At 39.2% G+C, this 576,716-nt stretch overlaps 2 protein-coding genes across 5 annotated transcripts; one reads left to right on the plus strand and one right to left on the minus strand.

Moving 5' to 3' along the window:
• Positions 1-193,911: 193,911 nt before the first annotated feature.
• On the minus strand, positions 193,912-428,519 carry KCTD16 (potassium channel tetramerization domain containing 16). 4 transcript variants are annotated; one of them, XM_005599333.4, is made up of 4 exons: positions 427,398-427,808; positions 427,041-427,125; positions 425,516-426,666; positions 193,912-200,220 (listed from the first exon to the last, which is right to left on the minus strand). In XM_005599333.4, the coding sequence occupies exons 3-4, from the start codon at positions 426,345-426,347 to the stop codon at positions 199,766-199,768; spliced, it is 1,287 nt and encodes a 428-aa protein (XP_005599390.1). In that variant the 5' UTR covers positions 426,348-426,666; positions 427,041-427,125; positions 427,398-427,808; the 3' UTR covers positions 193,912-199,765. The 4 variants fall into 4 exon arrangements, with proteins under 4 accessions (XP_005599390.1, XP_070090125.1, XP_014586085.1 ...); XM_070234024.1 differs by lacking the exons at positions 427,041-427,125; positions 427,398-427,808 and adding an exon at positions 428,413-428,519; XM_014730599.3 differs by having other exon boundaries at positions 427,041-427,980.
• Positions 428,520-458,123: 29,604 nt separating this feature from the next.
• Positions 458,124-471,423, plus strand: YIPF5 (Yip1 domain family member 5). The gene is made up of 6 exons (XM_001503927.7): positions 458,124-458,438; positions 458,983-459,102; positions 466,302-466,474; positions 467,312-467,457; positions 468,876-469,057; positions 470,432-471,423. Exons 2-6 carry the CDS (start codon positions 458,993-458,995, stop codon positions 470,592-470,594), a joined length of 774 nt encoding a protein of 257 aa, XP_001503977.1. The 5' UTR covers positions 458,124-458,438; positions 458,983-458,992; the 3' UTR covers positions 470,595-471,423.
• Positions 471,424-576,716: the final 105,293 nt, after the last annotated feature.

The following is a 576,716-nucleotide window of genomic DNA, read 5'->3' on the forward strand; positions in this document are numbered from 1 at the left end:
AGCACAGAGAGAGAAGAGACCAAAAAGATATAAAGAAAGAAAAGGGCTTGAGAAATATATGGGAAAGGTCTAACATATGTGTAACTGGAGTCTCAGAGGGAAAAGAGAACAAAATACAAGAAACACCTAAAGTCAAATGGCTGAGAATTTTCTAAAACTTATTAAAAAAATCAACACACAGCCTCGAGAAGCTCAGCAAATCCTAAGTAGGCTAAATATAATGAAACCATATCTAGGCACATCATAGTCCAACTGTAGAAAACATAATGAAAAGGAAACTTTAAATGGAGGGAGAAAAAGGGCATTAGCTTCAAAGTAACAACAATAAAACTAACAGCTTGTTGTTTAACAGAAATGTTGGAAACAACAAGATAATGAAATGACAGTTTTAACTTGCTAAAGGAAAATAAATGAACAACAACAACAATAAAAATAAATTACGAACTTGGAATTCAGTACCCAGGAAACTATCCTTCAAAAAGGAAGGTTAAATAAAGACATTTGCAGAAGAACAGTAACTGAGAAAATCTATTGCTGGCGTTTCCAGATGCACAAACATTCACATTAGGACTTGGTCTTACTCCACTTCACGGTTCTACCTTCCTCTCTATTGGCTTCTTTCTCAGGTAGTTCATTACTACTGGTGATTCCAGGCAGATTCAAGTTTGTATTTTTGTAACTCTGAGTCAAGTAAATAAAAAGAGATCTCTTTTAGCAGTTCAGACTAGAATTGAGTCACCTTTTGAAATTAATCACTAAAACCTAAGGATTCAAGGCTATGATTATACATGCCTTGGTCACACGGAGCATCTAGCTAGGCATCAAGTTGGCTCACCTAAATCACGTGGAAGAGATGATTCTCCAAGTGAAATGGGGTTTTTTGTTGTTCAAAGAATGGGGAATGGTGGAAAAGCAGAGCAAATAGGAGACCATGCTCCTCGCTTGCAACACATTGACAGGTTCCTCGAGGGCTCCATACATTTTCTTAGGTAAATCAGCAGCTCTGGAAAGTTTTGATGGGTGTATTAAGTCTTGGAGCCTCAAATCATGCCTCAGATACAAATTCAAAGGCAGCCCAGCTTACTCTTATTAAACATGTACGTCTGCAGGTGGCCATCTCCTAGTGTATAATACTCTGTGACTTTTGGAAACCCACATTCAGCTGGTTCCTTCCTTCCTTCCTTCCTCCCTCCCTCCCTCCATTCCTTCCTTTCTTCATTCCTTCCTTCTTCTCTCCCTCGCTTCCTAACTCCCTTCCTTCCTCTCTTTTTCATTCACTTTTTCCAGCTTTCTATCCTGCATTAATTTGTCCAATGTGGCCTCCTCTGAACCCAAGGTTTTCTTCTAGAAACTTATTTAAAAAGTTCAACTTTTTTCCATTACTATCTTTTAGTATTTCATCCTGAATATATAACCTTCTTGAATTTTTAAGTGTCCATAACAACTTCTTTAATTTTCCGTTATTTCAGATTTCTACTCATGTTGTTTAATCTCTCTCCCATAGGCACATGCTTTCTTCACTCATCAAGATGATCCTAGCAACCTCCTATTCACCTTCAATACCCACATCAAACTTCTATTCTTTAGAGAAGACTTTTCTGGGTGCCCTAGTCAAGAAGGTTTATATGTACAACTTTCATTTCACTTATCAGGTAGCATTGCAATTATATGATATTATTTCTTTTCCCTAACATTTTTTTGATGACCTCAACGGTAAGGGCTGCATCACCTTAATTATTACATCCTCAGCCCCTGCCAATTTCCAGCACAATTACACGCTTAACACACGATTGCTGAGATGCATGGAAAGGAGAACAAATAATGGATTCTCAACTAACTCCGTGAAGCAAAAGTTCTGATTTCTCTAAATCATTTTGACACTTCTTTCTCTCCCTTCAACTCTCTTCCTCCCTTTAGAATTGCTTTATGAATTTTCTGGGATATAAATTTATGAAATAGTGTAATATGATAGTGAAGTCTTTTTTTTTTCCCTGTCAGATCTTTAGAGCATTTAAAAAGTAATTATATGAACTCGCAGTGTTATTAGTTATGTTCATTGAATTGGCATTTCCATTATGAATCCATTTTTAATTACACTGGACACATTTCATCAATATTTCTTCTGCAAGCAGCAGAATGTATGACAGCACTTGCAGAGACACATGCACCAGATTAAATGGAAGATTCTATACTTGTCCAGTTATGCCAGCCGTGATTGGAGATTTGATGAGGCCTCTGGAAAGCCTCATCAACTTAAATATGGTCTACACTAGCAAATAAAATAGAGAATTCAGTGATTATCCTGATTTGTACAGCCAAAAAAATCTACAAAGTATATCAACATTTGACTATGTTTTTTAATTTTCTTCTTCAATTGTTCTCTGTGTGTTTTGGGGCGGGGGGCAGATCGAGGGGAAAATTCCCACGTTGAAGGCCTTCTGTCATTGCTTTAAAAAGAGCTGAGGACAGCAAGGGCATATTATGCTGATAGTGCAGGCTGTTGTATCTGACAAGACCCTTTCGGTTACAAGTGTTAGCATCCTAACTCAAGAGGCTTGAGAACAAAGGGGATTTGTTGGCTCGTGTAAATGAAAATGCAAGAGATACATCTTGCTGGATCTAGGAGCTAAAATAAAATATATCTTGCCTTTTACCAGTACTCTAGTCCAAGAGTCGCAAACTGTTTTCTATAAAGCACCAGATAAATATCTTAGGCTTTCAAAGCCTCATCAGGTCTCTATGGCACATTCTCGGATTTTTGTTTTCACAGCCCTTTAACATGTAAAAACCATTCTTAGCTCATAGTTCTACAAAAGCAGGCCCTGGGATGCATTTGACTTACACACTATGGTTTGCCAATCCATGATAAAGCCATAGTCTGTATTCAAAATTGTGTTAATTCTTGCAATAACATCCTTTATAACCATTTATTCCATATGTAGCACTCAATTCAGGGTAATGCATTGCATTTAGTCATCATAAATAATTCAGGATAATGCATTGTATTTAGTTGTCATAAATAATTCAGGATAATGCATTGTATTTAGTTGTCATGTCACTTTTAAAATAAACAGTACTTAAATTTTGTTTCTCTTTTAACCTTCCTATTTTTAAAAAGTCCATGTCAGTTATTTTGTAGAATATCTCTCAATTTGGATTTGTAATATTTCTTCACAATTAGATTAAGGTTATGCATTTTTTGCCAACAAACAAACATTGCATCCTTCTCAGTGCACCATGACAGGAGGCACTGGATGTCGATTTGTCTCAATATTGGTGATATTAAATGTTAGCCTTTATCACTTGATTAAGGTGGTGTCTGCCAGCTTTCTTCACTGTAAAGCTACTATCTTTTCCCCTTTGTAATCAAAAGTAATTTTTGGGAGAGATTTTGAAACAATATAAATATCCTGTTCCTTTTCAAACTTACACCTACAAATTTTAGTTTACATTGATTGTTTTTCAACCTCCATATGTATTAGTTGTATTTCCACTATTAGAGGTTTCCTCATTTATTTATTTATTTCAGCATAAAATCATGTAATCTTTAATTAATGGGTTATAATTTATCACCATCATTATTTATTTTGACAAAGTATTCAAGATTTGTTTACTGGGAGCCCATTCAAGCTGGCTACTGTGTCCTTTGAACATGTCTCTTCTTTACTTTTTGATAAAATAAGGTATTCCTGGCTCATCTTACCCCAATCTTGGAATCAGCCATTTCTTCAAGAAATCTTCCTGGTTCTTTTTAGTGCAGAATGGCATATCACATACATAACAAGGTCTTCTTTTGAAGATTCAGTGAAGGTCACGTAGAAACAGTGACAAGCCATCTTGAACCTTCCCAGCCATGGTGATACGACAACAGATGACTGATAAGGAGTTTGAACTCCCACCCTCCCCTCAGCAGTACTGAGACATGACCCCACTCAGAGTGCCAAGGAGGCTGAGTGGGAAACCTAGTCTTCCAACCTTAGCTGACAGCAGGTAGGTGGTGCTCTGCTTTGCCCGCTGTGCAGTATCAGAGAGGCTGGCAAGCAGAAGATTTACTTTGGATTGAGTCTCATAACGTACTGCTCAAAATGTCCAGGATTCAATCAAAAATAGCTCACATTACAAAGAAGTAGAGAAATCTCAAAGATAATAAAACACAGGCCAACACTGAGAATGACAAAGGCATTAGAATTAAGTGACATGGATTTTAAAGCAGCCAACAAAAGAATGCTTCAGCGAGCAGTTATGAACATCTTGAAAGTGGTGGAAAAATAGAAAGTCTCAGAAAAGATACAGAAAACATAAAAAAGAATGAAATGAAAATTTTAGAACTTGAAAATAAAGTAACCAAAATAAAAAACCTTACGATGAGCTCAACAGCAGAATGGAGAGGACAGAGGGAACTATCAGTGAGCTTCAAGATAGAACAGAGAAAACTATCCCAAAAAAAAGTAGAGAGATAATAGACTGAAAATCCATGAAAAGAACCTCAGAGACCTCTGGGACTATAACAAAAGTCCTAATATTTGTGTTATTGGAGTCTCAGAAAGTGAGGAAAAAGAGGATGGGGCTGAAAAAATATTCAAAGAAACCATGGCTGAAATTTCCCCAAATTCGGTAAATGACATACAGAAAGAAAAAGGTGAGCAAATCCACAGTGGATACTCCATAAAAGATCGCTTGAGGGTAAGTATCTACTCACATTCAAAGCACTTTAACAAAATCTGAGTAGATCTGTTAGAGACCATCTCCTGTAGAGGGACCATGTTAGGTCAGTAGGCCCAAGGGCTGCCTTTTGTTCAGATGTCAACAATCTGTGGCCAGGAGAGAGGGGGTCTCATCATTCCAAGAATAGAGATTTATGTATAGAGAATCTTCTGGGGCTTTGTTGGGCAGGGACTATAAGCTATAAGGGCTTTCAGAGCACCATGTTTCTTTCACATGTTTACCATTCAAGTTTCATAAATTAAAAATCAGAGTTTTCTGATAATCATTGCCCTAAATCTGAATAAAGTATGACAGGTTACTTATAATATCCCTTCTGCCCTGGAAGACATTGTTTGACTCTTGGATGACTCCTCTTGCAGTTTTAATTAACAGATTGATGCCCAAAGTGATAGGCCTCACATTAATTAAAAGACTGATGGTCAAAGGAGATAAGGGCCAGGGTGCACACAAACTATTCTTTGGGAAAATGGTGAGAATGGAAGGAATAGAATAAAAAATAGGACAGATACTGCAAAATAAGTAACATTTGTAACACTTGTTAAGAGCACTGGTCATCTCTCAGTTTCAAATTTTTTCACTCTTTTTGTGTATTCTTGTACCATTTCCCAGCTGAGTGCTTATCAATGTAGAAAGAATAACTGAGATATTATTAATGGCATTCAGTTCCAGTGCCCCTTTTGGAGCAGGAAGACATTGGATTAAAAATGTAGGAGAAGAGAATGAGGAGGAGAGATGAGGTAAAATGTTGTTAGGTGGGGTAGCCTTCCATCTCCCTCTGTACACACTGTCCTAATCTAGGACACTGAGGAAATCCATAGGATAGTCCCAATAATGCCATTATTCTCAGGGACTCTATAGACATTATTATTATGGAGGAGAATTACTCTCCTTGGGGGAATTATTTTTATCCATTCATTGAGCATGACTAACAGAAAAGTTATGGAAAGATTATTATTGGCTAAGCTAAAGCTGCTCAATTCTCTTTGGCCATTAGACATCTGCCTTTTTGGCACTGAATTAACTGCTAATAGATGGAAAATACATTACTCTTTGAAGGGAAAATATATCCTTCAGGTACATCTTTCAGGTTTTCCCATAGAAAAAGACACAGCATTCTGTACAAAGTAGTTGCTAAAAATTAATACTGAAAAAAAAAACCCTGAAGAGTTATTATATGTCAGATAAATACTAAGAGCTAAGACACAAATCGGACAGTGCTAAGAATTTCAAATTCATTATCTCAGTCCTTATTACATAACCCAATGAAGTAGTTAATGTTACTTTCCCCACTTTACAGATGAATACACTAGGCCATCCAGGTCATAAGTTGTAGAGCCAAGATTTGAATTTGATTCCATTGTCTAAGTTCTGAAACACTATGCAGGAACCTAAATTTCATGATCAAGAAAGGATTTTAAAGTCACCAAGTTGGGGCCAAGCCAAGATGACTTTGAATACTAAATAAGTCATCTATATTTTATTCTCTACACATTTGGGAATCACTGAAGGTTTTGAGCAAAGATGTAATATCATTAGAATGATGTTCTAGGAGGATTAATGTGACTGCCGTGTACAGAATAGATTGAAGGGAGAAGGAAGACATATTCAAAAAATATTGAATCTACCATTTATTGTGAACCTATTATGTACCAGGCACATGTTATCTAATTTAATGAAAGATATAAGGCCTAGCAGAAGGAGTGGGAGTGGGGTTCAAGCTAAGTGGCCAAGTACACAGAATATATAGTAAGTAAAATCAGTAGAATTAGCAATTGATTAGCAATGAGAATCTGAGCATGACACCCAGAAAGTTCTCTAACAGATTTACAATAGCTCATTCCTCTCACCTATAACGTGAAGAACAGGGTGATTATGGCAAGATTCAAAGGCACTGGGAAAACAGGACACCAAGCTGTGCAATAATCAGCCCTATTTCCTGACAAAAGCCATCATGAGGTGAAACTAGTGTTGTGGGTCCGCCTTGGCCAGATAATATTTCACAGCCTCAATTTGCTTGACTCACAGCATGGGAATGTAGCCTGTACTTCATCCCTCAGTAAATAGCATTTATCGAAAGCTCATAATGTGTACAGCCCCAAACCTGCTGCTATCTAACCATTCTAATAGAATACCCAGAAAGTAGCAAGTAGCACATCTCTATTGTGAAAAAATATACATATTTAATAATTTATATAGCACCATGAGAATATCTATATAAAACTTCAGAGCTCACCTCAAATTCCCTCAAAGAGATTCTTTTTTCTCGGATCTGCACATGAATTTCGCAGCACTGGGGCTTTGAACGAAAATGTTCAAAATTCCAAAACTTCATGAATGACTTTGATGTAAAAGATTTTTGAAGCCCACTGATCTGAACACATTAAAAAATTTTCATGTACTATTTCCATTTAAAGTTGGTCCTAATTTACTGGAAATGCTGGTATAATGCCTGTCTCTAGAAATTAAATTAAATTCTCCACTAATTGTTTTCTTTGCCCACCAGATCCCCAGTTCCAGTTCTTCCCATTGTAGTGCACTCCCTCCTTCCCACAAGTTTTTCTAAGGCTTTAAAGTGTGGAAGGCAAGATGCATTTCAAGTGGGAAATTCAAATGTGAACTAAGGCCTAGAAGGAGAGATGCCTTGGATGAGGGATGAGGGATTGCATTGGTTATGGGAGCAAGTGAGTTATCTGGCTTGATTAGAAAGGATAGTGATGGGAAAATGGCACAAAAAATTAATTTTTCTATTTATTAACTACGAATTATTATTTATGAACTATATTCCAGAGGTGAACACTTAATACTTATGTGTTACTTCCAGGGCCTCCATGGCCTGTTTGTGGTTTGGAAGACATCAAAAAGCTGCTTCTACAAGGAAATGCCCTTTCTGGGGTTAATTTTACATAGGTCAAGGATCAGCTGAGAAAATGCATAATATGTATGGAGCATAAAAATACTGAATAAATGAGTGCTGACCATTACCAATGATATTTAAACATCCTGTGTTTCGTGTATCACCCACTATGAGCTTGTAAGGAAAGTTGTAGCTGTGCCAGGTACTGGGCATACTAATTCAAATAAGACAAGTCTTTTCTTTCAAGGGGCTTATGGTTTTATGTGTGGATAGTGGGTGGTGGGGATGAACCAGTAAATAAACTAGTTCAACACAGTATTCTAGAGAGGTATGTACTAGGGAAGCACATGAAAGGGATATAAAATTGCATTCAGGAGATCATGGACGGTTCCCAGAAGAGATGATGTTTAGCCTGAGTTTTAAGGGACCGGAGTAGTCAAAGAGTTGAGGACAGGCATGCAAAGCACAGGGAGCTTCCTGGTTTTGATGACTATTGACATGCTGGAATAAAATAAAGCCAGCAACTCAAAGGCTTTCTAAACTCTAAAAATGACCCTTATTTTGATGATTTTTAGATGAGCCCGTCCCTAACCTTCAAGAGAATTCAGGCACGCTTCCCAGAGTAATTAACTTACACAAACAGAGGGGCTCTCCTTACCACTCAATCTAAAGGAAACATACCCCATCGCAGTCACTCTCTGCTAACTGTTCTCTATTTAATTTTCTTTGAAACATGTATCACATTCTGTATGTCATTTACTTATTTATCATGCAACTATGCCCGCTAGAATGCAAATCCAAAAGAGCAAGGACTGAGTATATCTTGTTCATCTCTATACCCCCAATGTCTAGAACAGTCCCTGTGACCCAGAAGGTGCTCAATAGATGCTTGTCAAATGAATGAATGGTTGCCTTCTGTACCTACTGGAGCAAAGGCTAAGAACATGTGGTGTTCTTCTGTCCTGGCATTTCTAGCAGCATGTAAATGGACCACATTCCTTGATTTTAGTGAATACTGAGTCATAAAACAACATCAAAGCATCTATTCTGTCACATTAGAACTTTATTGGAGTGTATTTGATAAAATATAATCATTGTCACTGTGTTAAACAGTTTTATGATAGCAGTCTACAAATCCTGTGTAAATATCCTAAGTCTCAATTGATGAGCTTTGTACATAGAGACACATTGTATATACTTACCTATCTTATACCAGAACAAATAATACAAAGGAAAACCAACTCAATTTATCAAGTATTTGTTGAATAGTTGTTACGTGAAAAAGCTTTTGAGTAAAAGAATTTAGTAATGAACCTATGATTTAAGGGTTGTACATAAAGCCAATTTGCATCTTTTGGGAAGACCCAGTACAATTAGAAGTCCTTTTCTTTTGTAGACCTGCCTTATGGTACAAGAAAGGATTTGAACCCCTGTGAAATAACATTCAATTTTGAATTGCCCCAGGGTATTCCTATCTTCCTACATGCTATTACAGTGGTAATCATAGTGATAAAAATCATAACAATAATTAGAATATATCAAGGCTCACAGCAGGCCAGGCCCTACGTATATGAAGCATTCTTATTATCCTCATTACTACATGGTAGGTAGGTGCTACCATTATTTCTGTTTTGCTATGAGAAGATTGAGGCATAGAGAAGTTTGTTCTGAAAGGTCATAGAGCTATCAAGTGTCAGGACTCATAAATATCTGACCACAGAGGTAAATTTCTAGTGACTACACCCTAAGGAACTAATATACTTGCATTTTTCTTTTCAAACGAAAAATCTACTCATTTAGTTCTTATCTCGTTGGTTTATAATTTCTTATTAATTTCTGTTATTAACAGCAGCTTGTCTGTTTATCTACTTTATCATAGAGTTAAATGTACAAATAATCAATGCTAATTCATTTGCTATTGAGCTGGAATGTTACTTTCATTTCTGAGTTTCCTATGGGGACCTTTGAAGATGCAGTGAAAATAAAAATGGTAGACATCATACGGCCCTGATTGTATCTCAAAGCAATTAAAGATCAGAAGTCCTGCTCACAACTCTTCTCTTGACGACTTTTCTTAACCAACAGTTGCTATCATATTCATGTCATATCATGAGAGAGTTAATTTGAGCGAGTATAATATATTTTCTTCCAGCTGTTAATGCATCCTCTCAGATAGGGTGAAAACATTTTGTTAACCCACTTAATATTTTCCCTCATTTGCCCTCCTCCCAAGCTCCAGTGATACTTCACAAAAATAATGACTTAAAGTGATAGTCAGATCAATAATCTCCAACTGATCTGGCTTTGAGCTCAAACCTACTTGTTAAAGAGGCCGTTTGTGTGTAGTGGGACTCTCAAAGACATCAGCCCCACACAGCCCTTGGTTCAATGGTGGCCCTGCCTCTTACTATCTGTATGTCCTAGGGCACATTGGTTATTTTTCTTGGTCCTCAGTTTCTTCTTCTATTTAAAAAAATAAAGAAATGCTTACATGTACTTCTCAAGGTGTTTTTTTTTTTTTTCTTACTAAAGAACATGCAAGCACAACATTGGCCATATAATAGGCACTTAATAAATAGTGATACACTTTAGTAGCACAGCCAAGAACAACCTCAGCATGAATCATTAGGATAGAATTTCCATGCCTCCAACCCTGGAGTTAGGCCACCTGAGCTGCTATAGGATACAAGGGAAGAAAGTTGAGGACCCAGTGAGTTTAAGTCTTCTTCCTGGCAGACTCTGATTCCTCCTTTATTTACCACAGTGGCTTCAGCTTTAAGATTTAGTCTCTTTCCTCCTATCTTCTGTTGTCAAGGCACAAATCTGACCAGAGGTCAAAAGCAGACAGCAAGTCAAAAGAAGGGTCTTTTGCTTGTGCTTTGAACTGTTCATTCATTAAGTCATTCATTCTTGGCATTAAAGGGCTAGGAGACTCACAGCTACCCAATGCTGATGAGGGGTAGGTGGCCAAATCCAAAATCTACACTCTGCTGCCAGCAGCTGCTTGACTTGTGAGTCACTAAGGGAGAGCAGTGCCAAATCTGAGCATCAAGATTCCTAGAATCTCCACTTTTCCCATGCGTATAGCTTATTCAAAAACTACACAGTAAGTCTTTGTATATTGTTTTCTTAAAGGATGATAACTTGATTATATTTTTCATTTTGTAGTATTAGGAGATAAACCGTTCAGTTGTGTCAGTTTCTTCATTAAAGAAATAACTTCAAACAAATCTTAGTAAGAGCTTATATGGGGAAGAAGGAAAAGAAACAATATCTCCCTATGGGCATAGACCATGTAGAAACAAACTAGCAAAAGAGAGACTAAAACATTTTAAATCAGCTTTTCTTAAATGTTTCAAATAATTCATGTCCATTTCTTTTAATCATTACTCCTCTTTCCAAAAAAATTTGCCAACAGTGCTATCTCCACTGAAACAGGGAGCATTATCTGGTTTTGAAGCCTGTACCTAATTTAGCAGAGCTGATGAATTAGAGAGGTTAGTGACTGGGCCTTATTTACATATGTAAATATGAGAACTTCTTTGGGTTCTCCAACAGTGTGGCTACAAAGACTTCATCTCTGCTTCCAGATCCAAAATGCTGCATGGAAATGTGACTGAAATCAAAAGGCACATGTGAGAGACCGGGAGGCCAGAGCACTGTGCTGGGGTCAGGGGTTAGGGCTTTTGCTTACAAATCAACACCAAGTTATGAGCCATGACCATTCTTTCTCTTCAAAGCCAGATTAATTTTGTTGAGTGCTTACTCTCTAGCAGCTGCCTTTTTATGAGCCAAATAACATTTAAAAATGTATGGTTTATCCATTTTGGGGCTCAGTAATCATCTAGAGCACAAACCAGCTTCTATGAAATATATGCATACAAGCATACCTAAACCCCCTTAAATGAAGACAAACTGTGGAGAACATGCAATCCGTAGATGCTAATCATTCCAAGTTCACTAACTCAGGTATTATTGAAAGCTCCACCTGCTCCTAAAAGCCTTCTTTGTCTCACTCGAGCTGGCCCCACCCCCTCTGCATTCTCATGGAAATTTCACCTGGTATTTCAATGTTTGAGAGTTATTAAAAAAAAAACGATCGCAATGCAAAGGCCTACCCTTACTGACCCTAAGCTGATGCCTGTCTGTCAAAATGCCTCACTCTGTCCCATGCCACACTCAGCTTCCCATCAGAAATTTCACTAAAACACTAAATTCCACAAAAGCAGTTAATTCTAATAGGCTGATCTATTATACAATTTGGTTCAGTCTTCTTTGTATCCCTAATTTTGAACACACTTTGTAACATATAGTAGAAGCTTATGTTATATTGGTTGAACAGACGAACAAATGTTAGCTTTGGGAATTTTGAATGATTTGGATAAATTGCCTGTAGATTTATTCAAAACTAAGATCCAGACACCTTCAGTCACCAATTTGATATACAGATATAGCAATTTAATGTTTTAAGTATTAAAGTGATAAATACAGTTTTACAAATAGAACTTTGCTCCTGCCCCAGGGCCTTGGCTCATACTCTTCCTCTGTCTTAAAGGAGTTGACTCCTCCTTCTGTCTTCTCTGATCCAATTCAAAGCCCACCTCCTTCACAGAATTTTCCCTGCTTAGTTCAGCTATTGTTGAGCCTTTTCTCCTCGAGAATCTGTCTGCTCTCATCAAAGCAGAGAGGGTCAAGATACACTTACGGATCACTTTAGTTCAATACTTGCTAGGGTGTCGTCTACTTCATTATTCTCCAACCTCAGAGAAGTTTAAATAATGACATCAGAAAACAAAGGAGCAGAAGCAGGAAAGGATGAGAGGGAGGATGAACCAAGGTAATGGAACCTTTCTTTTATTTTGTTTTTTATATAGGTGCCCTGCAGCTGCTTAATAAAACCATCTACTTGCAGTGATAAATTACTTGCAAATTATATCAACTCTAAATTGCTTCTCAAAGTTTCTGGCTGTTGATGGCAGCAATGTCTTATGGAGATTTAAACAAAGTGATTTGGTAAAGGAGACTAGACTCAGAAATGAGTGTTCAGGTGGCAGAGCGAGACTGAGAAACGAGGCAAACGCCATGTGTCATTTTGTGTGCTTGCGCTGCCTGAGTTTGCTGCAGCACAAGTGTTTGAAGGTCAAAGATATTTAACCTTCATTACTGCTTGGGGGAGCACTAGCCTATATCATTTCAGGCTAAAGGAAAAAAATACTTCTAGGCTGATGACTTCCGACCACAGACTTCAGTGGGCTTTGGCTGTTTTGTTTAATGTCATGTAAAAATACTCCAGGGAGAAAGGAGAGGTGAGAAGTGAATCTTTGAGTGAATGCTTGAGTCTCTCTCTCTCTCTCGTTCTCACATGCACACACACACATACACATCCTCTTCTTCCAGAGTGATAGCCTAATAAACATTTAAATGTTTCATTCCGCTAAACCAAAGTTGAACTGACATCGCGTGACACTTTCGTTTTAAAATGAGATGCCGTCACTGTGTCAGTAAAATTTAAGAATTATTATACTTTGGAATCAAATAACAGCAATACTTGGCTAGCTCTTGACTCGGCCTGTGTTTTTGGCACAGTTCCTCCATTTAACAAAGTATCCGGTTATGTCTCAGGTGAAGAGATTGAGATACAGTAGCTTGTTTTAGACCACTGCAAGGACACATACCCATCTCTTTAAGCATGTTTATCAACAAAACACCTGCAACATTTTGGATTTCCGGAAGCCCTTCAAGAGTAAGTCTCTGCTTTCATCAGAAACTGCCTGGCTCATATATGGAAGAGGTGGCTTTTCATGCTTGGGCATCCAGTGTGAAAAGAGATAATTCCCCAGGGAAAGCACCTGCCTGATACAGTACAGATCCCCCGGAAGCAGCTTTATAAACTAAAAAGAGGGCTGTTTGGACTGATAGAGCTTTGCAGAAACGTAGCAGAAACTCCAGAGGTGTCCAGAATTCACAGATGTAGATCCTAAATTGCTCAGTCACCAATCCCTTACACTTCACTCATCCATACATTAAATTAATAAATTTTTTTAGCGTACCTATTACTCATGCTGTTCATTTTGTCAGTCTAGCAATGCAGTGAGTACCAAAAAGACAAAATCTCTGCTTATAAGCTTACATTTTGGGACAGGATGTAAACATACAAATCAGATTCTCTTACTACAAGTATAGGTACTATTATTTACTATAAGTAATAAGTGCTATAAAGGAAACAAAGAAGGTATGAGATACTATAAAACATGGGTGAAAAGGGTCTACATTAGATTGACTGATCCAAAATGTTCTTCATAGGAATCTGAAGAGCTGCATTTCAACAGTGTCCTGAAGAATGAGAAGGCACGAGATCCCAAGATACGCAAATAAAGCTGGGGAGGGCATGAGGATGGGGCCAGGCTGAGGTAAGAGCACGTGCACAGATTTGAGGAGCTTAAAGGAGTCCTGGAGAGGGTCGCATGCACAACAACTTATGGAGATAGACAGGGACCGTATAGCTCATGGTAACGAGTCTAGATTTTTTTCCTGTAAGGTCGTTGAGAAGAAAATGGTGCTTTAATTTACAACTCACTGATGGGTAATGATTTTGAACACTTTTTTGTGTGCTTATTGGTCATTCACACATAATCTTCTGTTAAGTGTATGTTGGAGATTTTTCCCTGTTTTTATTATGTATTTTTAATCATTTTACTGTTGATTTGTAGGGGTCCCTTATGTATTCTGAACATGAGTCTTTTGCTAGACTAGTGTATTTTGATTATTCATCCTCAATTTGTAGCTTGCCTATTCATTTTCTTAATGATGCCTTTTGATGAACAGACATTTTTAATTTCAGTGATGCCCAACTTACAAATTTTCATATTTTGTGGTTAATGATATTTTTTCCTGTAAAAGAAATCCGTACTCTTACATCACAAAGATATTCTCCACTGCTTTGTTCTAAGCAGTTTTAGGTTTCTAGCTTTATGTTTAGATCTATGATGCATCAAAAATTAATTTTGGTAGATGGAGTATGATAAAGCTCAAAATTTTGTTTTCTTCCTACATTTCTATTATCCACTTACGGTGCTACTATTTGTTTAAAAAACTTTCCAGTCGCCATTGAATTTACTTGGTGCCTTGATCATGAATCAACCACATATATATTTCCCTCTTTCTGTTACTTTTCTGTTCCTTTGATCTATTTGACTGTCTTTTTGTCAATAACATTCTTTATTAACTGATACAGCTTTATAATAGGTCTTGAAATCAGTTATTCCATGTTCTCCAATTTCTTTTGTAGGGTTGTTTTGGCTATTCTATATACTTTGTATTTCTATATGCATTTTGTCCATTTCTAAATAAAAACTTACTTGGATTGTGATTGAGATTAAATTGATACCAAAGATCAATTTGGGGAAAATGAACATCTTAGTAACATTGAGTCTTTCAATCCATGAACAGAATATATCTAATTATTTGTCTTCTTTAATTTCTCTCAACAATGTTTTATAGCCTTAAATACCTTTTATTATATTTCTTCCTAGTATATAATTTTGATATTATAAAAAAACTTCCTCATATTCATTTTGTAATTGTTCAATGCTAATATATTGAATACTATAATTTTTATATTTTGATCTTGCATTCTGTGACATTTCTAAATTCACTTATCATTGCTAGAATTTTTTGTACATTCCATAAATTTTTCTATGTACATAATCATGTTAGCTGTGAATATTGAGAGTTGTTCTTTTCCTTTTTTTATCTTTATACCTTTTATGTCTTTTGCTTGTCCTTTCACACTGACTAGAACTTCCAGACAATATTGCATAGCAGTAATCAGAGCTGACATTCTTGCTTTGTTCTAAGTCTTAGAGGAAACTCATTCAACATTTCAGTATAAATTATGACATTAACTGTAGATTTTTCACAGATTTCTCTTATCAGATTGAAAGAGTCTCATTGTTTTGTATATTTTAGTTTGCTAGATTTTTTTTAAATGAACTGATAAGAGATTTTTGTCAAATGTTTTCCTGTATCTATTGAGATGATCATATGATTTTATCCTTTATTATATTAACACAGTAAATTACAATCATTGCCTTTTGAACATTAAAAATAAACTCCGTATTCCTGAAATAAATCCAACTTGGTTATGATAGTTTTAATATCTTGCTGCATTTGATTTGCTGATATTTTTCTAAGGACTTTTGGTCCTTTTTTCAGGAGGGCTATTAACCTTATATTGTCTATTTTGTTTTGGTGTCAGAATTATGCTGAACTCATAAAACAAATAGAGAAGTGTTTGTTCTCCCTCTGTTTTCTAAGAGAATATGAGTAAGATTGGTATTACTTCTTAAAAGTTTGAAAGAATTCACTAGCGAAGGCACCTGGGCCTCAAATTTTCTTGGTAGGAAGGTTTTATTTTTTGCTCTCTGTTTTCATTATTTATGAATTCAATGACTTTCATAGATAAAGATCTACTTGTGTTTTCTATATCTTATAGCATCAATTTTTTAAAATTGTGTTTTTCAAAGAATTTGTCCATTTCATCTAAATTTTCAATTATTTGCATGAAGTTGTCCATCCTTTTAACCTTTTAATACCTGTAGAATATACGGATTTAAAGCAATAATTTTTTCTCTAACTGTATAGAATATATTTTAATATATTGTGTTTTCTTGTGATTTATTTTGTGACTCATGAGTTATTTCAAGGATCTTGAATTTCTAAATAATTGAAAATTTTCTATATATCTTATTATTTATTTCTAATTTATCATTGTTGTGACCTAAAATATACTCCATGATTTCAACCATTTATAGTTTTTTGAGATTTGATTTGTAGCCTACCATATAATCTATCTTGGTAAATATTCCACATACACTTGAAAAAAGATTGTATTCTGCCATTTTGGTGTGCAGTGTTTATAAATATCAAATAGGTCAAATTCTTGGTACTGTTAGACTAATTGACCTTCCTCCATTGGCTCTGTTTCATTTTTTTCACTCTTTTTTTCTTCAACTGTTTCCCTTTGGGTAATCATTAAGCTTCCTGATCCTTTTCTGTTATGTCCAGTCTTTTGTCAAGATCTTCAAAATAATTTTTCATTTTTCCTAACAAATACTTTATTTTTACCATTTCCATTTGGTACTTCTTTATAGTTTATTACTCTGCTGAAATTCTCAATCTGTTCACACATTTTATCCACATTTTCCACTATACTTTTTAATATACTTATCCTATTTATTTTAAAGTCCTCATCTGTCTGTAATTCCAATTATCTGAATCATTTTTGTGTCTGCTTCTATTGACAGTTTCCTTTGTTGACCATGTTTCACATTTTCTTACTTCGTGTGTCTTCTTCTTTTTCGTTTTAAGTTTAACGCTGAATACTGTGTATAGAAGAACAATAGAAAGTGAAGTAAGCAATATTACACCATGAATAAAAGGCACACTCTTCCCTTTGTCAGGTTGCTAATCTGTTATTGACCAGAGTCTGATTTTTAGTGCAGCTTCACTAAGATTCAGTTCACCCTTGGCCTCAAATGTTTATTAGGGAAGAATCAGGACTTTCCCTTTAGCAGGACTTTAGATCTAAGTGCTAATGATTCTCCAGAAATCTTCACACATCATAGCCTATCTGCCATCTTTTCTGGGCTCCTAGGGAGTTCTCTTTGCTCTTTCACCCTGCCCTCAGATTTAGGCACTTCACAAATCTATCTGTACATTCTTGTCTTGTCCTTGGCTTTTAACAACCACAAGGCTGTACATGATGAAAGAGTAGAGTGCCTTGAGGGTCATCTTTATTTTTATTTTTTTAAATTTTATTTGAGGAAGATTAGCCCTGAGCTAACTGCTACCAATCCTCTTCTTTTTGCTGAGGAAGACTGGCCCTGAGCTAACATCCGTACCCATCTTCCTCTACTTTCTGTGTGGGACACCTACTACAGCATGGCGTGCCAAACAGTGCCATGTCCGCACCCAGGATCCAAACCAGTGAACCTCGGGCCGCCCAAGAAGAACATGTGTGCTTCACCGCTGGGCCACCGTACCGGCCCTTGAAGGGTCATCTTTAGCTTGCCTCAAGAGAAGGAGAAAATTCAGCAGAGAACATTCAGTGAGTCCAGGCAATTGATGAGATTTTTTCCAATGCCTATGTCTTCCCAACTTGGACAAATAGAAATGAGGAAGAAACTTCACACTTGCCAGAGTAATGCCCAAAGATTTTTTCAGCATCTAAAATACTAAGTGCCTTGGAATCAGAAGACACTCTGCATATCTTTGTTTATCTCAGTTGAGTGCTAATGTAATTGGAATTGGTAGATAGACAGCCAACAGTTATGAGATCGCAGCAATTTACACTCTAGCCAAATTAGAGGAGTGTCAACAGACAAGGCATCCAGCAATTGTAGCACAGGTGAATGCACACATCCCACCTTCTTCTCTGTATAAGGAGCCTTTACCGTATTTTAAAATAAATATAAACAAAGTCTCAAGAGTTCCCTGGAGACTGAACCTAGGGAACACCCATACACAGTGTATTCCACTATAAGCATTCTTCATTTTGATATTAAGATGGAGGTTAGTAGGTTAATTGAAACTTAGAATATGCTGATGTGAGCATCATTGAAGTCTGACAGTTTTGTAATTATTAACTCTTGGTCTTTTGCTTTGGGGAAAAAGATAATTCATTATTCTTCCTATGTCAGTTCTTGAGAGATATAAAAACTCACCTTGAATTTTCTGATAGTAATATTATAACAAACGTATAACATTTCCCTTTGAAGAGTAGCTGTTACAATCCAAAATGCATAAGAATCATAAGGGGATGATGTTAAAATGCAGATTCCTTGGTCTCTATCCTAAGAGATTTTGATTCAGAAGGTTATAGATGAGTCTCAGGATCTGAATGTAAAGACTGAGGCAAGCCCTATTTGAAGTTCTACCTGATAATTGAGTCCCAAATTTACAAAGTCCCAATCATTACACCCTGGTAGGGGCATATCCAGGCCCTTATCCCTCTAGTTTCCTCTTACGTGACTCTCCCCTCATTGCTTCAACTTCAGCTATACTGACTGTCACTCAATTTTAATCAAACTGCATGTTTCTTTCTGCTTTTATACCATCACATATGGTGTTTCCTCGGCCTGAAACCCAATTTTTTTGTCTTATCAACTCCTTATCCTTGGGTCTCAGCTTAAATGCTTGCCTATTGCATAGATAAGGCAAGTCTCATTTCTCTGAACAACCCTCCCATCCTAATTAGACATTTCTTTTAAAACCTGTGCTTCTTCACAGCTATTTACACAGTTGTAATTATGCATTAATTTTTCAAAAACATTAAATCACTGGCTTTCCTATTAGAAGTGTAAGCTTAGTGTGGACATTGGTCTTGCTGGTTACGTTCAGCGATGCTACATAGTGACTATCCCAGTGCTTGGCACAAGATAGACGGTCAGTAACCACTCATGGGCTGCCTGGATGGATAAAGAAGCAATGTCAACCATTAAACCTGTGTCCTTTTGTATTGCTTTTTGTTGTTTTTGTCTAGGCATCAGCCCTCCTCTTCTTTTGGGGACAAATCCTCCCCAATTTTACTCCAGCCATATGGTTACCTTGGGTGTCACCCTGTTGGTTGTCTCCAATCACCTCTCTTCCTGACCACAGTTGGTTGATCCAAGCATAGACAGTTATAGTTCTTGCATAAAAGTTTTCGAAATAAAGTCAAGAAAGAGAAGTAGTTTCTCTTTGTGACTCATCTATTACATAAAACATTCAAGAACTGTTAGGAACAATTGTTCAGACATAACAACTGCAGAAGTAGGGAAAGCCAGTCTCCAAAGAGAGAAGAATGAAGTAGACCTACACAGAGGCACATTGGAAGATAATCCTGTTTCCATTCTAGGCTGCGGTTATTTCTAAGGCCCAGTCACTTTCCTGTCTGAGCATCCGGAGATAGTTCTGTAGATCAGAAGTCTGGCATGGGTCTTAATGGACAAAATCAAAGTGTCTTCAGGGCTGCATTCCTTTCTGCAGGCTCTAGCAGAGAATCTAATTCCTGCTCTTTCCAGCTTCTAGAAGCTGTCCACATTCCTTGACTCATGGCCACTTCCTCTATCTCCGAAGCCAGCAATTCCACTGAGAAATGAACATTCCACTGAGAAATGTTCTCTGTTTTTAAGGATTCAATTGATCAGGTAAGGTTCATCTGGATAACCCAAGATAATCTGCTCATTTCATCGTCCTTTGTGCCAGGAAAAGGAACATATTCATAGGTCCTGGGCATATAGACATAGACCTCTTTGGGGGACCATTATTCCTCCTACTACACTCAATGTCCTTGAAACAAACTCCCTTGTGTGTATAAACTAAGTCAGGCTGAATTTCTATAACAAAAACGGTCCCCTCCATAAAATCTCTTGTACTTTCTGTCTAGATTAACAGTAATAAAATTCCTAGGTTAGAAACCCAGAGCTTTCTTCAGTGTCTTCTGTTCAAAACATGTGCATCTTCTTATTCACTAACTCCTGCCTAATTTACCCCTAAAATGGATTGACTAATTTTTTTCCATTTTCTGTTTTTTTTCACCAGCATCCTAGTTTAGAGTTTAAATCCCTTTTTACCTGCACTACAGTAGCCTCCAACCTGGATTGCCTGCTCATAATTTCTTACTTTTCCCAGCCACTCTTCTCACTGGGAATGGTGTTACCTTTTACTACTGATCACATAATCACATAATGCTACAAATTTCCTAATAAAAAGCATTCGATGGCTCTTAAAGTCTGCAAATTATGTCTAGACTTTCATAAAATCTAACTTAATCCCTGGTATATTTACTTTTATTTTGCCTCCTTTTCCCACGCCTCCCATTCTGAGTTACTGTAAATACTGAACGCATATTTGTGGCATGAAATGTTTGCTTCATCCATGACTCATTTATCCCCGCACTGTAACAGGTACTGTGAAGAGTAGAAAGATATGAAAGCATAGTCTAGGAAAATTCAATAAAAAGTTATGGTATGGAAGAAATTTGAAAAATGAGAATGAAATGGTATACCACAGGGGAGATAGGCAGGGCATTCTAGATCGGGGGAAGGCTTGATAGTGGGACACATAGCTGCTTTTTTTAAAATGAATTCATTCCTTAATTCAAGTATTTTTAGAATATTTACTATCATTCTATGTTCCTAGGAAACAATGGTAAAAACACAAAGTTCTTGTCCTAAAGGGTTTATAATCTAGTGCAGAAAGTAGACAATTAAAAAGTAAAAAAAGAAAATTAAATATACAATTTTAGATAGAGTCATTGCAATGAAGACAATACAGCAGTGTAAGAGGTTAGAGTGTACGAGTGTGGGCTGGAAGCTTTTTTAGATTGGGTTATAGGAACAGTCTCTGAAGAAGTGACATTTAAGAACAGATCTGAATGATAAGAAACATCATGATGTGAAAACACAAGGGAAGAGAATTCAAAGGTTGAGATGAACTCTGCAAAAGCCATGCTTTGGAAATAAACTTGGCACATTTGAGAAAGAGCAAGGCCAGTGTGGCTGGAACAGAGAAAGCAGCAAAAAATGAAATAAGAGAAGGAAGGGAGTGCAATTCTAAAATAGCCTTGTTCAGCATGAAATGGAGTTTGAATTGTATTCTAAGTGCAATAGGAAGGCATTGGAAGGTTTTAGTCAGTAAATTTGGCATCTGATTTGCCCTTTAAGAAGCTCACTTTGTCTGCTATGGAGGGGATGGATTTTAGAGGAGCAAGAAAAGACAAAGAGACCACTACACGTCGAGACTTAGCAAGGGTCCAGGCAAGAAAGAATGGTGGCCGGGACGAGGAAGGTGGCAGGAGATGTGGTGAGAAATAATTGGATTTGAGACATATGTTGAGAGTTGAGCTGACAGGTCTCAAGGAACGGAGTGTAAAAACAGAACAGAAGAAGTCTAAGGATTGAGCCTAGGATAGCACTCCAGGTGCCTTAAAATTGGAGACATAAGAAAAATATCAGCAAAGGAGATTACCAAGATAGAGTCCATAAGGCAGCTCAAAGAACAGAAGAGAGTGGTGTCCCGGAAGCAAAGTGAAGAAAGAGTTTAAAGAAAAGGAGAGCAACCTACCATGTCAGAGGAAGCTAACAGAGCAAGCAAGAGCAGAAGTTAGAGGTCATTGTTAACCTTAATAGGAGACCTTTCCTTATCAGGACAAAGGAGAAAGTTCAGGAGAAAAGCGGAGGTGAAGATATGGACCTAGCAGATACAGCCTACTCTTTCAAGGAGTTTTTCTGTGAAAAAAATAACGAAATTAAGTAGTAGGTGAAGGTGGACATAGGTTCAAGTGCATCTTTTAAGAAGTGATTTTAAGATGTTTGCATACCTGTGGGATTTCTGGTAATAAGCTTTTATTATAATGGGGTTGACTCCACTACAAATGTCAGTGACATCCCGGATCATGGTTCTCCTCAAAAGTCTAGTATTATACTTGGCACATACATTGTCATTAAAAAGTTAATCCCAAGTAGGAATCCTCGCCCTGCTACTGATAAATGTGTGAGCTTAGACTAGTTAGAGTCTCTGAGCCATTATTTCCTTATCCACTTAACAGGGATGATAACATTTTTTTGAGAAGGAGGAAATGTGATAATATATATAAGGTATCTATCACAGTACCTGAGACAAAGTTAACCACTCAATAATTGAGAAGAATTCTCATCATTACCATTTAGTGCTTGGCTGTTAATACCTCTACGATCAGTGATCTGGCCTATTAGGATTTCAGTGGCATCAAAGAGAACAATCTCTACCTTGAAGTCCTCCCCTTTATGTACCTCTTTTTCCAAGGCAGACCCTGATGCCCCTTCCCATTTCAAAGCACCACAGGGGACATAGCCAAGGGGATGGAACAGCTGTGTGCCAAGACCCACAGAGAAACCTAGAGAGTTAACGTCATTTTAAACATGGTTTTCTTATGTGTAAATTAGCTTGCAGATTTTCAAGCTTCCTACCACTAATTACTAGATTAGCTAGTTACCCTGCAGGGAAAGCAGCAATCAGAAAGACAAACATGGCATTCTTATGTGAATGCTCATTTGCATAGTTCAGACAACTCTAGGCTTGGAGGAAGACAGCCCCCTGCTTCTCCTAGTTAAATCTAATATGACATTCACAGTTTTACACAAGAATATTAGGCAAGAAATTAGCCAAAAGCTGCAATTAATCACAATCCAGAGTCAACCCAAGAAAATAGAGAACTGAACAAATAAATTTCTTAACATTTAGCTCTCCTCATGACCCATGCAAGTTGGGCAAGATAATTTCCTAACTCAAGAAATGCTTGTTGAAATAGCAGCAAAGATGCTTTGATAAGAAAGTTGTGACATGTGCAGTTTCAGGACTATAATCACTTGAAATTGATACCTGACTTCAAATCTCAATTCCCACTAACTTCTTGCATTGAATAAATCTGTTAGCCAGGACAATCTTGTTAGCAAGGAAGGAAAGGATGCTTAAGCAATTACGTAGGCAAACTTTAAGGAAAAGTTGAGGGATAAAGGACTTCAGGCATGACTTGATCCAAGGACTCAAACAATGTTATCAGGGACTGGTCTTGCTCTGTGTCATGGTTCTGCTTTCCTCTCTGTGCATCATCTTTACTGATGGCAGTTCTGGAAGAAAAGAGATTGTTTCTTAACTTGAAAGCATCCCGAGAATTGAGTCATATGGTACCATGAACGAATCATAGTGGCCCATTTTGTTATAATGCTGATTGGCTAGGCCTGGATCATCTTCCCCTAAATCACACCAACAGAGAACCTAGTGGATGATTCCCCCAGGGAAAATCAGGATGTTGTTACTATCCTAAGGAAGGAAGGGTAAATTGAAACCAGGAAGTAGAATATAATAGATGCTCATTATTGCAAATAATTCAACTGCTCAAAGTTTCAGTTTCCATATTTATAAACATAAATAATAGCTATTATAAAATACCTACCTCTTGGGATTATGAATATTTGCACAAATTAAAGGCTAAATAATTATGTTTTATTAGCATTGTTTTCTCAAAGTTATTGGGTGTACTTGTTGCTACTGGCCCTAACAATAGATTTCACTTTAACCATTTCATTGCTGTAATTACAAATATATTATGTGTTATAAGTTAATATGCTATCCTGTTTAGCAAGTGGTTCTTCAAGCATCGGATGGGAAGTCATTCATAAAGCCACACATTATGTTAAAAGCATGGTTAGAGTTAGCCCTCCAGTCTCCAAGCTCAGAGATACATGTCTCTCTTTAGATAAGTGAAGAGAATTTTGTTGGATTTAGGGAGGTCAAATGCTAGGACCCATCACCTGTGAAAACCTCTGATGATATACCCTACATAAGGATCAAGCATAGATACAGTTTAATTTTGAGATAGTTGCAATCTGTGCCCGCATCACCTCTTGAGAAAAGTCCCCCAATTCTTTGCTATTTATGCATGCTTAAAACAATTCCATATCTTACAATGTCCCACAGAGGGAAAGACCAATAGTCCCATAAATCCTTCCTTGCAAATAATACACAAATTTCCATTACTGTTTGATAGTTAAAAAATCACAAGAGATTTTCATCCTCACTAACAATCTAAACAAACCCATAAACCATAAAATCATAGTTTGTACAAAACCCATCAGAGAACTCAGGATGCAAAGAAATATAAATAAACTAAATTCCAGAGAGTTACAAGTTCTTCATAGAGAAGAGATGGATGGAAAGTACTAAAAATGTAAAAAATAAATGCTAGAAGTAAAAAATTTGATATAAAAAATGAAGAATTCATTTTGTAGGCTTAATTGCAGATTAAACACAGCAGAAAAAAGGGATAACTTGACTGGTCAATAGAAAATATCCAAATGGAAACACCAAAAAAATGGGGAAGAAGTTAAAAATCAGATGTCTATGGGACAATGTCAGTTAGTCTAACGCATACGTATTTAGAATTCCAGAAGAAGAAAGAGAAAGTGGCATAAAAATATTTATACAGATAATGGCCAACGACTTTCTAAGAACCCAAAGCTGCAAGAAGCTCAGTGAGAAGAAAGCAAAACAAGTACAAAGAACCTCATATCTAAACTTACCATGGTCAAGGGGCTGGCCTGGTAGCACAGCGGTTGTTTGTGCACTCTGCTTTGGCTGCCCTGGGGTTCACTGGTTCAGATCCAGGGCACAGACATACACACTGCTTATCAAGCCATGCTGTGACAGGCATTCCACAGATAAAGTAGAGGAAGATGGTGTGGACATTAGCTCAGGGCCAACCTTCCTCAGCAAAAAGAGGAGGATTGGTGGAAGACATTAGATCAGGGCTAATCTTCCTCAAAAAAATAAATAATAATAACAATAAACTTACTATGGTCAAATTGATGGAAACCAAAGACAATGAACAAGTCACAAAAGCAGCAAGAGAAAAAAAAAGAATTTTTTTTAAATATCAGTAAATCAAATCCACAATAATCAAATGATGTTCATCTCATGAAGGCAAGTTTAGTTCAACATCCAAAAATTAATCAATGTATTTTACCACAGTAAAAGAGTAAGGAATAAAAATCATGTAATTACATCAACATATCCAAAAAAAGCATTTGAGAAAGTTCAGCATCCATTCATTATAAAAACTCTCAGTAAATTAGGAATCAAAGGAAACTTGCTCATCTGATAGAGGGCATCAAAATAATCCTGACACCTAGTATCATTTTCAATAGTAAAGTACTGAATACTTTCCTTCTTAGATCAGAAGTGAGGCAAGAATGACTGTTCTAATGATTTCTGTACAATATTACACTGGTGGTCTTACCCAGGGCAATGTCTACAGGTTAGAAAGAAGTAAAAATGTTTGTTTATTGATGACGTGATTGAGTATGTAGAAAGACTAAATGGAACCTATAAGAAAAAAAATAAAGCTAATAAATGAGTTTAGCAAAACTGAAAGATATATGGTAAATATACAAATACCACATGCGTTTCTGTATATTACCAGGAAACAATCATAAAATTAAACAAAAATTCATCATTTGCCATAGTATCTAAAACATGAAATACCTAGGAACAAATGTAACAACAAATGTGCAAGACTTCTAAAAATTATTCAAAATTCCTGCAATAAATTAAATTAGACCTAAATAAAGGAAGAGAAATACAATATCCATGAATTGGAAGACTCAATATTGTTAGGATGCCTATTCTTCCTAAATTGATCTTGATGCAGTTAGTATCTTAATTCCAACAGATCTTTGATGAGGAAACTGGCAGGTTGATTCTAAAATGTATATGGAAATGCAAAATATCTAGAAAAGCCAAAGCATTTTTGTAAAAAAAAAAAAAGATGAAGAACTTACGTTATTTGATTTAATGACTTACTGTAAAGCTACAGTAAGAAAAACAGTGTTGCATTTGCCTAAAGATAGACAAATTCATGAACAGAATAGAGCTTATAAAAAGAGTGACGTTATACGGTCAAAATATTTCCTAACAAGGTGCCAAGTCAATATCTTTCTGCTTTTGTTTTGAATAATTTTAAATTTACATAAAAGTTGCAAAGATAGAGTAAAAAATTCATATATAGTCCTTACTCAGTTGCCCCTATTATTAACATCTTATATAACCACGGTGACTTTGTCAAAATTTTTTTAAAAACAACACTGGCACATTGATATTAACTAAATTCAAATCTTTATTTGATTTCCATTAGTTTTTGCAGTTCTGTCCTTTATTTTGTACTTTCAAGACCCAGGTCAGGAAGTCAAACTGTGTTTAGTCATCATGTCCCCTTAGACTCTTCTGGTTTGCGACAGTTTCTCTCTCTTCCCTTGTTTTTGACAATCTTGATATTTTTGAAGAATACTAGTTAGGTATTTTATAGAATGTCCCTCAGTGTGGGTTTGTTTGTTTGCTTGCTTGTTTTTCTCATGCTTAGCCTGGGGTTAGGGATGTTTTGGAAGAATATCATATGTAAAGTGCCCTTCTCACGACATCATATCTGGGGTACATGCTATCAACATGATTTATCACATGATGTTAACTCTGATCACCTGGCCAAGGAAGTACTGGCACTTCTTCACTGTTGTTTCCCCATTTTATATTCTGTCCTTTAGAAGTAAGTCATTAAGTCCAGCCCATAGTTCAAGGGGGAAGGGCAGGGGACACATATTAAGCTCTACCAGCTGGAGGAGGAAGTACCTACATAAATTATTTGAAATTCTTCTTCTGTAAGGAATACTTGCCTTTTCTCTCTCATTTATTTATGTATTCAATTACTTATTTTATTTTTACTTTGTGTTAGGATCATATTACATTATTAATGGGATCTTTTTCAGATTTGCTCTTGCTTTCCTTTGACAAGCCCTCATCCTCTTGACTTTGGAGCACTTTCTTACACTTAAGCACTGCAAGAAGTTTCAGGTTCATCTTGTACTTTTCCTTCTTCAGTCTTGGAATCAACAATTTCTCTAAGAGACCCAGGTATTTTTCATTGGAGAATGGTGTCTAGAAACCAAGATCTGTGCTCTGGGTATCCTCATTGCTACTGGAATGTTACTACTTCTAGGCTCTCTTGGTGGACAGAGCTAAGAATTTATGCATGTATACATACATATCTATAATGAGTTCTGGGTCTCTCTATATGTATCTATGATAAATTAAATATATGTTAATACCAGCATCATCTAGTCTAATCCAGTACCACATAATTCATTCTAGCCTTCCCTTCTTACTTATCCATAACTTTGCTCTTCAACAATGAGGAGTCTATCTCTCACCACCATCCATATCTATTTTAATTATTTGTTTGACCTCAGTATACACATAAGGCATTTTCAGAATTGTTAACCTGCACCCCCATGATAAACAACTTTACCAACTAGAGCAGAGTGTTTGTGTTCAGTTCATTTTGTCTTTAGCATTACAATTTCTAGTTAAAAATCCATTTTCCAAAGTTACTTAAGTCAACTCCTGTGCCCTCACCCCCTCTGTGAAGTTATGTCATACACAGGCAAGAAAGAGATTCTTTTGTCACCCTGGGATTTTCTCTGTCCTTCCAGTAGATTTTTAATTTAATTTGCATACTCCAAAGTTTACTCCCTGAGGTGTAAATTTCAGTGACTTTGACAAATTCATAGAGTCATGTATTCACTGTCCTGATACCATATAGAATTGACCCATCACCCTAGAACTCTCCTTTGTTTTTCCCCTTTGTCATCAACCACTCTCTGCTCCCCTAATCCCTGAAAAACACTTATATGTTTTCTGTTTTTATAATTTTTTCTTTTCTAAAATGTCATGTAAATGGAATCACACAATCTGTAGCCTTTTGGGTCTAGGTTCTTTCACTTAGCAAACTGCATTTAAGATTCATTCCTGCTATTGTGTAAATCAGTAACTCGTCCCTTTTTATTGCTAAATAGAGTTCCATTGTATGGATACATATCCATACACCTATTGAAGGACATTTTGGTTGCCTCCAGTTTGGGGCAATTGTCTATAAAACTTTCATAAACATACACACCCAATTTCCACATGAACAGAAGCTTACGGTTCAAATGAGTAAATACCTAGGAATGTGGTTGCTGGGTCACATGGTGAGTATGTTTACTTTTATCAGAAACTTGCAAGCTATATTTCAAAATGGCTGTGCCATTTTGCATTCCAATCAGCAATAAATGAGAGTTCATATAGCTCTGTATCTTCACCAGAGTTTGGTATTGTCTGTTTTTTCAAACTTCCTTATCCAGTATAGGGATCTACATACAGCAAACATGAATAAATGTAATTCCAGGACTGATTTATGTCTAACTGTATTGACTAGGACACGTTAGGAAAATGCCAGTCTAAATTAGTGTTAGGAAATACTCTTTATAAACATTTTAAGAAATTAGATCTCATTAAAAGAAGGTAAAATGATTTGGGACAGAAATAAATGGTTCATCTCATGTGACAATTTTGATCAATTGCTAGAGGTATGCTTGGAGCTTTCTATTAAGAAGGATTCTAAGATTACATCTGGCCTCAGTGAGAAAGAAAGCTGTGAGCAACTAAAAATGTCTGTTATAAGCAGAGGACAAGGCACTGGAATACAAGAACATTTAGTTTCTAAGTTTTGAGCTAATTCACTGCTGTCTAATGAAGGTCCTCCAGAAGGACCTACTGTGGTAGGTAGACTAATGGCCTCGAAAGATGTCCATGTCTCTATCCCCAGAACCTGTGAACAGGTTATGTTACATGGCAAGGGGGAATTAAATTTGAAGATGGAATTAAGGTTGCTAATCAGCCGACCATAAAATAGGGAGATTATTCTGGATTATTGCTATGGGCCACAGGGTCCTTAAATGTGGAAGAGAGAAACAGAAGAGTCAGTGTCAGAGTGATGGTGTGTGAGAAAAATTTGACCACACGTTGCTGGTTTAAGATGGAAGAGGCCATGAACTAAGGAATGTGGTAGCCTCTAGAAGCTGGAAAAGGCAAGAAAACTGGTTCTTCCGTAGACCCTCCAGAAAGGAATGTGCCCCTGTCAATACTTTGGTATTAGCCCAGTGGGATGCACATCAGAATCTTAACTTACTGAACTGTAAGATAACAAACTCGTGCTGTTTCAAGCCATTTGTTACAGCAGCCATATAATACAAATACGCCTGCTTTAATAATTAGAAAGCAGAAGTGGAAGATTAAAGTGTTAACTTTTTAGCATGAAAACAAAAAGTTTAAAGTCCTTAAAATTCTTAGGGGATTTGCCAGTTTCTCAGCAATTAACTCATTTCTTAGAAGATTGTAAAACAGTAAATTTCAGACTTATTCCTATCCGTTTATCACTAATTCAGAATTGGTGTGATATAAAACAATGAAGTTTTCTTACACAACCGAAATAAGCCATCTATAGTAACCAAAAACTTCTAGAGACATTGCGTCAGAGTGGTCTGCAAGAATGGGGCCAAACATCATTTGATGAATACTGGGAAGTTGGAGACATCATCATTGTTGCCATGGTATAACTGCTCCTCTGTTGATGGAAGAAATGGATGTGTTGGGACCCAGTCTCTGCTTCTGTACCCAGCTCCCAGGGTAAGAACAGCATGCAATTATGATTCAGCCAACCCTGCCATTCTTTTGATAATCTCTACATCTTATTTATGACTCTAGGCTGTGCCAACACGTAATGAAAGCTGCTATTATTCTCTGATGGGCCCCATGTGTTGATGGGTTCTACTTTCCTTTTATTAGTGACTAATTCTCGATCCTCCCTCACCTCTCATTCCACACCGCCTTGTGTTTCCCCTTTGGACAGCACTGGAGGTGATGGGAGATGTGGGATTGTGCTGTGAGCATATCTTTCTTTTCTCATAGCTGTGAACTGTATCCTTTTTATTAAATTCAAAATTGTACCAAGGGGAACAAAGCATCATGGAATGGATGAAGGAGGTGCTGCATTCTTCACGTAATAGAAAATAAAATCCATGAACTATGCACACTAGCAAAAGGGCATCCTTGTGGAAATACTAAAAAAAACAGAATTGCCTAAAAATCACAACTGGAGGCTAGGTCCAAGGAAAATAAGTTATTAAATGGATACCTAAAATTTAAAATAAAAAGAGCAGATAAGAAAGAAGAAGATTTTTTTTCCCTTCCAACATGGCTGAAAGAGTCCTTTTCACCTCCAACAGAGCCAATCAAGAATAACAGGAGCATTAATGTAGCCCCAAACCAGGACTCAGGGCAGCATGGGAGAAAGTGTCAGGGGAGCTGCAGTCCCCTCTGGGAGGCAAGAAGGAGTAAGAGGGCCTGACGGCCAGAGGAGCATCCCACAGAGCTGTTACAATCCACTCTCAGAAGAGAAATCACGGTCTTTTGATCTCATGGTTCACACCCAAAGGGATACAGTTCTAGCTACTGAAACTTTTTGATATTTTTTATTTGTTTTTGTTTGTTTGTTTTCTGCCCAAAGTATTCATGGACAATCTTTACCCTAATTACACATCTGGGTTGCTCAATGCCGTTTTACATCCTTAACGAAGAGATGATAGATGTTATCTTGTAGCAACGTTGTGAAATTTAAGTTGTTGCCAAAATATCTAGATATAGTGATTTGTTACACAGTAAGTGCTTAATATTTAGAAGCTTCAAGTATATCTTTGTTACATCTTCCAAAAATCAGAATACTCAATCATTTATGGCCACAGCTCTCAAAGGGCTATTCTGAGGGCCTTAAAAAAGTAATAGGAAGGAAGAAGCTTCCTAGTGACTCACAGAAAGATAGAGTAGGACATGGCAGAAAAGAAATTTTTAACTTGCCAAAAAGTATTATCTGATATTGAACAATATGTAAGTAAAATAGTATCATTTTCTCTGATTCTGTCAACGCAATCAAGTCATGTTTGATAGATTCTGGGTCTGAAAGGTAAAATCACAAAGACTCAGACAGGGATTACAAGGCTCCTGATTACTAGCAGAATGAACTTTGGCAAAAGGCTTAAACTCTCTGAGCCTCTGTCTCCTCATCGGTAATATTTTGTGGAAATTAGTGAGAGAATGTCAGGCTTCTAATAGGCACCTAACAAATATTATTCAATGACTGAATGAAAAATGAACAGAGGAATGAATAAATGAATGCTTCCAGAGAATTCCAGATCTTCCTCCCCAAATTGCTCCACCTGTAGCCTCCCCCATCTCAGTTGGTAACCACTCTTGTCACACTTCACATCAGATCTGTCAGGAAATGTGAGGACCTACAGGAACTTGACCTCTTGTCACCATCTCATTGCTGTCACGGAGTCTGAGCCATCTCTGGGATTTCTGTGATAATCTACTAATAGATTTTCCTGCTTCTACCCTTGTCATTCTGTAGTTTAATCTTAGAGTGACTCTTTTAATATAAAGGCTAGACTAAGTCCCTCTTCTGTTAAAAACCCTATTTCAATCAAACTAAAAGCCAAATTCCTACACAGAAGTTCTGTGTGAGCCAGCTCCCTGCTCTCTCTGACCTCATCTCCTTCGGGTCTTCACTCTCCTCACTTGGCTTTTGCCACAGTGGCCTCTGCTAATTTTAGAACTTACTGGGCAGGCTTCTTCCTCAGAGCCTTTGCACCAGCTGTCCCTTTGCCTCTAGAATGTTCTCCTAGCTTCACACTTGCAACTCTCTCACTACCACCCTTAACCCTTTGTTCATATCTCAACAATGCTTGCACTGACCATCCCATTTAACAGTGCAGCCAGCCCTTACCCCCTATTTCCCATTTTCTTACCCTGCTTTACTGGTTTTTTCCCCTTTATAATAAGTTTATCACTAAAGCAATATACTATTTTGTTTATTTATTATGTTTATTGTTTGTTGTGTGTTTCCCCCAGACAGAATGCAAGATCTCTGAGGATTTTGTTAACTGGTGCATTCTAAGAGCCTGGAATATAGGATGTGCTCAATAAATATTTGTTGAATGAATATATATCATTATTATTATGCATTATTAATATCATGGATAATATGATCACATAGTAGTCACACACAATGGTCTCTTTTACTACCTTTCTATCTTCCTAAAGGACACCAGTGACAAAAAGAAAGTGCTCAGGGCACATGACAATTTTTGGGACCAGAAGTTTAGTCTCTCCCTGGGGACACAGATATTGATTTTCTCCTGCCTGGCATATGAGAATCAAACGGTTGTCTTTTGATGCATATCCCCTGGGCCTTAGACACAGCACCAATCAACAAGGCAGAGAGAATCCAGCTAATGGAATCATATCACATATCAGTATCAAAGTCATCTCCGGAAAGAGAAAAAACGAGGAGGCAAACATCAAACTTTGGGCATCAGGGGAGAAATCTAATAAAGGAAAACCAGTGAAAACCTCAGGGCAAAATAAGAACCAGAACAACTCTAATTTTTTCTCCAAGTTAAAAAACATTTTATAGTGTTTCTTTCTACAGACGCTGGTAATATGCATGTTTGATGGAATGAGACCACTGTACAAAGATTTCCTTGTGGGCAAAGATAAATCAGGGCTCCAAAATTTCACTAGGATGAGAATTTTCCAAAAGTTTTGTTTCTAATGATCTTGTAATCAGCAGAGTGATGACTAGCACAGATTCTTGGATCAGAGTCCCTGGATTTCCTGTGTGATGTTGGAAATCAGATTTCACAGTTTCCTCATCGCTCATGTGGGGATAGGATTCTTGTAAAGACAAAACTAGATAATGTTCATGAGGCTCTTAGCACAGTGCTTATCACACAGCGGATTTTCAGTTCTACCTCTTGCAATACTCTCTCATGTTTTTCAAAGGCAAGGCTCAGAGTCTCATGCAACATGCTATCACTACAGTATATTCTTTGTCCCCAAGGAGCCATTCTGCAATGGAAGTGGCAAGGGGAATGAGCTCAATAATCAGACACCATGGCCTTGGGCAAGTGATATAAACTTAATGAGCCTCAATCTCTTAACACATTAAATGGTGATAATACTACCCACCTCATAGGAGTTTATAGTGTAGATAGTACACACACATAGGAAATGCTTAATAAAAATGGTTATTATTTTTGTTATTATAATCACATCCATTAAAAGAATACATCCTGTGACTCTCTCTCCATCTGTTCCTAAATATAGATTTCCCTTCTTCCCTTGTTTCCTCCTTTTGCCCCCTGGGAGTGGTTGCTGGGCCTCTACTCCTCCTGATTCACTCCCTGCACTTCTCCCATTACTGGTCTGAGTAAGAGTTTCACCCAGGATGATTTGCCTTCTTGGCTGGCCTTTTTGCCAAAACTAATGCTTCTGGTAGATCCCTCAGCTCTTGCCCTAATCCCAATCTTCATTTCACTCTCCACTAAGAGGCATTCCTGTTCTTAATTTCAAGTCTTCATCATCAGAGCAATCCCAGATGTCAAGGACCATGGGAAGATCTGGGTCTACTTTATTTTTATGTCCACATGAAGATTCATCATTGGTATTCCAAGAAAAAATTTGCTTTATTTGTCTGCTCAGAATCCATTTCTCTTTCTTTTGATACTAGGTAACTAGCATCCCAATTTTCCTTCAAGGAGCCACCTTTCCTCCACTCCTAGCCTTGTGATGTGGGTGGGCATTTCCCTACCCCCTGTGCCAAGAGGAGATATGTGATTGCTCTAGTATCCGCACAAAAAAAGCTTGAGAAGACAGCTAAGAAGATGGAGACAGAGCTGAGAGATAGTATGAGCAAGTGACAATCCTCAGGACATTGTCTGAGCCCCTAGATGAAGCCATGCCTGAAGCTGAACCACCCCTCACTTTGTCAGTTATGTATCAGCTAATGTGTTGCTCAATTTCTTAATGCATGTTTAATTGGGTTTTCTGTCATTTGCAACTGTATCTTAATTCTCCATTTATATGCAATTCTTCTTTCTCTGTTTGATGTGATATTTATGTTTTTATGGGGCCACAGGACCCTTTGAGAATCTGATGGAAATCTATGAAACTCTCTTCACTCAAAAGATACGTAATACAGAAACATAAATGCTGCAAATATTTTCATATTGTTTAGGATTGCCTGGAAACCCAGATGCCAAACTTATCTCAATAGGTATGAGGAGAAAAAAAAAAAATAGAACATAGCTTTTGAAAGTAAGATAATGATGTCTTAGTTATTTGGTGTTGGATGAGTTGGGATGAATTGTTTGGAGGATGGGTGTGGTTAATACCTTTCACAAAATCTATAAAAGCTGTACTGTACTTGAATCAAAGATGGAAAATAGAAAGCTCTAACACTGCAATCTGTTCTGTGATGGGTCAATTAAAATATGTAAAAACTATATTAAGTGCAGAATTGCAGCAAACTTTTTATATCCTTGTTTTTATTTAATTTTTATGGAAATTTCTAAGGCACACAAAAATAGACAAAATAGTATAACGAACTCTCATATGCCCGTCACCAAGCTTCAGTAATTATCAAATCACAGCCAATATTGTTTCACCTCTCTCACCTCCTGCTTCCTTCCTCCTGTTTTTTGTTCTTTATTTTCTAATTGAGGTGAAATCGACATAACATAAAAGTAATCATTTTAAAGTGAAAAATTCTGTGGCATTTAGTGCATGCACAATGTCATGCGACCACCACCTCTATCTAGTTCTAAGACATTTTCATCACCCCAAGAGTATATCTTGTGCCCATGGACCAAGTGGCCCATACCCCACTCCTCCCAGCCCCTGGCAACCAGCAATCTGTATTCTGTCTCAATGGATTTGCTTATTCTGGATATTTCATCAAAATAGAGTCATACATGTGACCTTTTGCATCTGGCTTCTTTCACTTAGTGTGATGTTTTCGATCTCCATCCATGTTGTAGCATATATCAGTACTTCTTTCATTTTTATGGCTGAGTAATACTCTTTTGTATGGATATATCACAATTTGTTTAGCCATTCATCTGTAGATGGATAAAGAGCTGTTTCCACCTTTTGGCTATTGTGAATAATGCTCTTCTTCTAATATTTTTATTATTTTAGCTCTTACATTTACATTACTGACGCATTTTGCAGCTAACATATTTGAGCACTTATTATATAGCAGGAACTTCACAGGAAGTATCTCATTTAATCATCATAAGAATCCACAAAGTATCTTTGAGTTAAACTTTTATTATTTCTATTTTATAGATTAAGAAACTGTGGCCGAGAGAGTTTAAGAAATTTGCCCAAGCTCACAGAGCTAGTAAGTAAGAGCCAGCAGATGAACAGAGAGCTGGTTAACTCCAGAGACTAGGTTCTTTACTGCTTTAAAAAAAAACCCACAAATGTGAAGGGAAGCGTTGGAGAGGAAAAAAGGTTTTTAGTCAGTTATCGCTCACTCTTCAATGTGTTATGTGCTCCTCTCATGTTTTAAACCCTGAGTTAAGTTATAAGGATACACAGATGGCCTCAAGATCTTCCTAGTCTACAGGTAAAGGTCAAGGAGCCAATCCAAACCAAGAAATATTCTAGCATTTATGATGACATAGATCCCAATACCCTGAAGTTCTAACCCTGGACCCTTGGAGTCTATAACTATATGGTAATTCTCTGTTTGTGCCCTTTGATCAGTGTCCACCCTTCCTTTCCCTTCTCTGTGCATTAGAGTCTGACCTGTTTGGACTGAATCACCTGGAATCTTTTGCCTTCTGGTATCCACTTGGGTTTGACCAATGAGAGGAAATGATAGACTGTCAGAGGATTGGGATATTTCATCCCCTGTGTTCTCTTTTTCTTCAGCCCTGTGTAATGGCAGTGGCCACATCCCTTTATGACCACAGCTTTTTTGGGTGGTCTGTCTCCTACACTCCAGTTTTCATAGAGCACTAATAATGTTATTTCCTCCCCTTGCCTCTTCAGGCCTAGAGATGGGAATGGGAATGTAAGAAAGAACTCTAAGCACAGTGTGATTTATTCTATGATGCGGGTAGAACATAGTTGGTGAGATGCAAGAAGACCTAACCACCATTTTTGACATTATTTCTATGGGAACTGATGTTCTGGATCTCAGACAACAAACATCACAAGTGAGCTTCTGGAAGGAAATCTGTTTGTTGGATCAGGGTTCCTCTGTTATTTGCTTCTCTGCCTTTCATTCTCTCAGCGATGTGCTGAGAAGAGTATGCCGCACCTTCTCCAACATGACATTGCCTTCAGAGAATGAGCTTGAAATGTGTCATTATTTTACAGAGTTAGAAGCACTCTAATTAGCACAACTGTTAACTTTGAGACGTTAACTGGTTCTAAAATTAATAGAACTAGAAGGAAACATGATAAATCACTCTAAAATCTGGGAGTAGGGAAAACCTTAGTAACTATGAATCAAAATCTAAAAGTCATAAGAGAAAAAATGATAATCTATATAAATATGTTTACACTTTTGCATGGAAAATAAAACACTACAATTAAAGGGGAAAATGTATATGACAAACTGGGGAGAAGGGGAACTGAAATTTGCAGTACAGATAAATAACTAATCTCTCTAATATATAAAAAGCTCCTGGCTAAAAGTCAAGAAAGAAAAAACAGTCTGATAGAAAAATGGGCAGGAGATGTGAATAAACTGTTAATAGAAAAAGATATTATACCTCATTCATAACAATTGAAATACAAATTAAAATCCACTAAAATGTTTTTTGATTTTTCTTTTACTAAAGAGATTGGTAGAAATCTGTAATCATAACAATATACTGTATTGGCAATGCTACGGGAAATGTGGTAGATTGTAAAAATGGCCACAGTTATTCCTCTCCCTATAGCCACACTTCTTTGCAATGTGACTTTGCAACTCCTCCCATCAAGATATGGAGTCCACTCCCCTAATCTGGGCTGTCCTTGTGTCTGAGTTGGACAAATAGGATACAGAAGTAACGTCATGTCAGGTCTGTCTTAGGCCTCAAGCAGCCTTGCATGCTTCCATTTGTCCCCTTTGAACTCTGCCTCGCCACCATGTGAACATGTCTGGGCTAGCTTTCTGGATGATGAGAGACACTTGGCCTGGTCACCTCCCTTCACCCCAAACAACAGCCACTTGATCTCAAAAACTAACCTGCAGTTGACCTCAGATCTGTGACAGAGCCCAGCTGAGAACAGAAGAACTGTCCAGTTGAGTCTAGCCTAAATTACCCACCTGCATAATTACAAACTCATCAAATTAAATGATGGCTGTCTTAAGCAACGAAGTTTTGGAGTAGTATCTTATGCAGCACAAGCTGAAGCAAGGAAATGAGCACTCTCAGACATAGCTGGTAGGAGATAAATCTTCCCTATTAAAGAAAACCTAGCAATATCTAACAAAATTACATACATATTGACACTTGACCAGCAATACCACTTCTAGGAATCTACACTAAAAGTACACCTGCAAGAGAATGAAATGCATTGTGTAGTAGGTTATTTTTTGGTGATATTATTTATAATAGCAAATGATTGAAAACAACACAAATGTTTGTCAAGAGGGAATTGGTTAAGCAAATGAGACCAGAAACACACATCAGAGTGTTAGGCAGTTGTAAAAAGAATGAAAAGTCTCTCTTTGTACTGACATAGAATGAATTCTAAGATACATAGTTAAGTGAAAAATGAAAGATACGAAGAAGAGTATTTATTCAGCTGCATTTTGTGTAAGAAAGAAGCGGAAATAATATGTATGTATATATACTTCTGTCGGAAAAAACATCAGTGAAAAGATAAATCAAAAACTAATAAAAATGGTTATTTATAGGAGATGGAAAAGTTGGGGTAATTGGAATAATTGGAATAGAAAAGAAAATGAGAATTGACTGAGAGTACCATTTCATATAGTTTCAAATACATACAGTTTCATGTAAATATTTTACATATTAAAAAAATAAAATAGTCAACAACAAAAGCATCATAATGATAAAATAGTCATTTTGGGTGCCTTTAGAATACAATTCTTAAACTGAACATACATTGTAAGTTACTCACTAAGGAGAAAAAACTGCAAAAAGACAAAATTCATTCGGTAGTTTTAAGTGTGATCTAAAAATGTTTTATAGACATTGTGGGGAAATATAAACAAACAATTACGTTGACATTATTAGAAATCATGGATTTTCAAAATAAGAGAAAAGGAGACAGACACAAGGATAAAATCAAAGAAGTCGAGCAAACACTTAAAATCAATATGATGTGATTTTTTACACACACAAATGTGTATATATGTTAAATATATACGTGTATATATATACATATTTTTTTTCTTAGCTTGGTCCTTTAAAGATCCTAAAGGCAATGTCATTGCAGCACCAGATTTTGGTCTCTACACACCATTTCTATGAATAGAAATTGAGCTCCTTGGAGAAATAGTTGATTTCAGACCTCAAGAAGGGAAGGTCCTAGAGGTACCTGGGACATCTTTGGCCAGAAAGCAAGAAAATTTTCAGAGACTAATTGGGTTGTATTAAAAGGATAGAGTTTTATAACTGGAAAGAGATAACTCAATTGAGACAGTTTGAGCATTAAAAAAACTGTAATTTATTGGAACACATTAATACATTAAAGTCCTTGACTCTATAATTATAATTAAAAAAGAGGAAACAAAACCAAACAGACACATAAAAATCCTCATTTACCACTAACTATTACTATAAAAAGTTATGCTTAAAGGGAAATAACTGCTTATCCTGCCTTTACAATGAATACTAGAATTCAAGGTAATCAGATAGTCCTAGTTTTGAGAGGAAGAGATCTTCTTCACAGACGAATTATAGTTAATAAATACTGAAAGGATTATAGAATTAGAAAATCAATGCCTAATAAAATAATCAATTCAAGAAAAGAGCATTGATAAATGTTTAAACAATTAAATAAAAATGTTATTGGAAAACTGTATATTCACAAGATGCAAAGTATAAACCCACAGTCTTTTTTCTGGTCACAAAATGGAAAATGCAAGTTTATAATGGAGGGATCTAGTCTTCACCACCCGAACCCAGGGATCAATCGAATAATCACTGTTAGTGAGAAAATCATGTGTTATATGCCTGGTCATGTGATGCATTATGAAATACACAGCATTGCCTATAAGCATTCCTGCTAAAAAGGCTTTTCCTGAATTTAATCAAACCTCTAGATCTAACTTACTGACATCTACAGGAAAAGCAAAAACAAAATAATGAGACAAGGAAATAATCAGACTAATCCAGAAAATGGGACATTTCTAAAGGGTAGCAGGCCTAATCTGTTCAAGAAGTCAATATCCAGGGCAGAGGTAGGGAAGGGGGTCGGAGGGAGTGTTCTAAATTGAAATTTAAAGAGACATATCAATCAAATGCAATGTCTCATCATTTATTACATACTGGTTGAAACAATTCAGGTGAAGAAGTCATTTTTGAGATAATTATGAAATTATGTTTTTATTACGTGTAAATGTATTTAGGTTATGTAAAAAATGTCTTTTTAGAGTGCATACTGATGAATTTAGAAGTGAAATGTTATTAAGTCTATAATTTATCTTAAAACACTTCAGTAAATATATATATACATACGTACACACACATGCAGACACATCCATACGCATATACGGAAAACTGTTAAACATACTAGGTGAATATATAGGTGATAATTTTGTTCTTCTCTCTATTTCTGTGCATATTTAAAAATACTTATTATAAAGATATATATAATAAATATATAATAATGAGTAAGAAAAAAGTAAGAAAGAGGGTTTTCATCCAGCACCACTTCTACTGTGCTTTGTGCTCGTTGTAAAATTCTACTTCTAAGGAGGTCACATGGGAAAGTCATATGGAGTAAGATTTAGCTTAATCCTAGCTCTATGACCTCAGAGGAGCAAGTTAAATTTCTGACACACAGTATCTCAGTTGAACTCTCTTCATATGGTTCATTAAGATTAAGCGAGATAAAACCATGTGCTTAGCACATGGCAAGTATTCAATTAACTTTAGCCATAATCATTATCATCCTCATCATCCTGTCAACTGCATCTTCTTCTACTAGACATGCTATTTCTCATATTCAATAGATAAATCAATCTTGTTGCTATCTGCAAAAGTGGATGAATTTGCCAAGTGGCTAAATTTAGCTCTAATTCTCTTGGCCAATATTTCTCAGCATTTACGTTTTGCATAAATCTAATTTTAGGAGACATTAGTAGATGCACCACAAATCAAAATAATTCTACAACAAACAAATAAATATCACAAACAATAAGATTCTATGTTCAGACAAGTTTGAAGAAAGAGCATCTCTATCCCCTCTCTGAGATTCATGCTTCATATTCGTATATTAGAGGTTCTAAGAGGTTCTAATAAAGAAACCTATACATTTGTGTTTATTTGCATTTAACTCAGTGTCTTCAAACTTACAAAGCACGGAACCCTTTCTGCATTGCTCACCTATTAATATCATGAAGGAAAGTGCTCTGTGAACACCAGTTTGGGAAAGGGATCCACATGAGCATCCCCACAAGGAACGTAGTTAGTTGTGACTGCGAGTTTCAGAGGGTTCGTTACCTACAGAGCTCTGGTTGCTCTAGTTCCTGACATCCATCAGCTCTTTTCCGAGACCAACTGCACACTTGGATCCATTGAATTTTCTATATTGTGCTCTCATTTTCTTGTTGCTGTTGTAGTAGGAACACTTAACATTGAGATTTACCTAATTAACAAATTTTGAAGTGAACGATACTGTTTTAACTAAAGGCACAAAGCAGATTTCTAGAATTTATTCAGTCTGCTTAACTGAAACTTTATACCAGTTGAATAACTTCCCATTTCCCACTCCCTCCAGTTCCTGGCAGCCACCGTTCTACTCTCTACTTCTATGTGTCTGACTATTTTAGATATCTCACTTATATAAGTGGAATCATGCAGTGTTTGCCCTTATGTAACTGGCTTATTTCACCTAGATAATGTCCTCCGTGTTCATCCATGTTGTTGCAAATGACAGGATTTCCTTCTTTTTATGGCTGAATATTTGATTGTTTGCATATACCACGTTTTCTTCCACTCATCCATCAATGGACATCTAGGCTGTTTCCATACTCTCATTTTTAAGCAAGTCAATACCCAAAGTGGCTTCATTTCCTTTATTAATATGTTTGTATCATATATTCCTGCATATATTCATTCATTTATCACTTTCTATCTGAATATCTCTCATGAGCAAGACACTATGCTAACAGGTTCTGACAGAGGTTATAAGGATGCATTATACATTCTCCTTGCTCTGAAGAGTTTGCAATCTAGTTGTTTTGCCCAATTGATACCCTGTAAATGTAAGTTTATTTTAAATGTCATTTTCCCTCTCCTAATGTACATGAATGCATTGGGTTAACAGTTCAAAATGCACACAAAGAAAAAAAGAAAATCTAAACTCATTCCAAGCCCAGAAACGACTTTAATACTGAACTGTAATCAACAGTTGATTATCCTGGCACTATGATCCATTCTAGTTTTTTCTGTTTTTTGATTTTTTTTTTTTAAATGACCAAGGTAGTTTGTTTTATGTTTGTGAACTGGGTCTCGGAATTTTTCCCCCAAATTTCATGAATATTTTCACAACGTGTAATACGCATCCTAGATGTACTAGTGAACACAACAAAAGAATAACATATCTCCTTGTTGAATTCTAAGCTCAAAAATAAATCCTTGAATGCACCTGTTTTCAGCCAACAAGCCACACTACCTCACAGCTCAAAAAAGAACAGGAAAAGAGGGTTATTTTTAAGTCTTCTCTACCATTAATAGCATTCTCCACTGATGTATGGTGTAGGTTATGGGGAAGATTGAGAACAGAAAGTTTGGGATTCACAAACCGAGGTAAACTCCATATGTCACTTCTGAGAAGTCACTTCCTCTCTCTGAATTATTCAGTTTAGTCATCAAATTGATAAACTCTAAAATTATATTGATGAAAACTGCAGTTCAATTGCATTTTCTGTGGAGACATTTGCTGTAATAGTCTACATCTTGCATTGGTCTCACAATAATAATATTAGGGTAATACAGTTATTCTGCATTCAATCTAATTCTATTGGTGCAGAATTCCACTTATGTAGCTATTTGATGAATTCTCTCTAAATGAAGCATTTCATTGGAGACAGAATATTCTTGATTTTTAATTGAAATTTAAATGCTCCATCCTAGAGTTAAAAGATGATAGTAAAAGCTGGTTGTAAAATAAAATCATAATTGGTTTTAAGATAGATAGCCTCTCATCTGCCAAATGTTTCTTATAATTTTGGAAGGTAGAAACTCATCATCAAACAATGTAATTTTCATCAAAATATAGTATATATCAGGCCATCATGCCCTAAACATTTGAATAATATGCATGCAACCTGCATGAATTTTTTTGAATATTCTACATTTAGAAAATGTTTTGAATAAATTGAATATTTTCTATTTTCCAATTGAGAGAGAGAATGTTCATAGTGTAGAGAGACTTGGGAGAGGCATTGGTACACAAATTGAAAAAGCTCTTCATCAAGAAAAAGATATTTCTGAATTTTGTGCGTCTGGGAATCCTCCTTTCCTTCCTGCAATAATTGCACAGTATACAAGCCAGAGCAGAACACCTGTCCTGGTGAATACAGCTTTGCACGCAAACCGGATCATAAATGCTTTAGCCTTCATCAGGGGAAAGGGTAGAGAGGAGAGGAATATACATCCACTGAAATCTTCCTACGTGCCACACAGTGAGCCGTGTTTATGCCTGTCCCATTTGCAGAACACTTCTTTGCATATCTCATACATGAAATTATAAAGATAAATAATGTTGCATTTTCTTTTCCTTAGGATCTTATTCTTAGCAATAAAATATACATTTTTTTAAATGTTAGTAATTTTTATGATTCTTTTTGAAGATGGTAGAATTTCCTGGATAGATTCCAAGGAATAACAAAATATTGTGGGAAATTGGAGTAGGATATGTGTTTGAGAAATGGTGAAGTGCAATAGAATGCCACTAAAAAATAAATTTAGAGTAAAACTTTCAAAGATTCATTATAATCTAAATGTCTTTGGAATAAATCTAACAATCTTCATTTACTATGAAAAATACATGTAAAGGAAGATTATTAACTGCTTTCCAGCTCCCACGAAGTGGACACGAATTGGAATGGAAGACTGATGAAATTTCCAAAGCTGTGCTACAACCCCATTCTCCACAGCTATGTCTAAAATAACTCTCAAACCCGTGGTTACAGGGGAGGGTTTTGACCCAAACTGATAGGATCATAGTATCTTCCTTCTTCCCTTGCCACAGTTATTGGTCCCATGTGTGGGCATGACATCTAAGCAAAGCCAATCAGACTTTTTGCCCAGAATTTTTCAAAATCAAGTGAAGATTGGGGAATTTCTCCCCAAACTGTTGGGAACATGAAGCCATGGTCCCTGCTGTGTGGATAACACCCATTCACCATATAAAAGATTAAAAAGCTAAAGTTCAGAGATCAGCAGAGAAAGGAGAAAGAGAAGGAGGAAAGTTGATCAAATCCTGCTTATTCTTGATGTCAGTTCTCCCCTATACAAACCTACATGAACCTAATTCATGACTGATTTCTACCACTTGCAACCAATAACATCCTGTCTAATATACTCAGCAGTTTAGAACTGGTTGTCAATATTGGATAAATCAAGTACAGGTTTGATGCAATTACATAGATTTTTCATGAAAACCTGGGACTTGATTCATTGTCAGTAGTAATTAAATTCACAGGGAAATCATACAAGTTGCTCCTCTACCATCACAGCTAATTAAAAATATTCAAACCACGATTCCCATTCTTATCTACGTATTTTTGCTTTTTTGTTATGTTTACAATTACACTTATCATCTCAATCCTCCATGGAATCTTAGTGTTTTTATTTTATTCTTTTGTTCACTCTGATATACTTAAGTCATTAGATAATTAATAATAATAAAACAAATTAATTATACCATTATGAGCAGTTAGTATAATGAACATTAACTATGAGCCAGATATTTGCCAAGCTTATTCTATGCCTTGTTTTGATTGTCTCAGTACTCTTATATGTCAATTATTATAATCCCATCTTAAAAATAAATTGAGGCACAGAAAAATTAAGTAATGTTTTCAAAGTTACACAGCTTGAATGTGGAGGAGCTGGGATTAAAACCCAGACAATGTGACTCTGGTGTTAAAGAGGGCATAGTCAAACATAAAGCAGTACTTGTAAGACTGATGGCTTCTGAACCACAACATAGTGGAGATTTATATTCATATAAAATGAGGTAGGGAGAAGAATAAAGGCACTTCACTGTCATCACCAGCTCGCTGTACTCCCATCCTTGCTGGAATTGTCAAAGTGCTGTTGTGCGCAATTGTTTAAAATCTCTCTCACTCCCTGCACAGTTTCTTAACTTTCATAGTATCCTCAGTGCCTGGCATAGTGTCTAGGGCATAATAATTAATAAAAACCAAGTGAATGGAAAGGTGGAGTCAGTAAATGAATGAATCAATGAATCTAGTGAAAAATGAGAGCGGAGAACAAAGTGTGTGTAAAGAAAGATTAATTAGAGGATCTGTGAAGTCTGTGAAGGGTTTGCAGAAAATTAAATTCCTCCAAAATAACTCAGAATCAGATTGCACTCTATCCCCTCACCAATCCCCACCACAGGCCTCTATTGGGCTATTTCCCCTTCTCTTTGGGATGCCGCAGAGATTCAAGGATATCATATTCCTAGCTCCCCTCTTTGCGCCTCCAGCAGTTCTTTGCCTAGAAATGACTATGTTGAAGTAGGGTGTCTATTTTAGACACTGCTTTCTGGCTTCCCAGCTACAAGCTTCTGAAGACCAGCTTGTTTTCTGCACATTTAATGAAGCCCACAGGCAAGTGGAAAAGCAACATAGAAAGGAGGTCAGGCCAAGATCCCTTTTTTTTTCTTTTCCTTTAGCACAGTGTGTTTTAAATATGATAGCTAAGAGATAAGTAAAAACTTAAGCTGCAGGGTCCTTTTCTATTTCTCTTTCTTAGCTTCTTTGCCAAGAGGACTTGAGTGTTACATAGAGGATCTGTTCATTGGTGGACTTCTCTCCTCTTCTTTATTTGTCATTCTTGGGAACAGGGGCAGAGTATCTGGAGTTGGAAGAGGGGTGGGGAGAGCAGAGAAACTCTATTTAGTCCATCACTAATTTCTCAAGTGTTGTCCTATTCTGAGTTCCATCACAGAAGAGAATTATGTGTAAGCGGAGCTAACCACTAACTTCCCTGCCTTCTATAGACTGTTCTAATTCAAACAAGTGATTTTAATCTCCTTGTCAGAACTCACATTGGGCCCTATGCTCTCAATCTAGTCTGCAGATGTGTTTTGTTTTCCTGGTATTGTTTTAAAAAATATTGAGCCAACATTTTAAAATTGAGAGGTTTTTTGGTTTTTTTCCCCACTAAGACTAGGTGCAAGGTAAAGATGTCCCTTCTTACCACTCCTTTTAAACGTCGTATTAGAGGTTTTAGCTAGGGCACTAAGACAATAAAGGAAATAAAAGGCATACAGATTGAGAAGAAAGAAAGAAAACTGTCTTTGCAGATGGCAGGATAATCTATGTAAAAAATCTGAAAGAATCAATGAAAAAACTCTTGGAACTAATGAGTGATTAAAGTAAGGTTGCAAGATACGTGGTTAATATACAAAAGTTAATCAATTTCCAATATACCAGTAGTGAACAAGTGAAATTCAAAATTAAAAATGCAATGTCATTTACATTAGCATCCAGAAAATGAAATCCTTAGGTATAAACATAACAAAATATGTACAATATTTATACAAGAAAAACTACAAACTGATGAATGAAATTAAAGAACTAAATAAATGGAGAGTTATTCCATGTTCATGGATAGGAAGATTCAATATTGCCAAGATGTCAGTTCTTCTCAACTAGATCTACACAATTCAATGAAATTTCTATCAAAATCCTCATAAGTTATTTTGTGGATACTGACAAACTGATTTTAAAGTTTACATGGAAAGGCAAAAGACCCAAAATTGCCAACACAGTATTGAAGGAGAACAAAGTTGAAAAACTAAGACTATCCAACTTCAAGCTTTTCTATAAAGCTAGTGTGGAAATAAAAGTAAATAAACCAATGGAGCAGAATACACAGCCCAGAAATAGACACCCATAAATATAGTCAACTGATCTTTGACAGAGGAGCAAAGGCAATAAGATGTAGCAAAGATATTCTTTTCATCAAATGATACTGGGACAACTAGACATCCACATGCCAAAAAAATGAATCTAGACACAGACTTTACATCCTCCACAAAAATTAACTCAAAATGGATCACAGACTTACTACTATAAAACTATAAAACTCATAGAAGATAACATAGGAGAAAACCTAAATGACCCTGAGTATGGCAATGACTTTTTAGATACAACACAAAAGGCACAATCTATGAAAGGAATAGTTAACAAGCTGGACTTCATTAAAATTAAAAACTTCTGCTCTGCAAAAGACAAGGTCAACAGAGTGAGAAGACAAGTCAGACTTGGATAAAATATTTACCAAAGACACATCTGATTAAAGGACTAATGTATAAAGAACTTATAAAACTCAAGTAACAACCCAATTATAAAATGAGACAAAGGTCTACACAAATATCTTACCAAAGATGATATACAAATGGCAAATAAGTATATGAGAAGATCTTCCACATCTTATGTCATCAGGGAAATGCAAAATAAACAAAGTGAGATACCGCTACACGCTTATTAAAATGACCAGAAACCAGAACACTGACAACACCAAATGCTGGTGAGGATGTGGAGCAACAGGAACTCATTCACTGCTAGTGGGAATGCAGAATTGTCCAGACAGTTTGGTGGCTTCTTACAAAACTAAACATATTCTTACCATATGATCCAGCATCACATTCCTCGGTATTTACCCAAAGGAGTTGAAAACTTATGTCTACACAAAACCCACATATGATGTTTATAGAAGTTTTATTCATAATTGCCAAAATTTGGAAGCTATCGAGATGTCCTTCAGTAGGTGAATGGATAAATAAACTGTAGTACATCCAGACAAGGGAATATTATTCATTGCTAAAAAGATATGAGCTATCAAGCCATGAGAAGACATGGAGAAAACTTAAATGCATATTACTAAGTGAAAGAAGTCAATATGAAAATGCTACATACTATATAATTCCAACTATTTGATATTCTGGAAAAGGCAAAACTATGCAGTCAATAAAAAGATTAGTAGTTGCCGGGGTTAAGAACAGAGGAATGAATAGACGGAGAACAGGGTATTTTTAGGGAAGTGAAAATACTCTGTGTGAAACTGTAATGATGGATAAATGTCATTATACACTTGTCCAAAACAATAGAATGTAAAACACAAAAAGTGAATTATAGTGTAAATTATGTACTTTGGGTGATCACGATGTGTCAAGATAGGTTCATCAGTTATAACAAATACACCATTCTGGTGGCTGATGTCAATAATGGCAGAGATATGGGGGGAGGGACAGGAAGCAGAAGGGAAATCTCTGCACCTTCTCCTCAATTTTGCTGTGAACCTAAAACTGCTGTAAAAAAATACCTTAACAGAAAAAATTGAGAAGTTTTACATGCAATCCCAATATACTAATTCTCTTCAAAGATGAAGCCTTTTTCTCTTGAAAAAGCCTAACATTACTTGGTCCATATTCTACAAGGTAACAAGCACCAGAAACTGAAAGGTAGCCGCTGCACTTGCTGAGAAACTAGGCTCAGAGTCACTTGCCACTTGTCATTGAGCTCACAAGGCTATTTTTCTGAGCAGACAAATCTCTCTCTATCAAGAATAGGACTACAAGGGAGAGATTAAGAGGGCAAAACGTCTCCTTATGCCTACCCAATTTCACTCATACATTACCTGTTGGCCCCAATAGACTTTTCAGTTTATGAGCCTTAGATATGGATGATAAAATGATGCCTATTCATGGAGAAAATATTATAATAGTCATAATGACACTAATAACAGATAACCTTTAATTGAGCACTTACTGTTTACTAAGGTTTTATATACAGTGTGTAATAAATACTATTATAACTTTCGTTTTACAAATGTGAAAAATAGAGGTTAGAAAAGTTATTTTATTTCTCAAGGGCATACAGCTCATTAGTAGTTGATTCGAATCAAATCCAGAATTTTTTTACAACCCAGGCCATAATCTCAACTTATACATATACTAGCCCTATAAGATATAAAATGTTCAACTTCATAAACCAGAGACTAACATGATTCATAATCTTTACATTAATGATTCCTAGGACTCTTGTCAATAAGATTTCTACATAAACATTGAAAGTGACAGTTATCCAAGCTCAGCATACATGAAAAACACAAAACGTAAGAAATACATACTCAACAAGTTTCCAATATTAATTCTTACAGATGACTACTTACTGGTTTGGTTAGTTAGTTTTACTACGATGTACTTGATTGGGTTATCAACCACTTCAACCTGAATTCTAAATGTCTTTTTCCAAGGCTATTGGTTCTGCAATATTGCTTTGTATGTGGTTCGATTTCTTGGACCAGAACCCAACAGCTGAGTCTTTGAATGCTACAGCCTTAGATAACCAGCCAGAGTGTGTGAAAATACATATCTCTGTATCATTTAGGATCCTGGTAAGAAACAGATGGTGCACAAATTGGGTAATCTAAGGAGAGTCATATGTGTAGGCAGGGTATTGGGAAAGAACCAGGTATTGCATAATTACCATTCCTAAGACGAAAGTGCAAGGTAAAGGAACACTTGCAGAAGCTGGAGATAGAGGGAGCTGTGTGGAAATGGTCACCTGAAAGCATGAAGCAGTCAAGCCATGGTACTGTCACAGGGATGGACCCAGGGAAATAAATACCAGCACCACATTCTTATTCAGTCCTCCAATCTCCTACCAGTTCTCGGCATAGGCCAGGGGGAAAGAGAACCTACTGATGGAATCTACACAGGTCAGCCATTCCAAGGCACAGAACAAGGTGGAAAAGGGCAGAGGGTGTATCCTGAGAGGAAATGGAAGATAGTCAGCACGCCCATCTTGGCTAAAACAACTAGGATTTTCAGGCTGACTGACATACTTTCAAACATAAATCAGGGTAAACCATTAAACAACCTGCATTTAACTGAGTAGACTCCGGAATAATGAAAAAGGCTTTTACAGATTTTTAATATAGGAAGTATGCTTAGAGGTCTAGTTTAATACCTTCTCTAAAGCATGAGTCACTACTAACAATACCCGCAAAGAGTGGTCTCAACCATTCTCAGTTTGAGCACCTGAAGTGGCAAAGAACTCAGTTATCCCTGACTCAGACAGGATCCCTCAAGTTTCAAGAGATAGAAATCTAACTCACACCACTGAAATAAGTGGGAATTCCAAGTGTGACATTCAAGCAAAGCTGGATTCAGGGGCTCAAACAGTAACACAGGGCTTTCTCTATATTGGGTTCCCTCTCCAGAGGGTTCTTTTTGCAGGTTGGCAAGATGGTTGTTAATAGCTCCAGTCTTATACCGCGCCTACCTCAGATGCAAAGCTTCAGCAAAATTCAGGACTTGGATCTCATTGGACTGATCTATGTGATGTTTCCATTCCTGCCTCACTAACAATGTCAAGGGGGGTAAAATCATGTAATTAGGGCTTCGTGAAGTGCCCACCTTGAAGATAGGTGAGGGGAGAGTTTATCCTACCCAGACCACCCAGAGTCGGGGAAAACTGGTCTCAAAGACAAATCAGGTGCTATTGGGCCCAGAAGGAGGAAAAATGGGTACTGGGCAGGAAAAAAAGATGTCCACCACACTCACGTTATTAGAAAATTCCTCCAAAATCTTTTTCTTATCACATACATTTGTCCTAGCTTCACCCTGTGGCGTTATCTGGAGATTATTTATTCCCTCTTTTGCACAAACCTCTTTATACATCTAAGAACATCTCTCATACTCCTACATTGCTCCAAGTCTTCAGTAGTCAAAACACTACCACCAGCTTTTATTTGCTCCTCATGGAACATTTTCTATACCTCAAGTCATCCTGGACACTCTCCTCTGTATTCTCTACAGTTCATCAATGGTCCTCTTAAAGAGTGGTGCCCAGGGAAGGAAAGCAAATAGGTAGCTCACAGAAGAATAAGAAAAGTTAATATTGATTGGATACTTTCTATTTTCTAAGCCTTGTTCCCAGAATACTATATATGTAAACATATTTAATCCCTACATCAATCTTCTGGAGTAGATACCATTATTATTGCCATTTTATGAGACACAGAGAGGTTAAGTAACCTCCCCAGGTTACTCAGCTAATAAATAGAATACTACAAATTCAAACCCAAACAATTTTGCTTCCCAAGTTTGTGCTGTGATCCACTACAAGAATCGAAAGGCACAGCAATGGCATACAAACCTTTGAGGGAAAAGTTTTTAACCACACTATCACGCAAAGAAATGAAGATTCTTCCAATGTGAGAGACCACTTTCACCTATCAAACTCACGTGTTTTAATAATAATAACAGCCGAAGTTAGTCAGCAGAAGAAATGCAAACTTTCCTCTGCTGCTGGTGGAAGCTGTGTGAAAATTCTGCAAAACTATTTGGCATTAGGTAACTAAAGTCTCAGAAACATATATTCTTCGGAAACCTACAGCCTATGGATGTATTCAAATCTATAACTGCAACAATGTAAAATGCTGTAAATAATAGCAAATATCAGAAACAATCTAAACCTTGAGCAATTAGAGATTGGTTAAATAAATTTTGAGATATCCACCCAAGGGAATACCAGGAAATCAGTAAAAATGCTGATATACCATGGTTAATAATACCCAAATATGTTTATCCTATTTCATTGAAAGAGCTCAAAAGAAAAGTAAAAAGTAAATTGAGAGAAATTGGAACAGAAGAAGCAGGACTAATTATGTCTTATACAGATTCTCAACAGAATTAATTTCCATACCAAGCTCCCTTGACAATTCAATTTGTAGAAAGTGGGCTTCTATCAATCTTTCTAGGAGCATATCTATCACACAGGGTCGGAATATCTGAACTAAGTGAGAGCTAGAGGTGGCTACATCCCACATTGAAAATGGTCATCATTTATCAGATCGTGTTACGCTCTGGTGGATACCGGCATCAGTAATAAAGGGACATTAATTTTCTTCCTTAATTCAGTAGGTGTAGGGGAGAAAAAATCTCGGTTAGGTCTTCACATGCCACTTTTGGGCAGAATTTCCAGCTTCCTCTTCTCTAGTCCTTTTGAAAAAGACATGTGGAGGCATAAAGGAAATTATTTCTGTTTCCACTCCTATGAGATCTTCCTCATTTTCTCTCTGAATTTAGTTAAAAAATAAAGTCACAACCATATGTGAGGAGACTTTCCCCCTCTGCTTTGTACTAGTCAAGCCATATAATGTGAGGCACAATGTTTGTGTATACAATACCATGCTCATTGTGAAAGACGCAAAAAATAGGATAAACTTGCAAAAATGAAAGAAGAGAATCCAAAATCCTACCCCTAGTGGAATTTTGTGTACCACTTTTAACATATTGTGTATTTATTTCTAGAATTTTTCCACAGAACTATATACCTTTTTTACATATGTGAAATCACACTCTGCATCCTGTGCTATAACTCTTTTACGTACTGAAATAATGTAAATATCTTTGCCTGTCATTGCATATACTAAAGCAGGATATTTACCACATAGACGTGAATTTATTGTTAACAGAAAAGCTAAGGATTCTTAAGTGAAGAAATCAAGACTCCTTTGATGTTTTTGGGAAGTGCTAATATTACAGTGGCCACTAAAAACAATCAAGGATGAAGGATGAGGAAGGAACGAGAAGGGATCTAATATTTATCCTTAACAAGACCTTTTACTAAGTACTTTACATTCATGGACTCATCTCAATCATAACCTCCTGAGGTAGGAATGTTTGTTTCCCTTTTCCCACGTGTGAAAATTGAAACTCTGAAAGCTTATGTGTGTTGCCCACGGTTGTATTAATGTAAAATAGGGAGCTAAGACAAAACTTGTTTGGCTCCCTAATGTGACCTGGCCCCAGTCACATTACTGTAAAATGGAAGAATAAGGGCATGAACTATAGTTATGTCTGACTCCAAAATGTTCACTCTATTTCCACTTTACCACTCCCTCCTGGAATTTCTGTACAAAGTTTTTTTTTTTTTTTTTTTGACAAATGATCTATTATATGCTTACTATTTTCCAGGCTCTGGGTTAAGAACTGTGCATGCAAAACTAAACAAGCCAGAAAAGGTCCCCTCTTTGATGAAGTTTCCATGCCAGAGAGGGGAGATAGTAAATGGACAAGTAAACATTAACAGCTAATGCTAACAGATAGGCCCTCTCATCCAAATGCTCCCATAGGAAACGAGGTCCAAACTTTGGACTTTCCTAGAGGGATCTTTGAGCCAAATGACTGTGTCCTACAACCTCAGGCATCAGATCAGTTCGGACTCCAGGGCTTTCATCTGGAAAGATCCTTAACTTTTTCACCTTGTGAGCCCTAGAGCTTGGTTCCAGCTAACAACATGTACCACCAATGGAGTTCAGATCATGAAAGTTTTTTTCTTTCCTAAATCAATGGTCATGAGACTTTGGAATCAAGAGATAGAAAAACACCATAGCCTATATCATCAAAGTGTATTGCATATTGCTTAAGAGCATGAATTCTGGTGTTCAAAGCCTTCACCAGAGAGGGCTTGGTCAAGCTATTGAACCACTCTGGGTCTTGATTTTTTCCATTTATAAATGGGAATAATAATAGCACTTCCCTTAGAGGTTAATGCTACGATTAAATGAGTTGAAACATGTGGAGAACTTGAACAGGACCAGGTACATAATAAATGCTTTAGAGGTGCTATGACAATAGCATCATGATTGGTACCCTGCACCCAGGGCATTGGAGGCACACCTTGACATTATGAACACTGGAGTCGAGCACGTCTCAGCATCAGCTGGGCCCTACCACTCACTGCCTGAGGGATATCGAACACATTACTTAACTGCTCTAAATTTCATTTTTCTCAACCTCAAAGCGGGTATTTAAACAGTATGCAATTAAGAAGAAGGTTTTGAAAATTAAATGCGATAATGTGAAAAAGGACTAAGAACTGTGCTTAGCATATGCTAAGATCCTATGAAACCTATGTCAACTATGATTACACTTATAGTCACAGAACATGTTAGAAAGTCACTTTCCCACCCACTGCTCCATCATGCCCCAAGCTTGTATCCTTAAGTGGACATCAGGGCCTTCTGTCGCTAACTCACATAAGCCTCCTATGGTCAGGAGAAAAATATCTCACTTTTTATTAGGTGAGATATTTGCTATATATAAGGAAAGCTAAGGCATGAGAATAGTGAGAGAGAAAATGTGTGTGTGTGTGTGCATATGTATATGTGTGTGTGTATATGTTAAAGAAATGGACGACCCCTATGGTCTGAGAGTGCACTTCTTCACCTGTAGACATTATTTACATTGTGCTCTCTATTGTCATACTATATTTTTTTTATTTCTCAGGGTATTTTGTAGTATCAGAATTCTTTTCCTCTTTTGATACTCCGGAACTACTATGTAAAAGAAGAAAAGAAATGAGCTCTGCCATGAGATTTAACGTGATGCTTCTTAGGAGTCCCCATAACACTGTTACGCCAAACTTGTGGGTCACATTCCCAGTGATTCCAAGTCAAGACTGTTGCTTTATTTGCGGTCCCATTATGCCAGGAACTCATCTTCCCTTAGAGTGTCTCACAGTCTCTGGTAAATGAACAAAGTCTGTCTCCACTTTTGCTCTTTTAATAATTCCCACGTTCAGGCACTGATTCTTGAATAGAGATGCAATTGATATGCTAGAAAACTGTATTTTACGTGGAAGTATTAGAAGAACCTGCTCCCATGATATTTCTGCCCACTGCGATATTCACCTGTACATTCAACAGGGTTTACTGAGCACCTACTATGTGTACTGCACTGGGGATTCATTATTGAACAAGATGGGGGAGTTCTTGCCTTATTGATTGTATATTCCAGGGGACGATATAGACAATTCATAAATACAAAAATAAATGTGAAAATTGGAATCCAGAATACGCAAAATGATAGGGAGTAAACAGAGTTGAAGACTGCAGGAGAGGAGTATCAGGAAAGACCTCTCAACAGAGGTAAGACTTGAGCTATCTTAAGACGTGGATGCAAGAAAGACACAGTAAGGTAAAGTTCTGAGGAAAATGAGCCAGGAGAAAGAAGAAAGTGAAATATCCTTGAGGTGGAAATAATATTAAGGCACAGAAAGGCCTGTGTGTCTGGAGCATGGTTACGGATGGGGAGCAAAGGGAGAGAGAGGAGACCAGAGAAGGCCAGTACTCCTACCTGCCTATGACGTGGAAGGAACTCTGGTTCATGGTGTCCTGTTTTTCTCATTTGCTAAACATTGAAGTAGTTGGAGGTGAGAGGGAGGACAAGCACAATGCTGAAGGTGCATGTTTGTCCTATCACTGCTATTTAGACCACACAGTACCACTTTCTATGACTGTGTGACAAAAGCACAGACCAATGTAGATTGAAGTCCACACTCACAATATCACACAATGATCCTCAAAAGCAGAACATAGGAAACTTACACTTCAATGGGGTTCTTCCAAGGCTTAGTTTCCTCATCTGAAAAATAGGGCTAATAATAATAGCATATCCATATAAGCACATGATGTCCACAGCACCAAGCTGCAACATTAAAGCACGTTGACATCAGAGATACCTGCACCCTCATATTCACTGCAGCACAATTCACAAGAGCCTAGATACAGAAGTAACCCAAGCGTCCATCGACAGATGAATGAATAAAGAAAATGTGATATATCCATACTTGTAATATTATTTAGCCTTAAAAAAGAAGGAAATCCTGCCAAATGCAACAATATGGATGAAGCTGGAGGACACAATGCTAAGTGAAATAGGACAATCACAGAAAGACAAATACCCAGTGATTCCACTTATATGAGGAATCTAAAATAGTAAAACTCACAGAAGCAGAGAATACAATAGTGGTTGTCAGGGCCTGAGAGGTAGGAGATATATGGAGTTATTTAGTGGGTATAAATTTCAGTTTTGCTAGATGAATTAGTTCTAGAGATCTGCTATACAACGTAGTGCCTGTAGTTAATGGTATGGTCCTGAGCACTTCAAAATTTGTTAAGAGAGTAGATCTCAGGTTAAGTGCTTTTACCACACACACACGTACACAAAAGGGACATACGGAAACTCTGAGAGGTGATGGGTATGTCTATTGCCTTGATTATGGTAATGGTATCATGAGCGTTTGCACATGTCCAAACTCATTAAATTGTACATGTTAAATATTTGCATATTTCTTGTATATCAATTATACCTCAATAAAGCTGTTAAAAAAAAAAAAAAGACAGCTAGACTGTTAAAAAAAAAATCCATGCGTTTCCAAGATAGCATGGTGTTAATCTATATTTTGCTTTCTGGGCTTACACAGCAGCTGGGAAAACTGGCTTCTCAAAAATTCAGTCTTGTGCTTATGGGCACAAATGACTCTACAATACATTTTCAAGGCATAAATCATTTTTCCTTTACCTTTTTTATGCTTCGTAATAATGCTAATGGTTGAAAGGTCACCAATTTCCTGGCTGTTTATAGTCAGCGGGTTAATTTTTTCAACTGGTCAGAAAATGTCAAGCCCATGAGTAGCGTTATTCACTTCATTAGCTAATGCAGTATATTTTAATGTTTGGGGATCGAAGAAAAGACACATTTGAACAATACCTTGGAATAAGATCAAGAATATTACTCAAAAGGGAAATTTTCTACTTAAATTACCATCATCACTGTGGCTGATTATCTCTTCTCAGAAAATGACCCCATATGTCTGTATGTCAAATGACTGTGTACGTCATTTTCCAAATAGCCCTGAGCCATGCTTAAGGAAAAAAAAAAAAAAAAAAAACAACCTTAGACCCATTATATAATCATTCCAATAGCAAATATTTATTAAGCCCTTAATATGTGCAAGGCTTTGAGACGAGCATTTTAAATAAACTGCCTCACAGAATGCTCATGACATTCTCATGAGGAAGGAATTATTGCTCTCATTTTGCAAATCAGGAAATGGATGCTTCGAAAAGTCTAGCTGAGGGAAGGTCCCATGCCTCTGAGGACTCACCAGTTGAGACATTAGGATGTGAGTAGGGACATTGGCCCTGACTGGCTACAGGTCATGGCTTGAAGTCAACGGAAGTGGTATTTCAAAGTTTAAATGGCAGTGAAAGAACATGCAATTGCTTTCAGCTTTGTTCCCAACTCTGCACTAGCTTTGCATCCAACCTTCCTCATTTCACCTCCACTGAGAGAAGAAAAACACCATTGCCCTGGGATCTTCCCTACCAAGAGCCCACATGACCTAGACCATGGCTACCTCTCAGAACACATTTCCTGAAACTTTCCACTTCATACATCTTGCTCCAGCTACCCTAGCCTCTGCCCCCAGCACGTGTTACAATGCTAGCACATAGTGAGTAATCAATAAGCACATGCTAAATGCATTATTACATCCAACAGTGGGAAAAGTTAACCTGTGAAGTTACTTATAATCCTCTAATTAAAACACATTTTTCAGAACTTTATTTTTATCCCTACTTGAACATTATATCCAGGGTATAGAAATTAATAGAAAGGCAAAGCAACGTGCAGAATTTTCTCAGTTACTGAAGTACAGATTTGTATCTGACACTCTAAAAGAAAACTCATTCTTTGCATAATGTGACAGCAAAGAAAGTGATAGGACTGACTTAAAATCAATAGAAAATAGACCTGCAAGTAAGAAATCCTCTAATTTAACATGATGAAAACTTGCATCTGCCTCATAAAAAGGTCAAATAATTTCTTTACTACTTTTACATAAGATTGTCAGAATATCATAACAGGGAAAAATCATTCTGGTAGCATAATTCCCAGGAGAAAAGTAATGGAAAATAAAATGATAATAATGTCAGAGAATAGTATCATTTTAATGATTCTTTACATAGGTTCGGTGAACACTCCAGCAATATTTGTCCCAGTTTTTTGCTAATTATTTTTTTTTACTGCTGATACAATGTTAAGCCCTAAGCCATTGAAAGATAATTTTATTGTGTTTTCTAATCACTGTTATTTATAGTCCAGTAAATCTAAAACCCCTGAGCTGATGCTGAAACATTTGTCCCAATGAAACAAAAAGTGAATTCCCTGTTTTTATATTCCTGTTCTGTGAGCAGGGGCAGACCACTGCTAAGTGCCTAGAGATGTCAAAGCTCAGGGGTGGGATGGACATCAAGGTGGCCAGGAGTGTGCAAAGGATTGTGGGAAGAGAAAGAGCTCGTTTTACAATTTTGTCAAAAGTTAGCCTTTGGAAAACAGATGGCAAAAAAGTGTTTGTGGCTAGATCTACAAATACTCCACGTTAAAAATAAAAAGGGTGGGGCTGGCCCAGTGGTGCAGCGATTAAGTTCGCATGTTCTGCTTCTCAGTGGCCCCGGAGTTCAACGGTTCGGATTCGGGTGCAGACACGGCACCGCTTGACAAAAGCCATGCTGTGGTGGGCGCTCCACGTATAAAGTAGAGGAAAATGGGCATGGATGTTAGCTCAGGGCCAGGCTTCCTCAGCAAAAAGAGAAGGATTGGCAGTAGTTAGCTCAGGGCTAATCTTCCTCAAAAATAAATTAATTAATTAAATAAAAATTAAAAAAGGTTTGCCAAAAAAAAAAGAGAAAAGAAAAGAAAACAAGGGTAAAGAAGCAAGCCCTGATCTGCTGACGTGGTGCCTTGTGTGTGGTATCGGGAGTCCAGCAGACCTACAGTCTAGATTCTCCATGACCTACCAGGCGTGAGGTTTAGGAACAGAGTTTAAACTCTCCAGACCCCAGCTTTCAACTTGGTAAAATGAAATAATAATAATTCCTACCTCAGGAGCATTTTTAGTGATAAACAAAACAGACTATTTAGGAAGAAAGTTCTTTGTAGAATAAAACGTCAAGCAACTGCTACTTGAAGCAGTTTCCATGGCAGTTAAGAATGACTGGAATCGGTCCGTTGTTGAAATCCTAGCCAGTGAGCTGAATGACTTTGGGCAAGTGACTTAGGCCTGGAACCCTAGTCTCCTTGTCTGTAAAATGGGAATATAACAGTCGCTCTCTGTAGCAGCTGTTTTCTATTGCTCCCTCACAATCACTCTCTGTGCTTGCCCAGCCTGCTCTCGGCCCTGGGAGATGGCGGCTGTGGAAAAGATCCATAGGCTGCCTTGTATCTAACTTCCAGCTGGATGTGGCCAATGGGAAGAATAGACGAAGAGAAGATGGGAACAAGTGAAATAAGGGTATTTATTCCTCTGGATCCCTTCCTATTAAGTCTCAGTGGCTTGCCTGCTACTCTACTCAAACCATGTTCCAGTTAAATGATCCTCTCCTCTAAAGCAACTACTCTCACTGGAATCTGCTAACGATTTCCTTCCCTCGCCCCTTCAGGCTTAAAGCTGGTAACAAACAACTGTGCTAGCAATAGCTAGGGTGCTTCACCATCCCTTGTTATCTTCTCTTAATTGTGATCGCAGCTTTGTAAATAGTCACTATATTAAAATTTCTTTAACTCATATGAATGTCTCATTTTCTTCCTGCCAAGACCGAGACCACAGCTGATACAATAGGAAGGGCCTGAGGAAATGAGCCCTCCTGATGGAATTCTGAGACAAGGCTGCTCATATATTTGAGGAGGGCTCAGATATGTTCCTTGTAGGAGGCAAATGGAACGCCAGCATTCCACGCAATGCAGTGGCATTATAATTATTTGAGTTATTATTGAAGATGGCCTGGCGTGAAGTGCAAATTGAAGGCAAGAGATTGGGAAATTCAGTGACTGTGGCACTGAGTTTCTATAGTGACAATATTGATCAGAATGTTTTGGGGGTTAGTTAGTTGTTTCTGACAGCCCTTGAGAGCTAACAGACCCCAGAGAAAAGATAAATTGGAGTCTTTAACTGCCCAGCTCATAACTCAAGTTGAAAATCTGAAAGCCTTGATGGCAACTTTGCAGTAGTGCGTTTTCTCCTGTAGTCAGAGAGCTGATTTCTCTGTGACGGAACCGAGGGCCTAATTGTATGTAATGCTGAGTTGGGATACCAGTTAAATGCTCAACTCCACTGGATCTTTTATGAAATGGCTCTGAGGGAGAAGGGGTGAGACCCTGAACGTGGAGGGCTACATTTGGGCAGATTACAGATGAGGCTGAGTACTTTGTGTCCTTAAATCTCCCTGACAGAGGCAGGTATCCTGAATACAAAAACCATAAAAGTAAAACCCAGCCTATCCAAGGCAGAGAATTTAAGGCCCAATCTGGGAAGAAATAACATATATGCCAAAAGAGCTGCAGGACATTGCCAATTTATGGGAAGAGGAGTATGGTGGAGTAGCAGGCATGAGAGTGGACACTAATGGTGTTAGACCAAAGATGCCAAAATATAAATCTGCACTTAGGCCAAATTTATTGATTTGGGTAGCTCACCTCACTGGGAATGGAATTAACAGTCTGCTTGATTAGCTAATTAAACTTGGATTCAGGAGTGACCTAAGGCCAATGAAGTTGACGTGTCAAAACTTCCCTGACATATGTATAGGAGAAGGAGTTACAAGTTTCAGGGAGATAGGAATGGTGGAACAGACCTCATATGTGTAACCTGTTCAGCCATGGCCTAACTACCACAACTCCAGGAGAACCCTGAAGACACATCCTTCACCAAAATCTTAAAAATGCATCCATGAAGGGCACTGGCATCCTTTGGAAACAATATGTTGGCTGTCCTCCTAGGCTAGAGATGACTGGAGCTGTTGCAAAAGAAGTTGCTTTTCTGAGCTCAATGGAAATATGAGATCCCGGAGTAGAAGAGGGAAGAGGGAGTAATTACTATTATAAACTACAGGGGGAACAGAGTGGTAATTAGAGGGTTTTGACAGGGATAAGATAGCAATGGTTAATGGGCTATTGGATCACTAGGAATTGAGTAGATAGGTAGCTTTTTAAGTCCTACTTGACATATATGAGTAACAAAATTCTAGGTATTGGTGGTGTGGTGAGAAATCTAATTCAAATCTTTGTTTGGGGTTGATCATGACCTCTTACACAGTGTTCAGCTAAGGTAGTTATAAATCCAGATTCTTTACCATGGAGGACTAGCCTCTCCTTCTGAGGACAGCCTCAACAAGTGGCCATCAGTATGTACTATAAATATTCATCCAAGGCTTCCTTAAAGGAATCTGTGGACATCTACCAGATTTTATAGGAGTTATTAGAAGTTGATCCCCTGAGACCGAAAACACTACCATGATCTACCAGTCCTGATGGAGGTCAGGTTATAGATGAATTCTTGACCCAAGACCATGTCACAGTGGGTCCAGTGGGACAACTGATTCATGTTGTTTCTTCCTATGATCCTAGAACACATAGTGGAAATAGATGTAGCAGAACTCCCAATTTTGCTCCTTGACTCACTGAGTGACAGCCACATGTTCGGAAGGACTCACTGGTGGCCCTGGAACTGTTCCCCGCTCCAACATATGCTGACATACTTTATCCATGGAGGGAATGCAGAGATTAGGAGACAGGAGATTAGGGTCACCATCAAAGACATTAAAATGCAGAGCTGAGTATTTCTGTCTCGTCTGCATTTAACTCGCATGTTTGGCCAGTGCTAAATCTAGTAATACAATATTTAAATTTACAAGCATATGCAAATATCACATCATAAAAATCATAGCAACTGTAACAACATGCAAAATTAATGTTGCCTTTTCACCTATCACCTAGGAGTTATAACTTGGGTCAGTATAAAAAGGAAGTCAAACCAGTCTGTTGAATAGATGCTGGTATTGTAGAGGATAAGGAGAGAGGCTTCAAAATTCTATTTCCAAGATGTGGTAGGAGAATAATGGAATAATTTGACATCAGGATCAATGAAGCAATACTCCCCTTGCAACGGTAAACCCAGCAACCATCACAGAAGGACCCTCCCTAAATGGATCATCCTTCCCATGATCTGATATAGTGCTTAATATTAACGTTAAATACAAAATCTATGATTTTAGATAGATTAAATGACACAATCTAATTCTGCAGAATTTTTTCAGGTCACCCAATGAAAGACCCAGGAACTCTGACATTTGAGATCTACCAATATTATGTAAGGTGACCCACCCAAATTTGAAGGAGAGAGTTTCATCAGTAATCTAGAGCCTATCAATGTCTCCTCCATTTTGCACTGGGATCTTTATTAGCACATCTTCTCTGGTACCAAATAACAATTAGATACAATTTTATCCTCCCCTTGGTTTCCAAATCTGCAAAGTGAATCAATGACTTTCCCAATATTTGGGATCAATGAAGACATTTCCTTTCCTGACCTCCATCTTTCTGGAGGACTCTGCCTCAGGTTATTGCTGCCTTGGTCTTCCCACATCAGTCAAAGGGGCTCAGAGCTATTGACCTATTTTCCGGTAAAGCCTTGGTTTCCACTAAGTTCTCTGGGAATCGAGCCCGGAATCATTTGGAATGTCTCTGAAAGCACATGTCCTGTTAGATAATCTGTGACAAGTCTCAGGTGTACCAAGAGTAAAAGAAGGATGGCTTCCTAGCTAGAAAAATACAAAATAAACAAGACACTCAGAGTCCCAAAGCTAAACCTTCCAAGGTTATAAATGAATATAAGTTTCAAGTATCAGAGAATTCTTCCCAGTTGCTAAACAGCACAGGCGTTTAAAATCACAGGTGGCTGTTAAAAAGAGGTTTGGACAAAATCCTCAAGGCGAGTATAACATCAAATGCTTCATTTATGTGTTTCTGTAGTATCCAAACAGGTCTTAAAACCTATGACCCAAGTCTTATTAGAAATTAGGAGAGAGGGGAAATAAATCATTCACATAAGGAGAAAGGTGGGACTCCATTGGGAGCAGAGAAAACACTGATCTTCTTGGCCACTGCATCTATCACCAGGGCCAAGAATGGCGCTTGACACACAGTAGGTGTTTGATGCATGTTGCCTGAATGAATGCATAGAGAGAAGAGAAAGAGAGTCGGCTGAAGATTTTTGGAAGACAATCCCCATGGACATTATCCATCATCTCCTATAAGCTGAGATTCAAGTCATCATGAGTACTTCCTTGGGAAAAATACAGCTGCTGCAGGGAACACTTTTTTACTTTGCTTATTACCCAAAAGGAAACAAAAAGCAGGCATGCAGGATCAAATATTATCTTTCATTATTTGTCTTAAAACAACTGTACTCCATAGCATCCTCTCCCAGGATTTCATCCGGGAGGATGGTTTATTTAACATATTATTATACTGTCAAGAAAAAAATCTGTGGGAGATAAATACATCCTATTGAGTGCTCCAACTGCATTCCTTGGTATATTCAAATAAGCCTCTCCCATCCTCCCTCCTATCTTCTTTCCCTCCTTTTTTCAATCCCAGTCATATCAACTTATTTCTTTCCTTTCTCTGTTCCTATAGTTGTGGTAAAGCATTTCCTATCTCTTTGCTTCTTTGATTTAAATATCACTCATGTCTCCTTGATTTAACAATTTAATTACTCTTTCTAGGAAAAAAACATGTCTAATCTTAATTTTCCCCTCTTCCTTAACTGGATAATTGCACATTTCATAGCTTAATTAGTTAATTGTGCATATGTAAAAAATGCTTTAATATGTTAAAGACACTGCTTTATTTAGTTGTTAGCAAAAGGGATTAATGTTTGGGTTTAGAGGATTTGTGAGTAGATTACTTTACAGCTTTCACATCCTATTAATGGCACCTGGGGCCAACGCGACTTCTGTTCTTAATGAAGGAATGGTTTCTTATAGATAGACTTTGAAACCTAAGGAGAATTGAATGGAGCGTATTTCTTAGAACTAAAAAGCCTATGCTTTTACTGGCATGGGGGCACGGTGGCTGTTGTTGAATTGATTGTCCAAAGCAGCCACAGCCTGTGTGAAAATGGTAGAAAAAATATAGAAAATGACATTTCTTAAGAAGGTCAAAGAACTTCTTCAGGCCCTAATTTGTAAGGGTTTCTTATGATGGTTTTCTGATTGAACAGCCTGGGGCTTAGAAGTTCATTGACAGGTTTTTTTCTATCTGCCATGGGTAAAATATATTATCAGGAATTTCCCAACACTGATCCTTGACCCGAGAAAAGATTCCTGTAGGGAATGGGCTTGAAGGCACCATTGGCTACTTCACCCTTCCTGGTGATCAGTGTCCGTAAAAGTGAATTTAGCTTATGACTATCAGGCAGCTCTGAAGAAGAGCTGATGCCCTACTCTGGCTGTAAAATACTCTGTTCCACCTCCTGCTTCTTGAAGATGCTGAAGAGGATAATGGGTCAGTCGCAGAGACTCTGCAACCCTCCAAACCACAATTAAGAAAATTCTGTTTTTTCTAAAGCACAGTGAGGTTTACTGTAAACTTCAAAGACCCTTGAGGACAGCTCCTGTGTCTTATTTGTTTTGGAATCTCTAGTATTCTGCAGAGGACGTACAGCATGACCAATGATCAATACACGACAAAAGAGGGAAAGATTGAAAAACAGGCAGAAAGCAGTGGAGAAAGGTAGCTGACAGACAGGTAGGGAGGAAGGAAGATGGGAAGAAAGGAAAAATGAAAGGAAAAAGGTGAAAATAAAATGGAGGGAGAAAAAGAGGGAAAGAGAAAGAGAAAAAGTAAAACCTCTGCAGTATGAAAGAAGTAATTAGAATTTAAGAATAAGATAAACTTATTGTAATTATTTCATCTGAAAACCGAGGCTAACACAGTCACTTTGCAGGATTTTTGTTACTATAAGAAGTAATTTCTTATAAGGGTCTATCCATGTCTTGGTCTGTTTCCACTCAGGTCAGAGTGAGACTTTCCTTTCTTGTCTCCATTACTCTTCAAGGAGTCTGAGATCCCAGTTGGGGAGCAGAAACATTTATGAATCTTCTGGGCTATTAGAAAGGAGATTGTCCAAAGGGATGTGTCAGATAAGGGGCTGAAAACAGCTTAGGGTCAAAGGCAATCATCAACAGAACCTTGGATAATCCATCAGGTAATCGTTTGGCCAGTGGTGACAGTGGGACCCTGATGGATGCCAACAAGAAGGACAGCCTGGTGCAAACACACCTTCCTCCAATTCCCCCTACAGGGGCAACCGTTGCTCCAGAGAGGTGAAGTTTCAAAATTTCACCCTCTCCTCTCCTATGATTCTTCTTCCTCTTCATCTTCGTCTCCTTAAACTTAAATCTGTCACTTGCTTAACCTGATTAGTTTTGCTTGCTTGTTCGCTAGTTGCACATTTGCATTTGCAGTTTTAGCTTCTGACTTGCTGGAGGAGCACTCAGTCATATTAACTGTTTACTGTGCAGGCCAGAAAATACCTCAGGGTACAAATGAGGAGATTCAGAGAGCTGGGGGGAGGTGGGAAGAAATCAACATATTACTACTTTAAAACTTTCCCTATGTCATATCACAAGAAGGGGGCACATGGTAGATATTCAGTCAAAGGTAGCTATTCTTATCTGTCAAGACAGGATGGATCCAGTGTCCAATGAAATGATAGTGTAATAATAAAAGAAGACTCAAACACAAAAATAAGTAACTGCTGTGGTCATCTGCAAAGGCAGAGGGGGCGCTATCCAAAGACATGGTTCCCATGTCAAGACATGATGCCACACCCACATAAGAGGGTAAGAAAAAGTTATTTACATAATCCTAGCCTCTGGGTAGAGGAGGGAAGTCCTCACTAGCAAGTCTAAAATGGCTTGAGAGAGCAAGGAAAGATGTCTCAGATCGTGTGCCCCACCTACATCAGAATGTAACACTGCAAATATACAACTATCAAGCAAACTCAACATCCAAACAAATTTGGGTGGAGACCATCTGCCCCCACAGGTGACGATAAATACAACTCACTGTAGAGTAAGATATGGGGGTGCCAAAAAAGAAGTTAGAATGCACGGTATGGACAACAACTCCTGTAAGAATTCAAAGCAGTCAACATTCTCCATGAGCTGGAATTGTTAGGAAAGGCACTGGAGCAAACAATATGCATTGGATGCATTCATTCCAAAGCATCTATTGAGTCAAGACCTGTAACAAGCACTATGGATAGAAAGCTAATGTGTAACACAAATTTCCTCCTGAAGGAATCCAAAGTCCAATGGTGAGCTGAAAAATATAAAATAACTATAACAGAATAATATATATAAGAGAATATAATAAGCACCTATGTAATAAGCGCTATGACAGTAGCATGAAGTTGGTGTATAGAAGCCTCGCTGAGTTAAAGAAAGGGAACAGCTGCGGGAGAGAATCTAGCTGAAGCAAAAGTCCATGACACAGGCAAGCTGCGGTGGGGCAGAACTCGTCTGCTGAGTTCAGTGGTCACTCTGTCTCCTCGGGCCACATCACCATAACACCCTTCCAGCTCCTGGGGTAGAGCTCTAAGAACAGGCAAAAGGAAAATTACAGTCTTCCCCTCTCCCCAACCAAAAAGGTAAGTAAGGGCACATTCATACCCTGACTAGAGCCGAAAGCTCTGTTTAAGGAATAAATTCTCTTATTGGAAATATCCTTGAATTTCACAGGTATTTCAAATGCTATGTCTTAAAACCTCTAAAACTCAGACTCTAGCATGTGTTTGCCATTTGTCCCTACCTCTTTACTGACTCACCCAAGTGCTCTTTTTCTCTAAAGGTCAAAGAAAACCAGCTCTGAAATATTCTAAACATTCCCACTGTTCCCACTATTGTCATCCAAGCTCTTTCAGATGCGAGATGGTTGCAGATTACCCTTTCTAGATTTTGCATATTAGCCACTTCACAATCTTACTATATTATCATGTATTACTATACTACAAAGCTACACAAAAGAAAGTCTAATACAGGCCCAACTTACCTCCCTCCCTCCCTCTCTCTCTCTCTCACACACACACACACACACGCACACACACGCACACGCACACGCACACATCATGGATCAGGGCTAAAGAGAATACATGAAGAGGCAAACAAAACTTAGACCACTTGTCCCATCCATAAGCATATGAAATAAAATGATGACTAAACATAGCCACAAAAAGACAAATATTCTGAATACCTTAGCCTAATACCATGAATCTGACCATAATGTAGTTAGATTGAGACAGAAAGAAATCCAGTGAGAGACTAGGGTTAAATCCCTTTGAACATTATAAGCAGAGACAAGGATCAAGGAAAATAACTATTCATTGAGCTGAACACTAATTGGACTCAATCAGTCAAGTTCTGCCTAGGGCGATGGAAGACACTTTGCCAACTCTGCCAAAGAGAAAGGGGCTGCTGACTGTTTTTTTCCAACTCTCTCCTCAGTTACCCTACACTACCCTCAGTTCAAACAAGAGAGGATCTATTTACAGACAAAACTTCATCAGTGGGCCAGGATGTTTGGATTTGTAGCCAGATCATCAAATAGCTATATGGCCTATAGTGGCAGATGAAGAATGGTGCTAAATCAGCAAATTAGCAGAAGCAGTTCAGTGGAGGAGAGAGAACCTTTTCGATAAGTGATGCAGGAACAAATGGATACCCATAGGCAAAAAAATCCCCAAAACAATACTAAACTTTGACCTCAACATCACACCTTATACAGAACTTTACGTTAACTCAAAATAGATCATAAACTTAAACATAAAACATGAAACTATGAAACTTCCAGAAAAAACCATAGGAGAGAATCTTCTGTACCTAAGACTAGATGAAGAGTTCTTAGACTTGACACCAAAAGCCTAAACCATGAAAGAAAATAATTGAAAAATTGAACCTCATCAGAATTAAAATCTTTTGCTCTGTGAAAGACCTTGTTAAAAAAAACACAAAGACAAATTACAGACTAGGAGAAAATATTTGTAAATCACATAGCCTACAAAGTTCTGTTATCTAGGCTCTATAAAGAACTCTCAAAACTTGGCACTAAAAAAATCCCATCAGAAAATAGGCAAAATACAGGAAGAGACATTTAGCTGAAGAGGATATACAGATAGCAAATAAACACATGAAAGGATGTTCAACATCGCTAGCCATTTGACAAATGCAAATTAAAACCACAGTGATATATTAATGCACACCTATCAGAAAGGCTAAAATAAAATAGTGATAATACCAAATGCCAGGAAGGATACAGAGAGACTGAAAACTCGCCCACTGCTGGTGAGAGTGTGAAATGGTAATGCCACTCTGGAACATAGTTTAAGAGTTCCTTTCAAAACTCAAAATGAACTTACCATATAACCTAGCAGTTGCATTCTTGGATATATATCCCAGAGAAATGAAAACTTACTTTCATGCAGAAACTTTTACACAATTAGTTGTAGCAGCTATATTCACAATGTTTAAAACCTCAATACCACCCAGCATTCTTCAGTGGGTATATGGTTAGACAAATTGTAGGCGATGGGCAGAACAGAAAGGCTTCCCTCCTAATCTGGGAAACTTCAACAGTAAAATAACAAACAAAAAACAACAAAACAAAAGAATATCCAACAACAAGTAACAACAACAAAAACATTACAATCAGAAGATGGGGATAAGGAATCTATGGGTATTTCACTGAAGAGGACATACAGATGGCAAATAAGCACATGAAAAGATGCTCAACATCATTAGCCATCAGGGAGATGCAAATTCAAACAACAAGATAGCATCGCACTCCTATCAGAATGGCTAAAGTAGAAACATAGTGACAACACCAAAAGCTGGCAAGAATTCGGTGAAAATGGATCACTCCCACATTGCTGGTGGGAATGTAAGATGGTGCAGCCACTGTGGAAAACAGGTTGTTAGGTTCTTCTAAAACTAAGCATGCGCTATCATAGGTTCTAGCAATTGCATCTTTCTCCATTTATTCCAGAGAAACAAAAACAAAAAGTAAATTCGAATGTAGCTTTGTTCATAACAGCCCCAAACTGGAATCAGCTGATGTATCCTTCCACAGAAGAATGATTAAGCAAACTATGGTACGTCCATAGCATGGAATATTACTCAGCAATAAAAAGGACTGAACTATTTATACTTGCAACAGCTTGGATCAATTTCCAGGAAATTAGGCCAAGTGAAAAAAAAGAAAAAAAAAAAAAAACCCTAAAGGTCACATAGTGTATGGTTTCATTTATACAACAATTTTGAAAAGGTAAAATTTTAGAAATGGAGGACACATTAGTGAGTAAAGGGTTTAGGGTTAGGGAAGTATAGGGAGAGAAGTGGTTATAAAAGGGGATCCTTGCAGTGTTGGAACTGTTCCATATCTTGATTATAGTGGTGGACACCTTAGCCTACACGTGTGATAACATTGAATAAAACTTAATTCACACACACAGAATTAGAAGTAAAAATAGTGAAATGTGAACAAGATCAGTGGATTTTGTCAAGGTCAATATCCTGGTTGTGATATTATACTATAGTCTTCCCAAATGGGCAAAGTATACAGGGGGACTCTCTCCACTATTTCTTAGAACTACATATCAATCTACAACTATTCCAATAAAAATTTCAATTAAGAAAAGTGAGTCAAGGACCCATCACCCAAATAGAATTGAAAATGAACTCAGATGGCAATTTTCAAATTTGCTGTCCTTGTCCCAGTCTCCTACAGGCTCTGAGAGGCAAGAGGATACTGTTTGGCCAGCACAGGATGATGGCTGTCTTTTGATGTTTCCACTCCCGACTATCTGAGTTATAACCACGTCTGCCCAACAAACAGACCTGCGGACAATGGATGCAGATACAGCCCTCTGTAACAGGCTGCAAAGGTCATCAACGTGAAGGATGTCGCGTTTTCTCCATCCAATATATAAATTTTAGAAATAAAATTTTTGAACTTTAGCATGGTCTGGTAAGAAAGGTGATTGTTATTTGGTCTAATCGGAATAGCAAGATGAGAGAAGATCTAAGCGTGCGATCTGTATCAACAGGCTGCTTTTGTCCCGCTCAGGAGTCCTTACATCATGATCCCACTCCTCTCTTCTCTCTTTTCTCCCCTCCTGCCACCTTTCCTTCTGTCTCTCTGGCTTCCTCTCACCCCTGTCTCATGTTGATTCTGTTCTAAACACTGTGCCCACTTCATAAATCCCTGAAAACGGTGCTATAGTCGCACCTCAGGGTCTTTGCATTTGCTGTTTCCTTGACCTGGTAACCTCTTCCCTCTGTCGTCTGCATGGCTTGTTTCCTTACTTCCTTCAAATCTCTGCCCAAAAGTCACCTTACCAGGGAGACTTTCCCTAACGACGTTAAATTAAAAAGCACAGTTCTCTCCATGCAACATGGTCTCCCTTACTCTGCATTATTTTTCTTCACAGCACTTTAAAGTCAGGGATCCCGTTCATCTGTTTGTTGCCTGTCTCCCCCGACTAGAATGTGTGCTCCTTGAGGTCAGGGACCTTGTTCACTGCTGTTTCCCAGCCCTTGGAACAGTGCTGGGCACAGAGCTGGCACTACTAAACCCAGGTATACTAAACTGTTGTGTAAATAACACTCCCTTCCCTTTTACAGGACTACTATGGATGCGAGTTGTTCAGCACTAGGTTGTATGTGTCAACGAAAATAATCCATAACCAATCTATAAATGAAAATTTGGGTGAGTTTATTCTGAGCTTAAATCTGAGGATTATAACCCGGGGCTTTTCTTCCCAAAGGAAGAAAGGGCACCAAAGAAGTGGGGTGCACGGACTGGTTATATACCCCCAGGGAGGATGTTTCACATAGGATTGAAATGTCCCTTTTACAATAGTCGCGAGACTGCTCTGTCGGCACAGCGCACAGCGATTGATGGAAACAGCAGGTAGGTCTTCTGTCTCAGTGAACGCAGCAGGGTGGCAGTCTGTTGTCTCCAGCTGAGTGGTCACAGGTGAGCTGGGTGGTCAAAGGTGAGTGCAACAATCAGTTCCTAGCCTAAGGAAAAATGCTAATGTGGGGGGAAGTTGCACCTTTATCTCAAGGGCCTTTGTTCTGGCCATAGGAAATGTCTAAGCAGATATGCAATGCGTGCTCAATAGCCACAGTCAGGCCCTATTGGAAAAACAAAGTCAGGCCGAATTAGGTTTATACCAAATGGCTTCCTCATATACTCCAATATATCCTATTGCTTGCCATTTTTATTTGTCATATGTAAGGGATGGAATTGGTGGGAAAGGTCTTGGGATTTTTTTGGCATCTTCCAACTTGCAAGATTTTTGTGAAAACCTGTCTGTTTGAATGAGAGATGGCTCATGTCATTGCTTCACTTTCTTAAGTGATCTGGAGGACATCGGTAATGCATGAAATTAACACAGATTCTTAGTTTTTACATTACAAATTTTAAATTTACAAAGTGGTGTTATTTTAATTTACATTACCCTAGACCCATGTGGTGAAACTGGACGGAACGTACTGATAGCTGTTATCAGTGGCTAAATCAGTAACAAAACTAAGGTTTGGACAGCACTGTATACTGTTTAATGAACGGTTCTGGTTTCCCTGGCACCACTTGCCTTGCCGCTCGCCTCTTAATGTTTCTTCTCCGCTTTCAGCTCCTACTAACTCAGACAAAATACAGCCGCAGCTGTTATGTTGGATTTCTTGCCTCTGCTCCCGGACATTTCCTAGACTCCACTTTCCTCCTCTGTTAAGGCTACTGCTCCATTCTCTACTTTTGTCTGCACAAAACATCACGTTATCTTCTGCAGCTTCCTGCTCCAGGAGATTTTTATGAATGTTATTGAGATTATCAGATGCCAATGATGTGAAAGGTGAAGACATTCTATTGATGTTCTCTTGGCTAATATACATGTGTCCCCTGGGGAAGATTTTTCTTATCAAATTGCTTCTCTGGTGCCTTCAAAGGACAAATGGAATGAGTTGAAACAATTATTCAGAAACTCCAGACATTAAGAGCAACAGCTGCTACTGATAATGAAGTAGGATTTTGTTCTGAACTATGTCACCATTAATCACATTTCCTAGATAAGGTCTTGACTCTCTACTTGGCCTTGATGGAAAGAGACAGTGAACAGGACACTAGAATTGGGAATAGAGAAAAGAATTAACTCAGCAACTCAACAAATCAGTTGAAGTTGCTTTTGGATTTCAGCCTCTGAATAGTGCAATGGTGACTGATGACATAGAGCAATTCATTTCTCTAACAATTACAAAGCTAAAGCCATGTTTCGTGTCTGCCTTATCTTAGGCATTTTCTTAAGTGCCATGCATACAAACAAACTAAAAGTAAAATAACGAAAGAAAATGTTTGTGAAGCAGTTCTAACCTGGGTTAATTAGCTATTCCAGAGAAAGTGTTTTTGGGAGCTGGAATTGCTTCATTCCCCCACTTCTTGTGACTAGAAGTAACCAGGGCTCAGGGCCAAATCTCAGTCAGTCACATTCTCTTGCAGCAAAGAGCAGACCTGTGCAGAGGACTGTACACATGGCATTCTTAAGAGTTGGACCCCAGCGCCCAAACAAGAAAACTGCGGCTGGGAGTCACTTGCTCACACATCAGCCACTTGCTAACATAATTCATGGGTCTACATTGGGAGAAATTGCTATGCCCACAAACTATCAAAGCAATGATATCGAGGCCAGTTTGCTGAAGCTTGGCCCTTGATATACTTTCCTTGCTTCTACAAAGATAGAAGGCAAGGGAAGGGCCTGGGATGAAAATATCATCAAACTTCTTTTTAAGGCAATTAGAGTAGAAAGACAGCAAAAAGGGAAATATAAAAGTTACATTTAATTAATTTTTTAAAATAAAAATGTAAGAGGGCCCAGAAACTACAACAAGTATTAGGCTTCAATGAAAATGTGTTGAGCACCTAGTCAATACCAGGCACTATTCCAGGCACTGGGGATGGAGCCACTAACAAGGCAGACGAGGTGTCTGTGGCATAGAGCTCATATTCTGGTGATGAAAAAAAGTATGCAAGTAAATAACATGTAAATAAGAACATTTCAGATCATGATAAATAATATGGAAATAACAAAACAGGGTGACATGAGCCAGAGTGACTAAGATGCGGAAGGAAGCAGGAGAGAGATTAAACATGCAAAGCCTCTAGGGAGGAGACATGAGAGCTGATTTCTTAATGACTAGAAGAGATGCCCATGGGTAACTGCAGGGAAGGTAACTCCCGGTAAAGGGAACAGAATGTGTGAATACCTTGAGGTAGGAACAATCTGGGTGTGTTCCAGGATCAGAAAGGCCAGAACAACCGGAGGGTAGTGTCAAAGGAAAACTTGCACTGGGCAAAGTTAAACAGTTAAGGAAGACAGGATCCAAGGCCATTGTAATGGAGGAGAGAGACCATAAAGCAGTCTGAAGTCAACTCCACTGAAACAAGGGCAGGAGAATTTTTAAAAGCTGGAGGGGTGAGTTGTAGGTCATCTGTGTTTGCTAACTGGTCGTGCCCAAAGTGAAAGTAAACTTCCTCCTATCTTCATGACAGGAGGTAGTTTCAGAACTTGGAGGAAATGCCCACTGAAGTTAGGCTCCTGCCCTCCCACAGAAACTGGGACATAGGTGGACTATCTTCCTTGACTACGTTTCAAAGGGATGGCTCCACGGTCCTTGAGAAAGACCAGCTGGTTTGTAAAACTGGTACAAGACTTTTAAAAAGACTTACATCTTATAGGATCAGAGAAAGAATTTACAGTTACAAGTTTTCTAAAGAAAATGCTCTGAGAAAAGAGAGGTCAGACACTAGCATCAGGAAGAAGCCTGTCTGAGGTTCAGTCAAGCTGAGGGGAAGGTTAAAGCTGTTTTGGTCAGTAGAGAACAAGGAGAAGAGCAGGAAAAGATGAGATTACACAGATAGGCGGGGCACTGCTGAGCACCATGGAGGCAACAGGAAGGCAGACTTTGCTCCAAGTGTAGCAGGAAGCATCGAAGGTGTTAAGCAGGGCAAAAAAACCTGCCCTTGGCAACTCCCATTTGTACAGATAAAATATTTTGGGATTAACGTATATCATAAATATAATAAAACGAATTAACATATATCAAGCACCTGCAATGTATGGCACATGCAATATTTTATTAAATCTTTGTAACCTTGATGTTACATTGCAAAGGTAAGTGTAGGTAACTTCAGGAGTTTTGGGTTAATTGTTTCGCAATTTCAAAATTCTCATCTTGGAGTTGAAAGATTGGAGGCTCAGAAAGGTTAAGCAACTTGCCCAAAGTTACCAAGCTACTAAGTGACACCTCATTTCCCCAAATTCTTAACGTTGAAGAACTCCTGTGATTTCCATTTTCTGTCAACATCCAGTTCTCTTGTGATCGCATTGTCTCATGACTTTAAATGCCATCTGTATGCTGCTGACTGCAAATTTTTACCTCTAGCCCACACCCGTCCCTCACAGCTAGCTGATGGCATGTGACATAGGTGTAGTCACTAAGATACAGAACAAAGTCTTTTGAGGGGGTCTGAAAAATAATTTCCACTGATAAAAAGAGAAAGAAGCACGAGGACAAATTTCTGGACCACCTGACTCCTTTCTTAACGTCATTGAATAAGGATGTGATGACCACCATTATGTGATCCTCACCAGCACACTGAGGATGATGGAGTAGAAAGATGGGGACACCCTGGGTCTTTGATGATTATTGAGCCAGTAAAGCAATCCAGGACCATTGTATTGCAGAATTTCTATTCTGTAAGAGAATATCAAATACTAATTGTTTAAGTCTCTTTTGATTGATTAGTCTATCACTTGTACCCCAAAAGCTATAGGCCATCATAATGAGTAATCAGAGCCTGTGATCTAGCCAATGCAGCTTTCTCACCATTCAATCTGATTATTGTACAGTTTATTTACCGAGGCATACTCTAAGAAAGTCAACTGCCTGCCATATTCAATGGCCCCTCTGGAGGAAATAACCTCCAGGTGATTTTTTTTCTACATTCATTCAACAAATACTGAGTATCTGTTAAGTGCCAGGAATTATTCAAGGCTCTGAGGATACAGCAGCAGTGAACTAAACAGGCAAACATGCCTGCCCTCATAGAGTTTACATTCTTATAGGGGAAGACGGATGATGCAGGTTTGGACTTCTAGAGCTCACGCATATACAATTCTCTTTCTGGCCAAACACTTACTGATACCCTTTGCAGGAAGCGTCACACGACTAGTTCTGACCAAGTCTTGTCAATGCTTTGTGAGCAGAACTGATTACTGGCTCCATCCCCAGTGCCTGGAATAGTGCCTGGTATTGACAAGGTGCTCCTTCTAGGCCAAAACATTTCATTTTCAGTGCAAGAGACACTCTCTTTTCCTGTCTTCCATGCTTGAAGGAATAAGTATTGAGATGGAAGTACCACAAGTGGTCTGGATTCCAAAGTCATCTCTTGGAGGACAGTTGTCCTAGAGAGTCATCCAACCCTTGGCGAACTTTGCCTGAGAGACCAACAAACTTTATGATATTTGACCACTGAGATTTTGTGGTTGATTTTGATAGTCTACTCTAACTAATATAATGTGTTAGATGGTGCATTTGACTCTCAATCTCTCTTTTTAAATATAATTTTCTCATATACATGCAACTTACATAAGCATTTATAAATTTTTCTTAGCTTCATTTAGAATTTATCCTCTCTAAATAACATGTATCATTTTAGTTTCATTGGGTGTGATACACAGTTACACACACATCGAACAAAATTATTACAGGCAAAGTCAGATTCTGAATCCTATCAGTCATTGATCACAATTTCCCTCTAAATACATTCTCTCCTGTTCTGAAAAGCACAAGGTAACAATTACAAGAGTCTACACATTTTTAAAAACAGTTCTGAGCACTGGGGAAAGTTATTTTAAAAAGCTAGATTAAATTAGCTGATATTTAGACTAGAAGTTGGAACCAGAGAGAATAGTGAATTCAGCCCGTCTGCAGTAGAATGAGGAGGGAATCTCCACCAGTTTTTTTCCTGTGCTTTTTAATATGACTCTCTGAATGTCCTAGGAACCTAGGCTCCCAGCTGCCCTCCCAGGAGATTACTCTGTTGTGAACAATGTTCTTTTTCAGCTGTTTTCCAATATATATGCTCCAGAATTTTTTCCACCCCTAATCATTTGCCACTGTAGTCTTTCTGCAAAATTTCAAGTACCAAATTTATCATGTGATGACATGTTTTTAAAGCGGTTATTAGATTAACTTTCAGTAAGACACATTTGATATTATCATTTTCATAAGTGATAACCAGGATGTCCTTCTATCTCTAGGAGATCTCTAAGGAAAGATCCCTTTACTGCAAAAATGGATAAAAGTTCTTTTTAAATGCTCTTCTGGAGTTTCCTCAATAGGATGTCTCTTTGGAAGACTATGGGCTGTGGTTTCATGAACGCAGGGAACATGCCTGCATCATCCATGGCTTTATGGGGCCCAGCTTAGTGTGTGCACATAGTAGGGATTCAATAAAACTCGTTATACACTAGCCCATCTCAATTCCCCTTAACTGATTATTTGTATAAATATCACCATGAAGTACACATAGTAGTGTTCAATTAATGTGTAGAATGAATCAAAAAGATGAGTTAATGTGTAAATTCAGATATCTCTCTGACTTGGAAATCCATTGTCATTAGTTTGATTTTATGGCATCCTGGCCTCATTTTTGAAATTTAGTAGCATTTCAATAATAATAAAAATTTTTAAAAGAATCATGTTCCACACCCCTGGAAAGATTATGATATAAAAACCTTCATAAATTATAACAGAAAATCCAGATTTATCTACATATCTTGATGCATTCATGCCTTTAGGCCTTCTCTATTATTTCTTATTGCTGAAGTTGCAACCAGAGAAAGATAAAGAGAGAGAGAGAGAAATTGTTGACAATGAATCTGGGTAAAGAGTGGGTATCATAGGTGTTTGGGATACTGCTGTAGTAGACAGAATAGTGGAGCCTCGAGGTGTCCATGTCCTGATCCCCAGAACCTGTGAACACGTGACAAAGGGACTCCGCAGATGTGACCAAGTTAAGGAACTTGAGGTGGGGAAATTATCCAAGTAATCCAATATAATAACAAGCATTCTTATAAATGAAAGGGAGAAGCAAGTGAGTCAGAGAAGAAGCTGAGACAGTAGAAGGAACAGTCAGGGCCAGAGAGAGATGCAAAGTCGCCATTTTTGAGGACAGAGGAAGGGGCCAGGAGCCAAGGGAATGAAGGTGGCCTTTAAACACCGAAAAAAGACAAGGAAACATTCTCTCCTAGTTTCCCAAAGGAACACAGCTCTGTTCACTCCATTTGGACTTCTGTCCTCCAGAACAGTAAGATAATAAATTTGTTAAGCCACTAAGTTGTGTTAATTTGTTACAGCTGCAATAGGAAACTAACATAACTACTATTATAACGTTTCCGTAAATTTCAAAAGTCGTCAAAATATGAAGTTGGGAAAAATTACCAAACTTAACGTTAGCCAGTAAAATATAATCATTTTAGGACAAATTTTCCAATACTTTTTCCTTAATGAGACATCATTCACATAAAATAAAATGGACAGATTGTAAGTGTACAATTTGATGTTTTGACAAATGCACAAACCTGTGTAATCATCACCCCTGTGAATGCATACAGCATTTCCATCACCCCAGAAATTTCTCTTGTGCCTCTTTACAGTTAATCTCCCCAGCTGCTCTTAAGATTTTTATCATTTTAGATTATTTTCCCTGTTTTATAATTTGCATAAACGAAATCATACTCTTTCACATCTGATTTTTCATTCAACAAAATGATTTTGAGATCCATCCACATGAGTAGCTTTTTTCTTTCTTTTTTTTTTTTTTTTGCTGAGTGGTTCTCTATTATATAAATGTACCATAATTTATTTCTCCATTCACCTTTTGGTAAGCAATTGGTTATTTGGGGCATTTAGCTATTATATAGACAATTGCTAAAAAACAGTCTTCCAAAAGTGTTTCTGTGTATGTGGGCACATACTTACATTGCTCTTAGGTACGTAATTGGCCCTGGACGTGAAATTGCTGGGCATAAGTGGGAGAGTGTCTAACTTTATAAGAAACTACTAAACTGTTTTCCAACTGGTTGTCCCATTTTTACATTTCCACCAGGAGACATTTTTCTTATGTCTTATTTTATGACGTGTCAAGTCTCTGTTGTTTTTTATAGGGTTGTTATTTTATTGTTGAATTGTAGAAGTTATTTAAATATTCGTATGTAAGGCCTACGTCAGATATGTTATAAATATATGTCTATATAAAATTTAATATTTTCCCACTCTTGGGGGTTTTCCATTTCATTTTCTTAGCAATTGTCTTTTGATTAGCAGAAATGTTTAATTTTGATGATATTCAATTCATAATTTATTTTATATTTTGTGCTTTTGTGCCCTTTCAAAGATATCTTAGCTTACATTGAAGTTGTAAAGATTTTTTCCTTATGGTTTCTTAGGTGAACTATGTGGTTTAAATTTTACATTCAGGTCTATGATCCATCTCAAATTAATTTTTGTTATGGTGTGAATAGGAGTCAAGTTTCATTTTTTTACCACAAGATTATCCGTTTGTTCCAACATCATTTCTTGAAAAGACTGACCAGTCTCAGTTGAATTGTTGAATTACTTTCACAACTTTGTCAAGAAGTTATTGATCATAATGGTGGACCATTGATTAATTTTTCCCTTTACACAAACTATACTGTCTTGATTACTCTAGATTTATGGTAAATTATCTTGGCTATATTAAGCCTTTGTATATCCATGTGAATTTTAGAATCAGTTTATCAATTTCTATAAAATGATCATGTTTGAATTTTGAATGTGACCTCTAGTCAATTTGAGGATAGATCATTAAGGGATAACTGGTGTACCAAACAAACTGAATTTTCTGATTCGTAAACATAGAATAGTTTCTCCATTTATTTATATCTTCTTTACTTTTCCTCAGGAATGTTCTGTAATTTTTAGTGCAGAAGTCTTGCACATCTTTGGTTAAATTTTTCCCTATGAACTTTATAGGATTTTTGTGGGGTTTTTTGAGGAAGATTAGCCCTGAGCTAACATCTGTGCCAATCTTCCTCTGTTTTTATACGTCGGACGCATAAGCAGTGTGTTGATAAGCAGTGTGTTGGTCTGAGCCTCGGATCTGAGCCAGCAAACCCCTGGCTGCTGAAGTGGAGCACGTGAACTTAACACTACATCACTGGGCCCCAAAATAGTTTATAGTTTTTGATATTAGTATAATTTGTGTTTTAAAATTTCGTATCTGATTATTTTTTTCCTTGTGTATATATTTATATACACGTGTGTCATCTATGAACAAAGCCAGTTTTTCTCCTTCCTTAACAAGTATTATGCCTTCTATTTTTTCTTGCCTTATTACATTGGTTAAGCCTTTGAACACAATATAATGAACACAAGTGAGGAAAGCAGATATTCTTGCTTTATTCCTGTACATAGTGAGAAGATATTATGTATTTCAATATTAAGGATGATGCTAGTTTTAAGGTGTTTGAAGATGCCCATTATCAGACTGAGAAAGTTTCCTTCTATTACTAGTTTTCTGAGAGTTTTGTTTTGTTTTGTAATCATGAGTGAGAGTTGAATTCTGTCAAATGGTTTTCATGCATCTACTGACAGATCATATAGTTTTTCTTGTTTGTTATGATAGTAAAGTACATTGATTGATTTTTTTTTCAATTTCTGAACCAATCCTGCATTCCTGCATAACATCCACCAGATCATAATATTTTTTCTTTGTATATATTGCTGTATAAATTGTATATATTTGCTAACATTTTGTTGAAGATTTGTGTGTTTGTGTGCATGAGCAACATTAGCCGGTAATTTACTTCTGATACCTTTGTCAGATGTAGCATTGGTGCTATCCTGGCCTAATAAATGAGTCAGAAAACATTCCCTCTTTCTCTTCATTCAAAAAGAGTTTGTGTAAGATTGGTATTATTTCTTCGTTAAAGATTTGAAAGCGTTTACCAAGAAAGTCATCCGGGCCTGGAGTTATCTGTTGAAATGTTTTAAATCACAAATTCAATTTCTTTAATAGATATAAGCTATCAATATTTTCTATTTCTTCCTGTGTCAGTTTTCGTAAGTTTGATTTTTCAAAATATTTGATCATTTTCTCAACAATAAGTTGTTTAACATATTGGTATAAACTCATTTATAGTATTCCTTTATTATATTTTTAATATCTGGAAGGTCTCCAGTAAGATGACTCTGTTATTCCTGATATTGTGAATATGGTTGCTTTTGGTTTTTTTCTCTCTTAGTCTTAGAAGGTATTTAGCAATTTTGTATCTATGTTAATTAAGGATTTGCTAATTTTTTTCTAACATTTGCCCTTTTTTTCCATAGATATTTGCTCTTATTTTTATGATTTTTTCTACATAGGTCAAGTTTAATCTTCTCTTTCTAGTTTCAGTGAGGTCAGAATGGTTCATAATATTCAAATCTTCTACATTGTTACTGACATTTTGAAGAGAGGGGGATGAATATCTACAATCATGACTGTAGATTTGTCTGTTTTCTGTTTAGTTCTCTCAATTTTCTCTCCATGTATTTTGAAGTTCTGTTATTAGGTGTATATACTTAAGATATTATTCCTGATGATTCTACCCTTCTATAATTATGAAACGTTTGCTCCCCTTTACAGCTGGTAATATTTCTTGTTTTGAACTCTATGTTTTCTGATACAGCCATGTCAGATTTCTTACCATTTGTGTTTGCACAGTATATTGTATCCATCCCTTTATTTTCATATTGTCTGTCATTTTATATTTAAAGTGCCTCTTTTGTAAATAGCATATATATGGGGTTTCCTTTTTTATCCATTCCTATAGCCTCTGACTTTTAATTGGAATGCTTAGTCTAATTTTCATTTAGTGTTATTATTATTATGGTTGAGTTTCAGTCCAATATCTTTGTGGTATTTTTTTCTTTCTCTAAACTCTATTCTTTGCTTCTTTGACTGCTCTTTGCTGGCTACTCTTGGGGTTGAGCACTTTTACTATTTTTTATATCTGCTTTATTGGCTTATCAGCTATATCATTATATTATTTTTTTGAGGTCACTCAGGATTCCATCTGCATCCTTAACTTTGCGCCATTTAATGTATAAAGAAACTTAAAGAAAAGGAACATTGTGCTATTTAGCATATAAGAAAAGAAATTTAAAACAGAGAAATTCACCTTCTTTCCTGCTGTCTTTTGTATTATTGTGATCCATATTTTACATCTACAAATATCAATGATATTTTATTTTTTACTTCAAACACTGCCTTTTAAAAATCTTAAGAGAATTAGAAAAAATTTTTTATATTTACCATTTCTGTTTATTCTGAGTAACTTTCTTTACAAATTTTTTCTCTCAGTTCTTGTTTCTCTGAAGTTTTCATTATTTTATATTCATTTTTGAAGAAACTTTTGCTGAATATTTCTACATGGTAATGTTTTCCTTCTGATTACTTTATTTTACTCAGTACTTTAAAGATGGTCTTCCCTTGAATTCTGGGCTCTTTTGCTTCTGACAATGTCAGCTATAATTCATATGATGGTTTCCTTGCATGAAATGTATCTCTTTTCTTTGGTTGTCGTTAAAATATGTTCTTTATTTGATTTTCATCTGTTTAACTATGATGTATTCATTTTTTGTTCTTCTTTCTATTTATTCTGCTTCTCTCCCCCTTTTTTAATCTTTTTAGATCTGTGGATTGCAATTTTTGTTTTTCAATTAATTTTTTAATTAAATAAATTTAAATTTAAATATTAATTTAACATTTTCTCAAATATTTTTCTGTTCCATTCTCTCTTTTCTTTCTTTTTGGAGTTCAATTACATGCATATTAAATCACTTGATGTCGTTCCATGATCATTGAGGCCATATTTATTGTTTCAGCTTTTTTTTCTTTTCTGCTTTACTTTGTTTAATAGTTTCTATTGACCTACCTCCAAGTTCACTGATCCTTTCTTCTGCATTTTATAAACTGCATTTAAACTTAATCAATGATTTTTTTTTGAAGAAGAAGAAGATCAGCCTTGAGGTAACATCTGCTGCCAATCCTCCTCTTTTTGCTGAGGAAGACTGGCCCTGAGCTAACATCCGTGTCCATCTTCCTCTACTTTATATATGCGATGCCTGCAACAGCATGGCTTGACAAGTGGTGCATAGATCCACACCCAGGATCCGAACCAACGAACTCTGGGGCACGGAAGCAGAATGTGCAAATTTGACTGCTGTGCCACTGGGCCAGCCCCTAAACCTAATCAATGAAATGTTTTATTTCAGGCTTTATTTTTAGTTCTATGATTTCTGCACAGTTCTCTTTTAGAATTTCCATACCTCTCTTGACATTCACATGTCTTACTTTCATGTAAATTATTTTACATATTTTAATTATTTTAAAATCTTGGCCCAGACATTGGAATCAATAGGCAATCTGTGGGTTTACTTCTATGGACTGTTCATTTCTCCATATAGTCATATTTTATTGACTTTTATTGTATCTGGTAATTTTTGATTGTATACTGGACATTATAAATGATACAATGTAAGTACTCTGAATAATTTACGTTCCTCTGAAGAGTGTGGCGTTTTGTTACAGCAGATAACTAAACTAATGATGGATCACCTTTATCCTATAGCAGCTTGGTATTACGCTTTATAAGTGAAAGCCTATTTTGGATTTTCCCTGAGTCCTAAAACATAGGCCTTTGTTCTGCCATGTATTTCTTAACCCTAAAGCATGATCCTTTTGGATCAAAAGCCCAAGGTTTTTACTAATCTGTTATCACTTAATGATGGTTGTGCCCTCAAACTCTCTTTCCCCCACCAGAGACCAGTTGAATGTTCACTTCTTTCAGCCTTCTAGCTTCTGAATTCCTTGAAGCCTCACATCATGCATGTACAATTTAGGAATATACCAAAGATTTTAGGAGAACATATATGGAGATTTTAAAGCTTCCACCCTCTGTGACTTTCATCTTTTACTGGATTTCTCTTTAAATTTACAGCCATTCTTGCAACTAGGGAAAAACCATTTAAGTGTGGATTACAAATATTATATTTCCCTTTTTTCAAATATTTTATTACCTCAAGTTTCTACCTGCATTACATCGTTCTCTTGTGCTTTCATATAACTCTTACATGTAACTTGTTTGACATTTATAATTGTTAATAGCAGGAATATTATTCTAATAAAACTTGCGCCACCATTACTCAAGTAAGAAGTGCCTAGGGGAACTTTTAAAAGAAATGCTTGAAATATAAAACTGAAGCAAAAATAAATAAAAATAAAAGGCACAAATCACAAATGAATAGTCTCTGAGTCTAAGCAAGCCTTTATATCCACCTACGAGCTTATAAGAAAAATAAGATAAGCCAAACCATGAGGGATCAGGTAAATTCATAATGTGTAACATTCTACAGGACAAGTGATCTAATTTCTTCAACAAATCAATGGCATAAAAACAGAATGAGGACCTACAGGATAAAACAAAGTAAGGACACCTAACAACCAAGTGTTATAATTAGTCCTGGTTTATAGTTTGATTTTAAAAAGTAACCATAAAAGGACGTTTTTGAGATAACTAGAGAAATTTGAACATGAACTGGGAATTAAATGACATTAGGGAATTATTGTTATCTTTATATGCAACAATGGTATGATGGTGATATTACCATAACTTTATCACTTAGAGATATGTACTGAAATATTTACCAGTAAAATGATACCTCATCTGTAATATGTTTTAAAATTTAACAGGAAAACAGGTGGGGAGTGGAAATATGAAATAGCATTGGAAAAATATTGAAGTTTTGTGATAGGTCCATACAAATTATTTTATTATTTGTTTACTTTTAAGTATCTTTTACATTTTTATTAAACATAGTTCAAAATAATAACTAAATACGAATGGATTCAAGATCTTTACATAAGCCAGGAATGGCAAAAATATGGTGTGTGTGTCCCTATTCCTGCATTCTGTGCCCATGGAAGACACTATTAAATGAGGAAGTCACTTTTCCTAGTAAGCAAGATTAACTTTCTCAGTCAAGCCCTCTGGACAACTGCAAAACAATGAATTGACACCAGCATGAAAGATAATACATCCCTGGAAATGTCCCTTCCTTCCATTTTATTTTCTCTTTTCTCTTTATGAGCCAGCATTTTCTCTGATTTTTCCATGAGGTCTTTAATATGTACATTTAAGTCTACTGGGGAGAAGGAGGTTGCGGAAGACATTACTAGAGCTCCCTGATACCCATTTTACATTCTGGACACACAGAAGCGTCTTCTTGTGTTGAGTTGTTGGGGACAAAAAAAGCAATGAAATTTGAATTTCTGGGTGACCATATAGAGGACAGCTGTCCTGAGGAGTTATTTGGAACCACAGGTGACTTTGAGTCAACAAGAAATAATATTTTGTTGTGTTGAACCACTTATATTTGAAGGTCTTGTTTTTACTGACCTGCCTATAAGCCTAGGCTAACTCACTTAATAAGGGAGTAGAAATGTCGATAATTGTTAAGTATGGGATGCTTAAAAATGGGATCCTTTTAAATTGTATGTCATAGTATATACTAGCGATAATAATAGCCGTTTATTAGGTGTTTATTATGTGTTAGGAATTGCTTAGTATTTTACAATAATTACTTTATATTCATAAGAACATACAAGAAAGGTTTTACATTTTATGCACAAGAAAATTGAGGCTCAGATTTAATAATAATTTTCTCATGTTCATGTAGCTAGGCGACAAAGAAGCCAGAATTTGAAACTAGGTCTGCATAACTCTGAAGGCTGTGCTCTTGACCACTGTGCTGTAGGCTCTTTGAGGGTAGACACAGGACCCTATATTTTTATTGTATCCTCCAGTGCACTTGGTAAAAATACTGAGTTCATGTTTTATTCAGCATGGGCTGAATACCATGAATAAATACATATTAATGCAAGAAATAAAGACGACAGTTTTAGGAAATTGATTGGGCAAGGGAATTCCACTCATGAAAAGTTGCTTTTCTTCCTTATTTTTAAAACATTCACAACAGGTTGAAAGTTGCTTATATAAAGCTGTTTTGCTAAGAATGCCTTGTTTTTAAAGTGTTTACAGTTTAAACAAGCAATGTATGTGTGAAGGTGAGAAGGCGATCGGAAATAGGAGAGGATATTTACTCAATCTTATTACTTATGCTGTTTACAAATATTTGTTTAGTATTACAAGTACTATAGTAATAGAGTCATGTCGAATATTTACAGGGTGGTTGATAATGAACCAGGCAACGTGACAAACATTTTTCCTATATTACCTCACTTAAAACCCAAGCAGAACTATGATACTGGTACATTGTTATCCACATTTTACAGGTGAGGACCATGAGACTCAGGGAGGTAAATACTTGTCCAAGTTTACAGATGAGTGAAGTGGTCCAAACACTGATCTGAGCCCAGAGTATAAGTTCTTAACTACTACACATTCTGTCTTCATTATTGTCCTTTCTGCTTCTCTCTGCCATCTAAATCAATGGCAAAATTGTTTTGTTAAAAAAGAGAAAGATTTCTGGTAGAAGTCAGAATCAAAAGCCACAATAGTTCTTGACATATTCCTATTTAGAAAGTTATCCTTTTCTAAAAAAAACAAATCACTTCTTGGCATTTTCTCTTTGACCAAATTCGTGGTTTCTTCTGAAATTCTGAAAACCATGCCTGAATTTCCAGAAGCACCTCAACGGAGATGAGCAAATTTTAATAATTATGGTTTCCATATGATTTAGAGACTTTGGGGCTCCTCTTGCAACCAGGTCAGCAAGATCAAGACCTAAATTGACACTGACATTGCCTTCCCACTCTACTTGAGCTTTGGCCAAGACCTTTCTTCGGCATCTGTTGTCCAATTCTGACCTTTAGAAAGATTTGTTGGAAGCAGGAATAAAAGATATAAATAAAATACCTATGAATCATAGCATCTCAGACTTAGAAGACACTTTACTTTATCATCGAGTCCAACTCCCTCATTTACAAATGACAAGTCTGCAAGGAGAGGTTTTGTGACCAAAATCTCAGTGACAAAATAACAGCATTATTTCTGACACACAGTCCGGTGGTCTTTCCACCTCATCACAAGGATGGGGACATGGGTTGTTTAAAGAGAGGAAAGCTGAGAAGATGAAACATTTATATGAAACTATTCTTATCAGTAGAGGACAGAACAATAGGTAGCAAACTTCAGTTTAAGCATTGCAGGATTTAGACCAGGGAAAAAAATACTCTGGCTATGTGGGATGAATAAATTCTGGTGACCTAATGGACAGTATAGTGACTTTAGTAAATAATACTGCATCATATACTAGAAACTTGCCAGAAGAGTTGATCTCAAGTGTTCTTGTCACACAAACACGCAAAACTGTAACTATGTGAGGTAATGGATGTGTTAATTAGCCTGATTGTGGTAATCATTTCACAATGTACATATATATCAAAATATCACATTATATATCTTAAATATATATAATTTTTAGTTGTTAAGTATACCTCAGTAAAGCTGGAAAAATAGAACTACACTCTGAGGCGCACACGCACACACACACACACACACACAAACCTCCTATTAGGAATAGTTAGATAAGTGAATTGATAATAAAAAGAATTAAAGAGTTTCCTTCTCTGTGAACCCGGAAAGTCCTAGTGGTTTTCACCAATATAAAATGACATCCTGGGGCTGGCCATGGCACAGTGGTTAAGTCTGGCACACTCCACTTCAGTGGCCTGTGGTTCACAGATTGGGATCCCGGGTTCCAACCTACACCACTCATCAAGCCATGTCATGACAGCAACCCACATACAAAATAGAGGAAGACTGGCACAGATTTTCGCTCAAGGCTAATCTTCCTCAAGCAAAAAAAGAGGAAGATTGGCAACAGATGTTAGCTTAGAATGAAATCTTCCTCACACGCACAAAAAAAATGACGTCTTTATAATCCCCACTATAGCCAATCAAGATTCATTTCTTTCTTCATAAATATAGAGTGCTTTTGACCTGTCCAATTGCTTTTGAGTCTAAAGTAATGAACAACACAGAACAGATACCTGCCCTCATGAAGCTTATATTTCAATGAAGGAGAAAGATAATTTTCAAGTATGCAAGTCAACAAGATAAATGCACACTGTGATGTTATGATAGGGCAATGGAAGAGTGAATGGGAGGGTCCAAGACAGAAAAGTCCGTCAAGGAAAGTTTGTGGGGCTGAGAGCTAAAGGATATAAACCTGGTAACTAGGGAAGGAGGCAGGAGCAAAGCCCTCCGGGAAGGAGGAAGAGCAAGTGCAAGCAGAGGTGGCTTGTATCCGTAAGGAATATGGTTTTATGGTCAGCTAAGCAACAGAATAATTTTCCTCTGGGTTCATCAAATCCGGGCATCCTCTCCGTGGTCTTTCAATTTCCCTACCATTATCTGATTAAGTTTCTAAACTTTCTTTTTTTCCCCTGAATTTCTGTCATACTTTTATGGAGATGACCATCTGGCCAAACTTAAAACCTTTAAGGAGATTCTAATCTTTTAATAATCACCAGAGGTATTCTCTGCACACATTTAATTCTAGTCCTTCGATACTGATCAATGTGGTTTCTGTCACAGGCAAAGAGCCAACACCTCTGTGTCTATAGACAGATGGAAAAGAAATGTCTAAAATCGTGCCCCACGGAGAGTCTCTTCAGTAATTCCCTAACCATTGTACCCATGGAACAACAAGATTAAGAACTTCACGATTTCAGTGCGATGTTGATAGAACACACTGATTAACATGGTTAGCGTGTATTGTCAGTATGTCAGCTCTGGTTTCCCACTCTCACAGGTATTTAACTACTATGAATGGGCCTGTTCTGTAGATACACGTCTACAAAACAGGTTCATACAGATTACAAATAAAAACTAAAATTATGGTTCCTTCTTCCTTCAAGATTATAATGCCTTTCTTCACTGAAGGTAGAGAATGGGTTTTATACTATTCATAGCAACCTATATTTCTCCTCCTTAGCATATATGTTAATTGTAATTAAGTATCTGTGTGCGTAATTATTTAATATCCTCCACTAAAATTTAAAGTTCCTTGGGAATAGGGAGCAGGTTTCTCCTGTTTATCATTGTGTCGACGAACATCTTTCACAATGGGTAACATATAGCTGGTGCCAATCAAATCTTCTTGGATATACAAATAAGGAAATTAATTAAAGCATACATCTTTGTGTCACTCACAATCTAGAAGGGTGCTGGTCTCTTTGGATTTGGATGAAGCAAGACATAAACTCGTGAAATGGTGAGGAAGTGAGGCAGTATTCATTTATTCAGCAAATGTTTAAGCAACCATTATGTGCTTGGCATTATGCTAGGGATAGATTAGTGAGTAAAATCAGAAAAGGTCTTTGGTTTTTGAGCTGACCATCTGGTTGTGGAACTAGATAATTAAATAATTACACAAAAAAATGGAAAAGCAGACTCAGACAAATGCCACGAAGTTGCTGTATAGTGGCTCATTTCGATTTCAGAAGCTCTAAGCAAAAGATTGCCAATGGAAGAGTAAGGACAGTCGCCCACAATCAGGCAAGTATAGCTTTGATCTGCTTCATCCATATTAATAGCTTTCTCTCTGTCCATGGCCACAGGGAGCGTACAACCTGTTGCTACATCTCAGCCAGTGAAACACTCTTTTCAGACCCTACAGCTCACCATCCTTTGGAATCTTTCTTCCTGATTTCTATCCAACTCCCTCACTCCTGGAATCTGTCTCTTCACTTGATCCTTTTGGATAGATATCACAGTTGACCACTCAGCTTGGTTTGGTTGGACTCTATATCTGGGTGCCTTCCTCCAGATCCTTGCTTGGTCAGTCTTAATCCATCCCAGCAACCAACCTACAGCTCTGAATCCTAATCCATAGGCTTTTGTTTGTGCTGGAGGTGAATTGCGCCTTATGTCATGTACTTCCTTCCTCTGTGGCTGTATATGCTCTTCCACCCAGCTTCCACCCATTCCTCCCAGCTTCTCCAAATCCAGTCCAAATTCTCCAGGTCTAGCTCAAGTCTGATCGCCCCCAGGAGGTTTCCGATGACTCCATTATCTCTATACTTTGCACAGTTTTCTGTTACTTCACTCAGAATTAAAAGTGATACTTTTAAAATGTAAATCATTTCATGTCACTCCCTGCTTAAAACTCTCTAGGGGCTTCCTTTTCTACTGAAAATAACACCCAAACCCCTTAGCAAGCCCTGCAAAGCCCTACTTAATCTGCCCTACTGTCCTCTCTGAGGACGTCCAGTATTTCTCCATTACCCCCATTTCTGTAAGTGAGCTTCTGCACACTGGCTTTCTTTGGGTTTCTAAAAAATGTCATGTTTATTCCCACCCTGTGGCCCTGGTGCTTGCTACTCCCATTTTCTGCAGAACCTTCTTGGTATGCAGAACAATGTTTGTCTGGCTCCTTCCTGCCAATCTACTATTAACTGCTCTGAGAGACTTTCCCAGAGCATCTACTCTCAAGTTACTTCTGCCTTACTCTGGTCAATCTCTATTAAATTGTTCTAATGCATCTTCTCCATGGTTCTTACCACTTGCTCATATTACCTTGTTTACTCATATAAGTATACATGGATATTCTAATAAGTACCTAAACTGTCCAGTAAATCTGGATTACTGAGGAGGATGAATGCATCTCTATTGCAGCTGGCTACTTACTCCTTCCTTGGACATAGGCATCCAGTGGTACCTCAAGTTCTTTCTTCTGAGGTCTATTCAATCTTCCCTGCAGCCCTCCTGGACAGGAGTTAAATCATCATCCCCTTCCCTGTGTCTTCATGCCCATTCTATCCATGGGGAATAATTAAATTTTATATCCCTTAACAAACTTGAGGACTGCAGGCCACTCAATGCTCCCTCAGTCTACTGTCAAAGCAGCTAGCCAAACTACCTTTCACTTTTTGGCTTTTCCAGAAGGAATCAGACTCAAGTGTGCTATGTTCCCCCAATTGAAGAGAAATCATATTAAATTCTGACTGGTCTCCTTAAAGTACCTCTCTCTTAACTTGAGATGAAGAGGGAAGCAGGCCCACCCTTCCATCTCCTTAGGGAAGGAGGTAGCACTCAGAAAATCCCAAATGCTCTCAACAAAACTCCTCTTCATTTATCTTCAGCAGCTGACTTTTAGTTACACTTATTGCAGGTGAGAGTTTTAATAGACGTGGAAGTGGATTTCAACACCACTTTTGAAATCTTTGTACCATGACCTCATATTTCACTTTGGAGTATGGTATTTATTGTCATGGTGCTTCATCCAAAACTTCCATTTCAACATCACTTATTAAGTATCTACATACAGAATTGCATTCAAGATCTTTAGCAACCAATATGGCATGAGAACCTACAAATCAGAAAGGAAATTGGCTGAAAACAAATGGCACAACCACGTTATTTCATAACAGATTAGCATCAGCCCCCTCTGTCTGCTCCCACTAGAATCTACACCCTATGAAAGCAAGGCACTGGTCTGTCTTGTTCACCACTATGTATCCTTTGAGCCAAAAACAATATCTGAGCAGCTGCTCTGCAAATATCATTTCAATGAATTGAATTAATAAACATTTACTATGTGCCAGACAAGACTGGTAAAAGCCTTATATTAAAATACACACCTCAAAGACGGTTATTGTTCTGTTAGATAAAAGAACTGAGTTTCAAACAATTCAAAACTCTGGAAAGATGTTTCCAGTTTCAATAGTTGCAGATGAGGAGTAAAAGCATTCTAGGAGAATAAAAGGGTGGGGTTGAGAAGAAGCAGAAAGAAGAGAAACTGTGAATCCAAATCTATCAAACTTAGTAGCTGATCAGACACTGTGGATAAGGAGAAAGCGGAATTGACTATTGATGTGAGGGTTTAAGAGCTCCGAATCGAAACCAGGAAGACAAAGGAATGTCCTTACCATTAAGAGAAAGAGGAGCTTGATGATGATCTGGAATGGAAGCTAAAGGGAATATGACAAGAGCCCATAGGATCAGAAGCACAAACAAAAGGATTAGCTATAGGGGTGGGCCCGGTGGCGTAGGGGTTAAGTTCTCGCATTCCACTTCAGCAGCCCGGGGTTTACTGGTTCAGACCCTGGGCACAGACCTACACACCATTCATCAAGCCATGATGTGGCGGGGACACGCACATAAAATAGAGGAAGATTGGCACAGATGTTAGCTCAGGGACAATCTTCCTCAAGCAAAAAGAGGAAGTTTGGCAACAGGTGTTTGCCCAGGGATAATCTTGAAAAAAAAAAAGTAACTTTCTCTCTTAGAGGAAAAAAAACAACAAAACAAGAATATAAGGAGTAATAGCAGGACCCAAAGTTGATAGGCCCCTAACTTACTTCTGCCATATCAGAAAGACAAAGTGGAGAGAGCAAAAACTAGTAAGGAAAATTAAAGTTCCATTTCCATGTCAGCAAGGTAAGAATGATGATTTTTACTCTACTTACTTCCTGAGGCTGTTCTGGGAATAAAAATTTATAGTGGAAAAACTTTTCAATAAACAGAATAATTTCATCCACTCATTTATTCTTTTCACTTATGCATTCAACAAATACTTACTGAGTATACATTTGTGCCAGATATTGTACTAGTCTCTGAGTATATGTTGGTTGGAAACACAGAAATTGTCCCTGCTCATATAGATCTTTCTTACTACCCAGTGGTATATCCATGTAAGATATTGATATTAACATTATGCCATGCATTGGCTTTACTCTAACTCAAGAATTACATATATATTTGAACCCATATATATGCATATTTGAATCCAACATATATACATACGTATTTCAGCGTCTACTCAGGGGTAATTCACTTGGGACGTAGGACTGGAACTGGAGTCAAGCAGATCGGAGTTTGCAAGTGGGCTCCATCACTTACTAGCTGTCACCTGGGAAATTTACTCAATTTCTACTATACCCAGGAGTCTTTATATGCACAGTGAGGATAATAATAGTTGCTCCATCTTTAATGAATTAAAGCTTATTTAGCACTCCATGTAACAGCTGGCAAACCTAGAATCCTTTACAGATTATAACAAAAATTTCACCTGGAAATGCTCTTTTTGCCATGCAACTGCTGGAGGACAGACTCTCTCTCCTCCCAGCTCTCTAGATGAAGCTTGGCACTGAGGGCTACTCTGAGCAATTTCTAAATAATTCACATGGCTCGAGGCAGGCCCAGCCACAGGTACAGGTACTTATTGCAGCCTGCCTGATTTCAGCGCATTCCTATGCAGGATTCTTAGGCCCTGGTGCCCCCATAAAGAGCCCAAAGCATGGGGAAGGTCCATCCCCTCAGAGATTCCCTGCCAGCTTAATGGGAGTGTGTGGCCCATGCAGCAGCTGGGAGTGGAGCCAAATGAGTCGAATTCCACCTCAGGGAAACTCCTAAGGAAACGTGGCTGCTCCACTTCCAGAAGCAGCAGCTAACCTTCCACAGGCCAATCTCCAGGAACCTGAATGGGAAAGGGACGTCTGGTCAGCAGTTGCCTTCCCCACCAGCCTACCTAAGAGACAGTGCTGATGGAACCCCTTTGAGGCCCGAGAGCTGGCAAACAGCCCTCCAGTTGCCAAGGGCCCTCATGCTGATGTTGGACAGCCCACCTCAGAGGACCAATTAGGAAAGCCACCTGGTCTGGTTTGGGGAGGACTGCTGAGGTAAGCCTGCAAGAGTGTCAGAAGCTGCTTCCGCAGGGTCTCACTGTGTGCGCTGCACTCTGTCAGCGCCTGCTAGTTGAAAGTAATTGAAGCAGGTGCTGCATGAATATTTATCATTCCTCCTTTAAACAGCATTTGATCTGAAAGTGAAATGCCGTGCACAGAAACTTTCCTATGAGCCCGTTCTCCAGCGTCCCACTTCTCTCAGTGACACCTGCTACCTGAAAACTGGAGGCTAGAATTCCCAGTTAATTAGTAGAGGACTTGGCCAGTTCTGAACTACCACAGTGAAGCAGGTGAAATGCCCTTTTCTCATAGGTCTATTTAGAGTTCTTTTCTGCTAGATCTCATCAACAATACTACCTTAAAGTGTTAAAGGGTGTGCACTAGCTTCCTAGGGCTGCTGGGTGGCCTAAAACGATAGCAATTCATTCTCTCAAAGTCCTGGAAACCAGAAGTCCGAAAGCAAGGTGTCAACAGAGTTGGTTCCTTCTGTGGGCTCTGGGGGAGAATGTGCTTCACGCCTCTACCTTAGCTTCTGGTAGTTGCCAGCAATCCTTGGTGTTCTTTGGCTTGTGGCATCTTAAATCCAATCTCTGCCTCCGTCTTCACATGAACTTCTTCCCTGTGTGTCTCCTCTGTGTCTCTATGTCTCCAAACTTTTCTCTTCTTATGAGACATCAGCTATTGGATTTAGGGCCCACCCTAATTCAGTATGACCTCCTCTTAATTTTATTACATCTGCAAAGAACCTATTTCCAAACAAAGTCATATTCCCAGATCATGGGAGTTAGGACTTCAACATGCCATTTTTGGGGACACAATTCAACCTACAACAGGGTAGAAAGAGAAGGGACTGGCCAGAGTTCTGTTCTACACTTAAAAGAAGTTTTTTGAAAAGTTTCTTGGTCTTCCATACAGTGAGTATGTGAAGTTAGAACCAGAATTCAGGGTCATGTCTGCCAATTCAGTGGCCAGAGAAAGTCACAGGAAAATGGTACCGTCGATTCTCCTTATTCATGGTAGTTATGTTCTATGAAGTAGTCATGAATACAGAATTAGCAATTATTAAACCATTACTCTTAGGAAAAATACAGACTTAGGTTTCTGTGAGCTCTGGTCACAACAGTTTTGTCAACTGATCAATACATAACATTGTTTTTTGTGTGTTTTTGTTCAAAGAACCCTTATTTCACGTGTACTGTTAATTCGCTAGCATTGAACTCACAGCCAACGACACTGTAACTCATGTCCGAATGAAACTTTTCTAACACACGCATTTTCTCCCTAAGACACATCACAGCCTTCTTATACTTAGGAACATCCGACAGCTCTATGTTTGGTGTCCATTTTAAATAGTGAAATCACCAGCAAAAAGCTAAAAAATGTGGGGGGAAAAACCACTAAATAGACTCAAAAAGGACACATGCTTACAGTATGAGGGCTGAAATAGGAAGGCAGAGTGTCACCTTGCTCAACCTCAACTGGGAATGTGCATGACAAGCACCTAAATTTTTTGCACTCTGAGTGCATCTGTGTGTGACCAAGAAAGCACCATTTCTATTGGTTTAAATTATAAATAAATTATCGCAAATAGGAAAATTCACAAATATGGAATCTACAAATAATGAGGACCGACTAGTATATTGCAGCCAGTCCCAGTTGGTTTCATGTAGGAGTGTCCTCATCTCAGCTGCAGATACCAAAATGGATGGATTGATTTTAGAATTACAAATACATTACGGCAAGTAGGAAAACTCACAAATACGGAATGTACAAATAACAAGGATAAACTGTATATTGCAGCCATTTTTGCCAGTTTTATGGTAGAAGTGCACCCATCTCATCTGCAGATGGCAAAATGGATGGAGGCTGACTATCAGAGAGCACTAGAGTACTATTGCACGACTTGGTGGGTGCCAGGGTAGATGGATCCAGATCAAGCAGTAGGACACCCATCCTCACCAATAACATAATCTTGAATAAACCCTAAATGATAAAATCTACACCAGGGAGGAGGATGGAGGGGAGACACTGAGTTTGACTGACTTTGCCTACAAATACAAAAGTAATGGAGTTACCTAGAATTAGTCAGAACGATTTTTTTCTGCTGAGAGGTAAAAAAAGAGACATGACATAGAGATTAAATTGAGCGACAGAAAAACAGTTAAAATTTTTTCTCACCTGTGTTGTGGACTGTGAAATATACACAATACACAAAAAATATTTATTGACCACCTATTATGTAACAGGCACCATGCTGGAGGCTGAGGATTTAAAAGTGGATGATACAGACATGGATTTAACAAGGAAGACAGATGTTAAACAGGTTACAACAATGGATACCCAATATTTACAAATGTATGCCTAATACCTAGCCTATTCCCTGGGCTATAGTAGGTGTTTGAAGGTATATTCAAATGTAGGGTCCATGGGCATGTCCTTGAGGAAATATTTAAGCACATAACTGAGGAGGAGCTAGCGTCACAGTTTAGAGAGGAGTGCTGTTCCCAACAGAAGGACCAATGTTTGTGATGTCCCAGAAGCTAGGGAGATCAAAGTGAGTTAAAAGAATAAAAAGTTTAGTGGGACTGTAGTGTAGCATGCAAGGAGAACAGTTCAAAATGGGCCATAAGAAGCACAAAATCAAAAATGTCAGATTTTCATCAAAATCAAAAATTAAGAAGTTTGGAATTAGAAGCATTTACTCTAAAATAGAACGTAGTATCTACTTCTGCAAAATCCAGCTAATAAAGAGAAAGGCAGCTTCACGTAGGGCAGCGATTCTTCTGTGAACACCCAAGTCTCCAAGACCCTTCTAGGGCACCCATGAGATCAAATCTGTATTCACGGTAATACTAAGACATTACTTGCTTTTTTCGCTGGGTTGACATTGGTACTGATGTTGCAAAAGTAATGGTGAGTAAAATTGCTGGTGCCTTTGTACAAATCAAGTCAGTGACACCAGACTGTCCTAGTTTAATCACTGTATTCTTCACCACCATACATATTAAAAAAAATTTTTTTAAAGCCAATTCCATCAAAGAACATCCCTGTTGAAGCAGGATAAATTATTAATTTCATTAAATCTCACTCTTGAGTACATGTCTTTTTAATACTGTATGTGATGAAATGGGAAGTATGCATAAGACATTACTGCCACATACCAAAGTATGATGATTGTCATGAGGAAAAATGCTTCTGTGAGTATTTGAGTTGCAAGTTGAACTAGCTAGTTGTTTGTTTTTTTTCACAAAATGTAAACTCTGGTTGTTCAGACTTGGAAATTTGACACGAAGATGTTTTTCTTGAGAATAATAAAGTGAGCCTGCCACTTTAAGGAAAACAGTTTATATTCGTTGTTAAAGAAAAAATTTGAAGGGAAAAATGAGCATTTTGAAAACCTTGTGCCTGAACCCATGAACTTGACAGCTTCCCAGTGCATAAGGACTTTTCTGATGAGATTGGTGGTGCCATTACAGATGTGATTTTTTGGTACTATATAATAAAATGTGACAATATTTTAAAACTCTTCGTAACGCAGTGAATCAATATTTTCCCAATAACCAGAGCATGATGTCATAAAACCATGCATTAGTAAAATATTCATTCACGATATAGGTCACTGCATTTTGTGTAACAGAGTACAAAAATTTCATGGAAAAGAGCTCAGATTACATATCACAACGGATCTTTGAGAAACTATCACTTGCTGAGCATTGGTGTAGTATCAAAGAAAAGAATCCATAATTATCTACAAAGGTTATTGAAATATGCTTTCTGTTCCAACCACATATCTCTGGGTAGCCAAATTTGTTTCACACTGTTCAACCAAAACATCATCTTGCAACAAATTAAATGCAAAAGAAAATATGAGAATCCAACTGTCTTCTATTAATCCAAACATTAAAGAGATATTCTTAAATGTACAAGAACAAAACTGTTCTCACTAATTTTTTTGTTTTGGAAAATATAACTTTTTAAATAAAAATATATGTTTATATTACCATGTGATTCGTTGATTAATGTTATTTTAAAGGAAGTAATAAGTAATATTTAAAAATTTTCTCAGTTTTAAATTCTAATAAGGTAAATGTCTACAGATAGAAACATCATGAACAAAAGATCTTTGTGTCCTCAACAATTGTGGTCCTAATGCAAAAATATTTCAGAACCACTGATATAGGACTTTATAAACATGGACTTTATAAACATGGACTTTATAAAATCAATGGCCTGGACTTCGCTTCCTCCTGCATCACCAACTAGCAGAGTGATCCTAGGTAAGTAACTGAACTCCCCGACATAGGGTTCTTCCTTCATCAAATGAGAGTAATAATCATAAATGTTCAAGGGTCACTATAAGAAGCAAGGGGACTCATATATGTGGAAGCACTTTGTACCCTCCAAACCACTACATAAAGGTTGTTTCTTTATCATTATCCATGACAATAACAGTTTGGACTAAAATTTGATGAATCATGTTAATAACAATTACTCTTCCTATGATAAAAATGAAAGCATGGATCAGCTGTATCACGATGCAAAACATTTTTATCTCATCCCTAACACAGGTCATTTGTTTGGTTTTCATTAATTTTTAAAGTCTTAGCAACCTCGAAAATTCTGATTATAGGAGGCTGGCCCGTTGGCATAGTGTTTAAGTTCGTGGTCTGCTTTGGTGGCCGGGGTTTGCAGTTTTCGGATTCTGGGCACAGACCTGCACACTGCTCATCAAGCCATGCTGTGGTGACATTCCACATACAAAGTAGAGGAAGATTGGCACAGATGTTAGTTCAGTGACCAAGCAAAAAGAGGAAGATTGTCATCGGACGTTAGCTCAGGGCCAATCTTCCTCACACACACACACACACACAAAATTCTGATTATTGATAAGACCAATTTGGAAACTGGTTTCTAAACTGTTACTTAGAGTGCATGTGAGTATTGCAGCAAAATTCAGGGAAATATTCACAATGATCTGAAAATAAGGAGTACTCGTGTGGCTGCATGGGCCATGTATGAGATCCAAACTAAAACACAAAGATAAGATACCCTGACCACTCTCTTCCCGTTGATAAGAGCAAAGAATGTTAGTGTCAGAAACAACATTAGCAGCATTCTTATGCAATGCCTCATCTAAACCAAGAATCTCTTCTAAAAACCTCTGACAGTTTATCCAGTCTCTACTTAAATACTTCCAGTAGTCAGAGATATACCACCTCATAAGGCAGTTCATTTAGTGTATTACAAATGTTTTTGTCACCGTGCACATCTAATTATACAAAAAGCTAATAATCTTATTCTCAAATTTCTAACAAGTTCCCAAGTAAAACAGATGCTGCTGGTCAGGAACCACTGCCCTAGGGATCTAACCACAATTCCTCACGCAGCTTACATGGTAACATATTCTGAGTTACATGCAACTGCTGTGCAACAGTGCCCATTCACAGTTTGGGGACTATCTGGATAGTGAACTCTGAATAACTGTTTGTTAATAAGAGAGCAGTGGTGTGAATAATCCACTACCATGGATAATCCAAAAGCCATTTCAGCTTGGTTTCGGATGCTGTTCAAGTCGGATTTTAATTTTGCAGGAGCACTGGATTTGCCTTCATAAATAGGTTTTGCTGAGGCCAGTGTTAAAATTGAGTGACTGTTGCCCTGGTAAACACATGCTTTCCACGGTGGGGGAGGCAAGCCAGCCAGCCTAGCATGCTGGGCATGGAAACAAAACTGGCATTCATGATTCACAAAGCAGACTACCTCCCCAAAGGATAACTGAGAGCTGAGTCCACAGGAGACACTTTAAAAATTGCAGTAACTAAGGATGTACATGAGAGTTGGGAAGATTGGGGAATGTATAGAAAGAAGAACTGGTAAGTTTTCCCCAAAATTAATTGATCTCTTGCAGCTTATGCCATTCAAGCTATTTCGCTTGTTCCCTGTGTCCAGCCTCTCAAAACACACACACACACACACACACCTGTGTTAGCAGGTATGTGTGTATGTTTGTGATTTTGCCTTGGGGAGATCATAGAAGAAAAATGTCGTCCGAAAGCTCACAAATACCATTGTTATAGCTGATAGGCATGTCAAAGTTTGTGGTTAGAGGTAGTTATGGTCTATAAAAGTAGTTTCTAAATGTTTGCTTATGTATCAGGATAATATGAGAACTTAAAAAATACAGATTCCTTCCCCTCCAATTCATCGCTGAAACTGTTAGCAGGCGTCTTCATCTGCTCCCCTCTGACAGCCTAGTTTTTCCTTTTCCATTCCAGTATCTCAAATATAACACAGAAAGAGTCAGTTATTGCTAAACCACTTTGCAGGTATTTGGAAGAAAATTTATTTTAGAGCTCAGTAAATAAAGTCTGGTTCCTACAAAAATGCAAAATAATCCCCAGAAATGGGGAAAATAGTAACATTACCTAACAATTTTTGAGTACTTATCAGACATCAGATATTGTGCTAAACACCGCATGTGACTTGCTTTACTTAATCCTTACAAAAAACCATGAAATAGGTCTTTTTCTTGGCCTCATTTTACAGGTGAGAAAAACTGTGGCGCCAAATCACATAGCTAGCGAGTGGCAGATCTAGGATTAGAATCCTTTGCTAGACTGAAAGCCCATGCTTTTAACCACTGTGCAATATTTTCCCCCAAATAGACATATGATAATTACAGCATCTGTATGAGAAAAATACTTCCATGCAAATTAACTTGTATAGCAAACACGTCTTATGTGTCACCTCAGATCTTCTTGGCCTCACCAGTTTCTGGCCACTTGTCCCAGCTAACCTACCTCTGACTGACTGGACCTAACTTCCCCGGGACCCAGCTCCACGGCATCACATTTCAAGTGAGCTCTGTGCACTGCCCACTTCTTTCCCTTGATGCTGGGGTGACACGTGCTGCTGGGAACTATGAGGGAATTAACGCCCCACAGGGGGAAACTTGGACCAATGGAAGTCTGAAGGGAGCAGATAAATGTCTTCCTTCTTCCTTTGCATGAACTGTCAGGAGAAGCAGTCTATAAACTTCTCTGAAGACAGCTCTCCAAGATGGAGCTATCAGTCCCACTTGATACCATGTGGTTGCTAACGTGGTAACATGGTTTGTATGGGCTCATTGGTTCTCACTCCTGCCCCGCCTTACACCCTTGCTCCTTCAGTCAGGCTCCCTGAAATTGTATCCCCTTCACAAAACGGCACCACAAAACCCTTTGCCCAGGCTCTGTTTTCTGGAAACTCAGGCTAAGACAATTGGGAACTTCCCATCTCCGAGGTCCGTGCAAGAGGCAGTGTTACTTTGAGCTCGTTTTTGGTGGTATGGAAAACGAGGAAGAAGAAAACTAGAAAATGAGATAACTATAGAATTGTGTTTTGTCTTCTTCAAAACTGTTTCTAGAAAAAGCATTCCTCTGCTCTAAGCCATTCTACACAAATATTGCCAGTTTTATAAGCAAAGAGGGACACAGTTGCAAGCAGGCAAATAAGGAACGGCCTGTCTTTCTATTCTTACAGGGAGGTTTTTACTCTTGGTCCGCCTGAATGGAACTCACCATCCTGGGAATCCAGTCTATTGAGGCCATGCCTTGTTAAAGACCCTCCCAATGAAAGAAGAGCATGAACCTCCTGAAACCAACATCGGAAACTAAAATGACCCTTTCAGGCCTCGCTCCAGGTGGGACTGAAAAGCCATGCCTGTTTCCCCAGAAACGAAGCTATCTGGGGAAAGTGTGGCTCAAAGCCAGAGCTAGAAATGAGCAGGTGTGCCTCAGGAGACGAGTTCGCAGCACCTTCCCCAGGCGAACAAAATTAACGTGTTTCCTTTCTCTTCTAGTCTAGGAAAACCTGTCCAACAGACCCAGAAATACAGAAAAGGTAGAGAAGAGGAAAATAGTTATTTCAGAAATCCTTAGAAAGTATGTATCCATACATGTTGAGTGAAACATAGAGCTGAAACGTGTATCGAAATAATCTAAGCTTCAAATATATCGGGCTTGAATAAGTTTTTGGATGTGAAAGCACTAGATAATTATGGTCTTTATTGCATGTTCTTACACTTAATGTGTTAGATAATGTGTATAAATTCACCAGAGCTCTCTGCAATCACAATGACCTGAGGGCTGAGCTACAGATCAATGAACAGTTCCCAATAGGGTCACGCCAGGGGTCGAATGATAATGCAGACTGCCGCGTGTGTGTGTGTGTATGTCAGTGCGTGTGTGTGCGTGCATGTGAGTATGTCCAAACTCAATATTTATTTTCTAAATGAAAAAAGTAATATGTTTAAAAGTGGATTGTGAGCTATTGTGATATTAATGTTCGGAAAATATATATTAAGTTTGAATATCATGGCAAGACCTATGCTGAGGTTACTTCACGGTAATAAATAAACATGCATAAAACATAATCCCAGTGTTGAATGAACCCAGACTGCCAGGAGAGTATGGTTATTAGCATTATTACAATAACGGTTGTGAGCATTTATGGAGTACTTATTATGTTATTTTATTTCTTTGTACATGTGGTCTCATTTAATTCTCATTATGACCCAATAAGGTAGATACAAATAATCACTTAGATTTTTCTGATGAGTAAACAGACTCAGAACATTTAAGGACTTTAAGATTACGTATCTGGAAAGAGGGAGTAGAGGGAGTGAGTTCTGAACTCGGGTTTGTCTGTCTGCAGAGCTGACTCCACTATAATATCTGGCTGTTTTAAAGTGTGACTTGATTTCCATAATCATAGGTAAACAGGACAGCGAGTCCTCCTATTTCACAGTGAAAGAGCAAAGGCTCTGAGACGGGAAGTGATACAGTCCTGTCCACACAGTTAATGGGGTAACTATGACTTGAACTTTTGTTCCTTTCATTTCAAGTTTAGAGCTCTTTCCTCCACACTGACATGTTCCCATGGGATCTCTGACCCTGGATGCTACGTTCAGGTCCAGTGCCTCCAACAGCAAGTAGCACTGCGACCTTGCTCCTCCCACTCAGGGTTACTCTGAGGCTTTACAATGGAAACCTACGGAGCTGCTCACAAAGTACCCCTCCTCCTCCCTAGGAGGTGTCGTATTGGAACACGCCCCTGCCCTCTGGTTCCAGGTGACTCATCTATGGTTAAGCAACTAACTCAAGTCAAACTAACCAGTCCATTTCCCAAAATGTTTGCACTTTGCACCAGAGTGAGTCAGGGCCTTTTCTTTCTGGAGATTGAAGACATGTGGATGTAAAACTCAGAAGCTACTAATACCATTCTTTTGCTCCTTGAGAAGAAAGTCTGGCTTCAGTGAGAGAGAATGAATTGACTCCCTGGAAAGAAGCAGTGTCAAGTCAGAGGGAAAGATGGGGCAGCTTGGTGTTCCTGGATCCATTTGTTCTTGCTGTTCAGTTGTTTATCTGCCCTTTTTGTTGTGTTTACTCAACCTTTCCTTGAATGCTGGGAGTTAATAAATCCTCTCCTTGGACTGAACTTAATTCAAGTTTTGTTTCTCTCATGCATAACCAAAAATAATTGATCTGGATACAGTATCCAATGAGAAAACAGATCAAAGAGCCACTTAAAAAACACCAAGACATTTAAGAAAGTATGTTTATTTTATTGGGACACATCTTTGTGACCAAATTGGACCCTCCCTTGCAATCTGACTCACCCAGTCTCAGCCGTGTCCAGCCAGTAGAGCCCACACGGCTCGTCTGTGTCAGTGCACACCATCTGCCAACCGCAGGACAGCACTCCCTGCTCCCACACCAACCTGCTCAAGCTGCATCTTCAGGGCCATCCTTTTGGGCTGAGGAAAGATGTCTGTTTTGACTCTGTAATGACAGGATGCGTACCAACTGCTGTAGTCCCTGCCTGGCAACTTCCTGGGAGGCTCAGACATGAACTTTGGAATGAGAAGGTTTCTCTCCTATCCTTTCGGAGGATCCTTTCTACTAAGGCCTAGACAGGGGAGTTCTGTGGCTGGGGGCCAGGTGAGGGGTTATCTTATGCCAGGTCCCCTAGATGTAAGCCTGAGAGAAGGATTTGCAAGCACATGATTTAAGGAGGGAGGGCTTTATTAGACATCTCACCAATTCCTATAGGTCAGGCCCATTTGATGCCATTCCAACTTTGCTGCCCTTTAATTAATGAAGCCCACCTTGCTTCTGATGACTACGTATTGTCCTCTGGCCTCTGATAATCTGGACTCCTATCCCCACTGCTACCAGGAATCTCAGTTCTGTACCAGCATCCCCTACTGTCAGTCCTAGCCTACTCTTACAGCCCCCACTGAGCTCCTCAAGGACCGCGTGATGCTGGAATTGCCCTCCCCAGTGTATTTCTTATCACTTTGGTAAATGCAGCATTCTGGGGGCCCTCCCAAGGACATAGTTGGCTAGTGGGTTTTGTGTTCTTGTACAGCAGACCCATTCTAGCATGTCACTTCTCTGAATCTTCTGATGCCTTCCTCCACTGTTTGCAAGGCAGTTCTGGCATTGCTATGCTATTTCATGTGGAGTGCCACTTCATCCAAGCTTCTAAGGCTTCTGCTAGAAACATATTAGGACCAGCTCCCAGAGCCCTACCGGGATATTAAATCCTGTGACATGGGAGAGAGCCCCTGTTTCAACATGCTTTCCATTATCCTGTTTAATATTCTGCCACCTTGATTCCACAACCTCAGAATCCAACTAGGCCTATTGTGTACTTCCAGTTAGTACATGATAGTTAAGTCATGAGGAGCCTTTGGTATATAATTCCTCCCACACCTTAGCAGGTCCAGCACCTGTTGCCATCTGCCTTCATTATTGGTCTGGCTACCAGAACAGGAGGAGGAGGCAGATCCTGAAGACCAGCACTATCTTATGAGACACCTGCCTCATTGGAAATTTCTCTATAGTCTCAAGCACAAGGTAGGGTTTTATGGGTGGGGTGGGCTCCGCCTTTCAACTGCAGAAGTGAGACACTTCTGCAGGCCCAGAGGGGTCGGGGGATCTGAAAGTTCAAGTTGCTTGGGTACATCTCCCCGGATATTTTCATCCCAATCTCAGGACCACACTTGTTCTCTAACAGCCCTGACTTGGTATAGGAGTCTTGACTAGGCTGAGAATTTCAGCTTTCTATGACGTTCTGGAGATCTCCCAATGACGTTATCTGCACAGTCCTCAGCTCTTCTTCCCTCCAGCTGCTGGTCATCAAGGTCTCCTTCAATGCTGCCAAGGAGGCCTTCTGAACCTCCCGCTTTACATGAAATTGGTAATTGATTCTCCTGAGTTTGTCTTTTTCAGTGGTGGTCAGCACTAGACTATCATTATAATTAGTATCTTCCTGCATCTTTCAAATGCTTGAGATATTGTACACATTGGTGTACTCCTTCCTCTTGTAACCTGTACTAGTTCACCACAGGTCAAAGTCTCAGCTTAGCGAGTGCACTACAACTTCACGCTAGGGACTGCAGCTACTGCGTCTGCCATCAGAGGCAGTGTCCTCACTGCCGACTGGTAGTGGGTGTTCCAACTCCAAACTCCACCCCAGCGAGCTTCTTCCCAGGACCGGTCCTGGTACCAAGTCTCATACACAGGTTCCTTAGCAGCAGAAACTGAGACAGGAATTCAGGAACTGAATTAAGGGAGGACCCTTTGGGTTTCCTTCTTTCTGGGATCACATGATTCTGTATCGCTGCCTCTCAGCATGTATCTAGTTAATTGCCCCTCCTCCACAATTCTCTTCTTTTTTTCTGTCTCTCTCAAGGCAAACTTCCTGTATCCCTGTGTGCATATAACCAAGAATGACAGTCAAAAGCCAATTTAAACCTCTTCTCTTCAAATAACAAAGTCTTTTAAGTATCTTTGATTTCTAATTCCAAATTTTAGATAAAAAAAATAATCGGATTTACCTAGCCATGGTAAGAGCCAATCAGCTATGGCCATGGATAATGGAGAGGGTAATGGGACATAGTAAAGACTTGACTTCCTGAGCCTACTCCTGTGGGTGACAGGAACTTAGAGAAGAGCATGATAGGTTAAGCAGGCAATCCAGACTTTTCTATTAGAGCCTCCTTCCCTAGAAATAGACCAGCCAGCTTACTGACCTGAGAGTTAGCATAGCTTACAGAGTGAAATATCCTAATATTTTCCAGCAGAATGTTCCTCTGGCTTACAAAGACATATAAGAGGCAGTATAGCCTGGTGTTAAGACTAGTAGAATGAAAGCTCCAAGAGAGAAGAGTTTGTCTATTTTGTTCAGTGATGTACTCCCAGCACTCATAAAATTACCTAGGTCATAGTAAGTTGTCAGTAAATTTCTTAAGTGAATGATTTAATAAATACCTAAGGTTAGAAAGATCTGTTTTACAGTCCTGGATCCATGCATTGGATGCTGGCTCAGTTTTCTTATCTATACAATGGGGGTAATAATAACACCTATTTTATTGCAAGGGTGAAGTGAATATTGACTCCATCATATCAACCACAGTTCCAAGCACACAGTGAGTATTCAGTAAATGAGAACTATTAAAATTCACGCCAGGACTCAAGAACGGCTACTGAAATCAAGAAAAGCCTACTTGGCAATGGCTACTGCAACGAAAACAAGCCATAGAATGCAGAGTAAATTACACTTTCCCAAGGGAAAGATGCATTTTCCTTTTCAGGTGAATTGAGATAATAAGGCAGATAGGTAATTAGAGCAGAACCAAAGGCAGTCATCCCTGCAAACGCGGATCCTTTCCTATTGACTAGAAAAAACATTAAACAAAAACAGCAGCAGCAGCAGCACCAATAGCCTGTTAGCATAAAATCTCTTCTGACATTGCTGCCTTTGGAGAACCAGTGGTCTTTGCCCTACCTCCTCCACAAAAACGGTTACATGTTCCTGTAGGAGTAATTTGAGGAAGGAAAACGTACTCTAGATGCTACGTGTATACTGTGTAAGTAAGAGGCCGTCGGGAAAGAGAGTCTGATTGTGAGCTAATCGTTGCTGGAATGAAGGCTGTGTCTAACTCTCTTCCACCTGCTTTTTTTCCCTTTTCTCCCCGCCCCTTGCAAACAGCACAGATGGGGAGAAGAGAAGCAGACGATTCAAACTGGTACATTACGTGGGCACAAACAAGTTAGGGAAAAACATCTTTGCATGGGGAGAAAAATTCCACTCCTTTCTTGGACAATTTCTGAAGTATTGGAAACCATGGCAACTAATATAAATGTAGCCAGTGCATTGTACATTCTCAGTCTGAAATAATAAAAAACAAACTCATTCTGTTAAAAAAAATAAAGTTAAAAATAAACATAACTTGGACAACAGACTTCAACAAGCTTCTTATTCCCTCTGATGAAAACTTAGAAAAATCAGGCATTTTGAAAGAGAAAGAGCTATTTAGATTTAGTTTATCTAAATATATATGTATACATATTTGTATATATATTAACACATTATATACGCATTATATAGTATATAGTAAGGCACACATATAGTGTACACTAATGGGTATAATATTATATTATGCATTATTATTATATTATACTATATATTATTTTATATATAAAATGTTATTATATTATATAGTATATTATATTATACATTACATATTATATGTGCATGTGTATATATTATAAACATCTCAGAGCTAAGTATGTTCACAGAACATAGTATTATTGAATAACAATACTTATAATTATATATTATACATATAAGGATGTTAACAAATACATACAATGTGCAATTAGTAGCATTCAACAATATTATGTGTTAGGAAAAAACTTGATGCTGAGCACATAGTGATGGATAAATATGGTCCCTGCTCTCTTGGGGCATACAGGCTAGTGGGAAACAAAGACATTCATCACATAGCCAACAAAAAGAATACATAATTACAAACAGCTCTAAGTTCAATGAAGGGAAAACACAGTAACATGACTAAGTATGACAAGGGATCTAATTTAGATGGGGGGTGGGAAAGTTGTTTAGAAAAATAAGGTACTGGCTTTTTGCAGCATGAAAAACCACTGTGTGTGCTGTTTTGAAAATACTTGTAAAATTCTCATGGTGCAGAAAAAGATATTCAATTAGTACAAGAGTGAGACAAGAGACTGATCCCTGGCTGCCCTCATTAGCGAAAGCAAGCAGAGGGATCAATTATTTCTATTAGAGGAAGGAGAAAAGTTACACCAGGTCTCTGTGGCAGCATGGAAAACTCTACTTAAGTGCTTGGAAAACATCATCAGAATCATTTGGCAACGGAACAAGGAGCCGATGGAATCAGCTTCTGTGGGGAGGCCAGAGGTGGTAGGAGGAGGAAAAGTTACTTGAGGAAAGAAGTTTTTTCTCATATCATGACAAAAATGAATTTTTTCTCAGGATCATGAAAGTCATTTCATGAAACACTGCTCCAAAACGTCAGGCAGACTCACGAACCAATAAATTAAACTGCTCTGCCATCTTGTTTTTTTCCATATGTTGGTTTTAGATCTCAAAGCCCAAAATAAACTTTAATCAAAATCCCTCTCACCCAAGGGGGCATTGTTAAATGTATTTCTTGAACAGTAAATGAAACAAATGATTCGCCTGGATCATTCTATAGAGTTGTTGGTTGGTCCAGGAATAGAGCTTATGTATTTGGACTTTGACTTTTATGCATTCACAAAGACTAGGTTTCCTGACTACCCTGGGAACTAAAACCTTCATGCCGGCTTGAGAAATAAAATAAAAACAGCTACTAAACCATACTCTTGAGAAATTATCTTTACATTATGTTGAGTTTTTCACATCCTAAAACAGCCTGTTTCTTAACTTTAATAAGTTTGAGTTTGCTGTGCTCAGCATAATTGGACAGAGCTGCCTGCATTTTCTGCCAGGGTGTGAGGAAAAATGAAGTTATTATTAGAGCTTGGTGTAGCAACCTGCCTGGCCAATGTAGATCTTAAGAGTCCGTTGTTTATTGGTTGTGAATTTTCCATTCCTAGGTAAGGGCACCTGGGAAGGCTCTTCACTAATAGAAGTCTGGAGGAAAAGGCTGAAAAGCTCCTGGCATCCAATCAAAAATCTAAAGGGTTGACCTATCCGTAGTGTCAGAGTCAACAATAGAGACATCAGAACACATAAAGTTGGATTTTCCTCAAAAATGATTGAGTGCAAGCAGCAATTTTCAGGACTTGCAATGAAACTCGTGGTGCTTTGTTAGAGGCCTTTTGTAAAAGCATTACTTCCATAGAGGGGTAGGTTTGAAATCAGTATGGTTGGGGTTCCCTAGGAGCACAGTTTTGAATAAGGATTTGGGTGCAAGTAGCTTATTTGGGAGATCCAGGGAACACCAGCAGGAAAGATGATAGTCTTAGAGTAAAGGGAAGACACCTAATACAGGTCGCTCACCGAGCCAGCTACCACAATGAGCACATGGAGCTTAACCTCATGGGGAAACTCCTGGGGAGATTCCATGAAAAATGCCTCATAATTATCTGACCCAAAAGGCAAGGGAACTGGGGTATTCATACACTGATGCCTGAGGCTGCTCCCAGGGGTGTTAACACCTTGGCATTCCTGGCCTGCCATGTGTAGGCGTAGTGCTACCTTCAGTGATTTTGACAAAAGCCATTGGGCAAACTCATGCAGATACTGGCAGTGGAAGTCAGCTAGAATGCACTAAAATGTTAGAAAGATATGATTAGGGGCACTAGGGGAGACTATCTCAAAATTCTTGAGTATGGATATTCCATACAATGAGAACTTGGAGGCTAAAATGACAACTCCACCAGATCGGTAATAACTTTCAGGAGTACTAAGTTGATGGAGATTCTAAGGCAGATGGAGAAGGATTCTGTAAGCCATTCAAGATGTCCACCATGGGCAAGGTAGAATAGAGTATCAGCACATAAGCCACGTACGTGCCAGCCTTGATCTACATCAGGAGTCAGCAAATTTATTCTATAAGGGGCCAGATAGTAAATATCCTAGGCACTGCAGGTCACATATAGTCTCTGTCACACTCTTCTTTGTTTAACAACTCTTTTAAAAATGTAAAAACCATTCTTAGCTTGTGGGCTACACAAAAATAGGCTGCTGGTTGAATTTGTCCCATAGGTCATAGTTTGCTAACCGTCTATCTACAGGTTAATAATTTCTAGCCCTTTTCCTGTATGACCACCTCTTTTTATTTTTAAAAATTATTGTAAAGAGCCACACTGCTACAAAATAACATGCGTTTTACATGTGTTTCTTAAAAATTACATTTTAAATACAATTGTGAAGGTCTTAGAAACTGCAGCTGCTCTCGCATCCTGCCCCGGGAGTTCTTGGCACAGACTGAAGTCCACTCACCTACTGCAAATGCCTGAGTTTACAGAAGAGCAAACTGAGGCCCAGAGAGAAACAAAATACTTGTCTAACATCAACGGCTTAGTGGTTCATCAACCAAATATTGTTTAGCAGGTGATAAGGACCTTATTAACTCAGACCAGGTGAAAACTATAATAGAAAACCGAATTCCATAATACATGAAGCATAAATTTGAGACTTCTAGGAGCCTAGAGGAAAGAGGAATAAATATAGGATGAAATAATAAGGAAAGGCTTCACGAATAAAGACTCTTCTGGGAAAGAAAAAGTCACTTTCATTTTATACTCATTCAACGAATATGAATTGAGTCCCTAAATTGGGTCAGGTACCATGTGGATAGAGGGCACAGCATTCCAGGATACAGGTACTATAAAGATAAAAGTAAAAAAAATGGAAATGAATGTTGTGTGTTTCTGGTTTAGGTACAGATTCATTAACATCTAACAGAATGCTTTGCACATAGACCTCAATCAATAATTTTTCAATGAATGAATGGTTCAAATAGCAATTTTGGCTCAAAAAACACATCACAACTACAGTTACTGGTTGCATTAGCTATGGGATCTTTTTACATGTCCAGAGTTTATAAATCTGTTAAGTTTTCAGTGATGCCTAGGACCTTGAAGAGCAAGCTGACATCCTCAGTCCATAATTTGCATACAAAGAACAAAACCAAGAAAATGTATCCTGGGGCCATCCCAGTGGCGTAGCAGTTAAGTCCAAGTGCTCTGCTTCCGTGGCCAAGGTTTGCAGGTTTGCATCCTGGGCATGGACCCAGCACTGCTTGTCAAGCCATGCTGTGGCAGCATCCCACATAAAATAGAGAAAGATTGGCATAGATGTTAGCTCAGGGCCAATCTTCCTCACAAAAAAAGAAAGAGAGGAAGAAAGAAAATGTATCCAGGCTCAGGAAGATGGCCTGAACTAACATTGGGCATTCTTTACTGTCTGTAGGTCTGGCCAGTCCTCAACAAATCTAGGTGTAGACAGAGACTTGAATAGTCAAGAACGCTGGCCAATGCACCCAGTAATATGGAGGACAAACCTCAGTCCAGTAGCAGCAATTCATACCCAGTAGCAAAATAATCAGGGAAGGAGTGACATGATTGCCAAGACTTGTTGGGCAAGAAGCCAAGAACAATCATGCAACCCACTGAGCTCAGCAGAATATAAACAAGAGATTCCATATTCCTGTGGCTTTCCTGGAAGCAAGGAGCTGTCCAACAGGCCAATCCCTTTAAACACTTCAGTCAGCTTAATGCACAGCACCCTCTGATGTGGGGTGTATAACATGTGACATATTTGACAGCTCCAACTAAACAGCCGTGGAGTATCATTATCAGAAAGCAAGTGGCTTCAGGATATGGGAGTGTTTATTTAATGATGATTAAATATCATTATTCTGGTTATTTTCATGACATATGATAACCACATTTGTTATGCTCACAGATTCTGCAAATCAAGGACACAGGCAAGGCACAATGGGGTTGACTTATCTCTGCTTCACAATGTCTGGTGCCTTAGCTGGCAGCACTAGAATCTCTGGGAGTGAGGCAAACACCTGGGGTAGGAATATTCTGGAGGATTCTTCATTTACATGCCTGACAGCAGAGCTGGGAGAACTGCAAAGCTAGCACCAGCTGGGACATGGCTTCTCTAGATGGCTTGGGTTTCCTCACAGTTTGGCACCCTCAGGTTAGTTAGATGATTGTCATGCCAGTTCAGGGCTCTAGGAACAGATGTTCCATGTGACAAGGTACAAGCTGCATGGCCATATATAGCCCAATCTTGGAAGCCACATAATAAATGGGAGAGGATATAAATCCATGCCTTTCCATGTGAAGATGGACAAAGAATCTGTAGCCATGTTTTAAAACCAGCACACCTATATTTTACAAAATGAACTCAAATACTGAGAGACAGCAGAACCTAGTGCCTAAATGAGTTCTGGGTTCAGACACCAGCTCTACCACCCATTGGTGGTGGGTGCATTATTTCACCTTTTTCTACCCCTGTTTCTTCCTGTCTAGAATAGAGGTAATAATTACTATACCTAATTCATAAGGTAGTTGCAAGGATCAAATGAGTTAATAAAGTTATTAACATCTGAAACAAAGCAGTACAAATATTAACATCAACAAGTAAATAGTAAATGTTAGTTATTATTATGTGTTGATTCATTTATCAGATATCAACATAGTAGGCTACTGTGCCCACTGTGGCTTTACAGTCTCTAGGGAGACAAAGATGAATAAAGATCACTGATACTGATGGGCTCATACTCAAATTAGAGAGGATTCATAAAAAATTACAGAAACATCCGATATGGGTGCATACAAGATAATATTGTGTAAGGGAAAAACACTGATCTTGGCATCAGAGCCTAGAATTCGAGACCAGAATCTGACACTTTCTGGCTGTGTCACCTTCTCAATCCACTCAACCTCTCCCATCTTTATTTTTCCTTATCTATTAAGTGAGAAGAGTACAGTATTTTCTACCCGTCTCACAGAGTTATTGTAAAGTTTAGCGAAATAGAATTGCAAACGTGCTTCATAAACTCTAACGTCTGGTTCACACGTGAGCCACCAGTGCTGACCAGGCGGCGAATGCTGAACCTGACATGTTGGAATTTAATCACCAGGGGTCAGTCCCGCAGAGGGACTTATTTGTGATCAGTCATAAAAGATGGGTAAATCCCAGAATGTGGTCCCCTGAGAGTGATTCAAAATAAAAATATTTTAAGTTCGCCTCTTTGAACTATTTAAATACTTACAACCTTACTGTCCTGGAATGAAAAGGAATGGGACTTGAAAGAAATATACTGTTATCATGCAAGCAGGTATTTTTGCATTATGAAACTTTTATGTGACATGTAAATATGAATAGAACCTTCAGACTGTTTTCTTGAAGTGGAAACTGGTCTTGGATAGGCTTGTTCATATTCCAATTTATGGGAAGGCAATGGCAGCCAGTTCAAGCCCATTTCTGTATACGATACAAGAGTACTATATGGGATAGCTTTTAGTAAGGAGAGATGAGACTCGAGGTGGAGATGACAGGGAAGACTGAAAGGATCTGGAAAACACAAAAGGTACTTCAAAAAAAAAAAAATAGGCAGCATTTGGTTACTGACGGATATGGAAAGAGAGAGGAAGGAGATTGTAAGATCCTGAGCATCCAAGCTCAGAGTCTTGGAGATAGTGTTTATCAGGTGGTTGAGAGAAATGTTGGGATCTCAGGAGGAAGTGTTCAAAGTGAAATATGTAGATTCAAAAGTCATCAGCCTATTGATGAGGGCCAAAGCATTAAGGATGGATGAATTCACCAAGGAGGAGAATACGGGAAAGAAAAGTTCATGGAAATACCAGAGATCCTAAGGAGAAAGCTGGGGAAGAGCTAATCAGAAAGTTAAGGAGGAGAAGCAGGCTAAACCTAGGTCTCAAGGGTGGAAAGTGTTTCTAGGATATGGAAGGGGGCACTAATAATGTCATAGGCCAGAAAGTGATGGAAGAGGAGAAGGCACACTTAAAGACCCCTAGATGTGTTACTTTCAAAAGAATTATTTTGTAGAAAATGCTTGAAGTTTGGAGGATGAATACATGGTAATAAAGAGGACACATCATGTGTACACTACATTCCCAAAGGAAAGATTTGGGTAAATATTCCATCTGAGGAAAAGTGTAGAAATAATGAAGTTTCAAAAGAAGTGAAAGATAACTAATGAATCAAAAACCTAGAAAAAATAAACATTGGAATTGTTGGAGATCCCTTAATTAGGAGGAAAAAAGAAAGTAGAAGACAGCGGAAAGATAGCATAATTTTGGATGCAAAGAAAGGGAAGCTGAGGGAATTCACATTGCCTTGGTCTTCTTAGTAAAGTGTTCTGAGTCTTTAAGTGATAAGGAAAGGCCTGGAATACATGCTATGTATACTACCACAGCTAGCGATTATCAAAGGATTACAGATCTTTGTAAAACAGGTTGTGTGTGTAGCATGTATGATGCATATAGTACAAAATATAAAATATAATGCAACATACTAAATGTGCATATGTAAATAACATAAAATATCTTAAAATGTGCATCACAGACAAGTACTAGCACCTTGCCCCTAACTTTTACAAATATTTCATGTGGATTTTTTAATAGGGAAAATGCCCCACTAGGGATTGAAATAAGAAAGGTGCCAGAAAAATGAAGGAATTTCTGCTAAGTAATCTTCAGGGAGTAACAGGATGCAGGTAGAATGGAAGACTATTGATGGCATCTCTCATTAGAGAGAAGGCTTCCTGGAGAAGAACTGAAGGACTTCTCCACCAAATCCCACTTGCATCCCCTAAACAAGGAGTGAGGAAAGGCAGGACTGCAGGACGCAGATGGTGAAAGGGTGGTCTGAGGAGGGACTTCCTCCTGGAGAATGGGACTCAATATGCAAAAAGTCACCTGAGATTCTCCCAACTGAGCAAATGAGGAAATACTCCTAAATGTAAAATGCAGGTCAGAAAAAGGCTATCACCTTGAGAAAAGAAATCACAGGAGATTCCTCCCTAACAGAGAAAAAAACCAGAAGCGCAATTTAAAGAATTCTTATGTTTTGTTCCCAAAAAGATTCCAGAGAACATTTTATCTGTGAAATTGAAGCTAAGCATTTATTTTGAAAGACATCTTCTAAAAGCAGTAAAGATTATATAAAGATTTTTTTTAACCTTGGGGTAATAAATAGCAGGTTAGATACTACCCATAAATTAACAAAGAATAAGCAAATTCAAGAAATTCATAGATGATGCAAAAATTAGCATAATAAAAGAGATGGGAATTAAGATAGATGTATAATAAGAACCCCAGAAAAGAGATGGAGACTAGAAGGATAAGACAAAAATAATGAATAAGAAGTAACAGAAGAAATAAGAAACAACAGAAGAAAATAAGAAATATTAGAAGAAAACTTTGCTAAGTTGAGGAAGGACACAAATTTGCAAAATGAACAGGGTCTTTAAGTACCACATATAAATACCATACGTATTATATAAAACGAATATAGACAAAAACACTTTTGTAATCATTTAATTTCAAGGATGAAAAATTTCTCACATCTAAGTAGCCCAGAAGAAAAACATGCTACTTGTATAGCATCCACAACACAATTCTTGAAGGATAAATTACTTGAAGACATGTTGCAGCCTTCCAGAGGTAAATCAAAATAAGTATCTCCAGAAGGGAATGGTTATTATATGAAGCTTAACTGTGTGCAAGAAAACTAAATTAAATAGGGTAACATTGAAACAATTTATCAGCATGCCTTTAAAATTTAATGTAAGAATCCAAAATAATATTAGCCCTTGGTACATCATTGAACAATCTGTAATTAAGCGACAATAATTTGAGGTTAAAATTCAAACAAACATTGGGATTATATGAACAAACATTGAGAAGAAAGCAAGCAGAAGAGAAAAGTAAAAATTAGACAAATTCCTATCTTACAAAATCAACAATTTTTTATCTCAGTATACATCTTCTTAAATAAAAATAAATTCAAGCTTTTTCTTTAATTTAGAAGTTATCACAATTAGAATCAAATATGATATAACCTGCTCCACAAACTTGAGGTTTAGATATGGTCACATACCGTTTTTCCCAATTAATTGCTAGAACCACCAAATGCCTCATTGTCAGGAGGTTCAATAGCTCCTCTTTGAGACTCTCTTGTCTCTACAGTAATCTACAAACCTAGGGATTTACTCACATCTGAGAGGGCTAGTCTGAAGGAAATATATAGTAGAGAATGCCCTGGAGTGAGATGTGATGACCACAGCTATTTCTTCTCATTTCCGCAAGGTGGTGTTATTGAAGAGTGGTTATTCACAATCTGAAAAGGATTCTGGCCCAACACTGGGAGGATTATACACTGAATCAGATCACTAAACCAGCTGTCTTGATTCTTCAACTCCAGCTTGTGTTCCTAGGGCTATAGCTCTTAGCACCCAGCTCTTTTTCTATAACCACCTCCCAAGAAGCCACCCCCGCCCTCCTTGGGAGTGATGATGCAGAATAGGTTCCAGGCCACTATCTCCTGTGCTCAGAAGCATGTCCCTCTTCCTAAAGAGAATTCTTTTAATTTTTAAAACACAAAGGTTCCGTTCACACCTGATTTCCCTGGACAAATGAGTTTCTTATCTAACTTCTTATGGAAGATTCCCTCAGCAATTCCAGGGTGCCTTACAATTCTGCGAGAGCCCACCTTGAGAGATTCAATGCTGGTGTACTCCTAACAGTGGCTTTCCAAATGGCCTAAAGTGATTCCTTATCTTGCCCTTAAAAGAAAGAAACACATATATGTGGATTTGTTATGGTCGTACTATAGATGTATACCTCTCAAACTATAATAAAAGAAAAGCAAAAATATATGTGAGCATATGTGTGTGAGGCGCATATAATAAAGACATGGAAGGAGAAAAGGCTCATCAAGAAAGAAAAAAGAAAAATCATGAAGATGACTGTAATAAGACTAAACTTATTGGCTATCTGAATGAATGTAAAAGAATTAAACCATGTATTAAAAGGAAAAAACTTACAGATGGGAGGCAAGGATCCAAATAAAAGAACTTATAAAGACATGTCAGGGGAAAAAGATGGCTTGGCAAAATTAACAAAATATGATTTAAATCAAAGTAAAAATGAAATAAAAAGGGTAATTTATATTGATAAAAGTTAAATATAGAAAGACATTAAAGATGTGTGATGAACGTTCAAGCATAGAATAATATAGAATGAAAACACAGTAATCAAAAGTTGTCAGAATTACAGAAAGAAACTGTCAGAAACAAAAATGAAGTGGTAAAATTTAATATACCATTTTCAGATTTTGAAAGAACAAGCAGAAAACATAACATATGTAAACAATATATACAGGTTTCAAATATAATGCACGATTATATATAGAACAGTTCTTTACAGACCAAGAATCCACCTTATTTTCCAAAGATTATGGAACATTTTCCAAAATTGGTTACATTCTGTGGCAATAACAAGACCTGTACAAATTCTCAAAAGTAGAAATTATATACCACAGTCTCTAATAAGAATCTAATAAATGTATAATTAAATAATAAAAGTGTATTTTTAAAACCTACTAAAGAAAACTTTTTTAGAAAAAGGAAAATCAAAACTATAATTATAAGCTACTTAGAGAATGACAATAAGATTACTGTAATACAGAAAATGGCTAAAGCTAAAAAAAAAATTCATACCTTTGAATTAGATCAATATTTTAAAAGATGAAAGGAAATAAACAACTTTTAACTTGAAGATTTAGAAAAAGAACATTAAAACATTTGAGGAAAACTAAATGAAAATTATTAATTAAAACTTAACTAAGCAGAAAAATCCATTCAAAGAAACAAAAGCAAAGAATCGGTATATGAATCTAAGAGGCGGTTTTTGGGCTGGTGCAGAGAAATCTTAGATCTGGCCAAATCAAGAAAAAAGCATGCAGGAGGGATGGGCCAAGACGGTGGCATAGGGAGATCCTGAGCTCATCTCCTCCCGCAAACACAACAAATATACACCTACAAATGGATCATCTTCCTCTCAAAAGGATCTGAAAACTAGATGACCTGCTCTCCACAACATGGGATAAAGAGGACCATACAGAAATGGGTAGGAGGGACAAAGACGTGTCTCGCAATGGAGCCTACCCACAGGGATCTCGGCAGACAGGTGCTTTTCCTAAGGAGTAAGAGGTTGGTGCCCCACACTGGGCATCTCAACCTCTGGGATCTGGATCAGTGAGGCAAGTCTTCAAAACACCTTGCTTAGAAAAATAGTGGGGCAACATCCAAGTGTCCCAGAGGGCTACGGGAAACTGAGATCCCCACTTAAAGGGCCCCACTGTGTTCTCACTTTCCCAAGAACCAGCAAGAAGACAGCAGTTTGAAAAGCGTCTAAACTCCATGCGAAGGAGATTCATTTGCTGGTCTAAAAATGGTTGGCTGGAGGGGCAGGAGACAGTGAAATGCTCCCCAGAGATGAAGTCACTGGTGACACCATTATTACCCTCTCTGCCTAACCTGCTGACACAGGGAGGTGAGCTACAAGGTGGTGCCCTCCCACCACCAAGCTAGGACAGTTAGGGTGCAAATAGGCATGGCACTGTCCCACTACCTAGCTAGAGCTGGAGAGCAGGGTGGTTGCAGCGATCCCTCACTCCCAGGCTGGGGAGGGTGAGCACTGTGGGTGGCAGCATTCTCCCCTCCTGATGTCAGCATGAAGTCAGTGAATGCACAGACAAGGTAGTCTCCTGTTGCATTGGTAAAGCCCACCAGCCACACAGTCAAACCATTTTCCAGCTGCCTTGCTGAAGCCAGCAGGTCCACACAACCCACAGAGGAAGCACCCTCTGAATGCCTGGCTCTGGGGACAAGGGAGCTGGAATTCCTGACCTCCATGGGACTACAACAATCAGAAAGACAGTTCTTGGCAGGCCAACACTCCCAGGGCACTACACAGACAGGCAACTGAAATACAAGCCCAGAATTCCTGTGGAAAAGGCGTATTAACTTAACCTGGAGTTTCTGCCTGAGGGACAAAATTCAGGTTTCGCACACATGTAGAGGCTAGACAGGCCCTCCTGGGGAATGTAAGCAAGAAAACATGATCCTTTTGCACTGCCATGTCCTCACTACAGCCAGATGAGACTTCTCAGAAAGGAACTTGTACATTCGTCTGGAACCACAATTTTGGCAACAGTCACTTCCAGATCTCCTGGTCTGGAGGCCAGCAGGGATTAGGGTTGTGGCCGCAGAGGACTGTATACATTTGCATACTTTAAAAGCTGCTGCAGGAGGGTCTGGCTTCAATCAACCTGAAACTAGGTGCTAAATGATCTCCTTTCCCTTGGAACACTGACAGGTCTTGGCACACCCTCAACAAGAGGGGCATATCAAGAATAAATCAGGTGGCTTAGACAATCACAGAGGTCCAAGAGACAACCAAAAACTAAGTCAAGGCTGAATGAGAAGGGTCACTATCTACACAAGGCCACTCCTTCAAGACTAATAGAGGTAGCTCTTTCACCTAATATAAAGAAACAAATACAGAGAGTTAAGAAAAATGAGGAAGCATAGAAATATGTTCCAAATGAAAGAACAAGACAATACCTCAGAAAAAGAACTTAATGATATGGAGATAAGTAACCTACTTCATAAAGAATTCAAAGTAATTGTCATAAAGATGTTCACTGAACTTAAAGAATGGATGAACACAGTGAGCACTTCAACAAAGAGACAAATATCAAATAGAACTTATAACTGAACTGAAAAATACACTGACATGGTTCAATAGCGGAATGGATGAAGGAGAAGAACAGATCAGTGAGCTGGAAGATAAAGCAATGAAAATTGCCACAGAGCAGCAAAAAGAAAGAATTTAAAACAATCAAGACAACTTAAGGAACTTCTGGGACAATATCAACCAGAATAACATTTACATCACGGTTGTTCCAGAAGGAGAAGAGAGAAAGAAAGGGGCAGAAAACTTATCTGAAGAAATAATGGCTGAAAACTTCCCTAACCTAGGGAAGGAATAGACATCTAGGTCCAGGAAGCCCAGAGAGTTCCAAATAAGATGAATCCAAAGAGAGCCACATCAAGACATGTTATAATTAAAATGTCAAAAGTTAAAGAGAGAATCTTAAAAGCAGCAAAAGAAAAACAAACTGCTAAGTATAAGGGAAACCCCATAAGGCTATCAGCAGATTTCTCAGTAGAAAATTTGCAGGGCAGAAGGGAGTGGCATGACATATCAAAGTGCTAAAAGGAAAAAACTTCTAACCAAGAACACTCTACCAGCAAGGCTAGCATTCATATTTGAAGGAGAGACAAAGAGTTTTCCAGAGAAGCAAAAGCTAAAGGACCTCATCACTACAAAACTGCTCTTGCAAGAAATGCAAGAGAACTTTTTATGCTGAATAAGAGAGGACACTAATTAAAAACCAAAACATATACAAAAGTAAATAATCACTTATAAAGCTAATGGAAAGGTTAAATGACAACAGTGGTAAAATTACCCCAAACTACAAAAATTAGTTAGGGGTACATAAAATAAAAATATGTAAAAAGGGACATCAAAAGCATAAAATGTGGGGGGTTGGGGAGTAAAAATGTGGAGTACTGGAATGTGTTCACATTTAACTTTCTATCAATTTTAAATGAACTGTAATACACATAGGAGGATATATGTAAACTTCATGGTAAATACAAAGCAAAAATTTATAGCAAATACACAAAAGAAAATGAGAAATGAACATAAACATAACACTAAAAAAAGTCATCACACCACAAGGAAAGAAAGACTAAAAGAAACAAACACAAGAACTATTTTTTAAAAAGCCAGAAAATAATTAACAAAATGACAATAAGTACATACCTATCAATAATTACTTTAAATGTAAATGGACTAAATTATCCAATCAAAAGATATAATGGCTGAAGGGATTAAAAAATATGACACATCTATATACCGCCTGCAAAAGTCTCACTGCAGAAGTAAGGACATTCATATACTGAAAGTGAAGGGATGGAGAAAGATATCCCATGAAAATGGAAACAAAAAGAAAGCTAGTGTAGCTATACTCATATCAAACAAAGTAGACTTTAAAAATGGTAATAAAAGACAAAGAGGTGTACTGCAATAACAATAAAGGAGTCAATCCAGCAAGAAGATATAACATTTATAAATATATATGCACCCAACATAGGAGCATCAAAATACATAAAACAAATATTAATAGATCTAAAGAGAGAAATAGACAGCAATACATAATATTAGTGGACTTTAATACCTCACTTACATCAATAGATAGATTATCCAGACAGAAAATCAGTAAGGAAACATTGGAATTAAATGACACATTAGACCAGACGGACTTAATACATATATACAGAATATTCCATCCAAAAGCAACAGAATATACACTCTTCTCAAGTGCACATAGAACATTCATCAAGATAGATCACATTAGTCCACAAATAAGTCTTAATAAGTTCAAGAATATTGAAACAACATCAAGCATCTTTTTTGACCACAATGATATGAAACTAGAAATCAGTTACAAGAAGAAAACCTTAAAGGGGGCTGGCCCCATGGTCTATTGGTTAAGTTCAGTGCACTCTACTTTGGTGGCCCTGGTTCAGTTCCCAGGCACGGACCTACACCACTTGTTGGTGGCCATGCTGTGGTGGCGACCCACATACAAAATGGAGGAAAACTGGAATAGCTGTTAGCTGAGGGTGAATCTTCCTCAAACAAGAAGAGGAAAATTGGCAACAGATGTTAGCTCAAGGTGAATCTTCCTTGAGGAGAAAGAAAAACGGGAAAAACAACAAAAACATGGAGATTAAACAACATGTTACTGAACAACTACTGGGTCATAGAAGAAAGCAAAGGAGAAATTAGAAAAAAAATACCTAGAGACAAATGAAAACAGAAATTCAATATGCCAAAATCTATAGGATACAGCAAAAGAGATTCTAAGAGGGAAGTTCATTGCAATACAAGCTTATCTCAAGAAACAAGAAAAATCTCAAAGAATTTAACTTTACACTTTAATGAACTAGAAAAAGAAGAACAAATAAAGCCCAAAATTAGTAGAAGGAAGGAAACAATAAAGATTGGAGTGAAAATAAATGAAATACAGACTAAAATGAGAATAGAAAAGATCAATGAAACCAAAAGCTAGTTCTTTGAAAAGATAAACAAAGTTGACAAATCTTTAGGTAGACTCACTGAGAAAAAAAGAGAGAGCATTCAAAAAAATACAATCAGAAATGAAAGGGAGAAATTATAAATGATACAACAGAAATACAAAGGATTGTAAGAGACTATTATAAAAAACTATATGCCAACAATTTGAACTACTCAGAAGAAATGGATAAATTTCTAGAAATTTGCAGTCTTCCAAGACTGAATCATGAAGAAATAGAAAATCTGAATAGACCAATTACTAGTCAAGGAGATAGAATCAGTAATCATAAACCTCACAAGAAACAAAGTCCAGGACCAGGCAGCTTTACTTGTGAATTCTACCAAAGATTCAAAGATTTAATACCTATCTTTCTCCAACTTTTCCCAAAAACTGAAGAGGAGAGAAAGCTTCCGAACTCATTTTACAAGGCCAGCATTACCCTGATGCCAAGATCAGACAAGAACATCACAAAAAAAGAGAATTAGAGGCCAATATCCCTGATGAACATAGACGCAAAAATCCTCAACAAAATATTAGCAAACCAAATTCAGCGCAACATTAAAAGGATCATACACCATGATCAAGTGAGATTTATTCCAGGAAGGTAAAGGTGGTTCATCCACAATGATTCATCAGGGATGATTTATCTGTGAATCAATCAACGTGATACACTACATTAACAAAACGAAGAATAAAAATCATATGATCATCTCAATAGATGCAGAAAAAGCATTTGACGAAATTCAACATCCATTTATGATAGAACCTCTCAACAAAGTGGGTATAAAAGAAACATATTTCCATATAATAAAGGCCATATATGACAAACCCACAGATAACACCATACTCAATGGTGAAAAGCTGAAAACTTGTCCTCTAAGATCAGAAAAAAGACACGGATGCCTGATTTCACCACTTTTATTCAACATAGTATTGGAAGTTTCAGCCCTAGCAACTAGCAACAAAAAGAAATAAAAGGCATTCAAATCAGAAGGGAAGAAGAAAAACTGTCACTATTTGCAGCTGACATGATACTATATACAGAAAAATCTAAAGACTCCACCAAAAACTGTTATTACTAATAAATGAATTCAGTAAAGTTGCAGGATATAAAATGAATATACAAAAATCTGTGGTGTTTCTATACACTAGTAACAAAATATCAGAAAGAGAAATCAAGAAAACCACCCCATTTACAACTGTGTCCAAAAGAAAAAAATACCTTGGAATAAATTTAACCAAGGCGGTGAAAGACCTGTACGCTGCAAACTATAAGGCACTGATGAAAGAAATTGAAGATGACACAAATAAGTGGAAAGATATTCTGTGTTCCTGGATTAGAAGAATTAATATTGTTAAAATGTTCATAGTACCCCAAGCAGTCGACAGATTCAATGGAATCTCTATCAAAATTCCAATGGCATTTTTCCATAGAACTAGAACAAATAATTCTAAAATTTATATGGAACCACAAAATACCATTTCTCGAGCGATCTTGAGAAAGGAGTACAAAGCTGAATGTATCATGCTCCCTGATTTCAAACTATAATACATATTTATAGTAATCAAAAAAGTATGGTGTTGGCATAAAAACAGACACACAGATCAATGGAACCGAATGGAGAGCCCAGAAATAAATGCACATATATGGTCAATTAATTTACAATGAAGGAGCCAAGAACATACAGTGGAGAAAGGACAGTCTCTTCAATAAATAGTGTTGGGAAAACTGAACAGCCACATGCAAAAGAGTGAAATTAGACCCCTATATTACACCACACACAAAAATCAATTCAAAATGGATTAAAGACTTGAAGGTAAGAACTAAAACCATAATATTCCAAGAAGAAAACATAGGGAGTAAACTCCTTGACATAATGTTTTTGTGGATCTGACTCCAAAGGCAAGGGAAACGAAAGCAAAAATAAGCAAATGGGCCTATATCAAACTAAAAAGCTTCTGCACAGCAAAGGAAACCATCACCAAAATGAAAAGACAACCTCCTGCATGGGAGAATATATTTTCAAATCATATATCAGATACGGGATTAATATCCAAAATATATAAAGAACTCATATAACTCAATGACAAAAAAAAAAAACCGAGTTAAAAAATGTGCAAAGGAACTAGGTAGATATTTTTCCAAAGACATACAGATGATCAACAGGCACATGAAAAGATGTTCAACATCATTAATTATTAGGGAAATGCAAATCAAAACCACAATGAGATAGCACCTCACATCTGTTAGAATAGCTATTGGCAAAAGGTCAAAAATAAGCGTTGGAGGGGCCGGCCTGGTAGCGCAGTGGTTAGGTTCACACGTTCCACTTCAGCAGCCCAGGATTCACTGGTTTGGATCCTGGGTGCGGATTTACACACTGCTTGTCAAGCCATGCTGTGGTAGGCATCCCACATATAAAGTAGAGGAAGATGGCACGGATGTTAGCTCAGGGCCAGTCTTCCTCAGCAAAAAGAGGAAGATTGGCAGCAGATGTTAGCTCAAGGTTAATCTTCCTCAAAAAATGAAAACAAAAATAAGCGTTGGAGAGGATATAGAGAAAAGGAAACACTTGTGCATTGTTGAAAGGAATATAAATTGGTATAGCCACCAATTTCTCAAAAAAATTAAGAGTAGAAATATCATATGATCCAGCAACTCCAATCTATGCAAAGAATATGAAAACACTAATTCAAAAAGATATATGCACCTTTATGTTCTCTGCAGCATTATTTACAGTAGCCAAGAGGTAGGAACAACCTAAATGTCCACTGATGGATGAATGGGTAAAAAAGATGTTGTGTGTATATATATATGAATTCTACTCAGACACAAAAAAGGAGATCTTGCCATTTCTGACAACATGGATGGACCTTGAAATTATGCTAAGTGAAATAAGTCAGATGTGTGGAACTAAAACAATAAGACAAATGAACAAAGCAAAACAAAAATAAACTCATAGATGTAGAAAACAGATTGATGGTTACCAGAGGGGAAGGGGATTAGGGAGTGGGCAAAATGGGTGAAGGGTGTCAATGGTATGGCGATGGATGGCAACTAGACTTTTGGTGGTCATCACTCTGTAGTATATACAGATGTCAAGCTATAATGTTGTACACCTGAAATTTATAATGGTATATACTAATTTTACTTCAATAAAAAAAAGAGCATGAAACAAATAGAGAAAACTGTGGCCACACATATCTAGTATTTATATCTTTATTTATCCATATATTTTATATAAATAGATACTTATTCTGTGTGCTGGTATACACATATAAAGTATATAGTATAAAAAATGTAAAATATAAGTAAAAGAGGACAATTCTAGAAAAATAAAATTATCAAAACCTGCCTAAGAAGAAAAAGTGATAAGAAATGATAATATTGGAAATAACAGAAAAAGATGTTGAATAATTGCATCTAGAATTAGATGCTGTGCTTAAATGGGTTCATAAGTGATAAGAATTGACTATTAGTAAGGCAGGGATAACTCCCAATCTCCATCACCTAATGCAACACAGGAGGAGATCTAAAACTTTCCATTTTGTTATTTTTTTTTTAATATTTTATTTTTCCTTTTTCTCCCCAAAGCCCCCCAGTACATAGTTGTATATTCTTCGTTGTGGGTCCTTCTAGTTGTGGCATGTGGGACGCTGCCTCAGCGTGGTTTGATGAGCAGTGCCATGTCCGTGCCCAGGATTCGAACCAACAAAACACTGGGCCGCCTGCAGCGGAGCGCGCGAACTTAACCACTCGGCCATGGGGCCAGCCCCCCATTTTGTTATTTTTTACTTCATTCATAAAATAGCCATTACACCAAAATCTTATTGCTGTATTGAAATAGATTTAAAATATTTAATAAAATATTAGTAAATTAAATCTACCAATATATTAAAATAATCAAATGGTGGCTTATGAGCTCAGTCAGCCTGGTTTAAAACTTGAGTTCATCATTTACACCAGCTTTGTGAGCTTCAACAATTTAACCTTAATGAGTCTCCGTTCCTCAACTGTGAAATATTAATAGTATTGACTTGATAGAACTGTGGTGAGGATTTAAAAACATAATTCATACAAAGTATTTGGTAATATTTATTCAGTGTATATAGGTAGACATTCTATAAATATAATCTTTTCTTATTGTTAGCTTTCCAAATAGATTTATTTAAGGAATGCAAGGAAGATTTAATTTTAAATGTGTACTAATATCTTTCATTGCACTTGTAGGTCAAAGGATAAAAAATATATGATCATCTTGATATATTCTAAAACAGCACTGATAAAATTTAATATGTGTTCTTCATAAAACACTGTGTTCCCAAAATGAGAGATGTACAAGAGGCAATTTATAAATTGAAAATTTATTCAGAAAATTAAAAAGAAAAAAGAAAAATGATGCATTTTTTTTTGAGGAAGATTAGCCCTGAGCTAACATCTGCCACCAATCCCCTTTTTGCTGAGGAAGACTGGCCCTGAGCTAACATCCATGCCCATCTTCCTCTACTTTATATGTGGGACACCTACCACAGCATGACATGCCAAGTGGTGCCACGTCAGCACCCAGGATCTGAATCGGTGAACCCTGGGCTGCCAAAGCGGAACGTGTGCACTTAACCACGGTGCCATGAGGCCTGCCCTGAAAAATGCTTCTTAATAAACTTTGGTTTAAAAATAAAGTCGTTTAGTGAGCATTCCAATACTTCTCTTCCAAGAAATCATCAAACAGCAACAAAGAGAATGTGCACTTTTCATTTTCAGCTAAATAAGGAAACAGCTAAAGCCTCAAATCTCGAAATTTGTCAAAGGACTCAAAACCATGGAGAGAAAGCAAGAAATCAACCAGTGAAGGCATGGAGCAAGGTCGTGGCCTCAGATGCTCAAAGTATTCTCCTGAAGGTGAAAGGAGGTGCACGTTGGTGCAACACCTGAGCCTTGGTCTACACCCATCCAAAGGTGCACATGGCTGGTAGCACAGGTTTCCCCAGATGAGACTCACATCAACCAGGCAGAGGAAGTAGCACATACATCGAAACTCGTCAAATCAACACACCACATGTTTGGAATTAGTCTCTCTCTTTGGAAGCAGAGAAGAAAGATGTTGCATTCCGAACCACCTCCCCACTTGTTGGTCCAAACTAAACTACTCCCAGTTGAGAACCATTGCTTAGAGAGACAGACAGACAGAGAAAGCTGACCAAATATTATTGGCCTAAAAAGCACCAGACCCAAAAGTTTTAGAGGGAAGTTCTACCAAATATTTGAGGCATGAGGGGGAGATAATTACAGTGCAATCTAAATTTTTCTAGAACATAGGGAAATATAAAAGCCTTTAAATATTTTTAATGAAATGAACATAACCTTGATACCAAAAGTTCAGGAATATTAAACAAACTGAGTCTATATACCAACCTCACTTATAAATGTCATTAAAAATCCTAAGCAAAATATCAGTTGACAGAATGCAGCCATATATTCAAATAATTATGCACCATGACCATGTGGATTTGCTCAAGGAATCCAAGTGTAGTTAAACTTCAAGACCTTTATTAAAATACACAACATATCTGAGGCAGCCCTGATGGCCTAGAGGTTAAAGTTTAGTGTACTCCACTTCGGCAGCCTGGGTTTGGTTCCCAGGCACGGAACCACACCACTCACCTGTCAGTAGCCATGCTGTGGTGGGGGCTCAAATAGAAGAACCAGAAGAACTTACAACTAAACACAACTGTGTACTGGGGTTTTAGGGGGGAAAAAAAAGGAGAAAGATTGGCAACAGATGTTAGCTTAGGGCAAATCTTACCCTGCAAAAAAAAAAAAGAATAACAGTTTAAAAAAAGTAACATAAATGGAATAAGTTTTAAAAAATACACAACATATCTAAAAAGAAAAATCATGTTTATCTTCACAGATGCTGAAAAATTTATTAAATAAAATTCAAAATTATTTCTTCATGGAAAACATTTGATAAGATAGGAATAAATGCCTACTTCCTAATATCATAAACTAAGTTCATCTCAGCATTAAAGTCAATGTCTCACACACTGAGGAAGCACTTGAAGCATAATTCTTGGTTAGAATCAGGAATAAGACAAAGGCATCCAGAGCCGCCATTACTATTTGACATTGTTCTGGAGAAATAAAAGTGCAATTAGGAAACACAAAAGCTAGAGATACAAAAAAGTTGGAAAGGAGTTAAAATTATCATTATTTGCAGAGGATATTATTGCAAATAATGAGATTATAAGCAAATTAACTGGAAAACAATTACACATAATAAGAGAATCTAATAAGGAGGCAGTATATGCAATTAACACAAGGAATCGATAGTCATCATATACAAAAAATGTTAGAAGTTATAATGAAAGAATAAATCTTACTAAAATTGCAACTCCCCCCTCCCTCCAAAAGAAGACAAAATACCTAGGAATAAACTAAGTAAGAAATGTGCAAGGTCTGTAGGAAACGCATTTAAAGAGTCTTAAAGGTTGCAAAAGAGGACTTAAATTGAAAGGGGCGCCATGTTCTTGAACAGAAAGACTCAGCCTATGAGGATTCAATCCTTTCTAAAGTCATCTAAAAACATAACCAAAAATCCTAAAGCAAAAACAGAGCAAAACTTACCGAATTTGGTGAGGAGAGAGGAGAAACTAGAAAAATTAATTCTAAAATTCAAATGGAAAAATAAAGAGGCAAGACTATCCAGGAAAAACATTGAAAAACAAAAGCAATAAGGGAGACCAGCTCTACAGTATACAAAAGCATATCTTAAATGTACAATAATTAAAACCCTGAAGTACTGGCAAATGAACAGATGTAGGAAGTCTGACAGTACTCTTACATTCAACCTATTAGTTACTGAAGAAATGCTAACTGAAACTCCCAGATACTATTTTAACGATTAGAAATTATTCAGATAAAGATAGTATATACTCAAGGTTGGCAAGGGTTTAGAGAGAGAGGAAATCTCGTACACTGTAAAATTCATACAAACTAATTTCTAATCACCTACCTAACACTTTAAACAAATTCATACAGTTAAGCCTCTACTTCTATTTGTAAAAAGAGTATTTAAGAACTAAATAGAGGTATATACAAAAGTCCTGGTGTACTCATCATATCATTATTTAAAACGGTAACAAGTAGATCCAATCAAAATACTCAGTAATAGGAAATAGGTAAAACAAATTTTAGCAATTCCATAAAATTGAGTCTTTTGTAGTCATATTTATGGAAGCTACTGAATATAAGTAATAAAAAGACAGAGGTCCAGTTGAAAATGTGTAAAGGGCATGAACAAGCAAGTTATAGACAGGAAACCACAGATGGATAACCAGAATATAAAGATTTTTTCAAATTCATTAGCACTGAGAAATGTAAATTAGAATGATTTCTCACATTACATCCATCAGATTTCAAAAAGTTTCAAAAGTTGGATCATATCTAGATTTAAGGTGGGGAAATGAGACCCTCAAGTATTGCTTATGGGGTGCTTAACCGGTACAGGTGTCCCCTCAAATTATCCAGCACTATTTGTAGAAATTCAATTTGCATATACCTTTTGACTGAGAAATCACACCCTGGGGATCTAGCCCAGGGAAATTCTCCCTCAATTCTGTAAGGGAACATGTTCTAGGATATTCCTCACAGCGTTTTTTATAACTCTGAAGGGTTCACCAATTGAGGAATGGAAAAATAAAATGTAGTGGATTATCATTATGCTCATTACGAAGCAGTTAAAGGCAGTTAGTAAGCATTTAGCAAAAGTATATATATTTATATGGATAAATTTTTAAAATACAGTAGTGAATAAAAAATATTAGAAATGAGATCCGTGCTTAGCAAGTCAGGATTTAAATAATTTGAAAAACACTGCAATTTCTTTTTTTTGAGGAGGATTAGCCCCGAGATAACATCCGCTGCCAATCCTCCTCTGTTTGCTGAGGAAGATTGGCCTTGAGCTAACATCTGTTCCCATCTTCTTCTTGTTTGTATGAAGGATGCCTGCCACAGCATGTCTTGATCTGCAGTGTGGTCCATGCCTAGGATCCAAACTAGCGAACCCTTGGTTGCCGAGGTGGAAAGTGTGAACCCAACCGCTACACCACTGGGCCGACCCCTACAATTTCTTATTTTATTTTATGACATTTACTTTATAAGAATATCCATATATCCTGGCTATATATCAGACATATGAAAGGAGGTGTCTATGTGAGTTCGGGAGGAGTCGGGTGGAATGTGAATGGGGATCCGGAACGAGAGGATCCTAGAAATTGTGAAAATCAGAATGTGCCCTGAATTCTCTGTGCCAGAGGCTCTAAAAACGTCAGAAAAATCATGATGCAGAAGATAATTTAATGTCATTAGAACATGTGTATAATAAAATTTAAATGATTAAAAATCAGAAACTATATACGTATTATATCAATTTTGTTTAAAATACATCATGAGGGGCCAGCCCGGTGGTCCAGCAGTTAAGTGTGCACGTTCTGCTTCTGGCGGCCCAGGGTTCGCCAGTTCAGATCCCGGGTGTGGACATGGCACCTCTTGGCATGCCATGCTGTGGTAGGCGTCCCACATACAAAGTAGAGGAAGATGGGCACGGATGTTAGCTCAGGGCCAGTCTTCCTCAGCAAAAAGAGGAGGATTGGCAGCAGTTAGCTCAGGGCTAATCTTCCTCAAAAAAAAAAAAAAATCATGAATGAACAGAAGAGTAACAGGACACTCACAACAGTATTATCTCTGAGATGTGAGTGGTTTTGATTCCTTTCTTTCTCCTTTTCAGATTTTTCACTTTCTATTAAAACAGAAACAGTAACTGTTATGGGGGAAAAAAGGTGAAAAAGCACTAAGAGACTAGAAAAGAAGACTTAGTTTCAAATCCTAGATCAAGGACCCACATTTTTTAAACCTCAGTCTTTGCATCTGAAAAATGGGTCAGATAAAGCATTCATTACATCTCAGGATTATTCTAGTTAGCAGAGGTGGAATTATTTATAACCCATAAAGCTAAGGGTATATGGGTCCACAATTCTTCATCTGAAACATTTGAGGTTATATGTGCTCAGAATTCAGAACTTTACTTTTTTAGAGACATAATAGTATAAGAATAACATATGTTATGTATCGTCCCAAATAGGGTAAAGGGAACTGTCTTGTAATCATATTTCTTCAGTGAAATACTAATCTTCCCATTAAGAATAATAAGTAAATAAACAGCCGGTTCAGTTCAGGTTGTTGATAAATTAGTTCAAGCCACATCAGGTTTTGCCACCAAGTAAATTATAAAGTCATTTGACTTTCAGAACATTTTTTTATATTAGAATTGCACATGGGGGGGTGTCTGTTTATGTAAGTTAGAAGAGAACAACTCAGCATTTTATAATAAATTTATCTAGCAGGAAACCTAAATGTTTCAAGAAAATGCAAAATGGAGTGTATTCAGAATTTGAGGTTGGCCAAACGTATTGGACAAAAGTCAGAGGTGAAAAATATAGCAGGTGATAGAACACAGCTGAGTGGAGAGGCATGAGAACTTGGATAAGAAAGACTTATCAAAGATGGCCTTAAGCTTGCAATAAGATTGATTTCGGGTAAACGGAAAAGAGAAAATTATGCTGAGGGCGAATTTTCAGCGTTCCAAGCCTTGGATGGGTATAAATATCAAGGAAGTCGATTCTGGGCTTGCCACTATAACCACTGCTCACAAGCTCTCCCAGCCATGCTTAACTGTGCGTTTCTCCTCCCCAAAGTGAATCCTGGCTTTTCCGTTGAGCAATGTTGTCAACTGTCACAGCTGCCAAGCCAACAGATGGTGTGGGCCTGTGTCACCAGCAGTTTCCAAATGTAAAAATATAGTCATTTAGATGTTTTCTGTGTACACCCATTTCCTCATTAATCTTCTAAGTGCAGCTGCAAATGGGTGATTTCCATGAGAAACACAGTGGCATTCTGGCCACCTTGATTCACGTACTTTAGGTGCACCTGCCATGACTCCAGCACAATGCCACAACCAGAGGGGTGTAAGAACATAGGACAAAGTCTTTCTTGTATTTTTCCCTTATTATTTAGTGAATCTATGTTTTATCTCATTAGATATATTTAAAGCTCCTTGAGGAAAGGGCCCCATACTTATTATTATTATTTTTTAATCCCAGGGAACATAGAACAGCACTTATGACATGAGAGTTAGTGAATATTTCTAGGGGGCTGGGGAAGTAGGGAGAGGGTGGTTAAAGCTACAAACTTTCAGTTATAAGATGAATAAAGTCTGAGGATCTAACGTATAACATGGTGACTATAGTTGAAAACACTGTATTGTACAATCAAAATTTGCTATGAGAGTAGAACTTAAATGTTCTCACCAAAATATATATATATACTTATGTATATAGCCATATTTTATATACATATATAGTGATAAATATGTTAATGAGATGGAAGGAATCATTTCCAACATGTATGTGTATCAAATCATCATGATGTACATTTTAAATATCTTACAATTTTGTTAATTATACCTTAATAAAGCTGAAAAAAGGAATTAATATTTCTTAAATTGATTTTAAATCAAAACTAATTTGTAAGTGGTCCCCACATGCCCTCCCCAAAAAAGGCACAAACACAAATAAAACAGAAAGAAAAATAAAAGCTGAAAGAATGACTCTACAAATTGTACAGCCAAATATAAGTGGTTATTGGATTGTTCACTACTATTGTTTTGTAATCACTATTAAGAAGAACAATTGAAAGTTGTAAATCTGTCCATTACTTCCCACCTTGAGGCTAGCAAGAGTTTCAAATTAGATCTATGTCACTAATGCCTCCTTTCCCCGATTCATCTTAAAAGTTCTGACCAAATTAATCTCTCTTAAGTACATACCCAGTTTCTCCAGATAAGAGCTATAAAGGATTTCTATTACTTACACAAAAAACATTTCAAAATTCGTTGGCCTCGTAGTTTTTCATTAGCTGGTCCGCTATTGCCCTTCTAATGTGGAAGAGAGAGGCACCTCTCAGTACTCTTCTGGTTGATCCCTGGGTACCATCCTAGAGGCAATTGTTCACTCTCCTACTGACAGTTGCCATTCCTTTCTGTGCACATTCTCTCTGAGCATGCAATTCCTTCTGTGTATGCCAGTTCCCACCATCTTTGAGGTCTACCCTACTCCGTCAGCTCTTTGAGTAAGCAAATGCCCCAGGCTTGGTCAATCATGGAACTCCTTTTTCTTAGCCATAAGCATTGGTTCGGCGACCCAAGAAGGACCTTCCCCAGGGACTGTGTTGGAAGAGTTGGGAAAGAGACACACATTTCTCACAGAGATCATATCTGTAAAGTCCCTGTAAGCCTGGAGATGTCAGTGACTATACCTATCCCACAAAGACACCTCAAAATTAAGGATTTTTCCCCTCAATGTTCCTTAGCTGCCTGAGAATGAAGTCAGTATGGGAAAGTAGAGATAAGTGATGGAGCAAAGTTGGAAGCATGATAAACCAACGTTGTAAGAAAACGGCACTAAATTATTGAATCCTGAAGTGGTTTTTTTGTGTAAATTCCAAGAACTCTCCAAAAATATCTCCCCACCAGAAAAAGATACCCATACATACAAACACACATGCTCCAACTTCAGTCATCTACCCTGACTTTCAAGCTGTCTTGTCTTTGGGCTTGCTTTAAGATCTTAGATCTATTTCTTGCTCCTTAATCAGTACTTTAGGCATGGGTTTTATATTTGGTCACATACGCTGGTCTATACAACCCTAAGATCCAATTTTCCTGTCAAAGAGGTTGAATAGCAAGGAGATGTATATAAAAATAAAGACTATATGCTCTGGCAAAATGTTTATGGCTCTTTTCAATTTGCTCCCCTTTGACCCACTTCTGCCACTCCGATCCTTCTTTGTTCCACATAACCAAACTCCTTGTCTTCCTCTTGCTACATCTTCTTGCTAAATCCCTGAGATTTCCAGATCATTCAATTCAAATCTCAGACTTCATCTGAAACAACTTACTGTTTATTTGATGCAGGTCAAATATCATCTTTTCTCCCACTCCTCTCACTCTGAACCACCATGTTTTGATATGACAAGGACACATCTGGCTAATTCACAGAGAAAATCAGCCACAAAAATTTTCTTTTTCTTTTGTTGCCTTAATACAGATTGCAAACAACCAGCTGAGTGACTCCACTTTCCATTCACCTGTTTTCTCTCTGAGTAGGTAGATTTACCTTTGATCATTTATTTGCTCTGCAATGATTTTGAAAAATGCCTTGCTGTAGAATCCTGGCCTGCCATATTCCTCTTGGTTGTGCCAAGAGAAGAACCCTTCTGGAGCTGGGTCTCGGACTGGGAGAGAGGTGCTTTGGCAGGGGAAGATAAATGTAGGCAGGTGGTTGGCACAGAAGGGATGCTACTCAGCTGGCAGTATTTGAATGGACAGGTGAGTAAGTCTGGCTGTCATCGCCAGAGCTTGTTGGCTTTTAACCAAAAAACTCGGTGAAATTTTAATACCAGAAGATGCCAATCCAGGAGGTGAGCTAACAACATAGATACTTGGCTGGGAGCCACACATGGACTCTGCCAAAGTCAGTAGACTGAGAAGAGCAGGACCAGGTAGGCTGAAGGGAAAGAAAGGTGGACAGCGCCTCTGCCTATGAAGAGCAGTTATGGAGGCCTTATCTGGATGCGTGGGAAATGGGGAGATTACACCATGGCACAGTGGAAAGCATACAGGATTTTAAATGAACAAATCTGAGTTCAAGTATCAGCTTCACCAGCTTCAACTTGGTCAGTGTATTCTATTTCTTTTGATAGCATTTTCTTCAACTATTAAATGACAGGGTAAAGAACACTACTCCTTAAGTTTGCTGTGAAAGTTCAGTGACAAATTGTGTGCAAATTCTTTGTGAATGGTATAATGTTTGCAAACAAATGCTAGCTGTTGTGTTTGTCACAGGCAAAAGTAAGTGCCGTTTAAAACAGAGGTTCTATAAGAAATAGACAATTCAACAATCATGGCTGGAGACTTCAATACCCTATTTTTAACCATGAATAGAAGAGTTAAACTGAACATCAGCAAGGAGAAGACTTGAATAACACTATTAACTAGACGTCTATAGAGTACTTCACTCAGCAAGAACAAAATACATATTCTCCTCAAATGCACAGGGAACAGTCTAAAGGATAGAACACATATTAGGCCATAAAACAAGCCTCAATAAGTTTGAAATCATGCAAAGTATGTTCTCCAATCACAATCAAATGAAATTAGCTATCAACAACAGAAGGAAATTTGGAAAAATTCACAACTATGTGGTAATTCAACACCATATTCATAAATAACCAGTGGACCAAAGAAGAAATCAAAAGAGAAGTTAGAAAATACTTCAATATGAATGACAATGAAAACATAACATACCAAAACTTAAACAATTCAGTGAAAGCAATGCTTGAAGAGAAATTTATAGTTGTAAAAACACACAATAAAAAAAAGAATATGATTTTTTTGTGTGAGTAATGTTGCAATGAATGCAAGAGTACAGATATCTCTTTGAAATTGCCAAGACAGGGAAGCAAACAAAATGGACATCAGCACATGAATAAATAATGAAAATGGGGTATATACACACAATGGAATATTATCCACCCGTAAAAAAAAGGATATACTGAAATATGAAACAATATGGATGAACCTTGAGGACATTGTGCTAAGTGAAAGAAGCCAGTCACAGAAGGACAAACACTGAATGATTCTAGTTATACGAGATATCTAAAATAGTCACACTCACAGAATCAGAGTAGAATGGTGGTTACTAGGGACTGAGGGGAGAGGAAGCTGGAGAGTTGCTAATCAATGGGCACAAAGTCTCAATTATGCAAGGCAAATACGTTCTAGAGATATGTTGTATAACATTGTGCCTGTCATTAACAACACTGTATTGTACACTTAAAAATTTCTTGAGGATAGATCTCATGTTAAGTGTTTTTAACGTAATAAAATAAAATTTTAAAGAAAGATCTTAATTTAACAAGCTAAACTTCCATCTTAAGAAACTAGAAAAAGAAGACCAAAGGAAACCCAAAACAAGCTTAAGGAAAGAAATAGTAAGCTTAGAACGGAAATAAATGAAATGTAGAATAGAGAAACAACACAGAGAATCAACAAAACCCTAAGTTGGTTTTCTGAAAAGATCGATACATTGACAAACCATTAGCTAGACCAACTCCAGAGAAAAAAAGAGAGTGAACTCAAATTACAAAAATCGATCATGAAAGAGGGGACATTATTATTGACCCTACAGTAATAAAATAAAGGTTCTAGACTTTAGTGTTGGGACTTTGGGGATTGGTTTAACATAGTTTAATACAGTTTAATATACCTGAATCATTTTACCCTAAGAGAACATATTAGATTAGAAGACCCTGCCACTAGCTTTTCTGTCTGCCCTTTGGTTTATAAATTCATATTCTATCCACGAAGCAGGTGACAATTCTTTGAAAAGTTCTGCAGGAGAATTAACCTTAGGCAATCAGGAATTGAACTCAAAAAGGAAATTAGATCAATAAGACAGTTTTGTAATATTCAAACCCCTATTTGAGTTTGGAAAATATTTTCTAGATGTGTTGATGCCACAATTTGACACGGACAACATATGCCCTTCACTTTCATCAATTTTCTCGAAATGGTGCAAACTGCGCATTCCTTATATTTGGGTCTACCCATGAAGAACGGACAAAACAAAAGTGGGAGTGCAGAATAGGGAAGGATATCTGCTCGGATCATGGTATCTTTTGAATAGAATGCTCTTCATCTCTCAGAGCTTGATTATTTGGTCTGTTCAACTTAATAACACGGAGCTATGTTGGGTCCTAATCCTGTCCTATTTTGTCTGGTATTTCTGACAGAATTCTGGCCAGACTGCAGCATACCCACTTCTTTGTAATAGCTTTCTGAAATCAACAGCAATGGATATTCTTTAATAGACACAATATATAAAATCACAGAACCAAGGAATCACCGATTCTTCAAATAAGACAAGCTATCATTCTCCTTGTAACTCAAATGTAAGATACTTCTATACAATATCTGTGACAGGTAGAGCCTTAGACATTATCCTAAGTGAATAGGCTCTGTGTGACTAAAACTCTGGCTCAAAACTTAAGACAATTAAGCTTAATATCATACAACTGAATTGTCCAAGGGCTCTCCACTCCAGGAAAGTAAATGCTACACTGTGTTATTTAAGCAAACCATTACAAATATTATAAAATTTTAAACATACTTCTAAATCACCCATGGATCAAAGAAGAAATTATAAGAGAAGTTAGAAAATATTTTTAACTAAATGATAATGAAACCACAACAACTTAAAATTTATGGATGCAGGGAAATGCTATTAAAGGGAAATTTGTAACATTGAATGCTTATATTAGAAAAGAAGGGTCTCAAATCAATGATCTAGGACTCTACTCTGAGAAGCCAGAGAAAAAAACAAAAACAAATTAAACCTGAAGTGAGCAGAGAGAAGGAAATAATAAAGAGCAGAAATCAATGAAGCTGAAGACAGAAAAACCATGGAGAAAATCAATAATGTCAAAAGTATCAATAAAGATAAAGCTTTAGTCATATTGCTCAGGAAAAAGAAAGATGATACAGATTACCAATATCAAGAATTAGAGAGAAGACATAACGACAGATATTATAAGGATAATATGGGACTATTATGAACTGTCAGAGTAACAATACCACCTGCTGAGAAGGATGTGGAATGACTGGAACTCTGGATATACCTGGGTATTTTGATATAGTGTACATTGCTGACAGAAATACAAAATGATATAGCCTCTTTGGAAAAGTTTGTCAGCTTCCTATAAAAATAAAATACAACTGGAAACAATCGAGTGGCATAGTGGTTAAGTTCACGCACTCTGCTTTGGTGGCCCAGGGTTCACGAGTTAGGATCCCAGTGTGGACCTACACACGGCTCATCACACAGAGTGGTGAGAGTCCCACATACAAAAACTAGAGGAAGATTGGCACAGATGTTAGCTCAGGGCCAATCTTCCTCACCAAAAATAAAATAAAATAAAACGTAAAATAAAATACCACTACCATACGACCCAGCAATCCCACTCCTAGGTATTTACCAAAGCAAAATAAAAACATATGTCTGCACAAAGACTTGGCAGATGTTCCTAGAAGCTTACTAATAGTGACTCAAAATCAGAAACTACCATCAACTGGTAGAAGAATAAACAAATTGCAGTACACAGATACTAGGAATACTTCTCAGCAATAAAAAGAAACATGCTACTGAATCATGCAACAACAGGGGTGATTCTCAAAGCATTACACTGAGAGCAATTAGCCAGATCCAAAAGCCTACATACTGTATGATTCTATTGACAGGAAAATCTAGAAGAAGCCAAACTATAGTGACAGAAAGACCAGCTGTTGCAAGAGGCCCTGGTAGGAATGAGAAACTGACTTCCAAAGGGCCCAGGAGAATTTTTTGAGATTACATAATTGTTCTGTATTTTTATGGTAGTGGCAATTACAAAGCTATATTAAATTATCAAAATTCACTCAATTGTACAGGTAATGTTGACAATTCTAGTGTTTTAAATTACACTTCCATAAAGGTAATTTTTTAAAAAGATACAGAAAATGTATTTCTTCAGATGAATTATATGTTTAAAAGTAAGTGGAAAATGTTCTTTAAAAACTAGAGTAAAAATTATTAAAAATACATAGCGTTTTTTAAAAAAACTTCTCCTTTAGCATATCAAATAACCAAAAATTTAATAAGGAAAGACTACAAATATTCATTGTTATGTTAAAAAACCTGTTTTCAGTCAAATTGGAGTTGGTCAAAATCATCTGCTATTAAGAGAAAAATATTAATCTTTGGAAAAATACCCACATTATGCATTATAAAGGATTCCTTATTTCAAAATTACAAAGGATAAGATGGCTTTGTAACATCAAAACATTCAGCCAATTCATTAAAAAATTCTGTCAGTGAGGTTGTTTGTTACTACACACAGCCAATGGCTGGGTGAGCAAGTGCAACTTTGGACTGTATTTTGGCATCATAGAAATGTTGATTGTACATTTTAATAAAATCGCAGAGTACAGAACTATACCTTGGTGCTTATGCTATGATTGTTAGTAAAACCAGGTGCTAATCAATCAATATTTATGCTGCAATGACTGAGAGAGTTGTGGTGATTGGACATAGGGTAGAGTTAGAACTAGACAGAGGGGCCTGGCCCCGTGGTTGAGTGTTTAAGTTGGCATGCTCTGCTTAGGTGGCCTGGGGTTCATGGGTTCAGCTGCTGGGCGCAAACCTACACCCTGCTCATCAAGCCATGCTGTGGCAGCATCACACATAGAAGAACTAGAATGACCTACAACTAGGATGTATAACTACATACTGGGGCTTTGGGGAGAAAAAAGGAAAAAACGAGGAGGATTGGCAACAGATGTTAGCTCAGGACCAATCTTCCTCACCAAAAAAAAAAAAAAACACCCTCCCTCTTCATCTCTCAAAAAAAAAAAAAAAAGAAGGAAAAGAAATAGACAGTGGACACATGCAATGCATAAATATCCAATACCTAGTTGGCACTCATCAAATGTTTATTGAATGGAATTGAATCTAGGCAATGAGATAAGACATACGTTTAAAAAAAATTGCAGAAATTTGAGTTAGACTGGAAAAGCTTCTCCAGTCCAAACAGGATTCAAACTAAGTCTTTGAAGAACTCAGGCCCTTTAAACAGATAGATAGAAAAGAAGATGGAGGCAAAACTTGAGCCAACACCCACCAGGGAATTGACATGGCACATCAGGATATAACAGCATCTTGAACTTTTCCACTGAAACAAAGGGAGGCAGCTCAACTTGGCCTTGAGTAGAAACAGATGCTACCTTCAGGACCCTTCATTCTTCTTGCAAAGGTGCAACTAGAGGCAGCCTAGAGGGCCACTCCTGGTCCTTTTCCCTTAGCCATCCCCTTCATTCTGGAACTCTGTGTTTTATAGTTACCCTCAGAATTCTCAGTCAGAGAGCAGAGGAACCCATAAAAACAAGCCTTAAAAAAAATCCAAACCCCTAGAGGCCTTTCCACTGCAATCTTTGCATCTTACATGTCCTGGGGGTTACGTAGAATAAACAGATAAAGCTGATTTGCAGTAACCTTGGACAGGTCATCCTCCCAGTGAAATCCAAAGACTGCAGCGTGTCATCTTAAACTCCTTACGAAGGAATATATATTACCCCAAATCACCAACTACTCCATCATCACATGCGCATCAAGAAGTTGGCTTTGGTGTCAATCTTTTCCAGAGTTCTATATTCTTTATGATATTCACGGAAAACAGCTCTAGTCATTTTCTGGCCCTCAGATTTTTGGTGTGAGGGTGGTGAACTTCCTGCTTTGAAGCCGAAGATTCCAAACTGTCTAATTTCCACAGAACGTAATAGAGTCCAGATTCCCTTCAGGGCCATGAAAAGCATTAGGCAGCAAAGAGAAGGAGGATTAGCCAGGACGTCCTAAAACAATTAGCAGGGCTAATTGAAATGAACAAAAGGAAGGTTTATAAGCATGTGTCTGGGCATTCATCGATCTGAAAGTAATTTTCAAACCCCACAAGATGAAAGGGAAGGTGAGAGAGAATTCTAAGTCTTTTGCTTACCTGTGTGGTTTACTTCATTCTGTGTTATTATTAAAGCCTCTGTCCCCTCGACACAGCTTCACTAGTGTCTCCTACAAGGAGCACCTCATAAGCCCTTCCTAAATGGTAGAACCCTGCTGGAGACTCAGATACAAAGAATGATAGGATGCAAGTCGAGTCTGTCTTCAAACAGCTGACCATACAGCACTGGAGACAAAGAAGCAGGTGCTGGGCTGTGATGCGGAGTGGTAAGGGCCTTTATTGCAGAAAGTGACATGAGAGCACAGACAAGCCACACCAGGAGGGAAGGCTAAACCAAAGAAGGCTTTGCGAAGCAAATGATATCTGAGGTGAGTCTTACAGAGTGCACATGAGGTAGCCAAAGTAAGACAGGAGATTAAAAGAGGGAGGAGGAACTGAATCAGGCAGAAGAAATGGCATGTGAAAGCACCAGTGGTGAGGGTGATCCTGTTGCATTCAGGAAGATGTGGGAGTTCTGTAAGGCTAGGTTATAACTGCAAGGTGAGAGGTGGGAGACAAAAAGCCTGGTTGCTCTACCAATGGATGAGTGGATAAAGAAGACGTGGTATATACACCTTGTATATGTACAATGGAACACTACTCAGCCATAAAAAAGATGCAATCTTGCCATTTGCGACAACATAGATGGACCTTGAGGGTATCACGCTAAGTGAAATAAGTCAGATGGAGAAAGCCAAACGCCATATGATTTCACTCATATGTGGAAGATAGAAACAACCACCACCACAACAAACGAACACATAAATACAGAGAATAGATTGGTGGTTACCAGAGGAGAAAGAGAGTGAGGAGAGGGTGAAAGGGGTAAAGGGGCGCATGTGTATGGTGACTCATGGCAACTAGACTTTTGGTGGTGAACATAGTGCAGTCTATACAGAAGCTGAAATATAATGATGTACACTTGAAATTTATATAATGTTATAAACCAATGTGATCTCAAGAAAATACATAAATAAAACAGGGGGGTAAAAAAAGCACAGGTGAATAATGGAGCCATTCATGGAAATAGAGAATATGAGAGAAGGAACAAGGTGGGAAGAAGGTGGGTGGTGCAGAAAATATGAAGAGTTTAATATCGATAAATATCATTTAGCAATAAGATTTGACTATAAAACATCATTCCTGAGGCAAAACTTAATATTCCATTTGTTCTATGGAGAAACAACCACATTTTCCTTGAGGCTATTAGTTTGGACACCTTAAAAATATTAAATTCACTGCAAAGTGTAAGGACAGCACGGACCTGTTATTACAAATGCTCTTTTCTGCTTATATTGGCAAACTGCTTTACAACCATGTTGACTTTTAAGAAATAATTATCAACTGTTCCTCATGGGATTTGTTAATTGAATTATTGAATGGTGCTGCATACAAAGGTGAAAAGCAGAATTTTCTATGCACAACACACTCTATTTTCCACTGCTTGAGCGGGACAGAATTACTTAGATGCCTATTAATGCAACAAGGAGCTGCCAAGGCACTACGACTTTTAAATGAAAAATAAATAAAAATTCCCTTATGGCAATTAATTATTTCCGTAAGGGAATTTAATATTCTTATCTACATTTCCCAAACAAAGACAAAGCACAGAGAGGAAAAGTAACTGTGTTGAAAATGTGAGACATGTTGAGAATGTGAGACAAAACCCACATTCTCAGAGTTTATAAGTTGTTGCTGTTTTGTTGTTGTTTGGTGCACCGAATTCAATAAGAAATGAGAACGTAACATAATCCGTATGATAAAGCTCTGTTTGGAGTTCATTGAACATAAACTGCCTCTTAGCTACAAAGACCTCGTGTTTCTCTGTGTCAAGAGCAGCTATGCATCATATATAAAACTAAGGTCAAATGTGCAGCAGATTTCAAGCTAATCATTATCCCCCCGCCAAGAGATCATTCTGCACAATTTTTTGGAGGGAAATTGGTCCCAGTTTGTTGTTTTTTAAACAAAAATGTTAAGCTGCAAGTGTTTTGGGGTTTATCTTAAATTTGTCTGAATAAAGCAATCCCTCCAACATATTTGCAGCATTTTGCAATGTCAGATGTTGCTTCCAGCTGCAAGAAAATTTATCCTTTGTGCTCCTTTATGTTTCAAGCAACTTAGGCTATTTACATCTGTAAAAACAGTAGCTCCATGTGGAGTCCAGTACCGGAGAGACGGCTGTTTCTATACACTATTGGACTATCTCAAAGACAGCATAGTCAAGAACGTTGTGATTGGCTTTTCAGGCGGGTCCCAACATTTCAACAGAGCCTTTATTATTCACATCAATCTGGCTTTCGTTCATCTTCCATGGACACTCCAGATTAAATTTTCTTCATTGTCATTACAGCACTAGATGAATAAGCGGCACATCTGCTCATGGAGTGGTTTATTATCCGTTCGGATGAGGTTTGGGATGAATAGAAAAATCGCCATGAAGGAGACAAACGCACCAGGTTTATGCCCACTGTGAAATGCAGGACCAGCCATGCTTTCTCTGGAAATCCATTAGTCTCCCCCTTCCACTGAATGGGGAATTATTACCTAAGGAGTTGATACGATCTATCATGGGGGAAACATGCAAAGCAGACAGGAATCAAACCAAAACAAATGCGCAGAAACCCAGCACGTGACAAGGCCTAATGAAGACCTTATACTGTTCAGTTCAATTTCTGGCCCATCCTTCCAAAAGAAAATTTGAAGATCCATAAATATTTTACCAACAATCCCATATCAGATATTTTTCATGCAAAATAAGACTATATGAATAAATCAGTTGATTATGAAGACATCAACACATTACAGCTGTGCCATTCACTTGGAGTTACAATCGATGTTTTCTATTACTATTAGGCCTATAGCATCCGTTTTAGTACTAGTGCCAGGCCTACACAGTCTGAAGAGTCTGTGCCATTCCTGGAGCAGCCTTGGCCAGGCCCGCATTCAAGCATTTGTCTGCAGTATAATTTGTACCTCCAATTTGCCATAACCTAGCCATATAGCTTAGTGTGGCTGAGGACATGGGTATGAAAGGTTTGTTTCTGCCAATACCAAAAGAATGACAACCACAACAATAGTAAAAATAAAAACCACTCAAACGCTAATGCACAAACAAATCACCTGGGAATCTTATTAAAATGCAGATTCTGATTCAGTAGGTCTGGAGTAGGGTCTAAGAATGCATTTCAAATAAATTCCCAAACTTGCTGATACTGCTGGCTTTTGGAAGACACTAGCATCGAGATAGACCTATGATGTTTAATAACCCTAGCCTCCTGTGGCTACTGAGCACCCAAACAGAGCTACCCAAATGGAGATGTGTTGTCAGTACAAAACACACATCACATTTCAAAGATTTAGTACCAAAAAAATGTAAAATAGGTCATTGATAATTTTGTATTGATTAAATGTTAAAAAGATATTCTAGATACATCGAGTTAAATAAAATACATTATGGAAATTAATTTCACCTGTTTACTTTTACTTTTTAAAATGTGCCAACCATAATTTTTTTAATTACACATGTGGTGGGCATATTTCTACAGCACTGAGGTAGACAATATATGAGACTGATTTGGTTTTATTTTTTAACATTTTAAAATGGCATATGTATGTGTGTATATACATGTTAGATACACATGATATATATGTAGATATATATAATCACCACACCTAATAATGAACGTCTTTGACCTGCCTACATGGAGGTAGAATAACTCTCTTCTTGCCATTAACCAAGTAGATGAATCCATTAAAACTCTTTTAACTACAAGAAGATCAAATTGCTTATTAAGCTATAAGAAAATCATTTGCTTGGGAAACTGAGTAAAATAAGATTTTAGAGTGCTTAATTTAGGGACTCTGGCTATTTATTTTCAATTCTCTTAGCTCTGGTTCAATGCTCTGGCAAAATGGCCTATGGTCGACTGAAAAAAATTCAGAGAAAGAAGAGTTGATCCCCTCCCTAAGTCTCTGTTTTAAAAGCAAGGAAACTTTTCCGGAAACCACCGAAATACTTTACTCCCATCTCAATGTCCCAAACTGAGTCAGATTCCCAACCCTGAACCAGTCCCTGGGGCCGGCCTGAAAACTAACCTTAGACAGTGCTCCCTTAGACATAGTTTCCTGAACCAGTCACTGGTCAAAGCAGTGGCTCGGAGCACTCACAGTCACAGGCCACTCCCAGGGAAGTGAAGCCAGTCCTGCAAAGCACAAGGCTGTCACCCAGTGGGAAGGAAGTAGGATGGAGGAGGATAAACTCAATGCCAACAATAGTAGGCGGAACCTTATTCCTGATTTAACATGTATAGGATCATTATTTTGGGAAAATTATACCTGACAATGGTGAAAAACTTTTAAGCCCCAAAAATACATAAAAAGGGAGATTTAAAAGAGCACCCAGAATCCTATCAATTAGTAGTAAAATATTGGTGACTCTCCCTCCAGACATTTCTTTAGCCATGCATATATGTGTAAATTGGATAAATTATACATACTCAACTCTAACCTTTTTTTTTCTCCTATACAATCTGCTGTAGACATCTTTTATTGCCAATGCTTTTAGATCTATATCATCATTTTTGCCAGATCCAAATATTCCATTGTACATATATACCATAATTTAAAACTTTCCAATCAGTGTGTGATGAATGGGCTTTAGATATTGCCTCCAGATGTTGACCCACTCAGTCCTCAGGGCAGCCAGGTGGAGCCAGGGGCTGCCCAGAACACAGCTGTATTAGAGCAAGGTGCTGATGGCACTCCACAGTGATAAAGTTTGTGAAGCACAGCCATTACCTTCCACTATTTTTAGATATTTATGTTATTTTCAGTCTTTCATTACTAGAAACAAATCAGTATAAACATTGTTAGGCACATAAATTTTCCCAGCTGAAGGATCTGATAATGGAACTTTAGACACTTGTATTTTCAGCAGGTTTTTAAAGGCTGAAAGATAAAGACATGCATAAGCCTCTCACGTGTTGGAATTTTATTGCTGAGATGTACGGAGCTGCAGGGAGATAGTGGTTATATCCCCATCAGCTGCATTGTTATCCTTCCTAGGCCTACAAAATTCACAATGCAGCAACAATCACAGAGAGCAGTCAAGTTCATTTGACTTGGGATAATAGTCAGAACTGAAGGGAGCTGTTTTAGTAGGCTTACTGGTATTTATAATCCTAAAATATTAAAAAAGAACTATCGTCAAACCAAGACTGAGGAGGCTGGCTTCCCTAATATTCAGCTCACAGATGGTTGCTTTGAGCCAATATTTGGTCCATGGATAACAGAGGAGGTTTCATTCAAATTTCCCAGCGTTCTGTGTGTGTGTGCACACATGTATTTGCACATGCACATGACAGAATAAGAGAAAAACAGACAGGCAGATAGGCAGACAAAATGAACATAAACAAGCAATATTTTCTAATGAATTTGGCTGAAGTTAAAAAAAACTTTTTCCAAGATTTCATTTTTCCTTCTTCTCCCCAAAGTCCCCCAGTACATAGTTGCATATACTTTTTAGTTGTGGGTCCTTCTACTTGTGGCATGTGGGACGCTGCCTCAGCATGGCTTGATAAGCGCTACTAGGTCCGCGTTCAGGACCGAACTGGTGAAACCCTGGGCGGCCGAGCGGAGTGCCCAAACTTAATCACTCGGCCACAGGGCTGGCCCCTTAAAAAAAATTTTAAGTTAGAAAAGTAAAGTAACGTTCTTCCAAAAGTAGGTATTATTAGCCCCATTTTACAAAGAAAGTAAATGAGGCTTAGCGAGTAATGTGGGGGCTCACAATTTGCCACTCCAAAAATGTGTCTCTTTGGCTTGATTATTTTTGAGAACAAAGAACTCAGAAAGAAACTTTGACCTTTCCCCTAACTGCCTGAAAGAATTTAAGATAGAAGGCCGGTCCCAGGAGGGAGCTATCACCATAGACAACTCTGGGTACAGTAGTTTGAGAGGAACCTTGCTAAGTCCATTTTTATCAAAATTCTCTCTCTCTGGTGACATTGTCTATAGATGGCCCAGCAAACATTTCTTTACCAAACATTTGCCTTACCATCTCCATGTAAATTGCCCCCAAAACTGTCCTTTGTCCTTAGCTGAAGACTGTATTTAAGGTAGCCGCTTCCGCCATTTTGGCAAGTTACTCAGATTTCCTGGGTTTCTCCCACATATGTATGTTATTAAACTTTGCTGGATTTTCTCCTGTTATTCTGTCTCACGTCAATTTAATTCTTAGGCCAGCCCAAAGATCCTAGAAGGCAGCGGAATATTTCTTCCTCCCCTTCAGTAACAAAATCAGAAAGTCTTCAGAGTTATCTTTGCATAAAAATCTCATGCTCTTTTTTTGAAGCTAGCACTACCCTCCAAAAAAGAACTACTAGCATGGTGTGCTTATGCACCATTTTGGGAATGCATGGTAAAAAATGCATGTTGATTTAAATAAAACTTGATCTTGAAAAAGCAGAACAATTTGGTGTGCTCTCCATATTCAGTGAGCTGTGTGATGAAAGTGTCATGTCAAATCTACACTAGCTTGGCACAATCACAACCGATTGTTAAGATAGCCCTTTATGGAAAATGATTACACTAATGACAGCCCACTGACCAGTCTAAGTTTTTGGAAGAAATTGCCAAGAATGCCCCTAAGATGCCTTGAATAGCTCAGCACCAGATACTGTACTGCCTGGTTCTTTTGCGGTGCTTCTCATTGTCTTATACATTCAGACTATAGAAAGCTTGTCAATACACAGACTCAGAATCAATTGGGTCAATGACGTCTTGATGTTAAATTCTTTAGAAATTGATAGGTAAGCTGTGAAGTCATAATGACTTATTGGGATGATTAAAAACATAATTTTATGCATCACTAGTTTGAACCAAATCGATGCTGCTTCTGAAAAGAGCACATTATGTGCATACAATCTGAAAAAATTTTTAGAGCTTTGTCTCTAATGTTAAATATGTTCATTTGAAAAATGGATCATAAGTGAGCAAAGCATGCAGAATAGAGGCATGCATCAACAGTCATTTTATCATGTGCATATTGTCAGTCCCTTATTTTCTGAATCAATAAAGAAGTCAAGGAGATCTGACCTTTCTCCATAATTACAATTTTGAGGTTCTTTCCTTCCACAAATATTGCTTTAGAGCATGCCATGTACCGGGCACATGATAACGATGCAATGATGAGAAAATGGATATGGTCCCTGACTTCAAAAAGCCTGAAGTCGAGAGAGAGAAAGAAACAAGTCACAGACAGTGTAATAGGAACTCTGTTGGAAAACAGCAAGGCGTGGTGGCTCCTAGCCTAGACTTAGGAGGAATGATATCTAATCTGATCTGACAAAAGACTTAGGTGAAGAATGGGCTGAAGAGAAAAATAGCACATGAAAAGGTTCAGAAGTTTAGAGAAGGTATATATATATATATATTCAGGGCACTGCAAATATCCAGGCATGGCTAGAACACAAATTCTAAGTGGAGAAGAGGTTGGAGAAGTAAGCTGTAAGCAGATTCCAAACTCTAAAGCAAATTAAAGAATTTGAACTTTATTCTGAGGGCAATATCGGCTGGCCAGACAAAATACAAGAGGTCCAGCTAAATTTGAATTTCAAATAAGAAGTGGATAATTTTTGATATAAATAAGTCTCAAATATTGCCTGAAGCATACTTATACTAAAAAAAACTCATTGTTTTTCTGAAATCCAAATTTAACTGGGTGCCCTGTATTTTCATTTGCTTAATCTGGCAACCTTAAGGAGAAGCCACTAAAGAAGTTTAACCAGGGGAGTAACATAATATAATCTGAGCTTTAGAAAAATACTACTGATTTTGAAATAGAAAACAAATTCATTCATTTGTTTATCTATGACAGCGTTTTTGAGCAGGCATCTTACACATTAGTCAAATTCTTAGATAAGAAACAGTTTTATGATTTCAAGTAAAATTTAAGGCAAGTGTCTTGAGTAGCGCTCTCCCTATTTTTGCGATATAATTCCTTCTGTACTGATACTTAAGAAGCAGTATAGTAGAGTGACTAATGGAGCAGAGTAACATTGTTATAAGAGTGGCATTGACTATGGAGCCAGAGGATTTGGATTCAATCTTGGACTTCATCTACTTATGAACTGTGTGACATTGAGCAAGATGTTTAACTTCTATGCCTCAGGGTCCTTGTCTGTGAAGTGGGAATATAATAGCATTTTATGCACATTGTGACGATCAAATATATGTAAAGCCTGACAGAATAAATGCCACAAAAGCATCAACTCTTATTATAATTACTGACATTTTTTTTCTTCAAGTAGAATCATTTTAACTTAAATAACCTTACCTAAAGGCGAATGGAAAACCAATTTCACTTACCATGAATATAAGGTAATTTTAAAAATAAGTACAATAACAACAACAACAACCCATCATACTGAATTTATTCTTTTACAACATGGCAATGAAACATATTTTTTAAATCTAACCATTACATTTTACAGAGGAGGAAATTGGGGCTCAGAGGGAAGAGATTTGTCTCAGGTCATAGAGTGACAAACACACAGCTGGGGATTGTATCTGTGTTCATTAATTCCTAGTACAGAGATTTCTCTAATAGATCCATGGTTGCCCTATCATATGTCTCCAGCATGTACACATCCAGAGTTATGTACCCTTGAGGCTCCAATTATTCTAAAAATCTCATAGCCCCAGTCTCACTGCCTGGTTTCTCATCTTCATTTTTCTTTATCATTGATCGTCTGTCTCCGCTCAGCTTCCCAAAGTCGCTTCTCTCTCTGCTCTTAAGGGTGGGAACACTGGATCAGGAGCAGAATTGTCCAGCTGGAGTCCCAAAGATCAGGGGAGATAGGCCCCCAACAGGAAATATTCAGAAGCTTTCACACACACACACACCCCTACATCTATAAACACTTCTGTCTCTAGTAGGACCCCAGGGTCCAATGTCTCTCTTCTAACGTTGGATCCCTTCTCTTTTCACTTCCTTAAGCTCCTATCTTTTTTCCTACCTCTTTTGTTTCTCTTTTGGTTTTCCTGCTTCTAAGCCTCTGGAGGCAAGGAAAGTAGAAGTAAACACCATCAGCTGACTTAATACAAAGATGTAACACAAAGATAGAAGAATATTGCAATTGCCAAAACCAAAATATTTGCTCATGTACCACCTAAAGTCACCCTGACATGCTTCAGAAACCTCAGCTGCAAAGAATTCTGTCCTGAAATATAGGCAAAAAGAATCAAATACAAATAGGAAGTGAACAGCTGTAGCCCCTGTAGTCTGACACTGAGAAAGCAACACCTCTCCAAGCAGCCAACGCTGATGACCAAGGACAAAGCTTTTATTTTTCTATGGCAAGTCTTCACGCGGAGTGAAGATTTATGAGCTTGCAGAATAAACAATGCCCTAATAATGCATGTACACATGCCTAGCACCATTTGACTTCCCGTATTTATTTGCTAGATTTTACTAGTCAAGGCGGCTCATAATGATTTTGAAAAAGAAATGTGATTCATACCTGGATGGCTGCAGAGAACATTTAAAATATAAAATCCATTTAGTACCGATTAGCCTTAGAACATTATTTATGTAATCTGTCACAACGGCAGATATTAGAGAGAACATTTTTCTCTTTCCTTTGGAACAGTTTATCAATCACCCTTGCTCCTGACAAGCCCTTAGGAGGAGAACATTTATCAGAGTGTATTAGAAGACTCTAAAAATAAAAGCTGAAACTGGTGTTTATAAGGAGAATATGGGCTGATTGCAAAGGCTTGAGAAAAGGCTGTTTAGTCTCCAAGTCACTGCCGGCAACGGGAGAAGCCAAGCTTGCAGAGATGCATAGGTAGTGCTCTGGAGTAGAAGGAAGAAATCTACTGGGGGATTCTTAAAACTTGTAATGTGCAGAGATGAGAGGGGTACACAATACAGTGATTAATACCTGGATTCCAACAAGCAACGTGAAATGTATCGATAATTCAGTGCTTTTCAAATTTGCAAATGTCACAGAATTCAGGTCACCTAGTGGAGTCAAACAAGTAATAAGAGCCTTGTATGAGGAATGATAATATTTAGTACTTACACGATGGTGTACTATTCACCTTGAAAATGAGAAGTGAACCACGTTTTGTAATTAGAGCAGCAGTCTAGAAGTCCTCGACTCCAGTCAGATTTTCCTCTTGGCAAGTCATTTAATTCCTTCAAGGCCTCTATTCCACTTTTGGAAAGACAGTTTCCAGGCGTGGCTTCCAGGAGCCTAAAAGCAAAGTTTCTCAATGCTGGCAGCATGCTAAAATTACTTGGGAAGTTATAAAAAAGAATTACTAAACCCCAACCTATAACTAAATAATACCCTCAGATGGTGTTGGTTCATAAACTTGGTCCCCCAAAATGGAGGGCAAGGAGAGACCAAAGAAAGAGGTCCCTCCAGATTCGTAGGTGGCGGGCTTAATAAGGAAGGGAACTTACTTAAGCGGCTCGTCTGGGGTGGCCGCAGGATGAATAGATCTCTGCAACTGCCCACCAGCATCTTGAAAGTTTGCAAAGAGGCCTTAACAGGGTTCCATCACGTTTACCATGTTGATGGTCTCAACAACACATTGCTCTCTCAAGCCTGTGTCCTTGAAAACAGCTCCAGCTGTGGAAACGGTGGGTGGAAAGCATTTCAAGGACAGGGTAGGGGATGAGGAGCCTCTGATTGCCTGAGTCGAGTTCAACAGTCAACCAGCGGTCATGTCCTCTCCATGACCTCCTCCAACATTTTATCCCTCGTGACCGGCTCTTACAATTTTATACAGCCCCTCTTCCACAACGTGCCCCGAGTGGTCGGCAAAGAGTCTAATTAGCATGGAGGTGGGTCCTTTGGCAGCTATCTGGCTGCATTGGAGGCAGATACTACAACAACAATCTAGGCACATGCAAGAGAAAACACAGATTAGGATAGTGATCCCCCAAAATAAGTAAAAATTTTTTTCCGTCAAGAGCCCCGTAATCCGAAACATTGATTTACTAAGTCCCCTAGGCTGGGAGTTGGATCACTTAGGGTGTTCATTTGTGTCCTCATGTGATTTAATAAAGATGAGACAATTGCAGACTCATCAGGTATAAACACACAACGCTGTTTGGATAATCGCACAGATGCCTCTTTGTGAGGCAGTAATAATGTCCAAGGCAATATGTGACATTGTGATTTATAATAAGAAATACATATTTTCTCTTTGTTCTCATTTCTGGCAAAGAGCTCCTAAAACTCTTGGAATTTTCTAAGTGGTGTGGAGAAAGAGAAAAAATGTCTTTCGTTATGTTGATGAGGTGACTATTGGACCCCACCTAAGGATGGGGGCTGATTTCTAAGGGAACCAACCACTTAATTAGAAGGTTGGAACTTTCAGTCCCACTCCCCTGACTCCTAGGAAGGAGAGAGGGGCTGGAGGTTGAATCAATCACCAGTGGCCAATGATTTAATCAATCATGACTATGAGGGGCCGGCCCGGTGGCACAGCGATTAAGTTCGCCCGGTCGGCTTCTCGGCGGCCCGGGGTTCGCCGGTTCGGATCCTGGGTGCGGACAAGGCACTGCTTGGCACATCATGCTGTGGTAGACGTCCCACATATAAAGTAGAGGAAGATGGGCACGATGTTAGCTCAGGGCCAGGTTTCCTCAGCAAAAAGGGGAGGACTGGCAGTAGTTAGCTCAGGGCTAATCTCCCTCAAAAAAAAAAAAAATCATACTATGAAGTGAAGCCTCTATAACACCCCAAAATGATGGGGTAAGGAGAGCTTCCTGGTTAATGAACACCAGGAGGTGCTGGGAGGTTGGTGCACCTGGAGAGGGCTTGGAGGCTCCACACCCTTTCCCCATATCTTACCCTATGCATCTCTTCCATCTGGCTCTTCATGAGTTGTATCCTTTCAAAATAAACCAGTGATCTAGTAAATAAAATGCTTCTCTCAGTCCTATGAGCCTCTCTAGCAAATTAATAGAACCTGAGGAGGGTGTCTTGGGAACCTCTGATTTATAGCCAGTCATTCAGAAGTACAAGTAGCAACCTAGGCTTGAGAACAGTATCTGACGTTGGGGGCGGGGAGGCAGTCTTGTAGGACTGAACCCTTAACCTCCAGAATCAGATGCTGTCTCTGGATAGATAGTGTCAGAAATGAATTGAGTTGCTGGACAGCCAGCTAATGTCCCAAGAACTGCTTATTGGTGTGGGGAAACCCCCTACACACACACATTGGACCATTCTATTTGGGAGGACAGCTCCTCTCATTAGAGACATGTTAGTGTTCAGTAAAGATGGGCTTTTCCTGCTATCATCTAAGGCTTATTGGATGAATTTAGTAAGGGCTTCTGTGTGAGCTTAATGTCTTCCAGGCCAATGGAGGGGACAAAGATGGTGGCCAAGTACCAGTGGAAAACAGAACATGCCCAACTGACCTTGAGGAGAGGGAGGTTGGCAATTTTTGGTACCATGGGGTGGATTCTCCCCTGTGCCCGGGGAAAACCCGGTGTACAGTGGTCCAACTTCCCAGGTAGAAGCCATGGTCAAAGATTTGTGCCACACAGCCATTGGGTCCCATTCAGGGTTACTCAATAAATACCTGCACAGTACGACCAGTCAGTGCCAAACCAATTGCTGTCCTTTAATGTGACACAATGACTACATGGTTCCAGTGATATCTATCCCATATCCCTGGTGCAATTGAGTGGGTTCTGTTTAGAGTGATTTTTCTGTTCCCAGCATAACGTACCTGGGTGCTCAAATGTCCATAACCCACGGTGAGCCACATGAACCCACCCCAAATCTGAGTGTAGCCACCCATGGTGCTGATGATGGTATTTTTAGGACTCTTCCAGTCAGCAGTTTGACAGGCTGGCTATGTAGTTTGATTGACAGAAAAAGAATACCCATGCCCAGTGTTATTGATAGTGTGTGCCATAGAGCAGGTTTTTGGATCAGTATTGGTAGTAGCAGATGAGAGTAGTTGTCTTAGCTTGTTCTTCCTTAATGCACTGTTTTAGGGCCTTTTAATTTCCTTCCTGGAGTCATGATACCCACCATGGGAATCCTAATAAGCTAGAGAGGGGAAGCTGCCCATATACCCAACAGTTGGATTGATTAATCTGATGGACATATAAGTGTCCATTATAGAAAGGTACTTCCATCAGATGGCCATCCTGTGACTGTAAATCACAGGAGGAGCAGAAGACTAAGATCAAAAAGACAGATACCGAGTACAAACTTGTATGGGAAGTGCTTTTCCTTCTATAGGAATTATACTTATGGCCTGATCCTTAGACATTAACGCGGCTGTAGCTTTAGGAATTTGGCCTGGTGGCACATACCGTCCATGTTGGCCGGGGAAGGCAGCACTGTCAGGCGTGAGGAGATGGACTGGGGGCAGGATACGCCAGACCAGGTTCTCCACCTTCTCTCTTTCAATGGTCTAAGTCCCATTTCAGGTATAGCGCATTTCAACAGGTCTGGCTTGCAGCAGGACGATGGGATCCCAGTGGAGACTGAGTAGTTTCCCCTCGCTCAGGAGTGCAAAATAACTCATCCATCTTGATGAGATGTTCCATTGCAAATTCCAGTAGATAACGCCTTTCCCAGGCATGATGGGTCTTGGCGTTCTTAGCAGCATAGCACGTTGATCCACGGTGAGAGTTGGGGTAATGGCTATTTCCCTTGATTTCTATACTTTTACAGTATTGGCTATCTCAGCAGAGGTCTTCAATCTGACCTATGGAGCAAGAGGCCCTATTGGTTATTTATTTAAATGTATTAAAGCCTGAAATAGTACTTTAGTCTGCCCAGCCAAGGTGGTGGGTTTACCTGTCAGTAATTTAATCTGCTGCTTTAATATTCCATTCTTTCTATCAATTTTGCTGCTTGTAGGCTATAGGGGAGATGGAACCTCCATACAGTGTCATGTTCTTTTGCCCAGTCTTTCATAACAAGACTTTTGAAATGTTGACCTCCAATCATTATCTGTTTGATGAGGGTATCTGTACATGATAGTTAGTTTCTTTAATTCCTAATGGTGGCAGCCTAGTTTACTCAGTGAAGGGGAAAGATTGGGTTGGGCCAGGCATAGTGTCCATACAAACCAAGGCATATTTAGAACACTCACTCAAAGGGAGGGGTCCAGTATAATCAATTTGCCAATTCCTAACAAGTTAAGTTAGGAATCCTTTGGTAGTTGCTTTGGGTATTGTTTAGCACACACAGGACATGCTGTTATTGCATTAACCAAGTCACTGTATTTCAAGGGCAATCCAACATCCTGGGTGATATGTTATCCTCCCTGGGGACTGTGGTGGCTGCTCTTTCTACGTACCCAATCTGCTATATCTACTGAAGGGTCAGTTGCTAGGGCTCATATCCAAGCTAGGGCATCAGCTTCCTGATTGTCAGGGGTGTGGAAAACAGTGAGGACTACCTCAGGGTCTTGCAAGAGAACCCAAATATCCTTCGACATATCTCGACCCAATAAGGGCATATTCATGATCATCCATTCCTTGACTTTCCATTATCAAAGCTGTAGGGTTAATCTCTTTAGAACAGCCCAATTGTCAGCGCAAAGGGTTAATGGCCAGGGCTCGTGAGTGATCACCAGCCAAACTGCTCTTAGTTGAGCCCACTGGCTGCTGCAGCTCTTCCCTGTTATGAGGAAAACAGATTCTCACTGAACTTAAGCACATAACTATATTGCCATGAAAATAAGAATACTCACTAAGAGTTTCCAAATTCTGTAGGGATTAGGTAGGGAGAAAAAGATAAATGTACCATCTTTATTCAAAATGATTCACAAATGTGTATGTTAGCAAATTGCTGATAGTTTAAGAGAAAAGAGAAAAAGGTTGTTTTAAATCTGGGAAAACAAAACATAAAAGAACCAACAATGTTTCAAACGAAAAGTCACAAAAATTATAATTATCCTCATTCCTTGTCCATTACAGTTCTGTAAATTCTTATTCAGTTCAGTGATGTGATCTTAGTTAGCAGAAACCTGTACCTGTCAGTCTTTTCCATGAATCTCCTTGAAGATGAAGCACTTTTCAGGAATACTTTTGCAAAAGCATCAGAGTAAAACAATAACTGCCTGTAAATGACAGAAGACTTAAAAATGGTCATGTTGAGAGAGCTGATGGGAGTTTATCATAATGCAATTGACAAGCGAATTTTATTATTTTTGTGACATCTTTTTAAAATAACTAGAATTATGACTGATATTATATCAGGACATATCAAATTTTTATGAATTTCACTTAATTTCTGGAAGACATTAATAATATGTACTTATACAAATATAACTTAAGAAAGTTCAGCACCACTTTTTATTTGACAATGTTTCCCATATAATTTAGTATATCAAATAAGTCTAATTTGTTTAATATATCTCTTTTAGAAGCAGAGAGAATAAATCTTTTGAGATGTTCCAGGGGTTCTCTGTAAAATCCCAAAGTTAGTTTGAGCTCAAAAAGATCTCACTTAGAATTTGATTTTGGGGAAATTTGTCAAAAATATAAAAAGATTTTTTTTAATACTTTTTTTTTTTTTGAGGAACATTACCCTGAGCTAACTGCTGCCAATCCTCCTCTTTTTGCTGAGGAAGACTGGCCCTGAGCTAACATCTGTGCCCATCCTTCTCTACCCTATATGTGGGATGCCTGCCACAGCATGGCTTTTGCCAAGCAATGCAATGTCTGCACCTGGGATCCAAACTGGCGAACCCCAGGCCACCAAAGCGGAATGTGCGCACTTAACCGCTGCGCCACCAGGCCGGCCCCAAAAAGATTTTTAAATACTTGATTAAATAGGATCATAGGTCCCTATGAAACAATACTTAGTTCTCCATTTAACCAAAGTGACAGTTAAAGACTTCAAAGACAAACAAAGTTACATAGTTATAAAAAAACTTAGCTTCTTAAAATAAGATTTAGTTTTCTTAAATAATCAAAGACCTGATAAAGAAAACATGAAGCACAGGAAATTGGTTTGATAAAATACAGAATCTTTATTTTCTAGGCAGACGACTTAAAAGGTAAAGAAAAATCTTTCACAATCAAGAACAGACCAAGAGTCCAAGAAAACTTTATCCTAGCAGATGAAAAAAATTGTTTTAGTTTTAGATAAGTACACTATTGATATTAACACTTAATTTTCTTTAAGCCAATTAAATAGGGCTCTTTTATGAATTAATTTTGACACTAGCTTCTGGAAGTAGAAAAACATCACATATATATAACATACACCCATAAAAAAAAAATAAACACAGAGACAGACATACACAGAGATCCCTTAGCTTTCATTACAAAACTTTAGCCATGAATCAGGTGCAACAATGTAAACCTCCCTAGTTTATAAATAATAATTGAATCCAAATTGTGTCTCTGACAAAAGCAGCTAAGCTCACTAGCTCAAAGGGCTAAAGATGTTTACTAATATTTGTGGAGAAGACTTTAACATTAGTTTTTGCCCTTGACAAGTAATCTTTTGGTGGCTGTGGACTAGATTTGGGGCAAGGGAGCTTCTATAGTAACATATATTTTAAAAAGTCTTTTCTCCCCTTTTTTCCCTTCAGTATCAAGCAATCATGGGCAATGTTTTAGTTATCTCCTGAGAAATTTACGTTTCAAAGGACAGAGAAAGAATGCAAGTTTTCCTTCTAGGAGTTTTGGGGTATATTTCTCTATAATCAGAAGGTTAGAGTAATCACTATTTAAACTTGTCCTTTGTATCAGAGGTCAGAAAGCATGCAGCACTCTGTCAGTTTCATTGTCAATCACCAAAACATCCTCCTCTTCACGCGCCTCACTTTCCCAGGGATTCCACCTCTTAATGTCTCAATCAGGCTTTGTCACAAGCATTTGGACCTCAATCCTCTGAAGTTTGTTCCCTCCTAGCTTTGTAAATGGCACACTAAATTCTCCAAATTATTATCTTGTTCTCCCACCTTGTCTGCCAGACCCAAAGCTAGCAAAGTAGTGGACAAACGCACAACCTTTTTTAACCTCAACTCTTCTTCCAACTTTCTAACTCAAGCTTCAGCCTCTAGTTGAGCATCAGTGGCCACCTGAACTACCCACAGTAGAGGCCAGCCCACTGTGGTGGTCATTTGTTTTCCTTCTTTGCTATAGTGTGCTGTGTGTAGTCCCCAAACAAGCACATTAGACCAGCTGGGGTTTTCAGGATATCCCTGTATTCATGCGGCAGTCCACAAGCATCTAACATATGGGCCACCTCTCCCTACGTGGAGGTCTATGGCCAACTCGGGATTTCCCCCATGGATGCCTCTCTCCCAAGACCCATTTCTTTGGTCTACTGTCTGGTTCACCAATTGTTGGTTCACAAACTGGCCCCTGTACACAGAGGTCAAGGAGAGACTGAAGAAAGAGGTAGACCATTCCAGATTGGTTTAATAAGCAAGGGAACTTACATACAAGGCTAGTCTTGGGCAGCCACAATACAAGTAGATCTCTCTGCACTCACTTGCCAGAATCGTAAAAGTTTATATAGAGGCCTTAATGGGGTTCAGTCACATATATCATCCAGATGGTCTATACAGCACACTGTCCTCTCAAGGCTGCACCCTTAAAAATGGTTCCCACTGTGGGAACAGTGGACAGAATGTACATTCCAAGGACAGGGGAGGGGGTGAGAAGCCTCCGATTGACAGAATCCAGCTCACAGCTCAACCAACAGTCATGTCCCCTCAATGAGCTTCAACAGATGGAGAGACCCAAACATCATTTTGTAGTATGTAAACATCTCAGGTGATTCTAATGTCCAACCAGAATTGAGAACTATTGGTTTAGAACAGTGGTTCTCAAATTTTGCATCTTGGGAAGTTTTAAAAATCCAAATACTCAAGTCGAATCTCTCATTGTAAATGCTCTGAGAGTCTGACTGAGGTTAGAAGCTGTCCTGACTTATGTATTGCAGTAACAGCAGAATTGGTAACAGAAAATCCTTAAAGTACACAACTATAGCAGAAAATAGCTGAGAATACCCAGATCTTCAAGACTTTTAATAGATATTTCTTATATATGTCTCTCGTCTTTTGATTTTCACAGTAATCATCCTTATCCATACTTCTTTTTTGCATAACCCTAAGACTAGTACCTGAATTTCATAACTGGCCTCCCTATTCCATTCTCTTCTCTTCTCCACTTCATCCCCCAAATTGCTACACAAGTAATGTTACTAGAAGATAGTTTTTGTTATTATGCTACATCTAAAAATTATCAATGGTCCTCATGCCAATAAAGCAGCAATTGTTGGATGACTCCAGCATAGGGACCTTTGAGGAACCCACAGGTGTGTTCCAAGAGAGAAGAGTCAGCTGTTAAGCATTCAATGCACAGGACCCAATGTTGGATTAAAACTATACCAGCGACTGAGAGGCCTAAAATCTGTGACATCCCAGTAGCCACAAGAACACTGAGAACCCAGATCCTGGTTTCTAATACTATTCTCCAGGAAAAGGAATTAGGCTTCCTTAGCGAAATGGCTAATTCTCAGGCCAGAGCACAGAAAATACACGATGAGCCTAGAGCATCTCTTAGTGTGTAAAAGTAAGAAGCACTCTCCAAAAATCAAAAGAATGAGGCCTTGTCAAAGGGACACAAGAGCCAATCTGGAAACGCATCCAATGGCCAAGGGTGGAACAAATGAGCAATAAAATAAATAATGAACACAGTATTATACTATAATATAAAATATAAAACAAATATACGTGAGTCCATAGTGACATAAATAAAGAAATGTATAGATAGATAGATAAAAGTGGAGAAGAAACAAATCTTCCTTACAGAAGAATTCTAAGTAGTATGTGAATATACAACAGAAGATGAAGCTTAACCCCTCACCCCTGCCTTTTTGAGTGTGGGCTGGCATTAGTGACTTACTTTCAAAGATAGAGTATGGAAAGAGGGAAAAAAAGCATCTTTACAGTGCAGAACCTGGTGAACATTACCTTGTCCAGATAACCAAAATTAACACCACCAGCAATAAGTCATGTTCATAGCACATACTTAGAGATGATATAATGAGATGGGCACTTCACCTCTGTGATCTTATCAAAAACTCATAATCCTGGTTTAATCATGAGAAAAATATCAGACAACCTGAGGAACATTATACAAACACCTGACCAGTACTCCTTAAAATTTTAGGGTCATGAATAACAAGGAAAGACTAAGAAACTTTCACGGACAAGAGGTGATTAAGGAGATATGATAAATAAATGTAAGTGGTATCTTGGATGGGAACCTAGAACAGAAAAGGAAAATTAGTAGGAAAACGTGAAATCTGAATAAAGTGCAGATTTGGTTAATAGCAATGGAACCATGTTGGTTTCTTGGTCGTGACAAATGTTTGGTAAGGTAACGTAAGATGTTAACATTACAGAAAACTGGGTGAGGGGTATATGAGACCTCCCTTTTCAACTTTTCTTTAAATCTAAAACTATTTTAAAATAAAAAGTTTACTAAAGGGGCTGGCCCCGTGGCCGAGTGGTTAAGTTCGCGCGCTCCGCAGCAGGCGGCGCAGTGTTTCGTTGGTTTGAATCCTGGGCGCGGACAAGGCACTGCTCATCAAACCACGCTGAGGCAGCCTCCCACATGCCACAACTAGAAGGACCCACAACGAAGAATATACAACTATGTAGCAGGGGGCTATGGGGAGAAAAAGGAAAAAAATAAAATCTTAAAAAAAAAAAAAAATCCCAGCCGTGTAAGAAACTGCACTCTTCCCCGTAATTAGCCTCCTCCCCACCTTGAGTCTGACCCTGAAACAGCTAATAAATGTGGAAGGAGAGGGAACCAAAAAGAGAACAATTTTCCCAGTTACACACAACCTGGCACATAGACGTTACTCCAATTTTCATTAAAGAAAGAAAAAAAAGAATTAGAGATCATGCAAAGGGTAGTGGAAGGAAGGCGTAGAGAGAGAATAAACACGTAATCTTAAACTGATGCAGCTTGTGGTCTGGCAGAGAAGACAAGATAGAGGGACAAAAAACCATAAAACAGAGAGAGAGTGAATTGTGCCATCAGTTCTCTGAAAATTTAGAGACATTCATTCTAACTGAAGGGTTCACATCCATTATTTTAATATAGTCTCACAAGAGTATCTGGACAGATGTGAGTATTTCCATTTCATAGTTGAGGAGACTCAGACGCAGGAGGTTAAATGCTTTACTTGAGGTCTCCTTGTGTCCTTGAACAAAGATGCTAGCAGACGGCAACGAAGGTGAATTTGTCCTAGGCCCATAACTCACTTATGGAACATAAATGACATAAAATCTCCCATCTCTAACACCTAAGGATTTATTAATTAGCAAGTGTAGAAGCTGTCAGATTGTGTTGCTCTAAATGACAATGGGCGGGATCTATGAGTTATGCCAGCAGAGGGTGTTAAGCCAACCCAGGCTTTTGAAATTTTGGAATTCATAAACAACTTGTGCAACTACAAACATGATTACTTAGCTAGATAATCTAAATCTGCAGACTTACAGCTACCCATTGAGCCCAAATTCCTAGACCTTCTCAAACTTAAGAGTTCATTTTACTGTCTTCTTTCCCATCTAGCATCTATCTCACAGATAGGCTGTCAGGCTTTCTCACAAGTATGGTTCACCTCCCTTGGGCAGTGCATGGTAGAAGGAAAGCTCCCTCTAGAATGCCACTTCTAGAGCCTGCTGCTCCACAAACCAGCGCTGGCTCTCCACATTGTCCCTGTGCCTCTCCAGAAGGCACACACCTGGCCAAGGACTTGCAGACATGATGCCAAGAAAAGGGGCTCATGCAGTTGTGGTCACCAGCCTTGAAAACTCTTCAAGTTAACTGGCACTCTATTTTAACCTGTTTAAGAAAATCTCTTTTGAGACCAAGTACACTTCCCTTATGAAAGAGCCCTGGGTTCTAAAATTTAGCATTGTCTGTTCTGCCTCAGCTCTTCTCCTCCTCCTCTCTGAGTTAAAATGTTGCCTTCTTTATCATTGCAATAATTGTCTAGAATCTCTCATTCTCATTGTTATCACTGTTACTATCAATAATAGCAATCTTTTATCCAGTTTTTGCTCTGTGTGAGGTGCTATACTAAGCAGACTATGTGCATTATCTCCTTCAGTCTTAAAAATGAGTCCCTATGGGGCAAGTACTATTATTATTAACCCCATTTTACAGAGGGAAAAAACAAGACTACCATCAGGAAATGTAGGACCGCAATTCACATCCAGATTCAGTGCCTCTGCTCTATGGACTTGGTGAAGGTGCCTTCAAAGTTGAGGAGAAAATTTGTATGTTCAGTTCCCCACCTGCGTTAGATTAGATTAGATCAGGTTAGATTACATCTCAAGCCCTTTCTAACTTTTACAACAGAATGCAAGCTTTATGAGGGCAGAGTTTTGTATTTTTTTATTCTTTTTCACTGCTGTGTCCCCAGTGCTGGAAAAATCCCTGGCACAGAATAGGTCCTCAATAACTTTTTATGGAACAATTAATAGCACTATGGAGACAGTAGGATACATTGGAAAATCTTGGCACTTGGAGTAACGCAAACTTTTATACTTACCAAGTAAGTTGATTTGAGGCAGATTACACAGTATCTTTGAGCCAAGAAAATGAACATAATAATTCCTCCCTGATAGGCAACTTTTGAGGACTAGTGAGAAAACCTACACAAAACACCACAGAGCTGGCATGTGGTGAGATTTTACTATTGTTACAATAGAAGTTTCGTTTCATTACCTGTTTCTCTGTCTTATGACTAGTCAGAAGACATATGTATGTTGAAATTACATGTAAATTCAAATTAGCCCCTTGACAGAGTCTGGCTTCCTCATTCACTGCTCAAACCTCATCTGTGAATATTCCAGAGACACTTTTGGATTCTGATTTCATAAGCAAAAGTAGCCTCACTAGAATCATCAATGGGATCTGTCTAAATGCAGATGATAAGCCACTGTCTGACCAGTGGAGAGCAAACTGGGTCAGCTTTCATTTTAGGCAAGAGGGGAGAAGTACATTCATGGAGGCAGAAGTTACTGGTTTGGGGAAAAGAGATATTGCAACAAAAGAAGCTATTATGGTTGGCTATATGTTTCCACTGTAAAGCTCCTGGGAGAGTAGGCTCCTTTTTTTATTCCTTGAAAATGGAGCAGTGTGTGCCAATTGGAGTTCTCAGTAGACATGTGAGTCTCTGTGTGTGTGTTCCGATCCAAGCTTTTGGCAAATGAAGAAAAATGATTTCAACACAGACTAAAAAACCAAAGTTCTCTAAGAAGAGGAAAGAAAGCTAAGGTTTCTACAAAGATCTCTTTTATTGCCAAGCACATCCAAAACTATTTGCCTTCTCCTGCTCCAAGAATTTTCTATGTTCTCGGCACCAGCCCAGCAGACCTGGAAACCAATCTCCCCATGGTCAGGAGCTGGCACTGCAGCTGATCAGTATAATCCAGGCTGCCCATCACCAGGCAGTTTGTCGACTCCCAACAGATGTTGCAAAAGGCAGCCCAGATTTGCCATCCTTTTCGTGGCAGCTCTCCTGTTTTCTCTTCTGGCGTCTGATGTTTCCTTGCAGTACACAGTGTCTGTCTGAAGAGCAGATGTGTTAGAGAGGGCTATTTTTCTAAGCTAATTCTCCACTACTGTTTGCTGATTAAATCCCAGAATGTTCACTGTACGGGCTTCTCACAAAGAGGAGGGAACAGGACTTATTCAAAGCTGACTATCATCTGATAATTTGAAATTATGCATTTGCTTTCCATAGAAAAGAAAAAAAATAATAGAAGTATTTTATTTTGTAGCAAAAGTTGTTCTGCTATGATACACAAGAGGGGGCACAAATATGATTGATCTGTGGTTGAAAATGCTGAAATTGGTCTGAACTACCTTTATAAGTAACTTTGAGTGCCTATAAAAAACGCTAGATATTCTATGTACAAAAAAAAGGGCAAATGACACTGCTTTGTCCAAACACCTATTGTGTGTTCTCTTTATGTGTTGCCTTCTGCTCTCTTTGCTAACATACTAGCTCCAGAAATGTCAATGCATTATTTCTCTGGAAAACATATAGTGGAAAACATTTCCATAGATGTTCTTCTACTCACCACCCAGAAGCTTTTTCATTAAACTTCAGAAGAAATCAAGAATCAGTGTCTTTACCATTTCACTGACTCACCTCGATAATTTCAGCTGTAATGAACAGAGACCCAATCAGCTTATCTTGAGGAAAGGAGTTGACTGGAAGGATAGGCATGGACTGGAGCAGAAGAATGGACTGTGCCAAATCCAAGCCAGCTTGAGGGGCTGCCTGCTGTCCCGTCTCCCCCTCAGGAGCTTCACAGCCTCTACCTCAGGATAACTCTCCTCTCTGGTGACTCCTCCATTTTCTCCCTCTACTGGATTCCTCCCCTATTCTCTACCCTGCAGCCAAACTATGTGAGGATTTATGTTATGCATATTCACCTCTCAGTGCTTCACACAACTCCGCAGAGTGAGTATAAGCTGGGTGTCCTGAAACTGATGTTCTCTCAGTTGGTTTCAGCTTCCAGGTGTCTCGCATAGTGTGATCATTTCACTGCACCAAGTGTAATTCTAGTATTTAAAGATATATATTTTCAGCAAAACATGGCCTCTAAATGCAAGCCAACTACTTCATCTGGTGCTCTACCAAAGAAGCAACAATCTGTTCCAAAGCCATGGAAAAATCATACAGTGTTTTACCAAGAAACAGTATGCTGTCCCCAGAGTGGCACCTTTGTGAGGGATTTTCAAAGGTAAATTTGACTGCCTGTAACATGAGCTGCCTTTGGGGACCAGCCTCCAATACATGACTCCACTCTACATTTTTTATGCGTTCTGATGCTCTCACACAGCATCTTTTTGCCTTCCAAACAACATCTCAGCCTCATACTTCTCAATTCCAAATTCTGAAGGAGAATCTGATCGGTTTATCTCATTTTTTATTTAGAAAATAGACCATAGTTTACTGATTAGCTTCAAGATTGCTTGTCCATAGATCAAGTGTTCATCACCAGTCCGATTTCCTGGGGCATAGGAAGAGAGACACGGATGCTGCTGCCTAAGATCAGGGATTATAGACAGGGTCATTTTCTATAAAAACCTGTGTGAAATGCACATGTGATATCATCAGCCAAAATATTTCAGTTTTTAGTAAACCACCAATAAAGTGGCAATAAGACCACCTTTAAAGGTAAGTGAATGCTTATTTCATAGAAAAGTAAGCAGCTCAAATCATCATGTTCAATGGTTCCATGCCATTAGCATCTCTTTAGAGAGAAAAGCTCAAGGAAACAGTAAAAAGGTCTTCATATTCAATGCAAATTAATTTATCAAATAACTACTTAATTAGCAAGTCAATACTAGATGCCATAGGGGATATAGGATGTATTAGACATGGAACATGCCCAGAAGGATTTTCTTTTCTTTTCTTTTTCAGAATTTTCAGAGAATGATGAAGCATGTATTAGAGATCAGCACTAATACAAAATAAGACCTGAGAGCTGTGCAAACAGAGACATGGGGCAGATGCTTTGGGAAACTGCAACTATGGAGCTATAATTTCTAGTTGGGGAGAATTTGCAAAGGAAGTTGTAATTGAGCTAGATCTTGAAGGTAAGTAGTCACCCTATTCAAAAAGGTGGTGGAGGAGGAGGAGATTCCAGGCTAAGGCCATACCGGCCACAGTGAACACTGGAGCACTGAGTGGGTAAGAGAGAACTGAGCAAAATTAGTTTGGGTTGAAAGTATCTAAAATTTTTAAAGCCAGAAGAGGCAAAGTATTTATACTTTATCCAAAAGTCCTGGGGAGTCCAGAGCAGGGAAGTGGTGGGATCAGAGCCATGCTCCATGGTGACAAATCTAGAAGGAATGAGAAAGATTTGAGAGGATAGAAAGCAGAGGTGGTCAAATCAGTTAAGAACTTACTGAAATTTTACTTCTAAGGAACTTATTCAACAGAAACACCAACCCAAGTGTATAAAAGTATTTATTGCATTTTTTATAATAGAGAAAAATGAGGCAATCACTTAAATGTCTATTAATAGGGGACATTTTAACTGAATAATTATTCACTCATGCAACAGAATACTATAAGGCTATTAAAAAGAATGAAATATTTTGATATAAGGGCAGTTGTCTCTAATATGTTCTTAGGTAGAAAGAAGGAAGTTGCAAAACAGCGTGTATAATGTCATCACAATTGTATTTTTAAAAAACCACAAAGAGGGGGCTGGCCTGGTGGCGCAGCTGTTAAGTTCACACATTCCGCTTCTCAGCGGCCCAGGATTCGCTAGATCAAATCCTGGGTGGGGACATGGCACCGCTTGGCACACCATGCTGTGGTAGGCATCCCACATATAAAGCAGAGGAAGATGGGCACGGATGTTAGCTCAAGGCCAGGCTTCCTCAGCAAAAAAACAGGAGGACTGGCAGTAGTTAGCTCAGGGCTAATCTTCCTCAAAAAAAATATAAAAAGCCACAAAGAACACTTTTTGTATACAGTAAGAGTTAAGTTTGAGGCTCTGGAGTCAGCCAGGTAAGGTCAGAATTCTGGCTCACTCATATATCAGATAGTACAATAGGGATTGAATGAGAAAATTTAGGTAAAGTGTGTACCACACTGCTGGCTGACAGTAATTCTGCAATAAATTTTAGCTCATTTGTGATTATGATACATATGTTGATATGAACAGATTATGTTAACATATAAATGTATACATAAATATACTTTATGGGCATAATAAAATCAGAAATAATCATTGTTAACAGTTATGACAGTTGGGCAGTGAGATTAGAGAAAAGGAAACTTTCAATTTTTACTTTATTCGCTTCTGTTTTATTTGAATTTGTTACCAAAAAGCATGCATTATTTTTACGATTACAAAGAATTTGAACACTTTCTTTGAAAAAAAGAGATTAGATGATCTGAACTTGAACTTCAGTGGGAGGGAAAAAAGATACATAAGAAATATACCTCTAAGTTGGCTCAGGAGAATGCACTTACCCTCTAATTGGAAACTAAAGGCAAAGAAGAAGAAGAAATTGGAGAGGACATGGATGCTTGGAACTTTTATGCCTAAAAGAGTTTAGAAGCAAAGGCGTATCACCTTTGTACTTTATTAATCGATGGTTATGTAACCATTATATAGCCATTCATTCTCCTTGTGAAAAGTTCTCCTGGTAGGATTTTCACTCTTTAACTGGTGATGAACCCAGGGTAGAGGGGAAAAAGTTTCTATGGTTAATTTTTCTTTCTTTCTTTATTATCTTCAACAGTGTTCCAGAATTTGGTCATTCTAATAGTTGTGTAGTGGTATATCATTGTTTTACTTTGTAATTCTCTAATGATATATGAGGTTGAGCAACTTTTCATATGTTTATTTGCCATCTGTATATCTCCTTTGTTGAGGTATCTGTTCAGGTCTTTTGCCATTTTTTAAGTAGGTTGTTTATTTTCTTATTGTTAAATTTTAAAAGTTCGTCATATTTTTCGGCTAACAGTCCTTTATCAGATATATCCTTTGCAAGTATTTTCTCCCAGTCTATGACTTGTCTTTTCATTCTCTCAAAATTGTCTTTCACAAAGTGGAAGTTTTAATTTTAATGAAATCCTTCTTGTCAATTCTTGCTTTCATGGATCGTGCCTTTGGTGTTATATAGAAAGTCATTGCCATACCCAGGGTCATCTAGGTTATCTTAGGTTAGGTTTTCATAAAATGAATCTTCTATTTTCCTGGAAATATTTTAAAGAAGCTAAAATCTGATTTTGACTAAAGGACAAATTCTTTTTTAATTCCAAAACTTCTAAGTTTTCATATAGATCATCTTGATTCACAGCCTTGGTTCTGTTCACTGAGGATGATTTTCCAAGCCACAAACCTTAGAGTGGCTTCTGTGTTCATCAAGTCAATCTGATATCAGACATCTAGATGTTTAAAAGAAGAGTCTGTCAATTAGCCAGATGTTTCCAAATATTCAGCTACCTGGCATTGTGTGTACAGCTGGTTCCAGAAATATCTAATTGATTGGTAGAGCCTTTTTACTGTTCACCCACCTGTTGGGTATCAGGTAAGTGCATTTACCTTTATTCTAATATTTTTAGTTGTTCTGTGCATATAATCAAACAAATGAGAACTAAAGTTTCAGATTAAACAATAAAGGACTGATTGTAAGTAATCACAGATGCTACTTTAAGCCCATTAACTAAAAGATCTAGTGAAAGAACAGATTCTTCTAGATAGAGGCAAACAAGGAATCTAATTATCAAATGCATTGGGTTTTTAATTTTTTTTTGTATTGCTGTCATTATGATGTTACCTTCTGCAAATCTGCGTTCAGATTTTGAATCTTTTATTTATGAAGTTGTCTCTTGGCATGCCAAGTGATAGTAAAAATTTCCTTAACAATTTTAGGCTCTAGCTTCTTGGAATTTAAATTAGTCCATATAATGGACATGTGGTTCTTGCACTGGAATAAACTACAATACAGGATACAGAATGAGGATCTAGTCTTTCCACTGCAGTAAATCACAGTACAGTTGACCTAAGTATCTTTAGACCCTACACTGAAGTCAATTACACAACAGTTGACCTATGAAGCTGTAGAACTTACAGTGAGCTAGATTAGAATACAGTTGACCTATAGAGCTATAGTCTTTGTGTTGGAGTAGATTACAACAAAGATGAAAGAATCAGCATGTGAAAACATAGAAGCAGGACTGTAAAGATATAGCATGATCCATACGTAAGAACTGAACAAATACAAAGTGTATTTGTCAGGGTCCTCCAGAGAAACAGAACCGATAGGATACATGACTCACGCAGTTGTGAAGGGCAAGAAGTCCCAAGTTCTGCTGTCTGCAAGCTGGAGAACAAGGAAAGCTGGTGGTATAATTCGATCTGAGTCAAATGCCTGAGAATCAGAGGAATGGTGGTTTAAGTCCTGATCTGAATCCAAAAGTCTGACATCCAGAGGCATCGCAGTCTTAGGGCCAGAGAAGATGAGTGGCTCAGCTCAAGCAGAGAGAGAAAACTCACCTTTCCTCCACCTTTGTGTTCTGTTTGGATCCTCAGTGGATTGGATGAAGCCCACTCACATTGGGGAGGGCTGATTGCTTTATTGAGTTCACATATTCAAATGCTAATCTGTTCCAGGAACATCCTCACAGACACACCCAGAAATATTTTACCAGCTATCTGGGTATCCTTTAGCCCAGTCGAGTTGACACATAAGATTAACTAACATACAAAGTAAGTTAGAATTCTATCATCTCATACTGGGGAGGTGGGGGAAGGAATGGAGATGGGAAGTACGACAAGCTTCGATAGTCAAGAAGACTTCTAAAAAATGATGAACTACTACTTACATCTTAAGAGGGAGCTTCATCTGTCTCTTCTGGCTGTGGCGTGTAATTAAAAACTAGAGTGGAATTAATGTAAAAAGAGCCAATTCTAGGCTTCCCTGGTTCATGGTACACCTACGTGCTGCGTCCTTCCTGGCGAATCACAGAACTCTGAGTCTGAGCAGTAGCCCTCGACCCTTTCGTACTTTTACTCCACTGCAGCTCTGGGATCCCTAGATTCTGGTTTCTCAGTTTCTACAGCTTGAAACTAATTTTGACCTGTCAAATTTTGCTGCCCCTTTAAGTGTCTACCACTATAACGGTCTGAGACAGTCTAGCCTGGATAGGGCAACCTCAAGAACCAGTGCATTAGGAGGTCCAAGCAATTGAGGGTCACTGCTTTCCCCAGTGTTCTGACCTGTGGGAAGGTTAGTGCTAGCATTAGATTTAACTTTATGGGGGTATTACCTGAAATGAGAGTAAAGTCCTCCCATAGAAGTGGGAACATCTGAAATAAACTTAAGTTTAGTCCATCCGTGGTGAGCTGGGCCTCCTGGTCTAGCTAAACTAGCAAAACTAGGAGCAGCTTCAAAGAGCTGTGAGCCAACACCCTCCTCACATTGGGCATAGTAGGGAAGATAGATCATTAGCAACATGAACATACTCCAGAAGAGCAAGAAAGCAGTCATCCTGTGTGGAGTGCCCATGACATTGTGATGCATTGAGCTGATTGTACCATTCAAACAAGCCAGGCACAGAAATAGTTCAAAGATCAGAATATGGTTCTTCCCAGGTGACTACAGCTGCCAGTTAGTGAACAGGTCTTATCTTCTAGAAACCACTGTAGTGGAGAGTAGAGAATTATCCTTTCAATGTGAATAATTCCCTTGTGAACTCGGAGTCAACCCTCTCTAGGGCAGCCTTAGAAAGCAGAACATTGCATCTTGGAATATTTGCTTATAAAAACTGACACAGCCTCAAAAAAAACAAAAACCGAAAAACTCAAGGGCAGGGATAAGCATAGACTGGTGGAGAAGTCATGGGAGGGCATATGCAGCACCTGGCTCAAGAATATAGATGTGAAAATTAAAATAACTTTTTTTTTTAGCTCTGAGCATGTGCCGGGCACTGTGCAAAATGCTTTACATAAAACACATCATTTAATCCTAAAATAATGCTGCAGAGTAAGTACTGTTATTATGTTTCTTGTGCAGATGAAAAAAAATTCTCAGGGAGTTTGAATAATTTACTTAAAGTCACATAGAATATTGGTTTTGTACTGTGTCGACTTAGCTATCCTGTAACTACATTTCCCAGAATTCCCTTCCATGTATGGCTCCAGGTTAGGGTTGTCCACAGGAAACATTAGCTATAATTTTGGTGATGGAGTGAATCGGCACCCATTTTACTTTGGTTAGAGATAGATGCAGAGGGTTCCTGTTTTTCCTTACTTTTCTCCAACCCAAGTCCTGGTCTTCCTCCTGACTGGGGTCCAACAGCCACTCCAGGCCTAGCACCAGATGCTTCACTGAAATCTCACAGAAGCAATACCTACAAAGAGCCAGCAATCTTTCATAGACTTCTACACCAGCCTCTTCACAGTCCACTCCAGTGGCTGGACATGCCTAGCTTCCTGCAGGCTCCAACCCTGCACCTACCCGACACTGATTCACCTGTGCGAATGCCTTTTCTCTGATCCTTTTTGGATGTTTTGTTCCCCAGATCCACTCACAATTGGGTAAGGTATACTTCCTACTCTCTAATACTTATGGTGATTCTATGTTACTAATTAAGCAGTAACTGATACACAGAGTTACCAAGTGATGGAGGCAAGATTCTAACATGGAGTCATACGGTTGAGCTCCAGAACCATCCACTGTTAGGTACTATGCAGCTAGTTAAGGCAATATTAGGACTTGTTAGAATTCTTCTTTATTTCATTAAGAAGAAAAAAAATAGAAAGCATTTATAGTGGTTTTCTCCCATGGATATCTGGTTATACACAAAGCTTCCTAATGTTTCCTATAAACCAAAGCGTAAGAACAATATAGTGGTAAATAAGGATATAAAATGTACAAGCAAGATGCCATTGGTGAACTATATCTTATGATTAAACCTTCCTGAAGCAATATAAATGGAAATGCTGTGTCCGTAGAACAGCTACCACATATGATTCTATTCATATAAATCAAGTTTCTTTTACCTCAAAGCATTCATGAAGGTCTCACGCCCACAGTTATAATGCCTAATGCTCTTTGCACAGAGAATTCTACTGTGCATTGCCAAAGTTCCTGAGAGTACTGGAGCTTGATGGGTGCCGGTCAGCAAAGGCAATGCTAGATGATTTGCTCGTCATTTCCAGAAAGCCTACATTCTCTCCCATTCTCAACCATTTCCATGATTGCAAAGCCAATTTTTCTGATGACACTGCATTTCTGATATCCATTGGCATCTCTTCTTTCCTGGATCTGAATCATAAAGAGCTATCCTTGGGTCAAGCCCTCCTGTGTTCTAGTAACACATTCTGCCTGGCAGTTGTGTTCTTAAGCACACATTTTTGGTAATTTTCTTTATCCCTAAAAATACAAAGCCATGAATATTATTTTTTTTAAAAAGACAGAGAGATCAAACTGCATTACCTCTTCCGTCAAGCACAGGTGTTATTAGAGGAAATATAAAAAATAAGAGAAAACATTGAGCATATGGTGCAAGGTAGAGGTCAGTAAAATACTTGTTTGTATGTGGAAATATCTTGGTTTGAAAAGTGGTTGGACTCTCATTCATCTTCTTAAGGACTGAGTTCTTTCATTGAGTATGTCCGGGCAGGTGTACATGGTCAGAATAATCGAAATAGACCACTGATGGAGACAGAATTCTTGCATCCATAACATAAAGCCAATCTAGGGGACCTGGAGAAGACCAATTAGTGTGAAGCTTGGTGTTCTAGGCTTTAAGAGAGACCTTTAAGGTCCATTATTGAAACTTTAATGTTTTTAGTCATAATGAAAGCTATCATTTATAAAGTTTCCAGCCATTTTCTGGGTACTAAACTAGTACAGGAAATTGGAGTTGTACACAGCTTGAGGAGTTGAAATTTTTAAAAATGGAGATGTGCTCAACATAACAGAATAGCTGTAAGGATATTTTCCCAGAGCATCTTCCCAACAAGGGTGGAACCACCCCAGGAGACAGACATTGCTGTTGTTATTTTCTCCACTTTACAGATGAAGAAACTGAAACTGAAGCTCGGAGACATTTACCTAGCTATCTGTCAGGATACCAAATCTCAGGAACAGAGATTTGTCTGCAATCCAACTTCTTTGACTACAAATCCTACACTCTTTCCATACTTCTCCCCTATGTATCTAGAAATACTCATTAGTTTGGGTCCTCAAAGACTTGAGCATCAGCTAAGACACGCTACTTGAAAACTAAAATTCACAAACGTTGTCAGCTTCAATTAATAACCTATGCCCTGTTGGTGATTCTAACATTCAAATCTATAGAGAAAAAGATAGCTCTTTAACTTAAGAAGTCCCTAAAAGAGGATATTTAGACACAAGTTTGAACACATGAGCTCTACAATAATAAACATATTGGGGAATTATCTGTGCAAACAATATCATGTTGTCTATGCTTTTCAAAATTCCTTTCTTTAATTATCTGGTGCAGTCCACTTTGGTTAATCATTCTGTTTAAATTAGCTGCTCCAGTGAAAATCATGACAACTATTATAGTAGATTATATGCTAATAACTATGTAAATATCCCATTAGACAAATAATAAAATTCTCATGAAGATTTAGGATAGAATTTTTATAAAATAAAATGTGAACAAAATGAAGATCATTTAACTTCAAGGTGGTAAAGCAATATTTTCTATCATTTAAATATTTGATCTGGGACTTGTAAAGATATAACACAGAAGAGGCTATTAGTCATATATCAACAATTAAATAAAAGCACAGAATAAACATTGCAGCATTCCGTAAAAAAATATAACAATGAAAAGTTTGGACATATAGAATTTGTGACAGAACATAGATCAGTGAACTATGTCCTGACTGCAACTACCATATCTTATCTCCATATCCCCAGACATATGGTAAATATTTTATAAATATTTGATAAATAAAATAAAATGAATAAAATAAATTAAAGAGATTGTAACATCTGAAAGACAAAAGACATTTAATTCTCAAAAACTGCATTTCAAGGCCAGCACCACGGGCAAGTGGTTAAGTTCACACTCTTCACTTTGGTAGCCCAGGGATTCACTGGTTCGGATCCTGGGTGCAGACCCAGCACTGCTCATCAGGCCATGCTGAGGTGGCATCCCACATAGCAGAGCCAGAAGGACCTACAACTAGAATATACAACTATGTACTGGGGGCTTTGGGGAGAAGAAAAAAAAGGAAAAGGAAGATAAGGAAGAGATGTTAGCTCAGGCGACGATCTTTAAAAATAAAAAAAATAAACAAATAAAACTACATTTCTTCATACAAATTAAGTAGAGCATTAGACATATCTGAGTTCCTTATTTGGGTTTTAGGAAGTAAGGATGCCATGATGGCTAAAAAAATTTAAACTTCGGAGTCTGAAAGACCTAGATTCAAATCCCAGCACTACCACTTACCAAATGTAAGACTTTAGATAAGTTACTACGCCTTTACTTCAATGTGTGTAAAATGAGAAAATATGACCAGCGAACATTGGCCTCCTCAATGCCTAAGACTTTTGTGGACTGGTCACCCTGGGGCACCCATTGACTTAATTCCAATCTGGAAAAGCAACTACACAGGACAACTTTATTATTCCTGAAAATCAAGATTTAATTAAAAGTAGGGAAAGCATATCGCATCGCTTTGTGACTGTCATACCAACAACTAAGCAGAAGCCAGTTGGCCTTGAAGGTATAAATGATGTAACTGGAAACAAACACTTTCCTAGTTGCATTGAGTAATAGTTGATAGGGCACTACAGCTAATTGATTTCCTAACTCACCCATCCACAGTACCACAATGTCTCATTAAAGTAGATCCCACTCTAACCTGGAATTTGGTGAGACCTAGGTCTTAGACCTTATCCAATGCAATTTTCCTGTTAAAATTCCAGGACGAAGTTATTGTAAGGTAACTTTTTTTTCACCTATGAAATAGTCCCACTACAGGGACAACCCCCAGAGATCTTAGAGGCTTATCAATGAAAAAGGAATTGGTTCCCAAGACACACAGCCACACTACTAACATCATATACAAATAACCATCAAAAACAGTAGGTAACTGAGCTAAGGACCTTTAGAGAAGGTAGGGAAAAGGATTCCCATAAATTCAGCAAAATATCTTCCTGCTTCTATTAGGTCAATTGGAGAGAAAGAGTGTTCCCTGCAGTATCCCAGAAAATAGTGGCCATAAACAAGGAGATAAGGCAGATTGAAATTGCACTCCATGGAAATTCATCTAATGACACTCTGAGTTATTTTCAGCAAATTGGCAAATGTGTGAGGTCAATCAATCTTCGACAGGGGACCTGATCAAATAAGGAAATACTAGTTTCTTGACTTTCATTAGAACTCATGAGAAAGCCTTTTGATAGAACATATTACTTCCAAGTCTTTGCCTTACTGAGCAATCTTCCTTCTGCCTTTTCCTTATCATAATGCTGTCAATTAGCACTTGTTGAGCCAGATTCTCCCTGGGCCTAACCTACTCCATGAAGGGAAAATTTTAGGGGAGGGAAGCCTGGGATGTTGCCAGGCTGGCAGCCAGGTGGCCCAGCTGATTCCAGGGTAGTGATGATCACAGTAACCAGACTGCCTGTGGTTCCTGTGGCTGCCTGAACAACTCGATCAGCACTACAGAATGCCTTAGAAAAGCTCATTTGGGTTATGTATTGTGTATACAGCTTCTGGGAGGCATTTCTGGAATTAGGCTACCTGCATCTGGATCACAATTCTATTCCTTACTAGCTGCTGGAAGCTGAATTAATTTCTTAACTTAGAGCATGCCTCTATTTTCATCCATAAAATGAGATATTATAACATTATCACATGGAGTTGTTGTGAGAATTAGATGAGATGATATGTTCTATGGCTTAGCATACTGTTTGGTACATTGTAAGGGCTCAGTAAAGGTAAGATGCTTATAGACGTAGTCTTAGTGGTGGTGATGGTGGTGGTGGTGGGTCATGGTCATGGTGAAGGCTATGGCAGCAGTGGTGGTGATGATGATAGGAATAGTGAGTAGAAAGACATTGTTGAGATGTTATGACATAGCATTAAACATAGCGAAAAGAGTAAAGATCTAGTCAGTCAGTTGAGGATCCGAAGCCTCATTCATTCAACCTTTTAAAAACACTAAGCATTTTAAGTAAGCTTCATAGCCTTTGATAGCCTCAGACTTCACATTGTGGCACTTAGTAACCATCTCAGAAGATTATGAAGAGTCAATGAATTTATTGATTACCATTTTAAAATGTATTATCTCATTTAATGCTTACTACAATCCAGCAAGTTATTGTCTCCACTTAATGAGTGAGGAAACTGAGGTTCAGAAAGTTTAAGTGATTTTCCCAGGGTCACAGCAGTAGGATATGGCAAGTTTTAAACACAAGATAATCTGACTTCAAATCCTGACCTCTTTCCACCAAACTGCTACTCACAATCCTTGATGCACATAAGAGTGGCTAGTACACTGCTCACTCATAGTAGTTACTGAATGAACACAAGCTCTCTTCCGTAACCTTACGTTACCCTCGGTTGTTGGGCCCATGGAGGACTAGGGGAATGTCCATGCATGCCCAACACAGTTCACTGTTACCAGTCAGGACATGCTTGCTGCATGTGGTAGAATCTATTTCAAACTCTGTTTCTGACATGTCGCTTATTACAATATGAAGTTATTTCCATATCTGTTTACTTTCTTTTGTCTCCCTCCCAAAGTAGAACATAAGCTGCATGAGAGCAGGGACTTATCTCTCGGTCTCATCCATACCCTCCCATCCCCACCTAGCACAATGCATGGTATACAGTAGGTGCTCAATAAATCCTAGTTGCTTGAGTGAATATGCTTTTTGAAACAGCATTTATAGACCAATGGCTATCTTTTTTCCAAGTAACCTATATGCAACACTCTATCTTGACAGAATGTGCACCACAATTTAAAAATTTTTGTTGACTTCCACCCCCAGCAAGAAATGGTGAGGAAAGTCTATAATGTGCTTGCGAAATATTGATTTAAGCAAAAACCCTCCACCTTGATCATGGCTCTTGAAAAATAAGGGCATACTTTCCTCTCCCTAGTATGTTAGAATCTTTCATGCATCTAGCATTGCACACCAGGCAGCTTCTCACGCTTATTTTTTAAGGTCAATAAGCAGAACAGAATATGTAAACAAGGCCCACTCCAAATTCACTCATTGTTCTTTCCTGATATTAACATAACTAGTTTTCAGTCTTTGGCCTTAAAGGGAGAAAACTATTCCCGTATCATCGATAAACCTGGGCTGTGTATTTATAGAGAATATCTAATGTCTTATGGGTACTCTCTCCCTGTGGATCCATTTTGATTCTCAGCAGTCAGTTTACCGTATATTTCACTCAACGCGATAGAGTGTATGTAGGTGAGTATTTTCAGCTGATTTGTCAATATCAACTGATGTTTTCTTGTCACAGATAAACAGCCTGTGCCATGAATCAATAACCTGTCAGCAATGCTGTCACAATCCCCTAATGTGTGTGTGGCATATTGACAGCAGATATATCACCGTGAATGCCTGCAAATGTTAAACAGCTTAGCTATCTGTGTGCCACCACCCGTGCCTCTTTACGAAGTAGGGCATTTGTTTCAGCAGTGACCAGGGAACGTGACTGAGGCTGGTCTGCAAGCACAGCAGCAGACGGCTCCGTTCCATCCCATTCTATCCCATTCCAGCTGTAAGTTTCCGTTGAACCAATTAGCTGAAATCCATCTAGGCTGTGTGGCTTTGATTACACAGCTGTGCCCAAAACAACATGCTGATGTTTTTTCACATCAAAGTTATACAGTGTCCTGAAACAGAGCCCTCAGAATCAGCACTCCGTATCTCCCAACACAACTGGCGACATGCGAGTCAGGGCAGGATGCTCCCAACTCAGACTTCCGGGTGAGGCAGATGTTCTCTAAAGGGCTCCAAATCCCAGAGCCAGCAGAACAAAATCACCAATCCAAACACAGACTTCAGCAGCAGGTGAGTCCCACCTGGAACCTGGATTGACATCTTCAACAATCTCTGTGGTGGCCACTAGAGTGTAATAATTTAGGACTTGGCTCTGAAATTAGACTAATCTTGTTTCCAGTCCTTTCACTCACTTCCTGTGTGATCCTGAGAAAATCATTTAATCTCTGTTTCTTTATTTTAGAATGAGGATCATAATAATAGAACATGATTTTTATGAAGACTTAATGGGATACTACATGTGAAAACTTAGCCCAGGGCCTGGCAGTAAATATGTTATCAAAACCTAGAAATTATTATTAGAAAAAATAAGCAAGATGACGAAATAAGAAGGCAAATTTTCAATGAATGGTCCGTCCTGTTGAAATATGGAACTGATAATGTTGCCCTTATGTGCAGATGAACAGCCAGCCATTTATTTGACTTGATTCTATGAGATAAATGCCACCTCCATTTGATTTTGTACAAATATTAGAATTTTTAATGTGACTTAGGAGATCACTAGGGCAAAGAATAAAACCCTTCTAAAATCCTATGCATGAAGACTTGTCTTAATAGAAATTCCCAGCTGATTGACACTTGACATGGGATGATAATAATAGTTCATTCACTCTTTGATTCCTTTGTTAACGTATACATATGAAAAAGAAATCTAGGCAAAAAATACACTCTATCTTTGTAAAGGTTTATGTTCCTTCAGTCTCAAGCTTTTACCGAAATTATAAGTATATTCTAAAAAAGGCATGCACACTGTCTTACTTTTCTCAAGAACACTATAAGGCAGTGCATCAGGAGGTAACGTTCCCCTTTCTCAAGTGAGAGGAGCAATACTCAGGAAAATGACTTGTCCAAACTCATGTACATAACGTGCCCTTACACCCAGGCAAGAGGGGGTCCTGCTCTGGATTCCATGCCTTGGAGGGACCTACATAACATAAAGACACATAAAATAAACTTAAGAATGCATACATAGCTTGACCCTCAGAATCCAGCCCTCAGACCCGGCGCACTGTGACCCTAAACCCCAAACCCCAGTCTCCTGATTAATACTGTTCAGGCCAAGGGCACATTTCTCCACCTCTCTTGCCCTATTTCCTCTAAAAAGGCAATTATGTGGTCCAAAAACTGTGAATGTTTGTGGTTGTCTGCTGCTGGTGCTGGAGACGGATGGTGCTTTAGAGTGTAGGATTTGAGCAGCGGAAGTGCTTAGGGAAAAGGACAGGCAAATTAATTAACTTGTCAAATCCTTTCTGTCAGACAATATGAAAGCAATAGACTCCTGCACAACAAGGGATCCTTTCCCCCGAGTGCCTCCATTTTCTCACTTCTATTTGTCTGTTTTCCAGTTCATAATTCCAGAGGTACGCAGGAATTAGCACAGGATTCGTAACATGGTGGTGAGGAGTAATCCGCACTACAAAACTCATATGACTCTTAAATTTCCACAGCATGCTGCCGATGCTTCCCAGGTCAATTAGATGATTAAATGCTAGAATGGTAAGTAGTTTAATTAACGTAGAATTATTTAGTAGGAGATAATTGAATTTTCAAAATGTAATTAAAATTAAATTACAGATTTTTTAAGTTTAAATAACTATATTTTGTGTTGATGTTCATTATTAACTTGAGCTTTCCCTTTTAACTTTCATGATTTTACATAGTTTAGAAAAAATAACTTTGAAAATATGGAAAATATTTTCTTATTTCATAATTTTTTATATTTATTATAATTTACTTTTTTTGAGGAAAATATAATCAAATTATGGACAGTTCATATACAATTATAGTTTCTAACCTTTAAATAGCTACTGTTACAAAACCAGATTATTTGGAAAAATCTTGATTATCACAGCATTGTTAGTGCTTGGACTGAAATAAATCAAGAAAAACATTAAGGGAATGAGTATTAATAATTTATTAGTTATGCATGTCTTTATTTTATTACTCATTGAAATATTGCTGACCTATTAACAAAACACCCAGGTGTATGCATTAGTAATTAAATTCAGTCATCTTTGATATTTTGCAGACTTTCGGTCAAATAAAAGCCAAAGCTTTATACGTTTTTTGTTGTTTTTTTTTTAAATTTCATTTTTTTCCTTTTTCTCCCCAAAGCCCCCGGTACATAGTTGTCTATTCTTTGTTGTGGGTCCTTCTAGTTGTGGCATGTGGGACGCTGCCTCAGCGTGGTTTGATGAGCAGTGCCATGTCCGCGCCCAGGATTCGAACCAACGAAACACTGGGCCGCCTGCAGCGGAGTGCGCGAACTTAACCACTCCGCCAGGGGGCCAGCCCCTACACATTTTGATTTTGTCTTTAGGAAGGTTAAGTTAGGATGGTGGAATATATTTTATTTAGCAGGTTTTAAGCTTGATTTATTATCTTTAAACATTTAGACACATGGTGTGCTGACTTCCCGGTGTACTCTTGCCCCAGGCCCTACAAATAAATGTTAGGCGTGAACCTGAATGCACAGTTAGTAACGCCTGAATGAGGTCTCAAACCCTTCATATTTGAATTTGAGTCTGGGACATTTTTCTAGCATTCGGCACCAACCACATGTACCTACTATGTGCCAGGTCCCCTCATGCTAGGTGATTTTTAGATTGTTATATGTGTGAAAGTCACAGTCACATAGGGTCCAGACAGGGGTCCAAGGGGGGCAGTCACCCTCCCCCTGCCTGTGAGACAGAGGATGGGGCAAAGCCAGGGGCCTCTCCCTCTGTAAAGGACCAAGAGCCCAGACCCAGGCCACATTGCTTCGGTTCAGGTGGCAGTAAATAAGGTCACAGCAGGTTCTCGCAAAAGCCCCCACCCACCCCCACATCCCAAACAAACACACACCCCTCCCCCTCTGAATTATACACTTGCACCTCATCCTCTGTCTTCTTTAAACCAAGGCAAAGTCTCTTGTCCTCTTAAACCTAAACCTTGTCAAACCCAAACCTTCCAACTCAACCCCAAAGTCCCTGCTTTTCTTCACGTGGCTATTGGACACCCTTGTCTTCCTACTAACAAGTCTCTGAGCTGCTGGCAGGGGATTTAGCCGTAGGACTCCCAGCTCTCAGTGGAGGCCCTCCTTCTTCCCAGTCCTGTGACCTGGGATCAGTTCCTAACCTCTCTGGGCCTGGCTTCTTGCCAAGCCTGGAGGAAGTGTGTAAAATTCACAGGATGTGATGATACATTTCTTTGAAACTCTAAGTGGAGAGCAAACCCAACTGAGTGGTCCTTCTCTACAACAAGGCAAATGCAAAACAGCTCCCATTCCCCTGGGGATGTGCTCTCGAGAGACAGCTAATGTGATAAACTAGCACAGTGTTAACGTGTGCTGATATATTCTTGTGTTTGCTGCTCCCAAGTAATATTTGCAATTTAACAAGAGCCTTGGATGGCTTCGCAGGTGAGATTCTGAGGATGGGGCATGCAGGAAGCCTGAGAGGTAGAAGGGGGTGCTGGGGGGATGGGATGCTGCTGGGTTACAGGAGTCTAAAACCACGTGTTGCAAGGGACTCCCAGAGTGTCTCCCACACTTAGGTTTCCCCCGAATTTATGGCTAACACTGAATTATTCATCCTCCCAGACTGGGATCATTCACTCTAACAGCTGAGAATCCCTGGGGAGTATTTCGAGAGCCTGACAACCAAGGAGAGAGGCAACTCCTGAGCTCTTGGTGGAGGGCTAAACTCAATGGAATTATTAGTGGCTTCATTTAAGCAGCCCCGCCTGCCTGCCAGAGGCAGGCGAGCCCTCTGCTAGGGAAATGGGGCACTCAACCCCAGGCCAGCTTGATTTCTGTCTCCAGGTTAGGATTTCAAGCCCTCTCTTGATTTAGCCAGAAAAGAGAAATCAGGGGAGTTTTTATTCCAAAAGAACTTTGTACATTTGCTTCATAATTGGTATCTAATAATAATGGTAAATCTCATTTCTAAGCAGCTGTTTCTTACAAATAAAAGGCGTGTTTTGAACTTGGAAGTGTCAAAATAATAATAATGATAAAAAATAATACTCAGCATTTATTCAATGTCTACTGCTCTTCCGGGGCTGTGTGCATTAGATCAATAAATCTTCACACAAAAACCCATGCATCATCTCTATTTTACAGGTCGAGGAAACAGGATCTATGGAAAGGTGAAAAATGAAAGCTATCAGGACACTTAAGTTGAAATCCTGGCCCTGTTACTTTTTAGCTGCTTGACATTAGGCAGATAGCTTAACCTCTCTGAGCCTCGTAAGTAGTATGGAGATACCAGTATCTACTCTGTTGAACTATGATGAGGACTAAATGAAATAAACTTATAAAAATATCTACTAAATAACAGATTCACAATAAATGCTAATTTTCTTTCCTTCTCCTTGGTTTTATAAATAAGTGGACAAGAGTTCTAAGGCTATTAAATGACTTGCCCAGGGTCCCCCAGTGAGTCCTGTGTGTCTCAGAGAGACTCTACGTTCCCTATGCCTCAGCACCATTCCCTTCCCGTGCTTCTCACTGTCCGCCCCTGCTCAGCTTGGTTTCAGTTGAGTGGCTCTTTCTCCCAGGTTCTTCCATCTGGCCTCATAAGGAGCTTGGGTGGTGTCTGCCACACTGCCTCTTTGGCACAATCAACTTATTGGTTTCCCACAAGACTGCCTTGGACTACACTAAATGTATCTTGTGCTTCCACTCTGCAAAACGGCGCCAATCGATATGAATAATGTGAATTTTGCGCACAAATCATTGTGGAAAGAACTAAACCATAATCTGCCCTCCATCAGGGAAAGTTTCCTAGGGAATAAGAAATTTTGTCACTGACTGTTTATCTACATACCTGTTTGGAGGCCTGAGCTGAAACTAATGCCTCCCTCAGTAGACACACACACACACACACACACATGCACACACATACCCTCATATCAGCATCCCAACCTTGGCGCTATTGACATTTCAGACTGGATAACTCTTTGTTGTGAGGGGCTGGCTCATGCATTGCAGGATGTTAAGCAGTATCCCTGGCCTCTACCCACTAGATGCCAGTAGCAAGCCCTGCCCCGCCCCACCCTTCCAAACAACCACAATTGTCTCCAGATGTAGCACATGGCCCCTGGGGGCAAAGCTGGCCCCAGTTGAGAACCACGGGCTTACATGATTTCAAAGGGCCTTCTGAGCACCAGTTTTTCTCGGAGTCCACCTCCCTACTACCACCCAGACCTGCGTGGAACATGGAGTAGAAGGTGGATGAGACCTGTGTCACTAATTGTTGCCTTCTTTTTCAGATTTCTCCTATGGGCTATCCTGGTACCTAGGATGGCTCTGAGAATTCAAAGGATGACTTTTGGCTTTTGTATAAGATAAGCAAGCCAATGGGGGACAGGAGTGTGAAACTTCGCAACAGAGCTCCTTGTGGGATGACATGTGGGTCCCAGTCAAAGCTAATCTTCCTTTTTATTTCCCCCTTTTCTAATTCTCAAACATGTGAGCCAATAGCAGAAGATGGGAGGTGGTGTGGACTGTGAGCGTAAATGATTGTGACTCACTCTCATTTGTTGAATAGAGTTTAGTATATGGGAAGATATGGAAAGGAAAATGAGTAAAACCAACCAACCAAACCCCCCCAAAAATCTGAAGTTATCAAAACCCCATTTATTTTACTAAAATAAAAGATTCACTTTAGAAACAAATCCTTCCTGAATAAGCACCACACTTTTAACAGAACTTAGTCTGTGGTTTGGAATTGCAGTGGTCTTTCCCTTTCCACTTTACGTATTTTGATCTTCTGGCGTTTTAATTTTAATAAGTATGCATTATATGGATTTAGGAGATGAAAGAGACATTTTAAAAAGAAATAAAAAGTTGAGGGGGACATATATCAAAATGATAATAGTAAATGATGCTTTATCTACTTTCCAAATGTTCTAAAATATAAAGCCTGACTTTATAATGTTTGCTCAACTATTTTTTAAAGTATATTTCTTGATTATTCAAATTGAGAAATAGAACGTATTGACCTTCCAGAAGCTCTCAACCTGCAATCCTCTGTCACTAGCCACCTGCTTCCCCTGAATGGTAACCATATCCTGACTCTACCAGCAGAGCTTAGTTTTGTGTGTTTGGAACATTGTATAAATAGAATTGTCCAGTACATATTCTTGTTTGTATACAACCTGTTATGGAAGGGCATTTAGGCTGTCTCCAGTGTGGAATTTTTACTGATATTTAGCAGATAATGCTACAGAGATTTCCCAAGTAGCCATACTGCTTTATTCTCCAACCAACAGTGTATGAGAGTTCCCAGTGCTCTACATTCTTACCAACATTTAGTACAGTTGGTCTTTTCAGTATTGTTTTTTCAAAAAGCTAACATTATTAATAAAAAGTAATCCTTCCTAAAATTCACATGCATAAAAATATCCACATACATTGTAATCAGGAGATGAGTTACAACCTAGCATTTATATTCCCATTACTATAAAATTAATATATTACATATAAATGATTGTATAAGTATATATTAATGTATTATATTGTTTGGCATTTATTTATATATTTTGTAGCTAATTTATATTCTTAATAATAAATATTTTACCTATATGAATTTCATTAATATATATATATAAAGAAAGTTGAAGGCAGGGTGAAATGGTCAACCGTAGTTAACCACTATGGTTACAGTTATGGTTATGGTTGCAACTACGGGTACTTTTATTGTCTTCTTTTTGTTTATATTTAGCTGTTAAACTTTTACATTGAAAAATTTTTATACAAGGTAAGATATTTTAAAAAATTAATAATAAATATTTCTTCACTCAAGCACAAAAGGTAATTCCACCCACTGGTTGTAATTTTATAACCCATGTGGCAACCTCCACATTACCTAATTCCATGGCTCCACTTGGAACAATTCACCTCTCATACATCCCTTCAGCCTCAACCTCTCCTTGCCTCTGAGGCTATCTCTATGCACTCTGCCATACCCTAGAGACCAATGCTTCCCAAACATTAATGAGCATGTGACAATCTGGGTTCTGTTGAAATCCAGATTTCAATTCAGTAGGAGTGTGTAGGGTTGGTCCCAAGATCCTGTAGTTCTAATGAGCCCCTAGGTGATGCCAACACTGCTTATCCACAAGATAGACTTTGAGACTCAAGTTTCAGATCTCCTTTTCCCTTCCCCTCTGAGACCCTATTTCATCCCAACTCCTTGCTGCCTATTTTCTGCCTCTTTTCTAGTTTACTCTGAGAAATTCCAAAACAATAACCAGAGCAGAGACAGCAATAGTGTCAGAAGGAGGGAAAAATCTGAAGGAGGGAAAAGTTCGTGACATTTAGGTCAATGATGTTGGGTCCATGAGAAACAACCTAAGGTCTTGTACCTGTGGGAAACACAATCTTTTGACCTCTTGTCATTTTGCTTTCTTTCCCATATTTATTAAAGAAACATCCTCATAGCTCAGAACTTGTGTTGACTTCCTCCAGCACCGCCCTAGGCTTGTGGGGATACCTGCAGGGTTCCTCAGATCTGGGTCTGCTGCATTTCACAGGCCTCTTCTGTTTGGGGGCTTTCACTATCTTGGGGCTAAGAAATTGGGGTCTACACTGCCTGCATGCCATAAACCAGAAAATAATCAATTTTCCCCATTCCGCTTGTATGCTTTTGTCTTTGATTGACATTGTGGGAGATCAGAATTGGCCATCCCAAAATGTGTCTTTTTGGATTGATTATTCTTAAGAACAAAAGACTCTGAAAGAAGCTTTGACCTTTGTCCTAACTGCCTAAAAGAATTTAAGATAAAAGGCCTGTTCCCTGGAGGTGACATCACCATAGATAACGGGTGTGATAGAGGGGGAGGATCCTTGCTAAGCTCATTCTTATCAAAATTCTGTGTACCAAACATTTGCTTTTCCATTTCCATGTGAAATGGAAGGAGGCAACCTTCCTCTTTGAAGTCCCAAACCACTACCCCTAACACCCTTCTTTGTCTTTAACTGAAGATGATATTTAAGATGACATCTTCGGCCATTCTGGTGAGGTGCTCAGTTTTCCTGAGTCTCTCCCACGTATACATGTTATAAAGCTTTGATTTTCTCCTGTTATTCTATCTCATGTCAATTTAACTCATAGCCCAGCCAGAAGGACCTAGAGGGTAGAGGAGTTCTCTTCCTCCTCTACAACATTTATTTATTAATAAAAGTACTGCAAAATATGGGGAACGATTGCACTGAACATGTTTCTGTGTTGTCTTGTTAACTTTTATTCTGCTTTATTTCTGGCGTTTCCTCTAAGCCTTATAAATATCAATGCAAGGTATTCAATAGCTATACAGAACCATATGAAGTTATGTTAAAGAATGGATCTAAGAGGAAAATGATGCAATGCTTTCCAAATCCTGATCTTTTGCTTCTGCTTTTGGGAACTTCACGTGAACAAGTATACTCATTGCAAACCTCAAGGTGCCAGATGACAGTGTGTGCTTAATCTCATTGTGAACATAGAAACTGGGCTTTGCAAAGGGACCTGCAGGTGGCAGCTCCCTGAAGAGCAGATCAAGATAATTACCACGCTATTCATTTACTCCAGCAGGAAAAAAGCTCTCTTACGCCTCAGGTACACAGACTTGATTGTTATTAACGTCTCTCTTTCCCTCCTCCTACCCTTTCACATTTGTTAACGTCAGATGGCAGAGAGAGTAGAGCATCCATCTCCTTATAAAAAAAATCTGACAGTTTATTATTTCTAGGTACAGAAGGACACTCTTTCCCAGGGGCAAGGGGTAGGAAGAACAATTTGCTACCAACTGTGGCGCTCCCGTCTCCATCTCCAATTAGTTTACTGTTTGTCCACCTTTGCCAATCCTTTCCCATCCATCCATAAGGAAGAGAAAATGGAAATTCACGATGGGCTTGCTGAAACAAAAGCAGCAAGATCATGCAGGAGATGAGTCATTAAGCCTGGGCGTGTATGGAAATCAGCAGAAAGAGGGCTTGATTATCCACTTCAGCCCCTGGAGGCCCATTGTCAGAGGGAAGGACCAAGACAGCTGATCCATTCACAATAACTTTCGAATGACACAATTTGAAAGGATCCACCAGCATCCAACTTATCTCCTTTTGCCCTTTGTTCTCTCTTAGGCAGACCAGCTTTTTTCTCTCAAAAACAACCTGAAATGGTCAACTTGTAGGAGCCACCACCAAAGCATCCTCTCCTCCCTCCTTCCCATACTCCCAAGTGGGAGGACAGCCAGGGCCTAGGTAAAAATTACTAGAGAAGAGGGATAGCAAAATGGTGCATAGAAGCATCTCCAAAGTCCCCTTTTATGGCTCAGATGAGGAAACTGAGACCTAGAGAGACGTGTGGTGGTAGTGATGAGGATCAAGGCTGCCCCAGGGAGAGAAGCCCAAGGCGTCCTGCCCCACATACCGATCTATATCCTCCTCTGGGAAGCATAGGATGTCCTGACTGGATTCAACCTGATTCGTATCCAAAGTTATAAGATCATCCAATAACCAGACCCCACCTGCACTGATACCATTTTAACAACTTTTTTACATGATCTTTCCTTTGTCTTATAAAGAAATAAGTCACATACTTATGCCTTATAAGTTTGACCTGCCTTCAACCCATTGCAGCTCTTTACTGAGCATGGGTCCTGCCCCGATGCCTTCAGCTCTTTACAGCCCGCGGGTCCTGTCCCCATCCTATTCGTTGCTATTCTTTGAATAAAAGAGCACTACTGCCAGACCTTGAGAGTCCAAGAAATCTTTCTTTCAACTCCTCGGCTCGTGGAGCCCGCATCAGTAGGGGTGGGATAAGGGATGCTGTGACTTATTAAACATACTCACTCTGTGTATCAGATATCTGAGGAGAAACAGATTGAAAAGAGAGAAACAGAAATGCAGAGATGCAGAGGTGGAGAGGCCGGGATGGAGGGAGAGAAGAAAAACTTTATTTGTGTAGGGGCATTGCAGCTTTGTGATTTCGTATATTCAAAGTGTTGGATTTAGTTGCTTCCCATCCACCAGGGAGCACATAGATTTGACAGCATGTTTGAGCCCAGACTGAGTCACAGAGGAACAGGAATCCCATTTCAGTGTACCAGCTATGTTAAAGTTACTTAGAGTGTTTTGTTTCATATTACCCTAAAGACGGGGAATACGGTGAGCCAGAAGAAAGGGGAAAGCAAGCCGAAGATCAAGTTTGGTGCCCAGCCCTTCTGCTTTCATGACACAGTTGCTGAGACTAAGCAACAGCTCCATGGGGTGCACCTGGAGCTCTTGGGGATTCTGAGCATTTGGAAAATCTGTCCTTCTGGGCCTTTGCTGCTGACACATTATTATTTTTAAGACTTGCAAAGTGAGTCTGGCTTATTTAAAGCTGAAGGTGTTGTGCTTGGCTAGGGGCGGTTACCCGCCCCCTACTGGGATAAACACCTATTGTGACTTATCTCAGTGGCAGCCGCCCTTGGGGCTGAGATTGACAAGGCTCGGGATGTTTTGTAGGCATGGGAAGAAACCCTGCCTTTGGGGTGAAATTAGAGGGGAGAAGTATTGTCTGAGAAGGTGGTGTTTTTCCCTATTTCACTGCCCTCATTCCAAAAGCTCTGATCCTTCTGATCAAGTCCTGTTCAACTCAATTTGTCAGAAGGATGAGTTTTTGGACAGTGGCTGCGTGCACTTGCCGGCTCTTTATAACTTCAGTGCTGAGATGGACAAGGACATATTCCACCCAAGTCTCTCCAAAGAGTTCCAGGGGAAGTCTTTCTCCTGATCCACCATCAGTATGTTCCTGGCTGGGCTCCCTACATACACTGTTTTCTATCCAGCTTCCCAGAAGTAGAGAGAGCAGCCTTGTGTCCTCACTACCCACTTCACAGAGGGTCTAAGGAGTGTTCTTGGGACTCTCAATTTATTGAGAACCTGGTTGCTGTACTAGGCAGAACAACGGTGACCAGTAAAGTCCTTGTTGCTTCCCGTCCCTTAAAGTTGTAGCCTGTAAGCCTGCAGCCAACTTTCCTCTTGATGTTCATCCTTCACTTGTCTATATTAATTTGGAACAGTGAAAGCAAAGTCTTTCTCTGAAAGCTGCATCTAATGAAGTTTGGCTGTACATAAGCAATTTCTGGGGCTGTGGAGGTCATTGACTTCACAGTTTCTTAAGACAGGGGTTTTCTCTCTCAGGTTTTTGGAGAAAAGCTGGCAACCTCCCATGTAAGTATTCTTAGAAAATTACCCTCCAAACCCCCCACGACCTCGGTCTATCTAAGCTCTTATCCCTCTGGTGGGCTGAGGGACATCGTGCTCTGGCATCTGTGCCACAGTAGCGACTATCTCTAACGATAGTTCAGGGAGGCCCAAGGAGGTCCTGCGCCTGTCCCTGAGCCATCTGGGGGGTGACTGAGTCTAAGGAAGGATTCCTGTACAGGGGTCCTCACCTCTCTCCTGTTTGGCCTTCAGTACTTCAGGCTCCTCTTTACTTTGGGTCTGTGCCGGACGGAAGTTGTGAATTTAGAAGAGTTTTTCAGAATAACACCATTGCTTTTGTCGGTTATCTACATGAGAGTGCTTTAGGAGGAAGAGTCCCAGCCTGAAGCAATAGACGGGGTTGTAGACCCAGGACCAGGGCACCTTCCACACATCTCTTCCCCTCTCTGGGTCTCAGCTTTCTCTTCTGTACAAGGAGGAGATTGGGTTAAATTAGCCTTTCCCAAAATGTATACCTCAAAACTGGAAGCATCCTTGGTGAGAGAAGTCTGGGAGATTCCGGGCTGAATAAAGCTTGAGAGTTCCTTTACTGTATAACCCCCAGGCCTTTAAATGTGATAAGGAATATTTTAAAATTACAAAATGGGGTGTGTAAAAATTTACATTTCCCAAACTATACATAGTCCAATTCCCCTCCTTTTTTCAGCACATGTCATGGGACAAGTGTTCTGCCGTATACACTTTACAGCAGCAAAAAGCTAAATTATTTCTAAAGCCCCTCCAAGCTGTAGAATTCTCTTTTCTCTCTGTATAATTTTCCCTTTTGATTAAAAAGCACATTGAATGCTTAGGTCTATAGGAAATGCCATGAAAGGCTATAAAGAGGGAAAAAAAGAAATATATTCAGATGTTCAGAGTGTTGAAGCCAAACTCCTCTTTAAAATATGCACTTTGGATAATAGCAGTAAGAATGATAAGGGTTATTAAGTATTTATTTAAAGTCCTCGATACTGTGCTAAATGCTTTACTTGGATTATCTAATCTAATTCTTATGGGAACTTTATGAGATATCTATTATTTTTATTCCCTATTTACAGATGAGGAAATTGAGGTTTAAAGAGGCTTGATACGTAGTACAAAGCCACCCAATTAAGAAGAGGCAGAGGAAAGGTCTCGATTCATTGAAATCTCATCCTAAGAATTTTAAATAACCTACTTGTTAAGTCTCCTTTTTTGTACCCCAATCCCACAAGCTGCCACAACAAACCAGAAATAAACTAATTGCAATGGCAATTACCTTCCATCTAAAATTCTTGAGCTAGCATGAAATAATGTTGAATCATCAGTCTCTTATGTATACTGAAAATAGATATATATAACAACTAAATGTTACCAAATGATTTATTATGATTGGTGCTAAATTACAATGTATGTGAAATGGAATCATTTATGGAAACACATAAAAAATAGTTACCTATTTCTGTAATTATATTCACACAAGAATCTGAAATATAGTTTCTCATCTGCCTTTTAAAATAGATCCACAGAATGACTTTGTAGTTTTCACCACACAATTTTACAATACTGATACTGTACCTGTGTCATTTACCATACTATAAGAACTAAACAGAATATGAAACTAGTTAATAGCAAATTAATTTTTTATATCCATCAATGATACCAAAGAAAATAGTAGTTTGTTTCCATTGGCAGTAAGAATAGATGGTAGTAATTAGCATTGTAGATATTGCATACATAGATATGTATGTATATATTTATATGTTGCTCAGGGCCATTGCTCCATCAATAGGCAGTTGCCTTTTGGGTGGACCAATGATTACCAAAAATGGTGCGCAATTCCATTGGGACAATTAGTAGTACTATCTTTTAGCTTGTTTCTCTCGCAAAAACAAATGGGTAAGAAAGAAATACAGCAGGCTAAAATCTACAGTGTTACATACCAAGGTAAAAACAGTTACTGAGTTATTAGAGTCATAGTAGTTTATGTATATTTGCTATTCACAGACCACAGACTTTTTGCTGGATAACCGAGCTGCTGGGAATTGACAACATATAGACATGCATTCATGTGAGTCCATAATTAATGATGTTTGTACTGTAATAAACACATTCGTTTTAACACCATTCAGTAAACAGATTCCTTTAAAGTTCGAGCTAAATCTGCTATCACAATTACACACAAAAAGAACCTGTAAACAATTTGACATTACACTTATGTACAAGCGAACTGCATTGGAAAAGAGAAGAGGTAATTTCAGTGGGTGTCACTTGGTATACATCAATGTGCAACAAACTGACCCAAGTCATCAAGCACTTGAATGAGGTCAGGAAAAAGTAACACAAGCAAGGCCCCGATAGTCACCACTCAGTGTTAGTACCAGCAAAATTCAGACTCCTCTATGTGTGATGACATCACATTCAAAGCATCAGAGACGGATATAAGAGGAGCTTGATAAGTCTCGGCCAACTGTGTTTGGAGATCTCCAGGTAACCTGATCAACAGGATCTTTATCTTTTGAAGTGTTGTGGATAGTATTGATAATATTTAAATATGTCGATTTAATCTGAACAAATTATTTTGTTAGGTTTCACCCAGTGCTCTGCTGGTTCTGAAAGATGAGGAGAACAGAAATTCAGTGGAGATCATTAGTGCAATTCCTCCAGCCAACACAAAGATTCTTGATTTTACAGACTAAGCTCCTATAAGAGAAACAAACAGGACTCCATCACTAATGTAAGTGGTGACCTATTTACAGTGGATCCCATTAACAGCTTTCAATAGGACTCTCTGAAATGCAGCTCCCCTAAGTTTGTGTTTCTGTGTGTTTTAAGTAGGATATCACTCCAATAATTCATGAATTCATTTCCCTACACCAGAAACAGGGTAATGAGGGGTTTTGGCACCCCCACTTCTCTACCCCCCATGATTTACAAAAATACATTAATCTGTCCTTTGATAAACTAAGCAGAATATTTTAAGCAAAATTCTCCTGATTCAACCTTCTCCTTTGGAATTAAAGAAAGGAAGAAAATGATAGGGGAACTTGAAGCCAAGGATAATGTAAAACCTCCCCCTTTGTGCCAAAATTTTTTGGAAAAACAACCATTCCTTCTTCAAGTGTCCTTAAACCCAATTAGAACATTTAATTGCTACAAAATTGATTTTCTTTCTTATGCTTTTAAGAGCACATCTGCAGGGAACCTATGAAAAAAAGTGAATGACCATACTCGATTAATTTGCAAACGCTTCTGATTGTATGAGCAAACCTGACAGGTCCCTAGGAGGAGGAATCTGTGCCTGAACTATCAGCTGAGCCTGGGGCTGGGAGCTAGGCTGTGTTTCTGAAGGGATGGGCTTGTGTGCGTACAAACAGATCCCAAGGAGCATCAAGGAAACTGTTTGCATAGGCTGACTTAAAACACTTTCCCATTCACCAAAATATGTAAAGCTCTTGGCCAGAAAGGAAAACAGAACTTACTGAATCCTTAAGAGTGTCCAAATTTCAGTCATTTGGTCATTATGTTTATAGGATGCTAAAAGATATAAGTAATATTTTCTTTCATTTATGTTGTTCCTTCTTTGAGCAACTATTTTGGTATCCGTATAAACAAGCTTAAAGGGTTATTTGCAGGAGTTTAGAAAGTGTTTGGTTATTATTACAATGTGCCCTTGAGCTTTAGTATATATTTACAATGTGCATATTGTAAATTATTTACCACAGCTTTGAAATAATTAAACAGATAATTATCTCCATCTACAAATCATGTAGGGCCACAGGGCCCCCCATGAATGATGAAGTGAAATCAACTAGTTAGGAAATTAACCAATAGGTAGATGAACTACCATTAACATGATAACCATTAGATTTGTGATATCATAGACCTACATTTTCTTATTCCTTTCTTCCTAGACATTATCACGTTCATTTGATGAGTTCATTTTTTTTTTTTTTTGGAATGAACATATTTGAACACACATAGTTTAAAATTTCAACAAATGGTTCAAATAAGAAAGCCAGTTTTTACAAGTTTGGCTTTTCCTTAAATGCACTTTCGTTTGGTCGTGTATCCATAGATGTGAAACCAAGGTTCTCTAATCATATTTTCTGTACCATAAATAAATACATACACTCGTAGTGGAAGAGAATTTTGGAAAATGGAACTATATTAAACAATCTAGGAAACCAAACATAAATAATAATAATAATAATAAAATCTCTCAAACTCAAAATTCCAAACAGTTTCAAACTATGATATTCGTTTATGTGTGTATGCATATGTATAGATATAGATATAGATATAGATATAGATATAGATATACACATTTAGATAGATGTACACACATATATACATATATACACAAAATTGTATACATAAACACACATACACAACACACATACTTACACACACTTCTCACACACACACTCACAGATTCAGTGCAGTTTCTTTTCTGTAGCTGCCTGTCTTTTTTCCAACTTAGAACAGAATGATGAGATGCTGGGGAAGGTCAATCCTATTTGGATTTCTGAGCTGTCTTGAACAAAAACCAAGACTGTTTAAAAAGCTGAGAGGTAAAAAATAGCAGGAACATGCATGTACACACACGCACACATACACCTATTTCACGTCTTGGGAAATTTGCCCGGGGAACCTGTAAATAGCACAGCAGGCAGTTGCAGCGCCATCCTCCTGGCATGGAAGCTAGTCTACCACTTTGGGTTTCAGAGCATCTCAGTACTCAGCAGATACTTGCTCTACATGACAGCCCCTCAATAGGGCGCGTGCCATGAAGTACAACCTGTGACCGGCAAACCTACCCCTCCAAATCTGCCTTTCCTTTATCTCCGAGGGAAACGCCTGTCTAATGGAACTTGCAATTTAAAATGGCTAATGACCTTCAGGGAGGATGTCAGGCTGGATTCTTCCTAGCTACCTTTTCCTTAGAGTAGAAGAAACCAGAAACAGGTGAAATCCAGAGAACAGACAGAAGGGATTATACAATGAGCTGGTTAAGGGGTCAGCCTCTGGAGTCCAACAAACCCAGATGAAAATTTGGCTCTGCCACTGTTGAGTTATGTGCTACTTTACCTTTCTGAGCCTCACTGACTTCATCTGTAAAAAGATTCCAGTAGTGGGGCCAACTTCATTGGGTTATTTAGGATTAAATGAGAGAAGGCATGTAATGCACTTAGTAGAGTTTCCGGCACACAATAATGCAGTCATGTGCCACAGAACGACATTTTGTCAACAATGGACCACATATACAACGGTGTTCCCATCAGATTAGTGCCATAGAGCCTAGGTGTGTAGTAGGCTGCACTGTGTAAATGCACACTGTAATGCTTGCACAATGATGAAATCACCTAACGACGCATTTCTCAGAAAATATCCCCATCGTTAGTGATGCATGACTGTAATTCCTTAATACACATTATTTATAACTTAATATTTAAATTATAAATCTAGAATGTTGATCAGAACTACATGCAGAAATGATGTTAGTCTAGAGTTTGGGTGATCTGAATTCAAGTTCTATATTCCAAGCTTGATTTCCTAGTAGATTATAATATTCACCACAGTGACCTGTACATGGTATGCACTCAACAAATACCTGCTGAATGCGTGCATGAACAAATAAATAAACGAATGACTGACAAACTCTCTGGGTCCTCAGTTTCCCTTATATAAAATGGTGATAGAATGACTGAACCTTCAGTCCATCACTGGAATGTTGGTATGATAAATTAAAGGAAAAATGTCAAGTTATTAAGATACAAATGTGTTCTGTGTCTTAATAAAGTCAGTGCATACAAATGAAATAATAAGTCTCAGTAGCCAGGGCCTGTGCTTAGACTTATCCCATCTTTTAAAACAAGGTCATGGGGGCTACCTGTGTGAGTCTGAGGATCATATTTGCCAAGATCTAAGGATCATCTTTAGTGAGGGGATACTCAACTCAAAGAAACACAGCACCCAATAAGCAGTTAAAGATGATGAGATCATTGGCCTGTTCTGAGCACTCTTGCTGCCCTTTCCTGTTTCATTCATTCTGAGAGCACCTTGCTGTCCACTGTTGACCAGCTTGAAAAACCTCCCTAACAGGGTCGAGTGAACTAAAAATGCTCCCAAAGTGCTTTACAACAAATTCATTTAGCTGTTACAAGGTTGATGACTTCACTGAAGTATCATTTTTCTGAGGCAAAGAGAGACTGAAGTAGAAGAGATCTAGACCACAGGCCTGTCCCATCACCACTGGAACCTGGGGAAAAATGACATACGTCTCTCTTTCAATTTCAGCATGCACATCAGTATAAAGGGCTAATTATGTTTAATTTCAAATAACCTCTATACAGATTTCAGGTGGTACTAATTATTTTTGTTTTATTTCATCCTATCTCTTGACCCAGAAGTCTTTCTCTCCATGGTTAGAATGCTCCAGAAAATTTGACCCAACTCTTACTTCAGGGTTTCTCAATCTCAGTGTTACTGACATTTTGGGCTGGATAACTCCTTGTTGTGGGGGCTAGCCTGTGCATTACGGAATGTTTAGCAGCATCCCTGATCTTTATCCATTGGATACCAGTAGCACCTCTCAAGTCATGACAGTCAAAAATGTCCCCAGGCATTGCCAAAAGTCCCATGGGGCACAAAATCTCTCCTGCATGAGAGTCTTTGCCTTAAATGCACATAACCCACACAAATCAGAGAAGAGTGCTTCCTGAAATTGTTTCCGTCTGTCTCTCCCATATAAGAAGAAACTGCTCACCACTGTCTGCAATTGAGAAAAACTGCTAGTGATCAATATGAATCCTATGTTTATTTCAAGGCATTCTTTTACTTTTTTTTCTTTCTTCCTTTTTCTCTTTTTTTTTTTGAGTAAGATGCCACTAGTGACTATATGAAAACCCAGAAATCTATAATTTTTGAATTTTGCATCAGGAGACCAGCTTTACTCAACATTCTCAAGGACTGACATCCATAATAAAGACAAACTATTGTGCCGAACTAAAGGGTGTTAAACTTTGTAAACTTGAAAATCCTATCAACAGCAGCAGAGCATTGTCTGATGGAGCGCCAGAAGGTGAGAGGAGGCACAAAGAGACCAGGCAGCGCTCCACTCTGCTGTGCACAGGGTCGCTAGGAGTTGGAATCAATTCTACAGTACCAACAACAACAAAAAACTTTGTAACCAAAGACCTTTTCTATGCACTCAGATAGCATTACCATGGACATTAACCACTGACTCAACACCAACCTAAAAATCGCACGTGCGCGCGCACACACACACACACACATTCACACAGAGATGCAATTACAAAGCAACTCGTCTCCACCACTTTCTTGTGCATCAATCTTGCTTCCATTTGTGATGGATGGAGCCAACATCAGCAGGGAGAGAGTCTGACGTTATGTTGATTTTTATTGTGCAAATGCAGGTAAATTAGCTAAAGGTCAATTCTAAGAATAAACTGACAAGATGGAAAAGGTTGCTGGAGAGAGCAGACTTACTAAATCCTCCATTTGGCATGTAAGTGCTTTTAGAAGGCTGGTTAACAGGAAAATCACCACCCTCCTCTCCCAGGACAAACCCCTTAACAGCTGCTGGGCCAGGGCACATTTTTCTTTTGCTTTTTCAAAGTAAATTCCCTAAATAAAGCAAGGATGACAGTCTAGGAATTAAGAATAAACACAATTTGTTCACAAACAAGAGGAACATTGTTTGAAGGTTAGGAAGCTGGGGAAGTAAAAATATCCCACTTAGGAAGTAGAGGAGGGAAGCCAAGCTGAATCAAATTTAACGTTTATTTTTAAAATCTTGGCCAAATAATCTTAATTAGCAGCTCAAATTCATTAGTTTCATGAACCATTCTTCACTCTCCTTTGGCAGTAGTCTTTACTTAAATATTCACTGATGATCATGACAAGCATAAATTTCAGCCACTCATTCTCCATTTCTTGTAGCTTGTGGGAATTTGATACCTATCTAGATATTCAGTTATATGGATAGAACCAATTGGACCACCAAAACCCTCCAAAATTTCTTCTATCTAAATAATCATAGTATGGCCATCTCCCGTGGGCAGAGTGAGTGGAAAATTACAGAAGTTCACCTTCCTCGTGTCATTGCATATGGAATATGACTACTATTTTGAATTCACTCCTTATTTCTTTCTTTTGTATTTATTCTCCCTCAAGAGTTTTGCTTGAAGTTTTTAGTTAACATTGGGGTTCAGCATCTTCAGCTATCTGAGAGCTTCATAGTCCTGTGTGAGTCAAATTGGACAAAATTAGCAGTTCAAGGACTCAGGGTTTTATTGGTGAAATGCAGATGAATTCACTCATCATTCCATATTCATTTTGGTGGTGTTTGTAAGTGTAGTTAATGCCTCTAGGGCCATATACATGATTAAATTACGGATTACTCTCAAGTTCCTCTGCCTCACACTGCATGAGAGCCTGGAAATGAACAACTCTCCTTGGAAAGGTCATTATTTCTATTCCTTGTTGGGTATCATTAGGATACATCTCGCTCAGAGATGTGCTCCCACCCACCCAGAGATAGACGATATTGATGCAGGCTTTCAGTGTGGCAAAAAAAAAAAAAAAAAAGGTTGCCATGCAGATGAAAGGGCAGAGGAATCATAGAAATCTATCTGCCCTAGTCCTGGGATGTTCTTCTTTGAGCCTCTTCTCTTAAGACAATGAATTATGCAAGCTTTGACTTATTTGTAGTGGAAAGAATGTGAGAAGAATTGAGGAAGTGACACTAGGAAGTGAGAGAAATGTTGACCTCTGCATAGTCCTAAATAGCAGAATTTCTCAAAGTAACATCCACAGACCATCCCATCAAAATCATTAAGGACGTCAGCCCAAAAGGCAGATTCGTTGTTCTTTTTGAAGTTTCTGAATCAGACTCTATGGGGTTAGAGTGAAGGAATCTGCATTTTTATAAGTGCTACAAATTATTTTTGTGCACGCTAAGTATTGAAAAAGACTGCTAAAAAGTTTGCAGTGGAGATCATTGGGAAAAGAATCTCCCTCCCAATGTTTATGGTAAGATGAGGAAAACAGACATTTCAAACAAACAAGCTCTACGGTTGCATCACAATGTTGCAATTATTATAGGTTAAGACTCTTTTCTTTCAGCAGGGATGGAGAGCAATAACCATTTCATCTGAAACCACAATGATGATGGCGATATAAATCAAAACCATTCCAGCAGGTTTCATTTGGTCTAATTTCTCTGCAGATATTAATCATTGTACAGTCCTGTACAAATGACGTCTAACTCCATTTTAACTCAGAATACAGAATGCTCATTCTGATTCTTTCTCTAGTGTATTATTTTGACAACATAAAAGAAAATAAATAAATTGGAACAGTGGGCCATCAAGATTGCAAGATGCCAACAATACCAAGACATTAAAGAGAGAAATGGCCCATGCTAAACCTATAACCCAGCATGCAAATTGGCATAAACATTTATCTGCCACAGAGTCACCAGGAGGGAAAAATAACTCCCTTCATTTTTTCTTTGAAAACTGCTATGTCAAGTGGAGGTGACAAAGAATTCTTCCTAAAAGTTCACAAGAAAGAGTCTTATTAATCCTAGTAAAGATCATCTGGAAGACCAAGGTTAGTCAAATTCCATGGCATGCTATCTAGTGGCAGAAAACACCAGCACTCAAGTGCTCTGGGTTAATCCACTGTGGTAAACACAAAGTTGGAAGGTTGAAATTGTTGCAAAGGAAAATGCATGCGAATCCAAGTTTGGCTCCCATTACAGGAGCTGGCATTTAGGTAATTGTGCAAAACACTATGTACATCTTTGGTTTTCTTGCTGGAGTATGTTTTGCTTGGCACAAAGGATAATCAGAGTGGAATCTAAAGGCTAGAGAAGCAAAAGTAACCAAGAAGCACAAGCAGTGGCCACTAAGAGGACCCCGAATGAACAGCACGCGTCTATGCCTATGGATAAAAGTGCCTCTGAGTCGAACGAGGCCAATTGAAAAGTGAGATTCAGATTAGCTCCCCTTTAGTAAATGTGTCCCTCTAAAATCAATCGGGTGAGGTCAACATAGCTATGCAGGAATAAAGAGCAAAGGGAACACATAATTTGTGCATTGTTCCCCTTTTATTTGAATTCACCATGCATGCATTTCCAGTAAGATAACTGTGCCTACAATTACAAAGGATAACATCACTGCATATTGAGCAAGCCATTTTAGTTTGTTGTTTTCTGGCCTCTTCTCAGTGCAATTTTTTCTTAGCAGCGGGAGGGAGAGCACACTACCACAATGATCTAACAGCTTTACTTTCCTGTCTTCCCCTTTTGCTGATGAATGTAGATCACTCTCTTTTTGATTGTGGGTATGAGGACTTTATAAATATGTTTCTGACTTCAGGAGACCCACGTGCCTGTAGAGAAAGACTTCCCCAAGCTCACTGGATTTTAGCATTGTAGGATTTCCCAGGAGGCAACCTCAGTTGAGGCTCTACACATGCTTTCTCATTCATTTGACCCATCTGATGCTATTCGTTTCTTCATATCAGCAATTTATGGTCCTTGTCATAACCAATGTTCAAGAAGCAAACCACATATACTGTTCTGTCCAGAATTGAACTAAAAGTTCTAAAAACTATTTTAAGTTTGGAAAAACAGGCCTGATTCACAGTGACTACCAAGGCTACTAGAACATTTAATCTTATAACTCACTTACCCAGAATGCATTTCCAGTGTTGCAGGCCACATGGGCTTCACTTGACAACTCCATTCAAACTAGGACTGAAGACTTCCATTTACTTGGTGCCTCCTCAGGGCTTTTTATTAACCAGGTCTATATTCCTCTCAATACCAACACCCATGCAAATGAACACCATGTTGTTGTCTTAACTATTTGGACTATTTGGGATGGGTGTCAGTCTAGAGCTTGTCCAGATTAAAAATGTTGTTGTTGTTTTAAACAGATTTTCTACCACTAGTTTTGTTCACTGGGGATACAAAGAGTGCCTAAGCAGAAAAAAAAAATCATGACAAGTCAAGGGACAGAGACATATGCCATGAACATTTTCTTTGCAGTGTTTAATTTCCTACTATAGTATGTAGAAGAAGTAGTGAGTCAACTGCCATCTTATTAGTTCTCCAGCTCTTACTGGTAGATCTCTATCCTGATGCCATTAAAGTCAGGTCTGAAAGTTAAGGAAGTTGGACTTTGGCCATTTCATTCAGACCCAAACTCTTTGACACATTTCCAGTAGGTCGACATTTGACCAAAAAGAGTTTGGGGATATTTTCATCATGTCCAACTTCTTCTTGACCCATTAAGTTCTGTGATTATTTGTAAGATCTATTATTAGGATGATGGTATTTTGATGTGGTATTAAGAAACATTAAAAAGAATGAAGACATTTTGGTAGGTTTTACACAGCTATGTTGTAGTTAAAATCAAATGTTTGCTAATATGTTAATACATAAAAGATTCCCACTTAAATTGATAAATTATAATTCTCTTGACAACTCAACTCCCCAGATGAACTTTTTCACTTAAGTAAAACTTTAAACTCCATTCAAACCATCAGGACAAGAAAACATTGGCTGAATCTGTCACCCTGGTGTGAAGGCAAGAATTACAAAAATTCAAAGATATGCATATACTAATAGGCACTAATAACAGGAATCAAGACAGAACCTCTTACATAATAAATGTGCATCAATGAAAGATTTCAAAAAGAAGCAACTGGTCATCATTTTTCCCTCCCATAGACATCATCCAGTTGTCTTTATTACCTGTGATACATATACACATACGCACACACACAATAAAAAAAATAGGAGTGCTTGGCACACAATTAATAATTGACAAATTATTTTTTCCATTCCCACTGAAATGCATGAGGAATGCTGAAAACAAAAACCGGTCTTTTAGTCTTCATTTACCACAAGGCTATGAAAGAGTTATTGGTACATTAATAGAATACAGAGTCACATGGATGGATGGCTATTAACAGTTTACTTTTGGCTGTGTCTATACAGGTCAAGGATGTAATCAAGAAAGAGAGTTTATAAAGCCAAAAACCTTAATTTTGGAGCTCCAGTTATCTAGTTGGGTTGTTCATTCAGGCATAGCTTGTATAGACACAGCCAAATCCCAGAATCCCAAAGGCAAACAAAACTGGCTACAAGAAAGGAACAATGGAGCACTGTGGTTTTAAAACGTTATGAGAAATTATTAGCAAGTGTGTGGAATACAACTGCCTCTTAAACAAACAAAAGGCCAGACCCTTATTCAAGTACTGTGTGTTTTTCTTACTTCCACAACTACATAGAAATGCAGAGAACTTAATGTGGATTATGGGAAAAGGCCATACCATTAAAACATGGGCAGTAAGAACTCTGAAAACAATGAGAGAAGGAAGATAATTCAGCTCAGGGTAGAGAAGGCTGACTGTGGGGTTGTTTAGTAGGAATTTGTGTGGATATGAATGTTTGTTTTTTTAACACAAAGAAGGTTTGACCAGCTCTTCTCACCCTCTCCTAGCACAGAGAAAGAGCAACACGGTAGAACAGACCCTACAGGTGTTAATTTCAAAACAAGGAATACAATTGGTTGATGATGAGGGTTATTGGATGTTAGAAAGTGTTGCCAAGAGAGGCTGGGAAACCTTCCCGGAAGGGTTTTAAGAAAAGAGCAGAGGCTCATCTGTCTGAAGTGCTCTAAGAGAGTGCTGCCGGGAGCAGGGGCACACCCCTCAGAATGGCCCAGCCCTGGGGTCATGTGCACTGTGTGTATATACATACTTCGTTGTGCTTGTGTTGCACAAATACTCATGCATACGGAGTCGCTATAAACTGGCACATAACAGATTTGAGTGAAAAGTCATATAAATCTGCCATTTTCCCCCTTACCCCATAAATAAAAGGAAAAGGAAAATTTTAAAAATCCAAACATATGTCATTGGGCCAGATCTCTTTCTACCATCTTCTCGTTCAAAGGAACGAGGTAGAAGATGAGAGAAAAACCCAGTTTGAGATCAATGACTCCCAAGGCCTCTCAGCTACTCTTATGTAGCCAGCTCTCATTATATAAGATATTCAGCACATGGGACCAAGTTAACAAACAAACAAACAAATAACCAAAAAAAGATTTTCTTATACTTCCACATCTGGAAAGAAATCTACCCTGTGGATTTAGATGTTAAGGTGAACTAGGTAAATAGGCAGTAGTATATCAATGGGCTATTATGGTCTAACAAACAGGTATTGTTAGTTATTTTTCTTTTCAAATATGAATTTCTTTTAGAAGGTTTCTTTCAAAATGGTGACATGATTTGTTTCTTCTCCCACCCCTGAGCCCTCCCCTATAGATGATACTTCCGTAAGAGTTCAGATTGCCAAGGATGTTTCCTCTCCGGAAACCGATCTGGAATTTTGATCTTTAGGAAATCCTGGATGCATTTCTCCAGCTCTTCCTCAACGGAGAGCTTTTCCTTAACAGCCTTTTTTTTGCTGCTCATGTTCGACTCCCTGGAGCCTGAAGTCAGAGTCCGGAGCAGATCGCTTTTCCGCCGCATCTCTGACTGTTGGATCAGCTGGACGGGGCCCTTCTTGATGGGACGGTCCAGAGTCTGGATGTTGGTCTGGCGTGTCACGGGCCCACAGATGACCGTCTCCTGGGGAGAACTGGCCTCAGACTGGCTGTCGCAGCTGGAGGTGGAGAGGTCGTTGCAAGACGTGCCGCTCTCCCCTTCTTTGTCGCCCTTGCCGTTCTTGCAGCAGCAATCACAGTGCGAGGAGGACCACCTAGAAGGCTCACCTGCAAGGAAGCACAGGACCCGAGAGATTAACACCAGCCAGCTCAGCGTGGAGCAGCAGCGTAGCACCTGAACACACGCATACACACACGCAAGCATCCATAATCACGTCTTCAGAAGAAGTTGCAATAGGAGCACCCAGAAGCCAAGTCCAGTGGAGGGGGAAGCTAATAATGGCATGCTGTGTAAGAGGAAATATAATGCTAAAGCCCATGGGTGCTGTAATCAAAAGCCCTGGGTAAGAATACTCAACTATACCATTTCCTGACTTTGTTCCCCTGGCCGACTCCTTAAATTCTCAAAACTTTTGTTTCCTCATCTGTGAGATGAGGATGATAATAGTCCTACTACCTAGAATTGTAAGGAGGATTTAGACAAGTCAAGTAAAATTCTTAGTGATGTACACGACACATGGCAAGCACTCAGTAAGTGCTAGCTGATTTTACTGTGGCTGACGTTAAACCCTAATCCAAGCCCCACATGGTAGCAGTCAGGTAACGCAGGGGGAGTCTGTAAGACTGGAACGACAGTCAGCCCTCGGGAGGGCTTACTTTGTGCCAGCCTCCATGGAAGCTCTGTGCACCCATCAGTTCACTGGATTCTCAGAATAATTCTATGAACTCAGTAGCTCCACTTCCATACAAGGAAGCTGAGATCCTGAGAATTTAAGGAACTTGCCATAGTTTGTACAATTTGTAAGTGGCAGAGCTGGGATTTGAGTATAGATTTTCAAAATATCATAATCAAGACAAATAACCATTTTTCTTCAATTTGCCTGTCTGTAAAATTCCTGCTTCTCTTTCAAAACAATGCTCAAGGTTTCACTTTTCACTCAAGTCCTCGTTCAACTCTCCTCAGAAATATTTGCCAGTTTTTCCTCCGAATTATGGCTTCATTTTGTAAGTGCCTCTATTATTGCACATATCACATTCCATTATAACATTTTTTACCTTATGCATCTCAGCTACTATATCATGAGCTTCCTGAGGTGGGCACAGTGTGGGTACATTGCTGTAATCCCAACAAATAATTCAGAGCACAGTGTAGAAATTCAATAAAAAACAGTATCCTAAGAATACTTTTTAAGTACCTTGATCCATCCATACCTGAAGCTAGTGCTGTCAGTAGATTTTCAGTTATATGATCCACCAGTTATATTTAAGCCAGTGTAAATCCTTCTTTCCCTCTTTCTCCCTAAGTCTTGACTCATAGCGCTGCATTCAGCTATTTGGAGGCAGAACCATTTTTCTGCTTAGTTGGTGGCTCCCTGAACTAGAAAATCCACAATCATGGCACAAAGCAATTTCTTTTTTTTTTTATCTCCCCAACCCCCCCCCCGCCCCACCCCGTACGCAGTTGTATATCTTAGCTGCATGTCCTTCTAGTTGTGGGATGTGGGACACCGCCTTAACGTGGCCTGACGAGCGGTGCCATGTCCGCGCCCAGGATCCGAACCCTGGGCCACCACAGCAGAGCGCGCGAACTTAACCACTTGGCCACGGAGCCGGCCCCAGCAATTTCTTAAATATAAGTCACTGCTCCCAGACTCCCACACTCTGAACAGCCATAGTCTTCTTGGAGTCATGAACTTGATACTATTTACTGATCATATATCATGCACTGGGCACTTCATATAGTTCATTGCACTTAAATCATAAAAAATAAAGGGAAATGAATCTCCTTTATGATGCTAATATTGAGGATAAGAATAATGCAGTATCTTTGTACGTTTTAAAGGAGACCCAGTTTTGATTTGTATTATATCTTATTCTCATAAATAATGAGTCACTTATAATAAGGCCCTGCTTTATTGCCATTTTTAATATGGTCGAAGTAGAGGAAACCTAGAATGGAAACTATTTGGAAAGTTATGTCCTGTCTTCTTGTATAATGCCTGTCCTTTTTGTATCTCAATGATGTAAAAATTTGTAGCAACTTATCTTCCAATTTTCCAGAGGCAGTAAAAAAAAAAAGGCCCCATAAATCACAACTCCAAAAGTATCTCTAACATATACACACTCTTTCAGACCTCTTTTGAAAATGTGTCTGAGTAATCATGGCATTTATATACCCATTAAATTAAATGCGACAATCCAATTAGCCAAAAGGAATCACCACAGTGGTAACGTCCTAGTTATCCCCTGCTATTACAGATAAATATCCTCCACGCAACAGAGGAATTGTTCAGCATGGACCAGCTGGTGACTGGAAATATCGGCAACAGAAAATGGCTTCTGTCTGCCAGCTTGGATTCTGAGGGGATCATTTTTCTCCTTCAGAAGGCAAATCTGCTTCTGCCTCTCCAAACTCAGCCATCCCTACGCTAATATGACTTGATGGAGAAAGGGCTCCAATGAATTGGGTCAAGGCAAAGTAATCACGTCAACTGAGAGTTGATCTGGTTTGATCCTTTTTGAGAAAGTTTAGAAATTGAACTTAGCCTTCAAAAAAAAAAAAAAAAGAAGAGGAAGAGAGGAAAGACAGAACAGAAAGAAGAAGGAGAAGAAATATATGCTGAGATATGCCTGCCTATTACCTTAAAACAGGATGACAAGATATTTTGGTCATAAACCCTGCTGAACCAGTGGAAATGCAAGCCTGTGTTTTCCTGCCCGAGAGTTGCTTTCCCCATGGTAAAGTCACTCCATTCAGCAGACTCGGAGGGAAACCTGAGGCTTTTCTGAAAGCCATTTGAACAACACAAACACCCTCATGTGAAGGAGCCCTGTGTATTCATGTGGAAACTGCATGCAGCCCTCCACTGCATGTCCCAGCCCAGAACCTGGCACGGGTGCAGCCACTTCTTCCCTGAACTGCTGCGATGATCATGCACTTCAATGTCAGCTCGAATCCTCCAGCTTCCAGGCAAATAGAAGTATTTCTTTCTAGAAGTATGACTTATTCTAGGCACTATCACTATTAAAGGGAAATTGAACAACTTACTTTTAGGGGAGCCTGTCATACTACCACGTTTCAATATTTTATGAGATCACTTGAACGCTTTGCCATTTTGGCAAGATAATTCTTAAGATGGCTTTTGCGGTCTGTGTATTATGTTGAAATCAAGAAATAAGATGGGATTGGGGGCCGGCCCCGTGACCGAGTGGTTAAGTTAGTGCGCTCCGCTGTGATGGACCAGGGTGTCGCCGGTTTGGATACTGGGCACGGACATGGTGCCACTCATCAGGCCACGTTGAGGCGGTGCCCCACTAGAAGAAACTGCAACTAAAATATACAACTATGTATGGGGGTGATTTGGGGAGATAAAGCAGAAAAAAAAAGAGAAGAAGATTGGCAACAGTTGTTAGCTTAGGTGCCAATCTTTTAAAAAAAAAATGAAATATGATAGGATTAATACAATCCAGCAATCCAGCTGGAGGTGCTGTGTGAGGAGTCATTGTGAAATTTGCCAGATAATAAAATGTGGGAAGATAACCACCCCGTTTCTTTTTGGGAAGCATTGTTTATCTGATTACCCTCTTCCCAAGAACTTAACCACAATAGAGATTTTAAACCAAAACACAGAAGACAGACATGTGGGTGCAGACCCTTTTGCCCTCACAGTCCCACTGACATTCTCACCACTCCTGGAAAGTGGGGAAAGATCCGTGAAAGGTCATTTCTGAAACTTAAAGTATTCTAGAATCCCCCAATTATAGCAAATAATGATCTCATAAATACCTTGGTACTTCAAATTGGAACATACTTTTGCTCCCAGTTTGCTGAGGTTTCAATACTGGCTGGAATAATTCTCTCGATTTGTGGAGAAAATTGGCTACAATTGATTACCCAGGTATAGGAAGAAAGCCATTTCATTCCAAGAAAACTCTGATTTACTGATATTAAAAAAGCAAAAAATCTACTGCTTTTTAGGGGCTTATTAACCAGTTACTGGTCAAAGAGCCTAACAGCTCTACCTTATTTTTAAATAAACCATTGCTGAATTTGTTGGATATTGTATCATTTTTGGTGCCTGGCACACAATAGAGGTTTGATAAATGTTTGATGAACGAATGAATGAGCCATACACTTGTGTTGACTTGCATCAAGCTGATAACATAGCAGGGTAGATTTCCGGCTCCAGAGTCAGGTCCCACAATTTGTCAGCTTGGATAAATTCCTTCATGTCTCTGAGCCTCAGTTTTCTTATCTGAAATATAAGGCTAATGATAGTATCTTCCTCACAGGGGTTTCAGGAAAATTAAGTGAGATAGTTAATGTAAAGATGTTTTATGGTTTGTGGCACCCAATAAGCTTTCCATTTATTTGTATGTATTTGTTCTACTATAAGTCAGACACTGATCTACAGAAATAAAACAAATTAGGAGCATGTTAGGTACGACTATTATGTTGCCACCAATAGACTACACAGCCAATTCTTAGGTCTGGCTAGACCATCGTGTTAGGAAGGATACTGATGCTGTATTGGACTCATCAGAAAACGTATATGGAGCATTCAGCAATGCCTGACTTTGCTGTGCAAGGGGAGCATAACCACAAGCATGTACAATGTCTGGCACATAGTGTGTGACCAGGAGATAGTTTTGGAAAGAAGGTTCCTTTACAGTGCAGTGCTCAGCATTTCACAAATGGATGAGTCTTGTAGGATAAAAATTTACTTGAGGACACATCAACTACATTTAAGCCCAGGGCAGGGAGGAATTTGTAGTTTGGATTAACTGGGAAGGGACAGGAAACTCAACTGCCCCAAGTCCTTAAAGCCCAAATCTTCCAACATTTTACAGCTTGGAACAATTGAGGCCCAATCAAGCAAATTATATCATTGGCCCCTTTCCACTGTAGCCCTAACTATGGAAGTCCTTTCTGATCAAGAAAGAATAAAAGAGGAAAAGTTACAGAATATTTCTCCCCTATGAAAAATTCAAACTGAGCTGAGTGAAACATGACTTAGCAAACTCACAAAGTGCTTATGCATTTTTAAAAGAGGCAGCTCTGCAATCTACCCACACTTCAAATGCTCCACCTGCTAATGGTTGTGAACACAATGCACATCATTTACAGCAACAGCTGGGAAAACTGCTTTCCCCGTCTTCCCCATCAATGATGTAGGAGCCTGCCAGTCTGGGAGCTGGGTGGCCAGATTTAATTTATTGAGGCTGCTGAAAGACTTTCTTGGTATCCCAGTTGAAAAGTCAATAATGGCCAAATTGATGTTTTTATAATTCTGCTAACCTTGGAAAAGATACTGCAGAGTGGAGATTGGGAATAGGCAGGCTGTGCAAGCTTTTGAGAAAAATACATCTTCAAGCTTGACAATCATCATTTCTTGCTTGCGGTTGACCTTTTCCACTCACGGAAATGTGGCCTTGGATGGGCCCAGCGGGGGCTCCTCATTAAGAGGTGGCAAGTTTGGGCAAGAGCAGACAGTTAAACCATCCACGTATTAGTCAGGACCAGCCAGGAAAACAGACATTCTACCTTTTATCTTAACGGGGAGAATTTAAATAAGAAATTGGTTAAACAAATATTGGATGAATGAAAATGGAAAACAAGGTGACAATGAAGAGACAAAGATAGTGACTGCAAGAGACAGCTACCACCCTCAGGGCTGAGGAGACAAATCAAGGAGGATGGGGTTATTAGAACCTAGAAGCTTGCAAGAGGCATCCTGTGGAGGTGGAACCCAGGCACCGAACGAGGGCATGCTGCTTTCTGGTGCTGGTTCTCTGAAGGGGCCTAGCTCTGGGGATTACAGAACAAATGAAATTGGGACCTGGGACCAACTGCTTCTCAGATAAATAAAAGCTAGCTTGACGTGGATGAACAGCAAGCAGCCCTCCCACTCCTCATGTCTCAGTCTTCCTCTAGCACCATGGACAGAGCCCACAGGATGCCTGCTGGGCAAAGGAAAAGTGTGGTTAGCTGAATCCTAGCCCCTCATCACACAGCAGAGCAGAGAGGGGTCAGTTTGGAGCTAGGAGATGACGGCTTAATAACAGCAGACTGACCCTGCCAGGGATGCAAAAGAAAAGAAAGACACAGCTCTTGGACCAGCTGGAACATGTGCTCGAACGGAGGAGTTAGGAAAAGGAAACAGAAGAAAACCATCACATGGGTTCAGTTCCTGTCCTGCTGACCTTCCTTATACCTGAGGGTTTGCATTTACCCTTCCCTCTGCCAGAAACACTTATTCTTATGAGTTTCACCTGTTTAGCTCTTTTTTGTCCTCAAGAGCTCAACTTAAAAATCACTTTCTTAGAGTGACCTTACCTATCTATCCTTCACTTCAATTTAAGCCAGTCCCAAACTGCCGCCCTTTTCTTTCACACCACCACAATGTGTATTACGGATGTGTTTCTAGGTTTCTTTGCTTAGTGTCTGTTTTCCACACTAGACCGTAAGGCCTGTGTTGTTCCCATCTGCATTCTCATGCATGTGTCAAGGGCACATACAGGCCAGGGTTCCAGGGCACATATAGGCCAAGGTTCCATGGCATGGACTAGATACTCGGGAAACAGCTGCATGACACACGAATGGGGGAGGAAATGGATGATATGCAGAAAAAATAATTTTTGCTTTAGAGAGTATGTGAGAGACAGGAAAGCTTCCACCACCCCTCTAAAAAAAGGATTGAAAAATCTGACAAGCAAAGGTCATTAGAATGCAAAATATTTAGGCCTATCACTAGACATTTAATATGTATATGACAAAAACATACTGACTGAGAGAGGTAATGGCAAAATTCATAGGCCTATCCAGAAATTGAATAACTGTATATATATATATATATGTGTGTGTGTGTGTGTTAAGTGATCATCACTCATAATTACTTATTAATATGAAAAAAATCTCTAAAGGCATTATACAACTTAGTAAAAATTACCCTTCCTAGTCATTCAACCATGGTCTCTACCCACATAATTTTTCAATGTGATGATGCTCAGACACACCCTCCTAGCCAGGATTTTCACCTGTGGGGTTTCTCTCTAAATAAAGTGATGCAATGATTTGTATAAGACAAGAAATCCTGAATTTTGACTTCCTGGCCTACTGCCTTCCTCTTTCAAGTGTTCCTTGATGGCGCATTTATTTCATTTTCCAGGTCCTTTTTGCCCTTTCTTGCTTTCTTTCTCCTTATTGTATTTCCTCCTCTTAGTCTCAGCATTTTTGGCTAAGATCATACTTAATTACTCCCACCCAAAAAGTCCTTCTTTGCCTAGTTCATAGGGAAGTTCTGTGGCCCATCCTGATCCCTTTTCCTTTTCGTCCTGGCCACTCCCATTTACATTTTTCTTCACCGTTTTTCATAAACTTGAACAAGTGCCGCAAACAACAAACTCCTCTCAATCAATATTGAAGGGTCTTTTGTCTCTTGAAATGAAATATATATTATTATAGGGTTTGTTTGCCCCTTTGCCTACTAAAAACACCCTTCTTTTCCTTTAGGGAACTGCACCTTCCATATTCCATGTTGTCCTGAAGGGGCTGTCAACCATGGTGCCATGTCTAACCACAAGGGGAGGACATATGGCCCATATTTGAACGTCCCACCTCCAAACCATAGTGAGTGATTCAGGCATGGGCATCTGACCCAAGCTGAGTGAATCAGAGTCCACATTGGGACTGTTATTCTGGAACTTATGAGTAATATATGCTTTATGATGTGGGAGGTTGCCAAGCTAGGAGGCTATGAGTCCAGTGGCCATCTTCCCTAGCAGCTGGAGAACATTCATGCAGAAAGAAGCCGAGCAAGACAGGTAGGGCAGAAAAATAGTCAAGAGAAAGAGCCCTACATCCAGCAGTGTCTCAAGTTGGCCCCATTCCTAGGCTTATAATCTTATAAGCCAAGAAATTCTCTTTTTGCTTAATCTAGTGAGAGTTACTTTTGTGTTACTTACAACAAGAGTCTGGAACACTACATCAAATTCATATAAACACACTTAATATCTGCCTAATTTACCTTTATCATCCTCTGAATACTTATGCAATTCTAGCACTAATGTTGGCCAGTGCTTTAGTGGGCAAGCATTATCACCTTGCTAAGCTAATTTATAGATGACTTGTTTCTTCTCTGGAATGGTAGCCTCTTTGCTACACTAGTCCCAAGAAATCTGACTAACACACTCAAGAGACAGGCTAAGGTTCTCCTGCACTTGTTGTACACAGTGATTCCAATAGTGAACAAGGTAATAGATGTTCCTCCTAAACCAGAAACTTAGCATAATAATAATAGATATCATTTATTGAGGATCTCCTATGTGCATGTTATTTGTGCTCACCACTTTCCATAATTTAATCTTCACAATAATCCTATTAGGTGGATGTAATTCTTCTTTCCTTTTTATGAGGGAGGAAACATTGCTCAAAGTGATTATTAATCTGATCTAAAGTTACAAAGTTGACAAGTGGCAAATTACGAATTTAAGCCAGCCCTCTTGTAATACAAAGCCTCTGCTCTTATTGGTGGACACATTATTCAATATCATGAGGATGTTCTACTAGAGATATTTAAAATTATTAATAGGCTTAAAAAGTTAAAGTGTTTAAGACAAAACATTTCCAGCAATTCAAACCCTTCAGTAACTTGTAAAAGTAAACAACTAATTGGATAGCTTGAAAATCCAGGTTTTCATAAGTCTTTATCATTATTTGTATGTAAGAAATCTTAGTTCCCATCTCCTAGTTCATCAGAAAGAATCAAAAATGCGACAAAAGAAGCTCTAACCAAGGATTTTTCACACATAGTCACAGCCTATATTAATATCATTTAATAATAATAGACAACATTAAATTGAGTATTTACTGTACGCCAGGTATTGTTCTGCACTTTCCTGGCAGAATCTCATTTGAGATTCACAACATCCCTGGGAAGTAGGCTCTGTTGTCATTCACATTGTACGGAAGAGCAAACTGAGGCACAGAGAGGTTAAGCAACTAACTCAAAGTCTTTAAGAGATGAGCTGTGATGCAGACTTGGGCAGTCTCACTCCAGAAATCCCATAACAAGTCAGGCAGTAAAAACTAGTGCTTCAAAACTTGGGCTTTAGAGTCAAAGAAACAGAAATAGGGCACAGCTCTGCTGGTGACTTGCAGACTCTTCATCTGAAAATGTTGGAAATGACAATACTTCTCTGGTACTAGGGTGAAAATTAAATGATATTTGTTCACAGCATGATCATAGTGCCTGGAATATATTCAATGCCCATAGAATAATGGGTTTTTAAAAGATAATTGATGGCTTTTGATACTCAAATGGTAACATTAATATTAATCACAGTATGTGAAATATTTAAAAGGCAATTTCAATAAAGGTAACTATATAGGTAATCTCTTGTCTCTTCTGCTTTTCTTTCAATAGACAGTTGACCCAAAACCTGCTTTCATATTACTTAACCAGTATCTCTACTTTCTACTCTCATCATAGGCTGTCTACCAAAAAATTGATCCCATTTGTACAGATCGATAATATTCAGGAAAACATCACTGATGAACAAATCCATTAACATATAAGTCTGCTTCCTGTTGGCTCTGGGCAAGGACTGCCATACACAACCTGCAGTGCCTTTAAGGACAACAAGAATTGCTGAAAGAGGGGGTAAATTGTGCACTGTGATGATAATTCATTGTGACTCCTTTATGATTTGCCTTTTTTTGTTAAATCACATTAATTACACACAAATGCACAACCTCATAAGATTGCCCAACTCATCCTTCAATCACAGAGCCCACTGTTATCTCCATGGCTAAGTAACTTAAAACAGTCATTCAAGTGGTTTGACAGATGCATCCAACAAGCAATGAAAGCAAAGGGGAGTGCTATCAACATAAATCATCACCAACGATTTCCAGACCCAGAGGGGTTGGAAAATAAATAGTATGGTCCACGGGATCACCATGGGGAAGTTAGGTGGGGAGATATTTGAGTTCTACATTGCTTGGTCTCTGGTTATTAAATATATTCTTCTCTCTGCATTGATGATTGCACCCTTAGTAACACACTCTTAATTGTTAACATTTGGAAAATAGGCCGAAAAGAGCTTTTTAAAAAGAGAACTAAAAGAGTGGTATACGACAAGGGCCCAATTTCATTCTTCCACATGTGGTCACCCAGTTTTTCCAACACCATTTATTGAAGAGACTATCCCTTCCCTGTTGAGTATTCCCGGCTCCTTTGTCAAATATTAGTTGACCGTATACACGACAGCTTATTTCTGGCACTTGATTCTGTTTCACTGGTCTATGTGTCTGTTTTCATGCCAGTAGTATACCGTTTTGATTACCACCACTTTTTAATATAGTTTGAAATCAGGAAGTGTGATGCCTCCAGCTTCGTTCTTCCTTCTCAGGATTGCTTTGGCTATTTGGAGTCTTTTGTGGTTTCATACAAATTTTAGGATTTCTTTCTATTTCTGTGAAAAATGCCATTGGAATTTTGATAGAGATTGCATTAACTCAAAGTGGATTACAGTCTTAAACATAAGACCTAAAGCTGAAAAATTCCTGGAAGAAAATATAAGAGAAAACTCCTTGACAATTGGTCTTAGCAACCATTTTTGGATGTGACACCAAAAGCACAAGCAACAAAAGCAAAAATCAATTAAGTGGGACTACATCAAACCAAAAAACTTTTGTAAAAAGAAACAATCAACAAAATGAAAAGGTCATCTAAGGAAAAAGAGAAAATATTTGTGAATCATCTATCTGATAAGGGGTTAATATCCAAAATAGATAAAGAACTCATATACATCAATACAAGAAAACAATCTGATTTTGAAATGTGCAGAGGACCTGAAGAGACATTTTTTCCAAAGAAGACATAGAAATGGTTAACAGTTACGTGAAAAGGTGCCAGGAAGAGGAAGAGGCTGAGGGTGGAGGCGAAGGTAATGAGTTAAATACATGAATTCTTATGGCCTGTAGAATATCCAAATTGATAAATCCTAACTCTCTCTTCATAAGCACTATTTCAATTTGCTTTCCTCCCATGCTTCTCCTCTAATTCTATAGAAATCCCTTTGCTTCAGGAATTCCATATGACATACATGCATCCATACACTTGTGTAGAGTGGCATGGTGCAAAACAGAAAACTGACTTTAGCAAAATAAATATAGGATATCTTAAATTTTTTATAAGAAATTTTAGTTTACTCTTTTTGCTAACCTTACCTTTCATTAAACTATAAATTCCGGGAAAGTAAGTTCCTTTTTGAAAGAGTTCCTGGATGAAAATTGCACTCATTGACACTTTGACAAAGATTTGTGAAGAGTCATGATTTAACAGGAGAGGAAAAATTATGAAACCTAGTATTTGTACAATACTAAATAGAAGATAGGGCCATTTCAATCTGCGATGTCACGATGCCTCATTTGATCCTCACATTTATTCACTCAGCACTCAACTAATACTTGATGGCTCTCGGCTATGTACTCTCTAAGAAATGGGTACACAGCTGGCCACAGGGCTTCTACCTTCCAGTAAGAAAGAAAAACAATAAACAAGTAAAAGACAGTAAAACCTAAGGTAGCGATGATGGCTGCAAAGAAAATACAAGAGGATGACATAATGGAGTGGCTTGGGGTGAGAGGGCTGCAGTCAGTAGATAGAACGCTCAGACGGCATCTCCAGAGAAGCTGACATTCGAGCAGGGATCTGATAACCCAAATAAGCCAGCCTGTGAAGATCACGGAGAAGGCATTACAGGCAAAGGGCACATCGGATGCAAAGGTCCTGAGGCAGGAATAAGATGGCATGTGTAAAGAAGAGAAGGAAGACCTGCATGGCTTGAATGTGGTGAGAGAGGAGAAATGGGAGAAGATGAGGTTGGAGAGAGAGACAGAGGCCAAATCATATAAGGCCTCAAAGGCTAGAGACAGGAGTTAGGGTTATACCAGGGCTTTAAGAGGATGGTTTTAACAGAGGAATTGCTTGACTTCATTTGTCTTTATCACAAGCTTCCTCTGGCTGTTCTCTAGAGAATGGCATACAGGTGAGCAAGAATGGAGGCAGGAAGGCCGTTAGGAGGCTATTAGAATCCAGGCAAGAGACAATGGTGGCTTCCAGGAGTGGACTCTGAGGTCGATTTCCTTTTTTACAGAGGAGGAGAGTGAGGCTCAGGAAGGCCAAGGGTTTGTCCAAGCTGGGTATTAGTAGAGAACGTTTCTGTTCATAGGTCCAGCTCCTCCCCCATTATGCCACAGTTGTGTCAACAGTTAAGGCATCCCAATTTAGGGATTTTTCAAATCTTCAGCAGTTTTTTTTTTTTTTTTTTTTAAAGATTGGCACCTAGGCTAACAACTGTTGCCAATCTTCTTCTTTTTTTTTTTTTCTTTTTATGGATTGACACCTGGGCTAACAACTGTTGCCAATCTTTTTTTTTTTTTTCTGCTTTATCTCCCCAAACCCCCCTGTACACAGTTGTATATCTTAGTTGTAGGTCCTTCTAGTTGTGGGATGTGGGACGCCGCCTCAACGTGGCCTGACGAGTGGTGCCGTGTCCACGCCCAGGATCCGAACCCTTGGCCGCCGCAGCGGAGCACGTGAACTTAACCACTCGGCCATGGAGCTGGGCCAGCAGTCAGTTTTCAACAGAAGATTGTCTCACTGTTTCTGGCTCTATGCTGCACAGTGGAACACTTACTTGGTTAGTCCTTCTGCTGATCTGCACCTGCTGGGGTTGTTTGATTGACTTCACAAACTAGGAGCCTGGGGTTTAATTCTACAATCAGGAATCATGATGCTGTTTGTAAACAATGACAGACTCTGATAAACACGCATTCCGGTTAATTATTGCCTTGCCATGCGCCGTCTTCACTTCCTCATTTCCATCATCCTGTCACATCTTAATACCTGACTGTGCATTCTCTATAACAGGGAGACGGAAAATAACTGCAAACACACTGGAAAGCAAGAAGACAGCCATGTAGCCTGTTGGGTTCTTAGGAACAGGAGCCAAACCTGAAGTTCAAACTCTATTGGAAATTAACAGGTTTCCAGTAGGTTCAGCTTTCTATCATCGCTTTGGTTTGTACATTTAGTTTTTACTCAAGGAACAGAATTTCTAATAGATTTCCATTATAGCCCAGCCCTGAAGCTGAATTAGTAAGCAAACAGTAAACCAAGTTCCAATAGGGTCTGAGACATTTGGTTTTTTTCTTTTTCCTCTCTTTTTTTTTAACAGCAGAACCAAGAAGCGGTTAGTAAACATTCTAGGATGAGGCTCCTTTATCTACAGAACAGCAGCCTCTGCAGCAGGATTCTTGGAACAGAGAAAGACGTCTCCATATGGTTTATTAAATACCAGCAATGCACATATGGTCCCGCACAGGTGTTGCATAAATCAAGCGGCAGGACTTGAGAAAGGCACTTTCACACACAGTGGTGGAGAGCTTGGGCTGTGATGTTAGACAAACCTCAGGACGAACAGCACTTCTACTTATCTCTGAATGACTCGAGCAAGTTACCGAACCTCAGTTTGCTCACCTGTAAAACGGGGGCAATAGCAGTACTTGCCCCACGGGGTTGTTTGAGAAGTAAATGCAAAGTGCTCTGCTTGGTACTTGGCCCCTGAAATAAATACATTTGTCATTGCTATTACCAGTTCTTCTGAATAATATATTAGTAATATATATGATTACTAATTATAACTAATTTATAATTACAAATCTATTATTACTCATTATTATGGATTATTCCTTATTCCGTTTCTCTCATGTGAAGAGAATAAATTATATGTAGAATATGAGCTTTTTTCCTCATCAGTGGAGTTGGCCCCGCCCTCCTCTCCCTAGCAGAAGCCCATCTGACCGACCCCACAGGTAAGAAGACAGCTGGCCTGGATTTAAGGATACAGCGAAGGTCTTGAACAAAAGTGCCTCAGTGACACACGTGGGCGGTGTACTGTGCCAGTCACAGCGTGTCCAAGGCCCTGATCTGCTACCTACAAGTTATATGCCTTGGCCAAATTCCTAAAATCCCTATGTTTTTCTCATCCCTAATTTTGACATTATTATTACCCTACTGACACCTTGCTAGGTTCTCTCCGTCAAATGAGAATATTCATGAAGACGTTTTGAAAAATAATAATATCACAATATAAACCTGAGATAGGATTTGTTTCTTTGTAATGATTGTCCTTCTTTTTTTTTTTTTTTTTTTTTTTGAGGAAGATTAGCCCTGAGCTAACATCTGCTGCCAATCCTCCTCTTTTTGCTGAGGAAGACTGGCCCTGAGCTAACATCCATACCCACCTTCCTCTACTTTATACGTGGGATGCCTGCCACAGCATGGTGTGCCAAGTGGTGCCATGTCCATACCTGGGATCTGAACCGGTGAAGCCCGGGTCACCAAAGTGGAACGTGCACACTTAACCGCTGCGCCACTGGGCTGGCCCCTGATTATCCTTCTCATTGTCAGTCTTCAGTCTGGTCTCATTGGCACTGGATTATTCTCCTTAGAAGGACAGAAGAGACTCTTGATCTGGGATTTGATTCTCCCCTTCATCTGCTCTCCTTCCACTCCTTATATTTATTCCTTAGTGTTTGCACATTAGGTTTCTTGCCTCATTGATTTTACTCAGATTGTCCCTTCTGCCTAAAATACCTTTTCTATCCCCTCTTCCCTTTGCCTGGGTAACTCATCAAGGAAGAGTCAGCTTAGTTTCACCTTTTCTAGAAAGCCTGCTGATTTCACCAAGCCCAACACCAATGCCCCTGGAGGCGAGTGACTGGCCTCTCGTCCACCCTCCCATTTCACCCGAGGCTCATCCTCCTCACCTACAGCTTTGTGCTGCACTCTGTGAGTGGCTCCTACATCAGCCTCTAGGCCCCGCACCAGCAGGGACCCTGCTTATTCATCTTCTGTCCCCACAGAAGACCAAAGTATTTGGCATATATGGGCCGCCCCACCCTGGTCATTTGAGTGAACAAATAAATAAAATACCTTTTAATCAACTAGGTTATCTGAGCATGGATTCATTTAGTACTCACTACGTGTAAATACATACAGTCCACTGATTATCACCTTTGCATTACAAGTTTGTACTTCATGTGAGCACAGCTTAATTTCTTTCTTCAGCTACCTCACATGAACCTTAAACTTCACTTTCCTTCTATGACTATGTGCATATTTCATTTGAAAAATTTCTACATTCCCCCTCCTCGCAGATCTTCAAATACTACTTTTAAATAAAAACAGTTGTATAGCATAAGGCGTAAGAGAATACTGAGGGAAAGCCAATTTCAAAGCATCTATCTTCTCAAATACTCATCTTAACAGTCATTATAAGAGGTTGTTTTTTGGTTTGTTTTCCCATCCACCAGGAAAAAAGAGATGTGGTGTAGTCTCAAAGACAGTGTTGCCAAAATGAATTCAAAAGCCTAGATCTACCCACTTATAAATTTATCAGTCAAAAGTATATTCACCAGTTAAATGAAGTCATTGAATCATGCACTTAGGAAAATGAATGGTAAACCTGAGACCATGGCAATCTACCTTCCTCAACTGAATGAAAAGCAGGTAGGAGAAGTTTGACATTCAAATTGCATTGTAATATGCCCCTAATGAGTCTAGCTTGGGATAAATAATGTGTGTGTCTGTGTGCATGTGTGTGTGTGGAGGGGGGCAGGAAATGAATGGAGAGGCATAAAGTGATAGAACAAGTCAGAGAGAAAAAAGAAGTACATAGTGAGTTGAGAGACACATTGTGTTTTCAATTATAGTTAATTTTAGTTAAAAGAAAAGCACATATGTATTTTCTTTTAAGTTAAAATGTCAGTGTTAAAGGTGAAAAAGAAATACACTATTCTCTTGCTATCCTTATTGTTCAAAACACCAGCAAAGTTATACTTTTTTGTTTGTGTGTGGGAGGGGAAATATATAAAGAATTAAAAATAGTAAATGTATACAAAGAATTATACGTGCCTTTTTACAGACATCTACAGAAAAGGATTAAGCTTCAAAATCATACTTCTGTTTCTATTATTTGAGGATGATGTGTGTGCTATATTGCCACGGGTAGAAAATCATGCAAGTTTGCTACAGTTTTAAAATGGCATAGTATGAGACATGGCAATGGCTTGCAGTTTATCTTTAAATTGTTTGCATATTCAGCATTTCAAATGCTGGGCATCAGTTTCCTTTCTGTGACGCTGTTGCAGAAGAGTCAGGCATCGACTTAGGGCACCAAGACAATAGCGCACTGCAGCTATGTTCAGGTGTCCCCAGACTGATGTACTCCCAATTTAGGCAAGTCCCTTTCTTAAAAATCATAGGCTGTCAAAGCCTCCACTCCAACGCTTAAAAGCTCTCTTTGAACATTGCCAGTCCTACCTAGAAACATTCTTTCCCCTCCCTTCACCCTGCTGCTAACTTTTTAGGCTGCTACAATCCATTGCTCCCCTACTCAACCTTCAGGGTCAATCCATCTTCCCAGCCCAACTGTCTCTCTCCCACTACTGGTTCAACTAATCCTGCCCTTATCCCAATGCTTAATCAGAGGGATCCCAGTAGCTGGGGCTTGCCCCATGGTCCCATACCAAACTCATTTAACTTCCTTCTCTGACTTTTCCTCCCTACCCTCCTGGTCTCCAAATTATATGCCACAGTGATCTCTACCACAGCAAGAGAATGTTCTATTACGTAGTAAAAATAAGTACTGTTACAGAAATTGAATGTGCCTCCCTCTTGTCATATGGTGCTGGAGTGTCACACTGAGTACCCTATTAAGTAGGGAAATGGATTCTGGCTAAATAAGGAGGGGTCTCACACTTCAGAAGGGAGGGGACCATGTAGAAGCAAAAGAAAGTTCAGTGAGACTCTCCCACTTGCCTTTCTCCAACTGTGCCAGACTCAGGGGTGTACACACTTCTCCGTGCTGCCACATTGAAGGAAAAGAGGAAGGGCCTGCTGTGACTCCACGGGAAAAACTGGACATGGGCCCACTCCAGACAGCAGGGAGCCTGTGACCTCTTAGGGCCTTCCAAAACACCAAGGTTTGTACAAACCAACTCAAAGCTTATGGCCTCTGATATGCTTTAGAATGTAAACTCCATGAGACTAAGGGATTTTTGTCTCTTCTATCTCCTGCTATATTCTCAGTGCCTAGGAAAACAACCCCAAAGCATCTACTGAGTGAATCAATGTATTGCACTGGCTTGGTCTATTTGTCCTCTATTACCAACTCCCATTCTATGGAATCTAAGGTTGAGTAACATTTACAGATCTAAATTTCCCCAAAGAAGTCATCAGATATTTAATGATACTTTCTTCTTTCTTGGGAAAAAACGGCAACAAAAACAGGAACTTTTACCTAGTATCCTGAAGACAAAGAGATATGTGTGCACCTTTGTCAGAACAACGAATCCCACATTATTTCAACCAAACAAATATCCAACACTTTAAAAGTCTGCATGAGAAATATGTTCAAAAGTTTTGCCTGCTTGCCACATAATGGTGCTCTTGAGGAACAGAGAGAGTGGTACTGAGCACCAACCGTGCCTCCAGTGAGGCACTGGAGCTCCAAGGGGATGCCGTTTTTACTGGTTACGTCTGCCCAGGAGCAACTACAAAAAAGGATGAGCATACTTCACCCCAGCTTAGATGTAGATGCTCGGTTATAAACAAAATCCCTGAAGGGATGTGGTGCCGAGTCCATGTCATCTCAGGTATTGGAAAAGAAAAAGGAGGAAATCTCAAGTAGAGGGTTGAACTGCTGTGGTGGCTCCAGAACGTACCCTAAAAATGTGGTATTATAGTGTTGGGGTCCAAAAGAGAGGGCAACACAATCACCCCCTGGCTGGTCTCTACATTTTTGGTGACTTGAAACTTCAAGTCTATTGTCTTTTGTTCGTTTGTTCATTTACTGGTCACTATGAACATCTCTCCATCAAGAGTATGGAGCACAGACCTAATACTTTCTTAAAAGGAATTAAAATGTAGCCTAATCCAGAGAAAATACATATCCTGATTTATGCAAACAAAACCCTGGAAAGGGGAAGAAGGCATCTCACACCCCTCGGGGAGCGAAGACAGGATGATAGGAGGAGGAGCTTCCTTCTCAAAGATGAGTTATCAGTGAGGATCCTTATATATGGAATCCCAAGACTTCCCACAGAAACTGTCATGACTTTAACAAGCTTCTGGTGTCCAATTAGGAACTTAACCACAAACTTTAGCACTGTTTCTATGAGAAAATATCTTCCAGATTTGACGTTTATATAATTGCAGAAATGTGGCCCATTCATAATTTGGGTACCTACTTAAAAATTTGGCTGTAAGAAGAGTCAACATACCCTGGATAGAACAGTATTAACAACAATAAGCAGAGACTCTCCCAGAAAACACAAAGTTGATTTGCACCATGTCCATGTAACAAAAATACAAAATATAAAGTTGATACAGCCACTTCTGGGTCTAAGAATGCTTTGATTTTATGGAAGATATGGGTGATTTTTTTTTACTTCAGTTAAAAAAAGATAATTTTGACTAAAATAAAAGAGCTAAAGTCTGGTTGGATAGGTAAACTCTAAATTATGCAGCAAAAAAGGCATAGCATAAGGATTTAAGGTAAGCACGGAATTGATATACACGTGTATGCGCTGGGGTTCTGTTGACACACTGTTGATTTCCCCAGCACGGCTAGAACACTACTTAGAACAACGGTATGTCAACTTTCTCATCAAAAGAAATCTAAGAGTTCAATCCTCCTTATTCCGAATCCGTGTCTCATCTCCCTCAGCTAAATTTACTGAGTTTGACTGGGCTCAATATTACACTGATAGCCTTTCCACGAGACCACACTGGAGTCACGGGGGGCCACCTCTGAGACCTTAGAGAAATTAACTCTTGCAAAGGGTGACGCATTTTTAAATCTCAGTCCCAGATGAAGTCCAGCTAAGACCAGTAGAGTAGGCAGCTACTACAGGACATGATATTAGAATTTGATGGAAGCATCCCTCCTCTTCTGCCAAAAATAATTCTTTCACTTGCCAATGAAGAATTCTACCATGATGAAAATGATACCATTATAACAATTTCTCAATGCTTAATAGTTTATTAGTGGATTTTATATAGCTATAATCACCTTTCACACTTTATCCTGTGAAATAAATTGCTTTCTTCCACTTGCCAAACTAAAACATTGTGATGTGTACCAATTAAGGACTTTTCCCAAGGTTCCACAGTTAGTGTGGACTCACGCTGGGGGCTTCTGACACTAAATCCTGTCACCATTTCTCTTAAGGCATTTTGTCTTCAAGAGTCTTCTATGAAAATCCATACAAACCATAAAGACATTGTGAAATGGTAAGGAGAGACTGATAACTCAGCGTGAACAACATTGAGGTGAGAGAAAGACTAGAGGAATTAAATGTATTTCAGATCCCTTTTGATGAAAGGGAAAGGTGATCAGACTAGGAAGTCAAAGCATGCTGGTTGGGGGACATCATCAAGAGGCTCTGAAGCATCAGAGGCTGCCACGGGCAGAGGGAGCCTGGGCATCACCTCAGAGGAGGAGGGATCTGAGCACCAAAGTAGGGGGGGAGCAAAGATGCAGAGACAAATAGTTGTCCCTTTACAATCTGTCTAAGATGAGTTCTAATCATAGATCATCTTCTCAATGATGCAAAGAGATGCAGTTAGCTCTGTCTTCAAGGAAGAAAGTGTCTGTCAGGACCAAATTCATGCCGTGTACGTTTTAGAAACCTTCTCCATTTCCTCCCGGGCACCCTTCCATTGTTGTGTATCTTTGGTCGCACCAAAGTGAATGACTTTTACCAGCCAACAACTCCATCTTAGGTATGATTAGTGAGATATGCTGAGGGTAGCTTGTATTGTTTCTCTAATAACAGGTTGCGAAGCACCTGGAACTTCAGAGAAAAGCAGTCAGATTCTCCTCTGACGTGAGCCTAGGGAAGGTGTAAATGGCTCTTTCCTATTCTCTTGGTGTACTGCTTGTTCTTTCTTTCCCTCCCCACCCCTACTCAGCCTTTACGCTGTCTCTGTCATAACAGTGATGAAAGACTCTATTTCATTTTGGTCCAGTTTTGGCAACTGATTTGACAAATGACCAAGGTCAACTGGCCATTTTCAAGTGCTCAAAGTGGATTTCCCAAAGCAAACTTCATATTTTTAAACCTGGATACTCTGCTTTCCTGAAGCAATGCCCTTTCTCCTCTCTTTCTCCCTCTCTCTCTCATTGTATTAACACTAATTAGGCACATCTTCTATGTGATTCATTCCCTCCTTCCCTTCCTCTGCCTGGAACAGAGATTATTATGTGTCAGTTGATAAACCACCACTCTTAAATTGGTACCGTATTTAGGTTTCATTCTCTTCTTTGATTCACCAATCCTGTTCCCTGAGACAGCTTAAATTTTACATGGTATGTTCAAGCTCAGATAACCTGAGAATACACCACATGTTCAAAGTCAGGATTATGCTAGATCCAGTGCTCCTCAATACCAAAGTACCTCTTGGAGGGTGAAGGGAATAATGTTTCCACCTGTGAAAGGGGTGCATCTTTCCACTCATTCTGGCCAATGTAGAAATATTTAGAACAAGCTAAAGGCTTACATGGGAGATAAGAGAGACGTGTCCATTTGCAGTACGAAAGAGAACAGACCAAGAGAAATTAATATGCTGTGACTAATACAGTTTCACTCCTAAGTATAACATCTTTCCCTCTCTCCCTCCCTCCTGAAGATTCACACTCCTAAGGGGGATGTCTGAGGTCCTCACAGTTAATGAGTAAGGATGCTCAAGAGATGTTTCTCAGAATACCTGCTTCTGAGCCAGGGTGTTGACGTGATGAAACTCCAGTTTCAAATTGCCTCGGGAAACACAATACATTCATGTTCCAAGTACAAAGCCCCTCAAACTCACTTTGAAAGTTTGCTTAGAGTCTAAATAAATCAAACTGAAAGACTTAATTATGAGATCCCAGAGCTGGTCATGAAGATAATAAAGTGCCTGGGTTTCTGTTTCAATAGATGTGTTAATATTTTAGCAGCTCCTAACTGCCTGTGTTCTATTTCACAATTCATGATTAAAGTGTGATTTCAATAGAGTTTCCTCAAAAAATGAGATTTGCGTTTCAGTCCCTTATTATTGCACTGGTTTGTCCTTTCTAACATGTAATTAATGTCTCCCTCTTAGCCATTATCTCTTGGTGGAGTGGAGCAGAACCAGAACAGTCACAGCTGAGTCCTATGGGGTGACCTTATCCATACCACACAAAACCGGGCACAGAATCACCAGTTGGCCTTGCCTGAGTCTTCCTGCGCCATCTATCTCAGGTACAGGTTGGAGGGTAAAAATGATTTGAACAAACTGACCACTCTTCTCAGAGAAAGAATCTTCTCTCCTTTAACTGGGAATCATGACTTGAGACCTCTATAGAACTGAGAAGTGAAAGCAAGCAAGCTAAGGTGCTCTGAAGAGATTCTTTAGCTTTGCTATTCAGATAAAACGTATATGAAGAATGATAGATTCCACAAATCCTTCAGCAGAGTCTTGAATAAGGCACACTCTACTACTTTAGAGAAAAACTGTAACTATACTTAACTTCTTTAAATGTATATGTACATATAGATATCCGTTGTAAGAAAATCAGAAAAACGAGATAAGAACACTGAAAAAACCTAAAACCACCTGTAATTCCACCACAAAGAAGTAAATATTTTTACCATTTTTGGGTGAATCCTTTCAAATTTTATACCATCACCTTTCCAAAACTGTAAAGATGAATCTGTGACATTATCTTTAACAGCTTCATGGTGGCTCACTGGTTGTACCAAAAGTTTATCTTATTTCAAGCCAAGATGAGTTGTTTGGTGTCTGTTGGGACCTAATGTGATACAATAAAAGCCGTTAGGAAGAAGTGGTTTCTCATTTTTCCAAAGGGTGGAAGCATCAAGAAAAGGAGATTTGATTAAGAGAATATGGAGACAAATCAAAATCTTTAATCCAGGGCTTAGCCTTCTGGAATCATGATTTAATCTAAAACAGGAAGCCTTCTTAGAGCTGTCATTTAAAAAATATGCTTGCTCTTGTCTCTGATGCTGTTTTAATGCAACCGCTGATAAGAAGCCACTCTTCACAATGCCAGAGGCAGACCAAGCATATTTTAAAGTGGCAGGTCTAATTTCCAGCTTCAGCCTCAGTGTTATGAATATAAATCATCAGCAGAGAAGCAAATACCCTATAGAGGTCCTGGTCAGTAACTCATCCTTCTCAATAAACTTTCCAAAGACCCACATTCACTCTCTGGGAATTCACAGAGACAACCAGAGAGAGCTGAATGATCCCCTCCAAGCAAGAACTGCCTTATATTCTCTTGCAGTCAGGGTTCAACTGATCACCATACAGAGATAGAAAACCTAAACTGACAATGAATCAGCCATTTCCTTTGTCTTATGTTAAAACCAGATACTTGTAATAATCTTTAGATCTGCTACCCACAAGTTACATGGTGATTATCAGGTGAATAGAGGTTTAAGGGGGAAGGGGTAATTCTAGACAGAGAGAACAGTATATGCAAAGTGACCAGAAAAGCAACAGGGTAATGAATTTTAGTAATACAAGTAGTCTCATATGACTGAAGCATGGATTATTTGTGGGCTTATCAGGGGACATCAACATGGAAAGATGGAGAAATAGACAAAAGCCAAATGACATTGCAAAGGGCCTTCTAGTCAATGGTTCTCAAACACTGGAATCACGTGGAGAGCTTTAAAAACTTTGGATGCCTGGCCCCATGCTCAGAGCTTCTAATTTAATTGGTCTAGAATATAATCTGAGCACCAGGATTGTTGAAAGCACCCCAGATAATTCCAATACAGAGCAAAGTTTGATAATCACTCTTCTACACCATTATAAGAAGCATTAACTTTATGTAATAAAAATAAAAATAAATAAAATCATTATTTTTAAAGCATGGAAGTGTCATGTTTAGATTTGTGTTTTCAAAAGATCTCTCTGCAGGATTTGGGGGAAATGGCAGAGGTGGCAGCATTGTTTTTAATCACTCTGAATACTCACATTAAAAAAAACAAAGTAAGTAGCAAAAGCATCATATATGGTCAATTAGTTTATGACAAAGGAGCCAAGATATACAATGGGAAAAGGATAGTCTCTTCAATAAATACCGCTGGGAAAACTGGACAACCACATGCAAAGGAATGAAACTACACCCCTATATTACACGATACACAAAAATTAACTCAAAATTGATTAAAGATTTAAATTTAAGACCAAAACTGTAAAACTCCTAGAAGAAAAAGCAATGACTTTTTGCTTGTGACACTAAAAGTAAAGGCAACAAAAAACAAGTGGGACTACATCAAACTAAAAAGCTTCTGCACAGCAAAGGAAACCATCAACAAAATGAAAAGGCAACCTATGGAATGGGAGAAAATATTTGCAAATAATGTATCTGATAAGGGGTCAATATCAAAAATATATAAAGAGCTCACATAACCCAATAGCAAAAAAATAAACAATCCAATTAAAAAATGGGCAGAGGAACTGAATGGACATTTTTCCAAAGGAGACACACAAATGACCAACAGGTACATGAAAAGGTGTTTAACATCACTAATATCAGGGAAATGCAAATCAAAACCACAATGAGATATCACCTCATGCCTCGTAAATTGGCTATCATCAAAAAAAAAAAAAAAAAACAAGAGTTGGCAAGGATGTAAAGAAAGGGGAACACTCCTGTGCTGTTGGTGGGAATGGAAATTGGTATAGCTGCTATGGAAAACAGTATCGAGGCTCCTCAAAAAATAAAAAATAGAACTACTCATATGATTCGGCATCTCCACTTCTGGATATATATCCAAAAAAATGAAAACAAGATCTGGAAGAGATATCTGCACTCCCATGTTCATTGCAGCATTAGTCACAATAGCCAAGATGTGGAAACAACCTAAGTGTCCATCAATAGATGAATGGGTAAGGAAAATGTGATATATATAGGCTATATTCTATATATATATGAATATTATTCAGCCCTGAGAAATAAGGAAATCCTGCCACTTGTGACAATATACATGGACCTTGATGTCATTATGTTCAGTGAAATAAGCCAGACAGAGAAAGACAAATAGTGCATGGTATTACTTTTATGTGGAATCTAAAATAAAGTTGGACTTATAGAAACAGAGAAAAGAGGTTGCCAGGGGCTGGAGGGTGGGGGAAATAAATAGAGAAAGGTTGGTAAAAGGATACAAACTTTGAGCCATAAGATGAATAAGGTCTGAGGATCTAATGTATAACGTGGTGACTATAGTTTATAACACTGTATTGTATAATTTAAATTTGCTAAGAGGGTAGAACTGAAATGTTCTCACCAAAAAAAAGAAAAAGAGATAAATACGAGGTGACAGATGTGTTAATTAATGAGATGAGAAGAATCCTGTCACAATGTATACATAAATCATCACAACACACACTTTAAACATCTTACAACTTTATTTGTTAATTATACCTCAAGAAAGCTAAAAAAAATAAAATCCAAGAGAAGGAGAAAGGAAAGAGGCAAAAGCAAAACCCGTGGACAACATTAATGATAAAACTAGCTGACAAAACATCCCCACAAATACCAAAGTACAAGCTGGAGGGGGCAAACCACCTATAGCCACAAGGCCTTTATGATAATGGCATCTGTCTTGAAAGAAGCAATAAGGTGGGACCTACAGGACTTGAGAACAGGAGAACCCCAAAATAGACAACAGACATCCACTAGAAAGCACAGTGAGCCGATCTGAGATGAGCAGCAGAAACTGGGATCATTTTCCCTCCAATAGTGGGGGAAGGCCCACAGTATGGACTGAACAGACTGCAGCAGTTTCGTCTCTATCACCCTAATTTCTGACCTACCAGAACTCCTTTCTAAGAGAGGCCCTGTACTGAGAAGAAACTGCTAGGAGTAGAATAAATATTGAATAAGATAGAAGGAACAAAAACGAAAGAAAAAGAAAGCATAGGCCACAATGAGAAGGAGAACACAGCCAGGAAATCTGAAAAAGCAACCATGTTTTTTAACATTATACCAAAACAACAGAAGGGGGAGCCCTGGCAAATTAGAACATCTCTGAACCTCACCACATTCTAAAAGGTCAGGAAAGATAATTTCCCATAAAAATAAGCAACATAAGACCACTGAGCTCAAACTCTATACAAAGATATTATCAGAAAAGTGAGACTAAGTGACAGAATAACAATTTTCATACAAAAAGGGAATAGAAAAAGAAAGAGCAGAATAACATCCCTACAGACAATGAAACCATGCCAGAATGACACGTACATAAAGGAGATTAAAACTATAATCCACTGTCTCAAAATGAGTTCAAATATATTAAGAAATTGACACAAAACGTTGACGAATAACACAAATTGAAACTAGAAAAGACTCAGAATTTAGATGATGGTATTTATAAAAGAATTATAAATAGAATAAATAATTTTAAAAATGAGGACAAACTAGAAGGAACACAAGAGTGCAAAACCACAACAAATAATGTCCTAACAGAAATAAAAGGTGAAAAAGGATACTTATAAAAATAAAAACAATAAGAGATCAAAAGGGTTCTAGAGAAAGTGACAAATATTGAAGATAGGGGAAAAAAATTCAACAAACAGATAATAGGCATCCCTGAAGAAGAAAACTGAAAAGAGAAAATGCTAAAAACTATTAATCAAGAAATTTTTATTTCATATATGTATATATGACTGTAAAGTAAAGAAAAAACATGTGACATTAAGGAAAGAATATTAAATTATCATCAGACTTTTTGAGAGCAATACTTCATGCTAGAAGAAAATGGAGTATCATATTTAGGATAATCAAGGAAAGAAAGTATAAATCAAAGATTTTCTATGTAGCAAAACTAACTTACAGGTATAAATAGCACAAACTGTTATCAACTGTAAGAACTAAGGGAATATTCTTCTCTTGGGAGCTTTCTGGGAAATCTATAATAGAACAAGATTTAGCCAACCAAAATGACTAGAGAGGTGCCTTATCTTGTAAGATAAAAACTTGTAGTTAACATTAAATACATATTTATTTGAAGTGGTGGTTTACTATTGCGTCAATTTAGCTAAGCTAGAATTGTATTTCCTAGAATTTCTTTCCTTGCATATTCTTAGATTAGAGTTGTCTATGAAAGAAATTTGTATAACATTTGGAAAGCAGAAGTAAAACAGAAGCCATTATTCTGTGAATGTCAGTATAGGACTCCAGGTACTACTACAGCTTGCCCATCTAGTTGCTATCTGCTGGCTCACCTTGTTGGTATCTGGCACCAGCCAGGCCCTAAATCCCTTCAATTCCTATCAAATATCCTTTTTCACCTTCTCTAAGACCTGAGCCAAGCACCTGTGGAACTCTATGGCAAAGAGCACCAGTGTCTTCTGCAGATCACCCACATTGTCAGGGTTGTAGGTGGTGAGAAATAGACGAGACCCAAGTTCTCTTTGTGGGATCCATTTTTTCCTTGCTTTACCCTGCTTCATGTACAGTGTTTCTTCCCTACTGACCTACAGCAGCTTCAGACCCAACCCCAGACGCAACGGAAATATCCTTCAACAGACTTTTTCACCAGCTTTCACAATTATGTAAAATCTAATCCCTAAGACCCATCCCTTACTTCATATCATTTGGAATGCTGTGCTTCCTTGACCAACTCTAACTGATACACTTGTGGAACTAAGATTACATGAGGTGTAGGAAGAAGAGAGTATAGTATGCATTGGTTATACATCATGATTTTTGATGTGGAAGAAAGGAAATCAGATATAGTGGAGAAGAGTTTAAGTAAAAATCTTGTAGTTTAAATCTAAATTGGAAGTATCAATACAAATTCATGAGGTGTTTTACCTTTATATATGTATGTGTATTTTAGCTCTGTACATTGAAAAGACATGAACAATGGCTACTTTTGTAGCAATGACTATTCTAAGCACACAGATTGTGATCTTGAAATACCATTTCTCACTAAAATAAAGCAACCCTCTTGGAGAAGATTGATTCAGGTCTGGGGTAGGAAAGACACAAGATGAGCCTGAAATACCTCATCATACCTGATAGCAAGGAAGTCATCAATGACCACTAAAATCATGTCAAAAAGACTCAGAAGTCAAATTGAAGAGGCCCCCCACTGGCCAAAGATAGAACAATTTGAACTTCCTAATGATAATAATTGCAATAGATTTAAATCCATCAAATAATTTAAATTCATGAGTTAATGATGATAATAAAAAAATAGTAACTCATCACATATGGAGGATGACAGAACCAATTCATTATGTTGACACCAAAATATGTTTAATGGGACTACAAGAAGTAAAGAAGAAAGAGACAGAAGAAATACTTGAAGAAATAATGGTTGAAATTTTCCAAATTTGATTGAAAACATTAATCTACACATCCAAGAACTTCAATAAACTCCAGGTAGGATAAACACAGAGATTCACATCAAGACACATTATAATAAGAGTTTTGAAAGACAAAGACAAAATGTTGACAGCAGCATGAGAAAAATGACTTATCATGTACAATGAACCCAATAAGGTTAACAGCTGACTTCTCTTCAGAAACAATGGAGGCCATAACGCAGTGGGATGATGAACTCAAAGTGTTGAAAGTAAAAACCATCAACCAAGAATCCTATATCCAGCAAACTTTTTTTAAAAATGAAGACAAAATAAAGACATTCACAGGCAAATAAAACCTGAGAGAATCTGTTGCTAACAGATCTTCCTTAACAAAAAAACTACAGAAAGTTCTTTATGCAAGTGATAACACATGGTAATTGGAATCCACATGATAAAATAAAGAGTGCCATTACAAGTAATTATATAGGTAATTACAAAAGATAGTATAATTACATATTTCAGCTCCTTTGTTCTCTGGAATGATTTTAAAAGCATTTGCATGAAACAATATGAATATAATTGTAATGTGGGGCCTATAACATACAAAAATGTAATATATTTTACAATTACAGCACAAAGAAGACTGGTTGGAATGAAGCTGAATTGGAGCAAGAAAATGAAACCAGATGGTAACTCAAATCTAAAGAAAGAAATGGCAAGAATCAGAAAGAGTAAATAAGAAGGTTAATATAACAAACTGTAACTATATACTTGATTTTTTTCTTTTATTAGCTTCTTGAAAGGATATAAGATTATGCAAAGTGAAAATAACAATGTATTGTTAGATTTGTAACATATATAGACATAATATCTATAATAGTAATTGCAAAGAGAGGTGTGATGGAAGGGAGGCATATAAAAGTAATGTTCCTATATTTCCCAGGAACTAAGAATAAATGTGAAGTTGGTTTTGATAAGTTTAAATGTATATTATAAGGCCTAGAAAAATCACTATAAAATTACACTTAACACAAAAGAAAGCAAAAAAGGAGCAAATATTTTTTTCTTTAAGATTTTTTTTTTTTCCTTTTTCTCCCCAAAGCCACCCGGTACATAGTTGTATATTCTTCGTTGTGGGTCCTTCTAGTTGTGGCATGTGGGACGCTGCTTCAGCGTGGTTTGATGAGCAGTGCCATGTCCGCGCCCAGGATTCGAACCAATGAAACACTGGGCTGCCTGCAGCGGAGTGCGCGAACTTAACCACTCGGCCATGGGGCCAGCCCCAGAGCAAATATTTTTTAAAAATACATGAGACATATGGAAAACACAAAACAAAATGGCAGATGTAAAACCAACCATATCAATAACATTAAATGTGAATGATTTAAACAATCTAACAAAAGGCAAGGATTGTGATTTGGATATAAAATAAGATCCAATCATATGCCTTGTACAGGAGACACTCTTTAGATGGAAAGATACAAATAGTAAAAGTAAAGAAAAAAATACACCAAGTAAACAACAACCGTAAAAAGCTGAGGTGGCTGTGCTAATATGAGAAAATAAATTTTATAATACACTCGTCCCTTGGTATCTGCAGGGGATTTATTCCAGGATCTCCTGTGGATACCAAAATCCAGGAATCTTCAAGCCCCTTAGTCATCCCTCCATTTCCAAAGATTCCATATCCACAGATTCAATCAAGCACAGATCACTAAAAGCTGTTTGAAGGGGCTGACCCTATGACTTAACGGTTAAGTTTGGTGTGTTCTGCTTTGGCAGCCTGAGTTCATGGGTTTGGATCCCGGGGGCAGACCTACACCACTCGTCAGCCATGCTCTCACAGCATTTCATATACAAAATAGAGGAAGATTGGCACAGATGTTAGCTCAGGGCAAATCTTCCTCAAGCAAAAAGAGGAAGATTGGCAATAGATGTTAGCTCAGGGTAAATCTTCCTCACCAAAAGAAAAAAAGAAAGAAAGAAATGGTTGAATCCATGAATGCAGAACCTGCAGATATAGAGAGCCAACTGCAATACTAATAACTGTATTATAATAATAAATAAATAAAATAATAACTATAATATGAGAATAGTATTATTCTCATACATAATATGAGAATTCTCCAAAAATATTATTCTCAAATAATAATATGAGAATAGACTTTAAGACACATAAAATAAATTACTAGAAATGAAGAGGTACATTTTGTAATGATAAAAGGATCAGTCCATCAGGAAAACATAACGATTAAAAACATATGCAATGAACAGCATAGTCTCAAAATACAGGAAGCAAAACCTGACAGAATTGAAGGGAAAATACAAAATTCAACAAGTACAGTTGGAAACTTCAATATCCACTTAGAGTAATGGTTAAAAGTACTAGGAAGAAGATCAGTCTACACACATACCCAAAGAGAGTGTTAATGACATTGATTTAGTTCTTGGATCTAGTCAATTCTGAAGGTAGGCTATCCTCATACTCTTCAGTTATGTGTGAGCTATTATATTCTAATCACTCCTTTTTTTTTAGAACAGGTTGAGTTGGATTTCTGTCAATGGAAAATGAAAATATCTTGACTAATACGGGGATCAAAGAACATTAAAGTGTTTCCAGAGTACTCAACTGTGTAGCTGCGCTAGCCCAGCCTTGGCCAACAGAAATACGATGTGAGCCAGATATGTAATTTTGAATTTTATAGTAGCCACATTAAAAAAAAGTAAAAACAAATGGGTGGAATTAATTTTAACAACATACTTTACTTAACCTAATATATAGACATATATATAAAATATCATTTTAGCATGTAATTAATATTTTAAAAATTATTAGAATACTTTATTTTTTCTTTTTGTTTGAAGTCTCTGGAATCTACCATGTATTTTACTCTTAAAACACATCTCGGTTCAGACTAGCCTCCTTTCAAGTGCTCAACAGCCACATGTATTCAACAGCCACTACGGCAGAGCAGTACAAGAGATATTTAGGGAACTGGATAACCATAATAGGTAGTTGGCAGTCAATTCCACTTGTCACCACACCAGGTCTGCTCGTCTCAAAGCATAAACATTCATATTCAATATTTATCAATATTTATCACATGTGGATGGTTCCCATCTGATTGGGCAACAAAGCCCTAGGCCATTCCCTACCTTTTCCCAACAAAGTCTCTCTGATTCTCCCGAATCCCACTCGTAGTATTTTAGAACTGTCAGATCCCTTAAGAGTCATGTGGACCACACTCTCATTTTACAGATGAAGAAAGTCATAATAACCCAGACTGATGAAAGCCAGTTAGTTTCAGAGCTGGAATTCATAAATAGCAATGAGAAAAACAACTATCCGTATTGAATGTTTACTATGTGTAAGTGTTGATATTGGTGGCATAGGTTTGTTTGTTAGGTTTTGTGTTTGTGTTTGGCTATCCAGTATTAACCCTTCCTGTCTGGGAAAATTAATAATATTCAAAGATAACGTCTAGTTAGCTTATTATGTATCAGATACTGTTCTAAGAACTTTACACATATCAACGCATTCTATCCTCAGAATAACCCTAGTGAGGAGAGTATCTTAACCAGCCCCATTTTACCCATGAGGCACACATTGATTAAGTAGTGGGGCCAGGGCATCTGGATCCCAAATCCACACAACGAATCACTCCACTATTCTTGCTTCATGGTCTTGTTGGAGGCAGCATCATGTTTCCCATTGTACAGGCCGAATGAGATTCCTTCTCCTTCTCCCTGGCAGCCTGGGTATAGGTACTTAATTCAGGCTTGGCTAACTGATTACCCCTACTCAGATTCAAACCTTAGAGAAACGGTGCAAATACAAAGGATATGTGAGAATTTATTCACAGTGGAAGCCAAGGGCAGCAGCTAGGGCACCCAGCCATATTCTGCCTGTAGCCTAGCCTCCCGAGGGCCTGAATTCCTGCTTGTTTTACAGAACTGAATCTATAGCCTCCTGTTTATCTGAGAAGTCTTGATATCCTTCCAATAAATGTCCTTTTGCTTAAAACATTCAGAGTCAATTTTTATTATCTACAATCGAGAATGTTGATTGATACCAGTAGGAAATATTATATAGCTATTTTACACAGGAACAAACTAAATCCTTAAAAAGTTAAATATTCTTTCCAATATTTCCTAGGAAGTAGTTTTCAGAGTGGAATTTGGACCCAGACCTCTAGTCTCTTACCTACCCGCTATCTGGGATTAGGATTTAGGTCTCCTGACCCTTAGATCAGTTTTCCTTCCATGATGCCAATTCTCTAAGCCACAAACAATAGCCTTTTAAATGAGGGCATAAGGAAAAATAAAGTGAGGGGTTTTCATATAGTCCCTGAAAATTAAAACCTAAGGGGACAATGTTCAACACTATGGCAGAGCAGTGAAAGGGATATTTAGAGACCTGGATAATCATAATAGGTAGCTGGCAGTCACCTCCACTTTCCACCATACCAGGTCTGCCTGTCCCAAAGCATAAACATTCATTAAAGTCTCACAAGACTTTAGCTTTAGCTCGAGAGAGGAAGAAAAGAGTCAAGACTTGGCCATCTTCCACTTTGGAGTCACATCTGCACAACAGGTCACCTGTAAAACCAAAGTAGTTTCCACGGGGAGCTAGATAGAGCAGCTCCATAAACACGCTCCTACAAACACAGCTGCTCTTTGCCCTCTGCGTGAATGGCTGAAAGCAATGTGCCAGAGAGTGGAGTCAAAATAAAACTATACACACACACACACACGCTAGAGTACTCATGAGCACACATTTACACAAAACAAGAGTCACACACAACAAAATCACCTCCATTGACGCTGGCAAGTGTGGGGAGAAAGGAACTCTCAGACACTATTAACAGAAGTGTAAATCAACTGTTTTGAAAGGCAATAAGCAATGTTTATCAAACTTTTAAACACATAGAACCTTTGTGCTAGCAATCCCATTTCTGATAACGTGGGGGAGTGTACCTACAAGGATATTTATTGCAGAATTTTGTTTGCAATAAATAGCTTAATAATGATAACAATGGAAATGTCCATTAAAAGGGGACTGATAATTACACTATACTCACATTTTGGAATATAAAGCAGACTTTAAAAGAATGAGACAGTTCTATATGTGAGGACATGAAATGACATTCCTGATAATCGGTGTGGGGAAAAGCAAGTAAAGGAATAATATCATGGTAGATAGATTAGATCAATAGGTATATTGATCTGGAACGACATTGCTTTAAGCTCTTTCCACACATGAATTCATTTAAACCTCATAACAAACCTGTGAGAGTGATACTATTACTATCTTTGACTTACAGATAGGGAAATGAAGTAAGTCACAGAGAGGTAAACCAGTTAACCAATGTCGCTTCTGTTCAATGGAACGGAGAGGGTGGGGGTCCAACTACGAGGTTTCCCTTTACATGATCCCATATGGTTTTGTTTTTCTTCATTGAACTACCATCTTCTATCAAGCTAAAAAAGAAAGTAAGTAAGAAAAAAGCCCAACACCACGAAAATCCTTTTAGAAAACCCAAAAGACTATGGTGCCACAGATTCTCTTACACTTAACCTCTGGCCACCTCTCGACCTAACCCCCACAGCGCATTCCTCAGCTTTCTTCCTTGTGTGCTTTCCTGCTCCACTTTGAAACGATGGAAAGAGCTCTGCTCCTCTTATTTGCCCAGAGCTGATCCCACCAGCTAATAGCTTTCATCATTAGGAAATTTGTATTGATATTCAGACTACAGGCTCTTTTGCTCAGCTGCATCCCACGATGTGTGCTACATTAAAAATGCAGAACAAAGTGTTTTGTGTGACCTATTGAATAGTAACTACCTCTATGATCCAACTGTGTAATGACATGTATTTTAAGTACTGATTAGGCCAATATTTTAATCACTTCAATTATAATGAAGGAGTCAGCTTTGGGTGATTCTTTCAAAACATTATCAGGTTTGTCCAGTTGCAATTAACTCCTTGTACTATATTCAAAAGGATGTAATATATAGCATTACATCAAAACTGATTGAAAAACATGGTGTGAGTAAATGAGATGAAGCACTGGGCCGGTGGGGCTTAATCTTCCCTCCCTCTGGCCTTTTAAGAGGATTACCATAATTCACATCAGCAATAGTATGCAAGGAGCTCCACATCCCTCCCTCATTTAATATCCACATACTGAATATTATGTTTACGAATATTGTTATATCCTCTGTGAAATACAATTAATTTAGCTATTAATTCTTGCATCAATCATAAATACATGACTACTTCTAATATCAAGTAAAGGGAAATCACTTCGAAGCAAGGGAATGGATTTCAGGTTTTAAAATAAGAGACAAAGATTGCCCAGAAACATAAAGATGCCCTCATGGTCAGTTCACTCTTTAAGGTTAATTATGTCCAAACAGTAAGCATTTCTTTAACAACCCGAGAGATAACTGTCACAGGTGAGTAATCTCCCAGCTCAACAAACTGGCTCAGTGGATAGTTTTGTTTCATTGAAGGAAGCAATTAGTTTTTAGTGTGCTGTAAAGTGGGAAACAATTTCACAGATTAGTAGAGCTGAGGGCTCTGTCTGCTGGTGATGTCAGTGTGCGGCAAGAACCACTTCCCATATTCTTTCTGGGCCCGCATAATCAGGAGATGATAACATGACACAGGGGCAGCTGCTTCCACTGACAATCTCTTAACCGACAGAACGCATTATCTGAAAAACCTGATGACAGGGACTACGACAAGGAAATAACACACACCACCACCTTGTTTTTCATAAGCAAAAGAATGCGATGCAATATTTAGAGCAGGAAAGACAAAGTTTTAAGGACTTCGAACATCATCATTATTGCAGACACGTTAATTCTACCAGACACACAGGAAAGAACAGGGATTAGAAGGAAGCACAAGCGGGAGGAGCTTCTCACAGTCTCCTAGGCAAGTCAGAAAAGCTGGATGCGGCTTCATATGCTGGTTTTCTATTTATTTTTAAATGTCAAATAAGTAATAATGACAGAAGTTGAAAACAAGTGGTCTAGAAACTTCATTTAGCATTATGCATGTTTTATTTCGCTGACATTTTAAAATAAAATTTTTAAAAACTGTAAGTCAATTTTTCAAAATTAGGAGATATTACATAAAAATCTAGAGTCCTAACTTTTCTTGAAAGCTCAGAAAGTCTGGCCCCTCTGGATCATTATGTTCTCATGCAGCAGTGGGCTTAAGAGGAGTAAAGTCTGCTCCTCTGAAAGGCCCACTTCACTACAGTCTGCTCTACTCCTGACTGCTTTTCAACACCAAGGATGAACGTGGGTTCTACTATATCACTGTATTTGACCTCTTATTTTCTAATAGCAGGGAAGTACTCCTCTTACCCAACTCCCTATATAAAGCGGCAAAACGGAAGAGTGGCCAAGAGAGCCAAGTAATTTTTTTTTTTACTCAGATCCTGCCATACTTATTTTCATGACTAGTCTGGCCTCTATGGGCATTTGAGTTTGTGACACCTGCTCTAGCTGGTAACAAGCTATGAGAATGGTGTTTCAAAGTCAGACAGACATGGGTACAAACACTGGTTCTGCCATTTAATATTGTCTGACCTTGTATAAATCATTTGATCTCCCAACAAATCTGTTTTTCCATGAGTAAAATGGAATAATTGGCAATAATGTCTATCTCCTATGTCAACTATGAAGATTAGCTATATGTACATATGTGTGTGTGTGTATATATGCATATATTGATAGCTGCCACATGATGAGAACATAAAAAGTGATGAGAAAACTTAAGTAATTCAAGAAAAATTGGGCTTGATCCAGAAGATATAAGAAAATTAGATTAGCAGAGGAGAGCAATTTGTGTGGATAAACTGAAGTCTTATCAGTAAGCTATTTTTCTCCCCAAACATCCAGGAGATTTACATATATTTATATAACAGGCTTTGTTTTAGGCTTTGCCACTGGGGTATGAATCTGATCCAATATAAAGCATTCTCTCTGGCCCAGGTGGACCACTGACAAATTATAGTGGTGATACATAAAGTTTTTTTCAAAGGAATCATTTCAGTACATCCTGATTACATATGTGTGCTTGAAAGGGGTCATTAATATGTTATGTAAAAACAATTTCCAGTTTTGATGGCTACTAGCTAGGTGACTTTGAGCAATTTATGTCTCTGAATCTGTGTCTCAATCTGAAAAACGGATATAACAATTGCCTCTTTAGGGGTTGTGGTGAGGCTGAGTCAGCGCGAGGGCTGTAAAGCACTTACAATGTTTCCTAGCACCGAAAAGGAGGAGGACACACGTGAGCACATTTACCTTTATTCTAGTGAGCCATTTGAAAAGCATCCCACTCAGATTGAAAAAGAAAAAATAGGTGATAGTGGTTTCATTTTTAAATGAAAACCAGAGCAATTCCAACATTGATGAAATGGCGCTGATGGCCTAAAACATACCATCAAAAAGCTTCTATTGGCAAGACGCATTAGAATAATAGAAAAAGAAGGAAGTTACCATCATCTGTTTCACTTTTATTGAATTATAGAACTTATGTGGCTCCTTTTGCAGGATTAGAAAATGAGCAGCTTAAAATGATCAACATATTGAGAAAACATCGTATAGGAAATTCAGTTGTGATTCCTAAGACATATGGTTTGGTGTGAACATTTTCCGTTACTCCACATATTCTGGTGTGCCATGCTCTGCTAAACGTTTCCACGCCCAGGCGATCTTCATGATTCACTAAAGCAGGAATAATTCAAGTCAATGAGCACGCATTAAATATCTATTTTGTACAAGGTATTACGTCAGAATAAAAACAAGATACGATCTTTGCCTCACACTACCAAACCCTCTAAAGCAATGCTTCTCAAAGTGTGATCCTGGGACCATCTGCATCAGAATCACCAGGAGAATGTTTTAAAAATGATATTTCTTGGCTCCTCCTACAGACTCAGAGATTCAAAATTTTTCAATCGGATCTGGCAATCTGCATTTTAACACACCAGCTGATTTGTATGCACCCAAAGGCTGAAGAGACACTCATCTACTAACACCAACTGAGTTAAAGAGCTAAACTCAATTCCATTAGTAAACGGTGTGCTGGTGAATTATTTAACTTTCCACTAGAATATGAAAAGCATTAGAACTGACACCAACATTAAGAAGTCATTCATCCAACCACCTCATTGTACTTACGAGAAACTAAAGCCACTCTCTTCACCTCTCTAAAGTGACTATTTAACTCAATTGCCATCATACTTAAGTGAAACAACTATTCTTTTAAAAAAGAAAAAATTCCTCAATTTTCTTTCTACTGAATGGACTAAACATGCTATGTGTATATGCAGGTGGGCTGCTACTTAGTTTTGTTTTTTCTTTTTAAAGATTGGCACCTGAGCTAACAACAGTTGCCAAGCTTCCTTTTTTTTCTTCTTCTTCTCCTTCCCAAAGCCCCCCAGTACATAGTTGTGTATTCTGGTTGTGAGTGCCTCTGGTTGTGCTATGTGGGACACCGCCTCAGCACGGCCTGATGAGTGGTGCCATGTCTGCACCCAGTATCCAAACCAGTGAAACCCTGGGCTGCCAAAGCTGAGCCTGCGAACTTAACCACTCAGCCATGGCGCCAGCCTCTCTTCTTTTTTTTTTTTTTCTTGCCACTTAGTTTTGACAGAGGCATTCATTTAAATACATAATGTTTTTTTTTATAATTTCATAATTTATAATTAGAAATGTTTTCACACTTGATAAAGGAGCACTGCATTTAATATCAAGAGTTCTGAATTTGGGATTCATGATCTGGGGAGCTTCCTTGGGGCTATGTGTTTGGTCTTCAGGAGGACTATGAAACTGCATGCAAAATAAGAGATGTTTATGTTTTGGAGGATAAGGGGGACATGGCTATTATTAGATTCTCAAGGAAGTCTGTACATTAAAAAATATCTGCTTACCACCATAAAATGGAAACTGGTAAAGCAGAAAACTCATTCCAGAGATGTTGCCAGTAAGACTGAGAGACCCTCGGTCTGGTTGGAGGGATGGGAGTCTGGACAAGTTTCCTCATACTCTTCCCCAGAGGGAGAAAAATGCCTCATCTGTCACATGGGAAAATCCTAGCAAACCAATTCCCCCTGCAGCACTAACAACAGATGATGGCTTAACATGTTAACCGTCTCACTGCTTGAAGTCTTTCTCGCTGAATCCAGATGCAGCCCTTCACACCGCGAATTGATCAGAATTAGCACATCTGACGAAACAATTTGCCATCGCTGATTTAATTCAATCTCTCTCATTTTAGAGATGAGAAATTTGAGGTTCAGAGAAGTGAAATGACTTGCCTGCGGGCTCATAGCAAATTGGTGTCAGAGCCTGGCCTAGAAGCTAACCCTTTTGACTCCCAGTAAAATGCCTTTGCTACAGCCCAACTGACTAACACAGAGACCTCATTGTCTCTCCTCACCTGAACTTTGCCCGACCCCTTCCCTTATGATTCTCTCCTGGGTGTCTCTGCCATCTTGGTTTGTCAGCAATTCCCATCCCAGATTTATCATCTTTTTATTTTAAGAAATCAGTGGGTTATGTCTATGGAATATAAAATAAAACTAATTAGGAACTAAAAGATAAGCATATTTGCAAAGTTAGAAGGGAAAATGAGGTCTCTCATGTTGCTGCTTTGTTAAAAAAAAAACCACAAAGGAGCTTGTACAGGGACATCGTGAGACTAGCTGAGCTGGTATATTTTATATTTCTTGCTTTTTTCCCGTTGCTATCACTTTAGGCAGCTTACAACCTCATGCATTTGTTATTCTATAAAAGCTAGGCCCATCTGCTCTCTCCTAGCCCATTTCCTTCTTTCCTCTTTTCCATCTCTCCCTTTTTCTCTCTTAAATTTTCTTCTTCACTTTTTCCTTTGATCTCTGGATGTTAAGGGTATTTGTGAACATGTCTTAGTTCCCTGACAGGATGTACCTTCCTTGAGGGCAGTCTATATCCCGTCTGCCTTATTCATCTTTGTGTTCCCCATTTTAGTTCCCTTCAGGTGTTGCTCACCAAAAGTTCTTCTGCCTGCCATCACTCCCTACCCCAACTCCCACCTTTTATAACACTTCTCCTTCTTTGGGGAATAGCTTCTCTCCAGCTCAAAACATGTATTTCTCATGGTAACTGTCAATCATGGCACTCTGCCACCAGCCAAACATGGGTGTATGACTCAGATCTGGCCAATCAAAGCCTACCATTCCCCCATGCCACATGATTGGTTAAAGGGAGGTGTGTGACCCAAGCTGGGCAAGAGTTCTTCACAAGATTAAGTTGAGCTGTCAGAGAAAATTCTATATCTTGAGTCATTCAAATAAAACGATGTTAGTTCACTGCTGAGGTAGTGTTCCCTTTTGCTCAGGGAGGAACTTCCTGTAGCTAGAGAGAATGAAAGCAACTTGCAGAGGGAAAAAGAAGCCAGAGAGAACCCAGTTTTCTTCTCTTCTCTATATTCTGTAAGCCATACCAGTATCCTTCCAATAAATTCTGTCTTTTGCTTGCGATTGCACAAGTTGGATTTTTGACACCGTCAACCAAAAGTTCCTCACAAATATACTGATAATGCCTTGCCCCAAATAAATAGTCACAAAGGTTTACTGAAGGATTTTTCTTCCCAGTCAGTCTATTCCATTTTTCTCATTTCTGCCTGCTTAGAGTTACCTTCTTTCCTGCCCAACCCCTTTTCTGTCTTCTTTTCTGTTTTCTCCTACAGAAGAAGCAATTTTGCTGCCACCTGCTGCATATGTTTTCACGCAAGGTGTCAGTGGCAGGTAGTGAGCAGCAGAATACCCAATCCTGCAGAGACATTTCAGGAAAAAAGAAATATTGTTCTTGTCAATTGATGTTGGCAGAAAACAAAAGTTGGGAGAAGGAAGGAAAAAGACTTTGTGTTCAGCTTAAGAACACCCAAAACAATCATTTAGACAGCATCTGCTCTTCCCGTTCGTCCCATCTCCTCTTCCAGAACTGAGCTGTGATTAATTCGACTTTGCACTGTGCCCATGTCACTGCTGCATTGCTTCCGACTTCACAAGCACCTTGGGAGATTATCTGCCTTTGGAAAATAATCATCTTTTGGCTTTGGCCTCGTAGACTTGCTATTTCCCATTCTGTATCCCACCGATGGAAAAGAAAAGCATGAAAACAATATTGCTTAGTATTCATAGAGTACATAAAGAATGGCTTGCTTTAAAATTTCGAGATAACATGGTCCTTGTAAAATGCCAATTTGATTTAAGTCATTCACTCAGGCAAACATTGTTCCTGGAACACTCCACCGAAACCACACAAGAATTAAAGGTCTTGTGATGGATGAGGGAGCAAGATCTAATTGGTGTTTTAATAAATGTATTCTGACTTGGTAATCTACCTAGATTTATCAACAGAAAATGCCCCTGTCTAAATAAAATTACCAAGTTATGGTACAAAAACAATGACAAATGCCTTGTAATTGGCTGTGATGCAAGCGCTAGCATCAAGAAGACAAGCAGGATATGGGTGTCTAGAACTGTTTTCAAGATGCTGTGTAACAGACAGTCTATAGCAAAGGATGATTGGCCATCATTTTATCTATTTCAAATGGTCTTGAGTCAGAGTAGGTAGCAATGCAAGCTCTAACTGAGGAAGTCGTACCTGGGGTACAGAACTTTAGATGATACTGCCAACGACATCAGCATCCTTCCATATGGTCTAAGGAAGAGAAAAGGATCTACCATACCTATAAATGGAGCAAGCACAGCCTCAGTGCTACCACATATCAAGAGCTGGGAACATCACATATGGAGGTATATATTCATTTTTATAACCTAATTTTTTCACTTAGAATTACATTATGAGTATCTTGTCATGTCATCAGATACTCTTCTTAAACATGTCTTCACTTTAAATTGCAATACATTTTCTGTAGAATACCATAGGCTAGTTAATAAATCCCCTATTGTTGGGTATTCACTATTTTCTTTTCTCCCCTCTCTGTTATATAGGCTCCTTTATCATTCACTTGGTAGACAAAGATGATGGATGAATTTAACTTTTGATGTTGTTCAATAGTATCACTCATTTCCCCAATGAGACATCCAAATCAAACACATGGGGCTGTACTATTTGGAGACAGAGCTGAGACGGACCTGTGCCAAGCAATAAGAATAAATAGCACTTGCTGAAATTTTTTAGTACAGCCTGTTGTATTTTTCACGGAAGTAGGGGAGCAGAAGTACTTCCATTTGTGGATCTGTTTGAAATTTTAAAAATGTGGACGTTCTAACTTTCAAGCTGCCTAAGTAAGTGGGAAGATGAGTACATGGCACATCGCTCAAATTCCCAAATTGACACGCAATCAAACAGAAACGTTTAGATGGAAATCAACAGCTCAGAGAGCCTGGTCCTGGCTTCTCTTTCACAAACACTACACCATAGCCTTGATGATTATCAGCTCAGTAAAGCTAATGGCACTTTCAGGTTTTACATACTAAGCAGCCCAGAGTTTAGCCAGACAATGTGTTTCTAGTCTCACATTCTCTGCTTCGTCACTCAGAAAGAAGAGATTTTAAATGACATTTAAGAGTCAGAGAATATGATAAGCAGATGAGGACACTGACTGAAATTCTACCAGGGGACCCACTCCAGGTTTTTGATTAAAGTTCCACTGCACATGTAGACAAATGTTCTTGTGTCCAGGGCTTTCACAGCTAACCCGACAACCCAGGCCCCATATGCCCTTTTTGTCCACTTATTTGGAAGACTTCAAGCCCTCCCCACCGGGGTCTCTCTCAGTTACTTCCTGGGTATTCAGAGTTGACTCAAGCGTGCTCAAGAACAAGTTTACTCATGTCTCTCATCTTTATCATTCCTATAACCAATGTCCATGCTAGGTATACCAGCCCTGGATGTTCCCAGAGTTGCCAGTCCTAGAGTTGTGAGAGTAATAGCAATGTTTGTGCAATGACAGAGACAGTGGCCATCTCTTTGTCTCTCTGCTACACTCTCTCACTTAAACCTTTGCAAACTAATCCCTCCAGGTCTGGCTCACTCTTACTTCACCGGCATTCAAATCCATGCCAAGGAGTCGGGTGGAATACTCATGACATGCCATTCTATCTAGTTCCAGACCATAGGAACCTACAAAACAAATTCTTCCTTCTTACTCGTTTAGCCAACACACAGTAGCCCCCTTATAAGTCAGCCCCTGCAAATAGATGCCTGACTGACTTCCTCAGGCCAACAGATTCAGACACAGCCCAACTATAAAACAAGTTTGGGCTCAGAGGAACACTCTCTTCATACAGGTCATAAATCACCTCCTTGCAGGGAGAAGTGGGGCTTGAGAGAATCATTTGATTTCACTTTGAGATCAAATCATTTGTCTGTTTTTGAGAACCTAAGTCAAGAAACATCCACATTAAATCATTGGAGATAAGGACAAAAAAATTTTTCATGTGTATTCCGAACAAGATTTCCCAATTAAAAATAAGTGACTAAGACATGCCTGGGCTTGCCCTTGTGACCTGCCACACCACAGCTGGGAAAAAGTCTAAGAAACCAGAATAACAAATCAGAACGTAAAACCACTAAGGTAGAAAAGGAGCCAAGAGACACTCGAGGTGCTAGAATCGAACAGAGGCCAGAGCAGATTACACAAATCTTGTTTCCTCCACCCAAATTCCTTCCATTGGCTTTGAGATGACTTACATCAAGGGTGAAATTCACATTCAGAGAAAAATCTAAATCTATGCCATGAGTGAAGTGATACTGAGGGCTATCTGTGAGCACAGGCAGCTATTTTTGCCCCAGTCCCCCTCCTTTGACAGGGCCTCCAAGAATATCAGCCTCCAGGATATACTAAGGCTGCAATCAGCAAAGTGTTTTTTCTTTGGATTTTAACCAGCCTTCAGGCAGAGACATCAGCCATATATATACCCATATATATGATGCATCAGGCTCTTAAAGTACAGCCCCTTCCAAAGATGGAAGTTAAAGGAAGTTCCCCTTCCTGAAAACACCCAAAGATGGATTCAGCTCTCAGTTCTCCCAATTAAACTACAGCTCCCCTATTCTAACCATGGAATCTGGAATAAGACACACACACACACACGCACACACACGTACACACACGCACATATGTTTTGGAACCATCTTTGATTCCTCCTTCTCCCTTACCCTCCAGATTCAATCAGTCACCAAGTCTTATCAATGCCACTTCCTAAATATCACCATAATCTGCTCTTTCCTCTCTATCCCCGTTATTATTGCTTTAGTTCAAGCTATGGTATCTTCCACTAAATTACCGCAGCAGCCTCTTAACCAAACATGCCCTCTCTAGCCCATCCTCTACTCTGCTGGCAGATATTAAAGAACAAATGTGATCAAGATTTAGTTCTGTTTAAAACACTTCAGAGGCTCCTCAATGCCTATAGGTTGGAGTCTGTGCTCCTTAGAATAGCATACAAGATCATGACCTGGCCTCTGCTCTCCACCCAAGCCACATCTCTGACCACTTTTCACCTCTTGTTGCTCATTCCAGCCTGATCAAGTACTATAATTCCCAGAAACACCATGTTCTCTGCCACCACCAAGTCTCTGCATATACGGTACCCTCTGACTGGAGTGCCCTGTCACCTGCTTCACCTCCCTCAGTCCTATTCACATCTCAGTCCATTCCCTGATCGCTTTCCCACTTGCCCACCCTGGGATGAGTATATATTAAGTGTAGCACTAAGTAGACTATATTTTAGTTGTATGTTTATATGTATGTGTATATCCTCCCCACTAAACTGTAAATTCCTAAGGCAAGGATGTGTTATATTTATTACTGTATCTCCAGAGCCTAGGCCAGGGCCTGGGAGGTTGTACTAGATAGCCTGGGCTGCCATAACAAAATACCATAGACCGGGTGGCTTAAACAACAGAAGTTTATTTCTCATAGTTCCAGAGGCTGGGAAGGTCAAGATCAAGGTGCTGGCAAGGTAGACTTCATTCTGAAACTTCTTCTCTTAGTTTGTAGGCAGCTGCCATCTTGCTGTGGACTCATATGACCTCTTCTTTGTGTGTGCACAGTGATAGAAAGAGAGCAAGCTCTCTGGTGTCCCTCCTTATAAGGGCACTAATCTTAATCATGGGGTCCCACCCTCACGACCTCATCTAACTCGACCTCCCAAAGGCCCCGTCTCCAAACACTATCAAATTGAGGATTAGGGCTTCAACATCAGAGTTTGGGGGGACATAAACATTTAGTACATAACACAGGTGTAATGAGTGCTCCATAAAATGTGATAATTAAATTAACAAATGAAGTCTTTGACAAAATGTGTCCATTTCTTTTAGAGCATTAAGTACAATTACCTACCCACCCACTAGACCAGTGTACTCAGTGGAGGAGGAGGGTAATTTTGCCCCCCAGGGGCCATTTAGTAATGTCTGCAGATATCTATGATTGTCACAACTGGGCCATGGGGTTTACTGGGATCTAGTGAGTAGAGGCTAGGGATACTGCCAATCATCCTCTAATGTACAGGGCAGCCTGTCACAACAAAGAATTATCTGGCCCCAAAGTGCCAAGGTTGAGAAACCCTACACATGAATATAAGCACCACGAGGCAGGGAATTTATCTTGTTCTCTACTGTATCACCAGCATCTAGAACAGTGCCTGCTACATAACAGATGCTCAAAATAGTATCAATACATGGGTGAATAAGAGTGCATGGGGGGAACTACACATAAAGTTTTTTGCCTTCTGACTTTGTACTTCCTCCTGGGTTACTTCTCACCTGATGCTTCTCACTTATCCTGGTTAACTTTACCTGTGTTTGTCCTATAATTCCATTCCCACCTTTAACTAGTTCAGGGGTCAGAATTTCCAAAGCTTCCCTGTCCAACATGGTAGTAATAAGCCACTTGTGGCTATCTACTTTAAATTTAAATTACTTAAAAATAAATAAAACTAAAAGCTTTGTCAGTTCCTCAGTCACACTAGCTGTTTTTCAAGTGCTCAATAGCCACATGTAATGAATGGCTCCCATATTAGACAATATAGGTATATTTCCATTTCTGTAAAAAGTTCTATTGGACAGTGCTGGTCTATAGCAATCAAGTGGGTTATTCCGTCCTCATCTCCATGAATAACAACTGGGAATACAAGGCATCCCACCTCTGCCTTCAGGACACTGTCCTGACTCCAGCAGAAGAAGAGGAAGAAACACATATGTTTGATAACTATTAGACATGCATAAACAGAAGAGAAATATGATTGAGTGGTCAAAGGTATATCTTGTTGCCAAAGGAATGCTCTACTGGCTGAGGGGGGAAAGTCAGCAAATCATTTTGTGGCACAACTTCTTACTTATTTTTGTTGCTTTTGTCATAAGAGAAAGAGCAGATAAAATAGGCTAAAAGGGAATTTTAAAACTGAGCAACTGAATTCAGGAAAAGCTGTGTGTAACAAAGTGTCCTGTTAACCTTTCAGGGATTAGTTAAAAAGGTAATTTGAGATCTAGATATATTAAGGAGGTAAATTGCCAGGTGCAGGGATTTTTTTCTTCCAAAATATGTTGGAAATTGAGCAAGAATCACATGTCAAATGGGCACAATGGAAAAAACTTCTAACCAAGATTACAAAAGCAGTATTTTAAGAAGCAAAATGTCTTGATCTGACTGTATTTTAGGAAGATCCCTCCAACTACCATAAGCAGTGGAAACAAGACAAGGAGCAGAGAGATGACTAGTTGTATACCTAAATACAGTGTGGTCCAATGGAATGAGCATGAGCTTTGGAGCTGAAGATCTGTTCCAAACATGACCATGAAATAAATGGATTGTAGGAGCTAGGGTATGGGATTTAACTCGTGCTACTTTCACCTCGTGGTACCTCTTCTTTACATTGGAGTAATGATTCTGCAGGGTTGTTGTATGATTCAGAAATAACAGATACACATCTTCTCTGCCATGGCATGGCACAAAGAACATCTGTAGTAAATAGAAGATATTTTTATTATTAATATATTTAACATCTCAGCTTCCACTTTTTCACTTGTTAAATAGAGGCAATAATCACTTTCTTGTGTTTCTTCCAGGATAGGGAAAAGCAAGTAATAACAAAAACATAAGCACTTTAACCAATTTTTCTAAGGCTAATTGATTTTGACAAGAGTGCCAAGACCATTCAACGGGTGAAGAATATTCTCTTCAACAAGTTATACTGAAACAACTGGCTATCCACAGGTAAAAGAATGAAGTTGGAGCCCTGCCTCAAACAATGCACAAGAATTCACCCAAATGGATCAGTGACCTAATACATAAGAGCAAAACCATAAAACTCTTAGAAGAAAACATAGAAGTAAATCTTCATGATTTTTGATTTTGTAATAAATTCTTACCTATGACACCAAAAGTACAAACAATAAAAGAGAAAATAGTGTCTCATCAAAATCAAAAACTCTCGTGCATCAAAGGACATTATCAAAAAATGAAAAGATAATCTATAGAATGAGAGAAAATATTGCAAATTATCTATCTGATATGAGTCTAACATCCAGAAGATATGAAGGACTCACAACTCAATAATAAAAAAACAAGCCACTCAATTTAAAAATGAGCAAATGGCTTGAATAGGCCTTTCTCCAAAGAAAATATATCAATAGCCAACAAACACATGAAAAGATGCTTAATTTCAACAGTCATTAGGGAAATGCAAATCAAAATCACAATGAGGTGCCACTTTACACACACTAGTATGACTATAATAATATTTTTAAAAAGAAAAATAACAAGTGTTAACGAGGATGTGGAGAAATTGGAACTCTTGTACATTGCTAGTGGGAATGTAAAATGGTGCAGCCACTCTGAAGAAGAATTTGATGGTTCCTCAGAAAGTTAAACATAGAATTACCATATGACTCTGCAATTCTACTCTTACATATATACCTAAAGAATTGAAAACAGGTACTTAAACAAAACCACATATACGGCACATTAATAACATCACTACTCACAATGGCCAAAAGGTGGAAATAGCCCGAATGTCTATCAAGGGATGAATGGATAAAAGGATTATGAAAAGACAATCTAACAATCATCTTTGCAATATTTGAAAACCATACATCTGATAAGGAGTTAATATCCAAAATACACAAAGAACTCATCCATGTCAACAAAAAAAACCCTAACAAACCAATTTAAAAATGGGCAAAAGATCTGAACAGACATTTCTCCAAAAAAGATGTACAGGTGGCCAAGAGGCACATGAAAAGATGTTTAAAGTCATTAACTGTCATGGAATTGCAAATCAAAACTACAATCAGATATCTCTCACTCCCATCAGAATGGCTATACTTAACAAGACAGGAAACACTAAGTGTTGGAGAGGATATGGAGAGAAGGGAACTCTCATACACTGCTGGTGGGAGTGAAAACTTGTGCAGTCACTATGGAAAACAGTATGGAGATTCCTCAAAAAATCAAGAATAGATCTACTACATGATCCAGCTATTCCACTGCTGGGTACTTTTCCAAAGAACATGAAAACATGAATGCATAAAGATACATGCACCCCTATGTTCACTGCAGCATTATTCACAATAGCCAAGACCTGGAAACAACCGAGGTGCCCATCAAGGGATAAATGGATAAAGAAGCCGTGGTATATACAATGGAACACTAGTCAGCCATAAGAAATGATGAAATCTGGCCATTTGTGACAACATGAATGGACCTTGAGGGTATTATGCTAAGTGAAATAAGTTAGAGGGAGAAAGTCAAATACCATATGATCTCACTCATAAGTAGAAGATAAAAACACAGACAAACAAATAGAAGCAGAGATTGGATTGGTGGTTACCAGAGGGGAAGCGGGGAGGGAGGAGGGCAAAAGGGGTGATTGGGCACATGTGTGTGGTGATGGATTGTAATTAGTCTCTGAGTGGTGAGCATGATGTAATCTATACAGAATTCAAAATATATAACAATGTACACCTGAAATTTATATAATGTTATAAACCAATGTTACCACAAGAAAAAAACAATAATAAAATAAAAAACAGTAAAAAAAAAAAAAGATTGTGGTATATACATACAATGGGATATTTTTCAGACACAAAAAGGAATAAAATACTGATACATGCTAAAATGTGGATGAACTTCCAAAATGCTATGTTAAGTGAGAGAAACCACACACCAAAGGTCATAGACAGTATGATCCCATTTAAATGAAATATCCAAAATAAATAATCCATAAATGCAGAATACACATTGGTGATTGCCAGGGGCTGGTGGGAAGGGACAATGAGGAGAAACTGCTTAATTGGTAAGGAGTTTTACTGTGGAGTGATGGAAATGTTTTGGAACTAGATGGAGGAGGTGGTTGCACAAAATTATGTGTACTAAATGTCAGTGGATTGTTCACTTTATTTATTTACTTACTTATTTTAAAGATTAGTACCAGAGATAACAGCTGTTGCCAAACTTCTTTTTTCTTCTTCTTCTCCTCCCCAAAGCCCCCCAGTACATCGTTGTATATTCTAGTTGTAGGTCCTTCTGGTTGTGGCATGTGGGACGCCACTTCAGCATGGCCTGATGAGCAGTGCCGTGTCTGCGCCCAGGATCTGAACTGGCAAAACCCTGGGCCGCCAAAGCGGAGTGCACGAACTTAACCGCTCGGCCACGGGGCTGGCCCCTGGATTGTTCACTTTAACATGTTTAACTTTATGTTATGCACATTTTACAATAAATGTGCAATAAAAAAAAGTTCTTTGTCATATATAAAACAAAGCTGATTTATTCCTCAGTGGAGAAACACTGACTTGAACCAATAATGCCTTCAATAAAAATATCTCCTGTTTGTCCTACACTTCTTACTTCCTCAAAGCACTATCCTAGGTGTACCTCATCCAATCTGCATAACATTCTCCTTGGGAAACTGAGTCTCAGAATGGTGCTGTAACTTATCCAGGTTTGGGCAGAATCCAGACCAGATGTGGCTGACTATTGGGCTACTCTTTTGGCTGTTTCTGTCTTCTGACTTGAGCATAACTCACTAATTTAGCAGAACAATTCAACTCAAAAAGGAAGAACACTCACCTATACCATATAACTCTTCTAAACATTTGTGTTAAGGAAAAAACAAGTATTTTGGAGATGACAGCGTGAGTTTTTGTTCTGCTATTGCTTCCTACTGACAATATAACACTGAGGAAGATACTCAGTGTCTGTAAATCTTAGTTTCCTCATCTGTATAACAGAAGAAATAATAGCACCTCCCTCATAGAGTTGTGAGGATTAAAAAGATCAAGTGTGTAAACCATAGCATAGAGTATATCAATAAATGATGAGTGATATTTATTAATATTATTATTAAAATCCTACAAGCAACTTCCTAAAATCCCAAAAGTAAAATCCTAAAAGTGACTTCCACCTATTCTACATTATAAGACCATCCACGTAATCAGAAACTTTCTAAAAGCAGATTCAATTTCTTTTCACTCAGCCCCCAATTGTTTTGCATCACGTGGTTTCCTGTAGGTCTAAGACATGAAACAACTGAGATGTTTATTCAGACATCATGGACTTAGCAGCTTCACGTCAAACCACTGTTCTGCAGCATCATTTGCAGAACCCATTGTCAAAATTTTAATAGCTAATGGCAGTAGGGAAGTTTTATATTTCACAAAAAAAATTCAATAATATGTTTTCAATTTTGATACCCTTAATAACCATGAGAAATAGGACAGTCTCAGATAATAACCTCATTTTCAGAGAGGTACTTACCCAAAATTAAACAGTCAAGGTTTGTCTATGAACAAGGATTATTTCCACTATTCCTCAAAGCTTACTGTGGGCCTATTTTTATGGACACATTTTCTGTTGCAAGTAACAGAAAATGCAACTTCTGGTATCTTAAACGACAAGGAAATTTATTAGCTCATAAAATGGATAAGTCCAACGGAACTTCTAATTTTAGGAGTGGCTCAAACAATGCCGCCAGGTCCAAGTCCCTCCTCTTCTCTTGGCTCTGCTCTGTTCCACAATGACTTCATCCTCAAGCTCCATTGATAATAATATGATCTCCAACAGCTTGAGACCAACCACCATTCAGATTTAAGATGAACTAAATAGGAATATGTGCCCCTGTCTCTCAGCAGTGTGTCTCAGTGTAACTGGTTCACATGTCTATCCCTGAATCAGTTACTGTGGCCACAAGGATACTACGCTCCGATTGGCCAGACCTAAGTCACTTTCCCACTCTTGTGACTGGTAAAAAAGTGACTTCAACCCAAAACCCATTGACAAAGAGTTGAAGACAGAATGATATCCCAGGAGAAAATTGGGATGTAATTAAATGCTGGTCAGCAAAGCCCACAAATGTGTACTACACTGTGATGAATAAAACTTTCTAAAGTTAAATTGGCTAAGTCTTTTATGCTGGAGGTCATGTAACAGTTAAGATTCTGATATTTATTCATTCATTAATGCAAAAATCATGTACTAAGTGCCTACTTCAATACAAGGTGTAGAGATTCAAGGATTAAGAAGACATTGTCCCTGCCCAAGTTAAGCCTGTGAAGTGAAGGTTTGAGCTGGATAAATTCCTATCTTCACATCATGGCTGGCTCTAGTCTTCCCACTACAAAAAAAAAAAAAGTTGAAACAGTTTGTAGGGACACACAGGCCATGTACTCCTAGCACACTCTGCAGAATAGAAATGTCATCAGTTGCCATGACAACCCGTTTGGATTCTGAGGGTACGTAGCATTTTTCATACTATCAATCAGAAGACGAATTTATTTTACAATACTATACAACATTTACCCCTTGGAGAGGAAAATATGGATGAAATAAGTAGAGGGACATTGAAGAAATGACAGTTTGTAATGCCTCTACTAACACCTTCAAAGTCTGGAAGCAGAGCTAAGATTTTCTACATGTTGACTTCTGTAATTTATAACTAGATGGATTGCTTTTAAACCCACCAAAACGTCATATAGGCGTGAAATGTTTTTTCAACCACATTTACCCACTGGGGCCAGTAACTTACATTGAACATTAAGGATAAAATGGACCTAAAGGGTCATCTAAGACAATCCCTTCAGCTCACAGATGAAGACTGTAAGATCCACAGAGAAACAGCAGAATGCCCAAGGTTCCACAGACCTAGCAACAAACTTCAAACCAGAATCCAGCTCTCCAGATTTCTACATGGACGCTCATTCTACCACACCAACTGGCTAAGCCACTGATGACCTATCCATTCAAAAGAGTATGTATAAATTTTATAAATTATAAACTGTGTATTCATTCCAAAGCCTATAATTTCAGCTCACAGTTCTTCATCTTGACCATGCTCCAAAAATGGATAACTGACATGTTATTTTAATAATACCACAATTCCTGATAACTGAGTCACTTGTTTAATCCGTTTTATATTCCTTTATTTGATTAAAGACTTCAAGGGGTCTTTAGACTTATCAGGGCAAGACAACATTCTTGACAGCAAACACTGATAATACCTTCCTGTAAAATACATACAAACATCTTCCCCCAAATCAATAAAAGATATACTAGGTTAGTTCATAAATGAATGAATTGCATGTAATCTTCAATTTATGCATTTGAAAAATGGTCCAGAGCTTGCATTAGTTTGTGAGGACTGTCATAACAACGTACCACAGACTGGGGGGCTTAAACAACTGAAATTTATTTCCTCACAGTTCTAGAGGCTAATGTCCAAGATCAACATGTTGGCAGGATTGTTTCTTCCGAGGCCTCTCTGGCTTGCAGGTGCTGTCTTCTCTCTCTGTCTTCTCTCCGCCTTTCCTCTGTGCATGTTTGTGTCCTAATCTCATCTTTTTATAAGGACACTAGTTACATTGGTTAAAGCCCCACCCATATGACCTCATTTAACCTTAACTATCTCTTTAAAGGCTATCTCCAAATACAATCACATTCTGAGGTACTTCAACACATGAATTTGGGGGATGGGCATAGCCCCCAAATACTCAGTCCAAGGCAGAGCTGCATTTATGTCTTAGGAACAAAGTTCCAAGTTAACAGAATTTTACAAATTAGCACAAGATAACTTGTTTTGTGTTCATAGGCACAATCAAGATTTTTTTGGGGGAAAAAAGAAAATCTCCAAAATGCCATTTTCCCAACAGTATATTGCCTAATAACAATCGCTGGTACCATGACAACATGAGCTTAGAACCAGGGGAACTTGACACGTCAGATCAAGCAGGATAAAGACTAAATGTCACAAAACTAATGAATAAGCACATAAGGCTGTCATTGGGAATTGGCAAAGTTTGAAAATCTGCTGTATTATCTAGTATTATTTTCTGTATTCTATGAGGGAAAAAAATGGAACTTCTCTGCAAAGAGTCCTTTGGAATTATCCCAGTTAAATATGAGGTTGTGTGTAGAGTATTATCATGAAAGTCAAATGAAATAGCAAGGCGGTACTAATCTTCTCTGGAACTTCTATAGAAATAGATTTAATATGCTAATGTTGTGGAGAATAAGTAATTTAACAGCTACATAAACCAAACGATTTATCTTATTCTGGAACTTGTATCTGAAGAGACACTAACGAAGCCTCCTTCATTAGAAACCAGGCAGCCACACAAGCTAAGATGGTGTCCCTTTGCTTTGCCAGAGTCTTGTGCATAATGACACTCAGCTACATTCCCCAGTCATCTCCTTCTTGCAGCCTCTGCTCCTAACTGCAGTGTCTAACTGCAAAGCTCACTGAAACATGTCGTGCTCTCTCTCCCCTAGAAGCCTTCACACATGTTGGTGCCTCTTTCTGAAACATCCTCGCCTCTTCATCCTCACCTGAGCAACATTACCATTCTGCTCTTGTTTGAACTGTCACAGCATCATGGAAGTCTCCTTGATGTCTCATATTTATGCTAAGTGTTCTGCCTATGGGTTGTCACGCAACACTCTCCCTTCATGGTACTTATCGCTGCGCTGAAATTGCCTATTAAAATTGTTGTCTTCTTGAGAATGTAAGAACCTTGAGGGAAGAGAAGGTCTTGCTCATTGCTGTAATCCCAAAGTCCAACACTATGCCTGATTCTCAAAGAAACCTTGTTGAATGAATGATGGATAACATAATTGTCCCAATAATTATGTCAAAGGCTCAGTCTTCAGAGCTGTTTACAGATGCAAGTATGATACGCTCTTGTGGAAATAGTCTTTTATGCCCATAATGGACTAACTTAAAGTCAGATGTGAAACTAACCTCAGAAATCTGGTTCCAGTTTCTTCATTTTACAAAAGGAAAGCTGAGGCCTAAGACTTCTAGGAATTAACACAGCTTAACAACGGGAGAGAGAGGATAGAACACAGATCTTTTGATTTCCAGTTCATTCTGCTATTCAGTAGTATTGATTAAGAACATATATTGGCCAGTTATTGGGGATATAAGGTGAATAAGAGAAGTAAGGACCCCGTTCTCATACAGAATATATGCTGGTGAGAGAAGACAGACAACAGACAGGTGAAAGAGGAGTTACATGGGGCTGGCCCGCTAGTATAGTGGTTAAGTTCATGCATTCTGCTTTGGTGGCCTGGGGTCTGCCGGTTCAGATCCTGAGTGTGGACCTACACACCACTCATCAAGCCACGCTGTGGCGATGTCTCACTTAAAAAGTAGAGGAAGATGGGCACAGACGTTAGCTCACGGACAATCTTCCTCACACACACAAAAAAAGGAGTTACAAAAAAAATGACACAATAGAGAGCTTGATGCTATATAAAGTGGTCAGGGAAGGCCTCTCTGAAGAGGTGGCATTTGACTTGAAGTTCAAGAAAGTGTCAGCCATGTTAATATCTGGGGGGTGCAACAAAATAGGAAGAAAGTTGGAGCACTGGAATAAAAGAAGGAAGTAAGGGTGGTGGGAGCGCAAGGAGGATAATCGTGTAAGATGCATTGGAGCCACAGGCAGAGGCCACATCATGTAGGGCCCAGTGGGCCAGGTAAGCAGTGTGGACTCACTCTAAATGTAAGGGAAGCTCTGAGAGGGAGCGATGTAATGGATGCAGCTCCCCTTCCAAGGCCTTTTTTCACCAAAGTATATTGTGTTTGCTGTACCCAATCATCATTGTTGACTAAGAAGAAAATCATAAGAATTGAAGTAGCAAATGAGCCAGGGAGTCAAGGCTAATGTATTTCCCAGAAATGAGAGGAACACTTTATACTCATAAATACACTGTGTGAAAATCCATTCTAAGAGCCATCTGCCTGGGGTACAGGTGCGTAAACCACACAGCGGAGCTAGGCCTTGCAAACTCCACCAAGTTATAGTATCCACAATGGGGTTCCAGTGAGGATTCTCTCTGCCAGGGGTGTGCAGAGCCAGTGTTTGTTTACACAGATTATTCAAATACCAGCCCTTCTGCTCCTGGCTTTGTGCTTTATCCTAGCTCGTCAACGTGCAGAACAGCAACGGTGAGAAAATCTGGCTGAGACCTTAATACCTTCCTTAAACATACCTGGTCACTCAAGACCCCAAACTGCCACTTTATATTAAACATGAATTTAAGAAGTTTAAGTGACGAATTTCTGAAGAAGTCCCACGAAAAACTGTCCTCTGCCTTATCTATTCTAATATTTTCAACCCAAAATTTGGTTGGTAGGATAAGAAAAGAAGGAAAAAAAAAGGAACATTAGGAGAAACAGGATGAAAAGTCTGGAGACACTGATAATCCTATACATGCCATTTTTTCCAACTGCCTCCCTTCTCCCTACCCCTTCCTATCCAAGGCAAGGACTTTACAGAGAAATGCTTATTTGAAGGCCCTTCATCAACTTTGCCAAAAGCTTCCTTCCTATTTACTCACCTAATTCTAGGGCCAAGGGAACCAAGTTCTACCTTTAAAGATCAGAGAAAAAATCCTGTCCTTGTGCCCTATATGAGAGAGTCAAATAGTGTTTAATGAAAAACAGTCATTGATCACCAGAAGCTGATCAGGAATAAAATCACTTCAGCCTCCAGCTCCTAGGAAGTATCAAGTTTGAGGATGACCAATGAGTTTCCCTGCCATTTAGTTTCATAGAGAGGTAGGTCGCAGGTCAAGGAAGGATCCTAGGAGAAGCTTGTATTGATTGGCACTTTACCGGCTTAGTTGGAATCTCCGCTGTCCAAATCCTCTGCCTTTTTCTATTTCTAACAGCTTTTACCCTCCATAACCATCAAACCGTACTTGTCCCTCCATTGGTTGCTGCTCAAGGAGCATTGGTGGCCAGGTTTTGTGAAACAGTTGCCTGATTCATTATTGGTACCAATGTGATGTATGTGTTATTATGAAACGAGATGAACCATAGCTAGTGCATCTGGACCACAGGATAATAAGGAGGGGAAATATCTTGCCTTTTGACGACTAGGGGAGAAAAACTGTGACTTATAAATGGAGATTTTTTAGAACAGGTCATTGGTAAGGCATTCAAAAGATGTCCTACCATGGAGTTGATTGTTAAATCCCTTCCTCAGTTCAAATTATTAATAACCATCTGACCTTTAAGGACTTTTTTTCCTTCTTGGTTTATTGTAACAAACTAATGTCCTTCAGTGACAATAAATTTGAGACAAAGAAGGAACTAACCAACTGTGCCTCATGATGGGAAAACACCAGTCACTGCCTCTCAGCTGTGCTTAGGGCTAGAACAACCTTTGTCCAAACTGAAACACTCTGTGCTTGGTGTGAGTTTCCTTTTATTCAGCCGAAAGAGCATTGGGAATTCTCAGGGTGCTTCCTCATTGTCTAAGTAATTCCTATTGTGGTTAGGCACAAGGGCTAGAACAGTCACATCATTTGCTAAAGCAAATAGCCTTTTGTGCAGCATATTTACAACACTTATGAACAACCAGTTCCGGTATTTCACCAGAATGAAATAGAGTGTCAATAATTTTCCCACTTTTCAGCAAATCTGCCCTATAAATAGAATCAAGATCAGCTTTGTTTTTTATCCACTCCCTTGGAAACTCAAAATTAACTAGGATTTCCATGGGGCTTAGTACCACCGGTAGCTTCCAAATGGCTACTGGGGAGAGAGAAGACTTACAGCCTGCGCAGAGAGCCCTATTGGCTTGGGTCTTTCCAGTCATTCACTGGAGATCCCCATTGGTCCCTCCTGCCATCCCAATCAATTGCTTGAAAAGCAGAGCCGTTTGCAAACAAAAGCCCACCAAAAACAGCATCATCAGGGTAGCAGCTCCCTGCAGATGTAATGCTTGCTAGAATTCCTGGCCCTGGAGCTGCAAGTTCAGAGCTACCTGGTGAGCTGTGAAAAGCAGAGAATCTAAGCCCCATCCTAACAGGCTGAGGTTTCTCATGCGTTACTTAGAAAAGAAATTAAGACAGGGGTCCAAAGAAGAGTGTTCAGGCACAATGAAGGCTTATCTTGCAGAAAGAGCTACTGGCAGGTCTCCACCTCTACTGAGGACAGAACGAGAGGAATGAGATTCACACTGTGACAGCAGGGACTAAGGCATCCTATAAAGTAATTTTCTAAACATCACAGGGTCCTAGGAAAGTCTTTTCAGCACACGACATTCTCATTGGCCTGAATTCACCCCAATCTCCAGCAAATGCAGTCTGTAGGAAACCATGCTTAAACTTTCTGTTGATTTTACCATAATTTCCATACCACATTCTACAGAGGAAGTACAAATCCAACTGAGCTTTATTTAACGTGGACTATTAATTTTCAGAGGCAATTATAGTAAGATGTTTTAAAGCTTGACCTTTGAAATTAGAAAATCCTAAGTTCAAATCCTGGCTTTGGTATTTTATATCTGTGAACTTGGGGAAATTACTTAATCTCAGTTTCCCCATGAGGAACATAATAATGTGTAATGTCTTCAAGAGAGCACCTGTTATCCTAAAGTACTTAATAAATATTAACTAAGTATTATTATTACTATTCATTTCTGAACTCTACTCACGAGCTAGGAAAGATTGACTTAATTCATTCCTGAGATACAATAGAAGCCAAATGCCTGACTTCACTGACAGTGCTCTGTTTTCTGGCCAGCTCTGCCTCTGCTGAAGTGGAGAGTAGTTCAGCCTGAAACAGTCCGTGTCCAGCTGCGTAGATGGGATCCAGGGACCGGGAGGACACCCCTATCTTTGTCTCTAATGTAAGTTTCCCCACAACACAATGACTACCAAGCAAACCTGCCTCCTCGCTACCATAGTGAGACCCATGATGGCTCCCAACACACCGTGATGCTAAATTCCCTCTTCTGGCTTCTCAACAAAGAGTAAGCCCCACTGGTTTTGCCTACTCAGTTTTCCTCTACAATTCTACACTTCTGCTTTTCTCTTTCCAAAGCATGTCCACATCTGCCAATTCAGATGTATATGGTGTTAGTATCTCTGTGATTCAGACAGGAAAGGAGATACCAGGCACAAATTATGGTTGAAGAATATTCCCCCTCATCAGAATATTTACCCATCGTATCATACGCATCTTCTCCAAAATGACAGAGAGAAGTATTCATTGAATATGAAGATTAGCTAGATGGTCAACCATCCAGAGTGTGGAAAAAGATAAAATATAGCTGTTAACATGATGATAATAATATCAATATTAACTGATATTTATGGGATACTTATTACTATTGGTTGGGGGGCTCTCCTCATTTTGCTCTATGTTTCCATATTAATCCATAGGAAAAAGCATTTTTTCCCTTCTTCCAAGAGGTGAAGGGGTTGTTATATAGACAGTTTCTAAGCTCTTTCATCCGTCCTCTTACTCTATTCCCACAAAGAAGTGTTATTAAATGGATCCAGTAGAGCCTGAGACATTTTTCAGGCCCTATTTTTAAATCGCAGGCGAGCCTGCTGTGTGTTAAAGACGAGGTTCTACTCTCTGCCCTTCCAGGGTATATCCCATGCAGTAAGGTCCCAGGGGGGATGCACAAGGCCTCCCTCCCTGCCTCTCATACTATTTCTAGCTCCTTGCACCTGCACATGGTGGAGTGAGAGCGCCCTGAGTTTGCTTTACCAACTTAGAATCGGGGTGGAGTTTTAGGAAGACTCAGTCACCCTCATTCCCAGAACTACAACTTATACTTCGGTACTGCTTACCAGAGAGCCCTGCACTGAGGGAGTTGGAGAGGGAGAGTCGAGCAATGTGTGTGGTAGGTGGGCTGAATAATGGTCCCCCAACAGTGTCTACATCCTAATTCCTAGGATCTATGAATATGCTGTCTTCTCTCACATGGTATATTAATTTCCAATTAATATCAAATTACCCAAACTGGTGGCTTAAGATAACAGAAATTTATTCTTTCACTGTTCTGGAGGCCAGAATTCCTAAATCAAGATGTCAGTAGGGTAATTCCTTCTTGGAGGCTCCGGGGGAGAATCTGTTCCATGCCTCTTTCTTCATTTCTGGTGGTTGCTGACAATACACTCCTTGGCCTTCCTTGGTTTGTAGAGACATTACTCCAATTTCTGCCTCTGTTGTGACATGGTGTTCCCCTTGTATGTCACTTCTGTCTCTGTGTCTTCACAAGGTGTTCTCTTCTGTGTCTTGTGTCCAAATTTCCCTTGTCATATAAGGACAGCAGTCATTGGATCAGGGCCCACCCTCACCCAGAGCGACCTCACTTTAACCTGACTTATTTGATTTCCAAATAAGTTGACATTTACTGCTACCAGGGATTAAGACTTCAGCATATCTTTTTGAGAGACAATTTAAGCCATAGCATGTGGCAAAAAAGACTTTTTGCAGATATGATTAAGGATCTTGAGATGGGGAGGTTACCCAGCGTGCCAAAGGTAATCACAAGGGTCCTTAGAAAAGGGAGACAGGAATGTCAGAGGTCAGAGAGGAGAAGGCAGAGACTGAAGTGATGCAGCCAGCCACAAGCCTAGGAGTGCCGGCGAGTCCCGAAAGCTGGAAGAGGCAAGGAGCAGATTCTCCCTTAGAGTCCCCAGAAAAAAAATTAGCTCTGCTGACACGTTTATTTTAACCCCTTAAGACTCATTTTAGATTTCTGACCTCCAGAACTATAAGAGAACAAATTTGTATTGCTTTAAGCCACTAAGTTTGTGGTAATTTATCACAGCAGGAACAGGAGATGAATACACTAGGTAATTTAAAAAATCAGAATTTTATAGTTTGGTTTTCCATTAATACTTGGGGACACAGTTCCCTTAACAAAGGGAAAAGAGTGATTGTTAGAACGAACACCAAAATCATGCCACAAACCTGTAACAACTAGGTTACACTACTCAGCTAAGCCCTCTTGAGGGAGAATCTCATGCACTCTTCAAAACAACCCCTTGTAGTATGTCCTCTTGTTGTTCCTAATAAAGAGCTGAGAAAATTGAGTCCAAGGAACACCAAGTAACTTGTAGCTATCAAGTAGTGGAGTTAGAATTTATACAGATCAATCTGACCCCAATGCTTATATTTTTCTTTGTCAGTAAGCCAGACTTTTCTCTCATGCATTTGTAGTTAGATAGATGGCCTCACTGAACACAGGACAGAAAGCCTGATCTTCACATGGTGCAAAAGTGCCACCCTTGTTGTTTGTCTTCATACAAAAGAAACAGCCACTGTTCCCCTGGCCCCAAAAAGGGAGGTGGTGAAAGAGAGGCCACGTAAACATCTTCTTGCCACAAATGCTATTGCGAGATAATCGATCAGTCCAGCAGAGCCTCTTTTAAAGCCAATGAACAGTTCATGGTGCCAATATCCGACTGGCAGAAGAAGAATAACAGCCTTGGGCACTGCATGTGCCAGGGGATTCTGGCTTGTACACCAAGCTGATCTGTTCTTCCAAAAACTGAAGATGAGAAAATTGTCCTCTCTTCCCTCTTTCTTTGGGCTGTTTCTGAGACCCTTGAAGCTTGTCCAGCATGGATGGCAAACTCCATGAAGTCACCATGTCGGATGTCTCCCTTCTGCTCTCAGGGACCAACACAGTCCCTGGGATACAGTGTTCCTCAAACGCTTAATAAATGAAGCGAACAGGAGTCAGATATGCCTAGATCCAGACCCACTTCTCTCACATATCAGATGTGTTCACTTAGGTAATTCTTTTCACCTCACTGAGCTTGTTTCCACATCTATGAGATAAAGATTTAAAATCTGGGCAGCAATGGCTTTGTCTTATGGAGCGTTATAGAACTCAGTAAGATGTTCTTCACAGAAGTTATTTCTTAATAAGTGTCCATGAGTGAGTCAATGGATGAATGGATGGATGGATGGTAGAGGTAATTCGGACACATTTTTCTTGCCCCAAAATGATGCTAATATTGCAAACATCCATCTCTCTGCAAAGTGGCCAGGAAGCCCTGCCTATTCCCACTTCTCAATGCAGTTGGTAGACTCAAGATGGCCAGAGGTTCCTCAGGGGCCCCCAGCTGGGTCAGAGTTACACGGAAACAAATTAAAAGTATGAATAGGATGATTTTCACACATTGTTTTCCTCCTTCTCACATACATTGGTTTGTGTGTCTGTGCATTCTCTGTGTGTTTCAGTCGAACATATGAAGAAGTAGAATTAAGGATATGATGAATGTTTGCAGTATTTTCCCCTCCTCTGTGAGTCCTCTCAATTCTTTTATTTCTTATCAATATTTCTAAGAATTTCATACGATTGGTGCTGGACCCCCAATTATGACATTAAAATCAGTGTACCACGTAAGTGTTTAAGTGAACCCTCCTCAGCAAGAGCGTGAGTAAGATGTAGAGGTCAGAGCAGTGATCAGAGTCCAGGCTGTCACCAACCCCCTTGGTGAAGGCATCTTGCCTTTTGAGCTTCAGCCCCTTTATCCTTCACAGGAGGGATTTATGCTTGTTCCTGACCTTGGCCCACAAGGTCTCATGATAACAGCCCCCACCTACCTTTCCAATCCTGACCAGCCCCTCTTCCCTGCACTCACTCTGCCCTAATCACACCAGCCTTTTCAATGTTCCCAAACACAAGAAACTTTTCACAGCTCACGGCCTTTGCGCTTGTAGTTCTCTCTCCCTGGAAACACTCTTCCCTCAAATTTTCATCTCACTGGCTGCTGCTCTTCCGCCAGGTCTCAGCTCAATGCCTCTACTTTAGAGAGGTCTTTTCCGATTGCCCAATCTAAAGTTGCCATCAAATTGCTTCACACGATGTTTTATTTTCTTTATAGCATTTATGAATATCTAACATTTTCTTAATATTTATTTTTATTGTTTGCCTTCTTTCTTTAGACTACAAGATCCATGTAGGTAGTCATTTTATCTGCCCATCATTGAATCCCCAGCACCTAAAACAGTGCCTGGCATATAAATGGTGTTGAATGAATGAATTCTAAGGTTTCCTCCAGGTGTAACGTTCAGCATCCTGTTATCCACTGTTACTCATATTTCACACCTCTATTCCCCCCAAACACTGTGACTAATGGTAAACTTAGGCAAACCTGCTAATGTGTTGCATGAGGGTTCACGTGGTGGGAGGTTCCCCACAGCTGTGCCCTGGACAAGAGTTTCCGATACAAGTCCTGTGCTTTGGAACTCCACCTGATTTACTTCCAGAGAGTTCCAGCTGGCTGCCTCCTTCTTCCCTCTTGGTCTCTGGATCCCTTCATCTTTCCAAACCAGTAGGGCTATCACACTTATGTGAGTCAAGTGTGCATGAGCATCTCTCAGGGAGACCTCCTCAATGGTCTCCTTTCTTCCCCGAAAGGCCCTTGCCCCATCCACTGGGTACCTACTCCCACAAAAACTCTAGCCAAACTGCCTTCCCCTGCCTGAAACAGAATTGAAAGAAACTCTTCTTGTTAGAAGCCAAGGGTGAATTTGTATCATGCGGAGAAAGCAATCAATATATTTGGAAAATAAAAATATTGAAAGTGTAGAGACACTGAGATGATAGCTGTGTCTATTTTATGGCTATGGCCGTATGAGTGGGGAAAATGGGAGAATAAGTTAAAGGAAAAGCTGGAACAATAAAGGATTGGAACTCAAATTTATAGATTCTCAAAGAAGAAGTTCTAGGCCCCAAAATTCCTTAGTTTCCTCCTCTGCTATCAGAGGTAGAATCAATCTTAGATCTTTCCTCATGTTGACATTTAGAAAATACAGATCTGCAGTCCTGCTTAGCCTTAGAATAAGGGCAGAGAATGAGAAAATGAGATGAGTATAAGAATATCATAATAATTGTTGCTATATTCATGAGAAACTCATTTCTGTATAAGAAATTCTGTTTGTTCATCCGATTAACCAGTCAGCCTAGTGAAGATTACTAGGAATGTATTTCTGGACTGGACTGTATCAATGAAATATATTTCAACATTTCAATAAGATTTCTAGAATGAGGAAAATGTTCATATATTTTCATTTTCTATTCAAATGGTTGCACTTCAACAAATGTACTAGTAATTGATATGGCAACCCAAAGAAAGTAAAACAGAACCACTTTGCTCACTGAAAACTGGTTCTATTTAGAAATGAACAGAAAGAACAAATTACAAAAGCCAGATAAGCCTAATTACTATTATTAAAAAAAAAAACAGTAATGTTCTGATTTTGCACGAATACTGGATTCCACCAAGAAAAAAAATATTCCTAGTTAATGGTGAGCTGCTTATAACTCAGGGAACGGAGAAAATAGCAATGACTTAGATAACTTGAGGGCACAACATAATTTCATGTGAACCATCTTATATGTCAGATAACTCTGATAAAACAGCACATCTAGGTCGTGAGTGTTCCTAAGGCCCCGTATGCATAGCAATGCTTGTGCTTTAATCTTCAAATTCCCCCTAGCACCAGGCAGTGTGCTTCACACATAGTAGGAGCTCAGTCGACATCTGCTTCAACAGAATACAAATCAGCACCCCGCTCCTCTGTGTTAGCAACTCGCTGCCATTTCTCTCTGGTGCCTGCATTACAGATGCACAATGGAGAGTTTTCATCACAGGAGGCAACTGAGAAGCTCATATTTTACTCTCTCAGCAAAAGTTTCAAAAAGTTATGATATATGAAATATAAATGCAAGGCATTACTGAAATATAACAACAAAAAACATGTTTGTTTCTATTGCAGACCTTTTCTCAATTTTGAAGAAATAAAAATATTCTGGAAAGACAGTACAGAAAAGTAGTTAAAGCAGGAAAATCTCTACCAGAGTCTCTCTCTGGGGTGAATTTATATAAATGTGTGCATGAGTGTGTGTATGTGTGTGTGTGTATGTGTGTGATATATTCAAAAGTATATATACCAGGAGCTTACTTGTGTAACTACTTGAAACCTTTTTATAGAAGGAGGTATTTTCACATTTACCCAAGCTTCAAAAGTTGTGAATAAATTTTAAAAACAACTTGGGGTGATAAGATAACTAATATTTCTAGAGCTCATGCTGAAAGAACTTTATGGAGAATTAGCCATGAAGCAAAGAAAGCTCTCGCTTTCTCTTAACAATCTGCCATGTATTTTAGCTATGTAAATTAGCATGAGCTCCTAATCATGTTGGCCTAAAATAAATCAGACTGGACATAAACATAAGAAGATTGAGGAAAAGCAGGATTTAATAAAAATGTTAAGTACATATAATAACAACAGATGCAGGCAGCTCTTCTCTTTACTGCTTGATAAGTCATCACCATTTCACTCCAGATATGAAAAATAGTAGTAAACGTGTTACCGAATATTTTTTGAAACTATAAATTAGCAAAATACCCAGTCACCACTGGAAAATAAAAAGCTGAGCAAAATACAATTGATGGGTTTTGCTGGGGGATTTCCATTTCTGGCAAGCCACAAAGTCAGGAAGTTTATCCTATGGTCCATTGGACTTGGGTATTTAGAATACAAAACAATCAAACCCCAGGTTTCACAGTTCAACTATTTTGATTATTTGTTCGTCAAACCAGCTCACCTCACCAGTTGCTAGAGTGAGGGCTGGGATTTAAGGCCTCATGGGACATGTTCTATCCAACACACTAATTTTTATTTTTTTAGATCATCTCAAGCAGAATCTGAGACATCCTCCTACTAGCAGGGGGACAGATTCCTTTTCATACACCACTGCCTGTGTCTCCATTATTTCCAAAATAGTACAAGACAAGTACTTCTACAAAGTGAATCCAATAATGATAAAAAAATACATAAATAATAAACAAAGTACTTGACTGGAAGATGTTACGTCAGTTTACTTCTCGGAGATTGGAAAGCAGGCCGACTTTGCTCTGGCCCAATGGAGCACTGATCAGTACGAACCTATCTTGAGCCTGTTTGAAGGAGGCAGAGCAATGCTCGGAGTTTTTGATTTGCAATGCCAAGTTTGCAGTGAAGGCCTGATGTAGATTTGACGAGTGACTAAAATGTATTATTTGGGCAAGTCAGCTATAAATAATCTCACAAAGCTTAGTGCTTCTCTCTTGAAATTGACCCTCTGACCATCAATTATCAACTATGCAAGAAAACATCTGGGATGTTTTAATTTGGTCCACCAGTAGCTTCTCCACATCTCTCCCAAATCAAGATCTAGGTATGCCATTTGAGTTTTATTTAACTATCGAAAAACAAATGTCATTGGATGTGAATCAGTTTGGGCCAAGGACCTCAGGCAATAGTATCAGACATCAAAATGAGGTACCCAACCAAAATCGTGTGTTTTCAAAATGGGTGGCTAAGATCAGCTTTATGACTCTTGGAGTCTTTTCATGACTCACTTACATTGAGGGAATAAAGGTGTTGAGAGAAAGAAAATAAAGAGAGACAGGCTGGCCCCATGGCTGAGTGGTTAAGTTCGTGCGTTCCGCCTTGGTGGCCCAGGGTTTCCTGGGTTTGGATCCTGGGCATGGACATGGCACTGCTCATCAGGCCATGCTGAGGCGGCATGCCACATAGCAGAGCCAGAGGCACCCACAACTTGAATATACAACTATGTACTGGGGGCTTTGGGAAGAAGAAGGAAAAAGAAAATAAAAGAAAAGAAAGAGAGCATTTGCATAGAGACTTCTTGGATAGAGCTGCTGCCGCACGCTACCTCCTTTCCTTAAAGGTACAGGAAGGGTAGGGGTGCTGCAGGGGGACCACCGAGAGAAGAACTTGATAAATCTCTGGAGTTTGAGAGGCAAAGTGGACTGGGGTCTGACTTCCCATTTCCTCCTCCTGCTCCCTTCCCGCCTTCCTCACCACACCTCACCTCAGAAATCTAGAACACGGGCTTGCAAACTTTTCCTGCAAAGAGCCAGATTGTAAATATTTTAGGCTTTGCAATCCATGTAGTCTCTTTCATGTTGTAGTGCAAAAGCAGTCATAGACTACACATAAACAAATTAGTGTAGCTGTGTCCCAATAAAACTTTATTTAAAAAAACAGGTAGCAGTCCAGGGGCTGGTCCTGTGGCAGAGTGGTTAACTTTGGCACACTCCACTTTGGGGCCTGGGGTTTGCAGTCTCAGATCCCAGGCACAGACCAACACCACTCATCAAAGCCATGCTGTGGCAGAGACCCACATACAAAATAGAGGAAGATTGGCACAGATGTTAGCTCAGGGCCAATCTTCCTCAAGCAAAAAGAGGAGGATTGGCAATAGGTGTTAGCTTAGGGCCAATCTTCCCCACCAAAAAAAAAGAAAACCAAAAACCAAGAGCCAAAAAATCATGTAGTAAGCCAGTGTTGCCCCATGGGCCATAATGTGCCAGTGCCTGACCTAGAGGCTGACAGACATCTCTGGCAGCAGAGCCTGGAGAGAGGCTGCTGCATTGTGGTAAGTCTACTTGACTACAGTTCTTAGGCAAAGATGCTTGAGGGTTTCCTGTGGTTAGGACCATGTTAAGAGAAAGCCAGCCTGGAACTGCCTGAATTCTGTTCAGAAAGACTACCTGAAAGGGCATGAGAACTCCAACAAGGAGATTATTGTAGAGGGAATTGCTGGAACATAGGGATGTAAGAAGGGAATGCAAGTACTGAGTAGGGAGGGTGTGAGTGAAGAAGAATGAAGAAGCCTTCTAGAGGTTTCCACCATAGCCAGCCTAGCTGGCGCTGGGAGAGAACCTAACAACTGAATGGAGATCTGTTTCCTCTTCAAGTGTCCATAAGACTTTTACTGCCTCTGAATGCCTCAAGAGGGCCTCTAGGAGCTTTCTGCTCAAGGCAGGGAAGACACTTTTTCAGGGAATAAATTTTATTTATTTATTTTTTGGTGAGGAAGATTGGCCCTGAGCTAACGTCTGTGCCAATCTCCCTCTATTTTGTATGTGGGATGCCTCCACAGTGTGGCTTGATAAGCGGCATGTAGGTCTGCACCTGGGATCCAAACCCATGAACCCCAGGCCGCCGAAGCTGAGCGTGAAAACTTAACCACTATGCCACCAGGTCGGCCCCCAGCAAACAAAATTTAAAGGAAGCTTGGAAAACAAAAATAAGATTGTATTTTCATTACATTCCATAAGTTACTTGGTTCAATGTATCAGTTACAGAAATATCCTCTCCCCACACCTATACATGAAAAAAGAAATAGATAACTGATACAACTTTCTGGGTTATCAACCCAATTAAATAACACTCCCATGATTGCACTAATTCTCCAATAACCACTTTAATTTAAGTTAGTGCTTCTCAAACTTTAGCAAGCATCAGCCTTAACTGGAGGGCTTCTTAAAACCCAGATTGCTGGGCCCCCACCCAGGGATTCTGATTCAGTAGGACTGAGATGGGGCCTGAGAACGTGCATATCTAAGAAGCTCCCAGGTTACAGTGATGCTTCTGGTCCAGGACCACACTTTGAGAACCACTGATTTCAGCCAAGCCTGCTATCTAGCTGTGACTACCTCATCAAGAATAGGACCTTCTAATGTTAGTTGGGCACATATCAACACTTTAGTTGTTCACATGGGTCATTAGTTGCTCCAGTTCAGTTTTCAGAGAACAGCTATGGCTACAAAATGATTCATTTGTGTTGCCAACACTATCCACCTCTTCTGGTACCATGGGTAACTTTTTGCACGGAACCTGGATTTTCTGACCTGGCCTTTCCTTCACTCACATATAACACAAAGGTAGTTGCCTGTCAATGTCAAGCATCTTACATAACGTCACCAATCTATCCAGCGCAAAAAAATGATATTGAAAGGAGTTTACAGACATATTGTCTGACATTGTCATGCCATGAGTGGCAGAAAATAGACACCCAGTGAGTAGGCAGATTTCCATCTGGCAAGAAGATGGCTGTAACGAGCACCAGTGTGAAATGACAGATAGTAATAGGAACTAGAAAGTCAATGGGAAAATTAGCTTTCCTCATTTCACATCTGCAGGACAGGGGAGCTGCCAATCATGGTCTCCAGAGAGAGAGGTTTATCTGGGTTCCCAACCACGTGCAAAGCCATGTTCTCCTAAGTTAAAAAAAAAACTCATGGGGAAAAAAAATAGAATCAGTCTGTTAGAGAGCTTTAAACAAATGTGGGGCTGCGAAACAAGCTGTCGCAAATTGGCACAGAGAATGCAGAAAATCAATGTGAAATGAAAGCTGCCTATCCCAACAAAATAAAGCCGGTGATTAACTCTTCCTGTTCTTGCTGCAGCCTAGAAGCCAGTTAAACCCCAAAACACAGGCTGCTAGGGAAAGGGCCATTGCTTTAAATACAGAGCCCACTCTCTCCTATGACATAGGCGGGTACGTGGGTAAGAAATAGGCATGCAGGTGGCAAGGAAGAACCAACTAGGCTTTTATACATACATATCTAAATATATCCTAACTTATATATATTTTATATATATTTTTATATATATACACAATATGCATCTGTACATAAATATGTGTGTATGTATATACATGTATATATATGTACACACATATACACAAACACATACACACACACACATTGAATAGGCACATGAGACTAAGAACAGATATTTGAATTCCAAAAATTATACTTGCCTAGGTTGTCTAGGTTGAGTAGGAATGACACAGGACTAGCAAAGCATCTCACAAGAGTCTTAATAATATTCACAGAGAAACATAAAAATTCACCACCAAGTTAAAAAACAAATTAGGGGGGGCTGGCCCTGTGGCCGAGTGGTTAAGTTCGCGCACTCCACTGCAGGCAGCCCAGTGTTTCGTTGGTTCAAATCCTGGGCGCGGACATGGCACTGCTCATCAAACCATGCTGAGGCAGCATCCCACATGCCACAACTAGAAGGACCCACAACGAAGAATATACAACTGTGTACCGGGGGGCTTTGGGGAGAAAAAGGAAAAAATAAAATCTTTAAAAAAAAAAAATTAGAGAATATAACAATTCAAACTTCCCCTATGTTTGGCTGTTCAACTCTATCTCTGTTTTGAACTATACACAAATGACAATGAGTAAAAGGAGATAACTAAAACAATTACAAAAGTCCTGAAAAGATACTCCTGAAAAGGCCAGGATATTGATATATTTCACTAATTAACATTACAAGAATATTGCTCTGAATCAGAATACAAGACGAGTGCAAGAAAGACGAGCAATAATTTTACCAACAGAATTCAAAAGGGTCATTCATTATGGTATTAACATATTTGTAAAAATGGAAAGTTTATTAGGAAATTAATTAGTCTGCTTATGTGTAAGCATAGTACCTGTCAAGATAGTTTTTGCTGCAGTAACAAACAACCCCCAGATTTCAGTGGTCCAGTACACAACAATAGTGTGGTGGACTCTCTGCGCACACTATACCCAGTGTTGGTCAGCATGGGGCTGACCTATTAATCACATCACTCAGGGGCTCACACTGATGGACGCTTCGTGTGGATGTGTGTTTCCACGAACATTAAGGAGAAAGACAGGGAGCACAGAAAAATCACACATTTGTTCTTAAACTCTCTGTCCAGAAGTGACACAAGTTGCTTCTCAGTTTCATTGACCAAAGTAAGTTTTGAAAAGTTCAGACCTACCTTAAAATGAGTTTAAGAATTAAATTCTAATGTGTTCCCAGAAAAAGGAGCACTAGAAACATGTAGTGAACAGCATCAATGGCAACTACAATCACCCCCATTTCTTGCCTGGACTACTGCAACAAACTCTTAGCCAGTCTATCTGTCTCCACACAGGTCCACCTCTAACCTATTCACACAGCATCCAGAGAAAGTGAAATTTTTTTTAAACATAAATCTAGTGGTCCTGTCAATCTCATGCTTCAATACCCTTCAGAGGCTTTGCATTGAACTTACAAAGAAATTGAGCATTTTAATCACAGATTACAAGGCTTGGCACGACCTCACCCCGGCTACATCTATGACCTCATGCTCCTACCCATTATTTGATCCAGGCAAAGCTCTTTCCACCACCCACCTCACTCATAGCCACATTGGTCTTCTTTCAATTTCCTGAATTTGTGAAGCTTTATCCTGTGCTATTCCCTCCGCATCCTTCCCCTATTCATGACCTGACTTACTCGTACTCATTCCTTCAATGTCAGGCTTTCACTCTCCATCATATCTCTCTCATAGACCTTACTTTTTTTCTTCATAGCAACTAACAGGTTTTTAATTATAAATTTACAATTATATAGCTATTTATGTGCCTATTTAATATCTTTCTCCCTCTATAAATTCCCCAAGGGAAGGTACAATGTAGGGTTTTTTTTCACCATCTAGACAGCACTTACCACACTGCATGCCATAGAGTAGGCGCTCAACTACTACATGAATAAGTCAATTTGACACAATTCTACCACTACTGTCTAATAAAGGTCAACAAATCAGCTAAAATGTGTGTAGCAGAAAGCCACTCATCTGAAATTTAAAGCGAAAATCCAAACATTAGAGGTAAACATGCCTTTATGTCTTTGTCTACACTTCATAGTTTGTAAAGAAGATTCATACCCGGTGTGACAAATGATCCTTTAAATCCACAGTAGGCAGGTCAGTTAATGGAGTTACCATTTTACAATGAGAAAATAGAAGGTGAGAGAAATGAAGAGACTTGCCCAATATTATACTGCTGGTAAGGGGCAGAGTAGGAAAGTGAATAAGAGACTTCTGCCTATACATCTGCTTCGCTTTCCACACGCCATTCTGTCTCTTGATTCAAGAAGGTCAGCCTTTGAAGTATTCATGTGGGGACAGTGTTAATGAAAGGAAAATTATTAATATAACACCTGGGCCGTATTCTGAATAGATATGCTGAGGATGACCTTCAGTCTCACCATGCATTTCAGAATCTCTGCCCAAAGGAATTCACTGGAGAAAAGAACTTCATCAAGGGTTCAGTTTTATAATTATCTCTCTTCCCAGTATCCCTAAGGACCTTGGGAGCTCTACCTCTATGCCAATGTATGTTTCTGAGATGTCTTTATAAAATACCTGTGGCTAAGGGTTACATATTAAGCTATGATCACATTTATTCCAGAAATAGATTTTGAACACCTACTGGATGCCAGAGGCTGTGCATGATACAATATGCCAGGTTAGTTAGGAATGGAGTCAGCAGGCTTATGTTTTAATGATAGTAAGGATTATAGTAGAAGTGCAGGGTAGGTCTGGGTGGAATCCCGTGGGAGAAGATGGAGGGAGGAAATAAGCAGTAATCGTTGGGGGTCAGGGGTGCGCGGAAGCTCCTAAAGGCACCAACCACCTTGGAACAAAACGAAGAGACACAAAAGGAGCGAAAGGAGAGGGACAAGCAAGAAGAGGATGAGAACACAGAAGATGCATGTCACAATTATGTCCTAGATGTGACTTATCGACTCAATCCCGGTTTGAGAAGAGTACCCTCACAGCCTTTGAGCTCTTCTCATGAATTTATTTAATGATTTAATGACTAACTTTTCAGCCACTGTCAAACTGAGCTCCTCTCCCAGCCCCCAGGCACAGGTCCTTCAAATGCCAATTGGAGCTAGCCTCTTCTCTCTCCCTCTCCCCACAGGTTCCGACTCCACCCTTTCCCTTTTTCCCTTGAACACTTCACCATTTCCAGTTCCTGCCACATGGTGCCCCCAGTGCATGCTTCTCCTTGTTCTCAAAAAATAGATTTAAAATCACTGTTAGGTAGAGCTAAACTAGAAACAAGGAAATCCACCTGGCTGGGCAGATGGCCATGATAACTTATCACACACAGAAAAAGGTACTAAATAGTTAGATTGGCTATAATTCCGTTCACATCCATATAAAAGTGCTGCATAAAATATTAACTGTGTGTAGCCACTTGCTTCAGAGATAAATGATAAGACTCATTAGTCTTGACAAAAGAAGTTTTTAAATATGAGATTAGGTAATGAATATCCTCAAGAGGCTCTGTAGAAGATAGTTGCACATTCAGAGATAGTCTACATGCTAGAATCCAATTTTAATTAGGTCATTGCTCCAGCAAGAACCAAGACCTTTTTTTTTTTTTTTGAGGAAGACTAGCCCTGAGCTAACTACTGCCAGTCCTCCTCTTTTTGCTGAGGAAGCCTGGCCCTGAGCTAACATCCGTGCCCATCTTCCTCTACTTTATATGTGGGACGCCTACCACAGCATGGCTTTTGCCAAGCGGTGCCATGTCTGCACCCGGGATCCGAACCAGTGAACCCTGAGCCGCTGAGAAGCGGAACGTGCAAACTTAACCACTGCGCCACCAGGCCAGCTCCCGGACCAAGACCTTTTTAAGAAAGAAAAACTAACTTTTCTTTCTTCCAAGTAGGAAAAGGATTAAATCACTTCTGAAACTAAAACTTTCATAACCAACAGAAAGGGCAGCTTGATACAATCAAGAGAATCTTTATCAACAGGCCTAAACATCGCACCCTGTACATAATTCTTACAATGCTTCTGGCTATTCTTTACATGACGATTCCTGCCTTTGGCAATCATTTATTTCTAATCACTTGCTTGCAGAGCAGAAATGTCCATGTACCCGCGACACACTTAGTCTGCTACAATAGGCAACCCAAGAGGGAACTTGCTTACCAGGAAGGAAGGCAGGAAGTGACACTCAGAGGCTAACTTCCTGTAGCTCTCAGAAAGGTCGTCCGTGACTATTCCATACAAAATATCCACATATATTTATTATTCCTCATCGCTATTACCCAGCTTTATTTTTCTCTACAGCATTTACTACCCTTCATACATACACACACACACACACACACACACACACACACATATTCACACACATACATATTCATTTTTTTATCTATTTATTTTATCTACCAGAATGAAAATTTCTGGAAAAAGAGGTCTTTGTTTAGTTCACTGATGTATTCTTAGTGTCTCGAATGGTGCATGCAAAATATTGTAGGTGTTCAATAATTATTTGTTGACTGAATAAATATTTTCCCCATGTTGCTGCCTTTCAACATGGCTGGGAAGAAGAGATGGAGTGACAGGCTAAATGAATGTCCTGGACAAAATTGCATTCTACCTTAAATCATGAAGGCTGAAAAGGTAAATGAAGACCTCCCTATGGTTTCATAGACAACTGAGACCACAGAAATCACAGTTCTAGGGCTAAAATGGAAGTTTGCTTCAGCACTAAATGGTAGATATTCTATGGTGTCCACTTCTCAAATAAGCCTAAAGTTGAGGATAAACATCTCAAGAAAGTGTATTAAATCCAAGACAATATTCAGAGTGAACTAATAAAGGAAAAGGTGAAGACTGGTAATGAAAGGAAAGCAGTGATACAAAAGAAGTTCACTTATTTTAAAAGCTGACTTTAAAGTTGAAATTTGCCTAATTTTCTTCTAATTAATAATAAATAATGTGTTTGATATGATGTCTGACCTAAAAAAAAAAAGTGAGAAACAATAATGGTAAGAGCAGAAATCCTAGCTTTGCTGCTTACTAGCATTGTGTCCTTAGACAAGTTACTGAACCTCTCTGACACCAGACTGCTGACTGGTTAAATAAAGGGGCAGGGAGTGTCACTAATAAATTCCTAATGCATAAGGTCGTTGCTAAAGCACCTACCCCTTATGGGCTGGACTGAAGAGCTGTGTCCACCTGGTGGCAAAGCTCTTGCTGGACCATGTTCTGAGTAGTAAAGAAATCCACTTTGAAAGCTATACTTACAAAGTCATTGATGTGAGTGACAGAAATGCTGACACTCCTGAGCTCTTTAATCGCTCAGCTCTCAGCAGAGACCTCCGTGCCTAGCCCTGGGCTCATGTAGAGTTACAAAACCTGTGCGTTAGTTGATTTCCTTTCTGATAAAGCAAAGGAGTACCCAATTCTTTCTTTATACTTTGGATAAGGAAGAAGCACCATTGCTCATTAAAACAGAAGATCATTACCCTGGGATGTTTATTCTAGTGTGGAGGAAGGAGTTCAGACTTAGATTCAGAGAAACGGAGCTTGAATGTTGACTCCACTATTAAGTAGGTGACCTCAAACCAATTATCTTCACTCAATGAACCTGTTTCTTCATCTGTAACATGGAGATAACAAAACAGCACCCACAAGAGGTTGTTCAGAAAACTGATAGGGGCACTAGATATGAAAGTACTTTGCAATTGGTAAAGGGCTCCAAGGATCTAAGCTATTTCAGTCGGGGTGAGCCTGGAGTCGTCTTTTGTGATGATAACAATAACACCCCCTTACAGCTCACCAAGTACTCTCCTGCCCATTCACTCATTCAAATGGATATAGTCTGAGTTCCCATGATTAGTTCTATTTCTCTGAGGAACGGTGGGGTTTTTTCCCAAATAAAGTTCCAGAAGCACTTTGGAATGTGTCTATTTTCATTCCTTTCTTCCTTCATCCACTATGTATGAACTGAACATCTCTTATAAACACTGTATTAAGCTAATAAATCTAAGAGATATAAAAAGATGAAGATATGTTCCCTCGTCCTTTGCAAACACGTACTCATTCATTCAGGAAACGTGTACTGAGCATTTACAATGGACTAAGAGGTCATATGAGCAAACACAGAGTTCAAAGTAAGATGAAGTTGTGTAAGAGAACAAATGTGACCATGGTACCACAGTACTACCACAGAGTGGTCAATAACCACCTAAGAACAATAGGAAATGCATCAATCTCAAATCACCAACTGCTAGTCTTTTTACAATGGAATCTTCAGAAATATCTGCTCAATAAACTCCTCGCCACTAACATCATGAAGGTATTTGGGGTTTACTGGAATCAGTTACTATGCAGCTGGGATGCTTCAGCGGTGGAACTGCCATTCAGAATATGTGAGGTACCTACTCTAGGCACACATTCAATTCACTGCAAAGGGCCTTGGACAATCAACTGAGTGGGAAAGTAAACAGTTATTCAGCTCTGTAGGAGAGAAGAGATTACAAATTATTTGCCTTGCTCTTAACTGAATCTTTCTGCCAATCCAGTAGACATATCTGTTCTATCATTTTCTGTCTACACATGTTTCTGGAGGTATTATCCCTCAGTGGCAACTGGATGATGTGAAAATCTTATAAGAACAATCTTTAAAATCCCAAACAATTATTACCAGATAGCACAGCTTCACTCCCCACCAACAACATTTTTAATGAAGAGCAGAGAGCATGTGAAACTTTTAAAGGCAATTTTGATGCCTTTTCAGAATATATGTTACTATAAGGATATATTAGGTCCACATAGGATGTGGTGGACACTCCATTTTTGAGGAACCACTTCCCCCTGGGGAGGACCTGTCCCCACTGTGCCCCCCAACACACACCCTCACATGATTTGAGTGAGAGCAACATTTCTGTGAGCATCACTTGTGGAACAGCTGATGGTACAGAGATTTATATTCTTGCAAATTTGGGATTGGATTAACTTGGGACAATTAATATAGAAATTTATAGTGGTCATATTTTCCATTGTGAGAATGGGAAGCAGAGAAAATCATCCTACAGTGATCGAGTGGCATGAAGCAGATGTCTTGAGGAAAAAGAGAGATTTGATGTAGAAAACAGATGATTCTCTTTGGTCCATTCCACCCATTGTCAGTGAAGGTGGAGTAACATTCCAAATGAGAACAGGGAGCTGCACCCAGAAGCAGCAGAAGCGGATGTGAAGGAAACAAAAGACAAATCCCTACAGCTTGACTCCAAGCATATTGCTGAAGACCATTTAAAACTAAATATGCAAAAATAAGTAACAAATACATATGTCATGTTCCTGACTATGTTTCTGTATGTTTAGATATTATGCAATAGATTGACTTCACTGAAGTCATCAACGCCTAGGAGTAAATGAAAATATTTTTCTGAATTTGTGCACCTTATACTTTTTGGAAAGGTTATAGCCTCAATCAACATTTTCATTCAGTGACAACTATAATCAAGTCAAATAGTTTCAAGCTCATATGTTATTATTTCGCAATGAACTGTGAAGGGAATCATGATTCATGAGTTTTCTGATGGTTAATTCCCAGCTGCAGACATCATCCCCTTTAGCCAAAACACAAACTCTAATGTCCCACTTATCTGAGTGTCAGAATTCCAGCAATGAGTCCAAAAGGGAATGAGCTTCTGAACAGCCAAAATAGACACCACATAATGTCTACACTTTGTTCAGTGAAAGCATTCGTCCTACAATTATAGTGACTCTTACTTTACGTGTCATCTTATGTTACACACCTGATTATCTATTTATCCATCTTAAAACTTTAAAGAGTAGTCAAGTGACCATCATTAAAAAGCAAAAGTTGGAAGCCAGCAATATGTCCCTGAAAACTGGACATGATCACCATGAAAGTCTGTTAGTTTAGAAGTATTTAGTCTCTACACTAAATAAATAACTCTGTAAACATATGGATACCTAGAATTATTGGATGTTTGTAAAACTCATCCTGAGCCAACAGAAAAAGGTAAAATTATGTTCAATACATTTTGTCTTAGGATGGTAGCAAAGCAAGTAATATACTTTGGAAGATTTACATTCCAAGTGGAATTTTATTTTAAAGTTATGGGGAAAACATACTCCTGCCGAAAACCTCATCGTGAGGTATTCGTATTTCAGCAGTAAGGCAGCTAGTGCTGCTGTTTCCAACAGATGTCGATGGAGACAACAGAGAAGGGATTTCAAGCACAGCATGAGCAATCTCCTTTTCCACCCTCTTCCTCAGTCTCCAGTTCCAAAGCCTTACCTTTGCCTCCCTACCAGCTTTCCACACCTGGAAGGGTGCCAAAAAGTGCATAAAATTCATATGCCCATTTCACAGAAATGATGGGCACCCACTCTGCAAAGGTTTGAACACATTCAGAAATGAGCCATCATGTGCTACTTAATCAGCATGGGAAGAGCATGAGAGAAGGGAGGGAAACATATAAACTCTTCATCTTAAGCCCACTCTCATTTCATTGGCTGCTACTCAACTTGAAAATCAAACCAAATTTTTCCCTAAAAAGAAAAACAAAAGTGCTGTTTATTCCACTGCACAAGGACTAATATTTCATTAGGAGAAATCATCTTTCATAACTGTCAATTCATAGCCGCCACATTTACTATTTTGGTTTTTCTGATCAAAGAGATGTCTACAACTCACCATTTTTGGTAAATAGATTTTTACACATTTTCATAATATTGGCTTTTAACCAAGTGTTTAAAGCCCATCAGAATTGCCACCAAGCTTTAGGCTCAGATGGTCATGAAGGCATATGACATTACTGGAATTAAATATAGGACGAGCAAAATAACGCTAGAGTGGTCACAATAAAGCATTTGAAAATTTCTAACATATGACTCTCTTTGAGCTCTATAATGAAAATCTACCAGCCACCATTTGCTTTACAAACACTGATCCTAGAACCTCATGGGCTGTTGAAAAGCAAAAAAAAAAATCTCTTGAGAAAATATTGCAGTTTAGGAAAGCAATGTTTTCAGCTGCTGTAATCATTCTAATTACTTTAGAATGTTTCTTTTTTCCCTTTCACCCTCTAGGGCCTTTTTGCCTTCAAATCAGCTACAGAAACAAAGCAATTTAGCACAGTAAAAAGCTTATTAACACATGATGCAGTTCAGTGGCATGAGAAAATGCTGGGGAGAAAACAAAGAATCTATCCCATGAAAAAAGGTAGATCTGAATATTTCAAATAAAAGAAGCTGAGCTGGGGAGGGAATAACTCAACAAAATGTGGAAAGAAAGGTCAAGGTGTCAGCTCTGACCGCAGAGAAATCTCAGCTCCACAGGATAAAAGATGGCAGTTTAATTCCTCAACTTGCCCAGCAAGTGCAGTTTATAGCTAAGGTGGGCAATTTTCTAAATCCTCATTTATCACTTAAGAGAGTCCCTAGGTTCTCTTAAACTGTGGTTTCTTCTGCTTTTTTCAGACTTATCTATGAGACACCAGGGAAGGTGAAATGGCCCCATTGATCTGTGGAAAGTGAATTTGAAGGTTTTTGCCTCTCTGCAGAGGTAACAGGAAGGAAGGGTGAGGGTGGAGGTAAAGTGCCAAGACTATTGTATCAGAGTACAGTAAGGAAAACAACCTGAAGCTCCCTACCAGAGAATTCGGAGGGCTTGGAACAGAAAGGAAATAATGTATGGAATAGTGTGCAAGATATGCACAAGTTGGACAAGGCAATGTGAGAATTTAGGGATAACTTCATAGTCACAGCCTTATTTTCTTGATCCAAGTCTACTGCACCTTCAACAACTCAATGCACCTCCAAAAGATAGCATAAGCAAATTCTGAAGTGAAAGGATGAACATCCAGGGTCTTGCAGTGGATACACAGATGCTTTGAATATAGACTTTGTTTCCTCAAGAATAAACATTCATTCATTCACCACCTGGCTGTTGCACCTCTACTATATATTGGGCATGGTGCTAGCTGCTGGATACATGGATATGAATCAAATCAATTTCCAGTTTTCTTGGAGCTCATAGTGTAATATGGGAGAAAGGCTACATATCTATTCAACATTCATTCATTCAATACCTGTTCATTGAGCAACTAAATATAATAAGCTCAGTAAGAGAAGCCTAAGTGTGATGTCAGAGGAAAGGGGCATGAGAATGCAGGAAGCCTTCCTAGAGTTGCAGATGACTGAGCTGGGTTCTAAAGGTGAATTCTATATTATGGTGAATGGCATTCTAAGCAGAGGAAACCATACTTGCAAGCGCATTGTAGGCATGAAATTGGCACATTACTGGGGCAGAGAGTTTGTATGAGGAAAATGAGAAAAAGCAAATATATAAACTACTTTTACGATGTAATACATAAAAAGTGTTGGAAACACCTGAATGACTGGTTTATTCTTTTATTTGCATTTTTAAAAATTTGAATACAACTTCCTTGATATATTTCTCAAGGCAGGGATGAGAATTTGAAGTTACAACCACTGATTCACTCTAGCTAAAATTCTCAATGTGAGACACTAGCCATAGGGAGAAAGGCATGGATAATCTTATTTGGTGCATTTTGTAGGGGCTGTCTTTGTGGAACTTTAAAAGAAAGAGTGTATAGTAATACTGGTATTTTCTATCCTACCTGTACAAAGAAATCTATCTGAAAAATTGTTGACAGTACTATCTTTGAAAATAAAGTAAGTATACTTAGGACTGTAGCATGCCCCCAATCCCCCTAATGAACTCCTTGTCTCTCATCTATCATGATGACGTCCTTAAAGAAATCCTCCAAGGTCAGTAATGCACTCTGTTCTCTCAGAGCCCTTATGGTAACAAAGCTTACCTAGGGAACAACTAAATCCATCTTAGTATAATTCTAAACCCATCTCAAGTCAGTCCCGTTTCTTCTAGGACATGAAAGATCTCTTTATTTACTCACCACCCCCCTGCCAATCCTCACCCAAAGTCCAATCCAATGTGTAAACACAGCCAAATAACAAAATAGCCTTCTTCCCATGACTTTCTTGTTATCAGTGGAAACATCTGAGGAGTGCAGCCACAGAGCAGTCATAAAAATGGGAAAACCTAATGGGCAGGAGAGAAAGGAGGCTGAGTGATGGTGAAAGGCATGTACCTGCCTTGATCATTTCATGATAAACTGAATCTACTTTTGAGCACAAAACATACCAAGGGCAGAAAGTTCTTCTGGCAATACCCAAAGTATGAATGCCTCTCTCCATGGGTAGTAAATGAATATTCACTCTCAAGCCAGGCACCTAAGAGAAAACCTGCAATTAGTATAGCAAAATCCCATTTCACGGACGCTTGCATTTTCTCCTACGATGAATGTTAGTTTAAGATCAATGCATTGTAAAAAGCCATCTAAGACAAAGAAATCATGTGTCTATATGCAGTGAAGCAGAGAGAATAGGCCAAATAATACATTGGTCCAGCTCAGTCCATGCCTGGTATGTTAGCTGTTTACTTGGATAATTTAAAAACACAAGTTTATTCTGCTGCCTTGACCAGAGCTAAACCTAATGAAGTTAATCTGCCATCAATGACATATGTGAAATGATTTTAATGCACTTAAAATATCTTATTTAAATTACACATGAAAGTAACAAAGGCATAGAAATGACATAGTCGATAGAGTTGGATTCTAAAACTGTTGGAAGAAAAATGAAAAAACACCGCACATTGCCTTTAGCGTATCTGCACACATCTGAAACTAAGTAATTATTTGTCTAACTTTATTACAGAAACGAAAGCCACTCTATGACCAGCTAGATACAAGCTTTCAGTAGAAAGAGCTTATAATGGATCAGATGTAGTATCTGAGGAATGAAAGAAATAAAATTGATTTAAATCCTATAAACCACTTATCAATGATCTGACAAAGCAAGGAACTAGATTTGGTATATCTTTTACTTGGCTATATATCGATTTATCCATATACAAATTATTCTTATTTCACTCCTTTGTCTGGAATTCCTTAGCTGTAAGTTCTTCTATTACTTTTCACTACAGATTTTTCCTACAGCTCTAAACATAGTTTCCCACACTAGCCTCAAGTCTAGTACTGTTTCTCCTCCTGGGGAAGAAGAGAGAGCAAAGAAGGAGGGAAGGCCACATCTCTTTAAATTCAGGAAAACATTTTTAAAACCCAAAACTATGAATGGAAACTTGGATAGATGATAAGTGCGTAAGCCCTCTTTTTTTTTCAAGATTAATGCTCCCCAAACAACAGATTCCATGGAATGATACATATGTACGTGAAAGGATACACACACACACACACACACACACACACACACACTTTTCCTTAGTTGTAATGGAAGGATGTAAGAAAAACAAAGTCTGCAGAAAAAGGATGGGAAAGACAATTATCCAGTCAACCGCACAAAATCCTGGCAAGATCGAAAGAGATTTACCAGGTGTGGAGGGATGGAGCATTTTGTTATTACTGTTCTTTTTACTATGTCCCTACTCATTTCTAAGTCCAGCGACTTAGTAAACCTGAGATGACACTTTTAGCACAACAGCCTGCAGAAGACTTGTCAGCAGGATGTTTTAGCACATGAAAGGGTTGACTGATTTTTAGATAATCTTCCTAGAGGCCTAAGTTTAGGGAGGGCTTATCCTCTCCCTTCTCCAGCCTGCAGAATCTTAAATGTGTGGCAGTTTAGGTGAGTTTAGATAAGAAAGGGTTAAACCAAGGGTCATAAACTGATAAACTGTAGACTGACTCTGGCCCCAGAGATGAATTTAAAAAAAAAATTGTACAATTTAATAAAATTAGTAAAATATCAAACATAGTTCCTAATTTTCAATATTCCGTTGAAAAATCAGAAGATCTGGTAACACTAGCCAACTTTCCTGCCTAGTAGTAATCAGCTAGAGTTGAGTATCAGCTGTCCTCTTTAGCCAGGATACAAATTCACCAGTTTGCCACAGTCCTCACCATTTCTTACAGTCTGAAATCCAGCTACTTCATTCCTGTTTGTTATATCCAAGATCTCTATAAACACTTAATTTGAGGATGTTATAAGATGACCAAGGAACCCCAAAGGAAAGTAAAAAGAGAGAGAGTTCAATAAGGGATGTTTCTCCTTGAACAGAGAAAGGCCCCAAGAGGGATGGTCAACATTGGAGAGCTAAGATTGCAGGCCTGTTGGAAGAAGTAGGGTAGGAAACGAGTTGAATAAAGTAGACAAACCACCCCCCAAACTCTACCCCCTCATCCAATGTTATCCCAGATCTGAATGGGCAGGTCTATGCACCCCAACCTCCAATAAAGAATACTCTGCTGGATCTATTCTTTGAGCTTGAGTGGCAACAGAAAGACTGCTCAATTATGGAAGGCACAAGGAGCATGGAACGATGGTCACACCAGAGCATTAATCACCTCTCATCTTTACTTTGTTACTGACAACAGCCAATGAGATGATGATTTCCAGTTTATAACCTTCAACATCTACCATCCTTAACATACAACTCAGCTTTTTAATTGGCCTCTATGAGAAAGCCAAACAGACCAAGAATATTATAGGATTTGTTTTAACTAAAAAAAGTAGGTCTCACAGGAAGGATTCATATCCTACTGAATAATGCATTTCACTTTGAAAAATATCTATAATACATGATTCTTCTCTCAAGAATCTCTAGATGCTCCATAAATCAGGATCCTTAACTCATCTCACCCTGTCCTTTTCCCTGTGTAGACCAGAATCCCCCTGCCACTCCTTTATTATGCAGAGTAGCTTCCTTCTTCTGCATGAAACCTGGGTGCTAGACCTATGCCTGGAACTCAGAGGCTCATTTCTCCCCTGTGGAGGTCTTATCAAATCATTTTCTCAGCAAAGCTTATCTCTCTTTAAAAGAATTACTAGACCAACTATCAAAATTATAACATTTAATCAAAATCATTATACATGTATTCAGTATATTTCTTTTTTGATAAAGACTGTACCTTCTATACGTACAGTATAAAATGAACGCTCTCGGAAACATGTATCTATAATGAGTTAGTTATCAATCAGCAGGAAGCTAAATCATGAATGAAAAGAAGACTACTGGGATCCAGATGTCCCAAGAGAAGGAAAAAGAATTTACAATAAGAGAAGAAAAAAAGTAGAAATGAGTCAGAATGAAGAACATTTAGCTAAGAAAAAAAGCTTGATGTGGCAGTCCTAGAATATTGGCCCTAGAAAGCACCTCTTGGGGTTCCACTTCTCCATTTTCAGTTGGGAGCATTAAGTCAAAGTTATCTGTAACAAAAGACACACAAATACAATTGCTGAAATAAGGATTTTTTTTTCTCTCACACAACAACAGGGGCAGTTCTACTCCACAAGTTTTTCTGGTACCCAGGTTCTACCCATCTGGTGCATCCATCATCACTTAGGATGTTGTCCTTTTCTACAGGGTCAGCACGGCATTGCCATACCCACGTCCCTGATCATGGTAGGGAAGAAAGATGGGCAGTTCAGGTCAAGTATTTTCATTTTAAGCAAACAACTTTTTATCACATGTGCTTACATTTCACGGGTGGAAATTAGGTCACATTTCCACACTTATCTGCAGAGAGATGTGCAATTGTAGGCTGAAATTCTATGATAATGGAAAAAGAAGGAACTATACATTGGTATAGCCTGTGACTATGAGCAGACTGGTGTAGATATCGTGAAGGTAAGATAGTTGCCAGAGGTCATGTGCTATTCCAACCATTTTAGAGCCCTTGCCAAGGGTATGGCAATCTTCTCTATCACATCTCTCTTCTCAAAGAGCTATGCAAAGAATACTAGGACTGGGAAGAAATGGGACTTGAGGAGGTGGATGAAGGGATTCTGAATGAAGGCCTTCCCTAAGAAGACCATGGATGGCCCATCTGGATGTAGCCAATGCTTTTGCCAGGAACAAAGCAGCATTAAAGTTTGCTACACAACTGACCTAATAAGTATTGCAATAAATGCATTATTGCTGGGATGTGACATAAAAAGCAGTGTGGACCAGGAGACAAGAGCAGTACCAAAGTGAAAACCCCTGAGAAGGAGACATCACGTGTTTTTTATTGGGTAGAAGCTAAGAAAGTGGAGTCAAAATAAACCTGTCTCCAGTGGAAAGGATAGCACAGAAAAGAGATCGTGGTAATGAGGGCTACAAGCATATCTACAGCTGAGTAGAACTTCATCAGAAGAAAAAAATAGCTGTTTTTCTTTCTTGGGAGATCATAAAGACCACAAGACTGGCCACAGGCCATTAAAGGAAATAAGAGTCAAAGGGGTTATCATTCAATACACCTCTACTTTCCCGTCTACCACACACAGGCAAACTCCACTTCCACAAGAAAGAAAGGACAGACTAAAGGTGCTGGTGTGAAATCTCATTCCAGCAAAAAAGAAGTTAGATCTACAAAGCAATCCGAATTCTTTCATCTCCTCCCTTCCATTTAGTGTACATCACATGTAACAGATGATGCTATTTCATCTTGTGAATCTCTCTACAATTTCAACTATCAACCTTTCTATCCAACCTCATCTCATCTTCCCCCTAAAAATGCCAGACTTTAATGTCTTCGGAGGCTGAAGTTATTTCATAATCTCTATGTCCCAGAGTACCTAGAAGAATGCATCAGACATCGTCATTGCCATCTCTTTCAAAGCATCAGGATAATACAGGCCCTAATTTAGATGATGTTTCAAACCTCAATCATTTCTTACTGGAAAACCAGCATTTCATTTTTGAAATATTTGTCATGTGGCAGGCTGAACAAAGATGCCCACATCATAATGTCTGAACCCTGTGAATAAGTTGCTTTCCATGGCAAAAGGAACTTTGCAGATGTGATTAAGTTAAGGATCGTGAGATGAGGAGATTCTCCTGGATTATCCATAGGGGCACTTAACGTAATCAGAGAGGTTCACATAAGAAAGAAGCAAGAGGGAGAGTGTGATATAATGACTGAAATAGAGATTGGAGTGATGCAGTCAGGAACCAAAGACCACAGGAAGCCTCTAGAAGCTGGAAGAGGCAAGAAGCAGATTCTCCCCTGGAGACTCCAGAAGGAACCAGCCCTGTTGACACCTTGATGTTAGCTCCTTAAGACGTAAAACTTTGGACTTCTGACCTCCAGAACCATAAGAGGATAAATTTGTGCTGTTTGAAGCCACTAAGTTTGTGGTAATTTCTTACAGCAGCAGTAGGAAACTAATACACGTACCTTTCCAATTAGCAATGTAATCAATGGGCTAACTAACTAATCTTATCTTACTAATTATCAGATAGAAAGCAAGCAGGAAGATTTGATTTACCATCTGTAAATGCCTGAGCCAGCAACTCCTAGGAATATTTCCTAAGGATATTTACACAGTAGGATTTCAAACATCCATTAAATGAATGAGAAAGATCTACAATTGTTGACCTATATGCTGAGATGTAGATGAGGCATCATGTAAAAGACAAGCAGCTGCAGCATACCTGCGGGAACTGAGTGTCTCTCAAGCACTCTGGAAGGATATACAGCAAACTGATCAGTGTGATTATCTCTAGATGGTGGGACTTCAGGATGACTTTCCTCTTCTTCAATTCTGTATTGGTCTATTTTTCTTTTTACATTGAACACTTATTACTTTAACAATCTAAAAATCCATGGAGATTTTTCTATATTAGACAAAAGAAAGTTTTTATTCACCCACAAAGATTCAACTTAGCCCTTGACTTTCGAGGGTTGTTGTACCTGCCACCCATGTCTTGGTCTCTTCCACCACCTTTCATGTCAGGGTCCTTCTGTTTCTATCACATCCCTACCAAAAGCACCACCGGTCCCTTTCGTGGGAGAAATGAAGGCAAACTCAAGGGTCAGGAGTACTACAAAATTTAAATATAGGAGCCTCTATTTCCTTCCTAACCCAGTTCTGCCTCCTGTTTTTCCCTATTGTGTTAATGACACCACCACCTACCCAGCTGCCTAAGCTGAAGCGTCAGAGTTATTCTTAGTTCCTCTTTATATCCCACATCCCATCACTCACCAAGTTCTTCCATTCTATTACCTCAATTTCTCTTGAATCTGCTCCTTGTTCTCCATTCCCATTATTAGTACATTTCGATCAGGTTGCCTGAGCATTTCTTCCCCAGATTAACGTAATACCCTTCTAGCTGGGTTCATTAACTCTACATTGTATTCACCCAGATCCCCTCCTTAGAAGCAAAGAAAGTAAAGCTGTCACCCTCCTTCCTACCAATCTTCACATGCTCCTCATTCTGGGCCAAGATCCCTCCAAAGGGCCTGACACAGATTTTTATGATCTGGTACTTTCAGTCTTTCTGTCTTCTTTTTCCTACTATTTGCCACCCAGACCTCTTGGATCTAATTGTTGTAACAACACAGAACTTCTCCCATCACCAAGTCTTCAAACAAGCAGTTTCTCTGCTTGGCATGCCCATCTTGTCTATCCAATAATACCTCCTCACCCTTCAGGATTTGGCATAGTCGCCTCCTCTGAAAAAATGCACCTGAGTTAGGCTTCCCAGTCCTTAAACTTCCATAGTACCATATAACATACCAGAAGTGTAGCTGTAGACGAGAGCATTTGCCCTTAGTACTGTAATTAACCGCTTACGGATTCTGCAGCCCTACCCTTATCCAACCAATGAACTCCTAAAGAAAACTCTGCATTCTATTTATTTCTGTATCCCCTGGCACATGGCACAAATAAGCAATTAATAAATGGTTGACAAATGAATTCATAAATAAATGAATGGACAGCTAACTTTTATTGGAGTCTCACTCTACAGTATGCATAGTGTAAACATTTTCCAATTGAATCCTTACAAAAATCCTAAAGATGGGTTATTAATTCGCATTTCACAGATAAGGAAACTAAAGCACAAAGGAGTTAAATGAATTTCCCAAATTTTCCTGTTTAGAATTTGCTTAGAAACTGAGACAGTTTGACTCTAGGACATCAAATTTTACACTGGAATGAATGAATGAATGAGCAACATCCTGATCCTTTCTGTTAGTGTCCAACATGTAAGACTCTGGCTTAATCCTTAACCTGTCAGTGAGACAGACTTGTCTGACCCACTGTCCTTTATTCCTTCTTGCTTTGATAATGGGGTGGGAAGGTGAGAAGGGACGTTACTAAACAGAGCATAAGGTGAGAACCCACTGACAGCTAGTGGGAGGAGAGGAAGGGGAAGCTTTGGGTTATTAAGTAGAGTGTTAATTATTCATTAATAGTATGTTGTGGCTCTTGTCTGGTAGCTATCCCATATATGGCATGACAGGAGAAAAGAAAAGCAATGGTTTTGATCAAGAATTTCTTAGATCTAAATTAAGACAGCCTCCAAGGTAAATTTCAATTTCTCACCATATTGTTAACTTCCTTGGAGTTTTCCCATGAAGATCAATGCCATGGAACCTAAACTAAAGAGAACATTTTTAATTCCAGTGGTGCTCACTAACCATTTCTTCTTGGTGACATTCATAGAATCAGCAGCTTCTGGGTGCTGTGCTCGGTGCTCAGGAATGTGGAACACTCAGAAACCTCCCCTGGTAGATATACGAGAGAAACAGGTAATAGATCCTCATCTTACAAGAAACAGAGGTCTGAGAGGCTGTCTTTGGGGCAAATTAGTGTTTGACTCCCAAATCCCAAAACAGTCTTGAACTATAAGGTTCTTTGTCACAACAGAAATGACCAAACAGGGACAATTTCCATTATGCTGTACCACTGAACCATTATTTCAGTCTGATGTTTGGGGGAAAAAAAGTACATTTCCAGAAATATCTCAAAAGCCTTAAAACCAGTGTACAACATAGAGATTTGGGGTAAAGGGAAGAATAAATATGAGGTTGGTTTGCCCACCTTGTCTAAGAAGAATGAGGCAAGAATTTTTGGTTGCAGGTGGCAAAAACCACTCTGAACTGTCTCATACCCCAAAGGGAGAACTTAGAAGGTCAACTCACAGAACAAAAGGGAGAGAAAGGGCAGGGGTCGTCAGAACCAGAGCCTCAACTCCAGGAGAATTCTCTCCATCTCTGTTTCTCAAATGATGGCATCCATGAGGAAGTGGATTGGTCCCATTTTTATTATTAGGATTATGATGAATGGCTGATAGAATAACAGAATCTTCCACGGCTTTTCAGCAACATTTGTATTTTCTTGAAAAGATATTTGTTTCTGAAGTATAACGGAGGTAATGCCAGTAAGCAAGGGAGCTGTTACAGGTCATTAGCCAACTCACCTTCAATTTTTATTACCTTATAAATAAAATTTATGGTCCTATAAATAAGAATCTGTGTAATACCTACCCTCCAAACAGATGCCTAAGGATTAGTAGTAGATTTCTTCCTTTATAAACAAGCCTCTGGGAAAGGCAACTATGGGGGAAAGCTCAGCAGAAAGAAAAAGTAACAGGACTTCTAGTCTCACACCAACTCAGGTTCCCTGGCTGACGGAGTTTTTAAAACCTCCTACGAATATCTCAAAAACTCTTTACACAAAGTTTTTCTGGGCAGATAAGCAGAATTGTGACCAAGGGGGTTGCAGGAAGAACAGCTGGCCACTCTGAGCATATTTTCTGCAAGTGGGTTTTCAACTATTTAAAAATGTAAACTAACTACCATATTATAGTGGTTTTTAAAACTAGCATAATGGAACATAAGAGGGAACAGCATAAAAGCAAAGCATGAGACCAACAGAAAAGAAGTATTGAAACACTTCTTTAAGTCTGTTCCCTACAAATATCAATGCAGGGCCTGAAGTTAACTTCCTTCTCTGTCTCTGAGGACGTCAGCACCAGGGGAAGTACATTTGATGAGGAGTCATGAGACACGGGCGGCGGTCTAAGCCTTGTCATCATCCATCTGCGAGACCTTGGAGAAATCAGTTAACTTCTCCATGTTCCAGGTTTCTTGTCTGTAAGATGATGGGGTTGATCAGGTCCCTACTACCACCAACATTCTGTGAAGAGTACTGTCATATCAAACGGAGCCAAAGAAAATCCTTCCATCACAGTATAAATAAATGAATCTCTCAGAGCCCAGGCCAGCTTGCAGGTAAAGCAATTTTGGAAGCCACAGTCACTCTCTTAGGCCAACAGGAATCACATTCACTTTTCTTTCAGACCGGACAGAACTGGGAAAAAATCCGAAGGCAGCCATATTTGACATGAATGATCTCAAACTTCTCTGTCAGGAGCTTTTTATGCCCTCTGTGGCTGTTTCTAGTGGCCTTGACACTCACCTCTAACCATCCTCATTTTATTCCTCAGGGGACCAGGATCTCTTCTTCTAATGTCCTCTTCGGAACTAACCTGATGAACTGAGGAGAAGTCACACCAAAGTAGAAATTCCCGGATATCTGTCACCCACAAACAGACTTCAGACTGTTGCCTGTCTTCACACTCCCTATATAATATCTACTTAATATTTTCCTTTCAACTGACACACTATTTTTACTTCCTACCAACTTTAGCCTCCTTAGAAATCATGCACTTAATGTGCTATGTGTGTTTTCTTACAATTCACCTTAAAAACATTTAACTATTAAAATCACATGTTCATCTGTGAATCACCTAGAATTATTTCAAGTACCCCCAGTGGTATGCACTTTACACCTGCAAAATGCTTTATTAGAGTGCGAATGACAAATGCCTTTACCAGGGTTATTCGATTTAGATTGAATGAAAACCCTTTTAAGCTACTTGCTATTTTCTTATAACAATGTGCATTTCAGAGGTGTCAGGGGATGGATGACAAAGGTAAGAAAACATTTTACAGGACATTAATCTTAAACCAAAGGAATGGAAAGATCCCTTAATTGTGACTCCAGACATTTTGGAGGCAGGGAGCTTTTCTCCATGCCCCTGAAATAATCATATAATAATAGCCGGGGTAATAATAACAAGAATGAGTGCTGCATATTGCAGGTTGACCATATGCTGGGGTTCAGAGAGCTGCTCTATCTTTCCTTTATTTGTATTCCTGCCTGCACCACTGACTGGCATATTGTACAGAGGACCTGGGAGACCTTTTTCATGCCTGCCCTTATTTCATCTTTAAAAACAAACAGTAGGGGGAAAATAGTCAAACCAAACCTAATGCACCGTGTCTCTCAGGCTTCAGCTCAAAACCCCATTTCATGCTTCGGAGGCTGGACTGTGACACAGCGCTCAGGTTGCCAAGCAGGGCAGGAGCCAGGAGTCAGGTGAGCTCCTGCAATGGACTGACCGAAGCTAAATGGGCCCTGTGGGGCAGCATGGCCAACCCTGCAGAGACAGAGTTGCTGTCTAGCTCCTTTTCTTTCTCCGACAAGCAAGCAGAGAGGGGGTAATGCGAGACATATACCTGGCACAATGGTCCATGGGACTCACTGTATCCTCCAGGATAGCAGTTCAACTCTCAGTTCCTGATGGCCAAAGTTTAATGTCTCATTTGGTGAACAACTTGGGTTTGGGCCTCTTACAGACAAACCTGGGTTCAAATCCTGGCCATTGGGGCCTAAATTCTGCCTACCGTAATCCTTCTATGTTAGCGTTCATAGGCCAGCTCTACAAAGGAGCACAATTTATACACTATGACTGCCTACGATGCATAGAGATGAAGAAACATACTGAGGATCCCTCACTTTGATCTTTGCAATAGTTCGCCAGTAGAGGAGGTAGCATAATTATTCCCATTCTACAGATGTCAGGATGTACTACAAGAGTTTATTATCTGGGGACTTGAAAAGATTGGAAAGGTGTGGTAAAAAACTCGTAAATTATTTTCCTCAATGGGGATTAATAGCAGGAACACTGGGGCTGTAAGTTGAGGCCTCCTTAGGTGCACACAAAGCTACTCTAGGTCTCGGGACTTCTGAGACTGAGATGCACCTCAATGGCCATCACAGAAAGCTGGATCTCTTAGTGGTGGCTCTCCTGGTTGCAAGTAATAGAAATTCTCTTGGTAAAACAGAAACGAAAAAGCAAAAATATGTTTTAAGACTTAATATTAAGGATACAAAGGAATCTCATAACCCACAACCACAGACTGGAACCAGGAACTAGAAAGGTTCAGAAATCCACGCAGCCACTCCTGCATGGTTGCTCATCTTTGCATACCTGCTTCATTCTTTTCTCTTGGCAAACCTGCCTTCTTGCACACCCACACCCACCCCGGCCCCAAATCTAGAGTTTCCCTGTCTGCAGTTCAAGTGTCCAAGTTGACCAGGGCTTCTAGTTCCCAATACTACATTTGAAGGGGATAGTTAAGTCACTTGTCCATCTCTGTTCTAATCAGCTATAACCAGAGGGTCAAAGCCATGCAGGATGGACACGGGTGCCAGGCCTAAATGTGTGTGTGAATGTACAAAGCAGAGAACAACGCTCAGAGAGGCAGACACCGTGAGCTGGGTAGACATTGCCAAAAGGCTTTTCTCAACATTCTTCACCATAGAGCCAGAACTCAAAGGATCCACTCTCTCTCTCTATTTTCCAAGCAATCACACTTCCTGCAAGTGAGGATCTTATTGGATCTGATTGCCACCATCCATCTGATCAGGCCAGAGACTTGTGTGAGCAGCCTTTAGGTGACGGGACTCCTTGGTAGCCAGCTCACAGGAGGCCACTGCTTGCTCCTCTGCTCAGTTACTTGTGACCAGGGCAGCAGGATTGGTTTCCTTCTGGAGACACAGTGTGGACCCCTGAGATTGCCTTCTCAAAGGCAAACTTTGTTACCAGTCTCTTGGGTATCTTTCCGACAATAATGTTTGTATCAACAGTCATAGATCAACAGCCCATTATTTTTACACCAATGGCCAAATAACAGTCATACATTTCTTCACCAGTCTTTCTCACTGAGCAATGAAGTTGAGAATTGTTTCAACTTGGTATGTATAGATATGCTTTGGTCTTTATAACAAACAGCAAATAAATAAATACATTTTAAAAAGAAGTTGTCTAATATGCTTTCACCTGCTCCACAGACTCTAATCCTTTACTGTAATGGTTACCCATTGATTGTAACTTAGTGCGGACGAACACATTCATTTATATCCTGAGAAACTCGACCATTATAATTGCTATTCACATCCCACTGCCTTTTACATTACCTGCAACACAAGGATTTTTCAGGAGAATAACAGGCTAGAGTAACCTCAAGCAACTAATAAAGAGTATTGATCCTTATTGGTTTTGTTCTTGAAGATGCGTGCAATTATGTTACCTGAATTTCCAATGGGAACAGGAAACAAGTAGGAAAAGAAATATTCAGCCGCCATGGGCTTAATTAGTTTACAACTGTCTTTTTTTTTAACTGACTTGAGAAAGAAAAAAAAGCTCCCTATTGATCTAATTAGAAGTAGTGATTACATAAATACATAAATACTAAATAAATAAATTGCACATCTGTAGAACACAAGACAGTCTAGAAGACCGGCTTGAGTAAATGAATGATCTTTCTCTACCCTCCCCTGTGCACTACCAAATAAGTTAGTAGCTGCAGCAAATCAGCACATCTTCAAGGGAAATCTTTTAAACCCTCTTCAAGACAGAGCATCTCACAACAGGGAAGTTTGGGTATGAAAAGAGTTGTCCTAGCAATTATTAAAAATAGCAAACAGAAATGCTCCCAGGACTGATAAGCTCACTGCAGCATTTGTGGTAACGACAACTTGTCATCAAGGAAATAACTAAGGGAGATGCAAAAAAAAAAAAAAAAAATAAGGTCTTGCTCTCTTCTGAATTAACTTGCACCGAGTTTTGAAAGCAACCGCTAATGATAACCACCGAAAGAACGTAAGCAGGATTTATTCTATGGAAATCATTCTGCCCAAATTGCTTAAAGTAAAAAATAAATAAATAAGCAAAAATAGCATGGAATTTGTCTTGATATGACTGCAGGGCTTTTCATAGCTAGCTAGCATCGCCCATCAAATGAAAGATTCATCTGTTTATCTCCAGTTGCTTTACTTGGAACAATTCCTTTCCCAAAATAATTATAAAGCAATTACTTGCCAGTTTTCACTTTATTGGTTACTACTTTTACTCAAAGAATAACAGTTGCTACATAATTACAGTACATGGTTATCTGAACAGTCTTAACTGCGCCGACCAACAATAAATTATACAGTCAGCGTAGCTCTAATTATGTATTCTATAGAGCATAAATATGTAATGACCATGCAGTTACATACTAATAAGTCCCTCTTTATTTTTCGGAGCCCACTACAATAAAATGCCATTTGATCTACTTCCATGTGGTAACCTCTCGAGTCACGCACGTTGTTCTGCTTGGCATTCTGGAAGCCGATGGACTGCAATGTGCATTCAGCCCTTCCCACCAATTCTCAATCTCATCCAAGTACACTCAGTAGAGCAGAGAGAAAATAAAACATGAGACACAAAAATTGGTTTCTAACCCTCCTTTTTAGCATATGTCCTTTTTGATGGAAACTCAGCAGCTGTGGCTTAGATTCAAGGATTGCAGGTGCGAGAGCTTGAAAGTGCCACACAGCCTTACCTGCACACAATCACTTCACGCGAATGTCTGTACTCAAAAGCAAGAAAGAGGCTTGCGCTTGGTTTTGGACCATGAATTTTGTTGTTTATGTTCTTAGGATATTATTTTGGTTTTTAGGATATTATTTTGGTTCCAAAAGTGTCCATAGAGAATTAAGTATCTGAGAACAAAGGGTTTGGAAATGCTATCCTCTAATGGACTTTTTTTTTTTTAATTTGCTTTTAATTATAGAACTAAATTTCACAAAAAATATGAATTGCATGAAATAAGCATGTCGCCATCAAATTAAATAAAGCCTATCAAGCTGCATTACATAGTGGCTACTACACAAAATTCAATTGTACATACAAGTGAAGAGAATGTAAGGCAAGGAAGAGCTTCAAGGAGGCAGAAGAGAAAGAACAAGAAAATGGCTTTACCAGCTGTTACTGATGATCTCTAAGAGGTGTCACACTGAGGGATAGACCCTGACATGCACAGGTGAGGTGAGAACGAAACAAGAGTAGACAGCTTAGCAACATGCCCTCCTACCCTCGGCCACACGCCCTCTCCAAAGGCAATCATTCTCTGAAAACTTGCTCCTTTCCAGTTTGCCCCTGATGTTCCTGGAGCAGTGATTGTGCTGACTTGTCAAGTATTCATCTCGAAGGGAAGAGCCTGTCACAAAGGAGCAGGAAGAGACAAGAACAGAGAATACGTGTGCCGAGATAGAGAGCTGAGGCCACTACTCCGGGGGCCGCCACAGCAGAAAGATGGTAATGGGGTAAATCAGATAAAATATTGGTGCCTTGAAGAATGGCCTTGAGATCTGGATTCAGTTTAGTACACAATAAACATTTTTTTTAATGAATAAATAAGTAAATGAATGAATGAGGGGCTCTGTAGAAGTCAAGGAACAATGTAAATCAAAGAATGAAAGGAATTAAGAAAAGAGAGAAGACTTCTGAAGAAACCATTACTAAGTGCCAATCACTCTTACACACACCATCTTCTTTAATCTGTGTATGAACTCTGTGTGGTAGGTATTATTATTCTCCTCTAACTGGTAAGGAAGCTGAGGCTGGACTGATGAAATCCCTTTCCCAATATCACCTACTTAGTAAGTGGCAGAGCTTGGATTTGTCCTCGAGTCTGCCAAACCCTGACACCCCAGGCTCATTCAACGAGGACGCTCACAGCCAACAACACCTGATAATACTGAGAACTTACTAGTGCCAGGTGCTTTACACATGTCATTTTTATTCAATCCTATTAAATAATCCTATTAAATAATTAGTGATAATTCTATTATCATTCCCAATCCACAGAGGAGGAAACTGCTCTTTAAGGAAGCGAATGCTCTTGCCCAAGATGATCCAGTAAATTAAGTGCTCATGCTGGGATCCACCCCAGATGGAATAGCAAAGTTTGTGCCCTTCATCCCCACCTTTACCACTCTTGTACCAGAGATCCAAAGGGAAGAGAGGATTTCCTGCCCAAAAGAGGAGTATAGTGTAGTGAGGAGCTCTGGCCCTCCCATGGGAATCAAACCTTACACAGGAATTCATCACTGAATTACATTCAAATGTAAATGCACACATTTTCCTCTCCTTATCTGGATCACCTTTCTTTTCCCCCTGGCTACGTTAAGGATTCACCTCCACACTCCCATAGCACCCTAGACATGGACGTGTCCTCCTTTCCTACTGGCCCTGATATTTTTGAGGTGTAAAAGGATAATTCTCACTTCTGTTTCTGCAGGGCCATGTACAGGACCTGGCCGGGAGTAGGTGCTCAAGCACTTTGGAGAGATGAATGAGTGAACGAATGAATGAATGGATGAATGAACAAACAGACATGGAATTCTAGGCTAGAAGGGACTTTAGAGAAAATCTATTCCAACTACTTCATATTACAGAATTCTTTTCTTGGATTCAAAAAAACGTTAAGTGACTTGCCCTGAAGCAATTTCTAGATAAATATTTAACACAGACACACACACGCACACACACACACACACTACCAGCCTCATAATAAGAGTAAAGGATATAAAAATGTGCCTCCCTTGGGACCGAGCTTTATGCAGATTTTGAATTTCTTATAGGTTTTTTAGCTATATAGGCCACAGATTGTGATGAGAACACACCCTAATTTGGCAAGTGTTTTGTATCCATAGTTAGATTTTTAAATGTTATCTGTTTTTAGTATATAAAGATATCTTGAGTAAAATATTTAACATAATTATGGCACTTGTCATATAGTCTTTTCTCCTTCTACACCCCAAAAGGATTACACAGCCTGAGGTGGTAGTCAGCAAGGAAGGGGTTTTGTGTATTTGTGTACTTTTCATGCCTGGATTTTTTTTTAAATATACAGGTTATGCCTCAACAGTGAGAAATTCCTGAAATCATAGGGGGACTTGAAATGGACACAATACATCTGAATAGTGACTTTATAACTTAATCATCCAAACCAGGACTGGACACATTTGAGAGTGAGAGGGGGTGTTATTAATAATTAGGCCTGGGACGTCCTAAGCATCTCAGGACAGACAGTCACCCTACTCATCTGGACACATGTACAAAGCAATGGTACACATATTTTCAGTGAAGGCAAGAGGTGTGGTGGGAAAAAAAGCAGTGGGGAAAACATTGTTGGCATGGGAAATGACAGAGGCAGAAGTTTTGTGACTTGTCACCTTGGAGAGATTTGAGAATCTGATGGAAATCAGAATTTCTCCTCCAGACAATGTACGTATGCACAAATTTTTTAGGGGGTCCATAAATTTCTTGAAGTCCATCCACAGACTTCTGGATTACTGAATAAGACCCAGATTAAGAACTCTGTTTGTAGAGCAGGGTGTCTCAACCTTGGCACCATTGACATTTTGTGCTGAATACTGCTTTGTCACTGGGGGCTGCTCTGTGCAATGCAGGACATTTAAGAGCATCCCCAGCCTCTATCCACTGGATACTAGTAGAGCCCACCTCCAGTTATGACAACCAAAAATGTCTCCAGGCATTGCCACATGTCCCCTGGGGACAATACTGCCCTAGTTGAGATCACTCTTCCAGAGGTAGGAGCATGAAAATCTCACATAAGGGATAAAAAGTAGACATAACTTACTAGTATACAACACATAGCAAACTAGAGTCGAATAAAAAGTGAAGCAGTGCAGTATAAAATCACAAAACTTCCCTTTGGTTCTGTCTATGCTCTTAATTCATGACGGATATGGCCATTCTCTTCACAAAAGAGAGTTAATGACACCCACTCAGGAGACTCTGGCGCCCCTGAGGAGGCCCAGGGCCCTACCGCCTCACGCCACCGGCTGACAGGTGTCGAGCGGAAATGATTCTGCAGGAAACATTCTCAAGTGTTTATAATGAAGAGAACTTGTAACCTAAACTGTGAGAAACATTCTGGGAGGCTGTTCCATTTATAATCAGTCCCGCAGAGACAGGGCATATTAAGCACCTGGAGAAGCGTAGCTTCCAATTCTGTGACTTTCTGTGAGGCACGTGCTGCGTCCTCAGCATGTTCTTCTCATTTGGAAAACGAGCAAATGGACACAGGATCTCAAGATCCTCTCAGCCATGAAGTTTTGTGACTCTATTAATGTGTGTGTGAGATATGTATTGACCAAGAGATATGGGTATCGATATAGATATCGCCAGCTGAATCTTCTGAGCCTCAGTTTCCTCTGTATTTAGGACACAGCAAGTCCTAAATGAAGGGCGGCAGATTAGCGTTTGGCAAGCTGCATGAGGCGCCCCTGAGGATTTGTTAATAAGGCTGATGGGGGAGGGGGCAGGGGCTTGGGGTGTCATTGGCCCCAGGGTCCCACATTTAACAAAGAGTGTCAAATGTTAACTTTTTGTGCTACAACCTATTGAGGTTGTGTATACAGTCATTCTCTTCTGAACATGTGTTAAAATAATTAATTTGCTAAATGTAAGCATATTACAAGTCACAGATTTGGCCTCCCTGTTGTGGCATTCCTTCAATTTCAATATGCCATGAGCTCCAAAAACTGGAAGCAGTAAACCTCTTACCACCTCTGGGTCTCTGCTTATTATGAAAATAAAGGTCTCTGCCGAACCCCTATAGGGTCTATCTCAGTAGGTCTTGGGTGGAGCCTGAGACCATGCGTTTTAACAAGCACCCTAAGTGATTCTGAGCAGGTGTCCTGGGAGCACACTTTAACAAGCATGACTTTAGCTAAAAAGAGGAGAAGGAAAAAGCTATCTTCCCAGGAATATTAAACAGAGGAGAATACAGAAAATTGTGAGTGACTTGAAAAGTTAAAGCTAAAACCTCTTCCTTCTTCTCCACCTAACAAACTCCTGCCTATTCTTCAAGACCCAGCTCAGGGGGTCGGCCCTGTAGCCACGCGGTTAAGTTTGCACACTCTGCTGTGGCCGGCCAGCGTTTCGCCAATCCAGATCCTGGGTGTAGACATGGCTCCACTCATCAAGCCATGCTGAGGCGGGATCCCACATAGCACAACCAGAGGCACTCAAAACTAGAATATACAACTGTGTACTGGGGGACTTTGGGAAGAAGAAGAAGGAAAAAAAAAGACTGGCAACAGATGTTAGCTCAGGTGCCAACTTTAAAAAAAAAGACCCAGCTCAATTATCACCTCCTTGTGAAATCCTTTAGACAACCTCCTGCTCCATCAGTTATTGCAACATCCATTGAGCTGTGGGCTTCCAGAGAGACAGAGTATACCTTGGTTATATCTTATTTATATAGGGCCTGGCACCAGACATACCAAAATATTTGACGGCTATAGTGTTTTATTTTATGCTTTTCTTCTCTGTTACAGTTTGTCCCAGGAGATTCCAAACTTCAAGAAAAGGCAATAGATTCTGAGCCTACATCACACAAAATTACATTCTGGAGCAACACCTGAGAAAAAAGGGAATTACCAGCATGGTCAGGTGGGGGACCTCTTCTGGGCTGCAGACTTCCTGTTGTGTCCTCACTTGGTGGAAGGGGCTAGGAATCTCTCTGAAGACTCTTTTCTAAGAGCACTAATCCCATTCATGAGGATTAATCCCACCCTCATAACTTAATCACCTCCCAAAGGCCCCACCTACTAATGCTATCACCTTTGGGGGTTAGGATTTTAACATATGAATTTTGTGGTGACACAAACATTCAGACCATAGCACATGCATATTCATTGAGTAAGACTGTAGTAGATTCTAACCACATTAAGTTATGTGGGAATTATAGAAATTCTCTGCCTTAAAATTTTTGCAATCTTCTTAGGAAAAGGATACTCACATAAGGAACAAGAAAGCAATAAACTCAGAAGAATTGAGAATTTAATTGTGTCCTACAAGCTCCTCAGAGGGAGGTCAACAAGGGCTAAAATTTCTCCTTTCAACGTCTCAGAAGCTACAGAGATATTTCTCCCAAATGGGCTGACCTTTCTAGACTTAAGCTGATTTAGAAAAATAGGCAGAATTTTAATAGAGAGAACAGAACAGGAAGGGCATTCTGGGCAAAGGGAACGGCTAGAGAGGAAAAAAAAGGAATCCAGAAATCAGCATGGTGTATTTATCCCTAATACTACATGCCTGAGACTGGCCTGAACAAATCTGGGCTAAAAGAAAGGAAGAAGCAGAGTGGAGAATGGTTATGAAGACCAATTGTCAGAAACCACAGAAAAATGATAGGTTAAAACAGAAAGCTAAAAAAAAATTAATGATAGGTAGGAGGACACATTAACTGGAGAACTGTGAGTGGATATTGGATTGTATCACTGCCCAATATGTTATGGAAGGAAACTCAGGCCCACAGAGAGTGAGAGACACACCACGTTCTGCGGGTCTTCTGGTTAGCTGACCATGTTCCCACTATCTGTCTCTTCCCAATGGTAGCACTACTCCGGAAACGTCACATTTCATGACAGAGAAACCTAGTTTGAGACTTAGTTTGAAGATTTGATATTCCGCAAATGTAAATGGCCATCTTCTGAATATTCCTTCTACAAGCCTCTGAATTGAATAGCGAGAATATAAATTTGGGGGCTACTTTTGTTTTTTGATGTTGTTTATATATTTGTTTTGATCTGCAAAGTTAAAGCCATTTGGACAGCAGCTAACCAGAGAACTAGATCTCAAAAAATATGTTCAACATTGAAAGTGTGAATGTATAGAATGGACAGAGGGCACACCATAGACACGGCAGCAGTAGGTTTGTTTTCTGACTGTAGATCTTTCTAGATGTGTGACATTGAAAAATTTACTCAATCTCTATAAAATGAGGTTCCTCATCTATAAAATTAGGTTGATAAAATCACCCAACTCCTGGGAATGTTGTGAGGACCAAATAGGATAAGGAATGTAAAGTACTTAATAAAGAGCCATGTTGAGTCCTGAGTAAATGTTAGCTATTATCAGCTATAATACCTTCAAATACACGGTACTTTAAAAGAAAACTCGGAAGTTATACCCTAGAGTAGCAGAGTCTGTACTGATTTGTAAGTCTTATATCAAATTCACTCAGTGACTCACTTTACTTGTGGCTCACACATGAAGTTTATTTTTATATTAACCAATAGATAGACTGAGCACATGCTTCAGACCTAGCAAAGCAGGAGTCCCCATAAATGATATCATCCTGATATCATTGGATGTATTCCGAATTTCGCAATCATAATATCTAGAACTAAGATATTTTGATTTCAACATATATTAAAGTTTTGTGTTTTACAGTTTATTACTGTTTTTTTGTGTGATTACATATGGCAGGTAATTTTTGCAGCGTTTAGGGACTCCAAGGGTCTTAACTGGCCATAGGTCATCACCTATGACGGATGGTGGGGTGGAGAGGGGCTAGGGGTGACCTCCAGGGGTACTGTAAAGCCCCGGAAAGTGTATGTAAATCTTGGATGCTTGAAAGGGTCCATCGCTACAATCACATTCTCAAAGGAATTCATGATAATAAAAGCTTAAGATATATTGAACAATATCAATAAGAGAATGATAAAACCAATAATTGTACACATATACAGTAGACTAATCAGTAGCAGTTCTTAAAACTGCGTAGATCTTTCTGTGACATTGATAAAAAGTCTATGATACATTCTGATAAAAGCAAGTTACAGAATTTTTTTTTTAAGGTGCAGAACTGTGTTTTTGGTACATATTTTTACATATGCTAAACACATGTAGTATTTCTAAGCTGACATCTATACAGCATATGTAGTGCATGCTTTTATAAAATTAAATTGTGTGTATACATACATGTGCAAGTGTCTGTGTACTACGAACGTATTTTAAAGAGCTTAGAAAATATATTCCAATGGTTAATTATGGTTACCTTTAGGTAGTAAAACTAATATATGAGGTATTCCTTTTTAACTACCATATTTTCTCAATTATAAGTTGCTTTTTTCTCCATATTTCAATATTTATAAAATGAGAATTAGCATATAATCAAAATATGCATCTAATTAAGTATTTCTTTGCTCCCTCTCCCCGAGAAAAATTCTTATTAATATAGGGAAGTCTTGCAATTGGGGGTGAGATCAATCAGGAAGATATAGCATATATTTACATCTCTGAATTGCTTAAAGTCTTTTCAAGACGCAAATGTCTGTTTTAAGATTTTTTTCCTCTAAAACAACCATCAGAGTAGATAAGTTTTAAGCCCCTTACTTTTATTCCATGTTATTATTCAAATAAACTAGGTCATAGGAATGTGTATCGACCTATAGAAATTCAGCATTTGCATGTATTTGCATATTATTCCATATCATTAATGCTAGTTCCTTAAATCTAGGAAAACTCTCTAGTGGTAAAATAGCACTGCCAAGGAATGTTGGAGCTAGAGGACTCTTTCTCTCCCTCTCAAATAACTTCACATGGGTACAAATATATGATAATACTATGTACATTATTATAAAGTTCTTACAATACATGAGGCACTGGTCTGAGCACTTTACGTGCATTATCTTTTTTAATTTTCACAATAATGACATAAAATAAGTTCAGTATATTTAGCCCAACTTACAAGTGAAGAAATCGAGGCTTAGAGGTGGAAAATTATGCTGCGTCTCATAGCCAGTGTGAGCGGTGGCAAGCAATTCCTCTAGATCTCTGCCTGCCTCTAAAGCTTCCATTTCTAACGATTGCACTGCTCCCTCTCCACCTCTTCTAGCTCCACCCCCTTGACTGAAGAAATAGTATAAATGTACCTGGAAATTATTTTCTGTGTTCACCTGTAATTAAGCCCGGTGTTCCCCAAACAGGTGAAGAATGAGCAATAACACAGGGCAGACCAGCGTAAGGAGTTTATCCAAAGATCTCTCAAAAGCAAATGTGCTCACTAGGCTCTACTTCCCCTAGAAGGTACCAGTGTCTGTAGATGGCCCTTTGAGTCAGACACTATTTTCAAGGGCTCCTAGAAGCAGGTGGCAAACATTAGCCCTGGTCTACACCTAATTAAGATTTTGTCAGGTCTGTTCCTATTTAGATGACCAAGGTTTGTGCAGCTTAAAAGACACGTTATCTTCTTAAAGTGAAGCGTGATGAACAAAGTCTAATTAAATGTGATTTGCTGGTTGATCCAGTATTTATAAGCAGACAGCTCAGTGGCTTCAGAAGTGAGCATCGGTATCAGCAGAGCAGAGGATATTCAGAGAGGTTAAAAATAAGTGGCTGGAAGATGAGCCTCAAAAACCCGTTAGTGCCAATTCAGATGATTTATTTCCATAAATCATTCCAATGTTCAGATTTTACATGTTAAAGTAATTCAAAAATAATTTTGTACCACCTTTTGATCTGAAATCACAGCGGGTGCTGCCATTGAAGCAGATGAAAAATTAAGTGTCTCCATTTCTTTGGGAACAGGGCACCACCCAATTGCTCTATCGTAAATTCTAACATCCACAACTCAGTGCTCTGTAGGGACTGTGCTCAATTTGCTAGGTTTTGCTCCCAAAGAAACCGAAGAGCAATTAGATATAGGACTGAAAACCTGGAACGAGAGCCTTGGGGACAGAAAGGACAATCAAAAGAATTTTCTAAGTAGCCCCAATTTCAGTGGCGAGAACAAGAGGAGGTGTACGTGTCACAGATGTTTCAAGTGGGAGGGTCTATCAGCTGACACACTGATCCCCTTATATTTGCTCAGCTATCATCCTCCGCCTGTATTTCTTCTCCCGGTACCCAGTATGAACCTTGCAGTTTTCTATCATCTGCAGTCCCTTCACATTTTCACCCTGGCTTCCTTTCTCCTACCCTTGGTACCAGTCCCCAAGCTAGATGGAATCAAAGGCCCAAGGTTATTCATTTGTCGCTGACGTTACATATTATATTTTTAAGAAGTATACATGCTCATATTATGCTCCTGTTTTCAAACATTTGATGGCTCCTTATTATCTACAAAATGAAGTTCAAGTCCATTAGCATGGCATAGACAAGCCTTTGCATTTGGCCTTATCCGCCCTTCCCAGAGTCATTGCTCACCACGCTTTATCAAGGCACTCCCTCCTCTCTTGCCACAATGAACAACTCTTCATTCTCCAAACATGATATGCACTTTCACATCTTCAGATCATCGTTCAGGCTATTCTTGCTGCCTAGAATGTTCTTTTCCCAGCCTCTCCTTCTGTGTTTGGTGAAGGCCCATTGTCCAAGGGCCAAGTCCAATGCTAATGCCTTGGAAAAGCTTCCTGGAGAAGAATTAAATGGTGCCTTTCTTTATCCAAATGGCACATTAATCATATCACAGCTATTGTGTTTATTAATTCATATTATACTGCTTGTCAGCAGTCTGAATAGTGCCTCTGTTCACCAGAGCGTGGACTCCCTGAAGGCCGAATTCTTGCCTGACCTATCTCTACATGGTACTGCACCTTGCACAGGATGATCAAGATATCCCTTTAAAAGAGTGGAAAAGAGAGAGATGAGGATAGGGACAGGAAACAAAGATAAGGATTGAAAATCTCCGTAAAACATTTTGAGTGGAAGTAGGATGAGTTGCTGATCATAATCATTCTCGCCTATTATCCATAAGGTATACACGCTCTCTTCCACTTTGTAAACTTTTTTTTTTTTTTTTTTTTTGGTGAGGGAGATTGGCCCTGAGTTAACAACTGTTGTCATTCTGCCTCTTTTTGCTTGAGGAAGATTGTCCCTGAGCTAACTCCTGTCCCAATCTTTCCTCTATTTTGTATGTGGGATGCTGCCACAGCGTGGCTTGATGAGTGGTGTAGGTCTGTGCCTGGGATCTGAACTCCCTCAAACCCAGGCCACCAAAGTGGAGTGCAGTGAACTTAACCACTATATCACTGGGCTGGCCCCATAACCTATTTTTAAAGCATATTTTATTCAGTGGTGTCCAGACTTTAATTTTAAATTGAAATACAATTGCCTGGCTTCTGACCAATTAATTTTTCTTACAACCTGGATTTAGGGGTAGTTATATTTAATATGGAAAATTCATGCAAGCTTCATGCTGCTCAGAATTCTCTAATAAGCAAACAAAATATCTAAATGTCTCAGCACAAAGTAGCCCCATGTCATAGAGGGGAGCAATAATAACCGCTGTCTGTGGAAATAAGAGTAAAAAAAAGGAAACAAAGAAAACTGTACCTCCTATGCAGGTTTACCTTAAAAGAGAAATATCATAATCTCATTATGATATTAATCACTTAATGCTGCAAATAAAGTTCTCTTTTCTGAACGTGCACACTCAGAGCTCTGAGTATCAAGATTCAACAGCCCCCATGAAGTGGCTATAATTAAGAAATTCCTATTTATGGGGGTTTATCGCAGCAAAGAGGGGCAGCATGGGGTTAAAAACTCTACCACTCATCAAGGAATCTGAGGCAAGTCACTAACTGTATATAACAGAGTTCTCTTCTGTAGGAAATTAATACAGCAGTGTGTTACAAAACTGAGAAGCCTTCATCTGCAGACCCATCTTCACCTTTCCATAGGATTTCCGTCTGCCCCTCACATCTGAGCTACTCTCCCTCTAACCTCTGCACACGCACTTACAAGAGGAGATAGTGCAGCTGGTAGGTATTTGGTCAGGGTTCATGGAGGAAGGGTCTGCCTTCTCTGAATAGGATTGTGGACTAGAACAAACACACACACATAGATTGATATTTCTCAAGCTCCAGGAATATATGGAAAAGGTTCTTTGAGATCCAAGAGTATTCCAGGGGAATTTTTTAAATCTAGTGTTTTACTATCAGTTAAAACTTTTAAAAATGATAAAGTAAGTTCTAATTTATTTTGAATACCACCTCTTTGTAACTGACCAGGGCCATATGAATGATCATGTAAAAAGCAGAAGCTATAGGGTTTCTTAAACTGGGAGAAGAGACAATTTATTTGGATTCCTCAAGCTCTCAAATTTTAGAGGCGGGTCAATGAACAATGGGCTGAAATAACAAGATGAGAACAGGTAGCGTATTTGGGAAAAGCACTGCATTCGAAGTCAGACATCTTGGCCCAATCTTGGTCATTCGGGCCAAGGCAACGCAACTCCCTAGCATCATTTTTTTTTCTAATCTATAAAAATGGGGATGACAGTGATTACGATAGTTACAATAATACCAGCTACACCTCAAGTATCAAATTGTTCCTGTATGTGCAAGGGCTTTGTGGTGCTACAAAAAAAGAACACTAGAAACAGAAACGTAAATATGCCTGTGGAAGATGCTGCAGGAGAAGAGTCAGTGAACTGATTAGCAAGGGTGCGGTGGGAGGGGGACAAATGGAGGAGGTGGGAAGACCAAAAAAGTTATAGGCATTGGAACGTGGATAAAGAAATGAGTCAGAGAACGGAATTAAGTTCTCGTCTCCCCAGAGAAATCAGAAAAGGTTTAGATGCAGAAAGTAGGTTAGGCAGCAAATATCTCCTGTGCTGCTTGTGGATACCTGGAGTGTAAGAAGCTAAAAGAACATTACTGGAAACGTGGCGACACAGGTCAGCTCCATGACCAGCCACAGAGAAGAGATGGCAGCCCAACTGGAGAACACTGGGAAGCAAAATTTGCTACCCTAGAATGTGTCTCTTTGGCTTGATTGTGTTGAAGAACAAAGAACTCTGGAAGAAACTTTGCCCTTCTCCCTAACTGCCTAAAAGAATTGCGGATGGAAGGTCTGTTTCAGGAAGGAGCTATCACCATAGATAACTATAGTATATTATGAACTAGGTGTGGTAGACAGAGAGGAACCCAGCAAGGCCCATTTGATCAAAGCACCCTCCATGTCTCACAGTCTCTGCATGGCATGGCAAACATTTGTTTACCAAACATTTGCTTTTCCATCTCCATGTGCATTGCCTTCCTCTTTTCTGAAGTCCCAAACCACTACCCCAACATCCTCCTTTGTCTTTAGCTGAAGATGGTATTTAAGGTAGTGGCTTCAGCCATTTGGGGGAGTTACTCAGTTTTCCTGGGTTTCTCCCATGTATACATGTTCTTAAATATGTTTGATTTTTTTCCTCTTATTCTGTCTCATGTCAATTTAATCCTCAGACTAGCCAGAAGAACCTAGAAGGGTAGAGAAATATTCTTCTCTGACAGGAAGAACTGAAAGGGGCCTTTCCGGCCACTCCTAAATCTGGTGCATGCTCCCAGGCAGAACCAGTCCTCCCAGAGGAGAGAGTTCTCATCCAAAGGAGAAACCTCCAGCCCACATGTGGGTCTTGGGGGACAGACATTCAGTGGAGGAGTCAGCACATTCCATGTACTCCTGAGAAAACTCAGCAAGTTTTCACACTTGCTGTTCCCTCTGTCAGCCATCCTCTTCCTCTAGCTCCTCACAAGTCTGGCTCCTTCTCATCCATCCTTCAGCTCTCAACTTAAAGGTCATCTCCTCAGAGACCATCCTAATCCACCATCTGAAGTCAGCCTCCTCCACTACGCCCATCACATCACCCATGTATTTCTCCCTAGCACTTACCACAACCTGAATATACACTGGTTGTGCACTCACTTGTTTAAAGTCAGTCTCTCCCACCAGAACTGTGCTAACACAATAGCCACTAGCCCTGTGTGGCCATTTAAATTTAGATATAGTAAATTGAATCATTCTACAAGTTCAGCTCCTCAGTTGCACTATTCATGTTTTAAGTGCATGGTAGCCACATGTAGCTAGTGGCTACTATATAGGACAGCAAATCATTTCTTAATATAATTTGATCCAATCACATCACACTCATTTCCATCATCACAGAAACTTCAGCTGGATAGCACTGAGCTGGAAAGTAAGTTTCCTAAGAGCAGCGCCCTCACCTATCTTGTTGACTGCTGTGTTCAGACAGTGCCTGGCATAGACGGGTGCTCAGGAAATACTTTCTGAACAAATGAATGAATGAATGAACGAGAGCAAGGATAACCCCAAGGTTTTACATCCATCCTGGGCAAGAATTAAACAAAAATAATGTGGTTGAGGAGAATGGATTTGCAGACGGAAATCACCCAGGAATTTTCAACATCTAATCTGTATGCAGCCTATAAAAATTAATGCATGGCATGTGTGTTATATTGCATTTTCTGCTAATTAAACTTCTTAACATAATATAACTTTGTGGTCAGTCTCATATTTCAGAAATTCCCAGGAGATCTCTGAAAGGAAGGTGAAAGCAATAATATACTACTGGAATATTTCTATGAAACAACTTACATAAGAAATTGCATACAACCAATTCATGGAGCCAATTCATTGTTACACAAATGTGTGCTATTTATGGGTGACAAAGAACAAGAGAATAGCACTTACATCTCCTGCGAGGCTAGGTATACTCAGTTTGTTCATTTAACAAATATATGGGCATACACTACCAGAAAGTGGGAATACCCTGAGCCCTAAAATCCAACTCCATGTCCAACTGTGGCTGAGAATTATGAGGTCAGAGTTGCAGAGATCCCCTCTCTTAATGCACTGAACCAACCAGTTAGTGGCGGGTGAACTTAACGCAAGTTATTCTGCTTTTGAAATTAAAGACCAACGAGCTGAATACCCTTTTGAAGATGTTTTTTGTTTGTAATGAAATCAATCCACTCTGTCTAGCACAGAGTCCTGTTCATTGCAGATGTTCAGATCTCTGTTGAGAAATTTTTGAAGGTCTTTTGCTGTGCCTTCCAGTTCACAATGGAGAGGGGTCCATGGGATGGGCTAATGGGCAGGCATGAGGAGGAACACGTTTTTAGAGTCCACAGCCTAATCTCTAGCCAAACTTTCCCCAACATGTGTATCTGATTTGGAAAATAGTGTTTCTCCCCAAGTGAGCAAACCCCAAGTGAGCAAGGTAGGATGGTGTCCTGACATCTCTCTCTCCCCTCATCACTTTTTTTTCCTTTACCCAGAGGAAAAAAAGGGAGCCGCCTGTTCCTGTTAGCCCTTCATGGGAGCTGTCTCGTTATGTTGCTAGAGAAATGTGGACACACCTAGCTGGGCACCCATGCCCTGGAGCAGCTTCATCCAGCTCCTGGAGTTCTTGCCAAGCTCCTCTCTCTAATGCTGCCTCTCAGATCAGGCTTTGTAAGCATGACCGTGGGGTTCCACTTGCCCTGCTCAAAATGCCTGGTCAGTGGATGGAACAGAATGATGAGAACTACCCAAAGTCCCCTCTCTCTTCATTTAATTGTTGGTGCTGCCCTTCTTCCATAGTGTGTTCCAGTTTGGGATTTTTATAAAAGGCATCAGTGAAAGCATTATCTTACTAACTGTTGATTGAAGGGTAAGTGTTGAGCAGAGGCCCAAGAGATGGGCACTACACCTGACAATGGATCAGAAACATGTTTGAATCATATTCAGCTCTCAGTGCATTTTATCTGTACCTCCAGCACTCAGCACAGTATTTGGTGTAGAACATTCATATGACAAATATTTGTGGAAGGAAGGGAGCAGGGAGAGAAGGAGGGCAGGGCAGGAAAGCAGGCAACAGGGCTTCCCATTTTGGGAGTATCGGCTAAAATACCCTGCATTTATTCAAGTCCTTGAGGGCACTGGACTACATCTAAAAACACCGTGTATTTATTGAGTACTTTCTGCCAGTGCTGCCTCAGACATTATGGAGAAATAAAAACACAGAGAAATAGAATCGCTCAGCAGAATGCTTGGCACATTATACGTGTTCCACAAATGGTCAGAGATTGAGCGCATGAACTTGGGCAAGGCAAGAGTAGGAGGAAAGAGGTGGAGAGGAAGGAAATTCAATGCACTGGGGGAAGTACAAGAAAGTAGAGAAGGCAGCAATGGAACAATAGTTAAATAGTTATGCAAAGAGATCGTGTAAAGCTAAGTTAGAGACTGCAAAGATCAGTGGATCTGGAGATAGGTAGTCCTGAATTCAAATCTGGCCTCAGTGCTTACTAGTTGTGTAAACTCTCTAAGCCTCAGTTTCCTCATTTGTTAAGTGAGAACAAAATTAGCACGTGCTTTTAGGGTTATTGAGAGGATTAAATGAGATAATGCAATCATGTGCTAGGCAGAGTACCCAGTACAGAGTAAGTGCTCCATAAGTGGTAGATGACAATCCTGATCAAATGTGGTGCTAATCTAAATGGCTCACAGTTGTTCTGTGGATGCATCAAAGAATTCCTCTGGAACAATTCTTGTCTCAAGCCCCAGGGGATGGAGAAATGGAGATGATCTCTCTTCAATGTATCAAAGAGTAGGATGCTAGCCTTTCTCTTCTTGACCACCAGCAAATCATTCTGTGCTTTCTAAGTGCTTCTTTGGCCTGGTTCCAAAGGCCCTAATAAAAGTGAGGGGAATCAGGATCATCAGAGAACAACCCTTTGGCCTTCCAGCCTCTGAACCCAAGCCTGACTTTTCAGTTCATTTTCCGTCACTCCTATACCTCAGCCATTGACTTCAGTTGAAGCAGATGGTTTCCATCCTATGTTCCCCCACATGCCTGCATATTCCTGTGAGGAAGCCTTGGTTCATGTCATGCTACCCCAACTGAAGGTCTCTCTCTAACCCTTAAGTCTGTCACTTAAGGACCAGTGCAAATTTACTTGTTCTCCGAAGCATAGGATTTATTCTTTCCTCAGATCATAACAGAAATCTCAATCATCCAAAAAAGAATCACTCACACCCTCTTTTCAATACTAATTATTGTAACTTACTGAATGTCTATTATCTGCTGTGTACATATATATATATATGTAATGTACGTTGCATTGGTGGATGTATGATAATTCATCATATCATAATATTATATATGTATGTGTGTGTGTATATATATATATACATATATATATGTATATACATATATTTCCACTTATTTAATTATCCTGACAACCTTACAAGGCTTGGATGAGGCTCAGGAAGGTCAAGCAACTTGCTCAAGGCTGCACAGCTAGTCTATGATAGAGACTGCATTTGAATTCAGCTCAATGAGCCTCCAATGTCCATGCTGTATCCACTATGCGATGCTATTATTTAACATGAATGTTATTTCTTATCTGTTGACTTAAAGCCCCTGAGGACTGATTTTCTGGGTTTTTTTTGTTGTTGTTTTTTAGTAATTTTCACCCTGGACACAGCAATTTATCACAGTGATTTGATGTAGAAAATTCTTGATCAATCTTCATTAAATTATGAAGTAGGACCATAACCAGCAGGGTTAAGACTGGGAAAAATTGGGAAGGAGGTCAAAGTTTACTTCCTCATCTTTTCTCCACCTATTAAAAACGCAGGTGTTACTTCCCTCTGATACTCAGACTCCTAAAATAATAATAACTTCATTTATATAGTTCATGGTTTTGGCCAGACATGATTTTAAGCATTTTGCTTATATCAACCCTTTTAATCTTCACAACAGTCCTACAGAGTAGATATTATTATTGCCCCGTTTCACACAGAGTAAGTGGCAGAGCCACGATCTAGACTCAGACAGTCTGGCTCTAGAGCTCTTGTTCCCGCCCAGTCTTCTGCCTTAGCTTTAAGTAAGGAGGGCAGGATGGTCTCTCTGAGAAAGCTGGCATTTGAGAGAGAGCTGAATGATGATGAGAAGGAGTAAGTCTTGCAAGATTCGGGAGAAGAACATTTCAAGGAAGCCAAGTATCACCGTGTACAAACGTCTAATGTGGCATACAAGTGGTTAATATCTACATCCTATAAGGACTCATTAAACTTCATGAGGAAAACCCACAGACACCAAATATATAAAAGATAGAAACAAACAATGTACATAAGAGAAAATGTAAATGTAAGTTTTGGAAAATGTTCATATTTCCTACTCATCATGGAATTTCACGTTAACGCAACTTTGCTGTACCATTTTACACCTAATAGATTGGTAAAAAGAAAATCTTAAAATCACTAGTGGTAAAATTGGTATGTTTACACTCCTAGTGACATAAAAGTTTGTCCTATCTGTTTGGGAAAGCAGCACAAAACCATTGTTAGGAGCTCTGAAGTTTTTCATGGCCTTTACCCCAATAATTCTACACTAGGACATCTGTCCTGGAGAATCATTCTGCAAAAAACAATGCAAAGATGTCCATTATAGCCTTGTCTATAGTCACAAATATTTGAAATTGAAATGCCCAAAATTAGACTAAAGGTAAAGTGAATTACGACATATCAACCAGTGCAATATTACGTGGTAGTCACTAAAATAATAATTATGAAGACAATGAAGAAACTTGGAGAAATGTTTATGAACATTGTCTAATGCAAAATATAAGGTTATGTATACAATAATGATTACCAACTGAATTAATATGGATACTGACACCGACCCACACAGACCTCTCTCCTCCCTTGAGTTCGGTATAACTGAATTCCCCAGATATCAGTAACCTTCCATGTGGTTTTGCAAACATGAGGGACATGCATGAGTGTGTTTGGGCTCGTGTGTGGGTATGATGCGTGTATCAGAGCAAATGGGGCAGGTTTCAAGGGGAAGGAGGGAGCACGTGAGTGGAAGTGGATCCATAACATGTGAACAACCACTTTCATTCTTGGAACTCTGGTAGAACAGTCTGTCTTTTTCATCTAGAAGAAGTCATAGAAACAGGCTTCCCAAGGGCCGGCTGTTGAAACCTGGTAATTTCTTTAATTAAAAAAGGTGGGAAATTCCCAGAGCTTTAAAATAATGCCTCAGATATAGCATAGCAGTAATGACCTCCAGGTCATCAGGTCTGGTCATGGGACCAGAAGCAGAGAGGCTTCTGAAGTATTTTCAGGCTCATAGAAACAGAAGATAACATTAGAGGGAATCCACAGTGGCAGCTTGCTTACCAATTCACAGCATGGAAATGCAGATGCTCTTCTTGGCTTCTGAGTTGTCTCATTCTTTCACAACCTGTTCCAGTCTTGGAGTAGCAGACGTTGTGCACAATTGTGGACTGGGGCTCGGGTTTGCACATACCTTTATACTTTGCTTATTGCCCACACCGTTGTTACAGGTGCCAGAGAATGAGGTCAGCAGCTATGCTGGGAGCCCGCTCCTTCAGCAGCCCAGCACCAGCAAAGGGAAAGAAGTAAAACTTCTCAGAAACAAATGTCGCAGTAGCTCTGCTTTTGCAAGGGCCAGCGCACAAGACAGTCCTTCTGCCTGGATTCTGTCAGTGTGGAGAGGCCACGTGGTCTCATAGGAAGGTCCTTTCAGCTAGATGGATGGCATTGGACAAGTAGCATCCCCACTCTGTGCCAAACTCTGCCAGACATCAGGACTGAAGCATTTTACCAGTTTAATTTTTACTTAGTGATGGATTTTTTAGATTCTTAAAATTGATGCTTCCCATTTTCTAAACAACATCTCCATTTTCTCAGTATGACCCTTCATGATCTGGGCCCTGATTGCCTCTTAATATTCTTCTCCCATTGTGGCTTCATCCTCCAACTCTATCCTGCACCTACTACCATCTGCTCAGGTCTCAGCACTTTATGCCACTTGAATAGCCTTTCTTACTCTTCTGATTATTTATGGTTTCCTTTCCAAGTAGTTCCTCCTAATTCTTCATGACTCAGCTCAACTGTCACCTCTTCCTTGGAGTCTTCCCTGGACTCAGCCCCTGTTCCCCACCTCCACATCCAAACCAAAGTCAGTCGCATCATGGAGGTCTCTATAGAGTCCTTTGCCATGCTGCCTCGTCACTGTGTGTGTCTCCTTCACCAGAACCTGAGCTCCTTCAGGGCAAGGGCTGCCTTACTCATTTCTCTATCCCCTGAACCTTCCTTGCAGTAGAGTGCCAATAAATGACTGTTGGACAAACAAATAAAAGGCATTTTCACACCTATAGCCCCCCAGTCTCCTCTCAACGACATCATTCCTCTGCTCTCCACCCATGCTGGCTACAAGCCATTTACTTTCTTTGGGTATAGATCACATTTTTTTTAAGTTTTTCAAATTCTTATTCCCTCACTCTTAGCAGAATGCTGTAAACAGTACATGCTTAATCAAGGTTAGTAATAGCACCATGACTTCTATTTTAAGGCAACCTGCTACATCATGGGAATTAGTTCTGGGGTGAACACTCTGGAGAGTGCAGAGGGTTCACAATTGCAAAAGATCACCCTCATGTACAGGAAGAGTGACTAAGAAGATAGGTTCTGGAATCTGACTGCCAGACTCCTTTCGTTACACTCCCTTCAATACCATAGAAGACTGAGTAAGTCATCTGACCTTTCCAAAACTGAGTTTTCTGTAAAACAGGGATAACATTAACTTGCATTGCATTCCCATTACAATTAAATAAAATTATGGAGGTAAAGTGCTTATCATAGTGCCTGGCATATAATACACACTCAGCAAATGAAAGCTTTATTGTTGTTAATGCTGTCACAGGGTAAGTTCATAATAAAATAGTTTTTGCCATGATAATATAAACATTTTTAATTGGTCTAGAATTTCATACATTTAGATTAGATGCCATCACCCATTTGTGTCATTTAATCATTAAGTCTGTAAGTTTTGTTTGAAAAGGATAATCTCAGAAAAGCAAGCCGAGTCAAGGAATTTGTCAAGATCAACCAGCTTGAGCCCTGAAACCAAGCGCTGAGAGGTCTACTCCACCAAGACACCACCCTATATGTGGTCCAAGAGTTTGGACTTTGAAGATGGATCAGAGGAAGCTCAAAAGTGATTCCACCACTTCAGCTCTCAATGGGGATTTGTACATTCAGTCCCACATTGATTAAACCCTTCATAACCACACTTCAAAGAACAGGAAGTCTGTTGTATAAACTAGTTCCCTTCAACCTCTAAGGGATTCCTTTTTATGTCAGTGGCTTTCTAAGGCAAACATATTCTGGTTTCACGCTGAGTTGTGTATTTAGGTAAACTGATAAAAAGTATATAGCTTGGGGTCCTTAAGCCAAGAGCAAATTGTTGGGTAAGGATGGCCCAAAAGTGTACACTTCCCAAATTGCAGAGTGAAGTCCATATACAAGGAGAAATGGGGAAATAAGGTGCAGCCAGATGTGGCAGACTGACGGCATTGGGGGACCCAATTCTTCACCTACCTTTAACGCTGGTCATGGTTTGGTCACTGGGACATTAGCAAACATGATGTGAGCAGAGGCATGAAAGTCACTTACACACTCAGGCTTGCTTTCACTCTTGCTTCTCTGCCTTTGCCATGAACCCACCCTGACTAGACTAAAGGAAGGTGAGACCTAAGAAGCAGAACTTAGTTGCCTCTAGCCATCTCAACCCGAACAACTGTAGACTAACCTACATCTACCTGACACCTAGACACGCAAAGAGACTCACAGAGAGCACAGGCAAGAAATGCTGAGCTGCCAGTTTCCCCGCAGTTGACCACAGACAAACGAGCTAAGTGAGCCCAGACAACACCAGAATAACCACCTAGCCAATCTGCACGCTCTTAAGCTAAATAAGCCTTATTGTTTTAAGCCATTGAGATTTGGGGTGGCTTCTTTTGCAGCACTATTGTGGCAATACGTAACTGGTACACCAGGGACCAAGTGGGAAGAACAGAAGAAAAGCCATAGTACAGCAGCAAATATATATTATTTTTCAACAGCTTTTGACTGGGGAACTCAGACGCTCCTTCTGCACAACTGCCCAGTGATTCCAACGCTGTGGAATAGGTTATGAAAATGTTCGAATATTAATGATCTCATCCTGGAAGTCCTAAAGCACATAATGCAATTACTTTAAAAAATCTTATTGATTGGGAAAAAAAGGCAAATAGCAATATAACATCTTTACTGATGGGTTTGGGTTTGTTGTCTCTGAATCCAAAACTCCCCTGGTTCAATTATCTGAAGAAAACCCTCGCTGCTCCTCCCAGGTCAGGAAGGGTGGGTGCTTGGCCACACAAGGTGGGTGACTCACCAGGCAGCCTCACTGCTCCTTTTGTAGGCTTTCAGAGGGTGCCTGTTTTCAGCCCTTTCCCTTCCAATGTCCTCAGCAACTTGGGATCTCCAGTCCCCGTGGGCCTTGCCACGATCACAGACTCAGCCTCCTCTTGCTGCCTTTCACCTCCACATTGGTTCAGCTTTCTCCTCTCTACTAAGTCAGTTATCACTTGTCCATCCACTTTCTAACTTCCAAAATGCTGTTGACATTTCTCATCCGGGACCATCTTCTGGACAATCCTCTTTGTCCTTGTAGTTTTATGACCTTTCATTCCTCATTTTAGGGGTGTTTAATAGGGTTCGGGGGAGGGGAGGGAGTCTGTGTATTCAATCTCCTGTCTTTTACCAAAAGGCCCTCTCCTTTACTTTTTAATATTCATGGGCTTCCTCTAAGAATTCCTGGCATCTTCCTATAGCCTTAGGGCTCAGAAGCTCACAATCACTTACACTCTGGGTGTGGAAATTATTATTTAACCCTAAAAAGCTTAGAGGAGTTTTCTTACTTGCTTCCTGGATAGAACTTAAGGGACAAGAAAATTTCAGTTTGAAAATAAGAGCTGAATTCAACTACATCAAAGTATTTTTACAGATAATCACACTTAATGCATTCCTCTTCTTTTTCCAGTAAGCTCTGGGACTTTCCTACTGCTCCTTAGGTATAGAGAGTACTCATAGGATGTTGTTAGGATATTCTGAGACTCTTAATGATATGATGCCAATATTGATGAGTGACAGCAACATTGTACCTTCAATTAAGAGACCTCACAGTCTTCGAGTCTGTAGAGAAATGGGCAGACCCTCCTCCCGCCTCATCTCTAAGGATGCATCACATCTAGGGTAACACATTGTTTGACAGCTGACAATTCTCATTCATCCTGCTCCTGGGTAATTACATACTCTCTGCTTTTCAACCTATGCTACGGTCTCCCGGGTGAATTAGATGAACACTTGACGTCTTTTTGCATCTTTAAGTAGCAATCATCACATTGTGGAGGGCTGATAAAGACCAACATATTGAAGTTCATCAGTTCAGGATACTGCTGTGTTACTGAAACTAGTCCAGTGACAGTGCTGTTCTCTGTGGTCTGATTATTATCAAATTTTGAGGAGCTTTTTCTAGTTTAAGGCAAGAGAATGACAGGATCATGCCAGCATCACAGTCAATACCTCAAGCAACTGAAACGGTACAATGACCTCCATGAGAATTCAATAAACTTTTGGTAACGGTTGAATACTCTCTATGCAGCCCAAAGTAGAGACCCTTAGATGTGACCACATGCTTTTGCCCATGTTTCCCTTTCTTCCTAGAATGTCTTTTCTCCTTCTCTGCCTGGAGAACTTCTATAGCTATTCTAATAGTCAAGTTAAGTTCCGTCTCCTAGGTCAAGTCTTCTCTAACTTTCCTCACTTTGTGTTCCTACGACACTTCATCCATTCCTGTGTTATTGAACTTCCTCCAGTTTATTGCTAACTTTCTGCTCCTTTGTCTGTCTACCTAAGACCATGAGCCAAGGAGCAGAGGATGGGAAGGAAGAGTTGCAGAGAAGCTAAAAATTATGGGCTTCTGGATCACATCAGCCCTTGAAAAGAGTTCAGATCTGCCACTTACTGCTTACCTTGAATATGAGCCTCAATTATCTTATCTGGAAAATAGGGATAATAAGAGAACCTATAGCCTAAGGCACTGTTAGGAATAAGTGTTATAATGTTTCTTAGTGATTAGCACATTGCCTGACATATCATAAGCTAGCATCAGTAAATATTATCTAATATTGTTGTTACTATTCTTAAAAGCAAGGATTATGTGTTATTGATTTGTGGATCTACTATAGTACAATGCCTAATAGCATAGAAAACACTCAGTAAATTTTAAATGAATAAATAAGGGGATAAATGAGTAATGCTGTTAGAATAAGATTGTTTGTATGAGCCAGGTAAATAAAGCCCTAGATGTCTTTTTTTTTTTAAAGTGCTTGAACTATCCATGTGGATTGTCCACATTACTCTAATAAGCTGAATATCTTATAAATGGTGACTTTACTTTTCACTCCAGATGCTCAGCCAACTTCCACGGCCTCAGTGAATTTAGAGTGGAACCAACTATAGCTTTGCTGGTAATTTTTGAAGCATGGAGTGTAACACACATAAGAGACACCAAAGTCACTGATGAAAATGTCAACCTCCCATCACTCACCTTCTCTGAACTTCAAATGCCCACATGTCTAAAAAGGAATGACTATGAATTACACCTGCCCCTTCCTAGGGTTGGTGGATTGAACATACGATATATGAGAAAGTGTTTTTGCAAACTTGTGAGACCTATGCAAATACTTATGTCTGTGTTTGTTTATTTAATTGATTGTTTATTTGTAGAAGCTTATTTCTTGGCACCACCTGAAAATTCCTATCCAACTTCACTAATATCCACATTCCTTCAAATATATCTAACAGATTGATTCAAGGCCACCAACAAAATCTGTTGCTGTTTTGGTGCATAATAGAGCTTTGCGATTTTCTGTAGTAAAACCCAAGAGAGCCAATAAAATGTATTCATTGATTGTGGTGTCAGTTTTAGATGCTGCAATGGCTCTGAACAAGAGGCATCTTTTAGCACTCTGCTGTGGATTTACTTTTTATGGTCCTGGGATCTAGTGGGTAAATACGGCTTCTGCATTAACACTAACCTGAAGAGACAAACCTCTCAGGAGAACTATCTCATCTTTATGCTTTTCCCACCCGGGGGCCATAAATCCTATCAGCCTGCAGAGAAGAGGCATCCTAAAGATTATGGTGGCACAGAGGTGCTCTTTGAGTGAACCGAGCTAATAAAAATTAAAGTTCAAAGTCACTGGGTAATCTAAGACATTCATTACACCTGCACTGAGCCAGCCAAATGATCAGCCAAATAGGCATCAGCCTGGTGAACAGCCAGGAGAAAGTAAATCTTTAAGTTTCACCTTGTTTCCCCCTGGGGTGTCAGCACTGTGTGATGCACACAATATTTCAAATAAATGTGCCTTGGAATGCACTAGAGGTCTTAAAAAACTCCTCTGAGTCTCCAGGCTGGAATATAGATGGGTGGCATATATACAGTTCATTCACTAAAAACTTGAGTACAGATTAAAAATCACGACGGCAGCCAATCTGAACTAAGAATAATTGGCATCCATGAATCAGGCAACAAGAAATCAGATGCTAGTCAAAAAAATTGGTGGCAACAGCAAAGGCTCTCTGAACCGTAAGACTCAGGAAGATGAAAATTCTTTTCACAACAGAACAGAATAGAATGATCCCAAAAAAGAGGCTGGCTAAGCCCACAATAGGTCTCCAACTATCAGGTGTAGCAGGACAAACATTTGAGGCCAGATGATGTAGGGCTTTGATGGTCAGGCTGGAGAGTTCAGAGTCTATCCGTTAGGCCCCAGGGATCAACAAAGTTTTCACATGCACGATGTAATGCACAAGAGAAATGACAGGAGGAAATTGACATTTCAGCACTTGATCTGGCAGGAGTACACACTCCCTGCTTGGGGGAAGGGAGACAGTATTCACACTTCCCTTCTTGTTCCCAACCACACACTCAAATCATCAGGTAGCACGTCTGCTGGTCCCAGGTGACAGTGCACTCCGAAAGAGGAGATAGAGATTGATTCTAGAACTGCCCCTTCTCCCTCTTCCTGAGCCTCTAAATGAGATTAATGAAGAGACTGTGTGTCATTGCCTGGTGAATTCACAACCACATACACACCTTTCCATGAATTATCAAACTTGTCTGAGTGTCACATTAACGTGTGACTTTCATCTTACCTCCGACATAACTCTGACGGTGTTAACACAGGCTAAAATATGAGCAGAACTTTCCATTCGTCATTTCTTCCTTCTGCAAATATTTATTGAGTGCTGTGTTAGGTGCTCCAGGCATCAAGAGATAAAACGCTCATGCTACACTCAATTTTCTTACCTTCTGGATGGGGGAAGAAAAAAGTAAACCAATTTTTATGTATAGTGTGACGCTGTTGGTGGGAGACTAACTGATGTAAGACTTTTTTGTAGAGTTAATCCACCAACATTAAATAGGCACAAGTCCCCTGACTTGCAATCTCACCGCTCGGGATGTATCCTGAAGACATACTCGCAGAAGTTCACGAGGGATTCTCCATCGCAGTGTTTGTAAAAACAAAAAGCTGCTAACAACCAAAGTGTTCGTAATTAGGAGCCTGGGTAATTATAAATCATAAAACTTCCATAAAACAGAATTATTAGGCAGCTGTTTAAAAGCACGAGGCAGGCGTATCTGTGTTCATAGAAATACATCCAAAATATAGTAAATAAAAAGCAGGGTGAAAAAGATTGCCTAAAATATGATTATTTATGTGATTTTTTTAAATCTGTGTTTATATTTAGCTACATGTGCATCAGCAATAGGCAAAATTTCTGTTTTATGGAAAGAAACACAAGACTGTTAACAGTGATTATGTGTAGAAAGATGGATTGCAGTATGTATATAAAAACACCAAATAAAATTATTTAAAAATACAGTATGGCAAGTGTATGTAGCTCTATAGTGGATTCCATGGAAACAAGGAAAGGGTTCCTGAATTCTAGTGCAAAAGAGACAGGGAAGCCCAACAAAGCTATCCAAAAAGGGTAACAGGCAGAGAGAGAGCCAGCATTATACTTGGAGGAGCAGGCAGAAAGGCACGAGTATTCTAGAAGATGTGTCCTTGGGGAACTTCTGAACTTTCAAAGCCAGTAGGTATATGTTTCTCACAGTAAGGAGAAGGGCTCGATTAGAAACAAATAACTTCCAAATCCCATAAATCACTTCAACATGCGCTCTTAGCTGTAGGTCACCAATGCACGCAGCTTTAGAAACTACTTCGGACTTCTGCCTAAGGAAACACTGTCAAGCACGCACCTAGAGGCAAAACCACCACCATTGCCAAAATTGCCACCATAGCTTCCTGCTCTAAATACTTTTGCTTCCATAAATAAATCCAAAATGGATGGTTTAATTCCCTCGGTCTGTTATGCTCAGCTTTCCTTGAAACTCCTAAACCTCCTCAGAACTCCTGAACAATACCGAATTTAACCATGCCCTAAGCACTTCAGAAGGCCAAGGGCTGCCCATATAACGCTGGACCATAGGAACAGGGAAGCTTTGGATTGTCAGTGTGACTTACCTGTTTTGTAGAATATATTATTACTGAAGTTAAAGAGTTTTCACAATATTTTGTTAAAGTCTGTTTTTCTGAAATTCTTTCTTGGGACAATTTATTCTCCAAAAGACAAATATTAGGCCCTGGAGGCAGATGAAGAGAACTATATATTTTCCCATCTTTTTTTTTTTTGAGTGAATCCAAACTGATTCTCAAACCTGGTGAAAATCTGGCTTAAAAGCACCCAGAAAAATCTTCTTGTAATCATCTACAGCCAAGAAGAGAGCAGTGGGAAGTATTGAAATTAGGAGGCACGATTAGTTATAAAGTCCAATTTGATCTGTGACACAAGTGTTTCCATTTAAATATAAATACTTTGAGTTACACATATTGAGTGTAGTTTGATAAGCTAGATGGTAAAATATTTTAACTCATCACAAACTAGTATATTTGATAGAAAAGGCTATAAACACTTTTTAAAAAATGTACAGTACAGATAGACATGTTTGTTCCTCTATCAGATAATTATTTTCTATTTTTCTCCTGCCAGTCTCTGAGATCCATGATCTCTGATCACACTGATATTCTATATTTACTGTTACTCTCTCAAAGTCAATTTACTTCATAGACTTTATTGTCATCAATATAAGAATACATCCCAGAGAGAGTGTTTTTAAAGGGAAGTATCCCATGGTAACTGATGGGAAAAAATAGTCACATATTTCTACCATTTGGTGTCTTCCTTTTAACAACAGCACAATAGTTTACAAAATATAATTGCTGTTATAGATGGCCTCCGATCTAGGATAGAAGAGGACATTTTACCATATCATTAAAATAACCATACTAAAGACAAGTTTTATTGAGTCTTTTACTATCATTAACTTATTATTATCATTAATCCCTTTCTGATAAGTTTCTTTATGAAAATGAAATGGAATACACATAAAATCATTCATATATTGCAGAGCCTCTACACAAATTCTGTAATTATTGAACAAGAATTTACTGAATGCCTACCATGTGCCAAGCCTTGTTCTAAACACTGGAGATTTTGCAATGAACAAGTCATAGTTCCTACGTTCATGGTCTTCACAGTTGAGGAGAGAGGAGAAACAGACAAGTCAATGGGCAGTTATGACACAGTGTGACAAGGGCTTTAACGGAGAAGGTACTTAGTGCTCTGAAAGCTACTGGGCAAGGTGCTTCCTCAGGATGTGTTGCCAGTGAATGCTTCCTGAAGGCTTCCTGTCCAGGCTGAGACTTAAAGGAGAACAATAAATAGCTAGGCTAAAAGGGAAAAGAGAATGAGAAAAGTTGGAAGACAAGAGTGTTCCAGTTAAAGAGAAGAGTTCATTCAAAAGCCCAGGAATGGGACAGCACATGACATCTAGTCCAGTGTGGCTGTAGCATGGAACCTAAGATGGGAGGAAGAGGGAAGTCAGGAGAGAGCAGGCAGAGATGGAAACAGGAGCACGAAAGGCCTGTGAATGCTTAGACTGACCATATCCTGAGGGCATGAGGAGTCACCACAGGACCTAGATCCCCCGCTACACAGATGAAGGTTCACCTGGGACTGAAGAGGCTAGAGAAGAGTCTATCACACAAATCCTGACAAGCGATAGTGGTGGCCTGGGCTATTGTAGTGGGAAGGATTGAAAAGAACCTTGTGTGTGTGTGCGTTTGAGTGTGTGCGTCTAGGATAATCGCCATTGCTTTTCATCCAAGTAATCAAGGGAAGAGATTTGGTCTATAAAACTCTGTAATTGCACCCACAGATAGCACACAACAGCAGTCCTTTTGGTGAGTGCCTTAAAAGTCCACTTGACTCATCACCACTGGTAAATGCAATCATCAGATTGCTTCCTAGGAGGAAATCAAACATGCACATTGACTCTCAGGCTTCTCAGAAAATACCAACTGGAGTCTGGGCCCTATTTAGTAATACTGTGGCAAATGTAAGAGATGAGAGTGGGCAGTTGAGAGAGAAGATACTGTTGTCTCCCTTGACCATTTCTCTATAAAGTATTACCAAATTTCAACCCATGGGAAAAGAGTGACTTTGGAAGCAGGTGAGAAACAGAAGTCACACAGAACTTGTTTGTCACTAACGCAGAGCCGCAAACTAGAGCATTTACCTCGTATCCCAAATCCCCAAGCGCAGCCACTTTCATTTCAATGGTAGTGAGGCCTCACATATTATAGCACAGGAGGATGTAACCGTAAACCTTTAGTGAAATAGCCCTACAACTTGAGGTTGCAGGAACACCCACCACAGGATCTGTTAGCATGTACAGGACAGACTGAAGCACAATGCTGTAGGTAAAGTAACAAATATCTGGTTATTTAAAGCTTTGCACAGAGTTTGAGAACTAAATATATGACAATTCTCATTGTTCTAAACTCTTATGTATAGAGGAGAAAACTAAGTCTATTAGCAACAGAAAGTAAAGACATGCAAAATGTAGACATGGTGAGGCTCCATCACAGTGGTCATCTGGGAGACATGGAATATCAAATAGACGCTTTTAGTTACTTAAAAATAAAAGAATTAGGCAAAATAGCAGTCATACAAAGCCCAAAAAAGAAACTAAATGGACATAGGGTCAGAAACCAAAGAAGAAGTTGTCACGATGTGAGAATCCAGCAAACATGGCTGCTTTGCTCAGCACAGAGTCTGAAAAAAAGTCACAGAACAGTTCTTGGTCACCACAGTAATCATGGTAGATGATAATCAATTTTATGGTTGAGACTTGGTTTGCCGCACTGACACACAGCCTAGACCAGTAGTTCCCAAAGTAGGTCTTAGAAAAGTCCTCAAAGTACTCTAAAAACACAAATCCCTTCTTCAGTTCTTTTATTTTTTTTCAAAGATTTTATTTTCCCTTTTTTTCTCCCCAAAGACCCCGGTACATAGTTGTGTATTTTTAGTTGTGGGTCCTTCTAGTTGTGGCATGTGGGACGCCGCCTCAGCACGATGACGAGTGGTGCCATGTTCGCACCCAGGATCTGAACTGGCAAAATCCTGGGCCAGCGAAGCGGAGCGCGCAAACTTAACCACTGGGCCATGGGGCCGGCCGCCTCCTTCTTCAGTTCTTGAGCAAAGGGCACACTCTTCCAAATACTTATTTTTACCAATAACTAAAAGTGACCTTCTAATAATCTACTTTGAAAAATAACTAGGGATTAATAAAACATGATAAATGTTCATAAATAAAAATTAACTCACTATTAGTATTTAGAGGCTGCGGGCTATAAATTACACTGCAAATTAAAAAGCTCCTGTTCTGCATATGTACCTACACAGAGCTGGAATTGCCACAATTTTAAAGTGGACCACTGAGCTGTCAGTGGGCCGTAACATTTACTGAGTACTTACTATATGCCAACCACAGTGCCACGAGCAGGTGATACAATGGTAAACAAGAAAGGCATAGTCTCTGCCTTATAGAGTTTATGACCTTTTGGGAGAGTACAACTTAGTGTCATATAAATTGGTCATGATTTTTGGTGATGCTATTTTTTAATTTTAATTATAATAAATTAGTGCCTGGTAATCTTCTTTACTATCAATTTATGTCATTGTGTACTAAGCTAGTGTAGTAACATAAATTTTAATGAATAGAGATTGGACCTTTGATTTTTCAGTAGTAGATTAATTTGTGGTCAAATATAAATAAATCACTCGTACTCCTAATTCTAAAACACTTATTATGCACACAATCTACCGATCCAACTCCACACTCAATGTGCTTGATAAAGTAAACTACATTGTTTTCATTAAGTTCTTTTTCCACTGGAGAATGTCAATGAGTGGAGTAGCAAGCCATGGAGATCTTTACTCCTCAAAGTGGTCCAAAATATTTGAGAGTCACCATTGTGGACAGGAAAAAGAAGTTATCATGTTCTGACCATAGGTGTTTCATGCTCGGTGGTCCTGAAACTTCAGTAGGATGCAGGACAGTGGTTCTTAAATCTGTGTGATCATCAGAATCCATGGGCCACTTTATAAACATTCAAATTCAGGGGACTGCCATAAACTTGCTAAGTCTGAATCTCTTGGCAGAGGAACCTGGAGATATTAATATTTAACAAGCTACCCAGGCACTTCTCAAACATTAATTTTTTTTTTTAATGAATGATCTTATTTATTTATTTATTTTTTTAAAGATTGGCACCTGAGCTAACAACTGTTGCCGATCTTTTTTTTTTTCTTTCTGCTTTTTCTCCCCAAATCCCCCCAGTACATAGTTGTATATTTTAGTTGTGGGTCCTTCTAGTTGTGACATGTGGGACACTGCCTCAGCGTGGCCTGACGAGTGGTGCCATGTCTGTGCCCAAGATCCGAACCAGCAAAACCTTGGGCCACCAGAGCAGATCGCACAAACTTAACCACTCGGCCATGGGGCCAGCCCCTCAAACATTAAATTTTGAGAAGCGCTGGGAGAAAAGTTCACCATAGTTAGAGAAAATCTATGAGTAATTTGAATCCCTAATTGCACCTGACAATAATATTTCCCTCACCAGGCTCTCATCTTCCCTCATGGATGCTGATGCAAGACTGCTCTGATACTAAACTTGGTTCTCCAGTCATGCTAAAATAGGATATTAAGTCCTACTGGTCTATTTTTGCTTTTGTTGCTTGTGGTTTTGGTGTCATAGCCAAAAAATCATTGCCAAGACAAAGGTCATGAAGCTTTTCCCCTATGCTTTCTTCTAGAAGTTTTACAGTTTCTAGTCTTTAATCCATTTGAGTTGATTTCTGTGTATGGTGTAAGATAAGGATCCAATTTCATTATTTTGCATGTGGCTATCCGATTTTCCTAACACTGTTTGTGGAAGACATCATACTACATTGAATACATTGTGTATTCTAGGCACGCTTGTCAAAGATCTGTTGACTGTACATGTGTGGGTTTACTTATAGGCTCTATATTCTGTTCCATTGGTCTGTATGTCTGTTCTTATGCCAATACCATACTGTTTTAATTCTTTAACTTTGTAACATATTTTGAAATCAGGAAGTGTGATGCCTCCAGACTGCTTAAGCAATCTTGCTTGACTGATTTGGCTATTCGGGGTTTTTGTGGTTCCATATGAACTTTACGATTGTTTTTTCGATTTCTGTAAAAAATGCCATTGGGATTTTTGATAGAGATTACATTGAATCTGTGAATTGTTTTGGGTAGTTATAGGCATTTTAACAATATTAAATCTTCCAACCCATGAAAATATGTCTCTCCATTTATTTATCTTCTTTAATTTCTTTCATCAATGTTTTATAGTTTCCAGTATATAAGTCTCTCACCTCCTTGTTAAGTTTATTTCTAAGTATTTTATTCTTTTTGATACTCTTGTAAATAGGATTTCTTTCATAATTTCCTTTTTGGATAGTTCATCACTAGTGTGCAGACACAACTGATTTTTCTATGTTGATTTTTGCATCCCGCAACTTTATTGAATTCATTTATTAGTTGTAACAGGGGTTTTTTGTGTGTGAAGTCTTTAAGGTTTTCTACATATAATAGTGTTGGGAAAAATGGATATCCACATAAGAAAGAAAGAAACTGTAACCTTATCTTATACCATACACAAAAATCAATTTAATTGTATTAAAGACTTAAATGTAAAACCTGAAGCTGAAAAACTCCTAGAAGAAAACATAAGGAAAAACTTTCATGACTTTTGTGTTGGCAAGAATTCCTTGGCTATAACACTGAAAGCACAGGCAACAAAAGTAAAAATATACAAATGAGACTGCATCAATCTAAAAAGCTTCTGCACAGGGGCTGGCCCCATTGTCAAGTGGTTAAATTTGCACACTCTGCTTCAGTGGCCCAGGGTTTCACTGATTCGGATCCTGGACAAGAACATGGCACCTCTCAGAAGGCCACGCTGAGGCAGCATCCCACATAGCACAACCAGAGGGCCTCACAACTAGAATATACAACTATGTACTGGGGGCCTTTGGGGAGAAGAAGAAGAAGAAAGAGATAAAAAAAAAAAAAGATTGGCAACAGATGTTAGCTCAGGTGTCAATCTAAAAAAAATTTTTTTACAAAAATAAAAAAATATAAAAAATTTCTGCACAGCAAAGGAAACAATTAACATAATGAAAAGGTAAACTACCGATTGGGAGAAAATATTTGCAAATCATATATTTGATAAAGGGTTAATATCCAAAATATATAAGGAACTCTGACAACTCAATAGCAAAAAAACTTTAAAAAAGAAAACAAAACAACAAATAACCTGATTTAAAAAGTGAGCAAAGGATTTGAACAGATATTTCTCCAAAGAAGACCTATAATGGCCAACAGGTATGACTGGAATAAAGAAGATATGGTGTATATATATATACAATGGAATACTACTCAGCCATAAAAAAGGATAAAATTGTCCCATTCACAACAACATGGATAGACCTTGAGGGTATTATGTTAAGTGAAATAAGCCAGATAGAGAAAGACAACCTCTGTATGACTCCACTCATATGCGGAAGTTAAACATGTAGACAAAGAGAACAGATTAGTGGTTCAGGGAAAGGGGGGGTGAGGAGGTGGGCACAAAGGGTGAAGTGGTGCACCTACAACATGAGTGACAAATAATAATGTACAACTGAAATTTCACAAGATTGTAAACTATCATAATCTCAATAAAAAGTTAAAAAAAACAAAGCAAACAAAAAAACAAAACAAAAACAAAAAACCGCCAACAGGTATATGAAAAGATGTTCAACATCACTAATCATCAGGGAAATGCAAACCAAAACCAAATGAGATATCATCTCACACCTGTTAGGATGACTAGTTACCTAAAAAATAATAATAATAAGATAACAAGCCTTGGCAAGGATGTGGAGAAATTAGAATCCTTGTACATTGTTGGAGGGAACGTAAAATGGTGTTGCTGCTATGGAAAACAGTATGAAAGTTCTTCCAAATTTTAAAATAGAACTGCCATATGATCCGGAAATCCCGCCTCTGGGTGCATATGCAAAAGAACTGAATTCAGGATCTGGAAGAGATACCTGCACTCCCATATTCACTGCAGCATTATTCACAATAGCCAAGATATGGAAACAACCTAAATATCCACTAACAGATGAATGGATACAGAAAACGTATACACATATAATGGAATATTATTCAGCCTTTAAAAAGAAGGAAATTCTGCCAGATGTGACCTCAAGGATGAACCTGGAGGACATATGCTAAGTGAAATAAACCAGTCACAGAAGGGCAAATACTGCATGATTCCACCTGTATGAGGTATCTAAAACAGTCAAACTCATAGCAGTAGAGTAGAATGGTGGTTGCCAGGAGCTGGGGGCCAAGGGAAATGGTGAGTAGGTGTTCAACAGATATAAAGTTTCAATTATACAAGATGAATAAGTTGTAGAGGCCTGCTGTACAACACTGTGCCTACAGTTAACAATATTGTATGGTGCACTTAAAATTTGTTAAGAGGGTGCATCTCAAGTGAAGTATTCTTACCAAAATAAACAAAAATAAGCATATTTGAATAACAAAAATAAAATAAAAGTAGGATATGGAGTGCTTTGCCCAGATAACTAGTCAGATAGCTCCTCCTTTTTACAATAATGTATTGCCAAGCTAGTTTTACAGCTCGGCCTCCTATGAATGAGCTACAAAGAATTAATTGAGAAGGACTCGATTATTTCTGAGGAGCAGAAACACTTTATTCATTTAGTTAACAAATGCTATTAGTTGTGTTCTAAGCTAGCACTATGCTAGGCAGTGGGTTTAAATTGTAAGCAAAATCAGACATGATCCTTGCTCTCACATTGGAAAGACAACCATTGATCAAATATTCATATGAATAAATGTATAATTAATACTAACACAAGTCCTAGCTATAAAAGGAATGCGATTTTCGGAGGCAGTAGGTCCTCAGCAGACACCAAGATTGCCAGTACCTTGATCCTGGACTTTCCAGCCTCTAGAACTGGAATGTGAGAAATAAATGTCTGTTATTTATAAGCCACCCAGTCTATGGTAATTTGTTATAGTGGCCCAAACAGACTAAGATGCTGTGTGTATGCACTGAGTCCACACTTCCCGTGGGCTGCTCCCAGCCCAGGACCGAGAGCAGCAGGCACACTAGGGCAGGCCAATTCCTAGGAGACCTGGGACTTCCCTCACACCTGACTTTGGCTTGAGGACTCCCTGACAGTCTTGCAAAAGCTAGGGCACTTCTACTCACTCTTTCTTCCTCTTTCCTTCCCTTGGGGTCAGACTTGCATCGTGGTCTAATTGTTCTCTCAGTATTTTCTGGCTTTCTCCTCAACTTCTCTCATGGGGATGTTTCCCCAAGGAAATTCTTGCACCTTTTATCTGTTTTTTGGAGGACCCAGACTAAGATGGTATTGAATAAAATATTTATACCACCAAAAAAGGTCTCAAGGCTTTTTAGCACTCCAATTGGCCCTTTCTCAGTTGGTTAAAGTATAGTACTAAGGTGACAGATTCTAACCCATTTATTTTGAATCTATTTCATACTATCTCAGTTTCTCTGGGACGGACTTAGTTTGCACCTGCTGTCCTGTCGTAACAGTCCTTCCTTTTCCCTCTCAAAATTTTATCCAGTGAAATGATGATGTCTGAGATTCACTTCAAAATAATACTGGGGGTGAAGGAATTGATGGGATGTGAATGCAGCAGGATTGGCCAATGGAGTGATGGTGCTGAAGCTTGGTGATGAGTTCAAAGGAGTTTATTATACTATTCTGTTTACTTTTATGTAGTTTCAAAATTATCCATAATAAAAAGATAAGGGAAAAAAATTAGTCTGATTTGGATAAGACATTTGATGGTCACCCTACCTCTAACCCAGGCCAGCTACTAATCTGTTCCACTGGTCAAAATGAAGATGAGGGAAGACACATGCTCAGTGCAAACCCATTCCCATTCTTGGAAACTCATGAGTTCAGAAGGTTTCTACCATTTGTGTGTGTGTATGTGTGTGTGTGTGAGGAAGATTCACTCTGAGCTAACATCTGCACCGCTCTTCCTCTACTTCGTATGTGGGATGCCTCCACAGTGTGGCTGATGAGGGAAGTAGGTCCACACCTGGGATCCAAACCCGGGAATGTGGGTCACCGAAGCCGAGCACAAAGAACTTTAGCCATTCAGGCACAGGACCGGCCCCTTCTACAATTTTTGAATGTCTTTGTTGTTGCTGCAAGTGATAAAAACCCAACTCACAATGGCTTAAGCAAAAGATAGAATATTTTGATTACATACTGGTAAAAAACAATAGTGTAACTTTAGGCTTGGCTGGATTCAGGGACTTAAATTCTGTCACCAGGAATTGGTCTCACACATCTCTCCTCTCTTTTTTTCTATGATGGTACACCTTCCCTTCATGGAGGCAAGATGGGTGTTAGTTTCTCCAAGTTTATGCCCACGTTCTCACAACATATCTTTCTCAATTGCCCTAGAAAGTCCTAGGATTAGCTCTGGTTGAACCAACTTACATCACATGCCATCTTTAACCCAATCACAATTCCCAAGAGGATGGAAGATGCTGATTGGTTGGTCCTGGGTTGACTATCCAGCTACAGATGTTGAGGGTTGTTGTTCCCACATAGACTAAGAGAAATGGTTATTCTGCATTGGTATGCTATTACTAGAAAGGAGAAATAGATGCTGGGCAGGCAGATAGAACAGGTGCCTACTCTCGTCTGCCTAGGTATCAACTTCTTAATCATCGTGTAAGTGAGGAGCAGGACATTTTTTTTACATGGAGAAACATAGCTTTAAGACTACTCAAAAACTCAGGCTAATAAAAAATTCTACTTAGACAATTATTCTCATCCCTTGAGATTCATTATAAGTGATGCAATTGCACAAGATTTATATTGCTCCTTTCTCCTTCTTTATCAGCAAAGACTGTGTTGATTTACCTTATTTTTTTTTAATAAAATAAAATTGGATTTTTACCTCACTAATTAGGTACAATATACAGCTAATTGTGTAGCAAGGACAGAGTTAAGAGCAGAATAAGGAAAGGTTTTTCAATACGTGTATTATTCTTTTTTCCTCTGAGAAGACAAGCTTGAAACTGAATTTTAAACACTTCAGCACTGGTGAAACAAATTAATAATGGCTCAGACACAAAGGTGTTGCATATTATTCATGATCTTGAAATTATTAATGTAACACTGAGCCATTATTACCACATATTGCCATCAGAGTAATTAACACATCTTATCTAATAGAATAAGGCCGTCAAATCAAACTAAGAAGTAATTAAGTTACACAACTACACAGCTGAGGCAGAAAGAGGCATGTCAAATGAATTAAAAAACTGCAGCTCACCTAGGTGGTTTCAAATAGCCAAGCAGGGTGATTTGTTATTTACTGTGTAGTTTACCATTGATAACGTATAGTGCCTCAATTTTTATGTCCTATGAAGAGATTAGAATAAAGGGATTAACGAACTCTAGTGTTCACAAGAATAACCTAGGGAGCTTCTGAAAAATCTATATTCCCTGGTCTCCCTTGGAGACACCATTTCAGATAGTCTAGAGTAGAGACTGAGAATACGTATTTTTTAATATCCCCAGGTGATTCTGAAGTTGGTGATCCATGACTCACGTTTTGAGGAATTCTACAAAAATGATTTCAAAGGCCCCTTCCAGTCTTAATGATCAATGGTGCAATCAGTGGCTTTCCCTGATATGGTAGAGAGGTTTTTGTCAAGAAGTGGCATTTGCTTTATATATGAAATGCCCACGATCCCATTATCTACTCGTGGTCTGTCTCTCTTCTTCCCTGAAACTAGCACAGAAAAAGTGAAAAGCAAATAAAGAGAAAAATAACCACGTTCAGCTTTTAAGAAATGTCACTTAGCTCTGAAATTACCCCCACAAGGGAGGCGTTCCAAGACCCCCAGTGGATGCCTGAAATTGCAGATAGTACTGACCCTTATATATGCTATGCTTTTTCCTGTACATGCCTACCTATGATAAAGTTTGGATTTATAAATAGGCACAGTAAGAGATTAACAACAACTAATAATAAAATAAAACAATTACAACAATATACTGTAATAGAAGTTATGTGAATGTGGTCTCTCTCTCTCAAAATATCTTGTCATACTGTATTTACTGTATTCATCTGCCTTCTTGTGATGATGTGACATGATACAATGCTACACAATAACACGAAGTGAGACGAATGACGTAGGCACTGTGACATAGAATTACGCTCCTATTGACCTTCCGGTGATACTTCAGAAGGAGGATCATGTAGATGTGGATGCGGATGGTTGGATGTCAGGAGCAGCTGATGTCAATGGTATGTGAACTCAAGCACTGTGATACCATGACAGCAGATCTGATAACCAAGATGGCTACTAAGTGACGAATGGGCAGGTAACGTATACAGTGTGGATACTATGGCCAAAGAGATGATTCATATCCTTGGTGGGATGGAGCAGAATGGAGTGGGAAGGCACAAAATTTCATCACGTTACTCAGAACAGCAAGCAATTTAAAATTTTTGAACTGTTTATTTCTAGAATTTTCCATTTAATATTTTCAGAACTCATTTGACCGTGGGTAACTAAAAGTGAAACTGCGGAAAGAGGAGGGTTACTGTACTCCCAGCTCTAACACCCAAGTCCTATCATACGTGGTAAACAAGTCACACAGAATAAATCATAATCTTGAGGAACAATTTATAATTTTAGTGAAACTAAGAAAACTCTGTAATGTATTCTTCTTACAAATAACTTTTCCTTTCTGTCCCTTTGATTTCACAGACTGGGGACTACTCATAGAGAACACACACAGTCTTAAACTTAAAAAGTTTATAATTCTGGTAAATTAGAAATTACTGGTAACCTGAGATTTCCCACAGATCTGAGGATGGCTTTCAAGAATGTAACTGGGTTTTATTTATCAGGTTGTGAGACTTAACCAATATTTAGCCCGTTTCTACTGCCCTGGTTCTTAGCTCATTGTGCCTGGCACAACACAGACACACTGCAAATATAAACTGGGGGAGGGGTGCTCTTGGTCAGTTTAAATGTATGCTTGTTTAGAATCTGAATGAAATAGACAAATATCAACTTATGGCACTTATTAATTTATTTATACATTCATATATAAAGTCACCACCAAAAAATAGTATAGTAATTTTGAAAAACTCTCCTATTTCACTCTGAATCTTTCCATGCACCTCTGACATTCATGTCTTGGTGACCATCAGAGTCACTTTTTGAGTCAAACAACACAGTTGTCCAAAGCAGAGTGTCATCACTGCCACAAAAGTTGTTTGAGATAGAGCACTGTTTGGGTGAGCATACGATGAAGTTTCTGAAAATCTCAGCTTAAGCCGTGACATGACATTCTCACGACATTAACAGCGAAGCTGAGAGGAGTTCCAGATGAGAGGCTAGAAGAAGAGACTAACAGTTAGGCCTGTTCAGGGACTTAGAAGACTTCACAAAATACATGCTGTTTTCCCAGGCGGGCTCCGCCATATTTCTCAAATGCACGACCCTGGCAGCGTGCTTATCATAACACAGCTAACTGAGCTCACCTTTAACATGTTGAATGTTTTTACCACCTTAGGGGACACAGGCGGAACCGGAAATAAAAACTCCATTTTAACTTTTCGTATTTATTATCTAGGGATGCACAGAAGTACACTTGGGGTTCAGTGACAGAGACTACCCCTGCCACCACTAGCTGGGTGACGTTGCATCAGTTATTTTCCATGCCTTAGCTCCTTCCTCTATAAAATGAAGAGAAAATGGCAACTTACAAGTCAGAATCAGAAAGCATATTGTATGCAACACTTCCGGCCCAGTGACTGGGTACAAAACAAGCATATAATAAATTTTAGCTACTATTACTACTTTTATTATTCATTCATTCATTCATTCCAAATAATATCTAGTGAGCACTTTCTATGTATCAGGAACTGTTCTATAACACAATATTTCCAAACTTTAGTTATTGGAATACCACCCTAATTATTTTAGCCATTTCCTCAAATAAATTTTAATACTATTTTCTTAATTTTTTCCTGTTTTTAAAGATTTTTTTTTTTATTTTTCCCAAAGCCCTCCGGTACATAGTTGTGTATTTTTAGTTGTGGGTTCTTCTAGTTGTGGCATGTGGGATGCCACCTCAGCATGGCTTGATGAGTGGTGCCGTGTCCGCACCCAGGATCTGAACTGCCGGAGCCCTGGGCCAATGAAGCGGAGCGCATGAACTTAACCACTCAGCCCCGGGGCTAGCCCCTATTTTCTTAATTTTTTCTTTAAATTGTCTTCTTTCAATATCCACTTTGGTCTCCCTCTAAACATCGAATCTGTGAAATCACAGCTTTCAGATGCTAGTTTTCTTTGTCCTAATAGACATTAACTTAAACATACAAGTAAAAGTTTGTAAATGTTTCTCCGTGAAGCAAGCACCTGAAATCATCAGCAGTGGTGCGTCTCACTTTGGAGATTATAAAGATGGTATTTCTGTCCTCAAAGAGCCAAGCAATTCTGCCACCACACAGGACAGGCCTGGGCTCTTGCTAAGAAGCATGTCGGTCCAGCTGTTGGGCAGGGCCAAGGAGATGCATAGCCTGAGGGAAAGGAGACTGAAAGACTGGAGGGCAGGGGGTCGGCGGGGGAGGGAATAGTTCTGAATGTGAGCACGACTCACAAAACTAATGGGAGAGCTCAGGCTTCCCCTTAATGAATCCTAAAGTGGCAAGGTAATTCAATTACCTTACTCTACCAGAGAGAGTCTGCCGTGGCACCCCAAGAATCACATTATGCACGCAGACCAGTATCTGCTGAGAATACATTACTCTTAATGAAATAAACCCACACATTTCTTCAGCATCACCTGGCTGTCACACAGACATCCCCTTCTTGCATTATATGATAGTCTCACTGGCAATGTACTATGAACAAGGTACCATCCACATCAACCAAGTTAGATGAAAGTCTGCCGTAATATACACAGAAAACGCTCTTCTTAGTCCCTATCTGCAAAGGGAAGGGACTAATGAAGACTTCAGCAGGCAACTCACAGCTGTGCCTTTGATCCCTCTTTCAAGGCTAGAAAGAGATTTACAAGGATGGCCACTGCAAGAAGCCTCCTTCTCCTTCAGTCTCCCCTATCCTGGGTTCAAAGGAGGCATTGCAGTCAGGAGAAGGCAATACGGCCCAGGAACATTCATGCCTCCAGTCTCAGCGACGTAGGGGAGGGAGTGGAAAGCAGCTTCCCCCAGATTATTTGTTCACGCATTCAGCAAATATTTGTTAAGCGATATTATTTGCCAAGCATACAGATAGATTCTGGAGAAACACAGATGAGTAAGACCCCATCTCTGCCGTCCTGGATTTCACACTGTAGTAGCAACACACAAGCTAAAATGTAATTGCAAATTGGGTGATGCGTGCTAAAATTGAAAACCAATGTACAGTGGGGGCAAGGCAATGAAGTCAGAGGGAAGGAACCCGTCAGCTCTGCTTTAGAAGATGAGATGTCCAGGAAGGGGTCAGAGAGGAGAGGGTAGAAGCCAGGATGTGAAAGGATGTTCCTAGCAAGGTGGAGAAGGAAACCGCGAGGGGGCACATTCCAAGAATGGACAAGGGCAGAGGAACTGACTTCAGAAACAGCACAGCAGGGTCGAGCATGGTGGATGTTTGGCTAAGTGGAGAGGCAGAGACTATATCCCATAGAGCCTTAGAGGCCATGCTGACAAGTTTGGGCTTTCTCCCGTTGACCAATGGCTCCCAAACTTCACTGTGCCTACCCCAGCATGCTGATTCCCAGGGCCCATCTCCAGAGATTCCAAGCTCAGGAATCTGAATTTAACAATTAGCCAACGTGGTTTCCAATAGCAGGCGGTCTGCAGACTACACTTTGAGAAATACTGCTATTGGTAAAACTGGCGAAAATAACAGCACTTTTCCTCAAAAGAGGTTCTTAATACTGGATTTACACCATCAATTTCTTCAGTCCTGTTTCAGTTTTCAGTGCTGGCCCAGTCTCGGGGGAGCAGCTTTAGAACGTTTCCCTCCTGGGGAATTCACTGTGCTCTTCCATGTTCATGTTTTGAAGACCTGGTGGCCAAGTCTGACTGAAATTCGAGAGGTAAATGAACTGACATACCAAAGATGCAAAAGATGAAAAAAACAAAAGGCGGTAAGTAGGCTTTCATGTATGGGGCATGGAAAGAAAGAAACAGGTTCCCCTCAGTGAGTAGCTTCTGCAGGGGTGCCCCTCAGCACGCTCGATGACTCCATTGTAAAGACAGGACTCACTAAACGCACCTGCAGGCTCTCTGTCCGTCTGCAAAAAGCTCCGGCTGACACCCGGGGACAGCGCTGAGGGCTTAGAGCTGCGGAGCCCCAGACCTTTCTGGCCCGACTTGTTGTGTTGTTTGCTTACCAAAAATCAGTGATTTTTGTCCCCAAGCCAATGAAAGCCAGTTTTATGTCTGTCGTTGTAATGACCTAGTTTCCTATAAAATTACACAAACTGGTAAAATATAAGAACAAAAAGAAAAAGAGTTGCTTCTATGAAAACTAAATGAACTGCTTTAGGAAGACTTCATAAAGGAGACTTTCTTTGAAAAAAAAAAGCCTCTGAAGAAGAATTTACCACTGCTATAAAGTTACAACATTTGAAAATTATATTATGGGTGCAGTTTATTTAAGAAACACAAAAGCCAATTGGTGTAGTCATCCTTAAGAAATGGTCTTGGTGTTACATCAGTGGTTAGGGAATTAGTGTATAATTGTACAATTTAAATTACAATATTAAGGTGTGCATAGTTCATCTTTTAGGATTTCTTTCTTTAGCATTTTGAATAGTGCCCCTAGTGATCAGCCCTGATCCAGTGTAATGCAGGTACTAGGACACAGATTTTGCTGATTTAATATAGTAATTAGGGTCTGGCTTCCCTATTTATTACCCGTGTGGTATTGTACATGTTACTTAGCCTTTTATCCCTCAGTTCCCTCAGGTAATAAAGTGGGAAATAATAGTACCTACGTCACAGAACTGTTGTGAGAAATGTATCTGCTAAGGAGTCTAAAAGCTTAGCTTAGCACATAGCACTTCATAAACATGTTCTTTTGATTTTTATTGTCATCGTAATTATATTTGGGATGACGTTGCAAGGAACTTCCATTTCTACTTTATATACTTCTCTATTATTTAAATTTTTACAATAAGCAGTATATCATTCATGCTTGGGAAAAATAAAGATATTTGTATTTTGGAAATAAGCAGGGGAAAAGAAAGGTCTCTTTAACACAGACAAATGTTCAGAGTACATTAGGAAATTGTTTCAAAAGGAGGAACAGTAGGGAACCACAACAGATTTGCTGTTTTTGCACAGTTAGACTTGTTCAGGGATGGTGGTCCGCAGTAGAATTTACTAGAAGAAAGGTTCAGGAGAGGATGTTTAGATGAGACTCTGTCCCAAAGTCAACCACGTGATGTTAGAGGCAGCATGCTGGTCTTCATGAAACCTGGGTGAGACCACTGCAGTATTTCATACAGGAAAGCACTCGTGTCTTTAAAATAGCTTTGGATATTCGAAACCCAGAAAGACAATGTAAAATGCGGAACAATCAGACTAATAAACGACAATAATTAGACGTTTCCATTAGCCACAAAGACCACTGTGGTCATTAGAACACATCCATGCTGGAACATCTCTGCAGTTTATCACAAATCTTTACTGAAGCTTTAGTAGGACGGAAGTCTGGGAAGGAAGGTGAAACTGAGAAATTAATACATGCAAAGAGGTGTGGTTCGGTCCTTTTTTCCGTCCTTTTTATTAGCCCATCAGTTTTTCAGCATGAAGTGCCCAAGGTTTAAATGTTCTGTCTATTTTTCAGTGTGTGTGTGCATGTGTGTGCACGTGCGCTCATGCACGTGTGTTAAGAACAGTTCAGCAGATAAATATAACAAAAAAGCTTTGTGTATTCAAATAAAACCATAGCTTCTCTATTTTTAAAAGAAGTGCAATTAAGCAAAGAACATAGCCAGACTTCTTTCACACATAATCCTGACATCCTTCCATCCTCCAGCCCTCCTGCCTCCGCCCCCACACCCTCACAGGATACTAGCTGGATGATACACGGAGATCCGGGCACAGGGCCCTATCTGATTTTGTGGTCCAGTCTTTAGCAACCGTTTTGTTACTGGGCTGCCTGACCAACGGTCCGTAAGCCAGAATAGAATGCACACTTTTATAGCTCTTCACCAAGCATGCAGATTCCAAGAACAGCAGATGACACAGCCTAAAAACTGGTGCAAGAAATTTCCTCTGCCTGAGCTTTCACTACACCCAAGACAGTTATGCTTTATCTCAATTTGCTGTGGGTGAGCACTCCCCTGTGTTCCAAAGAATTCATGTCTCCCAGTCACAAAAGAAGAAAGAAAAAGAACAGAGTACTTATTACCACCCAAATACTTTGAGGTCAGACTATAATATTTGTATTAATCATTGACACTGGTTAATAAACCCGCTAACTGCCAAATCTCTTTTGTTCCAAGTGAAATGAAAGTGAGAGGGAAATTATTCAGACAATTCCATTCTCTGGTATGATTCTTGTAAATGGGTGTTTAACTACATAGTACCTGATAGTAGATTTTCTAAATCAAAATCCACTATCTACCTCTGTATGGTTGTAAACAAATTAACTGACCTCTTTAAACCTCAGCTTCTGGTTTAAAATGCAGAAATAATAACAGCATCTACCTCAATGGGTTACTGTGATGACAAAATAAGGTAATACATACCAAACACTAATTTCAGAGGCCATTGAGTGTGAAAATAATTGACAGTGCCTGGCACACTGTGGGCTCAATAAATGTTTATTAATATTTCTACTATATAACTACTACTAAGAGACAAAAATGCTTCTGGAGGCTCTGAATGTTCCAGATTGACCACCCACATGGATCAATTTCATCACATAAATTTTCAGCTCATCACTGTGAGGATGCTGTAATCGTAAAGAAGGCAGTCATCGCCCCCTGGGCTCCAAACAGGGGAGGAAAGTACTGTTCATAAAATCCAACTACCTCTTCGGAGTCATTAAGTCAAAATAAAAGCATTGACAAGTCTGAAGCAGTTGCTCCTGTTACCATAATTTTTTTAAAACCTGTAGCTTCACTTTCTAAATTCTGATCTACTCTCTGGTAACAAGATCTTATGACGGGTTTATCATTTTCATGTCCGATCACAGGTGACACTTTGAGGCCCCAAGACTGTCACCATAAAACTGCTTGTCCATAGCTTAAGATGCTGCAAACAAGCTGTGTTTGGCAGAAAATTTCTGTTGGCAAAAGTTGAGATTTTACGAACGAGTACGTCTAGCAGCCGATGGATGCTATACGAATCTGACCCATTAATGCTAACGTGCTTTTTTACCTTAGTATATTTGATATTTCTGCTTTCGGTTTTCTACTGATATCTCATCTCATCATGGTCATATAAAACAAAGCCCCAAATATTCCCACTCACTTTCACCACCAGTTCAAACTCACGTTTTGGCGGCTCTTCTCAGTATCCTAAGATGCCCTGAATATGGGCTATCGGTACACTGCCATTCTTTCTATACCTTTTTATCTTCACTCCTCTTTCATTTCTCTCACCTTCTACTATCATTACCAAGCTTACATTTCCTACCTACACTTTTTGACTTAAGGCAATTGGTGGAAGTATAGTTATTAAAAACTTCCTTTAAACACAAGTAGAGACAAAAGCAACAGCTTTTCTTAAGAATCAAAACAAGTTTCTGTTGCCTTGTCACCTCCCCTCACGGAGTGTTGTCATTGAGTTCTTACAGTGCATTTCAACACCATTCCAGATTCCATGAGAAGTGCTAGGGGAAGGGATAAACAGGGGCCCTTCACACCTCTTCCTAATGAAGGTTCCCTCTGCACTTTGCCCACAATGCTCTTATGCTCTCCCTTTGTGGTAGACACCTTCTCATTGGAAGAACAAAATCAAGACAGCATTTTCTCTTCTTCCATGTGTTCATTCTAAAAGATCAGACTGCAAATGGTATTGAATGTTGAGGACACATCACTGCAGTGCACAAACTGAACTAAGCACCTAAAATAGCCTTGGCTTCCTTCCACAGGTAGAGTTAGCGCCTGACCTTCCACAGGGGAGGGTCTGAGGACAGCAATCTGATTGGAAGGGGAGGCTAGGGCCTTATCTTGAAGCTGCATTGGAAGTCTGTCTTATTTTTACTTTGATTGTATACGTTTAATCAGGGTGATGAGTGCTAAGGATAAAGGCAGATGGACATTACTGATGGGGCTAAGCATCATGCAGCAGCCCATGGCTCAGCCACTGTGTACACGGCAGTGACAGATGGAAGCAGAAGCCCCTGTCCCCGACCCTGTCAGGAGAGACAACCACGTCGAATGCATTTCCCTTTTCTTTGTTTTGGGTCAGTTTAATACAGCCTAAACTCTACAAGAGCAGACTACATCTGTTTTTGTGAACCATCTAGCAAAGTGTCTGGCTTCTAGTAGGCTCTTTATAAATATTTGCTGAATGAAACTGAATCAGAGCCTCAGTAGAAATTTGTGGCAAATGCCTTTAACAATATACGTGTTTAGCAGCTTTAAGAGTTATATAAACAATGTATGTTCATAACGGAAAGATTTTTAAATGTTTATTAATAGAAAAATAAAAGAAAAATCACCTTTTAAGATTTAAAAGTCATTTCTCCCAGATTTTTGTTAACAGTTTGTGAATAATATTAGAGGTGATTTTATTTTCTTCTCTAATATCTGTATTTTTCTATCTTAAAGAATACAGTTTAATACGCATTACTTATATAGTTTCTTAAAGCCTATAATTTTTTAAAACCTCCTTCTGCTACTTTCGGTGGATGTCCTGCCTGTTTCCATATACCTGTACTTATGTGTGTAGTTGTAGCTGTATCTATCTCTATCTATCTTTGGAAAATAATCAGCTCTTTATGAAATAACATACCATAAACTGCTTCCCATTTCACTAAATAATATTCTACTACATAATTTTTAATGGCTTCAGAGTATTCCTTGGAATAGAGACTTCAGTGTTAATTATTTTTGAAAAATTCTTGGATAATTAGAGTTCCAATTATAAGTAATACTGGAATGAACAACTATCTATATCTATATCTATATACCTTTGCATGCATCTCTAATTATGTTTTCAGCATACTTCCTAGAAGTAGAATGTCTGGATCAAAAGGTAGGAAAATTTTAAAGAACAATAATAATCCTTTTTGAGTGCTTACTATGTGCCAAGTATTTACTAAGTAATAACTCACTTAATCTTTACAACAATTAATGAGTTAGATACTACTATGTCTCTACTTCACAGATGGGGAGGCTGAGTCTCAGAGAGACTGGAATCTCAAGAGCCTCAGGCAAATCTCAGAAGACCAAGTTGACGTGGTCTGCCCACGTCTAAACCCATCAATGGCAAGGGAGGTGGAATGACCGTGACTTACCTAGGTTGGGAAAGGTCAACCTCTAAGGGACACTGAGAAATCCATCACAATGCACCCTACATCACTATTTAAAAAGATCAAGATGCGGCTGCCGCAGTCTTGTGAGGAAGAGCTTGCCTTGGCTCTATGGGGAACGTACTTTCCCACTCCCCAGAACTGCCCAACGGGAACGAGCATTAGGTGGAGGCAGGAGCAAGGGTAGAAGAAAGAAACCCTGAGCTCTTTCAGTGCATCGAAGTCTTGGTAATTTGTAATTTTCAATTTTCACCAACCAATTCAGCATTAACCCTCACAGCCATATAAGGTGGGAAGAGGAAAAAAACAGCTAACTCAATGAGCTTGGCTCTAAGTTTATAGAATTCCTCTGCACATTGGAGAGGTCATTTATATGAATCAGACTTTAACATCCAGTTTTAAACAGGAAGAAGACAAGTATTTTTTTAAAAACAAACTTGTTTTTCTTGTGTTTCTGCTGGCTTAGGACAAAGCACATTTGGGAAAGAAGAAAAAATTTCATAAAAGACCAAAAAAGATTTCACAAATTATTTCTTAAATATACACAATGACACCATGCAGAACTAAAAATAAATTAAATGGCACTGTATACAAATTTTCCTGTCCTCTTCTCTCCTCCTACCCTTCTTCTGCTTCCATGTTCTTTGTAAGTTCTCAAGGAAAGAAACTCTCCCAAGTAACTATGTCTCTGCAACTCCCATTAACTACACCCCAAAATGGTCCATTTCTCTTAGGATTTCCTTGGGAGTCTCCCCAACTTAGGGCCAGCATGTGAGTTTTTCAGAAGCCACGGCTTTGCAGATTGGCTAAGCAGATGTGTAGCCTCCGGGATATGCCCCTGAGGTCTATTCTGCCATCTGTATCCAGACCTCCAGAGGATTGAGTCCTAATATTTTGGTCCGAAACAGTAACAGAAGTTTGTCTGGTCTCAGGACTCTGTCATCAGGATTACAAATTGACCTGGCCCATTTCCCAATCTAACAAGGCTTGGAAGACTCAAATATTAACAACCAATGAAGATTTCATTCAAAATATGCCAAGAATGTGTCAACCCACATCACACCTCCTGGGTTTTACAAGCAATTGGCTTGACTTTGAACCACTATTATCTTTTCTGCCTAAAAAACTCAGAGGAGATATGAATGCCTAGGGGTCCAGTCAAGAGGATGTTACACCAGGTGGGTATTGTCCCTCCTGGAGTTGTAGGATGTATTGATCAAGAGTTTCAAATTTAGGTATTCTAAGAGTGTATAAAGTGCTTTGGGCAGTTTGGCATAGAACTGTCCATTAAACACAGCAGTTAAGGAGAATGTATTGATTCCTCCCAACATTTCACCTCCTCTCATGACTAATTGGTTTGTTTCAGAGAGAAGGCAGTGTGAAATGTGTTGAGAAACGTGACAGTACATCATAGCAGACAGAGTAAGCATCAAGATCAGATATTCCCATGTTAGATCCCAGCCCAGCATTTATAATCTGTGTGACTTTGGCCGTGTTACTTACTCTGGCTTTCAGTCTTCTCTTCTGTGAAAAAGAGACAATGAAACCCATCTCAAGGGCCTAGTGTGAGAAATTCAATGAGACTCCATGTGAAAACTGCTCAGTGCTGAGTAGTGCTCAATAACAAGTTAATTTTCTCCCTTATCAAAAATCAAAGGGTGGGGGAAGCTGTCACATTTGTCATCTTGATTTCACTATTTTTTTCTTTATCAAAAGAAAATTTTTTCTTTCTCTCACCCTACTCCACCCAACAATTTGAAGATGGAAGCAGGTTTACTATCTTTGTGTCTGACAAGGTTTGTCCATTGAGTTGAGTGGGCCCCAGAACGACTGATAGACAGATAGATAGATGATAGATAGAATGATAGATAGATAGACAGTTAGATATATTGATAGATAGAATGAAAGATACACAAACAGAATGATAGATAATGTATTGTTATTGTCAGTGTCATCGAGTATCAAGTCCTAGCGACCCTGTGTACAGCAGAGTGGAACCTGTCCGGTCTTTTGCTCCATCCTCTCACTTCCTGGCACTGTATCAGACAATGTTTCACTGCTATTTATAGGGTTTTCATGGCCAATTTTTTGAGAAGTGAGCTAGGTCCTTCTTCCTAGTCTATCTTAATCTAGAAGCTCTGCAGAAACCTGTCCACCATGGGTGATCCTGCAAGTATCTGAAATACTGGTGGCATAGCTTTCAGCATCACAGTAACAAGCAGCCACCACAGTATGACAATCAACAGATGAGTGGTGTGGTTCCCTGACTGGGAAACGAACCCAGGCCATGGCAGTGAGAATGCCGAATCTTAACCTCTAGACCACCAGGGCTGCCTAGATAATGTATACAGATATCAATATCAATATATAGATATATATCTCCACAAACGATAGGTCAGGGGATTGTCAATCAGACCAATGCAAGATGGGATTTACTAAGACCTCAGACCGCCACCAAATGAAACTTCAGTTTCCTATTGAGGTGATGTCAGCCTGGAATATCTAAATGTCCTAGTAATTCAAGCAGCCCAGTCACAAAAATCAACACCTGCCCACCAGCCTCAGGCAGGCTAAATTTTGCCTGCTTCAAATTAGAATCTTCCCACTGAGCCAAGAGAAATAATGCCAAAGGACAGCAAATTTCCCCAGAATATACACTTACCTGACTGGTTGGTGGCAACCATTTTCAGTGCTATGTGTGAAGCTGTAACTGGGAACAATTTTGGGTGTGGGACCAGCATGTGAGCATATATTTTAAATGCACTGACATGGGGTATGGGCTGCTATGATAGAAAGAAAAGGGTCAATGTCCTGGGCAAGCAGAACAAAGGCAATTAAAATTTCAGCAAGCCTAACCTATTCTTCTAGCTATTACCAATGTGGTCCTGGTTCCCCATCTAAACCTGTATCTTATACTATTCCCTTCAGACTAACAGGTACACAGGGGCGAGCTTGTGAGACAGGAAGAGTCTGTTTAAGAGCCCGAGCCAGGCAGACCATCTGTCAGCATGATTAATGTGCTGGTTAACATTCCGCTGTTCTTTCCTTAGCATGGCAAATGCATCCAACACATCACCTTTGTCCAGCTACTGCCTGGCTGGGCCAAGATCAGCAACACACCTCGATCCTTAATGACACTCTGGGGCTCTTAATCTCCCTGAACCCCTATTAGGTAACTTTCTTGCCTGGGAAATACAGAAAGAAGTTGGTAGCAGCAACAATAGCTACAGCAACCACAATCATGACTGGGGGCCATTCCACGAGCTCATCTTAACATAAATAAGTTCTTAAAACAGAAAGGCTATTTCATCCAAACCAATCAGCATGCAGAGATTGACTGCTGAAAGCTAGTATTATAGACTAGTGTTGAGAAGCATGCGCTCGATGTCAGACAGAAATGGGTTCGAATTCTCCCTCTATTTGTGAACAGGGTAGCTTTGAGGAAGTTACTCAACATCTCTAAGAATTAGTGGTTTCATTTAAAAAACCTTGCCTATTAAATGAGATAATATATACCGAGCACTTAGCACACAGCTTGGCACATAGAAAATGCTCAATAAATGGTAATTATTATTCTAAAAACATGGGATGAATACTGGGGTGTAGATCCACAGAAAGACAAGATGCTGTCCCAATTCTCAAGGAGTTTAGTGGAAGATGCTGAAGTAAACACCTTTATCTATAATATTGCAGCTGTGAGCAAGGCCAGGCTCTAATGAAGTTATAAAGACTGTGTGATGGTAACTCAAGGAGAAGGGATTCATTCCAATTTGGGAGACTGAGCAGGTTTCCATGGAGAAGATCATGCTTGATCTAGGATTTCAAAGATGGATAGAGTTTAAAGAGATGGTGATGAGGGGAAAGGGCATCTTAGACAGAGAAAATAGCACGAGCAAAGGCATAAGAAGCAATGACTGAGTAACAGCAAGTAGACTTGTGAGGCTGGCATGTGGTTATGGATGAGGCCATAAAAGTGGGTTGGAGTCGGATTAAAAAGCTTTGATAACACACTAAGGAATGGGGCTTTGTTCTGTAAGTAGTGGAAAGCCATCAACTATTTCAGGGTAAAGGAATTATCTGCTTAAATAAGATCAGAGGGGACAGAATTTTTCTTTGGCTCTGGTATGTGTTAAGAATAACTATGTAATTGAATAGGTTTGCCTACAACACAGCAAGGAAGTTCCCAGAAGGGAGAAACTCTGACCTCCATAAATAACAGCCCGAGTATTCAATCCTGTTTTGGGTCCTTAGAAAGGTTTGTTAGCAAACAGGTGAGATTCTGAGGGGAAGTGGAGTTGCAGGTAAGATTCATTAATGCTAACAGTTGGCTCTTCACCGCCAGACAATCCCACGGCAGGTGTGCAGAGCCCAAGTCAAAGAGAGAATTGAGGAAGTCATGTGAGCAATTCAGGCCAAGGGGCAGTCACTTAGTCCTCACAGGTTCACATGTGCTAAGGAGTTTGTAAAGCCCACTATACAGTAAAGGCAGCCCCAGTAGCAATCACCAGAATAAAATGGGTTGTGAACTTACTCCACCCTGAGCACAGCTCCACCAATGGTAGTCAAAGCAGGGAAGCAGAGAGGGTGGGATAAGACCCCCAGTGGCTGGGTTGCTGAGTGGGGGCATTGGAGATGGTTCTGGTAGGGTCTTCTATCACAGCAGCTAGCATTGAAAAAGCACAAAAATTGCTAGGACATCCCCCTTCCCCAAGGTTTCTGCCCCAACCAAGTACACACTAGAGAATATTGAGAATGATTTAAGGGCAAGACTGAGCTGCTGCATTCTCTGTTCCAGCCCTAGAGAAGTACAATACGTGATCTAGTTATAAACTCCCAGCAAGAGGAGGACCATAGCTACGTAAGCGTCTATATAATCTCACCTACTGTTGATACAGGCCATGATCACTAGCATAGTGATGAGATCACCTGTACTACTTTGGCAGGACTGCCATACAAAACACCAAAGACTGGGTGCCTTAAACAACAGAAATGTATTGTCTCACAGTTCTGGAGGCTAGAAGTCCAAGAACAAGGTATCAGCAGTTTGCTTTCTCCTGGGGCGTCTCTCCATGGCTTGCAGATGGCTGCCTTCTTCCTATGTCCACTCACAGTCTTTCCTTGGTGCACATGTGCCCCTGGTTTCTCTCTGTGTGTCCAATCTCCTCTTCTTGCACACCACCAGTTGAACTGGATTGGGACCCACCCTACCAACCCCCTTGACCTTAATCACCTCTTTAAAGGCCCTATCTCCAAATACTGTCATATTCTGAGGTACTAAGAGTTAGGGCTCCAACATATGAATTTGGGGGGGACACCATTCATCCCATAACACCACCTCTGCTGGTGGGTCCTCCCATCAAGTAACTCTCCCCTACCCTGAGGTATGGTTTATTGGATTGAGGTGAACACTTGTCCCCAGTGAGACATCACAGAATCTCCCTCTTGGAAAGGTGGGATTGGGGTTAAGAGAGGGTCAGTTAGTTTGATCTCTTGCTCTGTGGAGATCTAAATGCAGAACGTCCCACATGTCAGATAAACCAGACAGAACAGGTAACCAGTAGATAGAAATGAGGTCTACTAGCCCAGAAAAAGAGAGATCAGAAAAAAAAGATTTTACTATTCCCAGAGGCCTTGAGGTTTCTGTTTGCAGTACCCCAAGAAGATCTTTGGTCCTTATGGTCTTTAGTCTTAGTGTCCCTGTGGCCCTTAACCTGTTAACCTGTTACAAAGGGGATGGGGGAAGGATGGTGATGTCAACCAAGACATTCCCAGACTTAGACTGCTACACAGTCCCTCCTTACTTTCAGGAGAACCAGATCAATTGCTTGCTTTTTCTCTACTTGATAATCACCAGGGACAAAGACATTGCAACAACTCTCAGCAGATCCTTCTAGCATTTTACCCCCCGACTGTGTAAGATATTATTCTTCCTGATACCGGATCACATCTCCACTGCTTTCCTTTAAGCTCTCTTATTCTGGCTAATGTCTTCACTCACAGACAGAGAGGAAACTACTTTACATTCTCAACATGAAAACACAGCCTGTCCTTGAAGAATAATTAACCCAAATTCTCCCTTTCTCTTCTCCAGGCTGATCAATTCAAATCTCTTTAGCCATTCCTCAAAAGAAATACTTTTCCATTCTTTCAAGCTCTGGGTGCTTCTCAGCTTTTTCATATCCATCTCCCTTTTAAGGGGCACTGACCACGACTCCCCTAAATTGAGAGCCAGACCAAAGCTGAGTGCAGTGGCAAGACGAATTACTGATGCAGTGTGATGTGTTCTTCCTGTTGCATTTCAGGATTATGCTGCCCTTTTCCTTTCCCTATAACAATAATAGTCACAATGGCTATTCGCATTCAACTTATATTTAGCTATGACACCCTGGTCTTTTTTTGTTCTATCTAAACTAAGTCAGTTTTTATCCTCACATAATTTGCTTTGTTCTTTTTTTACTATAAGGCATTTAATTGAGGTCTTTCATTTCCTCCTTTATTTTTCTCTTATAGAACCAGAAAACATAGACCAAAAAAAAGGGGGTCAGGGGGTTAGATTAAATAGCCTAGGAGTGGTAAACTGACAGCTAAGGGCTAAATATTGCTCATAGATGTATTTTCTGTGACGGCCTATTTTTAAGTGTGTCTAAGGCTGGCGTACTCTTAAGCCAAGTTGACATGCACTCTCCAATTGCCCCAGATCTTATCCCTACCTTTTGCCTTATGTTCTTTTTTCAGACTTCTCATGGCATTTGAGTTTAAACTCCCAAATCCAACCAACTCACGAAACAGGGGGTGGGAGCTGGAGAGAAGAAATGACTTCCCCAGCATGACAGAGCTACCTAATGAAGAGACTGAGCCCCAATCTGGGGCTCCTCATTTCCCACCCCAGCCCACTCCTTCCATCAGCATGTTTATTGGCTCATTTTAAAGGTCAGGAAATAAAATGAGTTAAGTAATGAAGAGTTTTAGGTATTTCAACCAATATTTTTTGATGACAACCAAACATGGGCCCATCACTCTGAGATAATGAGCATAAAAACTCAATCACATTTGAAACTTTTTTCTTTCCTTTTTTTGAGGAAGATTAGCCCTGAGCTAACTACTGCCAAGCCTCCTCTTTTTGCTGAGGAAGACTGGCCCTGATCTAACATCCGTGCCCATCTTCCTCCACTTTATATGTGGGACGCCTATCACAGCATGGCTTTTGCCAAGCAGCGCCATGTCCGCCCCTGGGATCAGAACGTGACGACACGTTTCATTTGTTGACTCCTGTCTGTAGCAGTCACTCTTCTAAGTACTCTAGGCGCATGTTTTCATTTAACGTTTACACAGTCATTATGAGGTAGATTTTATCACTATCCCATTTTAAAAAAGAGGAAATTGGGTCACCGACAGTTTAAGTAACTTGTCCAAGAACAAATAACCGGAAGTAGAAGAGCTTCGAAAAAACCCAGGTTTTCTGATCCCAAAGCACACTCATCGCTATTGAAAAACGAAGATTTGACATAGCACAGCGGTCAGGTGCTGGGGACCTTGGGCCCCGAAGCAGAACGTGCGACTTAACCACTGCACCACGGGGCTGGCCTGAAACTTTTCTTTTTGCCAAAAGTCTGAACCTTGGACCATTCCCATTGCCCTTGCCACACAAAGGCCCGCAGTTTTAGTCCCATCTCTGAATAAGCCCTCTCCACCTGGAGGTCCTAGAGAATCTTAAAAGTGTTCAGTTTTTAGCAAGTCATAGTGAAGTTGACATACATCTCAGGGGCCTCTAAAACAATGCTTTACTCCACTCTAGAGCAAGAAGCACTTCCAAGTCTTAGGTAACTAACAATCAGCTGAAGCTTAGACGCTTGCATCTGAAACATAATTCCAATGACATTTGCAGAAAAAAATAGGTTAACTAGAGAAAGCCAGCTACCCTGCTGTGGAGAGAAAGTTTGCTTGCACTCCTAGGTCTGCTCTCCTTGACATGTCTATCAAGATTGTTAATGACTAGCAACCACACGCCTTGTGAAAGGAGGCAGTAATGCTCTAATGATGCCAATTACACAACCGAATACTAAATAAAACAAGGGTGAGGAAGGACTGGATGGATGATCGATAGAGGTAATTAGATTTCCCCTCTACAATATAGAAATGATTTCCCTATTCCACAGTATCCCGCTGTTCATTCTATAGACCGCATTTCTTTTCTACTAGTTATAGCCAACCCAAAGGGATCCAAATTAAAAGACAGAACAATGAAAAAGGAAGAGGTGAGCGTGCTTCTTAACCATTCTATCTGTATCAAATTACAGAAAATATTCTATCCTTCATATCCAACTGTGGCACAAATTCTCATGTTATTTGAGAACATATTTCATACACCAGAGCAACTGCTTTTACTGAATATGAGAATCTCAGACCCAGAATCAGAAAAACAGGCTGTTTTACAGTCAAGTTATTCTTTCCCTGATACAGTCTTTGAAGTACGATAATAAGTATGCAGGAAGCTAGAGTCATTTAGGCTGTTTCTAACCAGAAAGAAAAGCCAGTGGGTGAAGATTTATGAATTTGTTAACAGGTCCAGAAATAGCCCGGGAGTAAGTGAAGCTGCAGTCCACAAAGACGTTGATGGGCTAAGTGCCCAGTTCTTCTACACTAAGGATGGAACCCAAAGCCGTGGCTGCGGGCCCTCGCTCATTCCCCGCCATAAAGTCCCCCTTTGTTTCTGTCTTTCACATAGCCTTTCATTCAAAAGTATTTACCACACATTTACTGTGACAGCATAGATTCTTGCTTTGAACTCATTTCTCACTTTTACTCCTTTTCTTCCTTTTCATCTTTTTCTTCTCCCTGAAGCCTGCTAAGAGTCCCTCGAAATCTATAATGCCACCACGATACCATAAGGTCCCCAGCACCTGACCGCTGCGCTATGTCAAATCTTCGTTTTTCAATAGCGATGAGTGTGCTTTGGGGTCAGAAAACCTGGGTTTTTTCGAAGCTCTTCTACTTCCGGCTATTTGTTCTTGGACAAGTTACTTAAACTGTCGGTGACCCAATTTCCTCTTTTTTAAAATGGGATAGTGATAAAATCTACCTCATAAGGACTGTGTAAACGTTAAATGAAAACATGCGCCTAGAGTACTTAGAAGAGTGACTGCTACAGACAGGAGTCAACAAATGAAACGTGTCGTCAGAGACAACAATAAGGAAATAAAATGAAATGAAAAATGAAACAATTTTCAGATTTTTTGTTTTTATCTCCACAAATCCTAGAAGGATCTAAAACTGCAAAAATTACTACATTGAAGATTCAAAGAGATAGAGTTTTTATTCACGAGTTGGTTCATAAAGTGATAATTTCCATATGTTTAAAAAGGACAGAGCTTTATCAAATACACTCTGTTCACTGGGTCAAAACTGCATTGTGCAAGTAAATTTTTCCAAGTAAAGATGCGCTCCTAATCTATTCATAAGGCAAGTATTTTCCAAGCACCTAATACGTATGTAGAATCATGCTAGAAACAAAGAAAGATGGGGCTGGCCCCATGGCCCAGTGGTTAAGTCCGCGTGCTCCGCTTTGGAGGCCCAGGGTTTCACCGGTTCGGATCCTGGGTGCGGACATGGCACTGCTCATCAGGCCACAGTGAGGCGGTGTGCCACATGCCACAACTAGAAGGACCCACAACTAAAATATACAACTGTATACTCGGGGGATTTGGGGAGAAAAAAAAAAAAAGATTGGCAACAGTGGTTAGCTCAGGTGCCAATCTTTAAAAAAAAAAAGAAACAAAGAAAGATACAAGCAAAACATACCCTAACTTATGCTTAATATCCCTACAAGGAGGTTAGAGTTTTGCTGAGGAGTCAAGATAGACACTTGTGTCCAGTTTAAGAATTTACCAACTCTCTTCTTACCTACTCGAATAGCCTACAATTGAGCTTACCTCTGGTCTTACTCCCTTTCAGTTCAATCTCCACGGGGCCCTGATCGAATCATTTCTCTGCCTAAAATTCTTCCTTCAGAAAAAATTCTACCTCCTCTAGCATTGCTTTCAAGGTCCTTCACAATCTTACTGGTGCTATCTTCCTTGTTCATCTTACCCCACCCTCCTTATCATATACTCTAGTCAAACTCCCCACCATTTACTGAACATGGTTTGCCCTTACTCTGTACCTGCCCGGTATTCCACTTGGCATACCTTTTTCCTCTTATCCTAGCTAACTTCTGCTTAGTGTTTAAGATGGCTATTGAATAGTGTGAAATCCTTTGGGAGAATTCCACTTCACCCACCCACACTGCATGTTAATTACAAGCTTAGATGGCTGGACCCTTCACCAGAGTGTCAGGTCCTACTAGTGGGATATATCTCCTTCTTCTCACATCCCCTATATTACCATGATGTCTGCCGTGGGTTGAATGATCAATAAGTATCTGTTATGTAATTGAACGTAGAAAATCAATTATAACTTAAACGTTACATACATATAATAAATTCCATTGCAAAATACTTTGTGGATTCCAAGATACTTCTTGCTACATTATCCCAGTGAAATAGTACAAAGCAATTTGTGGCCCATTAAACAGTACAACTGGTAAGTTGTAAAAAGCAGGTGTTCAAAATTAGCAGAGCATCCAGGAGAGGTTGCAAAGATTTGGGGAAAGAGATAGAGAGTGAGGATTTGAAGGGTGACAGTGAAGCAGAGATATTTTGTGATGCCAGACACAAAATATCTAGCTCTATTTTGGCAAAGCATTAACTGTCTATATCAGAAACCCAAGACTTACTTCCCTACACTTTCCAAATGAGTCCATATCTTCCTTGATTCAATGCTCTTCCATTTGAGAACCTGAAAACTATTCTGATAATAATACAAGTATGCACTCAGGTCATATCTGAGTGTGGCCGAGTGATTCCATTAAAGTCAACCAGAGCCACCAGGCTTGACTGGTTTAGAAGCACTGCAGCTGTACTGATCACAGAGCAATTTATGTTGATTTCTAACATAGCCAGCCATGAAGGATTACTGACCAGTTTTTCTGGGCTGCAATCCTTTCATTTCTCCATGTACAACAAAACTTAATTTTGTGCTGACGATATCAGCATGATAGGTTTCTTACTTTTCTTGGGAGACAGATAAATACACATTATTATATTTCTTTGTTGTTAAAAAATGAAATTCTAATTTCCGTATTATGCTTAGTTGCAAATATCTTTTCCTTCTCAGTTAATTTACTCTCCCCAAGTCCTCTGTCTTTTTCTTTCTATTATTCTAATCCAAGCATATGCACATTATCCAAAATAGTAGGCCAAGGGACATGGCTGTAAAAATACAAAAGTTTACTATTTCTCAATATCTGTAAGGTTGAAAAAATATGAGACACTTTTTATTTTTCAGTAGAGGATTCTAGTGAATCAGATAACCCTTTGACATGCGAATGCTTTGGTCCTAGAAAACAAATTTGTTGAAATTAGAACATTCATATTTGATTACAAGTTTTCCAATGTCACTTTACATAAAGATACTAATATACCCTAACAGGATGTTGGGGAGGCCATATAATGCAGTGATTAGGACCAGCTGTGTGGCTTTAAACAAGTCATATAAACTTTCTGAACTTAATCAATAAAATGATAAATAGTACAATAGTAATGTCAACGTCAGAGGCTTATATAAGGTTTACATGAGGTAATTTACGTGAAATACTTAGCATACCAAATTTTTGCTATTATTTTTATCACATTTGCTTGAACTCAAAATAAAAATAAAATAAAACCTTTTTTTTTTTTTTTCAAGATTTTATTTTTTTCCTTTTTCTCCCCAAAGCCCCCCGGTACATAGTTGTGTATTCTTCATTGTGGGTTCTTCTAGTTGTGGCATGTGGGACGCTGCCTCAGCGTGGTCTGATGAGCAGTGCCATGTCCGCGCCCAGGATTCGAACCAACGAAACACTGGGCCGCCTGTAGCGGAGCGCGCGAACTTAACCACTCGGCCACGGGGCCAGCCCCTAAAATAAAACCTTTTTTATTCCAATATAGAGAGAATACTGCCACAGTTCCTCTTGTGAAAAAGTACTTTCAATCAGGCACAGTCTTGGATGGATAATATCTGAAAACTCTCCTCTTTTTCTGGCCCTCCCTCATCTCCACACCTCCTGTGCCTTCTGTCTCCTTACTCTAGTGTCCTTGGTCTCATGACCGATATTCAGAGAAATGAGCCCAGACCTCTCATCCAGCCAGTCTTCTTGCTAAATCATAGCCAGAAATGGGATTCTCCTTCTACCTTGCTCTATAGGAAGCAAAGAAAAGCCGTTTGCCTTCCCCTCACTTATCCACTACTTTCCAATGAACCCAACCTAACTCCAAAGGACATAGCATTGGTCTTCAAAGAAAGCTGGTGGAGGTCCCAAAGTAGACTTACTCAGGTATACATCTCTCTGTTTAAGACCTAATTGTCCTAAAGTAGTAAAAGATCTGAGTGAAGAGGTCTTCATGTTAAAAAAAAAAAAAAAAAAGTAATATAATGGACCTGACATAAAGGGGCCTGGATTTTCTACCCAGCCTCTAGTCTCACTGATTGTAACAGCCCTCAAAGGCATAATCTACAATATTGTCCCCAAAGTACAGGGCACTAACTGACTTGTTTCTGCAATTAAGTGTCTTCCTGAGGACTTTCTTTCAGACAATGCACAAAAAATAAAGGGATAAAACTAATGGTGGATGTAACTAATTCTCCTTTCAAACCTAGAGGGTAGCTGGTACAGTGAGGCAAGTGGCAAAAGAAAAACCATATCCAAATGGAGTGCCCATTTATATTCACAATATTAAAGCACAGCATAAAATTTTGAAAGGAAAGATGAATTCAGGTCTGCATGATCACCGTCACCCATGGGCAGAAGGAAATGAAAACTACTATGAAAAAGACAGAAAATAGAGAGTATGTTCAACATCAGCAGGTTCTCTCCTTTCCCTGAAGTTTTGCCAAATTATTTTTATGTAGGTTGTAACGTGTTATCCTAATAGAGCAAGGCTGTCATAAAAGCAGGGGTGGACCTTATGATGAAGAGCAAAGTGGCCTTGCTTCCATTCTTGATCCTCTTTGGGAAAGGGACTGAAAAATGTTGAAGATTTTTGCCGAAGTGCTCATGGTCCATTGTTTACGATCTCTAGGCAACATCTAATAGCTTGGTGACAGGGAAAAAGAAAATGCATTGCTTCATTTTCTTTACTCATAACATTCTATTTGATTCCTTGCCTCTTTAGAGAATTCTGCATTAGTTTGCTCCATTCCTGAGACTTCATTGTGCTGATCAGGATATTGGGTGAAAAGGAAAACTGAAAGAAGTCTAGAGAGACTAAATTGATCTACACAATAAAGAGCTGCATCTGAAAGAAGAAGGTCAGGAAAAAGGACTCAGAGATGGGCAGGAGTTGGGGAGAGACCTAAGAACAATGGGGAGCAGTTGTGACAATGAGGGAATATTAGAGAGTTGAAGATGAATAAGTAAAGAATTTTTAGATATTTTTCAGTGGCATACAAAACAGATGTCCTGTGTCTGCTTTGAGAGACTCATTAAATAATTAAATTTGTTCATGCTTGTTTGGATATTGGACTGGTGTTGCAGCTGGGCATTAAAAATGCTAACACAGTAGAAAACTGCCTCCCAAGGAATTATGTCCCAGAAGGCATCTTAAGACTGGTTGCACTTGTAGGCACAATACTGAGCATTTACCAACATGATCTCATTTCACTATCCCAACAACCAGGTATCTCTATCCAGGGTTGTATGTCCAACAGCCATCACCATCCTTTCACTTTCCTCCTTAACAGCAGAGCTGACCTCCCAACTCTGAAGGCTGAACATCGCTGTTACAGACACATAATTCCCAAGCCTTCCTTGCTCCTTGAACACGGTATGTGATCCATGGTATGTGATCTAATCATGGCACATGTGATCCAAAGAGAAACCAGCTGGGGTAGAATGGGAATGTCTTGAAAAGCTTTTACTCCATGTTAAAGGAGACTCACTAAAATAAAATTCTTCTTCACCACATGTAGTATAACTGCATATAATGTCTGAACTCTGAAGTCAAGTTGGGACCACGATCAGAGTCACTTTGATGTTATCTGTGGAAATACAGAAAGCACCAGGTCCTCAATTGCATCACTAAACCAATCTTGGACCTGCCCTGTCTCCCAGTTCCCTGTTAGAGATAATAAACCCCTTCTTGCTTAAAGCCTATTTTGGTTGCATTTTCTCTTATTTGCAGCCAAAAGGATTCTTACTAATGTGGCATTTAAATCTAAAAGAAACACACTCGTGGTTCTACTCTTCATGCAGCAATAAAAGTATTACTAAAAATTTTTAGAGAGGAAGAAAAACTCATTCAAAGGTGATAAAAGGGGGAGCTGGAATGAAAGGAAATATTGATCTGACACTTCAACCAGCATCTCCTGGGCTGACTTGCATAATCTCATCTACAATTTTATTAGATTTAAAGCATATCTTGGGTTTAGGTGATCTAAAACCACGTAAAATTATAGAAATCATGTCCCAAAATTCAGGGCATTAGCAAATTCATCTCCATTATGTTTGATACTCCAATCATTTGTCTTTCTCTGACTCTTGAATACATGGATACGGAACCAATCATTCACAGGCATAGATTTTATTCTAATTTAACCATAAGAAAGACAATTCATTTGGGATTCTTGCCGAGACACAAAAGGTGGGAAAACAGAAAGTAGAGAGGGAGGATAACCATAGAAAAAATGGAAAATATTACTTTAGCCTATTGTTCTTGACCTTGACTTCTCAAAACAGTTGCTTCTAAAGGCTGCTTCTTTCCCATTTCTAGGTAGTTTTGTTTTGTTTTTCTGCCGAGCAAGCCAAATGCTCCAGAGGATGAATTCTCCAGCTGGTTACTTACAGCAGTTTACAAGACAGGTACTTAGAATGCAATGAAATTCTCCAAAGAATTGTTGAATTTTCTGGAGTATTTCTACAGCGTAGCCATAGCTTTAAAGCTTGCTTGTTTTTATTACATCTCTAGGACACTTTTACTTTCCAATCCACCGACCCGTTGGAGAACCTGAAAATGAGGGGAAGGCATTAAATGTAGAAGAATGTTTTGATTATCAAATACTCTGTTTGAATGGGACCTGCCAACATGCCCACCTGTGTTGAGAAGCCATTTCTTACACAACCTTCTCTGTTTCAATGTTTACATAAATTTGTTCATTTATTTGTCCGTTCATTCATCCATTCAGTTAACAAATACTTAGTAAGCACTGTAACAAAAACTGTAGGTGGCTCTCCAGATCTCTTGGGGTCCCTTTTACCATTTCTGAGTTCATTCTACTTTAATGTACTCTTGTCTTGAATGAGGGACTGCGCAGCACAGATAAGGAAACTGTAGTGTAGGATATGTACATTGTAAAGGGTGAAACAGTCATTAGAACCCAGTTCTGCCAACTCTAAAGCCCATGCTCCCACTGTGCTATTTTGCCACCTAAACTCTACTTGCTCAATTCAGAAAGAACACGGGACTAAAGACTCTACACGGAAGCAACGAGAAAAGGTTTCCTTCCTTCTCCCCAAATCCCTACCGTGAAGTGAAAGTATTTATAAAAGGAGTCCTCCACGGCTAGTGGCCCTTAAGACTCTGATCAGGAACAAGCATATTTATGAGAAAGTCTCTCAGTTGTGGATGGATTTGCAAAATTTGAGTCAGATAATATGAGAATGTAGTAAGTAAAGAAAAATCTCCCCCATAAGAAAATACAAGTTCATGTGCAAACACGCCCACACACACCCAGAGAGTTAGGTATCTGGGGATGTTAGTGTCATTAAACATCTCTATGCATCTTAGAAAAGATATGTTTTAGATGTCTAGTTAAAAAGCAAGCTGCATTCACAAAAGAAATGATTGATAAGCTTTGGTTTGTTTGTTAGTGCTGTTGAGTCGATTCTGACTCCTAGTGACCCTGTGCACAGCAGAGCGGAACTCCACCTGGTCTTTTTGGGCTAGCCTCTCACCTTCCAGCACTGTATCAGACAATGCTGCACTGCTATTCATAGGGTTTTCATGGCCAATTTTTCTGGAAGTGTGTGGTCAGGTCCTTCCTCCTGGTCTGTCTTAGTCTGGAAGCTCCATTGAAACCCGTCCACTATGGGTGACCCTGCTGGTATTTGGAATACCGGTGGAATAGGTTTCAGCATCATAGCAACATGCAGCCACCACAGTATGACAACCGACAGACTGGTAGTGTGGTTCCCTGACTGGGAAACAAACCCAGGCCTCGGCAGTAAGAGCGCCGAATGTTAACCACTAGACCACCAGGACTGGCTAATTGATAAGCTGGACTTGATAAAAATTAAAAACTTCTTCTTGTGAAAGACAATGTCAAAAGAATAAGACAAGTCACAGACTGGGAGAAAATATTTGCAAAAGACACATCTGAAAAACGACTATTATTCAAAATATACAAACAACTCTTAAAACTCAATGATACAAAAATTAACAACCCGATTAAAAAATAGGCCAAGGACCTTAACAGACAATTCACAAAAGGAGATATACAGATGGCAAATAAGCATACGAAAAGATACTTCACATCATCTATCATCAAGGATGTGCGAATTAAAATGACAATGAGATACCACTACATACCTATTAGAATGGCCACATTCCAGAAGACTGACACCATCACAGGCTGGCGAGGATGTGGAGCAATAAGAACTCTCATTCATTACTGATGGGAGTGCAAAGTGGTACAGCCACTTTGGAAGACAGTTTGGTGGTTTCTTATAGAACTAAGCATACCCTTACCATACGATCCAGCAACTATGCTCCGTGATATTTAGCCAGAGAAGTTGAAAACTTACATCCACGAATGTTTACAGAAGCTTTAGTCATAATTGCCAAAACTTGGAGCAAACAAGATGCCCTTCGGTAGGTGAATGGATAAATAAACTGTGGTACAACCAGACAACGGAGTATTATTCAGCACTAAAATGAAATGAGCTATTAAGTCATGAAAAGACATGAAGAAACTTAAATGCTTATTACTAAGTGAAAGAAGTCAATCTGAAAAGGCTACGTACTGCATGATTCCAACCATGCAACATTCTGGAAAATGCAAAATTACAGAGATGGTAAAAAGATCACTGGTTTCCAGAGGTCGTGGGGAGGCAGGGTGAAAATACTCTGTATGATACCATAGTGATGCATACATGCCACTCTACATTTGTCCAATCCATGGAATGTACAACACTGAGAGTGAACTGTGATGTAAACTATGGACTTTGGGTGAATATGATGTAGATTCATCAACTGTAACAGATGTACTAGTCTGGTGGGGGATGCTGGTAACAGGGAGGTTATAGAGGTATACGTTCCATGACCCGCAGTGGATGCCTGAAACTGCAGACAGTATGGAACCTTATAGATACTGTTTTTTCGTATACATACGTACCTATGATAAAGTTTAACTGATAAATTAAGCACAGCAAAAGATTAATAATAATAAATAATAATAAAATAGAACAGTTATAACAACATACTGTAATAAAGTTATGTAAATATGGTCTCTCTCAAAGTATCTTCTTGTACTGTCCTCGCCCTTCTTCCTGTGATGATGTGAAATGTAGCATCCCAGATGGGAGGGAGCAGGATGGTGCGGGATGGTGTGGGATGTCACCACACTACTCAGGATTCAGAATGGTGCCCAATTTAAAATTTATCAATTCTTTATTTCTGGAATTTTCCATTTAATATTTTCAGACCTTGGGTAACTGAAACCATGGAAAGTGAAACCAAGGATAAGGGGGGACTACTGTACATGCATGAGGGTGGGTGATATATGGGAAATCTCTGTACTTTCTGCTCAATCTTGCTGTGAACCTTAAACTGCGGAGAAAACTGTCTTCATTTAAAAAAAGCAAGTTGCACTGACTTATAGAGTTATCAGCATATCTTTGATGAGTATCAATTGAAAGTAAGTCAATAGCTGTTTAAAACTTCATAGTAATCTGTTTCAGGTTATTTTGTCATTATTTTCATTTTAGTGTCAGCAAAAGCAAAATAAGATATGATTTATTGGTATTTATTCAAAAAACACTACAGTTCTAATTTAAGAGGATGCAGGGTTCATATTCTAGTTAAATTACTAGATAATCTTCTAAAAGATATTCAACATTATACGCAAAATGTAATTTGCTTCTTGTTTAATTACATAAAAACTGACTAATGAAATGAAATGGATATTTCATTTTATTAAACTATGCTTTTGTAGTTAGTTCATCATTGAAACTGGCATGGACCTAAGGGGAAATGCTATTCCAGGCACAGTCTACTAAGTAGGTTACCATCTTTCCTGGTTAATATGAATGCTTTTGAAGGTCTCTGTAGATGGATAAAGTTTCAGTCAAAATTATAAAATATTTCAGGCGTGGATGGGGTCAGAGACAATAATGACATATAAGAATAAAGCCGTAAGGCACCTTTATAAACAAAGATTTAAATTTCTAGAAAAGTCACAATAAAAAAATTATAGAAACAATAAACATGGACCATTACATAATTGGAGAAATGCTAAACAGCAGACATCTGTATGGTTCCTTAAACATTCGCAAAAGGAGCAAATTAGAGGAGCGGATAATTGTGGAGGTTTGAGGGTTTCCATATCATTGCAAAATTTTAGAAAGTTTGAAGGAATTAGTGCAAAACTGTAAAATCAGACATGCTAGAAAAGAGCCACAAACTATCTATTAGAGAGAAGAAAATCTTGAAGAGAAGGGAATGCAAGGGAAGAAAAAAAGGAACTCGAATGCTCAACCAGAGAGTAGCCTTGACTGGAACAAGAGCAGGCCTTGGATGCTGTGAGGGCTGTAGGAAGAGAGGCCAGTAAAGAGAAATAGTCAAGCTTCTAATGTGTTAAGTAACAATGTGCATGGGACTTGGCCTTCAGTGTCACCAAGCTTCTGTACCAAAAGGCAAAGGAATTTTATGCCTTGAGCTTCACAGTTTGAGGACAACCTGGGCCCTCGGCCCTTCCTAGGCAGCAGAGCTCGCTCCTAAAACATGAATAGCCAGGAGCCAAGCTCACCCTTTGGATCCTGACTCCACAGAGGGTAAATGGCAGGCAGAGATCACCAGTTGCTCCCGAGAGGTGGAAAACTGAGAACTTTCTATTGATTCTGATTCTTCCTTCCTGCCTAACTCTCAGCCTCTTCTCTCTTTCTGCTCTTTCCAGTGATAAACTACTTTGTTCTTTTTATCTCCCCTCTTCTGTCTGTACTGAGTGCTTTCAAGTCCCTAGCTTCACACTGAAACTCCAAACCCATCTAAACCCCCTAGATTTTTATGTTAGCTCAAAAGCAGTATCATCAAAATCAAACTCTTACTCTTTCCCACCCAAGACAGCACTTCCAGGGCTCACCTCTAACTGTTTCTGCCATTTCACCTCTTGTGTAGTGGAGGCCACATCTTCATCTTAGACTGTAATGGCCACCATCTTTAACTGGGCCTCCTGGTCTCACACCTGGGCTACAACAGATTTTCTAAATGAGTTCGATCCTACAACCCATCCTGTGTAGAACAACCAGACCCATTTTCCTAAAAGAATGATTTCATCAAACCAAGCTCTGCTCAACAGTATACTGGATTATCCAGGCCTCCAATCCTAAATTCGTTACCACAGGAAGGACATCCTCACCATATCCCAAAAAACCTCTCCCCTGAACAGGGCCTGCATGCACACTGCCAGCATCCCTCCCAGGGCCTGCTCTCATTGAACTTACGATGCAAGTGTTCCTAAGCATTTTTGTGCCAAACAGCCCCTCAGTGTTCTGATGAGAAACCCATGAACTCTTTCTCATAATAAGGCTTTTAAATGCAAAAATATGAAACACACAGAATTACAAAGGAAATCAATTATTTTGAAAAATAGTTAAAATATTCTTTTAAATCTATATAGAAATACATAAGCACCTTCACTGATGCATGAAATAGCCAGATCTAGCAGCAGTCTAATAATTACCTAATTTTGAGAAGTGACCTTAAACATTTAAAGAGTCTGAAATAACTGATATGATACACAAGTACTTGTAATTTCTACTGATGCCAAATCTGAGATATTACTAATGTTATCCTGTTTGGGGACCATTATTCATAACTAAAATAAATATTAAATTTAGGATTTTGGTTAATGCAAATATAGTTGAAGTTTTTTCCCAACCAAGTTCCCAGACTCCCTGAGTTTTACCTCATTTTAATCTTCCCTGGTCTAATGATTTTTAGGATCACCCTCACTGGAGCCCCTGCCAATACACAAAACTCTCCTCTCTAAATAAGTAGATCTAATTTTTCAAACATGTCATGCTCACTGCAATTCAATTAAAATATTCAGCAAGCAACTACTTACCATATATAAGGCATGATATTGAAGACGTGAAATCTGTCTTTAAAGGTCACACAGCCTACCGAGGGTAATAGATCTTAAACAAATTACAGAACAATATGTGAGTGCCCTATTAGTAGTATATGCTAAGTTCTAAGGAACTACAGAGGGAAGAACCATAAGCTTTGTGTGGGAGAGCCGAGGATGCTGTCACGGGACAAATGATCTGAGCAAAAGCTCAGAGTGTGCACAGGCATGGAGGTGAGAGATATTGGACGGCAGGAGGTTAGGGTGCTTGAAAGGAATGGTGGTCTGCAACTAGTACATTAATAAGTTCTGGAGATGTAATACGCAACATAGTGACTATAATCAACAATATTGTATCATAAACATCTAAGTTTCCAAGAAACTACATCTTAATTGTTCTCAACACAAAAAAGAAATAATAAATATGTGACACGATAAAGGTGTTAGCTAACGCTACTGTAGTAATCACCTTGTAATATATAAATGTGTCAAACCAACAAGTTATACATCTCAAACTTACACAATGTTGTATGTCAATTATATCTCAATAAAAAGATAAACATTGTAAAAGGACTCTTAATAGTCTAGATTACAAAATAGGCAGTAATCAAAAAGCAAAATTTTATTCCTTTAACCTGCAAAAAGAAGAAAAAAGAAAGGAATGACAAGAGATGAAGTTGAGATCTTGATTTCGGCCAAATATTGTGAATTTAAGAATGCCAACCCAGGAGCCATCAAAGGGTTTGAGGAAGTCTGTGCTTAACTCCATTTCTTTGCTCACTCTGCTCCCTCAGCTCTGAGCATAATTCCTCCTCCCCTTTGCTAACTTATATACTACTACTTTCTGCTATTAGACCTGACACCTTTCCTCTAAAACGTCTTCATTGACCACCCCAGTTCTCGATATTCCAAATTATTTTCATGTCCTATTTTGTTACATCTTTGTAATTTACATTAAAATACTTTTGAACCAATATGGTTATAAATAAATTAATAAAATTCCTTTAAAATCCTTGTGGCTCTGTCTGAACAGAAAGATAATTGTTTGGCGTGAGGTCAGAGTTCAAAGGAAGCTGCATGCAACGATTTGAACACTTCAGAGAGGATTTCCAGGGACATTAGCTGTAATTTCTGAAGATGAAATCTACCCTTCTTGACAGGCATTAAAAGAAAATAAAAATGGGCCTTTTGGGGAAGCGAATGTCTTGGTAACGTTGCACTGCCAAAAGAGAAAAATTGGTATCTGTTTATAAGGCGGATCATCGATGGATGCTCAGAAGGAAACGTCTTATTGATGTAAATGAACAAGAGAGCTTCGAAAAAGAAGTCTTTATGAAAACTGCTTCTCCCTGGACATCAACTATTTTCAGAATTGAGAGGCATTCAGACACACTGACTCAATTATAGACATATTTAAGTTGAATAAACTGAAGAATAACTATGATTGTAAATGGAAAATCTCAGTACAAAAAAATAACAATAATCTTAATAGATATATTTTAATATATCTCAGCCAGTTTAGCCTATGCAGATATTTTTCCCAAAAGGAATATTTATGATAGACGTTTATATTATTTGGTTTTATATGCTTAATAAGTGTTCACTAAAAGTTTCCATTTAGATTTTCTTTTCTTTTTATTTATTTTTGATTAGCTCTTTTATTTTATCGTATAAAATGCATTTTCAGAAATAAAAGTTTAATTTACAATATTTTGCCCATTGGAAGTAAGGCTCAGTATCAAAGATAGCTTATTATGTACCCATAATCTGGTAACGAATTAGGTCAGAAGAAAGGGGTTGCATCTATCTTATCTGATCCACATTGAAACAGATAGGGCACGTGTTATTACCCTCAAGTTACAGATAAAGGGACTGAGGCTCAGGGTAGCTAAGTGGCTTTTGCCTTTCCTAAGATCCTTGGCTCAAGAACATAATGTAGAGGAGAAAAGCAGGAGGATAGAATGAACGGAGGGAGTCAGTGTGGCAGGGCCCAGTCTTGGAGAATAGGCATCCTGCTTCTACCAGATGGTGTTTCCTGGGCAGACAAAGGCAGGGTAATGTGAGATCACTGATAAGCAGTCTCTACACACAGCTAAAAAATATTAATAACAGGCACCTCACAGCTTGAAACCTCAGTCCTCTTAAATCCTTAGCAGACAGGCATTGATGCTGATCCCTAAGATTTACTTTCATGGGATGTAGGAACATTAGACATCCTAGGGTGAAATGCAGCAGTATGCAGGTTCTGGCACATTCTGGTTCCCACAGGAAGCTGGAGGAAGGGACAAGCAATAAATGAAAATTTTCTCCATCTTCCACAGCACTCTGATTTACTACCACTGTTAATTTTTTAAAGGAACCAGTAGTAATGCCATGAATAAAGGGGAAAAAAATGCACTAAAGAAATGCCTTTTCAAGGATTCCATTTTCAAGCCGCCCACATAACCAGGACGATCTCTAAACACATAACTTCCAACAGAACTAGAGGAGAAATTAATTCTTTGATTTATTGACTACTTTAAAAACATTCCTTTTCCCCTCACCTGGATTCAAGGACAGATATATCAAATATGCTGGAATCTGCAGCAGAGGACATATCCACAAATAGCCAGGGTCCCCCACCATCTGACAACACAATCAGAGAAGGACGCTATTGCTGAGGGGACTGCTGCCAGCAGGCATCATCCTAGCAGGCATTTGCACAATGCTCCCTGGATAATCAAGCAAGGCTTTCACATCTGGTATGCCAGAACCCGGGGAGGCATATTTAGTTAGTTAATTATTGCTGTTATTATCATATCCTTTTGCAAATTTGTAAAGTGAGTTTAACAAATTTAGTAACTTGTCCAAGGTTTTACAACTAGAAATTGGCACAATCAGAATTGAAGGCACTTTTCTGTCTCCAAGCTCAGTGTTCTTCCCTCAGAGCAGTGTTTGTAAAAGTCTGATTGAAGGATCATTAGTAAAAGACCACTAGGGATGACCCTTCAAAATGTAAATCCTGAAGCCCCACCACAAGTTTACTGAACCAGAGTCTGTAGGGTGAGGGGCTATTCGCATGCAACTTCAGTAAGTCCCTGGGGTGATTTGATGCAGGCTAAAGTTGAAGTACTCTATAGACCTTCATATGCTGCTGCACAGTTTGTAAAGCATTGTAAAGATTTTTGTTTGAATAGTATCAAAGTCTATTAAAGTAAAACCTTGAGAGCCACTCTAGTGATTAAAATCATAGACTCTGACACCAGACTTCACGGGCTGGAATCCTGGCTTTGCCACTTATGAGTTGTTAACTGTTGCCTTAGTTTTCTCATCTGTAAGATAGAGTTGTTGTGAGGTCTGGCGGCCATAAGAATGTATCTACGGACTCCCGACCACTGGGAGTGTAACTGATCCGTTGACCAAGGGCCCTGGCAGCTGTGCTCTGAAACCCACAGCAGCATTTGCACCAATGTCCCACCTCACACAGGCTTCTCCTCGCCCAGCCGTCCAGGAAGGATGTTAAGGCAGGCACATTTCTGGAAGACAGGAGACTCCTTTTTTGGCTAATTTTGACTCAAGGTCTCCCTGCCTGCCTTGTCTAACCTTCCCAGACTGATGGCATCTAGGATACTTCCACCTAACCTGCCTTCCCTCTCTCTCTCACTTGAGGTGAAACTTGAATCACAGCCAGACAGACCTTCCAGCCTTTTCTGGCTCCCTCCCCAGTCTCTCTCACAGGCATTCCCCCAACAAAATGCTCACATGTTTAATCCTGTCTTGGCATCTGCTTCTGGGAGGACTTAGGTTAATAAACAATGATAAAGTGAGGTAAATCATAAAATATATTTAGAATCATACCTGGCACACAGTGAGTGCTCAATAAGTATTGGACATAATATTACCATTACTCTTACTATTGCTACCACGACTGCCATTATCACAATTATCATAGGAGGTAGATTTTTCCTCACCAACTGTGCTAAGTAACTCACCATGTTATCTTTAATCTTATTCTAGGTGACTCGATCTACATAGAAGGACTCTGCAGATATTCTCAAAATTAAGAATAGAAACAGAGACATATTTCCTCCTTGTAAAACTGGATTTTAGAGTTAAAATTAAATGACAAACTAAAGCACAACTCAGATGTCCATTAGTAGTAACATCTGTTTTCTCGCCTCCAACCCCCATCCTTAGGGAAAATGCCTTATTCATTTTCACAGTCCCAGCATCTCTCACAGTGGCTGGATTATGGTGGGTGTTCATAACTATTTGTTATCTTGATTTGTTAAATTGTGCAGCTCCATCTAAGGAATGCAGTATAAGAGGCAGAAGAGTATGTTATTTGTTAAGTGATTTATTTTTCATGACAAGTCTTAAACCTCTTTGAAATTAGACATACACTTTTATGGATTAAGTAGAACTGGGTCAATTCCCCATAATGAGAGTGGAAATCGCCATGATATCTCTACTGGAGAATCTGCATGCTTATCCCAACTTATGTCTGCACCTACAACCCATTATATTGGGAATAGAATCTAAACCTAAAGATGTTTCTACTTTTAAGAAGGAAAGGAGATATCTTCACTCACACACTTGTGATGTATATGTTTGACTATGAGCTCAAATAAAGCATCTGGATACATAAAGAAATAAAGATAACTATCTAAAAATAAGACAAAACAAAAATCCTCGAACCTTCAAGTTTCACATTAAATTAGGCCTGGCAATTGGCAATGATTCAAAACAAAATGTAAAACGTTCCTGCCAAAAACATCAAGTGATGATGCCAATGACTTAAATCCTTTATCAGAAAAAGAAATAGTCGTTTATTATCACCATTAGTAGAATGCTTGAAGAGGAAAAAAAAAAACAATTAGTATGACAATCACTATGATCACATGTTTTCCACCCAGGTCTGTGGCTGAAACACAAAATTTCTGTGCATCTAAAAATTGTTCTTCTGGTATTACGAGTTTGAAGAAATGGGCAAAAACTTACAAAGGAATTGTCCTTTAATACAAGCTGTGCTGTCATGTCAGATTATCAAAATACTAACTATAAAATACTATAATTCGAAACCGTAGCCCCATATTTGCCAAACAGACACCAACATAGAACGGAACTTTTGAATTAAGATGGAAATGCTTCTTTCAGGATCCAATAATTTTATATTTGTGGGGTGAAATAGCACATGGGAATGTGTGCATCATGAAAGTGGTTTGGGTAAACCCCAGTGAAAAATCCACGGTATATTTGCACTGTGCTCAGAAAAACAAAATATTCAAAGTCACTGAATTCCAAAGTAGATATTTGGAGACTACAAATCATACTAAGGCCCCTTGACTCTACAAAAGTCAGAGAAAGGGAGAGGGGCTGCAACAGGCGGGACTGCGAATGGAAAGGGTCGGGAAACAGACTGACGGAGAGAACCTTACGAAAGTTGAGTGTAAAAGTTCATTCTGAGATGTTTTCAGACAGTGAAACATAGGTATGCCAACTACTCTAGATGTCAGACCTCAAAGAAAATGCTAAAGTGTTGGTTTCATGATATTTCTTTTTCTTCTTATCCCAAAGATGCTGAGGAGTAATTTTAGGCTCTCAGATTGTCTCAAGTGCTAAACAGTCACCCTGGCATTTGCAGCAGGCTGTGAGATTTGCCCAAAATCTCTGGGTTTTTTCTTGGTTCCTAGGAAATTTTTCATTTGTGATGCAGCTGCTGCAGCAGCAATTGCATGTGACTCCTTGCTGAGACATTCTTCACACCATCCTACAAACAAACTCTCCTCCCATGCCTACAGACTCAATCATTTGTGAAGCAATTTTGTCTCCAGGCTTCTCACTTCCATACCTCTGTTGGCAGCTGAATAGTGGTGATGCTTCTGTGGTGGCGTATTTCAAATGATCACTTGGGATTCTGGCTGCGACACTCAATGCTGAATTCTGAGTAAACCAGTTTAGGATGAGAGCTATGGAAGGGGAGAAAGGAGCATTCCTAACTTTAGAAATGCCTACCCTCTTCTCCTTCCAAATTCTTTTAATCAATCAATGTTCTTCTTTTAATTCTTGGCGATTTTTCCTTAGTTATAAAGATTTTGACATTAAAATGTATATCTAATGTACTTTTTAACTTGAAAAGCAATCTTTCTAACTTGAAGTACATTCTTTACTTTTTTAATAAGTAACAAAATATAGCAGGTAGCGATTAGTGAAAAAAAGCAGCACAGTCTGTCTCTTGTATATGCCATTCACTATTACTGGAGAATGGCATTTACTATACATGTCAATGCTAACATGAGGGACTACAAAAACTCAGCATATTCACTGACTCCCCTGGATTCAAATGAATTGTTACTGTTAGAGTTTTAGAAAACCAGCCTTTGAGCTTTCCTTCTCACACAAAATAGGCTTCTAAGCCACACTGTGAAGTAGGAAAGGTTTCTTTTCATAGTTTTCCATCCTTCTTTGAACATCGCCTACATAGTGGATAGCTCTTGCTTTGCCTTTCCAGAATCAATGCCTTCTTCTTACATTCACAAGACCTCAAATTTCCTGGGGGATTTGCTCTTTCCTCACTTGTAGTCCATGCTGTATCAAGGACTGAGTGTACTTTCTGGTTCCAGACCTAGGCATGGACAATCAGAATGAAGCCATCAGTTCAGAGATGGGAATATAGCCCAATCCAAGCCAATCAATGTGAATCTTCAATTTTCTATTATAATTTTGGGAAAGACATTCTATCTGCTGGAGTTGCTTTGAGGAAAGATTATAAATCTGAAATTACTAGTGACCTTGCCACATGGGAATAACCTGTCCAAGAATGAAGCCAACAGAAAGCTATATAAGCCAGGAAAAGGGGGATTCTTCCTGGTTGCTTAATTTAAATTAACTGGATCCAGCCATTTCTGAAGTTATATTACCCCTGGATTTTTAAATACATTTCTTTTTAAGCTTAAGCCAAATAGCATTGGATTTCTGTGATCACAACCAAACAGTACTTCCTGATACAACCTGATACCTATTGATTTATATCCTCCAGGTAATCAAAGATCTTATTTGTCTTTCACTTGTTCAGGGACATATATTTTCATGCCCTAGCAAGACATGGTCTTCAGAAAACCAGTCTGTAAGATTCCTTTCTATTTTTGTCAAGGAATTTTTGTTCTTCATTTTGGTTTCTGTTATCTCTTGGATATGATCTATGTTAGTGATTTCCTATTAAACTGATTAGAATTAAAGCATAATCAGCTGAAAATAGTTGGGTGTTGCACTTGTATTGGTTACATGTGTTAAAAGTAGTATGTAATATAGGGACTTGAGGCATAATAAGAGAACCAGTTGAGAAGGTGTTTTTGACCAAAATAACAGATAGTAGGTGGAAAGTCTTCTGAGCTGTCCATAGTGCGGAGTAAAAGTGTGGTTTATGAGGTGATAGTTTCAGCTAGGATGGAGTGAGCTCACTCTATACCCTCTCTCCCTTGACTACAATTTACAATAATGGACAGCATACATAAAGCAACTATCTGCTTACATTTAAAGTAAATAATAGGACTAGGAGCATGACCAATATGGTAAAAACATTCTGGGTTTTTTTCCCTCTCATACCTGCCAGTTTTAACTCCACAAAATCCTAAATCCCAAGATTATGCAGCAGGCACAATCAGAAAACACTTCAAAAAAAATTCTCTTCATGGCCAGAAAACCAGGAAGGGGCCCCCCTGTGGGATGGATAATGTGAGCTGAATCCTGGTCTAGTTTAATATTTTTTTATTTTCCTGGGCTGGACCCAGGCAAGCCTCAGTCATGAGGCTGCACTCCTGTTCAAATTTTAAGATAATCTGAAAGGATATTTTTTCTCTATGATCAGAGGAACTGAGAAAGGGGGCCTCTGTGATCTAAAGAGAATTTCTTCCTTCTCTTTCACTCGTTTGTTGCCAAGTTAGTCATTGGAGTGGCTACATAAATATAAGATTAAGTAGACTTTGGGACAAGAAAAATTACCAGAGATAAAGAGGGACATTATAAAATGATTTTTCTAAAAAGGGTCAATTCATCAAGAAGACGTAACAATCCTAAGTGTCTCTATACCTATTTAACAGATAGTCAAAATACACACAGCATAAATGAATGCAACTGAAAGGAGAAATAGGCCAATCCATAATTATACTTGGAGACTTCAGCACTCATTTCTCAGTAATCAAAATATCAAGTAGAAAGAAAAATCAATGGGAATATAGAAGTCCTGAACAACACTATCAATCAACTTGACCTAATTAACAATCATAAAGCACTCCACTCAACAATTGTACATGTTCAAGTGCACATGGAACATTGAATGAGACAGACCATATGCTGGGTCATACAAACAAACTTTAACAAATTTTTGAATTGAAATAATGCAAAGTATTTTTCTCTGATCATAACAAACTTGAACCAGGAGTTAATAACAGAAAGATATCTGAAACATACTCAAATAGCTGAAAATTAAACAACACACTTCTAAATAATCCTTGAGTCAAAGAGTAAGTCTCAAAGGAAGGTATAAAATATTCTAAATTGAACGAAAATGAACATTCAACATATCAAAAATTATGAGATGCATCTAAACCAGCACTGGGAAAAAATTTATAGCATGTAATGAAATGAAGAACATTCTCAAATTGATCATCAGAGTTTCTGCCCTAAAACACTAAAAAAATAAGAGCATGTGGAATTTAAGGAAAGCAGAAGAAAATAAATAAGGAAAATAAAATAGAATACTAAAAATAGAAAACAGGAAAAAAAAAATCAATGAAACCAAAAGCAGCTTCTTTGAAAAGATTAACAAAATTGATAAACTTCTATCCAGACTGACAAAGAAAAAAGAGGGGAGACACAAATTACCAATGTCAAAATACATCACTACAGACTCCATAAACATTAAAAGAATTAAAGGGGAATGCTAAGAATAAGTTTATGGCCATAAATTCAACAGCTTAGCTGAAGTGGACCAATGGAAAGACATACTACCGAAATTCACTCAAGAAGAAATAGATAACTTGAATAGTTCTATATCTATTTTTAAAACTTCAATTGATAATTTAAAAACCTCCAACAAAGAAAACTCCAGGCCCAGATGGTTTCACTAGTGAATTATACCAATCAGTTAAGAAAAAAATAATAATAGCAATTCCTCACAATCTGTTGGAGAAAATAGAAAAGGAGAGAATACTACTCAACTCATTTTGTGATGTTAGCATTACCCTGCTAACAAAAGCAGACAAGACAACATAAGAAATGAAAAATACAGATTAATATTTTTCATGAACAAAGACACAAAAGCCCTCAACAAAATATTAGAAGTCAAATATAGCAATATGTAAAAAGAAGCATAGACCAAGACAAAGTAGAGTTTATCCCAGCAATGCAAGGATGGTTCACCGTTAGAAAGATAAATCAATGTAATCCATCATATTAATAGACTAAAGAAGAAAATCATATCATGTCAATAGATGCAGAAAAAAATATTGAAAAAATTCAACATCCATTCATGATAAAAAAATCTTAGCAAACTAGAAATAGAAGGGATCTTCCTTAACCTGATTAAGGATCTCTATAAAAAGATGAAGCTAACATCATAATTAATGATCAAAGAATTAATGCATTCCCTCTAAGATGGAGGCCAAGGCAAGGATATCCACTTTCATCATTCCTATTTAACACTGTACTAAAGCCATAGTCATTGCAATAAAGCAGAAAAAAGAAATCAAATGCATACAGATTGGAAAGGAAGAAATAAAATTGCCTCTACTCACAGGCAACATCATTGCCTACATGGAAAATTTCAAAGCATCTACAAAAAAACTCCTAGACCTAATAAGCATGTTCAACATGGTCGGAGGATACAGGTCAATACACAAAACCCAGTACTTCTTTATAGTAAGCAATGAACAATTGAAAACCAAAGTATTTTTTAAAGTCTCCAAAAAATAAAATACTTAGGAATAAATATAAGAAAATATGTGCTAAATCTGTTGCTGAAAAGTTCAAAACAGTGATGAAAGAAAGTAAAGAAGAATCTAAATAAACAGAGGGATATACCACGTGTGTGGCTTGGAAACCTCAATATTTTAAGATTTTAACTTTCCTCATCTCCCCCTAATTGATATATAGATATAATACATCTCAATAAAAATTCTAGCAGGAGTTTTTTGACGATATTGACAAACTGGTTCTAAATTTTACTAAAGTAGCCCAAACAATTTTGAAAACTAAGGACAAAGTGGGAAGACTCAACACTATTTTTTTCTACTTATTATAAAGCTACCGTAAACAAGACAGTGTGATATTGACGACAGTATAGTTATATGGACCATTGGAACAGAATAGAGATTTCAGAAATAGACACACACAATTTGGTTTTTGACAACAGTGCAAAAGCAAGTCAATGGAGAAAGAATAGCCTTTTCAATGAATGGTGCTGAACAACAGAACACACAGCAAAAAAACAAAAACAAAAGAATCTCTGCTTATACCTCACATGTTAAATAAAAATTAACTCAAAATGGATCCTATGCTTAAATGGAGAACATAAAACTGTTAAACTTTCAGAAGACAGTGTAGGAGAAGAGCTTTGAAATCTCGGGTTAGGCAGAGTTCTTAGATATGTCAAAAGCACAATCCATAAAAATAAAACTGACAAATCTGACTTGATCAAAATTAAAAACTTGCTCCGCAAAAGACAGCAAACAAAAAGACTAGCTACATACTGGGAAATAATAGCCACAAATCATGTATCCAACAAAGTACTTGTATCCTAAATATATATATATATATATTTTTTAAGATTGGCACCTGTGCTAACATCTGTTGCCAACCTTTTTTCTTCTACTTCTCCCCAAAGCCCCCCGGTAAATAGTTGTATATTCTAGTTGTGAGTGCGTCTGGTTGTGGCATGTGGGATGCCACCTCAGCATGGCCTGATGAGTGGTGTCACGTCTGCGCCCAGAATCTGAACAAGCAAAACCCTGGGCCACTGAAACGGAGCGCGAGAACTTAACCACTCTGCCGTGGGGCCGGCCCCCTGAATATATTTTTTTTAAATGTCAAAATTCAACAGAAAGGCAACAAGTAACCCAATTAAAAACTAGATAAGACTTTACAGATATTTCCACAAAGAAGATAGAAAAATGACAAACAGGCACATGAAACAATGCTCAGTATCGTTAGTCATTAGGCAACCTAATGCAAATTAAAAACACAATGAGATACCACTACAAACCTCTTAAAATGGCTAAAATCCAAACACTAACAATAGCAAGTTAACTGGCAAAGTTGTAGATAACTGGATCTCTTATTCTGCTGGGATTGCAATAGTATAATCACTCTGGTAAACAGTTTGGCAGTTTCTTATAATGTTAAATATATACTTACTATATGACCCACCTTCTCTAGTTATTTACACTAAAGAAATACAATCTTCTGTTCACACAAAAATTTGTACACAAATATTTTATAGTAGCATTATTCGTTATCACCAAAAGTCGGAAACAACCCAAGTCCCTCAATGGGTGAATGGATGAACAAACTGTGGTACATCCATACAATGGAATGCCACCCAGAGAAAAAAAGGAATGAACTTCTAATACACTCAACAACATGAACGAGTCCTAAACACATTATGTAAGTAGCCAGGCTTAAAAGGTTAAATACTGTACACGTCCACTTATGTGAAATCCTGGAAATGGCACTACTATTTCAGAGGTCAGTAGTTGCTGGATGTTAGGGATGGAGGTAGGTTTTGACTACAAGGGGGCAGCACGCAATTTTTTGGAGTGATGGAACTGTTCCGTATCCTGATTGTGTTGGTGAATTTGTCAAAATTCACAGAACGGTATACCAAAAAGGAAAAAAGGTGAATTTTACTCCATGTAAATTTTAAAAAGTAAAATTTTTAAGATCTGGTTTATATTGCTGGCCCTGCCACTATCTTGCTAAGTGATCTTTAACAGGATATATCACCTTTGAGATCCAGTTTTCTTAGATGAAATATGAGGGTGTTGGTCTGAGTTCTTTTCCAAGTTTGGCCATCTGTAATTGAAATTATGCCATGCAAATGCCTGTCTATTCTCTGACTAAGCTTAACACACACTCTACAAAAGGAAGTCATTCAGCAATTTATGATTTTTTCCTCAGCAAGGATTCCAGTCAGCCCAATGGAGCATTATCATCATGATCGTCAACTTTGAGCTATCTGCACTGCCTGAATTACCAGATAATTCAATACTTCCAGACTACAAGGCCTACCAAAGAAAACAAAGAACTACACAAATGCAAATTATTATTTCTGCCCTACAGCAAACTTTCCAAAGAGAAATACAACACAGGGGAAAAATATATAGTGAATTTTTCACCCTCAGGGAAGAATATAGGATCTATGGATATGCAGCAACACTGAATAATGATATTAATTCCATCACTCAGAGCTCTGCTTCATACCCTGTCATTTGCACTGTGGATAAAACACAGGATATGACTGTCACTGTGATTTAATTTCTTCCAATATTGTTATTTTTAATTACACAGATTATGGAATAGAGTTTTAATAGAGAACAAAAGGTCTCCTTCCAGGAAACCAGAACCTACTAGTCAAAAAGGAGTGTTTCTACGTCTCTGCTGGATATAGAGGCCTAAGAGAAAGATCATTGTAATTCTATTTCTAGGTATCTACTCTAATGTGAATCCACACAAAAATACTCCCCACAACATTATTTGTGATAGTGAAAGATTATAAGTAATCTCAATGTCTAGCATTAAGGGATTGGCTCAATAAACTGTGATATAATCATATGATATAATACTAAAAGCAAATAAATAAATTAAAACTATAAACACCAAAGTTGATAATCCCCTAAGAAATATTGAGCGACAAAAATCACATTGTAGAATGATGTCATTTCTTTCTCTTTTTTTTTTTTTTTTTTGAGCAAGATTAGCCCTGAGCTAACATTCCCCACCAATCCTCCTCTTTTTGCTGAGAAAGACTGGCCCTAAGCTAACACCCATGCCCACCTCCTCTACTTTATATGTGGGAAGCCTACCACAGCATCGCTTGATGAGCGGTGCATTGGTCCACACCCGGGATCCAAACCAGCGAACCCCAGGTCACCAAAGCAGAACATATGCACTTAACCGCTGACAACTGGGCCAGCCCCATGTCATTTCTTTTTATAAAAAGACACACAATAGTTCTAGATATCATCTATAGACATATATTAGAATTGTTTTGAAGGGTATATACCAAATTCATAATAAAGGTTGACTCTTGGGAGGAGAGGAAGGCACTGGGTTTAAGACAAAAGAGCCTTTAAGGGAAAATGTATCCATGTTTTATTTGTTATAATTAAAAATTACTTTTAAACAGAGGATCCAATGAGAAGTACCAAAGAGACCTATTTCATCAGGAAATTTTCCCAGGGCCACTTAGAAAGGTCCTGGAGAAATAGTGTCAGAGGATGGGATGTTCAGCCTTGCCAAAAAAGGCTTTCCTCATGACCCAGCCTATTCTAGAATAGCAATCTGGGAGCCGCATTTTAGGGATTAGGACTCCATTCTACATTGTTCTTCAGAAACCACACAGTCCTGACATGATCTCTAACATTAAATTTTCAAGTCGTTTGAGAAAATCATGATTAATTTCACTCCCAGCACCCCCCTTACTCACAGCCCACATCCTTCTCCACCCAATGGCCCCAAACCACAGAATGACACATATTTATTTTTACATTTAGAGTGAATTAAAACTAATTCTGTTTTGAGAATCTCGTGACACTCCTCAGAATAATTAGAAGGACCCTGCGGTGTCACAAAAGCAGAATTGGGAAAGCATTGGCTTGTATGGTTGCCATGGGGATCTGCCTCCTGTAACAATCCACTTCCATGGAGAGCAGGAGAAAGGGGAGAAATCTCGAAAGGGCTGTAAATAGGGCAAGGCGGACTCACAAAGTAAATAATACCAGCGGGTCAGGAGCTTTGCCTTCCCCTGTCTGCCCAGGCAACATAACACAGGAGGAAGAAAGAGGGAGCCTGTGCTGGTTGTCAGATTGCAGTGACTCCACGCTGCTCTGATCCATTTTGCAGAATTCAGTGCAGATGGAGGTGAAGCTACATGAAGACGGGATTGTTCTCTTGTGCAGCTGTCCAGACCTGGTCACTGACCAACTGCGTGATTACAATGCAGGGGGCCTGGAGCACTGTTTTCCTCTCTGCTGTTAAAAGCATCAGCCCCTCCATGAAGGTGTCCTATGTTTCCCAATTTTAATTTTAGCATCTACACTTTGGCAATTTGCATTTAAATGTGTTGTCAGAGAATTTCCAGAAATCTTTAACAGGAAGACCGATTTGCATTTTAATATGCTGTTAAAGAATTTCAAAATATCTTTTTTTGTGTGAATACATATTACCAGAGGAATGGCCACACAGTTAAAGAAATTAAAATTACTTGGGCATAATTTAAACAGAGCTGGCTTTCAGAAGCACTGTGGATTTGTTGGACTTTTTTGAAAGTTCCTCGTAAAACAGAAAGTCCAAAAGGAAAAGGAAATCTTCTGATCCTAGAGCCTAAATGGTAGAATTGACACCTTTGGTACAGAAATCCAAGCAGAGAAGTGAGTACACAAGGGTTGACGTAGGTGAGTTATAAGAAAAGAAGATCCTCTGAAAGAGGAATAGGAAGGTAGAAATGTCTTTATTGTCCCTTGCCAGCACCTCACGCCACCATTTCTTCTCTGCTGAAGTTTGAAGGCTGAATTCAGAGACATGTTAATCCCAACAACATGCAAGGTGAACGTTTCTACCCATTCTTCGTATTTAATATTTTCATAAGAGTAATCACGACCCTCAATGGACACTTCCATTTTTGTGGATTCTGGAGAAACACTATTAGGTCATGCCCTCATGTTCAGAATAATAAAAAATCTTACATATCTCATCCCCTCTGCCTCCTCATCCTCAGTGACTCTGGGTTACCATGCTTTGGCATGGCATTTCAAGCCTTCTTGAATCCATCCTCTATCTACACTTGCAACTAATAATGGCCCCATTCTATAGCCTTTACCTGAGCCATGCGATCTTACTCCTACACACCTTGGCTCACTGAAGACTTCCTATCATGAATGCCTGTACTCTGAGCTGTACTGACGGAGAAGGAGAGCAGGTAGAGAAAGGAAAAAGGAGAGGAGAGGAGGAGAAAGAGAAGCAAAGAAGGAGAAGGAGGAGAAAAACTCAGAAATTCTATCTCTTGAATAATCTTTTAACCCTTCTCTTTAAAATGCCCCTGTGGTTTTGAATAACTAATGTCTCCTTTTATTGAAGAAAATTCCCTTTAGAAGCCTCCAGATGAGTTTATTTTGCAAGTGGTGCTCTTGTATTGTTAAAGAACAAGACAATAGGGCTGAAATGGAGTCACCAAACCAAGACTGAATTTAATTACAGTTTTGGCTCTGCGAAAATCTTAAACCAGTCAATCAGGAATCGCCTGATCAGCACTATTAGGTAATCTGCCTGAAAGACCCCTGCCATCCCCTAAAGGAAAGTACCTTGCAATAACCAACCTGCTTTTTTGTCTAGTATGACTTCCACGTTCCTGCTCCCTTCTGCCTATGAAACTCTTCCATTTTGTACAGCTCCTCAGAGCTCGTTTCTATCTGCCAGATTGGATGCTGCCCGATTCAAATTGATTTTTGCTCAATACACTCTTAAAATTTTTAATATGCCTCAGTTTATCTTTTAACAGTTCAGAAAAATATCTGTTAACGAGCAGAAAAGTAAAAACTCAAAGTCATATCAGCTCAAATTGACCACCAGAGATTTGTTACTTGAGGGAAAGAATGGCATCTAATTTGACAAATTGCCTCTGTTTCGCCTCCTCTGTTTTGTTTGGTCATGTGCATCCTCTGTGAGAATCTTTCACGGAGAATCAAGAATACATGAGGACAGCACCGACCCACTAAATACAACCTACAGAGATGGAAGGCAGAATGAAAACCAGAGAAACAGATACAGCCATAGCATCGGGTGGAAACTCCGGGAAGCACTCATTCTTTGATTCAATTAATATTTGCTGCACGCTTTCTGCATGCCAGGTAGAAGAGCCTCACACAGCAAGTGTGTTAAGACAGGACAGGGTAATTGAGAGCAGATAGCATTTTAAAGTGCTTCCCGGGTGCCAGCCCTACCCTAAGTGCCTTCCATTTATTAATTTATTTACCTAATCCTCAAAGTAACCTTCTTAGGTGGGAACAATTACCATTCCCAGTTAAGAGGCAGGGAAGCTGAAAGACAGAAGGGTCAAGGAAGGTGCTCAATATCACGCAGCTTATATGTGGTGTAGCTTAGATTCAAATCAGATGGTCTGACCCAGAGCCCACACTTTTACCACTAGGTCAAAATCCTGTCTATCTTCTCTGAGGATCCACTGTCTTTGGCAAATACTTAGAATCTCTCTTTAGGAATAATGATGGAGTTCCATAAGTCATCCACATTTTCTTACCTGTTTTACCTTCTTGACAATTATGGCACGTAAAGTATGTATGTCAAGAAACACAAATCAGTGGATTAAAATGCTATGGGGAAAATTCATGCTTAATAAGGAGCAGATGGACTAAAATATCTTTGTCATAAGGCAGAGAATGTAAGCCAGCAAAGAGGTTAAATTGACTTTTTCCCACAGACAAGCATAGTGTCCAACTGCTGGCTGTTAAAAACAACAAACAGAAATCTTGACTGCTTAGCTGGGTTCATGCACCTTGTGCACATTGCCTGTTAAACATGACACTGAAGCTGAAATTTGACACACTAGGTGAGCAATTACAACAAACTCATTTGTGTCTTACAGATTTTTTTCCAAGAAAGTAAAAACATACGGTGGTGGGGAAGTGTGTCCAGTCAAAGCCTTGATGCTCATCTAAGAACTTTTATTTAAAAGGCCCATTAGATTCTCAAGCTTTCAGCGATTGTACAGTTGCTGATAAAACATTATCTGAATGCATTATTTATAAAGCTCCAGGAAACTGCAAACTCTGGTGAACAAATCTTTTTGATGCCTTCATCTCCTGGAGGGATCTTTTGGTGTCAACCCCTGCTCCCTTTTGGAGATATCCCTGCCTCTCTCTTGCTATGGTTGCCCATTCACCTCAAAAGGTAGCCCAGGTGCCAAAGAGAGGCAAACGATGGGAAGGAGGTGTCCAGTCAAGATGTTCCTCTGAGCCCCTAGCGCCCCCAGCTGCCAGACTGGTGAAGCGAGTTTAGGCAGTGAAAAAGAAGATTGAAGACAATGGACCCAAATACATATACATACACATACACATATACATATGCATGTATATCGTTGTTTTCTAAACAAAGCACAAAAGTGTTAGTAGTGTCTTTCACTCACCAAAGGTTCTTCCTAAAACTTTAGAGGGAAGTGATTTGGAAAATCTGTTTCACAATTCCAAGAAAAAAACACGGATTCCTTTTTTTGAAAGTAATGTTACTATCATCAGACTACACAAAAGAATGAATCTGCGCTACTAGAGTTTTCCTTTTTCGTCTATGAAGCCCTTTTTGAAGCCATATAACTCTTCCATTTTGTAGGAGAAAAAAAGCATTGGCATCAACCTGACACATTACTTAACATTCCTGAGCCTGGTTCTTCAAAGGAGACAATTCAGATAATAATGACTACAGGTTAGAGTTGTTGTGAGAACTGGAATTGGTATAGGGAATCACAGCGCCGAGAACATCTTGAGTGTTTAGAAAGAGTAGCTATTCTGATGCTGGCTCATTCATTCCACAGTGTTGAAGGGTCTTCTAAGAACCAAGCACAGTTTCAGGCACAGAGGATACAGGTGACTTCATGGATTCCTAGTCTTCGTGGACATTATAGTCTTCAAAGTTGTTGTATTTAAGTTGAGTGGCATTCGAGGGAATGGACAGGAGTTTGTTTCTAGATCACGAATTGTCCCCTTTGCATCATTATGTTTCCTGACTAAGTGGTATAACAAGATCATATAATCCCAACCTCTCTCACTTATAACATCAGAATCAAGTGATGGTGTAGTCATTCTCCTTGTGAATAGAGAAATCCTTAGGGAAGGAGAGAAAAATCAAATTATTAGTGCAACAGCAGGTGATTATGTTGGTGTGGAGTGGTTGTTATTGTTGCTGTTTATTGTTGTTTTGTTTAACCATCTTGCCTGCTTGTGATTAAGGTAATAATGTTACACCATGCTGATGTTTTGCTTTGGAAAAAAAATGTAAATAGACATTTCCGACACCTGCACCTTTCTTATAAGTAGATAATTATCTCCCTACATATGTTGGCTTGGTATGGCAATAGAGCCAAAGCCGTTTCCTCTCATTGAAAATTAGAACACAAATCAATCTGCTATGTTTTTCTTCTTCCCTAGTAGGAAGATAAGTTTGCGGAAGAGCTGGAAAGCATATGTCTCTAGGAAGTAAGAAAAGCGGGGGTTTGAATGCACGATTTCCAAAAGGAAGCTTCACTCATCTCATTATAACTGATTGAAATTGTGTGAAATTCCATTTAGTAAAGAAGTCTCTTAAATTACTTGATAAGTACGGTGCTGAATATTACATGTATATAAATTTTGAGTAACAAACGTTTAAATACACAAGGGAAGGTTTGATACTTAAAGTCATTCTATTGTTAATTGTTTTTAATAAACAAAACCATAACCCTTCTATTTCTCTTATGTAAATTCAGATTTACATATGTATTAACATTTTGAGATTCAAAATCATCATATTTCTAAAAGGACAAAATAAAATAAAATCTCACATATTAAATGTGTTTGTCCCTCAATTGTGGTATTTTCTATTTTTTATTTTCATCTTTATTCTGTTATGTATTTTGCAGGATCATATTCCAACAATAAGTATGCATAACTTTTATAATGAGAAAAAGATTATAAAAATAAAAGCAATATATATATGACATTTATTTTCTTAAATTAATTTAAATTCATTTCATGTGAATATTTTCCAATAAATGTGGAACTTCAAGGTAAGCTCAGAAACAAGGCTGGGAATCAGTGGTCTGATCTAGTTTCCCAAACGTAGTCATTTATACATCAACTTCATGGTTTTTGCCAAAATCTGTGTATCACTTTTATCATATATATTTTAAATCTTATATATTTTATTTCAAAAGATTAATTGAAAAATGAAATTTTATAGCCCAATCCTAACTGGAAAATGATTATAATTTGCCATGAAGAAAAGGAAAGCAGAAAAATAAATATAATTAACATAAAATTCCAGCCAAATACTGTTTCTGTTCAAAGGCTCTACCCCTGAGGACTGTCCACTTTTCGGTGAAAAAAAGAAAAATGAGCAGGGATTCGAGGGAATGAAAGATAATACGGCACCAAACCGAGAGTTTCTCTTTGTAATAATTAGAAATGCTAAAGCAGAATTGAAAAGGGAATTACGTTATGAAAGTATAAACCTATATTATTTAATCTTGATGCCCTTGTCACCTACAGCAACTCCCATACTATCATGTCTCCCATGCTTTGAGAATCATTGGTCTAAACCAGCTTGGGCAAATGGAGTACTAGTGCCTTCCAAAAGAGCTCCAGAACTGGAGAATTCACAATTTCACTCATAATTCATTACAATGATTATCAAGGTGACCATACCTCCCAGGTCCACAGGCCCAGTCCAACTTTACACTGCTGTCCCAGCATAATCATTAATCACATTCGCTTTTACACTCAAGCGTGTCCTGATTTAGGACAATCCATTATACAGTTAGCAGGTTGATCATTCATCTGCCCATCATTTTTTGAGCATCTACTCTCAAGCTGGCTCTGTGATAATGACTGGAAATACAAAGGTGAGCAAGATAGTTCCCAGCCCTCAAAGAGCTCACAAACAGAAGCTCAAGGCAAGAGAACCGCTTAATGACAATACAAAGTGATAAGGGTATGCATAGCTTTGTGCCATGTGCTGTTGGGATCACAGGGAAGGAGGAAGATGAATCAAAGGGACACTGCAGTTTCCTCAGTGAAAAGGGCAAGAAGACCAACTAATCAGCAATGGAAGTGATATTGGATCACTTAGGCAGGTAGGTCTTTTCTTTTAAAACAATCTTTTATTTTGTGTTCTTGAGTGTTCAGGGAACTGGAGTGGTAAGGATTAAAGTGAGAAGAACACATACAGTTTCTTACCCATATTCCTTCAGTGATTGTAAGGCATGAGAAAACCTGCCCTGCCTGGTGAATCTCAGGTAGAGAGAAAGAAAAATGTTGGTAGAGGAAGAAGATTCTCCACAATTTACTAGTTTTAAAGCATAAATAAGATCATATTACTTCCTTGTTTACAACCCTTCATGGGTTGATTATTGTTCTCAGAATAAAGTCCACACTCCTCCCCACGGCCCACAAGCTCTGCCCTTCTGCAGCCACATCTCCTGCTATTCCCACTGGAGCTCACCAAGCTTTGGCCATCTTCTAATATGCCAAGTTCTTTCCCACCTGAGCTCCTGTCTTTACCTTTGCTCTTCCCTCTGCCTGGAGCACTCATCCTCTAGTACTTTAAAAGTCTGACTTATTTTCATGCACCAGGTCTCAGTTCAAATGTCCCTGCCCACCTCACCCGGCCCACCATGTTTGTCACCTTCATAGCACCAACCATAATATACCTGTTTCTTGTTTACTGTCTGTCCTTCCCATGAAGGGAGGAGCACAACTATAGTATTCCCTGTCTAGCCCAGTGAGTGGCACCAAAATAAGTGCTTAATGAATATTTGTTGGCTGAATTAATAGAAAAGTTTGGGGCGGGGGAGAAAATATGGCCAAGCACTTATTTATTTAAAGTGACTTATACAAATCCTAAAATACAATCATATTCTGTGTTCAGCATTGGGCACAGATAAGATAAGAAAGAGAAGGGCTGAAGTCTGGGTTTCCAGGTAAGCGGGTGCTTGGTGAGGTTGAGAAAAGGCCAACCAGTAGGAGCCTCACTGTAAAGATTAAAAAAGATTATTCATCCCTCCAGTGCAACTTGCCAAGGGATGCAATGAGCCTAGCTCTGCAGTGAGGCTGCAAGGTATTTTTACACTTTGAGTATCCATTTCCAGATTACACAAACGACTTCTCAGGTGACCTTGAGTAAGCCATTTAGGTGAGTTTCTGTGTTACTTAAATGAACCATCTCTATGGAGAGAAGTGATAAGGCTTGTTAATTTACATTTGTAAAAACACTTTGAAATCTCTGGATGAAAGAATTTCTGCAGGGGTACAAAGGGTGAATAATATGTTGGGTCAAATTCTACCCTTTTATAGAAGCAGAGAGGGAGTAGGCAGGCTTGAGGACACTTAAGGGGAGCCTGTGACACATTATTTTTCAAATTAATCTTCTAAGAAAACTCCCTACTTTCAGTACAACAAATGTTTTAATCCCATGTACAAGTTATTATTCTAGTAGTTGTTTTCCTTTAACATTTCTCTCCTATAGTTCCAGCTTTGTGTAAAGGGAGTCTTTAGGGAGATTTGCCAGTGAGGTTTTTTTCTCTACAATGCTTTCTTTAGTTTGTTAATTGTTACCTAACATGAGTGATACTCAGTTCCTAAGCATGACAGCCTCTGTTGCTGAGCTGATAGGGACCCAAATGGGGTCATTTCATCAGTTCTAGACAGATGTTTACAAGTTACAGTCAAAGATTAGAAGCAGCTCAGGAAAGAGAAAAGAGAGAGAATTTCAAAGAAAGTTGCCAGTCTATGAGTTAATTATCTCCATTTATAAAAATGGTATTAATAATTACTTAAGAAATAATACCAATAGAATAGAACATTTTCTTAGGATAACGATCTCTTTCAGCAAGGTAAATACAGACTCAAAAATAAGACATTAATTGTAAAACTGTCAAGGCAAAAGCCAAGCTGAAAAAAATAAAAAACAAACAGGCAGCCATCTTTTTCAACATGCTACACCAATTATACACTTGTGATTGTACCGAAAGGACCATACAGCTTTCTTTATGTTTTTCTTGGCCTTATAATTTTGTTGTCTTTGGGAGGGAGGTGGGCAATGAACAATTTTATTACTTGCTCTCAAAAGGAGTAGGAAGGATTTATTTGACTTACTGCAACTTGCTTCCTGAAAGAGGACTGAGCTCCTTGACACTTTCAATGGATCAAGACAAGATACTTGTCCTGGGGAACTGCTCCTTCAGAAGGCTACAGATCTTGATATTCTTTCTCTGTTCATCCTCTCTCTCTGGGATTTTCTTTAACTGCTTTACTTCTGAGATCTCCTCTTCCTCAGGAGACAGCTGGGCCCCCTCCAGCTGCTCAGAGGCCACGCATAGTTGAGTTCTCTCTAGGCAAGTCCCACATGCTGTCATTGTTCACACACTAGTTCATTACTAGGTTCATCCCAGACCATATCCATGATTCTGGTTATGTGAATATTGCACACGGAGCCACAGGAGAGATTGCCCACTTCCAGCCTTAGTGCTCAGGATTTCTTCTTGTTTCTTCATACATAAATTGTGTGAATGGAGTGCGGTCAATCTATTCATTGGCCACTGGGTGCCCTAGCTCTTATTTCCCCTTTTTGTGCCAAAGTCTTCTCAGCTTTTGAACTAGTTATCCTAAGATGCCTATCACTCACACCGGCTGGAAAGATGGAATGCAAAGTCCCTAGGGACTGATTTATAAACTCCTGTCCCACCCTCTGATACATCACCTTGACAATACAGTATTGAACATTATGACATGATGGAAAAATGTTGGACCACTAAGTTCCTGTGGGCAAGGCATCCAAAACAGAGACTAAGGTAGTATAAAGAAAATATTTAGTGTTTCAAAATAAGTGGCTTCTTGATGACTGCGGGGTTTTCTCTAGCTTTTGGTAGGACCCCTATTTGTTCTGTTTGCTTGGCAAAGAGCCCAATAGTCTTGACTTGAAAGAAAGAAACTCAGGGTGTTATCACCATCACTTACTCAGCCAATATCAAATATTTATTGAGCACCCACTGAGTACAAAGCACATTACAACATACATGCTAAGAAAACATATCTTTCTCTGCAAAGGAAGACACTCTTTAAAGGATGAATCCACAAAAGTGGGAACACCTATTTTTCAGTCACTTAACTGAGCACAGTGCAAAAAGCCAGGTTTGAGAGTAGAAAGGGGGCTAGCTACAAGGTCCACAAAAGGGCACATCTTTGCATCCAGCTACTAGTACTATAAATTATCTCAGAATTCCTTACATTTAGAAATGGCATCAAAATGCCACAGGAACTACAGAAAAGGAAATAGGATACACCACTTGTTTGGAAGAACATCTCAATTTCATACTGATCAGGCAACATCTATGTTCTAACCTGCTAACCCATTGACGGTTCTCAAAAGAATATGCTCAGTACCTTCTTCTACAGCTCCCCAGAAGTTTTCAGGTAGGACTGCAGTGCAGTAAAAGGGCAGGGTTTTAGTATCCATTTAGTAGATACTCAAACAGATAGACTTGTCTGAGTCCAGCCTCACCACTTAGTTAGAGTTATCTCTCTATAAGTAAATGACTAAATCTTGCTTCCATTTCCTCATCCCTAAAATGGGTGTAATAGCATTGAATTCATTCAGTTGTGCAGGGGAAATGAAATCAATTATAAAAAGCACAGTAGTAGAAATCCCAAAAGTAATAAGTATTCAAGAAACATGAGTAATTTCCTTATTTCCCTCCCTTTGAATTAAAGTATATGTGTCAGTGAATGAAGGACACAAGGACTTTTAGCAACGGTGACCTATTTTTCCTGTGAATTTGCCCATATTACACTTAAGGTCTATTTTAATTTCATGGCAACTATACACAATCATGTATCATCTCTTGTTTTATTTAATGTTGTAATCACACTACACATCGGTTATACACTTAACCATACTAGAAATTGTCTACCCAGTTGAAGGAAAGGTCCTTCAGCGCAAGGCCTGTTGGCATCTTTTACACAGCACTTTTACGGCATATATAAAGTTTTTGATTTATATTTTTCTAATGACTAATTTAAATAACATGATAAATTCCCATGATCAAACCATGACACCTATCTACTCATTTGTAAGTTTTTTGGAGAGCAGGAACTGCAGTGCACGGGAACTCACTGAAGCTCCCGTGTGTGTAGGACACCGCCTTCATACAGCAGTTCTTCTGTCTCTTTGGCCACTATGTCTTGACCTTACTCATTTTAGCGTTCCTAGGATGTAACATGGTGTCTTCTCGCTTTGTCTTCAGAATAGAAATTATTCTGTCTATGTTTGCTGTGTAAAAGAATAAATAGTCTTAAAACAGTATAAATGTTGGTGAAATTGAAACACTGAAGCATAGTTCTATGAATTAAGATGGATGAACACATACTCAAGGGGAAAATGTGGTTATCTAAATTTATCTAAATTATCTAAACAGCTTCAGGCAATCTAGGTCTTACAGAGCTCTTCCAGCTTATGGGGCTGGTAGATGATACTGTCACCCCACGTGAAGTTGGTCCCAAACACTGCACCACTCATCATGATAAGCTAACTCCCAAGAGTCTAAAAAAGAAACGATGCCTAAACCTCTCCTGATTACTCCATGGGACGAAAAGAAGAGAAATGGTTGTTTGAAATTATTTTAGGACTTGAAAACTTGAAACAAATGTTTGTCTTAGTGGTTCGCCAGCTCTAGGAGTCTTCAGTTGGATCAGTCTTGCCTTGCAGATAAAAAGTGGCTAGTTTCACGATTTATGAGCATTAATAAAAAGCTTTTTCTTCCAGTTCTATGAAATTGAGGCTCCTCTATGGTGGTGGTGGCAGGAGTGTTTTAGAATAAAAACAATCCCTTGAATTCACTTGTTCAATATTGTGCTTTGGGGATATCAGGGTAAATAATGCACACACCCCCGCCCTCTAAGAATTTACAATCTTGGGGCTCACCCAGCGGCACAGAGGTTAAGTTCGCACGTTCCTCTTCAGCAGCCTGAGGTTCCCTGGTTTGGATCCCGGGTGCAGACATGGCACTGGTTGGCAAGCCATGCTATGATAGACGTTCCACATGTAAAGTGGAGGAAGATGAGCACAGATGTTAGCTCAGGGCCAGTCTTCCTCAGCAAAAAAAGAGGAGGATTGGCAGCAGATGTTAGCTGAGGCTAATCTTCCTCAAAAAAACAAAAAGAAAGAATTTATAATCTAACAGGGATGCAGACACATATATAAATAACTCAAATAGAAAATAGGATGATAGTGAGATACAAAAAAATCTTAGTGATCATGATCTACATATTACTTTACAAAAAGCAAAATTTATTACCACACTGCTCACTTCTCACATTCTGATTTCTCACTACTCCTTACCCAAGAAGACTATTAATAGCTTAGAGATTTTAAGGTATCACTAAACACCTTCTCAAGTCCTATTTGGAAGATGTTGATCACACCTATTATCAGAGCCTCTATTTTACCTCATATCTAATCCCACTGATAGATTATATTTGTTACATGCAATAGTATGATAGTCCCAACATTTCTAGTAAACAATGATTTTCCTCTATCGACATGATGAATGGCCCCAAAACTTCTCATTTTGGTCACTCGATCTTTTAGGACTTCTTGTTGCTTTGTAGTGTTGTTAAGAAGGCACTCCTCTTTGTCTACCCCTGAGGAAATCATCACTACTAAGAGACTCTTCAGGGACTTTTTGGACGTCTCAGCTGCTAGTCTTTTCTGATATTGTCCTTCCTAATGCAGCACAGGAAATAATGAAGTTTGTGGATATAATTTATTCTCTGTACCTAACAGCTAACCTATGGATTATTCTGTTTGCAGAACCCCAACAGATTTACCTCAAACAGTCATTCTGACAATCTTTCTCTTAGCATCAGACTCTGTAATCTCCTTGATCACTTGTTTTTTTTCAAATGGGAAAAAAAGAAGCTCACAGAAGTCAATTGTTTTGGCTGAGGTCACAGTGCTTAGAGTAATTGAAAGTTCCTTTGGTTTTAGACTCCAAATAATAGGAATAGAATGTAGAAGGTGATAGTTGTATGCCTGCAAAGAACCATCATTGCACTTTTTATTTTTATCCAAATGATGCTGTACCTATTCCCACAGGCAATTCCTGATCAGTGAAGAACAGAGTGGAGTTTAAAAAAGGAAGCACCTACATCCAAAATGCCTGGATTCAAACCCAGATAATAGCAACATACTGACCATAACCTCATTTTATCCACTGGAAGCTTGAAAACATCCCAGTACAATTTGTAGGAACAAAATATGGATGTGGTACTTGCCACATGTACAGTATTAATATCTCCCTGGGTTTTTGTGTATGAGACAAAATCTGCTTCTAGAGATCTACCTCTGCCAATAAGTATCCGGACGACCTCAGTCAAGTCACTTAATTTCTCCGAATCGCCATTTTATTATCTGTAAAAGAGTCAGACATTCTGTAAGGTTTTTATTTGCTCAAAATCTTTGATTGTTTTCGGGTTTCCTCTTTCCTAAATGTTGGTAGTTTTATATGCCCCTCAATCGTCTAAAGCAAATGAAATAATTTTAGAATTGAACTCACTTTGAGCTTCAGGAACTACATTTTTTCCAAAGTCAAAAGCGATTTGACCTCTTCAATAACAGAAATTAGTTGGGGCAAGAGTCAATGCATTCACAATAGGAAGAAGAAAGTCTTCTGGTTGGGCTGCCAGCTTATTCTCAATCTCAAGGAAAGTCCTTTGCCGATAACGTAGTGAGTGTTAAGATATGCATTTGCCAACCAGATTGGTTTTCTCCAGAGACCTACCCAGCCCTTAGATACACAGGTCAGTAGACAACAGGTAGACAACCCGAGAGGTGCACATAATCAGCTGCCTACTTCTTCTCCAAATTCCACGGGAATCAGTGGGATGGCGATTTAGTAAAAACACAGCAGACAACAATGCTTTTTTTTAATCCCGGAAAAGAAAGCCAGGAACATTCATAAGAAAAAACTGTTTTTTAAAGTTCTAAGCATAAAACATACTTCTAGGTTTCATTAGCATTTAATGTGGTCTCAGTGTTTGTATTTTTTTTCTCTTCTCCTAGAAGCATTTAATCTGCCAGGGTCAAGTACCTTCAAACAGCCACTATCTCAACTTGTAATAAAAGACGCATTTTTAGTGTAGGAAAAAGCCTGCTATAAGTCACTCTCCACTCAACAGATATAAGATCTTTAGAAAACTACAGGAAGATGCCCAAACAGTCCTCTTTAAAAAAAAGATTCTGTTATTTTCTATAGCCGCAGGTCTGCAACAAATTCATTTTGAACAACAAAAAGGAGGAGGAAGAGGAGTTCCAAGTAGCGACATTATACAAAGTTCTTCCCTCTTTTTGAAGAAGGAAACAAATTCAATAAATGACAATCAGCTTGATGGGAAAACTTGTATAAAGTATCTGCTTTCTGCTAGTCACAATTCTGGGGCTCAAGAAGATACAAGAACATATGAAGGACCATAGTCCCTGATATGGGGTTCATTATACTACTCTCACTATTTTTATAAATGTTTGAGGATTATCATAAAAAAAATGTTTACTGATACCCAGATTCCAATCTTACATGACTAGAAGAGAAGTGATATATACAATATCCATTAGTAATATATAATTATATGTTATATAAATATGTAATACAGGTAGATGTGGATCACCTATAAGTGGCAAGGTAGGAGGAAAAAAAGTGAGCTTAGGGCTAAAGATGACAATGAAAAGGGTATTCAACGTGGGACGTGGCAAGATGACCACAGATCTTCAAGCATAAAATATCCTGGATGTAGCTTGTAATCCCTTCCCAAATGGAAATATCTAAATTATGATACTCTTAACTCCACCCCCTTTATTAAGAAAACTAGAAATGGCTCCAATCAAGTCTGGCTTTAAACAATAGGTCATAGAAATGACCTACTGAGTTCCTGTTGGTCATTGACCAAATGTGTTCCTGATACTAGAGACATCAACTCAAGGTGAGGAAGGAAAAGAGGGGTGTGGGGAAAGAATGAGAAAAACAAGAGGAAAGCAAAAGAACCTGCCATCGGGATAGCCATGCTCGAATCACTGAGTTAGAGAGAGTTGGAGATGGATGAAACTTCCCTGACACTCAGCCTCTGCCCTGAGACCTGCCTAACGCAGCATGATCTAGTTGCACGTCATTTCCAGCAAAATGCTCCATTAAGGTTTTCTGACATGAGCCTCATTATCTCCTGAAACGCAAAGAACTCAGTGGAATGATTCTTTGTGATCTGGTTGGATCCCACTGAAAGAAAACATCACCTGTGAGCCTGCAGACGCCAATTGTCACCCTAGCCTGTACTAATCAAAGGTGAACACTTTTGGCTCTTTCAGTTTTCCTAGGAAAGTGACATTCTTATTTATTATTCATCTACTTTGAGTTTTCATAAAAAGCACTAAGGCCACCTGTCCAACATCTGCGCCGAAGGAAAACTGACTCACTGAAAATTAATAATGGCAGATTGAAATAATTGTAGATTTCCTGAAAAGCCAGAAAAGAAAAAAAATCAAGATTAATTCTAATTTGGCTTTAGGTAGCCCTTCATAATGCTATTTTGTAGACACTATTAATGCAGCCTTTTGCCCATCCAAATAAATGAACAATTAGATTTAGAAAGATGATAAATAGGGTGGTGGTCTCTTTTACATTTAAAAAATAAATTATAGCATTTTTCTAAAGACTTCTCTTTCTGTGCTTAACATATTCAATTTACAAAAACTAATATACATCCAACTTTTCAGGAATAGATTTACTACATACACCATACTGATATATCACAGACTACAAGCTGCCAATGGCATGTTTGTATACATCCATTGCATCTTCACGTGCCACTGTGCATAGAAATGCTTGAAGTCACCTCCAGCCAGAACTTGACTGCATAAATGGTCAGGAAACTCTTGGAGAAAAATCAAATCTTTGGGGATTGGAGAAGAGGTTTAAAATGTCCCTTTTTATGGCAGTCCTACTCAAAATTCATTGTCCTGCCCAGTTTAGTTATAAAATAACACTGAAAGGGCTGTCTGTCATTTCTGCTACTTGCAAATCGACTACCTAGTTCTGTTCAAATAATAATAATAATTATAGTAATAATAGCTACCATTTATTTAGGGCTTTGCCAGGCTCTCCGCTAATAATAAACACGCAGTATCTCATAATGCTCACAATAAGTCTATGATGTCGGCAATGTTATTACAAATGAGGAAACTGAGGCAGAGGGAAATTATATAATTTGCCCAGCATCAAGCAGCAGAAAACAGTGGAGCTGGGGTGTGAACCCAGGTAGTTTGCTTCTAGAATTTCCTTTTATACCGCATACCATCCTTTACTACCTGCCCACACCTGTTGATTTAAATATAGATTCCTCAGTTTTTCACTCAAAACTCTTCAAGCTTCACCTTAATTGACCCTTCCAGATTTATCTCTTATATTTCAAGACTTCTCCACACAGGTCCCAGACTATGGCCAAACTGGGACTGGCCACTCCCACATACATTCTCAACTTTCCCCTTTTGCAACTTTACTAACGGTATTTCTTCAATGTAAAATACAGTCACTTACGAGCAGAAGGGCAATTGAAAGTAGTTTAAATATACATACAGATACATAATAATTATAAAGGCTAACATTTATTGATCAATCACTACATGCCAAGAACTGTGTTAATCCATTTACATAAATATATCATGAATGCAATTATGTGTGATAGTACATATAGGTATTGTTACCCCAATGTTCCAGATGAAGAAACCAAGTTTTCGGGAGGTTAAGTATTGTGTCCAAAACAACCCAACTAATAAGTAGTAAAGTCACACCTGACCTTCAAGTTTATCTGACTCCAAGGAACAAGCTTTTAACCATACATTCTAGGCTGCATCTATTCTAAATTCTAATTAGTGTTCTTTGCTTGAGAGTAAGTGTTATGTTTCCCCACTAAGCCGTGTACTTCTTAGAACAAAGGCTGGATTTTGCCTCTCTGAACACCACCCCCACTCAACACACACACAGTTCTGAGCACAACGTTTGTTGAAGTGAAGTAAGAAAAGGCAAAGAATTCTAAAGTAAAACTTCAATTTCATGACTTCTGGGCTACAGAATGCCTGGGAGGCGCACTCCTCCCCGGCCCCCTCAAGTCCCACCTCTGTTAAATCTGCATTCTTTTTGCCCATGGGTCGACTGACACGGAAGTAGACTACTGCAGAAAGAGCCAGTGTGCAGTGGGTCCTCTTCTGTACAGCTCTGCCAGAAATATCCCCATGTGGAAACGGCTCACAACCCCTCATCTTGCTATGAGTGCTGTGGAAAGTGTTGTGGTTTGTGAACATATTGGAACTAACCATTAATTCAGGCTTCTCAGAGATTAGAAAGCCCCCGAGACTGAAAAGTTAGGTAAAAATTCTAAAAAGAACACATTTCCTGAGAGACTTCTTGTATTTCCAGTCATATTGCCAGCAGTCGGTCTGAGAAATATGTATGTAAATTAAAGAAAGTTATTTAAACATACCAGAGCCAGAAGATATTAATAAATCTGATTTTGGTTCTAAAAATGGGCAAAGATTTGAGTCAGCAAAATTTGAGACCACTTCTAATTTTATCTGACCCATTTGGTTACATGCTGCTTCTTGTGACAATATCGGTGCCTGTGGTATCACAGAGAACTAAAATGGTATATGGAAGGAACACCAGACTCAAAGTCAGGAGACATGGATTCAAGGTCAGGTCAGATTGTCACTTAAAGGCAGAGTAAGCTCCAGGAACTTATCTGGTCCCTGTGAGCCTCATTTTCATATGTAAAATGGGGATGTTCCAACCTATTGACTATGCATTGTGAATATAAAACCCCACATGGAATACTTTGCAATTTGTAAGGTCTACAACATAAAATGCATCATCAGTGGAGGAAAAATTGTAACCAATACAACGACAATGTTTGATATATATTTTTTATTTGATTACAAGAGAGAATAGGGTTTTTTCTCTCCACCTCCTCCTTTTCTTCCTACCGCTATTCAATTATTTAACAAATATTTACTGAGTGCCTAATATGTGCCAGACACTGTATTAGGTGCTGAGAATACAGTGGCAGACTAGTTAGACGAGCTACCTTGTGGGGAAGGGGGAGGCAGAGACAATCAATGAATGTGTACATAAATAAACAAATAATTTCAGAAGATGAGAAGTGCCATGAAGATAATGATAATGATTACAAAAGAACTTGCTGAGGAGATAACACACGGCTTGCAATCTGAATGACCACACAGAGTTTCTGGGTCAGAAGAAAAAAAAAGTGAGAAGAATATTCCAGAAAGACAACAGCAATTGCAAGTTCCTAAGACTGAAATGATTTTGGATGTTCCAGAAACAGAAATAAACCCCCTAGAGAAGTAGCACAATGAATGAAGAGGAGGGTGTTACAGGGTAAGTTGGACAGGTAATACACACAAGGACAGTCTTGGAGACGGTGGTGAAGAATTTAGATTTTACTCTAAATGCAGTGGAACGTTATTGGACAGTGCTAAGCAAGAGAGTGACTTAATCTGATTTGCATGGTCAGGATCTTTGATTAGACCAAGTAAAAGAGGCGGAGTCTTTGTTAATATTAAACTACTGAATTTTTTGTTAACAGAGGCAGGCAATATTTAGCTTTAAAAAGGTTTTTCCACAGTGGAGACTAATAGACATCTCAAATTTAACATGTCCAAAATTGAGATTTCTCTCCAAGTCTTCCCTCTTTCAGAAATTGTCATTATATGCTTCCAGTTTTCAGAACAAAACCGTCAAGGCATCTGTGACTCATCCAATTCATTAGCAAAGCCTGAGGCCATTTCTCACCTTCGTTATTGCTACCACCATGGCCCAAGTACTCCTCATCTGCTGCCTGGAAGATTGCATGGGCTCCTAACTGTCTCCCTGCTTTCAACCTTGTCTCTCTTCAGTCTATTTTCAACACAGCTGCCAGAGGGAGCCTATTAAAATGAAAGTCAGATGATATCATCTCTCTGTCCAAAACCCTCCATTGTTCTCCCATCTCAGAGTCAAAGTCAAGGTCTTCACAATGTTCTAGGAGGTATGACATCATCCAGCCCACTCATCTCTATGCCCATATTTCCTGCCAGTTTTCCATTCACTTACTCTGCTGCAGCCACATTGGTCTTCTTGGTGCCCCTTAAACACTCATGCCTACTCCAATCTTGGGCCTTTACTCTGCCTGGTCTTTCTGCACAAATATATTCTCTAGATATCCATAAGGCTTTCTCTTTTGCCTCTTTTGAGATTTTAGTGAAATTCCATCTTCTCAGTTGAAGAAGGAATTTGATTGTTTGGATACTCTCAAAATTCTGTTCTTTAAATGAATATTTAGTGGATGTAAAAGCCAGAGTTGGCTTGTTTTTCTCCTAATGACTTCTGCAAAATAGCCACCATTTATTCATTGAGCAAATGGACATAGTCTGATGACTTTTTAATGCTACCCGGAATTATACTCAGTGGCTTTTCAATAATGCACTCCCTAGGCATAAACTCACAAATCCCGCTTTGTATTGAAGAGTTCACATTAAATTAATCTTCTCTGTGAACATAATGATAGAAAATAGAGGACTCGACTAGATGACATGAAGCCTGATGAAAACCATCTCTCTGTCCAAATGTCACCTGATCTCTCGGATACAGCATTCTCATCATTGTATCATTCCCCTGCACTGTTCCATAGCTCCCCTATTGTCCTTGGGATGAAGACCAAAATCCTTACCACAGGTCCAAAGCTTTGCAGGGTCTGGACCCTGGATGTCTCTCAACCCCATCTGACATCCCACTTCGTCCTTGCCCCTGCCTTCCAGACATTCTAGACTCCTTTAAGGTCTTTGAACATGTCATTCTTCCTCTCACCTCAGAATTTTTGCAGATGGCAGTCCTCCAGCCTAGAATATTGTTACTTCCTCCATGTATCTTGCCAGTCCCTATACTTGAAGTCTCACAGCAACTATTACTTCCTTGAGAAGAGTATTTTTCCTAACCTCTCTGACCAGGTCAAACCCTCCATCTCCTCATTACATACTCTTACAGTAACAAAGTCCTCTCCTTCAAAGTATCTATTACAGTTGTGACTTCCCATTTATTAGTTTGATTCTTTGATTAAGTTTTATCTCCCTCAGTAGCCTGTAAACTCCTTCAAGACAAAGATTGCGTGCATACTGCTTTGCAATCCCCAACATCCTGCATATGGTTAGGCCCATTTAAGACATTCAGTAATTATTTATTAAGCAAGTAAATTAATGAATAAATGTTAAAATGAATAAATTTTTAAAAATCATAATTTGGGTTATTGAGGGTCTCATCAGCTTTTAACAGAATAATCCTCATTGTCTTCCCTTACCCAGAGCTTTCTAAGCTTATTTTCTCCATAGTTCACAATCTGATAACAAACCAAAACAGTATTAATCATGCATAGTTCACATGTGATTTTCAGCTTTCAAGGAACTTCACAGTCACAACTACACTTCATTTTATCTACTGATAAATAATATAAAGCTTAAAATGCCACATAGTTAAGAAGACACAAAGTTAAGGCTAGAATTCTAACCACACCAAAGTTCCTAGCAGATCTGAAAAGGAAAGGTGAGGAACTGGGAATTGGGTCCAACTCTGAAGGCCCCTTGGGAAAGATATCTAAAAATAGAGATGTCTCTCCAACCTCAAATGAAAACACAGATTTAATTTACTAAAGGGATTATTTTGTTAAAATTGAGATAGATTGGGTCACATATCAACCAAATCAGAGTGTATATCTGATATGAAGGTATAAAAATGAAAAAGAAGCCAATAGTTTCAATTCCATGGCTTTGACAGCAACCCTCACTAGTTCCTCCTTTATGTATCTGTTTTGTGCTCATTCTTTATATTGTACAAGCACCAACTTAACACAGACTCTCCTATTCTCTATTTGTCTATAAATACAATTTAGTTCTCCATTACCCAACTGGCTTTCAATGTTTCCTGCATACACTTTTAGTCTCACAACTAAAATAGAAATAGGTGGGAACTATGTCTAAGCACAACTCAGTGCCCCGTAATCAAAAATCTTATGGATCATTTGACCTAGCTACCTCTTTATACCGTATCATTGGGCACCAGTTAATCTCAAAAGAGATGACTAAGAAGCTGAACAGAGATTTGAGAGTGTTGAGTTAGACAAAAATTGGAGTCCTGAGTCCATCAAGGAAGGGGAACCCTGGAAACTCCCCACACCTTGATCTGGGTACCTCAAAAGAGCCATATACCATAAATAGAACAATCTTTACAATGGCAGACATCCTGCTTCAAATCATCTCAATCCCTGAATTTAAACTGATGTAATCCAGGGCTTCTAGCATCTCTAGCCTCCTGCTGGACGCACAAATAAATCCTCTCTGGAGGAAGACCATGTTAGTCTTCACATTAGCCTGGCATTTTTTCAAATAAAATGTCTGGAATTCAATAAAATAAACCAAGCACAAGAGGAAATAAGACAAAGGAAGCACAAATTAAGAGGAGAAAACAAACAATATAAACAAACTCACATGGGACCCAAATAATAAAGTCATGAGACACAGACTATGTTTAACATGTTCAAAGAGATGACAGACATAATTGAGAAATTTGACAGGGAACTGGAAACTATTAAAAAGAATCAAGTGGAAAAATACATAACTGAAAAATATAATAATCAAAATAAAAACCCAAAGAAGGTTTCTAATAGTGCAGTAAACCCAGTTAAAGAGTTAGTGAACAAGAACATGGGTTAGAAGAAAATATCCAGAATAAAACATGAAAAAACAAAAGGCTTTAAAAAAAAATAGAGAAGAATCTGACCAAATTGCAAATGTATGAAATAATCTCATTGAGGAAGATGGTGGAAAAAGGTAGTGCTGACCTAAACAACTTTGGAAACGAATGGAGCCTGCAAGACTAAAAGCAAAAGAAACTGTACACAAGTACTGTTCTCTAGCTGGTAGAGTTGCGTCCCACAGAGTAAAGGTTAACAATTCTGAATTTGGTATAAATGCATACTAGAATAGAACAATTAAGTAAATAGATGGCAGATAGTGGGAGCAGACTTCTCACTGCTGGAAAGAGAGTTTACAGATAAGCAAGGGGAGAAAGGTAGAACAATCCATGTGTTAACAGATTAGAGATGAAAACATCAGTATGAACTCATATTTAGCTTAATATAGATATAGATGGTTACACTACATAATACTTATATATATATATTGTATAATATTTATAGATATATATACACATGTGGTTAGTATACACACATATATGTTCTTGCTCTGTCAGATGAGAGAGACTAGAAGTAATGTCACTTCAGTAGCAACAAGCTCACCTAGCACCCAGATCTTGATTTCTAACACCATAATCCAATAAAAGAAATCAGGGATCCTCGGAGAAATGGTTGATCCAAGGACTAGGGTAGGAAACATTCAAAATAAGCCTGGAGGATCTTGTAGTACCAGAAATAATGAAGTATTCAAAAAGGATAACACAAAAACAAAAAACCCACAAGGATGGTGGTATGTCTAAGGAACACAGGAGTCAACTGAAAGAGTTCCCAATAGCCAAAGCTGGAACAAAGTTGCATTATAACTCAGAGTATAAAATAAATGTCCACAACATAAATAAGTGATTGAATAAAGAAATAAATGGGGAAGAAGAGACAAATCTCCCTTCCAGAAGAATTCCAAATAATTTATGTAGATATTCTGCCCTTGAGGAGGAACATAACTCTCCACTTCTTAAGGGTGGGCTGTGCATACTGACATCTTTCCAAAGAGTACAGTGTGGAAAGGAGAAAAAAAGTAACTTTATAGTGGAGAAAACTGACAACTGCTACCTCAGCCAAATGATCAAGGTCAACGTCAAAAGCAGTAAGTTATGATCATAGTGCGTACCCTTGATATGACATGATAAAAATGGCACTTTATCTCTATGGTCTCCCTCTCAAAAGCCCACAACCCTGGTCTGATCATGAGAAAAACGTCAGCCAAGAGGAGTCGAAGGAGATAAGACAACTAAATGTAATATGGTATCCTGGAACAGAAAAAGCGCACTAGGTAAAAACTAAGGAAATCTGAATAAATTATGGACTTCAGCTAATAATAGTGTATCAATATTGGTTCATTAATAAATATCGACTGTATAAAATTATTATAATGTCTGATAAGATTTAAAATATGTGTAGAACTAAATTATGTGACAAGAGCATCTGCTGGGAAGCCAGCAAATGCATTATCCAGGGAAGTTAAGAGCATATAATTGTCTATAGCTTGTATTATTTATCAAATAACAATAATAATAAAATTGTATTATGATGAAATGCTTATTATTTTCTACAAAAAGCCACTGCTTTTATAGAACTGTTCTTTTATAGACAAAACTAACATGACCCCTGTCCACAAACTAGAATGGTCCCTAGATAAGGAAGGAGCTCCTGATTTTAGAAGTCCAAGCAATGCACCTTGCTATAATATCTCTTAATACTTAGAACAACAAGCTTACAAAACACAACACACACTGAAAAAACAGTCTTCCATTTCAAAAAAAAACAAACTCTTTAGATTGCCAACTCTGCTTCTGAATTTATAAATTTCAAGTTACAACTTTTAGAGAAAGTGGGCAAAGTGGGGTGCACTTATGTTCCATTCCTCTCAGAAGCATAATGGGAACCTTAAATTTCCAACTGCAACATGGTTGCCATATCATATCATAGACATGGCACCAGTTAAATGAAGCAAGACAGTGAAATGAGATTCTCTTCATGTTTCATATAATACAGGGATTTGCGTTTTCCTTCCCCTGGGGCGAGGGGTAAAGATTGTATGTAATATTTCAATCATACCTGAAAGAACACGAGTTAGTATTTCATAGCTACTTAATCCACTCATTCAGAAACAGGAATGCAAATGTTCAAATATTTATGCTTCGTAGGCAAAACATGGAGCCCTGAATTATTGTATTGTGCTCTCCTATGCCACTGACTTACGATTCATTTCAGATCAGGTAACCAGAAAATCACTGTACTCAACAGGGCAGCACTAGCAATAAAGTCTTTATGCTCACAATCCTTTCATTTTTATTCACACACAAGCCTTATTTGCCCCCTTGAATAAAATTAAAATATCCACCAAAGTCAGTGATTAAGGAACAGATTAGTGTAAAAAATACTGTGCATTTAATTGACCTGATTGCAATTTCCAGTCTACATTATGTGTAAAATTCAAAGGCTCTTGTGAGAAGAGTCATTCTCCTATAATATCCTGTTATTCCCAGACATGAGTGCCTTCGATATAAATGTTCCATCTCAACCATAATGAAAGTTATATGTCATGTTTTCAACTCCATCCTTTAATGCTCCTGAAAAGTGTTTGGGGAACATGAATAAAGTCATAGGGAAACTGCATTACTTGGAATGCTTTTTACTCATTTAGTGTCCTTCTTTCCACTATCACTATTCCCAAGCTGTCCAAGCAGAAAATCAGGTTCAGACAAAAGCTTAAGACCCTTCAGAGTGAATTTCAGAGTTAAGAAGAAGACCTCAGGCCCCAGACATGACTTGATAGTGTGAAGGATAAGATATAGGGAGGAGAGCTCAGCCCCTCCCACTTCCAACCCCTGTACCCCAACCCAGTTTATCTCCTCACTAGTCTAGACAATCTGGTAGCATTGAGGGACATCTTAAAACCACATGTTGTCATCAAGTACCCCTTGATATGAAGCACTGAGAAGGCATCCTTCCCAGTAACGCATAATCTCAGTCTAATCATAAGAAAAGATCAGACAAACCTAAATTGAGAGGCATTAGACAAAATAACTGGCCAGTACTCTTCAAAACTGTCAAGGTCCTGAAAGACAAGAAAAGACTGTGGCACTGTCACAGATTGCAGGATATTATGGTGACATGACTGCTAAACGCAATGAAGGATCCTGGACTGGATCTTCTAACAGGAGAAAGACATTAGAGGAAAAAGTGATGAAATCCAAATAGGTTCCATACTTTAGCTAATAGTAATGTACTAAGGTTAACACCTTAGTTTTGGTAAATGTTCTATGCTTACGTAAAATGTTAGCATAAAGAGAGGCTGATTGAAGGGTAGGTAGGGGCTTTGTACTATTTTTTTCAACTCTTCTTTTAGACTTAAATTACCTCTAAATTAAAAAAAAATTAACTGTTAAAAATACAAACCAAAAAAACGGCCACCACATATTGTGATGAAGGAAGAAATGAAGAAAGAGAAAAAGAAGGAAGATTCTAACTTAAAGAGATACTTGGGATATTTCAAAAATGCTGACTAATTCCTAAGTAGATGTGAGTTACTCATTTGAAACCCTCTGAGGCACAGAGTCAGAAGGTGGCATGATATAGTAGCTAGTAACATGGGCTTTAGGATCAGATATATTTGATTTTAAAAACTGATTTTATTCCTATTCACTGTAGGGGAGGAAGAAATTTTCCTCTACTCTTCTAGGTTCTTCTGGCTGGTCTAAGAATTAAGTTCACAGGAGACAGATTAACAGGAGAAAATCGAAGTTTAATAACACGTACACACAGGAGAGAATCAGGAAAACTGAGTAACTTGCCAAAATGGCCAAAGCTACCACCTTAAATACCATCTTGAGCTAAAGACAAAAGAGGATATTGGGGACAGTGTTTTGGGACTTCAAAGGGGAGGAAGGCAGCTCACATGTAGATGGAAAAGCAAATGTTCAGTAAACAAATGTTTGCCACGCCAGGCAGAGACAATGGGACATGATGAGTACTCTAATCTCCAGGCCCTGCCGAGTCTCCCCACCACACTCAGCCCATATTCTTTGTAGATAGACATCTCTGGTGATAGCTCTGTTCCTATTACAGGCCATTTATCTAAATTCTTTTAGGCAGTTAAGGGGGAGGTAACAAGAAAAACTTTCTACGTCTTTTTTTTTTCTGAAAAAGGATCAGCCTAAAATAATCTTCATGTTAAAGAAACATTTTCAGGTTGCCAATTTTGTTTCCCTTCATAGCTATGTGTCTAATGACACTACTTAATCTCTCTGAACCTCAATTTTCTCACATATAAAATAGGGATGTGAATAGTACCAACTTCATAGGATCGTTATGAGGTGATACTCATAAAGCTCTCAGCTCATGTCTGGTATATAGAAAGCACTTAATAAACAGAAGCCATTAATATTATCCCCCAAACTGGCACTACTCACTCTATTCATTTTCCAAGTTTATGCCTTTCCTTTCACTTGGAAAGATTAATAATTCCCCCATTCCGTTCAGCTTTATCCAGATACTATCTATCCTCCAAGTGCCAATGGAATCTCAACACCTTCACAAACCTATGATAAGTTCTCTGACCCCCAAATATATTGTATACTTATCATTCACTATCATTTTGTGTGTGGTAGTCATGTTTCATCAATTAGACTATAGGATCCTCGATGGTAAAGACCACTTGTTGCTTCTCATATTTTCCTCAGCATCAGTGTTGAGCACATAGTAGGGATTCAGAAAGGCATGGTAGTTTTGATTATGCTATTCTTAAATGTTTCTGGGAGAATCTGGTAATGCTATGGATTTAATCACTGGGAATTTAGAAGCTTGTCAAAACAGGACTTCAAGAAGTAAACATATCCTTAAAAGCCCTTTTAAAAAGAAATAAAAGGCTTGCAGGATCCCCTTCACTTCAAATGCAAACTAAATTAGATTCTTCACTAACGTCTCTGCGGTCTATGTCATGTGTTTTTGTCTTGTAAAGAAGACACTCTAAACTAAAGTCTTTCAGAGACTTCCACAGACATAGATTTCTGTGGCTGAAATCCATTCTCTCAGGAAATTTACCCAAAATTCTTAACAACTTCCGTATTCTTACAAAGACACCACGGCCTCACACAACACCAGGAAGAGCACATCATTTCCTTTAATAATTCCCTTACACACCATTATGGTTTCTTAAGTGCTTTTAAGTGTATTGTTTTAATAGATTCTCATAAAAAAACTCTGAGAGGCTATCTGGAAAGTATTATTATCCCCAGCTTGCAGACAAGACAACTGAGGCCCAGACTTGCCAAAAATCACACAATTATTAAGTTGCAATTTAGGTCTCTTGTCTCCTTCAACAAGCATTTATTGCATATCTCCCACAGGCTCCCCCTGCCCCACATGCTTGCTCCTGTCAGAGCATTGAGTTTATCACGAAGGATTGCAGTCATCTACCTACCTGCCTGCATCTACCCCAGGACTAGAAGCCCCCTGCAGGCAAGCTTCTGTCTTGCCCTAGACGTATCCCTAGTACCTAGCACCAACAAGGTACTCAATATGCATTTGTGGATTCACTGAATGTGGACAACTCAAAAAACGATGCTGAAGGATGTGCCAAAAGAGCTCACATTAATTGTTTTGGATGAATCCAATTACATCATCCTTCTTTCAGGTCTTAGCGTCTTACAACCCAATTCTTCCCAACAGAGAGCATGGCTGTGGAAGAGATTAACACACTGCACTCCTGTGGAAGGAGAAAGGCTATCACTGACATGAGTCCACAGGACCAGGTGATCATGGGAAAGAATGAGATGAAGCCTGCTTACTATCACACTCTTCAAATAAAGCCTTTAATCTGGATAAGTTTCAATCCTCACTTTGTCACACTCCCTAAGCCACTCTCACTTCCTCCAAAGAAAACAATAGAAGTGACAACCTTTGACTTAAAGTTACCAAACTAAAGGAAACTAACGCTCCTAAATGAAAGTAAGAGGAGATCATTGACTCGCAGGGTGGTGAAATACTAAAATAGATTTCCAAGGGACACTAAGAAGTCATCCCTGAAAATCTTCAAGAAAATAACAGAAAACTGTTTGAAATATTTTCATTCCTAAGTCTTTCTCAGCTCTAGCATCCTATGACCTGCTTCACTTGTTAGCTTACATTGTAAATCAACATTATTGCTCCCATCTCCTTCAATACAGCGTCTCCTTCTTTCAATCCATAGCCATCTGGTAGTACAAGCCCCACGTTCAGAATCAGAACCATGAAATGTTTGCAGAACTTGTGGTTTTTCAGAAAGTTGGCAGAGACTTTGTTCTCCATAGTGATGGCATCAATTTCCCCGCATGGGAGAAATGCCAGTCGCTAGTAACAGTATCTGATGCTAGGCAACCGGAGTGGTTCCAGGAGGCTGCGTGGTGTCTGAAAAGAGCACCAAATAGGAATCTGAAGACACAGTTCTGGCCTTGACTCTTTCACACACTTCAATGTGACCTCAGATAAATCAGCTTCTCTGATGCTCTGTTTTGTTTTCTCATCTCTAAAGCGAGTATGAGCCCTTCCAGATCCTGTGTTCTAAGTTCTGTTGTGACAGTGACAACTTTCACTGGCGGTAAGGGATGGAAGGGTATGATTAGGAACTCTTCACAGCCACAGAGCTTTTTTCCTCCAGACTAATTGACAGTGTGGACCTTTCCTCGTGCCCCCCACCCCATTCCAGAAAAACTGGAAAACAAATAAAACAGGTTTAGGGGAGACAATCTGGGTTAAAATTGAGGGAAAATATGTATTAATTAAAATTAAAGCCTGTCTACAAAAGGATAAAAAATAAGAGAAACCATTTGTAATCACTGGAAAAACAAAAATCACAAAGGAGAAATGATGCAAAGTCATTTACGTTTAACCTGCTCTAAATAAAAATAACCAACAGATAGGTCCACTGTTTGGACCATCTGTATTCTGATAAGCATAAGTTTAAATCCTGGCACCATCTGCTCAACTGGAATTTAATACTGTGCCAACATGCCAAACCACAATTATGCTAGCAAGGACAGCAGCCTCCTGGAGTGTGATCTAAATAGTGACCATTCTTTAATGAGATGAGAAACCAGAGCCAAACCAACTTGGTTGGAAATTATTTTAGTGCTTGATGTTCACCCTGATTAAGACCAAAAAAGGCACGTAACTTGCGAAGCCACAAGTAACCATACTTTCAGAGTGGGAGAAACATTCTAGGTGGGAACCTAGAACACCCAAGAACCTAGGAGTGATGAGAAATAACAATGAAGGCAGAGAATCAAAGTTGAGATTTAATATGATTTCCACCCATCTAGAGCCTGTCCCTGATACCTAACCGCCTGACCTGTTATAAATTAGTCATGGGGCATGTTTTAGTGAGGAGCAGGCAAGTCATTAAACATAGTCCAGTACCGAGAAAATCACTGCCAAGGTGATAAATCCCTAAAATTTGAGACTTTTAAGATGACCTACACCAAGGTCCTTACTTTACAAATGAGAAAACTGAGACCCATAAGGTTAAGCAACTTTCCCAGATCACTACCCAGATAGCAGCAGAACAAGTTTCCTTTCTCCCAGCCAATGCTTACGCCATGATGCCTTCCCCAGCAACTAAAAGCGCTTGCAATAGATAGATCTTCCTTCCCTTACCAAATAAAGTTATGTGTTTTTCCAGCTACTCACCCAGATGTCTTTTCCAAATTTTCCTGCCTACCTTGCCATCCTAGAAGCAAGTTTCTCTAAGATGGAATATTTCGTAACAGTTAGCTTTATTTCACAAAATATGCATTGTCCCCATTTTATATTATCTCTACCTTACTATGGGAGAGCTATGCCCATGATTTTTAGGTGAGTATAGTTAATAACATGATCTTTACCATCCTTTGTTCTAGACCGACCAGACTACCCACCAATTCCATAAAATTCCACGGAACCATCCCTTCAAAGTTCCACGCCTTTGCACATGCTGTTCCTTCTACCTGGATGGCCCTCCTCTATTCCAAATCCCCATCTACCAGCCCAACTCCTGCTCATCTCTAAAGACTCAACTCAAATGTAATCTATTCTCCAAAGTTTTCCCTGACTTCATCTAATAGGCAGAATCGATTTCTCCCTCTGTGTGCCTCAGATACAGCACTTATTAATTCTGTTTTTGTTTTTGTTGTTTTGTTTTTGTTTTGAGGAAGATTAGCCCTGAGCTAACTGCTGCCAATCCTCCTCTTTTCACTGAGAAAGACTGGCCCTGAGCTAACATCCATGCCCATCTTCCTCTACTTTATATATGGGACACCCACCACAGCATGGCTTTTGCCAAGCAGTGCCCTGTCTGCACCCAGGATCTGAACTGGTGAACCCCAGGCCGCCGAAGCAGAACGTGCAAGCTTAACCGCTGCGCCACGGGGCCAGCCCCTAATTATCTGATAACTACTTGCATTTGTGTTTGTGTCTGCACTAGAGTATGAACCCTTTCCGGGTAGAGACAGGGTTTTATGTATCTTCAGCACATAAGTCCTGGCAGGCAGTAGAACCTAGGTAAATGTTTGGTTTTTTTGTTTGTTTGTTTTTGTTTTTTAAGATTGGCACCTGAGCTAACAACCGTTGCCAACTTTTTTTTTTATCCCCAAATCCGCCCAGCACATAGCTGTATATTTTTAGTTGTGGGTCCTTCTAGTTGTGGCATGTGGGACGCCACCTCAACGTGGCCTAAGAAGCGGTGCCATGTCTGCGCCCAGGATCCGAACCAGTGAAACCCTGGGCCGCCACAGCAGAGTGCACAAACCTAACTACTCAGCCATGGGGCCAGCCCCTAGGTAAATGTTTTCTTGTCTAATGATGTCAGTGCTATAACAGAGTCATTGCCAAGATGTACACCATTTTTCGTGTTCTAGATTCCATAGACTGACAATGACCTTTTGGTTTAAAAATTATCATGGTCAGTAAGCATTGGGTCAGTAGCCCTAAAGCACACAATACTGTGATAAGGTTTGGGGGGTACAGAGAAAGAATGAGGATATTCACACTCTCAAGTTATTTAAACTCTTACGGAGGGTTCTGTGCCTTTGAAAATAAGAATCAGATATTAAAATGCTCCCAAAGACCATGAGGCTCATTCCCATAGGCATGAATTTTCAACAGTGAATCTCATAAGACCTGTCTGACGTTTGATAAGGAACAGAGAATATTATTCTACAATTTTCTATCTAAAAAGCTAACTAGAACATCTCTCTCATTTCTATAATAATAATAGCAGCTAATATTTACTGAGGGTTTACCATGAGCCAGGCACTTCATTAAGTACTTTATATTCATAATTTCATTTAACCTTCTCAGCAACTCCATTAAGTAGGTACTGTCATCATTCCCATTTTATAGATAAGGAAACTGAGGCAGGAAGAGTTTAAGTAACTTGAGTGCCCAAGGTCAAACAAGGAGTAAGTGGTAGAGTGAGGGTTTGACCCAGTCAGACTGACTCCACAGCTCCTGCTCTAGTTAAACAAACCATGGAACTCAAGAGCTCAGCACATGCATGGAAGGTCCCTGGGCTAATTAGGAGACAGAGTACTTTAGTTCCCATTAGCAGGCGACAGGGAAGCCACATCCTTGGGAGAGGGCTGTAAAACCTCCAAAGAATGGGGAAGCATGAGACTTTCATCATCTCAGAGGAATGGATTCTTAAAAGGTCTAAATCACTGAATCTGGAGGTTAAGCTTTGTGAATAAAAACAAGATTATTGCCCATGCAAAATGATTCCTCCTAAAAGCATAAGCTGAGAACATTTTATTCCATCAACTGGCTGTGCCTGTGTACTTTCATGGGGTAGAAAGTGAGCTAGGTTTTCATGAGGCCAGTGTGTATATTTCCTGGCACTCATTTATTTATTGCTTATTGGACAGCTTTCAGCTTTCATCCAGAAGAGACGGAGTTAGCGATATATTTCTGTTTCCGTTAGGAGAGAAAGGAAAAGGCTGAGGTCCCGTTAGGGAGAGACTGGTTTCTGGCCCATCTTAGTAATTCATTTTTGATCATAATAACTTTTGTCTGTGGGAAAGGGAGGGATTGTGATGTGTATGGTTTACATATGTACTAACTACTTCTTTGTACAGGGCTTTACAGTTTGCCAAGTGTTTTCCTAGAGACATCATCCTATTTGAGTCATACAACAACCTGGTGAGGTAGGTGGATTTCTTCCCATTTTTTGCAGGAAAGTCTCAGATTCAGTTTGTCCAGAGGCCTGCCCTGGCTCAAAAGCTGGTAAGTAACCCAACTGCGGTATGAAACTCTGGCCTTTGGATTCCAAATCCAGGATCTTCCAGTAAACAGCCACTGTGTTCACTTGTCTTCGTAGTTTAAATGAACTCACTTACAAATTATTTCATTGGCTCAGACCCTCTGATGGAACCTAAATAACCTGTGATCCCTGGGCTGGAGAAGGTATACATGGTAAATATGAGCAGTTTGAGTGAAAAAGACCGAAAAAACATGTGTGAAGCTTTTATATATTACACTTCTCACAAGACAGTCAAAATCGGAACTTGTCCTGTGGAGTGAGGCTGGGGAGCACCCGCTTTAGAGATAGATGGCCAGAGTCCCTACCAAAGAGGGAGGTTTGAACAATTCATCTTAAATTTTGAATTTGGAACATCCAAAGGCAACATCAAAAGCAAAAATAACTCATTTCCTCCCCATCACAGACACTTGGCTGCTAAAACAGCACCTGTTTGGCATCCGATGACTGGGAATGCAAATGCTTCTGCACAAAAGCAAAACACAATAATTGAAGATTTTATTCCGTACCATAGAGCATCTCCTCCTGCCATTATTTATTTATTTATTTTTGCCTAAGCAGAAAATACTACAATTGTGTTTTAATCCTTGGAGACTTCTGTCTAATAAATACTATGGTTTCCTAGGTGCAAAGCAGATACTGCAGAGATTAAATGGCAAGTACTAATGACGGTTTTTTAATCCTTCCTCTTCTCCCTCCCTTTCCCCAGGACTGACTGCCAGGACAGGAGACGATTTATCGCAAGCAGATAAAACAGGTCAGAACAATTCAAACACCTGGGCAATTTTGCCTTATCTTCCTAGGTAAGCTGGGTTCTTTTATGTTCACTATCTGTCCTGTTTATGAAAGATCTAAAAGGTGTAAAACAAGAAAAATCCAGCTGTCACAATGGATCCCATTTAAAGTGCAAATAATGTAATAGCACAGTCCTCTGGGGATGGGACTACGATGGAGAGAACGCGAAGCCATTATCGCTACATTCTTTGTCTTTTATAATAAAATAAAATAAAAAGGGGGTGGGATAGGGAAAAGAAAAAAGAACTGTGAGGGGGGCTGACACTCAAACTTCAGACATCTCTCGCCTTTCTTCTTCTTTGTCTCTTTCCCAGGCTTAGGAAGAAAGCTCTGATAGGTAAGACTCCCTGCTGGTTGCAAAAACCAGATGGAAACAGAGTCAACCTTGATGGTATCAAGCTCTCACCATGTAGATTTCAATATAATAAGGTAATGAATTTAAAATGACACAATCAGAATTTCTCCTGGGATTGAAGAAAAATGACAAAGATCACAGCCTTCATCTCTATCTGTGCCTACAAGAACAAAAGGGGAAAGGTTAACTTTCATAATTGACATCACTTTCTTTTGTTTAACAGTTAATATGGCTTCCTTTATGAGACTGGAGGCCCAATCAAGCTGGAAATATGGCAGGTACCTGCAACGCACTTGTTAAAATCTAGAAGACACAATTCTACAATAATTGAAAAACAATTGCTCTGCCTGAAACAAAGGTTCCATGTTTCCAATCTTGCATTAAAAAATAACTACAAAATCTCAGGATCTACTGATGAATCTGTATATGATGTCAGTGAGCAACTTCAGACTCCTTAAAATGGACCCTCTAAAATTTCACTTTCCAAGACAGTAGCCATTAGCCACATGTGGCTACTGAGCACTTAAAACACAGCAAGTGTGACTGAGGAATTTGATTTTTAAATTTTATATAGTTTTAATGATTTTAAGTTTAAAAATTGAAGCAATGAAAAATATTTAGAAATATATTAAAATGATAATATTTTTGGTATAATGGCTAGAGAAAATATTTTATTCAAATTAATTTTACTCTTTATTTTTTCTTTCTTTTGTGGTTACTAGAAAATTTGGGGCCGGCCCCATGGCCGAGTGGTTAAGTTCGTGTGCTCTGCTTCGGCAGCCCAGGGTTTCGCTGGTTCGAATCCTGTGTGTGGACCTAGCACCACTCATCAAGCCATGCTGAGGCGGCATCCCACATGCCACACCTAGAAGGACCCACAACTAAAAATACACAATTATGTACCAGGGGTCTTTGGGGAGAGAAAGAAAAAATAAAATCTTTAAAAAAAAAGAAAGAAAATTTAAAATTATATACACGGGCTCGCTTTATGTTTCTATTGAACAGTGTTGCTCTAAAGACTGCAGAATCTACCTTAGGGATAGAATTACCTTGGACCTAAGGGAGGAATCTCCTGTAGATTCCATCAAAAGGTATTTATTTGCCAGAAAGAAAAAGATAGCTTGGTAGCTTGGCCTTCTGGCAGCATGGTCACTTATCACATAGAGGTTGAGAGCCCAGGTTCTAGACACCCATGGCTCATGTCTGACTCTCGCAGCTGCTTTTTACTAAGCTGTGCGACCAGGGGAAAATGGCTTAGCCACTTTGAGCCCATTACTTTGAGTATTCAGGTAGTGAATCTAATACATTTAGCAAGTGAGTGCTTAAAATATATTAACTGTTACTACTATTCTTGTCATTAGCAGAAGTTTTGTTATTTGAACATTGTTAAGAGATTCTCCAAAATTCCAAACATGAACTTAAAAAAGAAACTGTGATCTTATGGACCATACATATGAATTTGCAAAGGAGTAATAGTCTATCCTTTGGCAAATCATCCAGTAGCAAGAATATTCAAGACTTGAGAATAGTTCCTTCTTCTTAATGATGAGTTAATGATGTGATTGGAAATCTCTGTCCTTTCTTTGTGCAGTGCATTCCATTTCTGGAACACTCTTGACACCAGATGGGAGCAAAGGTATAGCAGAGGTTGGGGAGGAACTTTACCAACTTCTAGTTCTGCCTTCCTCAAATTCTATACGCAGTATTCACAGACAATGATTTAAGCTTATACTGTTTTGGTCTTCCAACCTACATAGTAGGGATAAATACTATGGATTCTACCAATAGACTATAGCTTAGTTAGAAAGATGAGACATACACAAGGAATTACAATATTAGTATGAAATAGCAACTGAAGATAACATATTATTTGTATATGAATTTGCCTCTCAATCTATATCCCCCACTAGCAGGTGAGCTTCATGAGAGCAGAGACTTTGCTCACTCTGAATCCCTAGTGCTTGGAACACATCTGGTAGAGAGTAAGCGCTCAATAAATATTTATCAAATAAATGAATAAAGAGAAAGACTCAGTAAGCCATATAGTTTTAAGGAAGAAATTTATGACAACGGGCCCAGAAAAGTGTACCCCAAATCATTTAGCCAGATACCGCAAAATATTACCTAAACATTGAACAACAGTGATATGAATTTAGCTAACACTAAATTAGCAATGCAAATACAAGGAAGACGTTGATAAGAATGTTTTGTGGTTCATAGGTGCCTACAAGTCTCCCCACCATCTAGGATAAGTCCAGTAGATCAGCATGTCACATTAAGGCCTTGCACCATCTTCTCTCTACTTAGCTCTCTAGACAGAGCTTTTGTCTGCTCCCTGCCCTTGCATTCCAACCATGATGTTGAGAAAACAAGCTGTGCTCAACTTCATTGCCATGCTTCGGCACCTGCTCATCCTTCTGCCTTGTACTGTCTGCCTGATATACTCTTCATTCTTTATGACTTTGTTTAAGAACGGCCACCTCTGGGAAGACATCCCTGACCATTCTACTCTGAATGAAGTACTTCTTCTTCTATTTTTTCCCAATACCTGTATCATTGCTATATTCTAAAAGTGTTCTGTATAGTCATACATAATGCAACTGTGAAGTCATGTATAAAGATCTGGTTTATACAACAAACCACAGACTCACATATTACATGAGAAGCATTCCCAAATAAGAAGAGAAAAAAAATAATAACATGCCTAACTACACCTCCCATTTTAGACAGTATCTTTGAAATATAGTTTCTACATTTCATACTTTTTTAACAATAATGTTTTTCCTTCCTAATTGAAAACTCATTCAACTGGCTTAAATCCAGTGATATCCACTCAAGGCTAAAGATTTGCCTCTTTCAGCCTGCCTAAAGATTTCTATCTTTGCCCCAATTATATTAAGTTTATGAGCTATATGCTTCTTATCGCCAATATCAGCACTTTCGCTTTCTGTTCTCTACTCATTTTTTATAAGCTAATAAAGGCAAGATGCAATAAAATATTCAAATAATTATTCAAACCCTTTCATACTGGCAAAGATGATAACGTAGCTGAAACTCATTTCTCAATTGCAATTCTGTATGATACCTTTGATCCCTGTAGCCCTGAGACATAGAACAGTGCAGTGCACTGGTGTTTAGTAGGTGCTTAATAAATCTATGTTGGTGAATGACAGGTTTGGTAGGCAAATGACACAAAGCATCTGACAATCCCTCAGCCCCTTTTAACTAGCCATAGCATAGAGGCAGAGGCAGCAAGACATAGCATAGATAAGCCATTATGCACGGTGGGTAAGAGAAATGAGTCCTATGAACTACATTCAAATCCCAGAGCTGATGCCTCCTAGGTCTGGGATCTTGGACTGACTTACCAACCCTTAGCCTTAGTTTTTCTTTCTAAAATGAGGATAGCAGAGTTGGCATGAAGCTGAAATCACATAATTCTTGGTGCTTTCAATACCTACACAGATGATCTTTGAATACTCCCAACTCCTCTCTTCCAATAGTCACTTCTCCCACCCTTCCTCAGCCAACCACTTTAATAGTCACATCCTGAATTGTGTCATTATTGATTGCTTGACTCTCTTTAAATTCAATTTCAATCATCTCACCACCTCCTACTAGCTTTCCAGCTCATTTTCTCCAGTGCTAGATTCCAGCAACCCTTTGACTCCATAGGGACCTTCAATCTATTGATCCCACAACTTTTTGTTGTCCTTCATCTCTTTCATGTACTCACTGCATTTCTTACCTAACTTAAATTCAGTAGTCAATCATTTCAATAACTCTCTTGCATACATCTTCAACTTTTTTGCTCCCACTTTGCAAAATCTCACATCTGCTGATTAGGATCAAATCTGGGCCTGCTCCCCACTTGTACTCATGCAGCTGGACACGGCTGGAGAAAAATGCACAACCATGCTGAATGATCTCACTTTAAATTCACACCCTCTTGCTTCACGTGAGTCTTTAATGCTGCTAGTCAATAATATATTTCCCTAGTTCATTCAATCTCCCACAGTCCTAGATAACTATTTTATACTGTCTTCTCTCTCTTCAAACCTCAAATACTTCCTTCCCCATCCACAGTCTTTCAGCTTCTTATTTTACTGAGCAGATAGAAGCAATCCAAAGGGAGCATCAACAAACTTCCACCAAAGCATACCAACCATGTCTGTACTCGTATATTCTATCAATATTTGTTGTGTATATATATATATACAGACACATACATATACATATAGGTGTGTATACATATACTATTTCTGTATCTATTACATATCTATTCTATATTCATACATCCTGTTACTATGGATGAACTGACAAGGCTCATAACAAGGAATAAATTCTTTATGCACTCAATCCATTCCCTCTCACTTATTCAAGGACATCACTCCAGCTCTCTCTCCTACACTGTCAATTCTTCCCTAACCCCTGGATCCTTCCTATCAGCATACAAATATGCTGTTTCTTCTACTATCTTAAAAAAAATCCTCTTTTGATCTCACTTTCTGTTCTACCATCTAATTTCTATATTTCACTTAATAAAGACCTGTACTCTTTGGACAAACCAATGCAACTTAGCAATTAAAAAGCATTTACAGTCTTGGGAGTCAGACACACTTGACTGGAATCTGAATTTGATTTTATAATTTAGCTATGAATTTGGGCAAGGATCTCCCTAGGTCTCAGTTTTCTCATCTGTAAAATGGAAAAAATAATCCTCACCACCTAAGGTTATTCTGAAGAGAGAACACTGTAATATCTACAAAGCACTTATTACAGTGTCTGCTGTGTGATTTGCACTCAATCAGGGGCATTTATAATTAATTTCAGAGAAGAGTAAACAGTTAAATGGAGACAAACAAAAACCATACGAAATGGGGAAAAGCAAGAGTCTATACTTCCCCATCTCTAGGGTTCTAGGATTTTCATCAAGATTCTGAATGAAAAGAGGTCTGGAGGGTCTATTGGTTTTGAAACCGAGAATCAATTTTCCTTTTTAGTTTTGGTTGTAATCTTGCTGTTGTATATGGCTTCTAAGGTAAAGGAACATTCTTACTAGCATAAAATACTGAAACCAAAATTATATTCTTAAGTAACTCTCCCCAAATTGAAAACTAGGCAAGCTGCTAAAAGAGGAGCTCATTTTCAGTATATTTTATGATTTAAACAGAATATCTGGTTAGTCACAGATTCCTGCCAAAATGTGCCTTTCTTTGGGGGCCAACAACGCCTGCCAGGGCATCTGGATAAATCTTGTTTAAGACCTCCTCACTCATCTCAGTTTGCTGCTGATTCTAGAGCCAGACTCTGCTAATATGCCTTTGTATTTTTTATTTTAAATACATATATACACTTTTTTTTTTGCTTAGGTATTGGTGGAGTGGAGGAAGACAAGGATAAACTCTTCCCATCCCATTTAAAATGTTTTTGACATCTTTTGTACTATGAAATCTTGTGCCTTTTCATATCTGTGGTACCTACGAAATCAAATTCTTTAAAAATAATGCTGTGTAGGAGTCACTGGGAGAAGAGATTGTATCCCAGAAGTTCTGTGTGGGTAACTGAGGACAGATTTGCAGATTTCAGCCCAATCTGGTTTAATTTTTTTAAAGCCACATCATGGGAAAATCGTGTTCATAAGGCTTGAATTTCAAGGCGAAAGAGAAACGGAAGTGAGCCCTGCCCAGCACCTCCTGCAGCCCCGGCCCTACTGGAGGCTGTGTGTGGGCTTCTCACCTCATCTTAGGAGGTGGTTCCCTTAAACAGCTGCTTTGGGGAGTTCAGAAAAGATCGCACTGCCATCTGGAATTTCCATGGTATGGCCATGACAGTGAAGAGTGCCCGACTGGAGTCAGGTAACTGGGGCTTGAATTCGCTTGCACCAAGTATGAGATGACAGGGCAGTAACTTGGTTCCGTGTGGTAAGGAGTGTGATTTTAAAGTTCAGCCCCATCTCCCACTCTTGATCTCCATCAGTCCTCCATCATTCCCATTCTTCGTGTGAACGTTTCTCAAACTTAACACAACTAGATTTTCCCCATCCAGAAATTGTGAGGCAGCCACTAACAGTGACCTTGAGCAAGTTAAACTCTGAGCCTCAGCTTCTCATAGTAGAGGGTTCATGAGGATTAAATGAGAAACACTTCACATGATACCTGACATAGAGTTCAATAAAGGATAGCTATGACTATTTTCAACATCTCAGAGCTTAAATATAAGCCACTGCATACCTATATTTTATTTCTATCTGCTCAGGAGGACTTCAGCAGCAAATTAAGATAGCAATTATTTGATTACATTGCATCTGGTTGTTTGGAAGAAAACTTGCTTTCCCATAAAAGGAAGCAAATTACCAAGGCAAATCACAGACTATAAACAATAGGAAAATATAGCTATGATAAAAAGAAAGAGTTCCTGCTGTTTTTATACAGAAGAATATGGCTGGTACAAGGGATTATTTGCAAACACCTCCAAAAACAACGTTTTGTTTGCAATTAATTGTTCATGTCAGGATAGAAAGCACCATTTCAACCAGGGATTTTACCACAGTCCCTTAAGTTCTGTGAAGGAAATATACATTATATTGATCTAATAGAATAAAATAATAACCTTAGGCTTTATTCACAATATAGAAAACAATTCCAAACTACTAGATAGAAAGCTTATAAAACTGGTTGTAAAGACCATTTTCCATGCCTTCTTTCAATAGCAACAACTCCCATTGCTTGTGTTGTTTCAAAAGAATTTAAAGTGGATAATTAAGGCACTTTCTCTGTAATACACCAAAGATAGAGGCAAAATTAATTTATTTTTGCTCTTTTTCTAATAATTGCCTTTCTCCACTCTATCCTTCATTTAGACTTGTCCTAAGAACTGAACATAAGTCAAATGAAAATAGAAGAAGTAGAAGTTAATACACAGGTAAGAACCTGAATTGCCCCAAAGGCCACCAGGAAAAAAGGAAGCAAGGGGATAGGGAGGAACACCTTACATCCAATTCCTACTTCAATCAAAACAGCACCGCTTTAAAAGATTCTGTATTTTGGCTTCTACCTAAAGCCTTGAGATTCAAAGAGGAAACTGAACCATGAAATCATGACAGCCCCCCACCTCCCAGGATGCTCTGACTCCCATTCAGCATTACAGTTTACGGGGTTTCAATAAGGGATTTGTTTTTATCCATTTGGCCAGTACCTTTACACCAGAAGTGTATGATCATTACACAAGAAGAAGAGACCAAAACATACCCAACAAATCTTTGATTGTATGCTACTCAATATTATATAATAATAGGGCTGGTGCTGTGGGCCCATTAAAGCTTCTTTGCTTATCTTGACCATTGGTATCTAAACGCAGACACAACTTTTTAAATGAGCTTTGCTTAAGACATTCTCTAGATGTTCACTTAAGCTAAGAAAATCTGCCTTAATAGGAGACATCTAATCAAGCAACATAGTCACTTACATCTGTCATATTATTTGCTGGTCAGGGTCCTATGAGGCAATTAAATAGGTCCACTGTTCTTGTTATACAGCTGAGGTACCTGAAGGTTGGAGAGGTTAACTGGCTTATGAAAGCCAGTTCCCTACTCCTGTCCACATCTTTTATCCTCTCTCTCAGGGTTCAAACTGTCCTTTTCTTTTTTCTCTCATTTCTTTCTACTATACTAGCCAGAGATTACACATATATATATATATCTCATCCATTGCCTTCACCAGGAGAGGGGATCCTATTATTATAATTTTACATGGTGGGGTGGGGAGGATAGAGAAAAAAATAACTTACTGAGTTCCTACTATGCACCAGGCACTGTGTCAGGTGCTAGGGATGCAAGAGAGCAGGACAAATAGAGTTCCTAGCTCCTGCCCCCATGAAGCTTACAGTCTCCAGAGAGAGAGAATAAACAAGCAAATCAAGCAAATATTTATGCATGTAAAGAGTGCTATGATGGAAACACAGTGCTGCATAGAGAATAATGAGGAGGACGTTGGCTACTTCACGAGGGATGGTAACAGAAGGTCTTTCCAAGGAAAATCCATTATAGCCTGACTCTGAAAGATGAGTAAGACTTAGAAAGGTGAGGAGTGGAAGGAAGAGTGTTTTGAGGGGAGGAAACACAAGAGCAGTGTCTTGAGGTGGGCAAAAGAGTGATCTATTGTAAGAACTGTCAAAAGGCCCGTGTGATGGAGCACTTTGGATGGACGAGTGCCTTCAGAAGAGGCAGGAGAGGTGACCATCCAAAGAGAACTAGAGGAAGGTGTGTTTGTGATGCGCTTTTCTTTTCTCTAAGGTCATGAAGTGTGTGTAGTAATAGTCCAGAGTGAAATCAGTGGCAGCAGCTTGACATGTTTCCATAGTGGGCAGGATCAGCAATGACAGATGCATATTCTCTCAGTTTCTTCTTCTTGGTCCAACATACCTATTCGTAAGAGGAACTAAAGGAGCCTAGAGATGTAAATGTCTAGCTATGGATGATACAAGCTAATAAGATAGCATGACCTTGGCTTAATCCCCACCACACTGCCATGAGAGAAGCCTCCTCGTTCTCCTTTTACAGACGAATGTTCTGAGGTGTAAAGAGGTTAAGACACTAGCCCAGGATGCCCCGGTAGGAAGAGCCAGAAGTAAGGTTTTTATCCAGATAGGTCTGACACTGTTAGTGTATTCAACCATTTTTTCACTGTCACTCATATGGGACATTCATGGTTAAAAGTAAATATCAAGTAAAGCTGGAGGAAAAGTTCATTCATGTTATATTACAAATTTTCTTTTTTAAAATGTGGTGTTATGAACTGATTCATTCAACAAAGCCTATTGAGCACATCCTGTGTGTTCAGCCCTGTGGTAGTTACTGAAAAGGAGTTGTGCTTGAGATTGACAAGGTAAATCAGTAATCCTTACTTAAAGTTAAAATAATAATAATGACACAAGATTTTGAGAGTCATTACAAAAGGAGACCACAGATATAATTACAAAGTATCTTTAAAATCAATTACTGGTCGTCTAAGAGTATCATTTGACTTCTAACTTTGCACACATACTTTCACAGGACAAATGTTTGAATGGAAGAGAGAATTGAAGAGTTTAAAAAGGAAGATACTGTTCCTGGAGTAACTGAAATCATTTACACAGCATCACTGCAAAAAATCTAATTAAATGAGAAATGAAATGATTACTAATGGTCTTAAGGTTCTCCTAAGCCATCCTAGGATATAACTTTTATGACTCCATCAGCCAGCTAGTATCTTTACGCCAACAAATGTGTTAAAGATTTAAGCGTTTTCTCTCTCTAAGCATTAATATAAAGTCTGGTTTAATTTCCTGACATCTCAAGTTCAGATTAGGAGCTCCCTCTCTCTTCTCACATCAATTTACACTTCCCCATCATACTAGACTGAAATTGCCCATTGACTAGTCTAACCTCCCTCTAAACCAGATGCTCCATAAGAACATCAACCATATGCTTCTTGTTCACAGGTGAATCCCTGGAAGTGCATGCAGTCTCAGGTGCATAGTAGGTGTTCAATAAATATTTCTAGAAGGAATGTATGAGCCAACCATTGCAGAGATGTGTAGGAACCCAACATACACAAAAGCAAACGCCTAGCAAGGTCACAGTACCTGGCATTTACCCATATGACCAGAAGGTAGCAAACAGAATTCTGTACAAGTAACTGAGGCTAGCCCTAAATCTGCCTATTAAAGAAGGTCATTCTGATGAAGGGATGTCCAGATCTGCTAGAAAACAAGGTTACACTTCACCATATGTACATATATACGTATATACATATATACATATAAACATACACGAAATGGTTGCTAATGATCTCAACGTTCTCATGAGAGAGCATATAGAAGCCAAATATATATATATACATTTTTTTTGACCGTGTAGAAAGGTGCAGACGAGGGAAAGTTTGAAGCGCCTGCAGTTTCTAATCAATGACGTCTGTGTGCACTGTGACGCACTTCCCTGGCAGACCGTGGAGAAGCACTGGAAAATCAGGAGCACGAGGACTTTGTGAATCAGGAGCTTGATTGTTTGCATACAGATATGATACTTCCTACCCACCTCAACTCGACAATCCTATTAAAAAAAAAGGTACTTTATGTAACGCAGGTCCTCAGGAAGTGTGAAGCAATCAGGTCTTTTCAAACAAATACTATTTCACATTATCGGACATCCAAAGGCCTAAAAATGGCCTTTAAAAAGTTGAAAGTTCACATATTATACTATCAATCATTCCTGCTCTGTGTCACAGGAGTATCTATCCAGAAAATTCAAGCAACACTGCTCATTTTCTAAAGCATACTTTTATTATGCAAATAGGAATTAACACGTTTCTATTTCGTTGCAGTTTGACTAATTGTACAATTCTACATAGGTATCCCTCTGTTTGAAGAAAAAAAAGATATTTCATCTAGCTGGCTAGAAAGCAAATTAACGAAAACTGAATCTTATTTTCCATTTGCCCTGCAGTGTAAATTTGCTGGCACTTGCCTATAGGAAAATTTCTCCATCTGATGCAACAATACTCAAGCTATAAGAATATTAGCCATGATGTCTGACCAACGTTTAATGAGCTATGCGTTGTAGGCCTGCTCTTTTTCCGTTTGGGGTATTTTCAGAACTCTGCCACATTTCTAGAGTAGTCCCTTGGTTTTAATTCTATGTCTCTGCCACACCCTGACATGCATATGCCCCTTTTCCCTTATCCCAGTCACTATTTTTCTGCTGCTCCAGGGTCCCCTTTCCAGAAAAGTCACCATTACCAGAGCCTAGCTCTCATTTTTTCTACTTAGTTGCCTAGTAGTGTTGATCTGGACAGTCTATAATATTGTCTAACACACAATATACAACAGCCTGAAAGTCTCTTAAATGTGTCACCAAGTTATGTGTAACGGGGTGCCTCCTATTTTCATCAGTGTAACTAGTTCACAATCACATTATTTCAGATATACACAGAATAAAAGGTCTCCATAAATTGGGGAGAGGGAGGAAATGATTATAACTTTCTGCTTTGGAATGGGACTGATGCATAAAAGTAGAGAGTATGAATTTCTTCACAAGGGGCAGTTTTTGAACGGGTCACATAGTAGCAGCCCCTATTAGCACTCATTTCCTGTTCACGCAACATAGCACAGCCACTCACGGTGGGAAGCAAAACGTCTTGTTTTCATTTCTGGAGCAATTTAAATGCTCCCGTTGTCAGTGGCCTACTCAATAACCATTTTCTGTCACCATGAAGGAGAATATTCTCTAGGCTGAGATTCATAAAAGCTTATTCTAATTCTGCAGTGATTGAATATATAATTTAAATTGTGTTCTTAACTTCCCATTGCACCACACATTATCCTAGGTTCTGAAAAGCCACAAGTTGAAAGCAAGGTGGGAAGAAAAACCACTATTACTGATTTCTGTTATGGAATAGCCAGAGCGGAGAAGAGTTACTAGAATTTGAAGCCTTTTGAGGGGTTTACTTTGATATTTATTGAGGCTTGATTAAAATAAATAGCTTGAATTTCCCTATAAAAAGTGGCTTATAGATGTTTTTGTTTGTTTTTTAACACGCATAGAATCAACAGGCAAGGCAAAGTATCCAAGGGAACTGTTAGAAAGAATCAGGGAAGTTATTTAAAGGAAGCACCTGTGTCATATCCATGCTGGCATTCCCAGAGGTCTTTGCAATTATTTATTAACACTTTCATGGCATCAACTGGGTACCAGGCACTGTCACAAGCACTTTATACATATTAACCCACTTGATTCTCATAACAACTCAATAAGGAAAGTACTATTGTTATCATCTCCATTTTACAGGTGAGGAAACTGAGTCATAGAAGTAAAGTAAAGCCAATGATCAAATAGCTAGGGATTCAACGGCGAGCAGTCTGGGCTCCCAAACCCCGGCTCTGATGCACCATGTTGCACTGCCTCTGACATGAAGGAGTGATCATGAACACTCATGGGAAGGTGGGGAAGGAGGAAGTGGAATGCTTTAGCAGTAAGAAAGTAAAGAAGGAACCTGGGCAGTCTCACAGCACACCTTGCATTCTAGTAGAGTTCTTTTCCAATTGGGGCTATATTCTCAATTTTGCAGCATTTTTCTGAATCCTAAGTCCCTCCTGCTTGTTCCTTAAACCCTGGCCCCACCCCAGCTTCAATGTGTTCCTGCCTGGGTGAATCAACTAAAAGGAGACCGCAGGAGACTTTGCTGCTGGTAAATGTCTTTCTCGGTTCCCTTGAGCTAGAATCTCTGTGCAGGTGCTAAGAGCAGAGCATCTTTCCGTGAGAATTCCAATTCGTATAAAAGTGCTTAGCCCAGTGCCTGAAGCACTCAGTGAAAGTTAGGAAATACCATTTCGTTATTTAAAACACCATCACACCATCACTGCTCTCCAGTTCTTCTGTTAAGAGATAATGTAATGATATATGCAAGACTGTTGCATCTATGACCATAAAAGAACTCTGCAGTTGAAATTTATATTTCATTCTTTTTTTTTCTTGAGGAAGATTAGCCTGAGCTAACATCTGTGCCAATCTTCCTCTATTTTTTTGTACATGGACACCTCCACAGCGTGGTTGGTGAGTGGAGTAAGTCTACACCTGGGATCCGAACTTGCAAACCCGCGCCACTGACGCAGAGCATATGGAACTTTTAACCACTTAGCCACAAGGCCAGGCCCTATTTTTCATTCTTTTGAGAAATATTTATGGAATACCTACATTTTTTTGCCAGGGATTATGATGAATGTGACAGACAAAGTTCTTATCTTCATAGTACTTACAGTCTAACGTCAGAGAGACAGTTAAATAAGCAAGTATAATACAGCATTATTTGTGCCATGGTAAAGGAAGACAGGGTCCTATGGGGCAAAGACAAGGGGTGGTCTAATCTAGATAGAGTGGTGCAGGAAAGCCTTCCCAGAAAAAGTAACTTCTAGATTGGGACCTGAAGTATTTAGTTAATCAAAGCAGGTGGAGGCAGAGCTCCAGGCGGAGGGAACATTGTGTACAAAACTGAAGAAGCAAGTGTATAACAGCATTCAGGAACTGAAAGAAATCGAGTGTAGCTGGGGTTAATATGCAAGGGGCAAGATGGCTACAGGAGAGACTGGGAAGGGAAGCAGAAGTCATTTCAGGAAGGGCTGTAATTCACATTAAGGAGTTTGTATTTAACCATTAGAGCAGTTATAATACAACGAAGAACTTTTAAGCCGAGGAGTGACATGGTCCGACTCCCATTCTAGAAATCTCACCATGTTTGCAGCAGGGAAAACGGGGCAACACCGCGTGTGGGGTGGGGAGGATGATTTAAGTCTCTTTTTTTTTTTAATTATCACTTTTATTTTTGTCAAAGTTATGCATGCACATAATTTATTTTTTCTTCTTTTTTTTTGAGGAAGATTAGCCCTGAGCTAACATCTGCTGCCAATCCTCCTCTTTTTGCTGAGGAAGACAGCCCTGAGCTAACATCCATGCCCATCTTCCTCAACTTTGTGGGGGACACCTACCACAGCATGGCTTGCCAAGTGATGCCATGTCCACACCTGGGATTCAAACCGGCGAACTCCGGGCCACCAGAGCAGAACGTGCGCATTTAACTGCTGCGCCCGCGGGCCGGCCCCAATTTAAGTCTCTTTGCAGTAGGCTAGTAAAGCAAAGCAGGCGGTGTCTAGGCCAGAGCAGCCGCAGTGCAGATGGAAGGAAATGGACAACCTGAGGGAGACGAAGGAGAAGAACCAGTAGGACTTGTGGCAGATCGCAGGAAGGGGTCGGGGAAAAGGAACAGTCAGCCATGCCCCGCAGGTTTCAGACTTCCCTGGGTAACTGGGTGGCGGAAGATGCCATTTACTGAGATAAGATACGAAGAGAGGGAAGATGTTTGGGAAACACACATGATGAGTTCAGCGGAGCTTCAGCGCAGTTGGAAGAATACAAAATTAGAACAGCCAGGAGGCAAACTTTCCCACGTGAAATGATTCCTCTTCCCAGGCAACAGGACCCAGTGCACGTCTTGGTAAGCTCACTGCACCGTTAATGGCAGCCCCGTCTAACGATAAGAACAGCAGTGAAATACTAGATACTTCTTAAATGACTGGAAAGAAAAATAGGGGCCTCTCTTATTGCCTGTCATACTATCAGAATCAACTTGGACAACAGAGAGAACAGATCCCAATTGCTATTTATCCATATGATGAATATGAAAAAGCAAACAATAAAAGATGCCCTTCCCTTGCCTCCACAGCACACAGCATTTCAATCTGGCGAAGTCAATTAAAAATGGACTTGTCAACACTTATGAAGATTTCTTGCCAGAAATACCAAACTTGAATCTGACTGAGCCTCTAGAATCTAGAGACTTGATCTAACGAATTTACAGAAAATATAGGGGTCAGAAAAAAATTATGGTGATGACATCATAGATATCATAGATCAGAAAAACCCAGAATGCCAGACATTCGACATGGCGAACAACTTGGTTTCTTCAAACAAACAAATTGAAAAAAAAGAAAGAAAGAGGGAGAGAGGGAGCGATTTAAAGAGCTATGCATTTTGCCACTTTGTTGCATATAAGTTACATGCAATGTTTTTTTAATTTTGAAAAAGAAAAGAAATAGCAAACAAATATAAGCGATGGACGTCATTTTGATCTTGATTCAAACAAGCCAACTTTACAAAAATATTGTGAGAAAGTCAAAGTTTGAACACTGACTACACGTTAGGAATATTAAAGAACTATTAATTTTGTATGTGATAATGGTATTGTTATGTTAATTCATTTTATTTTAGAAACATATAGCACAGTATTTGTGGATGAATGAAATGACTGACACCTGAAATTTGCTTCAAAATGATCCAGTGCAGACAGGAGGAAAAATGGGTAGGAATATATATAAAACAAGATTGGCCTTGTGTGATCATTCTAATTATTGGAGCTAGGTGTCTCCACATTTGGGTGCATTTGAAAATTTCTGTACTAAAATTTTTTTAACTGACTTGCCAAGAAATGCGGTATTGGAGGAAAGTAACAGCAAAGACCAAAGAAAAAGAGCAACTGTCAGCTATGATGCAGAAACTGAGCATTCACCCGTCAAGTTCTGAAGAACTTTTTTCTGTGCATTGGACTGGCACTCTCTCCCATACATAGTCACTCCTCTCCATGGCTCGTATTTGGAGGTGCTCCAAATGGAGCTTTGTAGCATATTCTCAGTGATTTTTCCCTTTCTAATTTGTTTGATAAGATCCAAATCTCATTAGGCTGTCAGGAACATTTGGTCTTCTCCTTCTAGCCATATATATTTTTTAACATATCGAGGCACTTGGGGGCAATCTGAGACCTCCTCTTTCTGCCCACACACTGACATTTCTCTTGCTGCTAAATTCATCCCGTGATGCCACAGACCTAGGAAGAAGCTACTCTACTCGCCTCCCATAAGGGATGGGGCTCAGGCAACATATCTTGTTTGGCATGAAAGTGAAAAGAGTACAATAAAATATTTCACTACCACGCTTGTATCACTGTTATATTGAGCCCAATTCTCAGAGCACAGCGTCTTAAAGAAAGAAGAAAAAATTTACATCTACTACCCCTGTTTTTTGTCGTCACTACTACCATCTAACAGCTGCCCAAGCACAGGTCTAAACTGACTACATGATAAAGCCTGACACTTTAATTGTGCTATATTTTTAAATTATAAATTAAGGAGCTTCAAGTCTTAAGAATACACCCTTCGAGATACAAAGTCACCTGATGCACAACTATTAAAGGTTTCTCATTTTAAAAAATCCCCTAAGAAAAGTAACACCATGTCTTGAAAGTATTCTAAATATAATGACAGAACAGAATTTTTCCTGACAACAAGTCTTAATTCTGGCATAGAGAGAAAAAACTTGAAAGCAGGAATGACTAAAACAGGAGGAAAGGAGAACATCTAAGGTGGATAAGACAGAAAAAAGTCACAGAAAGGGGAGATGCAGTAGTAAAACCAAATCTTCACAGTTTTGACTAGACTGCTCCGTTGCATCATTTTGAATGTGCCAACATCATATCTCTATGAGCAATAAAAACTGAAGTTATCATTGGTATCTTTCGAGTAACCAAGAAAAAGGAGCTAGGATCATTTCAGGATAGATGCGTTTCCACCTGTTTTCCTATAAAAACACACCCTCTTATGGAAGCTTTTAAAGTCAATATTGGCTAAGTTATTCACAGGGGCCAGAACCACATATTCCTTCCCAATACAGGGTCATGCAGCTGAATTTTAAGTGAGAAATCATTTCCTGATCCACTGTTCCCGCACACCCCATTTCAATCCACAGCCCTGAAGATCTACACTGTGTACATAAAGCAATTTAGAGACTTTTGTGGAAACAACCCTTTCAGTTTAAGGAAATGAAGTGAAGAGAAGGCTAAAATGCACCTCCCAGTAGCAATTTGTTGGAAAGGTGATGGAGCGGTGTCTCTTCTATAATTCACAGAACTCAGAGTGTATGCTTTTAGAGTAAGCATCCTACGAATTAAACTTCCTACTTGTGGTCACGTTATCGCGGTTTTATTAGAGGCAAATGCCTTTGAATCTGAGTGCTTTCAGGCATTTGCCTGAAGTAACTCACTCATCAGATTAAGGAAATGTGCATAATTCTCTCCAACCAAGAAAGACCTTCCCACTCTCTCAGGCGTTGGAAGACGGCTCTAAATAAGAGGTTCATTTATTTCCATACACCTGTGATTTTGTTCCTAAATGGTGTGAGTGGCTACTGAGTATGTTGTTCAAAATCAGTACCGCTCTTTTCCAAATTACTTAGCTCCCATTTCACTTACAGGTGAATCAACAGGCATTCTCCGATGTTTATGAATATTGCCGTCTATGAAACACTTGAAAAGACAGGTAATTATTTAGCTTGTTGGGTGGGAAAGGAGGAAAGGTACCTTCTTATTGTTTTCAAATTTAAACAAAGTATGTATCTAAAACACTTTATGAGACAATCCTAGGACGGTCATTTCTTTTCTATGCTCCTACATCACTCACACTTTCTTGGCTGCTGCTAAGTGAATCATAACCCATAGCATCTCACATGTCATATTTTGGTGTGTAAGCAATGTAGACAAACACATTTCTTACGACCCGCGTAAACACCTACAAACACCTGTTGACTTCAATTGTTCATAGTTCGACTTTAGCTAAACACTCAGCCAAAACTATCTGATGTTCACCATCAATTCCAGGTCTACACGAATATTAAATGAGGCAAGAATCTAACTTGTTAATAACTGATGAGGAGATTTTAGTCTCCCAATTTGCCCTTGGAAAACTTGGAAGAAAATTAGGCAAACATGGGAAGAAGGGGTCTCTCCCCATCACTGGCAATCACCATATGCAATGTATTAATTTCTCGCTGTTAATTTTTTTACTGTGATATGGATCTAAACAAAATGACTCTGCATTATCCTTGGGTTACTGGAAGAGTCTGAGTGCTTGAAATTAATTTCTTGGGTCTAAGGAGTTTGTCTAAATAAACAAGTATATATGTACATATATAACTTTTAACTTCCTCCTAGACTATATATATTTAACCTAGGAGAAGGTTAAGTTCCTCTTCAAAGAGCATCGCTTTTTGTCTCTTGGTTGGTTGGTTGGTTTTTTGAGGATGTGGGCGCACTCCCTGGACACATGCTACCCCTTCAAATCTGGCAAGCAGCAGCTCTGTACCTCGAGTCCTCCACAATGCATGCCTCTGCTTGGTGCTTGGCGGCCTTGGCCAGGTTCGGCAGGGCCAGCAGTCTCCAGAGAGCATCTTTGCATGCAGTCAACTCCCTGCTTTAGAGCACCTCCCATAGTTTTGGCCCATTAACCCCAGCACAACAGCTTGATGAATTAATGCTTATATAGGCACAGTTGGCAGCTTCTAATTAAATAATTATGGCTAAGCAGCTGCACAGAAGCCATTATGCACCCTAGAAAGCCAGCTGTCAGTTTTATTGGTCCTAAGACAGAGGAAGAGTGAACACTTAGCTCTGGATGGTGGGTACAAAGGGGAAGGATATCATATGCCATATATATGTTGTGCAATATGACGCTACTGTGTGGTTGTGCTAGCCTGTCCATGGAGTGATGGAGAGTAAACTGCTCCTCAGCAAGCTCTCAGCAATCCCACAAGGAAGGAAGCAATTACATGATCAGGAGAACAGAGCTTGTCCAGAACAACCAAAAGAGAACACAGTGTTAGACAGATGAGCAGATGAGTCTTTGACAAACACAGAAATGTCACTGGGCTAGTAGGCAAATACACTTCAGGTTCTGTGGCCCGTTTAAATGGACAAGTGCTTAGAAATCCAGTGTGGCCTTTTTGGAAGGTACGGCTGATACGTTTTCATTCATTTAATTGAAGCTTCTTAAGATGCTGTTTTCAAATGTTAGAAATTGGAGAACAAGGCAAATATCACAATCCTAGATTTGAACTCTCTCCAAGATCCATTTTTCCGAAAAGTTAGGAGAAGATATTTGTTCTACAAAATCACAGATAATGTCAGATTCCTTTACAGAAGTCTCAAAAGCTAGCCTTATCGCTCCACTGGGAAATTCACCAGAAGGGAGAGAGCAGTATCTGGCGACTAAGCTCCAGCATAGAGGCAGATATAGATTATAGATAAAGGCCACAGACAGAGTTATTGGACCAAATAATGCTTGTTATTACACATCAGTACGCTCCTGAACTGATAGCTGATTTCATTTTTCTCCACAGCTGTCCTTCTACACAATCCATGTGTCTTCACGTCTAGAAACCAAAGGTGTGATAACCGAGTGCAGAACATCTCAGTTTCCCAGGGCCCTCTTCAGCAAGTGCCCAGCACCATCTCCAAATGAATAAACACAACTATCGGCAAAAATCAGTCTAAGAAATCCATCGTAACTCTATGTTTAAAGAAATGTAGACATTTTAACCCCCCAAATTTCTGGATTTGCCTTAATAAGAATAGAGGAAATTAAATGTTAACACTGGAAACATATTTCTTATGGGACTCACTTCCCCAACTCCCAGGTCTGTTGAAAATCAGCAGTTAAATCCAGCAGTAAACTTTACAGACTGATTTATTGCTCCCCTTTCAGAGATCAATGGATTATAGTTCATTTAGAAAAATGCCATTTCCTAAGGCAAGGCAATCTGTACAGCAAGTCGTCATTTAAGCAAATGAACTGAGCTCCAAGAAACCCTTACTTAAAAAGCTTCAGGACAATTGTTTCCTTTCCTTTTTTCCCTCCGGTTTCCTTTGATGTCCGTAATTCTATCACCCCCACTGTCTGATGATGTTTGCACGTGATTGACAATTCTCCAGGATCTGGTTCGTTTTAGACGGATCTTATAGGAAGTTCAGCTTAATTAAGTCTGCAGTGCAGCTCAAGGCTCAGTACAAAATGCTAACGAATCACACAGCACATCTGTAAAGCCCATAAAGGCAAATTTCAGACTTGGGAGGGAGAGAAGGGGTCTTTCGTCAGTCTATACTGCCATCTAGCCAGGACGACGTCATTCGGTGCAACATCCATTTGTGTTTTCAAAGCCTCGAAGGAAAGCAAGTCTTCAGCAACCAGCTTAAGAGACCCCAAAGTTCAGCTAAAAGAACAGACAGCGGTACTTCACCCGCCGAGTCTACCAGCCTCCCGGGACCAACAGCCAGATGCTAACCTCCCAACTGATCTCAACAATTCAATATCCAGCAACCAGATATATATGTCTGTTTTCATTCCACATATTTCCTACACCAATATCATTTGCATTTGTGATTTTGGGGGCCTTTGAATATTCTATGACTTCATTGGAAAAACGAATGAAAGTTGCCTTAGGTAAGACAGGAGAGCTGAATTACAACCTCAAATACTCTAGCTATACCTCAAGAGTTAAAAGAATCCCAAAATAGCATTCCTTAGACATTGGCTGAACATGCAGACCATATATATCTGTGAAGAGAATCGATACACACGAAAAAATAAAAAGAACCCTTTGTACTTACGGTAGAAGACGTATTCAGTGTAGCTTGACCAGATCTTGTCATCTGTGTATTGGTTAAGGAAAGATGCTGTCACGGAGGAGTTACAGGCCACCATGTGGAATCCACACTCTGATAACATATCAAAAGCCCTTTCCAGATGCTTGAATTTGAGATAAAATCTGGAGGTGTATCTTTCTGGGGCTCGGTCAGGGTCTCTGCTCTCATTCAAAGTTTCTCCAAAGACCTCCTTTGCCAAGGAAATCCTTCCACAAACCAAAATCCGGGGAACTCTCCGAAACTTGGCATCTGTCTGCCCCTCTCTGCCCATGGTGCAGGACCCCCTGTAACCCACAGTAATGAAACCCCACTTGCGATCGGCAGGGAGCAGTGAGGAAGGGGGGCAGATTCTCGTGTCGCTTCCTTGGGAGGCATCTTCGAAGTCACTATGGCAGAATTCATCCGGGCTTTGCTTGATTTCCTCGGGGGTCAGGAGTTTGACCAAGTCTGGGAGCTGGAAGTACTCAGCTTCCCTTTTCAGTCTTCCCCTTTCTGGAAAGTGATCAGGCAGGACCACCTGCCTGTCCCTGAGATAGTCCAGAATATAACGGAACAAGAATCCATCTCTGTCAATGAAAAACCTTCCCTTAGAGTCCTTGGCTAGATCATTAGCTGTGTCTCTCTTTGGGGAAAACATTTTCCACAGGAGGGAATGAGGGATGCTTATTAACGTGGAATGGCGAGTAAAATAAACTTGACCCCCCACATTCAGCTCCACGACCTCAGGGAAGGAGTTGGGAACTGCAGCCCCTTGTTCTCGAGGATAGTAACGACTACAGTTTCCACTCAGAGCCATTGTCCCTTTCTTCTTCTCCTCCTCCTATTTTGATCTGAAGGTGCAATCCAACGGAGTCACAGCCTTATATTTTGCATCAACTTGTAATGGAGGGAGAAGAATGCTAACTTGTTAAAAACGACCTCCTCTTAGGCTAGTTTTTTCCCCAAGAAAGCAGAATTTAGAAAAGTCCACAGGTGAGGTGATGCTGCAAAAGTAGTTTAAACCCTGACTGGTGGTGAGCTATTACTTCATGGAATATAATCCACTCATCTCCGTCCCATCTTCCCCAAGCTCGGGAGGCAAGGCAGGCCAGGGCTCCAGTCACTCAGAGGTCTGTCTGAAGGAAAAGAGAAAATTATTTCCTCAAACCCAGCATGAGTCAGAAAAAGAGAGACCGCTGGAGAGAGGAGGGAGGGAGAGAGGGAGGGAGGGACGACGGGAGGGAGAGAGGGAGGGAGGGATAGATTACTTTACATAAGCAGCCCTGGAACTACTGATTTCAGCCATTCTTCAACCAAATCTTAGCTTCTCTCAAGCTATTTTGTGTCTACACGTTTATCCATACACCTCTGTCTCCTGCAATTAGTATTAAAAACACTTCTGTTTGTATTTCCGCATTAAAAAGGAATATGCAATTTTCAACTTCTAAAAGGGGATCGCTTTTTTTTTTTTTCCAGCTGGACAAGAAAAGCAATAAACCTTGGAACTTACCTTAGTGGGTGCTGGAAACCCAGTTCTGGGGAAGAAATGCCCATTTGCAAAGCAGTCAGAATCCACAGCCACCCTGAGTCTGGAGCTTGTCAAATCCCAAAGAGGTAAAGGACAGAGGTATCAATGAAAAGTGCCAGAGATGTGCTCTTAGAAAATAATGTTATATATATATATGTAAATATTTATATAAATGTATATTTGTATGTATGTATGTATGTATGTATTCACTCCCAATCTCAAGTTAAAACAAGTCACCAAAAAGTTAAACCGCGATGAGACGTGGCTGGGTTGAAGAAGCAAAACAGAGAAAAATATTCAACCAAAGCTTCTCCAGGAAAGAAAAAAAAAAAATCAAACCTTTAGAAAGAATCCTTAAAGCAGAAGAGAGTTGCCAGAGGTACCGGGACTTAGAAGCTTTTCAGAGAGCCCAGAAGCTGAAAGAAGGACGGATGTGCCCCGCTGGGGTCCCAGGTAGCCACCCCACCTGCCGACAAGGGCAAACCGACTCCCATGTTCCCAGCCAGGTGGGAGCTGGGGGAGCTGGTGGCCGCAGCAGAGCGGAGATGCCAGCGGGGGGCTCGGGCTCCGGCTTCTGGGAGCTGGGTGGCTCCACAGTTCCCAGTGCAGTTCGGAGGCTGTTGTTTCAGCAGTGCAGGCAAGAAACCATCCAGGGAAATGACTATTACATCATCTTAAAGGAATATGGCTTGGAGAAAGCGGAGGCAGCTCCGAGTCACGTCCTCCTCGGTGACAGGTCGCCAAGACGGCACGGGGACGCCGCGCTCCGGCCGTGGGCACGCGACTCCCGGGCGCTCTGGGTTGGGGCGGGGACGCAGCGCCGCGCAGCCACTTCCCTCCCGGTCCTGTCCCGGAGCCCGGAGTTTCCGAGGGCCTTTGCTTTGCCTTTTCTTGTTTTTAGACCGCCGCCGCCGCCGCCGCCACCATCCCCCAGAACCGCCCCCCACCCCCAGCGGTGAGATAAACACGAGTGATTTTTCATTTGAAAAATCTACAAACAAACCCTTTGCACGTGCGCGGAATTTCTGCTGAAGGGCAAATTTGCTCTCTAAAGCTTCTTTTAAAAACAAGCACAGCGAATGACCCCAATGACCCCAACGTTTAAGCTACAAAGTGGCGCTTTTTGTTTAATCAAAGAGGATTAAACCATATTCTTTTAAATGCCCTCCTCGTTTTTTCCCTCCTTCCCCATCCCTCTGCTACCCCTGCTCCCCTAGCAAATAAATAAATGATAAATAAATAAATAAATACAGTCTCTCTGGAATTAATGATCGCTCTTTCAAAAGAATATATGAAGCACTGGTACCCTCAGAAAGCCCACGATTTACATCAGTAAGTCATTATCTTAGCTTACCTGTAAGAAATTGTTATTCCCTGCACCTTTTTCTGGGGCTGGTTCCGCACTGAGCATCTCTTTGGACCTGCCCCTGCCCCCTCTGCACTCATCCCAAGAGGACTCTGGTGGAAGGCACGCCTGCTAAGAGACATTTTACTCCTGTCCCAGAGGGCTCCCTTAAGTGCATCATTAGAGTTTCAGGAAGGCATTTCCAGGGCAACATAATCCACTAACAAAGTGCTTCCAGTTGATCCTGCCAGTCAATAACGGCCCAGCTAACAGCTTACAGTAAGTCGGCCATTTCCCCTTTAAAACGCCAGTGTCTTAGGACTCACATTCCTAATAAGAATATAGTACTTCATCCATGAATAATATATGTGAGGTGCACTCCATTCCAAACAATTGCTGTTAAAAAAGAAAAAAAGGGAAACCAAAAATGGAGAGGAGAGTGTGAATTAGGTATGTATAATGGGATAGATATGTTGATTGCCAAACTCTTGCCCCAAGAATTAGCTAGAACATAGACTCAACAGCAGGATAAATTAATTTCTAATTTAACAATCTTTTCTTCCAATAAGTAAAGGGTTACTGGACACATTCAGAGTGTTAGCTAACACTCCGACACCTGATTATATTTGACTTTGTTTCTTTAACTAATGTATTAACCTGATCTGGCCTCAATCATTGGGATTTTACTTGGGCTCCATCAAGGAAACGTTTATCATTTGATGCACTTATATCGCCATCTAGTGTCCCTAAACTATCAGTGCAGATCTGTATTTGGCAATTTACCTGAGCCAAATGTTAGCTTTTTTCTTTATTTTCAAGTTTTTATAATGGTTTGAGCATTACCAGGCAAGCACTGTTCACCATAATGACAAAATAAACATTTAGTTGCCACCAGGTCAAGGGAAAAAATGTCTGAATCTGTGACTAGTAAGTACTGGGTTTGGTTGTAGTTAAAAGTAAGTAAATATTTTATTTCTAGCAGAGTAGGCCAGTACATCATAACAATAGCTCTGGAGATGATTGGGTATTAAAGTATCCTGGGGACAGTTCACAGGAAGTGGAAAATAGCAATAAGAAAGTCTTTTAAATCTAGAAGGAACTTGAGAAATGGAAATCACCATCCCATCTTAGAGATACAGAAACTGAGGACCAGAGAGGGAAAGCACTTCCACAGGGTCGCACAGCTATGGAGTAACAAGGCAAAGTTTAGACCACTGCCTATTCAGTATGATTAATGTCTTGTTTTTAAGCTTATGTGTTCTAGAACAGGGATGGAGAGGAGGTAAATAAAGAAAACAAGAAGAATTTCAAGATTACTACACATTTGAAAAAAACAGCAAGTTGTTTTGAAGAGTTTTTAATATTAAGTTAAATTTCAAGGCTGAAAGATCTTACAATTTAAAAGAAGAGTATTCTGAATTTCAAAAATGAGGAGCTCTAGGGGCTGGCCCCGTGGCATAGTGGTTAAGTTCGCATGCTCTACTTTGGCTGCCCTGGGTTCACAGGTTCGGATCCTGGGTGCAGACTTACACACGACTTCCTGAGTCATGCTGTGGCAGTGTCCTCCATACAACATAGCGCAAGATGGGCACAGATGTTAGCTCAGTGACAATCTTCCTCACCAAAAAAAAGCAGAGAGAGAGAGACAGAGAGATCTATTCATTGGTGTGAGTTTGCTAGGGTAGGCTATTTTTGAGACAAATAGTTCTTAACATGTTTTTTGGAGAATCTTATGAAATGTAGGAAGTAAACACACAAAAATAAAAGTTTGCAGTCAATGTTAGGGACAGGACAGAGCCTCTCAGAAAGGGCTGAGTAAAGAGAGGACCCAGGGAGGCTACGTGACCGTGGATTCACATTCCCAGCAATCCTCACGTTATGACCGTCAACTTTCTTTTTGAAATGAGATTACACATACACTCGCAGAGACACACTCTGAGGATTGAAAAAAGAAAAAATAATTCATCAGACAACTTAGCCTTGGGATCCATGATCGGACCACACCACGTGAAGTGCACTCTGAATTTGTATTTTTTAATGAATCCGGTAAATATCCTGGGCTTTGCACAGTCGTATTGCTTTATATTGTTTTATACTAAAAATGTTCATTTATTATTGTAAAGAGCTAAATATAACTGTTTTGCTAGGCTTTTTAAGGCATATTTACATTTTAATCTTCCTGGAGCCTCAAGAAATCGAAAGGTCTGGGCCTCTCTCTGACCTTTAGAGAGGCCAGGGGTTTGGTTCAAGATTGGCCCAAAGCCTATTCATGTTGGGGTTCTTTGATCCCAGTTAACGTCCTCTGATCCATACACTTTCCTCTTCCTTTAGTCTCAGGGTTGCAAAAGAGATAATAGGCTTGAAGGAAACCAAGCACTACACCATACACAGAGATTTAAATAGTGCTGGAGTAAGCGAGTATGTCTCAGGGAGGTTGTCAGTAAGCCCGGCCGTTCGGTGCCTGAACAAGAGGCAAGCCGCCAAGTCTAGGCTCTAAGTGTATTCCTGTCCGTGTCAGCAGATAACACTGCTGGCGTTATTACTCTCTCCTGGCAGCTGTCCCCTGAAACATTGTGGGAGGCTGAACGTACAGCAACAGTTTCTCTTAAGGGAAGAGCAAGGAAGAATGTTCCATTCTGTTCTTTGTAATATTCAAGCCCATGGCACATCAAGACACACCATGGGTAAATTTTGGAATGGATAAAATGTGTCTTAGCTTCTGTTTCCTGTTCCCTACTTTCACCCACCCTCATAGCTGAATGTTGAAGAGTGCATTCTCAAAAGGACAATTTTAATTTTGGAATAATGTGATCACTTCCCACATCCTCACCCCCTAGCACGTCCTTAAGCTTCCTCTCCCTTCAGGCAGAGATCACTTTGATGCTGAGTGTTATGGGGAGGGAATTGGTCTCAGAAGCTTACTCATACTAAGATGCTCTGCACTCATAGTGCTTAATGCCCCAAGGACTGGTGCATTATCATCATCATCCTAATAGCTACTGTGGATGGAGGGCGAGGAAGCAAGTTCTCACAACAGTCATTACTCCTCTTCCTGCTCTGCCTGACTAGCTGTGTGACATCAGATAGGAGACTCAATGTCTCTGAGCCAGGGTAAAATGGAGATAATAAGAAGGCCCGCCTCTGAGGTGTGCTGTGCAGATTAAATACTATGATGCATGTAAGACCCCCAGCACATCCCCTGACTCTAGGGAGTGCTTAATAAACACCAGTAGAATTCGTGATCGTGGTGGAAGCAGCTGTATTTGTTGTTGTTAGACTCAAGTTGAGGCATAAAGAAGTTATAGAAGATGCTCAAAGGTTGAGATGCAGTTCTACTTCCAAAATCTTTGCTCTTCCCACCATGCTGTTTCAGGTAAAGATCATTGCTTGTTATAAATGTATTCATTATTAATGGGTGGATTTCAGGCGTTGGTGGGGGAGATGGGGTGGCAAAATGGAGAACTGAGAATAATCAGCATCACACTGGTCAAAAATGAAAAGGCTACTCTCCTCAGTCAGACAAGGTTCATTCCCGGTACGCTCTCATTCAGTCCACTCGGATTTATTGCATATGTATGTTGTATCCAGCACAGCGCTGGGTACTTCAGATACAAAGCTGAATTCGATACAATTCTGAACTCAAACACTCACATACAACATACACTCATACTCAAAATCATACCAATAGAAGACAAAGATTAGAAAGTTCCAGATTCTTGAGTACTGCCTCTTATTTGCAGAAAGATGCCGGCTGCCGTATGCAGCTTTTAGTCCTACATAGTTCACACCTGATTTGGACAAACCACTTAACCTCAGTGGCCTCTGCTTCCATATCTGTAAAATGAAGCTGTCTCCCCTTATAGAGATTCTGTGACTGATCACAAACGAAAGATAAAATACAGCTGCCCAATCTTCAGAGACATACTAGGAAGTAAATTTGCTATGTAAGAAACAGAGGAAGAAGGCAGCAAACAGTGCTTTCTTGTTAACATAAAGCCTTCAGGGAGAGAATCTGGATCAGATGTGTAATCTGAAAGTTGGAAGGAGAGACCCTTCGAGGTCACCCGGGGCAGCCTCAGATCCACCTGAAAGTCTGAAGGGGCGACAAACATTCAGTCTAGTCATTTCTCTCACAGTCTCTCCCTGAAAATGCTCTTGAACTCTACTCTCGTAACATACGACTGATAGCCAAAGCTGTTCACGTCGCTGTGGTGCCTCAGCATGGAAGCCTGCAGAAGAGAGTTCTTCCAAGTGAGCTGTCATTTTGGGATCTGAGATTTTCTAAAAGTGTTATGTCCATCTGAAAAGAAAGTATGATGCGACACTGTTGACTGTATTAGTAGGGTCTAATATTTTTATGTGTGTGTGAGCCAGAGAGGGGGCATTTCTGTACACATTTCTGCAGTAGGTATGGATGTGTGGTCATGCCTTCAGCTCCCCTTCAAAATAAGGAAGCTTTTCTGGAGCAAATAATCAAAGTTAGGAGTGCACGATTTGGCCATGAAATTGAGAAAAACCAACTTCCACATATGTGTTTTGAAACTGTGATCTCATCAGCGTGAAACCTCACCAACAGAAATACAGATTCTATTTCTTAAAATGGATAGGCAAGTGAGAAAAAAATAGAGGATAGCTGCCCACTAGCAAACAATGGGTTCCAGCAAATACACATGCAATGTTTTAGGCATAGCTATAAAAAACAAAAGAGGGTTCCCCTGGCCTGGCCCTATAGTCCTTCCCTGCATGTTGTATTATTCACTGTGTGATTCTTGTTACATATACTGTAATACACATTTTGGCAGAGTCCTTGTTATGTTTGCTATGTGTTATCTAATATATCTCTTGATAAAGGACTAGCGTAATTTGTAGGCCAGTAGTTGTCAACATTTACCCCCTACTGAGGACATCCATTTTTCAAAGGACATCTTTGTCATCATTCCAAAACATGCAACAGATACAAGGTGTACTAAAAATCTGAATAAACTTAGATGTTGAGTTCAGAAACACTTATTTCTTTAAAAAAACAGTCAGAAATTGCAATAATATGTCAGTGGTCTCTAGAGTGCATTTTTCTTTCTTGCTAAATAGTTTATATATGCATAAATGGAATTTCTTGAATCCCCTGAAGAATCTTGCAGGAAATTGAGTTTGAAAATCTTAGTTATGATGAAAAGGAGCAGGCTTCAGAATCAGGCAAAACAGCGTTTGAAAGAAGTACCTGCCGGCTGTATGATCCTGAGCTGATCACTTTACTTCTCTGAGGATATTCTCCTTATGTACATATTACAAATGAAAATATCCACTTTGCAGGATTGATGTAAGGATTAGAGATAATGTTCTGAAAGTGCCTGGCAAATAGCAAATATTCAATAAGTAATGGACAATGTGATTATATTTATGCTTGGCTCCATCACCTCCTCTGCCCCTCTTCTTCCGCTTTCTGCCCACACCCCATGAGTCTGTGTAAATGAGTGGATGGAAGGGTACCACATTACTCATTCATGCTGGTGATGTGACTGATCCCTTTTCCTGCCTGCTTCTCCCTGTCAGGAGGGAACTAGGAGAAAGGGAAGGGACACTGGGAACTCTAAGCACATTCATCCTTGCAGATGGATAATTAGTTCATTTAAAAACATACTCTCCTGCCTTAGAAAGTAGCTATACCTTTCAAATGATGATGAATGGGGGAAAGCGAATGAACGGCTGGCTCATTCAAAATATCTCACATCATTTTACAGTGATTCAGCACAGACACTTTGGTGTAGTGATTGTTTGTAGAAGGCATTGTCACTTCTAAATCCAAACATGTCATTCTCATAGGATGAAATGAATCTTATCAGTGGCATCTGCAGATGGGGAACCGCAGGAAGAGAGAAGGGCAAAGACCCAATAACAAATGAAAAGATTTAACTCAAGGAACAAAATTGAACTGTTTTATTAGAGGATTTGAGAAGTCAGAGCTGGGAATTTCAGGTTTGTTCTGAATACCACTTGGTATTCAGAGCATTTTCTTCTTTGTCTCTTGAGTTATTTGTAAGAAATCCACGGAGCAGGAATTGTTTTTCATTCATCTTGGTACCCCCCAGCAGGCAGCACAGGGTCTGGCATCTGGAAGAAGTTCAATAGATGCTTGTTGCATTTAATTGCAAGAGCAAGAGCGTATCTTCAGAATGGCCAAGAAAACAATATGTTAAGAAGCTGACAGGGTCATGTTGAAACGAGCTGTTGGTTGGGAATATAAGGTAGTTGATTTCGATTTATTTCTCAAAACATTGAGTTCTCCATGCTAGCAGGGACCTTTTCATTTGGTCAGGTCCCAGAGAAATCAACTGTCTGCAAAAGCAGCCTTTCTTAACTCGCTACTGCAAAGAGGTCATTCAAGCACCCAGTGTGGAGTTAAACTGGAATGAAATAAAGACCCTTAAAAGAAGCTCCCTTGGAAGAGTAAGACATCACGAAGTTTCCAGTTTCAAAATTTCACTGACACTCGTTTCTTAAAATACATGTCTGTGCCTGTGGCCAAACAAATTAATAAAATTAACAAATAAAACTAACTCTACCTGACAGACATTTTCACATACCTTATCTCTTTTAATTCCTACAATAACCATAACTGTTGGCTCTGTGGGGAGAATAAAAGAGAATCCAAGAGGTTAAGTCTCACCCAGTACCAGGTCACACCCAGCCTGTCTGATCCCAAATCCCCCTTTTAACTACATTAAACTTATTCAGACATATAGTTCCTTCTATTAAATATCCTCAATATGTACCCAGTTTTTGGATTTGGTATCACATAGAGTAACAACACGTTCCTAGCATAGATCACCACTCTTTCGATCCTAGTCCAGTGCCTGGCACAGAGAAAGCACTCAATAAGGATTTGTCAAAAGATTGTTAGAATGAAAAAGTGAATGAATGAATGAAAACAGAAGTAAGTGAATGAATGAACAAACTACCAGTTGGGACAATGGTATCCAGAAATCTTAGCTGAATACAACAAGAGTCTGATCTCACATGGAAGGTCTAATTTTCTTTACTCCTGAAAAGTTGGTTCCAAATGGGAGAACGATTCCAAAATGAAAAATAAATGTTTGCGATCATCACAGAATTGGTCCTTCATGAATCCAAAAGGATGAGTAATATAGATTTCTATGTTTATGTTCCAGAATTTAGAAGCTTTTAGAAATAAGAAACTGCTTTTGGGATAAGACTCTCTCTCAGAACAATAAAGTCCTAGGCTTTTTTTTTTTAAGTGCTTAGATGCTGAAAAAAAGATATGATTTACTTTAAAAAATGTCTTGACAAGGTACCAGGCAATTCTAATCTAGCCATTTTATGCATCAGTTACTCTGCATCCTTTCCAAAAATGTGTATGGAGTAAGGCGTGTGGTTCAAAGTCCTGGTAATGATTGACCTATACAAACACACACACTGGCCACAAGATTTTAGGGGCCAAGAGCACAGTTCAAACGTGAGTTGGGAAACATCACTCTTTTGCTGTATGATACAGATTTGCACAGCTTCTGCCAAGGAAATTGCATGTTACCTTTACAGACAATGATCTGAGCCTCAAGTACACCTCACAATTACCCTAAGGTCTCTTGAAATGACAGGCTGGTGTGCAATGTGTGGTTCCAATGGCTGCCAGAGGACATCAGGCAATTGTTTGCAATGGAGCCAGTGTCATATATCTTCCTGATAAATCTGGTTGCCATTAATCAGGAAAAAGAATGCCTACAAACAAATGGAGTGACACAAAAAAGATTTATGTATCTGACAGAAACTGGATTCAACCTGGTGTCTCTTGATCAGCCCCTTGAATTTTTCATGTATTTAAATGGGATCTTGAGAGTAGTTACATACATCTATGTTGTTGAAGTGCCATCATACTGGACACAGAAGCTAAGATTACCTCTAGATTGGATATTGAATAAAATCATAAATTAAGATGAAAAATTAGATAAATGGGCTATGGATGGAGAAGTGATGTCTTTCTTATTTGCAGCAAAGAGAGTAAGCAAATGCACTCTTTTTATTGCCATTCTGCCCAATGACCTTTATGCCTACAAGCGTAAAGAAAGAAAGTTACTGCCCATTTACTCAAATACTTATGCATCTATTTGTACAAAGAACTATGTTAGATACTGCAGAGGATGTGGAGATGATGCAGACATGAGACTTACCCTCAGCAAGCTGATAATCCATCAGGGCAAAACTTATTCACTTACTGGGCAAAAGGAAAGCACTTACTCTGTGTCCAAGTTGGATGCATGGAAGAAAGCACTGATTGCTGTTAAGAGAACTGGAAAAAGTTCTATGAGAGAGGCACAGAGCTAACCAAAATGAAGTCAATTTTTGAAACTCTAAGGAACATCATGCCTAGCACAAAGTGCCCATTAATAAATTATTGACGGGGTAAAGAAAGTGCCACCTTGTATCACTACACACTACTGGGCATGACGTCAGAGAGACACTCATTTAGAATTCACTTAGAGCTATCCTAAATCAGGCTGATTCATTACAGTCCTGATGATCTCAGAAATATTTTATATGTATACATAAATGTAAGGCCATTAGAGCACTAGTCCGTACAGCTAATTTATATTTGGTTCTCAGCCAATGAAGACTCGGAGCCATTTAAGTGGCCCTTCCCAATCATTTATTTTCCCATCAGGTCCCTCTTTCTGCCATTGCTTTTGTGCCGGTGAACACTTTGGTTCACAATGGCTGACAAAATGTATGCAAGGGCTAGTGCTGAGGATTCTACAAAAGATCAAGGAAGACACTGAATGGCAGCAAGCAGGCTTCACTGCAACAGCTCCAAATACCTCCAAGGAGGTAGTCTAAGAAACCTGGATCAGCAGAGTTGTTGCCTTGTAGAGCTCTTTTGACATTTTGAAGGGCAGCATAAGCCTTACTGCAGCCTGGAAAAACTGACTAACAACAGTGCAAAGGATAAATAGAAGAAATCTATCGCCAGAGGCATAACACACCTTCTGGAGACTTGAAGAGAAAGAAGGGCAATTGCCAAAGTATCACATCAGTAGCACATCCCCAAGGTATCGTGCTGCTGCAATAATCATGTATAGCACCAATTTAGTTAATGTAATCATTTCCAGAAACAGGCTTCCACAACAAATGGGGTTTGCCTATAGTTTAAGGCTGCGGGATGGAGGGGCAGCAGGATCTAAAACACTATTTCTATTTCAGATACCCTAAAAGCCCTATAATTAATGATATCCTGAGGGTTTGGGGAAGTTGACCTTCTGGAGCAATAGTTCTTTAAGGCAATTGTGCAACACAGAGGAGCTCCAATAAAAGAAAAAGAGTTACTTTTGTCCAGCACAAAAGGACAACCTTATGAGTAATTTTGGTCACCTTTTATTACTGCAAATAAAGTTTGCCTGATTTATTAACCTAATGTTCACAACTTTGCAATGGAAAGGGAAAGAAACCTACAAAGAACTACTGAAACAAAATTTAAGTACTAAAAATGCTTATTTTCTACACAGGGAAGCATTAGGGTGTCACGGTCAAAAGTGTAGGCTCTGGGACCAGGCAGATATGGGGTCGAATCCCAGCTCTATCATTTACCAGCTGGGAAAGTTTCATTCCCTCTCTAGCCACAATTTCTCATCCATCAAACAGGTATTAATTGTAGTTCCTTATAGAGATTTTGTGAAAACTAAATAAGAGAATGCATATTGAGTGCTTCCAAAAGTGAGAGCTCAACAAATGTAGGTTTGGGGTTTTTTTTATGCATCTTTTTGCCAAACTGTTTTAGATTATTAGCTCCCTAGATCAGAAGATAGAGCTACATCATTAACCTTAGCCAGTCTGCACTCTGGACCCCTTACAGATTTGAAGGGAAGAAAGCAGAGAGGACACACAGATTCCCTTTGGGGTGCAGAGCCTCCTACTGAGAGATGTTTTGGGCAGGCCAAAGGGCACCATATGGCAGTGTCTTACTGTTTCTTATCCGGATAAAACACTCTCTACTTGCCAAGTTGTCAGTGCCACCATCCCTGGCCCCATGAAGCTCCAGCCCTTGCTTCTCATTTGTTAGATGTCACTTGTCCCAGCATGGTTTCTTGTATACAAGGATGTTTGGGCAAAAATCTGCACATTGTTACAGTTCTCTTCTTTCCCCGCTACATATTCTCTCTTGTTGACCTGATTCAGTCTCAGTGGACTATAATCTTTATGCAAATGACTCCAACTCTGTTGTGCCTTGGCCTCTTTCCAGCTTCTACATACCCGCTGGGCCTCTTCACTTGGACCTACCAGCATCTCACACTCAAGTCTAAAGCCCAATATCTGCTTGCCACTCCCATCCGTTATATCCTACCAAGGTCTCTCTGAGTTAATGGCATCACTGGCCTTTCTCTACTGTCCAAGTGAAAACCCATCATTTGATTCCTTCCTTTCCATTGGCTCCTGATATCCAATAATTAAATCTATCCACTTTATCTCTACTATAATTCTTCCAACTATCTCTTCTCTTCCATTTCCATTTGTCCTATCCTTGTTCTTTACCTTTTACCCAGATTCGTATGTCAACAAATAATTACTGAGTGTTTACCCTGAGCTAGGTGCAGCACAAGCTGACAGCTCTATGTGTCGTGGACCCAGAGGTGAAAAAGTAGATAAGCTACTTGCCCTCGTGGAACTTCCATTCTAGGCGAGAAACACACATCTTAAACAAGTAAAGAAATAAACGAGCAAGATAATTTCAAATAGTGATATGGGCTATGAATAAAATAGAACCAAATGATATATAAAAAATGTCTTGCCCTGGGGGTGGGGAAACAAAGAGAAGAGGATGGGGTACTACAGGCTGAGACTCTTTGAGGAAGTGATATTAGAGCTGAGGCAAGAAGCCAACCATGTGAAATTCTAGGAACAGCATGTCCTAAGCAGATGGAATGGCAAGAACAAAGGCCCTGATATCTGACGTCAGACTAAGCTTGGCTTGTTCAAACCAAGAAAATAGTGAGTTGGAGCCTGGTAAGCAGAAATGAGAGTGTAGGTCTGAGAAGCAGACAGGGTCAAACTGTGTTGGGCCTCATGCACCACGGCAGGAGTGTGGATTTCATTCTAAGTACGATGGGAAGTCATTGGTGGGTTTAAAGTTAGATGTGACATGTTCTGGTTTCCTTGTGTTTTGGGTTGTCTCTTGCTGCTGTGGGGATAGTGGGTTGTGTGGGAGCAAGATTGATTATAGGGTAATCAGAGAAGAGGACGTTGCAGGGATCCAGGCGATAAATGCTAGTGCCTCATACTAGGGTTGAGAGAGGATAAATGAGGAAAAACTAGTGAGGATTTTGGAGGCATCATGGAGGTACTGGTGGCAGTACTACAATATGGACCTGTTAACGTTCTCCCTCCTTCTAAGCCTTTTCATCTCAGTTCATTCAACACAAAGCTGACAGTGTCATCCTTCTAAAGATGCCATTCTTTGCCCAGGTATCTTAATTGGCTCCCTGTTGTTTATAGAATAAAGTCCAAAGTCCTTGGTATGATTCAAAGCCCTATACTATCTGGCCTCAACTACTTCAGAGGTACATTCAAAGGGGCTTGCAAGGAGAGGAAAAAAAGAGTTACAAAGCAGTTCAAAAGTTCTGAGATAAGTCATTTCACAAACAGTGCTATTCAGAGAAAGTGGTGCTGGCTTTTGATACATGAAGAACCAGCATTCACCACTCTAACTGCTCCTAATCTGAGAGATTCTGTCCTCAAAGAAAGAGCCACAATGCATCAAACAGGGGTTATGCTTTAACTTCCAAGGGAATAAATAGGGAAGTTCTAGGAGCTAGAAGAAATCGAGTAGCCCCTTAGAAAACAAATAAATACATGAATTGATGAATTTTGTTATGATCCTTGACTTCATCCATTCCCCTGAAATATCATATCCAATTACAGTTGAATTAATACCTCACAACAAAATTTAATGTCATGTTAACTATAAAAAAAGAGAACTTGATGGAATAAAATCATGCCTCACATTGAACATATGACTTTCTTTTCTCTCTGCCTTAAGCAAGCATTTCTTGGAAATTGAAAATGCACGTCAGGATCATCAAACCAGACTTGGGAAGCCACGAGTATTAACAATCCAGAGTAACAGAAGGGGGCAGTGTTATCACAGTCTCTTCCATCAACCTGAGGCCTCTTAGAGGAGAAACTGAAAGTTACCCTGAGTAATCCTGTTCATTTCCCCAGGATCCCGAAGTGAGTCTCGGTTTCAATTGCTTGTTTCTTTCCAGTTGCTACGTCTCAAACCCCTAAACAAAGTTAGCAATGAGGTCCCTCCTTGGTCTACCACCTCTCCATGTCCTGCTAAACCTTGTGAGAAAACGACCACTTCTCACTGTGGTCTCAAGAAATACAAGCCCAGCTCTATGTTTACATTAGTTATTGTTTTGCCTTTTACAGAATAGACGGCAAAAGAAAGTCACCTGTACCGATCATATGAGATAAATACCCTATATTTAACATATTATCATCAGACAGGCCCTAAAGATTTTTTGTACTGCTAAAAAAATGGATATATGCAGCTATGTACCCAGAGACTTACTCAAAAACATTCACCGACTGCTTGGTGAACATAGAAAAACAGAAAGGAAACCGTCTTGGCCCTCGAGACGACTTAGCAGACAAGTCTAGAGACAGCTCTGTAAGGCAAAGGCTGCAAGTGCCCCCAAAAGAGAGGTAAAAGTTCTTAAAGGAACCTGAGGAAGAACTCAGCTGACTGCCTTCAGGGCTTAAGGTGGGGGAACAGGAGATGAATTAGAGGAAGCATCCTGACTAGACAACATCGTAATTGCCCCTTGAAGGACAGTAGAATCTAGAAAAACAGAAGTTAAAGGTACTGTGACGAAGGAAAACATCAGTTGAAAAGCACGTAAATGTGTGTGTGTGTGTAAGTGTGTGCCTACAGAGGACCACAGGAGTTCGCAGAAGAACAGGAAGTGCTCCAATTTGGCTGGAGCAAAGGCACCTGTGAAGGAACAGAGAGGGAGAGTTGCTGAGGAGTTTGAGTTAAATCTGTAAACAATGAGTAATCATTGCGAGTTTTGGAGCAGGAATGACAGAAACAAATTTCACAGTCACAGCCACTTCCACAAGCTAACAGAGAGCTCCTCCACCCTTCTCCCCGCCGTCTCCTTTCTCACTCCTCAGGGAAAGGACCTACCACTCAATGAGTGTGACTTTGACATTGAAGTTCTAATCACTTCATTTTTATAACACTTTTGGAAAATATTTTCTCTTCCCACCCTAATTGTGGAAGAAAGAGAAACAAAGGGAAAAGGTGCTCTACAACCATTTGGCAAAGTGAAGGGATGCACACATTTAATGCATGACACTGAGTGATCATTGGTGAGGCTCACCTACAGCAGAGAGTGAGGACCCTTTATGTGCATCCACTCATTCATTCATTCAACAAATACTGTTGAGCAGATTCTATGTGCCAGGCACCACTCTAGGCGATAGGTATGTGGCAGTTAATCCAAACTAGCCAACGCCCCTTCCTTCCTGGAGCTCACATTCTGGACAGGAAACACATAAACATATTAGATGTCAGCTGACGGTGAGTACAATGGTGAGAAATAACGTCAGATGAGGAGAATATCAATTACCATGTTGCAGGGGTGGGCCATTAGCAGCAAAGGGGACAAAGGATGAGAAAAGAGGTGGGTTAGTAGTTTAGGCTTAAAAGGATTTTTCCCCAGCAGGTAAACTATAGTAAGGAAAAACGTTCAACAATCAATAGTAGTAAAAATGGAACTGTCACTGTGCTAAGTATCATTTCATTTATTCTTCATGATGAACCAGTAAACATTATTAGTGTGAAACTTTTAAGGTACAAAGGAACTTGAAGGAAAGGAAGAAAGAAAAAAAAAGAAAGCAAGAGAAACCAAGGCTCAGAAAGTTAAGCAGCTCGCCCAAGTGCTCCTACTCATATGCACGGAGCACGGATTTGAACGCAGACAGTCTGACTCCAAAGCCTGCACTCTTAACCCAGACACTGGATCGGGGCGCAGAGATAAATAAGTCATGGACTCCGTCTTGGAATTGCTCATAGTCTAGTGAGAGAGACAGGCTCGTAAACAAATAATCCCAGTGCAGTGATAGCAGCTATAATAGAGTTGAGGAGACACAGAGGAAAGAGTGACTAAGTGCCTGGCTGTGGGTGGGGTGGGGGTCATCAAAATGCAGACATATTCATTTTGTTGATGCAATTCATTGCTCTCTCTGGACCTGGTTACCCACAACGGATCTGCAGTTCTCTCCAAAGCCTCTTTCTGCTGGATTTCCCCAGTCTGTCTTCACAGGTTGTGGTTTATCAGCCTCATCCTGCAGGAAATAAGTAGTTCTGACACAGGGGCCACATAAAGTCTTTAGCATCACTCTGGAAAAGGAATGAATATAACAAGAGAGCAATCTACCTTAACTACCCTCAGAAAAGGGTGAGGAATGTGACAACCAGGTAAATTATAATGAGATGACTGTGCCATGTTATAATGGACGAGAAAAGGGGAGACGATGCTGGCAAACCACCTGAGAAAACCGAAGGCTGTGTGCATTGTGCAGGTGGCTGGCAACACAGTCACTCAGACAGAAAAACTGGATTCTATGAAGTCCTCACTACCTAGCATAATCTGCGTTAAACATCAAGTTCTTAACTTAGGTCCATGTGTGGACTTCACAAAATTTATGAACCCCCTGAAATCGTGTGTCAGACTCTATGCACCTGCTGTGCATTTTCTAGAAATTTCAGAGTTCAGGCAAATTTCAAAACAGTATGTGTTCCCCAAACAGGTTAAGAGCTATGCGTTAAATACTTTCAGAGCTGTTACTCCAACAGATTTAACTACAATATAGAGTCTGGCATAATGTAGAAAGCTGAAAAGTCTAAGCGAATGCTTCGATACCATTGTTATTCATCATATTTATCAAAATATTTGCAAATTAGTGGCGCCACAAGGTCCCCACTTGAGTATAAGGCTTTAACGTGGCTTCAGAGCTTGCCTTGATTTTAGCATCCATAGCTGACCTTTTATGCTCCTTTTGGCACTTGTGTTTAAGAGGATTAGCTCTTCAAGGCTGTGGTTCAGTATCGGTTCTCAACCTCTGTGTGCGTGTGTGTGTGTGCGCGCGCGTGTATGTGGTGGGGAGGGAGAGGGATGAGTATTTGATCGGGAAGGATAGTTATCACATTACTCATCCGGTGTTTTCACCCTACACACGCCCACCCGCCTGTCCTTTCTCCTCCCCCTACCCCTATTCCAGTCCTTTCCTGATGCTGCCTGAAGACAAATTTGCCAGAAGTTGAAAGTCCTACCCAGTAACCGTCAGCCTGGCCACTCTTGGTTAAGTATCTTTTACGGGTTAAGAAAAGAGTTTAGGATTAGAAAGCTCACCTCCAGATGCATAACTCTAATAAACTATACCACATTGTAGTTTGTAGTAACTAAACTACAATATAGTTAAAACTAACTTGATATTCTCATGGACCTTCTACTGAAAGGTGTAAGAAAACAAAATCTGAGAGGAGAATTTGGCCTTGAGGAGTCTCTACCACTACACGACAGTAAGTCTGAGAGTGGGCCAAGGCAAATATTATCAGCTTTTCAGAAGTACCAAAGGAAAATTTGCAGAGAAGGATCAAATCAACAGAAAACCCAGATGAAATCTTAAGAATTGAACAAGTTCATTACCAACCAAAACATTTGCATATCCTCTTCTACATCAAAGCAGCCTTGCTGTTGTGACAAGGAGAAAGAAACCTATAACAGCTGCAGGTTATCGGAGCCTCTTGCCCATCTGAATGAGAAACAACTCCAGATATGATTTCTCAGTCCGGCAGTATGCATAAGCTAGACTCAGAGGGGAGAATGCTGTCTACTAAACCAACCACACCCATTTCCGGTGGTCCTGGAGGGGTGGTTACTGAAACACGATGACTTGTGTGAATATCTTTTCATGAAACCACAGCCTGGAGTAGAAGAGCTGCTGGCAAAAATATCCTTCATGGGGCTACCGGTTAGCTCTTAACAAATAGCTTCCTCCCCTCACACATTCAGCCCAAGTTACAGACCCGTGGAACCTATAGGATAGTTTTTACAGATAAAACCAAAACTTTTACAGAAGATTTAATTAACAACCTGACTTGTGGGATAGGAAGCAATCCACAGATCAACTGCCAGAGAAGAAATTTAATAAACAAATAAGCAATTTAAAAATCTACCTCTTGCTACTCTGCAGTCATTAATAAATCAGTAAAGACATCTTATCTCACTTTTTTCTCTATCTATGTTCTATCTAGAAATTTTAAATATAAAAGAAAGGGGGAACCCAAGAGATATTTTACGGTAGCAATAAAAATAAACACACCTCTCTCTCTCTCTTTCTCTCTCTCTCTCTCCCCCTCTCTCTCTCCAATTCTTATCTTTGAAATTCTAAATTTTATTTGAAAGAAACATTGACATCACAACTGCTATTATAGATTTTAGGATAAGACCTTATTATTTTTCAGTCTCTCCCTATTAGAAAAAAAACAGTTCTAAGAATGAGATGAAAATGAAGACTGAAATATTATCTGAAATTATGCATTCAATATGCATAGTAACTACTATTACAATAATGAGCCAGGACAAGGCATTATGTCATTGACAGGTAGAAAATTGTCATGAGTGGTTTGCAATATCCATGGCCAGCAGTCTGGAAGAAAATGAGTCTAAGAAATAAAATGAGGGGTCTGGCCCCGTAACCGAGTGTTTAAGTTCACACACTCCACTTCAGCAGCCTGGGGTTCGCCAGTTCAGATCCTGGGCACAGAACTACACACCACTCATCAAGCCATGCCAGGGTGGCATCCCACATGGAAGAACTAGAATGATCTACAACTAGGATATACAACTATGTACTCGGGCTTTAGGGAGGAAAAAAAAAAGAGGAAGATTGGCAACAGTTGTTAGCTCAGGGCTAATGTTCCTCACAAAAGAAAGAAAAAGAAAAAAAAGAAATAAAATGAGATTTATCAGACCTCTCAAACAATAAACACATTAAGATGACTTGTGTTCTATGAACTATTCTGTTATGCTTATATGTACATGACAGTTAGGAACTGAAAAGTCCTTTGGAGTCCTTAGATTATTTGATGAGTGATTATTTGAATCAGAGCTGTCTCCTCAAGACATTGCATGCTCTGCAAGGGCAGGAATCACCTCTACTTTTGTTCCTCACTAAGGCCCATCTCTAGCACCTGGCACAGTGCTGGGCACATAAGGGGTTCAGAGAAGAGTCGTTGACTGAATGGATGAATTGATACATCTCCATTCCAGTTTTTTTCCTTCGTCTTTCAGTTGAGGAGATTGAGGACAAGAAAAGCTAAAAGGCTAATATCACACATCTAGTGGTAAAATTGACTCTAGAATGATCCTCTGCCTCCTTACAATTCATTAACTAGCACTGCCAATTTGTGCAATTTTTTATCACTACTTTAAAATATGATGATTTTAAAAGAAAATATAAAAAATCTCATATTAATCACTTTTTGCCAGATATTAAAACTTTGACATACCTTTGGAAAGTTGCCTTATCTGATGCTTTGCCTGTTTATTGGGAGTGCCTTGAAGGGAAAATGTGGACGCTCAGAAGACAGCTTGGTACTTGCTTAAGCAAAATGGTTAAAAACACCTTTTGTTTCCTTTTAAGACGTGAAAAAGGGGCCAGCCCTGTGGCGCAGTGATTAAGTGCACACGTTCTGCTTCTTGGTGGCCCGGGGCTCGCCGTCCAGGATCCTGGGTGCGGCCATGGCACCGCTTAGCAAAAGCCATGCTGTGGTAGGCATCCCGCATGTAAACTAAAGGAAGATGCGCACAGATGTTAGCTCAAGGCCAGTCCTCCTCAGCGAAAAGAAGAGGATTGGCAGCAGTTAGCTCAGAGCTATAATCTTTCTCAAAACAAAAAAAAAAGAGGTGAAAAAGTTTTGAGAAAGACTTTGCAGCTATGTTTTTTTAAAAAACTGCAAAACTAGAATGCTATTAAAGTTCTTCTAAATAAAATAGCCAATGCATATGATAATGAATAGTTCTGGCTGATAGCATGGATAATTTTTTTTAAATTTTCAATCGCATTCCGTTATCCTGAACAGAAACCATTAGCCATTTTTTAAAAAATCAATGTCTAGCACAAACTTGATATAACAGACTGCATATTTATATATTTTCCCTTATATATTTATAACCTTTAGATACTAGTGTAAGCCCTAATTATTAAGTGTAAGCTGGGTTGCCCAGGTGAGGGCCCCCTTGTCTTCCCTGAAGTGAACATCAGGCATTGACGCAAGTGATGAATTCTTCTGTTTCTTTTGTGAGCTTCAGTTTCTGTACATGACAAGCAACCTCCTTTATAACGGAATTGGAGAAGAGCCTCTGGTGTCAGCCTACCTGGGTGAGAATATTGGCTGCACCACTTATAAATTGGATCACAAATTGAGGGCGGGTTGCTGCATTCTCTTCCAGGTATACCCAGGCACTTCTGCGCCTCAGCTTTCTCATCAGTAAAATGGGGTGATAATAGCATTTGTCCCACAGAGTTCTTGGGAGGATTAATTGAGCAATATATGTAAAATACTTAGGACAGTGTTTAATACGTAGTAAGTACTAAATCAATTTAACTTTTTTTATTATTCCAACCATTCCAAGCAAATTTTAAAAACAATAATTTCACTTGCATATTCGCTCGAAAAGGAAGAAAAACAGCCTTCCACTCCCCCCAAAAAATAAAATGTGAATGGGTGGGTAGTAGCACTGCATGGGGACCACCAGTCCCCCGAGTTTCTGTGGCTCAGGTGGTATTGATGCCCTCCTTGTCCCAGGTGTGGGCATACGACTCATTAGGGCAGATCAGTCGGAGCAGCCCATACTCCCCGCCACGATGGTTTTTCCAGCGATGGGTCTGGGGCTCAATCAGAGCCAAAGAGATATGACTTGAGGACATTTGTTGAGATCTTTGGGGATATAATACTGTTTGAGCCACTGAATTCTAACATATCTGAGGCTAGTTGTACCCTGGACTTGCCATCCACGAGGGCAATGAATTCCTTCTTACAATGCAATCAATTTGATTTAATTTTTTGTTATCAGTGTCCCAAAGGCATACAAACTTATATAGAAGAGTTGTCCAGGAAGATATCACAGAAAAGATGTAGGCAATATAAAAAAAATGATATAACAAAAGATTGAGTGGACGTCAGAGAGGCAACATAACGTTGTGGTTAAGTGCACAGAGTTGCAAGCCAACTGCCTGGGTACAAATCCTGGCACTACTGCTCAGCAGTCATGCGACTTTGGACAAGTCACTTACCTATTTGTGCCTCCATGTCATCCTCTGTAAACTGGGGATTGTAATAGTGTCTATCTTATAGGGATGTTTTGAAGATTAAATAAATTGATATATGTAAGGTACTTAGAACAATGCCTGGCATGTAACAGGTGCAGATGTGAATGCAAGCTTTAGTTATTATTTTATCATTATTATTCAAATCTCAAATATATGGTGATATGCTGTATCAAAGAAAAAGTTGGGAAAATGACTCTTTTGTTGCTAGCTGATACAGAGGAAGCAAATGATGAATTACAAGTGCCTCTTTGTAGCAAAGGACTTGAATAGACACTTCGTCAAAGAAGATGTACAAATGGTCAGCAAGCACATGAAAAGATGCTCAACATCACTATAATCACTTGGGAAATGCAAAGCAAAACTACGAGATACCACCTCATATCCATTAGAGTGGCTACCATTTAAAAAAAACCTGAAAAAACAGAAAATAACAAATGTTGGCCGGGATATGGAGAAATTGGAACCCTTGTGCACTGTTGGTGGGAATGTAAAATGCATCCACTGTGGAAAACAGTATGGCAGTTTCTCAAAAAATCAAACATAGAATTACCGTGTGATCCAGCAATTCCATTTCTGCATACATATCCAAAAGAATTGAAATCAGAGTCTCAAATAGATATGTGTACATCCCTGTTCGCAGCAGCATTATTCCACAGCTAAAAGGTGGAAACAATCCAAGTGTCCATCAATGGATGAATGGATAAACAAAATGTGGTATTTCCATACAATGAACTATTATTCAGCCTTAAAAATCAAGGAAATTCTAGGGCCAGCCTGGTGGCATAGCGGTAAAGTTTGTGCACTGCACTTTGGTGGCTGAGGGTTCACAGGTTCAGATCCCGGGTGCAGACCTACACACCTCTTGTCAAGCCATGCTGTGGTGGCATCCCACATACAAAATAGAGAAAGATTGGCAAAGATGTTAGCTCAGGGCCAACCTTCCTCACCAAAAAGAAGAAGAAGAAGAAGAAGAAGAAGGAAATTCTGACATATGCTACAACATGAATGAACATGGAGGACGTTATGTTAACTGAAATAAGACAGTCACACAAAGACAAATACTGGATGATTCCACTTATATGAGGTATCTAGAGTAATCAAATGCATAGAAATATAAAGTAGAATGGTGGCGGCTGGGGCTGGGAGAAGGGGTAATGGAAGTTGTTCAATGGATACCAAGTTTCTGTTTTACAAGGGGAAAATGTTCTAGAGATTGGTTGCACAACAATGTGAATATATTTAGCACTACTCAACTGTATACTAATGAAAAATGCTTAAGATGATAAGATTTATGTTATGTGTTTTTTACTACAACTAAATATTTAAAAATTTAAATAAAAATGTTTTAAGTAGCTTTTTGTAAGCTTGTAAATAGCACAGTGCCTGGTGCAGCTGGTACTCGCTAACATTGAATGAATAAATGAATGATAATGTAATATACCTAATGATAAAACAAGCGACGAGTGAGGTAGTTAAAGGAGTTGAAGCATTTGTGGGGCAAAATCAAGTATCAAGTGCTATGTGAAAGCTTTATGATGAGGATGATAAGACAGACGACATAGCAAAACGTGTAAAGCATGAAATCTACAGATACTGGTTCTAGTCTTGATTCATTCATTCATTTATTTTTACCACTTATCAAATATTTACTGAGCAGCTACCATTTGCCAGGCACTGTTCTTGGTCATCAATGAACAAGACTGCCTTGCCCTTGTAGGGCTTATTTCTAGTGGGCTGGGACACCAATACTGAATTTCTAGTCCATCAGAGAAGTCCCACAAGTTTTCTGAGTCTTAATTTCCTGATTTGTAAAATGAGATGCATGAGACAGAGGGAACAAAGTGGCACTTCTCCTTCTTACATTCCTAAAGATTTGAAAATTAAATGTAAATATGCAACAAGGACATAAGAAGCCACTAGGGGGCAAAATGAGCATGGCATAAATATTCTACTCATGAAATTCTAGAAACAAAAAGGAGTCATCTTTCTGCATTATGAGAGGAAAAAAGCAAACAGCGAACATTATCTGTCATTGTAGGTAGGAACAGAGCTCTACAGAATAGGTAACCAAATGTGCTTTATTCTATGAATAAAGTATTTGATTTAGAGATAAGGTTTTTCTGAGGAATAATGGTATGTAAGAAGCAGGATACTTCATTAGTAATTGAATGACATCGCTAAATGCATATAATAATAAGACCATGTTCACAGAACCACAAAACATCAACCAACGTATTCAGTCTTGAAATGGCCTTTCACTCACATCAGAATCTAATACATATTTAGATTTCTTTCTTTCACTTGTTTATTTCTACTAATGTGTACCAGTCTCTCTGATTACAAAAGAAAACCTATGCTTATTCTTTGTTCCACTTGTATCCCATTGGAAAGTGGTAGTTTTAAAACATATGAAAAATCTTTGACAGTCTTCTATCAAAAGTTGGAGTGTAATTCCCTTTTCCTTTAGTGACTTGCTTCTAGCCAACAGAACGCATCAGAAAGGAAGCATCCTTTGTGTGACTTCCCAGGAGGGTGTAGAAATGGTGACACAGCTTCCAGCTGACTCTCTCTTTCAGGATGCTCTTCCTCAGAATCCAGCCTCCATGCTGTGTAGGTGTTCTAGTTGAGAGGTCCAGGTAAGGTCCCAACCTGCAGCTAGCATCAACAGACACGTGAGTGAGTGGGCTTTCAGAAGATTCCAATACCCAGGCTTCAAGCCCCCCCCCCCCCCAGATGAGGCTGTGTGGACCAGAGATGAGCTATTCCTGCAAAGCCCTGCCCAAATTGCAGATTTGTGAGAAAAAATTAAAGTTATTATTGTTGTTCTAAGCCACTAAGTTTTGAGGTTTTTGTTTTTACAAAACAATAGATAATTGGAACAGAAGATAACTGTCTCTGGGAATATGGCAGAAGAATTTAAGAAAATAAGCTGCCAAAGGATTAGATTAGGACTTCTGTGGATTCCAACTGGCACAGATCCACTTACCCCTGCCCTGAAAAAAAGAAAAAGATTCTCAAGTTATGCTATCCCTTGGCATCTAATCCCATGTGCACTAATGCTCAGGACTATGGAGTCTTGGAGAAAGACAAAGCCTTCTCATTCAGGGGTGTCATCATCACTGACATCCACTGGCAGGTTACTATAAATGTTCTCCCAAGCAGCAGGTCTGCAAATGAGGGCCGTTCCCTGGTCTGGCCCTTCCAGTTTACAAACAAGGAATGGCACACCCGGCTGGATGGAAGCCCAGTAGTGACTTCATCAAGCTGGAAGCACTGAGGAAGAGGAGCATTTCTGCAGGCAGATGACTGAAGATGGCTAGCTTGTAGCCAGTCTGCAGGGGAGATGGGAGAACAGGACGACTTCATACTTAAACACCAAAAGGCCGACACAGAGTCTGTTTGTTGTATATAGTGACTGGCACATGGTAGATTCTCGATAAATATTTGTTAAAGGGGCCGGCCCGGTGGTGCAGTGGTTAAGTTCACATGTTCAGCTTTGACGGCCCGGGGTTCGCCGGTTCCGATCCCGGATGCAAACATGGCACTGCTTGGCAAGCCATGCTGTCGTAGGCGTCCCACATATAAACTAGAGGAAGATGAGCATGGATGTTCGCTCAGGGCCAGGCTTCCTCAGCAAAAAAGAGGAGGATTGCCCGGCACGTGTTAGCTCAGGGCTAATCTTCCTCAAAAAAAAAAAAAATGGTTAAACAAGTGAATAAATACCACAAACACAGCATTATTCTATGCCCTAGAGTTGGAACACAAAGTAAATCTAGCATAACCACTATCCTCTTAGAGCTTCGATGCAATTAGACGGTTACAATTACACACTTATTTACCATCACATCTTTGTCAACTACCATCTGAAAGTCACAAAAAAGATACAACGATGATTCTGACACTAGCCATATTAGGAAAATTGATCAGATCCTTTGTTCTGATCAGCCTCTAGTCACCCTGTTGGTGAAGGAGGGATTGGCTGAACATATGACACTCGACACTGGACAGATAGATTGGCGGCAGTTTGTTACTCACATATTCTCACAGCCCCTGTGAGGAAGATAGTGCAAGGCATGCAGGACCAGATGAAGGTTGCACTCAGGAACAGAGTGAACCAGCAGGGCCTGTGGGAGGAGGACTTTTCGGTATCAAGAGGTTGGGGCAATCCCTGGGTGCCATGGGGAGATAAGATTGGTTTGTTTGAATAATTTCACCAGCTTGTAGGAAAGTGAGACCGATTAGACTGAAGATCGGGTGGGGCGTAGCTGGTCTGGCTGATAGGGGAACTAGTCAGGTGTGGAGCCTTTCCCGTTGGGTTGGGGACACAGCCGGCAACAGCAGAGGAAGTCACGGCTAGGCTCTTGGGGCCCGGTGAGGGTCAGAAATGTGAAGGCAGCACTTGAAATTTAGGTCTTATAATACATCCCTTCACTTCTCTTGGCCTCAGATCTTCATTTGCAAAATCCAGCGGGTGGGGAATGAATGATCTCAAGGTTCCTGTCAGTTTTAATTCTCTTTAATTTTTCTTATGTGAAGCCAGTCAAACGAGAGGTGTTTTGGTCATTTTCTGAGGTTTTGCTGTCCTGACAGGTCCATGAAGACCAGTCTATTTCTTTAGGGGAAGGATTTAGGGAAAGTTTAGTGACTCTCACTTAGGGAATCTCAGGGAATTCAGGGTCCTCTCAAAATTTTAATGTGAAGCTTTGACATTTAATTTCCAGGGAGTGCGAAGGGGGAGTATGTAACAACATTTAGTACAGAAGCCAATTTTGGAATTAGCAGGAAGAGCTTTCAGAGAGAGTCCAGGAAAGAAATGATATTTATAAACCTAAAATCAACTATTCTTTTAAAGGCTGGAAATCTTTCTAAAATAAAATCTTAGCAAGAGTCAAGAAATGTTTATATTTTCTTCCAGAGGAAAATATTCATTATCTCAGACAGTAGGGGATTTGTGATTTTCCTTCAATTCTGCAAATTTAGGAGTGCAAGGAAGAGTCAAAAACATCTTGACTGCTTAATGTAAACTCAAAAGGCAAAAACGTGTTTGTGGGGCCAGCCCTGTGGCCGACTGGTTAAGTTCTCACGCTCCGCTTTGGCGGCCCAGGGTTTCACCAGTTCGGATCCTGGGTGCGGACATGGCACCGCTCATCAAGCCATGCTGAGGCAGCCTCCCACATGCCACAACTAGAAGGACCCACAACTAAAAATATACAGCTATGTACCAGGGACACTTTGGGGAGAAAAAAGAAAAATAAAATCTTTAAAACAAAAGTTTGTCTTTAACTTCTAGATATAAATTTGCAGAATTTAATGAAAATCATGTCTGATTTCACTTGCCTCTAATTGTTTTAAAATAAAATTATCCTCACTTAAGGAAAAGAGTTTAATTAGTTTTATAATTAATAGTCTTAATAACAAAAAGTCATTTCTAAGTACATAAAAAGTAGTATGTTTAAGATATAGTAACCCGCTCTCTCTCGTAATCATAATAGTAACCATTCTCTGCTCAGGGAACATACATTCTCCAATATTTAGCAAAGAATTGAAGAAATAAAGAATAATGACAAAAAGGGTATGCTGTTGCACATGGGCTGCAAGTTAGGATGCTCTCCCACACGTCTACCTCTCTTATGCCTAGTGACCTATCTTATACTCAGATGAGACACTGGTATCATCAAGACATTGATGTGAAAATCAGATCAAAATGAAAAATTCTGTAGAATTCTGTAGCTTGGGCATGTGTGCTCCAAAAGGCAAGATATAAAGTTAAAACAAGAATACTTTAAACTTGTATTTAAATTTATCTGGCTTAAAGCTCCCAGAGCAGCAATATCTAGCCCTGGAAATACCGTGTTCTAATAAAATAGAGTTTAATATGACATTCTTTTTATAACAGCAGAGTTAAACTGCAGTGATAAGCAGAGGTAGCTTGAAGAGTCTGTAACTGAGAGGGTCATGAAGAATTCAAATAGAAAAATATGGAAAATAAGCTGCCTAAAAGAAGTGTGATAAATTACACTTACAGTAATTTCTAGGCTGCTCTCTCATTGAGTACTATAAAACCTGACCCCTCTATGATTTTAAGAACTATTACACATTAAAATTTTTATGGCAAATGTTTAACTTGTCTAGGACACTCCCACTTTCTTTCTTTGCAAATAAAAATGTTTTCCACAGTGTAATTCATCTTATGCACTGTCTCCTGATAAATTAAATTCCATGTGTTGGGGGAAGAGAAGAGAGAAAGGGAGATAAAGAAGAAAGATGAACACATTTTTTTTAGTGTTTGAAATAACATGAAACCCATCAAGAGAATCAAATATGGGTAGCATTATTCATAATTTTCACGTACAACTGTTCTACCATATGAGTGATTCTTAAACCAATAGTGTCTGATATCAAAAGATATTTGTGAGACCAGAATTTACAATGCAGACAAGCCCAATTTGGAAAATCTGAGAAGATGAAGAAAGCATTTTTTTAAACACTCCACAGTATCAAAAGGCAAATTATAAAATAATATAGAATCTGTAGGGAAGCATCAGAGTGAATGTGTGTAATTGTTCTCAGAAATAGTTTGTTCAGGGGCTGGCCCCATGGCTGCGTACTCCGCTTCGGCGGCCCAGGGTTTTGCCGGTTCGAATTCTGGGCGCGGACGTGGCACCGTTCATCAGGCCATGCTGAGGTGGCGTCCCACATGCCACAACTAGAAGGTCCCACAACTGAAAATATACAACTGTGTACCGGGGGCTTCGGGGAGAAAAAGGAAAAATAAAAATCTTTAAAAAAAAAAGAGAGACAGTTTGTTCAAGCTCAATTATTGGAGTTTCTAAAACGTCTATTTTGGTTACTGACAAAATCCTATTGCCGCTATAGCTATATAGATTATGCAATGGTAATACCTGCAACCATTCAGTGAGTGCTTAATACTTAGGCATTGATACTTACCTGCATTATCTCATACCATCTTCCAGCAGCCACATAAGATGAATATTGTATTTACAGGTGTTAGCCGTCACAATTCTCAAATGCTTGACTTGCACCTTTGGCACAAGTGGCTCTGCCATCACTAGAGCCAAGTTCAAGTCCTCTGATGCTGTTTTTTACATCATCTTCCCTTCTGTCTGTTACTTGAGATACCGAACTTCCAGAATTATCATTGAAATTCTTATTCCAAACCACAATATCCATTCAATCCAACATTAGAAATACTTTTGTTATTGAAGAGAGTATTTATGATCTCTACAATGAAAATGCAGTATTTCTTTTAAAATTATTTTGTAAAGACTTTTTTTTTTTACAATAGCATGAGGCACTTGCGATATTGAAGTCAAAGTCTCAAGAATAATTATTAAATCAGGGTTAAATTTCTTTGCATTTTAAAAACCAGTTCTGTCTAAAAGGATCCATTGTTGTTACAGGCAAATGTCTTCCCAAAGTAACAATATATTGTTGAAAGTAAAATAATTGAAATAACACAAGCAGAAACTGATGCAGAAAATCTTTTCTAAGAGATAGAGGAAAATTTGGAGGAAATGTAATTGTCATATTTGGGATATGGGGTTACATAATTAATATTCAGGGATAGTGAAAACAGATCTTTGGTAATTATACTGGTTTTAACCATAATTATCAGGTTTCACTGTGGAACTAGACATGATGAGCACACAGCCGCCAAATCCCCTCCTCATTTGGTGCTTGTGGATATAGCTGAAAGTAGGAGAAAACTCTCTTGTTCAAACCATAATTTTCTGGCACGACTCCTCATGACATTTACTATAAAACAGGGGAAATAAGGCAACTCTAAAATATTTAAGTACAATTTCACTGATATTCTAAGAAAACAGAGGGGGTTTTTGTGTGTTTGTGAAGTGTGTAAAAAGTGTTATTGTGTATACTGGCACGATTGCCAAACTAATTAAAAGACACTACTCATGATTAGAATGTTCTTTCTTTTTTTGTTACAAGTCTAGTAATTGACATACCAGGTTCCAGGGAAGGACTAGGCAGCTGTTACAAGCCCACTTCATGCTTCACTATTTCTTGATTTGGCTGAGGCTTTCTATTCCTAATGAAGCCAGCTCAATGACTTTAACAGAGGTCAGCACATTTACCAAGTACTTCACTTTCCTTTAACATAACTTTCTGGAGTCTATCCTGAGGTGGAAGGAAGACCAAAACAGAAGTTTCCAAAAAGAAAGGCCTACCTGATTAGCCATGAAATTGACTGATATTCTCAAAATCCTCAAGTGGCTTCTGCAGGATACGTTGGCTTATATTTCAAAGTCAAGCAAACAGTATGGAGGATTTAATCACGTAACTTAATTTTCTTGTTTGGCTTCTCAATTGGGGCAGGGGTTGGAGGGGAAAGAAAATCCAGTTAACATAGTAATTGCTTTCACAGACAGAAGCAGAATTTGAACAGCATCTGTAACCAACAATTCACTCCCATGCAGGTAATTTGTAACCCTCACATTCTTGTATTTCTTTCAAATTTGAATGATATCTCTTTTGGATTGGAAGAAATGGAATCATCACAAGAAACAAGCGAGACAATTTTTTTCAATCATAAGATTATTAAGTAGACAAAGTGATGAATTATTACATATTGTTGATAACTAGAAACAGCTTCATGGATAATGTAGCTGAAAGAGAGTACAACCATAGACTTTATCAACAAAACTGCAATATTTTTGAGAAGGAAAAGGGGACAATATTAATAATTATGCTGGACTAAACAGGCATAAAATGGGACAACAGGGCTGTCTGCAGCAATTCAGGATATATTGTCTGTCTACTTAGAGCTGTGTAGATGGTACCTACATCAATGAAATTCTAAAAGGATTAGTAAAAGGTGGTAAATTATATAGTTGGATGAACAATTTCAGAAATTCTCTGATGGAGTAGAAAACCTCAAAGGTAGTTGCATGTTTGTCTGTAGAGTACACTCCTTGTTTTTTTGGTTTTGTTATATTGTTTTGCTATTTTTGTTTGGAAGCAAGTGTGCTTTTATTGTTTGATTTTTACCTGTTTGTTTCATTTTGGTGTGTGTTTTTGTGTGTTGAGAGAAAAGTTTTAACCAGTGAAATTTTATTATTCCTTTGGAAACAGGTCCCGGAGCAATGGTCTGGTTTCTTTTGTGAGGACCACAGAATTTTGGTCCCAGCATATAATGCAAGGACTCACAGTGTAAATTTTAGTACCATAAGCCCCGAAGACAGTTCTGCTCATTGGTTAATGCCATGGCATTTGGAGTTAGGGTGGTCGGGATTCCTCCACTTTGAGAAAGTGATTTAACACAGCAGCCAGAGCAATCTTTGTAAAAAGTACACAAGCTAATTATGCAACTCATCAGTTCATACCTTCAGTGGTTTCTCTTTTCTTTTAGAACCAACACTGGAATCCCACAAAGCTTTCCATTTCCTGGCCCTTGCCTGTAACTCCAACCTCAACTCCTATGTGGCTCCCCTAACTTGCCTTCAATCACCCTAGCTTCATTTAGACCAATAATTTCAGAACTCTGATGTTGCCCAAAGGACATCTTGCAATGTCTGGAACATTTTTAGTTGTCACAAGGTGTGTGGGTGGAGGGTGCTACTGGCGCCTAGTGGGTAGAGGTCAGGAATGCTGCTTAACATCTTACAGTGCACAGGGCAGGCCCCCACAACAATCACCTTTGTTAATCGTGCAGAGGTTGAGAGACGTTAACTCACACCACATTTCCCCTAAGCCTGGGCCTTGCATACGCTGTTCTCTCTACCAGAAATATTCACCTCTTCTCCTCCTTTTCCCTTCCCCCCTTTCCTCTAATTAACTCCTATTCACCCTTTTGATCAGACCTTATAGTGTCTGTCCAGATTCTTCTTCCCAAATGAATATTACATCCTTTCAAAGAATTATGAGGCACTTAAGAATATCAGTAATAATTTTATTTGTGTTTGATTACCCCTTCCCCACCAACTCCAGGTGAGTACTATCTAGCTTGTAGTCACCATAGTATCTCAGTACCCTCAGCAGCTAGCATAGCTAGTACAGACTTGTCATGCAATGTTGCACTCAACGTTACTAAGTGAACACTTCACACCCTCACCTATAAAAGGAGAGTAATACAGTAACTATCTCATTAGGCTGTCACGAGTAAACAATACACATAAACTCCTTAGCACAGTGCCTGAATCATAGTAAATGCAGAGCGCCCGAGGCTATGTAGTTTGCGGACAATGGATGGACTCAGTCAGTTTCATTGCAGCGCTTACACGCTTTCCTCCAGAACCTCGGTCTACTAACGAAATCTCCCTTCTCTTAACCAGTAAACACCTGCGGCGCCTGCGCCTTTCTGCCTCCGCAGCTAACAGGCTGCCGAGTTTTCCCTCTTCTCATTGGCCCGCCTCGAGACTAGTTGGTCGATACTGCGCATGCTCCATTCCAGATCACGTCTCCCCCGCCTACCCCGGGTCCGACTCGAGCCCGCAAAATCTGTCACCGCGCCTGCGCGAGCCGCCGTGCCCCGGAAGCAGTTCTTTGGCCCTGTGACACGTAGCAACGGGTCCAGTTCAGGGTCTAAAACTGAGTTTGGGGGTTATTTGGGGCTGCTGGAGCTACTGCCGCCACCGCCTCCGCGTTTGGTGAGTGTCCCAGGCCCGTGGCACACCGTTCGGCTTTTCGCCACACCTATGCGGCGCGGTTCGTTGTGCGGCGCCGCGCCCGCGTCCCTTCGCTCAGACCCCCCTCCCTTTCAGGCCCTGCTGTGACGCGGCCACTGCACCTCAGGCGCGGCCTTCCAGGAGTCTGCACTTTCCTGGCACGCCCGGGCCTTACTTTGCAACGAGGCAGTCGCGTTGCCTGTTGTAAAGCCCTGTCTCGTGATGAGGAATCATCCTTGTAGTTGTTGGTGTCTTAGACCCCCGTGGAACCACTCCTCTCACGACCCTGCCCCTAACCCAAGGCTTAGGAGCTCCTTGAAGTGGGGGCGTCTTCCCGGGCCTTCACTTAGCGACTAGACATTTCTTCAGCACCCCCCTCCCCCGATCCACCCTTCAGCGCTGCTCCCCAAAATTCCGGAAGAAATATTTGCCGCCTTCTGGGAGTATTTGCTTAAGGAAAGTATCGGGAACAAATTCAGTAAGATCTTGGGCGTCAGTACTATTTGCCGTTTCTCTTCTGTTGCAGATCGTTTGCAATGTCAGGCTTTGATAACTTAAACACGGATTTCTACCAGACAAGTTACAGCATCGATGACCAGTCACAGCAGTCCTATGATTATGGAGGAAGTGGAGGACCCTATAGCAAGTAACTTTTCAACTTTGGCAATTTGTTTAGTCAAGATTGCAGTGGCAGCATGTACCCAGCATGTTTGGTTCTCCCTGAACGTGTGAACGTGTCCCTTATCAGGATTTTTCATCATCTTCCTTCCTCTGGAGAGATCTGTGATACCGAATGGGTTTGAAGGGATTGCCCTATTTAGCGTTGGTATCTTCTGCAAAATCTTTAGGTGTGCTGTGGGCGGAAAAGGAGATCGTTGAAGAACTGTTTCCTAGTAAGAGTATTTCTGCATCATTTAAGATATGTAGCAGAGCTTCAGGTACCCAGAAGATAGGCTACGTAGTCCACGGGACCAGTTAAAAATTAAAGTCTTTTGACAGCTTGTTTAGTAGTTAAATCAGTCCAGCTTTCAGACTTTGTCGACACTAACTGGAATTGCTTAGTGACGCTATTTAGCAGTGTCATGCCTTTTTATGAATCATGAGGTCACTTTCACATAGCAATTGATAATCAATTTTATTGCTTCTCTTACCACAGCTTTATGGTCGGTGCACACAAGTTTCCAGTTGCAGATTGAAGAGTGGGACTCAAAACCTTTCAACCCTAAACTGTTTAAAAAAACAGAGGAAAACTGATAAGACTGATCTTTTTATAGTCCCTGGTGTTTGTGACAAAAATACATGAACTGAAGGCTTTCTGCCAATCTCCTCTAAGACATCACATCCTTAGTTTCGTAGGACCTTAAAGATAATCTTATCAGCTTCCCATTCAGTAAAGGAGTTTCCTTTATCAGGGTTGCTTACCCGTTTTTAGATGATCCAGGTCCCCATTGAGAACCTTAGAAAAACTGTGGGCTCATTTGTGAGAAATATATGCATGCACTCAAACACGCATGTAAATGTGCATATAACTTCGATCGGTTCATGTGTCATCTGATGTTCATCTGTGGACCCTGAATTAAAAACCTCATGAAGACTATCATAGGATGACGGCAAGGGAAGGCTGGGTATCCAGTCAGTCTGAGAGAAATGTGTAATACTAGAATGTGTTTGAATTAATTAATCTGAATGAAAGCACCCAAGGATTTTAAAAATCAAATTCAGCCCCACGGTATGGTCTGTCTTGGATAGGCTATACTTTTTACAACTTACAGACCCCTTGAATATGCTTAATTTGACGTAAGGTTTTTTTCTCCCTAAAACTTAATACACTGAACAATGGGAGTGAGCATGTAAAAAATACTGTGAATCACTTTTTCCTTTCCGTTAAATTCTCAATTACGTACCATTGAGGATTTATTTCTTTTGGTCAGTTAATTGGGCAGAATTGGAAGAATCATGTTGAGAATTTCCCATTCATGTATTTACCTAAATAAGTATTGTTTTGTGATCGTTCTGTGTATGAGAGGGCAAATGAATGTAAGATGGGCCCGAGAGCAGCTATGGGGCTTTGGAAAACCTGTCTCTGTGTGTGGGCCTATTTTTAACCAAATGGTATTGATGTTTGGACCCAGAACTCTTCCATTTAGATTGCAACCTCCTAGGTTTATCTCTCTCTGCCTTTCTTTCCTATCCTGTCCGTGTTTGCATCACTTAAAGGTGTAACTTATCCTTTCATTTCACTTACCATCATCTTATTTCAGTTTTCCACAGAGTAGTTGTTTAGATATTCTGTTACTAACTCTTCTCACAGGTCCATTCCAACCAAATCATGTACTTTACGAGTAAGCATTGCTTCGGTACTCATGAAGAACTTTTATTCCAAGTGCTTATATAACCCTTACTGCCAGTTAATGAATGTGAGTTTATAGATGATGCTTAGGAAAACAAGATGCCTAATGTGTTAGTAGTAATAAATTTGGGCCTCTGAGCTTTATGAAACAATTGGACTCTTCTACTTCTATATGTACCTTCAATTAGAGCTGAAGCCTAATGACATTTGAAATGTCCATCTCTGTTTGTCAAATAATATTGTTTGTTTTGATAACTTGGTAACAAAGATCAGTTGATAACTTTCAGCACACTGTTGATGAAAATCTAGATTCCAATAGCATTTATCTTGGATTGTCTTCAAGTTTGACTTATTATTAGCCTGTCATTCTGTATTTGCCCTATGAAGTCAGCCGTAACATTTTGCATAGGTTCCTCTATAGGTATTTTCCAAGTATCATTCCTACATTCATATGACAAAAAAAGTATAAGGCCCTCTCATCTTAATCTGTTCAGTTTTATGAATGTCATATTGGATAGGTCCCACATTGTATTCTAGATATGCCTATAAAATATATAGTAATACCAATTATATATTTTTTAAAGTATTGAAGGCTAGTATTTTTTTCTTTTTTGTCTTAACTGGTAATACCTTTATGGACTGTCTGAGGATTTTCCTGAACTTAAGTAGCCAACCCCATCTGTTAAGAGGCTTTGTCTTTGTTGTTGGTTCCGAGTGTTTCTGAGAGTATTGGTTTACTGTTTGCTGCTTTTCCTGATGTAAAAGTGTTGATTTAGTCTATAATGTTCATGTCTACCATGTTACATTTTAGTTTAAAGCCAGCAGGAGTGAGTCAGGAATTTTCCTGACCAGGTCCTGCCAGAGAAGGAAAATGGTAAAATTCCATAGTATTACCTTTCTCACCTTTTATTTTGAAGAAAGAACGCTAGTGCCACTTTTGAAGCTATCATTTGCTTGCAGTATTTCTCTTACGTGAAACTTACCTGTCACTATATAAAGCACTGTATCAGTGGTTTTAAAGTGTGGACTGCAGACCCCAGAGGGCCCTTGAGACCTTTCAGGGAGTCTTTAAGTTCAAAACTATTTTCATAACAATACAAAGATATTATATACCTTTTTAGGTGTGTTGACATTTGCACTGTTGCACAAGCAATACTTAGTACTGCCGGTACCCAAATATGAATCCAGACAGTGGCATCAAATTGTTATAGTAGTCACTGTGTTCTTCATCACCACACACTTGTGGGGAAGAGGGGAGAACCAGTTTCATTTAAGGATGCCCTTGATGAAGCAGTAAGAATTATTGTTTTATTAAATCCTGACCCTCGAGCATGTACATTTTTAAACTAATTTGTGTGACAACATGGGAAACAGGCATAAAGCACTTCTACCTCATGCTGAAGTACAGTGATATCTCTAGGAAAAGCAGCTGTGCAATTTGGGTTGCAAGCTGAACCAGCTGCTCTTTCATGGAAACCATTTTTATTGGAAAGAACAACTGACAAACTATGGTTATTCAGACTTTCTCAAAAAGGAATAAAGTGAGCCTGTTACTTCAAGGAAAGCAATTGGCAGTATGTGTGGCCAGTGATGAAACTGGAATTTTCAGGCAAATGAAAATTTCAGAAAACTTGTATCCATCACTGTGAATTTGTCAGTCTCTCAGTATTTAGCCATTTTTCTGATGAGATCAGTGATGTTACTACAAATGTGACCTTTAAAATATTTATATTTTATATATATTTTCATATTAAACGTATCAGTATTTGGAAGATGTGCACAACTCATGCCAGTATTTTCTAAGTGGCCAGTGCATGATGTTACAAAATCATACATGAGTAAAGAATGGATCCATTCAAAGTGCAAGACAGATCAATGTATTGTAATGTAACAGAGTATAAAAAATTCATCAGTATTTTTAATTTCTGCATTTCAATTTAAGTTCAAAAAACTACCACTTTTCTTTGAATTTTTATGTAGTGTCATAAAGACTATTCATGATAATTTGAAAAGATTATTGAAATACTCTGTTTTTCAATTGCATGTCTGCAACACTAGATTTTCTTCAGATGCTTCGACTAAAAACAATATATCACAACAGATTGACTGCAGAAGCAGATATAAGGATTTTTAATTATCTTCCGTTAAACCAGACATAAATAAGATTTTTCAAAAATATAATACAGTGCCACTTTTCTCACTAATTTTTTGAAATAATTTTTTTGTAAAAAATGTTTATGCTAACGTAATAGATTTATTGTTACTTTAAATGAATTAATATTTTAAACATTTCTCAGTTTTAATTTCTAATATGATAATTATTGATAGATATAACCTACATAAACAAAAAATCTTTGGGTTTCTCAATAATAAATTTTAAGAGTATAAAGGGGTCCTTAGACCAAAGAGTTTGACACCCACTGGTTTATACTATTCTTGTTTTTCTGTTGCATACACTTCTAGTTATATTCTTTCTCTCTCTTTCTTTGTGTTCCTGTGTGTGTATGAGAGAGAGAAAATAAAATACAGTCTGTTTATACAGATTGTAAAAACCTCCATCTGGAGCTTTTCTAGCTATTTCATAAACTGAAAGGTGGATTAATGATACATCCTAACAGAGATCAACACAATAGCATATTGTACTAAATCAGAAAATGTGAATTCTTGTCCTAGTTCAGCCAGCTAGCCCTGTGGGCTGTGTGTGTATGTGTGTAAGTAAATAGAAATCAACCTATTTGCATACCAAAATACTGGGGAAATGCATATACAGAAAAAAATAGTATAACTGTCTCTGTAAGGTAGGATTTTGGGGTGATTTTTCTTAGAATTATTAAGAGTTGGCCACTGGGGTTAAAAAGTCTAGTTTTGAATCTTGGCACCACTATGGACAAATCATTTTAACCCAAATATCAGTTTCCACATTTTTATGATGGAAAGGATGGTAAAATCAACCTCATAGAGTTATAGTGAGGATAATATGAAATAATTCACGTTAAACACTTATAACAGTGCATCACACAGTACCATTCAAAAAGGTTATTTATGTTTTTGGAAATTTTCAGTACTTAGTATATACCTATAACATACAGCATATTTAGAATTAATTTCAATAAATAATAAATGTTGTACAACATTTTTAAAGCTGCAAAGGTACAAGAGTTTATAGTGTATAAATTGTCTTCTGTTTCCCATTTCCAGATCCCTTTACCTTCATAATTATATATACAGATATATATAATACACACACATATACATAGATGTAGATGTATAGATAAAGATATATTCTAAAAAGCACAGCCATGATGGGTGCGTATGGTATACACTATTCTGAACATTGGCTTTTTTCTTCTTCACTGAATATTTCTTTTTTTTGTTGTTGGGCGGGGGGCAGATTATCCCTGAGCTAACTACTGCCAGTCCTCCTCTTTTTGCTGAGGAAGCCTGTCCCTGAGCTAACATCGTGCCCATCTTCCTCTACTTTATATGTGGGACGCCTACCACAGCATGGCGTGCCAAGTGGTGCCATGTCGGCACCCGGCATCGAACTGGCGAACCCTGGGCCGCCGAGAAGCAGAACGTGGGAACTTAACCACTGCGCCACTGTGCCAGCCCCTGAATATTTCTTGATTATCATTCCTTATCAGTAGACATAAAACTGCCTCATTCCTTTTAACAAGTGCATAGTAATCTGTGCCCATATCACAATATATTTACTGATAGCTATTTATATTGTTTTGTTTTCTATCTTTTGATGTTAAAATAATGCTGTAATGAATTCTATATTATTATATAGCAAAAAAATAAGTAGTATTTTTTTTAAGAATGGATTGTACTAGTGTGGTAAGTCTTCAGAATACCACTGGAATCTCCAGAGAGCTATGTATAGTTAAAAATTCGCCATTAGTTTGCTTTACTTTTAGTCAAGATGTTCAATTAATTGAAAAATTAGATTTAACTTTAAAATCTCAAGTAATATCAATGGAGATCATTAGATTTTTATATTTATCAAAAGGGAGCTATAAAATTTTAAAATGTAATTAGACTAAAGGTTATCTAAGGCTTCTCAGATCTCATTTTTTGAAATATTTTACTTTTAAAATAATTATTTTATTTTTAGGGCCAGCCCAGTGGTATAGTGGTTAAGATTACGCACTCTGCTTCAGTGGCCTGAGGTTCACGGGTTCAGATCCCGGGCACAGACCACACATCACTCGTCAAGCCATGTTGTGGCGACATCCCACATACAAAAAATAGAGGAAGATAATACAAATAATAGAGGAGGATACAAATAATTGGAAGATGTTAGCTCAGGGGCAATCTTTTTCCAGCAAAAAGAGCTGGCAACAGATCTTAGCTCAGGGACAATCTTCCTCACCAAAAAAAATAAATAAAAATAAAATAATTATTTTTGCTCTGTATTTCTTACTATGTAATTACATTAGTCCCACTGATAGATAGTCATATTTTTCCAGAATCTGATGAGACAGGTCTTTAAAGATACTGCTTCAGTATCCTTTGTTCCCTGTTGTTATCATCACTAAAATAGCCTTGGTAAGTGTTCTCCTTCTAAAATGCAGGATTTGCTGTAGCACATATCAAATGAGACGATAGATGTACAACTCCTGCGAAAAATTAAAAGCTCTATTTAAATGCAAGGTGTACTAATAATGTTTTGTTGTATTCAGACAGCTTTCACAAAGGACAAGCTTGATTCTTCCACTCTGTGGGTTGAAATTGATGGTGGTTCTTAAGGAGATTTACCCACTTGCAAAAAAACATACTACAAAGAATAAAGAAGAATGATTTAACGTTCAATGGAGATCCAAATTACAATGGAAAATTACATAATGTGTAGTACAAAGTCTGTCATTCTAAGCTTTCATTCATAGTCTTAGGCATAAATTTTATTTCACAGCTATCTTTATGTTATATATACTCACTAAGGGGTAAATATAGACAATATTCTTAAGTTTTAATTTGTTGATCCCCTGATGTTTAAAAGTTTAATAGTTTGTAAAATGCTTAAGTGCTGAATAAGTGAGTGTTGGCATCATCAGGAAGATTCTCTATAAAAAATAGACAACTTTTGGGGCTGGCCCCGTGGCCGAGTGGTTAAGTTCGCGCGCTCCGCTGCAGGCGGCCCAGTGTTTCGTTGGTTCGAATCCTGGGCGCGGACATGGCACTGCTCATCAAACCACGCTGAGGCAGCGTCCCACATGCTACAACTAGAAGGACCCACAACGAAGAATATACAACTATGTACTGGGGGGCTGTGGGGAGAAAAAGGAAAAAATAAAAAAAATCTTAAAAAAAAAAAATAGACAACTTTTCATTGTAGATAATCAGCTTGATCTTAGTAATCATTTCAGCTACCATATATAAAAACTGGCAGAGTAGATATCCTAGGAATTGCGTGACTGAGATTCCCTAGCTGCCCATTTCAGCTGTTGGTGGATTGAAATACTTCTGAGAAACCAACTTCCTTTGATTTATAGACAGTATGCTGGCTATGACTACTCGCAGCAAGGCCGATTTGTCCCTCCAGACATGATGCAGCCACAGCAGCCATACACTGGGCAGATTTTCCATCCAACTCAGACGTACACTCCAACCACATCTCAGCCATTCTATGGAAACAACTTTGAGGATGAGCCACCTTTATTAGAAGGTAGGATTGGTCGTAACACTTTATGGTACTTTGTAATATCCAGCTGGTCAGTGAAAATAAATCTTAATTTGGAGAAGTTCTCCTTTCCTCTAAAAGAATAATGTAGAGAGAAGTTTTCTACTAAGTGACCCATTTTGAACACAGTATAAATGAAACCACATTGAGCCCGAGGGGACCATATTTTTAATAAATCTTTGTAAAGGAATAATAAAGTATGTCAATATGTATGCGTCTATTTTTACTTCAGATTACTGATTAAATTCTATCAGTGGAAGGAATGAAAGGCAATAGCATGCTATTGCTTATTCTACCTGGAAATAAGCTGGCAGGACTGGTAACATTGCTGAAAAGTATGGTGGTTTTCAAATTGTATTCCAAAACCCATAAAGCAGTAGCTCTGAACATTTTTTTGGATCAGATACCCTTTGAAAGTCTAATGAAAACTGGATACTCTCCTCAGAAAAATGCACACATATACATAGAGACATGGTTTTGTATATAATTTCATGGAGCCTCCAGGTATTCCTGAAGCCCAGGGAAAGAACGCTTTACTATGAACCCTTTCCATATGTTCTTTGCTCTGCTGTCATAGCTGAGAATGTCTATTTCATCGTATCCATACTCTTTTCCAACACCAAACCAGAAATTGGATATTTGTTGAATAAGCACCCCAGTCAGTGAAGACTGATATTGAGGACTCATCAAAATAATGTCGTCTGGTAGTGCTAGGTCCTCTTGATGCTGGATGTCTCATTTTGTCTTCTGATCCAGCATAGATTCTGGTAAATTAAAGATGTCGCAAATCCTAATTGACTTCCTTAATTTCTTTTCCTTTAGAATTAGGTATCAATTTTGACCACATCTGGCAAAAAACACTAACAGTGTTACATCCATTAAAAGTAGCAGATGGCAGCATCATGAATGAGACTGATTTGGCAGGACCAATGGTGTTTTGCCTTGCCTTTGGAGCCACCTTGTTACTGGTAAGGTTTTAGTTTCAATTCTCAGTATGAGATTAAAGAACAATCTTTAAATATTCCCCCAAGAGCCATTTTTGAGATTCTGCTTATATGTCAAGTGTTTGGTGTGTTTTGAATAGTAGTGAGTTGCTTGAATTTATGAAAAGTTGTAAAGATAATTGTTAGTATTTGTTTTCTTTTATCCTGTTGCTGAATTAGAAGAGATAAATGATGTAATGCATAGAAGATGGGATTTTTAGTCAGAAAAACTGGGCGTGAACTCAGTGCTCCTACTCTGTCCCTGAGCAAGTCATTTAATCCTTCAGCTCCCTCCGATAGATAAGCCTGTGCTGCCCACCTAACAAGGTTTTTTTGGAGATTAAGCAAGACAGGTGATGTGAGAACACTCTGAAAAGTTTAAAGCACTGTACACAGAGGGGGTTTTATTCCTACCGCATGAGTGAATTCAGCAATAAACTCAGCTGAGGTTTTTCAAACTCCTGCACTCTCAATCAAGTGTTTTGAAATAAATATTAACATAATCTGCAGAGGCATTCTCAAGATGGAGTTTTGTATGTCAAAAGTCTTACAACCGGAAACTTTTTGAAGGCTTCTCTGTGGACTGATTTTAGTGATAGTGTGACCTGAATACAACATTTGTGCACATATCTTGATGAGAGTACTGTAACTCCAATTTAGCTAGTCATAAGTCCTCAGACTGTTCAGTGATGTCTTTTACAAAAGCAGAAGGACTGCTTTTGTCAAAGGACTGTATAACTCAACTAACACTTTGCAAAAATAATGAAAGAAAAAAATATCTTCCATTATATTCCTCTTGCCTCATTGTTAATCAGTTTTCTTTTCTCCTCCCCTCCCTACAGAACTCTGGCTTCCTGTTTATCTGGCTTCCTTTCTCCTAGCTCCTCTACCACCCATATAATGTGAATGATGAAATTATTTCTGCTGTTAAAAAGATTATGGCTACATCTGCCGATGAGAATAAATTGCTTCAGGCAATTTTGGTGGAATTAGCTAGTTTCTCAAGTGATATTAGCTATTATCCAAACATTCTGAATGATTTTCCTTCTTGTCTCAAGTTTATTTGCTTAAAATCAGTCAGATTTCTTTTCAGAAAGCTACTATTTTAGTTGATTGTAGCATGATTTTATATCTTTATTTGTTCAATTCTATGCCAAGTGCACATGCTAACTGGAAAATAGGAAATGAAATATCTATGTATTGGGAGGTGGATACTTGAAACTTAGGAAAGATGTAAAAGCCAGTCTGCACAGTGTTTTACTTCTCTGCGTAAAGAATAGATACCTGTGTAGATTTTGATGCTCACAAATTGAATATCTTCTACATGTACCATTTTAGGTGAAATAAGGCCAAAAGTAACTTATTTTTTCCCCTTTAACCTATAATCTTTTCTTTACCCATAGGCTGGCAAAATCCAGTTTGGCTATGTATATGGGATCAGTGCAATTGGATGTCTAGGAATGTTTTGTTTATTAAACTTAATGAGTATGACAGGTGTTTCATTTGGTTGTGTGGCAAGTGTCCTTGGATATTGTCTTCTTCCCATGATCCTACTCTCCAGCTTTGCAGTGATATTTTCTTTGCAGTAAGTACTGATCTTCATTTTGGGTTGACTGACAATTCTCTGTATTGGGTTTTACCTCTCCATCAGTTTGAGATAAATCACTGATTCAGCAAGCACATTGGATTGTGCCTCTTGTGAGTGAGGACTGTGCTGCTTGCTTTTCAATGATGAGCAGTGGAACTGAGAATAAATTTAGAAACTTTTTATACCATCTCAACTTTTACATACGATAAAGAATTTCCTAGTTTTGTGTTTAGTTACCAGTGTCAGTGAATGAATTGAACAGTGGTGATTGTTAATATAAATATTGCATGCAAAAGGTCAAGTTGTTAAAATTATACTTACCTACTCTGGTATTTTTTTAGACTATATCTGATTTCTTAAAGACGTGGAGCATATGTTAAGGAAATGGGTAGTAAACCCATACTCTATTTGGCAACTTTTTAACTGAAAATGAAACATATTCTTTTTATGGCAAGAGGCTGTTACAAGCTTACCATGTTCTCAGATGTATTTTAAGCAACTTTAAATCTAATTTTTTAAATAATATTTTAGATAAGATTAAAAAGAAAGATGTAAATTAGTGCTGATAAAATAATATTTTAGGTAAGGTTAAAAAGAAAGATGTAGGATTACTGATGTAATCCTTGTGGCTAGTGTGCAGATGCTCTCAACATTTCAAGCTCCTCCTTGTGGCTAGTGCTGGACACAAGCAGTAATAGGGCTTTGTTATACCTCGTAAGTTAAAATGGAGGTTTAGGAGAAGAGCGCCTATCAACTAATTGATGCTAGAGATTTGGCAAGATGATGGCTTCATAGTGTTCCTGCTCTGGATAAAAATGCTTCATATTTTCAGTGTAGAAACTGCTTCATTCTTTTCATTTGTTGAGATTAATATATTTATATTTGAATTTTATGGAAGGTATTTTCTATTAAAACAGTGTTTTCCCTCCAGGGGCAATTTTGTTCCCAGGGACATTTGACAACGTCTGGAGACAGTTGTGCTTTTTGCAACTGTAGGGGACACGAGTGCTACTGGTATCTTATGGGTAGAGGCCAGGGATGCTGCTGAACATCCTAACAATGCACAGAAGAGCCCCCACGACAAAAGTACATCCAGCCCAATGTCAGTGGTGCCAAGGCTGAGAAACCCTATGCTAACAGGAGAAAAATGTAGTTATAAATGAGCTTTTTATCACATGAAATAATTCAGCATCATTGAATTCACTGAGAGAGACATTTTAGCATTTGGAAAAAATCTTGATTATTTCTGCAGATGACTACATGTGGCTTTAAAATGCTTTTCTTTAGAATTGGTTATTGTAGTATTCTTACCTAACTAAGCTCATCTACTGCCTTATTTGCCCTCCCCTTGTTTTTTCTTGTCCGTTACAGAGGCATGGTAGGAATCATTCTCACTGCTGGAATCATTGGATGGTGTAGCTTTTCTGCTTCCAAAATTTTTATTTCTGCGTTAGCCATGGAAGGACAGCAACTTCTAGTAGCATATCCTTGTGCTTTGCTATACGGAGTCTTTGCCCTAATTTCTGTTTTTTGAACTGAATTTATCTGGGATGTGGACATCGTTGGGCAAAATACACAAAAAGGACTCTGAACTCTTAAATTGGACCAAGAAACTGCTACAGTGCAACTCTCATGCAGATCCAATGTTCGACTGTTGGAGCAGTGGAAGTAAACGTGTATCTATTGTTCATTTTTATGGAACTTTTGAATACTCTCTTGGATTTACCTGCAATATGACTAGCTTTAAGTGTTTGTGCTTATACAAATAAGAAGTGCTATTTCTTTCCTGTTCCTGCAGCCTTTGGAAAACAACTTTTCTCCATGCAAATTACATTAGGGTGTTTTTGATAGATTTTTGTCAACTGTGGAAAACTAATCACAGAGCTGATAATCTTTCTTAAAAACAACCCACTCATAGTGAAGAAGACACAAGACGTACTACAGAAATACTTTTTCAAGGAATTAGGAAAGAAAAATTCCCTGTATTCTCGAGGCAGATGTGCTTGAAGCAAAAAAGTGAGCCCAACCTAGAGTTTTATGAGTTTGCACTTCAAAAATTTGACATTCCGTAAATTATCTCATGAAATTTTTGCTAAAATTCGTCGATTCAAGAAGTTCCCAGTCTACCTTATTGTAGACGTGAAATGTGAACATCTGTTTAGATATTAGCATTAACTAAACCATAGTGACCGAGGTAGGCCACATTAATGTTCATAGTTGGGTCTCCATGTTTCCCAGGCAAAAAGAAAATCACTAACCTTTTTTTGAGAAAAATATTTAAAATGTCACAATTTCAATATTGCAGTTATCAATGTAAAGTGCATTTGATGCTTATTAATTAAAATTTTCCCAATTCATTTAAACTGTGTTGTTGAGTTTACTTTTGCTAAAGCACTGTTCTCGGTGTCCCATTTTCTTTCTTTATTTTTTTTTTCTTTTTTTGAGGAAGATTAGCCCTGAGCTAACATCTGCCATCAATCCTCCTCATTTTGCTGAGGAAAACTGACCCTGAGCTAACATCTGCACCCATCTTCCTCCACTTTATATGTGGAACACCTGCCACAGCATGGCTTGACAAGCAGTGCATAGGTCTGCACCCGGGATCCGAAGTGGCAAACCCCAGGCCATTGAAGCGGAACGTGCACATTTAACTGCTGTGCCACCTGGCCAGCCCCCTCAGTGTCCCCTTTTCTTTAACTAGGATCTGATTTTGCCTTGTATCCCAATTTATTTTAAGCTTTAAGAATAGAAGTCATCTAGTATAGAATCAGGAAAACAGAGATTAAACAAGCAATTTATTTTGAGTTACAACATTATTTCTTTGTATTAAGTTTATTTGGTTTATATTGTCATGCTCTCTTGCCAAAGAAACTGTAAGAAAATACTGTATCTTTTATATTGATCATTGGCTTTTTCTGGAGAAATGGCCGATGATTCTGGACAAAGCTCACGTTTATGAGAAAGATGCCATATGGGGAAGAAAATGTTGCCTTTTTGTAAAAACAAAACTTTCAGACTAAATAAAAAGAAATGCCAAGCTGACACATGAATGGCTCTTTTTTAGAGCTAGTTTTCAATCATAAAGGGAGATTAAGATAAAACATATTTCTTATAAGAATATGATCACTAATCTCTGGAGTCACACAAATATGTTTTTCTTTATTAATATGTAATTTTCTGGAGGAATACACTCACTAATAATTAGTTTGGGGCTGGGTTTTCAAACTTATGAAACTGTTTTAGAATAATATTTTTTATTGTAATCCTTGGATAGTATGTTTCTTGCCTTTTTCAGTTCAATTTATAAGTCTCCACACTTCTTCTTAAGGCACATGTAAGGAGTGACTTCTGTTAATACCCACTTCTTCCTCATGAACAGGGTAGATGATGCTTTGGAAATTAAATTCTTCCACTGTTGGTTAGACTTAAGACTTAATCTTCAGCCAAATTCCCCAAATGAATCAAGTTTTCTTTAGTTTTTGCCTCTCTCACCCCCGAGAAAATGATTTTCACTTCAAATCAATGTTGTGGAGATTTTTGTTGGTTGTCTTTTATTTGACTCAGATGATTAGGTGCGAAACCATTTTATATTATTCTTCTCAAAACAGCTATACAGTGGAGTTAAATTTAACGCAAGAGTTTAGTTCTAGAACTTGCTTGGTTACATGAAGGGTAATGTATAGCCAAAATTTCCCTTATAAAACTCTTAAATCAAAAATGCAGTATTTGGGGGCCAGCCCTGTGGCCTGCTGGTTAGGTTCAGTGTGCTCTGCTTTGGTGGCCTGGGTTTGCATCCCAGGCACAGACATAACCACTTGTCAGCCATGCTGTGGCAATCACCTACATACAAAGTAGAGGAAGATTGGCACAGATGAAGTTCAGGGCTGAACTTCCTCAAGCAAAAAAAGAGGATTGGCAACAGATGTTAGCTCAGGGCGAACCTTCCTCAGCAAAAACAGATACTGTATCTGTAGCCATATTTATGCATACTTTAAGAACTAATATGCTGTGTCTCAAAAAGTACTATGTGGTGACTTTTTTTCTCGAGCCTTAAAATAGACTTTTGTTTCTTCAGTTAAATACGAAGTAGAATATCTGGCTTGCTTTTAGGACCCATTTTATACCCAAAACTTACATGTACTTTTAAATACTAGAGGCACTCTTAGCATAGCTAAAAGCTCAGCCAGTGGTTCTCACTGAGTAACTGAAATTCACTTTAAGTGGAGTTTGCAGGTTCACTCACTCAGTCTAGTATGTTATTTACACATGTATATATGTCAAGAACATGTAGTTGATTTTACATATAGTGTAAATGTATACTTTATGACTTTGCTATAATATCATGCTTGCCAATGAGTGTTTTCAAGAGCTATATAACTAGGCCTGTAGAAAGAGGTGGTCTTTCTCCAGATAGAGTAAAGCAGATAATGCAAAATTCTATATGTCTTAAAATTTTAACTATCCTCAGATACTGGCCATCCAATCAAAGAGAATTTTTTTTTTTTTAAGATTGGCACCTGAGCTAACATCTGTTGCCCATCTTTTTTTCTTCTTCTTCTTCTCCCCAAAGCCCCCAGTACGTAGTTGTATATTTTAGTTGTGGGTCCTTCCAGTTGTGGCACGTGGGACGCCACCTCAGCATGACCTGATGAGCAGTACCATGTCCACACCTAGGATCTAAACCGGCAAAACCCTGGTCTGCCAAAGGGGAGTGTGCAAACTTACCTGCTTGCCCATGGGCCCAGCCCCAAAGAAAATGTTTTTAAATGTATCTAATGATATGATTTGGGGTAGTATTTAAGAACTGGGCATTTATTGCAAGTATGTATTTTTAACCTTAAGAGGTATTGCTCAACTCAAATATACTCCAAAGCTAAGTAAGGCCAATTGTCTCTAAGGTTAAATTATGCAATTATGTTTGTAATACTCATTACCTACAAAAAAGGAGTCTTCCCTTTCTGAAATTATACACTTTTTTCCCCCATAGAAATGGAAGAATTTAGAACTCTGGGCAAAAAGAACTGCATAAATTAGAATCTTATCCTATAGGATACTCTCACCCAATCTTGGAGAATTGTGGGAAATCACGACCACATTTGGAGACCTGCCTGTTGTCATATAGAGCAGATCTAATGTAATGACTCAGACAATTTGCTTAACTTGTCCTGTTGAAGAAGAAAAATGTATGACAAAGTGTTTAGTCTTTCATCAAGTAGTGCCAAATTTTTCCAAAAAATATAGCATGGTACAGATTATAGCATGAAGAATACTTCACCCAGAATAGCACTGGCCTTACTTTAAAACACTAGCTAGAGCAAGCTTCCTACCCAAATAATGCCCAACTTAAAGCTATCCTCACTAACTATCCACTGATTCATTTTGGGATGTCATGTCACATTCCAACTACTGGTTACCAAATGATGTCAATTTTCATAAATTCCATTTACTTGGAAATGAAAGCTTAAATTATTTCTCAAGCAATTTACTTGTATCTAATGATATGCTTATTTCAAAATAAGAACATTAAGAATGAAACATTTAGAATCAAGCAAAAACATAATTACCTTTTCAAAGATAGTTATAGTAGTTAATGAGAGCTGCTTTTTTCTTTTTAGGATATAGTTAGGATTTGGGGGAAGGAGTGGCAATAACAAGATTTCAAGGTTTATTGGAAATGCCCTAGGGAAGAATTGGTTCATGTGCTTTAATGAATAGATAAGAATGATCTGTCAAGCATAGAGTGTTCGCTTTCAAACAGCCTAAAGAAAGCCTGCAGAATGGTGACCATAAAACCTGAAGAACGAAGTCTGATAGTGTGCAGTTCTGATTTTTTCATCACAGGTAGAAATATTTCTTCTACCACTGTGCACAAAGTTCCTACTCTAGTTAATGAAGAACATTATCTGCTATGGAGCACAATGTCCTGTGTTTGCAAATAAATTAAAATGATTACATACTCAAATAAGGACTAATTAAATACAGAGCTGTTCTCCTAATTTAAAAGCACAAATACTTTCTTGAGCACATTAGGTTCTAAAAATCGGATATTGTGTTTTTTGTGAGCTTAGCCAATTAGGCTTACCTTGCATGTGTAAATCTGGTTTACTTCTGAAACTACCACTAAATCTGCTGATAGCTTGCAGGGTGATTAATTATGCATTAAGGTGTTTTAAATAGCTTTTAAACACTTGCGGCACAAAAGGAATTTTGAAAAATGAGAAAACAAATGAAGTACTCAGTAGAAACATTTAAGATGCTTGTAAATTTATACCTACTTGGCTTACTCTGATTCTCCTAAAAGTAGAGAAAGCATATGGTTATTTCATTTTCTCCCAGGTAAATGTAGTTCAAACAAATGTCTTTGTAAAATTTAATGACACAATTGCTTAATTTTCAGCTTTGTGATCTTTGATTATATTGTAGAACTTGGTAGAATCTTGAGGCAATCAGTGGTCCTAAAAGCCCTGTTGTTTTATGTTTTCATTTTCAAAATGGGAATGTCTTTACTTCCTTTTCCAATTACACACCATCGTTGTGGTAAAAGTAATATCTCTACAGCAATAAAAAGGAATGAATTATTGATAAGAGGTGTCAAGGTGGATGACCCTTGTAAAACATTATGCTAAATAAAAAAGAAAAACAGATACAGAAAACCACATATATGATTCCTTTCGTATGAATTTCTAGAAAAGACAAATCTATAGAGACAACAGATTGCTTGCTCAGAGGTAGAAGTGGGATTGACTGCAAATGAGCAGGAAGGAACTTTCTCAGTGATGATGGTTACACAACTATATGCTTACTAAAATCATTCAAGTGTACACTTAAAATGGGTAGATTTTATGGTATGTAAGTTATATGTCAATTTTTTTAAAAAAGCCTGAGGGAGAATGGGAGCGCAAACTACTAGAACATCAGTATTTTATTTAGAGTTCAAGAGAAGAGAAGGGTTTTAGGATGGATTTTAATAGAGGAGAAAACAATATAGTACTTTTGCCTAGAGGGAAAAGGCGCAGTACCAAGAAAGTGAAATTGCCCTCCCCCCAGGTTTCTCTCCCCGCATAACGCCCTTCAAATAGACTGGTGTGCGTTTTATCAGGCCATCCACACAGGTGCCCTCTTCCTCTCCCCTGCCCCCAGTGGCTTGTGTACACATATGATATTCATGCACATGCCTCTTTTTTTCAAAACAATTTTACTAAGGTAAAATTCGTATAACATGAAATTCACCATTTTAACTATTTTAAAGTGTACAATTTAGTGGTTTTAGTGTATTCACAATGTTGTACAACCATCATCATCACCCAATTTCAGAATATTTCCATCACCCCAAAAAGAAAACATGCCTTTCAATTCTCCAGCTACTCTACCCTACCAACCGCTAATTATTTTCTGTCTCTGGATTTGCTTATTTTGAACATTTATATAAATAGAAGCATAAAATGTGTCCTTTTGTTTCTGGCTTCTTTCACTTAGCATAATGTTTTCAAAGTAATCTTTTTTTTAAAATTTAGTAATCTATTATGGGCATCATATATGCTGAACATTGAAATGTCATTCTTTTTAATAGCAGGGTATGATTTTCTTATATGAGCAGAGTTTAATTTTCTTCAGCAGTCCCTATTGTCAGACGATTGGGATCTTTGTAGCTTTTTTTAATTATAAATAATGCTGCATTGATATTGGCATCCCTCATTAGAGTGTCACATTTGCTTTTAGTAGCACTCAGGTTGATCGTTTAAACTCAGAATTTAAATTCTGAAAACTTCAATAATTTTATTCCGTAATAGTTCTGTTTCGTATGAGCATAGTTTTCTGTGATTTGTTGAAACATGCTGGTCACATCTGTGTTTGTACAAGGCATCACTGTTGTCCTCAGTTATCTCAACGTTTTTATACTACTCTTAAGCAATGGAATGGGAATAATGCTAAAGTATTTTGTCATACCCACACCTCACATTATTCCTACAGTAGAAGGGAAGGCTTCATTCAGAGTGAGCTGCCTTATTTTTTTCCCTTCCCATTTAGAAGAGTCATTCTGACAGTGTCATTTTTAGGTCACTGTTATATAGCTTTTTTAAAAAAAAGATTGACACCTGAGTTAACAACTGTTGCTGATCTTTTTTTTTTTTTTTTTCTGCCTTTTCTCCTCAAATCCCCCCAGTATGTAGTTGTATATTTTTTTAGTTGTGGGTCCTTCTAGCTGTGGTATGCGGGATGCCACCTCAGCGTGGCCTGACGAGCGGTGCCATGTCTGCGCCCAGGATCCAAACCTGTGAAAGCCTGGGCCACCGAAGCGAAGCGTGTGAACTTAACCACTCAGCTACGGGGCTGGTGCCCTTATATAGCTTTTTAAAGAAAATTCTGAAATGTGGTCATTTTTAATTTCTCCTTATGCCCATAGAATTTAGTCCTTTCAGAACATCCCTAACATTTAACTCAATTGTGCTTTAATTGTATCGATGCTGAGGGCTAGACGTAAGATCAGATGTATAGAGTGATCTGGTGGTGGCTGTGCTCAATGAGGGCTTGTTACCCAGTTCTTTTCTATTTAAGTTCCCAAAAGTGAAGTTTTACCAAAGTAGCAGTTAAAAAGAAGATTAAAATCAACATCTAATTCAGACGTGCAAAAATCAGTTTGTTATATAAATTTTTATTAAGCTTTAAAGAGTTGAATTTCTTAATAAAATGATTTAAAAAGCTTGCCTTCTGCTTTCTTTTTTGTTTGGATGGGGTTGTTTGTTTTGAGGGCGTTTATTGGCTTTGGCTTCTAGTATAATGTTCTTTGGCCTGTGAGTAGGCTTGCTTTTTTAATGCACTTTATAAAAAACACTGTTTCTGTACTGCTGAAATTTACCCACTACATGAGCAGGCATATTGAACAACATCCCCTCGCTTACAGGGCAATCCAGATACTCCTTGCATGTCTATGTCCGAGGTCAATTTTTACCATCTCTTCAGACCGTATTCCATTCTGCTTCTGGGCTAGATCGCAGTCTTTCTCACGGGATAACAGAGTTTTGGCTTTTTCTTTTTTTTTCTTTTTTTTTTTTTTATTAATGTTATGATAGATTACAACCTTGTGAGATTTCAGTTGTACATTTTTGTTAGTCGTGTTGTGGGTACACCACTTCCCCCTCCGTACCCTCCCCCCACCCCCCCTTTTCCCTGGTAACCACCGATCAGATCTCCTTCTCAATATACTAATTTCCACCTATGAGTGGAGTCATATAGAGTTCGTCTTTCTCTGACTGACTTATTTCGCTTAACATAATGCCCTCGAGGTCCATCCACATTGTTGTGAATGGGCCAATTTCGAGTTTTGGCTTTTTCTATAAAAGATTCAGTCATTTCTATGCTTTATAAAAGATTACACTGCATCTCTAATGAGGTGAATGGTGTTTAAACATGACTATCTTTGATCATCCACTTTGAACCAAAGTAGAATTTAATATTTGACATGAGTCACACTGATTTTCTGTTTTTATTCATATCACAAAAATAAGAAAGAATCATTAATGAACAAACCAGGCAGCCTCTGCCTTAACCAGGACCCAGCTAGAGGGAGAATGGGAGCTGAGTTGAGAGTATGAAAGTCAAGACTGCGTCAAAGGTGATAGCGAGGAGTCTGGGGCCTTAGAGAATCAGCAGAGGAAAGGTTGCAGATTGTGCTAAGATGTGTTAGGGAATTTGTTTTAACACTTATACTATGTTATATAAACATTGATATAAACATTTTAGGGTATCAAAATAAAGCCTATTTACATGGTGTAAAAGCAGTAAGTACTAAAAAAAGGTAAATCAAACAGCGGAAAGGTATGTTAATTCTTTGAATCAATTTTATAAAGAAACAATTTTAAAGCAGTTTTTAAATATCCATATAACCCAAGGCAATTCGTCCTGATATTAACATGCTTGCAAAACCTCTCAGAAATCCATTTCAGCCTAGGGTGGGGAAATTTTTCTTAACCACTAATTTAAATTGCTCAAGCTGCAATTAGAGCCTGGGTATTCTTGTTCTCTCTTCACTGGAGAGGGGATCAGGTCACCATCCTCCAAGACTAGAACGGGGAACCTGTGGTCCCTGGCCAAGATCTGGAACCACCCTAACAGGCTTCATTTCATCTGTCCCCAGGCTGAGCATGCTCTGGCTGCTGGTACTGTTCCAAAAATAATTTCTTTCACATTGGCAATTATAATATCCTGATTCAGAGCAGAGCATATGCATTGGAATAAAGAGCTATAAAAGAATAGGCAGTTTATTAGCATTTTAAAAAGGAGCAATATAGCTAATGCCCAGGATATGGCTTCTATACCTACCTCTCTGTCTCTATCTTTTTCGTGTCTCACCCTAGTCTTAAACAATAAATAATAATAATAATAAATAATAAATAAATAATAAACAGAAGTTTATTCTATTTGAACTTTAATTGACTCTATAGAAATGAGATGTATTTGTAGCATTTGCTGTGCATATCAAAATTTTGTTGCCCATTCTCAGTTCTTTAACAAAAAAGTAAATGAACTGAACATTTCATCTCTAAGTGATGGGGAAAATATATCAAATATCTTTTTGCAAAGGATACGGGAAGGCATGAGGCCCTTGCTTGAGGTTTTGCTGATTCAGTGACTGGGGAAATGTTTCCCACCCTTGCTCTGTGAGCTTTTCCCACTGAATGCAGTTCCAGGCCATTACGTGCCTACTGTGAACAAAGGCCTGCTTTGGGCTTCCTCCTTATACACTGAATATTCTCTGCTTTCGGGCTTTTCCTTACAATTTACTTTCTTTTTCTGATTGCCCTTAGATGTTTCTAACTCCCTTCCAAATTCTTCACATCTTTCTTTATTAGAGTAGCCCAGATCGGGACATGTATGTTTCATGTATCTGATGATAAGTATATAATGGTGACTTCACATTTACTTCTTTTTCTGTGGCTAAGAATGACATATTTCTTTCACACTTTTGAACTGAGACTGAGAGTGGAAAATACGTATCTTACTACTAGTCCTGGTAATAATTCGGTATCATGTGACATAAATATTTTATTAAATGGTGGAATTAATGACTAGACGCTCTTTTCTAGACCTCTTGAATTGATTGAAAGAAATTTTAATTATATCTTAGAAAGAAAACGTGATTTTGCCCCAATAACTCCTAATGTAATTTTGGCTTTTAGATATCTTGTCCTTCTAGTCTAATTGCATTGAAAAATATTATTAGGTAGGCATATCACCCACAGGACAAAGTTTGATACTCTACCATTAGAGTAATTCCTTCTTTTTGGTTCATCAGTACCCCTCTCAATCTTATAAAATTAACCTAATTCACTCTAAGGTACCAAAGATTTTCATCTATACTAGCACTGGCCTCCTGGTGTATAACATGACTCTTCTCAAAAAGTCCAGTAGCCATTTCCTTACTTCAATAACTAAAGTGTCTTGGACCAAATAAAAGCTGTGCTGCTCTTGAGGGAAGCAATTATGTCCATTTCAGCAACATAAGAAGTGCAGGAAAAACCAGCATGGCTCTCAAAAGGCAATGCCTATAAAGGAAATAGAGTTTTCTGAGTTCTTTATTAATAAATTTGACTTTTATACCTATCATATGCAATGTATGCAATAAGATAAAGAGTATAATATAATAAATATCCATGTACCCTGCCTCTAGATTGAAATGTAAAAACATTATTAAATATGGTGGAAATACCCTGTTTTTTACCCTACCTGCAGCCGATGTCTTCACAGAAGTTAATAATATTCTGAATTTTAGGTTCATCACTCTCAGCATTTCTTTCTATTTTTACTACGTATGTGTCTATCCTTAAACAATGTAGTATTATTTAGCATGTTTTTGACTTTTATATAAATGACATCACACTGTGTTATTCTTCTGTAATTTTGCTATTTTTACTCAAAAGTTTGTGAGATTCAGCTATGTGAATCCTTGTGAAGCCCTGTTTACTAGTACGTAGTATTCCATTAATATATTGCAATGTACTGGACCATTTTCCTACTGACGGCCCTTAAGTTTGTCTCCATTTTCTCGCTTTTACAAACGATGTTCTATGAGCAGTCCTAGGCATGTCTTCTTGTGTACTCGTTGCAAGGGTTTTCCTCGGGACCCACATAGGGCTGAAGTGCCACATCTTTTCCTTTATGGTTTTCATCTGTCTTATCCCAAAGCCATGAAAGCAGCCTTGATCTTTTCTTCTAAGGATTTTAAAGTTTTGCTTTTCACATTTAAATTTTTTTATCCACCTGGTATATGAAGTAGGGATCCAATTTTGGTTTTTACCATACGCATCACCAGTTGTACCGCCATTTATTTGTCTACCAGGGGAAGGTACTGTTAAGATAACCATAAGCCATTTTTCTAGGTTAGTCCTAAAAAGAATGGAAGGAAAAAAAGAACTCCTCTTTTTTCCCCTTTAAAGAAAGTAATCTCTCTTTAAAAATTTGTCTACCTTTTCCCCCTTCCTCTAGACTCAGTCTCTCAGGTCTCACCTACGTGGAATCAGCTTAATTAATAGAAAGTATATTATACAACTTAGAGGAAGCAGTGCCTTGGGACGGTAAGACTTCCTATCGTAAACCAGAGGTCAGTAAACTTTTCAAGGGACAGATAAATATTTAAGGCTTTGCAGGCTAAGAGGGAAAATAAATTATGTATATTATGTTTAATATTTATATCATGTAGTATATATGCATCATATGGTATATATATTGCTATTTAAATATCAAGAGGGAAAATACATTTTCACAAAATTTTTACTGACAAAATTAAAAAGATAATAATTGGGTATAATTTTTGATCATGCAGGTCTACTAATGTGTAGAACAGAATTCTTCCTGATTATCTAGTTTAGTTTATTCCTTCTAATAACCTGATGAGGTAGGTATTGTTAATCCCTACATTTCATTCATGAGAAAAATGAAGGTCACACAAGGTTACCTGCTGGCAAATATTAAAGCCATCATTCGTGCCTGACTCCAGAGCTGTCCTCTTGACTTCGAAATAATTTTCAGAGGGGAGTTCGTATTGTCTTATTTTAAAGATGAAGAAATGGGGCCAGCACCGTGGCCAAATGGTTAAGTTGGCGCGCTCAGCTGCGGCGGCCCAGGGTTTTGCTGGTTCGGATCCTGGATGTGGACATGGAGCCACTCATCAGGCCACATTGAGGCGGCGTCCCACATGCCACAACTAGAAGGACCTGCGACTAAGATATACAACTATGTACCAGGGGGAATTCAGGGAGATAAAACAGAAAGAAAAAAAAAAGATGAAGAAATGGAAGCTCAAAGAGGGCCGTGTCTGTCTAGTTTCAAAGCCACGCTCTTTCCCTTCTCTGCTATGTCAAGACTTCCAGTAATCTCCAAATCACAGATAATAGCTGCAATTAGGAAATCACGTCCCAAATTATGTTACCATTTTAACCAAAATATTTTAATACAGAAATCAACCAACAGCTGTACACTTTTTTTACTTTAATTATAAAAGTTATAAATGGACATATTGAAAAAAATTCATACGATCCAGAAGGGTATTTAGTGAAAGGTAAAGAGTGAAATTTATCCATTCATTTTTTTTTCTCCTCTCCTATTGCTCTCTCAGTGTTTCTCTCTTATCTTTCTCTCTATTTTTCTCCCTTTTAATCTCCCTCCCCTTTGGGGGTGTTATATTACAAGAGCTGCTGAGGAATGAATAAAGCAGCACATGCCCAAGGGTATAATTAAGATTCCAGAGAAATAAAGGTGCTGTTGTGGACCAAGTACAATGGGACTCTCAAAGCTGATATAAATTCTTTTAATGGATGAATGGTTTTCAGTTTCCTGGCATCAAATCAATGTTCAACAAGTGTTTACTAAGTGGCTACTATATGGCAGATTCTGTGAGAGAAAACAGATGGAAACCGCTACCTCTGCCTTCAAGGAGCTAGTAAAATTCTCACAAGCTAGTGAAATTCTAACCATCAAAGCAAACTAGAGAGAGTGAAGAGAAAGCCAGAGTACACCTCCAGGGCAAAGTCTGTCATCATAGCTCTGGCACCCATACATCCGTTATTCAGAAAGTTGCCAATTAAGCAATAATAGCAATTCCCAGTTGAATGGAGCATTTGATTAGGCGATCAATCTGATTAGCTTTAAGCTTAAGATAAAACGAATTGACAAAAGATAATCACTATTGATGTGCTTGGCTTCAAATACACATTTAAAAACATAGAGTGAAATCAACAACTAAAATGTACTTGTCACATACCAGGTTCCAGGCACCCTGCCAGACATGTTCGCATGCCTATCTCATTTAAAGATGACAACAATCTGGTGAGGTAGGTGTTATTATTGTCACTGTTTTAGATTATTTTAAAGATTCAAAGTATTTGCCCTACTGTTACACAGTTAATAACGAGTGTAGCCCTGGTTTGACCTAGAGAGTAGTTATGAAAACTTGAAAATGTGGTGACATTTGAAAAGGATTCATACTGACTTATAATTTATTTTCAACCCTAAGAGCAAACTAGGAAAAATAAATCATAGACACAGCATTGAATTGATAAATGAATTCAATTTTTGCCTCATCTCCCAAAAGGATTTTTTTGGCAAGAAACCAGAAGCTGAGCTCTCTCTCTGAGGTTTGGATTAGTGAATGTGGTTCAGTTCTGAAATGAACTAGAGATGTCTGCCTCTAGTTCTAAATTCTACATCACATGAGAACACGAAGTTCTGTCCCTATCAGGTGTTACTCACTTTGTTTCACGGGCTCCTGGAGAACTCCTCTGGGCACTGCAGTTATGTTGTAGATACAGTTATGTATGTGTTATGTATATCTTCCCCACATGGAAGGGCCAAGAAGAAGTGGAAAGTGCTTGGGAGAAGGGCAAAAAAAAACAGATTCTAGAGCCAGCCCTGATGGTCCAGTGGTTAAAGTTCCACACTCTGAGCCTTTCAGCGGCCTGGGTTCATTTCCCGGTCGGGGAACCACACCACCCGTCTTGTCAGTTGCCATGCTGCGACGGCAGCTCACATAGAAGAACTAGAAGGACTTACAACTAGGATATACAACCGTGCACTGGGGCTTTGGGGAGAAAAAGAAAAAAGAAGATTGGCAAGAGAAGTTAGCTCAGGGTGAATCCTTCCCTGCATTAAAAAAAAAAAAAATCACAAGCATTTAAAAAAAAAAATTTCTACCTCCAGCTCTGGCGCTTACTCATCATATGGCTTTGAACAAAGCTGTTTTAGACTACCTGTAAAATGGGCATAAAAATAGTTTCTCTGCTCATTTCACTGAACCAGAGGATCAAAAGAGACCATTTATGTGAAATGGCTTTACGAAGTCCAAAGGGCTACATGCATGCAGGGCACTGTTTTTCAGATAACAAACCTAGCTACATGCCGCTGGACTGGCTGCATGAACCTGGAGTTGGGAGAAAGTCAGAGCCCACGCGAGCTTCTGAAGCAGAGATCTGTTCTCGTTCACACCAAGACAAAGAACGGGTTAGTTCAGCTGTATTCAGAAGTCCCTCTCAAACTCTCCACATTTGAAATTGCTATTTGTCAGGAGAAAATACAGTGGTGAAGAGCCCAGTCTTTGTAATCTGAACAGTTAGAGCCCCAAAGCCAGCTTCCCCACTAGAATCTCGGCCTCAGTTTTCTCATCTGCAAGACAGTTGTAACTACAGCATTTGTGTAGGAGGCTCTGTGGATTAACTGAGCAAAAGAATGCCAGCGACTTAGGATGGTGCCTTGTAAACCGAAAGCAGACCATAGGAAGTAGGTGGTGGATATTATTACGGAGAGTAGGAGGTTTAGCAACGGTAGTGCAGCAATATCGTGAGGGAGCCTGAACAATTTTTTTCTTACAATTGTGAATATCATTACTCGAGACCTAATTTACATTTATTGTGCCTAAACATTGGACCAGTCGTCTTGCATTTAATTTTCACTTATTTTTGCTCAGCGAGGGATATTAATTTTAAAAAAGTGGGGCCGGCGCCATGGCGGAGTGGTTAAGTTCGTGCTCTGTGCTTCAGCGGCCCAGGGTTTCACCAGTTCAAATCCTGGGCGTGGACATGGCACCGCTCATCAAGCCATGCTGAGGCGGCGTCCCACATGCCACAACTAGAAGGACCCACAACTAAAAATACACAACTATGTACCAGGGGCCTTTGGGAGAAAAAGGAAAAGTAAAATCTTAAAAAAAAAAAAAACATTATCTCTAAACAGATTTTTCCCCTTTTGTGCCAGACGTATATTTCCTTTTGTTTACATATAATTCATTATTATGTGGACCTAGGAGCATCTATGCCAGTCAAATGATATGAATCCTGATCACAGCTTTCATTCTGTAGAACTGACTTAAAAGTCACATAATGTTTTGCACCTCACTGCAAAGATTTTTTAAAAAACATGCTTGGCATTTATTACTTAACATTTCCTTAATGAGATTTATCCAATTTGACTCAAATAAAACAAGCGCCTGCTTACTCAACTTGATATACACATCTGAAAATAAGTTTGATGAGATCCACTATTGGAATTTTTTTTGTTTCATGAGGTTAATACAGTTGAAGAATAACATAAATGGTTAAAAATCCTAAAGTGTAATTTCAAGGAATGTCAACAAGCCTATATTTATTGTAATAGTTCTTGGGCAATATCTCATTTCCACTTAGCTTCAGAGCTGTAAATAGTTCTAATTTGTTTTCTTTGTACGCTTACTGGATTAATTACAGTAGAACAAGCCAAGCGATATTATTGTAGCAGTTGGCTAAACTTGACACAAACATGGTAATTAAAATGATTGCTTTTTAATTTCTCCCCTTTTCAGTAGTTTAATGAGCTGAATCTACAGTGTTATAAGCCTTAAAGAATTTGATTTGAGAATCACTGGGCTTTTCTGTCAATGTGTTTTCATTATTGACAGTGGGTTTCAGTGTTGTTCTGTGTTGTCAAGAGTTTCCTTCAGGGCCGGCCCGGTGGCGCAGTGGTTAAGAGCGCACATTTTGCTTCCACGGCCTGGGGTTCGCCGGTTCGGATGCTGGTGCAGACATGGCACCGCTTGGCAAGCCATGCTGTGGTAGACGTCCCACATATAAAGTAGAGGAAGATGGGCATGGATGTTAGCTTAAGGCCAGTCTTCCTCAGTGTAAAGAGGAGGATTGGCAACAGTTAGCTCAGGGCTAATCTTCCTCAAAAAAAAAGTTTCCTTCAGAAAGGAAACACCTGGGGCCTGCTTCCATGTGATATCTACTTAGTAAACAAGTGTATTGTTTCCATCATATTTCAGCACCGTAGAAGAATCACGTTTCCATTTACCCATCCAAATTGATGCTGGTAACACACAAACACAAACACACACACACACACACACACATCCTTGATAAAGAAACTGTTTCCTCTGCCACCCGTAAAAGTCACTATGTTTATTTCAACATGTCCTCCAATGAGCTATTCGGTGCCTCAGCATTACCCAAGGCCACGATTGTGCTCAGCTCCTCCCCGATCCTGTCCGTCTCTTGTGTCTAGATGTCTGATTACATCTGGAAAGGTAGTGTTTTTGTCAATGTACGAGAAAAGGGCCACTGGGAAGCAAGGAAGTGAAAAATGGCTACTGCCAAAGATATAGTCCTTTCATCCTAAAAAAGTTTCCTGAGCCGTTCTTGGTCCTCCCGTTATGTTCCTTCATGGTTTGCCAATTAACTTTTCCCAGTGCTCAGGGGTCACTGATCTGGACAGCATCCTTTGGTTTCCCCTCCCACTGATTCCCAGCAAAGCTGTTATAGATGCACTGTACTGCCTTTTCTATTTTCCCTTAGTGGCTGGGTTGCTTTGTGAGAATTTGATGCACAGGTTTAAACAACCTCTTTACAAAGTGGAGACAAGGCAAAAATAGAAGGGAAAAAGTACACTCAAATGGATTTTTGTTGCTTTTGAGAATTTTAAAATGGAGCACAACTGAGAGCCAGGAATATTTTATCCCCTCTGTGTGTCTCAGAAGGATTTTCCACTTCATATCTGACTTTGAACAACTCTCTATATAGTCTACATTTAAAACGTCAAGTAATTTCACCTGGCCTTTAGTAAAGAGGGGCTCAACTGAAAACGGGAGACGTTTCTCACCTGCAACTTTCTCCAGTGTTCCCAGCACTTTTTGAAGTAGCGAATGTTCCTCAGAACTCAATTCTGGGCCCTCGGTTTTCTGTCTTTACATCCTGCCCTCCAAGGCAGTTCGCCAGCTCTTACAGATTCAGTTCGTGCCTCCATGTTGGAGATATCGAAATGTATATCCTAAACACTGACTTCCCAGCCATGCTCCGGTCCCTATCAGCAATTGCCTGCTGGACATCGTTAAGATGTCCCATTGTCGCTTCATACTCAACATACACACAATGCATGGAACTCATCTTCTCTCTTCCTGTCTCCTTTGCTCTTAGAAGTTGCCTCTCCACAATCCACAATCCTCTCTCTCTCTCTGCCCATCTCCATCTCTCTCTTACAGCCATTCCAGTAAGGATCGAAACTGCAGAGTCACCCTTTGATGTCTTCTTTCCCCAGCTTCTTCCATCTATGTACTGGATGAGTCTTCTGTCATCTTTCATGTGTCCCTTGTGCTTCCTTCTTCTACAATACTATGACTAATCATCCAGGTTTACACAAACATTTATTCAACCAATGCTTTTCAGTCATCTACACCTTGCCAGGCACTGTAGTAGCCACACTGAGGATTTGTTGTTGGCAAAGAAATTGCCATGGCGATTATCATAGCAACTGCCCCTGAGTTATTACAACACTCTCTTAATTGGTATTTTGGAAGCCAACGTCTCTCCCTCTCCAATCCATTGGGCCACAAATTAACCTTCCTAAATACAACTTTGATAATATTTTTCTAAATATCATGTATTTAACTATCACTAACTTTGCTATATATGTTATGATCTAAAACCTTTAGGACTCTGCATGTAGAGCATCACACGCCACCCAGCTGCATTTTGAATCATGGCTGTGTGTCCACTAGCAAAATGGAATACCATCTCACCTTCCTCTGCCAGCCTTATTTCCTGCAAACACTGCAGTGGACCAACCCCCTTGGGGACAAGGGGCAGGGGCTTAGAGTCCCATACTGCCAGGAGCCAGAATCTCTGGGGAAGATTAGTGTCCAGGCTAATGAGGTCCAGAGATTAACATCCCAGTGGAACAAGTTAGCACCATTTAGTGCCAAAACCACTGTCTATGCCCATAATGCCAGCTGTATATCTGAAAAATATTTATGGGAAACTTGTAAATAGATTGGTGCAGGTCAACCACACTCTGGTCTTAGTAGATATCAGGGAAAAGCCCCCTGATGAAGTGACATCCATTTCTTTATGTTTAGAGTATGTCCTCTTTTTAATTATTACAGAAGCAATGCATACATATAATAAATCAGTTCGAACAGTACAAAAGTATATAAAGTAGAAATTGAAAGTCCCTCATATGACCTCCACCCCCACAGATGACCAGATATGAGGAGAGCCTGTTGCAATGACATTTTCACTATACTTTTCAGTCTCCTTTGTCATTTCAACATCTCTCTTCTAAGCACCCCTGTAACAAAAGTAGAAATGAAAACCCAATATAGCTTGACGTTTTATTCCAAATTTCTGCTCTCAGTGGCATTCCCAAAACTAGGAGAAAATGTGGAACCAGGGAGGGTACCTGGACCCTTCAGTGACCAGGGTACACCAGGATGGCAATGATTAAGCTCGTGACACACCCCAATTTAAGTCTGCCACTAGCATGGATGCTCTTTGACCACTAGGTGGTTCCGTAACCTATCTGATGCAGCTCCCACTTACTGGCTGAAGTGAAGAACAGAAACATTTAGGGTGGGATTCTCGTCCCCACACCCTCCCCATGTTTCTGTCTTAATTTTCACCCACTCCTCTACGTCCAGATAGAATTTGATCATGAAGTCAATATGCACATTTTCACTGAGGCTGCTGTGTGTTTCCTGTTGGAGAAGAAAAGAAAGCAATTTCCTCCACCAGGTCAGGCTCAAGCAGTGAGGCTGCAGGCTGTTTTCTAACTCTGGAGATGATTCCTGGTTGCAGCAGGAACGGAAATCTTCTCATGCTTCATCGATGGCTCCACATCTACGGCATTCATGCTTTCAACACACACTCACTGGTGTCTAGTATTATATTCAGGGAGCTTGCTGGGTACAGAAGATAGAGAAAGACTGGGGTATCTAGTCCTTGAGAGCTTAACAGTCATTTGGAGCAACAAACAAGTTGCTCGCCCAGCACCCATCCTCCTTTCTCCTGGATCTCAATTTTCCTCTGGGGATCACCTCCTGTCCCTCCCTCAGTCCGTGGGTATCAGGTGTCTGACTCCACTTCTGACTTCCAGGTGGGGCATGCGACTCTGTCCTGGCCTGAACATTGCATCCCTGCTTACACTGATTGGTTCAGGGACAAGCATGTGGTCTGATCCGATGAGATGCAACCTGGGGAGTTTTGCTGGATCTACTGAGAAACGAACTGTTTCTTTTTTTGTGTTGGTCTTGAACCTGGGAGTATGTAAGCCTGAATCTATTGGCAGCCATCTTGCCGTCACATGAAGTCTGAGAATGAAGCTGGTGTGGAGGAAAGCAGAGGTAAGAGATAGAAAGAGACTGGGCCCTGATGATGGCGTTTGAGTCCTTGAATCAAAGAATACCTAAAGCCAGATTACTCCTGAAAGTGTCAGTAGATTTCCACTTTCCTTGATCTTGTCTGAATCAGATTTTCTGTCACTTGCACCAGATGTAATAAATAATATATATGTACTAATAAATCATAAAGAGATAATTACAATGCAATGTGATATGATGAGGCTAGTACAAGCTGTTATTGCAATAAATAGGAGGGATAGCTAACTCAGGGACAGGGATGGCTTCCTTAAGAAGTTCATTTGTTTAAGAACTCAGTGTTGAGCCCTGTATTAGTTTACTAGCGCTGCCATGACAAAGTGCCGCAGACTTTGACTTAAACAACGGAAGTTTATTTTTTACTTTGTTTATTTTCTCACAGTCTGGAGGCTAGAAGTCAAGGTGTTGGCACGGCTGGTTTCTTCTGAGGCCTCTCTCCTTGGCTTGTAGAGGACCATGTTCTCCCTGTCTTCACGTGGTCCCCCCTCTGTACCTATCTGTGTCCAGTTTTTTTCTCTTTATAAGGATACCAGTCATATTGGATTAGGGCCCATCCTCATGACTTCATGATTATCTCTTTAAAGACTCTGTCTCCAAATACAGTCACATTCTGAGGCACTGGGGCTTAGCACTTCAACATAGGAATTTGAAGGGGATACAGTCCAGCCCATAACAAGCGCCTCATTTGGATGCAAAGACACATAACAATGGGTTATTGCTGTCAATGAGCTTACACTTCACATAAGACTGACAAAAATAACTGTAATAAATAGCTAAACAAATAAAACCTACACATTTATTGAGCCCAGAAGCTATGGATCATTTCAGACAAGACAATATGCTTGTGAGATCACTACTATTGAAATAACATGTTAGCAGTTTCTGAGCTTTCATGAAGAGGTCCCTCCAGGTAGTGTGGTTTTTGAAAAACCCGTTGAAGAGTGGGTGGGAGGTTAGTTGAGACAGCCAAAGTAGACGTGGGGGCTCTGGCAGAGTGACTCATTTACCCAAGTCACTCAGATAGGCTGAATAAGTCACTGTCTACCATCTCTTCCCACATTCTTTCCTGTTTCAGTGCATTACACCATTTTAGGACTTTGTTAAATTCTTTTTTCAAAGGTATCTTTTAAAATAATGTTTTCTGGTTCCCTTGACTTAGCCTATTCTTCCTCATCTTCATTCCATTTCTGTCACTGTCAAAAATTGCAAAAAGCTTAAGATTTTGCCTACATGCAAGCTAAGAAGAAAACCTGCCAGAGTTTCATGGATGTTGCTAGATGACGTGAGACTCCTGGGTAAGAGATGAAGGACATTCTATCACTCAAGGCCTTTTTCTGCATATTGAAGAGGGTCAGATGATACCTGCCCATGCAGTGGGGTGTGTAACAAGAGAAGAGCCTAGAATTTAGGAAGCCAGATCTTTTACAACAGGCAATAAGCATGCCTACCCTTTGCTCCCAAGGGAGACACTATCTCTCTCTGACAAAGCTGCTCACTATACAAATATCTTTCGAAAGATAGTCTGGAGCAAAGGGGCAGTGAGTGTCTTGCTTTTAGGATGTGCAGAAACCCAAGAGGCCCACAGAGAATTGTCTTCCCATACCCATAAGCAGCTTTGGCCAAACAAACTTCCTGCTGCTTTTGTGACAAACAAACCTCAAAACATCTATATATGGAAAGAATATTTTGTTAAGTCCTGAATTTAGACTCTGGGTTTTTCTTGCTTCCATACTTCTGTGTTTTTGACATGGAGTCTAACTGCCCATTCTGCAGTTCTCTCTCTCCCTTATCAGCAAACACCTAATGCTGGAACCTGTAAGCTCAGCCCCTCATTACATATTTCTTCAAATTTCTCTAAAATATAATAATTGATTTTACCAGGGGTCAGCAAATCTTGGCCAATGGGCCAAAGACTGGTTTTTACAATTTTTAAAGAATTATAAAAAACAAAACAAAATGAAAATGAAAGAACATGGGTAGAACCTTTAGTGGTCTGTAAAGCCTAGAGTATTTAGTAAGTGGCCCTTCACAGAAAAGGTGTGCCCACTCATGTTCTAAACCCTTGGAAGTGCTACAATAATTGAGCAAGGTCCTCCTCCCTCTGCCCCCTCTTTAAGCGTTAAGGTAAAATCATAGAAGGCTTAGAGTTAGCTCTAAAGTAGTTAATGAGCCAGGCAAAATTTTTCTCTGATAATATGTTATTCAATGCATTTTATTTTTCCTCTTCTCTCTCTCATATATCTGTGTTGATATCACCTGCCTGTGCGATAAAGGCAACAATCCATTAACAACAAGTCATATTTATCACAAGTTATATGTTTCAGGCAGAGTCTCAAGCACTTTATGTACATGCTCTTGTTACCAAAAGGTTGGTCTCTGAACTCGGTGCCAATCCAAATAACAAGAACAGAGTTTTGAGTGAAAAGGAAAGAAAGCTTTATTCTCTTTGCCAGGCAAAGGGAGCAGCAGCGGGCTAGTGCCTTAGGAACTGCCGGCTCCCCATCAAGTGGGTAAGGGGTTTTAAAGGTTGCAAGGAATGCGGCTGTTTGTAAGGAGGGGGAGCCTGTGGCCCGGCTGGTTGGTGCTTTCCCACCAGACTGAGTTTGGCCTTGTGAGGCTGCTTGCAGGAAGGAGAGTGGTGAGATAAGGGAATCCACAGGTGGATGTTCTTGGTTGTCCTTCTCCGTGGTGGATGGTGGATTCTGGTGCCAGGATGTAGTGCAGTAAGCAGGGAAAGTGGATGAGTGTTTTGTTTTTAACTCCGTATGTGCTGGGGTTTAAAGTAGGGGAATTTGTATTAGGGCCAGCATCATTCTTACTTAATCCTCACAGTAACCCTTGGAGGTAGTTGCTGGTATCTCCACCATACAGATAAGGCCCAGGTTGGTGAATAGCCTATCCAAGGTCATGCAGCTTCTAAGTGGCAAATTAACAAGCATTTTACTGCTTCGTTCCATCAATAGTGTCAGCCTTCTGGGGCGCAGTGATCTGTGGTGATAGAAGCCTCTGGTCACCACCAGGAAAGCGGGCAAGGAGCTGAGAAGATGTAGGAGGAGAGATAAGAAGGACTCTTAATTGACCATCCTCTATGTGTCAGGACTTCTGCTAGGCGCTTAAAAAAAATCGTCGCTAGGTTTAATCTTTGACAACAAAGATGAAAAGGCTTTTTCTGTTCTTATACACAAAGAAAATGGAACTCAGAGAGTTCAAGAAATTTGCCCTACTAGAGCTAGAATTTGAATGCATATTTATCTGAGTCAAAATCAGTGTGTGAAATTATTGCCATGTCATTTGGAGGAGTAGCTTCCCAAGGGCCAGTATTCACCTCCTTATACAGTATGCTCAATAGCATAGACTGGGGCTAAGCAAATGTTTATAAGGCACTCACTGAGGGGCAAGTAAGATGCTGGATGCTAGTGATACAGAGCATTACTACGACCCAACTTCTTCCTTTCTACAAATTCTTGCTTAAGGATAAGACATTATATGATTTGGGAAAGAAACTAGTGAGTATTTTTCGAATGCTGTACATTGCACTTAAAGCTGGCTTTCTTGCATTTTGAGATCTTCTGTTTGTTTTCTGACAGTCAATGACTTAGCGTTAATTAAAAACAGGATTCCCCACCTTGCCTTGGGAGATACGTGGATTTCTCAGGGCAGTTCCTTTTCTTTAGAAGCCATCAGTATTTTACAAGTGTTTTCTTTAGAAAAATTATTCATGACTGTAAATATAAACATAAACATATATATTTATACACACACACACATTATTTAGCCACATCATCAGGTAGAGGTGTATAAATTGCATCTCAAATAATTGACAAATATTTTATTGCCTCTGTATGCCAGCCATTTTTTAGATGCTGTGGAAACATCAGTGACCAAAATAAAATTTAAAAAGTGCTTTCACCACTTTTGGTATTCTTCACCAAAATTCATAACCTTAGTGTAATCATGAGAAACCATTAGACAAACCCAAATTGAGGGACGTCCTACAAAATGTCTGACCAGTGTCCTGCAAATGTATTAAGGTCATGAAAACCAGGGAAAGACAGAGAAACTGTCGCTAACTAGGGGAGATTAAGAACCATGATGACTAAATGCAACATAGATCCTGAAACAGAAAAAGGATGTTAATGGAACATTTGGGGAAATGTAAAGTCTGTAGTTTGGTTAATAGCATGGTGCTGATATTGATTTCTTGGTTTTAATACATGTACCATGGTTATGTAAGTTGTTAACATTAGGGGAAGCTGGGTAAAGTGTATATGTGAAATCTCCATACCATCTGTAGCTTTTCTATAAATTGAAAATTATTTCAAAATAAAAAGTTTTTAGAAAGCTCATGCCTTCACAGGGGTTAAATTCTAGTGGGAGAAGTAAAACAAACAAAATACAATAAGTAAATTGTATGTCAGTATTAAGACTGGATGGTTTTGAAAATTCTCAGACTCTCTAAATGGCAAAAGATGCCCAAAGTCAGAAACGGCTGCCAAAACAATAGTGTCCAGAAAAGGCTGAGTGTGTGATGATGCAACCTTTTGTTAAACCCTCAGACAGACGAAAAGGTCAGAGTATTCAGTCACAAAAATGGCCATTTTGCTATTTTGTTCATCATGCATTTTTGGCATTAAATTTGATTTTCTTAAAGAAAATATGACGGGAAAATAGTATTTGTCTCTATTACTTTTTTGCCCAAGGCAAGTTCCTCATTCCCTTTGCACAGTCCTGGCTCACCACGGCCCTAGGTGTTATTATTCCTACTTTGCAGTTAAGGAAACTCAGGCACAGACAGGTCAGTAATGTTGTCCACGCCCACACAGCAAGGAAGCAGTCAAACTGGAATGCAAAATCCATGTTCTTGGACGTTATACTATACCCTGTTTTCCTTATATTGATAACTCAGAGACTATTCCAGGACAGCCCCGGACAACAGTCTTGTGATTCTGTTACCTCTGTTGTCACTGCATTGTCTGAGTGTGTAGCTTCTCACTACCGCAGTCTCCCACAGACCTTCCTGACTGAGTGCTAACCAGCTGACCTCCACGGTAAAGCAGATCACCAGACACACTGGGATTTTTGCTCAAGTCTCAGTCCATACCCAGTTCCATGACTCCATAGCTCTTCTATGAAATAAGGGGCCTAAGCTTTATATGACTTATTTTTCTCCCATTCTCTTTTGTGTGAGCTGCTTGGCTGGCTAGAAATCAGATGGTTGAAGTCACAGTATAATGACAAATAATGCCATTGATTGTAAACCTTGAATCAACCCTAGAGAAAAATTCAGGTCCAAAAATTGGGTTGGCTTGTTAGGGTCAGTCATCAAGAACACCAACAATACATAACATTATTCAATGTACTGTGAAAGGACTGCATTTTTTTCAATGCAGAAAAAATAACATAATATTTTAGTTTAGGGTGTAAAAAAAATCTCCTAGAATATTTCTAGGGAATTATTGCTATAGCCAGTTTCCAAGTGGCTCCTACATCCTTCATGGTTAGCGCGACACACGGCTGAAGTGTACACAGGCACACATGAAAAGATTTTCAATCCAACCTTCCACCTCCCAAACAGCCACAATTTCTTTCCCATTACTGACTGATTTCTGAGAGGCTTAAAATGGAGTACAAAGCCTTTCCGTTTACAATGGAAGTTAAATCTAGAAAGCTCGTGCCCCTGAGAGAGGGAGCACATGATTTAAATTCACCTCAACTTCTAAAAGGAAGTTATTAGATCCTTTACAAAGAAAAAAAGAGAAATAGGGAAAGTCACGTCCAAATTTAGCAGGCTAGATGCTGACTTCCTTCGAAACATTACTGACAGCTGTTCTCACAAAAGCTGCTATCACCTGAGAGCATTTGGGTGATAACCCTATCAGCGAGAGCTTGCAAGAGGTTCTGGCTGCATGTTCTTTGCTGAAATACTGCAACAATGTGCAAAAAACGCTTTTGCAAGTATGAGAGATCCATGAGCCCAGGTGGAATTAGTCAAGAACCCCAGAGCAGCCTCAGATGGCAATAATGCTTTTGTAATAGTTAATCCAGAAGGATCCAAGTTAAGACCTTGCCAATGAGGGCCTATCACAGTTTGGAGATAAGGATAGAGAAAAGAAAGGCCCCTTAGTCAGAGTTACTGTGAATCTTGTACCTCCAATTACATCACCCCCACTGACACCTTTCCTTTACCTCTGAAGGAGGCCAGCCTTTCCATGGCCTGTGATGCTCTGCATGGACTGGCAGCAGCTGGCCACACCAGCCTCAGCTCATGTGACTGCCAGCCCCTCGCTCGTTGCTGTTTAGTTCCTCAAACACCTGGCTTCTTTCCTCTACTTGGACAAGTATTTCCCCTGTTCATCTCCTGGGCATTCCTAGTTATCCTTCAGATACCAGCTATCAAATATCCTTTCCTCGGGACCGGCCCAGTTGCGCAGCGGTTAAGTTCGCATGTTCCACTTCGACAGCCTGGGGTTCAGATCCCGGGAGCGGACACGGCACCGCTTGGCAAGCCATGCTGTGGTAGGTGTCTCACATATAAAGTAGAGGAAGATGGGCACGGATGTTAGCTCAGGGCCAGTCTTCCTCAGCAAAAACAGGAGGACTGGCAGAAGATGTTAGCTCAGGGCTGATCTTCCTCAAATAATAAAAAAAAAATCATTTACTCAGGGAAGTGTTCCCTGACCTCTGCAAGTATTCTAAGGCCTTCCAGTCATGTGTGTTCACGCTACCCTGCCTTCTTCACCACACCTAGTGTAACCACACTTAATTATTTGCATAATCATGTAATCATTTGTTTAATGCTTATCTCCATCACCAGACTCAAAGTTCCAGTAGAACAGAGACTTTGTCTTGCTCATTATTGTCTGCAAAGATGCAGAATAGTGCCTAACACGCAGTAAATAATAAATAGTTACTAAATGAATGAGTGTATTAAAGGGAGTTTATTAGACCTAGAGAGACCCTATGAAAACATAGTCCAAAACTCTATTTTATAGAGGAAGAAACTAAAACCTCAGTAGGGTTGCTGCCTTGCCCAAGACCCCGCCCAAGAGCAGACTGGAGCTAGAGCCACAGCTCTTCGCTCTCCCAGCGTGCTTTGCTTCTCTGTCCTGATGGAAAGTTCACAGTCCAGTGATTCATCACACTGGAGGGAATCGCAATTCCTGGCAAGTTTTTCAGAACCTTAATGAACTTGCTGGTTTGTGTTTTATTTAATACTCACTTTATTTAAAATGAGTCCATAGTCTATGTTTGTTTCCCCATTCCTCAGTTGCTGGATCAAATGTTAATCGTCAAGAAGAAGAAATAATGTGGCAGTTTGGCAAGGCTCTGCTGCACTAACCGATGTTTAACAGAATCACAGATGGAATCATTTGCATACCGGAGGGATTTTTTTCCAGGGTTTTGTCCCAATTAAAAGTTACAAGTTCAAACCAGGTTACCAGTTCCAACGAATAGGAGTTTGCGCGTTCTGGAGCCTGAACACATGCTACTCTTGCTTCAATCTATTTACCTCTTGCCTTTCCCACATTTGACAAACTGAAAAATATTTAATAGTCGCTGGGTTCTCGAGTAAAACAGATAGCTACAACACTCTTTCATGACTGCGCCTGTGCATTGGACAAGCCGCCAGTTTTCAGGGGCCAAGAAGAAGAAACATTGTTTTTATTTCTTTTGCAGCCTATAGCAATAGTTCATCTCAGACAAACATTGACTGACTGCCTTCCTTATGCCAAGGACGGTGTTTGGTGCTGGAGATGCAGAGAGGAATAAGGCATGGTCCCTGCCCTTGAAGAGCTCCAGAAAAGTAGGGGGGAGGCCCAAGATCATTTCATTCCAGGACAAAGTGCTAAGTGCAGGGATGCTGTAAAGAGGATGTTTTGCAAGGCTGAAGGAAAGGAAGCACAGATTCCTCCTTCTCAGAGGAGACCATGCATGACCCAAAACTCAAAGGATCAGCAGGAATCAGCCAAGTAAGTAGAGTGGAAAGGGGTTTCTAAGCCAGAATTAGAGCAAGAAGAGAGGCATGGAGTGGTATGTGTAAAGAAGAAGACAGGCAGAGCTATCTCAGAAGAGCACATCCTGATAAAATAAAAAGACTAATGATAATAAACAAAGCTAATCAGAACTGTCAAGCCCCTATAGTCACCAAAGTTAAATTGGTGCTTCCCAAACTGCATTTGCCTTCCATCTTCACAATTCTTGTTGCAACTGCATGCTACAATTTCTATTATTCACTTAATATTCTTTATTTTTGAGGAAGACTGGCCCTGAGCTAACATTCATGCCCATCTCCCTCCACTTTATGTGTTGTATGCCTACCACAGCATGGCTAGATGAGCAGTGTACGGGTCCATACCCGGGATGTAAACCAGTGAACCCTGGGCAGCCAAAGCACAACATGCAAACTTAACCACTACACCACTGGGCCGACCCCAATATACTTTTTTAAATTGACCTATTTTAGTTTCTTCCTAAGCAAGATTATCCATTAAATCAGCAGGTTTATGTTAGTTATGTTTTTCTAATACTTATAAAATAAGCACATAAGTATTAAAACAGAAAAATGTTTGCCATCTGGAATCATCTTAAATACAACTAGGGGCGTGCACACCTCATTTTGGTTAAAAGATTGGAGTTGGAATAAAGAAGAGGCTGATTGGTCCATAATATGTTCTGCCAGCTCATCGGCTTGATGGGTTAGGGAGGGTCATATGGAGTTCAGCACAGCGCTGAGTTTAAGGCATGATTCCTACCATCAAGGTGCTCAGTGATGGCTTGGTTTCATTTTCCTGTTCATAAATTAATAACATTGCCATGGTCAGAATGTTTGGGTCCCCCTCCCCAATTCATATGTTGAAATCTTAATGCTCAATGTGATGGTATTAGAAGGTGGGACCTTCAGATGAGGAACTGAGGCTATTTTCCAACAGCCATGTGAGTGAGCCATCTTGGACGGGGATCCTCCGGCCCCACAGCCAAGTGCCCCCAAGCCAACACGTTGACTGCAACCCCATGAAAGGCCCTGAGCCAGAACCACCCAGCTGAGCCACTCCCAAATTCCTGACACATTTTCCATAGAAACTCTGAGACAATAAATATTTGTTTTTTTAAGCCACTGTTTCAGGGTAATTTATAACGCAGCAATAGATAGTGAGTACAAATGAATTATTGTAAAGATTCATTTGTAGAATCTTTGAAATCAAGAAAATATTTCAATTGAATGCATCTAGCCACATTGGTATAATCTAATTCAGGCCACCAAGGAGTTGTGAATGTTCAAAGGAAAGGAAGAAGGAAGGGGGAGAGGAAAGGCATGAAGGGGAATGGAGCATCTGCAAGATGAAGATCTCTAAAACATCTTCTGCCAGCAGCAGGGGCCAGCAAAAGATTTCACCAGCTATTGCTTCCCAAGTTAGGGGCTTATTCAGAAGCAGGATGGATGGCAACAGGGAGATGGATCTGCAAACACATCAAATCCACCAAAAACCTTTTTCACAATCAGAAAGTCCAAGGCAATAGTTTGGAATGGGTTTCATTAGGAAAACTGACACTTCATCTCACCAGCTATTTAGTCCTGGTGACTTTTGCATAATAAAAGTTGTTAGAATAATTTCCTACTTAGCAACAATCATTCATGAATGGGCAATGTTACTATTCATGCTTCTCTGTTAAAAATAGGCTCATTTTCTTGCTTTTAAAAAGCATGTTGCATACTGTGGGCTTGGATTTGGAACACTGCAAAACCTGGTTAATTCTGTAGCACTTTACACTGTGCCAATTTGTAATAATATCTCTTAGGAAACTGGCCTGAGGATATTATGAAAAAGATACTTTGAGGAGGGTGGGGAGGAAGGGATTGCAATTTCCCTTTTTCTTTCAGCTCCAGGCTCTACAGTGAAACCCTAGTGTCCGCTGCCTGGTTTGCCATTGTTCATTGTCTCCATGTAAATACCGTCTCTGGGCTCCTGGTTTGGGAATTACTTTCCTCTAGAATGCTTTTGACGACAGTGAGCATGCCACACGTCTGGTCCTGGTCAGTGTCCTCTCCCTCCCCTTGCCTCTTTCCGTTGATCATCCTTTTTGGGGGGACTTTTTGCCACAACCTTAAAGCCCCACTACCCTCAAGGCTGTTGTGTATGGGGATAGTGAAGAAATATTCACCTCGAATTAGAAATGTCTCATTTTCATCATTTAGGTTTCACTTTAAATGTCACCTCCTGAGAAAGGCCTTCCAGGACCAATCTGTCAAAAGGGGACTGTAGGGGAGGAAGACATTTCCTCTACCCACTCTGGGTCCTTCTGGCTGGACAACAAATTAAATTCACATGAGACAGAATAACAGGAGAAAATTAAACAAAGCTTTATAACATGTATACATGGGAGAGGCTCAGGCAAACTGAGCAACTCACCAAAATGGCAGAAGCTCTCCCCTTAAATATCACCATCAGCTAAAGACAAAGGAGGATGTTGGGGGTTGGGGGAGTCAGTTATGGGAGATTACCAGAAACACACAGTAAACAAGAGTAAGGTTATTATGCAGATTTAAGTCCTTGCCTTCCACATGGATTAAGAGTTTCTAGAGATAAGGTCACCCCCACTTCTTCCTGGTACAGAGAGGGAGACACCTTTACAGATGAAGATTTCCTTTACAAATGTAAATGTGTCATAACAAAGGGTAACTTCTGCTTCTCAGAGCTTCTCTCATGTTTGTAGTTTTTCAAAGTAACTAGCCCAATATAATCCTCGCGCCAAAGAGACATATCTTGGGGTGGCCAATTCCAGTCCCCCACAAGATCCTGCCATTATTCTCTACCAAAATGCTCTGCATGTACTTTTCCTGCCATTCCCTATAACCCGTAACTGCATTTATTTATGAACCTGAGAGGCAGACTACTGGGTTCTAATCTCAGCCTCATCATTTACTGGCTAAGGGATATTAGGCAGGTTATTTAACTTCATTGTTTTCCCAAAAAAAATTGCATCTGTAAAATAAGAAACTCATAGGATTGTTGTGAGGATTACAGGAGGTAATATTGACAAGAGATTTTCACATATTGAGGTATATGGGGTAACTATTCAGGTTCAAAACTGATTCAGATTGAACTAAACAGCTTGACTTGTGGCCTTTATAACATAATCATACATCTGCTTAACCATCAAAGTAAAGAACGCATTCTCTTAAGATAAGAATGCATACTTCCCTCCTACACCCTTTTGGTAACACCCTATTGGTAATGCCCAGATTAGTCCCTTTCCCGGACCTCAGGGTCATGTTGACCACTAATTTGTAACTTAATACCTCTTTGAAACTTTGATGAAAATGTATCCTGGGTGTGTTTAATGTATGTTCTTTGTTCTAAAAAGATATAAGACTGTACTGAAAACCACACTTCTCCAGAGCGCCTTCTAAGGCCTTTCTGGGTTATAACCCTCACTTTGGCTCAAGTAAAACTCCCCTTATTTCTCTTGTCTGTAGAATGGTTATTGGTTATTTTGCATGGACAATATGTATCAAGCACTGAAGCAGTGCTCGGCATGTATTAAGTGCTGTATAAATACTAGCTATTATTATTAGCCCCCTGCCCAGAACACAAAATCCACGAAAGCAGAGATCTTGTCTCTTTCATGGCAGAGCCGCAGCCCCAAGCACAAGGCCCGGCCCATAGGAGTTGTTTCGTTACCAGCAATTAACATGGAAACCGAGACATTGCTATTCTCAGTAATTTCCAAAATCCCCATGGTGGGAAATTTCTCTACGGTCATTTTTCTCCTTGGGTTCGGCTGACTGCCACTTTACTCAAGCCCCGCTCTCTCCTAGAACTGCTTTCTTTCTCCCTCTCCAGATGCAGGCACAGGCCCATACATCTCGTTGTTTACTCATGCACAGCAATTTCAGCTTTCAACTCTACCTTAGACAATGCTCCAGGCCTATCTTTGCATATCCAGAGCAGGCATTTGAGGAAATACGTATATATAGGTATTGCCATTCACTACCAGACGCATATGAATATGGTTCATCCCCTCAAAGAAAGGGTCAGGACATTTCGTCAGCACCATTTTTTCCCTTTATAAATGACTTCCTTCAATTTTTAAAAATTTTATGTTAATGAAAATATGGAAAATTAGAAATTATAGAAATATGTATTAGAACAATATATATGTTACATTAGAAAATACAGAAAAATAGAAATTAGAGAGAAAAATGTAGTTTAAATTCACCCATGGACCCACCACATGCTATATATAATCACTGTCAACATTTGGGTTGTTTCCTCTGTTTACTTCCAATCTTTGCTTTTCTCTATGGTTTTGGGGTGAGAGTGCATGTATGTGTGTGCATGTGCCTGCATGTGTGTGTGAGAGAGAGAGCAGAGATGTAATGAGCCATACTGCATCATGCCCTTTTCATTCAAAATTCTGTTTTTTGGGTTTCTGTGAGGAAGATAATTGGCCCTGAGCTAACATCTGTGCCAGTCCTCCTGTATTTTGTGTGGGACGCCACCTCAGCATGACGATAAGCAGTGCCAGGTCCATGCCTGGGATCTGAACCTGTGAACCCTGGGCCACCAAAGTGTGTGAAATCAACCACTACGCCACTGGGCCGGCCCCCAAAACGCCATTGTTAAAGGAAGTGTAACATTCATTTCTCCATCCCACAGATATAACTGAGCACCTACTGAGCATCAGGCCCCAGACTGAGGTTGCCACCAGGAAGGAGACAAGGCCTGTCGGATCCCAAAGTTTGAACTCTTTCCCACTTATCCGCACAGCCTGCGTCAATTCAGACCAGGGATTTGTGAAGCGTTGAAAGCAGAACCTCAGGAGCAGGTTAATGTATAAATTCCACAGGGAGGTCTCACATTAAAATCGCAGACGTTTCTTCCAAATGCACTTTAGTTGTTGCAAAACTATAAGGAGGTTTACATGGAAAGTATTTTCCTTCCTCCTCACAAAGACTGTGCAAACTAAAGAGAACGGATTTGACGGCTCAGGCTAACTACCTGTGGTATTAACACAGTGCTGCCGGGAGAACAGCCTGCTGCCTGCTAGGGCTCAAAACCCCTCGGACCCTTCCCACCCTGTGCTTACCGTTCTCTTTTTGTCTCTCCACCTTCACACACACCACACCCCAAGTAGAAACTCTCCAGAAAAGGGAGTTTGTCTTCTTGGGTCGCCATCATAGTGGCTTCTTTCAGTCTCTTGAACATCCAGCCCTTTCCTACCTCCGAGCTGGTCTCACAGCTTTCCTTCTATCCAGTTGCTCTTCCAGACTCTTCACCCAAATGTTAGTCCTAGGTCACACAGCAGCAAAAAGTGTCACTGCCTTAGAGAAGGCTTCCCTGACCCCCAACCTGATGTAATAAAATTCATCATTCTTTAAAGCCTTACAGTTTGTGCTTTTAGAAAAAGTTTACGTATGACATCTGTCTCCTATGCATTGCCCTCATTTTTCTCTACTGTGCTTCCTCCTGGCAACCAAAGCAGAGGGCTGCCATTAGCCCCAGGATTATAGAGTCCAAGTTTTGCAACCAAGCCATCAAAAGTGCTAGGACTGAGTCTCATTTGTCTAGCTTAGGTCTCCTGCCTGCTGTGGTTGGCAAGCAAAGATAACTCATATTTACCCCGAAAGTCAGGAGCCGGGTGGGTTCAGCCCCACCCAAAACACATGGAGGAAGAGTTGGGAATGAAGTGGTTTCTAAGAGGAATGTCAAGGTATTATTTTCAAAAGAAGGAAAATGAGCACTGGGCAGGCAAAAGCGACAGATGCCCACTGCAAAAGGTCACTGCCTTTCTTACTACCCATCAGATAAATGAGCATTGTGACATTCTCCAAATACCTTTCCTGGTACCCATCCCCAGTCAAACACCTCTTAAACATTCCATAGCACCCTACACCCACCTGATAGTACTCAGGGATTTAACCCCCAAAATGGGTGATCCAGTCAAGAAGGGAGACCAGCGCTGCCCAAACTAGGCTGAGCATTAGAATCACTATGTGAGCTTTACAAATACAGACTCCTGGACTCAGCCAGAGAACTGCTGAAATAAGAACTCTATGGAGCAGAAACCTGAAAATTGTGTTTTAAAATCTTATGAGTTGCCAGTACGAAGATGGAGACTCGCAATGAGAATCACGATGCCCTCATTTTACAGATGAGAAAACCATGCTTGAGGGACCTGAGGACCATCTCCAAGGCAACGCAGTGAACTTGGGGTCCCTGTTCTACTCAGCTGGTGTTGCTATACCTGTGGGTTTTCTTGCTGCTAGACATCAAGCTCTCTTTCGATCCTTTGGGAGAGAGGCTGGTGAACACAAACATAACTACCTCAGGATTTATCATCTGACAAAAAAACTCAGGTTCTCACCTCTGTGCTTTATCATTCTCAGAAATCCTGCCAGGCCCTGCAACCATGGAAACACAAACCCTACGGTCCACACCAACCCTGAGTACAGCTGCCCCAGACATCTAGAGAGCATCTCCTGATGCCCAGTGGAGCTGTAGAACGCTTCTGGGGCTTTCTCTTAAGCACTGCAGGTGTTGAGGAGCCAGGCCTCCAGAGTCAGCCCTCTTCATTCAAATCTTGGCCCTGTCACTTACCAGGTGTCTGAGCTGAGGCAACACGCGTGTTCTCTCTGATGTGCTACCTGTACCTCAGAGGCTCTTTGTGAGGATGAAATAGGATAGTGCATTTCAAGCATAAGCCCAGAATCTCACACAAAGGAATTGCTCAGTAAACGCTGGGGAGTGGGTTTTACAGAGCATGTCCTCTGTGCTAGTCCCTGTGCAGGGTGAAGTTTCACAGGATGAGTAAAGCATGGCTTCTGCCCTCCATGAGTTCAGTCACATGAAGCTGAAACATTAACAGAGAATAACGTGGTAAATGGTGGCATCCCTGACCTGGCCGCCTAGCCTGCCGGAAGTGCAGACCTGACTGGGAGACTTATCCCAACCTGGCCCCTCATGTCTGCAGTAAGGTTGGCTAGACACTGGGCCTGAGGGAGATGCTGCTCCTCTACCACCAGCCCAGGGTTGACCCAGCCTACGAGCCCTGGTGGGAGCAGCCAGGCAGCACCACCAGGCCTTGGCTTTCCTTCTGCCTCACAGACACAATGTGTTATCTTTGGCTGTAGAAGACCCATTCCTTTTCCCCTCCCTCGGCCCTCATTCCCATAGAGCCTAGACTCTGATTGGCAGTAAAATCTTCCTACTCACTGTTCAATCTTCACAGCATCTTACTCTGTATAATTTTCCTTGAGTAAAGATAGATGTTTACCCAGGGTATGGTTTGGGAGGGCAAACTCAAATGACCTGGGGACCTAGAGAGAAGCTATTATTGGATGACAGGGAACAATTTTTGTTTTATGGAGTCACCTTTTTGACTCCCATAACATGAGAACACGGAGCAAGGAAATAAGTCATTTAACTAATGAGTGAGCCTTTCCAAGCACCCACCATTCACATCTCATCACACTTTTCTTAGTTTCTACTTATTTATGGAATTTCTCATGGAAAGAATGGGAGAAGGGAATTAAGGAAGTTTAGACTCAAGGATGTGTCTGAGAAAACGTCTCTTTAACCTTTGTTCCGCCTTGCTCCCACCCCTGCCAACTTAAGCCCAGCTGGATGAAATTCTAGGAGCGGGGTGACAAAAGTCCAGATTGGTTTGGGAGATCTGAGAGAAGAGAGGAGCTGTGTCCAGCTTCTGGTTCTGCCCTGGGAAACGGTGAGACCCCAGAGTAGAAATAGCTATAAGGCAAGGGAGATGGCCCCAGGACAGAAAAAGACAGGGCTCTAGGTGTGGCTTGAGAAGAGCAGGATGTTCCCCACTTGCTTGGCAGGGCTCAGCACTCAGAGAGAGACAGCATCAGAGGAGCTCTGGGCCAGATACAACCACCACTGAGCAGCTCCTGCGGCACAAGAGACGGAGATCAGGCGGAGCTGAGGGCATCAGAGCAGAGGAGAACGTGGGCAGATAAAGCCTGGGCACTGCATTACCCCTCCCCTGCAAAACAGACACCACCCTCAAAAGGAGGGGTGCACCTTGAATCGACTGATACTAGATTTCTGCCTCCTGATGGAAAGAGGCTCACAATAGGAATTAAGTGATGGAAAAATAGTTACAATTTGTGCACACTCATTTTTCTACTGAGATTCATACCTGTTATACTCAGTGGCATTGATGAATTTAGGTAATCATGATAGTATTGGGGTATCTCTTTTGTGATTGTCAAGTGTCTGATATTTCTCTATGGTGCATAGTATATACCATGAGGCTAAGCACAAAGAAAACGATATCTAGAAATTCTTAATGTGTGCATGGGGGGAGGGGGAGAGTGTGTGTGGGTGGGTGTGATGGAGCCTTGGACTCCCTTCTGAGAATAACATTTTTAAATGCATAAAAAAATACAGGATTGCAAAGGAAGCCAATTATATGGAAATAAAGTTATCAAAAATATTTTTAAAACAGATTTCTGATGTACTAACATATGTGGTTCTTTACTCATGCGTTAAATAATGAGATCTAGCAGCAAGTCTAACAAACAGCATAATATTGAAGCGGTGATAAGTATAAACAATAATAAGAGATACTTACAACAAGTAATATGATATGAAAATAGCTGTGCTGATGACACAGTCACAGATCTTGTTAAATACTGTTGTGGCTTATTACCTACATGCATAATTGAAAGAAGGATTAATTTCAGTTAGAGGTTAATGAAAATAAAGATGTAATTTTTCCCATCCAGGTTCAAAGAGTTCCTGGATTCTACCCATGAACCCTCGGGGTCTGCAGACCCCTGTCCCATATAACCACTTCTTTATTGACCAAAAAATCAATCTGAACTTTTCAAGAACCCAGTCTCCATTTGAGAGGGAAACATTGGGGGTTGCAGAGATGGGATCCCCTAAAATAATTTCCTCTTAATGAAGCGTCCAGGAGATCTTGGGGTTGTCAGTTCTCACTAGATCCCTCTGCAATCTTTATCATCCAAGGTGATAAATTTGGGAGATCATAATCCTAGGCAAGTGTTGGAGTATTGACAAAAAGTAGCCAAGTTGACCAGGGCTCATTTTTAGATAAAAAGTAATTCCCCAGCCTTGTAAGCAGGATAAGCTTCTTAAAGATAAGGCACTAGGTTCCCTCCTGGCCCTAAGGCAGTAACTAGGAAATGATAGAAGGTTGACAAATGCTGTTTGGATGAATTAATTAATTGATGGATCATGCAAAAACATTGAATTTTGGTCTGGGGCAAAGGGATGGGCACCAAGTGTAATTTTCTTAGCAGTGATCTTGGCAAAGAGAAAAGGCTTGATTAATTTAGCTACTGTTACTTTTTGTATTCTTTTGCATTCCTTTTGTATTCTGGTATCTAGCCTAGTCGCCTTAAAAACCTAATCCAGCTTTCCAAGGGGATTCTTTATCTCTAGGGTTTGGATACGGATTAGGAAAGATTAAATGGCACAATGTATATGAAGTGCATATGGCACAGGGGCTGGTTAATCATTAGGTGTTAATAATTGCTGTTATTACTATGAACTAACATAATAAATTTAATAGTTTTATTACTATTGTTATTAATATTAATCAAGGCAGTGAGTAAAATTTAGTAATGCGTTAGAATCACATGAAGCACATTGAAAAATACTTATTCCCCAAGGTCTCACGGAATCAGAATCTCTAGGGAGGGTCCCAAAATCTACCGTTTGAAAAAGCTGGCAAGGAAGCCAGGAATGAGAAACTGGAGCCCAGAGGGAAACTGAGTCATTACTGTCAGCACATTAAAACGTGATTTTTATGCAACGTGAGTACTTGTCAAGGCTTTATGTATTCATGAGGGAATACAAGAATACATTTGATATATTCATGAGAGAATGACAAAGCAAGTTCCAAAAGGATGTGAAAAACTGGGATCTTACAGGGAGTGGAAAGAAATAAGTAATGCTGAGAATAAGAATGCTTGATGGATACAAAACTAGGGAATGTCCTTTGGGATAACAAAACCATAAGTTTCTGGATTATTTTTTTCTTTGAGACAGAAGAGAAAATCATTGTACTTGATCATTTTTCTGTCAGTTGACCACTAACTTAACAAAGCTGGAAAATGCCTGGTTCCTAGTCAACAGTCAATAGAAACTGAAACAAATGTGATTCCTTGAGTAAAAGCTCATTGTGGGCTCCTTAATTGCATCTCAAAATGAACCCATCAACCAGACTGATTGTCTTCATCTTGAAAGGCTGAAGTACTTACATATACTTAGGCATAAAATACAGGCCACATTTTGTATTTGATGTGATGTTTTAGTACTGGGAGATGGAGTAACAATTAATCCTTGTACCTCACCCCCGCAAAGTCACTGTGAGATAGTCACTAGTTTTCCTGTCCTACTGTGATTTAAGAGGTGACTAGAGAGTTCTGCCTTTTACTCACCAAAATCATCACCGCCACCCCTGCCTGTTGATGACATCTGAAATCCCACCATTTAAGATTCATTTCCTTAGGCCCTTATCTTCCCTTAAGACCTCTCCTTTTCCTTTTAATGGAAAATACCCTAAAAGGGAATGTTTATGAGGAATAAGACAGCAGTTGCCTAAATAGCTCTTATCTGTCCATGATTCCAGCAGAGATGGAGCTTTTCCTCATTTCCTTACAGTTTGCAATATCTCTTTCCTCCAGAGATTTAGAGAAGGGAGGGGAGAAAAAAGAACCAGCTGGAGCTCTCCACATGTTGTGAATCTAACACCATGAACTAGCTGTAATCACATAGAGGAAAGAAGTTCAAGATGTGTGTGCTTCACACAGATGCCTGTGATGTATATCATAACAGACATGCAGGGTCCGACATTCCTCACTTCACTTGGTCACTGTTTTATCCCTAGTGTGTGGAGGGTGGAGGTGATAGGGACCACGGCAGAAACATGGAGGAAGAGGGAGTATGCGTGTACATTGGCTGCACACACTGTTTTGTCTGCTCATTATTTCCGTACCACATCCCTACATATTGTTCAGTGTATTCGCCTGTCACAGCAGATTGGTCCAGGGAAGACGTGTGACCTAAGTTGCCAATCAGAACATTTCTCTGGGAATTTTGGACTTAAGTCCTAGATAATAAAGTCATTCTCTCCTGGAGGTAGGTGAAGCCATAAGCCATAAAGGTTGAGAGATGTCAACAGCTGCGCTTCTGCTATATGGAAAAGTCTGCAGGCAGGAAGAAAGGCAAAAGATGTAAAGAAAGAGCAGACATGGGAATTGAAGAGAAAGCATTCAACTTTGTATGTGATCCCAGTTCCAACTGAGACCCAAATTCATCCACTCCCTAGGTTCTACACTGGCCTAGCAAGACCACACAAGTACCATGAAGAGTCCCAACTAAGGCTAAATCAATGGTAAATTCCTTTAGAACAGGAGGCACGTCGAGGCTAGTCACATGGTTGTCAGTCAGTAAAAGAATATACTGAATAAAAAATGGAGATTCTATCAAGTAACAAGAAGATAGCATTCCTGGTTCCTCTTATGGCCCAGAGGGAACGAAAAGAAGCAAAGGAATCTACCTTGTTCCCTGAAGAAGCAAGTTGGAGGAATATGTGTGAAAAGAAGATGCACCTCGATTGCAAAATTATTTTAATATTGGCCTTCAATTGGGAAAAAGGTGACTACGGGATTACAAACTCACCTTGATCTAGTTCCTGTTTAGAGGCACCTAAATCATAGCTGCCACTTGCTATACAAAACTACACTACGGTCTGACCCCAAAATTTATCATTTGTATAAATATGGATAGGCCCATTTCTCCCATCACTGTAAGCTTTCCTGTGAGCGTACTGCTTATGCACTCTTTGGGGGTTTTGCTAGGAGACTAAGGACCCTGATTTAATATTGCAAGTTTGGTGAACACCCAGAATTTGCTGGATTCAACTTTGAGGAAAAATCTACACTCAAGATGGAGAATGCAGTCTCCCCTATCTTTGGAACCAAAATGAGACATTGTCTCTCTTCCTCTGGAAAATTCCCTCTGGGATTTTCTTGACCCTTCATTTATTGTTAATATTTATTGAGTGCATACTATTTGCCAGGAGCTATCCTAAGCAATTTGCATGTATGAGTCAGTTGATTTCTCATAATATTCTATGAGATGGGTAATTTTAATATATCCATGTTACAGGTGAGGATACTGAGACTCACCTGTTACACAGTAGACATGGGATTTGAACTCAGGCAATGCCACCCCGAAGCCAGAACTTTTAACCACTGTGCTATATTAATTGAGTGTTTACTATATGCCTCACATTGAGGTTAGTGTGGTAAGAAAAACAGAGAGATGCTGACCTAATGGAGCTTACTCTCTAGTGGGGAGATGAACATTCATCAAATGATCACAGAGATATATAATCATAAGCTGATAAGTGCTGTGGAAGAAGGAATGGGCCTTCTGAAAGCAAATGCCTGTTTGGTCTGGAGATCAAGAAAGGCTTTCCTGTCAAGAGTTCAATGAAAATAAGGAGTCAGCTAAATAAGGAAAGAGGAGGAAGAGGAAGAATGGACTAGACCTGGGGGAGAGAGTACACAAGGCTCTGAGGTTGGGGGGACCTAACTTCTTGAGATTGGAGAGAAGGCTGGTGGGGCTGGACCACAGAGAGCTGAGTGGGCAGAAGAATGGCCAGGGTCAGCCTGGATGGGAAGGCAGGAGCTAGCTCACTCAGAGCTTTGTAGGCTGATGAAGAATTTAGTCCTAATCCATGGACTAAGAACCAGATGTGGAAAGACTAGCCTTTGCTGTCCTGTTGGCACAATAACATAGGCAAAATGCTATAGCCAAGGGCATGCAACGACCCTGATGCTCAGAGATGAGGTTTATGCTCACGCAGCAGGGGAGGCCTAGTGGTGATGAGCCCCGAGAGAAAGCAGGATGCAAGGCTCCAATTTTATCCTCATATTCTGTCCTGCAACATCTGCAAGGACATGAAGACGCATGCCTATTTGCTGATCATGTCCACGTAGGAAGGTCACAACCTCGTAAGTCTTTTCTTGTACATGTTAGGATAAATCAAAACAAAACAAGAAACTCCTTCTCATAGGGTTGAAGAGTGGAAAGGCCAGAATGGGCCAGAAAACCCCTCCTGCCACACTGAGAAGGGAAGAGATAGAGAGTCCCCCTTCTTGGAAGAGTAGCTCAATAGTCTCAACCTCCCTCCTGCCGGGTTTTCCTGACAGCACTGAACCCAAGGCCCAACTGTAACCCTTCTCTTGAAGGATTCTCCATTTATGTCAGAGGAGGAATGCCAGTGCATACATCTTTTCAGGTGCACACTCAGTTCACAATCATTCCGTTAATCCTTCCCCTGTCTAAAGGGGCCTTCCCAGAGCCATGCCTGGTCCCGTGACTCGACCTCTGCTCACAGGCTCAGTTGATTAGATGAGGATCGGCACTGTAGGAGGGACTAGACTTCTTCTGGAGGCCTGAAACATTCATCCCAGGTGAGGGAGCTCTGCCTCTGTCACGCCTCCAGCCCCCTCTCTCCTTCCTCCCAGGGAGGAGGAGCCAGCCACCTGATTGGTGAGTTTAGGAGGAAGACCAGGCTTGCTTGGCTCAACCCCTCTCTTCTGCTGCTTCTGGGTGCTTTTGGCATCAGCAGCATTTGTTTTGCCATGCTCCCTGCCACTTGGATAAAGGCACCTGCCCTCATTGGAAATCCATTGTTGCAGTACATTTGAGTGACGTTTATTGATAATAAAGTTGATATGTTACTTCTCCATCTCTCTATTCTTTTCTCAAGTGTTTTAAAATCTGGGTTGGAAAGAGGGTGTTTGGGGGTTCTGGGGACCCTCTCAAATCCCAACAGACCTATGATACAACTCAGGCCAATCAGACCTCTTCTCTGGGGATGTGGAATTGACACAGAGAGCTACACTAGGTCTGCCTGGGGAGATTGGCGCAATCATATCAAGTCGGGAGTAGCCACAGTCTGCCTGCCACTGAACCAGAGTTCAGAGGAAGCTGATCTGATGAGAAAGAGCCAGGAGCCATGTGAGCACACCACACAGAGAAGCAGAGAAGGAGTCCTGAGGGCTCTGACTTGCAGCATCAGCCCTTCCTGACTGCCAGGCAATTCAGGCCAATTCATGGAAGCTGCAAAGGTCTGCTGTATCTTGACAATAAACTCCTCACCTGGAGGCTGAGGCAAGCAGAGTTGGTTTCTCCTACTCACCACCAAAATAAGCCTAATACCACTGGCAAAGATTTTTTCAAGACACTCCCAAGAGAAACAATTAAAATCTACTTTGTTTTTTTTTAAGATTTTATTTTTTTCCTTTTTCTCCCCAAAGCCCCCCAGTACATAGTTGTATATTCTTAGTTGTGGGTCCTTCTAGTTGTGGCATGTGGGACGCCGCCTCAGCGTGGCTTGATGAGTGGCGCCATGTCCGCACCCAGGATTCAAACCTTCAAAACACTGGGCCGCCTGCAGCAGAACGCGGGAACTTAACCACTCGGCCACAAACCCAGCCAGCCCCTAAAATCTACTTTTATTTTTTAAAATGTCTGAAAGTTGTCTACGTTTCTGTGGAGTGAATATTTGTGTGTGTATAATTCACTCTAACTTAGTGCGTTACAGCCACAGATAAGAGGCTGAGAAGTGCCTCATGAGAGGTCTCATAGTTTTGGAAATGTGCAACCTGCTCTGTTCCAACAACTTTTACCTGAATTAAAAATAGAGGAGAAAAACTGGAACTCAGATTAGAAGCAGCCTCTCCCACCTCTCTGTCACCCTCTAGAGTCAAAGGTAAAGATATGGTCTGCTTTTTAGTGACAATAACATGACAACAGCAATAATAACACTAATGATCATTTATTTTGTGGTTTACAAAATGCTTTCACATCCATTTCTTGTTTTGCTACTTTTTGACTCTCACTCCCAGAGAGAGGTGACGTGAGGCGGTCGTTAGTAGCTCCACCTCACAGCGGAGGAAATGAAGACAGAGAGATTAAGTGACTTGCCCAGGTCTACGTGGCTGGAAAGTGGTACTGCTGGGGCTGAATTCAAACCTTCTGACCTGGAATCTTGTGTTTTCCCTAAAACCCTGTTTTACTAGGAAAAAGGCTCTCACAGAGCCTCATGGGACTATCCCTCTAGAAGAAAACGATGTTGCAGAGGTGTTTCACACAAGGTAACTCGCCTTTCTGTAGAGCTAGGAGAATCTCTCCCACTGCACATAACTGCACTGTGCTGGAGCACGGAGAGCAGACACTCACCCTTCCAGAGCCTGCGGGGCCCCAGGAAGTCTCCCAAGCGTGGCAGAAGTTCACGTGACCACACAGGACTTAGGGGACTTTTTGGCATATCATGAGATACATGTTTGGCTAGAGGAATGAATGAATGAACGAATGAATGAAAGAAATGGAAGGATAAATCTATTAGCCTGTAATCTAGGAATCTTAACTTTAGAGGAATTTGGATGGGCTTCAGAGGACCCATGAAATCCCTAAAATTGGAATAAAATTTCATGTATTATGTGCATTTCTCTAGAAATAGGGTCTGGGTTTCATTGGAGTCTCAAAGAAATGGCTGAACCAAAGGTTCAATATCAATGGTACTAATTATAAGGGATGCAGCAAATGTCATAGAAGAAAATTCTCCCTTTTGTGACCAAAGAGGCACGTTGCCAGGATGTTTTTGGGTTGAGGAGTCCGGCCCAGCCATGTGTGATAAGGGCTGGGTTAGGAAAGACTGTTTGGGTCACCTCTTGCCACACTGCAGGGGAGATCAATGAGACAGTCATTTAGGATTGTATCGCCCCGAGGATGCCTACAAGTTAGGCCATTTCCACATTGGTTACAGAATCCTGAACCAAATTTTGAAATGAGATAGCAGGATTTTGATTCCTCAAGGCTTGTTTTTTATTTAATTTTTCTAGAATAAGCTTAGCAGCCCATCTATTTGGAAGTTTTTGGTTAATCGATCCTAGAGACAGAAGACTGGACCTAATGATCTATGGGACTGCCTTTCATAATGGTACCATAATGTAAAGATTTCTTACAGAGAATGCCCCTTGGGTTGGGTTTCCATGTGATGAATCACATCTTGTTGTTATGGTAACCAATATTATATATATAGCATGAAGGAGAAGAGTCCCACCTACAAGGCAGTGCGAAATTGTTATGACAACAGTAGTTTCAAAAATAAGCAGATTAATGCTCGTATTTTTCTTCTTTTTTCCTATAATGAGTTTTATAAAGTCCTAGGCATGAGTCAGACTTTCCCCCAACTCATAAATACAAAACTAAAGACAGATTGAACACACTTTGAAAAGTTCTCTTCTTTAAGGGAAGAATAGTTAAATCAATTATGTTGTACATGCATGATAGGATATAAACTAACATTAAAATGCATGTTAGAGAAGAATCTAAAAGGGATACACAAAAATATTAACATAATATAACTAGGTGATGGTATTACTAGTCACACACACACATAGCTAATCATTTTTAAAAAATTTTTTGAGGGGCTGGCCTGGTGGCACAGCAGTTAAGTGCACATGTTCCACTTCAGCGGCCTGGAGTTCACTGGTTCGGATCCCGGGTGCGGACATGGCACTGCCTGCCAAGCCTGGCAAGCCATGCTGTGGTAGGCATCCCACAGATAAAGTAGAGGAAGATGGGCACAGATGTTAGCTCAGGGCCAGTCTTCCTCAGCACAAAAAAGAAAGGATTGGCAGCAGATGTTAACTCAGGGCTAATCTTCCCCCCAAAAAATTTTTTTTAATTTTTGAGATGTGGTTCACATACCATAAAATTTATCTGTTCAAAGTGTTCAGTTCAGTGGTTTTTAGTATATTCACAGAGTTGTGCAACCATCACCACAGTCTAATTGAAAAATTTTCACCACCCCAAAATGAAACCCCATATCCATTAGTGGTCATTCCTGTTTCTTGACTCCCTACACTCAACCTAGCCCCTACAAACCACTAATTTATTTATTTGTTTTTTTGAGGAAGATTAGCCCTGAGCAAACTACTGCCAGTCCTCCTCTTTTTGCTGAGGAAGCCTGGCCCTGAGCTAACATCCATGCCCATCTTCCTCTACTTTATACGTGGGACCCCTACCACAGCATGGCATGCTAAGCGGTGCCATGTCCGCACCTGGGATCCCAACCGGTGAACCCTGGGCCACCGAGAAGCAGAACGTGTGAACTTAACCACTGTGCCACCAGACTGACCCCTAATTTATTTTTTATTTCTGTGAATTTGCCTTTTCTGAACATTTCACACAAATGGATCATATAATATGTGGTCTTTTGTATTCGTTCCTTTGGGGTGTTTTAGGGGAAAGAGTGCTATCCAGCATGGTAGCCATAGGAGAGGACCAATGGCCTAGATGTGCATTTCCATCCTCCTGGCAACTATGATCAGTTGAGGAGTGAGCAACTGACTCAACAGGACCAATCGGTGTCCTTCTCTAGTATCAAAATGCACACAAAAAGACAGAAACATTCACTTTCCCCTGAGGTTGTTCAGCCTGCAAGATTTGGACTTAGAGTTGTTGAAAACCATCGTCCCTACTGTGTAGACGAAGCTTGTCAGCATAGAAGAGACTATAGCCTCCACTGAGTGGCAGGGCATAATTTAAGCCTCTCGGTCTGAACTTCCCAGTATGAGAACCAATAATTTCCCCTTTTAGTGTTAGTTCTAATTTTTTGTACTTAAAAGAAAAATAATGCTTACATATATATATGTGCACACGTGTGTGTTTTAAAAAAAGTACATATCAGTTTTTTTAAAAATGAAAAGAAAATTCTTTCAGTTTTTCTCCTACAGTGTCCCTCTTATACAGGTACCTGTATAAGTGTACAGAGCATTTATCTTATCATAAGAAGATTTCATAACCTTTAAATTAATACATTTTCATATTTTTTTGTCTTGGAATTTATTCCCATCACTTCTTCACCTAAGAAATAATGCTCACGTATCAAGTGCCAATTCCAAAGTCAGGGCTTCTGTGAAGCTGGAAAAATTAACTGTCTTTTTTTTTCTGCTCTTGCAGCCCTTTAATTATATCTCTCATTGACTTTGTGGAAGGTACCATTTATTGTCAACCCTCAAGCCATTTCATCCTTCTTTCTCCTAAGTAAACTTCACTTCTATTCAAGTTTTGAGTGACTCCATGAATCAGAGGGTTCTGATCCCCTCCCCATGCCGAGGGGGAGAATCTTGATTGGTTCCAACCAAACTTGGTAATTCATTCCCTAGTATTAAAGATTAACTTAAGAACAAGCCTGTGACTCAGTTACGGCAAAGGAGAAATAAGAGGAAGTTTTCTGAAGGGTCTTTAGGAAAAATTTTCCCACCTTGATGAAAACAGATTCCATTCTTGACTTTGGATGGAGATGTGTGAAGCAGTTATGCTTAGAGCTACAGCAGCTCTTTTGTAATCGTGAGGGGATAAGTCTGAGGAGACAATATGCTAATGAGGCCAGAGCAGAAAGATGGAAAACACCTGGTCCTTGACAAAGTTCTCACACCACAAAATTAATCAACCCTAGAATTTCCTACCCCTGGACTTCTCATTCTATAAAATATTATTTAAGCCACTTGACTCCATGTACAGTTATGCAGACTTTGCCCTATACAAGGGCTCACCATGCTATGTGTTCTGATGTAGATTGTGTTTGCCTAGAGAATGAGGCATCTTGTTCTAATTTTCACAAAAGCACAGAATTAGCTAGTAGAAGTCCTGCTTTTAGTTAAATGTAATAGTTCCTTGCAATGAAATTATCCTAATTTGATACATCACTCATCACATTTTCTTGTAGTTTGCTATCTAACTTGTATGTCCCTGGATAGCGAACTAGGGGCAGGAACGATAATATGAATCAATCCTTCTTAAGTGGCTGGCACATATGTAGATGATTATAAATGCTTAATGACCAAGGAGCGTGGGAATTTTTAGATTATGCAATTAGTGCCAGCACAGACTATGAATACAAGATGTCAAACATTTAGATACTTGAGAATATCTGGATGGCTGACCATTTTCCATTTTAATCTGGATGCTTTGACATCAAGTAATATAACCCCAAGTTTAGCCCACAAAAATCAGGGGTCCTCATTCTTTTATTCTCAGATGTGGTGAGATCCTGAGCTGTCACACGGATGAGTAATGGCTAGTTAACACACTGTCATCCTCACTCTTAGGGAATTTCCTTCAGGGGAGCATAAGGCAGCCAAAAGTCCTTTGGGAAATTATTCCTCATTCCAGATGTTAAGTATATGACAAGATATGTTCTAATGTGTTACTGAAGGCATAGACTCTGAAGAAAACTCAAAAAATGGAAATTGGTAGCTAAAATCAAAGTTACTTAATGGGATCAGAGGCATCTGACAGATGTTTAGGTGTCAAAATAATTACTGACTTTTTTCTCTTCCACTACCCTTCTAGCTTTTTCTCTCCAGACTCCTATTCTCAGATTGGGTGTATGACTGGAAAGTAACAAGAGGGTTAATCAAAGAAGATTAAAAGAGAATGGAAACCATTCAAATAATTTCTTAATTGGCTTATCACACTTTCCCTGTCCTAAGGGTGTTTTGATTTAAAATTCTAATTTAGACGTATTTGAAGATATACACTCATTTTATCATATTTGAAATCAAATGTATGCATAGTTTTAAATTTATTAGTTTATCATATTACCTTTCCTCTTTGAGTTTCAAATTCTATTTTGAAAACTTAAACTCATACTTTCAACATTGTAGAGTTAAAAACAGGAAGTAGTAGAAGATGTTGTCAATATGAGGCCATTTTTTGTTGTAAGTGCTAACCCACAACTCAAAATGGTTTAAGCAAAAGGACAATTATTAGCTCATAGATATAAGTAATACAAAGGTAAGGCTAGCTTCAGTTATGGCTTCATCTTGGCCTCAAGCAATGTCACTCTTCATTATAGTGACTCAATTCTCAGGTTTCTCATAGTAACAAAATAGCTGCAACTGCTCAGCTCTATTTATTCTCAAGTTCACATCCAGTGAAAAAGAGAAACTAGCTCTACTCCAGGATTCCCAGCCAAAATTTTATTGTATCTCATTGGTCTGTTAGGTTCATGTGCTCATTCCTGAATCAATTACCATGACCGTGGGAATAAGAGGCACTGATAGGCTTAAGTCATTTATTCCAGACTTCAGCTGAAGGAGGAGTGAAGCACATGTCCTAAAGTAGGGGCAAGGGGAGCTCCCAAAGTTAAATTAGGGACTTTATCCAGAAGAAGCAGGAGTGGATTTGGGGAAGGCGAACAATAAATGTCCACTCAAGATGCACAATAGTTCCTTTATTTTAATGCATTGAATTACTTTAAAGTTTAACTAAAAACCAGAGGTCTAGAATCCAGCACCCAGCATAATGCACCGTATATGTTAGTTGGCTCAGTAAATATTGGTTGAATGAATGAACGAATAAACGAGTTACCAAAATGTCCCCAACCCATGAGTCCTTCAAACTCCAGGGAAGGTAGCAAGTTCTCTGTATGGTCCCCTGAAGTCCTCCTCTTTCATTTGTTGTAAGATGAAGGCCAATCACTCCCCTCCCCTTCCACGAATGGTCAAGAGAAGAGGCACCATGTTCCCTGGGTCCTTTCAAGTTCTCTTCTTTTATACCCTGGAGGTAGTGATGGGCTAATTTTCAGTGGCTTCCTTTGCCAGTCCTGTGGAGCACCAAGCACCTAGGATTTTATTCTTGGCCTTTGGGGCCCCAGATAGAAGATCTTATCAACATGGTGTTACACATACTTCAATACATCCACACATATAGAAGGAAAAGAAAAAAAAGGAAAGAAAGAAAAGATGGCATCTGTCAGCTGGAGTGAGGCCGAGGGACAACGTATAGATGGTCCCCCAGGAAAAAAGAAAAAGAAATGAAAAAGCTCACTTGACTAAAAAAAGGTGCCACCTGCTGGCTAGAAGAAGGCAGAGGGTGAGCGGGAAGATGCCTGCAAGCTAGCCCCCTAGGTGTGTGCTAAATTAGATGCCTACACCTCAGGCCAACACTAAGATTAGCAAGCGAGCCTCAGTAACGTTTAGGCTCCTCTCCATCAGCTGCCTCTGTGCTGAGCCCTGGGGCAGGTGAGTTGCAGCAATGGAGCCCTTTAAGAGCCATTTCTCAGACTGCTGTAGCCTTGGGGGTTTCCTGGACAGGAGCCCCCCCCCTCCCCCCCCCCACCATTGGTTTTCAAAGCTAGATGTTTTGGAGTGTCATCTCTCAGGTGCAGGTCTTAAAAGTTGGAATGCCTTACATGGGGTTCAGACCCTTTGCTCCTCAGGGAGAAGCTCCTTGTTTTGAGTTCCCTCCTGATCGTGGGTGCAGTGCCAGGAAGGGATTTATGGCGAGATTGTGCCCCATCCTCTACCACTTGCTTTGATGTAGCTGCAGATTCCATGTGTCCATGGGAGGAGGTGAGCCCAAGATCCTCCAGGGTCGCTAACCAGAACTGGAACCTCTCTCTCTCTTCTTGAGCTGCGACGTCCATCTTCTCCTGCCCTAGGACGTTGGAGCTCCTTGTTCTCTGGCCTTGGACTCTGGAACTTACATCAGAGGTCCCTCTGTTCCGAGGGCGTGGATTGGCCTAAATTAAACCAGTGGCTTTCCTGGGTCTCCAGCTTGCAGATGGCAGATTGTGAGACTTCTCAGCTTCCATAACCATGTGAACCAATTCCTATAATAAAAGTCCTCTTAAATATATCTCTGCATAGATTGTATTGATTCTGTTTCCCTGGAGAACCCTAATACACAGCCATAACAAATTAAGACAAATTTAGTGAATTAAAACAACATTCATTCATTATTTCACAGTTCTGAAGGTAAAAAATCCGGTGGGCTTGACTGATTTCTCTGCTTCGCGGCTCAAAAAGTCAGAAGAAGGTGTTAGCAGGGCTCCCTCCTGGCGACTCTAGGGGAGAATCTGTTTCCAGTCTCCCCCGTGTTGTTGACAGAATTCAGTTCCTTACAGCTGTTGCACTAGGTCCCTCTTTCCTTGATGGCTGTCAGCTGGGGCCACCCTTAGCTCCTAGAGCCCGCTCTCCAGTACCTGCAGGGAGCTTGCTATAACTGAGAACAGGAATGGCGTCAAGTCCTTCTCACACTGCTGCATCTCTCTGCCTCCTCTTCTGGCCTGAAGGCCTCCTGTAATTACATTGGGTCCATCTGATAATACAGGATACTCTCCCTATTGTAAGGCCAACTGATTAGCAGGTTTAATTCCATTGCAAATTCCCTTTTGTCACATTAGGAGCAAAAGCTATGGAGACCAAAATCCTCCTACCATACTTGGTATGTGCTACCTTCCAGAATGTATGTATCAGTTGATGCTGCCTCCAGGATTGTATGGGAATTTCCATTTCTCGCTCCCCTCAAGCGTGGGTCTTATTATTAAAGCAACAGAAATGGCAATAACAAACTTCACATTTGATAGGTGAAAAGGCATCTCAATGTTGCTTGACTTGTGTTTCTTCGATTATTAACGAAGTGGGATTTCAAAGGGCATTTTGTGAAATGGTGAATCAATGCAGTTGCTCGGAGATCCACGAAGACAGCGGGGCTTTGTGGCGGGAGTGTAACGGGGTTATTTCCCTGCCCCACAGCCTGGAGTGGAGGAGCAGCAGATCGGAGTTGAAGCCGGAAGCCAAAGCAGATGTGCAGCAGCTGAGTCCATCAGGAAGCGATCGCAGTCGACGGTAAGTTCACCAGGAATGCTTCCACCAATTGCTGGCCTGTGTTTGACACAAACCCCACAAGCCCCTCTCTTTTTGTTTTAGCATCTTGTGCCAAATGTGCCATAAGATACTTCACAGATTATTTATTTTTCACGAAGAAAAAAACGGATTGATGCCAGATTCAGGTTGCTTTCATAACAAAGGATGTGAGAACCAAAAAATTTAAACTTCAGAACAACTGCTGAAGGAAGAAAAGGGAAACATTGAGAAGCCAAAGTGCAGGAGGAGGGTTTGTGACAGAAATATAAGCAGTGAAGCAAAGTTCTATATTTTATACATACAGATAATTTCATGAGAAAAAATTGTGATAGCATCTTGATACTCGATCTAGAGAGACCAGGAAACTCCACATGGATTTGGATGTTATCTACACATGTAGTTAAGGAAGCATTTGGCTCAAACGACCTGGATTAGGTAACATAAAGGCTATGAATTCAAAGCCTTTCCCTTGGCTTTGTTTGTACAAAGTGAATGGAAACCTTAGCCAAGGATGTTACATTAAACTCTGCTGGTAAATTGTCTGAAATATCAGACCAAGGTTCCTAGCATGGCAGTTATATATATGTATATACTTTGCCTTTTAGCAATCCACAGTGTGCATTATCGTAACTAATTCATGCACAGATGATATTCATTTGACTCATTAATTTGACTTTACTTAGAAAAAAGGTAACAGAAAAATGTGTACAATAGTGGTTAATCTTATAGGGGTAGGTAGTGACTATAAGGGGGCTTCTGGAATGCACATAATGTTCTATTTCCACAACTGAGTTATACATATCTGTTCAGTTTGTAAACCTATGCACTGGTGATATATGTGCTTTCTGGAATGTATATTATAATTAAATAAAATATATTTAAAAAGAAGGGTGCATGGCAGTGACGGGAGATTAAGTTTGAGAACATTTGGAAGGTGTTGCAAAACCTCTAAAGTTATGACAATTAGATTGTCATAGAAAGTATTTCCATCAATTTCAGAGGTTACAAAATTGTGGTCTGTATGCAAGATTCAAACCCACAGATCTGTTTGGCCCATGGGTTTAAACAAAAATTAAATTAATTGTGAATCGTTAAAAATTGAGGGAGTATACCTCAAAATCCAGATTGCAGGCTTCCTTTGAAAAGTTAGCAAATCGTGTGGTACTGGGCTTACATTGCCACATGGCAACAATCTGCTGCAACAAAGCAGAAGCTGCCTCCTGAACGCAAAGTCTGAGCTTTCTACTTTGCCACAGTCTCCAGCACTCCTGGTGGTCTCTCTGACAAAATTTGTGACGTCTATTGCCTGTAGGTCAACCTAGTTGAATGTGCAATTACTGATATTCTGATGGAAAATTACAATGGGTCACGTAGCCCTGGATACCAGGTAGCTTTTTGATGTGGAGCGAGGTTTGGTTTACAAAGAACACAGTGAAGTATGCATTTGGTCCTTACATGGTTAACCACATCAAGGAAGATAGTCTGAGTGGAGAATCTGAGTCTCTAGATCGGTCTGATTTGTGCTTTGTGGATACAGACAAGGCCTTCCTCACTGCTCAGCATCCATATGTTCTGAAGACCACTTGGTGCTGCTTTTGAACTAGTCAGAGGAATGAATTCTAAATGAACGCAATGCATATGGTTGGAACAACCATAAAGATAGATTTCCAAGTTGCAGCTGTAGTCCTTTTATTAATCACATCTCCAGTCCCTGGGATGTTAGCCTCACTTAAAAATGAAGTGAGGCAAGACTTGGAAGTGCTGTGCTTTGTGCTGGAGTGGTCCTGAGCTGCCTGCCCACACAGATCACTTAAGAAGAAGCAGTTGAACTGGGATGGCTGTGGAAAGGGAGCCTCCACGGAATTAGCTGCAGTCCCCAGCCTCACCCACTGGAATCAGAAAACCCAGGGACACAGCCTGGAGGCACTCATGGATCCTGGCTGTTAGCAACGCCAGAAGGACAATTACAACTCTGAATTGTGAGGACAACAATCCACCTGGTGGTTGTCACTGTTCTCACAATAACTTCCCCAAACAATGTTTCTGGGTGATGTGTGAACAGGTCCCAGAGGCTGTCTTCTTTACAAGGAGGGTGGGTGTTAGAATTGAGCAGATGCCTGCAGATGCGACTGGAAAAGTTCTCAAGTCCTTTGAGCCTCAGGATTTGTTTTAGTTTGCTAGCTATTTTAGAGCTGGTGACATTTTCAAAAGGCTGTCCACATGGCATCAGTGTTCCTATCCCATCTTGATTTTAAAATACTGTGGATTTTATGGGTATTTTTATTTATTTGGCCAAGCTAGATTTTTAGTTCTAAATTGGGCCTTCTCTAAATGGTTCTAGGGTTTGAAATATGGGAGTGGCCTGTGATATGCCTGAACAGAATTCCGTCTTGTCATTTGTTCCTGTTATCTGAGAGTCCTCACTGATGGGGACAGAAAAGAGGCTTTATCTAAATAAAACTCTTATAACTGGAGAGGTTGATAGTGAAGTGTTGACACTTGGCATTCCTTAGGTCATTGAGACGCCAGTACACAGAGAAGCAAGTCACTCGACCATGGTCACAGGACCAGTTAGCAAGAGGCATGAGACTAGAATCCCAAACTTTTAATTAAATCAGGCTCCCTTTTACCAAGGAAAGTCAAGAATTGGAACAATAAACCAACTAATTTGGTTCAAGGACCATTTGGAGTGTGTCAACAGGATGACAAATATTTTTACAAAAAGTGAAGATTTCTATCTATCAAAATACAAATGTTTTTAAATATCTACATCTTTGACGTCAAGTATATCACATCAACTGCTTTTTTTTCTTTCTTCCCGTTTTCATGTCTGGGTTAAGTGCCCATTCTCTGCATTAACCCAGCGCCAAAAGCATCTTACCTTCACCCACTACGATGTTACTTCTTACCCTATAGTAAAATTCTCTGCTTCCTTGTCTGTCTCCGCTATACTGGAAGCACTGAGGGCCTGAAGATGTCTCTTAGTTTCTTTCTAGTCCTGATTTCCCATAATTCGTTGAAAGCTAGAAGGTGTGTTTCATGGGACTCTCTTAGTAAAGATTATATAGGAAACATATATAAATATATATATAAGGACTGGGAGTCCTTCGCCCTTGGGTGCAAGGGAAACTGGATTTGCATCCCAGCTCTGTCATTAACAGCTATGACTTGTAGGCACATTGTCTTTCTTCTCTGAGCCTCTGAGATTTTTTTTCCTCTCCTATAGAAAAGGCATAATAATGCAACTTGTGGTGTTGCAATGAGGGTTAAAGACAATGTGATACAAGACACCAGCGCACAGACACACAGCCTCTGTGCTGAGTCTCCAACTTGAATTCGTATCTCAAATCCCATGCACATTTTCCTGCAGGCCCCATATACGCCCCATCACACAATCAGCTTTAATATATTTAAAACACCCATGATTATCCAAAATTATTTGTGATTTCTACTTATTTATTGTTTGCCTTTTGTCAAGAAAGTAAGTTTTAGAAACCAGAGTCCTGCCTGTCTGGTTTGCTGCTCTGTCTCCAGTGCCTTGAATGGTGCCTGATGCACACAGTAATCCCCCATAAATGTTCCTTGAATGAATAAATGAATAAACAAACAAATGAATAAATATATTATTTATTAGGTGATCATCTACAGCAGTGGTCAGAAACTACAGCCTACAGACCAAATCCAGCCTGCCACCTGTTTTTGAAAATAAAGTTTTATTGGAACATAGCCATGCTCGTTCATTGATGAATTGCTAGGGTGGCTTTTACAGTAAAACAGCAAAGTTGAGTAATTGCAACAGAGTCAAACGGACTGTAAAGTTGAAAAGATTTACTATCTGGTCCTTTACAGTAAATGAAAAAGGCAAAACTTTGCTGGCCTCTGATCTATAAGCTCAACTCTGAAAGGTACTGTGTTAAAGCTCAGAAAATTGAGTAATTTTCCCAGTATCATTAAATAAATTGGTGGTGACAGAGAAGGGGAAATGGGTCTCGGGGCACTGAGGTGTAACATCCTAAGATCTCAGAAGATGAGGAAGGCATCAGCCATCCCCCTCCTCCAGGCAAACATCTCCTTACCTCTTCAAACAGATGAACACCTACTGTTTCATCACATTGCACTGCATCTCTGAGTTTGGACGATGATTATATTTTTCCACAGGCTTTTCATACTGGCACCAAAGGCAAATACAGAGTGCTTCCAAAAGAGAGGGTGAAGTTTGAGATGGCAAGAGCACTGCAAAAACATGCCCAGCCGAGCTCCAGACCCTCATCGTGACAGCCGTATCTAATTATTGCACTAAAGTTTCAGAAACCTGATATTATGCAAATAAATTCAGCTGCATTTTATGACAGCATGTACAAGTTTTATAAAAAATTTAAGATCATTTTTATAGGGAAAAAATTCTTCCCTTACAGTATTTAGAATTAACCAAAGATACAGTCTAATAGAGTGTAATAGTTTAAGTCAGTACAAACGTTGGAGTACATTGAAATGCTATTTTAGACAAAGAAAGAATTCTGTCCTTTGTGTGAGTATAGCAGAGGGCAATATTTTCTGTGGCTTGCCGTTTGGTGGTAGTAGGAGGGCTGTAGAATTTCTTGTGGTACTGGGGTGGTGGTGGTGGTGAGGGTTCCACTTTCCAAGGCAGAGATATATGACTCGAAGTTTACAGAATGAGTTAATTAGGTAAAGAAAGGCAGAAGAATGTTCCTGGCAATGGGGACACCCTTTGCTAAGGCTGGAGCACAGGGAACAATGTGGAGAGAGGGCTGTAAAGATGCTGGGTTGGGAGATCCAGGCAGAGAGAGCTGATACCTATAGAGCACTTATTTTGTGCCAGGTACTGCTGTAAGTACCATGCATCTAGCTACAAAAAGAACCTATGAGGTAGGTGCTAATATTATCCTTATTTTACAGGTGAGGAGATGGAGACAAAAATAGTGAAAGAAAGGTTTGCCTAATGTCATATGGCTAGCAAGCGGCAGAGCTTGAATTTAAACCTAGGAACGTGGCTCAAGAAGTTACACTCTAAATCAATGGAGCATGCTGAGGTTTGACTGTCGAGATCCTTGAGAGCTTCCTTGTATATGATTCTCAGAAGACCCTATAGAAGAACTAGTAGAATTAATAAGTAAATTTAGCAATGTTACTAGATACAAGCTCAGTATATATAATTAATTATATTTCAATATAGCAGAAAAAAGCAAATTGAAGATAAAAGTTAAAGAAGTTTCTATCCTCAAGTGCACTAAAGTTGCCTTCTAAAGTCTGGGGAAGGGATAGAGAGCTAGGAAAAATCCTGTTGAGGTACATTGGGTCTTCACTGAGTCCATTGCAGCTATTCTCCGAAACTGGGAGCAGAAAAGAAGCAGAGAGAGATTCTCTCATATTTTTTCTAGGAATGCTGAGTTTGTGATTGAAGAGTAACAAGAACTCCCCAGTGACCCCAAAAGCTGGCAGTCAGGCAATAATGCAAAGGTAGATCTTCCTTGGTTCAGAAAAATAGGAGCTCAGCTCTAAAGCATCAAGAAACCTTTGGCACCTGCTCAAGGCCAGAGCCTAAGGCTTGCTGAATGGCAGTCCTAATCCCCCTCTTAGAACACTCAAATCAGTGGTGAGTTGAATCTCAAGTGGCAACGATGTGAGACCCAGTTTAACTTCAGATTGGATTCCTCAGTTCCCCTTACTTGCAGCCTCTCAGAAGTGATGTGGCCTTTTCTAGGAACTAATATTATATACCTCTCTTTCTACTGTCTTTTAACACATAAACATTTGAGACACATATGGGGCAATAAAATGCAATCCATGGTCAAAAGGGAAAAAAGGCAACAGAATCAGACGCGGAAATAGATACAATGTCAGAATTATCAAACTGGAACTTTAAAATAACTATGATATACATGTTAAAGAATAAAGTGATTAAAAAAAGAAGACCAAACAGTTATCCACAGTATTCGTGGGTTAGATGACTAAATATTATAAAGATGTGAATTCTCCCCAAATTGTTCTATAGATGCAATATAATGACAGACCAAAATATTAGCAGGTTTTTGTTAAAACTCGACGAACTGATTTTGAAATCTGTTTAGAAATTCCAGGGACCCAGAATAGCTAAGAGACTTTTAAAGAAGAAGATAGGTGGGAGAACTCGCTTTACCAAAAACCAAGACTTATTATTGTTATATATTTATTGCAATGTGGTATTGGCATCACAATAGAACAATAGTCCAATAGGATAGAATAGAATCCAAAAAAGACCCACATATATACGGACATGTAATTTGTGGCAACAAAACTCTCATACGCTGATGGAGAGGGTGTAATGTAGTTCAGCCTCTGTGGGGTTTTTTGGTAAAGAAGATTGTCCCTGAGCTATAACATCTGTTGTCAATCTTCCTCTTTTCGCTTGAGGAAGATTGGCCCTGGGCTAACATCTGTGGCAATCTTCCTCCATTTTGTATGTGGGATGCCACCACAGCATGGCTTGATGAGTGGTATGTAAGTCCATGCCCAGGATCCGAACCTGTGAACCCCAGGCTGCTGAAGTGGAGTGCGCAAACTTAACCACTACACCCCTGGGCTGGTCCCTTACCCCAGCCTCTTAGTAAAACAGTTTAGCAATATCTAGTGAAACTGAGGATGTACATATTCTATGAAATAGCAGTTTCCACTCATAGATTTATACTTAGGATTGCCAGATTTAGCAAATAAAAATACAAGATGCCAGTTAAATTTGGGTTTCAGATAAAGAACAAATAAATCTTTGGTATAAACATGCTCCATACAATATTTGGAACATACTTATAGTAAAAAAGTCATTCATTTTTTTTAATCTGAAATTCAAATTTAACTAGGTGTCCTGTATTTTATTTGGCAAGCCTAAATATACTCCTCAGAAATGTGTGCACAGACATGCCAAGAGGTATAGACAGGAATGTTTATAGCATTATTTGTAATCACCAAAACCTGGGAATAGCCCAATGTCCATCAACAGTAGAATGCAAAAGTAAAATGTGGTATGTTCATACAATGGAACACTATGCAACAGTGAAAAGAGATGCACACTAGCTAGACCCAACAATGTAAATGAGTCTCATTAACATAATGTCCAGCAAAGAAACCAGAGACCGTGAGCATCCATACTGTAATTTCACTTCACTGTTTGAATTTTGCAATTCAAAAAAAGAAAAAAATTAAATTGCTGTTTAAGAAGGTATGCTTAGGTGATAAATTATAAAGAGATTTTCATGAAAGTCGAGATAGTGGTTACCTTTAAGTAGAAGGAGATCATCTTTGAGAGGGGCCTGATGGGGTTTCTACAATGCTGGCAATAATGATCTGGTTGGTGGTTACACAGGTGTTTGTTTTGTGTGTTATATTTCATTTTAGGCCATTTAAAAAAAGGAGTAAGAATGTAGTGTCCTACCTACCTATCTCTTTTTGTGATAGTACTTTGTAATTTTGTCCATTTTCTATCCTGAAATGAAATTCATAGATGGTATCACTTATTTATACACATAATATTAACAGCAAAAAATTAAAATGCCTTAACTACAATATAAAGGAGAAATAAACGTAATTTATTATGAAACACTATGTATTCTACTATGCAAAATCTTCAGGCCCATCTTCACTTGAAGACACAAGGAAGCAGTTGGAAGCTTACCTCTATAAGTGGAATCACCATGAGAATGACAGGGAAGTTGTGCTGGTGACTCTAATACCACGAGCAGGTGCTGAAGGCTGTGATTTTTCTGAAATGGTGAACAGTTCTTAGTAATGTTCTGGAGAAAGTAAAAAATTCTTCCCTCAATTTGCATAGCAGTTGCATTGCTAGAAAATTATATCAAAACTGTACCCCCCCAAAAAATAAACGTTAAATTTATGTGAAAACAAAGATTCTGTGCTAAAGATAATTACCAAGAGGTTTCTCAGCTATAGGATTGTCTTTTGGGAAGGTGAAAAATCATGCAAACCTTGAGACAATTCTTCCTTATGCTGAACTATTGAAATCAGTAGGATGTCTAGCAACCGCAGTCTCCCCAAATGCAAGCAGTGTCCCCCCAACATGGTGTAACCAAAATACTCCCACGAACGCCCTTTAAAGGGCTATACCACCTCCATTCAGAACTACCAGCCCAAACCTTTGATATTATGATAGTGTTAGAACAACCAGAGTTGCTACAGATTTACACTCCTAAGTTTCTCTAAATAGCTTTGTTTTATTTCATTTCTTAAAAATTTCATTAAACAACAGTAAAGTGCACACAGATATGTTATGACGGAAACGGCCATCTGGAGCTTTACCTGTTGGCCTTAGAGTAAACTTAGAAAACTCAGCTCTCACTATGCATTTCAACTTTTTAATGCCAGAAAGAGGGGGAAAGGGAGGCACGGATGGTACTGAACGGCAGGTGAAGTCAAAGCTGTTAGTTTAGGGTGCTCAAAGATGTGACACAGCCCGCGCAATGCCTGGTCAGACTTCTGCTTTTCTGAGGCAGATCTGAGTTTACATTCTCGTCAGCATCCCCACTGGTCCTCACTTTTTTCTGGAGGCAGCAATTTTCAGGTCCGACCAGCATGCAACTGCCGGTGGACAGGAAGTCCCACCTCTTTAGGAACTCCTGAAGGCTTATAATGGGAAAGGGACAGGTGAAGCAGGATGGGTTCTTGGTCTGGCCAGCAGACTCCAGGTACGGCTTTCAACTTTTCTCATAGGAAATGTTATCAGGGGCTCGCCTGGTGGTGCAGGGGTTAAGTGCGCATGTTCCGCTTCGGCCCAGGGTTCGCCGGTTCCATCCTGGGTGTGGACATGGCAATGCTTGGCACGCCATGCTGCTGTGGTAGGCGTCCCACATATAAAGTAGAGGAAGAGGGGCATGGATGTTAGCTCAGGGCCAGGCTTCCTCAGCAAAAAGAGGAGGACTGGCAGTAGTTAGCTCAGGGCTAATCTTCCTCAAAAAAAATAAAATAAAAAAACAAAAAGGGGCCGGCCCCGTGGCTGACTGGTTAACTTTGTACGCTCCGCTTCAGCGGCCCAGGGTTTCGCAGGTTTGGGTCCTGGGTGCTGACATGGCACTGCTCATCAGGCCATGCTGAGGTGGCGTCCCACGTGCCAGAACTAGAAGGACCCACATCTAAAAATAGACAACTATGTAGTGAGGGGCTTTGGGGAGAAAAAGGAAAAATAAAATATTAAAAAAAAAAAAAGAAATGTTATCATTGTTTAACCATCAGGAAAGTTTGTTGTTTATTTCTCAGACACTTTGAGCTGGAATTTGCTCCCTCTGACTATGATACCCGGTAATTAGAAATATGCTTGATTTGAAGGAGAGTGGGCCTTGAGAGGCTTTGGTATTTGCTGGTGGGCAAAGGCAGGAAGAACGGAGACAAGAAAGGAAATTGAGTTATTTTGTCAGTTATCAGCATGTGAGCTTACGATTTATTTTTGAGATCCAAGGTGTCTCTGTTGGATTATAAATATTTGGATGAAATTTTGCTTTCTCTTCCTTTGGAGCCAGTGAAGTTCAGCTCTGAGAGGTTCTGTTACATATGTCTAAATAAAACAAAATGTTACCTTTTCCAAATGCTTTCTGGAGTCTCCCAGATCTAATACAGGTTGCGCTTATACACCAGATTGTCAGCTCCATGAGTGCAGTGTCTGTTTCATCTTTGTAGCCCCCATGTTAGCTGCATATGATTTGTTGAATACATAAACTAATGAACAAATTTACTTGCAGGCAGTACAAAGACTGAGAGTACATTAATTTGGCAATTAAAGGACAAAGTACACTTTCTGAAATTGCTACCTAAGGGACAATTAAGAACATAAATTTACATCTTATTTTTTGTTATTCCCTTTACAGCCAGTAATTTAAAGAATAATATCATTCTTCCATGCATAAATTTTTAAAGAGTATCTATTGTGTGTCAGGTATTGTGCTAAGTCTTGAGAACACGAGATGAAAAGGACTGCTGAAGTCACTGTTTTCCTCATGGAGGCTAGAGTCCAGTGGATATTTGGTACAGGATGTGATAATTTGTCTTTACATTTTCTTCATAACAATGATTCAAAAAAATGGATGGCTAGTCCCCAGCTCATGTGGCCATCCGCCTATTTCATTGCTCTCCATGCTGAGTCTTCTGAGGTGACCTTTATCAAGAACTTGGAAGAAGTAGGTCTGCAACTATTTCCTGCGCGTGTCTTTTACTCTGGATCAACCGCTACTCCAGGTCCCCCCCAGCTGTCACTCTCATCTCAGTTTTATGCTTGCTGACTTGAAAAGTGATATATTTTGACATTATCAGATACTTATATCTCAATCTCTTCCCATCCATCACTGCCCACCTTTCATTAACAACCATAAACCCACCTGGAAGAAAAAGATTTGAAGGGAGATAGCTTTAAGACACAATCCCCAGGGCGGGCCCCATGGCCCAGTGGTTAAGTATGGGCACTCCACTTTGGCGGCCCAGGGTTTCGCCAGTTCACATCCTGGGTACGGACATGGCACCGCTCATCAAGCCATGCTGAGGTGGCATCCCACATGCCACAACTAGAAGGACCCACAACTGAAAATATACAACTATGTACCCAGGGGCTTTGGAGAGAAAAAGAAAAATAAAAAAATCTTTTTTTTTTTTTTTTAAAAAAGACACAATCCCCAAGAGAGATAACTAACTTCAGGATAAATGAACATTGATGTCCTCCTGACCAAATAAGTACCCAAACCTTGAAATAGCATTTTAGCATTCTGCTGACATCTAGAATCACTGAGTCATGGCGCTTTAGAGTTGGAGGGATCTTCAAGGTCATAGGGAAATCAAAAAGTGGTCTGAGGATCACCTACATCCCAGTTACCTGGGAGGTATGCTAAAGACGCAGGTATAGGCACCCGATCCCAAGAATCTGTATTCTTCAGATGCTCCCGGGAATTCTTGAGAGACCCTTCACTTTATGGATGGGAGCACTTGAAGGGAGTTCTAAGAACACAGCAAGTTAGTTGTAGAGGCTGAACCAGAACCAGAGCTTCTGATCTCCAGCCTAGGGTGTTTTCCTAGTCTATGTCATGTGGCAGTGAAATGCCAAAGTACAACAAATCAACTTCTTCCCCCTTCCTCAAATCCCCTTCCTCTATTTGGGTTTTGAGCAGAATAATCAGAGATTATAAAGGATAAGAGGAACTTTACCCTTTTTTCCTCGCATGTGCCAAATGTTTTTTCCCTGGTGAAGTCTATATGAAGTTTAAATTCCACATATTTCCTTCCCACCAAGAGGCCACCCTGTGCTCCACATCTCTACCAGTCCCCGTGCTGGAACCTGGAAGGAGAGCTTCCGATCTGACCCTGCTTAATCAGAAGAGGCAGCTGTGGGTGGTTTGTGGGCCAGGGATTGGCCATGTCTTTGTGAAAACTGTATGTGTTCTGGGATTGTGAGCACTTCCTAGGTAGGTTGTGGCTTCTCCTATCTTCTCTTGCCTCTACCCACCCTAGCTCAAATCCTGTGCTCACAAGCCCATGAATGTGCCTTGGAGAAGAAACGGTTGCCAGCCAAAGCTGACATATTTCCTTCCACGGACTTATTTCCATGCCTCATAGAGACAGACACTGGCCAGGAACCAAGCTACTGAGGAACAGAACCTTATGCCTGAAGGATCCAAAAGCTACCAAAGCTCAGGGTAATTATAAGAATCCATAGACCTAAGGCACTTCAGCAATCACAAAAGGATTACTATGAAAAGAAAAAGTAGCACCCCAGTGGAGAAAGATGAGTCCTGAAGTTCAACAGCCCCAGCAGTCACTGATTACCCATCTTGTCACTAAGACAGTCAGACCCTTCACAGCTCTGCCTCTGTGTGACTCATGTGAGGTGCTGACTCTTGGAACCCCTGTGAACAGACTTGAAGGATCCACTGCAGGGCGGGGGCTGCTCAGGGCACAGAGGAGCTCCACCAGAGGCCCATCCCTGTGGGCAGTCAGCACATGTCCATGGGACAGCAATGTGATGGAGTCAGGAAACGAAATACATTTTCAACTTGCCTATGGTTTGGGGATTGGTATAACCTTTGTGTAAAGGCAGTTGTTTTTGTTCCAGGATGGAACTGGACTCATATCGTAATATATTTAATAATAAGCCATGCTGTGCTAATTGTATATATTATAGAAATGCTGGAAATGGATTCACATTGCTAAGATATTGTACTGATTATTGGTTTTTTTTGGTAAATGACAGTAACCTGCCCTGTCTTAATTGGATTAACTACAGTAATCATCATCATCATCGTTAACATTTACTTAGCACTTACTAAGTATAAGAAGTGTTTTACTTTGATTATCTAATTTGATCTGTATAACCATCCTTTGAGGAGAATGGAATAACCATCCTCATCTTACGCAGGCGAAAAGTGATGTGCAAAATGGTTAATTCACCCAAAATTACACATCTAGTAAGTGGAGAAGTTGGGAATCAATTGAAGCAGAATCCAGTGTCCATGCTCTTAATCTACATGAGATATATATAATCTATATAATGTAATCTATGTAATCTATATTATACAATATAGCTTCCCTAACTGTACTGCTAATGTACAAGAAATCGTGGTGGATTGAACTTTGTTCATTTGATCTTTCTTTCAGTTGTTCATTCATTCATTCCATAAGCATTATTTAAGTACCAATTCAACATGAGACATTGGGCTTTGTTACAAAGGTGAATAGGACAGTTTCTGCCTCCAAGGATCTCACTTTGTGGGAGGAAGACATGCATCTAAATAAATGACTGTAAATGGAATGTGATACTATAATAAAAGCACTTACAATGTATTTGGTGAGGATCGAGAGTCAGGGAAGGTATCCTGGAGGAATCTATTTTGGATCCAAGTCTTGAAGGCGAGGAGGAGTTTGGCAAGGAGAGACAGGGAAGAGCAGCCCAGGCAAGGAGGATGTCCATGGAGCACAGTGCATGCAGGGTCCTGTGCTGGCTTTTGTGAGGGACACAGAGCCTGGTGTCATGGCTCTCTAAGAGCTAAAATCAAGTGTAGGAGTTGTGTGGACAGACAACGAATGAAGAGTGTGTTCAAAGCATGGATATAAACAAAGCTCTCTGGAAGTGTAGGGGAAGAGAGCTTATTCCAACTATGGGAGAAGGAAGGGGAAGCTGGAGGTTCTCCATGGAGGACCAATTTGAATCAGGCTTGGAAAGATGAGAAGAATTTTTCAAAATAGAGAGGTAGAGGAGTGAAGGAGTGTGGGCTATTTAGGGAACAACCTGTTATAAACGGAATAGAGTCACGTGGAGGTAGGTAATGGGAACAAGGGGCATGGCGCCAAAGCTTGGAAGACCTTGAATGCCACGTCAAGAGTTGTGGAAAAGCACTGGTGAAATGTGGACACTCTTTTCAAGCAGACGTATTGCTGGGGAAATTAGAATTCATCCTAGATCAGTCATTTTCAAACTTGCTTTTAGCTACAGAATCTTTCTTTCAAATATAGTCTTAGATAAAACCTAAACAGGTCTGAAACAGTTCATAATGGAGCCACTCTGGTGGTTGGCATTGGGCTGAAGGGGCCCAGGATCCAGGCTGCTCAGCCTCCATCTGGGGTTCTGTGCAGTACAACTTAAGATCACCCTACAAATGTGAGGTCGAAGCCTGGAGAACAGGGCACTTGCAGCCCTCTTCCCGGGCTGACTTATGAGACCACCAGCAGGCACGCTGGTGCTCTCGCTGGTAATAAGGCTGCACCAGTGGTGGGTTTGGCCATAGTGCCGATCTGATTTGTACATAAAACAAACAGTCACTCACAGGTGACCAGTGATGAACTAAGTCGAGAGTCTATCCACAAAGATATTCACATCGTGGAAATAAGGCGCTTAGATGAAGCCGTTCGCTGCTTACAGCATTCCTGTCTTGAGAATATCTCCACCTAAATCGAATCCCAGGGGCTTGAAGGAGTTAACACAACTTAGAATTGTCTCTCCCTTTCCCACAGAGGAACTTGGCCACTGGGAGAATCTGGCTCCATGCTGAGGATTCACTGCCAGAAAGTGAAACGAAAGACTTCACTGGATCCCTGCACCTGGATACCCTCGGGAGAAAGAAGTGAGGGAAGGGAGAGTGCATTTTCAGAGTTTCCAAAAGCACATTCCGACAGGTCAGGCTGCAAGGAGAAACAACCATCCCTGAAAGAAAGAAGCCAGAAGAGGCCCATAACTTGTCAAAGAGGAGATCCTCAAGAGAACGGGTCAGATAAAATACAGGACACCCAGTTAAATTTGAATTTCTGGTAAAAAACGAATAACTTTTTACTATGTTTCAAGTGTGGCACAGGACACACATATTAAAAAAAAAAATGTTTATTTGAAATTCAGTTAACTAGGTGTTCCGTATTTTTATTTGCTAAATCTGGCAACCTTACCCTCAAGCCACCTTCCCATGGAGATGTGTCCCCTTTCTACCCATTCTTGAAGGGAACTTCAGCCCAGTTTTTAGACCAGGGGCTCACTCCAGACCCCATAAGAGTGAGCTCAGGCTTCTGCACACCACAGTGTGGCACACAGCCAGTCCAGCCAAGAGAAGAGGGCTGTGCCCTCCGAGCCCCCAGGCTTCCCCTGGCGTGCTCCTTTTGAAGTCTTGGTGGGTGGGTCAGAGGCCAGCATGGGGGTTCAGCAGGGTAGGGGATTAAAGAGGCCTACTGCCTGACGAATCAACGTTTACAATAACCACATTCCCTCCTCGGCTAGCTGGTGAGTTTCCATCAGAGCTGCATAGCTATTAGGCAAGCTGTTTGCTTTTTTGTTAGAAGTAAGTTATTGGTGCATTGCTGCTGCAAACAGAGAACATCTGTGGAGGGCCCACAAACAGGAAACTTTGGAGGGGAAAGGGGAAAAAACTCACATTGCCTGCTGACCCTGCTTTATGCATGTTTGAAAAGGAAGAATGTAAGTTAAATCAACAAGCCTTAAGTACAGGCATAAGCTAGGACCAGAGCCTGACCCAGACTGAGTGGCACTGAGCAGGCCACTGTCCCTGCTTCCCTTTTTGTCTAAGCTGAGTGCATTGAAGAGAGGTTTCATGTCTCCTGCGAGCTCTCCTTCTCCAGGGAAGGTGGTAGCTGCCAAAATAATCTTTCTGTTGTACCTGTTATGCAAGTGCAGCTACAGGCGGGGGATGCTGTTGTAAATTATAGATGGTCTGTTTCAATGGCGCTTCCAAACACACGTAGCATCCCGAATTGCTACAATGAGAGTAAAGCAAGTGAAGGAATACACAGGACAGATTTCCCACAGAGGAAGTATTTGACCTTCATGTGCCTAGGCTTTGGGACGACTTTCAGTCTGCTTTCCCCTGTGCTAGGAGGTTGAGAAAAGTTTTAAGAATAAATGTATAGTGGCCTAGAAACAATGAAGTGCCAGGAGCCGAAAAGATATGGCTACTGAAGGGGAAGCAGGTGAGAAATTTACTCTCCATCTTTTCCCTGAGAAGAGGGGCATGAGGAGGAGGAGGAGCTGGAGAAGGCAGGGGGAGCAAGGGGCCTGAGAAGCAGAGACAGAGACACACAGCCCTAGTCCTTGGTCCAGAGCCATCTTGCATACTCCTCAGAATTTATGTGCGTATGGGACTATATAACTCATCCAGAGGACCTGGCCGTCTGCGATTTCTTTAACAACCTAGACTAAGGAAAAGCTAAATTCAACTTGACTAAATTTCCAGTGGAATATAAAGGTCAGGGAGAAGAGTTAATCCCAAATGATCATAGGAATGGTCCTGGTTAGGTGGTAAGGATGATATGAAGTTATGGCTTATGCCTGGCAGTAGCAGAGAAAGAAGAAAAAACCCAAAAATGGACAGTTAGCAATTCTTATAGAAAGAGAAAGCCTGTGAGGGTGAGATTTGGCCAAGGCGTAATCCATATTCCTGCCACATGCTTTGATTGATTAACCTGTGGTTCTCAAAAGTCAGAGTACATTAAAGTCACCTGGGGCATCTGTTCTAAAAAAAAAGAAAGCAGAAAAGAATAACGATTCAGGGCTCCACTCTCAGGTTCTAGTTCTAAAGATAAATCTGGTGCAAGCAGTCCACAAGCATACTTCAAGAAACAAGATTTAGAACACGTCTGGGTCATTTCCGCCCCTGGATAATCAGGTAAGGCACTCTTCCTGGCTTCTGGCTCAAAAAAAAAAAAAAAAGAACCAATATGATGTTTAAGGGTGGAGCTTGGGAGTCAGTCAAATTTCAACTCCACCCCCAGAGTTTATTACTTGCTAGATGCTATCTCTGTAGTTACTTATCCTCATTAGACCTCTGTCTCCTCATCTGTAAATTCAGATTGTTTTGCTATATACTGTAACACGTGCTTCCTCATGTGACTACAAGGATAAAACGAGATGATACGTGGAAAGGACTTAGCAGAGTCCTTGGCCAAACACATGTGGGTTGCTGCTGTTATTGTCCCCGCTGCCATCGTCATCATCATGCCTATCACCATCAGCAGCAATTTGCCCTTTTATTGAGGACATGCTTTGTGCCAGGCAGTGAGCTCACAATTATTTGAGTTTATTGTTATTTTATTTTATTCTCATAATAAATGTAAGAAACAGATTATTATTCCTATTCTACAGATGAGTAAGCAGAGGTTATATAGCCTGACTCACGTCCCCCAGATGGGACTGAGAAGAGCTCTAACTCTTCTGTTGGTGGGGATGTGAAATGTTGCAGCTACTAGGGAAAACAGTATGGAAGCTCTTCAAAAAATTAGAACTACCAGAAACAGGACCACCCGATCGTATGGTAGCTCTATTTTTAATTTTTTGAGAAACTCCCATACTGTTTTCCAAAGTGGCTGTAGCATTTTACAGTCCTACCAACAGGGCACAAGGGTCCCCTTTTCTCCACAATCTCACCAATGCTTGTTATCTCTTATCTTTTTGATGATAGTCCTTCTAACAGCTGTGAAGTGATATCTCATTGCGGTTTTGATTTGCATTTTCCTGATGACTAGTGATATTAAGCACCTTTTCATGTACCAGTTGGCCATTTGTATGTCTTTTTTGAAAAAATGTTGTTCAGTTCCTCTGCCTATTTTTTAATCGTTGTTTTTTGCTATTGGATTGTACGAGCCCATTTTTTCATTCTCTTACCGGAATGATGATAGCCAAAACAATATCAATGTTTTAAATTTGCATTTCCACACTTTCTTGTGAGATTCAACATCTGTTCATGTTTTTATTGGCCAGTTGCATTTCTTCTGTGACTTTCCTGTTCATAATCTCTGTCCATTTTTCTACTATATTGTCTGTCTTTTACTAATTTATAGATATTCTTTATACGTTCTGAATATTAATACATTGTGTATTCTACCTGTTGCAAATAATTTCTTCAGACCTTCCACTTCTTTTCAAACTTTGTTTATGATTTATTTTTCATTCAGTTAATTTAATTATTAGCTAATTTAATAGTTTCTGGGGTTTTATATCTTTGTAACCTCTAAATTTTAAGAATATTATCATAAGTTTTTCTACTATTTCTCTAGTTTTATATTTTATGCTTAGCTCTTGAATCTGTAAAGAATTTGTGCTTGTGTAAAATGCTTGGTAGAGGTTTAATTTTATTTTAATGAAAAAATCGATAGCTAATTTTCTCAGCACCATTTTTTAAATAGAATTTCCTTACCCTTGATTTGAGATATTACATTTGTTTTAATCCAAATTCTTTTACATACATGGATTTCTTTTCTGTTCCATTGATCTTGCTTATTCCCATGCCATTTCTACACTATTTTAATACTTTTAATTTTCACTTTTCAGTTAATTTTTTTTTACTTTTTATTAAGATTATGATAGTTTACAACCTTGTGAAATTTCAGTTGTACATTATTGTTTGTCAGTCATGTTGTAGGTGCACCACTTCACCCTTTGTGCCTACCCCCCACCCCCCTTTCCCCTGGTAGCCACTAATCTGTTCTCTTTGTCTACATGTTTAACTTCCACCTATGAGTGGAGTCATACAGAGATTGTCTTTCTCTGTCTGGCTTATTTCACTTAACATAATACCCTCAAGGTCCATCCATGTTGTTGTGAATGGGACGATTTTATCCTTTTTTGTGACTGAGTAGTATTCCATTGTATATATATATAGCATATCTTCTTTATCCAATCATCAGTTGATGGGCACTTAGGTTGCTTCCTCATATTGGCTATTGTAAATAATGCTGCAATGAACATAGGGGTGCATGGGCCTTTTGGAATTCCTGATTTCAAGTTCTTTGGATAGATACCCAGTAGTGGGATGGCTGGGTCATATGGTATTTCTATTTTTAATTTTTTGAGGAATCTCCATGCTGTTTTCTATAGTGGCTGCACCAGTTTGCATTCCCACCAACAGTGTATGAGGGTTCCTTTTTCTCCACAATCTCTCCAACATTTGTCACTTTTTGTTTTGGTTATTTTTGCCATTCTAATGGGTTTAAGGTGATATCTTAGTGAAGTTTTGATTTGCATTTCCCTGATGATTAGTGATGATGAGCATCTTTTCATGTGTCTATTGCCTATCCATATATCTTCTTTGGAGAAATGTCTGTTCATGTCCCCTGCCCATTTTTTGATCGGGTTGTTTGATTTTTTGTTGTTGAGTTGTGTGAGTTCTTTATATAGTATAGAGATTAACTCTTTGTCAGATATATGACTTGCAAATATTTTTCCCAATTGGTGGGTTGTTTTTTTGTTTCAATCCTGTTTTCCCTTGCCTTGAAGAAGCTCTTTAGTCTGATGAAGTCCCATTTGTTTATTCTTTCTATTGTTTCCCTTTTCTGAGAAGACATGGTGTCCGAAAAGATCCTTTTGATACTGATGTCAAAGAGTGTACTGCCTATATTTTCTTCTAGAAGCCTTATGGTTTCAGGGCTTATCTTTAGGTCTTTGACCCATTTTGAGTTTAATTTTGTGAATGGTGAAAAATAATGGTCAATTTTCATTCTTTTACATGTGGCTGTCCAGTTTTCCCAGCACCATGTGTTGAAAAGACTTTCTTTTCTCCATTGTATGCCCTCAGCTCCTTTGTTGAAGATTAGCTGTCCATAGATGTGTGGTTTTATTCCTGGGCTTTCAATTCTGTTCCATTGATCTGTGCACCTGTTTTTGTACCAGTACCATGCTGTTTTGATTACTGTGGCTTTGTAGTATGTTTTGAAGCCAGGGGTTGTGATGCCTCCAGCTTTGTTCTTTTTTCTCAGGATTGCTTTAGCAATTCAGGGTCTTTTGTTGCCCCATATGAATTTTAGGATTCTTTGTTCTAATTCTGTAAAGAATGTCATTGGGATTCTGATTGGGATGGCGTTGAATCTGTAGATTGCTTTAGGTAGTATGGACATTTTAACTATGTTTATTCTTCCAATCCATGTGCATGGAATGCCTTTCCATCTTTTTATGTCATCATCAATTTCTTTCAGGAAACTCTTGTAGTTTTCGTTGTATAGGTCTTTCACTTTCTTGGTTAAATTTACCCCAAGGTATTTTATTCTTTTTGTTGTAATTGTGAATGGGATTGTGTTCTTGAGTTCTTTTTCTGTTAGATCGTTGTTAGAGTATAGAAATGCTACTGATTTATGTATGTTGATTTTATACCCTGCAACTTTGCTGTAGTTGTTGATTATTTCCAATAGTTTTCCAGTGGATTCTTAGGGGTTTTCTATATATAAGATCACGTCATCTGCAAACAGCAAGAGTTTCACTTCTTCATTGCCTATTTGGATTCCTTTTATTTCTTTTTCCTGCTGAATTGCTCTGGCCAAAACCTCCAGTATTATGTTGAATAAGAGTGGTGAGACTAGACACACTTGTCTTGTTCCTGTTCTCATAGGGATGGCTTTCAGTGTTTGCCCATTGAGTATGATGTTGGCTGTGGGTTTGTCATATACAGCCTTTATTATGTTGAGGTACTTTCCTTCTATACTCATTTTATTGAGGGGTTTTTTTTTAATAAATGATGAGACATTGCGTTTGGTTGATGTCTCTCTTTTTTTTTTTTTATTGAGTTAATGATAGGTTACAATCTTGTGTGATTTCACTTGTACATTAATGTTTGTCATTCGTGTTGTAAGTGCACCATTTCACCCTTTGTGCCCACCCCCTACCCCACCTTTCCCCTGGTAGCCACTAATCTGTTCTCTTTGTCCACATTTTTAAATTCCTCATATGAGTGGAGCCATACAGAGATTATCCTTCTCTAACTGGCTTATTTCACTTAACATAATTCCCTCAAGGTCCATCCATGTTGTTGCAAATGGGACGATTTTGTTCTGTTTTGCAGCTGAGTAGTATTCCATTGTATATATGTACCACATCTTCTTTATCCATTCGTCTGTTGATGGGCACTTAGGTTGCTTCCATGTCTTGGTTATTGTAAATAATGCTTCAGTGAACATTGGGGTGCATAGGACTTTTGGAATTGCTGACTTCAAGCTCTTTGGATAGATACCCAGTAGTGGAATGGCTGGATCATATGGTAGTTCTATTTTTAATTTTTTGAGGAATCTCCATACTGTTTTCCATAGTGGCTGCACTAGTTTGCATTCCCACCAGCAGTGTATGAGGGTTCCATTCTCTCCACAACCTCTCCAACATTTGTTACTATTAGATTTAGATATTTTTGTCACTCTAATGGATGTAAGGTGATATCTTAGTGTAGTTTTGATTTGCATTTCCCTGATGATCAGCGATGATGAGCATCTTTTCATGTGTCTATTGGCCATCCGTATATCTTCTTTGGAGAAATGTCTGTTCATGTCTCCAGCCCATTTTTTGATTGGGTTGTTTGATTTTTTCTTGTTGAGTTGCGAGAGTTCTTTATATATTATGGATATTAAGCCTTTGTCAGATATATGACTTCCAAATATCTTTTCCCAGTTAGTGGGTTGTTTTTTTGTTTCAATCCTGTTTTCATTTGCCTTCAAGAAGCTCTTTAGTCTGATGAAGTCCCATTTGTTTATTCTTTCTATTGTTTCCCTTCTCTGAGAAGACATGGTGTCCGAAAAGGTCCTTTTAATACTGATGTCAAAGAGTGTACTGCCTACGTTTTCTTCTAGAAGCCTTATGGTTTCACGTCTCACCTTTAAGTCTTTGATCCATTTTGAGTTTATTTTGTTGAATGGTGAAAAAGAATGGTCAATTTTCATTCTTTTACATATGGCTTTCCAGTTTCCCCAGCACCATGTGTTGAAAAGACTTTCTTTTCTCCATTGTATGCCCTCAGCTACTTTGTCAAAGATAGGCTGTCCATAGATGTGTGGTTTTATTTCTGGGCTTTCAATTCTGTTCCATTGATCTGTGCCCCTGTTTTTGTACCAGTAGCATGCTGTTTTGATTAGTAGCTTTGTAGTAAGTTTTGAACTCAGGGATTGTGATGCCTCCCATTTTGTTCTTTTTTCTCAGGATTGCTTTAGCAATTCAGGGTCTTTTGTTGCCCCATATAAATTTTAGGATTCTTTGTTCTAATTCTGTAAAGAATGTCATTGGGATTCTGATTGGGATGGCGTTGAATCTGTAGATTGCTTTAGGTAGAACGGACATTTTAACTATGTTTATTCTTCCAATCCATGTACATGGAATGTCTTTCCATCTCCTTATGTCGTCATCCAATTCTCTCAGAAAAACCTTGTAATTTTCATTATATAGGTCCTTCACTTCCTTAGTTAAATTTACCCCGAGGTATTTTATTCTTTTTGTTGCGATTGTGAATGGTATTGTGTTCTTGAGTTCTTTTTCTGTTAGTTCGTTATTAGAATATAGAAATGCTACTGATTTATGCAAATTAATTTTATACCCTGCAACTTTGCTGTAGTTGTTGATTACTTCTAAGAGTTTTCCAAAGGATTCGTTGGGGTTTTCTATATATAAGATCATGTCGTCTGTAAACAGCGAGAGTTTCACTTCTTCCCTCCCTATTTGGATTCCTTTTATTCCTTGTTCTTGCCTGATTGCTCTGGCCAGGACCTCCAGTACTATGTTAAATAAGAGTGGTGATAGAGGGCATCCTTGTCTCATTCCTGTTTTCAGGGGCATGGCACTCAGTTTTTGCCCATTGAGTATGATGTTGGCTGTGGGTTTGTCATATATGGCCTTTATTATGTTGAGGTAGTTCCCTTCTATGCCCATTTTGTTCAGAGTTTTTATCACAAATGGCTGTTGGATCTTGTCAAATGCCTTCTCTGCATCTATTGAGATGATCATGTGGTTTTTATTCCTCAGTTTGTTGATGTGGTGTATCACGTTGATTGATTTGCGGATGTTGAACCATCCCTGTGTCCCTGGTATGAATCCCACTTGATCATGATGTATGATCCTTTTGATGAATTGCTGAATTCTGGTGTCCAAAATTTTGTTTAGAATTTTTGTATCTATGTTCATCAGTGATATTGGCCTGTAGTTCTCTTTTTTCATGGTGTCCTTGTCAGGCTTTGGTATCAGCATGATGTTGGCCTCATAGAATGTGTTAGGAAGTGTTCCATCCTCCCTAATTTTTTAGAATAGCTTGAAAAGGATAGGTATTAAATCCTCTCTGAAAGTTTGGTAGAATTCCCCAGGGAAGCCATCTGCTCCTGGAGTTTTATTCTTTGGGATGTTTTTGATTGCTGTTTCAATCTCTTTCCTCGTGATTGGTCTGTTCAAATTGTCTGCTTCTTCTTGAGTGAGGTTTGGGAGATTGTAGGAGTCCAAGAATTTATCCATTTCCTCTAGGTTATCCATTCTGTTAGCATAGAGTTTTTCATAGTATTCTCTTATAATCCATTGTATTTCTGCAGAGTCTGTTGTTATTTCTCCTCTTTCTGATTTTGTTTATTTGAGCTTTCTCCCTTTTTTCCTTTGTAAGTCTGGCTAGGGGTTTGTCAATTTTATTTATCTTCTCAAAGAACCCGCTCTTTGTTTCATTGATCCTTTCTACCGCCTTTTTCATTTCAATAGTATTTATTTCTGCTCTGATTTTTATTATTTCTCTCCTTCTGCTGACTTTGGGCTTTATTTGTTCTTCTTTCTCTAGTTCAGTTAGGTGTAGTTTAAGATTGCTTATTTGGGATTTTTCTTGTTTGTTAAGATGTGCCTATATTGCGATGAATTTTCCTCTTAATACAGCTTTTGCTGTATCCCATATGAGTTGGTATGGCATGTTATCATTTTCATTAGTTTCCAGGTATTTTTTGATTTCTTCTTTAATTTCTTCAATGATCCATTGCTTGTTCAGTAGTGTATTGTTTAGTCTCCACATCTTTGTGCCTTTCTCAGCTTTTTTCTTGTAATTAATTTCTAGCCTTATAGCATTATGATTGGAGAAGATGCTTGTTATTATTTCAATTTTTTTAAATTTGTAGAGGCTTGCCTTGTTTCCCAACGTATGTTCTATCCTTGAGAAAGTTCCATGTGCACTTGAGAAGAATGTGTAATCTCCTGTTTTAGGATGAAGTGATCTATACATGTCTATTAAGTCCAATTGTTTTAGTTTTTCGTTTGGCTCCACTATTTCCTGGTTGATTTTCTGTCTGGATGATCTGTCCATTGATGTAAGTGGGGTGTTGAGGTTCCCTACTATTACTGTGTTGTTTTTAACATCTTCCTTTAGGTCTGTTAATAGTTTTGTTACGAACCTTGGTGCTCCTATGTTGGGTGCAGAGATATTTATAAGCATTATTTCTTCTTGATGAAGTGTCCCTTTGATCATTATATATTGTCCCTCTGTGTCTCTCTTTACCTGTCTTATTTTGAAATCCACTTTGTCTGATATAAGAATTGCAACACCTGCTTTTTTTCCCTTGCTATTAGCTTGAAATATTGTCCTCCACCCCTTCACTCTGAGCCTGTGTTTGTCCTTGGGGCTGAGGTGTGTTTCCCGGAGGCAACAAATTGTTGGATATTGTTCTTTAATCCATTTTGCCACTCTGTGTCTTTTTATTGGAGAGTTCAATCCGTTTACATTGAGAGTGATTATTGATGCATGTGGACTTAAATCTGTCAATCTGTTGCTCATTATCTGACTTTCCTGCTTTTCTCTTCCTGTGTGCTTTATGCAACCCATTTGATACTTCAATTTCTTATGCTGGGTTTCTTAGATTTTTGCTTATTTATGTTTTGTGTCTCTGTTCTGTTGTTTAGTTTAGTGTCTACCCTGACGTTTGTATTTAGAATCTCAGGTATAATATAGTCTATTCTCTGGTGGTCTCTTACTTACTTGGCCTAGGCTAATTTAGTCCCTTTGCTCTTCTCCTCCTAAATTATTATTTTCAATTCTTGTTCCAACTTGTGTTACGAGTTTGTACTTAGAGTGATAAGATCGTCTTTGCTTTGGTAGTTTCCTTACCTTTACCCTAATGCTATAGTTGAATATTTGCTATCCTATTCTGGTTCTATTTGTCTGTCTCCCTACTCTGTGGTTTGTGACCCCTTTCTCCCTTTTTTCTTTTTTCAGGTATGAGAGCCTTCTTGAGGATTTCTTGTAGTGGAGGACTTTTGGTTACAAATTCCCTTAACTTTTGTTTGTCTGGAAAAGATTTAATTTCTCCCTCATATCTGAAGGATATTCTTGCTGGATAGAGTATTCTTGGCTGAAGATTTTTATCTTTTAAAGCTTTGAATATGTCACTCCATTCTCTCCTAGCTTGTAAGGTTTCTGTAGAGAAATCCGCTGAACGTCTGATAGGAGCTCCTTTGTAGGTACTTCTCTTTTGTCTTGCAGCCTTGAGTGTTCTTTCTTTGTCATTCATTTTTGCCATTTGTACTGCTATATGCCTTGCAGTAGGTCTTTTTACATTGACAAATCTAGGAGATCTGAAATCTTCCTCTACACACATTTCTCCCTCAATCCCTAGATTTGAGAAGTTCTCTTCTATAATTTCATTAAGCACACTTTCTGCTCCATTTTCCTTTTCCACGTTCTCGGGAATTCCTATGATCCTTAAATTCTTTCTCCTCATTGAATCTGCTATCTCTCTAATGCTTTCCTCATTCCTTTTAATCCTTAGTTCTCTTTCTTCCTCTGTCTGGAGCCTTTCAGCCTGTCTATCTTCGATTATGCTAATTTGCTCCTCTATGGAGTCTACCCGGGCACTCAGGGAATCCATATTCTGTTTTATCTGGTCCATTGTGTTTTTCATCTCTAGTAATTCTGTTTGATTCTTCTTTATAATTTCAATCTCTTTTGTGAAGTAACTCCAGAACTCGGCTTGTTTCTCTATCTTATTCTCTACCTCATTGAGTTTTTGATTATAGCTGGTCTGAACTCATTTTCATTTAGTTTACCTAATTCCAAGTCCTCAGGACTTAATTCTGTGTTCTTATTGTTTTCCTTCTGGTCTGGGGCTTTTATAAATTGCGGGATGGTAGAGGAGCGTTTTTTTCGCATGGTGATAGAATTTGGTTGCAGTTACAGCCTGTCGCCACTAGATGGGGGTCGAGTGCCACACCGTCTGAGCTCTCCACCTTCGGGCAAGATGGCGGCACCCAGTGCGCTTTGCCTGGGCAGGACAGGGGCGGTTTCTCTCATGCACGGATGATTCGATCAGTTCTGTTCTCTGGCCTCCCGGGGCCCTGCGTTTATGGGGTCCCCGCGCACGGAAGCTTTCCCCCGTCAGCGGGTTTCCACTGTACCACGCTGGAGTCCTAGCCGATCCCCTAGTCGCACGGCCCCTCCCCTGCTCCTTCCCAGACCCACGCAGCGATCCTGGTTTCTAGGGGATGGAGCGATGTTCTCTCCTACCCCATTACAGCTCCTCCGAGGTGGGCAGCAGGGGCTCCTTCCTCTATCTTTTGATACTGTGGGTCTCTGAGTCCTGGCATTAGCTTCATTAGCTGAAATTCAGGGTTTTTTTTTTGGTCCTTTGTTGTACTTTGGAGGGGAGAGAGTCCCGGGTCAGCTCACCCCGCCATTTTGCTCCACCTCCTCTCCTATTGAGAGTTTTTATCACAAATGGCTGTTGGATCTTGTTGAATGCTTTCTCTGCATCTATTGAGATGATCATGTGTTTTTTGTTTCTCATTTTTTAATGTGGTGTATCATGTTGATTGGCTTGCAGATGTTGAACCATCCCTGTGTCCCTGGTATAAATCCCACTTGATGATGGTGTATGATCTTTTCAAAGTATTGCTCTATTCAGTTTGCCAGAATTTTGTTGAGGATTTTTGCATCTATGTTCATCAGTGATATTGGCCTGTAATTTTCCTTCTTTGTGTTGTCCTTGTCTGGTTTTGGGATCAGGGTGATTTTGGCTTCATAGAATGTGTTAGGAAGTGCTCCATCTTCCTCAATTTTCTGGAATAGTTTGAGAAGGATAGGTATTAAATATTCTTTGAATGTTTGGTAGAATTCTCCAGAGAAGCAGTCTGGTCCTGGACTTTTATTTTTGGGGAGGTTTTTGATTACCATTTCAATTTCTTTACTTGTTATTGCTCTGTTCAGATTCTTTATTTCTTCCTGCTTCAGTTTTGGAAGGTTTTAAGAGTTGAGAATTTATCCATTTCTTCTAGGTTGTCCAATTTGTTGGAATATAGTTTTTCATAGTATTCTCTCATAATCTTTTGTATTTCTGTGGTATCCATTGTGATTTCTCTTCTTTCATTTCTAATTTTATTTATTTGAGTGTTCTCTCTCTTTTCCTTATTGAGCCTGGCTAAGGGTTTGCCAATTTTGTTTATTTTCTCAAAGAACCAACTTTTTGTTTCATTGATCCTTTCTACTGTCGTTTTTGTTTCAATTTCATTTATTTCTGCTCTAATTTTTATTGTTTCCCTCCTTCTACTGACTTTGGGCTTTTTTTGCTCTTCTTTTTCTAATTCTGTTAGGTGTCCTTTGAGATTGCTTATCTGAGATTTTTCTTTTTTATTGAGGTGAGCCTGTATTGCAATGAATTTCCCTCTTAGGACCACTTTTGCTGCATCCCAAATGAGTTGGTATGGCATGTTTTCATTTTCATTTGTCTCCAGATAATATTTGATTTCTTCTTTAATTTCTTCAATGATCCATTGGTTGTTCAGTAGCATGTTGTTTAATCTCCACATTTTTGCCCCTTTCCTAGCTTTATTCTTGTAGTTGAATTGTAGTTTCATAGCATTATTGTCGGAAAAGATGCTTGATATTATTTCAACCCCCTTGAATTTGTTGAGGCTTGGTTTGTTTCCCAAGACATGGTCAATCCTTGAGAATGTTCCATGCACACTTGAGAAGAATGTGTAACCTGCTGTTTTTGGATGGAGTGTTCTATATATATCTATTAAGTCCATCTGGTCTAGTTTTTCATTTAATTCTACAATTTCCTTCTTGACTTTCTGTCTGGATGATCTATCCATTGGTGTTAGTGGGGTGTTGAGGTCCCCTACTATTATTGTATTATTGTTGATATCTCCTTTTAGTTTTGTTAACAGTTGCTTTACATACTTTGGTGCTCCTGTGTTGGTTGCATATATGTTTATAAGCATTATGTCTTCTTGGTGGAGTGTCCCTTTTATCATTATAAACTTCCCCTCTTTGTCTCTCTTTATCTTTTTTGCTTTTAAGTCTACTTTGTCTGATATAAGTATGGCGACCTCTGCTTTCTTATGTTCATTATTAGCTTGGAGTATCATCTTCCATGCCTTCACTCTGAGTCTGTGTTTGTCTTTGGGGCTGAGGTGTGTTTCCTGGAGGCAGCATATTGTTGGGTCTTGTTCTGTAATCCATCCTGCCACTCTGTGTCTTTTGCTTGCAGTTACTAGGCTGTCTAGGGGTCGGAGAGCTTTTACCTATCTCCACCTCCTCCTGGCGGGAAGTCCATCCACCTTCTGATGTATAGCAGTGCAGTTCTCTCAGGTGTCCTGAGGTGCTGTGTGGATATCCTTTGTTGACCAATGAATGTCCACTTAGTTGCAGTTCGAAGGGAGAGAGACAAAGAAAACTGCTCACTCTGCCATGTTGCTGACATCACTCGCAGTTAATTTTAATTTTCAAAAATTTCGTAAGAGATAAGTCTTCTCCATTAATAATTTTTCCTTTAAGAAAGTTTTCTTAGATATTTTAATTTATTTTCTTGTCCAGATAAATTTTAGAATTGACTCATCACGGTTTTTTCCTCTTTTTTTATCCTTTTAAGATTATTATTGAGACTGAGTTGAATTTGTAAATTTATTTTGAGGATATTGGTTTCTTTAATCCCATCCAAGAATATGATATGTTGGTCTACTTACTCAGACTTTCTCTTATATACCTCAGTGAGGTTTTATAGTTTTTTCAAATAGGTTCTTGTGTATTTCTTATAAGGTTTACTGATAGGAGTTTAATATGGTTTTGTTGCCACTATGAATGAGAGTTTTTAAACATCTATTATATTTTCTAATTGCTATTACTTGTGAAAAGGAACACTACTAAAGTTTAGCTATTGCTGTAGTATCTGGTCACTTTTTAAAATTCATTTATTAGTTCTAATAATTGGCCAGTTAGCATCTTGAGTTTTTTTTCCTACGTTTTCTCCCCAAATCCCCCAGTACATAGTTGTATATTTTAGTTGTGGGCCCTTCTAGTTGTAGCATGTGGGATGCCACCTCAACATGACCTAATGAGTGGTACCATGTCTGTGCCCAGGATCTGAACTGGCAAAACTCTGGGCTGCCGAAGTGGAGCACACGAACTTAAGCACTTGGCCACGGGGCCAGCCCCAGCATCTTGAGTTTTATTAAACAAGTAATTATTGAGCACCTATTATGTGTCAGATGATGGAGACATCGCCAGGTTCTGTGTCCACAGAGACTTTGCATTCTAGTGGAGGAAGATGAGTCACAAACAAGGAGATAAACACAATAATTTTAGAGCTGTGGAGGAAATAAAAGAGAATGATGTGACAGAGAGACAGAGGTACTCTAGTGTCACCAAGGAAGGCTTCCCTGAGAAGATGCCTGAGACCAGAGACCCAGCCATATGAAGAGATTTCCAGGCAGAGTCAACAATAAATGCAAAGGCCCTGAAGCTGGAAAGAGCTTGGCAGTCCAAGGAACAGAGAGTGAGTCCCAGTGGCTAGAGGACAGTGGACAAGGGGGGGAGTTCAGAGAGGTAGGAGAGGAACCAAGATAATATGAGGCTTTTTAGGCCAGGGCAAGCAGTTCAAGTGTTATTCTAAGTGCAGTTGGGAGCTATTGAAAGGTCAGAATAGTGAAACATCTCATTTATGTCTTAAAACAATTGCTCAGACTATGTGGAGGAAAATCTTCCAGTGAATGAGAGTGGAAGTAGGGGGAGGTTGTTTCTTAGGAGCTGTGAGATGATGTGGCTTGACTAGTTTGCCAGCGGTGGATGGAGAGAAACGGATGCATTCAAGATACACTATGAAGTAGAATGAATCACTCACTGTTGCATTTATGGGAGAGGATTATTAGACTTTTGGCTGGAGTAACTGGGTGGATTGTGGTGCCATTTACTGAGATAACAAACACTGGGGAATAGTGGTTTGTCAAGGAAGAGGGAGAACCAAGGATTCTGTTTGGGAAATGTTTATTTTGAAATATGTAGTTGACATCCAAATGAATATGTCAAATAGATAGCTGCATAGATGAGTCTGGAGCTAGGGGAACAGACAGTCCTAGAGATTAAACTTGGAATTCAGAAGCATCTAGATAGAATTTAAAGCCATAGGACCAGATGAGATAATGTAGGGAGAGAATATAATTATAGAAGAAAGAAGAACCCAGTACCAAACTCTTAGTCAATGTGGCATTTAGATGTCAATTACAGGAGGAGAAGATAGCCAAGGAGCCTGAGAAGGTGAGAGAGGAGGAATAGCAGGAAAGAGTGATGTCACAGTGGCCAAGAGAGGATGGAGGTGTTTTTTTTTTTTTTTTTTTGAGAAAGATTAGTCCTGAGCTAACATCTGCTGCCAATCCTCCTCTTTTTTTGCTGAGGAAGACTGGCCCTGAGCTAACATCCATGCCCATCTTCCTCTACTTTGTATGTGGGATGCCTGCCACAACATGGCTTGCCAAGCAGTGCCATGTCCACACACGGGATCTGAACTGGTGAACCCTGGTCCGCCGAATTGGAACATGCAAACTTAACTGCTGCACCACTGGGCCGGCCGCAGGATGGGGTTTTAAGGAGAGAGCTCCATCAACAGTTCCATCAAGAGCTGCTAAGAAATTGGGAAAGAGGAGGAGCAATTGATGACCTTAATAAAAAATAGCTTCAGTGAAAGCCAGGGGACAAAAGCCAGGTTGGGGTGAAAGCCAGGTTGGAATGGGTTGACTAACAATGGAAGGTAAGGAGTGGAGACAGCTAGAGTAGACAGTTAACTCCTTAAGTTTTGCTGCAAAAAGAGTGAAGAAATGTAATGGTAGCAGAAGGCACATAGGGTGTCAAGGAATGATTTGCTGTCATTTAAAAGATTGTAGATATCAGAGCTTCTTTGTCTGTGAAATGAATAATAATCCAGAAGAAAGGAAGAAATCAAAGATACAGAGGGGGGAGAAGAAAAAGTTCATGAGCAGAGTTCTTGAGGGAAGAGAAGAGATGGGACCCAGAGCTTGAATGGAGGAAGTGATCTTTATAGGAGTAGAGACACAACTATTGGAACCTGAGAAAAAACAGAAAATATGGGTACCCCTACAGATAAGTTTATAGATTTTGTTGTTGTGAAACAGAGAAGTTCCTGTCTGAATCTATGTAGGGGACTCATATCAATTGATCATTTCTAGGTACATGAGCAGAATATCTGAAATAGTTATAGGATTGCCTCTTCTTTTATGAACAAATGTCTATTAATTGGCTACTACCTCCAGTCCAATATAGAATGGCAGTGTTGACAATAAGCATCCTTATATTTCATTTGCTTTAAAGGAAATAATTCTACTACCTGACTACCAAATAAGACATTCATGCTTATAGGTTTCTGGTAGATGTGGTACAGCAAATAAAGGATATTTGCATTTCCTAAGACTGAAGCATACTTGGGTTGGCTTATCTTGGCATAAACTCTACATGATGGTCATACATCTTTTTCTTTTAATGCACTTCTCTAAATGAGTTGCTAATATCAAATTATTTAGTTTTTTTTTTTTAAAAAAGGTTATATTCATAAGTGAAATTGGCATAGAGTGTTTTTGTGTATGTGCTATCACAGCCAGATTTGGGTTTTGTGGCTGTGCTAGTTCATTAAAATGGCTTAGAGAGTTTTCCATATTTTTCTAAGCTCCAGAACATCTTTTTTTAAGGAAGGGAAATGACTTCTTGTGAAATAAATCTCTTGTGAAACCATTTGAGTCTGGTGATTTTTTTTTTTTTAAAAGAAGCTATCAGAATACATCTTTAGTTTCTTGTATGGTTATTAGTCTATTCAGGATTTCTACGTGTTTCATCGCCAGTTTGGATCATTTTGTTTTCCTAGAAAATATTCATTTCATCCTAATTTTTAAATATGTTTGTAAAAAGTTACATATACTATGATATTATAATTTTTAAATCTCTGTATCTGAAGTTATGCCCCCTCTCTCATTTCCACTGTGCTTTATTTGTGTCTTCTTTCATTTTCCCTGATCAGATTTATCAAAATTTTGGTGTAAAATAAGCTTTTATTTTATTGAACAATTCTTCTAACTTTATATATTTGAGGTTTTAAAAAATCATTTATTTCTGCCTGTGTAACTAGTCCTTTCTTTCTTTGAGTTTGTTTTGTTCTTTTGCTACTTCCTTGCAGTAAATTCCAGTTAATTTATTTTCATTCTTCCTCCTATCTTCCTATTCTTCCTATTTTCTAGTAAGTGCATGAAAACCTACAGTTTTCCACTGAATACCACCTGGATCATGGCCCACAAGGTTTGACATGTAGTGTTCTTATTTTAAATTATTTCCAAAGAGCTTGTAATTTTAATTTGGATTACCTCTTTAAGACTTATATTGAAGGTTGTTTTGCATTTTCAAGTGGGTATTGTTATTTTTGTCATCCTTTCGTTATTAATTTCCAATTTTATTGTGCTATATCCAAGTAAGATATATTTTAGTATTTTAAAATTTTAGAGAGGGCCAGCCCCATGGCCAAGTGGCTAAGTTCATGCACTCTGCTTTGGCGGCCCGGGGTTTTGCCGGTTCGGATCCTAGGCATGGACATGGCACCATTCATCAAGCCATGCTGAGGCGGTGTCCCACATAACACAACCAGAGACACTCACAACTAGAGTATACAACTATGGACTGGGGGGCTTTGGGGAGAAGAAAAAAATATATACATATATATAAAATTTTTGAGATTGGCATTGTGGTTTAATACACAATCAGTTTTCTAAATATGTTTCATCTATATTTTAAAATGCTATACATTTATTTTGAATAGCCAAAGTTTTAATATATGTATTTTTAATTATTTAAGCTTAGTACTTTTTAATTCAAATATATGTTCTTATGTATATTTCTAAGGATTTTACAATACCTTTTTAAATTCTAAAACTAGACTCCTTGTAAAATATGCAGAAGATTATAAATAAGAAGTAAAACAATATCCAGAGCCCTAAAAACCTAGAGATAAATATTAATATCATTTTGGTGTATATTTTCAAAACTTTTAGCCTTCTTACAGGGTAAAGATAATGCTATACATAAACAATTGTATCCTGAATTTTTTCCTTATAGTGTCAATATTTCTGCATGTCAAATAATTCTTCATAACTAGCATTTTAATAGTTAAATATTTCATAATAAGAATCTATTATGATTTCAAGGATGTTTAACATATTTTTCTATTGTACATAATTCTATAGAAAATATCTTTGTATATAAATCTTGTATATAAATCTATAGAAAATATCTTTGTATATAAATCATTTAAGATTATTTTTATAGGATGAGTTCATAAAGGGGAAATTATTAAGTCAAAAAGTATGAACATTTTTAAAGCTCTTGTACTTATAAGCCTTTTATATGTATGTAAAACAAAAGATATCTATGTTTTTCATATAAGTTAAACCACTAGATATCATCTTCTCTGGTTCCATCTATCTCTGACTTCCTCAACACACCTCCACTGCTTTAGCAATCAGAGAAGGTTCCACAGCTTTTGTCCTCCCAGAACTTTGTGCATGTGTTTACACACGTATGTCTGAATGTGTCTGTTTAATGTTTATGTGTACCTGTGTGAGAGAGAATACATGCATACATAAGTGCGTGATACACACTAAGCATACATGTGTTTACATAATTTGGAGATTGTGTGTGTGTGTATATATATATATATAGATAGATAGATATGCTTCTTTTTAAAGTTTTGGAAAAATATGTACTGGATCAAGTAAGAAACTTTCACATTTTCAGGTGCCTAATAATTAAAAATATACCTCACAGTATGGACTCTCTCATCACTAACATTTTCTAAGAGATTTAACAGAAGGGTGAATCCCTCTGACCTTTCCCTCATTATCTGGTAAATAACTGTCAACATCCTAGTTTCTTTCTTTCTGAAGTTCGGCCACTTGTGAAAAGGCCTGCTACTCTCACTTCAATTGTCCTTTAATTAAGAGACTGGAGAACTGGTCACAGTAGAGGAATAGCTTCCCCTTAGACAATCAGATGAGTTAAGAACTGGCAACTTTAAGAGCATGGCACCCAGAACACAGCAGGCGCTCCTTAGGTGTAAAGAAAATGGAATTTGACAGATACCAACTAGGTGGTTGAAGATGGCATACTACAAGGCGTGTCTACTTTTCTCCCTTTGGATTGATGTTATTGTTTTGGGGGTAGCCCCCAAAATAGATGAATAGCTTGACTATCAGGTGTGTATCAGTCAGGCCACCTTAGGCTGAAAGTTACAGAAAGCCTCAATTTAAATTGACTTGAATACTAAAGAAGATATATCACTTCCTCTAACAAGAATTCTCAAGGTAGCTTAACTCCAGAGTTGATTAGTCCTGTGGCCTACGATGTCATTAAGAGCCCTTCCTTCTCCAGTCGTGTCCTCAGCCTGTCCACTTTGTTCTCAGCTAGTTCTTTGCCTGTGGTCTCAGTATGACTGCCACAGTTTCAGCTGTCCTATATAGACATTGAAAATGACCAGTAATGAAATCTTCCCTATCAAGTTTTCAAGTAACAAAGGCCATTTCCCAGAAAGTTCCTAGCTGGCTTTTGCTCTTGTCTCATTGGCCTGCCACACATGCTGATCTAAAGCAATCACATACTTGACTTAGACTAGTCAGCACTCATTCTCCCTTGAAGCAAGTGACTCTATTAAAGAGAGTAGATATCCAAACAATATCTAAAATATATATAAATATATATAAATATAAAATATGTTAATATTAATTATATAAAATATGCAGCCTTTACTAAAATCTACTAAGTAAACCTGCTTTTAATTTTAAGTCTAGATGATAAGCAAAGCTATATTATCTTCTGGAAAGTTCATTCTTACAAAATATTTAAAATCTCCATTTAAGCAAGAAGGCATTCCTCTTTGGATTTCAAAAATCAGGTCGCACTTTTAGATGTCAGAATTATCCTTCCTTACCAGAATTAATCATAGTACCATGAGAATGTGGCCAGAACGGGGAAACAGTTACAACAAATCATATCCATTTATCTGTAATGTGCTCTGCATCTTTAAAGATTGCAGTATATTCACCTTAATAGTTAGAGGTGTATTTTCAAAACTCTTTTGATAGAGTTTTTTTCCCTCTAGTTTTATGTGATAATACCATAAATTTTTTATGATGATATCATTGTAAACTACATCATAAATAAAGCCATTAAGTAATCTGAAATGTTAATGAGTAAGACTTAAGGCTTACTTGTGGAGAGGAGACAATGTTTACTTCTGACTCAAGGCAGGAAGATGCTACACTGTTGTGAAAGATTGACGTGTATAATCCATCAAAATATTACCTTCTCCCTGAAGGCCTTTAAAAGAGAGAAACGATAAATTAAGACCTGAGGTATCCCAAACATGATAAGACCTGAATATTTGATTTGGTTCCAGATGAGAGAAGGGGATAATGAGTGAGTCACAAATTTGAAAAATTTGACTATCGGGTAAAGGAATTTTTATATAAATTTTTCATTTGGCCTTGAATCATGGTCATTCTAATGGTTTTTAGAGAATCAACATTGTTTATGCCATATCTTTATCCACTCATGGGTCGATGGTAGGATAACTATTCTACTTTGTTTCATACTTAGGAAAACTTTTTCTCATTTCCAACTTTTGACTCATTTTATCTCCTTCCCTCCCACTCCAAGTATGGGAGGAAAACAAAGATCCTGATCTTTGGGTTCAATAAAATGTTGTGCAGGCACTCTGTGACCTCTGCATAGTGTTGTATAAATGTCATGAATCATAAGTACTAAGACTGGCTGGATGCTTTTCTCAGAGAAAATACAGGGGGAGGATATCAGAAATCCCTCTCGCCTTGGCAAAGGGATCCACCATTGAGGATGAGCTTGAGGACAAGGAGTAGAGCCTATGCGTCTTTATTTCCCTAGTAGTCCAGGCTTTACATACACTAGCCACTCAGTACATTCTAGTACCCATTATGCTCACACTTTAACATGAAATTCTAAAGGTGGCTACAGATTCACTAGGCCAGGGGTCTATCAAGGGTCACATAGTAAATATTTTAATCTTTGTGGGGTATACAATGTCTGTCACAACCACTCAACTCAGTCGTAGATAATATGTAAACAAATGGGTGTGGCTATGTCCCAATAAAACTTTATTCATAATAGCAAGTAGTGGACAGGATTTGGCCAGGAGGCCATAGTTTGCTGACCCTTGAACTAGGCTGTAACATACCAGATTCTTCCTTGGAGATCCTTTCAGATGCTCCATCACAGCAACACTCTCCAAAAGAAGGTGTTAGAGTAGGTCTCATGGCAGAACTGAGGCAATTTCAAAATCACGTAAAGAAATACTGGGGTAGACAATATCGCCACATAGAAAGAAAATTTCAGCTCTATCTCTAGAAAGTGAGGGCTTCCAGGCCAGCAATGAAAATTACTGAAAGTTACCTATGGAAAAATTAATTGACCTAAATCAATCACTTAAGACGTGTGTTTTTCTCAACCTAATGAAATTGATTGGCACAGAATTGGGAAGGGACAAAGCAGGGGCAAATATCATGGTAGTGTATTCACTGGCTAAGAGGGGTTACTATTTAGCTATTAGTAAAGGGAGAAAACATTTCTGTCATCATTGAATAAATGGATAGATAGAAAGTTAGATATCCAACATTTTTTAAAGGATACATTAGCTAAGCAATATTAATATCTTAATTTTTGATTTGCTTATTTTCTGTAGGAAAATTTAGTTGGCTAATGAAATGAAAACATGATACAGTAGCTGTCAGTATTAACACATCAAATGGTAGGTATCTCCATCCTTGTCTATGATCAGCGTACTTTGGTGTCTAGAGGGGACATGCCTTGCAGACATAACCAGCAGAGAGCTGATGCAATTGATCATGTTGTAAATTAGAAGAGCAGAAGACTGTGCGCTGTGGAGTCAGACAAATCTAGATCTGAATCCTGCTGCCCTACTTCTCATGAGATGAGTGACCTTGGGTGAAGTAATTAACCTCTCCCAGCCTCAGCTTCCTCCTCTGTGAAGTAAGGATAATAATGAGATCAGTGTTACAGGGTTGTTGTTAAGATTAAGTGAAATATTGCATATAAAACAATTAGCAGGGGCCTGGCACATAGTAAATACTCAACAACTAGTAGTGATTATGATTACTGGTTAGAAACTGAATACTGCTGCTAGATCCACCAATGGTTCCATGTGTGACTTTGGCTGAGTTGTTTCTTTCACTGGGATTCTTCTGCTTTTGTATAATGAGGGGCTAGGTCATCTCTAAACAGCTTTTGAAAGTCTAAAGCTTCTAAGATATTTTGGGCAAAAGCCCTGCTGCTCCTCAGATGAAACGGAACAAGACTGTGAAGAGGAGCATTGTTGCTCAGTGGTGGTTTCTGCAAATCCCAAACATTCCCTGCATTGCTCAAGTCGGCTTGTGAGGACTTGAATATTCTGCAAGGATCTGCTGGCCTTTCCAGTGTCTACTGCCTGTTGGTGTTTACTCATGTATCTTTGTCTTCTTCAGACAGATTTGGAAAGACTAGAGCTAAGCCGTGAGGGAGCTTCAGAAATAACTGAAGAGAGGACGTTAAGCAAAATAGGATCTTTCCTTCTTATGGCCCAGAAACCAGAGAAGACATGATCACTAAATAATTAATGATCTCAGATTTTGTAACCCAGGGACTTTGGAGCCAGGAGGATTTGGACTCCAATCTAGGCCCTGCACCTACAAACTATGTGACTTAGGGCAGCTCAATGATCCTTATAGGATAATTATAAAATAAGAAAGATAATCCCTACTTCATAGGATTGTTGCAAAGATTCACTGTGATTACTTTTATGCAAATCATTTAGCACAGTACCAGACCATAGTTCCCGGATTATAACACACATTTTCACATTCTGAAATTGGAATTTGTCTTATAATTGATGTACCTAATAGTGTTTCTTTTCTTTTTCATTTTTTCTGACAGATGTTAATAAATTGATGGCATCTAGAATCAAAAAATTTGCAACAAATAACCAATAAGTTAGCTTCTATCACTATAATCTTTATGATAGTTTTTGTTTCAATTCTGTCCATACAAACAGTATTGTACTTTGGACTTGGGGCACTGATATCATAGGGTCAAAGTGATAGAAAAAATAGCCAGTCAGAAATACAGATTTAATAAGTTAGCTCATGCAGGTATAAATAATTTCCTCATACTAATCACCATTGGATTTCCCCTAAAGAATAAATCATTTGTTCCAGTAGCTGCATCTGAGAAAAGGCACATTTTCAACAAACTCCATTCTCTCTTCCTTTACCTTATCAACGTAATACATTTTCACTTAAGAAACCTTTATCATCCTTTTGTTTGCACACTATTAAATACAAAAACTTTCATTTGCACTTAGTCTAATTTTTTTTTGGTTGGTTACATGGCATAAAATAGACTTGATCTCTCTTTATAGGTCAAATCTTGTGTCTCAAAAAATAAATTCATGGTTCTAGTCTAGCTTGGTTTTCTCCCTTGACTAAAGGTCACAGATACATCACTTTCCAAGTATTCCTATGACATAACTGTCTATATCCACTAATTCCTCCAAAACCTGGTACTTATAAACTTCATTTAGGCATTAATTCACTTTTTACTTATTTTTATCACCACCATTTATATCTGTGGTCTTGTGCCATGGTGGTAATGTCAGCCTATTATGCTGCTATTTGTTAAACTCTATGAAATTACAATGTGCAGCATTAAACCAGAGCAGGAAATGAAATTGAAAACCACATAAGTCAACTGCTGATGTCTTGTTGGCACAGGCCGAGCCTCTCCATTCTTTCTGTTCCGTCTGTAATTCCCAGGACCCTGGAGGCAATCACTGCTCCCTCACTGAGTAATTACTGAAATAGGACACACCAAAGAGTGATCAACACACTCCTATCTTCATTTGCAAGGCATCCCCCACAACACCACCACCATAACTACCCCCATGTATAATCTGGTCACAGATTAAAGAACAAATTCTCCCGACTTTATTTATTGAAGTATAATTTAGACGGTGAAAGATTCAGCTCTTAAGTGTGCTATCCAATCAGTTTTGATAAATGCATACACTTGTGTAGACCATGCCCCTATCAAGACTCAGAACTTTTCCATCAACATAGAAAGTTCCCTGTGTCTCTGCCCAGCCAATCCCCCTCCTGGAAACAGCCACTAATCCTATAGTTCATCACTATATGATAGATTTGCATATTCCAAAGTTTCATATATATGGAATCATATAATATGTCGCCTTTTGCATCTTGCTTCTTTCATTCAGAATAATATTTTGAGAATGCATGTTGTTGAAGATATCAGTACTTCATCCTTTTCTGTTGCAGTCTAGTATTCAGTGATAGGAATATACATCATTTACTCATCTATTCTTCTATTGATGGACATCTGGGACGTTTCCAGCTTGGGGCTATTTTGAAAAAAGTTGCTATGAGTATGTTTTATGTGGCTTTTGGTGTACATGTTTTCATTTTTCTTGGATAAATAGCTAAAAGTAGAATTGCTGGGTCATAGAGTAAATGGATGTTCAACTTTTTAAGAAACTGCAAGTTTCCTGAAATGGTTGTTCCATTTTAGACTCACACCAGCAACATAGGAGAATTCCAGTTGCTCCAATATCTGGTGTTGTCAGTATTTTACAGCTTAGCCATTTTAGTAGGTGTGTGTGGTATTTCCTTATGGTATGGATTTGCTTTTCCTGAATGACTAATGATGTGAACACTTTTTCATATGCCTATGGGCAATTTGCCTATGTTTTTTACGCATGAAAACTTGAAAAGAAATATGTGAATGGTCTGTTCGAATATTTGGTCCATTTTTTGTTTTTGTTTATTATTAAATTGTAGGATTTTTTCATATGTTCTGGATAGAAACCCTTTTTCAGTATACTTCTCATGAGTATTTTCTTCCAGTATGCAGCTTGTGTATTTATTTTCTCAACAGTCTTTCTGGAGCACAATTCCTCTCACTTTTTTTCTTTTGCAGGGAAAGATTTGCCCTGAGCTAACATCTGTTGCCAATCTTTCTCTTTTGTTTTTTTTCTTTCTCAAAGCCCCAGTACATGGTGTATATCTTAGTTGTAAGTCATTTTATTTCTTCTATGTGAGCCACCATGACAGCATGGCAACTGACAGACAGGTTGTGTGGTTCCACAACCGGGAAGCAAACTTGGGCTGCCAAATCAATGAGCACCAAACTTTAACTACTTTAACTACATCAGGCTGGCTCTCTCTCTCATTTTTTTTTAATTGATCAAAGTCCTTAGTTTATATTAGGGTTCAATCTTGGTGTTGTACACTCAATGGGTTTTGACAAATATATAATGACATGTATCCACCATTATAATGTCATACAGAATAGTTTCACTGCCCTAAAAATCCCCTATGCTTCACATTTTCTCCCCTCCCACTTCCCAAAACCTAGCAACCACTGATCTTTTTACTGTTTCTACAGTTTTGTCTTTTCCAGAATGTCGTATGGTTGGAATCACACATGTAGCCTTTTCAGATTCACAACTCCCTTTTGAAACATATATTATCTTCCACATTCTAAGTAAAAACTGATTTTTAATAGATTTTTAACTGTCCTTTTTTATGGAAAGTTTGTTGATAACAACATGAAAATTATCTATAGATTTTTTTTTAATTGGCATTTTGAAAGTGGAAAGAGGCCAGGAAGAAGGAATGTAGCTGGCTTTAAATGAACACTCCTCATGCAAATTATCAGCCAAGCAGAAAAGCAAATCTTAGAAAAGACAGAAGAGCATTGTTACTGAGAGTCCAGCTCTCAAGTCCAGCCCGGATTTGAATCTTGGATCTTCCACTTACTAGATGCGTGACTTCAGCCTGTTGTTTAACCTCTCTAAGCCTCACTCTCCTCATTTTATCATGAGGGTAATAATAGTATAATAAGGTTAAATGAGAAAATATATGGAAAGTGCTTAGCAGCCATGTAGTTAATTCTTAAGAAATGATACTGGTTATTGTTATAATCACAAACCATCCAAGACATGAGAAATGCACTCAGGGTAAACACTGAGAATGGTGCTAGACATGCTGGCTCTGGAGCTCTGGGCAACATCCGACCTCCAGGCTGAGAAACAGCAGCTCTTGAGCTAGGTTTTCCTTAACTAGAGAACTGCTTCTGGTCTCCAGAAAATACAGGAAACAATGACAATGGTATGAAGTTGGGGCATTCAGGGTGGTAGGGGAGGATCTTGAGGCAGCTCTTAGTGATAGGCTCTGCACACGTGGACACGCTGGCTTTGGTACACCCAGTTGGCTACATCCAGGGCTGTTTCAAATAAAACTTGTGGAGGCAGGGAGGCGGAGAATACGTACCTCACTCTTGTCATCTAGCACCTCAATCTCCAAATCTTTTTGATAACACATCCACAAATTTTTAAAACATAAGTCATACTCATTATAAGTGTGTTTACCGATAAATTATAAATTATTTAATGTACTGCTATATTATATAATAGTACAGTATATACCTTTAATAGATTATGTATTTAGAAAACATACATAAAGTACATATTTAAAAGGGTGAGATAAAAATATAATAAATACTGTTTATTATTAATTAATGTATTAATGTAAAAACGGCTATGTTGCTCTCCCTAAAGATATCATGAAGAATACTTTTGGAGATAGCAATGCCATTGTCTATGCTTCATAATTTTTTAAAATCTTGGTTTAATCCTTCATGATAAAGTGAACCCAGAGAGTGGTTTTAATTTAATTCTGTTTTCTATAGTTTCCGTCATAGTGGAAAGTGATGGCTCCAAAAGATTTGTAGAGCCAAATGGAGTGAAGATATTATTGGCTGACATTACTGAATTGTGATACAGATTCTTTCATATCCATCCACCAGTTATGTAAAAATTTTTGTTAAAATTTGACTGACAAATCTCCATCTCCTTTGATGCCAGTAATTTATTCTATTAAATAATAAGAAGATTTAATTGAAATAAATTCTTCAGTTGGAAGACTTTTACAACAAGTTTGAAAAACATGGCAAGAAGGAGATAGAATGCTTAGATTAGGAATACAAACTGTAGGGAACCATTGGGTAGATTTAGATGTGGCAGATAAATTCTGTGTAGAGGGCAGGGCAGAAGTGGCCATATGTTTGCCATGCAGATGTTAACAGTAAACAGTTATAGGTGTACAGATGTGAGAATTTTTAAAGGAGACATTCTCACATATATTTTCAGGATGAAATCACATATAACAAAAACATTTCCTAACATTTATTTTCAAAATGGTCTATCCATAGCATGAGTTTCTTTCAAGAAGCAGTTATTTTCTCACTGGTTAAAATATTAAATTGTACATTTTTGAAAGGAAAAATTAAATATGTGGCTAATTAAGAATTCATGCTAGGAGTAGGAGAAATGTCCGTTCTGTCATTACTATACTTGGATTATTGACGTTATCTTTCAAATTCTCTGTCTTTACAAAACAGACATTTGCCCATTTTATAAAGGTTAGCTTAGTTTAAATACTTAATATTAAGGTTCAGAAAACCGTTTACCCAGATCAGTGTAAACACCGTATGTAGAACATTGGACTGATCAAATGAAGATGCTGGTGTCAATTCATATGATAAATATTAGTAAGGTTTAATTCTTTTTATTTTTATATAAGAATAAATATAAATAGAAGTTCTAATGTTTTCTAGAATTTTCTTCTCACACTACTTGGATCATTTTTCACACCCCCTGGAGCCATTCACTCCCCTATTTGGAGACCGATAGAGTAGACCACCACTCAACTGAAAAATGAGGAATGTACCTCATTTCTCAAACACAGGTCTCTCCCTGCTTTACTACACCCCCACTACTTGGCCCCTTCCGTTAAGAACATTCTTATTCATCCTTCGTAAACTTTTGGTTCCACGTCAAGATTCTGATTTCATGAAATCATGTTTATAATGTTAATCTAACTTCTTTGTTGCCCATATCACATGAAATTTCATCAAGGAGAGAGCTGGGCTCCAACATGTGCTGGGAGGGATCAGAAAGATGAATGAAACTGATGGAGTTTGACAGAGATGGATGGGGTGTGTGCGTGTGCGTGGGTGTGTGTTATTGATGTATGTATCTAGTATTTTTTCCAGTAAGATTCTGTCTGTTTGCTCCCTGGGCTTAAACATAAAGTTTGTTTGTTCGTTTTTTAAAAAAACATGCTTTCTGGCTGAAGAGTTTAGAAGCTGTCAATTTCTTCATTACATAATTATGTAGCTCTTTTTTTTTTTTAAATCAGGAGAAGCATAGAAACAAATCCCATATAACCAGAGAAATTATTATTTGCGGTATAAACTAATGGTCGGAGTAACCATAGAGTTTTGTTTTAACTATGGTTTATTTGGTCTTCAGAGATCAGGGACTCTATGTGTCCTAGTCTAGGTTCTTTACAATGAAAATTGCTTCATATAGAAAGAGTCCATGTCAACAATCTAAGAAAGGAAGTACTGATATAAGTAAGACCATTCCTTACCCTTATAAAAGTAAGTGACTCATACGTCTTTATAGTTGAAAGGAACCCTGTCTTACAGATGAAGAAAATGAGGCCCAGAGGGATTAGGTAATTTGCTCAAGATCACAGTTTGCTGATGGCAGATGGGACTGGACAAGGTCTCTTGACTCCAGGTCAGTGGGCTTTCTGCAAAGATGCTCCACTAATGTTTATTTAGAGAGGAAAGTATGGACATCAGCTACATTTAGGGGTAACGTGGAAGCATGAACAGGTATTTAGTTAGAATGAAGTGGAGTATCTCTGACAGGGCCAAGCCCGGGGCAGTTGTCCACTGCCATCTAGTTGACTAAGAAGAGTTTCCATAGCGGTGATAATGACCAGAGAGAGACTAGTTTCATGCATATGGCACAAGATAACATCCCAGAAATCTGGACTAGGAACTGTAGTGTTTTGTTTCCCTGGAATGTCCAGAGTCTGATCTGTTTTGGATTAACAATATTACTGGAGTTAACTCCAAAGGAACAATGTGATAGAAAACAGATGGTCTAGCCCTCCCTGCGTTCTAGACACATTCCCTTTGGATTTCCCTCTAATATAAGGATTAAAGAGTAGGCTGTAGAATGTCTATTTACATAATTGTAAATCAGTCTCTTTAAACTCTTTTTACCTGTTGAATATAAAATATATTTTATATATCTTATATATATAAATAGAGACAGTTGGAGTTACCACATTACCAGCAATCTTCTTTTATAATCCACCCTATTCTATCCACCCTGGCTGTACCATATACTGGATTGTGTGACAATAATAGCTGCTCATTTGCAGCTCAACAAACCACACTTCCACTGTGTCCTACCCAGAGGAGATTATTTTTCTATTATTAGTATAGCAATAATGTCTTTTTTAAATGGATGTCCATTCAAAAGACTGTGAAACCATAGTTCCATTGTTTGATTAATTTCTGTAATTAGACTCTCAAGTAAACAGTCTTTCCCTGTGGTTTCAGAGATGTTCTGAATGTAGGCCCAGATGACCAGTGAACTTGTAGGAGCATGTAGACAGTGCTCAGTATTGCAGAATGCCTTTTGCTCATTCAAGAAATAATTACTAAGTGCGTCTAGGCAATTAATTCAAATAAGGGGATATCAATTCAAATAAGGCATGATTGGCTTCTGCTTTCTTTGAGCTTACAGTCTAGAGGAGCAGGCAGACAAGCTACAACCTGGAAAGGGCTATTCTGGGGGCAGTTTGTAGAGATTTTCTATAAGAGAACAGAGAATCTATCATTGGGACCCTCTGGAGAAGCCGTATACCAGGTGCTTAAGAAAGACTGTTAAGCTCTGAAGATCATTTCTCTATGGAAAACCTTTTGGAGTGTGGTGAGCAGCTTGTGTGTATGACACTCATGGACTGATGAGAAAAGACAGACTATAGACATGGGGACACTACAAGTGACTGGATTAAGGAGTCAGGGAGAAAACAGTCATGGTCAGAGAATTTCTTTGGACAGTTTCCAACTGTTGGCCTGAAGGTCCCACCTTGTCTGAGGATTGACGGGTTTTATTCTTAAAGTAGTTTTAAACTTTTTCTAATTGAGAAATCTCACATAAAAATTCAGATTTCTGGGGCTGGCCCTGTGGCCGAGTGGTTAAGTCGGCGTACTCCACTTCAAAGGCCCAGGGTTTCGCTGGTTTGGATCCTGGGCATGGACATGGCACCGCTCATCAAGCCTTGCTGAGGCAGTGTCCCACATGCCACAACTAGAAGGACCCACAACTAGAATATACAGCTATGTACTGGGGGGCTTTGGGAGAAAAAGGAAAAGTAAAATCTTAAAAAAAAAATTCAGATTTCTGGCCTTGGAAAATGGGAAGAGCTGTGAATCCTCCTTTCACTTCCCCAAGTGGTAGCAATCTGGGTGAGCTGTATAGCGGCGGCTCCCCTTGGTTGGAACATCATAGGAGCTGGTTCTCTCTAGTCCCCACCGCTCCCTGGTCTCTCAACCTCTTTATTGTCTAACCCTGAGCCTATGTCATTCCCTACCCCTTAAGATTCCTGTCTCTTGGTTATTTTCAATAAAACACTAAGCCAGGTACTGCTGTGAAGGGATTTTGCCTGTGTAATTAAAGTTCCATGTCATCTGACCTTAAGAAACAGAGATTACCTAGGTGGTCCTGATCTAATTACATAAACGTGAGAAGGCTTTGCTATGCCCTTGCTGCTTGGAGGATGGAGAGGGGCGTGGGAGAGGGAATGCGGGTGGTCTCTAGGAGCAAAGATTAGACTCTGGCTGACAGCCAGTAAGAAAACAGGGAGCTCCGTTCTACAATCATAAGGAACTGGTTTCTGCCAACAACCTGAATGATCTTAGAAGTGGATGGTTCCCCAGAGCCTTCAGATAAGAGCCCGGCCAGCCTACACCTTGATTTTGGCCTTGGGAGAGATACCTTGAGCAGATCCCAGCCAAACCCACCAGGACTCTTGGCCCCCAGAACTGTAAGAGCTGTAAGAAAAATAGATTGTGTTTACACCACTAAATTTGTGATAATTTGTTATGCAGTGATGGAAAATGAAGACACAGACTTTGGAATCTGACGAATATGAGTTTACATCCAGGATCTGCCACTTGCTATCTGTATAACCTAGAGAAAGTTCCCTCAACTTCTCTCCTCGTCAGAAAAATGGGGATATGAATATAACGCACCCCATAAAGTTGTGAAGATTAACTGAGATAACACATTGTAAAACAATTAGCCAGGTACATAGTAAGCGCTCAAGAAATATTAGCTCCCAATAAACATTTCAATTTTCTGCATATCTTCAGTAAAAGCAAAATGTTTGAAAGTTCTTAAAAAGTAAATCATTCAAGTGGAGAAAATATTAAACTGCTTACATGTCGTCATAGAGACCAAAACTGTTGACTGAAATACTTTGTCATTGTTTGACTCTTGTGGGATTTTTTCTGCCCCTACGAGCCCCTAAGACCCTGTTCTGCCAGCCTATTGCAGGCTGAAACTCCATACCTGAAGGAGGACAGAAAGCTTGGGATCCTGTTCCCAGTCCTGTAAAGAGCCAAGGGCTCTTGGGCATGTCCTCCCATCTTTCTGGGCCTCATTTTCCTCATCCTAGAATGAACGCAGGCTTTCCAAGGTCCCCAGGAGCCTCCTCACTCCCCTCTTTTAAGGAGTCATAAATGAAAAAGATAAGGAGGGACCGCCTGCATTAGAAAAACAACTGAGAGTCTTTGCATTTGAAAGCTGATAGAGGGGGAGAACCCAGGGCACACGGGAGGAGATGGAGTCTCCTCCATTTTCACCCGTGGTGTTACCTTCTCATTTACTCATCTGTCTTAAGGGTTTGAGAGCTGAAGAAAATGTTGGTGAATGACAAAGTAATCCATCTATCAAAAAGACTTCTCTTCCAGGATTTGCCAAACATTCGTTAAGTTAGCTCCTCATTTATCTGTAAGCAGTAAAAATTACTACCAGAATTAGAAGATAATTAAGGCAAGATTATTATTAACTTCCGTATCTTGTTACTTGGTGTCCTCCTTGATACATTATCAAATCCGTCTTGGCAATTATCAGTCCTCAGTAAGCCTCACCAGGTATTATTACAGCTAAAGCACAGTGATGAAAAACACCAAGTCCAGCACTGGGGAAAAGCTTTGTAGATGAAAATATTGGCATTTGGGACCATTTATGCTGCTTCCCAATTCTGAATGATTGCTAGTGTTCATGTTTATTCAGCAAAGCTCCTTGGAGACCTGTTTGAAAGGGCACATGTTCCCCGGGTAGGGAAGAGAAGCCACTCTGCTCTCTGGAACAAAAAGAGAGGCAAAGAAGAGGTCATCAGCGACCTCAACTTTCTGCTGCATGCAGCTGGCCTGCTGGGAGCTTATTAATGAAGAACCCACAAAGGAGATGGGAAATTGGCTTTGTTTTCAAAACAACTACTGGCTGCGTGCCCTTGGGCAAATCACACGATCTCTCAGGGCCTCAAGTATAAAGTAGGTATAAAGTAAAAGAGTAGACTCTCTCACCAATCATTTCTTTGAAAAATTTCCTCCACATTATTAGAGGGTAAGGAAATTCACCTATGTTATTTTTCTAATCTAAATGAATCCCATTTGTCAGGGTTGACAAGAAATTCAATATCATTACGAGGGTAGGCTAGTGACATGGGCAGGATTCAGTGGTCCTGCTGGGTCAGTGCAGTCTGGAGAGTATGGGGAAGGGCCTCTGTTCTTCAGTCCGTTATGGTGCCACTGAGATTTTCATTGTCCACATGGACCATTTCAAAGTAAGCAGCTGCTTTACTCATGGCTTCCCTGCCCCCAGTGACTAGCCTGGCTCCTGGAACCTTCAACATAGCTCCCAATATACAGAACATGGGCTCAGAACCCAGGAGCCATGCTGTGTCCCCACCCTGCCTCTTCTCATGTGTGACTGAGGATTCGTGTCACTGCGACCCCCTACCCGCCTCAGATCTCTGAGAATCCAGTCTCTCTCCTCTGGTCAAACTAATTCTCCCTTCAACCTTGAAGACTTCCCACTTTGGCTCAAGCTAGATGCGTATTTCAGTAACCCTAGGCTGGGGACCACAATGGGCTTGAGCATGATGACAATCACCAACAAGACCTCAGGCCTGGGGAATGCAGGATAGCTGAAAGGACTGTGGTGAACTCGTGGGCACATGCCCATCTGAAGGAGGAATTTGCTACTCAGTTCCAGGTGACTTATGTCACATAGCATTAAAGTCCAGAATTATAGGTTTCCAATGTTTTAGGAAAAGCAGAAATCCAGATTTTTTTCAGGTGAAACTTCTTGATTTTAAAATTTTGGTGCAATTAAAAAATAGGAACATCACGAAGGCCAAACAGACCACATCTGATGATAGCCAGTTTGTGATTTTGTTTAGATCGTCTTCCTTCAGCAGTTTTTTACTCAATTTATCAATTTTTATTTTTTCTCCTGAGTTGATTTTGTATTATGAAATATGTTAGGTACCAACCTAAACTGGCTTCACTACAAAAGAAGAAAAAGTTTATTTCCTGATGCAACTAGGAAACCAAGCATGGTTGCTCCCAGGAGCTCGAATAATAGCGTCAGAGTTCCGTCTCTCTCTTTGCATCTCTCAGCTCAGTCAGACTCTGCTTGGTTTTATTCTCAGAAGACTCTCTTTGTAGTGGGAAAAGGATTATCAGTAAATAGCTCCGTGCTCACAACGGTCTTATAGCTCTGAATTCAGAACAAGAGATAAAATCTTTCTTTATGGCTCCAGTATTAGAAAAAAAAAAAAAGGCCAGGAGCCTGTGGCTGATGGAGCTTGAATCACGTGTGCTTTACTGAACTCCTCACTGTGGATCAGAGGTTGCAATACCTTAACTGGCTAAGCCTGTGACCCCCGCCAAGAGCAGGATGGGTTGGGCAGGCTCTCAACTCCTAAATACATGGGATGGGTGAGGATCGAGTCCCCCTAAGAAAGGGATTCGGGGCAGGTGAGAAAAGAGTCACTGTGGTGTACAAAGGTCTCTGGCTTTATTCAAGCTATTTACTAAATCTAAAAAGCTTCTAGGCAGCGGTCATTTCACTCTTATAAATAAATCTGACTATGAACACTGACATATTGGCTGGACATATGTAGCAAACTGAAACAATTACAAGCTCCTAAAGGTAAGTAACTAAGTTTTGCTTAAAACAAGTATGTGCATTCAGGCACACATACTCCCCTCCCCTACCAAGGCTTTCACTGTCTATGTAATTAATGTCCAAACACTTCAATGTGGCATTTGTGGCTCTTCCTAAGATGTTACAAACTATGACTCAGTATAGTTTGGGTTCCAAGACTGAATGCTGCTTTGTGGTTTATAATACCGGGACTTGGCCTTTTCTGAGCCTCGGTCCAAAATGAATAAGTCAATGAAGGAGGTTAAGAGAATCCTGACAGGTGTGGGTATTCTGGCACAAAGGTGCGGGAGTGGAGGGACTACTAGAAGTCAGTTTGCATGGCAGCTAAGTTTCCTCCTGGGAAAAAACTCCTAAAAACCGAAAGCGTATGCTCTGCTGGGCAAATATGCATCTCGGCATATTTGGGAGAAGTCTGCAGGACAGTGGGTCTTCTCAGGAAAGAGTCCCTGCTGACAGGAAAAGGACCTCAGTGCCACCAGCTGGAGCCAGCAACAGAACCTTAACTCTCTGCATGGAGAGCTGTTTTTCCGAGGGTTGTCCCTTAGATTTACCCTCCTGTTCCACCTCCCATGGTGAATTTATGAGTCCTTTAAGGAGCAGAGCAGCTGTAAGTAAAATATGTAAAACAGCAGGTACTCCAGTGACATCAGATTCTTGTATCTGGCAGAAAATGCATCAAGGCAGGGAGAGCTGCTCTCTCTACTTCTGCCGAGATGCTGCACAGCTCGTTCCAGGGCCTTCGTCATAGAGCCCCATGGAGCAGAGGTGGTCACAGGGAGGCCCTGTCGTACCCAGAGGAGCAGCAGTGGTCACTGGCCTGGCAGGGAACTGCAGCACCACAGAGCCCTGGGGGTTCCAGGGAGTTCTATGGGGAGGGGAGCAATGGTGCCCTCTGTGGAGCAGTGGTGGCCGCTCTGGGGGACCATCTCCCTGACCCGTTTAGCTGCCTTGTGCAGAGCAATTTAGCTTTGCCCTGACTCCTTCAATCTAATTTCTCCTCCCCAACTCTTAAAGTGATCTTTCATTATTTGACCATTATACTGAATGTGTTGATGTTGGCAATCAAAAGACATTAATGTTAGGGGCCAGCCCCATGGCTGAGTGGTTAAGTTCACGTTCTCCGCTTCAACGGCCCAGGGTTTTGTCAGTTCAGATCCTGGGTGTAGACATGGCACCACTCATCAAGCCATGCTGAGGCGGCATCCCACATGCCTCAACTAGGAGGACCCACAACTAAAAATACACAACTATGTACCGGGGGCTTTGGAAGAAAAAGCAAAAATAAAATCTTTAAAAAAAAAAAGACATTAAAGTTAGAAGGATTCACCTTCAATCCTGGGGTAGAAGCAGTGAAGAGTAAATTTTGAGGGTGTTTAGTGTATAAATAATTGTTTTTTTCACACACGTGCACACACGCATACACACACACAGATGCACATCCATAGAAGACTAAATGGATATACACCAAAAGGTTGACTCTGGTCTATAGTAAAATTATGAGTAATTTTTCTTTTTTTTTCATTTCTTTCTTCTCCTTTTCTTTCTTTCTTTCTTTTTGGGAAAGCTTATCTGCATTTTCTAAATTTGCTGTAATTAATTTGTTTTGCCTTTGTATACATACAAAAAGAATCATTTAAAAGAAAATAAACAAAAAACCTTCCAACCATTATTAGACGCCAATTTAGAATCTAACTCCTCAACAGAGCTGTTTCTATCTTTTCCTCCTCCTCCACCTCCTGGCAAATAATCAGGAATTTTCAATCCCCTGAACTGGAGCAGTGCCACCACCTCTGAGGGCACTGATTTCGCCCTCGCCAAGTGTTGGCTGTCTGTTGAATGTACCCAGCCTGGGGCCTTAAATTAGTCACCTAATGGTTCAAACTCTTTTAATTCAATTAAATTTAATAACTTTTGATTGAATGTCCGAGGGCTATGCTGAGCCATGGCTCTTTGTATATACAAAGGTGTAGTTAATGGCCCCAGCAGGAATGCCAGAAAGAAATGAAAGTGGGAGCCCACCGTCCTCATTTAACTCACCTTGGTGCTCCCAGCTCCTGTCCCACCCCATCCTGTCTGCGGGATTCCTAACCCCTCTCCAGGTCTGGGTCCCTGTGCCTTGTTCATTGCCCATCCTTGTGAGGAGGTTCATTCTGCCTCTTCTACAGAGCTAGGGAACTTGCACTCCACGGGGTGTGCAAAATAATCTATTAGGAGGAGGGAAGGAAACATTAGAAATTTAACTTACATTTACTTTCAACCTAAAACAAAAGGGAAATGAAGGTTGCCAATATTTCATATTCATTAACACATCATGCTAACTGGCTACATATCAGAGGGTTATCATCTGTGGTGTTCAAGGGATCCTAAGGGAAAAGGATGATTTCTGACCCAGGAGGAAGTTGACTGATGCCCCCTGTCTCAGTCAGCTTAGTCAACACAGACTGGGTGGTTTCAACAACAGGACTTGATTGCTCATAGTTCTGGAGACTGGTAGTCTGATATCAGGAGGCCAGCATGGTTGGGTTCTGGTGAGGGCTTTCTTTCTGGCCTGTAGAGGGCTGCCTTCTCACTGTGTCCTCACATGGTAGAAAGAAGAGTGAGCTCTGATCTCCCTTTCTTCTTCTTATACTTCCATCGTGTGGGCCCTACCCTCATGACCTCCTCTAAACGTAATTACCTCTCAAAGGCTCCACCTCCACATACCATTACATTGGGGGTTAGGATTTCAACATATGAATTTTGGGGACACATAAACAACACCCTCGATTCATTAGCTTTCAGTTTTCACAATTTAGTTTGGTGAACTTGAGATTATCTTATCTAGCTTTAACTGAACTATCTCTCAGAAAATAGATTACCTGCTCAGAAAGATTCCTGCTATAAAGAATCCCTGGGTTAAAGATATGAAAAACAAGAAATCTACATCTCTAAATTTCTACTCTTGACCTGAGTCCTTTTATAGCTACATTCAGTGATGATTGAATGATATTGGTAAAACCACTATGTATAGATATATATTTCACTCATGTTAACGGTGAATTTTCCCTTAAGAGTATTGTCACATAAGTTTTGGGTGTTCTGATATTCTGGTATACAGTGTTTTTCTCAAGTATTGAAGGACCAGTATTTTGGGGGGGTGGGGGTGAGGGGTTCCAATATAATTGTTTTTATATTAAAAAATCTAAAATGTGAATTATTTCTGTCTTGTGATATTCCTGGAGAGTTATGAATTGCATTAAAATTTCAAATCAAAGGAAGATACAGCTGTTTAGAAAGTGATCTTCTATGTCTTCAAAATTCTCAAGCGGAAGAGTAAAATAGTCATTGATAATGCAAAGCTTCTATTGAAAGAATAATTCCTTTTCTCGTTCAAGGACTTTCTGAACAACTGGAAAATGAGTTGACAGCACTAAAACTGATATAAGTAATTCAAATTCTATTGGAATCTCAATTTTTATATGATGAAACTAGAGCAAGATGAATCAGAAATGATTTTTTGAAAACAACGGGTATAGTTTACCATCCTTTAAACCATTACAGTTCTTGAAAAAGACTTTACTATGTCCTCAAAATAATAAAACAACAGAGGAAAGGATTAGAAGAGGAAAGAGTCAACGGAAAATATATGGAGTTGGTTTGTATCTTCCTCCTCAACATTTCTCAACTATAGTCATAAAAGTTTTTCAGAAACTGGAACAAATTTATACCAACAATTATACTGCTTTAGGATTGCATTCTAGAAATCAAATATATTCCGTTTTCAATGTTCATTAGTTTGTATTTAATATTTTGGTTATTTTTGAATAATGCTTTATTTTATCTGTAAATTTATGTTTGACTAATGTTTGTTTTTTATTTAACTTTTTATCAATTTGCTTTAACTTGCTTTTTAATACATTTATATTCTTTTAGGTTTGCAATATGAATATCTAGTTTTACTGACTTTTTAAATTATGAATTTTGAACATCTGAATTAGGAAAATACCTAAGTGAATATCCATGCTTTTATAATGTACAAAATTAATACCAACATGCTTTATTGTCATTTTGATTCTTTATACTTTGAGGAGTTGGCTAACAAAAGTGTGAAACCATCACAATCATGAAGATTTTAAAATAGTGAGTATTTTAACTTTATCTCATCCTTTGAATGTTTCAAGTTTTTAATGTTTTATAATGAAAGGAATATATTAATAGTAGTTCATTCAGAAAATTTATAAATAGATGCATATTTTGGAGGTAGGTGTTCAATAAGTTTTGCTAATGGGGAGTAGAATAGGAAAAGCTTGGAGACTGTTTTATTGCAAAAAAAATAACCTATTAATGTTGTCAGGGGATGTTTTAAAGAAGAGCTAGGATTCAGAAAATAGACACAATCAGAACTTTCTGAAGATCTGAAAAATATTTTTGGAAGACTTCTGAAATTCCTAAATTTATGAGTTAGTTCAAGCCATACTTTCTCCTGCTTAGAGTTGACCCCTGGCCCCATCTCCCCAAATGACCCGAGGAAAGTCATTTGACTGCTCTCATTTCCCATGGCATCTTGTAGCATATCCATTCAGGTCATTTCCGGAAGGGGAAAATGAGAAAATATTCCTTGGCTTTTGTTCAGGAGATGTTTCAACTGTATGTGTCTGAATAGCCTTCCCTGAATATCTGGTCTATGAGGTCATTTGGCTGAAGACTTCCCTCTGTCACAGGGTCATGTAATAAAACTATCAGAGAGCAGATAGAACCAGTCCAAAGACTCATTGCTCTGTGTTTCCTTAAACAATGAAACAGGGAGAGCCTGTATTCCTAAAGAATAGAGGATTATTAAGATGTTCTCTGCTTTGGGAAATACCCATTTGCAGAGAGAAAAGGGGCTGACTGCTGGCATCAGGTGCAAATGATTTAAAGCCTAAAGTGACAAGAATGTACCACATACATGAAGTCCAGTGCCATCCTTACCCACATTAACATTTGTAACTTCAAAGAGACACTAGGTAGGTCACTGCAAGGAAAGAGAGTACTTTAACCACGTTAGTAGTCCTGGATTTTACGTTAAATCCCATCCCACTGAGCAGGAGCCCTTGGGCAAACATGGGAATAGTGGTCTTGATTTGTCAATTCTAACGATATGTCTTTATATGTTGATTCACAAACATTGTCTTCATCCTTTCTGCAGAAGCCTTCCTCAAATAGGACTCACACTTAGACCACATGCAAATATGGAAAATGATTGATTGAGTGTTGACAGAGAATTTGGCACAGTGCCTTGCAAAACCAGTGGAACTGTAGGAGAGACTGCTTTTATCCTTAGCATGGATCAAATCTAGGCACGAGAAGGAGCATACCTTCCAAGAACGCTTTTCTAAAACATTGCTGGTGAGAAATGCAATTGAAGGGAAATCTGACATGTGACTGGAATATATTAGGTAACCTACTCAACTTCATAATCAAAGGCAGCTGTCATTTGATTGAAGTAGAAAACCAAGGAGGAAGTTGCTTTGTTCCACTATATGCATCCTTTGAAATTACAATCACCTATACCTGCAAATAAATTCCCAACAAAGACCATGTGTTATTAGATGCCTTAATTGTGATTTAATTTTTTGTCTTAAATTTAGGAGTTTTTAAAGAATGATGAGAAGGAACAGGAGAGATTAATATAAAAAATGAACATATAAGAAAGCAATTAACTAAGATATTTGAAAGTAAGCAGTGAATTTGATTCATATATGTTTTACAGTCCCAGTGCTAATGATTTCTTAAAACTGTGGCTCATGATTCCAACGGAAGTAGAATCTACACTCAAATAATTTTTGATAAATTGATGACCATAGATGAATCTCAGTTTCTCAGAGATTATAATCTATGTATGTCTTGCTTTTATGTAACTTTCTATCCAGAAGGTGGAATGGAAATAAAAATAGCTAACTATTGTTTAAAAAATATGACACCTTGTTTACCAATGCATTTTTATTAGCCTTATGTATCATGTCTTTTATTCTGTGTTTTTGATGCTTTGACATCTTGGAAGTTTGCTGGTCGTAGAGGGATTGGCTCTCACAGGGCTAGCTAATTTCCAGAGATAGCAAATAACTTGCCTGTGAATGTGCCGTTCATATGCTAACCAACCAATCTGGAGTCCATACTCCCAACCACCAGCTTTATTGAGCTCTTCCACTCCAGACACTATTCCCTTGCCTTAATCATTCCAGGACCAGATACCAGACAACTGGGAACAACCCCTATACCTCAGAACCCTCTGGTTTATTCAGAGTAGCCTATCTTCAACCTGCTTACTCTGTCTCACCAGTTTCTTTCTGAAGAAACCACAGTAAAGGCTCTTGCCACAGTATTCCTCTCTCCTGCCTCCTGACCATCGCTGACACATCCCCCACTCCCATGGCATGGTGTGACCCCTCCTCTTGGGATCTGTGAGTATAACAAACTATCTTTTCAATAGCAGTAATGGAACCTATATTTTAAAACATAGCCTGGTGATAGTAATGTTTCCTATGTTATGGCAGACTAGATTTCCTACCAAAAAATCTCCAGGTGCAAACCATAAAAATGCTGAATGAAATATAAAAACACATTTTAAAATGCATAGCTGGTTCACTAGAAGGTAAGGAAAAACCAAATTGATGAAAAGCACAATTACAGACAAGTAACCAAGCAGAAGGCGGGGATCCTTCCTGAGGGTATCCGCCAAGTTCTAGTGCCCAGATCTTCGGTTTTCGGTGGCTTTACATAGGGGGCAGAGCATAGAGCTTGCACAGAGTGGGAAGTCATCAAACAGGGACTCCTCAAGTGGTTAACATTGGTGGATGAACTGAAAAGATGAAAACCCACAGACCAAGATAGCCTCGGCTTTGAGTTGGGGAGGGGAAATGGTTAATGGTCTCTCTTGAAGATTTATAATATTAACCCCGACCTCAAATAACTTTGGGGCTGGAATTTATAATGTGTTTGTATCCCCCCCAAACCTAAAGCCAAGAAGTTTGTTTCAAGTGGTTCTACATAAGAAGAATATCCAGGTGCCTAGAAGAAGCAAATGGAATACGCTTCTAGAGAAACTCACTGTCCACCTTGGTCTCAAAAATTTCCCACAGATATTCCGAGGGACTTAAACTAGCATAAGTGCACCTACAAAAAAATGAAATACATGAGGTAGAGGCTACACTGCCATAGCCAGAAGTGAAGTAGAGTATTGAGTACTCTAAAAACAATGTTTGTTAAGTGAATTTTCAAAATGAAGAGCCTGGCTTGATGGTCATTGAGGTCCCTATAGTTTCCACAGTTCAGACACCTAAGACACCAAACAGTAGGGAACAGAAAAGAATTGCTCAAGATGTGTAGCCACGTGAGAGGTCTAGGTTTAGGTTGTCAGGAAGCGGCCACAGAGGAGCAGACCCGGCCTTGATGTTTTCCAGGCTCCTCACCTACATGAGCACAGGCCTGGTGTATGGTCATCCCACTCATGTCTGGGACAGTGTTAGTCATGCAGTCTT

This window comes from Equus caballus, chromosome 14 (genome assembly GCF_041296265.1).
Source record: "Equus caballus isolate H_3958 breed thoroughbred chromosome 14, TB-T2T, whole genome shotgun sequence".
Classification (NCBI taxonomy): domain Eukaryota; kingdom Metazoa; phylum Chordata; class Mammalia; order Perissodactyla; family Equidae; genus Equus; species Equus caballus.

Coding starts and splice junctions, on each gene's coding strand:
- YIPF5 (XM_001503927.7), top strand. CDS start 458,993: ATGTCAGGCTTTGATAACTTAAACACGGATTTCTACCAGACAAGTTAC. Junction 466,475..467,311: donor TGAGCCACCTTTATTAGAAG/GTAGGATTGGTC, acceptor CTTTTCCTTTAG/AATTAGGTATCAATTTTGAC. Junction 467,458..468,875: donor TTGGAGCCACCTTGTTACTG/GTAAGGTTTTAG, acceptor CTTTACCCATAG/GCTGGCAAAATCCAGTTTGG.
- KCTD16 (XM_070234024.1), bottom strand. CDS start 426,347: ATGGCTCTGAGTGGAAACTGTAGTCGTTACTATCCTCGAGAACAAGGG. Junction 200,221..425,515: donor CACTGAATACGTCTTCTACC/GTAAGTACAAAG, acceptor GCTTCCTTGCAG/GTGAGCCTTCTAGGTGGTCC.